Here is a 576716-nt window from a genome sequence, read left to right as displayed (position 1 = left end):
CACATTCTTCTCAAGTGCTCATGGAACATTCTCCAGGATAGATCACATCTTGGGTCACAAATCAAGCCTTGGTAAATTTAAGAAAATTGAAATCATATCAAGCATCTTTTCCGACTACAACGCTATGAAACTAGATATCAATTACAGGAAAAAATCTGTAAAAAATACAAACACATGGAGGCTAAACAATACACTACTTAATAACCAAGAGATCATTGAAGAAATCAAAGAGGAAATCAAAAAATACCTAGAAACAAATGACAATGAAAACACGACGACACAAAACCTATAGGATGTAGCCAAAGCAGTTCTAAAAAGGAAGTTATAACAGTACAATCCTACCTTAAGAAACAAGAAACATCTCAAATAAACAACCTAAGCTCACACCTAAAGCAATTAGAGAAAGAAGAGCAAAAAAACCCCAAAGTTAGCAGAAGGAAAGAAATCATAAAGATCAGATCAGAAATAAATGAAAAGAAATGAAGGAAACAATAACAAAGATCAATAGAACTAAAAGCTGGTTCTTTGAGAAGATAAACAAAATTGATAAACCATTACCCAGACTCATCAAGAAAAAAAGGGAGAAGATTCAAATTGATAGACTTAGAAATGAAAAAGGAGAAGTAACAACTGACACTGCAGAAATACAAAGGATCATGAGAGAGTACTACAAGCAACTCTATGCCAATAAAATGGACAACCTGGAAGAAATGGACAAATTCTTAGAAAAGTACAACCTTCTGAGACTGAACCAGGAAGAAATAGAAAATATAAACAGACCATTCACAAGCACTGAAATTGAAACTGTGATTTAAAATCTTCCAACAAACAAAAGCCCAGGACTAGATGGCTTCACAGGTGAATTCCGTCAAACATTTAGAGAAGAGCTAACACCTATCCTTCTCAAACTCTTCCAAAATATAGCAGAGGGAGGAACACTCCCAAACTCATTCTACGAGGCCACCATCACCCTGATACCAAAACCAGACAAAGATGTCACAAATAAAGAAAACTACAGGCCAATATCAGTGATGAACATAGACGCAAAAATCCTCAACAAAATACTAGCAAACAGAATCCAACAGCACATTAAAAGGATCATACACCACGATCAAATGGGGTTTATTCCAGGAATGCAAGGATCCTTCAATATACGCAAATCAATCAATGCGATACACCATATTAACAAATTGAAGGATAAAAACCATATGATCATCTCAATAGATGCAGAAAAAGCTTTTGATAAAATTCAACACCCATTTATGACAAAAAAAAAAAAACCCTCCAGAAAGTAGGCACAGAGGGAACTTACCTCAACATAATAAAGGCCATATATGACAAACCCACAGCCAACATGATCCTCAATGATGAAAAACTGAAACTATTTCCACTAAGATCAGGAACAAGACAAGGTTGCCCACTCCCACCACTAGTATTCAACATCGTTTTGGAAGTTTTAGCCACAGCAATTAGAGAAAAAAAAAGAAATAAAAGGAATCCAAATCGGAAAAGAAAAAGTAAAGCTGTCACTGTTTGCAGATGACATGATATCATGCATAGAGAATCCTAACGATGCTACCAGAAAACTATTAGAGCTAATCAATGCATTTGGTAAAGTAGCAGGATACAAAATTAATTCACAGAAATCTCTTGCATTCCTATACACTAATGATGAAAAATCTGAAAGTGGAATTAAGGAAACACTCCCATTTACCATTGCAACAAAAAGAATAAAATATCTAGGAATAAACCTACCTAAGGAGACAAAAGACCTGTATGCAGAAAACTATACGACACTGATGAAAGAATTAAAGATGATACAAATAGATGGAGAGATATACCATGTTGTTGGATTGGAAGAATCAACCTTGTGAAAATGACTATACTAACCAAAGCAATCTACAGATTTAATACAATCCCTATAAAAATACCACTAGCATTTTTCACAGAACTAGAACAAAATATTTCACAATTTATATAGAAACACAAAAGACACCGAATCACCAAAGCAATCTTGAGATAGAAAAACGGAGCTGGAGGAATCAGGCTCCCTGACTTCAGACTATACTACAAAGCTACAATAATCAAGACACTATGGTACTGGCACAAAAACAGAAATATAGATCAATGGAACATGATAGAAAGCCCAGAGATAAACCCACGCACATATGGTCAACTTAACTTTGATAAAGGAGGCAAGAATATACAGTGGAGAAAGACAGCCTCTTCAATAAGTGGTGCTGGGAAAACTGGACAGCTACATGGAAAAGAATAAAATTAGAACACTCCCTAACACCATACACAAAATTAAACTCAAAGTAGATTAAAGGCCTAAATGTAAGACTGGAAGCTATAAAACTCTTAGAGGAAAACATAGGAAGAACACTCTTGGACATTAATCACAGCAAGATCTTTTTTGACCCACCTCCTAGAGAAATGGAATAAAAGCAAAAATAAACAAATGGGACCTAATGAAACTTCAAAGCTTTTGCACAGCAAAGGAAACCATAAACAAGATGAAAAGACAACCCTCAGAATGGGAGAAAATATTTGCAAATGAGGCAACTGACAAAGGATGAATCTCTAAAATTTACAAGCAGCTCATGCAGCTCAATATCAAAAAAAACAAACAACCCAATCCAAAAATGGGCAGAAGACCTAAACAGACATTTCTCCAAAGAAGATATACAGATTGTCAACAAACACATGAAAGGACGCTCAACATCATTAATCATTAGAGAAATGCAAATCAAAACTACAAATGAGATATCATCTCACACCAGTCAGAATGGCCATCATCAAAAAATCTACAAACAATAAATGCTGGAGAGGGTGTGGAGAAAAGGGAACCCTCCTGCCCTGTTGGTGGGAATGTAAATTGATACAGCCACTATGCAGAACAGTATGGAGGTTCCTTAAGAAACTAAAAATAGAACTACCATACGACTCAGCAATCCCACTACTGGGCATATACCCTGAGAAAACCACAATTCAAAAAGAGTCATGTACCACAATGTTCATTGCAGCTCTATTTACAGTAGCCAGGACATGGAAGCCACCGAAATTTCCATTGACAGGTGAATGGATAAAGAAGATGTGGCACATATATACAACGGAATATTACTCAGCCATAAAATGAAAAGAAATTGAGTTATTTGTAGTGAGGTGGATGGACCTAGAGTCTGTCCTACAGAGTGAAGTAAGTTAGAAAGATAAAGACAAATACCGTATGCTAACACATATATATGGAATCTAAGGAAAAAAAATGTCATGAGGAACCTAGGGTTAAGACGGGAATAAAGACACAGACCTACTAGAGAATGGACTTGAGGATATGGGGAGGGGGAAGGGTAAGTTCTGACAAAGTGAGAGAGTGACATGGACATATATACACTACCAAACATAAAATAGATAGCTAGTGGGAAGCAGCCACATAGCACAGGGAGATCAGCTCGGTGCTTTGTGACCACCTAGAGGGGTAGGATAGGCAGGGTGGGAGGGAGGGAGACTCAAGAGGGAAGAGATATGGGAACATATGTATATGTATAACTGATTCACTTTGTTATAAAGCAGAAACTAACACACCATTGTAAAGCAATTATACTCCAATAAAGATGTAAAAAAAAAAAAAGAAATTGAGTTATTTGTAGTGAGGTGGATGGACCTAGCATTTGTCATACCGAGTGAAGTAAGTCAGAAAGAGAAAAACAAATACCATATGCTAACTCATATAAATGGAATCTAAATAAAAATGGTCATGAAGAACCTAGGGGCAGGATGGGAATAAAGACTCAGACCTACTAGAGAATGGACTTGAGGACATGGGGAAGGGGAAGGGTAAGCTGGGACAAAGTGAGAGAGTGGCATGGACATATATACACTACCAAATGTAAAATAGACAGCTAGTGAGAAGCAGCCACATAGCACACGGAGATCAGCTCGGTGCTTTGTGACCACCTAGAGGGGTGGGATAGGGATGGTGGGACGGAGGGAGACACAAGAGGGAAGACATGGGAATATATGTGTATGTATAGCTGATTCACTTTGTTATAAAGCAGAAAATAACACACCATTGTAAAGCAATTATACCCCAATAAAGATGTTTAAAAAAAAAAAATAAATAAAATAAAATAAAAAAAGAAAATAACACACCATTGTAAAGCAATCATAGTCCAATAAAGATGTTAATAATAAATAAATAAATAAAGGCATAAGAATTACATAGACATTTTTCCAAAAAGGATATGAAAATGGCCAACAGGCACATGAAAAAATGCTCAACATCACTAATCATCAGGGAGATGCAATTCAAAACCACAATGAGCTATCACCTCACACCTGTCAGAATGTTTGTCATCAGAAAGACAAGAGACAACAGGTGCTGGTGAGGGTGTGGTGAAAAGGGAGCCCTTATACATTGTTGGGGGGGAATAAAAATTAGTCCAACCACTATGGAAAACAACATGGAGTGCTCTCAAAAAATTAAAGATAGATCTACCATACGATCCAGCAATTCTACTTCTGGGTATATACCCAAAGGAAATGAAAACAGGATTTTGATGAGATATGTACACACCCATGTTTATTGCAGCATTATTCACAACAGCCAAGATATGGAAACCACCCAAATCCCCATCAATGGATGAATGGATTTAAAAATGTGATATATATACACAATGGAATATTATTCAGCCATGAGAAAGGAGGATATCCTGTCATTTGTAGCAACACGAATAGACCTTGAGCACATGACACTAAGCAAGATGTAAGTCAGACAGAGGAAGACAAATACTTATGATATCACTTCTATGTGGAACTTAAAAAACTTAAACTTGAAAAAAAAAAAAGAGTAAAATGGTGGTTACCAGGGAATGTGGGGTGGGAGAATAAGAGGGACAATGGTGTTTCATGGTACAAACTTGTAACAACATGCAAATAAGCCACGGAGATCTAATGCACAGCCTAGTGAATACAGACGATTATGTTGTACTATAAAGATGTAATGTGACAACTATTGCTTCAATGGCAATCATATGATTATATAAATGTATCCAAGTAACATGCTGGACAACTTAAATTTACAAAACGTAATATGTCCAAGTTATCAAAATTTTTAAAAATTAAGTGACTTTAAAACAGTAACGATTTATTATTGCTCCTGATTCTACAGGTTGACCAGAGAGTTCGTTGGTCTGGCCCAGGGTGTGGCTGATCTTAGCCAGACTTGTTCATTGGCTGCAATTGGTTTGGTAGGTTAGCCAGGGGCTGGCTGGGCTAGGATGTCCTCAGCTGGGATGACTCAGCTCTGCTGCAAATGATCTGTCACTTTCCAGCAGGCTCTCCCAGGCTTGTTCATGTGGAAGGAGAAGGGATACCAGCATGAGCAGAAATATACAAGTAGCCTGGAGGTCTAGGGTAAGAACTGACATACTGTCATTTTAGCTACTTTCTGCTGATAAGATGAGCCCAGATTCAAAGAGCGGGAAATAGACTCCACCTCCTGATGGCAGTTGTTGCAAAGCTCCATTGCAAAGGATAGTGCTCAGGGATGCCTGGAGAATTAAGACCATTTCTGTAATCAGTCTACCACAGATACCTTGGAACATAGTATTATATATACTTAGAACTAAAAGTGACACCAACAGCTAAAGTCACGACACCCATTAACATCACAAGTATGTCACCGTCACAGGTCACCCAGAAACAGTATACACCTTATCAACATAATCCTGTGTATCACAACATTACAGATTAAGACACCTGAGTGCAAGACCCCTCTCTCCTTGCAAACAAGTCATGCAGGCTTGGGTATCTCTGCTCCCTATTAAGTGGTGACCTGTGAGAAGGAATCACGACTCTATTTCAATTGCAGTTATTTTTCCCAACTCTCTAAGAAATACAAGAGCATTTTTAATGCCATATCCTAACAAAGTGACCCCAGAGAGTAATAAACAAAATATATGCCAGCATTGACATCTTTTGCTATTCTGCGAATTTTAAAATATGTAAGCATGGTTTTTGGAATGGTCATTCTAACAGATAATGTGTCAACTTTCTTCCTGTGAAAGGATCAAATATATTTCTTTGGGGAATCTTCCCTGAGTACATTTCCAGAAAGGAAGTGTTTCTTTTCTTGGTAAATAAATGTACTACCTAGAAAAAGTTTCTTGGGAAGATGGAGAAAATGAGCAAGGTTGAGTAATGACTGATCATTACTAGAAGAATCACAAGCTATTTTTAAAACCCAAGTATAAGGTGAAATATATTATACGTAGTGAAATAATACACTTGGCAGAAACTCAAGCTTAGTGAGTCTTAGGTTACAGTTTTAGCAGAGCCAGGAATTTTCTGGAAGCATTCACAAGAACGCGAGATCTGTCTTAAAGGAGCCTGCTTGCCCCGACTCTAAGGCGGGCTCCTTGAGGAGGGAAGGCACCAGGGCCTTCTCGAAGGAAGGACAAAAGCTCCAAACAAGCCAAATATCCTCCTGCATTTGACAGATGTGGTCAATGAAAGCCTCTGAAAGCCTCTATCACTACCTCTGAACCGTGATGCTGGTGACACCACCAGAGGGAAGTACCACGAATGGGGCCAAAGATGCTGTTGCTCAGAAACGAGCTTGTGTCATCATGGTTCAAATAATACCGATGGCAGTGGAAGATGTCTGTATGTGTTGTTTAATTTTAATTTTGTTTGTCCAGCAATGCTGCTAGTGATTTATTCTGGGGGCGGGGGGCTTTAGATTTCACTGTGTGGCATGTGCTACCCCTTCTTGGGGGTCAGTAGGAACAGCATGTGTACAGTTGGGGAACAAATGAGTGGGCTTTGAAACCATGAATAAACGTCATTGAGATAAAAGACTAATTTTTTAAAACTGTTTCCACAGCTGTTATTTTAGGGACACATTGGCCCAGTCACGTTCTGTAAGTTCCAATTATCAAACCTCATTCATTCAAACAATATTTATTACACACTTCCAGTGTACCAAGAATTGTTCTAGGCACCGTGGATACTGCAGTGTTAAAAGTGACAACATTCCTGCCCTAATATATATTCCAAAATAGAAGCCAGGTGATAAATGGGGAACACGTCAACGGCCAGGAGCATTACCTTGTGATAAATGCTAAGAAGGAATGAAGAGACACCGAATGGGAGGAGGGTGGGCAGGCCAACTTACTCTCTGTGTCAGGAAACAAGGCTCTAGGTGACCCCGAAGCCCAGTTCCAACAATGAGAAGGAGGTATGCATGCCAAGATGGGGAATAACAGAGGAAACCGGAATTCCCTAAGGCGGAAAAGGAATGTCGGCCAGCGAATGTGGCTACAGCATCAGGCCTGTGGGCAGAGAGGTGTGAGATGGATCCAGAAAAGGACATGGGAACTGGACAAAGCAGGGCCTTGAGGCCAAGGAAAAGACCACGTAGTTAATTCCCAAAGTGAAGAGCAGCCGTTGGAAGGCTTTAAGCCAGCGGGTGACATGATCTCCTTTGCAATTTTTAAAGATCCCTCTGCCTCCTGGGTGAAGAATAGATGATGCCTATGTTATCATAGGTATTTAAAGATTCGGATACGTACCAGCAAATCAATATAAACACCCCCGAGTGATATTAATTTGGGCAAAAGGCCCACAAATCACCTCACCTCCATTTAAGAATCAATATTGTCTTAATAGGTTGGCGAAAGCAGCAGGAGCCACACTTAATAGCGTGTGTTAATTTTCAGTTTGATGCTTGGGCTCCTCCTTGTGGCTGTCTGACTGTGACGCCCTTGGCAACGCCACTTGCACACAGGGACTAGGGACCAGCAATCTTTTTTTTTTTCAAACCTACCTCTGTTAATAAAAATGTACGAAGTCTAAAATGTACGTTTGAAATGTCATTAGTGCCTAAGTTTTATAATCAGCTATTACCCATTAGTGCTTGTATATGTACTGCGTGGTACATGGTGTCACATGGTTACATTCTCACCAAACCCTGTTGTTTGCGAAAACATTCTTGCCAACAGCTGGTACAAATAACATCAAATCTGGTAAGAAATAAGGTATTTGCCTCCCCTCAGAAATAACTTCATCAAATAACAGAATGTCTTTAACAAATCTGAAGCAACAGAGCAAAAGGAATAAATCCTCATGTTTCATCCCCAGAGTAAAAAATGAAGTGGGACATACTTAACTAGTACGGAAGATGTGGATAAAAGTAATCGTTTTCTCCATTCATCACCACATACAGCTGATGACTGGCAACTTGAATCGGAGCAAATCCCGACCAGTCGGGCATTAGCGGCTTTCTAACGATTGTATCCCTTACTTACTAAGAATTACAGCTTGGGAAAATTGCTCTCAGAAGGCACATCCATTCCCCAAAAATCTCATTTTCAACCCATTCTGATGTGAGAACATGTTCGTGCCATGAGCTACCCCATGCAGATGTGAACCAGAGCAAGCAGGGGAACCAACTCAGCCCTGGAGAGCCGGGATGTCTTACCTGAGGCTGGAGTTAACACCTTTACCGCTCTAATTTTACGCATCTCTTTCCTTAGCTCTACTTATTATTCCTAATGTATTTCCAGTGTGTTTAGAATTTCCAAGTAGAGGCACTTGGGCTGGCGTGTACTGAAAAATGCCATGAGCTCTATGGGGCCAATCAGCCAGCAGGTAATCATGGCAGTGGCACCAGCCCAGGTAGGAATATTCTGATGGATCTTGTTTGAAGCCTAAAAATGTCCTCAGAGCATGAATGACAGCCAGTGACTATTTAAGGTAGAAAACCACGTTAAACTTCCACTAATGTCACAGTGGAACATGTGGAACTCCTTACACGTGGCTGTAAGCCCATTGGACCAGCCCATTGGACCACGCTGGGTGTGATTCTTGTAGAAAATTGTACTTAACCACAAAGACCTGCTTTGAAAATAGCAATAAGGCAAAAAACCGCTACAGAATTCTGTTCCTGGTCAGAACCCGGAGGGTGGGAATAACGGAAAGAAATTTACAAGTGCCTGCAATTTCATACAGATGAGTATCTATAATATTGGGAATGCCGATTACTAATTCATGATACAATATTGCTTTATGATGTATGAAACGGAGAACATTTCACTCATTTGGTTGTCTCTATCAAAAGAGTAATAGCTCACTAAAAACTGGGAATCAATTTTGTGTAGTGTTGGTTTACATAGCACATTCATAAAATGTGAAAACATTTGCAACAAACATAAAACCAGAGAACACAGAGATTCTTGAGTTAACATGAAGGTGTTGACACTGAAATGCATGATAATTTAAATGTACTGAAAATATGAAATTCAGACACAAATCACTGCAGATGACTTGACTAGACAAGATATTTTGAATCCTCTGAATAATGGTGTACAAAAGGATATAAAAGTTCAAAAGGGAGGTGAAACTATAGTATCATGAATGGACTGTTGTAAATGTGATCCCAATGTAGTTTAGGAGATCAATCAGGACCCTTTGGGGATAAATGATAGGAACTCAACTCAAACTGTTACTGAACCAAACTTGGGTCCACTTGCCTGAGGGCAGTAAAGCCAATCTGCTGACACCGGGTTGTGGTTAAGAAAAGTGCAGCATTTATTGCAGGGCACCAAGCAAGGAGTCTAGGCAGCTAGGGCTTAAAAGACCCAGACTCCTTGCTTGGAGTTTGGTCCGGTAACATCTGGGCTGACCAAGGCTCTACCATATTGTGGTTTCCTTTTTGATTTTCTCAGAAATTTAGTAGATGTCTTTCTATCTGATTTCCCAAAAGTTTGTGGACCAACATCTTCATCCATAGTTCTTCGTGAAGCATGTTTTCAGAAAATATTGTTTTCCAGCTTTTCCTGTAGAACTAAAAGTTCATCAGAATATGCTCTGCTTCTCCAGTTATAGTAGGTGAAAATATTGCCAAGTGATAGCCTCCCACTTGGACTCCCAGTTTACGATCTATTCTCCACAAGGCAGCCAGGATGAATCTTCCATGTTGGTGAGCCAGAGCCTGTCCTTCTTCAGCTGAATCCCTCCAAATAAAATCTCCTCCCACTGCCAATAAAATCTCAGTCCAACCAGGTCCCCCCATCGTCTGGCCCCTGCTCTCCTCCCTGATCTCATCACTGCTCTCCTCTCCAACCCCATCACTCACACACCCCAGCTGCTGCTGCCTCAGGGCTGCTGTCACTGCCTTTCCTCTGCCCGGAAGCCGTCCCTTGGAAATCCACAGGGCTTCCTCACTCGCTTTCTTAAGGTCTCTGCTCACTTACTGTGTCAGTAACATCTCAGACACTCAAATATTTTAAAGCATCCTGTTTCATTCTCTGTCCGTGTACCTACACATGTCACTCCAACTCAGAAACATCAGCCACTTAAAAATTTTTTTTAACTTTTTATTTTACATTGGAGTGCAGTTGATTTACAATGTTGTGTTAGTTTCAGGTGTACGCCAAAGTGATTCAGTTATACATATGCACGTATCTATTCTTTTTCAAATTCTAGTCCCAATAGGTTGTTGCAGAACACTGAGCAGAGTTCCCTGTGCTATACAGTAAGTCCTTGTTGGTTATCTATTTTAAATATAGGAGCGTGTACATGTCAATCCCAAACTCCCTAACTATCCCTCCCCACTACCCTTCCCCCCCTGGTAACCGTAAGTTCATTTTCTAAGTCTGTGAGTCTGTTTCGGTTTTGTAAATAAGTTCATTTGTATCCTTTTTTTTAAGGACTCCACATATAAGCGATATCATATGATATTTGTCTTCCTCTGTCTGACTTACTCAGTATGACAGTCTCTAGGTCCATCCGTGTTGCTGTACATGGCATCATGGTTATCAACAGATTGAGGATAATGAGGATTAACTTTTGTCTGGGCTCATTTGGGAAATTGATGGACTGTGCCCACTGGAGGCCTGTTGACACAGAGATGCTGCAGAACATAGGAGAAAGACATCTGAGGAAGATGTGGGACAGGCCCAAGGGGCCTCTGTAGGTAGAGAGGCTTCTCAGCCTTCATATAAATGAGCTCTAAGATGTAAGGGGTGATTCTGAGCCTGAGTGAGCGCAGAGGACAAATAGCCCTCCTCAGGACCACTCTGACACAGCAGGGCACAAACTCCAAAAGGAAAGTAAAGCATTCTACTCCAGTTATCTGCTGCTGGGGAACCAACACAAACTGAGATAGAAACCACCATTTTATCATATCCCACAATTCGGAAGGTCTGGAGATTGGACAGGTTGGCAGTGGGAAAGGCTTGTCTGGGGTCCATAATGTCTGGGGTCTCAGCTGGGAAGAGTGGGAGGGATGGGGGGATCCAAACTGTTGGGCTTTGGGATTATCTGGAGGCTTTTCACTCACATGTTGGGCTGGGATGACTCCAAGTCTGTGCACTTAGCCAGGACTACTGATCAAGCACCTACACGTGGCTTCTCCATGAGGCTTGGTCTTCTCACAGCTGGGTTCTGAGAGACAGTGTCCCAAGAGAGACCACCTGGAGAGGAAATGTTCCAGGAGAGCCAGGTGGCAGTGGCATGGCTTTTAAGACCTGACCTGGGAAGCCACATAGTATCGTGTCTGCCATACTCTACTGGTCAAAGGACGGTTGGCCCACTCAGATTCTAAGGGAAGGGACACAGACATGACCTTGACTGAAGGAACATCACAGAATTTGGAGCCATATTTTATTTTATTTTTTTTTTAATTGGAGTATAGCTGCTTTACAATATTGTGTTAGTTTCTACTGTACAGCAAAGTGAATCAGCTATGTGTACGCATATATCCCTCTTTTTTGGATTTCCTTCTCATTTAGGTCACTGCAGAGCATTGAGAAAAATTCCCTGTGCTATACAGTAGGTTCTCATTTGTTATCTATTTTATACATAGTATCAATAGCGTATATATGTCAATCTCAATCTCCCAATTTATCCCACCCTCCCCTTTCCCCCTTGGTGTCCATACGTTTGTTCTCTACCTCTATGTCTCTATTTCTGCTTTGTAAATAAGATCGTCTATACCAATTTTTCAGATTCTACATATATGCGTTAACACGCAATATTTGTCTTTCTCTTTCTGACTTACTTCACTCTGTATGACAGTCTCTAGGTCCATCCATGTCTCTACAAATGACCCAATTTTGTTCCTTTTTATGACTGAGTAATATTCCATTGTATATATGTACCACATCTTCTTTACTGGAGCCATATTTTAAAACCATCACTCATTCTTCACCACGTTGGCCATGCTATCTCAAGGGCTTCTGGGTCTCATGGTGGCAGACACATAATTGTCTGTTGATGCAGTGCTGCCCAGCTGAGCCTGGCTGGTTTATAAGCACATATGAGATACCTGTTGGGAACACCTAATACTTGAGGGATACCTCACCTGAGGAACCTAAGATCCTATGTGAACAGGAAGAGCAAAAGCCAGAGGAACCAGCTGATCCTTAATAATATAGCTTCACTTATAAGCACAGGCTGGAGAAACCCAGACAAAGGGTAGTAGGAACGTGGCTTATACTTAAAAAAGGTCTGATAAAACAGGGCTACCAAAGAGGAAACCTACAGAGGCTCTAAAGCTAGGAGCTAAAGTACCACTTACCACAATGCTACCCAGTTCTGGATGGTGGTAGATTGCAAACTAGATGAGGTACTCTGTTCTGCTGAAACAAGGAAGCAAGCTATGCTTTTCGAGCCCTCTTTAAGCCAACCTCGGGTCTTCTGTAAAGAATAGCAAGCACGATGCTCTTCGAAATGCCAGCCATGAAAACGCATGGAAATGCGAGCTTCGTGTATAGATGTTAGGAAAGAACTTCACGTTTGGAGTTGGCTTTTCAGCCACACATATAACCCTCCCATCTTTAAAAAATAAAACAAACCACACGAAATGTATTTCCAAGCACTTGATCATTCTGAAGAGTCAGAGGGGATTTGAGCCAAAAGGGAGAAAAGGAACCGCTCTCTGCAAAGAATAAATATCTGCCCCATAATTTATGGAGAATGCAAATCACCCAAGCAGTGGTCTATGGCGTTGACTGTCATTTCATCTAATTAAACGGCTCTACTAGCCTCAGAATGTCACGTCTCCTGCCAGCTGACCCACTACATTCCCTTCTATTCTATAGACTTCAGAGGGGCAGAATACTTGAGAAAGACACTGCATTTTCACCTAGAGGAAAATATGGATTTGTACATGAAGGAGGCGAGGTGGTGCGGGCTTTTGCCTTGATTAGTCTGTACCATCAAAGCTTCTGTGACCCCTGTACTTGAGAAATTTACTGTGTCTTGTTTTAAAAAAACAGGAAAAAAATCAGAGGGTCGCCAGCCTCATCAATTTTTCGTTGTCATGTAGGTAAATTCTGCATGCGACGTGTGTCACTGTTCATGCTGGTTATTTTTTTTTTTTTTTAATTCCAGAATTCAGCATTTGCTATGCTTGATTTTGCTACTAAAATCTTGACTTTTGAACAATGGTGAATATCTTGAGTTCTCTGGGCCCTAGAGTTGTGACCTCACAATTAGGCTGATTAGGTTTTAGAGGATATGTAGGTGAAGTCGTTTTTTTCCTTTTCCATTTTTTAAAATTTAAAAAATTTTTAAATATCTTCCCTTTAAAATTTTTTTAAATTATTTTTTATTGAAGTATAGTTGATTTACAGTGCTGTGTTAGTTTCAGGTGTACGGCAAAGTGATTCAGTCATACATACATATATATTTTTTCGGATTCTTTCCCCTTATAGGTTTTTACAAAATATTGAGTAGAGTTCCTTGTGCTATACAGTAGGTCCTTGTTGGTTATCTATTTTATATATAGCAATGTGTATATGTTCATCCAAACAGTGGGAAACTTCATGCTGGCTTATATCACCCACCCACAGAGTCCATGGATGGTGGGTCCATGCTGGGTCTACCTTAAATGTATCTGCACCATCTCTGACCTCCCTCTCTGTTATTTCCCCCACAACTCCCTCCTCAGGATTTTTTAATGGCTACGTCCATGGATTTTAAAAATACTTTTATTGAGTTGTATCAATATTAAATATAAAAGGGAATTCATCTTTACATATATAACGTAGTGTATATTCACGCGTCCTCCTAGTCAATACCTTCCCCTCAAAGGTAACCACTGGGCTTCCCTGGTGGCGCAGTGGTTGAGAGTCCGCCTGCCGAAGCAGGGGACGCGGGTTCGTGCCCCGGTCCGGGAAGATCCCACATGCCGTGGAGCGGCTGGGCCCGTGAGCCATGGCCGCTGAGCCTGCGCGTCCGGAGCCTGTGCTCCGCAGCGGGAGAGGCCACGACAATGAGAGGCCCGAGTACCGCAAAAAAAAAAAAAAAAAAAAAGGTAACCACTGTCCTGACTTGAATCACCATACATTAGTTTTGCTTGTTCAAGGACTTCAAATAAGTGGAATCATATAGTATACAGTTTGTACTCTGTTATTTCCTTCATTTACCATTATGACTGCAAGATGCCTCATGAAGCAGTATTGCTCTGTTCCTTACATTCCATTGTATGAATATACAACAGTTTATTTGGAGACATTCTACTGCTACAAATCTATTCTACTGCTGTTGGCGCCCTCAGGCTTTTTTTTTTTCCTCTCTACTTGTTATTCTCCCCAGATGTCAGTGCTAGCCCCAAAGCAAAGAACCAGATCCTTCTAGAAGCTCGGAGCCATTCCAGGCTCCAAGAGGTGAGTCCATGGAGATAAATTCAAGCATTTGAAGTCCTATCCTGGAGGAGACTTGAGGTCCTTTAGAGTCTTCTAAGTGAAACAAACAAAAAATGAATAACAATAAGCAAGTCCTTGCTAATACTGACCCCTTTTAAAGTTTAATTTATATGTTCAGCTAATGGATTCTTTTAGCACCAAGTATTTTTTAGGTCCTAGGAATGAAGCATCAAATAAGACGGATAAGGATGTCATTCTTCTGAAGCTAAGCTTGAAAGACAATAAGCTATGGAGAAAATTAAAATAGGACAGTGCAATAAAAGGGCCAGAAAAATCCTCTCCAGGGAGACCACAGAATGACAAGAAATAGTCAGCTGCAACAGGACTGGGGGAAGCCATCAGGAGGAAGCATATTTTAGGCTGGCAGGACAACTAGATCAATGCTCTTAGGAATGAACTTGACCTTCTTAAAGAATAGAAGGAAGGCTCATGAGGCTGGCGTGTAGTTGGCAACATAAAGTAACAGAAGATAAAATCAGAGAGGTGAGCAGGGATCGGATTGTACATGACTTCATGGTAAAGAGTACAGATTTTATTCTAAGTGTGATGGGAAGCCATTATGGGGCTTTAAGAAGAAGAGTAACATTGCCCTGGAAATTGAGTGGAAAATGGCTTAAAGGGGGTCAGGAGTAGAAGCAGAATACCAGTAAAGAGGCCGCTTCCCTCAATGACAGATGATGGTATCTTGAACTAAGATGGCAGCAAAGGAAGCAAAGAAATGGACAGAATTCAATATGATTTGGAGACAGTCCATAGAATGTGCTGTGGAAAAGATGCTGAACAAGTTTCTGTCTTTCTACCATGTCTTACTTAAGACTCCCTCTGTATGCTAGGATGGTAGATGGGAAGATGATCCTGCCTCACAGGAATTGCTTCCACTGGCCCATGGCGTGCAGGGAGTACTCTCACATACACATTCTCCTTTGGTTCTTACAGCAATCCTAGAAGGGAAGGAGGCAGACTTAGTAAGTTCAATCTTACAAATAAAAAACTCAGGATTTAAAGATCATCATGGACTCATCTGAGGATACACAATGAGTAGGCTCCTAATCCAAAACTTGGACCCATCCTTTTGGCATCTGGCCCCTACCGTCTTCCTGAGATATTTGCTCTAGTGATCATAATAAATCTTTACTTTTATTGAGTGCTTTCTCTTTTCCAGGCAATGGGGTACTTCGTGACATATATCACCTCTTTAATCCTACAGTGTAAGTAACTGTTATCACCAGCCTTATTTTGCAGACCCGGGAACCTAAGGCTCAGAGAGTTGAAGTAAACTTTCCAAGCTGTCCCTCCACATCCCAGCTCCCCAGTCATCATACTAAGCTGCTATAGACAGAATAAGTAGACGCCGCTGAAAAGCCCATATGCCACCTCGAATGCTAAATATCTTAAAATAATTGCAGATACCAATATCCTCAGAGACCTTTAACAACAGCATACTGACAAATAAATATACACACATTCCGGACATTTTCTCCTCACCTATGATATTCATTAAGGAATCTATTTCTCAGCTTCTCTTCCAAGCCTCTGTAAAGTGTTCATGAAGTGAGATCTGGTGATGTGTCCTTCTACCATTTGGTCCCCAGCAACATCTATCTAGAGCCACCAGTGTAATTAAAGTTGTGTCAAAACGTCAGGGCTGTCTGCAGGGTTGACTTTAGCATTTGTTCAGAAAATATAAAGGATCCATTACAGAGCCAGCCCTTCCGGATTGTAAGCATTCTGGAAGACAAATAAGTGAACAATAAACGCAGTAACTCCTCCAGATTAAAGCATCTATTTCTGAGATCTCCTCCAAGACGTCTCCTATTATCTAACCAAATAGTACCTTACTTAAAAAAAAAAAATTTAGTTTTTTTCATTTTAATTTTAGAATTACTTTGAATATCTATTTATATCCAATGTGCATTTCTTATATTTTTCCTTTTTAAACTAAATTGTTTTATTTTGAAAAAGTTAATATGGAAAGGATAGAAAATAACAACCACTCTTGTAACTATAACCTAGAATTAACAAAGGTAAGTGTTTTGCCATGGTATTTACAAAAAAAAATTTTTTGTAAGTAAAATTAAATGTTACAGACAATTTAGAATGCTTTCTGATTAAAATTTTCTTTTGGTTTCACACAACCTGCATGTGCTATTTAAATGCATTCTATTAAAATATATAGCATTGAGAGTTAGAAGAGACAGATGGGACTATGTGATCTGATGGCCTCAGGTTATAGACAAAGAAGTTTAGTTCCACAGAATTACTATGTTCAAGGGTCCTCCAGTGAGTTAATGACAAAGCCAGGCCTATGTCTGGCCCTGGCCTCTGACCCCAGCACAGCAACGATACTTTACCATCCCTCTTTACCTTTACTAGCACCCCGATAAAAATGTCTAGAAACTTAGTCTAGCAATCCCACTCCTGGGCATATATCTGGAGAAAACCATAATTCAAAAAGATACATGCACCCCTATGTTCATAGCAGCACTATTCACAATAGCCAAGACCTGGAAGCAACCTAAATGTCCATCGACAGAGGAATGGATAAAGAAGATGTGGTACGTATGTACAATGGAATACTACTCAGCCAGAAAAAAGAATGAAATGATGCCATTTTGCACAGCAACATGGATGCAGCTAGAGATGATCATGCTAAGTGAAGAAAGTCAAACAGAGAAAGACAAATATCATACAATATCACTTCTATGTGGAATCTAAAGAGAATGATACAAATGAACTTATTTACAAAACAGAAACAGACTCACAGACTTCGAAAACAAACTTATGGTTACCAAAGGGGAAAGGTGGGGGGGGAGGGATAAATTAGGAGTTTGGGATTAACATATACTATATATAAAACAGATAATCAACAAAGACCTACTTTATATCACAGGGAACTCTACTCAATATTCTGTAATAACCTAAGTGGGAAAAGAAACTGAAAAAGAATGGATATATGTACATGTATAACTGAATCACTTTGCTGTACACCTGAAACTAACACAACATTGTAAATCAATTCTACTCCAACATAAAATAAAAATTAAATTTAAAAAAAGGAAAAATATCGGTCTATAGTTATCTACATAGCCCTGTATATAACCAGATAGTGATCTATGTCAACAGATTTTCACGTACTTTAGAGTTAGGTAAACTCTTCCAGATCCAGTTCTGATGGGGCTGTGTCAGCTCCCTCAGACAGAATGAGTCATTCTGTCATTGTGCTCCCAGAAAGCTGTGCTCATTTCTCAACTATAGTCGTTCTCACATTGTATTCTAATTTATCTGTTTAACCTCGTGCCTCCTCTACAGGACTGTGAGCTCATCTAAGCAAAGGTGGTGCCTTGATCCGCCTTGTGAACCCCCAGCACCTTGTATCAAACATGCATTCAGCAAAAGTTTTTATGACTGAATGTGTTGTGGAATCAATCAGTTATTGGATATCCCCTTGGCCACTCCCTGAGCTCAGAGAGAGAAAACAATTGAATTATTGCTGTCATAAAAAAATACCTTTGTATGGGGTGGGGGGATGGATTGGGAGTTTGGGATTAGCAGATGCAAACTATTATACATACAATAGATAAACAACAAGGACTTATTGTATTGCACAGGGGACTATATTCAGTATCCTGTAATAAACCATAATGGAAAAGAATATAAAAAAGAATATATATATATTTATAACTGAATCACTTTGCCATACACAAGAAATTAATGCAACATTGTAAATCAACTATACTTCAATAAAGTAAATTTTTAAAAATACCTTCATATAAATGAGTCAGAAATAAAGCAAAGCAGACAGTTGAAGAGATTATTCTGGGTGGAAAAGAGGAGGAGATTGTGTCAGTCTGGATCAGGTTAGGAAGTCAAAAGACAGTAAACATAAATTTAATATAAAGAATTATTAACCCCTGATAGGAGAATAACTACAGAGATGTAAAGACAACTCTAAAGGAGACCTTGGACAAAGGGAGACTATCCAAGGAAGGACAAACTGAGAGGGAAAGTCCCCTCCCCAAGGCTGACATTCAGCCTCATGGAAGACGGCCTACTTGCAGCCCTCGGGTGGTGAAGTTTGCTGTTTGCCTGGACTGGGGCTGGACCAGGGTTGCTGGGTAAGCAGTATCGACCCTTCAGGCACTGGTGAGCTGTGGCTGGTGAGAGGGCGTGCAGAGGGAGTCTGGCGCCACTGCAGGTGAAAGGCCTGGAGTGTGTGGTGTCCACACACGTCAAGGGCACAAGCCAGGTTGGTGAGAGGGCACAGGGTCCGGGGTATGCCAGGTCCGTGTCAGGAGGCCAGAGCAAGGTGGTTCCTGGGCCCGGGCTGGGGCTGCAGGTTGCTAAGGGGCTGCCCGCTCCGGGGCACAGCTGCGCAGAGCGCCACCAGATGTCCCTCCCCGCTCAGCCCCCCACGACTGATGGCTACGGGAGAAGCGAACGCAGCCGCGGACGGACGAAGAGCATCTCCCCCTGGCAATGTCCCTCCAGCGCCCTCTACTGACACAGCGTGACATCACCCCCTGAAAAGAATAGAGAAAAAGTCCAACCCATCACCACCTAGCAAATACTGAAGGACCCACCTGAGCCAAGGGAAGGAAGCTGGTAACGGCGCAGGGACCCAACACGCAATAAACAAACGATGCTTGGACCTAAGTTAGAGTGCGCTCCCTCATCTGCAGAAGGAGGGGAGTAATAGCACCTACCTCATGTGTGGTGTAAACCGAAAGAAAGATACACGACTATGTATAAAATAGAGAACTCATGAGAACCTACCATACAGTACAGGGAACTCTACTCAATACTCTGTGGTGACCTAAATGGGAAGGAAATCCAAAACAGAGTGGATTCACTTTGCTGTACAGTAGAAACTAACACAACATTGTAAAGCAGCTATACTCCAATAAAAACTTTTTTAAAATAACTGCATGGACCCAGAATCCTGTAGATAGAACAGTTTGACTTGAATAAGTACATGCGCTTAGCGGCACTTATGCTCTTAAGGAAATAACGATATATAGTAAAATATCACTAAAAATGTCTTTGATGTAGAATCAAAAAGTACAAACCTCCAGTTATAAAATAAGTAAGTCATGGGGACGTAATGTATAGCACGGTGACCATAGTTAATAACATGGTATTGCACACTTGAAAGTTGCCAAAAGAATACAGTTGGCCCTTGAAGAACATGGGTTTGAACTGCGTGGGTCCGCTTATACACAGGTTTTTTTTCAGTAGTAACTACTACAGTACTACACGATCCTTGGTTGGGAGAAACGGTGGATGCAGAGGGCTGACTATAAGTTACATGCAGATTTTCAGCTGTACAGGGTTGGTGCCCCTAATGCCCACATTGTTCAAGGGTCAACTGTGTATCTTAAAAGTCCTCATGACAAGAAAAAAAAATATTTTGTAACTATGTATGGTGATGGATGTTAACTAGACTTATCACAGTGATCATTTTGCAATGTATACAAATATTGAATCATTTTATACACCTGAAATATAGTGCTCTCTCTCAATTATACCACAATTTAAAGAAAAGAATCTCTATATAGGAGGAAGGTGTCTAGAATGCAGCCTTACTTGGTAGATGTAAAAGGAATGAAGTAAACTCAGTGCTGTATCTTTAAAAAAGAAAGAAAGGAAGAAAGATACCATGTGTACTTTGAATATGACAACGTGTGTGCTGATCACAGAACAGCGTCTGGCACGTACTAATTCGATAAGTGTTTGCTATGATCACCTTCGTTTACTTGGAAAGGCAGAACTGCAATCAGAGGACCCAAGCTCCATTCCCAGCCCTACTATCCACTGACCATGGACCACAGAGCCTTCCCTCCCCCCGGGGCTTTGGTTGCTGATGCTGTGAAGTGGCCCTTTCTCACTTTTTTAAAAAAGAAAGGTTTATTTTCCGTCAACCTTATTTCTGCTTTCTGTTTAAGAGTCTGTGCAACAACAGCTGAAATTCACTCAGTGGTTCTTCCTAACCCACTCAGTGGCCTGAGCAGTGGGGCCTGGGGACCAGTCTTCAGGGGGGACCCCCTGGGCAGGCACGGAGGTCACCCCAACCTTCAGACCCCAGGCTGAGTAGTGGTAATTTCGGGAGCTGAGCTGCCCCTTCACCCTGCAATTCCTCCTCAGTCACAGCCTTTCAGCAGCAGCCTGCCCTTCTGTCCCCATCCCTTCAGCATCTCTGTACATGCAGAGATCACGTGCAGAACCTCCCCGGCCAGCACCCACCTGCTCAGACCTGCTGAGTGGGCTCCCTTGTCACGGCCTGGATGGCAGTGGACCCTTGGTACGGAGGAGAGGCTGTGTGACGCAGAGCCATGGAGCGGGTGACAGGCTGACGTCACCGAGATCAGGAAGCCCTGGGAGTCAGGGCTCCTGCAGGGCTGCCTGGATGGTCCCAGAAGTGAAGCTGCCAGTGACAGGAGCAGCCCCAGTGGCAGCAGGACATGTGAGCACAGCTGGCTGGCCGGTCTTCCTGGACGAGAGAACCCTGACATCAGCCCAGTTTTCACTGACAACCACGGCACGAGCTGCCAGCAAGAGATTCTCCCAGGTAGTCTTCAGATTTATGATGTGGAGGCCATCGCTTTTCCTTTTGTCGATGTTCTGGCCCTTTTGGAAGTCCAGGTGGGGACCCCTAAGTGGGTCCCTGCTGCAAGGAATTTGAGGACATCCTCCTCCTTCATTTGCTCTGGACGTTGTTAAGTTTTCCCTTTAAATGACGGCAGGAACCCAGAACACCTTGTGGACTCCTCTCTGGCAGCACAGAAAGGCGCTTTCCCACTTTTAACATCCCGCTTTTCCATCTCACATGCCTGACATCCATGCCTTCTGCTCCACACCAGAGAAACCCATTGCAGGGTACACAGTGAGCCGATCCTTCAAAATACAGCCAGAACATGAGAGAGTGCAGTGAGCTGGCTGCATGGAGAAACGTCAAAGACACTTACAAGACAAAAAATAACATTCCATTGTGACAGTATTTCAAATTCTATGCATTTAGAAAATCTTAGACACTTGTGCTGCGATTTTTTTCAGAGCCAACCTTGGTTTGAAGCAATGGCAAAACCTAGAAAACAACTTATTTGTGCTCAGATTAGATGACTTCTTATGAAAGATGATGGGGGGGAGGTATGAAGACGTTTCTCTTGCCTTAAAATTCCCATGCCCATCACTGCCCCCCACACCTGCACCCACACTTCCCTGCATTTATTCAAGGGCAGGGAATTGCCCACACTGAATTGCAAGCCCACATGGGAAGAACGTTGCATTAAGTTACAACTTGTCATATAGAACTTAATTGAATTCTCTTTCAAAATGCCTTCCAAGTGGTCCAGAATCCAAAGGCATACGTGGATGCAGAAGGCTGAGAATAGCCCTGGTCACCTGGAAGAAAGGCAGGAAGACGCAAAGGAAGCTGGAAGCGCCTGAAGAATAACATTGCCAACTTCAGTTTTTTCTGGGGCCACGTCAGTAGGAAGATCACTGAATGGAGAAGCCCACTAATATATTCCTTCCTGTCCACAGCAAGTGCCCAAAACTCCATCACTTTTAATCCTTGGGTTAAAAAGATTTTCCCAAATTACCTAATTATCAAAATCATCCAGCACACTCGTTAAAAACACCTATTTTATAGGTTCTTATCAGAGAGCTTACAAGTTCTCAGGTGATTCTTACAGTCAAGTAAATCTGGGAAGTAGTGGGTTTATGAAGTATCTGATCCTAATACTCACTGTGTAGGCTATATATAAACAAATTTCTGGACCCCAGAACTACTGAATTAGGACATGCAGGGCTTCCCAACTGTACCAGGTGCTGATTATGGTCCGTGTCTCAGCTCAGACTCCATAACAAAATGCCATAGACTGAGTGGCTTGAACAACAGATTTCATTTCTCACAGTTCTGGAGGCTGGGAAGTCTGAGACCAAGGTGCCAGCAAGGTAGGTTTCATTCTGAGGCTCCTTCTCTTAGATTAAAGGCAGCTGCCATCTTGCTGTGTGCTCAAATAACCTCTTCTTTGTTCTCATGGCAGGAGAGAGAGCAAGCTCTCTGTTGTCTCTTTTTACAAGTGCACTAATCACATCACTAGGGCCCCACCCTCCTGACCTCCACAGGCCCCAAGTCCAAATACCATTGCATTTCGTTGTTGGGGCTTCAACTAATGAATTTGGGTGGGGGAACACAAGCATTCAGTCCAAAACGTATTTTGAAAATGCTGGGTTAGATAAATGTTTATATGAAGCTTCTCCCTAAATTCCTAAGTTATCTGGGAAATGATAGCACATTTCAACTATCCTCAGACATTAATTCATTAGGAAGTTTTGATTTAAGTAGTGGATAGTAAGGCCCAAATCAGATAGGGAACCAAAAACTAGATTTTAAAGATGCACTCAAAGGGAATGGGGGATTTCATCTAGGGCGGCTGAGGTGGGATGTGACAGGAGTGGTTCTCACTTTTAATGTGCATGTGAGTCACCTGGAGGCCTTGTGATAACGCAGGCTCTGATTCAGCAGTTCCGGGTGGGACCTGAGAGTCTGCATTTCTGATGAGCTGCTCCACAGACCACATGCTGAGTGGAGTGGTGGGGAGCAAGCATTCCAGGTATCCAGGGGTGTCTGTGTCCATGGAGTATGATGCCAAAGACAAGCTTTTCAACTTAAAAGTTTTGCTTGGAGTCAACGACATCATTGCAGAAGACCTGAGTTCCAAAATATCATCTAGAAGAAATGAGCTTCAGAAATGCCAAGCGGGCTTCCCTGGTGGCGCAGTGGTTGAGAGTCTGCCTGCTGATGCAGGGGGTGCGGGTTCGTGCCCTGGTCTGGGAGGATCCCACATGCCGCGGAGCGGCTGGGCCCATGAGCCATGGCCACTGAGCCTGCGCGTCTGGAGCCTGTGCTCCGCAACAGGAGAGGTCACAGCAGTGAGAGGCCCACGTACCGCAAAAAAAGAAAAAAAAAAAAAAAAAAAAGAAATGCCAAGCTATGAATAGACTGGTGGTTGCCAAGGGGCAGGGGGGAGGGATGGATTGGGAGTTTGGGATTAGCAGAAGAAAACTATTATATATGGGATGGATAAACAACAAGGTCCTACGTATAGCACAGGGAACTATACTCAATATCCTTTAATAAACCATAATGGAAACACAACATTGTAAATCAACTATACTTCAATTTAAAGAAAAGAAAGAAATGCCAACCTCTGAACTCTGTTGCTCCCAACATTTTAAAATAACTTTCAAAACACAGTAATTGAATTAACGTAACAGGTCAGAAATGATATTATATGATCATCAGATTATATACTAGGAGTTCCCCAAATTTCTCCCCTTCAAGGGATCCTTAAGTGACTTTGTAATTTTTTCACAACATCCCTAACCCAAAAGAAATGACCAACTGCTTTATTTACTAATTTGTTAGGTCCATACAACTTGGTAATTTTGTGTGTGTGTGTCCTAACAACTTAACAGCCATTTGAAAAAACAATTCACATAAACTGAAAGAAAATATGCTTTTTTTTCTTTCATCCTTATATAACCACAAGCACTTATTAATCAGGATGTGTGCATCCTGGGCACCACAAAACTTCTTAAACCTTGGAATCAGATTGGACACTGCCACCCTCAGCCCTCATTCCACTTTGCATTTCACGTGGTGATTGCTATTTATCACAGCAACTGTGAAAACCCAGTTTCGCAAATACTTGACACCCTGGAGGGGAATGTAGTACAATCACATTGAAGAAACTGTGAAGTATCCTGGGCTAGTAGTTTATGTGGTGTCCAACAAAAATTCAATATCACTGTACTTCTGCTTCAAAAACTGAAAATTTTCTGAGCCGCGCTAACGTAACTTGGTTCAGTTTGGAAGCTTCAGGTTCATACCCTTTACAAAGGACTAATTGTGACCAAAGGCAAAGTAAGAATTCTAAAAGAAGAGAGAAATTTTTGCAAGAAAGACCTACAAACAATACAACAAAATTTCCTTAGGTATTAAAGAGAAATCAGTTCTTCTCTGGCTTGTTAGAATGAAAGTGTATCCTTCTTAAACTAATGTTAAGATTCTTAAAATGTTACAGTCTTTTGAAGGAAAATGATTTTCCTAGTATTTCCCCAGTAACAACACATCGGTTTCCCCACAGAAAAAGACTTAGCATGCAATTATTATCGTTCTTTTATTTTCTTTTGTTCACCTATTTCCTTGACATTTGGTTTTAAATTAAACGTAAGGAACAATTTTGATCATTCAACCTTCACCAAAAAAAAGGAACATTGATTGACTCAAAGTTTTACTTCATGTACCTACAGTTTCCCTGTAGTCCTATTTCTCAATCAGAATTTGAATAATCTTTACAACTTGTAGTCCCCCAACTCAGATTTAATGATTCAGTAAGTTCTGAAAGAGAAATAACAGCTGCAGCTCATCCCACTGTGCTATTCGGTAATGACAATGTTATACCACATTAGCGATTGTGACATTAATAAAAAGAAGCCCATAGGATTAACCAAAGACAGCTGACTTTAGTCAAATGTAGGTCAGGCTTTGTTTGCTCAGAAGCTGGTAATAAATTCCCAGGTAAGTGCTCTCCTGTGTCACACATATATGCCAGGAGCAAAATTTCAGTCCTGCTAAATGATTCACATTTTTAAGTTTCTCTAAGCCATTTCTGAATTATTGATAAGCATTTAATTCCACTGCCAAGCCTACAGGCTCCTTAAAATTATTAACTTATGTGACATGATAGCATGTTTTTCCTTTTCCAAAACCTTGGAGGGTTTTGTGTTCACCTTCCGGTTACTGAGGTTCTTACTAGAAGAGGCTCAGGGGTCATCCCTAATTTATAGCATAATTATGGAGAAAATAGTGTTGATGGCTAAGCCAGCCATCTGTAATCTCTAAGTCCTCCTTGCCACAGGAAATATCGTTGTAAGTCTAACGCGAATATTACATTCTTAATCAAGTCTTGTCGGTAGGCTTTATAAGAATAAGATGTCCAGAATCACACAATCCTAAAATATATTCTTACAATCCACACACTTTGGAAAACAGTGTAGCCATTTCTTAAAAGGTAGACATACACCTACCATACGACCCAGCCATGGCTCCCAAGCCATTTGTCTAAGAAAGGGAACCATATGGCCACAAAAAGACCCGCACAGAAATGTTCATAGAAGCTCTATTCATAACAGCCCCAAACTGGAAACAATCCAAACCAGCAGGAGGATGGGCAAACAAACAATGACGTATTCATATACCAGAATCCTCCTCAGCAATAAAAACGAAAACATGGGGCTTCCGGGAAGATGGCGGAAGAGTAAGACGCGGAGGTCACCTTCCTCCCCCCAGATACACCAAAAATACATCTACACGTGGAACAACTCCTACAAAACACCTACTGAACGCTGGCAAAAGACCTAAGACCTCCCAAAAGACAAGAAACTCCCCACGTACCTGGGTAGGGCAAAAGAAAAAAAAAATAAACAGAGACAAAAGGATAGGGACGGGACCTGCACCAGTGGGAGGGAGCTGTGAAGGAGGAAAGGTTTCTACACACTAGGAGCCCCTTCGCGGGCGGAGACTGTGGGTGGCGGAGGGGGAAAGCTTCAGAGCCGCGGAGAGCACAGCCACAGGGGTGCGGAGGCCAAAGCGGAGAGATTCCCGCACAGAGGATCGGGACCGCCCGGCACTCACCAGCTCGAGAGGCTTGTCTGCTCACCCGCCGGGGCGGGCGGGGCTGCGAGCCGAGGCTCGGGCTTCGGTCAGACCGGGAGAGGACTGGGGTTGGCGGCGTGAACACAGCCTGCAGGGGGTTAGTGCGCCACGGCTAGCCGGGAGGGAGTCCAGGGAAAAGTCTGGACCTGCCGAAGAGGCAGGAGACTTTTTCTTACCTCTTTGTGTCCTGGTGCGCGAGGAGAGGGGATTAAGAGCGCTGCTTAAAGGAACTCCAGAGACGGGCTCGAGCCGCGGCTATCAGCGTGGGACCCAGCGACGGGCATGAGACGCTAAGGCTGCTGCCGCCGCCACCAAGAAGCCTGTGTGCGAGCACAGGTCACTATCCACACCCCGCTTCCGGGGAGCCTGTGCAGCCCGCCGCTGCCAGGGTCCCGGGATCCAGGGACAACTTCCCCGGGAGAACGCACGGCGCGCCTCAGGCTGGTGCAACTTCCCACCAGCCTCTGCCAACGCAGGCCCGCCCCGCACTCCGTGACCCTCCCCCACCCCCACCCCGGCCTCCGAATCAGCGGCTCCTTTAATCTTGTCCTGCCTGAGCGGAGAACAGACGCCCTCCGGCGACCTACACTCAGAGGCGGGGCCAAATCCAAAGCTGAGCTCCAGGAGCTGTGAGAACAAAGAAGAGAAAGGGAAATCTCTCCCAGCAGCCTCAGGAGCAGCGGATTAAAGCTCCACAATCAACTGCATCTGTGGAATACATGTATACACAACGAATCATCCCAAATTGAGGAGGGGGACTTTGAGAGCAAGATTTATGATTTTTTCCCCTTTTCCTCTTTTTGTGAATGTGTATGTGTATGCTTCTGTGTGAGATTTTGTCTGTATAGCTTTGCTTCCACCATTTGTCCTAGGGATCTATCCATCCGTTTTTTTGTTGTTGTTTTTTGGGTTTTTTTCTTAATAATTATTTTTTAATAACTTTATTATATTTTATCTTACTTTATTTTATTTTACTTTATCTTTTCTTTCTTTCTTTTTTTCTTTCCTTCCCTCCTCCCTGCCTCCCTCCCTCCCTCCTTTCTTTCTTTCGTTCTTTCATTCTTTCTACTTCAACTAATTCTTTCTTTCTACTTTTTCTCCCTTTTATTCTGAGCCATGTGGATGAAAGGCTCTTGGTGCTGCAGCCAGGAGTCAGTGCTGTGCCTCTGAGATGGGAGAGCCAACTTAGGACACTGGTCAACAAGAGACCTCCCAGCTCCACATAATATCAAATGGCGAAAATCTCCCAGAGATCTCCATCTCAACACCAGCACCCAGCTTCACTCAACGACCAGCAAGCTACAGTGCTGGACATCCTATGCCAAACAACTATTAAGACAGGAACACAACCCCACCCATTAGCAGAGAGGCTGCCTAAAATCATAACAAGTCCACAGACAGCCCAAAACACACTACCAGACATAGACATGCCCACCAGAAAGACAAGATCCAGCCTCATCCACCAGAACACAGGCACTAGTCCCCTCCACCAGGAAGCCTACACAACCCACTGAACCAACCTTAGCCACTGGGGACAGACACCAAAAACAACGGGAACTACGAACCTGCAGCCTGCAAAAAGGAGACCCCAAACACAGTAAGATAAGCAAAATAAGAAGACAGAAAAACACACAGCAGATGAAGGAGCAAGATAAAAACCCACCAGACCTAACAAGTGAAGAGAAAATAGGTAGTCTACCTGAAAAAGAATTCAGAATAGTGATAGAAAAGATGATCCAAAATCTTGGATAGAATGGACAAAATGCAAGAAACATTTAACAAGGACCTAGGAGAACTAAAGATGAAACAAACAATGATGAACAACACAATAAATGAAATTAAAAATACTCTAGATGGGATCAATAGCAGAATAACTGAGGCAGAAGAACAGATAAGTGACCTGGAAGATAAAATAGTGGAAATAACCACTTCAGAGCAGAATAAAGAAAAAAGAATGAAAAGAACTGAGGACATTCTCAGAGACCTCTGGGACAACATTAAATACACCAACATTCGAATTATAGGGGTTCCAGAAGAAAAAAAGAAAGGGACTGAGAAAATATTTGAAGAGATTATAGTTGAAAACTTCCCTAATATGGGAAAGGAAATAGTTAATCAAGTCCAGGAAGCACAGAGAGTCCCATACAGGATAAATCCAAGGAGAAACATGCCAAGACACATATTAATCAAACTATCAAAAATTAAATACAAAGAAAAAATATTAAAAGCAGCAAGGGAAAAGCAACAAATAACATACAAGGGAATCCCCATAAGGTTAACAGCTGATCTTTCAGCAGAAACTCTGCAAGCCAGAAGGGAGTGGCCAGACATATTTAAAGTGGTGAAAGGGAAAAACCTACAACCAATACAACCAAGATTGTTCTACCCAGCAAGTATCTCATTCAGATTCGATTGAGAAATTAAAACCTTTACAGACAAGCAAAAGCTGAGAGAGTTCAACACCACCAAACCAGCTTTACAACAACTGCTAAAGGAACTTCTCTAGGCAAGAAACACAAGAGAAGGAAAAGACCTACAATAACGAACCCAAAACAATTAAGCAAATAGGAATAGGAACATACATATCGATAATTACCTTAAATGTAAATGGACTAAATGCTCCCTCCAAGAGAAACAGATTGGCTGAATGGATACAAAAACAAGACCCATATATTTGCTGTCTACAAGAGACCCACTTCAGACCTAGAGACACATACAGACTGAAAGTGAGGGGATGGAAAAAGATATTCCATGCAAATGGAAACGAAAAGAAAGCTGGAGTAGCAATTCTCATATCAGAAAAAATAGACTTTAAAATAAAGACTATTAGAACAGACAGAGAAGGACACTAAATAATGATCAACGGATCGATCCAAGAAGATATAACAATTGTAAATATTTATGCACCCAACATAGGAGCACCTCAATACATAAGGCAAATGCTAACAGCCATAAAAGGGGAAATCAACAGTAACACATTCATAGTAGGGGACTTTAACACCCCACTTTCACCAATGGACAGATCATTCAAAATGAAAATAAATAAGGAGACACAAGCTTTAAATGATACATTAAACAAGATGGACTTAACTGATATTTATAGGACATTCCATCCAAAAACAACAGAATACACATTTTTCTCAAGTGCTCATGGAACATTCTCCAGGTTAGATCATATCTTGGGTCACAAGTCAAGCCTTGGTAAATTTAAGAACATTGAAATTGTTTCAAGTATCTTTTCCAACCACAATGCTATAAGACTAGTTATCAATTACAGGGAAAGATCTGTAAAAAATACAAACACATGGAGGCTAAACAGTACACTACTTAATAACAAAGTGATCACTGAAGAAATCAAAGAGGAAATTAAAAAATACCTAGAAACAAATGACAATGGAGACACGATGACCCAAAATCTATGGGATGCAGCAAAAGCAGTTCTAAGAGGGAAGTTTATAGCAATACAATCCTACCTTAAGAAACAGGAAACATCTCGAATAAACAACCTAGCCTTGCACCTAAAGCAATTAGAGAAAGAAGAAGAAAAAAACTCCAAAGTTAGCAGAAGGAAAGAAATCATAAAAATCATATCAGAAATAAATGAAAAAGATATGAAGGAAATGATAGCAAAGATCAATAAAACTAAAAGCTGGTTCTTTGAGAAGATAAACAAAATTGATAAACCATTACCCAGACTCATCAAGAAAAAACGGGAGAAGACTCAATAGAATTAGAAATGAAAAAGGAGAAGTAACAACTGACACTGCAGAAATACAAAAGATCATGAGAGATTACTACAAGCAACTCTATGTCAATAAAATGGACAACCTGGAAGAAATGGACAAATTCTTAGAAATGCACAACCTGCCAAGACTGAATCAGGAAGAAATAGAAAATATGAACAGACCAATCACAAGCACTGAAATTGAAACTGTGATTAAAAATCTTCCAACAAACAAAAGCCCAGGACCAGATGGCTCACAGGCAAATTCTATCAAACATTTAGAGAAGAGCTAACACGTAACCTTCTCAAACTCTTCCAAAATATAGCAGAGGGAGGAACACTCCCAAACTCATTCTACGAGGCCACCATCACCTTGATAACAAAACCAGACAAGGATATCACAAATAAAGAAAACTACAGGCCAATATCACTGATGAACATAGATGCAAAAATGCTCAACAAAATACTAGCAAACAGAATCCAATAGCACATTAAAAGGATCATACACCACGGTCAAATGGGGTTTATTCCAGGAATGCAAGGATTCTTCAATATATACAAATCAATCAATGTGATACACCATATTAACAAATTGAAGGAGAAAAAACCATATGATCATCTAATAGATGCAGAGAAAGCTTTTGACAAAATTAAACACCCATTTATGATAAAAACCATGCAGAAAGTAGGCATAGAGGGAACTTTCCTCAACATAATAAAGGCCATATATGACAAACCCACAAGCAACATCGTCCTCAATGGTGAAAAACTGAAAGCATTTCCACTAAGATCAGGAACAAGACAAGGTTGCCCACTGTCACCACTGTTATTCAACATAGTTTTGGAAGTTTTCGCCACAGCAATCACAGAAGAAAAGGTAATAAAAGGTATCCAAATCGGAAAAGAAGAAGTAAAGCTGTCACTGTTTGCAAATGACATGATACTATACATAGAGAATCCTAAAGATGCTACCAGAAAACTACTAGAGCTAATCAAGGAATTTGGTAAAGTTGCAGGATACAAAATTAATGCACAGAAATCTCTGGCATTCCTATACACTAATGATGGAAAATCTGAAAGTGAGATCAAGAAAACACTCCCATTTACCATTGCAACAAAAAGACTAAAATATCTAGGAATAAACCTACTTAAGGAGACAAAAGACCTGTACTCAGAAAACTATAAGACACCGATGAAAGAAATTAAAGATGGCACAAACAGATGGAGAGCTATATCATGTTCTTGGATTGGAAGAATCAATATATTGAAAATGACTATACTACCCAAAGCAATCTATAGATTCAATGTAATCCCTATCAAATTACCAATGGCATTTTTTACAGAACTAGAACAAAAAATCTTAAAATTTGTAGGGAGACACAAAAGACCCCAAATAGCCAAAGCAATTCTAAGGGAATAAAACGGAGCTGGAGGAATCAGACTCCCTAACTTCAGACTATACTACAAAGCTACAGTAATCAAGACAGTATGGTACTTGCACAAAACCAGAAATATAGATCAATGGAACAGGATAGAAAGCCCAGAGATAAACCCACACACATATGTTCAACTAATCTTTGACAAATGAGGCAAGGATATACAATGGAGAAAAGACAGTCTCTTCAATAAGTGGTGCTGGGAAGACTGGACAGCTACATGTGAAAGAATGAAATTAGAACACTTCCTAACACCATACACAAAAATAAACTCAAAATGGATTAAAGACCTAAATGTTAAGACCAGACACTATAAAACTCTTAGTGGAAAACATAGGAAGAACATTCTTTGACATAAATCACAGCAAGATCTTTTTTGACCCACCTCCTAGAGTAATGGAAATAAAAACAAAAATAAACAAACGGGACCTAATGAAACTTAAATCTTTTGCACAGCAAAGGAAACTATAAACAAAATGAAAAGAACCCTCAGAATGGGAGAAAATCTTTGCAAAAGAATCAACAGACAAAGGATTAATCTCCAAGGTATATAAACAGCCCATGCAACTCAATAATGAAGACCTAAGCAGACATTTCTCCAAAGAAGACATACAGATGGCCAAGAGGCACATGAAAAGTTGCTCCACATCAGTATTTATTAGAGAAATTCAAATCAAAACTACAATGAGGTATCACCTCACATCAGTTAGAATGGGCATCATCAGAAAATCTACAAACAAATGCTGAAGAGGGTGTGGAGAAAAGGGATCCCTCTTGCACTGTTGGTGTGAATGTAAATTGATACAGTCACTATGGAGAACAGTATGGAGGTTCCTTAAAAAACAAAAAATAGAGTTACCATATGACCCAGCAATCCAAGTACTGCACATATACGCAGAGAAAACCATAAATCAAACAGACACAAGCACCCCAATGTTCATTGCAGTACTATTTACAATAGCCAGGTCATGGAAGCAACCTAAATGCCCATCGACAGATGAATGGATAAAGTAGATGTGGTACATATATACAGTGGAATATTACTCAGCCATAAAAAATAAGGCAATTGGGTCACTGGTAGAGATGTGGATGGACTTAGAGACTGTCATACAGAGTGAAGTAAGTCAGAAAGAGAAAAACAAATATTGTATATTAACGCATATATGTGGAATCTAGAAAAATGGTACAGATGAACCAGTTTGCAAGGCAGAAATAGAGACACAGATGTAGAGAACAAACGTATGGACACCAAGGGGGTAAGCAGGGTGGTGGCAGTGGTGGTACTGCTGTGAGAACTGGGAGATTGGGATTGACATACATACACTAATATGTATAAAATAGATAACTAATAAGAACCAGCTGTATAAATAAAAATAAAATAAAAATTTAAAAATAAAAAAGAAAGCACTATGCTGTCAGCTAATTTTTTAAACACAGGATTTGTCTCTTTAAATATCATCTTAAAGTGTATGATTATGTGAAAGGCACTCATGAGATGTGGCAATGCCTGGCAACTTTTGGCTCTATTTCCTAAATTATCATGAATGGAGGAACAGCTTCTGCAGAGGTCTGTTTCCCACACCTGGATGAGTGAGGACCAGGCACAGCAGGCCCACCAGGAGGGAGGTCAGGTGCCAGGCGCCAGGTCCAGCACCAGGCACCAGTGCTGAGCAGTGGACATCTTGGGAAGGGCTACACAACGAACTGGGGTAGCTGCTAAGCCCAAGCCGGACACCAGAGGGGAAGGATGTGGGTGTGCAAGTGTGGATGCAGGTGTGCAGGTGTGGACGCAGATGTGCAGGTGTTTGGGCCACAGGAGGGAAGCAGGGACATGCTCTAAGCCAACACTGAAGGAAGACCCAGAATGAGTCCTGCACTAGTGAATGACAATGGCAGTGAACTTTTTCTGGGATGGAGGGGTTAAAGACATATTCAGAGGGGACTGCCTGGAAAATATTCTCTCCTCTTATAGCTTAAAAAGGATCAGTGTTTCTGCCAAAGGCAGGTGTTATACATTATGAAATCAAACTCTTCTATGATATCAGAAATAAACATAGCCAAGTAAACTTATTTCTAAAATCGAATGTGAGGGGACTTGAGAGCAAGGAAGAATCACATTTTTCCTAATTTTTATAAATTTGAGAGTCTCGTAATTTTCTATTGAAGTATAGTTGCTTCACAATGTTGTGTTAATTTCTGCTGTACAGCAAAGTGATACAGTTATACATAAATATACATTCTTTTTTAAAATATTATTTTCCATTATGGTTTATCACAGGATATTGTATATAGTTCTCTGTGCTATACAGTAAGACCTTGTTGTTTATCCATCCTATACATAATAGTTTGCATCTGCTAATCCCAAACTCCCAATCCATCATTCCCCCACCCCCCACCACCTTGGCAACCACCAGTCTGTCCTCTAGGTCTGTGATTCTGTTTCTGTTCCATAAATAGATTCATTTGTGTTGTATCTTACATTCCACATGTAAGTGATCTCATAAGGTATTTGTCTTTCTCTGACTTACTTTACTCAGTATGATAATCTCTAGGTCCATCCATGTTGCTGCAAATGGCATTATTTGGTTCTTTTTTATGGCTGAGTAATATTCCATTGATATATGTACCATATCTTCTTTATCCTTTCCTCTGTTGATGGGCATTTCGGTTCTTTCCATGTCTTGGCTAAATGTGAATAGTACTGCAGTGAACATTGGGGTGCATATATCTTTTTGAATTATAGTTTTGTCTGGATATATGCCCAGGAGTAGGATTGCTGGATCATACAGTAATTCTATTTTTAGTTTTTTCGAGGAAGTTCTGTACTGTTTCCCACAGTGGCTGCACCAATTTGCATTCCCACCAACAGTGTAAGAGGGTTCCCTTTTCTCCACACCCTCTCCAGCATTTGTTATTTGTAGACTTTTTGATGATGGCCATTCTGGAGAGTCTCCTGTAATTTTCATGAGTCACTGATACACATAAAAAGAAACCCTGAGGAAAATAACGCCAGTTTTGTTGTGATGTCAGAACATTGTCAAATGCCAATTTTGTTTTAAACTAGCATTTATTTCTTTGCTCATGTGTTTTGTTTATGTATGTATGCCTCTTTCCAAGAAGAGCTAGAGGTGGCTTGTCCGAGTGAGCAAATACAAACCTGTGTGCCTACCATCTTCCTGAACTAGAGTGAAGATGTGGCATTGGTGCATTTACAATATATTTAGATAAAAATATTTATATTTGAAAATGAATACATTTATATAAAATATATTGTAAAATACTAAGTGTAAGTCAACTAACAATGCTTTCGTGGACTCTACATATAACATCATAAGGTCTCATGACCTTTGAACTTGGACATTTCAAATGAAAATCATATAGTGTAGGAAGTCAAACTTAGAGGATTTCATTTATGTACTTAAAGCCAGAAAAATCCATACAAACAAAAGACCCCTCCGGAAGTCCCCTGATCAACACTTTGTGTGAGAGTAAGTTCAGGGGATAGATTATTTCATTGTTTTCCAGGAGTTTTAAATTAAACTGTTAATGCTCGTAAGTATCGTAAGTTGTTCTTCTATTCAGTAGTGTTTTTCCTTCCATGCTATACTTCCTGCTACTCCATGCTTATGTTACCGAAAGTGAGGGTCTGCTCACCACTCAAAAGCCAATAAAGAGGCAAGGCTGGTGGAAAGGAAAGTCTGCTTTATTTTGGAGGCCAGCAACCAGGGTGGAGGGTGGACTCCTGTCCAAAGGCCAACACCCCCCCGCCAACTGACAATCAGTGGGCAAGAGCTTCCACAGATGGAGGGAACGGGCTACATGCAGAAACAGCACAAGCAGCTCTGACAGGCATCTTGCAATTGGTCATGCGGTGGTCTGATCAGGGTCCTCTTGATTGTTCTAAATACATTTAATCTTCAGTTCCAGAGTCGGTTTGTTTCCAATTCATTGAGGTAAATTTTCAGAAATGTGGCAGCTTATGTCATGGATACAGTCTGGTCATCATGTAATAAAATTCTTCCACCTGATGGAGGTTTCAGAATCTACAAGACAGCTCACAGGATAGGGCTCAGAATATTATCTATAGCCCTTGAAGAGGAACTAGAGGTCCTTGACTTTGCTTAATGACTAAAGTATTGCTTTTTTGTCTTGTTTGACTGTTGTCCTTTGTTTCTGCATTTTCTCACTTCTCTGAGTAAACTTATTCTTTAGCTAAAGTCTTCCACAGACAAAAGGCAGGCTGAGGACATGGGGAGGAGGGCCATAGGGTCCCGCTCCATTTCATATATACCCCATCATGTCCAATTGGCAGCTAAGCATGTGCTCTTGGTGTGACAATAGCACAGCACACTTTAGGCTTCCGTGATTGAACAGACAGCACTGCTCTCCAATTTCACTCACAGAAGCGCTCCAAAGCAGTTAAAGTGCTCTGTAAACTCAAAATAATGAGGAAAAGCAGTGGATGAGCTTTTGAAAACAGAGAAATCAGAAGGTAGTTGATTGCACCGTACATATTCTCATATATGAGACTCTTTGAAAACCTACGAACATTAAATTTTGTTCAAGGCTTCATCGATGTTTTAATATAAGAACCCCTCCCCCCGTTTTTAATTTATCAAAAGAGTGTAGAGAAAAATGGAGATTTTGGGTTTTGTTTAAGGGATGATTCTATTTTGATACGACAATGATTATTTTTTTATGTGTATGACTTACGTAACAAGGAAAAGCTTACAAATACTTCCCCGACTCCAAGACTTTGGAAAACTGCTGAGATCACTGTAACCAGATTAGTGCGGCTGTTGTCAGTTAACACTTAACGATCAAAAGGTTGAGGAGCAAAACCACCTTCTTTGTTTTCCAGAAAAGTTGACTAAGATGATTCACGAACTACATAATATAACCAGAGGGTCCAAAAGTGTACCTGTATTCTCATGTCTAGGGTATTTAAATGTGATTTTAAAGGCAGCGAGCACATTCGTATCCATCCTGTCTTAGAAATTAACTCACCCATGCATTTAGAAATTACTTATTTCCACAGTTCCATTTTTCTGTGTCCAGTGAGCTGATGACACTACTATCCCTCTGATAACCTCATACAATTCAAGCAAAATGAATTGCCCAGGCAGAAGCTGTGGGCAGGGAGACAGTGATTGAGGCTCAAAGACCCCCATTTTTACTGAAATGTTGAATTAACTGATATAAAGGGTTTTTTTCTTCCTTGAATCCTTTGGATGACTGTATTTGTTCATAGAGATAAGTAGATTTAGTCATTCAACAAACATTTGCTAAGTGCCTCCTAGGAGATTTCATGCTAGTTCCTATTCTTGAGAATAGAGATAAAGGATGTTTCGTATCAACTAAGTGACTTAGCTAAGTCATTTAACCCCTCTTAGCCCCAGTTTCCTTATCTCTGGGTCCCAGGGCTCTCACCCCTGCATGATTTAGCACATCTTGTACTCACACCCAGTAGCCTACTCTTTTTCCATCACTCAGACTCATCCATTGTATCCCCTGGAACTCATAGTCTATTACCAGCCAAATCCTCAGATCCTATGTTTTTAGGAGTTCCTTCACTTTCTTGTTCTGACAAAGCCTGGCTGTCCCGCTATGACTCTTTCCACACAACTCTCTCAAGTGAGGACTATTTTCCTCCTAAATCCTGCATATCATGGGGCCTGAAGCGGAGAGGCCCTTCCTGTTCTTTTTTTTACCACTTCTGGACCTGATTGCCTCTTCTGAAAGACTTCTGACCCCCACTGAGAGGTACCACCCTAATACCACTCTCTAATCCCCTTGCTGCAGTACCTACGGGCTTACTCTTCACTCCCCACCGTTCCTTGATCATTTTAGTACGAGGCTCTCTGCCACCTTCTTTTTTTTACTATTAAAATACAGTTGAGGGGCTTCCCTGGTGGCGCAGTGGTTGAGAGTCCGCCTGCCGATGCAGGGAACGCGGGTTCGTGCCCCGGCCCGGGAAGATCCCACATGCCGCGGAGCGGCTGGGCCCGTGAGCCATGGCCGCTGAGCCTGCGCTCCGCAACGGGAGAGGCCACAACAGTGAGAGGCCTGCGTACCGTAAAAAATAATAATAATAATAATCTTAAGGTTACAAATGAATAGTCCTTGGACCTGTTCAAGAAAACCTGTTTCAAATATAGCAGTATGTATATATTAAACCCAAACTCCTAATTCATCCCTCGCCCCCTTGGCTTTCCCCTTTGGTAACCGTAAGTTTTCTATGTCTGAGGGTCTATTTCTGTTTTGCATATAAGTTCATTTTTTTAGATTCCACATATAAACAATATCATATATAAAATAGATAACCAACAAGGACCTACTGTGTAGCACAGGGAAGTACACTTAATACATTGTAATAATCTATAAGGGAAAAGAATCTGAAAAAAATCGGTATATATGTATGTATAACTGAATCACTTTGCTGTACACCTGAAACTAACACAACATTGTAAATCTACTATACTTCGATTAAAAATAATAAAATAAATTCTTAAAAAAGAAAACCTCCTCAAGATTACAGTAAAACGGCCATTCTTATCTATTTTCTGATGAGTGAACAAATTTGTATAACCTTTTGAAAAGGCACCTTGAATAGATCAAGAGCCTTAGGTTACTTATCTACTGTTACATTGAAAACTACCCCCCAAAACGAGACATTTTTCATCCCACATTGAACATTGGGGTGCATGTGTCTTTTTGAATTGTGGCTTTCTCAGGGTATATGCCCAGTAGTAGGATTGCTGGGTTATATGGTAGTTCCATTTTTAGTTTTTTAAGGAACCTCCATACTGTTCTCCATAGTGGCTGTACCAATTCACATTCCCACTGACAGTGCAAGGGGGTTCCCTTTTCTCCACACCCTCTCCAGCATTTATTGTTTGTAGATTTTTTGTTGATGGCCATTCTGACCGGTGTGAAGTGATACCTCATTGTAGTTTTGATTTGCATTTCTCTAATAATTAGTGATGTTGAGCATCTTTCCATGTGCCTCTTTGGAGAAACGTCTGTTTAGGTCTTCCACCCATTTTCTGATTGGGTAGTTTGTTTTTTTGATATTGAGCTCCATGAGCTGCTTGTATATTTTGGAGATTAATCCTTTGCCCAGTTGATTCATTTGCAAATATTTTCTCCCATTCCGAGGGTGGTCTTTTCATCTTGTTTATGGTTTCCTTTGCTGTGCAAAAGCTTTTAAGTGTAATTAGCTCCCATTAGTTTATTTTTATTTTTATTTTCATTACTGTAAAACCATAACAAGCCCTAAGGTATTTTGGAAAGTGGTCCACAACACACACACACACACACACACACACACACCTCTGTGATATTGTTCATCGCAGTGGTATTTATAAAACAAAAGCATGAAAACCTTCACTATCCAACAGTTGCAAAAATGTTGAGTAAAGCTGAATAGGCACGTTATGCAACAATTTCAAATACTGTTTTCCAAGAGGATCCTGTAGCACATGCAAAGGCTTCTATTATGACGTTAGAAGGGAAAAGCATTATATGAAAAAATGTAGATGGAAAAATATCCTAAAGAAGTAAATCAAAACGTTACAATCAGATGCCTTTGGGTGTTAGAGTTGAAGGTGAATAGTCTCCTCTGTCTGCTTTTCAAAATATATCCACATAATGAAGCATCCAGCTTCCTCTCTTCCCAGCTTGTGGTGTACTTACATGTACTCTTTTACAACTTACAAGTATAATGGTTTACTAAACAGTTTCTTAACTTTTAACAGAAAAGTTTCCTCTTTCCATTTTTAAGTTATCCAGTTAGTCGTTTTTTAATTATAAAACCTCAATCTGGGGACTTCCCTGGTGGTCCAGTAGTTAAGACTTCGCCTTCCAATGCAGGGGGTGCGGGTTCAATCCATGGTCGGGGAGCTAAGATCCCATGTGCCTTGTGACCATAAAACCAAAAACGTAAAACTGAAGCAGTATTGTCACAAATTCAATAATGACTTTAAAAATGGTCCACATCAAAAAAAAAAATCTTTAAAATAAATAAACAAACAAAATACCTCAATCTGAAAGACACAGCAAAACAGACACTCCTATTCATTGCTCACAGTGGGTAGAAGACCTGCACTTCCCTCCACAAGGGATCATGTTTGTGAGAGGCCTGGGAGGAAATGGGAGGAGACCAGCCAAGTGCAGTGAAGGGCATTTGGAGGCCAGGCCTCTGAGTGCAAACAACGGTTAGCTGATCCCAGAGAGTGATTCCTGGACCAGGAGGCTAGATGCAGGCTTCTGCCAACACAGCTCTTAGGAACTCACATTGTAACTCTCATAGTTGTCTTCTCATAGCCACTCACCTGAGAACTTTCCAGAAAACAGACCTCCAAGGAACCACTCTCATGGGTGGGATGCACTCTCCCCTCTCTTCCTTTGTACACTCAGCCTCTACCCACCCTGTTCCGTCCACATGCCCATCACAGAAAATCGTAACGCATTCTGTCTGTGCTCCTCCCGGGTCTCCTGGAATCGTCCTTACCAGCTCTGAGCATCCATCCCCCCCAGCTTTGAGTTGTTTGCTGCTAAGGGCTCCTACCTGCAACTTTCTTCAGTGATTTCTTTTGAGCTGCTGACCTGCATTGCTGCAAACACGGAGAGTTGGAAGTGCTTCGGAGTTGATATCTGACCCACTCACACCAAACACCCTGGTCCCCAACACACACACACACACACACACACACACACAGAGCAGTCCTTAGGCAATGACTTATGTAAGGAGGGATATGAAAACCCAGTTCCTGTCTCAAGCTGACTTCAGACGCACGCAGCAGCAAGCCGCAGCGAGCAGTAGCTGGAAGCGAGATCTCAGTTCCCGGGCCGCGAGTCGTAGCTGTTAGACCACAGGGGCCAGAGGCTAGGGCCTGGGTCCCCAGTCCTTGCCTGCCTTGTCAGGAATGAATTCAGGCAAGGATGCAGAAGGTAAAGAGAAAAGTAAAAAGTTTACTGGAAAAGCAAACTACATGCGGAAAGACACACGGGCAAACTCAGAGAGAGAGTCGTGCCTGCGGGCAGTTTACGTCCTTTATAAGGGGGCAGTCTTCCGGGTTTTTGTTTCCCTTCCGGCCAATCATCTTGCTTTGTCCCTCCTGGCTAATTAGTCTCAGGACCCTCCCCGTAGGTGCCACGCACCTCTCCACCTCACTCCCGGATCCTGCCCTTAAGGCATCTGGGAGAAGCACGACTCATTGTGGCCGGGCATTGTCCCCTGACTTTTGACCCCCAAGGAGCCTTTCTGTGCATGCGTAATGTCTCCCTTGCCCCAGGGGGCAGAGGAGAGTGGAGATCCCTTGATACTCTATTCAAACAGGTTTTGTCCCTCTTTGTTCTTGCTATGACAGTTACCTTAACACGTGCACAAGAGACAAAGCTTGGCTATTTACCCTGTCTCTGTCATTGCTGCCATTTCGGAGCGCAAACAGGAGGCTGATTTTAAGTGCCTAACCTGCAGCCCACCTATCTCCTGTCTCAGGAAATGCAAACAGGAGGCTAGTTGTAAGTGTCCGGCCTGACGCCCACTTTTTCCTGCCCCGTGAAATGTAAACAGAAGACCAGTAGTAAATGTCTAACCTGGAGCCCATCTATCTCCTGCTTCAAAGCCAGGACAACCTTGAAGTGTGACTTACACTCAGAGCTTCTCTGGGGATCTGTCTGAGGCTGGAACTTGGCCTGAAATATCCCTCTGTCTCAGTGTCCCTCCTTCTCTACCTTGTTTCCCCTCATACTCTTTCCGATTCTTCTGGGAGCTCTTTCTTAATAAACCCCTTGCACAGATTCCTCTTTTCAGGGTCTGCTTCTGGGGAACTGATGAAAAACTCAAAGTCTAAATGGGATTTAGGTGCCTGGAGACCAGGGCCATTAAAAGGCCTTCAATGCCAAGAACATACCACACAACAAAGAATTTCCCACCCAAAATGGCCAAAGCACCCTGACCAGGAAACACTGGAGAGAGAGGGGGAAAGAAAAAAGAAAGAGTATTCAGCTCAGACCTAAACCAGAAAAAGTCCAAAGTTTAGCCTTGGTTGAGGAGGGAGAGTCAAATAAGGACACCAAGGGGGAGTAGCCAGAGAGACAGGGAAAATACCAAGAGATGGGAAACCAAGAAAGGTATGTGTTTCAAAAAGAAGGGGTCTCAGCAGTGTTAGGTGCTAGCGGTCACATAGGCAAGAACAAAGAAATGGTCATTAAGTTTGCTCCAAGGAAGTCTCTGGTGCCCTTGACAAGTGCCATTTCTAAGGGACAGTAAGACTGGAGCCAGATAAAGTGAAGAATGAATGGGTGTAAAAGAACAAGAGAAAGCTGGTGTGCTTGGTCTTGAATAGACGCAGAATAATAGGAGGGTGACTGAAGAAGAATTCGGGACAAAGGGAAATTTTTTAAGAGCACGCTTACAGGGATAGAAATGATTTGGTAAAGAAGGAGCAGTAGATGGCACAGGAGAAAGGAGGAAACAGAAAGAACATAGCTTGAGCAGGAAAGAAGAGATGGGCTCTATACCCTTTCCCAGTGGTCCCATTCTTAGAAGAATAATGCCTCTCCTCTTCAGCAGCCCACCTCTGACCCCTCCCTACAGGGAAGAAAATGCACCAAATTTTCAAAATGACTCATCTTCCTCAAACAAGGGATTGAAAGACTTCTTGCTAAAGCAAAGAGAAAACTCATAGTCATAACCCCTCCCATCATATATGCAGTTCTCACGCCCTACGTAGTCTTGAATAAAGATCAGGGCAGGTGGGAGAATTTGACCCTGAATCTTGAAAGATAAGATTTTCCTCCTTTGGGGATTCCCTGGTGGCCCAATGGTTAGGACTCTGTGTTTTTCACTGCCGAGGGTAAAAGAAAGGAAGGAAGGAAGGAAGGAAGAGAAAGAGAGGGAGAGGGAGGAAGGAAGGAAGGAAGGAAGGAAGAAAGAAAGAAAGAAAGAAAGAAAGAAAGAAAAAGAGAAAGAAAGAAAGGAAGGAAGGAAAGAAAGAAAGAAAAGCTCCTCCCCCCTTGCCTCCTGTGGCCCTCTGTGACCTCTATGGAAGGGCACTGCTCAAATCTTTCAGGAAAGAACTTGGGGCAAGGAACACAGCTGACCACCTACAGCTGCTGCATCTTTGAGATCTGCCCCAACATTCATATCGAGGCCACTCTGCCCAGGCTGCTCCCAGCTAATGCCTGAGCTCTGCAGTCTACTAGGGCCAATGCAGGACTCCTCTAACTGGCCACCTTTGCTCTGGAGCTCTCCATCAGCCTGATCTAGACTTTCTCAGAGCTGCATTGCAACCTGAGCTTTTCCTAGGATCGTCCTTCCTCGCTGCTCTCCTTTCACAAGTGCCAGACCTGCAGCCTGGTCTGAGGTTCCCCTCTAGCTGCTTCTATGACCACTCCTCTTTATCTACCACAAGCATTTCCTACACTAAATCTCTTGCACTCCTAATTTCATCTTGGTCTGCTTCCTACAGGACACAAACTGACACAAATCCTTCTTCCTTTGGGTATCAGACACATGGCCCAAGACTGAGGTCTTGTTAATTCACCAGTTTGAAGATTTTACCTATATTGCATTTCAAACAAACACTTGGCATCTGTCGAAATATTAAATCCAATTTTGGTATTTCAAGAAGTAAATGGTTAAGAAATTGTTGTTATTATTGATAGCTATGCTCGTTTTACAAATGATTGTTATAATCTCCAAAGGATCTGGCCCCAACTCGTATCTGTCTCTTCCTTATCGAATAAGCATAGTTCCATAGATTGTTATTCCTGTTGTTTGCTCTTTTCTTGTGATTCTCCAAGAAATCACAATGAATAGACTGGAATAATGTCATGATACAAATAGAGTGAAGGATGCCACCCAGGCATTGTGTATCAAGAGTGTTCTTGGTTACCAGCTAAAGTTGACTTAAGCAATAGGGAATTTATCGCCATGATACAGGGCAGGGCAAAGGAGACTGACAGGACCAAGAGGAAGCAGGGGCACCAGGCTTGGGGATGGACAGAAAGAATCAGGGCGCTGAGGACCAGAAAGCTGGGAGCAGGACGCAGCAACCAATGCATGTTGGGAAATCCTGTTCAGGACGACGCCAGCATGTTGGCCATTGCTGTAACGACACCTGCACCTGCAACCATCCGTGTGTCCAACCGGTTGGGCTCAGGTGCCATCTGACTGCACCAGGGAAAGGAGAGAAGAGATCCAGGAAGTTCCCCTTAATGGTGAGGGGACAGGCGTTACTACTACCAAGGCTAAGAACAAAGGGGAGAAGAAATTGCTTCAAAGAGTACAGGAAGATAAAAGGAAAAAAAGATGAATTCCACCACACCCTTCTAGATCGCAAACCAACCCTTTTCAGTCATTCAAAAGGCATACATCTGATTTCGAGATCTGCAAGTTTCTGTTTTGTAAATAAGTTCACTTCAACTATACTCCAATAAAAATTGAAAAGAAATTGAAAACAATTTCTAAATGCAAAAAAAAAAAAAAACCAAAACATAGAAAGTTTGTTCAAAGAAAATATCAGAGCAGTGGTTCTCAACTTTGGTTGATAAAAGGGTCAAAACCAAAACTACTTAAGTAAGAATTAGGGGGTCGGGGCGACCCAGGCATCAGACCTTATAAAAGTGCCCTGGTGATTCTAACATGTAGCCAAGATTGTAAACAATCTTTCTTCTAGTAGAAAGTCCAATACATGAAACAGACAAACAGTACTGCTTCAGCTGGACAGGGAGATTGGCACCGTTCCCATCCTGTGGTCCCTGAGGTACCTCTAAGGAATCCTTTATACCAGCACTTAAGATGCGTTGTAACTATGTATATGTTGACTCATTTTTCTCACACCCCAAATCCAGTCTGTCAGCTTGGCTTAACCTTCAAAAAATAACCCGAATCCAACCAGCTCTGCTCCCTCCTGCTGCTGCTCTGGTCCAAGCCACCATCATCCCCTGCTTGGATTGTTGCCATAGCTTCCCAAAGGGTCTCCCCGCTTCTACCCTTGCACCCTGCAATCTGCTCTCAACACAGCAGCAGGAATAATTCTTGTATAAGGTTAGTCCGAGTATGGCTCTCCTCCACCCAAAGCCCTGATATGGCTGTTCCATTCAGAGTAAAAGGCAAAACCTCTGTGCCTCTAGATCAGGGATCAGCAAACTTTTGGAGTGAATATTTCCGCCTGTTCAGGCCATACAGTCTCTGGCACAACTTTTCAGCTCTGCAGCGGTAGCCAGAAAGCATCCACGGATGATGTGGAAATGGACAAGCATAGCTGCGTGCCAGTAAGACTTGATGCACAAAAGCAGGCAGGCAGTTGGACGTGGCCCACAGGTCCATGTTCGCCAACCCCTGCTGCACAAACCAGACCCCCCCAGTGCCTGATACCCCTCTGCCCCTTCCTTGCAGTCACACTGACTTCCTGGAAGCTCCAGGGATGCTCCGGGCAACCTCCTGCCTCTGGCAGCGTGTCCTGTGGTCCCTCTGACCTTGGCGTTTTCGTCTGGCTGGTCCCTCAGATCTTACCTTCTCAGTAAGGCCCATCACGACTGCCCTGTTTCCCATAGCACCTGTCTCCCCACATCCACCCCCAAGGGTACCCTAGGACCCCCCAACTCGTTCTCTAATTTTCTTTCCATCACACCTTTCCCTCTGAAACATACTTCACAATTTGCTTATGTATTAAGCTATTTATTGTCTGTCTAGAATGTCAACTGCCCAAGAGCAGAATATCTATCAGGATTCAACCAGAGCAGTAGAACCACAGGTGAGCTGGAGAAAAGGGATGGATCACGGGAGTTAGTCACGGTGCAGTCGTGGGAACAGGTGGCATAGCTGTGTGGGCTCTTGCCTCTGCAACTGGTGTGGAGCCTGGTGTGGCCCGACGTCAAGCTCTCCAGCAGTCAGGAAGGAGACCTGGCCGTGCGTGGGAGCGGGGACACGGTGGCACTCACGGGACAACCTTGGACCTCGGTGGCCCACTGCCTCCAGTCCAGGTGGCAGGGGGAATCGCGGCAGAAGCTGGCCCTCTGTCCTGGAGCTGCAGCAGGCTGGACCCAGGCCTCAGAGGAGAGGAAGGTGACCCCAGCACCAGGACGGTGGTCCAGCAGGTCGGCTCCCGTGTCACGAGCTGCCCCATGCACTGACCTTCAGAGACGATGCCGTAGCTTGGCTCCTGCCATACAGCGCTTCTGCATGTTTCTCTGGGGCCATCTTCATCCCGGAAATGCACAGAGAAGGAAATTCTGGGACATGAAGTTCCAGCCTAGAGAGTTTGGCACATTATAAAGCCGCCCCAGGCGGGAATCCTATGGTCTGTTTGTTTACTGATGTATCAGAATCCCCAAAACCCAAAACAGTGCCTGCCTGACACATGGTAAGTGCTTTAAAAAGAGTGGATGAATGGATCACTGAATGATGAATGAATCCGTGATACTTGGGTGGTTATTTGATTCATATTAGCACCCCTGCTAGTAAGTTCCACGGGGGCAGAGAAAATGTGTTTTGTGCCCTGCATGGTACCGGCGGCACCTAACCTGCACCTTCAGTCTCCAGGCATGTGACCATCCCAGGAAACTCTGCCCAGAAGCCAAAAGTAGAGAGAACTTCCGGCCCTAATGGTCTCTCTGCAAGAACGTCAAAGGGTATCCTATACAGACCCACAGCGACTCTTCCTAAAATCCTTTCTCCAAACCCTCAGTGCCTCTATTCCTGACTCCCTCCCCAGGCTTTCTCCCCTTGCCCTCTGCTCCCCTCCCTCCTAAGATTCTGCCCTCCCAACTCTCCCCTCACCTCACCCTGCTACACTGCATCTTCTCTCCCTCACATTCCTACACGAATCTCCACAGTGCCTGCTCCCACCCACTGTCTAGCATCTGAATCTATGCCGGAAGCCCAGGTGAGCCAGCAGAGGCAATCTCCCTCAGAAAACTGTGTGTGTGTCTGTACAGTAAGTCCCCAACCTATGAACCTTCAAGTTGCGAACTTTCAAGGATGCAACGTGTGTTCACATGTCCAGTCACGAAAGTTAGTTCCTGTGTCTGGCGTACATTGTCACGTGTGTGCATCCTCTACAAGTGGTTGTGCTTTTGTGTACTTTTCTGTACAGTCCTGCTGTACAGAGTACAGTATCTTTGTTTCAAACCCAGGATATCCGGAAGCAAGCGAAAAAGCAGCGGTGATGTAGCTGGTACTGATTACTTCTGGTCCTGTTAAGAAGCGCCAAGTGATAAATGATGGAAACAAAAGTGGAGGAAGAAGTAACTGAAGAACCGAAGAGATTCACAACGCAGGAAACGGCAGGGGATTTTCTTTACTTGAGGCGGCGCTGTTAGTTTTTGAGGCACAGGATCAGAAGGTAGAATGGTACACGGAGGTTGCAGCAGCCGCTCAGAATGCAACCCAGTGCTACCGTGTCATCTATGACGAGAAAAAAAGAGCTACTACCCAGGCATCACTGGATCGTTTTTTCAAGAGGGGGGATAGAATTGAATCCAGCAAGGAACCAGATCCTGCACCATCAGCGTCAGGCGTGAGTGACACTGCAGCTGGCCCTCCGTCCCCTATTGCTGAGGATCCTTCAGCTCTGCCATCTCCCACCTCCCCTCCCTCCTCCAGTCAGTGACTCTTCCTGCTGTCCCCTCGATGCCAGCCCCTGGAGGCCAGCTGCTGTACTGCACTACTGTTCTTTTCAAGTACTGCACTGTTAAGATTTAAAATGTTTTCTTTATAGAAAGAAATACCACTGTGTACCCTCCTTCATTTTCTGCTTTACCCATAGGGAGAAGGAAATGACTCAGTTTCCTCTAAGTACTGGCCATCCCCCTTTCTCTGATGTATTTTACATACATGGTAAGGGCCCTGTACTCATTCAGCAAATGTTTATAAAGCATGTACTAGGTGTCAAGTGCTTTGGACATATATACATAACCTACCCTGTCAAATTTCTGATTGGGCGTGTTTCTTTCAGATTTTGTTTTTGACACCTTCCTTTGGTTTCAAACCGCATTTACAACAATTCTTTAAATTTAATTTATGTCTCCCTTGTACAATGATTTTCCCATTGCTGAGTTCTGTATCTTTGGGGCAGCTAGAGTTCACCTTTGAGTCATTTTTTTTCAGGGACCTTTCTTTGGTAGCTACTTGACTTACCTTTTCAGAAGTGGAATGAGATAGATAGATGGATAGAGAGATGATGATAGATAGATAGATACTGATAGAATAAGATGTTGCACCATTCTTTTTTAATTTCTTTTTTTTTAATTGAAGTACAGTTGATTTACCATGTTGTGTTAGTTTCAGGTATACAGCAAAGTGATTCAGTTTTATATATATGTGTGTGTATGTGTGTATATATATATATATATATATATATATTCTTTTGCAGATTCTTTTCCCTTATAAGTTATTACAAAACACTGAGTATAGTTCCCTGACTTGCACCATTCTTAAGCCAAATCTTTGCCCCATCTATTCCCATAATCGATGCTGTTCTAAGTTTTAATATTGTAGAGAAGATATCAGAGGGAAATATGATTGCCCCCCTTTGCAGGCCACCTGATTTTCTCCCTGGATGCTTTGGAAGCACTTGAGTCTTAAAATATAACCAGGATATGTCTGGATATTTTTTCACTACCGTAGGCAGATACCGCATTAGCCATTTCTATATAATCAGGTTTCCCACAGCTCGGGAACATCTGCTTCTAACACACATTTGAATGTGACTCTCATCCTTTTGCTCTGGTCTCTTTTTTTAGAAACCTCAGTTACCTCTGTTTAATCACTCCCCTCTGCTCCTAAGCGAGCCATCTGTCATTATTTTTAACTATTTGTCCACTTTTTCTGCATCCTGAAGAGTGGGTTTTGTGTTTTCCTCCTTCAGAATCTTTTTATTAGCTCTTCGGGCTTTCTCCTACTTCTTCATCCTAGAAGGTAAAGCTAACTTTGGCTTAGTGTTTCCTCCACAATCTGGAAGGCTGGATTCACCTAAGTCTCCTGATTGCCCTTGGAACCCTCCTGCCAGGTTCTGATGCCGAAGGCTGGTTGATGTCAATGGCCGTTTCCTATTCGGCCTGAACTGAACAGCCTACAGTGGGAGCCAAGGGCATTCCCAGCAGAGAAATATCTTTGCACAGCTTCTTCCCAGCATTGGTGGAGCTGCAGAGCTTCCAGCTTTCTGCTGCTGGCTTGTCGTTTGCCAGGCCTCCACGTCAGGTAACAGCCGTGTCTCTGCCAACCCCGTCTCGGTCCTGCCGCCGGCCACCTCCGGCACAAGCCTCACCACCCAGCTGGATGCAGGCCCCGTGGCGGCTGCGTGAAACCAGTTGCCTCCCAGGGCTGTCCACTCCAGCTCCCTGGGCTGCGGAGTGGAACAGAAACTCAGCAGCGTGTTCTACGTGAGCCCCCGGCCCACCCTAGGCATCTCCAGCCTGGGCCCAACAGGTCGAGGGTAATAAATTCTCCCAAGGTCTCCTCGATTGCCTCTGAATTCAGCTCCTTCCCCATCGTGCTGCCCTTCTGCTTGGGATAGTCAGCGCTCACAAGCCCTGGAGATTCCCTTTGCCGTGAACAATGCCGAGCTGCAGCTACAGAACAAAATCGGCCATACGTGTTTTAAGTCCTGGATCCCATCTGTCAACACACCACTCATTATCACCTAGGAACCATGGCGTTCTGGCATTAATTTGCAACGGCGTTGGTCCTTCTCTTGGTACACGTGAATATTCCCTGCTCAGAGCAATGACGAAACTGGAAAATTCTCTCCCTCTTTCCTTGTCAAAATGGTCTTCCTACTTTCCACCTAGCCCTAAACCCAACTGAGGTGTTCTGGATCAGAAATCTGTAGCCCAGGCTGCTGTGAGAGAACCAGACACACGGATTCACCTTATCTGGTGTGCACAGACACAGACAATGCTTTAGGATAAAAATCCTCACTTTAGAGTTTGCAAAGAGCTTGCACCTAGGCTCCTTCGTGACTCTTCAAGAGATGCATGGAAGAGAGAGATCTTGATGACCTCTGTTGCACGGGTGGCAGGAGTATACCGGGCATCCACTGCAGCTCTGCTCCAGCAGCCCTCTTCACCCTGGACAGCCTCTAGTTTGTTCCCATTGCTTCAGTCTCCCCGACTCTGGCAGTCTCTCCAGTCTGCCTCCCAAATGCCCTTGCTCAGTGTTACAGCATCTCTGGAGGTGATCCTCCGCTTTGGCTCACTGGGCTGGGACTGGGCACTTCAGACGTCCCTCTGCTTCCTGCCCCACCCCCATGGCTGCAGCCCTGGTTCTGGTCTCACTCTGAGCCCAGTGCCCTCAGCAGCAAAGCTGAGCCAGCTCTGCTCCCTCCCACGCCTAGTCTGGAAACTCAGTCTGGGTCAAGCCCTGGCCTCCCCATTTACCTAGGAGAGCAAGACAAATATAGATGAGGAAACGAGGCCCCAGAGGGGGCAGAATATACTGTGACTACATGATCCCCCAGGCCAGGCAGCCCAAGTTGGAAATGCAGCCTAGTCGTCTGCTAAGAGTGTGACCCTAGACAAGTGTCTCAACCTTTTAAAGTCTCTATTTCTCAGCTGTAAAAAGAATATCACGGTAATACATTTTTGCCTCCCAAAGGCGTTTTGCAAATATTAAATGAAATGGGTATAAGTTAACTGCTATGCCTAAGGCTTGGGGCCCGGTAAGCTGTCATTAATATTAACTGTCATTATTACTATGATTATTAATAAGGTCAAAGAATGAGTAAGTGCCAGAGATAGGAATTGAATCTTTCTTTATCTCTTCATTTTTAATAGCCCATAATTATAGAAAATTAGTCTATGATGGTAGACAGAAAGGGTCCCGAAATAGCTTTTGACTAAATATGGAGAGGTTTGATTACTTTCAGAGCTTCCGAGAGGTCAGAAAAATATTACTTGCCCTAGATAAATATTACTTAGCCATTTCTATTATTTTATGAGACTTCTCTGACAGGGAGCTCTAACAGAAATATCACTACTGACAGGTGAGTCGAAACACATTTTCTTGATCTTTGTTTTTGTAAACGAATACACATGATTAAATCCAATGTCTTAGGACTTCCCTGGTGGCACAGTGGTTAAGAATCCGCCTGCCACTGCAGGGGACACGGGTTCGAGCCCTGGTCCCGGAAGATCCCACAGGCCACAGAGCAACTAAGCCCGTGAGCCACAACTACTGAGCCTGCGCTCTAGAGCCCGTGAGCCACAACTACTGAGCCCGTGTGTCACAACTACTGAAGACCGAGCACCTAGAGCCCATGCTCCACCACAAGAGAAGCCACTGCAATGAGAAGCCCGCGCACTACAACGAAGAGTAGCTCGCTGCAAGTAGAGGAAGACTGCATGCGGCAATGAAGACCCAATGCAGCCAAAAATAAATAAATAATTTATTTTAAAAATAAATAATAAATAAATAAATCATAGTATTTATCCATGTGTTGATAGCACTCTGCTAAAAGCATTCTGGGTGGAATTGCTCTCCTGCAGGTCAGCTCTGGATCCATGGTACAGAGTGATCTGTCCAATTAACACAAGCAATTTTGCAGTAGCTCCCTTGGAAGCTGAACATGGCCTAAAGAGGCAGGGAGTATTTTTGATGACCCCGGACATCAGGGAAAATTCAGGCTCTTTCCTGGACACTTCTTTCCGTTAGGAGTAGGAATCTACGTTAGAGCAGCTTTCAAAGCAGCCACAATACACATGCCAAGGCCCGTCGGGTAATTAATCATGTGTGTTCCAGTGAAACCATACCAGGCCCTTCTGCTTCCCCCAATAAGGTCTGTAGTAGGGTTTTCATTTGATCTGATGGACAAATCTGCCAAAGTCTTTATTGTGGGCCACAATCTTTATGGATTTGGGCAGATTATATTTCGATAGTTCGCAGCAGATGTGGCTACAGGAGAGGTGATGTGCTCTGGCTCAGATGATACACTTACCCTGCACCGTGCAAGCTTTTACGGCCTGCTTCCAGATTTCCCGGCAAGGAGATGAACTCTGGGGCAACCCGAGCTCTAAATGGATCCAGATAATTTCTCTATAAAGAACTCTTAGTTATGATTCCTCGGGATTTACCCCTGGCGGTTTGCTCTCATTGCCCGGAGGTTCAGCTGGGTGAGACTTTGCTCATTCTGACAATGACCCCGAAAAGATGTAAAATCCATGGCAAACGGAGCATTTGCGAGCAAACCTAATCTAGCTGAGAGAATAACTCCTCTGTGCCAGGGGACGTAATGAACATTTCACATTCACACGCTCCTCTGATGCTCTTCACAGCCCTGTCCTGGTGGGGGTGTTATGATTAAGCCCATTTAAAGATGAGGAAACTAAGACTCAAAAGGGTTGGAGAACCTGCTCAAGACCAAACGGCCGGCAGTATGTGAAGAAGGACTTTAGCCAGATTCCCTGACTCTATAACCTGCTAACCAGGTCCCAGCCACGCTTGTCCTCCTTTTTTCGGATTCTCGAATGTGCCAAAGCAAATCCCACGTTAGGGTTTTGCTAACCTTTGCCTCAGCTGGGAGCACTTTTCTCACGGATGAATTCCTGCTGTCATGCACAGCTCAGTGTACATGTTCTCTGCTTGGAGAACACAGGATGCTCAGAGCCGTCTTAGCAGGGACCAGGGAGATGAGGGAGCTGTCTATCATCTCCTGCTCATCACTGGCTGAGGGCTGCTCCGGGGGCCCTCTGTCCCGCTCTGGGCGTGAACAGAAGCTCTGGCTACACAGGGATGAAGGATGAGCACTAAAGAGCAGACGTTCAACGTGGGTTGGCTTAGAGGTTCACTCACGTCCTCGAGAAACAGACAGCTTGCTTCCCTAACACTCCGGTCTGAAACGGTCCATTTCCTACACGGCTGCAGGCCAGCTCCCAGGAACACCTGCATCTTCCTGCCTCCTTGATCCCAGCTAATGAGAGAGACAGACCATCTCTTCCGATTAAGGGTAGAAAACTTCCCAGACATTTCTAGAAGACTCACCTGCACATCTCACTGCTTCAGATTGGATCATGAGCCCCCTCGTGATCCAAACCCTACAGAGAGGAAAACCTCATGTGCTTACGCTCAGATTCTTCGACCAATCGCTGGCCAGGGGGATGGGGCTACCATGACTGGTGATATTAACCAGGGCCGAGCACTAGAGCTGGGACACTCAGCCTTCCCTGAGAAGTGGTTTGTTTAGGAAGGAGCAAGGGGGAAGTGGATGCCAGTAGGCTATCAAGTCTCCACTGCACTTTATAACCCTGGGGTACTTTAAGATTCTGCATTCTTATTTGCATAGACAAAAACTATACCTTCTCAGTACCTTCCCCACCCCAGCCCTGTCAATATCACATGTCTTGATTTTATTTACATCATAGCATTTATCATTCTCTACTATATACTTGTTTATTTATTGACTTCGTCTGTTTGCTCCACTGGAAAATGAGCTCCAAGAGAATAAGGATCTCGTCTGTCTCAAATACTGCTATAGCCCTCACCCATAAAGTCATGCCTGGAACACAGTAGATATTAAATAATAAATATTTCCTGAATGAATACATGAACTAATCAATAAGCAAATCAATGAATCATGGCTCCTTCGACACAAAGCCAAGAGGTAAGAGAGAGGTATGTTGAAGCCACTGATGGGGACTCCCTTAATCCCTGGCAGTGCTGGGAGAGAGTCAGGACTGCGAGAGGGCTAAGTGGAAAAGAATCCTGATGCCCAGGCCTCATGGGTTCCCAGATGGGGTGTGGACAACGTACAAGCAGTCAGCCTCCCTCCTACTGAATAGCCCTACCGGGGACTGGCTAGAGCTAGGACAAGGCAGGGTAAAGGTGGGTCCCCTCTTTGGAAGAAGAGGTAGGTATTTAAGAGACTGAACAGCCAAGCCAGGGAGAGGAACAATTTTGAGGCAATGGAAACCCCTCCTGGATAGGCATGCAAAAGCCCCAGGCACTACCTAGACCCAACCACGGAGGTGCTCAGACCATGTGGTTTAGGTTGCCTCCTACACCTGCTGAGTTCAACTAGGAGGTGCCAGAGAGATGCAAACAAATGGTGCAGACCCCGCTGGCCTGGACAAATGGACCACCATGGACGCCCTGAAGAACTAACAGATCAATTACACCCAACACACTACCCATGTCAGACGTACCAGCCACCCTGGACAGAAGGAGCCCATTCAAAACGTGGGCGTGCTGGGATGTGTGAATTGGAGGATGCACTGACCACGCAGGACGAGAAGTAGCCTCCAAATCTCTAGACAGGGGAGCGTGAGAGGTGGAAACTGGGTTAGAAGCCGGGGCGAGGGGAGTGTCGTGCCATGCAGCGTGCACACCATTGTCATGTAGATGATGCGTGATTTCAGGGGCCAGATTCGCCCCTGGCACACTGACTGCTCCATAAGCCCATCGAGGCTGACTCACTGCTCACTGTTAGTACTCTGGACACAGTGCTCTACTGTGTGGGCTCTGGTACCCCAAACAACGAGCCATTGCTGGCCCAGCATCGTGGAGGATACTGCTTTTTAGATTAGATGGAGAATAACTGGTCTCACTAGGGGGATGGGGTGGGGAGAACACTCTGCCTCAAAAAACAGTACCTAGGGGGCTTCCCTGGTGGCGCAGTGGTTGAGAGTCTACCTGCTAACGCAGGGGACACGGGTTCGAGCCCTGGTCTGGGAGGATCCCACATGCCGTGGAGCAACTGGGCCCGTGAGCCACAACTACTGAGCCTGCACATCTGGAGCCTGTGCTCCACAACAAGAGAGGCCGCGATAGTGAGAGGCCCGCACACCGCGATGAAGAGGGGCCCCCGCTTGCCACAACTAGAGAAAGCCCTCGCACAGAAATGAAGACGCAACACAGCAAAAATAAATAAATTAATAAACTCCTACCCCCAACATCTTCTTTAAAAAAACAGTACCTATGTTGAGACTTCCCTGGTGGTCCAGTGGTTAGGACTCTGTGCTTCCACTGCAGGAGGCGAGGGTTCAATCCCTGGTCGGGGAACTAAGATCCCATACGCCACACGGCACGACCAAAAACAAACAACTAGCAGCAGAAAAGCCCCACAGGATCCTGTTGGTCCAACGAGTGCACTCACGGAGGCGGACAAGCGCAGCTGATAGGGTTTCTCCTTCTCAACTCCCCAGTAAGCATGCAGGGTCTCTTTCTGTGGGCACAGCTTAGATGGATCATCTATTGCATTTTTCATGTTTTTTCTTTTTTTTAATTGAAGTAGAGTTGATTTAAAATGTTGTGCCAATCTCTGCTATACAGCAAACTGACTCAGTTATACACATAGAGACATTCTTTTTTTCATATTCCTTTCCATTATGGTATATCACAGGACACTGAATATAGTTCCCTGTGCTGTACAGTAGGACCTTGTTGTTTATGCATTCTATATATAATAGTTTGCACCTGCTAATGCAAACTCCCAATCCATCCCTCCCTCAACTCCCTCCACCTCAGCAACCACAAGTCTGCTCTCTGTCTGTGATTCTGTTTCTGTTTCATAGGGAAGTTCATTTATGTTGCATTTTAGATTTCACATATAAGTGATATCATATATTCTTTGTCTTTTTCTGACGTCACTTAGTATGATAATCCCTAGTTGCATCCATGTTACTGCAACTGACATTATTTTGTGTTTTTTTTTTGATCACTATCATTTACCATTATTTCTTTTTTTAACATCTTTATTGGAGTATAATTGCTTTACAATGGTGTGTTATTTTCTGCTGTATAAAAAAGTGAATCAGCTATACATATACATATATCCCCATATCCCCTCCCTCTTGCATCTCCCTCCCACCCTCCCTATCCCACCCCTCTAGGTGGTCACAAAGCACCGAAGTGATCTCCCTATGCTACGTGGCTGCTTCCCACTAGCTATCTATTTTACATTTGGTAGTGTATATATGTCCATGCCACTCTCTCACTTCGTCCCAGCTTACCCTTCCCCCTCTCTGTGTCCTCAAGTCCATTCTCTACGTCTGCATCTTTATTCCTGTCCTGCCCCTAGGTTCATCAGAACTTTTTTGTTTTTTAGATTCCAAATATATGTGTTAGCATATGGTATTTGTTTTTCTCTTTCTGACTTACTTCACTCCATATAACAGACTCTAGATCCATCCACCTCACTACAAATAATTCAATTTTGTTTCTTTTTATGCCTAATATTCCATTGTATATATGTGCCACACCTTCCTTCTCCATTCATCTGCTGATGGACATGTAGGTTGGTTCCATGTCCTGGCTACTGTAAATAGAGCTGCAATGAACATTGTGGTACATGTCTCATTTTGAATTATGGTTTTCTCAGGATATATGCCCAGTAGTGGCAGTGCTGGGTCATATGGTAGTTCTAGTTTTAGTTTTTTAAGAAAACTCCATACTCTTCTCCATAGTGGCTGTGTCAATTTACATTCCCACCAACAGTGCAAGGGGGTACCCTTTTCTCCACACCCTCTCCAGCATTTATTGTTTCTAGATTTTTTGTTGATGGACATTCTGACCAGTGTGAGATGATACCTCATTGTAGTTTTGATTTGCATTTCTCTAATGTTTAATGACGTTGAGGATTCTTTCACGTGTTTGTTGGCAAACTGTATGTCTTCTTTGGAAAAATGTCTATTTAGGTCTTCGGCCCATTTTTGGATTGGATTGGGTTTTTTTTGATATTGAGCTGCATGTGTTGCTTGTATATTTTGGAGATTAATCCTTTGTCAGTTGCTTTGTTTGCAAATATTTTCTCCCATTCTTAGGGTTGTCTTTTTGTCTGGTTTATGGCTTCCTTTGCTGTGCAAATGCTTTTAAGTTTCATTAGGTCCATTTCTTTATTTTTGTTTTTATTTCCATTTCTCTAGGAGGTGGGTCAAAAAGGATCTTGCTGTGATTTATGTCATAGGGTGTTCTGCCTATATTTACCTCTAAGACTTTTATAGTGCCTGGCCTTACATTTAGTCCTTTAATCCATTTTGAGTTACTTTTGTATATGGTGTTAGGGAGTGTTCTAATTTCATTCTTTTACATGTGGCTGTCCAAGTTTTCCCAGCACCACTTATTGAAGAGGGTGTCTTTTCTCCATTGTATATTCTTGCCTCCTTTATCAAAGATCAGGTGACCATATGAGTGTGGGTTTATCTCTGGGCTTTCTATCCTGTTCCATTGATCTATATTTCTGTTTTTGTGCCAGTACCATACTGTCTTGATTACTGTAGCTTTGTAGTATAGTCTGAAGTCTGGGAGCCTGATTCCTCCAGCTCCGTTTTTCTTTCTCAAGATTGCTTTGGCTATTCGGGGTCTTTTGTGTTTCCATACAAATTGTGAAATTTTTTGTTCTAGTTCTGTGAAAAATGCCAGTGGTAGTTTGATAAGGATTGCATTGAATCATTGTAGATTGCTTTGGGAAGTATAGTCATTTTCACAATGCTGATGCTTCCAATCCAAGAACATGGTATGTCTCTCCATCTGTTTGTATCCTCTTTAATTTCTTTCATCAGTGTCTTTTACTTTTCTGCATACAGGTGTTTTGTCTCCTTAGGTTGGTTTATTCCTAGGTATTTTATTCTTTTTGATGCAATGGTAAATGGGAGTATTTCTTTAATTTCTCTTTCAGATTTTTCATTATTAGAGTATAGGAATGCAAGAGATTTCTGTGCATTAATTTTGTATCCTGCTACTTTACCAAATTCATTGATTAGATCTAATAGATTTCTGGTAGCATCTTTAGGCTTCTCTATGTATAGTATCATGTCATCTGCAAATAGTGACTGCTTTACTTCTTCCTTTCCAATTTGGATTCCTTTTAATTCTTTTTCTTTTCCGATTGCTGTGGCTAAAATTTCCAAAACTATGTTGAATAACAGTGGTGAGAGTGGGCATCCTTGTCTTGTGCCTGATTTTAGAGGAAATGTTTTCAGTTTTTGACCATTGAGAATGATGTTCGCTGGGGGTTTGTCATATATGGCCTTTATTATGTTGTGGTAAGTTCCCTCTATGCCTACTTTCTGGGTAGTTTTTATCATTAATCAGTGTTGAATTTTGTTGAAAGCTTTCTCTGCATCTATTGAGATGATCATATGGTTTTTCTCCTTTAGTTTGTTAATATGGTGTATCACATTGATTGATTTGCATATATTGAAGAATCCTTGCATTCCCGGGATAAATCCCACTTGATCATGGTGTATGATCCTTTTAATGTGCTGTTGGATTCTGTTTGCTAGTATTTTGTTGAGCATTTTTGCATCTATGTTCATCACTGATATTGGCCTGTAGTTTTCTTTGTGACATCTTTGTCTGGTTTTGGTTATCAGGGTGATGGTGGCCTCGTAGAATGAGTTTGAGAGTGTTCCTCCCTCTGCTATATTTTCGAAGAGTTTGAGAAGGATGGGTGTTAGCTCTTCTCTAAATGTTTGATAGAATTCACCTGTGAAGCCATCTGGTCCTGGACTTTTGTTTGTTGGAAGATTTTTAATCATAGTTTCAATTTCAGTACTTGTGATTGGTCTGTTCATATTTTCTATTTCTACCTGGTTCAGTCTCAGAAGGTTGTGCTTTTCTAAGAATTTGTCTATTTCTTCCAGGTTGTCCATTTTATTGGCATATAGTTGCTTGTAGCAATCCCTTATGATTCTTTGTATTTCTCTAGTGTCAGTTGTTACTTCTTTTTCATTTCTAATTCTATTGATTTGAGTCTTCTCCATTTTTTCTTGATGAATCAGGCTAGTGGTTTATCAATTTTGTTTATCTTCTCAAAGAACCAGCTTTTAGTTTTATTGATCTTTGCTATCGTTTACTTCATTTATTTTCATTTATTTCTGATCTGATCTTTTTGATTTCTTTCCTTCTGCTAATTTTGTGGGGGGTTTTGTTCTTCTTTCTCTAATTGCTTTAGGTGTAAGGTTTGGTTGTTTATTTGAGATTTTTCTTGTTTCTTGAGGTAAGATTGTATTGCTATAAACTTCCCTCAGAATGGCTTTTGCTGCATCCCATAGGTTTTGGGTCATTGTGTTTTCACTGTCATTTGTTTCTAGGTATTTTTTGAATTCCTCTTTGATTTCTTCAGTGATCCCTTGGTTATTTAGTAGCATGTTGTTTAGCCTCCATGTGTTTGTATTTTTTATAGTTTTTTATTTTCCTGTAATTGATATCTAGTCTCATAGCATTGTGGTTGGAAAAGATACTTGATACAATTTCAATTTTTTAAAATTTACCAAGGCTTGATTTGTGAGTCAATATATGATCTATCCTGGAGAATGTTCCATGAGCACTTGAGAAGAAAGTGTATTCTGTTGTTTTTGGATGGAAATAAGTACCGCAGAGCAGAATAAAGAAAGAAGAATGAAAAGAATTGAAGACAGTCTCAGAGACCTGTGGGACAACATTAAACACACCAACATTCGAATTATAGGGGTCAAGAAGAAGAGAAAAAGAAGGGGTCTGAGAAAATATTTGAAGAGTTTATAGTTGAAAACTTCCCTAATATGGGTAAGGAAATAGTCAATCAAGTGCAGGAAGCACAGAAAGTCCCATACAGGATAAAACCAAGGAGAAGCATGCCAAGACGCATATTATTCAAACTATCAAAAATTAAATACAAAGAAAAAATATTAAAAGCAGCAAGGGAAAAGCAACAAATAACATACAAGGGAATACCCATAAGGTTAACAGCTGATCTTTCAGCAGAAACTCTGCAAGCCAGAAGGGAGTGGCCGGACATATTTAAAGTGGTGAAAGGGAAAAACCTACAACCAAGATTACTCTACCCAGCAAGTATCTCATTCAGATTCGATTGAGAAATTAAAACCTTTACAGACAAGCAAAAGCTAAGAGAATTCTTTCTTTTTATGGCTGAGTAGTATTCCATTGTATATAGGTACCACATCTTCTTTACCCATTCATCTGTCGATGGGCATTTAGATTGTTTTGCATTTTTAAAACCGATCCATTATCTTTGTATTTTGCTGAAATTTCTCCAAGAATATGGTAAACGGTTGAATAACAAGCCCAGAGTTTTTTTTTTTTTGCGGTACGCGGGCCTCTCACTGCTGTGGCCTCTCCCGTTGCAGAGCACAGGCTCCGGACACGCAGGCCCAGCAGCCATGGCTCATGGGCCCAGCTGCTCCGCAGCATGTGGGATCCTCCCGGACCGGGGCACGAACCCGCATCCCCTGCATCGGCAGGCGGACTCTCAACCACTGCGCCACCAGGGAAGCCCAAGCCCAGAGTTTTTAAAAATTTATTTTATTGAAGTATAATTGATTTACATTTTTGTGTTAATTTCTGCTGTACAGCAAGGTGACTCAGTTATACATGTATACACATACTTTTTCAGATTCTTTTTCATTATGGTTTGTCACAGCATATTGAATATAGTTCCCTGTGCTCTACAGTAGGACCTTGTTGTTTAATGCATTCTATATGTAGTAGTTTGCATCTACTAATCCCAAAGCCCAGCTTTTAATACTAGGTTTCCCTTTGCTTCACAGGGATTATGGAGCACCATGGCATGGGCTGTGTGAGAATCTAGAAGCCTCCCCAAACGGAGCTCATGCCTGCTAACCTCTGCACGGCTCTTCATGTTCAAAAGTACGTTCTCCCCATCAATCTGCAAAGAAATGGTCCTTTGCCCTTTTCCTTTTACTGTGCCCGAGCTGGGTTTTCTCTCTCCTGTGCCTTTCTGTCTTTTGATGTTTTTGTTAATTAAAGTACCACTTAAATATAGCAAAGTGCACCCAGCTTCACAGTTGGGCTTGATGAAATTTCAATATGTATCACCATCCCTAGATCCAGGTACAGAATATTTCTGTCACTGGAAAAGCCTCCTTTATGTCCCTGCCCTGTCAACATCCCCTCCCTCAAAGCTAACCATTACTTTAACTTCTTGCGGTACAGATGACTTGGGGTCCGAACACGTTTCCTTACATTTTTTTAGGAACAGAGTGCCTGGGCTTCAGGGCACTTCAGTCTGTCCCTCTTGACTTCCTGTCATAAAAAGTGAGAAAAGCAGGTATTATGGTGATAAAGGAGAGGTGGGACAGAGGGGGTGCTCCAGGCTCTGGCTACTCTAGTCATTTAGATCCTGGCTCTCAACCTGGGCCTGTTCTGCCCCTCGAGGAGTTTGACAATGTCTGGAGACATTTTTGTGTCATCAAAACCAGAGGTGAGAGTAGGGAGTGCTACTGGCATCTAGTAGATAGAGACCAGGATGCCGCTAAACATCTCACAACACACAGAACAGCCACCCACAGCAAAGAATTATCTGGTCTAGGGACTGATGTGACTGTCTTCCTTTTAGTTTCCTCCTCTGTTGCCAGCTTGGGTCTTCTCTGTGCATCTTTTCAGGGTACCACACTGGAAACTGGGAGAAGGATGTCAGACACAGCCAGCCTGCTATCACAGTAATCCATAGGTCCCTTTTATATTTACATGTATAACTTCCATATTAAAATGCAATGAACATCAACATTATTTTAAATGAAATGCTTTTGTGACTATGAAATAGGGAGCAATTTCACCCAATGGGAATTCCAGGAGAGTAGATGAAATTGAACAAATTGTTTTCTTGACTGTCGACCTTAGCTTTTTCTAAGGAAAGGCTGTTAGCAATGTTCTCTTTTAACAGTATGTTATTGATCAGGCTCCCAGGGAAATTTGCTAGCTCTGCAATGTAGGTCAGAATCACAATTTATAACTGACCACTGATGCTTTTTCCCTAGGAAATAACAGATTCTGCAATCAAGGGCAACGCATTCTAATTTCCCCTCCTGGATCTCAAGAGCATCTCTTGAGCCTCATTTTTATTAAGATATAAATTGTACTACAAGTGTGTGAGAAATACGATTAGAAGGAAAAGGCTCACAGGGCCAATGACAGTTTTGTTTTATTTCTGTTTAGTTTAATCAGACAACAAAAATTGTACAGGAAAATACCCGTATTCTCTCTCTGCCTCTACCCCAAATAGCAAAATTCTTTATAAAATACATCTTATTTATCAGGCATTATTGAGAAATTAGGTATTTCACGTCAGTAAACTTTCCAGGTAAATGAAACTTAGCTTTTAAGCAGGAAAACTCATTTTGTTTAAAGGATGAAATCTTATCTAGTCTCTGTCAATAAAAATTTTCCTCATTCTTTAGAGCACCATCTCTTTATTCACGAGAAATTTCATTTATTGACCTCGTCAAAAAGAATCTCTTTTACTTAGCATTGCTGCTGGATTTTAATTGTGTTTCCATATGTTACACCTATATTGAGGGTCACTCCAAGAACATGTAAATAAAATAAATGAGTTTGCTCCCTTGGATAAATAAGCTATCAAACCAACACATGATGGACAAAAAGGGAGATCAAGAAAGACACTTTAAAGAGGATTAAATGAGTTAATGTATTTAAAGCACTTGGAACTATGCCTGGCACGTCATAAGCCCTAAATAAACATCACTGACTATAATTATTGATTTTATTATTAGAGTTAAATAACATGGATTGCTCCCAGAGAACAATACTTGATTGTAGTGGAATATAATGTACCCATCAGATGGAGGACTGTCCTTCCTTGAGAGACCAGAAAAAAGAGAATGCTAGAGGAAAATACTGGCTGGACCCAGCCCAGCAGTGTCTGAGAGAGGATGTCTTTGCTAAGGAGACATCTGTTGACCAGGGGCAGGTACAGATGTCTGTTGTGGAGGTGGTGATACGAGTAAATATCTCCACTCTTTCTCTGTTTTCTCGTTTCAAGTTCATTGATCAAGAATATAAATCAGTTTTCCCAGTTGAGAGGCTTAATAGAGACTACATGCCCAGTGGACTGCAATCTAGATATATTTTCTTAAAACCTGGACTAGCTGGCATTTAAATGATAACTTAGCTTTCTGTATGGGGTATCCATGGACAGAAGGTAACGGTTGGAGGGCAGGTCTGGACTCTTTGGCACATCTGTTTTTCCTGTGCATTAATAAACTGGGTTTGTACTTCAGGCTCCATAAGTTTGGTTATTGTGAATCTGTTCCTGGAAATTGAATCCACTCAGTAAGTAAGCAACAAGTTGGGTTTCTGAGTCAGCCTTTTGGCTGGGAAGAATTCACTAAGGCATCCCAGAGATAGCATAACCTCTCTTCACATTGCCAAGAACCACAAGCCATTACTTCTACAAATTTAGCTATCTTTAAGGCATTATTTGTGTTGCCTCATATTACAACTATTTATACACTTAATCACATTCAATTATAAATTCCATGAACATGATAATCATTCATTTTTACCATCTCCTATGATACTTAATATATGAAATGTTGATTAGAAATGAATATTTTTTATATATTCTTAGAAGGCATGCCAATTGGAAAAAATTTGTAGGGAAGAATTAGGCAGTAACTAATCAAACTTTCATATGTGCATACTCTGACTAATTGTAACTCTCAAAGTCTAGTTTAGAGAAAAACTTGCAAGCGTGCATAAAGAGATGTGTATAGGCTATGTTTTAGCACTGTTTATAATCATAAAAAAATTGAAACAGTCTACATATTCATTAATAGGATGAATAAATAATCCATTGCATATCTGTCCTATTGAATACTAATCAGAAAATTAAAAGAATGAGGGAATTCTAATGTTCTATCATGAAAAAAGTTCTAACGCATATTGTTGGGAGGGGAAAATAACAACACACACACACACACACACACACACAAATAAGGATTACATGGTACATAGACAAAAATCATGACATGATACCATATGTCTTCTCTGAGTACATTTACATATAAATAGATGTGTAGGAAAATTTGTAGGGGTACACGTCAGATTGATAACTGTGAACAGCCTATGGAAAGGAAAAGATATATCTGAGTCTGGGATTATAAACTTATTTGTAATGTTTTAATTTTTTAACAATAAGAATGTATTCATATTTTAACTATGTGAATACAATTTTTTAAAAGAAATGATTAATACTAAACAGCACAAGGGCCAACAAATAGATGGAGAAACTTCATAGATAAACCTAGGTGAAAAAATCTATAACGATGACAATACCTCCAAAATTGATTTGTAAACTTAAAGTACTCAAAATAAAAATCCTAGCTATTTTTGGAAATTTATAAAAGAATTCTATGAGGAAGCAAACTTATTTTGAAATAAATGACATTCATAGCATATATCACAGAATTTTATTTGTGTACAAGAGTTTTTAAATCAATTTTACTTTAAGGATTCTGCTGAAGTTCAAGTCAATGCTACAATTAAAATCAAAAGGCAAAGATTCATGTGCTTCTGAGTTGACTACCTACTTGTTTTTACTGTTTTTTTTTTTTTTTTTTTTTTTTTTTGCGGTACGCGGGCCTCTCACTGCTGCCGCCTCTCCCATTGTGGAGCACAGGCTCCGGATGCGCAGGCTCAGCGACCACGGCTCACGGGCCCAGCCACTCCGCGGCATGTGGGATCCTCCCGGACCGGGGCACGAACCCGCGTCCCCTGCATTGGCAGGCGGACTCTCAACCACTGCGCCACCAGGGAAGCCCTGTTTTTACTTTTTTATTGCGGTTTATTTTACATGCACACATGCAGGTGTATAGATCATAGGTATGCAGCTCAGAGAAATATCACAAAGTGAAGAAACCCAGGTCCAGAAACAGAAGGTCACCCAGAAACTCCCCTCCTGCCGTTTCCATCACTGGCCCCTCTACTCCCCAAGATCAACCACCATCCTGACTTCTGATACCACAAGCTTAATTTTGTCTTTTCCGAACATTACAAAACTAGATACCATACAGTATGCTTTCCTTGATGCCTTGCTTTCTTTATTGAACATTATGCTTTGAGATTCAAGCCTATTGTTACCTGAACCCCACGGCTCATTTTCAACACCGTACAGTGTCCCCTTGTGGGATAATGGACCACCTCTTGGTCATCCCTTTCACTGTTGATGGACCTGCCCTGCTTCCAGTTCTACATTTTCAAACGAGACCGAGCAACAGACACTCTCACACACTGGTGGTGAAAGTAAATTTAACCACTTTGGGTAATGGTTTGGCCTCATCTATCAAAGTTGAACATACTACTCCTTGTTATCCAGAAATTTTTCTCCAAGTACATATCCAAGAGAAATGCATGCCCTTGTTTACCAAAATAAAGGTACAAGGAGGGTTCCTAGCAGCGTTTTTCTTATTTTATTTTTATTTTAAACATGGCAATTACTACACTTGTCATGTGAGTTTGAGATAAATGGGATAAACATAATGGATATATTTATATTTAGAAACCCTGCTTGAGATGCTGTGAAACGGTGTTTTACACCCTATGGGACTTAGCTAAATAAAACTGATCTAGAAATGAACCTAAATATTAAACTTCAGCTTGCTGGAAATAATACCTTATGCAGGAGTGTCACCTGTCAACCTTGCCATTGTGCTACTTTGTTAAAAAGCGCTAGACACCTATCAGTTCGCGGTCTGCATAGCTCTTGGAACTAAGATTTTATTTCATCGTGAGCTTGGGTATTACAGTGAGTTTTCCATTTAATAAAATAATTAGCTTCACTAATGATTTAATTGTCATCTTAAATTACTGTTAACTGAACCTGAATTCTACTTCATTAACTTTAAAAATATAAGGCCATTGCTAAATTGAATTTAGAATGTTAGCAGCTAAAATAACAAAGAAGAAAGATATTCACTCTGTGGTTTTCAAACCTCCTGCTCCACAGATTATTTTAAAGGCAGAAATAACTCCATACGTTATATGGTCTAAAACAATAACTTAGAGAACATCTTCTTTTTAATGACATTCTTAATCAAATCACAAACTGAGCATCAAGAAAAAAAATCTATGAGCATAGAGAAATTATTTCTCAATATCTGAAACATTATGAAATGCAAAGACATCCCTTATTAAGTTAAAATGTCAAGTATATAACAAAAGCTAGTTTTACAAATTTACGTTTAATAGCAAAATAATCAAAATTATTTGGAGATGGCAACTTATCAAAATTAATTCACCGTGTAGGCTATTCTGGTTTTATTTAAGACTTTGAAAATTAATTTAAATGGAGATTTTCCAAAAGACCCAGCAATTCCACTCCTCCAAAATAAATTTCCACCCATGAGAAATGAAAACACATGTCCACACAAAGATGTGTATGCTAATGCCTTAAGCAGCTTTATTTATAATAAGCAAAAGTGGAAATAACCCATATATCTGTCAACCGATGAATAATAAACAAAATATAGTATACCCATATAACAGAATACTATTCAGGAGTAAAAAGCAATGAGGTACTGATACATACTAAAGCATGGATGGGCCTCCAAAACATTGTGCTAAGTGAAAGGAACAAGACATGAAAGATCACATACCGTATGATTCCATTCATGCAAAATGTCCAGAAAAAGCAAATGCATAGGCACAAAGTGGATTCATGGCTGTCGAGGTGAGAAAGACAGGTGACGGCTAGTGGACACGACGTTTGTGTGATAAGTTCTATAATGAGAATGCAATGATGGTCGCACTGCCCGGTAGATATACTAAAAATTACTGAATTATTCACTGAAACGGGGTTAAGTTTATGGTACATAAATTATGCCTCAATAAATCTGTTTTTAAAAATAAGATTTTATTCTGGAAATGAGCCAGGGTGTTATGGATTGGTTGCAGTTTGACATCGGCGCATGTGAGGCCTTTCTGTCTGTCTTCTCAAAAGTTCTTGTGTTGCTACAGATGGCCAAAGAGCACATGAAAAGCTGCTCAACATCACTAATTATCAGAGAAATGCAAATCAAAACTACAATGAGATATCACCTCACACCAGCTAGAATGGGCATCATCAGAAAATCTACAAACAACAAATGCTGGAGAGGGTGTGGAGAAAAGGGAACCCTCTTGCACTGTTGGTGGGAATGTAAACTGATACAGCCACTATGGAGAACAGTATGGAAGTTCCTTAAAAAACTAAAAATAGAATTACCATATGACCCAGCAATTCCACTCCTGGGCATATATCTGGAGAAAACCATAATCTGAAAGGCTGCATGCACCCCAGTGTTCATTGCAGCAGTATTTACAATAACCAGGACCTAAAGCAACCTAAATGCCTATCGACAGATGAATGGGTAAAGAAGATGCAGTGTGTATATATATATATATATATATATATATATATATATATATATACATATATATATACACAATGGAATATCACTCAGCCATAAAAAAGAACAAAATAATGCCATTTGTAGCAACATGGATGGACCTAGAGATTATCATGCTAAGTGAAGTAAGTCAGACAGAGAAAGACAAATATATGATATCACTCATATGTGGAATCTAATTTTAAAAATGATACAAATGAACTCATTTACAAAACAAAACAGACTTACAGGTATCAAAAACAAACTTATGGTTACAAAAGGGGAAAGGTGGGGGGAGGGATAAATCAGGAACTTGGCATTAACATACACACACTACTATGTATAAAATAGATAACCAACAAGGACCTACTGTGTAGCACAGGGAACTCTACTCAATACTCTGTGATAGTGGAATATTACTCAGCCATAAAAAGGAACAAAGCTGGGTCATTTGTAGACATGTGGATGGACCTAGAGTCTGTCATGCAGAGTGAAGTAAGCCAGAAAGAGAAAAAAAATATCATATATTAATGCATATGTGTGAAATCTAGAAAAATGGTACAGATGAACCAATTTGCAGGGCAGGAATAGAGACGCAGATGTAGAGAACAGATTTGTGGACACAGGTGGGGAAGGGGACGGTGGGACGAACTGGGAGATTAGGTTTGACATAATACACTACCATGTGCAAAATAGCTAGTGGGAACCTGCTGTATAGCACAGGGAGCTCAGCTCGGTGCTCTGTGACGACCTAAATGGGTGGGATGGGGGAAGGAGGTCCAAGAGGGAGGGGATATAGGTATACACATAGCAGATTCACTTCATTGTACAGCAGAAACTAACACAATATTGTAAAGCAATTATACTCCAATAAAAAATAGATAAACACAATTAAAATAATTACTCTGTGGGGCTTCCCTGGTGGTGCAGTGGTTGAGAGTCCGCCTGCTGATGCAGGGGACACGGGTTCGTGCCCCGGTCCGGGAAGATCCCACATGCCGCGGAGCGGCTGGGCCCGTGAGCCATGGCGGCTGAGCCTGCGTGTCCGGAGCCTGTGCTCCACGACGGGAGAGGCCGCAGCAGTGAGAGGCCCGTGTACCACAAAAAAAAAGAAAAAGAAAAAAAAAATTACTCTGTGATTATATGAGAAAAGAATCTAAAAAAGAATATATATATATATATATATATATATATATCTGAATCACTTTGCTGTACACCTGAAACTAAGACAACATTGTAAATCAACTATACTCTAATAAAAAATTTTTAAAAGTTCTAATGTTGCATCCTCTGCATTTTCATAAAGCTCACTGTGCAAAGGATCATAAAACATAATAAAAATGTAAAGCTATTCCATTAGCTGATAGAATAAGGAATCAAACAGATTCAAGGAGGTATTTATAAACTAATATAACTTTTAAAAAAAATACATCCAGGGGACAGAGAATTAACAGAATTGTTCATGAGGATTTTTTTTTCATTACCTCCTTCTTCACCCTCAAGTTCCTTCTCCATTCCGGATCCAGAATAAATTATTTCTAAACCTAAATCAAATCACACCATTGCCCTGTTAAAAGCCTTCAGCAGGGCTTCCCTGGTGGCGCAGTGGTTGGGAGTCCGCCTGCCGATGCAGGGTATGCGGGTTCGTGCCCCGGTCCGGGAGGATCCCGCGTGCCGCGGAGCGGCTGGGCCCGTGGGCCGTGGCCGCTGGGCCTGCGCGTCCGGAGCCTGTGCTCCACAGCGGTAGGGTCCACGGCAGTGAGAGGCCCGCGTACCGCAAAAAAAAAAAAAAAAAAAAAAAAAAAAAAAGCCTTCAGCAATAAGAACAATCTCTACCTCACTCCTTACCCCAGTCTGTAAGGCTGCTATGTTGTCACCTTTGTCTACTCTCTGGACTCAGTTCATCTCGTGTTGCTAACGCCTAAATAAACACCAGCCACACTGGGCTTCTTTGCTGTCCTAAAAACTCCACGTTTGTTCCAGCCTCAGGGCCTTTGCACTGGCTATGCCTTGAAAGGCAGCAAAGCACAGAGGTTAAGTGTACAGACTGTGGTCCCATATTGCCCGGCTTTCTGTTTAAATATTAACAGTGTGACTTTCAGTGAGTTAATTTCCTTGCACCTCATTTCCTCATCTGTATAATGGGAATAATAACTGCACATACATCACAGGATTTTTAGAGGATTCAGTGAAATAATGTTTGAAAAATGCTTAGAAGAGCTTTTATATAAAATCTTTTTCCAAATTATCTGCATGAAATGATCTTTCTTCCACAGATCTTGTCAGAGAAGGCCTCTTATTCAAAACTCGGTTCAGGGACTTCCCTGGTGGTCCAGTGCATAAGACGCCGAGCTTCCACTGCAGGGGGTGTGAGTTCAATCCCTGATCAGGGAACTAAGATCCCACATGCCGCACGGCAGAGCCAACAAAAAAAGGCAAACTTGGTTCAAATGTCATTAAGTAATTTCCAGCCCCATTTATTCAATACATATTTATGAAATGCTTGCTATGTGCCAGACACTTTTTGGGTACCATGAAGAAAACAAAGATCCCTGCCTTTGTGTGTGGAGTTGACTTTCTCATGGGACAAGACAGATGATACAGGATAACCACAGCAAATATAGCATACGTCAGAAGCAATAGATTGTCAGAGGCTGTGGGAGAAAGAAAACAGAGCCCAGGCTACAAGAGACAGGCAGCTCAGGAGTTGGAGTGGCAAGGAGCCTAGTAGCACTCTCTGGGTGGTCAGGGACACAGAAAGGTAGCATAGAAGCAAAGAGTTGACGGAGTCGAAGGGAAGCAGAGGTTGTGTGTAGGAAGCGCACTCCACACCGTGGGAATAGCCAAAGCAGAGGCCCCGAGGCAGCAGAGTGCCTGGTGGGTCTGAGGACCTGCTGGGGGCCGCAGGCTCTGGAGGAGGGGCAGCAAGGGGGGTGGAACTGTGGCCAGAGAGGGATGTCAGGGTGGGCCATGGAAGGCACTGCCTTCTTCTCTCAGTGGCAGATGGATGCTAAAAGACCCCCACCACCCCTGACTCCTGACCCCTGAAACAGTGAGGTGTAAATGTGTGCTGGTTTAAGCCACTAGTCTATAGTAATTTGTTACCCAGCCACAGAAAACGAAGGGGGAGCCATTGAAGTGTTTTGAGCAGAGGAGTTGGGTGATCTAACTTGTGTTTTAGAAAGACTACTCTGGCTGTTGCACGGAGAATAGACTAAAAGGGGTCGAATTAGAAAACTATTGCAATAGTCCAGGCAAGACATGATGGGGGCTTGTACTAGGGTGTGAGGTCATGAGAAGCAGTCATCTTTTCTCTTTCTCACAGATCTTCTACCTAAATTTTCATAACTTTTTATTTCTTCGCTATAACCTCTTTCCTTCCCCAACCCACTCCTAAAAGAATGAAAGTCCTGTGAGGACAAGTACCTTGTCCGACCTGTGCATCACTTTAACCACTGCATCTAAAGCACATGGTGGGGATTAAATGAATGTTTGTGGAATGAGTAAGTTGAAGAATGAATGAGTAAATGAAATGAATGAATACGGGTTCAAATCCACTTTTTATCCTTTGTGCAATATAAGCGTGATTTTAACATATGATAAATGAGACATTTCAGATGAATGAAAGAATTTTAAAAGCTGTTATTTGGGGCTTCCCTGGTGGCGCAGTGGTTAAGAATCTGCCTGCCAATGCAGGGGACAGGGGTTCGAGAGCTGGTCCAGGAAGATCCCACATGCTGCGGAGCAACTAAGCCCATGTGCCACAACTACTGAGCCTGCGCTCTAGAGCCCACGAGCCACAACTACTGAGCCCGCATGCCACAACTACTGAAGCCCACATGCCCAGAGCCCATGCTCCGCAACGAGAAGCCACTGCAATGAGAAGCCCGTGCACCGCTACAAAGAGTAGCCCCCACTCGCCACAACTAGAGAAAGCCCACGTGCAGCAACGAAGACCCAATGAAGCCAAAAATAAATTAATTTTTTTAAAGAGCTTAAAACCTGTTATTTGGATAGCTAACAACTTAGAACAAAAACTAGATACTTAGCTCATACTACACACTAAAATAGAAGGCAAATGGTTTAAAGGGTTTAATATTTTAAAAAATCCTAAAAGAACAAAGAAAAAAACTTGAGTATTTTAATGTGGAAAAGGACTCTCCAAAGGCAGAAACTACTAAAAAAAGATTAATAGGTCTTGATAACACAAAAATTCTTAACTTCTGCACAGCAAAACCATTATGAACAAAATTTAAAACCCAAGGGCTTCCCTGGTGGCGCAGGGGTTGAGAGTCCGCCTGCCGGTGCAGGGGACGCGGGTTCGTGCCCCGGTCCGGGAGGATCCCGCGTGCCGCGGAGCGGCTGGGCCCGTGGGCCGTGGCCGCTGGGCCTGCGCGTCCGGAGCCTGTGCTCCGCGGCGGGAGAGGCCACAGCAGTGAGAGGCCCGCATACCGCAAAAAAAAAAAAAAAAAAAAAAAAAATTTAAAACCCAACAACAAACTCAAACAAACATACCAAAGAAATCACTACATATGGGATAGTGGATAATGTCCTTCACAGATAAATGACACTTACAAATATATATAGGAAAAAATCCCCCATAGAAAAATTTGGCAAAAGTATAGGAATAAAAATTTTAAATCAAGACATATAAACGTTCAATAAGCATAAGAAACATTCAACCTGACTATAAATCACACATATGCAAATTAAAGCACAGATGCAAATTAAACACTTCTCACCTTATCAGATAGGTATTGGTTTCTTTTACTACAAATACCTATGTTGGCCAAGTCACTGGTTAGTGGGCAGTGTCATCCACTCTGCTCACATGAGTATGAATTGATACACTATTTCAAGAAATGTGTAGTAGCACGCTGCCAATACCTTTAACATGTCCATAGCCATTGACCTCCTAATTCTACTTACTACTTACTATAAAGAAAGTATCCAGGATGCACACAAATGTGTACGTCAACACAATGGAACACTAGACAGACAAAAATATAATAATCATTATAGGAGAGATATTCATTGTATTGAAAAATGTTCTCAATGTACTAAATTGTTAAATGAAGAAAAAAGTTATAAAGCAGATTATACAGAAAGTTTCCAATTTTTAAAATGTATATATACCATTTTTATTGTTGTGGTGATCACATGAATATATACATGTGATTAAAGTGACAGAACTATACACATGCAGTGCACCCACGTCAGTTCCCTGGATTTGGGTGTTATACCATCGTTGTATAAGATGTGACCATTGGGCGTAACCAGGTAAGGATACACAGGACAGATCTGTACTATTTTGGTTAATTTCTTATGACTCTATAATGGTCTCAAGACAGGAAGATTTTTCCCCGAACATATACTTTTGAGAATACGGAGAAATACAACAAACTGCTAACAGTGGTTTCCACTGATTTATAAGATTTGGGTGATTTTGATTTTCATCCCACTTTTAAAACTTTTCATCAATGAGCAAAGATTAGTCTTATAATCAGAAAATGTTATTATATTGTTTTAACTAACATAAAAGCCTAAAGTTGTGCCAAGAATTAAAACCTTTTTTTGAGTATGTATGTATGCGTGTGAGGGTACATATATACACATGGTATACATATGAGGAAAGATGGATGAATGGATGATAGATAGATAAATAGATGATAGATAGATATGGGTGATAGATAGGTGATAGATACAGGTGATAGATAGATAGATATAGATGATAGATATAGACAGATAGATAAAGATGATAGATATAGATAGATAGATAGGGAGATAGAGATATAGATAAACAGATATGGCCATTTACAAAATTTATCAGATAGTGGAATGGATTATCACAAAAACATTTCTGTTAATGTAAGGAGTATGAATACGTGAGCCACAGACAGAGTTTTCATATTAGTGTTTAGTGACCATGTTGTTAAATAAATTCAGTTAATAATCAGTCCTTTATATTTATGTAATTTTGTATTACATGTTATATCGTGGTCAACTACAAATATAGATGTTAACACCAACAAACGTCAATTACAAATGTCATAAAATGGTCTTGTTTCGTCTCCCTTCTCCCTATCAGTGCAGTGTCCTTGACCGGTTTCCTTCTCCTTGATACCCCTCACCCACAACACAAGGATTGTGATGAAACAATTTGCAGTGGAAAGAAAAACACAGTTTGCATCTGGTATCTCCTTGTTAGCGTCTGTGGTTGTGGGCAAGTCTCATCCTCTCTGAGCTTCAGTTACCTCCTCTGTAAGATGGAAATACTAATACCTACTGACGGCGTGGTCGGGAGCATTAACTGAGAAGATACAGGCAAAGTGGACGAGTAGGTTCTCAGTAGCAGGTGTGAGTACCTGCCTTTCTATTTGTCCACTTACTGCCCATTTCTTTACTTCTTAGTGTCAACTCTTTGAAGCCCTTATTTTCTGAGAAAACACGTGGATAAAAAGGTTGCAGAGACTAGGGCACTCATTTTCTCAGCAAGCTCCTATTTTAAGACTTAAGCTCACTTCTTTAGGGGTAGGGGGGATAGGGTAGGGAGAGGAAGTAGAGAAGGGAAGAGACTGATAATTTTTTGTCACCACAAAGAGTCCAGTGCTGTGTGAAAGACAGCCTCTCCCTCGTAGAACAGTTACTGGAGATCCAATTTTACTGAACAAACCAGGAGTACATGTCTCTAGAAGAACTCCCAGAACTTTAAAAGAAAGCTAAGAGAAATTCTATTCTAATCTCTCAAGGCACTATTTCTTCCTCATGTCATTTTTAATGCTGCTGAATGTCATCACGCAATGACTTTAGTAGAAGACGACTTTTCAAAATGGCACAGTTTCTCACCTTTCCCCAAGAATTCATCTTATATTTCAAAAGGCCTGGTCAAGCTCTTGTCTCAGTCAGACTAACACAAGGTCTCAGACTCAGCAGTTTCGAAGAGGGCGATGGGGAATGAAAGGGCTTGATTTGCCCCTACAACATAGCACAGCCTTAAATCTTAAGAGCCTTCACATCCTGGGTTCGCCTCCTCTGCTTCTGAGCATTGCCACAGACTGAGCATTTCACACTGAGGTCATCCAGCCCTAGCTTCCAGCTGACTTTCAAAGCCTCCTCAGGACAGCCCACCGTGGTCATTCCCAACACGCAAAGAAATAACTGCAATGTGTGTGCTCCGTAAATAACCATAAGTGAGAAATGAAATCAGCCCGTCTTACATCTGACTCACAATGCAGCAAGCCCAGGGGTCTTTGGTCTGCTGGTCTCATTAGATAATAACCCCTCTGGTTCGGAGGTGCATGTATATCAGTGGTTGAGCTGTTCGTCTTTTACCATTTTGTCATCTCTCAGTCCTAATCTAAGTGTATGGAATAGATTCTGCAGGGTCAAGCAGGTAGGATTAAATTTTTAAACGTGCACATATTTAGGTAGAAATCTCTAGTGTTTCACTGTAGTGGGCATTTGTTTCCATGTTCTGAGCCTGGCTGTTCCACTTTACCCCTCACCCTTGGAGCTGCCAATGTTTCCAGAAAACTCCTTTTCTGGGAAATTTAGCCAGAGTCCGTTTCTGTTGTTTGCAAGCAAGAACCCTGAGCGATATAACCTTCAAGACAGCGTGATATGCTCTCATAATCTAAGATAATAGTAAGAAAAATATCTGGAGAACTTTAGGTAATGTGAGTACTAAAAAAAGTATACTTGAAAGAAAGATGTTAATGAAATACTATTGGGGGGAAGCAATTTACAAAACAGTATGTATAGTCCCATTTTTGCAAAAGAAAAACATATGGGTATTATTTACTTGTCACAAAAGACTAACCAGATACATACCAAAATGTTGAGAGGATGATTTTCATGAGAAGGGTGTGCCTCTGATACTCATTTAATTCTTTTAGCCTCTCCATACTTGCTGTATTTTCTACAATGAACACGTATTCCTTTTGCAATATAAAAAAATGATCAATGTTATTTTAAGAAATGCATGCTCCAGGATGAACTTACGGAATTAGGGGTTAGTTACTGATTGAAAACTACGTGGGCAATTAATGAAATGTTATTCCAAAGACCTGCCTTTGTAAAGGCTCTTGAATCTTAATGACACCACTGGAGTGCCTCACCTATTGCTACCCAATCCTCACAAACTAAACATGTACAAGTAGGTCATGTTGTTCATCATGACTCATAAAGATGAATCATGGAATATGGCTCATGCTACTAAAAGGCTGTAGCTAACATACTATCAATCTACATATTCAAGTATCTACGTTATTTTGAGTTTTTTTAATGATTTTTTTTTTTAATGATTACTACGTTGGCTTGGTATTTGAGCAGTTATTTCTTCTTCATATCGGTTAAAACAATGCATTATAACTGCTGGTACATAGGCTAGAGGAGAATACGGATAAAGAAAATTAACACAGTATTAGCTAATTTAGCTAGATGGCAATTTTAAAATAAGAATTTTTCAGTAACTTTCAAAGCTTGTGGGTTAAATTCAAACTTTATCCATATTTTAAAAGACTGCGCCATTACAAGGCATGATAATTTCTTCACCTCTCAGTTCCTCTCCTGCTAACTTCTTTAGAAACATGAGTCTGTTTTTTCCTTTTTGTCAATTACTCTGCATTGTGTCTGGTTTTGCTTTAAAAGGTTTGAGGCAAAATGTTTCAGGGCACTTAGAATGCATTCATTCGCCTTTAAAAGTGTTTGGAATCAAGGACCCATAATAATATAATCTGTTAAATGCTAATTGATCATTACAAATTCTACATCTCTTGGCTGTACCATTTCCTAGGGTTCAGTCCAGTCTCTTTTCTTCTACATCACTTGTTCTCAGGACTTCATGATCTCAGGACTTCTTTACACTTTAACAATTATCCAGGACTCCAGAAAGCTTTTTGTTCATGTGGGTAAATATTTTTCAAAATTTACCATATTTGAAATTAAAATAGAAAAATCTGAAATATCGATTTATTCATTTATAAATAAACAATAACAAACTCATTATGTTAGCATAAATAACGGGTTTTATGAAAAATAACTCCATTTTCCAAAACAAAATAAGTAGTGAGAGAATAGTGCTGTTTCACATTTTTGCAAATCTCTCTAACATTTGGCTTAACCGATGAGAACTGGATTATCCCATCTGCTCCTGCGTCCACTCTGTTGCAATATCACACATCATTTAGTCTCTAGAAAAACTCCACTGCATACTCATGAGAAAACGAAGGTGAAAAAAGAAAATAACATCTTAGTATATTATGAAAATAGTTTTGACTTCAGGGGCCCTCTGAAAAGATCTCAGGGAGCCCACTCCCCTGGGCTCCCCAAGCCACCAGAGACATAAATGAATTAATGTCATTTCAAGGTTGTACCAGAGCTAAATCCGATATCTAATTCATGGCGCTGAATGTTTTCTGGGTCAAGGGTTTCTTTCCTGCTGGCAGCTGTTTACCTTTTAAGCCACAGCAATGGATAAAGGTCTCCTTGGAACTTGCATTAAGATGCAAAAAAAAAAAAAAAAAAAGATGCAAAGAGATTTGCGCTGCCTCCCCAGTTTTCAGCTAGGATAAGAATCAGGGCCACGTGTATAGTAGACCCTCTTTTTGGGCAATTCCCAACTCTATCCCTCTATCTCAGAAAAAGAATAAAGCAGTGTTTGTCCCTAAATAACTGAAGGATCCCAGATATTCCTAAGGAAAGGAACACCTTCCATCCCCACCATAAATTATTCCAAAGACAGCTCCTGAGGCTACCTTCACTTTCCCAGTAGTCCTCAAAGGAGAATGTAGGTTAAGATATAACTACTAATGGTTTGGTCAGGCATCTTCTGCGTGCCATGCAAGGTGCTAACCACTTGATATGCATTTTCTTTCTTATTCCTTCTTATGCAAAGAGGATTCTTACCTTCCTCTATGAAATATTACAATTTGATGAAAACACTTTAGTAGCCATATTTAATGCAGTAATTGTTCCAATGATCCATCATGGTCAGTCATCTAAGCTAGAAGATTGCAATAAAAAAAAATAAGTATAGAAAGTAAGTATGGAAGAAACCCTTGTATCTATTTTCCAATCACAGATTACCTGATGCCCTCCCAGTCCATCCAGAAAATATACTGACTGATGCCAATGGTACATTAGCCATGACCAGTACATACACACACCCTACGTGATGACAGGGATTACACCAGCCGAGTTGTATTTTACTAAGAGTCAGTTAAGTTTGTCTTCAAATTATTAACGCCAGTTGGAATTGTTATTATAATTATGTCATTTAACTGAATAAGTATGAGAGTGAAAAAAGTTGTTTATACAAAATCTCAGCTGAATGCTTGTGGAAAGTTTTAATAAAGGCAAGTCCCTTAAAAATACTAGAGTTGAGGGGCTTCCCTGGTGGCGCAGTGGTTGAGAATCTGCCTGCTAATGCAGGGGACACGGGTTCGGGCCCTGGTCTGGGAGGATCCCACATGCCGCGGAGCGACTGGGCCCGTGAGCCACAACTACTGAGCCTGCGCGTCTGGAGCCTGTGCTCCGCAATAGGAGAGGCCACGGTAGTGAGAGGCCGGCGCACCGCGATGAAGAGGGGCCCCCGCTTGCCACAACTAGAGAGAGCCCTCGCACAGAAACGAAGACCCAACACAGCAAAAATAAATAAATAAATAAACTCCTACCCCCAACATCTAAAAAAAAAAAAAAAGTACTAGAGTCGAATCAAATGGGTGTAACAATTTTTAAAGGACTGGAGGAAAAGGTAGAATGTTAGATGGATTCTACTCTCAAATTTCTCTAAGAATGTTTTTAATATCTTGTTCAAAAAATTGAAAATCGTAGATGATTCATAATGGGTGAATATTATACAAGGAAGACAAAATGGCACTTAAATCAACAAACTCAAACTCCAAGAAAAGAATTTTGCCTTACATTAAAAGATTAATAAGTGAATATCTATTTATATTCTAAATAAAAATAAAATGTTTGTTATGTATGTAACTTTTTAAAAATGGTTCTCTTTAGCCAACAAAGTACTCAAAAATGAGTACTTCTTACACAATCATGACATTTGCATCCTTGGAAGTATACTAAAATGTGTAACACTGATTCAGAAGAGGGTTTGTTCATAATGCAATTAAAAACTAAACAAGTCGGTCCCAATTAAGTGCTAGTATTGACTGCACTATTGTACATTATAGCATTTATTAGAGATGCTATAAAAATCCAGAAAGCAAGCACCATGCTGTGCCGAAGTCGTCAGGAAGGCTTCGTGAAGGAGGTGGGATACAAACTAGATCTTCAGGATTAATGAGGAGTAGTTCGTCTTCTGTAATGTGTGACCAAAGGATAAGATGAATTCAATGAGTCGCTCGTGACCATCAGTGGATTCCTTTTCTGTCACCGCTTACCCTTCCATTGCTCTATATTCCTCCCAACCCCGCCAAAACCTACCAACATACTTTATGGTCACTGTTTATTTCACCTTTGGCTTTCTCAAATTTCCACCTCACTGTTTTCTCTGTGAAAATCCCCCTTCCTTATATCTTTAATAACTTTGACTTTGCCAATACCGGAAGCCTGGATCCTTAGTCATTCTGCAACTTGGACATCTTTTTCCTAACCTTTATTGTTTTTTTTTCCCCACTATTTTCAAAAGATGTAAGTAGCAGAATGACTGTCCTAAACATTTTATGATATAAATATAAAGAAAATAAAAATCACAAATTACTCTAGAAAATTCTATGCTTACAAAAGTAGTCCCTGAATCTACACCCCTGAGCCTCTTGAGTTCAAAAAAATTTTTTTAATGTTGTCTCTTCATGTTCTTCTCATGTCATCACCTGTCATGTTCTTCTCCTGGCTGTTCAAAGGGCTGGCTCCTTCCCTCCCTTCAAATGCCAGGGTATTGATAATATCACCTCCTGGGAGAGGCCTTGTGCAACCCGTCAGCATGTTACCCCCACCTCTACCCTATTCCTCTATGTCACCGCATTCTGATATCACGCTTACTACTTCCTCAGCACTTAGCAATAATGTCTAATTAATTGTATTCATCTGTCTACTTGTTAAGTGTCTGATTTTCCTCCAGAATTTAAATGCCATAAGAGCAGGAAGCATATCTGTTTTGTTCACAAACATTTATCCAGAGCCCTGTATGATACCTGACATACAGCAGGTGCTCAGTAAACATTTCTGAATGAATTAATAAATGAACAAATTCATGATTTTGCTGTTAAGAGGTAGTCACTTGTAATTGTTTGATGCATTTTTCCTACGTGTGCGCATATACAAAAAAATAGAATCATACTATGTGTTGTCTATTTTGTTCACCTAAAACGTCTCATAAATATCTCTCTATGGCAGATTCTGCTGGTCTTCATTTTTATTCAAAAGCAGCGGATTTCCAACACACGGAAGCTAACCAATTCCTTATTTTTGAGCATTTGGGATGATTTTTAACTAATTCAGATAAATTGAATCTCTGTTTTTTGAATGTTAAAGTATTGTCTTTCTTATTCATTAGCTGTAGTAATTTTCTCTTTTTTCTCTAAATAAATGTATTTATTTATTTATTTATTTTTGGCTGCAGTGGGTCTCCGTTGCCGCACGCAGGCTTTCTCTAGTTGCAGAGATCGGAGGCTAGTCTTCGTTGCGGTGGGCAGGCTTCTCGTTGTGGTGGCTTCTCCTGTTGCGGAGCACGGGCTCTAGGCGCGCGGGCTCAGTAGTTGTGGCTCGTGGGCTCTAGAGTGCAGGCTCCGTAGTTGTGGCGCACGGCCTTAGTTGCTCCGCAACATGTGGGATCTTCCTGCACCAGGGCTCGAGCCCGTGTCCCCTGCACTGGCAGGCGGATTCCTAACCACTGCACCACCAGGGAAGCCCGTAATTTTCTCTTTTTACTTTATGTCATCTAAGAATCCTTGTTTTCTGTTACTTTATTCCTACAAAAAATTGTTATACATTCTATTTCAGTGTAGCTCTTTGTGTTACATCATATCTCATATTATTTCAATACAGGAGAAAAATGGTCATTTTTTTTTCTCTCCAACTGCAGGAATTTTCTATTCAAACTGCAACATTTTCACCTCAAAAAGTAACATTTTTTTTTTGCTGACATTTATTCTTTATGCTTCTCTTCACTCTGTATTAGTCATTTCACTTTCTCCTTCATGTTTCAGCATTAAGATTTTTTATTTTCATAGAGTATTCACACTTGCCTGGCTTCTCACAAGCAGACCAAGGCAAAAACCGTATTTACAGTAATTGTTCTTCTCATTATTTTGGCCATATTATTATCTTCCAAAATATAGATAACATTTTAAAATTTTGTGCTATATCAATTGATCAATCACCATTTAAGTCAGTATCTTCCAGTCCCAGTTAAGTTTTTCATGAATTGTCTTAAATATCCTATTAAACTCTTACGTCTCTTTGCTCTAGATTCTTGTTTGTGGCTCCGTTCTCTACTTCACGTACTTTTAGCTTTTCTTATGTTACTTCTATTGTTAGGAAGAGTACTGGGGCTACAAAATGTGCTTTCTAAGCATTCAAAGGGCAAAAGCAGACATTCTATGAGAGCCAAAGCAAAACCAAAACACCAAAAAAAGAACGATGGCTTATCCACATGAGATCCCCCAGGAAATTATTTATACTACTGTGAATGTGTTCTATAGGAAAATGTAACAAAGCAAAAAAACAATAAACAAAGGCATAGATATTTTGCTACAAAGTTTTTCTACTGGTTAAGTAGGTAGGTACCTACAGGCAACTGATGATACTCATCAGTATCAAGAGATGTCACTAAACCCAAGAGGAGGAAGAATTCTGGCCAGTATTGGAATGTAAAGTGCATTTGGTACAACTGAGCAATGTGCATACGGTCCTGTTGAAAAAGGACTTGCTTAAAGTAGAAAAAAAATGAGCGACATCACCTACCCAAGATTGATGGGAAGGTCACCTGCTGTGGGCTATGAAGATGGTAAACCCTGCACCACCCAAAAGGTGAAACCAGGACTGCTCATCTCACAGAAACTCTCTGTCCACTAGAAAATACTTACTTAGAATTGCTCAAAGGAAACTCTCTCTTTTCTGTGATTTCTCCATTTTGACCAAAACAAGAAATGCACCCATCCTCTTGCTTTAGTTTTTTTCAGCCAGTCCTCACTCGTTAAGTTTCCTACCAAATAGCTTCGTTGTTGCTTTATAGTAATTATATATGTGATTACTTTAGCTATTAAAATTGCTATCATTTTTTGAACTCCTACTATGTACCAAGAAGCAGTAAGCATTTTCTAGTATTTCTTATCCATAGAACAAGCATACAAAGCAGGCATTACCCTGATTTTACAGAGGAGGAAACTGAGGCATAGGTGAAGTCACTTTGCCAAGATCCCCCAGCTACTAAGCAAAGAGGAAGAGTTGGAATCAGGTCTGATTCCCCAAATATACCATACTTTCTGCCCTGTCTCGGAGAGTCATATTTTGATAGCACAGAGCTAGGCATTCATTCATCCATTGACATGGGAAAGTAGGATGAATTCATTTTGTAATCATCCAACTAATGCAAAACAATTACACAACCATCTAACTAAGCTTGTAAGGGAAATACAAAATTTCTAAAATGAAAGCTTTCTACCTTTGAAATGCGTAAGATACTGACAATAATCCACTGTCACCTGCCTTTTAAGTTTTGCCATTTTTATGACATTTAGGGAGTTCGAACCAAATTTTACTGGAAAAAGGCAAAAACTTCATGTATGTTTACTAAAGCCTAAGGCAGCCAGAATTTTCCCTTCTCATTGATCCATTGCAGACTTTTAAAATCATTATTCTCTTCTACCATATCAAAATTAATTGGGCCAAGTCCAGAATTTAAGGACTTTTCAGCACGCTTGCCCTCATGCATCCACGTGAAAGTAGGTGGAATTCGCGTTCATAGCACTTATAGAGAGATATTCCCTTACTTGGAGCTAATGTCCAAAATGCGAATCCATAACCTCCTCCCTAGACTTGCCTCTTTTTCACAATTAACCAGTCAAATTATCTTATCATCCGCTGGGAATGCTCTGGTAAAATTACACCCCCTAATGATAACAAGAGCTGGAGCCAACTCCAGTCCTCCAAAATTATACAATAATTTGGTGTAAAAATAGTGACACAAAGTTTGCTCATACGAAATAACCCAAAAGGAAGAATCATTAAAATTAAGCCACGGACAATTTCCCATTACAACCATTCACAGAAATATTCATGATATTTAAATTTGCAAAATTCCTTTCTCTAGTTAGAACAGCTAAACTTTTTTTTTTTTTTTTTTTTTTTTTTTGCGGTACGCGGGCCTCTCACTGTTGTGGCCTCTCCCGCCACGGAGCACAGGCTCTGGACGCGCAGGCTCAGCGGCCATGGCTCACGGGCCCAGCTGCTCCACGGCATGTGGGTTCTTCCCGGACCGGGGCACCAACCCTTGTCCCCTGCATCGGCAGGCGGACTCCCAACCACTGCGCCACCAGGGAAGCCCTAAACTATTTCTAAATAAACATTAAACTCATATTAAAAGAGTAAACTATTTAAAAATTAAATAATGGCCATACTCAGACATAGTAAAAATGACACTTATTTTTTTTAAAAAATCAATTACTTAGTGTCTTTATTCTACTCAGTTGAAAACCAAGATTATTATCCCTTTTATGTTTTATATTTTTTTTCAAAGAACAGTTAACATGTGTAAGTAAAGGATCATAGGGAGGGGGAAATACAGTAGAATGTAAGAAATCATTGTGAAAAATAAATCATTTTACTCCTTTCCCAAATAAAAGTAATAGTGAAAGCCTATAACTTTATTTGCACAGATTCAATTATATAATAGTCCAACTCTGGCTAATGTCAACATTGTCCAGTGAATCTTAGCATTAGAAACTACCACTCAGTTCTACAAGCTGCTGTGTGTAAGACCTGAGCTACGCTAGGCACAGCAAGCCACGGCACGCACAGATAAAAAAACATTCTTCCTGCCATCCAGTGGTTAAGACTACGCGCTTCCGATACCGGGGTCACAGGTTTGATCCCTGGCCGGGGAGCTAAGATCCCGCATGCCGCATGATGCGGCCAAAAAAATAAAAAAGGTGCCTATTAAATAGAGCGATTCTTAATGCATGCGCACAAAAAATTATTAAGCTTATAAGAGAGATACAAAAACGCAATGGAAAAAATGAAGTGTTTATTTCAGATGAGGAAAATCAACAAAATCAAAAAGACTTAGTGTTGGATCTTCTGCTGAGAGTTTGGGTAGAGTTTCAAGGGGTGGAGAGGAGGACAGAACAATGTGATTACAACATGAAAACAGGAAAGAAAAGATAGGCTACAAAAGCCTTGGGTTACGAAAGGGACAGAGTTGGGGATACTGGCTGTACACCTAGACACTGTCAGCTTACTCTGTAGGCATAAGGAGCATTGAACGTTCTCATTTCTCTGTAAAACTGAGACAGGCTAGGATGTGGGACCCTTTGCTGCAGTGCTGCAAGGCTTGCACCTGAACAACAAAATACAAAGAAACTATGAGGGACTAAAAATAACGGTGTACATGCGCAGTTGGGGTAAATTATGGACTACAAGATACAAAAAGACCAAAAACCCAACTGCCACTTCTGAAGAGCTAGGAGCAAAAGCAGGGCACTGTGCATGCCCCCTGCACTCAGCGCCAGCTAAGGGGTGGGCAGACCACCTAAGCCACACCTCTGGCCCCACCCCTGGACACACCCCTCCCCTCACCCCATATAAGGAACCAGCTCGCCCCCGCTGGGGCAGTGAGCAAGGGAACCTGTTGGTTGTTCTCGCTCCCCTCTGCTACAGCAGGGGCCCCAGTAAAGCTTTGCCTGAATTTCTTGTCCTGGCCTCTAGTCAATTTCTATTGATTGGGGAAGGCCAAGAACCCTGGTCGGTATCAAAACCTCTGAGCAAAAGGGACAAAGTCTGACTTGTCCTTGAAGAGGTCACTGCGCAAATGAGGACAGACTGGACAGGAGACTCCTGTAACAGGAGAGGGCAAAATCTAAGGAACCTAAAGGAGTACAATGAGCAAACATAAGCTACTTAATCTTCCCATATTTCAGTTTATCAATTCATTGAATACACACATTTGTTTCACCTTGCAGCTGTATTCCCAATGGAAACATTAGCAATAAATAGAAAAGCCCCTTAGACAGCTCACCAAAGAAGATATACACATAGCAAAGAAGCATATGAAAAGATGCTCCACATCATATGTCCTCAGGGAAATGCAAATTAAAACAATGAGATACCACTACACACCTATTAGAATGCCCCAAATCTGAAACACTGGCATACACCAAATCCTGGCGAGAGCGTGGACCAAACAGAACGATCATTCATTGCTAGTGGGAATGCAAAACGGTACCGTCATTTTAGAAGACGGTTTGGTGGTTTCTTACAAAACTGAATATACTCTTACCATAGGATCCTGCCATCATGGTTCTCGGCATTTACCCAAAGGAGTTGAAAAGTTATGTCCACATAGAAACCTGCACGTGGATGTTTATAGCAGCTATTTTCATAATTGCCAAAGCCTGGAAGCAACCAAGATTTCCTTTAGTAGGTGAATGGATAAATAAACTGTGGTCCACCCAGACAAAGGAATATTATTCAGTGGTAAAAAGAGATGACCTTTCAAGCCATGGAAAGTCATGAAAGAAACTTAAATGCATACTCCTGAGTGACAGAAGTCTATATGACATTCTGGAAAGGGCAAAACTATGCAGACAGTAAGAGGATCAGTGGTTGCCAGGGGTTAGGGGGAAGGAAGGATGAATAAGCAGAACACACAGGATTTTAAGGCAGTGAAACTACTCTATATGATACTGTAATGGTGGAAACATGTCATTATAAATGTTTCCAAATCCACAGAATGTACAACACCAAAAGTGAACCATAACGTGAACAATGGACTTCGGGTGATTATGATGTGTCAGTGTAGTTTCCTGAATGTTACAAGTGTCTCACTCTGGTGGGAGATGCTGATAATGGGAGAGTCTGTGCATGCGTGAGGGAAGGGGGTACATGGGAAATCGTTGTACCTTGTGCTCAATTTTGCTGTGAACCTGAAACTGCTCTAAAAAATAGTCTTCTTTTAGGCCCATTAACTAAATTCGGGAATTCAAAACAATGCATGCAAAATTCAGATGCACTGTAGAAAAATTAAACTGTTTAGAAATTTCATTAGGAGAATCTATATAGATTGTGTAACATTAATAATTACTACAGGGCTTCCCAGGTGGCGCAGTGCTTGAGAGTCCGCCTGCCGAGGTAGGGGACACGGGTTCGTGCCCCGGTCCGGGAGGATCCCGCATGCCGCGGAGCGGCTGGGCCCGCGAGCCATGGCCGCTGGGCCCGCGCGTCCGGAGCCTGTGCTCCGCAACGGGAGAGGCCGCAACAGTGAGAGGCCCGCGTACCGCAAAAAAAAAAAGAAAAAAATTACGACAACAATGCTAAACTTATTTTGAAAGTAAATTAGAGGTAATTTTTTTAAGCTACATATTAAATGTACTTAAATTCTCTAGACCTAATGTTTAGTATTCATCTTACTACAATAAAAATGTTTCATATTTAGCGAGAGCTTTGGAAAATCAAGGGTTATTCAACCTGCACATGACTTTTTTTAACATTGGTGTTAGTATGTTGAACACGCATGTATGTGGAGTTTTATTTTTATAGAGAATTAATTCGTATATATGGATTTCTTTCCTCATAAGGTTATTGTGGGATGCCACTAATGTTTGGTAAAATTTAAAGTGTAAATATACAGGTACTGTATGGTCTTAGAAATGGAAGCCTATTATACATTTATGAATTAACAGTGACACTATATAATCCATAACTGTAAACTAATGTGAAATGGCTGATGAGTTACTGTGAGCACAAATATTGGGGAAAAAATTGAAATGCTTTGCAAAGTAGCTTATAATGAATTTGAGCTTCAATTTGCTAGTGATTTTTCAAAACTCAACTAGAAATAATTCTCAGTCTCCTTCTCCATATCTTTTTTATAACAAGAATAAAAATGCCACAGTAGCAAAGACAATTCATTTTTAATATAAAAATTGTACAAGATGTGTGAAGAAACTTTACCGAGACAGTAAAAGACTTAGGTAAATATATATTAACCATATATCTGGATTGGAAGACTCAAAATTGAAAAGAAATCAATTCTCTATAAAATAATATGTGAATATAATACAAATAAAATCCTAAGACACTATTGATGCATTAAGGTCTTGGAAAAAAATCCTGGTTTGTTTAGAAGAATAAACATGAAAAATTGAATATCCAGAAATTTTCTGAATAAGAAGAGTAATGAAGTGAAACTTATCGTACTATATTTTAAAATACATTTTAAAGTCATTTCAAAAATGAAAAAGTCTTGACAAGGGAGCCAGAGTAGACATATAAATCGATTGAAAACAAGTAAGTGATTAATGATGATAAACAGAGACCTTCGAATCAGTGGGGAAATGGTAAATATTCAGTAAGCCTTGTTGGGAAAACTAGAGAAAAATCTGCAGTTACAGAAAAAAAGAAAAGTGTATCCCTAATTCATACCTTCATCCAGAAGAAAATCCAGATGAATTAAAGATATAAATATTAAAATATGTAATTGTAAACATAAAAGAAGGAAATTCGGGTGGCTATTTGCACAGTCAGGCTGGGGAAGAATTTCTAAACATGACGTAACAAGGAAAAGGGCAAAAAATCTGACTGCCTCAAGCTATTTAACATGGCACTGCAAAAATGCTGCGAACAAGGTTAAATGACAAATTTGGACGGAAATTATAATATGTGAGGCAAAAATATGACCGTAAAAATGAGATATTATTTGTTACATCTGTTAGTGAGGGTCCTGGGAGAAAACAAGGCACACTTAAGCAGGGTGACTGGGAACAGATTAATGTCACGGGCTTTTCACACAAATGTGGGAAGGGCTGAGAGACCAGCCAGGGGCAGTGAAGGTCCAAGCAAGCAGCAGCCCTGGAGGGAGCCATCTCCCACCCTGAGTCAGGGGCAAGGGAGGAATAGCTCCTGGAGACCACCAGACAGGTGCCGCCACCTTTGATGGAAGCATGCAGCCCATTCACCACCGGCCTGGCAGGGAGGGAGCAGAAGAGTCAATGCCTTGACCTCACTCTGCTCCTGTCTGCCCAGCTCTGCCAGTGGTTCCATTGCTGACCCATGTAGAGGCCAGAGAGCAAGAAGCCTGCTGATGCAAAAGACAGCAGGGTGGAGAAGGGCGGAGAGCGAGGCAAGGTGGAAATGGAAAATTTGTCACTGGCAACTATGAAAATAATGATTAACACTGGTGCTGTAGAGGGTGTGACAAACTGGAGGTTCAAGTGTGTGTTTGTGGTTATGTAAATATTTCCACCCTTCTGGAGGTCAAGTTGACAATCTGAAATGTGCATAGCCTATAACCCAGAAATTCTACTGCAAAGGATCTATCTTCCAGAAATAGTCAAAGTAACAGCGTGGGTATTTGTGTGTGTGTGTGTGTGTGTGTGTGTGTGTGTGTGTGTGTGTGGACATACACACATATATGAATATTCATAAAAGCACTGTTTATTATAACCAAGATTTTATAGCAACCTAAATATCCATCAGTAGGGAATGGGTTAAATATATTATTGTATTCATAAAATGGATTATTAAAATTGATCATTTAGGCTTATATTTCTTTTTTAATTTCAGTTTTATTGGAGTATAATTGACAAATAACTGGCTTAGATTTCTTTATAAAGAAGGATGTTCATAATAAACCATTATGTGACAAAATTAACACAAAGAATAATGAGCACGTATGTACAGAAAACAAATCAAAGGGATATATACCAGGAGGAAAGTGGTAAAATTATGGCTGATTTTTGTTTATTATTTTTATTTCTGGTTGTGTGTGTTTTCTAAGTTTTCAAGCAATCAATACAAATTATTTAGTAGTCGGGTTTTTTAAACAAAAGAAGAGAGAGAAATTTGAATGTAAAACTCACTCTAATATCAGATATTTTTGGCTCTTTTCAATTTAGGTTCTTACTGGTTTCAAAAGAAAAATGTGTATCCTTTATTAACCAAAAAAAAAAACTAGATAGAGGTCTGCATCAGGGTAAATGAAGGCCTCTGTAATGAAAAGCCTGGGGAATGGAGAGCTATAAATATTTATGAGCAAATTGTATTTGGTGAGGAAAGAGACGTTTTTAATGATAGAAAAAGGTACATTATAGAGTTGCTCCAGCCACAAAAGTGACAGGATCACCAGTCATCAAACTCATCTTTTCCTCTAGCTGCTGAAATACAGTGCCAACCTCACAGCATGAAACCCATTATAAATTGCAGTCCTAATTTTACATTAATATCACAATAAGACTAAGAAAATGTAAGCATCAAGCAGCACAGAGCACACAGTACTACTTATGTCTCGTAGATGAACTGAAGTCGCTTAAAAATCTTTCCATATCCGTTAGATTAACTAGCTGTTCTTAGCTATTAGGGGAAGGCAGTTTATTCATAGAGATAATCAGAAAATCAGCCCATGAAAATAAAAGTATGTTCCATTCTGGGATCTGCATTGAAACCACAATTTCTGGCTTCAAGTTAAAAACGACAAATAGACCAAATACATTTCTCTCTCCTTCCTCTTTATAACTCACTAATGATAGTGAAAGGAAAATATATACACCTACCATAAGAAAGAGAACGTGAGGGAATCCACTGGCAGACAGGAAATTTCAAGAAAATTCTGAGAGATGGAAGGAGGAATAGCACAACGTGTACACAGAGGCAGACGTGGAAACTAGGGCACAAAGTTGCCTGCCTTTCTTGACAGAGCCCCAGGGGGCCTCGAATTAGAAACTAAGTTACATCACAAAGTGAGAGTAAGATGTAAAACTGAACAGAAGAAGACAAATTGGAAGTCTGCATGGTGGCCATCATACAGGATGACCTCCGGTGATCCTTACGTACCGGTATTCATTTGTTCGGTCCCCTTCCGTATTAAGTACAAGAAGCCCTATATGACCAATAGAATACAGCAGGAGTGACAAGGAGTGATTTCTTTTCTTTTTTTTAACTTTTTATTTCATATTGGAGTATAGGTGATTGACAACATTGTGTTAGTTTCAGGTGTACAGCAAAGTGATTCAGTTATACATATACATGTATTCATTCTTTTTTAGATTCTTTTCTCATATAGGTTATCACAGAATATTGAGTAGAGTTCCCTGTGCTATACAGTAGGTCCTTGTTGGTTACCTATTCTATACATAGTAGTGTGTGTGTGTTAATCCCAGCCTCCCAATTTATCCCTCCTCCCCCATATTTCCCCTTGGTAACCGTAAGTTTCTTTTTGATATCTGTAAGTCTGTTTCTGTTTTGTAAATAAGTTCATTTGTATCATTTTTAAAATTAGATTCCACAATATGAGTGACATGATATTTGCATTTCTCAGTCTGACTTACTTCACTTAGTAAGATAATCTCTAGGTCCATCCATGTTGCTGCAAATGGCATTATTTTGTTCTTTTTTATGGCTGGGTAACATTCCTTTGAATATAGGTACCACACCTTCTTTATCCATTCATCTGTCAATGGACATTCGACACATCTTGGATACTGTAAACATGCTGCAATGAACATTGGGGTGCATGTATCCTTTTGGACCATGTTTTGCTCCAGATATATGCCCAGGAGTGGGATTGCAGGATCATATGGTAGCTCTATTTTTAGTTTTTTAAGGAACCTCTGTACTGTTCTCCTCAGTGGCTATACCAACTTACATTCCCACCGACAGTGTAGGAGGGTTCCCTTCTCTCCACACCCCCTCCAGCATTTATTGTTTGTGGATTTTTGGATGATAGTCATTCTGACAGGTGTGAGGTGATATCTCACTGTAGTTTTGATTTGCATTGCTCTAATAATTAACGATGTTGAACATCTTTTCACATGCCTCTTGGCCATCTGTATGTCTTCTTTGGATTAAAGACCTAAATGTGAGACCAGACACTATAAGCCTCTTAGTAGAAAACATAGGCAGAATACTCTCTGATGTAAATCGCAGAAATATCTTTTTGATCTGTCTCCCAGAGTAACAGAAATAAAAACAAACAAACAAACAAAAATGAATGGGACCTAATTAAACTCAAAAGCTTTTGCACAGTAAAGTAAACCATAAACAAAATAAAAAGACAACCCACAGAATGGGAGAAAGTATTTGCAAATGATGCAACCAACAAGGGATTAGTCTCCAAAATTTACAAGCAGTTCATGTGGCTTAATATCATAAAAACAGGCAACCCAATCAAAAAAATGGGCAGAAGACCTAAACAGACATTTCTGCAAAGATTTCTGAGGCTCAATCTTCAGACGTTTTGCAAGCTTCCACTTTGTCCACTTGGACTGCTCCCTTCCGGAGAAGCCATGCTGTGAGGATGCTCAAGCAACCCTGTGCAGAGGCCATGTGGAGAGACCAGCACCAGCATCGACTTCCCAGGCATATGAGTGAGTCCCCTTGGAAGTGGATCCCCCAGCCTCAGTCAAGCCTTCAGATGACTGTGGCCCCAATTTATGAGCAATCCCAAATCCAAACCACCAGTCAGAGCTGCTACCAAGTTTCTAACCCACAGAAACCTTCGGAGGTAATAAATAACTATTTTAAGCCACCATGTTTGGGAGAAATTTGTTATGCAGCCATAGTGGTTACAAGAGTCAATATGTGACGTGACAAGTATCAATACTACAACTTCACACAGAATATTTCGCACAGGGATCTGCTTTCCCGGCATGAAATCGGAAGCTTCTGCTTTGGACAAGAGTCTGCTTTAGACTCTCACCTTTGGAAGCATTCTTGAGTCCCAGGGCAGGTCAGCTCCTTGCTCCATCACTTGACACACAGAGGCACCTATCAACAAGCCCCAACCTTGCAACAGAACCCCCAAGCAACTTTCAACACCTCATTTTAAAATATAAAGAGACAATCAGCAATCACCAGATGTTTGTAAAAAGTCTTCCACATGAAAGAGAAAGGCCAGTATGAACAAATAGAAGTTCATTTCAAAAAGAGAAAGAAAAAGAAGAAAAGGTGCTGGGAATAAATGAGAACTTCAAAAATTTCTAATTGGTGGCATCAGTGATAATTGACAAAATATTAAATATAGTTTTTAAAAATCAGGATGATATAAAACAAGTAAAGTTCTTTGAAGTTTAAATATTTACCAAAATTTAAAAATTCAATAGAAGGGTTGGAAATAGAATTGAGGACATTTCCCAAAAAGTACGACTAAAAGATAAAAAATATGAGAGAAAAAAATTAGACAGAGAGAATCAGTCCAGGAGGTAGAATATGTAGGATCTGGTTTTCCATGAAGAGAGAATGGATAAAGAGGAAGGTTGGTCAAAGAAATGAATCAAAATTTTTTCCTAGAACTCATAAATTGAAAGGACTCACTGACTGAAAATGTGAAGGAAGAGAGAAAGAGGAAAAGACCTATATCTAGACACATTCTGAATTTAGAATACTAGCAGTAAAGGTAAGATCCTAAAAGCTTCCAGAGAGAGGAAGGAAGGGAAGGAGGGAGGGAGGGGGAAAACAAAACTGCAAACAAAGCAGTGATCCTGTGAGCCGAATTGGATTTTCTCAAGAGCAAGCAATGCTGGATGCTAGACTGTGGAGGAGAGCGTACACAATGTTGAAAGACCAGTAGTCCTATGGTTATGGACATGGACTCTGGAGTTGGTTCACCTGGGTTTGAATTTCTTGTGTTTCCACTTATTAGCTACCTGACCTCATTCCAACAATGTTCCTCTGCCTCCAGGTAGGTTGTCAATGGCCAGAGGCAGTCAGGCCCACGGTGAACAAAACAGAAAAAATGATCGGGACTTCTGAGTTGGGTTAGACAGCATGATTACTAGGAGTAAGGCCTGGCCTAGTCCTAGAAAGCAGTGCTGACAACAACCAGGATGAATGACTAAGTCCTCAGTCTACCAGCTGAAGTAGAGGGGTGACCTCACAGCCAAGGAAACCAAAGTGAGTTCTCTGGGACAGTGACCAAGAAGGATGAAGATATTGGAAGGTGGTCTCCAGTCCCCATTCCCAAGAAAGAACCATCATAGAAGGCAAACAACACCAGTGGGACAGGACCAGTTGAGCACATTGGCTCCCGGGTGGGAGTTAAGATTTGCAAAGCTGACGTATCTCCAGACCCAGCGGCCAAAGACGTCTACGCCTTCCTTCCTAGAAAGCAGAGATTGGTTGTCACTTGCAGCACAAGGTCAGTTTAGCCAGGAGGGGTCACCAATAAGCCTTAATATGTTCACTGAATTGTAATGAATGTCTCCACCCTAAAGTCTGAGAGCTCTGGGGCAGCAACTGTCCATCTTTATCCCCAGTGCTGAACACCTGGTCAGCACTCGCTAAATAAAGGAAAGAATTATGCAGTATTCTATGAATGAAAGACGCTTTTTAGAGGCCACTGAATTAAAGGCTAAAGGCTTAAGATGGATATCCAGGCTTGGAATTAGTTTATCACCCAACTGGACCCCTCCTTGGAGGCACTATCGCTTCCACTGGCCACTACCTCTTACTGGTCACCTCCAAACCACACCCTCTGACAGCTGCACTGCCCTAAAAGATGCCTGGCCCCTGGCAAGGGCAAAATGGCCGGTCATCCACTCTGATCCAGCTGATCAAAACGGCTAAGCCTGCCCAGAGGTTCCTCTACCTCCTTTCCTCCGCTGTGAGGATCTGTTCTACTCCATGAAAATCACACAAAACTCCAACTTTCTTGATTTTTTTACTGGCTGTCTCTCCTCTCAGGCATCCATTGTCTTTTCCTTCTCTTTTGAGAACACAGTCTAAACTCACTGCCCAGGAACTGTGGGGAGGAACTTGCTTAGTGATACACAAACAAGGAAATTGAGTCTCAGAGAAGACGAACTTGTTCTTGGTCACAGAGCTCATCGGTGTCGAAGATAAGATTAAATAATGCTGTCTCAGACTCGGCAGTTTGTGTACTCCATCAAACATTCAAAGCTCTTGAACCTTCCACGAGCAGCCTCCCTGATCTCCCCACTCTGCTGGCAAGTACAAATGAGCCCAGGCGTATACCTCCTACCTCCATGTGCCCTTTCTTTCCAGAGGAAGGAGACTGTCAAAAGCTTCACTTTGGTTTCATAAAGGTCACATTCAAACTCAAGTCTTAGGAACACTTGCGTTTTTTGGGCTTTATCCTAAAAATATGGCCTCTTGCAAAATTCCACAAATTTGGAACAAACTCAAGGGGCAGGTCTGTCCGGAATTGGAAAAAGTAATGAAATGATGGTACACTATTTTCAAGGAAGTGAGGCTTTGCCATGGTCGTGTTCATATACTAATTGGAACTGGATGTATTAATCATACTCGGAAGAAAACCCTAAGTTAATGAATAGATAAGAATATTTGAATTAGCAGATCAGAACAGGAATCCAAGCAGCTACAAAGCCCTGCTTACCGAGTCATTTCATTTTGGCTATGTAGGTACAATTATTGAAGCTCTTTAAGTTATTTATTCTCCAAAGTGAATAACTGTCTCTTTCTATATTCTTATGTATACTATTCCTCACTTAAGAATGTCCTTTTTTTTTTTTTCGTGATATAGAAAAGAGAAACCTTAAAGACCTTGCTGAGTTATCACACATTTTAAATTGGTCATACCAGAATTAATGAAATTTTAATACAATACCAGAACTATCTGTGGATTGTAAAAATAAAAGTAACATCTTGATTTTTAAGTGGTATTTCCTACCACCACGGGAAATTAATAACCACATATTTGCTAAGATTTTTTAAATGCCCCCAAATATTACTGCCATTTACTTAATCCCATTCTTCTTAATTATGTGATTGTGTGGAAAATTTAAACCTACTTTGATAATCTTTTCTCAAGAAGCTTTTCCTTTTACTATATTTTATTTTCTAAAGTTTTTATTCTCAGTGTTCTATAAAATATTTTACGGTTGATCACTTGATTTTATCAGCTGTCCCTTTTAAAAGTGTTCAATAGCCATAACACCAGTCATAGCCAAGAAAACCATGACATTTACAGCCCAAATGGGAGCACGTCTGAGATCAAAAGGGGGCGCTATTAATAAATACACCAGGCATAAGCCAACTGTCCTAGGCAAGCAGAGAAGTACGGTCAGCCCAGCCCAGTGATCCCCGTCCGAAGAATGCATCCTCAGTAAAATTTTCAAAGGATAGGGCTTCCCTGGTGGCGCAGTGGTTGAGAGTCTGCCTGCCGATGCAGGGGACGCAGGTTCGTGCCCCGGTCCGGGAAGATCCCACATGCCGCGGAGCGGCTGGGCCCGTGAGCCACGGCCGCTGAGCCTGCGCGTCCGGAGCCTGTGCTCCGCAGCGGGAGAGGCCGCAACAGTGAGAGGCCCGCGTACCGCCAAAAAAAAAAAAAAAAAAAAATTTTCAAAGGATAAAGCTGAATGTACAAAGATTCTCACTGGTATAAAATATGTATTGGTGAAAAAACGAGAAGCAACCTAATATGGGAAAAATTAAGGTAAGGGAATAGAAGCTTGATTATAAATGTAATTCATTTAATATTCTATAACAATAAAAACTAATCATCATGAAGATGATAACAACAGCATAAAATGGCATGAAAAATACCTATAATATATTTTTGAGTGAAAAAAGAATGCAGCTTCACATCAGCCCTGGACTCAGAGCTGTCTAAAATTTCATGCCGTTACATATACGTATTAAGACGTGACCAGCTAGGGAATTTGTGGGCCCTCCTGAGTGTGGAGCCCTGTGTCACTGCCAAGGTCACACACCCCTGAAGCTTGATCACAGACTAGCTGAGGACAGACTAGCTGGAAAAACAGACAATGAAAACAAGTGAGTCATTTATCAGGGTTATGGAATTTACTGGTTTTATTTTTGTTATTGCTATTATAATATCATTTTTCCATAAATTCAAGGAAAAAAATTTAATTGGTAATGCCTCCTTAGGTTCACATAGTGAGAGAAACTTTGTTTTGACAAGGTGGGCATTTTCTGCCACCATGAAAACAGACATACCCTCAGGCTGTCGTTCTCAATCCTGCCTGAACACCAGGCAGGATCGAGAATGACCCCCGTTGTTTTGCCACTTTATACATTTCAGGTCCATGCTTCGCTCACACTGATTTTAATGCAGCGGGTCTAAATCAAAGCAACTGACACCCAGCTACAAAATATTCTAAAAGGCCTTTTCCAACAGAAGGATTTCCAGTGTTGGTTTTGGCCTTTGGGATCTCATTCTCTTTCAAAAATAAAGCATTTTTCATAATTTAATCATGACAAGTCATGGGGGGGAAGGGGTATGGTTTGTGGTTTTGGCTTGCTGTTCTGTCTTGTGTTTGTTTTGTTCATAAAAAACTCACTCAACCTGGAAATTCTCATCCTTCGGTGAGCTTTCCAAATAACAAATATACAGGCTATGAAATTCTATGGTAAAATAATACTCCATTTGTAAGAAGCCCAAGAAGAAATGTTAGATACAGAGAAGGAGAGATTTGTTTAAAGAATTGTCGAGATTTTTTCCATCTCTAGGTCTTCAAGAAAGGATCTGGCATGGCTTTATATGGGGTTTATTTTGGCAAACCACAAAACGTGTGAATAAATACAGTATCCCAGACAACCGGTAACAACCAAAGATACATGGAAGATATCTTCATCCAGGTTAAGTGGTACACCCACCATGCATTTCTCAATACAGCATCATCTCCTTGCAATGTCTGTCATGGGCACCAGCAGAGTCAGAATTAGGGTGAGCCAGGTGAGGCATCTAAGGTAAAAATTAAGGAGGCCCTCGCACCACCCAGAGAGTGGGTGCCTCCCACTAGCTACCTGCTGGCCGCACTCGGAGCACAAGAGTAGAGATTTATAGCATGCATGTTGTAATCTTGACCCCAGAACCAAATAACAATTTTTCCCTTAACAGATTTTTTGAGAAAATTCTCAATCATCAGCAAGTCATTATTTGAATTAGATGCTATCTCCAGGAAATCTGGTTTTCAAGTATCCATTAACAATAGGTCAAATGATGCCTAGTTAAATCCTTTGATGACATAAATAGAATCTCTGTACCATTTTTTCTGTATTTTTAGACCTAAAATGACCTTTAAACAAAATGTTATCCACCACATCCCCATTCTGCAGAGTAACCAGAAACCCTTTGCAAACAAGCTAATGCTCTGTACTCCACTGGTTGGCATCACTCTGAGAGGTAAGAAGGAGTGAGAAAAAGAAAAATTCTTACAGAGGGGGAAAAAAGATGGGAGAACCGTTGTCCACACTACGTGCCCTCAGCTCATCTCAATTCTGGGCACTGAGGTTTTCAACCTACAACTCCAGTGCCATCAAGTTTAGGTGTTGCATCTTTTGCTGTTCAGGGCGTGTGGAGCAAATGGTGCCCAGCAGCCAGCCTTGGCATTACTTAAGAGTCTGCTGGAAAAGCAGAATCTTAGGTCCCACTCCAGACCTTCCACATCGGTACCTGCATTTTAACAAGATTCCCAAGCGATTTGTAGATGCTTTCACACTGAGACGCATCTTCTATTCCAGCCCACTCCTTCTCCAACAGCCTTTGAAGTAGTATCGGTGTCATAAGCAAACGGACCTGCACATCTGGGTAAATCCAGGCTTACCTGTCTCCAAGCAACCGTGGCCTCTAACCCTTGATGTGTTTGCCCAACCTCACCATGGGTTTCTGCCGCAAGCACTCTGTCTTGATTCACACTCTTTGGGAATTCCATTCCATACCCGAGAGGACTTAGGAAATTTGTGGGGGTGATTTTGGGTTGTCTCAGGATGGGGTGTGCTACTGATATTTAGTGGGCAAGAGTCAAGGATAATAATGTTCGGCCATCCATGGGATAATCTTGCATACAAAGAGTGGCCCTGGATTCCATGAAAATTTCAAGCATCCCCCTGGGCATTCCTGTAGGTGAAAAAAAGTCCCTCGTTATCTGAGCCTAAAAATCAACTTCATTTCACAGATGAGCACAAAGCATTTTTGCAAGACTGCAACTAACTGTGCAAATCAAGGGAAGTGGAACAGGTTTTTTACCAAGAATTGTTCAGGGATTTCCTGAAAAATCAGGAAAAATTGATAATGACAACGCCACTCCTGGTACTTCAACTGCTGATTCGACACGCCTGTGTCAAGCTGCATTCGCAGATATAACCACTTCTGCAGTTATAACTTCTAGGGCCAAGCTACTCAAAGTGTATGCCAGGTGCCAGCAGCACTGACATCACCAGGAAGCTTATCAGAAATACAAACTCTCAAGGTCTACCCAACACCTACTAAACCAGAATCTGCTTTTTAACAAAATCCCAGGAGATGTGTATGCAGGTGAGTTTGGGGAGCATTGTTCCAGTGGGGTTGTACACAAGCATTATATATTAAAATAAATTTTATCAGTTCATTTTTCTTTTCTATTTCATAGTTAGGGCATACTGGTTTTTTAAAACTACATTTGTAATTAATCATCAATGCCTAAGGATTTAATCAACCATGGCTGTGTAGTGAAGCCACCATTAAAATCCAAAAGGAGGGGTTTCAGAGAGCTTCCAGGTTGGTGAAGAAGAATGCCTTCATGTGCCACTGATCAGGGCTCCAAACTCAAAGAGGACTGAAGTTTCTTTATTCTCGACCTCACCCTATGAATCTCTTCATCTGGCTGTTAGTTCCTGTGCTTTAATATCCTTGGTAATAAACAACTCATCTGCCATGTGGCTGACAGGTCTTGGTGCTCCAGCCCGGTGTCAGGCCTGAGCCACTGAGGTGGGAGAGCCGAGACCATTGGTGGACCACTGTTCAGGACGTTGGTCCACCAGAGACCTCCCGGCCCCATCTTTGTTTTCATCTTTATTTTGTCAAACACATGCAAATCCTTTTGTAATTATTTTTTAAATTTAATTTTTATTTTATATCGGGGTATAGTTGATTTACAATGTTGTGTTAGTTCCAGGTGTTTTGTTTTAAACAGAGGGCATTGTGTCAGGGTGAAAGCCACTTAGTTGGGACTTGACCACCTGCCCAGACATTGATTATCAATTCTTTTTAGCCTACGAAGACTAGGTGAAGACTTGGAGCCACCTAATTTATGGTGTCACCACTGACAGAAATTCCTGGTGCTGCCACCCATGAACTAGATGGATCGCCTTAGATAATCACACCAGTCCAAATCAGGGTGAAATCCCAGGGTTCTTTGGGATAGAAACTATCTTTTCCCTAACTGGCTATCCTCTTTCTCTTGATGATCAGATCCATGGCCAAGTTAGCTCCTCCACTACAAAATTTGCTCCCATACCTATGAAAGTTTTTCAAATCCTAATATGCTCTGCAAGTAATCCCAGCAGAGTTATGAAGCAGGTACAGATAGGATCTAGCGGCATTCAAACTTGAGGATTATATAGGAAACTTTCTGAGCTTCCAGAATGTTACATACACCTACATACAACTGAATACACAAATACATTTCCAAAGCAAAAGTGGATGACTTGGCAAGGATGAGAGAGGTCTGTGCTGATACTTGTATAACACATCTTTCCTCGTTATGGCGTAAACTCTCGAAGAATTGCTTCTTTCAATTATAAAAGCTAAATTATGTAATCTTAGTTTGGATTATGCCATTATCAAGAGAGTTAGGAACTGAATCACCCAAGTTTCAGCTACACAAATCGTCTAAGAAAATCTAGTCATTTCCAAGTATAGTACTATTTGACCTTGTGTATATGAAGCATGCTAGAATTACCACTTGGGCAAAAGTTTTAAGGACACATTATGTATCTGTGATACTCACAGCATTATTCTTCCTTTTGATGCTGTTTCTAGCAATCCAAAGAGAAGTACCCAATTTGCCAGTTATATTTCCTGGCTAGGGGCTTGGTATAAATCATTTACAATGATCACTTTATGCCAATTTTTCATTATGTACTTGAAATAATTTTTCATTCCAACTATCCTACCCTAAATCCTCACCTCTAAACTTGCAGCTTAACTAATAGCATGATTTGTTCTATAAACAGAGAAACAGACTCACAGACACAGAAAACAGATTTGTAGTTGCCAAGAGGAAGAGGGGTGGAGAAGGGATGGATTGGGAGTTTGGGATTAGCAGATGCAGACTATTATATAGAGAATGGATAAACAACAAGGTCCTACTGTATAGCCCAAGGGAACTATATTCAATATCCTGTGATAAACCATAATGGAAAAGAATATGAAAAAGAATGTATAAATCCTTATATATATATACATATATATATATAAAACTGAATCACTTTGCTCTATATCAGAAACCAACACAACATTGTAAATCAACTATACTTCAATAAAATAAAAATTTTTAAGTAAAAATAAATAAAAATAAAAACACTTTTCCTTGCCGGTCCAGAACCGGGCATTGCATTTACTTGTCATGTTTTTTGAGTTAATCTGGGATAGTCGCTTGGTCTTCCTTTGTCTTTCATGACCTTGAAGAGTACGAGCCAATTTTTTTATACAATGCCCCTCAATGTGGGTTTCGTCTGATGTTTCCTCATGGTTCATTTATGCATCTTCATTTAAGTAAACATATACATGAAGACATGGAAGACCTCAGGATATTTTGCTAACGGAAAAATGTGACCACATTTGTCATGGTCACAAAAGAAAGCAGAAGGCCTACTCAAAGAATTTAACTAAAATTATTTTAGTGAATGTCCCCTTTTCAGAGGTGTGGACGGGGTTAAGGAAGCAGCAAGGGGTCAAGGGAACCAACACGTGAAGGTAATGCATCCTGGGATTAGCAGAGTGGGAGCTTTACCAGCACTGAATTGATGGGGCAGGAAGAAGGGACCACTAGCTGGGGGTGAGGAAGAGGGGTCGCCAGGTGGGGGCTTTGGCCACAGAGGAACACGGGCTGGGAGTCTCCTTTCCAGTCTCCTACCACTGCCTCCCTTTAGCCAAAACTAACCAGAAGCAAAAAGACCAGGGAATCGAGGTCATATGTCCATAGCAATCAGCTTTCCAAGGTGCAATGCAGGAGAGGGAAAGGTAGAGAAGAGATCTTAGGGAACAAGACAAATAGAGAACAGCCCACACAGGGAGCAAGTTCCAGAGTGTAAGGATATTTTTAAAAGATGTTAACTTGGATTTTTCTCAGGGTGCAAAATTTCAGCAAAATTTCAGCTAGGGGTCAGACCTGAAGACAGAAGGCCCTAAGCTCTCTGTCTTTGGTGCCCACAAAGCAGCCAGTAATGGGGCTGCCCTCCCCAGAGATCTCACAGACAGAAGCAAAAATGTAGAACCAGGCCTACTGCCACCCCCGGTTCCTGGCCCTCCTTAGACTATATAGAAAGAGAACTGTTCAACGGTCTTAAAACCGCAACTCATGGGAAGAATCTATCCCCTCTGTCCCCCAAGAGGACAGAGAGAGAGCAGGTTGCTTCCCCTTCCCAAAACAAGGGAGGTGATCTTTAATGAGGCTCCAAAAAAATTATGTGTAAAGATTGGGGGTGACTGCAAGAAGCAGAGATTGGCATTTTATTCCCTATATGGATGTCTGGTTGACCAGCAGACCTGAGGGTCGCTCTACCCTCCCTACATAAGAAAGCAGACTAGCAGAGAGATGGCAAGTGGATGAGTACCGGTGGAAAGAAGGTCTGGATTGCCCCCATCCCCTCAGGTTCTTTTTTTAAAATTTTTATTGGCATATAGTTGACTTACAATGTTGTGTTCGTTTCAGGTGTACAGCAAAGTGAATCAGTTATACATATACACATATCCACTCTTTTTTTTTTTTTTTTTTTAGATTCTTTTCCCATATAGGTCATTACAGAGTACTGAGTAGAGTTCCCTGTGCTATACAGTAGGTCCTTATTAGTTGTCTCTTTTATATACAGTAGTGTGTATATGTCAATCCCAATATGCCAATTTATCCAGCTTCTTGATTTTCTACAGACATGGAAGATGAGATTCCCCCGGGTGTCTGCCAGCTTTTGAGATGGTTTCGGCCAGCTGAGACTGAAGAACTCTTCTTAGAACCTTAGAGTTGGGTATTTTAGGAGGCAAAGGTGTATCCTATCAAAGAATGGCAATGGACACCATGCTTGGCTGGAAGAGGTATTCAGGCATGACCAAGGGCTACAAATGCCTGCAACCCTGAGTGGAAGCAAGCCACTCTTGCAAGGGGCGCACTGAGACTTTCACCATCATTGAGCTCACAAAGGCTAGAACAGCAGATGCAGCCAAAGAAGAAAAGACTGCAAGCTAGTTCCCACCGCCACGCCCACGCAGACCCAGCAGCTGGAGTCACACACAAGTCTGGTCTTCACTGAACTTGGGAAGAAGACCTTTCTGAACTGCTCTTAAGACTGAAATTTTCAAATAAATATAATCCTAAATATTGAAATGAAACCATTCTAACAACTGAAAGTAACAAGAAAGTTATGGAGAGGACTGAGGTTTCATTAAGGAGCCCACTCACCACCGAACAGAAAAAGGGAAGTTTAAAATATCACACTCATTTTTGGAACTTCCCTGGTGGTCCAGTGGGTCCAGTGGTTAAGACTCCGCACTTCCACTGCAGGGTGGGGAGGGTTCATTTCCTGGTCAGGGAGCCAAGATCCCACATGCCTCGGGGCCAAAAAACCAAAACATAGGAGCCAAGATCCCACATGCCTCGGGGCCAAAAAACCAAAACATGAAACAGAAACAATATTGTTAACAAATTCAATAAAGACTGTAAAAATGGTCCACATCAAAAAAAAAAAAAAATCTTAAAAAAAAGAAAACCATTAGAATAAATACTGCAAACGCCATTACGATTTTAATGTTCATTCCCTTTCTAAGGCTCAGTATTAAATATCTTCTTCATAAATGAACTTAGCATTTTTTCAGTGTTTTTCGGTAGATTCGTATTCATGTAATTCTTCCCAGGTTCCCTTTGCCATCTGAAAAAAATGTGTTGTTCACGGTAAATGCTTACCGTGAACACAGCCATCACTCAAAGTTTTCCTTCATCTGCATGGTTCTGACGTGCCTTTTCCTGCATCCGTCTCTCCCGCGGAGCATCTCTAACGAGCCTCCCGCAAAAGCACACGTGCAATTCTGAAGGTGCAGCGTGTCCCAGAAAAGCTCAGCAACTTCTCCCATGTTCCTTTCCCTGTTGCCTCCTGTGCTTTCTCCTGCGCCCTTTTCTAGCTCACGTCGGATTACACATCTAGTGCTTTCCCTGCTGAGCTGGTGATGGTACTCAGACAACTGACTCTCAGTATTTCAGTCTTCGTACATTCTACACGCATTTACGAGGACTTACCATGTGTCGGGGCTATTTTGGGGCTGGAGGATAACAATGAATGAAATATGTTCAGCCCTTGCTGACCACACACCAAGGCAACGACCTTCCCGTGGCTTATTGGCCACAAATCAGCCAAGAACTATATTCCAAGCTTAGCATGAATACCACCCCTCTAATACATTATAATTTTCAAAAGTGACTACCGTGATGATCTTGGCTGTTAATATTGTACTTTGAGTAGGTTGGCAAAAAAAAAAAAAATCCAAGCTTACAGCTCACTTTCTTTCACATTTTCTGCCTGTGATAACCTACCTCTCTGGGTCATAAAATCTTAACAGAGTAATCTTAAGTTTATGAGGAGTGAAAGCTGTTAACAGTCATTTTTAAAGATGTTTATGTAGCATAATAAAACCAGACTGGACGTGACTCAGTCCCATGACAACCTTTAGAATGCTGTCACAATTGCCACTAATTGTTGAAAGGGCTTAAATCAGCTTTGTTAGTGAATGTCTCTGGCATAAAGATTCACGTGGGACAAGAATGAGATTAGAGGTTTATTCTTCTATCACTGTTCTGCCTGTAACTCTAAACTCCCTGGAAGGCAACAAAATAGTTTAGGGACTTTAGTTGGAAACACCTGATTTATAGTGATTGTCTCAGCTCTCTGCTTGCTTCCGAATAAAGTTAATCCTAATGCAGCCATTCAGGTACAAGCACATCTTTAATGAACTTTCCGTTAATTCCTCTCTTATCGAAATAAAGCTTTTGATAGAGTTGTTTCTCTACATGGAGTTTACATTTTTTTATTTGAGAAGAAAAGAAACAAAATTTCAAAGAAAATGGAATGTACAGGCTAGAAAAGAAGGGAAATTAATAAACCCATGGCACGTGAAACTCACTTCTGAATCTGGCTCTTAGGATTCATTAAATATCGTGTCTGTTGAGAGAATACTGTGGATCATTTTTAGAATCTTTTGCTTGGGTATAAATAATCCTCCTTCAATATTTCAAACTCCTGGATAGTATGTTTTCTGGATTTTCTTTAACAATACATCGCTTACCAAAATTGTTAAGTAACTATTCTACAATCGTGTTGATCCACAACTAAGGCCAAAAATCTTCTGTTTAGATAGGGTGGAATTATGACAATAATTACAATTTGTTGGTTTAAAATCATGCTCTGTTGAATCTTTCAAATCTGTTTCCTTGGTTCCCTGCTCAGCTTGAAGCTGAATCCTTCTCCCCCTCAAGTCACATTCCTTTTAAATACAGACTCACTCAACTCTTACCCCTCAAGTGACTTCTCACCAAACTATTCCTTAACAATATTTCAGTCCAGGCAGAACCAAATTCCAACAGAAGGAATGTGACTCCAAGCCAGAACCTTATCTTTTTATAGAACAGAGTAGAATCCACAGCTATTTGACTTGTACAATAAATAGTGCATACCCAGTGTCACGTGCACGAGAGCTTAATAAAAGAGTCTGATGATGAAATACCTGCGGCAAGAGAGCCACAAGGAAATCCTAGAAGGATCAGGGCCAAACCCTGCAACAAATTTAATTTAGCCCACCAAATCACAACATGTAATCGATAATAACAGTGAATAAAGAGAAAAAGCACAAAAGTTAATCCTTGAGCACTACACTCGTGATATTCAATTATAGCATGGAAAATACACGTAATAAAATATACTGGAAGATTAACGCTTATAAAACTGTTAGCCTTCTCAACATCTGTTGCACTTATCCTAGTATGCATAGTAAGGCATTGAATAGAAGCCTTTGATCAGTTATAGTCCAAATTACAAGCCTAACATCCTACCTATTAAGCATTAACAAATACAGATGGTCGTTTTAACATTTTAACATAGAGAAACGGCACAAGCTACTGCTTCTTTTGACCCCTGTAAAAACACTCCCTTGGTTTGGAAGTATCACTTTTTAATAGTAACCTTCAAGAAATTATAGAAAACAAGAGAAGTACAAAGGGACTCTTCAATGGGGTAAGAGGTAGATTCCACAAATTCTGTACAAGTGCTGTCCAATGGAAATATTATAGCTATAATAAAAAATGTTAAAAGAACCAGATGAAATAAATTTTAGTAGTATATTTAAACTCAATATATCAAAATATTACCATTTTTATGTAATAAGTATACAAATTATTGATAAAACATGTTTAATCCTTTTTTCTATGTGTCTAAAACTTGATTATGTATTTTTTTGAAATATAGCTCACATACAATACTATGATAGTTCAGGGGTACTATACAATGATTTGATATTTGCAAAATTATGAAATGATCACGCTGTCTATAGTAACCATCTATTCACACACAAAGTTATTACAATGTTTTTGACCACATTCCTTATGCTGTATGTTACACACCATAAGTTATTTATTATACAACTGGAAGTTTATGCCTCTTAATGCCCCATCACTTATTTCTCCCACCCTCTCAAACCCCACCCTTCTGGCAATGACCCATTTGTTCTCTATACCTATAGAGAACTGTTTTCATTTTGTTTTGTTTGTTTTGTTTTTTAGATTTCACATATAAATGAGATCATGCAGTATTTGTCTTTTTCTGACATACTTCACTTAGCATAATACGCTCTAGATCCATCTGTGGTGCTGCAAATGACAAGATTTCATTTTTAATGGCTGAGTAATATTCCATTGTGTGTGTATGTGTGTGTATATATATATATATATATATGTATATATACACACATACACACCACATCTTCTTTATCCATTCATCTGTTGGTGGACACCTGGGTTGCTTCCATATCTTGGCTATTGTAAATAGAGCTGCAATGAACATAGGAAGGCATATATCTTTTCAAATTAGTATTAGTATAGTTTGAAATCAGGAAGTGTGACACCTCCAGATTTGTTTTTCTTTCTCCAGATGGTTTTGGCTATTCTGGGTCTTTTGTGTTTCCATACAAATTTTAGAACTATTTATTCTAGCTCTGTGAAAAATACCTTTGGTATTTTGATAGGGATTGCACTGAATCTGTACATTGCCTTGGGTAGTATGGTCATTTTAACAATATTAATTCTTCCAATCCATGAGCATGGTATACCTTTCCATCTGTTTATGTCATCCTTAATCTCATTCATCAGTGTCTTATACTTTTCCAAGTACAAGTATTTTGCCTCCTTGATTAGATTTATTCATAGGTATTTTATTCTTTTTGATGAAACTGTAAATGAGATTGTTATCTAAATTTATTTTTTCGGACATTTTGTTGTTATTGTACAGAAATGAAACAAATTGATTAACTTTGTATCCTGCAACTTTACTGAATTCATTTATTAGTTCTAAGTTTTTCTGGTGGCATCTTAAGTATTTTTAACACATAGTATTATGTATTTTCCTTTTATCACACTGAATATAAAATGCCACTCCTTTCTTACCTGCAAAGTACCTGCTGAAAAGTCAGCTGATCATCTTATGGGAGTTCCCTTGTACATGACTAGTTGCTTTTGTCTGCTGCTTTTAACATTCTCTCTCTCTCTTTAATTTTTGCCATTTTAATTATAAAGTATCTTGGTGTGAACCTCGTTGTGTTCATCTTGTTTGGGACTGTCTGTGTTTCCTGGACCCGGAAGTTTGTTTCCTTTCCCAGGTTAGGGTAGTTTTCAGCTATTGTCTTCAAATGAGTCCTCTGCCCTAATATCTCTATTTTCTCCTACTGGGACCTCTATATAGCGAATGTGAATATGTTTGATGTTGCCCCAGAGATGTCTTAAACTATCCTCATTTAAATTTTTTTTTCTTTTCTGTTCTGCTTGGGTGATTTCCACTACTTGGTCTTTCAGTTTGCTGACCCATTCTGTATCATCTAATCTACTATTGATTTCTTCCAGTGCATTTTTCATTTCAGTTACTGTATTCTTCCGCTCTGCCTGATCCTTCTTCATATTCTCTACCTCTTTGTTAAAATCCTCACTGTGTTCATCCATTCTTCTTCTCCCAAGTTCATTGAGCATCTTTATGATCATTACCTTGAACTCTTTATCAGGTAAATTGTTTATCTTCACTTTGTTTAGTTCATTTTCTGAGGTTTTGCCTTGTTCCTTCATTTGGAACATATTACTCTGTCATCTCATTTTGCCTTGTTCTCTGTGTTCATTTCTAAGTAGTAGGTGTCTTGGTCATGTTTTCTGATCTTGCAGAAGTAGCCCTATGTAGGAGACATCTTTTGGAGCCAAGAAGCCCACTCTATATGTTCTAAGGTTGCCCCCTAAGTGGACTGTGTGGTCTCTTCTGTTGTGGTGAACCACCTACTGTAGGCACACTGGTAGGAACATCTGGGTCCCTTGGTTGGCCGCCAGGTCCTGTTTCGTGCAGTGGTTGCCAGTCCAGTGGATGGTGGATGGGACCAGGTCCCCACACAGCTGGCTGTGTGGCTCTATGGATCCCAGACTGATGCCGACCTGCTGGCACACAGCTAAGCCCTGCACTAATAGGCTAGAGGAAGGACTCCAAAATGACTCTCACCAGCACCAGGGTCCTGATTATAGAATGAGCTCCCAAAAATGCCTGCCACCAACATTATGTACCAAGGAGGAGTCCCAGCAAGTGAGTCTGACCCAGGCACCTTTCTGAGCTAGGACTCAGAGCGTGTAAGATTTTGCATGAGCCCTTTAAGAGCAGAGTCTCTGTTTCCAATAGCTCTCCTGTACACAAGTTCTGCTGGCTTTCAAAGCCAGCTGCTCTGGGGGCTCCTCTTCCTGGTACAGGACCCCCAGGCTGGGGAGCCTGATGTGGGGCTTGGACCTCTCACTCCTTGGGGAGAAGTTCTGCAATTGTAATTATCCTCCCTTTTGTGGGTCTTCTGCTGTGGGTGTGGATCTTGACTGTACCACACCCCTGCCCCTCCTACCCATCTCTTTGTGTTTCCTTCTTTATATCTTTAGTTGTGGAAAATCTTTTCTCCTATTCTTTGGGTCATTCTCATCAACAATTGCTCTATAAATAGTTTTAATTCTGGTGTGCCCACAGAAAGGGGTGAGCTCAGAGTCTTCCTACTCTGCCATCTTGGCCACACCCCTGATGTGTATCTTATATTTACACAATATCTTAATTAGGAGGACCAGCCACATTTTTAGTGGCCTATAGCCACATGTAGCTCTTGGGCTGTAAGCTACTGACCTATAAGCTACTAACCCCAGCACAATTCTAAAACTGATTGTGTCTTGGTAAAGCCTGAAGCAAAAGCTTATGCACTGCTACTTCATTAAAGATGCCATACCAGGAAGTAGAAATGGGACAAAGGGAGAGTGCAGCAGGGAAGGAAGGTCAGTGAGTCAGCCACAGCTTGGGAACAAGGACAATTGTTTGTTCCATCTCATACAACCATCTTCTGAGACATGTAGACCACTATGTCTCAGCAGGAGGAAGGAAGAATTTATCAGCTAGCTTCCATCTCACCTTGACCCAAGTTTACTTCACAGAACACTAACTCCCCCACACTTTCAAGTCACATATAACATGATGCCAGTTCAGATTCCACAGCATCTCACACCCTAGGGGCTATACGGAAAGTCTGGAGAAGCAAGTAAGTAATGTACAGCTGGGGTAGGATGCAGAGCATTGTTGGGTTGTACCCATGTGAAGGTAGTTGCCATAGCAGCTGGGAAAACAAATGGCCAAGGGCCCCAGGGACAAGAGTGGTAGAGAGTATGTGAGGTGGTGGATAAAAAATGTCTGATGCAACCAAGAGAAGAATGCACGAATGACTAAGAGTTGCCGCTGGTGCACCCAGACTGAGTCATGTCAGACTAAATTCATATTATGCTTTGTTCAAAGCACCAGATGTGTAGATCATGTTATGACTCGCCTGGATCTCCACCTCTCCATTGTCCATCTAATCTTTAAATCTGATGTAGCTCAGTTCCTTTGTACAAACCAAGTGTTGCCCTCCTCAAATTTCTGTATGGAAAGAATTTAAAGAACCCCAAACCAATAACACCACATCCAGAGGGCTTTGCCCTGATTTTCTTCTGATCCTAGGACCCAGTTCTGGTAAGCAGATTTCTGTACTGTTACTTAGTTCTTATCCTTTTTTTCCTCTATCTCCTTCCTCTTTCCCATGAAGCTGGAGACCAGTATCTGCCAGGATCCATCAGCCTGAGGCTGGGGTTGTTCCTTCATTTCTTTGTATTACTGTTCACTTCCCGGGGCATTGATCTACCTAGAACCCAGATGACTTGTTTTATTGGGTCTTCCAAGTAGAGATGTTTCCCTGGTGTATCCCTGTCACCCACAAACAGCCTTCCTCAGTGTTATTGGATTTCCCACAATATCTGCAGCTTAATCTATCCCCCTGCTCCGCCCTCCTGAGTGTTCATTCTACTTTGAAGGGACATCAGTTCTCCCAAGTGCAAAGATCTGCTGTCTTTGGTTTTTCCTACCTACAGCCTTCTCCAGGGGCTTCTGCTCCCCCTCCTGTAGTTTGCACACCCCTTTCTCTGGACAGACACAGCCCTGTCCCGGGGTTCATGGCTTGGTGAGCAGAAGCACCTTTGTCCAAGTCACAAGCTGCCCCACTTCACCTTTGCCTTCACTTTTGCTTCCTGGAAAACATTTCCTCCGCACTCTTCCAAAGACTTTCTTCTCTTCCTTCCAGTCTTTGCTTAAACGTTCTCCCTCGGAGAGGTCCTCTCTGGCCACCCATTCTAACGTAGACCCTTACTAACATCTCATGTTATCCTCAAAGCACCTGTCATAATTTATATATTGTATACCCGTTTGCTTATTTACTTATCTGTCTTCTATTTCAGACTGTAAGGTCCATGAAAGCCAAAATTACCAATTTATATCTAGCCTCCTTCATAGTTGTAAAATCGATATTTTTTGAATGAATGAATAATCTATTTATCTAGCAGTCAGGCTCCTTACATTAAAAATCAAGGGAATGACAGAGACTAAGGGCCAGGATCTCACAGGGGTCAGGCAGGCAGCGTAATACGTAAACCACTGGTTTACAACACTAGAAAGTAGCAGGATTGGGGGGAAACTGCAAAAAAAACAAAAAACAAAAGACATTTGATTTCAAATTTCAGATATATTCTACTGGCCCAATGGAACTCACCCTGGTCTCAGCCCATTACCTCTACCCAGACTGCTGGACTTCCTTCAGCTCCTGCAGCTTGAGGACCAGGAATCCAGGACCCATGGACATAGCGCTCTCTTAATTCTCTTAAAATAGCCTCGTTGGCAAATGAACATGGAATTTTACCCCCAGGACTTTGTATGTGTTATTCCCTCAACTCCTTTCACATCTGTCTTCTCCACCTTCACTTTACCAACTCCTATTCACCCTTCCTCAAGGAGCCTTTCATGACCATCCCCACCTTCTCCCCATCCTGTGTGTTTGCACCATGCCCGGCACTGCAGTTTACCTGTTTGTCTCCCTCCCAGACTCCCCTTAAGGGAAAGGGCTGGGAATTGTGCCCTGCTGTATCCTTGGCACCTGGCACTGTACTTGACACAAAATAGAATTCAAACTATTTACTGAAGGAACAAATGACTCCACCATAGGGATTCTTAGCTGGTTAACCCACACTGCTTTGGAAGCTGAAGAATGGATCCAGATACAGGTGAAGGTCACTAATGCTGCAACCAGGCTCCATCCTCGTTGATCTCCTTTCTGAATGACTCTACTGAAGGCGAGCTTTGCTCTGACTTGCGAGGCGTGCAAAGCAGGGCAGAAGAGTCAGGGTGCTGGGAAACGGCCAAAGGAGAGGAGATAAGAGATTGTGGCTGTGGTGAGTGTGGGCTGAGGTCATGGTTTTGTAAACCGAGCTTGAATATTTTTGTGAGTGCTGGGATGCACAGGATGGTGGAAGGGCCTGGAGGAGGAAGCGTGGCTCAAGGTCGGAATGTGCATCTGTTTATTGGATTTGCTTCCTGGTGGTTTTACAAGCCTATGGCTGGAGCTCTTCCAGTGGTTTCACTTTTGTTTTGCCAGAAAACCCGTAAGTGCTATTTTTAAAGTAGCATTGCTGGCAAGATGCTATAAATTAATCTGCGTGTACCTTTCCCACCCACCTCGATTATATAACATGGTTAGAACCCAGCTCCCTCTCTTGGTCATCATATACACATAAATCTAACTGGTTCATTCTCCCTCTTAAATGAATGGAGTGACATTTGCTTTATTCTTGAATTTGATGTCAGGATTGCTGAATGTCTGTTAAGCTTTAGGAGAGAAGAGTTGATATAAATGAAGCCAAGAAAATCATATATTTTATATGATGGCCAAACGTCTAATGCAGTCTCTAAAAACAATCCACCCAGTGGAACCCTTTGGGGTACTGGTCTTCTCTAGCTTATTGTCTCGCGAATGCCTCTCTCCATGAATCATAGAATCATATTTGTTAGTAGCCAGTAGATCCCCATTGATGCTAGCCCTAGGAAATTATAAAAGTAGGGATGCTGCATGTATGTAACTACTTAATTCTCACAGCAGCCTACTGAGATGGGTGCTTGTAACACACCGTGGAGTTACCCTGCATAAACACTAGACTTGCATTGAACATGAGGGGCTGGAAATTGAGTTAATAATAGATCACGCCTACATGATGAAACCTCCATAAAAATCCCTGAAGTACGGGGTTCAGAGAAGTTCCAGGCTGGTGAACAGATCTACATGCGGTGGATGGATGACGCACCCCCATCTCCACAGGGACAGGATTTCCTGCACTCGGAACCCTTCCGGGATTCCCTGCACATATCTCTTCATCTGGCTGTTCATCTGTATCCTTTATCATATCCTTTATTATATAATAAACTGGTAAATCCTTTATTATATAATAAACTGGTTTCCCTGAGTTCTTTGAGCTGTTCTAGCAAATGATTCAATCCAAGGAGGGGGTTTGGGGACCCTCTGATTTGTAGCCGAACCAGAAAGAAATTGGGAGTAAACTGGGGACTTACAACTTACTATTGGCATTTAAAGTGGGGGCTGTCTTGTGGGATTAGCCCTTAACCTACAGGGTTGCACTAACTCTGGTTAGTATCAGGATTTAATTAAATTGTAGGACATCCAGCTGATGTCACAGAGAATTACTTGGTGTGAGAGAAAAAAATATCATGTCTGATATCAGAAGTATTATGTGGTTATGTGTATAAGCAAAGGAAGACACCCAGGAAAGTTTTTCCTGTATACCCCCAATGATCTTCACCTTCTAATACTGACACCCTTGTTTTAATTTTCTTCCTTGGGTGTGGGCTAAACTTACTGACTCGCTTCTAACACATAAACTATGACAGAAGTGTTGAGATAGCATATTCAAAATTAGGATATAAAAAGGTTATAGCTTTCATTATGCATTCTTTCTTCTCACTCTCTCCTGGATCTTGCCATGACTTATGGACTGAATTGTGTCTCTCCCAAAGTTCAAGGTGAAGCCCTAAGTCTCAATGTGATGGTATTTGGAGATATGACCTTTAGAGAGATACTTAAAGCTCAATGAACTCATAAGGGCTGGTGTCCTTATAAGAAGAAAAAGGGACACCAGAAATCTCTCTCTCTCCCCACCCCCCAACTCTTCCATGCAGAGAAAAGCCCACGTGAGGGCACAGGGGGAAGGCGGCTTTCTACAAGGGAAAAAGAGAGCTCTCACCAAGAACAGAAATTGCTAGCACCTTGATTATGGACTTCTAGCCTCACAGAAAAGTGAGATTATATATATCTATGTTTAAGCCGCCTGGTGTGTGGTATTTTGTTGTGGCAGCCTGAGCATACTAATACCTCATGCCATGAGGTAGTCAGTTATGCCAAAGTCCATACGGCGAGGAACCAACAACCACGCGAGTGAGTTTGGAAGCAGATCCCCCTTGATCAAACCTTCAGATGAGGGACTTCCCTGGTGGCGCAGTGGTTAAGAATCCGCCTGCCAATGCAGGGGACACGGGTTTGAGCCCTAGTCCAGGAAGATCCCACATGCCGGGAAGCAACTCAGCCCGTGCACCACAACTACTGAGCCTGCGCTCTAGAGCCCACGCTCTGCAATAAGAGAAACCACCGCAGTGAGAAGCCTCCACACTGCAACAATGACCCAAAGCAGCCAAAAATAAATTAATTAATTAAAAATTAAAAACCTCCAGATGAGACCACAGTCCTGGCCGACAGACTGACTGTCACCTCATGAGATGACACACAGTTAAGCCACAACCAGATTCCTGACCTACAGAAACTGTAAGATAATAAATATTTGTTGCTATAAGCTACGAAGTTTTGGTGGTAATTTGTTATGCAACAATAGATAACTATTACACGGAATGTCAAGAGAGTAGGTGGGTGCCCCAAAAGCACTGCCATCAAAAACAAAAAGAAAATGTCAGATCAGTGAATGGGGAATTCAAGTGTGAAGCCGAGCAAAACAGAGGTACAGGAGGCAAAAGCAAGGAACAGACAACTGGCCGGGCAAATGGGACACCATCTTTGTAAATACCAGAGCCAGGAGTTTCAGCCTGGGCCCACTTCCTAACACCATTAAGCTGTACATTAGATTAAAATATATGAATTTGGGTGGGGCACACAGACATTTGGTCTATAGCAGCCAACACACAACGTGTTATCGTGCAAATTATCACTGTGGGAAACCGAACTTTAATGCCACTGGGGAACTCTGGGAGGCAGAATAGAACAGGCATCTCAGAGTTATCCCACCCAGGGGTGAGGGAACTGGTGTATCTATCCACTAACTCTTGTCCATCACTGGTTGAGGGCCGGAGATGGGGGCATGAATTCCCAGCACCTGTTGCCTACAGAGAATAGGGAGAAGTTGGCTGGTGTGCATGGCCGCTGTAAATACCAAGAAGATGAAAGCAACTGCTTCCTATAGGTCCCCTGAAGTAGCCTTTAATTATTTAGGTAGTAACTATATACAGCCTATCTAAATGACTGTATAGCACAGGTAACTCTGCTCAATATTATGTAACCACCTCATTGGTGGTTACATTGGGAAAAGAATTAGGAAAAGAATCGGGAAAAGAATTTGAAAAAGAATAGATACGTGTGTATGTATAGCTAAATCACTTTGTTGTACACCTGAAACTAACACAACATTGTTAATCAACTATACTCCAATATAAAATTAAAAGTTTAAAATTAAAAAAAAATGGCATCTTTGAAAATTATTGTTGTGAAAACCTGTCAAAATGAAACAGGCTGCTGTGCTTTTTAAGAGATTTGAAGAACGATGTTTAAATTCCAACGAACTCAGTCTCACTCTTGTTTCAAGTCTTGATTTGTTTCAGAGACCTTTGAAAAGTTACTTTGCTTCTCTGAGCCTCAGTTTTCTTACCTGTGAAATGTTTCCAATAATTCCTACTGTATTTGGTAGTGGTAAGATGAAGTGTGGAAAACACCAAGCATGGAGATAGATAATTGCTTTCTTTAAAAATTTTAAACTTGCAATGATAACTTAGTGATGGCAACTTGGCCTATATAACGGATTGCTCAAAAAAAAATAGTAATAACAAGTCAAAGGCAGTACTAGTGTATGTAATAGACTGAATGTTTGTGTACCAAATTTCACGTTAAATCCTAACCCCCAAAGTGATTATATTTGGAGATGGAGACTTTGGCAGGTGATTAGGTCATGAGGGTGGGACCCTTATAGAAGAGACCCCTTCCATCTGCCACGTGAGGACACAGAAAAAAGACAGCTGTCTATGGGCTAGGAAGAGGGCTCTCACCAGACACTAAATCTACCGGCACCTTGACCTTGGACTTCTCAGCATCCAGCACTGTGAGAAATAAATGTTTGTTGTTTATAAGCAACTGGGTCTGTGGCATTCTGTTATAGCAGGCTGATAGACCAACAGAGTATGCTTAGGATAAAGAACTCAACAATGTCTAACAGTATTGAAATACTTAATCTACGATTGTTAAAATAACATTAAAAATCTAATGCTGTTTTCAGGTATATGCATCCAAATATTTTTCCTTCAAACCTGCTTTTTCTATAAAGCTTTTGTTATTAAAGCTGTTATATATGAAAGAAATATGCAATCAAAATGGTGAAAATTTATCTAAATAAGTTGCCAACACCAGGTAAAAATGAACTTTGGATCTTAAAAAGCAAGATGACAGAGAAAATGAAGGAATATCTCTCCAAAATTGAGATTTTTCAGTTGTAAAACCACATCAGCACACACAAAATTTAACGTTATGTGAACTAGTGGTTGGAAGCACCCATTTTCAGGAGTTTGTTTCTGGAAAACCTGGAGCTGGAGACAAAACTCGAGCTCATGAAAGATTGCCAAACAAGCTAAGCAGTCGTAACTGGTCAAAAATAAACTCCAAATACGTAAGAAATGAACAGAAACACTGTACCATCTTGTAAGTATCATAGTTCAAAACCCCTGACACTCTCTGATAAATAGCAACAAATATTTAAGATCACATCAGAATTAGCAACACTATCATCGTGGGGCACGAAATTACCAATGTGACAAACTGCTATGATTGAAAATATTTATTTTTGAGCAATCTTTTGTGTCAGTCAATTCCCCTGGAGGCTCCAGCCTGACACATGGTAGATGTCTGAGAAATGTTTGCTCCCCTCTTATTTATCAGTATGCCTGCAGTACTGTTAAAGGAAGAAAACGCTAACACAGATTTCTGAGACCCAACTCCAAGCGCAAGCCATCACCAAATAGGGACTATTGGTAAAAGTCCAATTATGGGAAATAAAACAGAAGGATTGCTATAAAGTGCTTTGGGGTTGTTAATGGAAGAAAAGAATACCAAAGAGACAGAGGCAGAGATTAGACACCGAGAGATCCAGCCAAGGCATCGAACTGGATAGTGGTCCAAGAGTCTAGGTGGTACCTCCCAAATAGTAAGGTCTAGGAGGTCCAGAAGCAGTGTCTGGAACAAGCAGGCAAAACGGAACGGCTCAGGAGCTGGATCTGTCAATTCAAAGTATCTCTTGAGACATTCTTTTTACTAAACCAGAAATAAAACTAGAGATAAAACCTTACGCCGTCATAAAAGACTGGACCAAGTGCATCCAATGCCTCGGATCTCTAGCACAGGTAGAACCCTGTAATGGAAAAGAATGACTCGGTAGCAGCACTTCTCAATGAAAATATGTCTTTAGGAGACTCAAGTCCTTTCAGGCGGATTTTGTGTTCATCAGATTTTAGTTATTAATCTTTCCCAAAGATCTTCCTAAGAATGAGATGAACTGACCCGTGAACATAAACATTCTGATTTTGATGGCCTCGATGTGCAAAACCGTACATTACAACACACATTCCAGTTTACTGACCACAGGGGAATTAAGTCAGTGGGAATCCACACTTAAAGGCATAAGACAGCAACAGACTTTTAGATGTGAGCTGCTCCAGAAAGGGTTATGATCTTGGGAGGCATCTTTCTTTAACCAAGTACAAATCCCAGAGAGTTACTGGCTGAGGCATGTAGGCAGCCAACCCTCCAGGCAACTGGGAGAATGAATGTTGTAGTCCTGGAGTGGGAGATCTGGGTGGCACATCCCAGCACCACTTACCTTTTCTTTTTTTTTTTTTTTATTGGAGTGTAGTTGCTTTACAATGTTGTGTTAATTTCTGCTGTACAACAAAGTGAATCAGCTATGCGTATACATATATCCTCTCTTTTTTGGATTTCCTTCCCATTTAGGTCACTGCAGAGCACTGAGTAGAGTTCCCTGTGCTGTACAGTAGGTTCTCATTAGTTATCTATTTTATTACATAGTATCGACAGTGTATATGTGTCAATCTCAATCTCCCAATCTATCCCAACCCTTATCCCCCCTTGGCATCCATACGTTTGTTCTCTACGTCTGTCTCTATTTCTGCTTTGCCCGTAAGTTCATCTGTACCATTTTTCAAGATTCCACAAATATGCTTTCATATATGATATTTCTTTTGCTTTTTCTGACTTACTTCACTATGTATGATAATCTCTAGGTCTCTCCACGTCTCAGAAAATGGTACAATTTTGTTCCTTTTTACGGCTGAGTAATATTCCATTGTATATATGTACCACATCTTCTTTATCCATTCCTCTGTGGATGGACATTTAGGTTGCTTCCATGTCCTGGCTATTTTAAATAGTGCTTCTGTTAACATGGAGGTGCATGTATCTTTTCAAAGTATGGTTTTCTCTGAATATATGCCCAGGAGTTGGATTGCTGGGTCATATGGTAATTCTGTTTTTAGCTTTTTAAGGAACCTCCATACTGTTCTCCAACCACATACCTTTTCTTAAGATGCAGGTAAATTAATGAGAAACTAGTCTAAAGTGGAAATGACATCTAAAAATCTGTTGCTGGGCTTCCCTGGTGGTGCAGTGGTTGAGAGTCTGCCTGCCGATGCAGGGGACGTGGGTTCGTGCCCCGGTCCGGGAAGATTCCACATGCCACGAAGCAGCTGGGCCCATGAGCCATGGCCGCTGAGCCTGCGCGTCCGGAGCCTGTGCTCCACAACGGGAGAGGCCACAACAGTGAGAGGCCCGCGTACCGCAAAAAAAATAAAAATAAAAATCTGTTGCTGTCACAATGAAAATACCCACCATCCTCAACCCAATACAAGATATCTCTGAAGGTTCATCCCAGCTGGAGTTCCCCACAGGATTAACTGAGGTCCTTCTTGTGACTGACCACATTGCAGTTCAACTGCCCTCCCTGCCCAAGCCTGTCTCCTCATTCCCTCAATAGGTATTGATTCTAAGAGCTCACCCCAATAAATGGCCTGCATGCAAAAAAATAAAAATAAAAAATAAAAAAAATAAAGGCATAAGACACCAGACAGTATACCCTGAGTGTCCTTCTCTGAGGCTCAACCCCAGGCTCAGCCTGAGACAACTTGCCAGCCTCACATCCCGATAAATGTATTCTACGCTTGGGTGTCAATGGTTACCACCAAACTCTCTGAAGTCATTAATCAAATTCTTTTCATGTGGCTAGATGCAATTCTGTTTGGGGAGTTGCTAAGCTGCTTTGTCTCCTTCCTGGAGATCCATGATTAGTTGTTGAATGTCTTGGTCGTGTTGGCCCCCCAGTTGCCGGTGTGGGGAAGCACTCATCTCTAGGCAGCAGGACAGTAGCTCTACTCCAGACGGCAGCTGTGCCACGTTTATCTGAGAAAGCCTATTGCCAAAGGTTTTTGCGAAACAGCAGAAAGAAGATGCAGTGTTTCTCTTGACCAGAATGATTTTATTTGGAAAGCTGTGATCTAGATGTAAAGAAGGTCTCTGCCTTCTTAAAGCATAAACAGTGACCTTATCCCAGGGACTTCGTGCCATCGGGTTAGAACTTGTCAAAGAGCCGCAGGGTGTGTCCCGCCTTCAGACTTACCCCTTGGATGACTCAGATTGTGTTTACCCAATGGGTCCCCAGTTCCAGCAAAGTCAGCGGCATGATAATAGCAGAAGCCAGTCTGCCAAGTGGCTAGTTGCATTTGTTATGGGTGGTGATGGGGAAAAGTTTTTAGTCAAAATGTATGATTTGTGGCCAAAATATTCATATGATCTCAGTTTTGACTCCCTCAGCATGAAAGAATATAAAAGAATATAAAACCATAGCCCAAGCATTCGGGACCAGATCTTATTTGAAAACAGAGTGTTAAACCACTGTTACTGACCAGGGTTCTTGGCTTCCTTAACCAATAGAAACTGATCAGAGGCCAGGCAAGAAATCCAGGCAAGGCTTTATTGGGGCCCCTGCTGCCGCAGAGGGGAGCGAGAACAAGTAACAGGTTCCCTCTCTCACTCCCCAAGGTGGGATGAGCTGTTTCCTTCTATGGGGTGAGGGTCAGTGGCTGGACCAGAGGGGTGGTGTGCCCACCCCTTAGGCGGTGTTGAATGCAGGGGGCATTTGTAGTACCCTTCTTCTGCTCCCAGCTCTTCAGAAGTGGCAGTTGGGCTTTTTTGGTCTTTTTGTATCTGGTTGTCCATAATTTGCCCCAACTGTGCAAGCACACAGCTATTTTTAGTCCCTTATAGTTTCTCTGTATTTTTGTTGCTGAGGAGACGTTTGTCCAGGTGCAAGCCCTGCAGCGAGGTATCTCAGGTCCCAGGTCCCAGCCTATGTCACCACACACACCATGACTTGGGAACTGGGAAGATATTTTTAAGCCCAGATGCACCTCCTTCAGTCCCTGAGACACTGAGTGAGTCACAAATCCCTCTGAGCTTCAGAATTTCTTGAGATAATAAGATCAATGTAACAAGTAGTTATTGAGTGCCTGATGTATACCAGTCATTCTTTTAAGTGCTGGGGATACAGAAATGAAAAAGAAAAAAGAGAGAACATTTCAGCCTTTATGAAGCTGAGATCTTTCAATTCATGGGGATTGGTTAGAGGAGTAGAAGAGATAACAAAACAAACATAATGTTATTAGCACTTAGGAAGTTCTCAATGTTTGGTCGTCCAGCTAACCCCATCACTCAATTTGTTTCATAAATAAGTGCTATGGAGGGAGAAAGAGAAAATGTAGTGTGTCATTTCTGAACTGTGTTTGGAAATCAAAAAACCCAACCTGACCTAGGCCAATATTTTTTTACCAAACTTCAGATTCTGACATATTAGTGAGCTGTAAAGGGAGAGGCAAGAGGGAAGAGATATGGTGATATATGTATATGTATAGCTGATTCACTTTGTTATAAAGCAGAAACTAACACACCATTGTAAAGCAATTATACTCCAATAAAGATGTTAAAACAAACCAACAAACAAACAAAATCAATTCAGTCAGTTAAGGCCAGCATTTTCTGAAATTAAAAAATGGAATGGAATAGTATAGAAATGTAATAAGGTTAAGTATTGATTCCTGAAGCTTTTGTTTCAATTGTGTGTGTGTGTGCGCGCGCGCGCGTGTGTGTGTGTGTATACATTGGGTCAGGATGTAAAATGCATCTCTGTAGGTCACAGTCAAAAAATTTTGAAAGCCATTAATCTATATATAGTTTTAAAACAAAGGAAAGAAATTTTCTTTCTGCTTTTGTTATTATCCCCAAATACCTAACTTCTTACCTAGTATTGACAATGATGACTACTATAAAAAGGTACAAGATAAATTCATGTTTTTAATGAGAAACTATTCTGTAAAATAGAAAACTCTTCTGCAGGAAACTCTTTTGAAAGTCACTTTCTACAGGCCCACAGACGTTATTGACTTCTCAGAAGGTCTAACCCAGAAGTAGAATAGACAGAAAGGGGACAGATAAGGGGTGTACTTCCTCCTTCTCAGCACATTTTCCAAAAGCGACACCTTCTCAATAATCTCTGAATTAATACATTTACATGATGGTGTTTAAATCTATCATGAAAACAGAGAAAGACAAATACCACATGATGTCACTTACATGTGGACTAAAAAAATGATACAAATGAACTTATTTGCAAAACAGAAATAGACTCACAGACATAGAAAGTAAATTTATGGTTACAAAGGGGAAGATGGGGGGAGGGATAAATTAGGAGTTTGGGATTAACATATACATACTACTATATGTAAAATATATAACCAACAAGGACCTACTGTATAGCACAGAGAACTCTACTCAACATTTTGTAATAACCTGTAATGGAAAAGAATCTGAAAAAGAATATATATATATCTGACTCACTTTGCTGTACATCTGAAACCAACACAACATCGTAAATCAACTATGCTTCAATACTTCAGTTTAAAATATTAAAAATAAAGAATAAAAAATGTCATAAAAAATTAAATTGAGATAGGAAAGCAAGACTGCATGGCAGGAAAATAAAGTAGACATACAGCCTTGCCCCATCTCCAGAGGTGCTGCCTCAGATGCTAGAACCTTGATATGTGTCCAGAGCATCTTAAAGTCACCCAGCCCGCATACAATATCATGGCTCTGATCCATGACCACATTGTTTCCATGAATCTTACCCTCACATCGTCTGTCTATTTTGTAGATCATCCACTGTTGGGAACTAACGTACATCAAGTTAGTCATGAACAGCTAGTAGGGGTTTTTCTGTAAATATCAATTGCCTTATTTCCCTTAGTATGCTAACCTCTGGGTCCATCCATGTTACTGCAAATGGCAACATTTCATTCTTTGTCATGGCTGAGTACTATTCCATTGTGTATATATGTGTACCACATCTTTATCCATTCAGTTCAAGGAACTATATTCAACACCTCATAATAATCTATAATGGAAAAGAATCTGAAAAAATATATATATATATAGCTGTATCACTTGAGGCTATCACTTGAAACTAACATAACATTGTAAATTAACTCTACCTCAATTAAAATTATTTTCAAATATATATGTATCAATTGCCTTTAAAAAGCAGATGTTCTTAACTGTTTTTATGTCTTCTCAGAATGACCTTTATAAATGCATAAAATAAAAGGTATAGGGATTAAAAAGAAAGCAAAATATATTGAAATACAGTTGTTGAAATATTTTTAAATATTTATGATATACATAGAATTCCCTACTAATAAATTAAAATTAAACCTACTAGTGGTTCTACTGCTGCTGTAATTTCAAAGTAATGATGAGATTAAATGACATGTTGAGGTATCCATAACATCAGTAATGTGTCATAAAAATAAATGTGATTTCCATTAGTGACAAAGGAAAGTTAGCAACACCAAGGTGTGTTGCCTACACTCATAACTGAAGGAAATTCTGTATTTCAGTTAGAGTTAGTGAAGATGAAAAAAGAATTCGTGTTCATATCTGAGACCATGGACTCCTTGAATTCTACCTATACCAAAGGTCCATAGGGCTTCCCTGGTGGCGCAGTGGTTGAGAGTCCACCTGCCGATGCAGGGGACACAGGTTCGTGCCCCGGTCCGGGATGATTCCACATGCCGCAGAGCAGCTGGGCCCGTGAGCCATGGCCACTGAGCCTGCGCGTCCGGAGCCTGTGCTCCGCAACGAGAGAGGCCACAGCAATGAGAGGCCTGCGTACCGCAAAAAAAGAAAAAAGGTCCATAGACTGCAGGTGGAGAGCCCCTAATCAGAGAGAGGAGACAGTTCTAGGTCATCCTAAAATATCCCTACAAGGTAACAAAGAAAGTAAATGTCTGACAGAATCCTGCCATTTAATTAGCAGGCAATCCCAAGACAATCCTTATTCTGTTCTTTAAACTTGATGAAATCCCAGCCCTCTGTCTTTTAGAAGGTCTGACAGCACCTTGCAGGAAAGTCTTTCCCAAGCCAATATGCCAAAATTCGAACACCAGAACTCCTCTAATTCTCAAAGTTAGACAACAAAAATCTTTCCAACTAGTGGCCAGAAATAGGACTGCTCAGAAATCACATCCAGAGCATTTTTCAGGGCCGCCACATACAGTTGTGTTGGTTGAGCACTGTATAATCCTATAACTAAATGAAATGACCCTGTTGCCATCCTTAAGGGTACAGATTGCTGGGCTCTCTCATTCTTATACCTTGTTTAAGATGCAATGCTCAAATATTCACTATCAAAAATAGCACAGACGACCCAATCAGAAAGGATGCTGACTATAAACAACTAGTATAGGCATAAAAAATGTGTCCTAGCTGAATTTCAGCTTTGCCCTCTTCACGCAAGGATGGGAACAGTCTTCTAGACAATCCCTATATCTTGACCACTAATTTCACCAAGGAAAGTCAGTTTCTAACCATGTATTCATTAACAAAGCCTGTGGTATTGATCAGAAATCAACATAGGTAAAATACTGAGAGTAGCTATCTCTGGAGGGTGGGCTCTTGATTCAATGCTGGCTAGCCACTTCCGGTGGGTGTAATCCAGCAACTGTCTCTAGTATATGGATTAAAATGAACACAAATGCAGATATATTATACAGATTATACTAAAAATTTTTATAAAGAATACCCAATACCCAAATTGGCCAAATACCCAATTGTCACTCCTTTGGTAAAAACAACCTGTTAGGTTATTCAGCTGCAAAAATATTCTGGAAACAAGAAAGATCTCTTATATCTATCATTGAAAGGATTTTTTTTTTTAACTTTCTCTTTGAGTTGGGGTGTTGCAGTTAGCCTTCATTAAATGATATTTTGCAAGCTTTGGGAAATCCCCGAAGTTTAAAGTTTCAGTAGAGAGATCCTGTCATCCCCTTTTATGAAGCATGAAGGGATCCAGTTCAACAAGCCTGTCTGGAAAAACTAAAAGATCATCACATGGAAAGATCACGATGAAAACAGCAGTAGAAGAGGATAAAGCCGTCGCTCTTTGAAAGTGACCGGTCGCAACTGTGCGTGAGAGAAGAGGACATGAGTACAGCACAGTTGAAGACTCCGAGAAACAACGGGTGAGACTGAAAAGGAAGACATTTGGGCTAGAGAGAAGGGCACATTCCCTGCTTCCTCCTCCAAGGTCAAAGCAATCTCAAGGGTCCAGACAGCGGTGCCGCCTTCCACTAGGCTGTACCTAGTGAAATACAGTTTCTAAAAACGACTTAAGTTGGGATCATGTGAAAGGAAACGTGGAAGTGAAGTATTCAGCTAACCCAGGAGTCAAAAAATAGCCCAAACGAAACTCAGCATAAAAGCTGTAACGAGAAAATGGCAACTATAAAAAGAGAGAGACGTAACCTAACTAGTTCTGATCCAAAAAATAATTTTAAATAAAGAATGATATTTCGATAGCAGATACACTGAATCATGACCAAAACAAAGCCGACTAGAATGCCAAGGACTCAACAAACAGTCGTGATTATAGCAGAAAATACCTTTTTTAAAAAAATTCTGGGACAAAGCTAGACTCCATTTCCCAGCATCCTTTACAGCACTGTGTGCCACTTCTGACCAGTCTACTATGGATGAAAGTGATAAACCTCTCTCCAGATCTGGCCCACACAAACCACTCATGCTCATGTCCCCACTTTTTCTGGGCTCCGGAAGAACTGCATGGAGTAAAAGCAGTGTGAAAAAAATGTGAGTACCGGGCTTCCCTGGTGGCGCAGTGGTTGGGAGTCCGCCTGCTGATGCAGGGGACACGGGTTCGTGCCCCGGTCCGGGAAGATCCCACATGCCGCGGAGCGGCTGGGCCCGTGAGCCATGGCCGCTGAGCCTGCGCGTCCGGAGCCTGTGCTCCGCAACGGGAGAGGCCACAACAGTGAGAGACTCGCGTACCGCAAAAAAAAAACAAAATGTGAGTACCAATGAATAGTGGAATTATGAACAATCTTTTTCCACTTCTTTTCAATTTCCTGTACTTCTCAAAATTTGTATGATAAGCAACCATCATAAAACAGTTCAGTTTTATGATACAGTAAATATATTTTTTATATATATAGTATATATATAAAAAATCTTTTTTAAAGTAAGTTATAACTTTACTGACTTACTAACTTTAATAACTCTAGATAGCATGGATTTGGGTGTGCTTGTTCACTAATATATCCCTAGCACCCAGGACAGGGCCAGGAACACTGCCGGTATTTAATAAACGTAGTTTGAAAGAATGAATAGTTTCTGGTATCCTCAACATTTTGCCTAGTTGTCAATGCTCCTTTTAAAATGTGACAGTCTCAATGAAATAAAATGCTTAAGACAGAACCAAAATACTTTCCCTATCCTCTTCATGGTGCAAAGTATTCTGAGACTATTATGTTCCATTACCATACATCTAGGACTCTTATTTATACAGACATGACCCAAGATTGCACCTGATACTTTTTGGTTTTGTTTTTATAAGGAAAACACTGTTTGCTTATAATCAACTAAAACCCTTAAGTCTTTTTCACATAATCTGCTGTCAAGCCTGATTACCCTCATTCTGCACGCACTTGTACAATTGATTTTCTACCCCCAAATGCTAGACTTTAAATAATCCTTGTTAAGTTTTATCTTATTTGTTTCAGTCCACTATTGGAGCCCACTGACACGCTCTTGAATCCCTAAGTCTTCAACCCTGTATATTACCCAACTCTCCACACATGACTTCTGATAACTTTATCAACTTCTAGGTCTCCAGAGGTGAGGATAAAACTATTCAATGGATAAGAAGCAGCAAGAGGATTTGGCTGAACCCCATTAGAAATCTCATCCGGGCATCAACACGCTTGAGACAAGTATCTTTGGATGTTGGATTTGAAAGAAATCATCAAACTCATTGAGTTCAACCTCTAAGATGTACACTAAGCTCCACAGCCTATGGTTATTCAATACTTTTATGACCCCACCTTTACAGACATGCTCATTATTTCCTTTCTATCCCATTCATTCCACTTTCCCAGAGAAAAGTTCTTTCACAAAGAACCCACCCTACTCCATCCCTGGAGGGAGAAGTTCTATTTACTTACAGGTGACTTCATTCCCCTGACCCCAGCGGATTAGAATAAGGAGGGGCAGCTAACAGGGTAGGAACACATCTAGAAACTAGGAGTCATTCATTTCTTTAACAAATACTCAATATCTACTATGCTCCAGGCACTGTTCTAGGCCCTTGCAATATATCAATGATCGAAATAGACAAAGATGGGCTTCCCTGGTGGCGCAGTGGTTGAGGATCTGCCTGCTAATGCAGGGGACACGGGTTCGAGCCCTGGTCTGGGAGGATCCCACATGCCGCGGAGCAACTAGGCCCGTGAGCCACAACTACTGAGCCTGCGCGTCTGGAGCCTGTGCTCCGCAACGGGAGAGGCCGCGATAGTGAGAGGCCCGCGCACCGTGATGAAGAGTGGCCCCCGCTTGCCACAACTAGAGAAAGCCCTCACACAGAAACGAAGACCCAACACAGCAAAAATAAATATATTAATTAATAAACTCTTACCCCCAACATCTTCTTTAAAAAAAAAAAATAGACAAAGATTCCTCTTCTAGTGGAACTTTTATGGCAGAAGGAGAAAATATATATATTAAATGTAATATACCCATATATTTTGCATTACAATAGAAGATGATAAATCCTATGAAAAAGAGAAAAAGTAGAATGCGATAAAGGGCATTGAAATGAGGAGTACATTTTTAAATAGATTGACTAGGTCCTCATTAAAAAGGTGACATCTGAGCAGAGAGTTGGAAGAGGTAGGGAATGAGCCATGCAAATTTCTAGGAAAGGGGCATTTGTGCAGAGGAAACAACCCGTGCAAAAACACTAAAACAACAGGCAAATGGCATGTTCAAGGAACAAGAAAATCGAGGTCTGCAGCAGAGTGAATGATCTAGGAGATGAGATCAGAGCTATAATGTGAGTCAACATAAGGACGTTGTTTCATACTTTGGATGAAAGGAAAAGCTGTTGCATTTCTATTTGAACAGAAGTGTGATATAATCTGATTTATTTTTTAAGAGAGTAACTTTGGCCGCTGTGTCTAAAGGGAAGACGTAAGATCTGTTAGGTCGTTGCTGTGGCAATCTAAGTAAGAGATGGTGACTTGGACCAGGGTAGAAGCAGTAAGAAATGGTAGTAGTGAGAAGTAGTCAGATTCTGCATTTATTTTGAAGGGCAACAGTCTTTGCTGATGGACTGCATGTGGTTATGAAAAAGAGGAGTCATGCCAAGGTTTCTGGCCTGAGACACCAACTGTGACAAGAAAAGTAGGAGGTGGAGGAAGAAGATGGGGAGGGGTAGAAAATCAGAAGTTCCGTTTTGGACAGATTGGAAATACAAGTCTGGAATTGGGGGAAGAGATCCAGGCTAGAGATATATCGAAAGTTGTTCACATATAGATAGTTTTTAAAGCCATGGGATGCAATGAGCTCAAAAAGGATGAAAATAGATCAAAAGATGGAGTCCTGGGCACTGCAGCATCAAAAAGTTTGGGGAAAGGAGGAAAACCCACAGAAGATGATTAAAATCGGGCAACTGGTAAGCCATGAAAAGGTCAAGATAATATAGAAGACTGTTAGCCAAATGAACAAATTTTTTTGTTGTTGTTAGAAAGGCTTTAAGTTTATATCTTTAACTTTTTAAATCTGTATTTTCCCTTTTTGGAGAATGGTATGATTGACTATGTCCTATCTCTCTCAGAGTCTTCAAAGATTATCCATCAAGATTAATGATAGATTGGGAGTATGGGACTGAAATGTACACAGCATTATTTTTAAAATAGATAACTGACAAGGACCTACTGTATAACACAGGGAATGCTGCTCAATACTCTGTAATAACCTAAATAGGAAAATAATTTGAAAAAGAATGGATATATGTATATGTATAACTGAATCACTTTGCTGTACACCTGAAACTAATACAACATGGTTAATCAACTGTTCTCCAATATAAAATAAAAATTAAAAAGAAAAAATATTTCCATTTGCTCTAAAAAAGGAAAAAAGAAAGAAATGATTAAACAGTCCCACGTACTCAAGAGTTACATTTCTGGTACCTAACCTACCTCAGGGAGATCATCACATATGTGCCAAAGGAATCATTCACTCCGCATTTGCTTACATCAGAACATCAGAAACCATCTAAATAGTTAAGGGGATGAATACGTTGTGATATACTCATAATATTATAATAGCATGCAGCAAGTTAAAAGAATGGTTACATACATATGTGTTTCATATACACATAATCATATGTCTCATGCGTATTTTATATATATATGAAAAAAATGAGTTCTAAGTTATTTTTTTGTCTGAAAAAGACAGCTGACAGATGAAGTTTGATGTCATACAATATACAATACATTAGTATATGATGTTACATTAATGTATTACTCGTATAATAAATATTTAGGTTAATAAAAAGAAAAAACTGATTAAATCGTCCCATATGAAAATTCTGTCGGTATCCTGGCGTAATTTACTTGAACTGATGACAATTTCTTTTTAAATACCTAGGTGTCCTCTTTTTTTTTTTTTTTTTTTTTTTTTACGGTACGCGGGCCTCTCACTGTTACAGCCTCTCCCACTGCGGAGCACAGGCTCCGGACACGCAGGCTCAGCGGCCATGGCTCACGGGCCCAGCCGCTCTGCGGCATGTGGGATCCTCCAGGTCCGGGGCACGAACCCGCATCCCCTGCATCGGCAGGCGGAGTCTCAACCACTGCGCCACCAGGGAAGCCCCCCTAGGTGCCCTCTTATTACTCATCATCTGTCCTAGGCACCAGTTCTCTCTTAACTACATTTAACAATCATTCTTCTTAATAGGGAAGCCAGAAGTATACATGGAGTTAAAAAGTCCTGCTTTCTCTGTTTTCTGTTAATAATATCGTACAATATACCCTAGAAGCTGTCCTCTTCCTCCTTTGTTTGGTAGCTACATAGCTGATCATTGTTCTTTGCATTCTGTAAGGTCCAGCTGTCATTACCGGAGTGAGGTAGGCCATGAGGTATCCTTCGAACTCATATACAGTGGGAAAGAGAAGAAACCAGTTCTGTAGCAAGAGACCTGCTCCAGCAGTAGGGCTGGCCCTTGAAGGGGTGTAAGCAGTAACCCAATATTGAATATCCAAAGGGTATTGATTAGAACTGGTGCCAGTATTCAAGAGTTTCTAAGCCCAGAGATTTTGCTTAGCAGGTGAATACTCAAACCCAGATGGAGCACGGTCTTCACCCCCAATGATGGGAGTAGATGACCAGGGCGGGGCAAAGTCTCAAGGAGTGAAACTCCCAAATGATGGGGTTATAAGGCTACGTAGAGGTGTGGTCTCAGTCCCAGATCCACTCTTGGCCCTTGAGAAAAGGTGATGAGATCATGCTTCAGCGTGATCCTTTCGAGCAGACCCTCAACATGCTTACGGGATTTAGGAAACAGCTCTGGTGGCCCAAAAGAAGGCAGTCCCCTAAGACTGAGAATGGCGATATGGTCCAAGAGAAAGTAGAAATGTCACATTCAAAAGCCAAGAGAGTGGCCTCTCACGAAGACTGGATCTGTATGGCAGAATGCACAATTAAGATGGCAGCCGGGACTGAAGGACGTTAGCTAATTAGTGCACAGTACACAAGACACCACTCACTGGTGGGGTGGAAGTTTCAAATACTCTTCCTGCCACCATTAAGAAGGACTCAAGAACGAGTTTCCTAAGCGAAACTCACATCTGCATCAGCAGGTGCCTGCCCCATTTCCCCTCTAAAGCATGACTGGTTTACCAAGTACGCATTTCATTTTTTAAAAAATCTACTGTCTTCCTTGACCTGGATTTCCTTTTGCCTCTTATGGTTGTGGAATCATCACAATTGATTCTCTAAAAAGCGGATGGGAGATCATGGGTCCCGGTCAGCACGTTCTGCCCCTTTACTTGCACTCACTCTAAGATGACACTGTGACATCCTCTTTAAGTGTTTGGTACTCCCATACCCCCAGCAAATTCTCCCTAGTGACCCGGATATAGTCATTTCATTTGTTGCTTCCTCTACCCTATGGAAAAGTAAAATCAGCAAACTCAAGAATTTGTGAAAAATTCCAGGTTGCAGAAAAAAATTCTAGGAGTTATCCGAATAATTAGCATTTGTTTTTCTTCCTGTTTCTTATTTGTTCTTCACTTTTGAAATCTCTTCCAATAAGAACTTACTCAAATCTTCCATTTCGTCTGAGCATCTATGTCACCCTCCCTCATACCATTATTCCAAGAATGGAGAGCCTCACCAGATGGGCTCATGGCAAAGTGGGGGAAAACATGCATAATCGTGAGTATAACTAGTATAATGTAAAATAAAATGTATGATATAAAATTGAGGTTGACCAACCATCCTGGTTTGCCTGGGACTTGAGGGGACTTTGAGGATGTGGTCCCAGTGCTCAAACTGGGAAAGTCCCAGGCAAACCAAGGTGATCACCTTAAAACAGTAAACAAACACTGCACCTGCCCTGAAAATCACCAAAAGTTCCAAGTTCCTATTTCCTGGGTTTCAAACAGAATTGTATTCCTTTATGATTTTTCCTTAAAACCGCTGCTACACACAGCACACGGACCTGACTAAGTCTGACCTCCCTCTTAATCTCTGCTAGATATTGATAATGAGAACTAATCCACCCTTCGAATTTTTACCCAGTTCATCTACTTCTCTTTATCTCCACAAGCACTATCCTGGTTGAAGGCACGATCACTGAACACAAGCCTGGATTAAGGCATACATCCTCTTCCCATGTTTTCTCAAGCAGCAATGAGGGAGCAGTGTTTTTCATTTTTCTTTCTGTTTTGTTCTGTTTTGTGTTGAATGTGCAATCCATTATGAGCCCATACTTTCGTAACATTCAATAAAAACTAGGAAAAGGATCATGCCCTTGGGTCTTGAAACAATGTCGAATTTGCTCTCAGAGTTTCTAAACGTTTCCCGTCCATTTCTATAATGACCTTGTCATGTATGGGGAACAGTCAGAGGAGCAGACAAGGACCACACTTTGAGAAACACCATTCGAACAGGTAGCATCTCTTCCACGCTCTCCTCCATTCTTACTGCCAAAAAAAAATCGAGAACAGCCTTTCAAAATGTAAATTAGATTGTGTCAGCCCACAGCTCATAAAATCACAGAAGGAGGGGGAAGGTTATGAACCCAGACTTTGGAGACAGACCCCCTGGATTTAAATCTCTACTCACCACCTCCTGGTGTTCACTAACCCTGGGCAAGCCACCTCATTTCTATGTGCCCCACTTTGCTCATCTAAAAATTGAGATAACGATAACATCTACTTCCTAGGGTTGCTGTGAGGATTAAATGTGTTAATTTTTGTAAAGTGCTTACAACAATGTCTAAGGCATAGTGAGTACATATGCTGCTTCTACTGTTATTACTTATTGTTAGCTTGGCCTACAGCATCCTGCCTTTATAAATCTTATGCATCACTGCTATTATTGTTATGTTACTATTATTATTATTAACATGACCTACAAGTCTTTCCCTATCTCTCCGGCCTCATCCAAACAATTAAGGTGTCAAGCCAGCCTCTTACCACATGATAAAAGAGCAATACATTCAAGACTTTATGCAGACCATCTGTGGAAGATCAGATTATTTTTCAGCAAATATTCTCCACTTGTGGGAGAACTATATACCCACCTCCTTGGCTTTGCACAGGGCCACGAGTGAGTGAGACTTGCTTTGGCCAATGGGATGTTAGCAGGCTGATGCAGTTGGGTTTGCCCTTGAGTTTCTGCCATCACCATGAAAAGAACAAGTTCTGGGCAGCCCACGGGCTCCAGAAGATTGAGAGTCACCTGGGTCAGACCTGAATGGGGCCAAGCCCAGGCCAGCCCATCTGAGCTCAGCAAGCAGCCCTGGCCAATCACTGAGTCACTGAAAATTGTGTGTTTGTTTGTTACACAGCCAAAGCTAACTGTTCACACTCTCTCACCTCTTTCCCTTTTCCTTTCCTTTAAATTCTCCTTCTCAGGATTTTGTCCCATTTCACTGCTAGGAAACCCCACTCCTATATGCTATGGTACATCTGGAGAAGTAGCACATTCAAAAAATATCTCCTAGTCCATCCCATGGTTTCAGAACTTGGGGAAGCTCCTGAGGTTTTACTTTGGGCACTGAAAATGTCCAGTTTTTAATAAATGTCTTGAATAAATATATATATTATGTATACATATAATTTTACATACAGGTAGAGATAAAGCCCTCTCTTGATGGGTGCTATGTGAAATCAATCCAGAAGTGCAGAATTTGAGGTTGTCTCCTAATTCCCCATCATCTGAGTATAAGCTCAGGCTTATACATTAAAGCTGAGTGTAAACTGAGTGAAGAATATAAGAAACAGAAAGGCAGTGGTCTCCACGCCCGGAGAGCACAGGTTCACAGGCACAAAAGGAAGAACTGAAATTGCTACCATTTCCGTTCCTTTCCCCCTAGATACTATAAAACAGAAGCTAACTAACTCTAGAGCTCTCAGATAAAATCTAAAATTAATTCTCACACATGCCAGTGATATTCTAAAGGTGCCCACTAGTTTGTAATCAGATTAACGTTTGCTATAATATTCAAACAGTTCCTCTACATTTTTCTCTCAGAATTTTAAAATAAATACGTATGGAACGGGATAGAAAGCCCAGAGATAAACCCATGCACATATGGTCACCTTATCTTTGATAAAGGAGGCAGGAATGTACAGTGGAGAAAGGACAGCCTCTTCAATAAGTGGTGCTGGGAAAACTGGACAGGTGTGAGATTAGATCACTCCCTAACACCATACACAAAAATAAGCTCAAAATGGATTAAAGACCTAAATGTAAGGCCAGACACTATCAAACTCTTAGAGGAAAACATAGGCAGAACACTCTACGACATAAATCACAGCAAGATCCTTTTTGATCCACTTCCTAGAGAAATGGAAATAAAAACAGAAATAAACAAATGGGACCTAATGAAACTTCAAAGCTATTGCACAGCAAAGGAAACCATAAACAAGACCAAAAGACAACCCTCAGAATGGGAGAAAATATTTGCAAATGAAGCAACTGACAAAGGATTAATCTCCAAAATTTATAAGCAGCTCATGCAGCTCAATAACAAAAAAACAAACAACTCAATCCAAAAATGGGCAGAAGACCTAAATAGACATTTCTCCACAGAAGATATACAGATTGCCAACAAACGCATGAAAGAATGCTCAACATCATTAATCATTAGAGAAATGCAAATCAAAACTACAATGAGATATCATCTCACACCAGTCAGAATGGCCATCATCAAAAAATCTACAAACAATAAATGCATGAGAGGGTGTGGAGAAAAGGAACACGCTTGCACTGCTGGTGGGAATGTGAATTGGTACAGCCACTATGGAGAACAGTATGGAGGTTCCTTAAAAAACTACAAATAGAACTACCATATGACCCAGCAATCCCACTACTGGGCATATACCCTGAGAAAACCAAAATTCAAAAAGAGTCATGTACCACAATGTTCATTGCAGCTCTATTTACAATAGCCCAGAGATGGAAACAACCTAAGTGTCCATCATCGGATGAATGGATAAAGAAGATGTGGCACATATATACAATGGAATATTACTCAGCCATAAAAAGAAATGAAATTGAGTTATTTCTAGTGAGGTGGATGGACCTAGAGTCTGTCATACAGAGTGAAGTCAGAAAGAGAAAGACAAATACCAGATGCTAACACATATATATGGAATCTAAGAAAAAAAATGTCACGAAGAACCTAGGGGTAAGACGGGAATAAAGACACAGACCTACTAGAGAATGGACTTGAGGATATGGGGAGGGGGAAGGGTAAGCTGGGACAAAGTGAGAGAGTGGCATGGACCTATATACACTACCAAATGTAAAATAGATAGCTAGTGGGAAGCAGCCGCATAGCACAAGGAGATCAGCTCGGTGCTTTGTGACCACCTGGAGGGGTGGGATAGGGAGGGTGGGAGGGAGGGAGACGCAAGAGGGAAGAGATGTGGGAACATACATATATGTATAACTGATTCACTCTGTTATAACGCAGAAACTAACACACCATTGTAAAGCAATTATACTCCAATAAAGATGTTAATAAATAAATAAATAAATACATAATCCAGATGGTTTCCCAGAACTGTGGCACATGGTGGTCTTCTCTTTCCTACAAGAATAGTGGGAAATGGTTGCAGTAATGGTTTCTGAGGCCCCTGCATACGACTTCTCTGGGTGAATACACACTTGGGTGTGGATTACTGCAGTGCATTGTTAATTAGCCAGCTCACAACTCCTGTGAATGTTATTGGATGTCAACTTGCAACTGCAATGGATTTTGCTTGCTCTAAAAGCTTAGGCTCTCACTTCAGATTTTATTTCCTCATGTCAAACGCATGACCACTTGAGAAAGCATTTTGAAATTTGAACTGAGATATGAGATACGAGTTAATGATGGAATTGGTCAAGATGGACCGTGTTATTATGTTTTAACCAAGGAATAGCCTGTTACTTTGTCCCTTGCTTATTTATTTATTCATTCATTCATTCATTTATTTTTGGCTGCGTTGGGTCTTCATTGCTGTGCGCGGGCTTTCTCTAGTTGCAGTGAGCAGGGGCTACTCTTCCTTGTGGTGCACAGGCTTCTCATTGCGGTGGCTTCTCTTGTTGCGGAGCACGGGTTCTAGGCTCCCAGGTTTCAGTAGCTGTGGCATGTGGGCTCGGTAGTTGTGGCTCGTGGGCTCTAGAGCACAGGCTCCGTAGTTGTGGCACACAGGCTTAGTTGCTCCACGGCATGTGGCATCTTCCCGGACCAGGGCTTGAACCCGTGTCCTCTGCATTGGCAGGCAGATTCTTAACCACTGCGTCACCAGGGAAGCCCTGGCCCTTGCTTCTTACCTTGTGAGAATTATGGCATCTTAGCACGAACTTGATTTTTGAATGTATCAGGAGGTGGGGGGAGAGCTGGGTTACTGAAGTTAAAACTCCTCAGTTTTATAATTCATTGACCAAGATGAAGTGAATGTTGCGATGGTTTTTTAATGTCGATTTCAAGGTTTTCTCAGTTTGGCTTTTGGCCATGCTAAGGTTCACGGGATTTATGTTTGTGTAGTAAAACATACAAAAATTCCTACTTGAAGGTCACCACCGGGTTAGTGGCATAATAACTATATTCCAACTTGTGCAACCTTCTATAGCTGAAAGACAGAACTAAACATACTTTCTCTCTGAAAGAGCAGGTTACTTCTACCCCTCCGATCTGCATAAACTAAAGCAAGAGGGGAGGAGAGGCTGGCTTCCAAAGCTCACTGGTGAAAGTACATTAAATCCGGAAGCAGCTGGTGACACTACATCAAAGGTTCCAAAAAAGAAAAAAGCCTCTGAGGATCAAAACGTCAAGGCTCTTTTGGTCTGCCAAACAATCTGACTGATTCTGCAGATCAGCGCCGACACAAAGTGATTTTCTTTAAGTTTTATTTTTTGTAGTTTTTTGTGTTTGTTTTGTTTGTTTTTTTGCAGTACGCGGGCGTCTCACCACTGTGGCCTCTCCCGCCGCAGAGCACAGGCTCCGGACGCGCAGGCTCAGCGGCCATGGCTCACGGGCCCAGCCGCTCCACGGCATGTGGGATCCCCCCGGACCGGGGCACGAACCCGTGTCCCCTGCATCGGCAGGCGGACCCTCAACCACTGCACCACCAGGGAAGCCCTTGGGTTTTGTTTTGAGAGGGTAGAATCATGATTCTTTAGGCCAGCACTAACACGAAAATATATTTAGCATTAAAAACTAGCAGAGTTGAATATCATCCTTAGTCTAAAGACAGGTGATGATTTTAAGTAAACTGCAAATGCTCTGTGTTCTGAATTACCTTTTTTTTTTTCTGACTTGAAGTATTGACCTACCGTACTATGTTAGTTCCAGGTGCACAACATGGTGATCTGATGTTTCTAAACATTCCAAGTGATCACCGCAATGAGCCTAGTTAGCTTCTGTCACCACACAAAGTTATTACAATACTACTGACTACATTCCCCGTACTGTTCATTGATTGAGTCCCCATGACTCATTTATTCTGTAACTGGAAGTGTGTCGCTCTTAATCTCTCTCACCTCTCATCCCTCAACCCCCCTGCCCTCCTACAACGACCTGTTTGTTTTCTGTAACTACAAGTCTGTTTCAGTTTTGTTACGTTTGTTCATTAGTTATGTATTTTATATTCTAAATACAAGACTGCAAGTTTTCCAGTTTTTCTCATCAATAGTTTCTCTGTAAATAGTTGTAATTTTGGTGCCTGTGAGAGACAAGGTCTTCATACTCTGTCATCTTGGCCACACCTCTCCTCCTTGAGCTTGGATGACTGCATTGACAAAGAAGAGTTGAGCATAAGAGCCTACAAGTACTCTGCATGTAACTCTTCCATAAAACATTGAAAAGTGTATATTATCTACCGTGCCTCCTCTAAGCATAATTTAGAGGTGAATAAGGAAATTATGGGAGACCTATATGTTAGTAATGGAATTTACATGTCTTGAAGGGACAAGTTCTGTCAGAAAAAAAAAGTTTGCAGTGGAAGTCTCATCTTCACCAATAAAACACATAAGGTTGAAATGGGTGATTTATTGGGAGTTTGAGATTGACATGTACACACGACTATATATAAAATAGATAACCAACAAGGACCTACTGTATAGCACAGGGAACTCTGCTCAATACTCTGTAATAACCTAAATGGGAAAAGAATTTGTAACTGAATAGATATATGTATATGTATAACGGAACCACTTGCTGTACCCCTGAAACTAATACGACATTGGAAATCAACTATACTCCAATATAAAATAAAAATTTTTTTTTAATTTTTTTAAGACATTTGGCATGGCTTTCTGGCATGTCATGTAAAATTGTCAATCAAAACAAAAGCTGCAGTGACTGTTTAGAACAACTATTGCTGAAAAGCACAAGAAGAAGAAGGAGAAAAAGGAGGAGAAGAGGAATCAACTTCACCCTTAGGAAAACAGTCCCTATATGTGGCGCAGGGACTATGTCGATTGACAATTCTAAAATGAATGTTGAGCAGAAAGAAATGGAAGGGAAGCTGCCAGTGAATCACTCCAGAGAAGAGAGCACTGAGCTGGGTTTTGAGCAATCTGAGTTGTAGCTTCATTTCCATCATTGATTGACTGATTGGCTTTGGGTAGATCAAGAGCCACTTGATTTCACTGGAGTTCTACTGTTCACTAAGTGCTGTTACCAGAATCACTGTGATGAACTGCATTCTTCTTCAAAATACTTACTGTCCCTCCCTGCAGGCAAGCTCTTCCCTGGAGAGAAATCATACTTTCTGCTCCTTTGAGGTTAGACTAAGCCTATGACTTCCAAGCAGATGTTTTAAGAGCCAGTATTTACTTCCTCATGGTCTCTTTACCCATCTGTCAACCAGCAATGTCTCAAATAGAGGTTGCTCTGTGAGCCTGGCCCCAGAATGACAAGCATCACCAAGGGAAGCCACACCTGACCTAGCTTGGACCTGTAGCATCAGCAAGGAATAAACCTTGGTCACTGAAATCTGGGGGTGATTTGTTACTAGGGCATAACAGCTTAAGCTGATTGATAAAATCAGACTGACATATTTAAGATTTAACTGAAACCCGTAGAACTTATGTTTTCCAGGCTTAAGAGGACCTAGCCGAATAAGCCAGTATTCTTTCCCCCTTCCTGAACTCCCTGTGATTATAAATTTGGGGCCTTCAGTTCTTCAGCCACATATTGAAAAAGTTAGAATAAATAATCTCTAAAGTTCCTCCCCTTCTAACCTTCTATGTTCTTCTGACTCCCTGCTTTCATAGACTTTTTTGTGTGTTTCGTAAGGGTTGCTTAGGTCGTATTTGCTACTATGAGTAGTTATCTTAGATATATTCACTTAGATGAGATCTAAAATATTTGCATATTACAAAAATCCCACAACTACTATGGCAGAGTTCTAGGGCATATTGATTTACACTCCTTGATACTTTACTGTGTAAATATGTTACAGGTTGTTGGATATTTGCCTACAACCTTTCTGATTAAATTGCAAACTTCTCCGTAAGAAAAGTTTTTCTTTCTCTTTTGCTTTGCTCCTTATCATGTCTCACCATGTTTTAACAGGTGCTAATGAACTTGCTTTTTTTTTTTTTTTTTCTTGCCACACCACGAGGCTTGTGGGATTTTAGTTCCCTGACCAGGGATCGAACCCAGGCCCTTGGCAGTGAAAGCACCGAGTCCTAACCACTGGACTGCCAGGGAATTCCCTTAACCAGTAAATCCTTCTTTTTTTTAATTCAAAATGATGGAAACCAGATTTGACAATTAGATAAAGCATTCATTGTAAAGATTTTAAAGATGGCAACAAGTTCTTTGATACTCCTCCCATCAAGAGATAAGAGTCTGACTTCCCTCCCATTGAATCTGGGCTAGCTTTAGTGGCTCACTTGTAACCACGACAGTGCAGCAGAAGTAACACGTGTGACTTCTGAGGCTAAGTCAGAGAAAGTCATTCAGCATCCATCTTGTTCCCTGGAGCATTTATTCATGGAGCCCCGGAGAGTAAGAGGTGCAAGTACTCTAGACCACCAGGCTATGAGGAAGCCCAAGCCACATGAAGAGGCCACATGGCACACACTCCAGGAGACAGACCCAGCAGAACCTGGTTTTCAGGTCATCTTAGCCCATGAGCTAGACATGTGATGGAAGAAGCCTCCGGATAATTCCAGCACCCAGCCATTAATGTCACCCCCAGTCATTTGAGTCTTCCTAGCAGAAGCCCCAGACTTCATGGAGTAGAGACAAGCAATTTTTGCCCTGCCCTATGTAAATCCCTGAAACACCTTTAAAAATCCACACACATAAGAAAATGGCTGTTGTTTTACGTTACTAAAATGAGGGGTGGTTTGTTACGCAGCAAGAGATAACTGGAACATAGAGGGGCTGCAAAGTCAGCCTGAGCCACCACGTCAGCCCAGACAAGTGTCGCACAAAGAAATGTGTGCAACTACACACTTTCCTGCTTTGTTTGTTTTTATTAAGGTGTAGCAACCCACTGGGGTAAGCGCCTCTCCAGTAAGAGCAATCTGGAAGACAAGAGTATTAAAACATCAGGCAGAGACACAATCGAATTATTATCAAGCAATTGCAACCTGAAAAGAGTAGGCACTGACAGCGCCTCAGCACCTATTACTTTACTGTGTAATTGCAACACAACAGCTCCAGTCAGAGATGTCATCACGGAGACAAGTGAGATCAATACTGACTCCAAAATACATCACAGCCCACTTTTAAATAAATACGTAAAAATCTGCTGAAGTTGATTCTGGCTCAGCAGGAGCAAACTGCTGTAACAATTTTTACACACAAAGCCCAGAGAAAAGAACACGGAGGAAGCACCCGACACGCGCACAGCTTGGGGCGGAGAGACGGAAGATCCACTTAAACTCACCCTGCAACGCGTCCTCCTTTACAGGCAACAGCGGATTTTACCTTACGGATCTCGAAAGCTCTACTCTGGGAGAGAAAACCCCACATGTTCAAACGATAACAGCTAGAAAGTTATTTAAAAAAAAAAAAAAAGCCAGTGTTCTTTAATGTCAGTTCAGTTGCCTAAGAAGTCTGCTGTTGGGGAGCAATAAAAAGTGTTAAGTTCTTTGGGGTTGTTTTGTTTGGGTTTGTTTGTGTGTTTGGTTGGTTGGTTGGCTTTGGAACCGTATAAGTTTATATGCACTTAACATAGGCTTAATGACATTTCTGTACAGGGTACTGTTCTAAGCACTGAAAGATATGAAAGGCATAATCCTTGCCCTCCAAGAGCTTACATGTCAGTAAGGAAGTTATAGGTGTATCTAAAGGTTAACCATTGTGCAATAGCCAAGACATGGAAACAACCTAAATGTCCATGGACAGAGGAATGGATAAAGAAGATGTGGTACATATACACAATGGAATATTACTCAGCCAGAAAAAGGAACGAAATAATGCCATTTGCAGCAACATGGATGCAACTAGAGATGATCATACTAAGTGAAGTAAGTCAGAAAGAGAAAGACAAATACCATATGATATCATTTATATGTGGAATCTAAAATATGACACAAATGAACCTACCTACAAAGCAGAAACAGAATCACAGACATAGAGAACAGACTGGTGGTTGCCAAGGGGGAGGGGGGTGGCGGAGGGCTGGAGTGGGAGTTTGGGATTAGCAGATGCAAACTATTATATATATAGAATGGATACACAACAAGGTCCTACTGTGTAGCACAGGGAACTGTATTCAATATCCTATGATAAACAATAATGGAAAAAATATTTTTAAGAAGTATATATATATATATATATATATATATATATATATATATATATATATATATGAAACTGAATCCCTTTGCTGTATAGCAGAATTAACACAACATTGTAAATCAACTGTGCTTCAAAAAAATATTACAACTGAAAAAAAAGCTAACTGTTGTGCAAAGTAGAAGGTTCTAAGAACAGGAAACAAAAACACTCTGGTACAGGCCTGTATCAGAAAGTTTTAATTTAATTTGGACATTAAATAGTCCAAATTATATTTTAAGTCCATGAATATAAATTCAACCCCACCTCCATCCTTCTTTCCAAGATGGCAGACTCCTAGAAAAAGTAACCTTTTATTACACGTTTTTAAAATCCCTCGCCAAGTTCCTTCAGGTATGTTGCTACACAGCAGTGCTCGGCAAATATGTATGGATTTAGTGAGTGCAGTGGATTAAGTGCAAGACCTACCACTGCAGGACAACCGGCTTAGTGTCCCAGGCTCTCTTTACCTCCTCTGTGGTGTCCGTGGCTCTCGTTCTCATCTTCCCACTTTTAAAAGCTGTCAGTGTGGTTTTAATAAGACTTGAAGTGTTACCTTCAGAATTTTCCATTTTGAACTTATCGTGAATTCTGCAATAAAAGATTTGGTTCCCTGGACAAGAAAACATCCCTGCTCCATGTACCTGAAATGGATAGATGAGCATGTATTTCACCTATGAATGACACAAGTCCTGGCTTCTTTACCCAACTTCCAGCTATAAAGTGGTCCCACAGTCATGCGGTCCACAGTCTACCAGCTCTGCAGGGGCCTCTAAAACGTTTGAGACCTGATGAAAGATTTATTGACTCTAAAATATGAAAAGAAGCCTGCAAAATTGAAGTGGAAACTGCTTAATTAAATACCTTCAAAGCGTAAAGTTACATTACCTAGATGATTGCACCTCAGCTTTTACATAATTGTACAGAACTTATATTTAGAGTGGGCTATGGGCACATTTTTACATATATTAGGAAAGGAGTGAACTGTCAGGATACAGAGGTGACTGTTCTTGGTCTCTAGCCTTCATTCCGCCCACCCCCTGCTTTTTTTCCTGCAAGGCTCTGGTTTTGTTCAGATACCAAGTCCTTCCACAAGCAGCTGTGTGCCTCGGGGAAAACTGACCCCAGTTCTAGAAATAAACTTTATGGTCTGATGGTGATATCACTCCCTTTGGCAGTGGTTGGTTCAGAAACTGGCATACAGCTCAATTCTGACCAGTGAGATATGAAAAGAATTCTACTGAGGGAGGGGGGTTCTGGAGAAAGTTTCTTCTCTTCTAGAAGAAAGGCAGTCCCTTATGCCTGAAATTTCTCTGTCAACACGATGCCTGGAACTCGTTCAGCCATTCTGCTCAGACCTGAGGAAAAACCAGCGCTCAGGAGGGCGGGATGAAGAGATAGAAAGTCCCTGGTCCTTGACAACAGGGTCAAGCTGTTGAATTCACTTATCCTACTAGACCTTCCTACCATGTGAGATAAAAATGCCTCCTCTGTTTAATCCAGCTTCACTCAGTGTTTCCTCACTGCCTTCTAGGTACCCTGTCAGCCTAAGAGCCAATAGAAGACATCCCATCTCCCGCTTCTCTGTTATCATCTGCTTCAGGCATATTCAGAGGATGACAAAACACCTTTCTATCACTGGCAGTAAGTCACCCAGCACAAGGGTCACACTGCACCGGTTCCAAGTCAGTTTGAATAGAAGATATCCTTTCTCATATCAATGCAACACATTCACTGTGTTTTTTTTCTTTGTTTGTTTGTGTTGGCTTAAGTACACTATCTTTTTTGTTTTTACTTTCATTTTATTCTTTTTTTATTGAAGTATAGATGGTTTACAATGTTGTGTTAGTTTCAGGTGTACAGCAAAGTGATTCAGTTATACACATATGTATGTGTATATATATATATATATATATATATATATATATATATATCACAGTTACATATATCTAGATAGATAGGTAGATAGGTTCTTTTTCAGAATCTTTTCCGTTATAGATTATTACAAGACATTGAGTATAGTTCCCTGGGCTATAAAGTAGGTCTTTGTTGGTTAACTGTCTTATATTTAGCAGTGTGTATCTGTTAATCCCAACCTCCTAATTTATCCCTCCCCCACCGCTTTCCCCTTCTGTAACCAGAAGTTTGTTTTCTCTGTCTGGCAACACATTCACTCTTGACAATGGCTAAATTCAGCCTTGTGTCTGGATTCAGTAAACTGTTGCCCAATGGCTATAACCTGGGGACCTTTGGCAAGTCCCATGGACAAAAATCTCTCTACTAGATTTCCACCATTAAAACCAAGACAGTGGAAAAAACTAACCAAGTTATCGATTGCTCCTAAGTAATCATTTGTGAGCCTACCTGGAATTGACCTACAGAACCATATGATAGTAAATTGGGTGTTCTTGTAAGCCATTAAGTTTGTGATCATTTGTTACACAGCATTAGAAAAGAACTAGGGTGTCATATAAATCATGCAAAAATCTTTTAAAACACACAAAACGTATAATATATGCTAGGGGTCAGCAAACCACAGCGCATGAACTCAGTCAAGCCCGTGATCTGTTTTTATACAGCCCACAAGTTAAGGATGGTTTTCTATATTTTTACAGGCTTGTAAAAATTAAAAAAGAAAAATACAGGACATAGACTACACGTGGACCACAAAATCGAAAATGTTTACTGTCTGGCCCTTTGCAGAGAAAAACGGCTCCTGCGATACACTATTTATTATACCTTTCTGTATAGGGACAGGTAGCGGTAACAGTTCAGGATCCACCCTGTGCTGTGTCTTTGCTGCATTCACCCTCTCTGATCCATTTCCCAATAGCCTCTTTGCCCCGGGAGGCTGGTCTGTATGGACCGTAAGGTGCCTCTGGTTCCCGGCTGGGTGTGCAGACAAGCAGTTTGAGGGCAGGAGGAAGGTGAAACTGGGGTGTCCATTCACCCCTTCATCCAGAGCACTGTCTCAGGCAGGTACATCCTTCAACCAAAGGGCACAGCTCCTTTCAAGCCTGCTGCCCTGCACAGTTCTTTCTTCCAGAGTCCGAGACCTGCTCCCCCTTCTCCCCTTAGGTCTAGGGTGTCAGCACCCTAACATCCATGGTGATTTCCTACATTCTGCCCACACCTGTGTAAGTGTCTTTTCACTGCATGCTCTACACCTCACCCACCTCGAGTGTGGCCCCTGACTGATACACCCACTAACTTAAATATCGTGGTTACCTCTGGTGGGGAGCAAGGGAAAGGAATGAGAGACGAGAAGCAGAAACCTTCCACGTGATCTGTAGTGCTAGCTCTTTCATTCATAAAAGGACTTGAAGCAAATATAACAAACTCTTCATCATGGCTGATTCTGGGTGGCAAAACAGACACAAATGTGTTTTTTTCCTAGTATTTACATATCTTTTAATATCTTTACAGACATGGAAAACAAACTCATGGTTACCAAAGGGGAAAGTGGGGGGAGGGGTAAATTAGGAGTTTGGGGTTAACAGATACGCACTACTATATATAAAATAGATAAACAAGGTCCTACTGTATAGCACAGGGAACTCTATTCAATATCTTATAATAACCTACCATGGAAAAGAATCAAGAAAAGAATATATATATTGTATATCACTCTGCTGTACACTTGAAACTAACACAATATTGTAAATCAACTATACTTCAATAAAACAAAAAATTAAGCCACTTTACTAGCCACACTATTATTTTGGATTAAGACTGTCAAAATCACCTACCTGAATTCAAATCGCAGAGACTCCCTGATGGGCCCCAGTCTTGCCTGATGGACGGGTGTATCTCTTAACTAGTAACCTCTTCCTGACTCACTGCACCAAGATGCCCACTGCCCATGCTGCTCATCACCACCCAAGGCATGAAGCCATAGAGGCACATCAGCCTGGGACTGACTCGGCGCCACAACCGTCAGCGCTTCTCCCAGAAGAGCAGTTCCAGCGGCTCTCCTCCCCGGACCTCCCCAGCAGCTCTCTGTGCTGTCTGGGGAATGAAGTAATAAGCCTTCCCTGCCAGTACTTATAAAATGTTCTGGCTTTATGGGACAGCATCTCCTGCTGCTTTGGGCACAAGTCCAGTTTAATCAAAGAATCTGGAAGGACAGCAAAAAGACAATTTGACAACCATCACACTAAGAACAGTGGAAAAGAAAAATTAGGTTTGTGGTGAAAAAAGATCACACTAAGTGAAGTCACACAGAGAAAGACACATATCATATGGTATCACTTATATGTGGAATCTAATAAAAAATGGTACAAATGAACTTATTTACAAGACAGAAACAGACTCACAGACCTAGGAAACAAACTAATGGTTACCGAAGGGGAAAGGTGAGGGGAAGTGATAAATCGGGATACTGGGATTAACATATACACACTACTATATATAAAATAGACAATCAACAAGGACCTGCTGTAGAGCACAGGGAACCCTACTCAATACTCTGTAATGACCCATATGGGGAAAGATTCTGAAAAAGAATGGATATGTGTATATGCATAACTGATTCACTTTGCTGTACACCTGAAACTAACACAACATTGCAGTTAGTTCGATAAATTATCAACTATAGTTCAATTAAAAAAAATTTTTTTTAAGAAAATTCAAAAAAAAGAAAAAAGCTCATCTTCAGAGCAAATGCAAAAAATAGGACTACGAGCTCGGATCTGTCTAGATGAGGCTATAAACGTGAAATTCTTGAGTTACTCATAAAAGAAAGCTTTAAGCATATTAGAAGACGCTCCCCTCCACACAAACACCCACAGAAGGATTTGCCATCCCTCCCCCAGTGCTATGAAATACGTGATCATCACTGCAAAGTCATATCTTACCTTGGGTAATCTATCCCCTTCATCAGGATTCTGACTTTTAGGAAAGTCCCTTTTGTGAGTTGTGTATGCTCGGTGGTTCTATGTGTGCTTCATTTTTTACCAGCTGTGACAAGAGTTTTTAATCTTTATACAAGAGAAACCAAACCTGTGTAGGAACAACCTGTCAGGTATACTTACAGCCTGGCAGTTAACAGTTAACACTTCTCTCTCTCTCTCTCTCTCCCTCTCCCCGCTCTCTCCCTCTCTCTCCCTCCCTCTCTGTCTCTCCCTCTCTCTCCCTCTCTCCCTCTCCCTCCCTCTCTCCCTCTCCCCCCCTCCCTCTCTCTCTCCCTCTCTCCCTCTCCCTCTCTCTCTCTGTCTCTCCCTCTTTCTCTCTCTCTCTCCTCTCTCTCTCTGTCTCTCCCTCTTTCTCTCTCTCTCTCCTCTCTCTCTCTCTCTCTCTCTCTCTCTCTCTCGCACACGCGATTTAATCAGCAAGGTGCTGCTGACAATGTGTAATAGAACATTGTAAAAGCTACATGGTTTAACACCTCTGAGGGTGCCAAGCGAGGCTCCATAAAGGGTACGGCAGTCAAATGAAAAACGATTCTTATTTAGCATTTATTAATCCTAAGCAGTATGCTAGGCTCTAAAGAACACAGCACTGAGAGAAGCGGATGGCCTCTCAAGTTCCATGCTTTCCTAAAACAAACATGGAAGGGACTTTTACAACACTATCCCTATATAAGAATATGAAATAGAAATACCTTGACTCCATGGACAAAGGCAGAAAGGTACCAAAACAAAAGCCATGAGGACTCTTGAGACTTGTGTCCTTCGTCTATAATCTGCTTCTGTTTACAGCACCATCTTGGGCGGCTGGATCAGGGTCAGCCAGCTACAGCCTGTCGGGGTGCCACCTGTTTCTGTAAATAGAGTTTCGCTGGAACACAGCCACACCCATTTGTTTACATATTGTTTGTGGCTGCTTTTGCACAAAAGAGATGAGTACTTGTGACAGAGACCATATGGCCAGCAGAGCCAGAAATATTTACTATCTGGTCCTTTCCAGAAAAGGTTTCCTGAACCCCTGATCTAGACTGACCTGGAGAAAACCTGAACCAGATTTGTGATAGTCTCAATAGGTTTACTTACTAAGGTACGTATTCATAGTTACTTGTGCAAGGTAAAATTCAATTCAAGTTATTGGTTTGTTAAGCATGGGGAAAATGTCTATTATTTGCATTGAAGAGGAATACACGTACCATGGTGAAGGCTAACACATCATCCCTTGGGAGCAAAGGCACCCTGCCCTGATGGAACTATGGGAGATTCCCACAGGGAAAGCTAGTTTCCCTCACTACGTGTTTTGAAAAGGCCAAAGATCCAGATGTTGAACGGAGTTGAAGATGAATGGATAATTAATAAAAGGAAGATTACACAAGAGTTCATTCTAGGTAGGATAATAGTTCATGGTTTAATTTCTAGAACTGTTTTTAGATAAGATTTGAAAACTATTTGCAGCATTAAGGTATTTATTGGTTTTACTTCAAAGCCTATGAGCTGTTGAACAAAATCACTTGCAATCCTCTTCCTAATTCTGTAGTTACAATGCATTGAACCACACACTGAACAGTGTGAGAAAAATCAAATGGCATTTGTTTATTCAGAGACCACAAATGGCTTTCTTGATACGAAAGTAAACATTGCCTGACAAGTTCTAGCCTGAAGGATTGATTTTTTAAGTCTTCTTGGAAGAACCACTTTTAGGGCTGCAAAAAAATGTGGACATTGGCGAACGACTCTTTCATCTGAATAGACCAATACACGTGTCTAAATTTCCCAGATGCGTGGAAAGAACGGAAATAGCAGTATTCCAGCACATAGATGGTGCTTCACATGGATGTTATACTTTGTTCAACAGGAATTGAATGCTGTGACTTAATCTTACCTGCTTAATACCCAAGATCTGTTTTAGGTTTTTGGCAACGAACATGCTCTCCCATGGCAACTGCATAAAAACATCACGCAGTTTGAAGAAGGAAAATAATTCAAAACCTTTCAGACCCAATTACTTTATGAGACTCTTCTGCAAGTGTCTTTTTATTTTACAACGGTTTTAAAGAATCTATTTGAACAATTTGTATCTTTTACCACCTGTACCTCTCAACAAAAACACGTTTTTCACAAAGAACTAGGAAGAAAACATCCAGACTTATTCAGAGAACTGATCATGGATATTCTTAAGCAGAATCAAAACTAGCACTGAGCAGATGAGTCAGGATTTGAGTTTTAGCCTTGGCTGGGTTAACTATGGAAACGAATGACCTTGACAAGTTACTTTCTGCTCTGGGTTTTGCTTTCCTCATCTGTAAAATCAGGTGATTTAAATCAACCTCCCAGAGTCCTTTCAGCCCTAAATACAATGATGACTAAAGCTTGGCACTGATGGTAATTCTAAATAGTATTACTTCTAACCTTCTTCCAGCCTCATTCCTATGCATGACAGAATGCCAGAGGGGAAAAAAATCACAGTAAACCGAACATGAATTTGATTCTTCCCTTCTACCCTGGAAGGAGTCAAGACATTGCTGGGCCACAGAGAAAGTACATTTCTTTGCCCCTCTTCCAACACGTCATACATGATTAGACACAAGTTCCTTCTCAGGTTATTGTAACTGTATTATTTAAAAGAGTGGACTTGAAGAATGATTTTTAAAAAGAAGAATTTAGGACCACTTAGAGGCTTACGCGTCAACACACTGGCATAATGTAGAAATAATCTTTCCTAACGCTTGCTGTCCAGACAGCTCTATAACCTGTCCTAGAAATAGGGTGTGGTGTTACTAGAACTTTCGGATTTTGCTGATGGAAGGAAAATATGGTCCTGCTTTGGAGAGCTGTTTGGTTGTTTCTTTTAAACAAACACATAACCATCCTATGACTCAGAGAGAATGTAGCTATTAGAATCATGGTATTTTACAAAAACGTAGTACAACAGTAAGCCCTTCAAGTAAAAAGCCTATCATAAGGGTTCTGAAATTTGTTTGGAATTAATACGAAGTATCAAATGATGATGGCATCACAAACTTAAATATGTTCTTTGAAAAAGAACGCAGTAAGCAGACAATCTTTTAGAACAATAATTAGGAAGAATTAAGAGTGTGAGAAAATGGACTTACAGATTACATTTTTTGAATGACCAGGTTGGGAAGTTTAGTGAGGATGGTTTAAAACATTCAACATTTTCTCCTATCAGTAAGGACTGGCGAAGCAAAGAGAAGACAATTAAGCAGACTATCTTCTATATTATGAAAGACCCTCCAGGAGGTAAGGGGTCCCAGAGAGGAGCTGATGGTATAAGAAATAATTAAAAGCAACCAAGCACAGACTGCATAAGTGCTAGTTTCTAGGAATTTTTTGTTTTAACTTGACCTCAAAGCATTCAAGGAAACAAAGAAAAGAGGGATATCCCCAAGGAAGAATTCCCTACTTTTCAGTCATCTTATGCAAAATAATAAATCCAGGGAGAGAGAAGCTTCAGTAAAGTAAGAAGAGGACGTTGTTTGACAATTTCTCAGACCCACCAATGACAGCAATAGCATGTGGAAAAATCAGATGACATTCAAATATTCCAAGCCCAAGGTCACAGGGTTACATGAAACAAACTCCAAACTCTTTACCCAGCCTACAGAGCCCATCACAACCTGGCTTCACTTCTTGGCCTCACCCTTGTGCTAGGGTGAGGCCAAGAAGTGGCCTCCTCACCCACTGTGTTCCACCATGTCCCTAGGACTCCTTCCCCTTGGTGCAGCCTCCAGCTGGTTGCACCAGCCTTGCCCTATGCCTTGCAGTGCCCTTTCGCCCATCCGGCGTGACGGTTTTGTCTTCCAGCTCTCAGCTGAAAGGTCTTCTCCTTGGATTGTTCCTCGGTGATCACCCAGCCTAAGGAAGCCCTCTATCCACATAAGGGGACGCCTTAACATATTTGTTATTTTTTAATGTTTTTATGCTGTTTTTCTGAGTTTGGGGTTTTTTGCATATTTTCTCTCTATACCAACTAGAATTTAAGCTCCATGAAAACTAGTAACTTATCTGTTTTGTGCCCGACACTGTTAAAGAAAACCTTATTCTGACATTTGTTAAAACAGTAAGGAAGACTTTTTATTCGAGACTACTGCAATATGGGTCTTGCAATAGAGAGAGACGGAGCTCAAATCCAAATATAGCAAAGACTGCTGGGGATTTACAGCCAGTGAGCATGTAGAAGGTCGGGGATAGAAGATGAAAAATTACTAAGAGGAGACATCAAGGTTGGGGGATCTTGCTAAATTGACTTAATAGGGTTCTTACTGAAGGCAGGCCAGGGTGGTCAGCTATCAAGGGTAGGGGGGTTGACTTGGCAGGATTCTTTGCTAAGATTGGGTCGAGCAGACCACAGACAGAATGGGGACCAAGGTTGAGGCCTAGTCAAGGAGAGGGTTGGAGGAGACTAATTAAAATTTGGTCAAGGAGAGAGTTTTTGCCAACACATAGTAGGCTCTCCAAAATTATCAGCTGAATGAATGAACAAATTCTATTCCTCAAAAAGATTTAATGGGGCTTCCCTGGTGGCGCAGTGGTTGAGAGCCCGCCTGCCGATGCAGGGGACGCGGGTTCGTGCCCCGGTCCGGGAAGATCCCACATGCTGCAGAGCGGCTGGGCCCGTGAGCCATGGCCGCTGAGCCTGCGCGTCCGGAGCCTGTGCTCCGCAGTGGTAGAGGCCACAACAGTGAGAGGCCCACGTACTGCAAAAAAAAAAAAAAAAAAAAAAAGATTTAATGGCTTTACCTTTCCATTTCACCTTACTACCATAAATACTGGTAATAATAGGGATAAAAAAAGGAAAGAAAACCAAAGAAGAAACTCTCTACTTCCTTGCAAAGTGAAAAGAATAAATCTTTACATCTAAGGGTACATTCTGTTCATTTATTTGTCCCTCAGATATTTATTGAGAGCTCACTGTAATGCACTGGTTACTCTTCCAGAGCTGGACAGACGAATCCAAAGGACACATCCTGACTTCGAGTTCATTTTCACTGTCTGCTGAGTGATAGATACATGAATAGAGTCAGGTATGGGGAAAGGAGTAGCTGAGATGGGTGAAGGGCAGCAAGGACCCCTCTTGGCAATGAGGCTGACAGAAGACAGACTCAGGAGGAGAGAAGTGTGATGAGAACTTCACAAATGAAATACCCTGTAATGTGCCTTCTGCCAGAAACCCTATCTTCCACAAAATTCCAAACCCCAGGATAGGCCTGGCGTGATTCTATTTCCTGTGGAAGTCAGCAAATAAGGCCAGGTTGGGCCAAAAGTTTGTGCAGGGCTTAGACTCAGCCAGGCGGACAAAAGGACAGCTGCCCTTCCAGGTTATGTTAATCAACTGGAAATGCATGACTATAAGAAAAGCATCTAGTTCAACTACTCCAGGACTGATGTCAAAGGGGAAAAAAAATGGCATAGATGCTCAAGACGATGTTATTATCATTCCCCTGAACTCAGAGGGGTAAGGAAGGAATGTGGCCCCGTATGAGCTCGCTGCTGCCCCCAAAGGTGGATCACGTGCCTTTCAATCTCAGCGGCTCTCACGAAAGGAAAGGACCGGCCAACAGAGGAGAGAGCAGCTGAGATGCTGCTCTTCTGAGCATGCTCCCAGCATCACCTACACCCTCCGCAGTATGGAAGGTTAACTACCAAGCTGAAAATAATGTCTGATAATACCTGGGTATTTTTAAATTTTAATCTAACCAAGATCTGAGGCTATAATTATATTTCCCAATGAATAGGAAAAAAAGATTTTCCCATTTTAAAATTTTAATCTCAGGAGTATCACAAGCTAAAGCTAACTAGGTGATCCCAAACGTAAAAGCAAAAATGTTGGTAAACAGAAGACTAGATCAATGTGAGAGACGTGATATGGGGTGGCAATGATTTCCAACACGTTTATTAAAACGTTGCGCTAATTGGAAGCTTTGCTTCTTCCACGTGAAAGCAACTAATAAGAAGCTGATGACGACAGAGTCAGGCACCAGAACCCCACAAGGAAATTACAGATGGAATAGATAGCTCTGGGTGCATACAAGACTTTTAAATCTAAATTGAATCTTTATTTTAGAAATCAATGTATGTGGGTAGACTCTTTGCCCAAGGGTATTTGTTTGTTATTTTATGAATGCTTCAAGCTAGCAGTTTTCTCCTAGGGTTATAAATGCCTCTGACTAAATAAAATATGAGGATAGATTTTTGTAATAAATATGTCTCTGACATTATCTATTTATTTGTCCATGGAAATGTGTAGACTTTATCTAAAACAGTTATTTAACTATCATACTCTTTATTTTATGAAATAAAATTGTCTCTAGATGACCTATTTCCCCCTATGCCCTCCAAAGGAGCTAAAATAGTAAGACTTTATCCCAGACACTTTGAGGTCAGCCTGACCACCCCCCTTTCCAAATAAGATAAGGGCTACTCAGATTTATTTAATCTCTATTACTCATAGCAAAATATTACATAATTTATTTTAAAGAGCCAGATACACATTTCTCTCTAAAGCTTTACCAATTGCTCCTTTTTAAACCACACTTCCATATCCTGGGGGGGGGGGGGGGGGGGCGGGAAATGGGGCCATAATTCAGACAGAATCAGCTCTAGATAAAGGCTGACGGGGGTGGGGTGGGGGGCAGTTATGGCGGAGTGAGGACTCGGAGGGCGAGGAAGTTGCTCCCGGAGTCAGACAGAACCAGGGCAGGGGAACTGCCTCAGTCTGGGTTGGGCACTGAAGCTGATGGTCAGCAGTCCACACTGAGGATTTCTTAAGAAGAGTGTGAAAATTTTTTTAACATCTTTATTGGAGTATAATTGCTTTACAATGGTGTGTTAGTTTCTGCTTTATAACAAAGTGAATCAGCTATACATATACATATATCCTCATATCTCCTCTCTCTTGCGTCTCCCTCCCACCCTCCCTATCCCACCCTCCCTATCCCACCCTTCTAGGTGGTCACAAAGCACCGAGCTGATGTCCCTGTGCTATGCGGCTGCTTCCCACTAGCTATCTATTTTACGTTAGGTAGTGTGTATATGTCCATGCCACTCTCTCACTTCGTCCAAAGAGCGTGAATTTGATGCAGTTGATGTGGATACCCAAGGAGCCTACTTAATACTTTCACATCTCAGTGGCTCAGGAAAGTCGACAGATGACAGTCTTATGAAACTCTGTGGTCCATCTTGTTTGGAAACAGATTCCAGCTAACAGCACGGAGTATGGAGATCCACCACTCAGCAAAAACAGATTTGTCAATGGGATTTAAGGCAAGATTAAGTCCCAATAAGTTTCTGTTAGGAGCCAAGGAAGAAGCACATTCCTATTGGTTAGGCAAGGTTAAAGTAGAGAAACTTGGGAATATGGGAATTTGAGCGAACATAAGCTACACAACCTTTCAACTGTACGTAGCCACTAGTGAGGACAGGTTCCTAACTCTAGTCCTGCCTTTGATCAAATTAACCCCCCAAATTGTACAGGATTATTCAATTGTGCTGCCTTTTGGATTCCCTGAGACGGTGCAACAGGTAGACTTTGCAAGATAAAAGGAGACAAGAACTCAAGTATCTGAGGGAAGAATAATATGGAAATCTCCAGTGCAATAGCTATACTAAACAATAAGGTAATGATAAGAAGATGAATTTTTTTTTACTGTACAGATTTTTTTACTATACAAATCACAGATTTGAAGTGATGCAGTGCATTAGTCCCTCTCTTCTCATATGTCAAGGTTTAGAAACAGCCTTCAAGGCCCTGTTTCTCTTCATCATTGAGTTTCATATTGAAGGTTCTCTTTTCCAGTAAAAACTCCTGCTGTGCTTGAGAATTTCTTAATTACCTTTTTAAATTTTCTGCTATCATGGCAGAATAATCCAGAAACTAATTATGGAGCTAATAAAAAGAATGGAATACTTTGTTTGTTTTCCCAAAAGCATACAATAATGCATAGTTGTAAACACAGATGTAAATGATTTGCTCCACATTTGTCTCAACAAATTAAAACGGCATCTTCCCTCTATGAAGAAAATGTAGGACTTTCCTGGTGGCGCAGTGCTTAAGAATCCTCCGGCAAATGCAGGGGACATGGGTTCGATCCCTGGTCTGGGAAGATCCCACATGCCACGGAGCAACTAAGTCCGTGTGCCACAACTACTGAGCCTGCGCTCTAGAGCCCTCGAGCCACAACTACTGAGCCCACATGCCACAACTACTGAAGCCCAGGAGCCTAGAGCCCGTGCTCCACAACAAGAGAAGCCACCGCAATGAGAAGCCCACGCACCACAGCCAAGAGCAGCCCCGGCTTGCCACAACTAGAGAAAGCCCGTGCACAGCAACAAAAACCCAAAGCAGCCATAAATAAATAAAAATTTAAAAAGAAAAGAAAATGTAGATAGTAAAAATAGAGCACAACAAAGTAAAGAAATAAGACTAGAGATGGAATTTCAATCCAAAATCACTATGGGATTAATTAAAAGCTAAAATCTGACAAGTCTAAGTAATTTCCAAAAATTGTTTTATGATTAACACTATAGCACATGTTTCTGGTAGAAATTCTGGAAAACATAGAAAATCCCAAAAAGAATAAAAAGAAACACCCCAAACCTCAACATTCAAAATTAGACAAAATTAACATCTGAGTAGACATTCTTTCAATCTTTTTTCAAGTCACATGTAAGTATTTTTAAAATTGGGAAACCTTAGTATACTTAATACTTTTATAAACTGCTTTTTCCCTAAACACAGGTTGTAAATTTTGCATGTGATTAAATAGTTTTCTACAGCATTATTTTTACTGATTATACAGTATTTCATTATAGGAATATATTATGATACGTTTTACTAATCCTCTACTATTGGCTGTATAGTTTGTTTCCAATTTTTCCTTATTGTGTACAATACTTCAATAAATTTCCTTTCACATATATCTATGTGCACAACCACGACTATTTCCTTAAGTTATAGTCTTGAAAGTAACACTGCTGTATTAAAGGATATATAAATTTAAAACTTTTGCTACATGTTGCCAGATTGCTTTCCAAAATATTTGCACCACCTTATACTTGCCCTCCCTCCTTTAACATAAATGAGTTTATTTCCTTTAACATAACATAAATGTCACTGATAACGCTGGCTTTATTACTTCTAATAATTGCTAAATTGATAAAACAAAAATAGTACCATTGGTATTCATTTTTCCAACTACCAGTCATGCTATTTCTTCATAGTTATCAGTCTTATGAATCTCTTGTTTTGCAAATAACCTGTCCATTTCTGTAGTGGGCTGTTCAATTTTTCCTTACATAAGGATATTCTATCTAGATTATTAATCCTTTTAAAGTAATATAAGTGTTCTTTTCCCAAGTTTAGTAGGAGTCTTAAAAACAACAGATGTTGATTTTCATCAAATCCTTTGCAGCATCTGATTTTTTTCTCCTTTCAACTATTAATGGGATTAATTACATTGACATGCTTTCTCATATCAGGTCATCTCTGAATTTCTGGAAGTTATTGGTTAATTATATACAGCTATTTTAATATGATGCTGTATTTTATTTGCTAGAATTTTATTTAATAATTCTGCATCTGTGTCTATAAAAGTAATTAATTGATGGTGTTTGAGTTTTGATTCTTTGTTAGGTTTTGGTATTAATGTTCAATTAGCTTCATAAAATGATTTAGGAAGTTAAATCTAACATCGTGATTTTAATAAATTATTTGCTTCTAGGGTAAAAACACACTGTTCATTATCAGTAAATGATGAAATATTCCAGTTATATCAATGAAACAGAGTTTCCCCAGCACTGTTAGACCAAAAGTGGTCTTACAGTCAACGGTAAAGACTTTGAGTAAAGCCAACATAGAAACTTACAGGTGGAGTCTACCATAAAAACTGAGCATTGAATCTCAATGCTCAGTGTTGATGTTGATTACAATTTGCAGGGCTAGCATGCTTGAAAGAGTCACGGTGGTATGAGGTTCATTGAAAATATGAAAGCACACGTCGTTTGTAAAGCAGGGTTAGCATGATGGAAATAAGCAAATTAAATTCCATTCAGCAAACATTAATTGAGTACAGTTGTTTTGCCAGACACTGTCCTAAATGCTATAAGACAGTCTCAAGATTCCACTTGGGATACGTGTTAGAAGCAAGATTCCTGAGCCCTGCCCCCAGGCTTCCTGAACCCAAATTATAGGAGAGACATCAAATTTGATTGTTTTTTATTAGGGATCCAGATCATTCTTATCATCAGGAAAGTTTAGGAAATGCTTGCTGTAGAAGACTCAGAAATCAGCGGGATGTTTCCAGCAGCTCATCAATTGTATTGCAGAGCCCTGGTCCCTGGAACGCGGCCATATGAGATCTAGAGACTGGAATGTCCATATGGGCCTGAGGGGACAGGTCAGTAGCAGCTCCCTAGAAGGGCTTAGGGATGCAATCAGGTTATAAGTAACGGCAATGGAATTTGTCTTACAGCGTTATTGCATAGCAAACTCACTCTTTGTACTTAATTGTCTAAGTGGACTGGCTTTGGAGGCTGAGGGAAATTACAGAGAGGCTAAGGCCATCCTAAGCCATCATGTGACATCCTCACTGCTGGAGGAGTTAGGCCTGTCTCCCAAAAATAGATTTCAGCAAAAACAGCCAGATTCTTTGCTCTCCTGAAAAAAAAAGAAAAGAAATGGTTCTGAAGAACCTAGGGGCAGGACAGGAATAAAGACGCAGACATAGAGAATGGACTTGAGGACACGGGGAGGGGGAAGGGTAAGCTGGGACGAAGTGAGAGAGTGGCATGGACATATATATACACTACCGAATGTAAAATAGATAGCTAGTGGGAAGCAGCCACATAGCACAGGGAGGTCAGCTTGGTGCTTTGTGACCACCTAGAGGGGTGGGATAGGGAGGGTGGGAGGGAGACGCAAGAGGGAGGGGATATGGGGATATATGTATATGTATAGCTGATTCACTTTGTTATACAGCAGAAACTAACACCACTGTAAAGCAATTATACTCCAATAAAGACGTTAAAAATTTTTTTAATAAAATAATAATTTTTTAAAATAGATTTAAGCCAAAACAGCCAGATTCTTTGCTCTCCTGGGAAAAAAAAAAAAAAAAAAGGAAGAGGCTTCCGGGAAGATGGCGGAGTGTAAGACGCAGAGATCACCTTCCTCCCCACAGATGCACCAGAAATACATCTACACGTGGAACAACTCCTACAGAACACCTACTGAACTCTGGCAGAAGACCTCAGACCTCCCAAAAAACAAGAAACCCCCCACGTGCCTGCGTAGGGCAAAATAAAAGAGAATAAACAGAGACAAAAGAATAGGGACTGGACCTGCACCAGTGGGAGGGAGCTGTGAAAGAGGGAAGATTTCCACACACTAGGGAGCCCCTTCGCGGGCGGAGACTGCGGGTGGCGCAGGGGGAAAGCTTCGGAGCCACGGAGGAGAGCACAGCCACAGGGGTGCGGAGAGAAAAGCAGGGAGATTCCCGCACAGAGGATCGGTGCCGACCAGCACTCACCAGCCCGAGAGGCTTGTCTGCTCCACCGCCGGGGCGGGCAGGGGCTGGGAGTTGAGCTTCGGGCTTAGGTCGGAGCGCAGGGAGAGGACTGGGGTTGGCGGCGTGAACACAGCCTGCAGGGGGCTAGTGCGCCACAGCTAGCCGGGAGGGAGTCCGGAGAAAAGTCTGGACCTGCCAAAGAGGCAAGAGACTTTTTCTTACCTCTTTGTTTGCTGGTGCATAAGGAGAGGGGATTAAGAGCGCTGCTTAAAGGAGCTCCAGAGACGGGCGTGAGCCGCGGCGAAACGCGCGGACCCCAGAGACGGGCATGAGACGCTGAGGCTGCTGCCGCCGCCGCCGCCAAGAAGCCTGTGTGCGAGCACAGGTCACTCTCCACACCCCCCTTCCGGGGAGCCTGTGCAGCCCGCCACTGCCAGGGTCCCGGAATCCAGGGACAACTCCCCCGGGAGAACGCACGGTGCGCCTCAGGCTGGTGCAACGTCACGTCGGCCTCTGCCGCCGCAGGCCCGCCCCGCACTGCGTGCCCCTCCCCCACCCCCACTCCCCCCACCCCCCGCCTGAGTGAACCAGAGAACCTGAATCAGCGGCTCCTTTAACCCCGTCTTGCCTGAACGAAGAACAGACGCCCTCCAGCGACCTACACGCAGAGGCGGGGCCAAATCCAAAGCTGAGCCCCTGGGAGCCGTGAGAACAAAGAAGAGAAAGGGAAATCTCTCCCAGCAGCCTCAGAAGCAGCGGATTAAAGCTCCACAATCAACTAGATGTACCTGCATCTGTGGAATACATGTATAGACAATGAATCATCCTAAATTAAGGAGGTGGGCTTTGAGAGCAAGATTTATGATTTTTTCCCCTTTTCCTCTTTTTGTGAGTGTGTATGTGTATCCTTCTGTGTGAGATTTTGTCTGTATAGCTTTGCTTCCATCATTTGTCCTAGGGTTCTATCCGTCCGTTTTTTTAATTTTTTTTCTTTTTTTCTCTTAATTTTTTTTATTTTAATATCTTTATTATATTTTATCTCACTTTATTTTATTTTACTTTATCTCCTTTCTTTTTTCCTTCCTTCCCTCCTTCCTTCCTTCCTCCCTCCCTCCATCCCTCCTTTCTTTCTTTCCTTCTTTCTCTCTTTCTACTTCTACTAATTCTTTCTTTCTACTTTTTCTCCCTTTTATTCTGAGCCGTGTGGATGAAAGGCTCTTGGTGCTCCAGCCAGGAGTCAGTGCTGTGCCTCTGAGGTGGGAGAGCCAACTTCAGGACACTGGTCCACACGAGACCTCCCAGCTCCACATAATATCGAATGGTGAAAATCTCCCAGAGATCTCCATCTCAACACCTGCACCCAGCTTCACTCAACGACCAGCAAGCTACAGTGCTGGACATCCTATGCCAAACAACTAGCAAGACAGGAACACAACCCCACCCATTAGCAGAGAGGCTGCCTAAAATCATAAGTCCACAGACACCCCAAAACACACCACCAGACGTGGACCTGCCCACCAGAAAGACAAGATCCAGCCTCATCCACCAGAACACAGGCACTAGTCCCCTCCACCAGGAAGCCTACACAACCCACTGAACCAACCTTAGCCACTGGGGACAGACACCAAAAACAACGGGAACTACAAACCTACAGCCTGCAAAAAGGAGACCCCAAACACAGTAAGATAAGCAAAATGAGAAGACAGAAAAACACAAAACAGATGAAGGAGCAAGATTAAAACCCACCAGACCTAACAAATGAAGAGGATATAGGAAGTCTACCTGAAAAAGAATTCAGAATAAAGATAGTAAAGATGATCCAAAATCTTGGAAATAGAATAGACAAAATGCAAGAAACATTTAACAAGGACCTAGAAGAACTAAAGATGAAACAAACAACGATGAACAACACAATAAATGAAATTAAAAATACTCTAGATGGGATCAATAGCAGAATAACTGAGGCAGAAGAACGGATAGGTGACCTGGAAGATAAAATAGTGGAAGTAACTACTGCAGAGCAGAAAAAAGAATGAAAAGAACTGAGGACAGTCTCAGAGACCTCTGGGACAACATTAAACGCACCAACATTCGAATTATAGGGGTTCCAGAAGAAGAAGAGAAAAGGAAAGGGACTGGGAAAATATTTGAAGAGATTATAGTTGAAAACTTCCCTAATATGGGAAAGGAAATAGTTAATCAAGTCCAGGAAGCACAGAGAGTCCCATACAGGATAAATCCAAGGAGAAATACGCCAAGACACATATTAATCAAACTGTCAAAAATTAAATACAAAGAAAGCATATTAAAAGCAGCAAGGGGAAAACAACAAATAACACACAAGGGAATCCCCATAAGGTTAACAGCTGATCTCTCAGCAGAAACCCTACAAGCCAGAAGGGAGTGGCAGGACATACTGAAAGTGATGAAGGAGAAAAACCTGCAACCAAGACTCCTCTACCCAGCAAGGATCTCATTCAGATTTGATGGAGAAATTAGAAGCTTTACAGACAAGCTAAAGCTGAGGGAGTTCAGCACCACCAAAGCAGCTCTACAACAACTGCTAAAGGAACCTCTCTAGGCAAGAAACACAATAAAAGGAAAAGACCTACAATAACGAACCCAAAACAATTAAGAAAATGGGAATAGGAACATACATATCGATAATTACCTTAAATGTAAATGGACTAAATGCTCCCACCAAAAGACACAGATTGGCTGAATGGATACAAAAACAAGACCCATATATTTGCTGTCTACAAGAGACCCACTTCAGACCTAGAGACACATACAGACTGAAAGTGAGGGGATGGAAAAAGATATTTCATGCAAATGGAAACCAAAAGAAAGCTGGAGTAGCAATTCTCAAATCAGAAAAAATAGACTTTAAAATAAAGACTATTAGAAGAGACAAAGAAGGACACTACATAATGATCAAGGGATCTATCCAAGAAGAAGATATAACAATTGTAAATATTTACGCACCCAACATAGGAGCACCTCAGTACATAAGGCAAATACTAACAGCCATAAAAGGGGAAATCAACAGTAACACATTCCTAGTAGGGGACTTTAACACCCCACTTTCACCAATGGACAGATCATCCAAAATGAAAATAAATAAGGAGACACAAGCTTTAAATGATACATTAAACAAGATGGACTTAATTGATATTTATAGGACATTCCATCCAAAAACAACAGAATCCACATTTTTCTCAAGTGCTCATGGAACATTCTCCAGGATAGATCATATCTTGGGTCACAAATCAAACCTTGGTAAATTTAAGAAAACTGAAATTGTATCATGTATTTTTTCCGACCACAACACTATGAGACTAGATATCAATTACAGGAAAAGATCTGTAAAAAATACAAACACATGGACGCTAAACTATACACTACTTAATAACGAAGTGATCACTGAAGAAATCAAAGAGGAAATTAAAAAATACCTAGAAACAAATGACAATGGAGACACGACGATCCAAAATCTATGGAATGCAGCAAAAGCAGTTCTAAGAGGGAAGTTTATAGCAATACAATCGTACCTCAAGAAACAGGAAACATACAGAATAAACAACCTAACTTTGCACCTAAAGCAATTAGAGAAAGAAGAACAAAAAAACCCCCAAAGTTAGCAGAAGGAAAGAAATCATAAAAATCAGATCAGAAATAAATGAAAAAGAAATGGAGGTAACGATAGCAAAGATCAATAAAACTAAAAGCTGGTTCTTTGAGAAGATAAACGAAATTGATAAACCATTAGCCAGACTCATCAAGAAAAAAAGGGAGAAGACTCAAATCAATAGAATAAGAAATGAAAAAGGAGAAGTAGCAACTGACACTGCAGAAATACAAAAGATCATGAGAGATTACTACAAGCAACTCTATGCCAATAAAATGGACAACCTGGAAGAAATGGACAAATTCTTAGAAATGCACAACCTGCCAAGACTGAATCAGGAAGAAATAGAAAATATGAACAGACCAATCACAAGCACTGAAATTGAAAGTGTGATTTAAAATCTTCCAACAAACAAAAGCCCAGGACCAGACGGCTTCACAGGCGAATTGTATCAAACATTTAGAGAAGAGTTAACACCTATCCTTCTCAAACTCTTCCAAAATATAGCAGAGGGAGGAACACTCCCAAACTCATTCTATGAGGCCACCATCACCCTGATACCAAAAGTAGGTAAGGATGTCACAAAGAAAGAAAACTACAGGCCAATATCACTGATGAACATAGATGCAAAAACCCTCAACAAAATACGAGCAAACAGAATCCAACAGCACATTAAAAGGATCATACACCATGATCGAGTGGGGTTTATTCCAGGAAGGCAAGGATTCTTCAATATACGCAAATCAATCAATGTGATACACCATATTAACAAACTGAAGGAGAAAAACGTTATGATCATCTAATGGATGCAGAGAACGCTTTCGACAAAATTCAACACCCATTTATGATAAAAACCATGCAGAAAGTAGGCATAGAGGGAACTTTCCTCAACATAATAAAGGCCATATATGACAAACCCACAAGCAACATCGTCCTCAATGGTGAAAAACTGAAAGCATTTCCACTAAGATCAGGAACAAGACAAGGTTGCCCACTGTCACCACTGTTATTCAACATAGTGTTGGAAGTTTTAGCCACAGCAATCACAGAAGAAAAGGAAATAAAAGGTATCCAAATCGGAAAAGAAGAAGTAAAGCTGTCACTGTTTGCAAATGACATGATACTATACATAGAGAATGCTAAAGATGCTACCAGAAAACTACTAGAGCTAATCCAGGAATTTGGTAAAGTTGCAGGATACAAAATTAATGCACAGAAATCTCTGGCATTCCTATACACTAATGATGAAAAATCTGAAAGTGAAATCAAGAAAACACTCCCATTTACCATTGCAACAAAAAGAATAAAATATCTAGGAATAAACCTACCTAAGGAGCCAAAAGACCTGTATGCAGAAGGTCTTTTTTGTGTATGGTGTTAGGGAGTGATCTAATCTCATACTTCTACATGTATCTGTCCAGTTTTCCCAGCACCACTTATTGAAGAGGCTGTCCTTTCTCCACTGTACATTCCTTTCAGTCTTTCATCAGAAAGAAATTAAAGATGATACAAATAGATGGAGAGATATACCATGTTCTTGGATTGGAAGAATCAACATTGTGAAAATGACTCTACTACCCAAAGCAATCTACAGATTCAATGCAATCCCTATCAAACTACCACTGGCATTTTTCACAGAACTAGAACACAAACTTTCGCAATTTGTACGGAAACACAAAAGACCGTGAATAGCCAAAGCAATCTTGAGAACGAAAAACGGAGCTGGAGGGATCATGCTCCCTGACTTCAGACTATACTACAAAGCTACAGTAATCAAGACAGTATGGTACTGGCACAAAAACAGAAAGATAGATCAATGGAACAGGATAGAAAGCCCAGAGATAAACCCATGCACATATGGACACCTTATCTTTGATAAAGGTGGCAGGAATGTACAGTGGAGAAAGGACAGCCTCTTTAATAAGTGGTGCTGGGAAAACTGGACAGCTACATGTAGAAGTATGAGATTAGATCACTCCCTAACACCATACACAAAAATAAGCTCAAAATGGATTAAAGACCTAAATGTAAGGCCAGACACTATCAAACCAAGTGGTTTGCGGGATCTTAGTTCCCTGACCAGGGGTTGAACCTGCGCCCTTGGCAGTGAAAGCATGGAGTCCCAACCACTGGACCGCCAGGGGATTCCCAAGTCTTTGAAATTTACTGTGTATTTTAAACTCATAGCACACGTTAATTTGGACCAGCCACATTTCAAGTGCTGGATAGCCACACATGGCTCGTAGCCACCAACCTGGACGGTGCAGGACTAAAAAGCCATTGGTAGGAGGAGTGACAAAGAATTGAGGATATGGGTGGAGCTAAGTATTTAAGAAGAGGGGAAAATCTAGAATACCTATGGTATGGGATCTATCTTGAGTAGTTGTTGAGAAACAAATAATAGAACTGACCAGCAGAAGCCAGGTCTATATGGAAATAAGACAACAAAAACCTATAGGAGTGTGTACCTTTGTGTGTGTGTACACACACTGGGTACAAACAGACTCAGCATTCATGATCAGTTGACTGGCAACCGGCACAATCTGCCATCAATAAGGACTTCACATCTCCTCCGCAAAATGCTTCAGTCTGCCTATGATAGAGTATAGACTTTGCTCTAATTAATCGAATTAATTAAGTTCAATTTTTGGAACTAATTTTGAATTCATTCCAAGTTGTCTCCCTTCTGTCCACCTTTTGCCTAATTTCCAGTCATGCTGTCCCCAGTTCTCAGTTAGGTACTATCTCCTCTCCAGTCTACCGCCTCTGGCCCCTTTCTCCTCATTCCAGACACCCCTGGCAAACTCACTGACCTTGGACTCTGGGGCACTGCCTTTGCCCTTTCCACTCCTACACCTCTCCCTCAGCTAGTTTTATTGAAAACATGAAACCACGTCCTGTGGAATTACACCAGGAATCATTCCACTCAATATGCACTCTTCAATGTGGCATCCTTCTTTCTAGTTAATGCCTTTCCCTTATCTAAAGTTTGCCATCTCTTTAGTAGTGAATGAATGTTCATCAGGGACCAAGGACCCGGAGAATTGTTTCAGTGTCATGTAGATAAGAATCACAGGGCAGTTTGCCTAGAGGCCAGATTGAAAGATAGGAGCTGGGAAAAGAAAGCAAAGTGACTGAGGAAATGTATCTCTATAAATATATTTTAAAACTATGGAGCAATATAATAGCTATGATATTGAATCTTCTTCCCTGCAGTAAGTAGGTAACACAGTATCAGAGGCCTTGGCAGGCAGAATAGTCCCCTTTTCCAAGTTGGAAGATATCATCCTTTGATCAAAAATCGTAAGATCCTTTCATTTTCCCCACTACAGTCAGTATTTCAATTTCAAAGGCCACTTGCTGTTTCTGGTCTGTTATCAGTCAGGCAGACTCAACACACAGGGAGAGAGCCACTTTAGTATAAGCTGCGGTCTCCTTTATCACAAATGCAGACTTAAGGATCCGATCCTGCTAAAACTGCAGAGCTCAAGACCAAAAGGTGGAAATGAGGGCAGAGGAAAGCCAGCTGCACGAGGGGAAGTTGAAAATCTATTGAGAAGTAGTGATGTCAGATGCAGGTGAAATATGGCAAGGTGTCTATGTGACTCAAACATCCCTTTGTTCTGAGCTACTTTCACTCCTAAGATCAGAATTGCCAAAAGAAAAATGTCAGGACGCTGTTGGGCACGAATAAATATGACATCATGGCTAGAAAGGAAATTCATTAATATGCTCAAGAACCTAATACATGCCAGGCGCTGTGCTGTTTTTTTAAATACAACAAACCTCACAATCATCTCTGACGAGGAAAGGGAAGCTCAAAGAAGTTACATCCATGCCCATAGTTTCGCACTTAAGTGGAGCAGCCATTATTCAAAGCCCTGGCTCTCCAGTCCTAAAGCCTGAGCTTTTTCTTTTCCTTTTCTTTTTAATTCTCTTTCTCCTATAGCACACTGCCTCCAGAGAAACAGAGCGAGGCGTGGGTGTGATGGCCTGTGGACTGGTTTAGCCAGAAGGGCAAGCCTGACCACAAGCAAATTTGTTTTCATTTTGTGCATTCTGTGTACATCCTAATTGTGCCTCCCTCAGAAAAAAAAGGTTTGGTCAAATAAATACAAGACACATGAAAACATCTCTGACTCATTTCCACAACAGAAATCATATTTGCCAAAAGTTCTCACATTTGCAAAATTGGTGGCTCACCAGTATCAAGCTGCTGATTCATCCATGCACTTTGCTTCCATGGGACCACAATGTAATGTTCTCCATCTGGCATTTTTTCAGCAGCTCTTGATATCCCATATTCATATTATTCATACAACAGTGTTAGTCAACAGAAGACAATTAGACAAAGGACAAAAAAGGCAAAGGACAGCTGGGATGGAATGACCATTGGAATTGAACCAAATATGAACTAAGTCTTCAGTCCAATAATAATTGTAATTTCCCAACTAGTTCTGTTTCAGATTTATTTACTTGTTTCCTTGCTTGAATGTTTGTGACTGAATCATTTGAGTGTTTTTTCAAATTATAACAGTAATACAAGCGGTAGGAATATGTACTCGCTGGATTCTCTGTGTTAAGTTTGGTGTGGATTCTTTCACACCTCTATCCATAAGCCATACAAACATTTATAATTATAAGAAACAATTTCCCTACCTTTTATAAAAATAATATTTACACAGTCTATTCGACAATTTGTATTTGGTCACTTAAAAAAGATCTCATGCACATCCCTCCAGATCAATACCTTAGACTGGACTTTATTCTTTTAAGTAGTTACATCATCTTTCTATGATACATCTATCAAAATATCTTTAACTAATTCTCTAGAGATGAACATTTAGGGTGTTTCCAAGCTTGGTGTTCTTTTTGCTGTTTTACTGTAGTAAATACTATTATGTGCATATCCTTTTGTACGTGAACATTTTTCACAATAAGATATAGCCCCCACAACAGAGCAGTTAGCTCCAGGCCTATGCATATTGTCTTCTTATTAATAATATTATTAAGACGCAGGCCTTAAGTGTACAGTTCAATCAGTTTTGACGGGAGCATTTACCACCCATGGAACTAACCTCCTAATCAAGATACAGAACATGTCCTTGTGCCCCTTCCTAGTCAAACCTTTCTTAATCCAACCCCAACCCAATCAACCATCGGTCTGCGTTTGCCTATATCACAATTTCCTACCAACAAGTCAGAAAGTTTGACCCTTTTTGCGTTTGGGTCCTTTGGTTCAGCATAATTGCTCTGCCTTCATTCCATTTTATAATATGGATGTGCCACAATATTCATTTCTTTTTAATGATATGAATATCCCATTATGCATTCAACTATTCTTCCACTGATGAACATTTCAACTGTTTCCGGTATTATTTTCATGACCATAGATGACACTTCAATAAACTTCCTTGAACTCCTGTCTTTTTGTCCTGGGACTTCTCTCATCCCAGGACCTACCCCCCAAAACCAGATGAAGAACGTTAAAGTTCTTTAAATTTTTAATTGTGTTAGATACTGCCAGATTACCTTAGGAGAAAGCAATTCACACTCTTACCAGACCATTTCCCCACACCTGTATCATCTGAGAAGCTCTTTGGCTCTCAGGGGTACTGACCCTAAATGTTAAAAACTCGTTCATGGAGCGGCACCTACTAAAATATTAAAAATACACATACAGGGCTTCCCTGGTGGCGCAGTGGTTGAGAGTCCGCCTGCCGATGCAGGGGACACGGGTTCGTGCCCCGGTCCGGGAAGATCCCACATGCCGCGGAGCGGCTGGGCCCGTGAGTCATGGCCGCTGAACCTGCGCGTCCGGAGCCTGTGCTCCGCAACGGGAGAGGCCACAACAGTGAGAGGCCCGCGTACCGCAAAAAAAAAAAAAAAAAAAAAAAAAAAAAAATGTGTGTGTGGCCAAATGCTTGTAAGCACTAGTTCTGAAGAAGTCAGAATTAGTTGGATGAAGTAGAGGGAAAGAGTATTCTAGGCAGATAGAAGAGAGTAGGAGAAGCCACGAAGGCATAAAAAACTGACCGTCCACATTAGAGATCCAGGCACGTGGCAATTACACGCAAGGAGGGATCACAGAGAACAACAAATACGTGCTATAAAAATTGGCGAAATTTGAATAAGGGCTGTAGATTAGGTAATACTATTTTTTTAATTTTTTAAAAAAATCATTTAAATTTATTTATTATTTTTGGCAGTGCTGGGTCTTCATTGCTGCGCGCAGGCTTTCTCTAGTTGTGGCGAGCGGGGGCTACTCTTTGTTGAGGTGTGCAGACTTCTCATTGTGGTGGCTTCTCTTGTTGCACAGCACAGGCTCTAGGCAAGTGGGCTTCAGTAGTTGTGGTACACGGGTTCAGTAGTTGTGGCTCACGGGCTCTAGAGCGCAGGCTTAGTAGTTGTGGCACACAGGCTTTGTTGCTCCGTGGCATGTAGGATCTTCCTGGACCAAGGCTCGAATCTGTGTCCCCTGCATTGGCAGACGGATTCTTAATCACTGCACCACAAGGGAAGCCCGGGTAATACTATTTTATTGATGTTAAATTTTCTGAGTTTGATAACTGCCCTGTGTTTGTGTAAGTGAATGCCTTTGTTCAAGGAAATACATACTTGAAAAAAAGGGCATAATGTCTATGATTTACTCTCACATGGTTCAGAAAACACATAACACTATGTAGATAGGTAGATAAGATAAATTGTTAAAACTGAAAATATAGGACAAAAAAGATACTGAGTCAGACATCTTTTTTCTTTAATTAAATAAAGTCTTTCATGATAGATAACCTGTATATCATATTTTTAATCACACTACCTGGGGGTTTATGAACCATTTGATCTTTCTTATTAATGATATTAGTGCAAGAAATACATGTCTATGTGGGCTTAATGATAGTTTAGGGTGGAGGTTTGAGTTGTTGTTTTTTTTCATCTTATGAAAATTCCACAAATACATGATTTGGAATAACCTGTGTATCATTTCATTTATTTTGTCCCGGAAAGATGTTGATTTATAAGTGGTGGCTTACAAATGCATTGACTGAAATTTATAAGAGAAACAAACTCAGTAGTATTTTATTCAATAATGATATCCTGATTGAAGCATTAAAAAAAGATAGGTAGATGATAGGTAGATAGATAGATGCTGGATGATAGTAGAATGATGAAACAAATGTTAAAAATGTTAACAAACGGGAAATCTTGGTGAGGAATATACAGGATTTTTTTGTACTGGTTTTGCAATTTTTCTCTAAGTGTGAAATTATTTCAAAATAGAACCTTTTGTATTAAGATTCAAAATATAAGACTGCCTTCACTGACCATCAGTTGGTTCTCTATGACAAGCATAAATGACATGAAATGGAAAGCAGTGAGCTCCAAGGGAGAGAGTCAAACCAAGGCAAATTCTTGAAGGGCCTGTTCCTGCTGAGAAATTTTAATTTCATCCTGAAAGCCATGTGGAGGAAAGGAGTGCTGAAATCCAATGGGATTTTTAAGAGTCCTTTAGCACCTTTGTGGAGATGAACTTACCCTGGGACGAAATGAGGAGCAGGAGACCAGCTGGGAGGTCACCATGATGCATCAGACAAGTGGAGGCCTGGCAGGGGCAACAGCTGAGAGATGGGGAAAAAAAAAAGCAACCAAATGTGTTAAGATTCTGCATGACCTAGAAAGTGGAGGATGTGGGAGGATTCTGGCTTGGAAAGCTGGTTAAATGGTGATGCAAGTCACCAAAATAGAAAGTAGAGGTAGAGCAGGAAGCTTGGGAAGAGAGAGGGTGAGTTCCGGGCAGACCATGATGAGTTTGAAGCGCATGTGGAAAATTCAAAGGGAAACCTGTAGAGCTCCGAGCAATCTGGGCATGAGATACCGACCTTAACGTCGTCTGCATGTAAATGGTTTGGCCTCTAATAAAGGACTGGTCCTTAAAGTTTTTGCCTATTTCACCACTGTCAAATTAACGTCTTCTGAGGGCATTTTATTTTCAAAAGGAGGCTAAGAGTGGTAAGTTGTTACCCTACAGTACCTGGAATGTCTTCTTCCAAGTACGTGTGGAAACAGGCCCATCCAAAAAAATGTATTAACAACTGCTTTAGATTGAAAGATGATTATGTGTCACACGCTAGAGATATTGCCATTAAATGCAGCTGTGGTGAGCTCTCATGCAAAATACAGTCATGGCTCTTTGCACCATTGAAGCCAGAAGATCATGGTAGTTCTGAACAAGCGGACAGATCTGACTCATCTCCACTGTCCCCCTTAGCTCAGTCAGGGGCTTCACAGACACAAGAACCATTCAGACGTGCCCCCAACACGCTTCACCACCACCACCCAGCAACACTTTCCGGAAGTTCCCTGTGTTGCGCCACATTGTCTGATGACAATTGAGGGGGAAAGTGGGAACCTGGGAACTTGCTAGAAATGCAAATGCTTGGGCCCCACACCAGACCTACTGAATCAGAAATAGGAGGTGGGCCCAGTAATCTGTGTTTTAACAAGCCCTCCAGGTAATTTCTGAGGTACAGCAAAGGCTGAGAACCGCTGTCAGACTTAAGTGAGGAAGTATCATCTCTATCCAAGGAGTGGCCCCCTCCCAAAATTTGAAAATGATGACCTTCTCAAGATGCAAGCCCTATCTTTTAATTTTTTAAGTTCCTGTAAACCCAAAGTCGAATGTCTTAATTCAATAAACGTTTACTGAGTCCTAAATGAGTCTGGTTCTTAATTAATGTGAACGAAGAAAGGAAGGGAGGGAGGGAGGGAGGAAGGGAGAGGAGTTTAGTTACACAAAATCTGTGATTTCAAAGCTACCCCAGACTTTTTTTTTTTTTTTTTTTTTGCGGTACGCAGGCCTCTCATTGCTGTGGCCTCTCTCGTTGCGGAGCACAGGCTCCGGACGCGCAGGCTCAGCGGCCATGGCTCACGCGCCCAGCCGCTCCGCGGCATGTGGGGTCTTCCCGGACCGGGGCACGAACCCGTGTCCCCTGCATCGGCAGGCAGACTCTCAACCACTGTGCCACCAGGGAAGCCCCACATCCCAGGCTTTTAAAGTCCATATTTTTCTCTCATTCTTCCAACAATGGCCAAGAAGCAATAAGCACATGGGGGTGCATAACAATGGGCTGAGATCCTGTGGGTGGTAAAGGAAAGGAGAAAGCTGGGGAGCAAAAAATATTTCTCTCCCATTGTCAATGCAGCCCGGCTCTAGGTATGCTATAGGCCAGATAAAATCTCATGATTTATCCTCTAATTTGGGATACACTCCCCTTCCTTCAAAAATCAGCATTTCAAGGAGAAACCAGATAGAGAGAACATAATAGCTGACATTTATGAGCGCTAGCTATGAGCATGCCTATGTGTTAAGTGCTTTAATAATTTATCGTATATTTTCTTTACAAAAACTCTATGAAGTAATTGTGCCCATCAGCTCTATGAAGTTATGTGCCACATACCTGTGCCTATTTCATAGATGAGGAACTTACAGATTAAAGAGATTGAGTAGGGCTTCCCTGGTGGTGCAGTGGTTGGGAGTCCGCCTGCCGATGCAGGGTCCGGTCGTGCCCCGGTCCGGGAAGATCCCGCATGCCCCGGAGCGGCTGGGCCCGTGAGCCATGGCCGCTGAGCCTGCGCGTCCGGAGCCTGTGCTCCGCAACGGGAGAGGCCACAACAGTGAGGGGCCTGCATACCACAAAAAAAAAAATTAAAAAAAAAAAAAAATGAGATTGAGTAATTTACCTAAGATCCAACTATTGTAAGGCGAAAGCAGTTAATTCCAGAGTTTGTACTCTTAACTACTACAGAACAAGAAATCTTGGCCGTCGAATAAAGCTTGTGCCATTCCAGTCTCAGCATCAGTTTTGTTATTGGCTGTGCGAATCCAATCGGGAAAAAAAACCTCCCTGGCCAAGACAAGGTGTCTCGGGCTGGGCTAGGACCCCGGCTCAGGTCCAGTCAACCAATTGGTAACAATACCCTGGACCAATTAAATAATCATCTCTAGGGGGACGACCCAGATATCTGTATTTTTGAAGCTTCATGATGATTCCAGGGCATAGAAAAGGTTGAGATCCACTGATTCAAGTCCAGTTCTCATATCTTGTTGGTAAGACAGCTCGTGACAATAGAAACACAAAAGTGACAGGGGAAGTGCCTGCTAGCCACCGACCCACAATGAACAAAGGAAGGCTTCCACCCACCGTGGGGCAAATGTGAGTGCATTGCTATTCTACCTCAAAGAATTTATGTGTAAATCTTCCATGTCTAAGATTGGTAGGAAGAGGTATCATTGTTTTGCTTTGAAGTTTTAGGCTGGGTGTGGTACCCTAGAAAGAACAGGGTTAGTGGTCATACACTCTAGAATCAACTCTGACACTTACTAACCATAATCTAGAGACACTTAACCTCCTTTGAACCTCAATTTCTTTATCTGCACAATTACTGGAATAATAGTCTATGTCTTACTGATTTCACAGGTACTTCAAAAATCAAATAAGACAGGGCATACAATGTATACCTTTGATGCAATAAGCATGATGCAATGCTGGTTTTTGACAGGTAGAGAACTTAAAGGTAACATGCATTGATGGCACACAGAACAGGATCTGAGTCTCACGCTTGCTATTCATTAACTCTTCTTAGGGAAGTAAGACAAGCTCTTTGAAAGAGTACTCCCCGCAACCCCAACGGGTAGAAAGCAAAATCAAAATCAATGACTTCATGATTGTTTTGAGAATTAAATAACACTTTGCCCAGCATTGTGGCACCTCGAAGGTATTCAAAAGTATTATTTTCCCTTTCCCACCGTCATTTATATGTCTTCTTCAGTCCATTGTATATATATATATATATATATATATATATATATATTTTTTTTTTTTTTTTTTTTTTTTTTTTTTTTTTTTGCGGTATGCTGGCCTCTCACTGCTGTGACTTCTCCCGTTGCGGAGCACAGGCTCCGGACCCGCAGGCTCAGCGGCCATGGCTCACGGGCCCAGCCGCTCCGCGGCACGTGGGATCTTCCCGGATCAGGGCACAAACCCGTGTCCCCTGCATCGGCAGGCGGACTCTCAACCACTGCGCCACCAGGGAAGCCCCCATCATATATTTTAAATTGAAGTATACCAGAAAAAAATTAAAGGGTACCTAACAGCCATATTCACTTTGAATAAGAATGGGCTGTCCAACCCTCAGAATGGGAGAAAATATTTGCAAATGAAGCAACTGACAAAGGATTAATCTCCAAAATTTATAAGCAGCTCAATATCAAAAAAAATAAACAACCCCATCCAAAAATGGGCAGAAGACCTAAATAGACATTTCTCCAAAGAAGATATACAGATTGCCAACAAACACATGAAAGGATGCTCAACATCACTAATTATTAGAGAAATGCAAATCAAAACTACAACGAGGTGTCACCTCACACCAGTCAGAATGGCCATCATCAGAAAATCTACAAACAACAAATGCTGGAGAGGGTGTGGAGAAAAGGAAGCGCTCTTGCACTGTTGGTGGGAATGTAAATTGATACAGCCACTATGGAGAACAGTATGGAGGTTCCTTAAAAAACTAGAACAAATAGAACTACCATATGACCCAGCAATCCCACTACTGGGCATATACCCTGAGAAAACCATAATTCAAAAAGAGTCATGTACCACAATGTTCATTGCAGCTCTATTTACAACAGCCAGGACATGGAAGCCACCTAAGTGTCCATCGACAGAAGAATGGATAAAGAAGATGTGGCACATATATACAATGGAATATTACCCAGCCATAAAAAGAAACAAAATTGAGTTATTTGTAGTGAGGTGGATGGACCTAGAGTCTGTCATACAGAGTGAAGTAAGTCAGAAAGAGAAAAACAAATACCATATGCTAACACATGTATATGGAGTCTAAGAAAAAAAAAAAAGGTTCTGAAGAAACTAGGGGCAGGGGAGGAATAAAGACGCAGACATAGAGAATGGACTTGAGGACACGGGGCAGGCGAAAGGTAAAATGAGACGAAGTGAGAGAGTGGCATGGACATATATACACTACCAAATGTAAAACAGATAGCTAGTGGGAAGCAGCCTCATAGCACAGGGAGATCAGCTGGGTACTTTGTGACCACCTAGAGGGGTGGGAATGGGAGGGTGGGGGTGAGATGCGAGAGGGACAAGATATGGGGAGCTATGTATACACATAGCTGATTCACTTTGATATAAAGCAGAAACTAACACACCATTGTAAAGCAATTATACTTCAATAAAGATGTTTAAAAAAAAAAAAACAAGAATCGGCTGTCCAAAAGAAGACTTGAGCAAATACAAAAACATCCCTTGTTCTTCGTTAGGACATCTCAACATCATCAATATACCAGTTCAAAGTGAATTTATCAGTGTAATGGGGTCCTACTAAAAATATCAATAAGCTCTCACAGATTTCAAAAACAAACTTACGGTGACCAAAGGGGAAACATGGGGGGAGGGGAGGGATAAATTAGGACCTTGGGATTAACATACATACACTGTTATATATAAGATAGATAACCAACAAGGACCTATTGTACACCACATGGAGCTCCAGGGATGTCCAGAAATATGCCCAACAAAATGCAGAAATCTGGATATGATCAAAGTGACATCTCAGGTCACTGGGGCAAAGTTAGGGGTTTTAAAAAAATACTTATTTATTTAATTTATTTATTTTCCTTATTTTTTTGGCTGCATCAGGTCTTAGTTGTGGCACACGGGATCTTCGCTGAGGCATGCAGGATCTTTCGTTACCGCACGTGGTCTCTTTGTTGCAGCATTCGGGCTTCTCTCCAGTTGTGGCCTGGGGGTTTTCTCTCTCTAGTTGTGGCACTCTCTAGTTGTTGCCCAGCGGCACGTTGGATCTTAGTTCCCCGACCAGGGATCGAACCCTCAAACCATAAACAAACATATACTCCAAATGAATCTGAGATCTTAATATAAAAAAGTGAAAGTATACAAATACTAAACAAAAACAAGTGAATTCCTCTGTAAGCTGAGTGTAGGGAAAGGCTTCTATGACTAAAAATCTAGACTCAGTAAATGAGAAGCTTGATAAATCTGACTATAAAAATGAAGAATGTTTGCGTGGCCAATTTAAAATAAAGTCAAAAGGTAAATGGTAAACTGGGAAAAAACAACTGCAAAATATTACCAGATAAGGAGTTAGTAAACCTACTACACAAATAATGCTTTAAAATTGAGAGGGAAAAGGCCAAAAATCCTAAATAAAAATAAAGGCATAAACAGACAAAAGTTTTTAGGATATAAAAATGGCCCTTATACATATGAAAGATGTACATTACTACTCACAGTAAAGGAAATGCAAATTAAAACTAGGCGAGAGGGCTTCCCTGGTGGCGCAGTGGTTGAGAGTCCGCCTGCCGATGCAGGGGACACGGGTTCGTGCCCCGGTCCGGGAAGATCCCACATGCCGCGGAGCGGCTGTGCCCGTGAGCCATGGCCGCTGAGCCTGCAGGTCCGGAGCCTGTGCTCCGCAACGGGAGAGGTCACAGCAGTGAGAGGCCAGTGTACTGCAAAAAAAAAAAAAAAACAAAACAAAAAAAATTACAAAATGGCAGAGGGTGAGAAAGAATCCTTTGGAGATGGATTGGGTTTCGAGACACTGGTGAACCCATAATTTTAAAACTATGCATGTGTCTATGCCTACTTATGCCCATATGTATACACATGCATGTGCGTATGTATATCTGTAAGTATGCGTTTGTATATGTGTACGTACATGCATATATTTATCAGCTTTGTCTGCTGAGGGGTCTTGAAACAAAGATACCTCAGTAGCAGTGAACACACCTGGCACACAGACCTTTGTTTTAATACCGTTCTTCACTAAAAGGAAACAGGGCTCCTGAGAAAATGGCCAGTTCTGCGGCTGGGGAAGGATAGATTCAAGGTGAACTTGGAATATCTCATAAGGAAGCGCTCACAAAAATGGTGAAGCCAAGTCATAAAGACATGGGAGTCAGCTTGAAGGGTTTCCACTGGGCAAATCTGGGATAATTGAGCACCAAATGTTTAAAGACAGTAATAAATTATAAACTATTGAGAGAAAAAAGGAATCGATAAGTTATTACCGTTAATACATGCATAAAGAAATGCGGGAGAAAGGGGGGATATTATTTACAGCAGAATGTCAAGTGCCAACTGGTAATTGTGGAATACTAGTGTCTTGCACGTTTTGCAACCATCGTAGAGAAAATTAGTTCAAGCAGGAGTCATCAACAGATGCTCAGTCTAGGAGACAGTTTGATGAGAAGCAGAATACTTCCATGATCTTAAAGTGTTTCCCACAGACTGCTTATTAGTTGTAAGGAAAAAAAAATAGTAACTCTACAGTGGAGACATAGGACAACACTTGACTGGGTGATGAAAATTAACACCACTAACGCGAGCAGGTCAACACCATGGGCCTGCGAGGACCCCTAAGGTATCCAACGTCATTTCCGTGATATTCCAGCCAGGAATGCATCACCCGAATCTAATCACTAGAAAACATCAGGCAAACCCCAAATGAGACACCTTTGTCATAAAAGGCCCAAAAAAGGCTATGAAAATGTCCCAGATGAAAGGAGATTGGAAAGACACATGACAACAAGATGCAAAACCCTCTCCTAGACTGGATCCCGGACTGGGAGCCCAGCTGAGAAACGACGAGGGGACAAAACTGGGTCCATAGATGAAATACACATTCACTGTGTATTTGGGCTTTACCCAGTAAAGGGGCCATGGCATATGCAACTGACCCTCAGATGAATCACAAAATATACGTACATGTGTCTATATATACATGCACACACACGTTATACACATACACACAGAGAGAGAGGGTGCACAAGTAACAAAGCAAATGGGGTAAAATGTTAACAATAGATGAACCTGGGTAAAGGAAAGCTATTCTTTGTACTCTTCTTATTCTTGAAACTTTTCAGTGCACTTAAAATTATTTCCAAATAAAAGTTATTTTTTTAAAAAAGGAGTAGAATGAACTTATGGTTATGGGGGTCGGGGGGAGGGTGGAGGGGAGGGATAGTTAGGGAGTTTGGGATTGACATGTACACACGGCTATATTTAAAATGGTTACCCAGCAAGGACCTACCGTAGAGCACAGGGAACTCTGCTCAATGTTACGTGGCAGTCTGGGTGGGAGGGGAGTTCGGGGGAGAATGGATACATGGATGTGCATGGCTGAGTTGCTTTGCTGTGCGCCTGAAGCTATCACAACATTGTTAATCGGCTGTGCTCCAATATAAAATTAAAAGTTTTTTTTTTTTTTAAAAAAAGGAGTATGCCACCAACTTGATTTAGGAAAGACAAAAAAATAAATGGTTTGGGTTAACCCCAAATAGTGTAGGTTAACATCAAAATAAGCCAGAAATTCATTTTAATCTAGATCTAAAACATGTTGCAAGCTAATCTTAATTAAACAACTTCACTATTTAATATTTATAAGGCTATTTGCTGAAGTCCTTTTAATACAATGGCTTACAAATTATAGTACAACAAATAGAGTATATTTAATAAATAGCGATGACTTAGCCATGTGCCACTGATAGGCTGGTCTGTTGCTGAGAGCCTTGACAGGAAGATCTGCTCAGTGGTCCAAAAAATATTGGGGTATCTAATCAACAGGTTTCATAGGTTTGAAATAAATGTTTCAGTGACATTACTCTTAGAATTATATCACATTTCTTTCTCATATTTTAAAATGATGTCTTGAGACCTAACAGGAGTATCTTTTTAATTTCACATTTTTAGTGCTTACATTTATCTAGATATTAATGTTGAGATTCTTAGGGCAAAGAAGACAGAATTAAATATTTCATGACTTGTAAAGACGTAGGTGCCTTTAGTTCACAGGGAGATAGAGAGGCTGACATCAGAACACCTTCATTTCAATATTTGCTTCCTAAGGACAAATGTAAACAGAATATAACCTATTGCTTTCTCTGTATTCAGACAGCTTACATCCACCGGCCAGCTGTGACTCTTCTCAAGGAGATGAGGCTGGATCCCAACTGGATGGCAGGGGTTGATTTGCATAACATGACTCCAGGCCTTGCTTTTCTGCATTCGTTTTATTTTAAAGGAACCAAATTTGTTCTAGATCTGAGATATTGTTACTTCAAAAGCTTCCTGTCACTATACCAGAACAAGAAAGTACGATTTCCTTATTCATGAATTATCTACTATTTACGGTTGAATCAGATGAGCTAATTCTTTGTTTGTTTACTTAACGGGCTAAGTCTAAATAGTCATTACTGGCTATTAGTGAATGAAATAGTATTTGTTTTAAAAAAAGTTTTTAAATTCCACTCTGCATTTCACGTGTATTGATTTTATATAAATACACTTCTGATTAAAGCATGACTTTAAAAAGTCAACATTTAATTTCTCATAATTGCCTGTAGCAACAAATGGAAAATTCATAATTCATCAATGTTCCATGGTAGACATCAAATTATGTCTTACAGTTGCATTGTACTTGTACTAATAAGCCTGTAGTGATTTCAACACTGGAAGGGAGACATGAAGCAGAATTGAAAGTATGGAGGTAAGAAGTAAGTGCAAGGAGGGAGGAAAAGAATAAAGAGGAAAAAAGAGAAGAGGAAACAGCAGAGGGAGGAGAAATAGAATGCCAGTGGGAAAGAAGACAGAACAGATGTTAAGAAAAGGGAAGAAGACAAAACTAATTCAGAAAGGTACATGCACTCCAATGTTCACAGCAGCACTATTTACAATAGCCAAGACATGGAGGCAACCTAAATGTCCATCGACAGAGGAATGGATAAAGAAGATGTGGTGGGAATGTAAGTTGCTGTAGCCGCTATGGAAAATGGTGTGGAGGTTCCTCAAAAAACTAAAAATAGAGTTGCCATATGATCCAGCAATCCCACTCCTGGACATATATCCAGAGGAAACTCTAATTCGAAAAGATACATGCACCCCAATGTTCATTGCAGCACTATTTACAATAGCCAAGACATGGAAACAACCTAAATGTCCATGGACAGATGAACGGATGAAGAAGATGTAATACATATATACAATGGAATATTACTCAGCCATAAAAAAGAATGAAATAATGCCATTTGCAGCAACACGGATGGACCTAGAGATTATCATACTAAGTGAAGTAAATCAGAAAGATGACTACCATATGAGATCATTTATATGTGGAATCTAAAATACGACACAAATGAACATATCTATGAAGCAAAAACAGACTCACAGACATAGAGGACAGACTTGTCGTTGCCGGGGGTGCCAGGAAAGAAGGATGGGGAGTTTGGGATTAGCGGATGCAAGCTATTATGCATAGAGTGGATAAACAGCAAAGTCCTACTGTATCGCACAGGGAACTCTGCTCAATATTATGTGGCAGCCTGGATGGGAGTGGAGTTTGGGGGAGAATGGATACATGGATGTGTATGCCTGAGTCGCTTTGCTGTGCGCCTGAAACTATCACAACATTGTTAATCGGCTGTGCTCCAATATAAAATATATTCAATATCCTGTGATAAACCATAATGGGAAAGAATATGAAAAAGAATATATATATGTATAACTGAATCACTTTGCTGTACAGCAGAAATTAACACAACATTGTAATCAAGTATACTTTAGTAAATTTTTTAAAAGAAAAAGGAAGAAAGGGAAAACGAGAATGAGGCAGAGAAGGAAAAGTGGGAGATGAAAAGTTCTCTCTCAGCTGGAGGGTTATTGAAAAGACCCCGACCTGGAACCACCTTATTTACATTTTGGTAAAAGGGAGTACAAGATCTATAAGAAGACAGGGTGATTTCCTACATGGCCCATTGTTTCTGTTTGTTTAATACATATTTATTTTAGGTAAGCTAGAACTTAGCTCGCATGAAAATATTCCCTTGGACTTGTTCAAAATGTAAGCAGTTGTTTTAGAGGTGGATGTGAATGAGAACAGGTGACCAGGCTGAACAGAGACAACGCAACATGCCTGGCATTGGTAAGGATTGCCAACTATTAATAAAGCAGCTTTCTTCCAGTTGTCACTGTGTGCCATTCTTTGAAGCATCCCCTATGGGATGTTTTTAAACAAGCTTAGACAGAACTTGTCATGATAGCATATAACTGCTGTTGAACTGTTCTGGGCTTTAAATCAGCCATGTATCCTTTGTATGAAAAAGAAAAACAATCTGTCATAGAAGGGCATGAAAGTTGACAAGACTTTCTCTAATAGCTATATCCTGGGAATACATATTTATGAAGGTTTTTAAACACTAGCTTGGAAAACACATACAGCCATTCTCAGATTGTTTAAAATATGAACCACTGACCTTAACCGTCACACAACTGACTTGGCAGCTAAATCCATGGTTTTTCTGACCGTCAAGCAGCCTATAGTGTCCTACATTAAAGAAAGAGCCTGTGTTTGTATTTCCTTTCAATGTTTTAAGTCACGATTAAGTATAGACATTATTCAAAATAACTGTCTCAACTTTTCTTAATGTTTATATAATTTCCTTTCAGTATATTGATTTATGGGTAGATATAGACATTAGTCAAAATAACTGTCTCAATGTGTCTTCATGTTTATAAAAATTTCCAAACTATATCAATTATTCTCTAATATTCTATCATTATACAAGGAAATCAATGGGGTTATTTAAAGGCAGTAATAGAGCAAAATGTCAAGTGAAGAGATCATTTTCCCTCTCATCTAAAAATGTGTTTTTCTCTTTCAAATCTTACAATTAACCCATATCATTTTTAAAGTGGAAATCTTCTCTGGTTCTAAAACTATTGAAGCTGCCCCAGAGTGATCTATGAATGTTCTTAGGACACATCAAAAATTTTACATGAGAACAAGTGATGACTATAGTTGGGTTTACAGAAGCCCCTAGAATAAATGATGTCTTTACTTTAGGTTTTGTTGGAGTTTATTTCAGGATTCCCAGTATGAGCACACACAGACTTCTAGAAAAACACCTCGCTATGTTAAACCCTAAACAAGAGGCAATACAATTCCAAGAGTGGTTTTCACATAATAGTCAACCATAAATGTTACAATTGTCCTTGCTAATTTGCATAGCATTCAAAGTCACATCTCCCAGTCTTCTTTCTTTGACCCCCAAATACTGTTACCTGCCTTTTAAACAGATAGACAAAATGATCTAAAGGTAACTTTGCCACCAACTAATTTAAGGCTCATTGTAATTCATGAGCTTCTAATTCTTGTACTTAAGACACGAAGATACTATTTCCTCCCATCTCTGCTTGTGACATTTTTCTCAAATGAGACCTAAATACCAAGATTAGCTTACAAATTAAGACGAGAGTGAAATGCACTAGCATATAAAAGCATAGATAAGGAACTAGAAAATTTTTGAGCTGATGAAGATGTTAAAGATAACGCACACAACATTTTAAAAGAAACTGACGTCCAAGGATGTGAAAAGGCCTTCCAAATCTTGCATAGCTAGTTGGGGGCGTGAAGCTGATGTGAGAATAAGTAGACAGGACGGCTAAGTACATTTGGTAAGTACAAGAGAAAGGGTAAGAGAATAAACAAAGTCGTGGCAGGTGACAAGACAGCATTCCACAGTATTCCCAGGGGGGTCACATGGTCCATGGAACACTGCCGAGGAGAGACCCTCTAACACGCTTGTGAGCTGTAACACCAGCTCATCTACCACGTGGTCATCCTTCACCACAAACCAGAGCTGACAGGTTTCTCACCATCACTTTGAACATATGATCTGTTCATAGGATGTACAGATCATATGAATACGTGATCTGTCCCCAAACTCCGTAAGCAGCATCTACACTGAACTACTAGTGTTCTAAATTTTTTATCAACAGAAAATACCAGGCTTTCATCAAATGCATGAAGAAAATGTTTTAAATCATGAAGTCCATCCCCTGGTGTTTTTTTAATGAGTCAGGAAGCAGAATGGGGAGGAAGGGTGTGTCAATGACGGCACAACCTCTATGACTAAGAAGAAGAAGGAGAAACCTCCTGGACTTTAAAGTGAAAATCCCCTTCTATTTTAAGGAACACTCTCTCACTTGAACGAATCTCTCAAATGAGTAATTAGGGTTGGATCATATCCTCCTGGGACAGCTACTTTCCAAAGAATAAGCCTTTAACGCATTGATAAAAAAGGGAAAAAACACTCTGACACCTGAGAAGAACCATCCTTTTCCAAATGTCCTGTGTGTTCTGTTCGCAACAGTGTAGAGTCCAGATGACACTCGGGCAGCCAACTCTCAACTTGGTGGAAGGAAGAAGTCTCCAACATAAGTTCCCAGGTCCCAGGGCTTTCCATGGCTGCTTTTCTGGTGCTATTGGCTTCCCAAAGCCTCTACTTGGCCTTGACGTGACGTGCCCCGGGGGCAGAGAAGCACATCTGTTGCTGCTTTGAAAACTTTGTCAGCTTGCGGGGTGAAATCATAATGGTGTATTTTAAGTCAGACTGGATAGAGACATTTATGAGTAGCTGTTACTTTACTGCTCACACTTTTAAAATGCAAACGATAATACCCCAAATTACCAAAGCCTACGTTGTACATGTTCTTATTATTCACTAAGCTGCTTTTTGTTTGGCTACACTTATTCTCTCCTACATGTCTCTGAATTTAATCTACCACATAAAACTCCATACTTGTTTCTCAAATAAGTTTGTTGTATATACTTAAGGAGTTGGACTAAAAAAAAATAAACTCATTTTCTCAAGGAATGAAGAAAACAGATCTTCATTTCCATATCGCAAAAGTCAGTTATAGAGAAACAAACTAACAATAACATAAAGTGACAGACAACCTATTTAGGAAACTCCATTGATCACTCCGTGGAAACAAAGTGGTCCAGGTTTTGTCAAGAGCAAGTGAGATATCACTTATAGGTGGAATCTAAAAAGAGGATACCAATGAACTTCTTTACGAAACAGACACAGACTCACAGACTTAGAAAACAAATTTATGGTTACCAAAGGGGAAACGTGGGGGGAGGGATAAATTAGGAGCTTGGGATTAACATATACACACTACTATATATAAACCAGGTAATCAACAAAGACCTATTGTAGAGCTCAGGGAAGTCTATCCAATACACTGTAATAACCTATATGGGAAAAGAATCTGAAAAAGAATTTATATGTATGTATAACTGAATCACTTTGCTCTACACCTGAAACTAGCACAACATTGTAAATCAACTATTCCAATATTAAATAAAAATTATATGTAAAAAAAATTAAATTTAAAAAGAATGAAATAATGCCATTTGCAGCATCATGGATGGACATAGAGATGATCATACTAAGTGAAGTAAGTCAGACAGAGAAAGGCAAATATCATATGATATCACTTACATGTGGAGTCTAATAAAATATGACACAAACGAACTTATTTACAAAATAGAAACAGACTCAGACATTGAGAACAGACTTGTGGTTACCAAGGGGGAGGGGGATGGGGAGGGATGGACTGGGAGTTTGGGATTAGCAGATGCAAACTATAATATATAGAATGGATAAACAACAAGGTCCTACTGTATAACACAGGGAACTATATTCAATATCCCGTGACAAACCATAATGGAAAAGGATATGAAAAAAATACATATGTAAGTATGTATAACTGATTCACTTTGCCATACAGAAGAAATTAACACAACACTGTAAATCAACGATACTTCAATAAAATAAATTTTTTAAAAAACAGAGCAAGTGAGGGGAGGTCGAGGGGAGGACCTTAAAGAGAGGAATTAAAGTTCCTTGATTAGCTCCCAACTCCCCACCATGAGATTGCTTAATTCAGTCTTCTTCCATCTGGAGGAACACACACATACACACACACACACACACACACACACACGCACACACACACACACACAAGCCCCCCTCTTTCTGCATGAAGGGAGAACCCTGTTGCTGGCCGTAAACTCCAAGCAGAAGGACAGAGAGCAGGTCTCTTCCTCCCCCTCCAGCGGAGGTCTCCCTCTGGTGCCCTTGACCAGCACAACATGTGTCCTCATGAGTTACCTGTTTAATTTTATTAATCCTCAATTTCCTTATCTGTTAGGTGGGTGCTCACATTAGTCCTACCTTCTGGACTTACAGGGGGAAGGAAAAAGCAACGAGACAGGCTATGTGCACATGCAGTGAATGCTCAGCAAATAACTTTCTCTATTGTTAAAACAGGGAACCTGGGAGGAGAGGGGGAAGTCAGCATTGTTTGTCTTCCAGTCAGTTTTTATTTTTTGAAGAGCATGAGGGACAGGGAAGAGTGGGTTGCTGTAACCCTGTTGAGTTTGAGCATCTTCTAGAACAGTTTTATTTCACATGGAGAGAATTGGAAGTGTAAGTCTGGACTCCCCTGAGAGGTCGGGGCTAAAGGATAAATAGAATGAATCTGGAGTAAAACCATTTACTTGGGGAATATAACTTTTCCTAACAACCGCCAGCTATGCGCTGAGAAAGACAGGTGTGCTCAGGGATCAGGTGGGAGCTTATGAATAAAAGCTTATGAAGCTTCTGAACTAAAGCTGAGGTTCTCAAAGTCTAGTGTCTATCAGAATCACCTGGAGGGATTGTTCAAACAGCTTGCTGGGTCCCCCCCTGGAATTTCTGAAGTAGGTCCTGGATGGTAAGGCTTGAGTATTTGCGTTTTCTAACAAGCTCCCAGGTGATGCTGATACTACAGATTCAAGGAGCACACTCTCAGCAGCGCTGGTCCAGAGAATCAACAACGGAGCTGCTATTCTTGGTCAGTAGCCAGAGTAGATTTAAAAGGGTGAAGGGAAGACATGAAACCAAGATGGCGGAGTAGAAGGACGTGCTCTCACTCCCTCTTGCAAGAACACCAGAACCACAACTAACTGCTGAACAATCATTGACAGGAAGACACTGGAACTCACCAAAAAAATACCCCACATCCAAAGACAAAGGAGAAGCCAAAATGAGACGGTAGGAGGGGCGCAATCACAGTAAAATCAAATCCGATAACTCCTGGGTGGGTGACTCACAAACTGGAGAACACTTATACCACAGAAGTCCGCCCACTCGAGTGAAGGTTCTGAGCCCCACGTCAGGCTGCCCAACCCCGGGGGTCTGGCAACGGAAGGAAGAATTCCTAGAGAATCAGACTTTGAAGGCTAGAGGGAATTGATTGCAGGACTCTGACAGGACTGGGGAAACAGAGACTCCACATTTGGAGGGCATACACAAAGTAGTGTGCGCGTCGGGACCCAGGGGAAGGAGCAGTGACCCCAGGGGAGACTGAACTAGACCTACCTGCTAGTGTTGGAGGGTCTCCTGCAGAGGCGGGGGGTGGCTGTGGCTCACCGTGAGGACAAGGACACTGGCAACAGAAGTTCTGGGAAGTACTCCTTGGTGTGAGCCCTCCCAGAGTCCGCCATTAGCCCCGCCAAAGAGCCAGGGTAGGCTCCAGTGTTGGGTTGCCTCAGGACAACCCTGAGGGAGGGGACCAACAGGGAGGAAACTCAGCCCCACCCATCAGCAGACAAGCAGATTAAAGTTTTACTGAGCTCTGCCCACCAGAGCAACAGTCAGCTCTACCCACCACCAGTCCCTCCCATCAGGAAACTTGCTCAAGCCTCCTAGATAGCCTCATCCACCAGAGGGCAGACAGCAGAAGCAAGAAGAACTACGATCCTGCAGCCTGTGGAACAAAAACCACATTCACAGAAAGACAGACAAGATGAAAAGGCAGAGGGCTAAGTACCAGATGAAGGAACAAGATAAAACCCCAGAAAAAAAACTAAATGAAGTAGAGATAGGCAAAAAGAATTCAGAATAATGATAGTAAAGATGATCCAGGACCTCAGAAAAAGAATGGAGGCAAAGATCAAGAAGATGTAAAAAGTGTTTAACAAACACCTAGAAGAATTAAAGAACAAACAGAGATGAACAATACAATAACTGAAATGAAAACTACACTAGAAGGAATCAATAGCAGAATAACTGAGGCAGAAGAACGGATAAGTGACCTGGAAGACAGAATGGTGGAATTCACAGCCATGGAACAGAATAAAGAAAAAAGAATGAAAAGAAATGAAGACAGCCTAAGAGACCTCTGGGACAACATTAAATGCAACAACATTCACATTATAGGGGTCCCAGAAGGAGAAGAGAGAGAGGAAAGACCAGAGAAAATATTTGAAGACATTATAGTCGAAAATTTCCCTAACATGAGAAAGGAAATATCCACGCAAGTTCAGGAAGCACAGAGAGTCCCATACAGGATAAACCCAAGGAGAGACACGCCGAGACACATAGTAATCAAACTGGCAAAAGTTAAAGACAAAGAAAAATTATTGAAAGCAGCAAGGGAAAAATGACAAATAACATTCAAGGGAACTCCCATAAGGTTAACACCTGATTTCTCAGCAGAAACTCTACAAGCCCAAAGGGAGTGGCATGATATACTTAAGGCGATGAAAGGGAAGAACCTACAAGCAAGATTACTCTACCTGGAAAGGATCTCATTCAGATTCAATGGAGAAATCAAAAGCTTTAAAGACAAACAAAAGCTAAGAGAATTCAGCACCACCAAAGCAGCTTTACCACAAATGCTAAAGGAACTTAGCTAAGTGGAAAACACAAGAGAAGAAAAGGACCTACAAAAACAAACCCAAAACAATTCATAAAATGGTAATAGGAACGTACATATCGATAATTACCTTAAATGTGAGGGGATTAAACGCTCCAACCAAAAGACACAGGCTTGCTGAATGGATACAAAAACAAGACCCATATATATGCTGTCTACAAGAGACCCACTTCAGACATAGGGACACATACAGACTGAGAGTGAGAGGATGGAAAAAGCTATTCCATGCAAATGGAAATCAAAAGAAAGCTGGAGGGCTTCCCTGGTGGCACAGTGGTTGAGAGTCCGCCTGCCGATGCAGGGGACACGGGTTCGTGCCCCGGTCCGGGGAGATCCCACATGCCGCGGAGGAGCTGGGCCCGTGAGCCATGGCCGCTGAGCCAGCGTGTCCAGAGCCTGTGCTCCACAACGGGAGAGGCCACAGCAGTGAGAGGCCCGCTTACCACAAAAAAAATTTTTTAATAAAGAAAATAAAAATAAAACCAATTCTTCGTTGTCCTGTTCCACCTGAGTTTGTTCCACCAAGTTCATCCCATTCTTAAAAACAGTTGCCCTAATATCTCAGGGCTCCATATTCACACAAGGTAAGGACCATCGTTAATGTTAACAGATGTTTATCTATGTTGTATAGTCATCTCAAAGACGACAATTTGTTTGGCCGACCTTGTCAGATCTAGTTAGGTCTACATTGTTTGTTTGTACCTCGTAAGTTTGTCTGGGGCAGGCAGGAGAAGTGGATTCCCTGCTGTTGCATGCCCTCCGCTCTGCAGACCTGTCCTGGCATCGGCCAGGCTACTGGTTGCTTTCTCTTCTCTTCCCTCTGCCCCTTCCAGGTCCCGCTGCCCCTCCTTCACCTTCAGAAACCTCTGGATGTTCTCCGGGAGCCCACGCTGCATGCCGATTCTCCCTTTCTCACCTCAAGACACCAAATTCTGATGACTTTTTCCAGGCAGTGGGAGTGAAGAGCAGGAGAGGAAAGACTGTGACTCAACTGTGAGTCATCCTTTCCAAGGGTCTCTCAACAAAGGCGCAACTGGAGAGCAAGGATCTCCTGGGAGGGGATGTCCCTGACGTCAGAAGCAGAGCCTTGCATGACTGAGCCTAGAGAGGCCAGGAGAGGAGCTGAGTCCCGCTCCACTTCTAGGAAGGGATGATTATTTCTTTTCTATTTTTTTTACTAAGCAAGCATCAAGGATTTGGGTTAGGCTGTAAACTACAGGAAGTAGTGCAATGGCCGCAGGACCTTTTCTCGACCTGACTTCAACTCTGTTCCCTTAAAAGTTTCTGGACTCTTTTCCACCTCCTGGGGTTCCTTGATGCCCTCAGCCCTCATCTTCCTTATTTCTTTTTTGCGGGGGGGGTACGCGGGCATCTCACTGTTGTGGCCTCTCCCATTGCGGAGCACAGGCTCCGGACGCGCAGGCTCAGCGGCCATGGCTCACGGGCCCAGCCGCTCCGCGGCATGTGGGATCCTCCCGGACCGGGGCACGAACCCGCGTCCCCTGCATCGGCAGGTGGACTCTCAACCACTGCGCCACCAGAGAAGCCCTCATCTTCCTTACTGATAGTCTCCCTTCTGATCCTGGCACTTTGACAATTCCCTGAGGTTATCTCCCATAATTCTGCTTACCTTTGGAAAAAACCCATCATCTTTCTAATTATTTCTAAGCTACCTTTATGCTGGGACTCTTGGTCATCCTTTGTGTACTCCAGCTTGCCGTCAAGGGCCACAAACTCTCCTCACCCTCCCTGTCTTCGAGGATATTTTTGTAGTTCTCATAAGGAAATGTATCTTTTTTTCTGGGTCCAGATATATGCCTGCCTGTCTTTTTCCATGGATATGCAGTATTTTGGATTGTACTATACATACTTAAGATTTTTTGTTTGTTTGTTTCATATAGTGCTTTCATACTTTGTGTGCACTCATGTAAAAAAGAAAGAACTGTGGAATAATAAAAAATAATCGGTGGAAGAATAAAAAAAAAAATCCAAGAAATAACACCTTCAGAGATGGAATAAATTATTGAGTTATTTTCACAAGTTAAAAAGGGGTAAGAAGAGAAGACATAATGTGTCATTTTGGCAAATTTTATCACATGCAAAATGTTGCATGAATCCTAATCTATTTTTCCCTTAACCAAATTTAGGTAACAAATGCTATTTCCAAATGCTAGTACCAAAATGGATATGAAATGACACTGCATGAAGATATATATACGTATATATTCCCTATTTAGCTATACATTTAATATATATATTCTCTATTTAGCTGTGCATTTACTACATATATATAGAGAGAATTTATATAGAGTATGTATACAGAGAGAATATATAGTCTATATTTAACTGTGTAGAAAATATATATATTCTCTATTTAGCCGTAGAAAAATCTACCAATCTACCCCATCATTCTTACAACCCTATCCCATGCTTGCCAACATGCCTCTCCACACACATATACGGAAATAATTGTTACCAACTGTATTCAAGTAATGTTTCATACAACATTCAGTCCACTCAGGATGGTAGAATTTCCTAGTGAGACACTTATAATATTTGTGCTATTGATGTTCATAAAAATTGTCTCTATATGTGTCTGCTGAGCTGCTATTTAATTGTCATCCTTTATGTAACAACTATACCATGAATTATTTTTAAATGTGAAAATTTGTTTTTTAATATCAAATAAAAAATTGAACATGTAAACTCAAGTTGCCAGGTCTATCTATGCATCATGATTTCTTTCCAGAATAGTAATTTAAGCCCTATTGTTTAGTGTAGTCAATTCCCCACATTCATCAATTTCTTTTTTTAAAACAATTTAAAGAATGAGAGGTTAAAAATATTATTTCTGTGCAAATGAAAACTACAGTGGAGTACCACCTCACACTGGTCAGAATGACCATCATTAAAAAGTCTACAAACAATAAATGCTGGAGACGGTGTGGAGAATAGGGAACCCTCCTTCACTATTGGTGAGAATGTAAATTGGTGCAGCCACCATGAAAACAGTGTGGAGGTGACTCAAAAAATGAAAAATAGAGTTGCCATATGATCCAGCAATCCCACTTCTGGGCATATATCTAGACAAAACTATAATTTGAAAAGATACATGCACCCCAGTGTTCATAGCAGCACTATTTACAATAGCCAAGGACATGGAAGGAACATAAATGTCCATTAACAAATGGATGGTTAAAGAAGATGTGGTGTGTGTGTGTGTATATATATACACACACAATGAGATATTACTCAGCCATAAAAAAGAATGAAATAATGCCATTTACAGCAACATGGATGCAGCTAGAGATTATCATACTAAGTGAAGTGAGTCAGAAAGAAAAAGACAAATACACAATATCACTTATATATGGAATCTAAAACATGGCACAAATGAACTTATCTACAAAACAGAAACAGACTTGGGACTTGCTTGGTGGCGCAGTGGTTAAGAATCCGCCTGCCAATGCAGGGAACACGTGTTCGAGCCCTGGTCTAGGAAGATCCCACATGTCGTGGAGCAACTAAGCCCATGTGCCACAACTACTGAGCCTGCATGCCTAGAGCCCGTGCTCTGCAACAAGAGAAACCACCATAATGAGAAGCCCGCGCACCGCAACGAAGAGTAGCCCCAGCTAGCCATGACTAGAGAAAGCCCGCACACAGCAATGAAGACCCAACGCAGCCAAATAAATAAATAAAATAAAATAAATAAATTTATTAAAAAAAAAAACAAAACCGAGACAGACTCACAGACATAGAGAGCAGACTTGTGATTGCCAAGGGGGAGGGGGTTGGAGGAGGGATGGATTGGGAGATTGGGATTAGCAGAGGCAGACTATTATGTAAAGAATGGATAAACAACAAGGTCTTATTGTATAGTACAGGGAGCTATATTCAATATCCTGTGATAAACCCTAATGGAAAAGAAAAAAAATGCATTATTTCTAGATTATTTTAACCAAAGAAAATGCATGAAGAACAGAAACTCTTTCGGAGTCAGGAAACGCTATATTACCTGAGCTTCCAGATTTTTTTCTTCTCCATGTGATTTTTCATTAGTCAAGTAAAATGACTGCAAAACTCACTGAACTTTTAAACTCCTTGTACCATTTAAAAGGAGCCATGTAGTGTGTGCTGTTGGTGCCCCACGGGATCAGCCTGAAGCCAGTCTCCAGCTGAGACCACATCCCTGTTACCTCCTTTCCTTACCCCATCCTGTTTACGTACTCCTATTCTCCTGGAAACACTCCTCCAATAAACCATCCAAACCAGAATCCCATCCCAGGCTCTACTGATTTAAGACAAGTCCTAAGCAAGAAATTTCTCAAAAAGAACCATTACTGCCTGGGTGACCTGCGTTAAATGTCAGAAACGGATGCTACTCAGTATCTTTTTTTGCATATTTAATTTACAACCCTGTCAAATCATTTTTTCTAATTGAAACATGATTGACATATAACATTCTATGAGCTTCAGGTGCAAACATAATGATCTGATATTTGTGTATTTTGTGAAATGATCACCACAATAAGTCTAGCTGATATCATCACCGTACATAGTTACAAGATTTTTTTCTTGTGTTGAAAACTTTTAAGATCTACTCTTTTAGCAACTTTCGAATATGCGACACAGTATTATTAACTATAGTCACCATTACATCCCCATAACTTGCTCAGTATTTTATATATAACATATAAAGTTTACTTAGTAGCTATAATATTATTTAATATCTATGGTATTTAGTATCTAAAGCATCAGAGTATCTTAATGCAGCAATGACCTTCTGGAGAAACCTCTTACTGCCATTTACTACCATTTGAAGCAACGTGGGTGGACCTAGAGAATATTATGCTAAGTGAATTAAGTGAGACAGAGAAAGACAAATACTGTATGTCACCTATATGTGGAATCTGAAGAATAAAGGAATGTATATAACAAAACAGAAACAGACTCACAGATATAGAGAACAAACCAGTGGTTACCAGTGGGGAGAGGGATAGGGGAGGGGCAAGTTAAGGGCATGGGATTAAGAGATACAAACTACTATGTACGAAATAGATGAGCAACAAGGGTATATTGTACAGCACAGGGAATTATAGCTATTACCTTGTAATAACTTTTAATGGAGTATAATCTGTAAAAATACCGAATCACTACGCTGTACACCTGAAACTAATATAATATTGTAAATCAACTCTACTTCAATGAAAAAGACAAAGTAGCAAAGCTTTCACTCATATATTCAGAAGTGGGCAAGGTAGAAAGGATGGGCCAATTTAAAATATTTTGCTTTGAGTAGCAATTAGATTGTATACAAGAGCAAGAATTCAGCTGCCAGAGAGGATCAAAAATACATCTTTGCAAAATTTTCAGACAACAGTCAGTCATGGTTTTCTAGGCTGTTCTTTCAGTCTGTCAGTAGCTTCTAGCTGTATGCTAGCTGTACAGAACATTGAAAGTAGTTATGGTGTCTGGCCAAGCCAGAGAAAACAGGATGATAATTAATCACCTCAACCTGGACTGAATTCTCCATGTTGTTTTAATGGCACAGCCTTCTTCTGAGCTACAAATCCTTTTCCAGAAGGAAAGAAATATGTGTAGCCAACTCTTAATTTTCAGCTTTAATGGAGGGACTATTCATTCCCCAAATATTTATTGAGTTCTTGCTATGCTGTGTGCATAGCGCTTTTTTAGGTGCCAGGTACAACCCGGAGGAGTAAGTAGGCCCGGAGGACCCCAACCCACCTGCAAACACATCTGCCTTCTCTGAATCCCCGCCCCCTCCCTTCTCAGTTTTATTTTCTCTCACACATTACATTTATGTTTTTTGGTTCCCCCTCTCTCTGCCAAATTATAGAGAAATATTGTTTCTTAAAAGGGCAGCCTGAACTTCTGCTTCTACTTTCCTTCTATAATTCCTCTCCCTGAAATCTCATCCAGTTCCCTTGTTTTTATGCTTCCTGGGGACAAGAGGATAAATAGGAAGTAGGCTATTCAGTCGGAAAAGACATCATGGATTGTCTAGACAGGGTAAAATGTGCCGCAGCCTAGATTCAGTGAAAATCACCCATCTTCAAGAAAGCCAAACGCTTCTTTTCTTTATAATTTATTTTATTAAAGTATAGTTGATTTACAATGTTGTGTTCATTTCTGCTGTACAGCAAAGTGATTCAGTCAGACATATATATATATATGTTATTTTTCATATTCTTTTCCATTATGGTTTATCACAGGATATTGAATATAGTTCCCTGTGCTATACAGGAGGATAGCAACAAGGATATATTGTACACCACAGGGAATTATAGCCATTACCTTATAATAACTTTTAATGGAGTATAATCTGTACAAATACTGAATCACTATGCTGTACACCTGAAACTAATATAATATTGTAAACCAGCCCTACTTCAATAAAAAAGACAAAGTAGCAAAGCTTTCACTCATATATTCAGAAGTGGGCAATTCTAATTCTAATATTCCTTCTAATAGTATTCAAAAAACTGAAAAATTTTAAAACACACATGAAAGTGGTATGTATGACAAGAACCAAACACAAAGAAATTAGGATGTAATTCTTTTTACAATTCACAACTTCATCTAAGCAAAGGGTGGCAAAACATTTTCTGTGAAGAGCCAGATGGCAAATGTTTTAAGCTTTACAGGGCACACAGCAGTCTCTGTTGCAACTACTCAACAGTTCCATTGTGGCGTGAAAGCAGCCACAGACAATACGTAAGTGAATAGGTGTCGTTTAGCGTGTTCTAAAAAAATTGTATTCACAATTTTTTTTCACAGCTTGAAAGCAAGCTGGCTTTCACCTGAAGGCCACAGTTTGCTGACCCCTGAGATAAGCCAAAGCCTTTGCATTTTTGGACACGATTTTTCATTTTTGACTTTTTCTAATGGGCAATTTCAATCATATGCAAAAGTTGAAGAGTTAGTATGATGACTTGTTGGTAACCATCACCTAGCTTCCTCAGTTATCAACTTTGGACCAATCTTGTTTCATCTAACTCCCTACCCACCTCCTTTTCTCTGAATTATTATTATTTTTTCTTGGCTGTGCCACGCAGTTTACAAGATCTTAGTCCCCCAACCAGAGATCGAATCCATGCCCCTGCAGTGAAAGCGCAGAGTCCTAACCACTGGACCACCAGGGAATTACCTCTCTGAATTATTTTAAAGCAAATCTTTCTGTCTTATTCAGAAATGTTTATATTCATTTCATCCATGAATATTTCAGTAAGCAGCTCTTAAAACATATCTGTAACATAATTATCACACCTAAGAAAATTTATTTTTAAATGTTTGTAATTGAATCAGAAACCCAACAAGATCCATCTTCAATTGACTGATTCGTTTCTTAAGTCTCTTTTACTCTATGGGTTCTCCCTCTATCTTTTTGTCCCTTATTCAATGTATATAATGAAGAAACTGGATTATCTGACCTATAGGTGTTCTCACAGGCTGGATTTTGATTATCGAATCCTAATGGTGTTACTTAACATGTTCCTCTGTCTTCCATATCTCCTATGAATTGAAAATGAGCTATAGAGACTTGATGAGATTCTAGTTTAAGTTCTTGGTAAGAACACTTTACACATGGTATCGTGTACTTCCATCAGGATGTCCCTTTTGAGGCTGGTCACAACCATTGATTCATTAGGAGTGACAGAACGTGGTATTCTAACATTCTTCCTTCACTTACTACAGGCAATACTTCTGTAAATAAAAATTGTCCCTAAATAGCGATTTAACTTTCCTGATAATGTTGGTAAATGACAAGCAGGATGAATACATGATTTCCCCCTTTATTTGGCAGATTTTAGAATGATTTGTTTCTCTGACATCCTCCAGAGGTGACCCATGAATTTTTTTTTCACGGGCATCTCTTTAAAGTACAGGATTTACAGTCAGTGAAATATTCTGTCTTGCAGCATCATTACCTGCCAAGTGGAGAGAGAAAAGAAGGTCGTTAATGTAATTACTGCCCCCGTTCTGGCGGTTCCTATATTATCCATCTAATTTCTGTAACACTAGGTCTCCTCCCACAGACCTATTGAACCAGGGTCTCCAGGGGTAGGACCTGGCCTCTGCATGCTTAAAACTCTCTCCCTGAATGATTCTGAAACAAGGCCTACAGCCCAGCCATTGAGAATGTCTGCCCCAGGTGACCACTGAAGTTCATCCCAGCACTACCATTCTACATGTTTATAACATGCAATTAATTATAGATTCCTCATATTGCTTCCTCTTGTTCTCATCTGGTGCCAACCAGATGTTCAGAGAACATCCAGATACTCTCAGTAGCTTGGCAGCCAGTTCTTTTAGAAGCTGCGCAGCTGGTCAGGGATCCTTCTATTTTCCACCCAAAGGGTAGAGGTCGGTACCTTCGGAGTTACAAAAAGTTCAGGCTGTCGCCGAAGTTCTTCAGTTCTGCGATTCCACTCCCAGAGGTCACAGGCACATGGATTAATATCTTAAAGTCACCGCCACAGGAATATCACCTGTGTGGTGACTTAAAATCAATAAAGGGATGGATAGATACAAACTGACCACAAAGTGTGGCTTTCAGAAAAACTCAACTAATGTTTTAAAGACTCCAAGATCAAGAACAGAGTAGAATGTAATTCTCTTCTTCACACTATGTGTGGTCATATGAATACTGTCAGCTGAAGGAAGGGAGGCCATGGTATCCACAAATCTTAGTAAAAGTTGGTTCAAACCACCAGCGCTCTCCTAACTCCACAGTTCATGGGAGTTCAAGCCCCCTTCTCACCCCAACAATACTTTTTGCAACTTTACATCACCGTCTTAGACTCCAGCCTCTTACTTTTGAAATACAACCCATATACCATGTCATATTGATCTAGGCAAGAAATATAGCCCTTTCCTAATTTATACTTACTCCTACAGAGCATTCATGAAATCGATAGCCTTTGCTGGTAATTTGGGGAAAGATGAAAGAGATGTTTCCCTTACATCAGTGTTTTCACCACCTCCATGGTCAGGAGATACAGCCATGCTGAACTATCCTTTGACTCAGTTCTGTCCAATAGAACATTCTACGGTGATAGAGATGCCCTACTTCTACCACGGGTGGTAGAATTTGACATTGATTTAATGTTAATGTATTTAAATGTATTTAATGTATTTAAACTTAAATAGCCACATGGGGCTAGTGGCTACCATGTTTACAGCACAGCTCTAGTCCCTTCCCTGCGGCACCATGGGCGTTCCACCCGAGTCCCAGCCTCTCTCCATCTTCCTGCTCTGCTTACATCTTTTCGGACCTTTCCTTAATTCATGCCGAGTACTTTGTCCATCTACCATGACACTTCAGCACCTGCCAAAGGCCGTATCTTTGGATCTCTACTTATTACGTGACTCGACAAATTCCTCAATCTCTATGTTCCTCAGACTTTTTGCCTCTAACATGGGGTTAATAATAGTAACCATCTCATTGAGTTAAACTGGGAATTAAATAAGCTCATACATATAAAATGGAAAACATATCCCAATGGGCTTAGCATAGGTCATCCCAAAGAAAGACATTTTCATACCTAAAAGGAATTCTGACCATAAATGTTAAGAAACAAAAATTTTCACTTGTCACATAATTGTAGGCTGCATGGTCCAGGGCATAGTCACTGGCCACCTATAGCTATTTAAATTAAATTTAAATTAATTAAAATGAACGTTTAGCTCATCAGTTTCACTAGTAACATTTCCAGTGCTCAATTACCACATGTGGCTAGAGACATTGGATATGGCAGATGTAGGAAAGTTCTATTGGCCAATGGCCGAACTTTGTCATCTCTATGTCCATAAACTCAAGATAGAAGAATTGCCACAGTAGGTCAGAAAATCGATTAAATTGGGGGAAACCAATCAACAGCATGTATGTCGCCTTGGTCAGTCTCACTCTCTCATTCTTGTTATCTAATCTGTATTCCCACATTTCATTTTTCCCTTTTACTACTTCCTCTCCCATCTCGACTGTACTAAGACCTAATTTTCAATGTCATCAAGGACACTTTCTTTGGAATTTATTTTATTCTAAGGCTTCACAGCAGAGGAGATTATGTTTTTCTTTTAAGTAATACAATGTCATATCTGGCAAAACACCAGGCATAATCCATTTATTTTCTGCAGCCATAGCACAGCTAGTCACAATAGACAACTTAATGAACATTTTTTATTTAGTCCTATTTGCTCCTGGGTTGACAGACCCCAACATGAGGTGGTGAAGGGAAGAGAGGATCCGTTGTGTGAGTGTGTGTGAGTGCGTGTGTGTGTTCACCCACAGTGTTCAGCTCAACTTATAGAAGCTTATCCTAAGAGCACACCGTATTGCTCGGCATGTTCTGAGTCTTGACCATCAGAAGACGCCTGTTTTAATCTTGGTGAGAGTCACAAGTAAAGAGAAGTGTACTTGGTAGAGAAGAGGTTCGTGTGCTCCTTCTTCCTGAAGAGCATTTAGTCAGTACTGGGTTTCATTAGAAGAAAATAAAAACAAGTAAATAAAATATTTTAATATACTATTAAATAATGAAAATAAAAACAAATCATGACTGATCTTCGAAACAAAAATTGAGCCACATATTCTGGGTGTTTTATGTGCAAATGGAAAAGGATCCAGATTCAAACCCAGATGGGTTGAGTCAGGCTGTCTCACTCCTTACCAGCTCCGTGACTTTGGGCAAGCCACTTCTCTGAGCCTTTGCTTTCAGACATCTCTAAACCTTGGGGTTCAGGACTTTCTTCCCTCTCTGGGTTGAAGAATGTCTTAGGTCAGTTTCCCCAAGAAACAAACTTTGAGATAGAGATTTACTAGCAAAAGTTTTATGGAAGAATGCCGTTGAGAAGAAAAGCAGGGTGGGGCAGAGGGAGAAATTGGGTTACGATGAATCGCAACAGGGTCATCAGCCGATTTCCCAGGACCTCTGAAATTGGGATGGCTCTTCAAAGTGGTTCCACCTAGAGACAAGGGGGCCTGGCCTTTGAACTCCCACGTCTAACAGCCAGGCCGTGAGGGTGGTCCTTTGGCTAATGGCAATTCACAGAGAAGGATGTGAGCTGCTGAGTTTCCCAACAGCTGGGGAAATGAGTGTGTAGGTCCTGAAGGAGAGAGCTGGGCAGCATGCACTCTAAAAGGAGAGCCCATCTCATGTACTGCTCCAGGGGTGGTACCCATTTTATTCAGATGTGCGGGCTGATCTCCAATGACCCAGACAAAGCAATCCAACGGTCTGCCATGAAACGCTTGTCTTAGGAAGGGTTCCCTAGAAACAGACCCTGACGTGAAGATTTATGTTAAAGTGATTTATTAGGAAATGTTCCCAGAACAAGCCAGTAGAGAACAGAGATCAGGAAAGGAACGAGGTCAATAAGGCTATCGAACAATGTCCTACAGCTGGTCACTTTGGCTCAATTCTACAGGGGAGCTTTGGTGACAGCATAGGTAGTTCGTCAAAGTTGTCCCCATCAGGGGGCAAGGAAGCTGCCATATTTATACTGCCGTACCCATCAAGGAGAACTCAATTCCCAGGCATCCCGACTCCCCAAGTGTAGACAGATTGGATTCCAGTCACTGGGGCAACCCTTCAACAAAGACATGGATGCTGGTTTTACTGGGGATGAAAGCACGTGGGCAGCCCGTGTGCGTTAACACGGTAAAGGGACGGGGGAGGCTGTGGGTGGAGAACTCACAGCCCAAAGTCCGGACTCATCAGCCTCTAATAAACCTCACGGGTGGAATTACTCAGGCAGCAGCTGAGCCCGACTGCTCTACTTCCAAGTCTGTACTCCAAAGTAAGAGGAGTAGGTAATCACATTGGCCAGTCACTCCTTTCGCAGCGTGATGATACATTCTCGCACAAGCCAATGCTTACAAAGAATACACGTATCCCCGCTTCTCCCCAGGACAAGCAAGGATTTTTAGATCAGAGCAATCCTAATGTAGATGAACAAAACATAGCATCATTGCCGTGACTAGAACCAATCTTGGATTCGTCCAACGGTTTTCTAGAGGACATCATCGTCGCATCCAAGTCAGTTTTTGAAATACAGCACATTTACAATCCATGTATGATGTTATTAGAGAACTTATCCTAAATCCCATACTCTTATCGGCATAACATTAAGAAAGTTGAGTTCGTCTTGTAAGTGTATGCACCATAAGTGCATCTCCTCAATGCAATAACTTTCTGAATGGCTTTTCAAAGTAATTTTAAAGAGCTTTTTATGCTGTCCAATACAAGTATTGGTGGAGTCATACTCCCGGTAAGAGTCATTTTACCCGTGTTAAAATTCTTTGCCTCCTTTTAAAATTTTTAACTTAGTTCATCAGGGGACTTCTATCAGCATCTAAGACTCATGTGAAGGAGAGTCTTTCCAAGCTCACAGCTCATTCCCAAACAGTACTTTTTTGTTCAAAATTTTAAAATTGAGAGAGACCCTCATAGTACGAGAAACACCTTAAGGATCTGGGTATTAGGCAATTCATCCTTTTATGGGCAACTAGTTGAGGGTACAACCCTTACTTTATAATGATAAACAAAATGAGAGGAAGCCAAGATTTACCAGCCTTCGGTGTTGGTACCCATGTGCAGGTATGAAAAGGGAGCTATTAGGCAGGCTAACAGCTTTATTAGATCCACCGTAAAGAAGCATTCTTCACCTTTTTTCTTAGGGTCTCCTATAATTTTACTGATCCTATCTACAAGTACAAGACTGAACACATTTCTATACAAAGGCTAAGGAAAAGGGTTTATCCTCTTTTGCCATGTGACCATTTTGAAGAAAGGACTTCGGTATGATACCAAGTAGCAACTTTGATGTCATACTGAAAATGAAATGCTCTGTTGATTATTTTGTTTAATCCTTATTATAATTTACGTGGGAAAGTGTGGTGTCTATGTAATAAGCGTGCAATTTTCTTTTTTAAAAAAATGTATTTGTTTATTTATTTTATGTGGCTGTACCAGGTCTTAGTTGCGGGATGTGGGGTCTTTTGGTTGTGGCATGTGGGATCTAGTTCCCTGACCAGGGACCAAACCCAGGCCCCCTGCATTGGGAGCGTTAGCCGCTGAACCACCAGGGAAGTCCCAAGTGTGTAATTTTCTAAGTGTTTAGATAAGAGATCTATATACTTTTTATAAATATGAGTTATTAAAAAATCATAGACCATTTAAAGTAAAGGCAATTTATAAAGCATTTTGCAAACACTGTTTTATGAGGCCATCAGGTTAGAAATTACTGATGAACTAAATTTTTGTTTATGTTGCCCAATAAGAAAGCATAAATGTATTGATATTTGGTCAGGTACTTACAGTTTAACAGTATTCAGGTATTTTAAAAGAAAGTTACAATCTAAATTGGAAAGTATGTAGGGTTACCTGTAATCTGTAGATAACTTTTTTTTTGTTTGTTTGCTTAATTTGCTAACATTCTACTGTTGGAATATTTGCTTTGTTTCTGAATAGCTTATAATTAAGTTTATAAATTACTATGAAGCACAAAAAGCCTCTAATCACTAAAAAACAGCATCGGGCTCAGACACTTTGGCCCTGTTATAACTCAAATTTCTTGTCTGCAGAAAGGAGAGACATGGTGTCTTATCGCCTGTGTTTTATCTGATTTTGATTGGGAATTCGAGCTCTGTTTTTTATTCTGTTGAAGACATCCTGAAAACAGACAAAGGATCTCAAGGTAAAGAACAGGAAACAGGTATTGATTTCCTTTATCCACCCAGTCTTTTTGCATCTCTTTGTATTGTACTATGATGGATTAGGGGGACAGGCCAGCAAATTCTTCACATTTGCTACCGATTGGATGGGCTTTGGGAAAAAGGATTTGAGGCATATGCTAGTAAAGAGAAGAAACATTAAAACCAGGTCTGGGTCAGTGTGATAAGTAGCAAGGCATATGTTCCCTACATCAGAAGGTCCCCAACCTCCTAATATATCTCTTAGCCACGCCCCCCCACCCCACAGCTCTTTCTTAAAGCACAGGCGCAAACACACACCCTACTGAAATAGATAACTGACGCTTTTCTGAATCTAATGTTCCTTTTGGTCATTTCTGTCTTCCCTTTCTCAGGAGTGAATAGAGTCATCAAAATGACGCTTTCTCACAAACTTATGGTTACCAGGGGGAAAGGTTGGGGGGAGGGATAAAACCAGAGTTTGGGATTGACATATACACACTCCTATATTTAAAATGGATAACCAACGAGGACCTACTGTACAGCACAGGGAACTCTGCTCACTATTCTGTAATAACCTACACGGGAAAAGAATTTGAAAAAGAATAGATACATGTATATGTATAACTGAATCACTTTGCTGTACACCTGAAACTGACACAACATTGTAAACCAGCTAGAGTCAACAAAAAATAAAAGTTAAAAAAAAAAATTTGCAGATCACTAAAGAAAGAAAAAAAGTGATGCTTTCTCATCCTCACATATAATCTGCAAGATCAGTATTTTTCAAAGTGTAATTTGCGGAGAAATTGTATCCAAACCATACAGGGTAAAATGCCGATCCTGAACTCATGGAAGCAGAGTCTTAGGGAGAGGGCCCAGGAATCTGTATTTCATCCTACGAGTCTTGTGCACATTTAAGTTTGAAAGCCGTTGCTATGATTTGTTATATAGGATATAAATGGTAAATTAAATAAACCGAGGTACAGCCCTTCCAAGAGCTATATGACACTCGGAAAAAGAAAAATACAAAGATTAAGTCAAGGTGGCACACCAGCTCTCCTGGCCTCTGAAGCATCCCAGCCCCCTCTTCCCTACTGCTTGCAGTGCTTTGCCATTCTTCTTTCTCAGCAGTAAATTATTTACAACTTAATTAAACAGTCATTGCCTGAATGTTTCTGGGCCTCTCACCCTATCCCACTCTGCCTTTCTAGTTTTTCCTGACCTTCCCTTTCTTACTCCTTTCAAGAGAGTAAGTTCAACAAATCGAAAAATGAAAGACAAAATAATTACCGTAGAAAAGTAACACTAGAATGAATGGCTCTCCCCCAGATACCAGCAAGGGCAACTGTACAGCAGGCAGTCTGTTTTTATTTACTTATTTTTTTGGCTGTGCAACTTGGGGGACTTGAGGGATCTTAGCTCCCCGACCAGGGATCAAACCCGGGCCCCCTGCAGTGGAAGCGTGGAGTCCTTTCCACTGGACTGCCAGGGAAGTCTGGGCAGTCTGAGTTAGCCCCCACTCCATCCCTGTCTCCCCGTGTCAACCTTGCTCCCCGCTCCAGCCACCTGGAAACCCGAATGATGTCCCCAAGACAGCAAGTCTCCCAAACCCATCCTGCTGGAGCGATGCATCTCGGTAACCCTATCTCGAGGTTTTCCCTTCTTCCCATAAAACCTTTTCTGTTCTGCCTTCTGGGTGAGCAAAACAAACAACAAGTTAATCAAGAAAAATATCTATTTTGGTATTTTTCATTGTGCATATAGTTTTGCTTTTTTTAAATATATTTTTTCTTTTTTTAATTGATGTATTTTTTTGATTGAAGTAGAGTTGATTTACAACATTTCAGGAGTACAGCAAAGTGATTCCGTTTGGCATTATGGCTTTTACAAAAATGCTAATGTATAGTCCTGGCATTCAAAGGAATTTTTTTTTAATTAAAGTATAGTTGATTTACCATGTTGCGTTAGTTTCTGGTGTACGAAGCAAAGTGATACAGTTCTAAAAATATATAAACATATAATATATATATATTCTTTTTCAGATTCTTTTCCATTATAGGTTATTACAAGATATTGAATATAGTTCCCTGTGTTATAGAGTAGGTCCTTGCTGTTTATCTTTTTTATATATAGTGGTGTGTATCTGCTAATCCCAAATTCCTCTTTTAACCCTCCTCCTTCGTTTCGCCTTTGGTCACCGTAAGTTTGTTGTCTATATCTGCAAGTCTATTTCTGTTTAGTTTTTCTTTTTAAATCAACTTTTTTGAACTACAGTTTGATAGAATAAAATTCATCCATCTTGAGTGTGCAGTGAAAAGGGTTTTGACAACATACATCTGTGCAAATATCTCCACAATCAAGATACATAACATTACTCATCACCCCTAAAATTTTCTTCCTGCCCACTTGCAGTTAATCTTACCCACACATGACCTCCCAGCCCCAGGCAACCACTGATCTGCTTTTGGTCATTATAGATAAATTTTACCTGCCTTAGAGTTTCATAGAAATGGACTCATACCATGGATACTTTTTGTGTCTGACTTTTTTTCGCTCAACAGAATGTTTTTGAAATTCATTCATGTTATTGAGTGTAAGGATATACCACAGTTTTTTAATCCATTCTCCTATGGGGGGACAGTTGGGTTGTTTCAACTTTGGAACTATTAGGAACAAAGCTGTTATCATTATTGTGCATGATTCTTTCTTGGGCATATGGTTTCATTTTTCTTGGATAAAAACCTTGGAGTGGAGTTACTGTGTCATATGGTAAATTTGTATTTAACTTTACAAGGAGCTGCTGAACAGGTGTCCTACGTGATTGTATCACTGACATTCCCATCAGCAATGGTTGAGAGTTCCAGTTGTTCCACATCCTTGTAAACACTTACTATTGTCAACCGTTTTAATTTTAGCCATTTGGATAGGTGTGTAGTGGTATCTCACGGTGATTTTATTTTGCATTTCTCTGATGACTAATGATAATGAGCATTTTTCATGTGCTTTTTATTCCCATTCATATAGTTTCTTTTTAGAAGTACCTGCTAAAACCTTTTGCCCATTTAAAATAGGTTATTTGTCTTATTACACATACACACACACAGTACTTTTTGATTCAGTATCAAAAAGTAAGCATCAGACTGCGTGGTAAAGGATGGAGTCTTTTTGTATACGGGAGATGGAATTTTACCCCATTATAAGCTGCAAAGTACTGGAACCTAGTATTAACCTTGCCCTTGCTATGTTTTGGAATAACACAGAGATCAGGAGGACAGGCTTAAGTCAAGCAGCCTGGATTCACACATGGGCTCTACCACTTACTAAATGCATAACATTGGAAAAAGTGCCCAGTTAAACCGTGGCTCAGTTTTCTCTGCTGTAAAATGGGGCAATGCTCACCTCATAGTGTGCTGTGATATTTAAGTGAGGTCATTTAAAGCACTTTGAACTGTCCCAAAACAGAGTGACCCCTCAATAAATGTTGGCTGTTATCAGGATGAAGAATCTGAGTTTCATTCATTAAAGTGCTCACCCAACCACATTCTTTCCAGAATCTTTATCTATACAGCTTCATAGCTGTCCTCCAGTCCTCAACTCTATTTCTACATCTGTTTTCTAGACAAACAGTCTCTGGAACCTTATTCTCCTTTTGCCTGCAGGTGATTTGCAAAAGCATCCGTAGAGAAGGAAGTGGTGTGAAGGTAGCTTTTACCTGACTGGGTTTAAATTTTGTATCAATTTATACCCATCTGTTCCTTGGAAGTCTGATTTTTTTTTTTTAGAATATTTCAACAAAGACCTGACATAACTTAAAGTTCAAGAGAGGGAAGAGAAACTAGACTTATTCCAGCAGGAGGCTGGCAGTAACATTTGACAATTACATTCTTTTATTTCAGGGCAGAAAGTTAGTGGCCTTCAAGACAAACAGAGGAAGTGAAACTTTAACAGCTTTTAGCTTTGAACTTCAGGAAGCCCTAAACATTCCTGAAGGCACATATTAAATGAAAAAAAGAAAGAGAGAATTAAAATGTATTAGATTAAGAGAATAAAAGACAAAAACCACACGATCACCTCAACAGACACAGAAAAGTCATTTGAAAAATGACAAACATCCAACATTCATTCATAATAAAAACTCTGAAACTAAGAATAGAAAAGAACTTCCTCAACCTGATAAGGGCATCTATAAAAAACCCACAGCTAACATCACACTTAATGCTAAAATACTGAATGTTTTCCTTCTCAGATCACAAACAAGGCAAGAATTTCTGCTTTGGGCAATTGTATTTAACCTTGCGCTGAAGTTTCTCTAGCTCATGCAATGAAAAAAAAAAAATTCTTTTAAAATTAGGGGCATCCAGATTGGGAAAAAGAGAAGCAAAATTATCTTTATTCACAGATGATATGATCCTATAGGAGAATCCAAAGGAATACCCCCAAAGTTTACCAGAACTCATAAAGGACTTTAACAAGATTACAAGAGCAGTAAACAAGAGTTAATATCTCTATACACTAGCAATGAACAATCAGAAACTGAAATTAAGAAAATAATTCCTTCACAGTAAGAGCAAAAAGAGTAAAATATTTAGGAACAAATTTAATAGAAGAAATGCAAGACTTGGGCACTGAAAACTATAAAAAATCACTGAAAGAAATTAAACAAGGACTAAATAAACGGAAAGACAATTCACGTTCATGCATTGGAAGGCTAAATACTGTCTTGTCTAGATTGCTCTTCTCATACTGATCTGTAAATTCAGCATAATCCCTGTCAAAATTCCACCAGAGAGGATGGAAAATTGAGTATCCCTATTAGCTTGGACAAGGGTACAGATGGAAGTCCACAGCCTGCTCTCTTCTTCCATGAACTGGCTCTGTCTTACACCATGAGGGGCTTTGCACACGCACACGTGTGTGTGTGTGCATGTCCCAGCCCGTGGGTATAACTTCCAACTTCTTCTCCCCTCACCCCATCACAACTAGCTTCCCTTTGGCCACACCTTCAACCTCGGGCTGTGCACACAAAAACCAACGTCCTCTTTTAGGAGCACAGACCCAGGGCAGAGGACCAAAGAGTTGCTGGGAAAAAGCTCTCTCCCAGCCATTTGGATGGGGAATCGCACAGCTCTGTTTCCTAGAGACATGGTCTGGAAGCAGAAACGTGGGCTCCAAATGGGCACATCCCTTTGGCTTCACTGACGCCTCTGAAGGGAGCCCGAGGTGTCCTCTAAAGCAATGCTTCTCAAACTTTACTATGCACACAAATCACCGTGGATCTTGTTAAAATGTAGGTTTAATAGGTCTAAGGTAAGGCATGATGGTCTGCCTTTCTCATGAGCTTCCAGGTGATGGATGCTCTGTCTGCTGCTGGTCTGTGGACCACACTTTGAGTACCAAGGCTGTGTGTGCAGCAGTGGCCCAGATAGGAGCCCACTGAGCTGACTCTAAGGGCAGAACTCATCCTGTAATATTAGTGACAGCTAGAGGAGTGAGAGGTTGTCTAGACCCATCAAGCCTTCATCACCTGCAGCTAGGCATGCTGGTGAGGGCTGACAGGGAGCCAATGGACAGTGCTTGCCGTACTGGTTCTTGAGAAGCTGATCGTCTACCAGGCAAGTCAGATACAAATAAATAATTGCAGGACATTGTATAATGGGGAACAGTAGATGAATCTACGAGGCACATCGGTGACACAGTAGACGTGAGTAATGTCTGAGCAGAGCCGTGAGGGATGCACTGGGCTTCACAAAGAGGGAAAGGTGATTCAACACAAAGGGAATGATGTATCTGAGGTAGGTTGTATATTCCAAAGAAGGCTGCAGCAATATCTCTAGTCTCATAAAACCTCCTAGAAATTTCCACTCCCCTATCAAGAGGTGATGTTTAGTTCCCTTCTCCTTGAACGTGGGTGGATTTATGATGGCTTCCCCGAATGCAATGCAGAGAAATGACACTCTGTGACTTACAAGGTTAGATTAGAAACGAGTGTGTAGTTTTTGTCAGGTTTTCTTGGGTTGCTTGTTTTTGGAACCAAGCCACCATGCTGTGAGGGAGCCAAGAAGCCCATGGAGTCTCGGTAGGGAGGAACTGAGGTCCCCACCCAGGAGTCTTGTTGAGCTCCAAGCCAACAGCCAACAGCAACTTGCCAGCTATGTGAATGAACCATCAGGAAAGCAGGTCTTCCAGCCTTTAGTCAAACTGCTCCAGGTGACACCGCCTGGAGCAGAGATAAGCCATCCCACCAAGCTCTGGCCAAATTTCAGGTCCGCGAGCAAAAGGAATGATTGTTGTTGCTTACCAACTTTTGGAGTGCTTTATTTCACAGCAGTACATTTCAGGAACATGTAAAGGTAAAGAAGTGTGTTTTAAAACATGACCCAAATAAGGGCATGTTTATATATAACTCCGCTATTAGAAATAAAAACATAAAAATATAGGAGATGTTGGGGATGTTGAATTTGTGATGTGGAGGGGAAAAAGTTTCATCAACAAAGTGCTAGTCGTGGGAGTGTAATGCAGTTGTACTGTGTGGTCAACCACGCTTGGATTAATTATTCATGGCTCTGCCAGAACATATTCTAGATGCAAATATAAATGTATTTATCCAACACATTTTTCTTTCTGGAAGAAAAACAAATTGTTATTGAAAATAATAATGATCTGCAATCGTGTGTGCTCTGGAGATGAAGCCCAGGTTGACAATTTCAAAAGAGATCAATTTATAGTTTTTACTACCAAAATGGAAACATGATATAATTTCAAAAACAAATAAAAAACCCCACCTGAAATCCTCTATGAGGGATACATCCCCACATTCTTGGGATAGAAGTACACAACTCTGACCTGCCAACAGTCCCCTTATTTTTCCTCCTAAATACACATTTCTTTTTTAAAAAAATATTTTATTTATTTAAAATTTTTTTATTGGAGTATAGTTGATTTACAATGTTGTGTTAGTTTCTGCTGTACAGTAAAGTGAATCAGTTATACATACACATCTATCCACTCTTTTTCAGATTCTTTTCCCATATAGGTTATTACAGAGGACTGAGTAGAGTTCCCTGTGCTATACAGTAGGTCCTTGTTGATTATCTATTTTATATATAGTAGTGTGTGTATGTTAATCCCAAACTCCTAATTTATCCCTTCCCCTCACCTTTTTAAGGGAACTTAAAATTTTTCAGTATGATATTTATACTACGAAGTAGTGGGACTTAAAGAAAGTGCTCATGTAATCTAGCAGTTTCAATGTGATTGGTCATCCTCCATAAGATTTCACTGCTGAAATTCTAGTCTATATATTAGGAAAAAAATATATTCAGTGGCTGGCTGATAGTATTTGCAAGGTAACTTTTATTACTCATTCAATGCTAATTATAAATTTTGAGAGTCCAATTAAGACTAACTTGTATATGTACTTTACATATAAAGATACTTACGCACACATCTGTTTGAACTTGTGGGTTAAGACACAGCATGTTTTGAGCTTCCCTGGAAAAGCTATAGATGGTGGAGAGAGTGGATGTCTGCCCTTCACTTTGAAAAAAGCAGAGAGAACTCTATCTCTTCCAACTGAACCTTCCTTACAAGTGCCTAACTCCTTAGTGTTGGAACGTGTCAGAGGGGGAAAAGAAGCCAACTTTTTGAATTCTTATATATTCTTCAGAGTGTCCTCCACCGGGCCCCTTTCTCTTACCTTTAAAAGGGAGAGAAATGAAAGGAATTGCTGAGAAAGCTAATACTCTACTCGCTCTGTCTTTAAACCACCAAAGAACTTGGGCGTCTGTTCTGATTTGCTGAGGCCAGTGTAAGGAAAGTTGAGCACAGCATGGGATTGAACAAATCAACTATTAAGGAAATGCAAATGGAAGAATTGGGGGCAAGATATCAGCTATGATCAAAGGAACACAGTTTATAACCTAGGTGGAGATGGTGAGCAATAACTTGAGTGAAGGAGGCCATGCAAGTTAGCAAATCCAAGGCAGATGGACAAATAGAAGTCTAGTGTCAAATGATATTCACGAATGTGGAGTTCTGATGACCAAGAGGCAAAGGGAGTACACATCTATGGAGATGCATGGTTTGGATCACTCTTCAAGCAAGAACTTGCTTATCTGATGCGGGGAGTTCAGTGAGCTGACAGCTTACAGCTGTGCCTTCAAGACGCATCTCACCTTTTGAACTGAGGACATGCTCTTCCTGGGCAGTCTCTGCAAAGGACTAAGTGTGATGGAAGCACTAGGACCTGGTAATGTCTGCCAAAGGTGGGACCGTTTTATGGACGATCTTTGCACTGGAGCTTTTTGTTGGGCTAGGTGAGACTTCCTCAGAGTCAGTCCAAGGCTCTTCCTGCCCCAAACCTCCTTCCTTCCCCTCTCCTTTCGCAGGTGTCAACCCTGCCTTGTAGCCTGAAGGATTTCCCTGCCTACTTCTGCTCCCTTTTCCCTTTTTTTCCATAGATAAATAAATAAATTTCTTGCACTTCTAACTTCATCCTGAGGTCTGCTTCCCTGAAAACTCAACTGACACAGGGGATTGGATGCGTGGTGGTGCCATTGTTCTAGGACACAGCCTGAACAGAGCCAGGCTGGTAAGATAAATCATCAACTGGGGGCCTTGGCTTTTCTGATGATGGTAACTTTTTGTTTGACCCTGGTTTGAATATTAATCCCAGAGAGCCCAAAGACATAGTTTACCTATGGGGTCCTCATAGTAAGCCCTGGTCAATAGAAAAATAGAATAGACAGCAAGTGAAAGAGAGCAGAAGAATCTTTATTCTTCTCCATTCATAAAACTTGTGCCCTCCTGTGAATATACTGAAAACCATGGAATTATGCATTTTAAATTGGTGACTTGTATACTCAGTGAATTATATCTTGATAAAGCTGTTATTAAAAAATTGTGTACTTCCAAACATAGAAGTAGTACTAAGGTGACTGTACAGGGAAAAAAGCAATGAGATAAAGAGAGCAAATAGCATCTTCTTCATTTTGGTCACATATAAGGAGATTTCATAATTTTTCTTTTTTTTTTTTTTTTTTTTTTTTTTTGCAGTACGCGGGCCTCTCACTGCTGTGGCCTCTCCCGTTGTGAAGCACAGGCTCCGGACGCGCAGGCTCAGCGGCCATGGCTCACAGACGCAGCCGCTCCGCGGCATGTGGGATCTTCCCGGACCGGGGCACGAACCTGTATCCCCTGCATCGGCAGGCGGACTCTCAACCTCTGTGCCACCAGGGAAGCCCCATAATTTTTCTTAATGGAATCTGCTGAGAGGGCCAGAATGTTCATAAAGCTCTGGAAAATATTCGTTAATATACTTCTGAACTTCTAAGACATAGTAAACAGCTCGTGTATTCTTTGAAATGATTGTTGAAATAAAAGACATAGCACACGAAGAAACCTACCTCCCAAAGTTCCATAAATTGAGGAGATGGCGGTTGAATAGCAGGTATATTCCTTGATTTGACCAGCCCTTATGGGGTGCCTACTCTTTACCCTAAAGTGTAGACGCAGAGATAAATAATCCTTGGTCTCTGCCCTTGAGTTGCTCACAGCAAAGTAGGGGCTTTTAAACAGTGTAGGATATTGGGAGGCACACTGATGTGACTGTCGGGGAGAATGTTTGCAAGAAAAAGTAGCAGACTCAAGTGAGTCTCTACTACCTATTGATGTACAGCAAATGACCCTCAAAACTTAGTGCCTGAAACCGTTGATTATCTCAAGGTTCAAGACTGGTTTAGCTGGGTGTTTCCAGCTCAGGGTCTTTCATGAGGTTGCACTGCAGGTGTCCAGTGGGGTGGCATCATCTGAAGGCTCAGCTAAGGTGGAAGGACTCTAGGTCACTCATGTGGGTATCAGGGGGAGACCTCAGTTTGTAGTCAGATGGGTGTCTCCATAGGGCCACTCACCTTATGGCAGCCACCTTCTCCCAAAGTGAGTGACGAGAGAGAGAGAGAGAGAGAGACAGAGGGACAGAGAGGACCAAGATGGAAGCCCTAATGTCTTTTATAATCTCAGTAGTGATGTACTATCCCATCTCAGTGGAATACCAACCAACCTTAGTGGGATGTGGGAAGTGACTACACCAGGGTGTGAATACCAGGAGGCAGGCATCATTGGGGCCGTCTTTGAGATTGACTGTCATTCTTGGGCAGGGGCTGGGGTGGGAGGAACAGCCAGACTTCTGTGTTTGCATCTTCATTTATGTGAATGGTGCCATCTGATGTTTTGCAGTGTGCAACATACACAACTGTACATGGTGGCCCAAGTGGGAAAGTCAGGGGGATTTGTCCTCAACCCCTTCCATTCTCTGTTAAGAATTAATTCATTTATTCATTTGTGCAACAAGCATTTGTTAAACACCTGGTGCATGCCTCTGTGTTGTGTTGGGGTCTTCGGGTTTCAGCTCTAATGGGGCTTCAATTTTCCCACAGGGTTCTTAAATATCCAAGACATTCAGAGGGACCACAGGGTGCCTATAGCCCCTTTCAAACGAGGCCGTAAGCAAAAGATTATTGACTTTTATCCCATTCTCTCAGGATCCATTATTAGTTTGGTAAACAGACTAATAATGATATTTTGATATTTCCTCCGAGGGGTACAATCCAAATGTTTAACAACCCCTGATCATTGGGTGCCTAATGAGAATAGTAGTTGCGTAACCAAGGAGCAGCTCTACCAGGGTGATGTGTTTTGCTGAAATCCAGCCCAGTTATCCCCAGAGAGGTCTTTTTCATCACCTTTCTAGTCAAACTAGAAAACTAATGGTGACTCTAGCTACTCACAAAGCTGGCAGTAACAAAAGTTATAAGAAGAGACCTACAAAAACATTCCCATTTGCCAATTCTAGGGGGTAAAATGTAGGCTCTATATTAAAGCCTAGAAAGAAGAAGTGTAGGAGAGGAGGGAGGGAGTTCACGATGATGCATTGATGGACCAGAGCAAGAAATCGAAGGAAGGTGAGCTATTTGTTTTGGAGATCAAGTTTAAGTCTCAGGGGAGAGGAACTGAGAAAATCAAGTAAAATCTATTTTTTTTTAACACTGGACTCATGCTGAAGTGTCCTGACGTTCACAGACTCTAGAGCCAAACTGCTGATTCCAGATCCCAGATGTGCTGTGTGATTGTGGGCAAGTGATTTCATTCCCCTTCTCTTCAGTGTTCTCATCTCTCAAGTGGGAGTGACTGAATGAAACCAACCTTATGGGGTGTTTTGTGAGCTAGTATATGTAAAGTGCTAGCATTTTGCCTGGCACAAATTAAGAACACGCTAAATGCTAATGTTATTATTGAAGAAATTAGAATAATGTCTATCACGCCAGCAACTGAAAGAGGGCAATTTCATTCACTCAACTAGTATTTATTGAATATATATATAGCAATGAACCCCAGCCAACGAAATCCTTCTTTCCAAAGTACTTATATGTAGAGGGGAGAGGGACAGAGGAGCAGAGAAGGGGAGGACTAAAATAAATAAGTAAAAAGTATGTTATTTCTGATTTCTTATGATGCTCATGAAGAAAAATAAAGCAGAGAAGGGAGATAGGAGGCGCTGGGCGAGGGAAGCATGTTACAGAGATAGGAGACTGTTGGTTGAGAAATGTTTGGTGCGTTCCACACTAGCAAGGAGACCAGTGCAGCTGGAGGGAGAAAAGAGGGGGAAGTCATACAACGTGAGGTCAGAGGGGTCCTGCCTGGGGTGGCAGTCAAATCCTGTAGTGGCATGTAGCCTTTGTAAGGTCTCTGGCTGTGGTTCTAGGCTAAGAAGCCACCTGAGGTTTTGAAAAGAGGAGAGACCTATTCTAACCTATGTTGTAAAGGATCACATATTCAACCTATATTGTGTGTAGGATGGCGGCTGGGGTGTGTGGGGAAGTGGATAGGGGAACTAGAAAGATCAGGTAAGAGGCTGTTGCTGAGAGATGATGGTGGCTTGGACCAGGGAATTAGCTGTGGGGAGGGAGATGGGAAGAAATGGATACTTTCAGGATATATTTTCGAAAGCAGAGTTAACAGAATTTGCTGAGGAACTGGATGTAGTGTGTAAAACAACGAGTCAATGATAGAAAAGCTCTGAGAGGAGATGTCATATCCCAACCACCTAGACAGTGCCTGGTACTCGACAAATATTCCTTGAATCAGTGAAAAGCATAACTGTGATTTGTATTATGATACCCTTCTTAAACTCAGTGAATAGTATATAGCAGTTAAAACACCTACAGATAAATGAAGTCCTGTAGCAACTACAGTTTCAGCATTTGAGCAGTGAAGCCTTTTCCAATCCTTTCATAAAGTTAGAAGTTGCCATTTCTGCATCCCTGGCCCCCAGCTGCCAATGACCAGGACTGAAAAAGTCAACCTGGATAACTTTCTGTAACAGAAGAGTACTTTATTACAAAATAGTCATTGTGAACAAACAGAAACCAACAGGATATAAACCTAAGAGTATACAAAAGAGTAGTTTATTTGGAGAAGAGCACAGAGACCTAGGAAATGGGGATTTTGTCATCTTTCCTCACCAGACAGTTGCAAAACATACTGAAACACAGTCAATACAATGAGAATATTAATGCACACGGATTTCATGAGGTAAATAAGGTTATGTAGACATTTAAGGCAGTCTATGAAATACTTTAATTTGGTCATATTCTAAGTATTAAAAAAAATACGATGCATTTTATGTCATCTTTACCTACTAATATTATTGCACCATGTGTGAGAGAGAGGTGGCTGTATAATCAATGATAAGCCCAGGATATGGTAATTTCTAATCCTCCAGTGCATATTTTAGAGCTTAAAGGTAACAGGGCCTGTTGATGTCCTTGACTGATACATAGAACAAACCCACGTTTGCTCAGTGGTGATTCATGGAGCCTAGAAGCAATTTTCAGGGATGTTATAAAGTAATAGTCAATTCTTGAAGGCGGCATTTGATAAAAGATGATCAGTTCTAGACATATGTACAGGTCTCGACTTTCTCCTGTCCTCTGGGGTCTCATGGCTGCTTGAGTTGCAGAGGTGGGGGAAATTCTGTGGAAGCCAAGTTAGCATAGCAGACATAGGTTTTTCTTTTTTTTCATGGTTATCTGGGGTGAAGATGATAGGGGGACCTAATGTTTCCTCGGGTCGCCCAGAGCACTGGTCCTGTTCTCATAACCCTTCAAGTGGACCTTAGGGCAGCATCCCACTCGCTCTGGGAGTGCTCCCCCCGCCCCCCCCCCCCCACCCCCGCGCGCCGCACTCTCTCCCCAGTATCCCAGGGATGAATGGTTGGAAGCTCTTGCCTCCCACATTCTGGGCCCTGAAGGCAGAAGGACCCTCGTGCTGCAATGTCGGGTTTAGAGACTGGCTTAGCCTAGGCGAACTTTCCAGGCCATAGCGAAGTTTTCCATCCTGGGTGCACGTGGACACCACGCGCCCGAGTTGCGGTTAGTGTGTCAACAGGGTCAGTCCAGTAGCCACTTCGAGAAAGCTTCGAGGCCAGTGTGAAGCCAGGGCCGCGGTGGCCGGGGGTAACACGCCGCCCCTGCTCCGCCTTAGGGCAACTCCCCCCTCCCGGCCCACCCCCCCACCCCCCCCCCCCCCCCCCGGCCACTGTTTGCCTTTAACGCGCGTGCCCGTCAAGGTCCCCGCGTCCCCTCCCTCCGGCCCGCCCGGCAGCCTCTGTTTCCCCCCACCCACCCCGCTCCCGGTCCCGGCCGCTCCTTCTCCATGGGACGCCCCTCGCCCACTCCCGCCGCTGCCCGCTCCCGGGACCCGGCTGTCACTTCACTTTTCCGCGCCGCCTTCCAGCCTTCTCGCCCGGCCGCCGGGCCCCGCCGTGCGCGCGCCCGCCGCCGCCCCCTCGCGGCCGCGCGCCCGCGGAGGAGGGGCGGAGCGGGGAGGGGGCAGGGAGGCGCGCGGCGCGGCGGGCCGACGTGGGACTCGCGCTCTCGCGGTCTCTCCCGGGCGGGCACGCGGGCACGCGCAGTCGCGGGCGCGCGCGCGGACGGCCGGGCGGCGGCGGCTCACGGAGGCGGTGGCTCCACTTTCCAGGACTCAGGGGCGGTCACAGCGACAGCCGCGGGCAGCAGCCTCGGGAGCCGGAGCTGGAACGGCCGGGGCGGCGGCGGCGGCGGCGCCGGGGGTGAGTCCGGGCGGGCGCGGGCGCGGCGGGGACAGGCGTGGCCGGGCGGTCCGGTGCGCGGTGCGCGGGTCCGGGTTCGGTGACCGGACGGTCCGAGGGGAGATCCCGTCACCGGGGCCTCCTCCGCGCCCCTTTCCCCCGCGTCTCCGCTGACTCCTCTCCCCGGGCTGGGGCTCGAGCCCGCGACCTGCGCGGACGCCCCTCCCTCAGGTAACCGTTGGGCCCCCGCCCCGACCCCCCGCTCCCCTCGGCGCCGCTCGCGACCCGGTTCCCTCCCCGCGCCCCGCGTGCCCCCGTCCCCGCGCCCCCTCCCGCGAGCCTCCTGCCCCGGTTTCTCGCCCTTTCCACCCCTCCCCCTCCTCCCCATCCACCCCTCCTCCTGCCTCTTCCCTCCCTGCCCATCCTCTACCCCCTTCCGTTCTCGGTTCCCCATCCCTCTCCAGCCGCATCCTGGAACTAAGTCTTTGCAAAAGTACAGGATAAATGTCACGGTGGAAAGTGCCCGGCTCGGTCTTCTGCTATTTTCACTAATTGCATAATTGCAGCACATGGTGTCTCTCCGGGCGAGTGCAGGGTCTGGCCCCCCCGGGGCCCGCCTGGAGACCCGGTGGGGTGTGTTTGTGTTTGCCCTGGTGTGGAGTGTGTGTTGTCCTGGTCTTTTGTGAAGCCCAGCGCTTGTCACAGTTTGGAGCCCAAGCCCATTTTTCTCCAACCTCTTCTCTGCAGCTCCCACTGGCCTGGTTCGAAACTGGATTCTCCCCCCGCCCTCCCCTTCTTCTCCCCCCTCCCTCTCTCTTCTCTCTTAGTGTTTTGATCCTTTTGCCCTTTACCATTTCTAATGAAGATAAAGCGTAGCTTCTTGTGTTTTTTTCCCCACGACCGACCAGAAATGTCCAATCCATCTTCCCTTAAGGAAATTAAGGCCGCTTTAGAAAGACCTCATCCTGTGCTCGGTGGCTGTTAGACCTATTTGCATGTCTTCAAGATTCATCGTTTTGCCTTGTGTATTCTTGAGCGTCTACTCAAATATTTCTATTTAAGAGTACAAAAGGAAATAAATGCTAGGGTTTACCTTAAGAGTATCTCGCCTTTCAGAAAGATATTAAGTTCTTCTTAGTTTGTTGTTGTTGTTGTTGCTTTAAAATCCCTGATTCCTAAAAATGTATGTTTCTGAATAGGTGGTAATTCAGTCTGGACCTTGGGAATCTAAATATTTTGTGTTTACTCAGTTGGATGCTCCTTGGCTGTTTAGAGTTTTGTATGTGGGCTGATGCCAATGACGGAGGGTTTTCCTATAATGTCATAGCCCATTATAGAAAGGTGGTCTCCTCCAGGACATAGCACCTTTTCCTCAAACTTGGGTGTTCCACGATTATTTCGTGCATAAATATCTCTGCAGGTAAGTGCAAAGCTGGCTATTGCTAGATATTCTGCATATAATATAAATTATTTTACATTTTAGAAAAGTTTGGAAACGTGAGTGGGAAGACAAATAGCAAGAAATCAGATGACAGAATTACGCGTTTTCCTGTTGTAAAAGCTCAAAGGAACATTTGCTTTTGCAGTTTTATACTGTGAGGTACACTTATTAGGCTTATCTGGACAGTAATCCGGATTTATGGAGTGACTATGGTTGTTTTTACGTTATCAGTAATATTTATAACCAAATCATTTCATTTTTATGGAACATGTGAGTTTCATTTTGGATGTTGCTAATTTCCAAGACTGTAATTTACAATATGGAGTACATTGCTAATACAGGTTTAGGTAATTTGTGTGTTGAAGAAAGAACGATATCTAAACTCTTAATATAACCCGTATTTGAGGAAAGTTCTACTCTACTATTTTATGTTTAGAAGCCAAGTTTTACTTTGAGTAGAAAGCAAAAATTTAAGTATCTTATTATCTTTGAACTATCAAGGAAGAGTAGTTCTACGTGTATAACGGCGGGATTCAAGTTCATCTTCACTCTAGGTAATTGCATCAAATTAACTATTTAGGAATAATGTTAATAGATGATTTTAAAGCGCTGATTTAGAAGATAACATTTAGAGAGTTTTAATTCAGGAAGTTTCATTCATTTGTACTTTAGAGAGACAAAACACCAGTCTTGTAACTAATTAAAATGCTTATAGACAGTTTTTTCTTCATAAAGATTAGTTGTCACTTAGTTTTTCCCCATACTTTTTGCGTAAGCAGGCATTCAAAAACCAACAGCCACAGAATTTCCCCTTACTCTTGATATTTGAAAAAGATATGAAAACTTTGTTTCTACAAGTTTCTATAGTGGTTATATTCGTGGCCTTGAGCAAAATTTATCATCTGTAGGTTAAGATTTGGACAAAATAAGGTATCTTAGGTACAAAGTGGAAATAATCTTTTTTCCTTATTGTGAAACTGTAGAAATTATACATCTATTTGGGTATTTTAATAGTTCTCTAGTGAGACTAATTTTAGTCTTCTGATATTCTGGAGCAGTTTCTGAAATTTGGGTTTCAGATTATGGCTCAGATTATATCATTGAGTAGTCTTTTAAGTAATTATATATACTTGTGGCATTATTAGATATTATGTAGTTACACATAAATAAAATTATTAAGATGAACGTGTATCTTTATAACTCATGTAATATACAACTGAATTTCTAGGCATAGTTTATTAAACTGAAGCTGGAGTTTCACTAAAAAAGAATTTTACTTAGGTTTCCATATGTTTGTCATATAATGGATTGCTTCTGGTTTAAGACGTATAAAATAATTTCTCACTCATTTCACATATCTCAAAATATTGCCAGCAGCATTTTGCTGGGGCTGAGGGCCTTTCTCTGAGAATTATTCTCTTTCTTACTCGCATGCACATCTGCTCTATCTAACATGCTCTTATATACATACTTATAAGGTTTTAAACTTCTGATATATTTTTTTTTACTGAAAGAAGTAAGCTGCAAAAAGAAATCAGTGTTAAATCCAAGGGTGAGAATTTAAGTGAAATAGCAATGAAAGGAAAAAAAAGCAAGAAATACGTTAGGACTGTTAGAGCTAGATGTGAAACACACTGATATAAAATTTCAGGATTCTATTAAGTGACTTTAGTGCTCATAAAAGATGTCACGGCTGTGGAGACTCATGCTCTCCATTTACAGGGTAGAGAGAAAAGCAGTCAGGGTTCCCTGTGTGTTTCAGGATTCTATTAAGTGACTTTAGTGCTCATAAAAGATGTCACGGCTGTGGAGACTCATGCTCTCCATTTACAGGGTAGAGAGAAAAGCAGTCAGGGTTCCCTGTGTGTTTCAGAGCTGCATGGAGGAGGGGGCCGTTGAGGGTGAGAGGGTGGTGGTGCTGTGTTTGCGTGTTGTCTTATTGAAGACGTTCAGGAATTTCTGTTGACTCTTCACCCCCTGTACTTCCTGATTCCTCCGTTCTCTTGCAGTGCTTTTTGGTTTGTGTTACCATACAAATTTCAACCACTTAAAGGTCTGTATTAGGAAATCACTTTGATTTAGAGCAAGCTACAAGTTAAATCTTTGGTGATGATGAGTTTTAATCATTGTCAGCTAGCTATACATTTGGACCGATTATAGTAATAAAAAACAGTGCTTTATTTGAGGTGTCTCTCTTTTACGTATTGATTCTTATTCTCGATCTATCAAATACAGTTTTATTTCAAGTCCTGATTTGATTGAGAGTAACATAGTATCTTTTTCAAAAGGACGTTATCCCATTTATCTGTGATTCTTAAAGGTATATTTTGTGTTGTTAATGTCACTTCTTTTTTTAAAAAATTAATTAATTAATTTGGCTGTGTTGGGTCTTCGTTTCTGCGTGAGGGCTTTCTCTAGTTGCGGCGAGCGGGGACCACTCTTCATCGCGGTGTGCGGGCCTCTCACTGTCGTGGCCTCTCTTGTTGCGGAGCACAAGCTCCAGATGCGCAGGCTCAGTAGTTGTGGCTCACGGGCTCTACAGCGCAGGCTCAGTAGTTGTGGCGCATGGGCTTAGTTGCTCCGCGACATGTGGGATCTTCCCAGACCAGGGCTCGAACCCGTGTCCGCTGCATTGGCAGGCAGATTCTCAACCACTGCGCCACCAGGGAAGCCCCTAATGTCACTTCTTAAAGGTAGTTTTGTTTTTTAAGGAAGAGGTACCTCAGAAGGTAGCTGCACCATCTCAAGTGGTTATGAGGTGACAGTAACATCGTTGAGAGTCTGGGTGTGGGTTTTGTCAGTTTGGTTTTGGACTTGTCAGTAAACTCTAACCTAGCTGGGTCACAAGGGATGTATTCATGGTGCTCAAACTCAGAAATTGATTATGATAGAATGACAGTTGTGAAGAGGACTGGCACTTTTTATGTGTTATCTAGGTTATAACAACTTACAGTACCTGTGTACCAAGGTATTGAGGAAATTGAGTTGGTAATCAGAGGTGCTTGTGGAGCATGAACTCAGGGCACAGGGAATTTGAAAGCCTTGAGGGATATTTCATCCAGACTGGGGCGGGGGGCGGGGGGAAGAACCCTTCATTGTTTCCATAAAGCCTTCATCTCCTGTGAAACGTGGTTGCTTGGTATATTGTTGGATCGGCGCTGGCACTGTGATACGGCTCAGTTTTTATCTAGAGTCATGGAGGCCTCTGTGTTCTTCTGTTATCACAAAGGTTACTTCAAACAATTCACTGGTTTAGAGGATATTAACCTTAGCCCAGCCCGGAGGATGTATTCATGTGATATTGGTGCGAAAGTGTGCCCCATTCCTCTGTTCTTGCGGCTGTTTTTACTAACCTCTGTTACAGCCCTTAGCAAGTTGGCTTACCCACTGGATCAGATTTCTCATGCTTGTGGGACCAAAGGGCCTAGCACAGTGCCTGGTGGGCAGTAGGCCCTCAGGTTTTTTTGGTTAACAGATTTATTGCCGTGTAATTCACATACTGTAAAATTCACTCTTTGAAAATGTGTAACTCAGTGGTTTTTAGAATATTTAGAGTTGTACAACATCACCATTATCTAATTTAAGAACATTTCATCACCCCAGAGGGAAACTTTGCACCTATTAGCAGCCCTTTCCCGTTCTTCCCTCACTCCCAGCCCCTGGCAGTCGCTTATTGACTTTTCTGTCTTTGTGGATTTACCTATTCTGGACGTTTCGTATAAATGGAATCATGCAGTTTGTGGTCCTTTGTGACTGGCTTCTTTCACTTAAAATAATGTTTTCAAAGTTCATCCATGTTGTAGCATGTACTTCATTCCTTTATGTGGCTGAGTAAATAGTCCATCGTTTGGATATACCACACTTTGTTTATCTGTTCGTCAGTTAGTGGACATTTGAGTTGTTTCCTCTTTTTGGTTCTATGAATAATGTTGCTGTGAGCATTTTGTGTATATATTTTGTATGTTTTCATTTCCCTCCTCAGTACACTTTGAATGGATGAAAGAAAAGTTTTGGCAACTCCCAAAGCTGTTTTGTAAAGTGACCAAGTCATTCATTTTATAGTGAGCTTTCCTTGGTTCGTCTAAGATTCACTGTCTCTCTCTTCTTGAGGTACCTTACTGCAGTCCTCCCACAACTGAATAAATGATTTTTAACTCTCTAATCCAGGATCTAAAATGTCCACTGAGGCACAAAGAGTTGATGACAGTCCAAGCACTAGTGGAGGAAGTTCTGATGGAGACCAACGTGAAAGTGTCCAACAAGAGCCAGAAAGAGAGCAAGTTCAGCCCAAGAAAAAGGAGGGGAAAATATCCAGCAAAACAGCTGCTAAATTGTCAACTAGTGCTAAAAGGTACCTCAATTATTGTAACCTCTTTGGTTTTAGTATCAATTTATCATCTTAAGTTCTATCTTTCTCTTGCATTTAGTCATTTATCTGGGATGTGGACCATGAAGTTCATGGACTTTTCTTTCTTCTTCAAGATTACTTCTTTTTCATGGTTTTAACTGTATGCAGTATGAACTTTTTGGTATTTAAAGTCAGTTAAACAGCGTGGCAGATTTATAAAGTACATATCCATAGCGTGTGTGTGTGTGCGCGCGTGTGTGTGCGTGTGTGTGTGTGTTTATGTATTGTTAGGTGAGTATGTATAGGAAAATGCATGTAAAAGTGTGATGATTTGATTTATGATTCCTTGACCATTAATATTTTATTCTGTTCAGTAGCAGAGAATAAAGAATGGGAGGCCATTGAAATAGTTATTGGATGGTACTGTATTTCCTGCTACTCCCTGTTAGTAAAGTGAGAAATGCAGGAGTTTAGTAACAAATGCATCTTGGTTTCATCATATTAGGCAGTGGTTCAGTCTTGATACAGATTTTCTTTTTCTCCAGAGGATAGCTAGGTCTGGAAGGAAGATATTTGAGGGATTCCCTATTGCCACATCAATTGCTTGTGATGATTGGCATGTCATTGGACTCAGCAGACAGATCTGCTCTAATATTGTTACGTTACAGAATATCTCTTGGTAAATAATTTAAAGGTGAATTGAATTTAGTAGAATCTTGCCTGGTCCTGTGATGTACTGTTCTTGTTTTAATACCTTTTTTATATCAAATAGGAAGTGTAAAGAAAAGCAGTCTAAATTTTGGGCATAGTGGAATGTCTGAATGTTGAATGGTAGCTTTATACTTTACTCGGTAGTATGAATTAGGGGGAACCCATCCCAAAGATTATAAACCACGTGGGCTAGTGGACCTTGTTTCTCTCTGGCCTAGGCAGTCCACAGGTTTGGGAAGAACCTTCTCAGGCCCCCGGCAGGACGTGACTTTGTAGGGAGAGGTGTTGGAGTGATGGTGCGCGGTGAGCCTCCTGCTCCGAGGGACTAGGGTACTCAGTTTCCCTTTTCCGGACGTGTGCTGCTGATCCCTGACCTCTGTTGAAAGAGCTGTGTGACAGTCAGGTAGCCTAGAACTTTAAACCTTCGAGCCTCTATACGCGAATATGCCAGCATGGGGAAAGGGTTCAGTTTGTTTCTGCTGTCACACCACAAATCCAGGAGGCCTCAGCTGGTGGACCTGGTGGCAACACAAAATGCCCTGCTGCGGAGAAGTGGGGGTGGGGTTAGAGCGGATAAGGAAGGTGGGGATGGAGAAAATAGGGCATTTAGATGAAGGAAAGGAGGTGGGTGTGGGTGGGTGGGAGGTACTCAAGTACAGTTTCTGGCCCATGTAAATGGAGAAACTCTAATCAGTCAGTGTCTGCTTGGCTCATAATAGCAATTGGTATTACTGCACTGCTGAGAGTAAGAAGGGTCTTTGGTTGAGTTGCTTCCTGGCTGAAAAAAATCCCTCCATTGACAGATATATTCTTGTGAATCTGTGGTTTTCAAACTGTGATTGATGACCTTCCTCTAGATGGTCTCTGGGTGGTTTTCGGGACAGTGTCTGAAGTGACTTAGTCATTTACTGTTTGTTTTAAATATAAAAATGCTGCTTCACTGCTAATTTTTTAAGTAAAAAAACCCCCCAAAAACCCAACACAAAACACTTAATTCTTCCCTTTTCCTTTTCCCCAATTTAGTTGATAGTGAAGTTAATTTTGTTCCCCCCACCGTCTCTGCTTAAGTTCTAACAACTGAGGAAAACATTGGGACTCATGAGCGCAGGGACTTAACATCTTTAATTCACCACAGTGCCTAACGTAATAGGGTCACGACAGTTTTTTACTGGCTGCCTTAGATCTTGAGTTTGTTGTAAGAGTTGGATCTTCTGTGGAGATTAGAGTCCCAGTACTAATGTGTTCAGAAGATCCAAGTTAGAGGCAGTTTCAAAATAAAATTCTAACTTGTTGTTATTGATAAATGATTTTTATTCAGATGAGACGTCTTTTCTAAATAGTGTCCTTTTGTGAGCCAGAGTTAATCATCTGGATCCGGGTTTGATTCTAGGTTCTGGCATTTAGTCTCTCTGTGATATTAGATGCATAATTTAACATTTCTAAACCTCAGCTTTATCTTCTGTAAAATGGGGATAATAACGGTCCCGTCCTCACAGCCAGTTAAAGTCTACTGTGATATTTCTCCAAGTCCATTTGATAAACTTTAGAAAAATGAGGTATATGTTAAACTCTGAGGACTTAATGCTGTCTGTTAAACTAGAAAAACTCAGATTTTTATAGTAACTCAAGAAAAGTACTTTGCACGTAGATGTTCAATTGCATAAAATGTGCTGTAATTGTAGAATTAATAATTAGGTGTAGAAACATGTTTTCTTGAAAAAAAATGTCAGTTTTCAGGTATTACAGAAAAGTAATGTTGGATACAGAAAATATTAAATGGGAAATTTATTTATTTACTTATTTGGCCGTGCTCCACGGCTTGTGGGATCTTAGTTCCCTGACCAGCGATCGAACCTGGGCCTCAGCAGTGAAAGTGCAGAATCCTAACCACTGGACTGCCAGGGAATTCCTGGGAATTTTATTTAAACTATGGTAAAAATTAATTTCTGTCTTCTTCAGAGCTAAGAGGGAGATTTTAGTTACTTCTTTGATGCATTTTTGCTCCTCTTTGGCTTGAATTTGTTTCTTAAAAAATTGGCATGCTCTTATCACGGTCTGTTCTCTCGAAAACGTCTGTATCACTCTTGGTATATTTGCTATACCTCTAATTATATTGGTTTTGTATATATGTATTTGTCTTATTTGTAGTTGGACTATGCCTGGAGTAACAGATTTTGATGATTTCATTAAATGGACTAGTCAATTCAATAAAACATCTGTTTTGAGCTCTTCATTGAATTGACTGTACTGTCAATGTGAATTTTTAAAAATATTTATTTATCTATTATTTGGTTGCACTGAGTCTTAGTTTCGGCAGGTGGGCTCCTTGGTTGTGGCTCACGGGTTCCTTAGTTGTGGCATGCGAACTCTTAGTTGTGGTATGCATGTGGGATCTAGTTCCCTGACCAGGGATGGAACCCGGGCCCCCTGCATTGGGAGCTCTGAGTCTTAACCACTGCGCCACCAGGGAAGTCCCTGTAAATGTGAATTTTAAATCACATTTATTGCATACTACCTTTGTTCAGAGTGGACATTGTGATTTTACTGGATACAATATAATACTGTCCTAGGGATGATACTTAGCTTTAGACTCTAAATTTTTGTTAGGTTGAAAGGTTGATTTCCGTGTACATGTATTCCAATGTGAACTTTTATTATAGGGGCTCATCTAAGTTTGTTTTCCACATAAGAATGAAGTAACACTCTTTCTAGATAATCTTTCATAATTGTTATATTTTCTTGATTCTGAATGTGCATTTAAAAACTTTTTAGTGTTCCTGAAATCAGGATGCATCTTACAGTTGATGCACACAATCATTAATTTAGGGTGTCTTAAAAATCAGTGGTCTTTTGGATTCACAGGTGCGTGGTACGTATCACCATTCAGAATTAAACTCTAGGTTTATTACTTGCAGTGGCTCTGTGTTTCCTGGGTTAATTCAGAGACTACTTTGAGATTTAAAAAATTTTGGTAATTAGTTGCATGATGTTTTCTTCTTGAGAATGAGTTCATTTTGGAAGGTTTTGAGGAATGCAGATGGTAGGGGAATATAGAAAGTCATCTAAGTGGATGAAGGTTTTTTAAAATAATAACTGTTAAGCAAACACCTTTGCGAATCCCCATGTCATATATTCATGTCCTGCTTGGCCCTGAGTAAGTTACTGCATTTTCTTTAGCCTAAAATATGGTTGTGTTTTAAACATGTCAGTACCTATACACCGCTTCATTTTTCTGAACCATAAGTCCAATAAGTTGGTGTTAAAATGAATGTTTCATATTGCCTCCATTTTTGTCGTTTTGGTGCCGTTTTCTTCAGTCAAGGCTGAATGAATCATGATTGTGGCCCCCGTCCTCCACTCCCCTTTCTTTTTAGCAGATGACAGTCACGTGCAATACTCTTACCATCCTGGAACATTTAAGGTATTGGGTGAAGTCTTACAAACTGAAATTTAGTCTGCATTTTGCTTCTGACTTGACTCCGTAGCCATGTGCAGTCACTGACTTCTGTATCATAACGACTAAGGAAGTGGCACTGCTGGACAGAAATTCGAGTTAGGCGATTGTCTAGTTGATTTATGTCTCAAGAAAGGATTTTGTCTTAAAAGTTCTGATAAGAGAGAGGAGAGGTCTTTTTGTTTATTTGACTTAGCAAGATAATTGCTTGTCTTTTCACCATACCAGCGTACAGTTACTAACCTTAGTTTCCTAAATGGGGACTGATAAAACGGTAATCCTTAGAAAATTCTGTGAGATTTATTTAATTCACTTTTAATAGCCTAAGATCATCATGTAAAAGGTACACGGTAAGTGTGAATTATTGATACTTTTTCATTTTTCGTCACCTTAAGGGACAGTGCCTGAAATAGCTGCCTTCCTTACCCCGCGTGTCAAGACTGAGAAACTTAATACATACCATGATTACAAGTTTTGAGATAGAATTGAATTGCTGTTATTGAAAACAGCAGGACATCTTGCAACCGTTTAAATAGCAATTCTTCGTATAATCTTTTCTGTCAGGAGAAATACAGCCATTCTTTGGTAGCAGTGGCTCCAAATATGTTATAGTATATTGACTCACTGCTCAGAATTGTCAGGTTTATCAATTGCAAGTTTATAAATTGCCTTTTGTATTGAATAATTAGATTTAGAATTATAGATATCTGGAGGGGTTTCAAGTTCCATTATAGAATTATGTGACAAAATTATGACATCAATTTTTTAGACCAAAAGGGACAGTATAAGTATAAAGCAGGATGAGTTATTTGAAGATCCCAAAGAAGTTCTTTTATGTTAAAAATAGTTTTCTTTGACAGTTTAAGCATGCATACTCCTTTGAATGCCTGTTCTTTTGGTCCTCTTATTTTAAAAATGAAAGTATAGGGCTTCCCTGGTGGTGCAGTGGTTGAGAGTCCACCTGCCGAGGCAGGGGACACGGGTTCGTGCCCCGGTCCGGGAAGATCCCACATGCCGCGGAGCGGCTGGGCCCGTGAGCCATGGCCGCTGAGCCTGCGCGTCCGGAGCCTGTGCTCCGCAGCGGGAGAGGCCACAACAGCGAGAGGCCCGCATACCGCAAAAAAAAAAAAATAAATAAATAAATAAAATAAAGAATAAAAAATAAAAACGAAAGTATATATATGTGTATATACACACACATATAGGTATGTGCGTATATATATATATGTATGTATCAGAATCACTTTACTGTACACTTGAAACTAACAATATTGTAAATCAACTGTACTTAAATAGAAAAATTTTATGAAAGTTATTCATGTTTCTGGCAACAGATTAAATAGCACAGAGACATTTTTAATGAAAAGCAACAGTTTTCTGTTGAAACACTCTCCCTGTCCCAGTTGCATTCCTTTAGCTGTCTCTGGTTTGTCCTGCTACGGGTTTTCTGCACAACCCTAAATCTTACGCATATACCTGCTTGTTGAATTGTTAACTTAAATAATATCTTTTGTCTCCTTGCTATGAAATTTGAGGATGTAGCTTGTTCACCTGCTTTCTTTTTTTTTTCCCTCCTCCCGGTTAATGATAGTTATATTTAAAAGAAAGAGTATTGGTTGTCTTTCTAAACTAAATAATATAGTTAAGCCACTATTTCTTATTCCCTCACATTTCAACAGTATTCCTTGGTTCCCTAGTTTGTAAAATGGGGATATTAGTACCTTTGTTCTTCTTTCCGTCTACTCACAGCCCCCCATCCACTTTTTGTTGGTTTCTGTTAGCTACACCCAATTTCACATCTTCAAGGTTAGTAACGTTTTCATTGTGTAGTGCAACTACAACCTGTCTTCTGTGCTTTATCTGTAAGTAAAAGGCCAATAAACTGTCTGTACGTTTACCTAAATATTTAGTGCCACACCAAACACGGTGTTAGGATTAGATTTCCTCTAAGTCCAATGTTATGATCTCAGGGCTCCCCAGTGAGTCATAGCATTTAGGTGAAATAGGTCAAATCTTTCTGTTTTATCCCTTAATATCTGTTACATGATTAAAATTATTTTACGTTTGAGTTTCCTTCCTGTTCGATCTACGATTTTCTTAGGCAGAAAATGTAATCTCTTCTGGGATTTCTGACTGTCTTTCTCCCCGCTCCCCAAATAGTAGGTCTTTTTTAATCTTTAAGTACTCCGCAGTCCCCTCTTGACCATCTCAACCTGTTTGATCTACACCCATCTGCTTTGTCTTCCAGAAATACACGGAAATTTCTCCTCCTTTGGTGACCACCCCCTTCTCTTTGCTGTTTATTCCTTTTTGCATTTTCTGTATCTCCACCTGCTTCCCCACCCCCCCACTACCATGGGGTCCTGAAGGAGTGGGAGGTGAATGTGTGTGTTCTCAGTTTGCTGTCTTTAACCTGGACTTACCCATTTTGTTTTCAAGTGCCTGTTTTATTTATATTTTTGTGTGAAATCTACGAAGGGTGGTCTCCTATATCAGATCTTTGAGATTTCTCTTATTTAATTCTGGGCCATATGTACTTTAAATGCATATAAACACATCACAGAGTCCATATTAGAAGGAAATCATATGTTCTGACGATAAGAGGTCATGGAATTTGTCCTAGTTAGAACCTCTTCATTTTATAGGAGAGAAAATTGAGGCCTAAAGAGAGGGAGCAGGTGTGAGCAGTCTTTTTGCCCAAGAGTCCTCAATTAATGGGATAGCAGAATTAATAGGTTTTTTGGCTTTAAATTTGTTAGGCTTGCTCTACTTCATAATGCCTCCCCAACCCTGAGTCACATGGCTTAGAGAAGTGACCATTATATCTGGACCATGCGCTTCACTTGGGAGGTTGGTGGCCGTCCTTCTGGGGGATTTGCACCAATTCTGAGCTTCCGTTGGTTGTCTTGGAAAAGGCACAGAATGAAACTTTGAGAATAAATGTCTTTGTTAAAATTCTTATTTTTTTATGGTGCTTTTAGTCACCTGTCATTACCGAAAGAGCAGGCATCCAGCAGTTAGTGAATCTCATATTTTAAAACCAAGGCAGAGGAGAAGAAATGGTTTTGAGAATTAAAAAAAATTAGGCTTAACAAAGCCTACTTTTAATAATACATGAATGATAGAAGGTTGCTAAGTATACTCTTACAAAACAGTGTAGCACTGTTAGCCTTTGTATATGTATAGGGGGTTAGGTGCAGTTAAAAATAAAAGATGAAAATAACTCATGAGGGCAAAAGCAGGTTTTTAAAATAAAAGTTCTTCCCCCCCCCCCCCCCCCCTTGCACAAAGCTCGTGCAGTTACATTAAAATGAAGGGATTCTAGTAAGGCTTATTGAAACTTGAAAGCCTCAACTTGCTCCAACCTAGAGGCTTCAGGGAATGATACCCTTAACACTTTGATAGCAGTTTTCGGTGTTAGAATGAGATCGTGATAATCCTTTCTTCACCAGTTGATTGGCTCAGTCAGGATGCTTGGATTCAACTTAATACGATCATTTTTCCATCCTATATGGGATGTTCTAGTACAGATCAGAAGTTGGAATGATCCATAAATAGTGTGGCAAACGTTTCCAATTTAAACTAGAAATTTTGGTTAGTGTTAGCAGTGGCTTAACGAAGTTTTCATTGAACTCACAGTGTTGCGAACACAGGCTGCAAGCACCGATGGTGGCCAGCCTCATTACTCTTTGTAGAAGCATTGTCAAAACTGTGGCAGAAGTTACTACTTTGTTGGTATTGTATATGATGATTTATACGGTGTTAGTATTTCAGGTTAAAAGCATACAAACGGGAAATACTAGTGTAAAAGTATAATTTTAATGAAATATTAAAAGAGTGAAGACATTTTAATGTAACTTTCTTTGTCTTTATTTTGAAGAATTCAGAAGGAACTTGCAGAAATTACGTTGGACCCGCCTCCCAACTGTAGGTAAGTACTTACGGATTTTTATGTATTTGTATCTTTTGCGGAAGAGGTAATTGAACTGTTGGTCTGATGCGCAACTATTGTTGTTGTAGCCTGATTAGTTAGTAAAAACATCATTGTGGTTTGGACTTTAATGATTGTGGAAGACAGTGGTGGTGGTTGTCTCTGTAGAAATGGGATATTCCGCAAGTACGTTTGCAGCGGTAGAGTGGCGTCACCAAAAGACAGAGTAACGCAATAACAATAAGGTAGTGAAATTATAGGGTAACAAATACAGTCACCTTTTAGTGAAAGAGGCGTGAGGGTTTTAAATGACTTCTTCAATGGTGCAATAACAGCGTGGGTAAAATATTTGCTATTTGATAATTACTCAATTGTTATCCTGTTGGAAATTGATTTTTAAAAGTGCTGGAACATTAAACAGTGTTCTTCATGGTTTACATTACTTCTTGTCGTCATGGCTTGTGACTAAGTCAGAACGGGTGATTGGAGGCAGGTTGAATTTAAAACGCTCTCTCCTTTATGACCACATACCCTCAACTTTCTGGTCTGAGTTTACTTATAGGAAGTTAACGTGCTTGCCCAGAAATGATTAATGACGTGCAGGTACGTAGTGGAAAGAGGAGAGAAACTGTCTCCCACCTTAAACAGTATCTTGCATCTGGTGCCGTAGTTGCAAGATGGCTGTTTGGCTGTTTTAAGACAATTCTTTCTGTTTTGATGTGAACTCAGTGTTGAAACCAGGCCAGTGTGGAGTTTTTGTCATTTAAATTGGTGGTGGTGTGCATCAGAGGTGAGAGGGCAGGTTTCCAATATTGAGTGCGTTGTTGGGTGTGATTTCTGATTTCACTGATTTTGTTTTTATATGAAAGCAAAGACAGCAACTGTGGTTGTTAGTGAAAGTGAAAGTTTTGCAGATGGCTCTGTGGCTAGTTGACAGCTATTTTGTGTAGGAAAAATTCTAATAAGACTTAAAGTTTGTGGTGAATTTAATATGGTTCTTTACATGAGAGTCATATAAACTTGCAATAATAACATTCGAAGAAAGTTTCACTCAGCTAGAACAAATGATGCTTTATTAGGAAAAACTGTTTAATAGTAAGACTTTTTTTGGTCACACTTAAGACTATGTTACCTCAAAGCTGTTTCAGATGACAGATCATTGTTTAGGCTTTGGTGGCCAATTTGTGTAAGTGGATTGATTTGTGGAAAAACTTCAGTTTGAATTAAACTAAAATCCCTTGTTTCTTATGATAATATTTGGTTTAATGGTTTGAATCTTTTTTTTTAATAAACTGTGTTTTACCTCATATATTATTTTTGTTACCTTTTTACAAACAACTGAACTGGTAAATATGTGAACTTAGTTTATACACTTATTTGCTTAAATTTTGACAACAGATTCTTGGCAAAATAAACTAATTGCTTTGTTTTGATGAGCTTGTTTAAGGCTCACTTTTGATAAATGAAATCCACATATAACATGTGATGATTAGACTGTTTGCAACTTTACTATCATATATTATTTTCTAATGCATTAGTCTAATTTAGCCTTGACTTACTACAAATAATAATTTAACTTAGATTAAACCGATATATTGTAAACATGCATGAAAACTGGAGAGTCTGTGAAAGGAATTACATAATGGTTATTATTACTTAAATAAATAATTGAACCATAGTTCTATTTAATGTAAAAAAGAAAAGCTTAACTATGGTGTCATCTGAAATTTGGGGATTTACTTTTTCACTGAGCCTTAGTTAAAGTATCATTACTGGTTATGTAAGCAAAATATATGTAATAGTTTTACATTTAAAAATGTAGATGTCACACATAATAAGCCCCTCAGACAATCTCAGGAGAGACACCTACTTAGTTTTATTTTCCCCCCATTTTTATTGAGATATTGACATAGAACATTGTAGGAAAGATACCTTGTTTGGTTGATTCGCTGGCTTTGGGAAATTTGCAATGAAATCCTTTTAACCACGTGCAGGTTGGGTAACTAAATTTGCTTCAGAAGCAAGGACTATTGGTGAAGTGTCTTTAGCTCCTTTTATGACCCCCAAATAGTTGATTGGACTGATCACGCAGACGCTAAGATCATGTACACCTTCATGTTTGTGGTGCTCCCCCTGGCAAAGGGTCCGCTGTGCTGGGGCTGGCTGGGAAGTGGTGATTACCTCCAGGTTCCCTGCGTGCTTGCGCCGCTTCACTTAGACGTTCACGTGCTTGTATTAAGTGGATTGCTGTGGCCTTTGGAGTTTGGGTGTCAAATATTTGATTGTGGTTTATAGTAAATCTTCCCATCTATATTTCAATGAGAATGTAGTCACTATCTTCAGAAAGAGAAGGTAGAACAATTTTGGTTGGGCATGTTTTTGGCACAAGGTTAACAGTGCTTTTGTGGTTGATCTTTTAAAAGTGCTGTGCTGTCTTTATGTGTGTCCTACTGACTGTAATGAATTAGTTTATAGAAGTGTAGTAATTAAAGCCATCTGCCTGATAGAGTCAGAATCCCCGGTCGCCTAAGTATTCCCTTTTGTTACACTTCCTGGGACAGGTGCCTCTCACAGCCCTGCTTTTCGGTGGCTTGGGTACTTGTTAACCCACTGTCGCAGGTAAAGATAACGTGTGGGGAAGCATCGGTGTGTTCAGGCAATCCGAGTGGAGAAGGATTTTATCTGTTAGCTGTCTTGGTGAGGGTGGGTGTGTGTCACCTTCCACTTGGAGTGTGGTTTATTCTTATTTTCTGGAACTTAAGAGGCTAGTACAGCCCAGTTCCGTGTGTATGTCAGGTTAGAGATGGGACTTCCGAGTCTCAGTGCATCTCTTATGTGATGTCCGGGTAAGCAATTCTTGGATTTGTATTGCAGGAACTAGCATGTGTTTATCCTCTACTGCAGTATTGTTTAAGTTTTTTTTTTTTTTTTTTTCAGGTTTTGAACAAACTTAATCTTTTAAAAGAGCATGCACGAAACATTTTGACAATAAGTTACATTATTTCTTCTTATAGGAAACACCTGCCTATACATTTTTTGGTTTTCTTTTCACATTTTTTTTGTTGTCTTTGAGGTAAAAATGCAATAATACTGTTTTTTTCTTTTTTAGGCTGCGTAAAATTAATTCTTTTTTAATATTATAATATTAGAATTAATGTTTAACAACAAAACTTTATGATATATCTAAGAAAACAGTTTGTGTTCATAAAATCATAAGGTCTGTAGGGCTGTGGGCATACAAAATTGTGCATAATTTGTGTGAAATTTGGTTATTTACGTAGAGTAGTCTCTGTAAATAGTAGAATGTATTTTGCTTAGTCTTATGTTTTTTTAAATAAATTCATTTATTTTTTGGCTGCGTTGGGTCTTTGTTCCTGCACGCTGGCTTTCTCTAGCTGCGGCGAGCGGGGGCTACTCTTCATTGCGGTGCACAGGCTTCTCATTGCGGTGGCTTCTCTTGTTGCGGAGCACGGGCTCTAGGCGCACAGGCTTCAGTAGTTGGGGCACACGGGCTCAGTAGTTGTGGCGCATGGCCTTAGTTACTCCGTGGTATGTGGGATCTTTCCAGACCAGGGCTCGAACCTGTGTCCCCTGCATTGGCAGGCGGATTCTTAACCACTGCGCCACCAGGGAAATCCTTACTCTCATTTATGATTGATATCATAATGGAGCCATGACATTTGCAGGGGCTCTCTCCTGAGACCGCTGCAGATCCATAAATGTTTTGGTACCGCCAGCTGAGTTGGAGGTGCTGGGCTGTTGGCTAGAGTTGCTCACGACCTCAGTGCCCTGCACACCAGCTTAGCTTGTAGATGACTAAGTTGTGACTTTCAGGACTCTTCACAGTTGTCAAAAACACAGATTTTAAATCTGTAAATGTGTTAGTGTTTTCATTTATATTTCCCTGAGGTTAGGGGAAAACTGGCAGCTAGCTAGAAAAATTGCTGCATTAAAATAAAAATTTCTGTCATCCTGAGGATAACCTGTTTCTCTTTATTGCAGAGAAAAGCTAAGTTCAAATTCTGTTATGATCTGATACTGCCCAAGTTTATATTAGCTCTATGAGCATGGAGCTGACAGAGATCCTTATTACTTCTTGCAAGTAGAGACTGTGGTAAAATGATCCGTTTGGATTTGACTTTTGATTTACTAATTGAGCAAATAAAAGGAGGGGATACTGAAAAAGAGGATGTAATTCAGTTATATTAGCAGTTTTTACTCTTATTGTTATGTTTCAATTATCTGCTCACTGAACACAGGCTCTGCTTTATTTTTTAATTGTAACAGCTTTATTGAGATGTGTAATTTACAGTATAAAATTCAGTGGCTTTTAGTGTCTTCCCAGTCTTAAACATCCATCACAATCGGTTTCACATTTTGGCCGCCCCAGAAAGATAACACCGCACCTTTTAGCAATCACCCCTTTCCCATTCCCTCTCAATTTTGCCGCCACCCAGCCCTAGGCAACCATCAGCCTCCTCTCTGTCACCATAGATTTGCCGTCTGGATATTTCATATAAACGGAATCATACAGTATGTGGCCTTTTGTGACTGGCTTCTTTCACGAAGCATCATGTTTTCAAGGTTCATCCATGTTGTAGTGCCATCAGTACTTAATTTATGTCTTTGAATAATATTCCATTGTGAGGATATACTACATTTTATCTGTCTGTTCATCAGTTGATGGATGTTCGGACTGTTTCCACTTTTTGGTCATTGTGAATAATGCTGCTCTGAACATTTGTGTACAGGGTTTTGTGTGGACATTTGTGTTCATTTCTCTTGGATATATACCCAGGAGTAGAATTGCCGGGTCATATAGTGACTGTGTTTAACCCTTTGGGGAACTGCCAGACTGTATTCCAGAGTGGCTGCACCATTTTACCTTGCTCCCAGCAGTGTATCAAAGTTCCAGTTTCTCCATAGCCTCAGCAGTTGTTACTTTCTGTCTTTTAATGATAGCCATCCTAGCAGGTGTGAAGTAGTATGTCATTGTGGTTTTGATTTGCATTACCCTGTTGAATAATGATGATGATGACCCATCTTTTCATATGCTTATAGGACATTTTTATATCTTCTTTGGAGAAATGTCTATTCAAATTCTTTGACCATTTTTAAGTTGAGTTTTGTCATTTTGTTGCTGAGTTGTGTTATTTATTTTGAATACAGGTCTCGTATCAGGTATATGGTTTGCAAATATTTTCTTTCATTCTGTGGATAGTGTTTTCACTTCCTTGATAGTTACTTTTGAAGCATAAAAGTTTTAAGTTTTGATGAAGTCCAACTTATCTACTTCTTCTTTTGTTACTTTGCGCGTTTGGCGGCATTTCTATGAAATCATTGCCTAATCCAAGACTAAGAAGATTTACGCCTACAGTTTTCTAGTAAGAGTTGTTTTTTAGTTTTAGCTTTTATATTTTGATCTCTGATCCATTTTGTATATGGTGTGAGGTAGAGAGAGGTCCAGCTTCATTGTTTTCCTTGTGGATATCCCAGTTATCCCTGCACCATTGCTACAAAGACCATTTTCCCCATTGAATTGGCTTCGTATCCTTTTTGAAAAATCAGTGGATCGTATATGTGAAGCTTTATTTCTGAACTCTCAATTTCATTCCATTGATCTATGTCTATCTGTCCTTCTGCCAGTACCACAGTCTTGATGTAGTAAGTTTTGAATCAGAAACTGTAAGTTGTCTCATTTACTTTTCATTGTTTTAACTCATTAGTTAAGGCATTGCTAGAATAGAGGAGGCCGTGACTAGACATAAACCTTACCACTGTCTCACCTTCCTGTTGATGAGAGCCACTTAATAGAGGAAAATGTATTTTCCAGATCCTAGTAACTGAAACAGTATGTAGGAAAACTGTGTGTGTGGGTTAACATTTTTCAAAACTATATTACAGAACAGGAAAGCATTGAGGTAGAAATTGGGGTTAGTGTCTATTTAGGTGTGATCTCCACAAAGAGCCAGCAATGTGAAAATCTAATTATTGTCACTAATTGTTTTTCTTTTTTTGGTTACTATAGTAATATTTATGTAGCATTTTGTAGCTTTTAAAGGATTTTCATATATGACGCAGTTTAGTCTTTTCTGTGAGGCCCCTGGGATTAAATAGTTTGCCCAGGGTTGCACAACTAGAAATGATTGATTTGGATTTGAACCCAGGTTTTCTGATCTTTCATCCTTTATTTTCCAACATGTGTGAGTAGATAGAGAAATACATTAAAAATTACATTTGTGGCTAGCTATTTGTGCTTCAGTTAAGGGGAAAAAAAAGAAAAAAATCAACATGTGAGGCAATCCAAAGTATCATTTATACTGTGCTTGATTTACATTTCTGAATTCCATGAAACAATATTTAGTTGGAACATTTTGAAAAGTAATTCTGTGAGTGTAGTGATTTCTATAACATTCCCTCGTGTGTGTGTTTGTATCGGTGTATATGTTCGTGTTATGTTATTATTACCGGCACTGGTCCAGGTAAAGGATTTCTTTACATTTGACGGTTCCTAGTTCGGGGTCTGCACTTTTAATGCCAAATTGTTTTTCCCTGTTACTCAGCCTGATTCTAGGTCATGTTCCCCTACGTTTCAGTATTTACTGAGGGCTTAATATTGGATCTGTGGTAGGACAAGTGTAGCCTGCAAAAAGATACGCAGATGCAGTTCCTAATCCTACAGAGCTGGTTACAACTAATTGAGAGATAAGACATAAAATGCTTAAAGAACCAAGACCAGGAAAATGATGGTACTGTTGGCAGGAGCTGCCAGTATCTGTGGGCTCTGCAGATCTTAAAATTGATCATGCTTCCCTTCTTTACTTTGGTTGCCCTGAAACGGTGAGCCTTATTTATTCTTTGATCTTAGTATTTAACTGCATTTTGTGTAGAAACCTCAACTCTGGTTGTATTTTATTTTCTTACTCTTTTTTTCCCCCTTATATCTTCTCTTCATTTTATACTTTTCTACCACATACATTTTTTTAAAGCCATCTCAGACTCTTTCTGGAGCAAGGAAGATTATTAGTAAATAAATAGTACGAATAACTGAAAAGTGATGTAAATGTGTATTGGTTAGCAGAATGCTGTAGTGTGTCTTTTTTTTTTTTTTTTTGCGTTACGCGGGCCTCTCATTGTTGTGGCCTCTCCCGTTGCGGAGCACAGGCTCCGGACGCGCAGGCTCAGCGGCCACGGCTCACGGGCCCAGCCGCTTCGCGGCATGTGGGATCTTCCTGGACCGGGGCACGAACCCGTGTCCCCTGCATCGGCAGGCGGACTCTCAACCACTGCGCCACCAGGGAAGCCTGAGAGCTCTTTCTTGAATCTCTATATTTCAAATCTTAGCATTCATCTGAGGTTCAGTGTACCTATGAGTGAATAAATACAGTTGCTTATACTAGAAAGCTGATGTCTGTTGACTGCTGCCAGTGTTTGAGGCCCAGTACTGCCTGCTGTAATTAACCAGCATTATCTCACTTAATTGTCATAACTCTCCATGAGGTAGATACTAGTTTTAGACAGTATTTTATAGGTGGGAAGATGGGCTTAGACAGGTTAAATGACTTGTTCAAGGTCACACAGCAAGTAAGTGGCACAACTAGGATTTCAGCCTTGGTGTTTCTGACGTTAAGAGACCAAGGGTTTTGGGTCTTGGCTGTGCTGTCTTCTGTTTGCAAAATAGACATAGGTGAATCAACCTAGAACAGCACTGCCCCATAGAACTTTCTCTCGTGATGGAAGTGTTCTGTATCTGTCATCCATTGCAGTGGCTATTTAGCACTTGAAAGGTGGCTAATCCAACTGAGTAAATTAATTTCTAATTTTACTTAATTTTACTTAATTTAAATTTAGGTAATCATATATGACCAGTGACTACTGTGTCACATAGTTACAGTCCTAGAAAAATAAACACTTCTCAAGCTGAAATTTATGCTTAACTTTAATTTCAGGTAATATTAAACTACAAGGTCATTTTGACCTTCTTAAGGGTGCTTATAACTATGTATTCATTTGTCTTCCCCCTCCCTTCCTACCGACCACCATTGTAGTCTAACAGCCAGGGACCCCTAACTAACTTATTTTTTAGAGCATTACACATAGTGCCCTTAATTAAGTAAAGGATCCTTGTAAATATTAATATTAGAAAGTATTGGTTAAATTTTTAATTTTTAACAAAATGAAAGCGGTATTGAAAGCATTGTTTTAATTTATTTTTAGTAAGTATTTATTTATTCATGGCTGCGCTGGGTCTTAGTTGTGGCATGCAGCCTTCTTAGTTGCGGCATGCATGTGGTGGTATCTAGTTCCCCGACCAGGGATTGAACCCGGGCCCCATGCATTGGGAGCACAGAGTCTTACCCACTGGACCACCAGGGAAGTTCCTGAAAGCATTCCCTTTAGATAGACTCGTAGGATATTGAAGCAGGAAAGCTTATGGTCTGGCACTTTCTCCAGCCCAGAGAGAAAACAGCACACTTCTCCAAGGAAGTACCGTTTCATGACAAAGCCGGGTCCAGCATTCAGCTCTGATAGGTCAGTGTGTTGCTTATTGCATTGACAGAATGGATATGTTTTATACACTTAGAAAATCTAGATACAATTCACTTTGTGTCCACCTAGAGGGGTGGGATAGGGAGCATGGGAGGGAGATGCAAGAGGGAGGAGATATGGGGATATATGTACATGTATAGCTGATTCACTTTGTTATAAAGCAGAAACTAACACACCATTGTAAAGCAATTATACTCCAATAAAGATGTTAAAAAAAATATGAACCTCAAAAAAAAAGAAAACATAAGGAGACCTGGGAATTCCTATCCATGATCACAGAGTACATTTGAAAGGAGTTGGAGTTACCTTGTCTAGTGGAGTGGGGGGTCATCATAGCTGTGTTTAACTGTTTTCAGAGCCATCAAATGGAAGAGAGATTCATCTGATTCTGTGTGGTTTCAGGGTGTAGAACTAGCAGTGCTGTGTTAAATTAGAAGGAAACTATTTTCTTCTTGATAAAAAGGCTCCGTCTTCATTCAGAGCTGTCCAGAGAAATAATGGACGGCTTCAGGAGGTAGTTAGTGTGTGCCCCGTCTCTGGAGGGATTGAAAATGACCCTGTTTGCTCATTTCAGAGGGATTTTCAGGTGTCAGATGCAAGGTAGTACTAGGATGGTATTTCCCAGCTGCTGGACTCCAGACAGATGAAGTATAATTTATCAGCTTTGTCTTCCTCATCATGGATTGTGACTCATTTTTTCCCTCTCCTTTGCCTTCTTGGAGCCTGTGGCATGAAATTTGTATAGTTTATTGGCCTGGCTATTTTATTTAAAACAGCCAGTTTATTTGTTGTCAGTTCCATATATGAATTAGTAAGTGAGGCTTTTATTTTCTTTTCTATTTATAACTTTCAAATTTATAAGAAAAGGATGATACCTGAAGAACATGTGGAAATAAGAGCCTGGTGTGGGGTTTAGAGACATTAACTAATATGCAGTAATTTCATTGGCCCCAGATTATGACATGTTATTTCATAAACTCCACTTATATGACATAGTGAAGAAATAAAAATTTTAGTGTTATTCAAATGCCAGTATAAATTGACAATCATCTAATGCAAATCTTTTGAATATTCATTTGGCCAGTAAACATACCTTCAAGTCTATCAAACTATGTGACACACTGTTTGGAATTCTCATGGTTTCCCCCTCCTCCCTTTGGTCCTGGAAAAAATATTTGCATCCTTAGAAATTGAATAAACGTTAATGAAGGGCTTCCCTGGTGGCGCAGTGGTTGAGAGTCCGCCTGCCGATGCAGGGGACACGGGTTCGTGCCCCGGTCCGGGAAGATCCCACATGCCACGGAGCGGCTGGGCTCGTGAGCCATGGCCCCTGAGCCTGAGCGTCCGGAGCCTGTGCTCCACAACGGGAGAGGCCACAACAGTGAGAGGCCCCCACACAGCAAAAAAAAAAAAAAAAAAAAAAAAAACGTTAATGAAGAAAATTTATATTTTATTTGGTATGTGTTTTTTCTAACATAATTTTTCCATGAGCAAAGCATCTTAGAATTAAAAGAAAATTCAGACTTTCGAAGATTTCAAATGACAGACTATACTGAAGAAATACCGCTGCTCTTTATACGTTCATGTGGACTGCTGTTTTATTTATGATCTTATTAAGTGATATTCTAAAAGTTTTGTGCAATCTTGTGGGAAGATGGCTGTCCTGTCTGTAGGCTGGGGCAAAATTCTGTGGCCTAATGTGTGGGAGCAGAATGTTCTGAGACCTGCATACAAGTGATGAACTGGAAGAAGGTGACAGATTCAGCGCAGGTGCTGGAGGGAAACCCTTTCCTGCAGCCAGGGCAGAGTTTCTGAAGAGTGGCAGCACTGCTTATCGCCTTAGGCAGTGGACATTCTGGCGTTAGGCTCAAGCTAGCAGGCAGTGCAGCCCAACACGTGCAGTCTTTGGATTCCAGGCGTCCAGGGGGTGAGGAAGGGGGTCTGCAGCAGGGGGACTAGGGCTAGCCTGACCCTGCTGGGGCAGGGACAGTGGTCTAGAATCCGAGAAAGTAGAATAAGGGTTTGGGAGTCAGGCCTTCTTAACTAAGGTAGGGTGGGATTGGCTAGGAGGACTCTCTCAGTTCTTTCTGTGTTGCCTGTCATATTCTGCAGTGTAAGAGAAAGAATTTGTCTTCTTAGCCAAGCCCTCATGTATCACAGCTTGGTTCATAAGTGATATGGAACAGTGTTACGATACGACTTTCAAACAACTGGGATTTGAGGTGGGGGAAAGGAAGGACAAATTTTAAGAGGGGGCAAAGAAATTAAATTTACTGTCCTGTTGCGTTGGTGTCAAATCCTTTAGAAATTTTTAGAGTTCCTAGAATAGATACATTGAAACAAAACCTTGTGCATTTTGCTTTAAATTTGAGTTAGGTATAAGGCACTTTTTGCACTACTTAAGTGGCCTGGACTATCTCTAAGTGGCTTTAGTTACTGCAGTACCAAAAGAACCTCATTATAAGTTAGCTTTGCCTAAAAGGTAAAATGAACCCCAAAGATAACGTTAGAAGAAGCCTCCAATATTTTTGTAGCAGACCTAGTCCGTTCTTAATTATATGCATTAATGGGAAATTAATAACTTCCTATGTTATATAAGGTGAAACATTTAAAAACCATGGAATATGAATTATAGATAGTATCTGAATAATATAACGGACAAAGTGTTTTAAGTAATAAATGTAGGGTAGTCTCCCCAAATATGTAAATATAGGTGATAAAACGTTCAGTAAGTATTTATCAAGATGATCATATGGTAGCTATCCAAAATTCTTTCTCCTTCTCCAAATTATGTACGGGCCAGATGTGTCCCAGCTTTCAAGCAGGGAAAAACTGTTAACAGTTCTTCCAGTTTTTGAGCTCACCAGAGGTGTGGGGTAGTGGGTTGGCTGCTGACAGAGAAATCGAGTTGTGCGTGGTTTCTGACGTCATCATTCTCCATACTTGAAACATTTGGTCATTCCCCTGCTTGCCATCATTTTAGGAAGTTAGGGGTTTTGACTGGGACATGATGAAATTGAGTGTAGCTTTGTCATCAGCCAGCAGGGGACTCCTGACTGTGGATTTTGGAGATGGTAAATTTTGGTTGAGCACATTTTCCCTCTTCTGTGTGGAGGGTAGTCAGAGATGGATGTTCAGTTGGACACGTACATGTAAATGCACCCAGTGACCTTCAGCTCCTCCGTGGTGAGGCCCATCAGCTAGGGATCCAGGTGGGAAGTTTTGACTGATCGACGAAGTGGAGAGTATATTTGAGTAAGCACACGTGTCTAGGTAGGAGATCAGGCAGGCTTACATGGATATTTATGTGCTTACAACATTACCTTTATAACATAGGCATAGTCAAGGACTATTGGGATTGATGCCCTGTAGTCTGCTGGAGGCTTGGGAAGGAGGGGGCCTACTGACACACTGATCCCCACGGCTTAGGATAAGTGTCTCAGTTTCTAAGTGCTTATTGGAATCTGGGTAGGAGAGAGCAGAAACGCATTTTGCCACCTTGTTGAGGAGTAAGAATTTGTCAGAGGGATAAGAATAACCATCGTGTTTGATAAAGCAGCTGGTCAGAGATTACTAGGGAAGCCTTTGAATAGGCTCGGGATGGCATTGGGGTCTGAGAAACAGCAAAATAAAATTACATTTTTCAGTAAGAATGTGTAAGGTGCTGTTGTATTGAGAAAATAACTATTACTAGGTTAAGTGAGCAATAAAATAAGCGGAGTAGGGTGTATTCTGAGATTAATATCGGTAGTCGTTGAACACTGAACACATGTTTCCTAGGAGCCTGTTGTGTGGTCAGCGCTGCGCTGGGTCTCGGGGTGCAATTACAAATGAGACAGTGGGTCTCCAGCCCCTGCGGCGCTTACACTTCAGCTGTGAGGTCAGACTGGGACTTAGATTTAAGAATCCGAAACTACCTCACGGGGAGGGGGCAGTGAGCAGATAAAACACTTGCGATGAAGACGACAAACGGAATGAATTTTAGAGTGGGGACCTACTTGTCCTTTGGGTTTGGAAGGCTCTTCTAAGGAGGTGACCTCGAAACTGAGCGCCCCATGGAGCAGAGGCGTGGAGGCCCCCCCGGCTGTCGAAAGTCACCTGTGCCGAGTCCGAAGCGCGTGCGCGGAGGCATGGTGTTTGAGCTGGGAGGGGTCCGGTGTGGCAGGGTTCAGGGGACCGTGGAGCTTGCCTGGGGCTGCTGTGCCACAAGGTCAAGTGCTGGGTGAGGCCGGGCCCGGTCGAGCAGGGTTCGGCTTTCCTGCAGATTGAACTGACTGTGGCTGGAGGGGCGTGTAGGCTGCGAGAGGATGGTGTTCTGGATGAGGGTGGCAGCAGCGGAGAGGGAAGGAGGGTAAAGTGAGGTGTGTATCTGGAAGGAGAATTGACAGGGCTTGCTGCTGGATCGATGGCAGAGCTGGGGGGATGTTACAGGAAAGGGAGCAGTCAGGTTGGGTTTGGGTCTGGTGGGGAAAGGGTGCTGCCTGTTCTTGGATGGGGAAGGTTTGCGGAGGGAGGCGGATCAGGAGTCCTGTTGGGCTGTGTCAGCTGGGGAATGTCTGCGGGACATCCAAACGGAGATGTGAGACAGGCAGCTGAGCATGACTTGGAGTCACGGAGAGCTGGAAATATCAAGAGAGGTGTCGTAATCAAGATATGTAAGTCCACAGGGATTGATGCGTTTCTGTATGGAAAGGGTATGGGAGAGGAAGCGGACCCAGGACTAGGCCCGCTGAAAGCATAGCATCTGGAGATGGGTAAAGGAGAAGGGGCCGTGAAGGAGGCCTAAGGAGCTGGCCCTCCAGGGAGCAGGGGGAAAGCCAGCAGAGAGGGTTCTCTGAAGCCAAGAAGGAAGGGCACAGCACTTAGTCCTTGGTGAGCGGGTCTGAAATTGATCATGAATGAAATTTTTAAGTGAATGAAAAGTGGAGTAAGGTCATAATTCCTCTCCCCGCCAGGAAAGTAATAAGTGAATAAAGACTATCAAGCCACACTGAGATTTCAAGAGTAATTTATTGTGTAATTTTTCAAGATTATTCATATGACCTATTCAACCAGACTCCATAGCTGGGCTCAAGAGGGCTCAAGCACGATACTGCCCACGGGAATGCTGGCGAGTCAGGCTCAGGGGCCAGCTGAATTAGGAACACTTTTGAGAACTCGCAGCCCGGCTGTGACCACGGACTGACCACAGCCGGCTGCGCGTGGGTCGTTATTTATTGCCTTCCTCTTAATCTAGTGTGCTTCTCACTAGAGAAGAAGTCAGTGCTGACTGCGTGTCAGTTTGTGTGCATCTGTTTCCCGTTCTCTTGGAGCACACAGCCCAGCGCTCTTCACTTCTGTCACTGAGAGAGAGCTGTCAGGGATGTAGTACTTGGAGAACAGCAAAGGCTGCTTTTAGAGCCAGGGTTGGCTCAGGTGTACTTGCGGACATTTCCTGTGGGTGTGTGGCTTGCCTGTCTCTCTGTCACCGTTCCTGCCTGTGTCCGTGTGTGAAGAGGCCAAATAGCAATAGCAGAGCCGGAAAGCCTTTCCCTACACAGGTGCATAAGCATAGCCTTCTCTCCGTGTCTTCCATCTGGGCCTCAAGGCCTAGCTCAGATGTCACCTTTGTTCTATGATTTTCTCTGCTCTCAGCGTACCCACGGCACACGTTCCTTTGGGTTAGAGAGGCAGTATTGCACAGTTGTTTCTTGCACGGGGACTGCCTAGGTTTTCTATACTTAACCTCTTAGTCTAGTTATACAACTTCCCTGTGCCTCAGTTCCCTTACTTGTAAAGTCCCATGAGTTTGTGTGACGATTATGTGAGTTAGCGTATGTAAAGGACTGAAGGGTAGTGCCTGCCACATAGGGCTCCATGACTGTTAGTCGTTGATGCAGTTAGTGTTATTTATAAGGGTTACATGCATTTACTGTCTTCCTTTGTTTTGAGGATGGTGAAGGCATATGATATATGTAATTCACTAACTTCTCAGTATGGTATATTGCATGTAAGAGGCACCCAGCTATTTTTGGCATTATTAAGTTGTTAAGGCAGAGAACTTCTGAATGTTTTATTTTTCTCTAAAAAGCTAAGCGTACTGCTTGGTGGTCAATATCTCTTGATAAAGATGTTCCATTTTCGTTTGTATGTGGACATCTCAGCTGGGCTGAGGTCAGTAAAAAGAAGATGATTAGAAAATTCATTAGGAGGTTGTAGCGAACATTTTATCACTAATTACTAAATTAACTCATTACTTTTTCATGTTTACAGAGCTCATTAATTGGGGTTGTATTTATTGTCAGCTTTGTCTTTTTTCCTTAAATTGTAATCTTTAGTTCTTTATGGTAATTACTCTCCATGTGAGGTACTTTGCTTCATTCTCACAGGTATGTAAGTTGTCTTAGTTCTTGTGTCTTGTAGCAGGGCCTACCACCATCAGTAGTTTGGGAGAGTAATAGTTGTTGAAAGGTATAAGCTCCTACTTAAGCTAAAAAGTATTCTGTATAATGCAGTTAATAAATAGAATCTTAATATATTTGTTAAATATTTCATCATAACATGAGCTGAAGTTTGGTTTTAAGCTCTCATACAAGTTTCTGGGAGGGGACGGGAAATCTTCTTTTAAGATAAAAAGTTTTTTCAGTGTTTTCCAGTTTGAAAAACTTTTCTGATGATACAGTTCAACAGCCATGAGTGTATTCAGTGTACATGGGTAGTAGCTCTTGGCATTTTTAATCAGCTTACCTCCAAGTCCTTAGTGCTTTGGGGATAACTGTAAGATATGGCTTCTTGACTTTAGGAGCTTATAATCTTAATTGTTGTAATAAGGCTGACTCACTCGAAATAGAGAACATTATCAGACAGTATACAAAGGAAGTGTGGTGTATTGAAGTAGTAAGATAACTCATCTAGCAGTCTCGTTCATTCATTCGCCAAAACCCTTTTGAGCACCTCTTTCTCACTGGAGTCAGAACCTCTGAATTTTAGTCCAGGATCTGCCACTGAGAAGTTGACCAAGCCCCTTGTCTTTCCTTACTCTGCCTACCTCGTAGAGTGAAAGGAAGAGCAGACACAGCAACATGTATGGGAGCTCCCACGACACCAAAGCGCCCTGCAAATGTAGAGGGTTGTATAATGCTAAGCCATCAGAGGCAGGCCACACGGCTGGTGGCAGTTAAAAGAAACAAACCAGTGGCGGCTGGGACAGCCAGGGGTCCCAGAATGAACCTTGACGGCTGGGTGGGATTGTCCCCCGGAAGACAGTGGGGGAGAGGCTGTTTCTAAAAGCCAGGGCACAGGATTGATGCAATAGTTGGAGAAAGAAGAGTAAGATGGAAAAATTGTCAAATTGTGTGTTTTTGGAAGATGAAGCGTTCTGCATGACTGAGTTTGTTGAACAACTGAACTGTGTCCTTTCAAGTTTACAAATTTCTATATTTCTAAAATGAGTTTTGCATTTCCCTCCCCTCTAAAACAGAGGATACTGAGTTTAACATTCTCTTGTTCATTTAGGACCTTACTCTGTAATGCAGTGATAGATCACGGAACTGCCGAGTTATTGAGGTGTGTAAGGATTTTACCGAATGCCCTATAAAGGATCTTGGGGTACTATCCTCTTTTAAATTGAGATATAATTTATATATCATAAAATGCACCCTTTAAGGGTGTGTCATCCAGTGGTTTTGATGTACCCATGAAGTCATGCAGCCTCGCCACTACTATTTCCAGAACACTTTCATCACCCCACAAGAAACCCCAAACCTAATAGCAGTCATTTCCCATTCTCGCCCACTGCCAGTCCCTGGCAGCCACTGGTTGACCCTCTCTATCTCTGTGGATTGGTCTATTCCGGACATTTCACATAAATGGAATCATACAAGGTGCGGCCTTTCGTGTCTAGCTTCTTTCACTTAGCATAATGAAAACATTCAGTTTTATAATAAAAAATGCTAGTCAAATAAATTGAATGGGGGTGGGAGGTTTAAGAGAGCCCATGAAAGGAGGAAGGTGAAATAAGAGGGAAAAGGATGAGATCAGAATAAATTCAGATTTAGGGAACATTGAGTATCTGTAACCTTGGTGCTGTGTAAATTATTGGGTGATAAAGCAGAGGAGGTTCTAAAAGCTATGCTGGTATTTCATCCTTGGGTTGATGATAATTGGACTTGGAGTAGAAAGAAGTTATATGCTCTTAATGTAAAGAATTGCAAAATGAGCCCTTTGGAAAGGAGTTGGAATGATTTCAACTTTTATTCCTCTTTTAAAAGTATAATTCCCACTTCTTCCCAGTTTCCATTATTTGAGATATGTAGGGTCTTGCTCCATGGCACCAGCCTTGTCCTTGGTTTTTTAATATATATATACTCATGCATACATACATACATACACAGACACACATACATATGTGTATATATATGTGTGTGTGTGTGTGTGTGTGTATATATATATATTTTTTTTTTTTTAATTGCAGAGCAGCCCGTTGAATTTTGGAAATACTGACTGGGAGAGTAGGCGTCTCAGTAGTTTCCCTTTATTCCTTATTGCTTAATATCTAAGGTTCGGATAATTGGCTAAACATTCACATTTTATTAACCGGTAATTCCCTTTTTTCATTTATTTCATTGACAGTCTTGCCTCCCTCCATTTCACTTAAATTATGATTCTTTAGCTTCATAATTCTTACAGGGTTAATTAATCTTTGTTTTGTTTTAAAGTTGTGCTAATGCGCCAGCCTTTAAAATTAAAAAAAAAAAATCTTATTAGGTAAGCAGCTGACTTGGGTAATGCTTGAAATAGGGCAGTGTGTGTCGCTGCCTAGCAGTGTTCTTATATTAACCATCAGTACTCAGTTCTGGCTGTACCATGTTGTCATTAGTAAACAGTCATGGTCCAGTGATTTTGTTTGGGGAGAAAAGCTGTCACTAAATAGTTTTGTTTCTTTGGTGCATAGTAGTACCATTTATGATGCCAATACGATCCTGCAGGGCTTACTGTGTCTGCAGTGAAAGATACAGATGAAATCTGACAGAGTCTTTGGGCATTTTCACCTCTAAGCATTATACATCTACTACAGGGGCAAATTAAGCCTTCTGTATTGTTGCGCTGTGATTATTTAAGCTGACTGGATAGCCTAAGTATTTTCTCTGTTTGCCCATATTCACTTTTCTTGTGACCTTTAATGATAGAGCATTACATAGATGTACTAAATAAAGATGAATAGTATTGAAAAACTTTATTATATTGATTAGCTAGTCAAGTTGATGTTAACAGTTAAGATTTAATCTTATTGTTTAAAATTATTTTTGTTTAGCTGTCTATGAAATAAACCCTATCATTTAATATTTAACCTCTATGTCTAGCTTCCTACTCAACGCTCCATTTGAGTATTTAATAGACACCTCAAAAGTAACAAGTCCAAAACTGAGCTCCTGTTTTCCCTTCCAAGTCGGCTTCATCCACAGTCTTTGCATCTCAGTTAATAGCAGCAACTCATCTTTCCAGTTAGCAAAACACTCTGGAGCTATCCTTGATCTCTCTCTCTGTCTCTTCTGCATCCATCCTGTCACCACATCTTTTTAACCTGACCTTCAGAACATACCTTGAGTCCAACCACTGCTGCCTTCCTTGTTGTTACTGTTTTGGTCCAAGCCATCTTCCTTTATTTCTTGCTTGAATTCCTACCAGGTCTCCCCACTTCTATCTTTCCTTCTCTGTAGTCAGTTCTTAACATGAGAGAATGGTCCTTTAAAAACGGAAGTCAGGGGCTTCCCTGCTGGCGCAGTAGTTGAGAGTCCGCCTGCCGATGCACGGGACGCGGGTTCGTGCCCCGGTCCGGGAAGATCCCACATGCCGCGGAGCGGCTGGGCCCGTGAGCCATGGCCAATGAGCCTGTGCGTCTGGAGCCTGTGCTCCGCAACGGGAGAGGCCACAACAGTGAGAGGCCCGCGTACCGCAAGAAAAAAAAAAAAAAAAAAAAAAAAGAAATGGAAGTCAGATCGCTTTACTCCTCGGATTTCCCGTTACAGTGACCTGTGAAATGCTAAGTGATCGGGTCCCTGTCCATCTCCCGGTCCTCACTGCACATCCTCTTGACTCCTCTGCGCCTGCTGCATCAGCCTCTGCTGTTCTCCAGAAGTGCCAGACGCGCTTCCACGCCGTGGTCTCTGCCCTGGCTCTGTCCTCTGTCTGGGTTGCTCTTTTTTTAAAAGCTGCGTGACTTGCTCCCTGACCTTCATTCTTTCCTCAGATGCCACCTCAGTGAGCCTGCTCTGAGCGCCCTGCCTCAGCACGCCCAGTCTTCTTTACTCTGCTCTATGAATTCTTTCCGTGGGCCTAGACAGCCGACACTTCCTCTGCGACTTACTTGTGATCGCGTGTATTCTCTTCTCGCCCGTTAGCCCGTGAGTATCCTGAAGGCACTGATAATTTACTTGTTCAGCGAAGCCCACTTTGTTGGCACCGGGACATTACTAGCACCTGAGAAGCCTCCCTTGTTTTCCTTTCCATCACACTTCTCCCCAGCCCGATGGCTTTTTAACATTGTTTTTAATATATTGGATATCATTCTCACGCAAATAAAGGTCTGTTGAAGAGTGAGTGGTCTGTGCGTAGAGCTTTGTTCTTCAGGTGAGGTTCTAGAGTAACAGCATCCTTTTACCCTGTATTTTCCGGCACAGTCATGACCGGTCCACAAAGCTGGAATGCACTTTGGAACAGAAAGACTATTTTTTTGAGCGTATGGGAGTGTGTTTTAACCTGTTTTTACAGTCTTCTTTGCTTCTTAGGAATACAGTGTCGCAGGGACGACAGCCTTCACCATTTTTACTAAATCTTTATGATTTAGACGATGATACTTTTATTCTGTTGAGAGTGTGGAGTACTTTACAGGTGGATATTGAGGTTAATTATACTGAAAAGTGAAGCAGTACATTCTACTAAATCACAAGTCTTTCTGCTGATAAAAGTGGAATGATTACCATTTAAGCGGTATTAGGTTAATAAATTGGTTAATAAAAGCAATTAAAACCCCTGATTTTCTTATAACTTGCCGTAACTGCTTTTCTTGAAAACAGTTATCCTTGAATAGATCTATAAAAACATCAAATAACTATTGAAGTGTAAAAAAAGGGGACTGCAAAGAAAACCTTCAGCACTGTTCTGGTTTGGGTTTTTGGTGAACAAAATTATTCTTCATGTGCTGCACAAGGTCCAGTAATACGAACAAACAGCTTTCATAATAAATAATAATATTAACATTTGTTGAGCACTTATTGTGTGTCAGTTCTCATGCCTTATCTTTTATGCTCCCAACAGTTTTATAATGGCAGATACTACAGTTTCACTTTTCTAAATATGTTTTGTTCAACTCACAAGCTTCAGTTTTCCTATCAGACCTCAAATATTGGGCTCTTTACCCTACATCCTGTCTCCTGTCCCCCACCTTATACCTGATTTTTTGCTTTGTATCTGATATTCTGAATTTCCTCGAAAGAGCGGCATATACTCATTTTGAAGTTAATGGCTTTATTTGAGGAAATAGTTTATTTAAGGTTTAAAATAATACTGTACTCTGGCTCAGCAAAAAAATTATTCTGCCATTAGTTCAGGCATAATTATTTTGGCAAGTTTACAGCCTTTTTTCAAGCATTGGTTAGGCTAATTGAATGTCTGAATACCTTTATGGTATTAAAAATTTTTTAAATCAGTTGTCTGTAACTAGTATTTCTTTTTCTTGGCCTTAAGGCTTTCTTACCAAACAGTCTTCTTCAGAACACTTAAATGTAATAAGATGTAGCAGATTTTGTTCCCCCTAATGCCAATTTAGAGAATATTTACCTTTTTGTGAGAATTACGATGCTTCAGGATTTTTCTTTGGACTGCATACTTACTCATTTCCACTTGATATTTTAGCTGCCACTGTGTATCAGTGGTGCAGCCTTGATGATGTTTCCCTCCTCCAGCCACAGAGATTTTTTTCTTTCAAACCTGTACAACTTTATCTCATCATTATTATACTTATTAAGGGTGATTTTATAGAAAAACAGATATCCTGAGTTTTGTATGGAAAAAAAGAGTAAATTGTTAAGTGGGAAAAACTTTAAATATGCTTAAGTTTTTGTTTTTTTATTTTTTCTTTTAAACATACTTAGGAGAAACTTTTTTTTTTTTTTTTTTTTTTTTTGCATTACGCGGGCCTCTCACTGCTGTGGCCTCTCCCGTTGCGGAGCACAGGCTCCGGACGCACAGGCTCAGCGGCCATGGCTCTCGGGCCCAGTCGCTCCGCGGCACGTGGGATCTTCCCGGACCGGGGCACGAACCCGCGTCCCCTGCATCGGCAGGCGGACTCTCAACCACTGCGCCACCAGGGAAGCGCAGGAGAAACTTTCAAGATGAATATGCCTTGTGCAGAAATCTTAACCAAGAAAGACTAAATGATCTTTAGTAATATATTCTCACTGTAGGTTGACAGATTCCTATTTGCATACATTATTTATATATAAAGATTAGTGCCTAGCTTTGTGGGAACTTTATTTTCTAAAATACATTCTGCCTTTTCACAAGTCACATGACTGTGCAGTCTGCTTTTCAAAGTCAGTGTTCATTAGCCTCCTTAATGAAGGTTTTTACAGTCACGGTGGAAGAGGGCCAACGTTTTACTTTTAGGGCAGCAGCATGATTAACTATGCAAGGTTTGTTTATTGTAGCTGAGTACTAGAGGAGTGCATCAAAGAGGAAAACAGAGAAGATGAGTGAATAACAGCAGTGTGTGAGGCTGGCCAGTTGTAATAATGCCTTCCTTGGGTGGTTCGTGAATTTGTAATCACATGCTTAGTTTTTCAGTTAACAGGAACTAAAATGTCTAATTTTAATTGCCATTTCTGTTGCACTGCCATAAGGAAATAATGGAAACTTTGCTTGGAGAAATGATTGTATTGGAGACCGTATTCACTACTTGTTACGTGAATAGTCTCCGCCACAGTGGATCCTTCCTAGACTTTTTATCCTTTTTTTCCCATTTTTCAAAAAGCCCCTTCTCCAATACAATCGTTTATGTATACTTTGGTTCTGAAAGACTGAGCTCTTTTATACAAATGGATAATGTTAGGAAGTTAATGAAAATTCACTCTAGGGCGCATTATGTTTTGGTTTCTGATTTTATTGAATTAGAGCTAAAGAAAAATGATGCCTTCCAATAACTAATTTAGTAATAATAAATTTGCAGTGGTGTGCAGAGAATTTAGGTCTTGGCTCATCCTACATTTTCTGGGAGAGTCCTTATTTCTGATACTCCTCCTTGTTTTCTTTTTATTAAATACATTTATAAATGAAAATACCCTTTGGGCCTACTTATATATTATGGCGTAGTAAATGTGCTTAGCCAGTATTTTAGGCACTGTGGGGACACACACACACACACACACACACACACACACACACACACACACACAAGATGAGATAGTGAAAGATACTGAGATTACAGTTCCATTTACATAAGAATGGAGGGTCATAAATGAAAAAAAAACCTGCAAAGGTTTTATTGTCCGGTAAGAGGGTATGTAACTGATAATGATAAATAGGTTATACATTGTTCTAAAGAAAGTAAAAGGGAAATATTGAGTTCTCGTACGTGATAGACATTATGCTGAATATTGTCGTGTTCTCATTTATTTAATCTTCCTGACATCTGTCTCAGGTAGGTATCTTCGCCCTCCTTGTGCAGTTGCGGAGACCAAATCCCAGAGGGATTACATTGTTGAAGGTCACACAAAGCCAAGATTCAAATCCTAACTTTAAATCCCATTTTCTTTCTGCTAAATCATAGTAAATGACTAGAAACCCTCAAAGGATATACGTTCTTCAAACTTGACTGAATTGGCAAAGTGTTGGATATCTTTGGTTAAATACTACAACTAAACTTATCAAGAAAGGACATGATAGGCCTTGTTTGGTTCTTAAAAGTACCTGTTCAGGTTAGTAGGGGACTCTTGACGTTCATAATAATAGCGTGAATAATTGAAGCCATCAGAGCAAACAAGCAATTTTGTTTAATAATAATATATTACATTAGAAAGCATCCTCTAGTTTTAAAGGGCCCTTTCATATATGTTATCCGAGCACCTTAAACCTTTTCTTAGATCTACCACATGATTGGTTTTGTTCCCTCTTGACCTTTCTAAAGTGAGGAAGAACCATGCCTCTTTAAGTCCAGAAACTGTCTTTGCGTATTTACATACTTAACGTCTTTCATTCTTCCCCAGTAATTATACCCATGGTTGGGCAATTACGGATAAATGGATGGACTAATAAAAGGACAGCTTTCAAAAGGAGGAGCAAGAAGCTTCAGGTTGTTGAAAATAGGCAATAAAATGTATTTTGAGCATAGACTGCCTGGTTATAAGTCAATGAAAAAATGAAACATTTCATCAAATCTTTTTTAAACCACAGTGGCGTATGTGCCTCTTCTCTAAGAATTTTACGAGAGGGCATGACAGGGCACCTGGATCGTTGCCTGGCACTTCGTAGGTATTCAGTCACTACTTGTTAAGTGAATAGTCTCCACCACGGTGGGGACTTTCTAGGCTTTTAATTCTTTTTTTCCATTTTTCAAAAGCCCCTTCCCAAAGGCTACAAAAAATAAGAGAATTTATTAATTGCTGAAACATTATAAAACTAGACTAGTTTTACATATTATTGTTCTGGTACTGTAATACCTGGTTCTTCATTATCTGATGTTTAAATCAGAAAATAACTTTTTTCTGTATTACTTATATCTATGGGTATATCATGTTTTAAGCAGAGATGTTTGGGCCTAAAGAAGAAGAATTCTTCCAGAGTATTGGAAAGGCATCTTTTTGACAGTGGGCTGAATATAGAAGTTGATTTGCAAAGGCACTTCCCATTGCACCTCTCCCCCAGAAATTAGCTTTATAAAGTAATGCTGCGGACATTTACTACTTCTTCCTCCCCTGCTCCTTTTACAAGAGAAACAGTAATTTGTAAAAAGTCACTAGCAAATTCAGTTTGGTTTTCCATTGTACCCAAATAGCAACCCTAAAGGCTCGTCAGTTGTAAAAGTCTTAGTGTTGTATTTTAAAAGGATAGTATTGCCATGTAAAAGTTTTGATTAATATAAAGCTTTAGAAGAGTCCATTGCACGTACCAGGCCAAGTGTATTCTGTGTGCAGTTCCCAATTCTAATAAATTGTGTACTCACTTCTCTCTATTGCAGAAGTATAGATCATGTTGCCCATTTTTTGTAGTTGAATACATTTTCTTCCATCAGCAAGGCAATTATTCATTGGCCGGGTGCACCCCAGCTTCACACATTTCTGTAGATGATTCCATCAGGTGACTGCCTTAATGACAGGCACCTGATTCCGTTTCTAAACGTGGGAATACTCACTAGGCAATGTGATCTGAATTACCCCACATCCTCACTGGTATTCCTCTCACTTTTACAGGTAGGAAAGGAATTTCTGTGGAATTTCCCTAAGACTTCAACTCAATTCTGTACTATAATCCCTTGTTGAAGGAGAGGTTAAGGGAATCAGGTCATGAAATTGGAAATTGTTCCACAGAATCTGAGTTCTGCCAGCCAAGTGGAATATTGAAAAATTTAGAACATTCAGCATAAAAACATCTCCTGACCAGTTTGCATATGGAAACCTCAAAAAAGAATGTGCCACGTTATATACAATTAAACTATAGTATATAAACATTGAAGTTGTATGGCATCAGAACCACTTTTAGAATTTTTAGTGCAGACGTTATCTCATATGCATTATGTCTAAGTTCAGCTGTGTATACTTAATCTCCCATAAAGGAAAGAGGGAGCATGCTTGGGAGAAATGTCGTCTAAAGAGTGTAGGCGAGAGTCATTCAGCCATTCCTGTCTTCTGATGAGTGAACGTGTATCCTTCAGTGAGAGGCGGGAGGTGCTCTTTCAGTTCTTGATTGTGTTTCATAGTGCGAACAGCTCCCTCTCCTGAGTGTGCCTTCAGTCTTTCTGGAACACGTCAGCCCCTTCGTCTGGTATTCAGCCGAGTGACCAGTGATCAGAGCAGCACTAGAGGAGAGCTGGCTGTGCTGGCCTAACTGAGGGACGGCACTTCACTGGCTGGTTTAAGGAGGTGTTCGAAGGAAATTTGACTGTGTGCGGTTTTTGCCATTTACGATGACTTCAGAATCTAATTCTGGAGTAAGGTGTGACTCTGCTGTAATTTTACACGAATTAAAGATTAACTAGACCAACAGAGCTGGAGCCAAATGGAGGCATTCGAGAGCAAGTGGCTTTGAAAAATCCTGGACATTCAATAAGATGTGCATAGAGAAATAACTCTTTAATCAGTCAATTTTCTTTAAGGCCACTTAGTATATTTTCCAACTTCTTAAAACTTCGGGCAAAGAGAAAAAGTGGGAAGCAAGGGATTGAGTCAGGATAGATGTAGTTAAATTAGCCAAGATTAGGGCTTCTAGTGACCTTGATAGTAAATGTCTCTATTAAGTAAAAATCAGGTCATTTAAATTAAATCTGATAGTTAAAAAGGCTTCTGTATTAACCTAAAGTTTTAAATATATATATTCTTGAAGGGTTGCTTAATAGTTGATAAGTTACATATGTCAGACCCTGTCCAACCCTGTTTAATCTTCACAGTTGTAGGTGGGTCAGGAGACCCTGTCTGGGAGCTTATATGTATCAATATTAACTTATTTAATTCTCAGCAACTCTACTGAGAGTGGAGACTGTTGTTACTACAGCCTTGCAGATCAGAAACTGCAATATAGGATTCACATTGAGACTGGCTCTGTTTTCTGTACTCTTAACACGTCTTCTGTGCTGATTCCTGATTCTCTATTACACTACTGTGTCCTACGTGAAGGTTTCAAATGCCCACTCCAGTGTATGCAGAGTGACTGCTTTGAGGATTCTGAGACTAGGTCTGCACTCAGGGAAAATTTTCTCATTTTGGTATCAGAGGCTGTAATGAGCATGAGATTGGAGATGGTGGCGTAACCTCATTTCTAACCTTCTATCAAACTAGATCATCAGGAAGATGGCTAGTCCTATATTTTAATATCATTCCCTCATATTTTATCGCTTTGTAAGCTGCAGTTATACGGTAAATGTTTCTGCATCTCCTATGAAGCTGTCTCTTAAAATGTTCAGAGTTCCTTTTATAAGCATTCACATGACAAATTCTTCAAGGATTTAGTTTCAGAGAAGAGTTCTCTTATGATCTGGCATGCTTCCTTCTATCAGGCATTGAGAATTATTTAGCCCATTGTGTTTTCTATTTGCTTTGGCTGCAAGGAAGCTTGGAGTTATATTTCATTTTAATTACAGTAACTTTATTAGCCTAGGCTTTTGATAGGGATAATTTCTCGTCTAGTTCTCTCTGGCAGGAGTTTTTAAGCCATCCTCTTGGTATCAGCTTCAGGGAGTTTGTGAGCCCCTCTGAAATGGTAGGTAAAATAGTGTGCCTGTGGGAATCTGGAGGAGTGTCCTTGACGTTTATCAAAATTTCAGTGACTCCCCCCACCGCCCCGCCCCCCCCCCCGAGATAAGGAACCATTGTTCTCTGGGTTTGCTGTTTGTTTTATATTTTAATGGTCTAACTGTATAAACTCTCTTGTTATAATCTGCTTATAACCTTTTTGGCAGTAGGTGGGCTATACATGATACCTTCACATTGAAATCATTATCCTGTTTCTCAGTTTTGTAAGAAAGTTATCAAGCAGTTCTCTGTAATGTTAAAAAACACTGTCTTAGAAACGTAAAGAATAGTTGATGTGCTTCAGTAGCAGTAGAAATGTTCACAACCTTTAATTTAGTAGTTTAGCATAAGGGGCTCTAGCTTATGGAAGACAATTAAAAATAAAGACTATTACTTGTAACAGTGAAATGTGAAAATAAACAATGTTATGTGAAGAGAAATGGCTTAAGTTAATTCTTAGTTTGGATGGTTATATATCCGATAAAAACAAATGGGCAAACTATATAGCAATATGAAAAGATGCATATAACAGGAGTAGGCCATGTTATATGTCATATATGATTATAGGTTTATAAAACATATTTTAAAAACTTGAAAGGTAAAGAAGAACATTTAGTTTATAATACCTTGTGTTAGGTTACAGATGATCTCCTTTCCTCTCTTCTGGCCTATCTGGAATAGTGTTATAGTAATTGTAATATTTAGATGTAGATTTATATTTTTAAGAAGATCTAGCTCTTGTTCTCAAGGAACTGCTAGTCTAGTGGGATAGAACTACAATAAAAAGAAATATGTTATCGGCATGAGAGATATATAAATGCTCTGGGAAGACTCTTGAAATTCAGTTTTGTACATACTGGGCTCTTATAAAGTCAGGTGAACCTTAAAAAGTTAATATTTCTTTTTTTTTAAAAAATAAATTTGTTGGGCTTCCCTGGTGGCGCAGTGGTTGAGAGTCCACCTGCCGATGCAGGGGACACGGGTTCGTGCCCCGGTCCGGGAAGATCCCACATGCCGCGGAGCGGCTGGGCCCGTGAGCCATGGCCGCTGAGCCTGTGCGTCCGGAGCCTGTGCTCCTCAACGGGAGAGGCCACAACAGTGAGAGGCCCGCGTACCGCAAAAATAAATAAATAAAAATAAAATAAAATAAATTTGTTGATTTATTTATTTTTGGCTGCATTGGGTCTTCGTTGCTGCACGCAGGCTTTCTCTAGTTGTGGCGAGCGGGGCTACTCTTCGTTGCGATGCGTGGGCTTCTCATTGCGGTAGCTTCTCTTGTTGCATGGCACGGACTCTAGGCACGTGGGTTTCAGTAGTTGTGGCACATGGGCTCAGTAGTTGTGGTGCGCGGGCTCTAGAGCGCAGGCTCAGTAGTTGTGGCGCACAGGCTTAGTTGCTCCGTGGCATGTGGGATCTTCCCGGACCAGGACTCGAACCCGTGTCCCCTGCATCGGCAGGCGGATTCTTAACCACTGCACCACCAGGGAAGTCTGAAAAGTTAATATTTCTTAATGAAATACATAAACTAGATTCTTAAAGGCACTGAAAGTGTCTCAGAATTTAAAACTGTCAGTGAGATGCTGTTTCTTTTATTCACATTTTGATGGTAGAACTGTTAGTTTACATTCTATATATACTGTTGTGTCGCAGAATGTTCAGCTAGGTATTTACTTAAATAGATTTGAGGAGTGCTTGTAAAATCTCCTAGGCATGTGTCTGGGGGTGAGAATGAATGAAGAACTTGGCCGCAGCTCCATGGGAGCTTTGTTGAGGAGAATCTTCTCTGCATCCGATTAGATCCTGCTCTCAGTCGCACTTTATTAAATACTTCCACCACCGTTTATATCAAGAATGACTCGAAACTGTGGGGAAGAGGGAATTTTGACTGAGGGATGCAGAGAAGACTTCACAGGGGTTGTGACAGGCCGCTGAACCTTGAAGGATGATAAAAGGTCATGAAGTAAGCAGTGTTTTCTTCATGGATCCTCTGAAGGCAGCAGAGGACCCATGAAGTAAATGAAAGGAAGATACTGGGAATAGCATGAGTGAAGGCACGATGTCCCCCTGGGCTAGGGGGCGTTCGGGTTGCCCTGTGTTTCTGGAGTTGTAAATAAGAAGGTGTTTGTGTGGCAGCGAGAGGAGAGTTGCTAGCCGGTATTTGAGAAGCTGGTCCCTGCTAGTCTCTGCAAGTGATTAGGTATACAGAGGTGAAGAAAGTTCTGTTCTCAAGGAACATGTAGTCCAGTGTGGGGACCAAGAATTAACTAAGATCCAGTATATTGGCTTACATTTGTATGTTAAGGGCTTTTGGGCCGTATTAAAATTCCTTTTCACGAAATTCTGATTTCAGACACAGTGCTGTTCTAAAGGAAACCACGAGATTGTTACGGGATTACATGGGGGTAGGGGGGCTCTTTGATTCTGGCTGGGAAGGAGTGACAAAAGAGGACTTGCTGTAGGAGGCTGTGTGTGAGCTGAGCTTTGAAGGATAAATGGAAGTCAGGGGAGAGGGTGAGGGTGAAGAGAAGAGCACTCCGGAAAGGCAGGTGCAGCCAGATGGTTCTCCAGGTAGCTAGACAGTCTTAAAGGGATTTGGGGGCTCTGTTAGTTTCCTTAAGGCATTTTTCCTTGTGCCTCATGATATGTCAGGAAACATACGACCATGTTTAAAAGAAATTTGCTAATGAGACAGGTAAGCCAGTGCTGCCTAGGTGGTTTATGATTTCACATAACTTGGCCATTTTCAACACATCTTTTTTAAGGACACTTTGTCGGGAAATAGTGAAGGGCAGTTTAAGCAGTAGCTTTTATTTGATTTTAAAACAGCACAATTTAAAAGAGGTAAAAGGTACAGGTTTACTATTTATTAATGATATACTGTACGAGCAAAAAGCAAAAATTCAGGAATTTAGTCAGGCGGCTAAAGGGAACTGAGAAATACAGGTATAGAAAGAGTTAAAATAGGGAGAAAGGACATTTCCAAATAATTGGTACTGCTCAGGTGGGAAGTGGCTGATAGGTAAGTGCTCCCCTTTTTTTGTATTTTACAAAAGTATGAACCCTTCGCTTTTTGTCACATGCAGGTCTTTATCTGGATTGTCAGCAGATCTAACTGCTTCTATTAATCTAAACTATTTTACTGTTGGGTAAATTTCCTGGTAGCTGGGAATGAAGTACCCCATCATAGCCACGTTTGAGAGTCCTTTCTAGCAAACTTACCTTCCCAAACCAGCCTTTGAAGTTAATTCAGGAAAAGCCAGTGACGCTGCCCATCTAGTCCCGTGAGGCAGCTGTGGAGGTCATTCCGTTTGCCTGCTCTTAGAAATAAAACTGTCATGAGTTCATGGCCACCTCATTTTTCTCTTGTTCTTATAAGTTTTGGATTACAAAGTTTTTAGCATGTACATACTTTCAGTGTATATGGGAAAGACTTCACTGAAATTAATAGGATTGTATTTATAATCATGATATTTCTAATTAAAGTGATAATTCTTTATTTTAGCTATTTGAACACCTTGTCACATTGAATGCTTGGCGATTTAGATTACTGTTTTTATTAGTCTTTTATTGTAAAGGATGTTGCATAAGAAGATGTATATGAGCCTGTGTGCATTTTTATTAGTAATATAAACTAACTTCTTTGACAAAAAAAAAAAGTTCAAACTGTATTCCTGAAGGATATGTTATTTAATCAAGAGCATTTCAGTTCTTAGTTATAAACTTAAGAAAGTGAGAAAAGTGTTGATTTGTTGAGGTTAATGTCACTTTCTTTGGAGGCAATTAATAAAGTCCTTTTGAAATCAGTGGGATATGTAAATTCTTTATAATAATACTAAATTAGGTCAGTGCACGGCTGCGTGTTTTGGTCTGAGTTCTTTCTACATTTTAATGCAGTGCATTAGATATTGTTTTGATAGTTAGTTGTTTACTTAGCAGCTTTACTGGGTTCCAAGGCTCACACGTGTACACGCACACGCTCTCACGCCACACACAAAATCACTTTCTCATCGTTGTCCATTTTCATTTGATTCCCCCAGACGTTGCTAGCATGGCATCTCGTCTAGCTCGAGTAATATGCAGTTTGTTTCAGTTCTTCCTAGCCCACCTGCATGTTTTGACAGAACATCAGGCACTTAGAAAAGAATAGAACTCTATTTATTTGGGTGTTGTGAACCAAGAAGGATGTGACACCAACTTAGTTATCTCTCCATTTCCCCACCTTGGGCCTTGGGGATAGGTGTTTTTTTGTTTTTTGCGGTACTCGGGCCTCTCATTGTCGTGGCCTCTCCCGCTGCGGAGCACAGGCTCCGGACGCGCAGGCTCAGCGGCCATGGCTCACGGGCCCAGCCGCTCCGCGGCACGTGGGATCTTCCCGGACCGGGGCACGAACCCGCGTCCCCTGCATCGGCAGGCGGACTCTCAACCACTGCGCCGCCAGGGAAGCCTAAGGGGATAGGTGTTTTTATGGACCCGTGTATGGACCTTTCCTCTAGGTGGATGGGGCTTAGGGGAGAAACTGTTAGTACCTCCTGAGCCTCGGCTCTTCTGTGTGGGTCTCTGTCTTTCAGGAGAGGCCAAACCAGAGCTCTCCTAGCCTCAGGTTGTTTTCTCCGTGGGATGGATGCAGTGACAGCCACAGCACATGGCACAGGCCAAGACCTTCCTTGGTGATCTTTTCCCATCCAGCTCTTTTCCATTAGAGCGGGACGCCCTTCGCTGCTCCCACGCCTCAGGCTTGTTAAATCAGACCATGAGCTGAGCTTTCACTCTTCCGTCGCTGTCTAAGGGCCAGTCTGTGAGGGAAGGTCTGCAACAACACAGCTCTCTCCTGGCTAGCTTCACGACCTTACCCTGCTGAAGGGAAGACAAGTATAAAATATTAGGACTTTCTTCTGGCTTCTTATTTTTTTAGATTCATGGTACATTTGAATCCAAAAAATACTCAATATCTAGTACTAAACATGTCAGTATCACTTTCATCTCTTTTTTTAATTTGGAGAAAATATTAGTATTTTATGGAAGATTTCTAGTATACAGGTTGTCATTCACTTCATCTTTCTTCATCCTCCAGGATTGTAAAATTAATAATCAGAAAGAAATCTACACTTGATATAATTCCTTATGTTCTGTATTTTTGCTTTTCTCCATTTAGATCTGTGTCTTTCATCTGTTCAGCCACTGCCATTAAAAAAAAAAAGAATTCTCTTCTTAGGAGAAATGAGTGTTAGAAATGGATTTAAAAAGGAAAGGTTAATGAGAAGAGATGACAGTACATGGGTACATATATAACCATGTGATGGCTCTGTAAAGTCTGAGTTAATTATGCTGATAAAGGAGGCTAAGCCTAGCACAGGGATGGGATCCGAGCGCTAGCAGGACGGAATGGCAACTGCACGTGCAAGATTAGAGCATGTAATTGAACACACTGAAGATAAGACTAAGAACTTATAGTTGATTAGGAAGGCAAGAGGCAGAACAGGAGATGCCTCCTAAGGGGAGCAAAGATGATGAATAGTAGATGTTTCTAGTAGGACAAAACGGGAGAGATGTCACCAACAGTTTACAGTAGAATATGAGAGAGGTGAGTCATAGCATTGGAAATGATCTTGATGTAAGTGAGGTTAGTAGTGATAGTAAAAAGTAGAAAAACAACCTAAGCTGATTCATGGCCTGTTGAAAAAAGTCACCTTAATATACTGCTTTTGAACGGCTATCTTTAAGTACTTTGCCTTTCTATCTTAGTTTTATTAATAACAGCAGTAAGAGGAGCTACCAAAATATATGTTATAATTACGTTCATCATCACAAACACATTTCTTTTGGTGGTGATCTTCTAGAAATGGATCTAACCTCAAGAAGGGAGAAGGAATTTGTCATAATGTTTTGACTTGTATACAGTAAAAGACTTATTCTGAAACACAGAAAGTCTTTGGCAGCTTTAAGGTGACCATTTTTATCCAAGTGAGATCTCGGGTGTTTTTTTCTTTGTATCTGTAAGTTTTTTTAAGTGCAGTTTTAGTTTCCCAGAAAAACTGAGATTTCCGTGTGTGTGCTGCCCTCACACGTGCATGCTCTCCCACATTATTGGCACCCCGCCTAGTGGCACGTTTGTCTCGGGTGATGAACTTGCACCGACACACCGTTCCACCCAGAGTCCATAGCTCACTCCATGGTTTTCTACCAGATGGTCACGCCGTCCGAAGTCTTTGTTTTTGAGGGAGCAAGTGAATTTTATCGAGGACGGCATCGGGGAGGCATGGGAAGGCCGTCGCACACTCCATGACAGTCTGTGCGGCGTCATCTCTTCCCAGGAGCGTGGCACCCCTGTCCTGTCCCCTACAAAGTGTCTTGGGCTCACAGATGACCCTGAGCTGCCCTGCTCACTGTGCCCCTGTGTAGGGCCCAGGCTCCCGGTGCCGCTTCTCCGTTGTCTGCGATCTTCCCATCACACGTACCTGTACTTTAAAACTCCCCTCTCCCCGCCCCCATGTATTTATTTATATTCAGGTATAATTGACCTACAGCGTTATATTAGTATCAGGTGTACCACATAATGATTCGGTAATGAAATCTGTTTTTCGTCTTATTTTAGTTTCATTAGAAAATGAATTTATTAAATGTGATGCCAGAGGTTGAAGTCGCAGATGGATAAGTACGCAGCATCCCTGTGGGGAAAACGGCTTCTTTACTGCAAAGGCCGCTGCCACCACCGGTGCCTGATCAGAACCGGATGCCAGAAATTCCATCGCTGCCCCTCCGAGGAGTGCGGGGATGGGGGTGGGCGTGCGGGGAGGAAAGAGCTCTCTCCGCAGGCTCTGCTGAGGAGGGTGGGTTTGAGAAGCGAGAAGGGAGGAGGTCCAGGTCCTTCAGAAGCGGCTACAGCCCAGCCCTGTGTGGGGCCTCCCGGGACTCGGGCCTCTCGGGGGCACAGCTGCCGGCTCTCCCGGGCCGTGCGGCGGCCCCCCCTTCCGGAGGGTGCTAGGCTCCCTCTGCGCCCGCCGCGAGCAGAGGCCTCGCGGAGCCCGGAGCTGGTGCCCTGGACGCGCCTGATGAGCAGGGCCCTGTGCGGGCCTGCGTCGGGAGGCTCCGGGCAGAGGGCAGTGCCCGGGAGGACGAGAAGGGCTGCAGAGAGGCAGGGACGGCTCGTCTTCATGGCCTCACAGGGGGGCTTCTGAAACCTCTTTCTTCAGATGAACATTGCAGTGGGAAAAAAGTCACTTTAGATTATGGAAAATGGATGCAACCTGCACATGAATGTTACCGACCGGTACCTCTGTGGGATTTCACGAGTGATGGCCCACTGAAGGGCCGTCTCCACTCGGCCAAAACACACAGATTGGCTCCCCTAAATCACTGTCTGTGTCCTCAGTGATCTTCGTAAGAGTGTGTGTGTGTGTGTGTGTGTGTGTGTGTAGGCGTGCATGCATGTCTGCTTCCTTGATCCTTGTAAATGCGTGTGTGTACACACATGCATGTGATCACAGATGATCCCAAGGGAAGCTCTGTTCATTTGTGTACAGTAATATTTAAGTTATTTTGGGGGCATGGTTTTATAAGATACTAGGTTGTTTTCCTTTTCTCTAAATATTTAATGAAAATGTTGCATTGTTACTATATTATTTCTTCTCATGAAAAAACAGTATTGTAAAAAAAAAAAATCACCCAAATGCTGCAGTTTTTCTTAGAGTAGAATTTAGTGACCAAAGCTTATTGCATGTGTATGTTTACATGTAGAAAATTTACCTTACGTCATATCTACCCTGTGGAAATTGTTTGGATGATTTAGCATATTTGAAGACATTTATAGTGATCCAGTTCCTTAAAGGAAAGATTTCTGTGGAAGATTTCAGGGTAAAAAAGGCCTAGAGAACTTTCCCAATTTAGAAATAAAAGTAAAATTCACCAATTTTGTTTACCTTTTTCTGCTTTATAATGTCAGCAAGAATTATGGGTAGAAAATATATGGAACTAGATGGACAGACTGCAAAATCCAACTTAAGTTCATTAAAGATAATGCTTGCTTGGAACTCTCCTTTCTTACAAAAGCACTCTGTGTAGAAGACTTTTTGTAGAAGCAAGTTGTCAAAGGAGGAGAGAACCAGGACCTAGAGGACTCAGGGTCGAAGGAGGATTTAAATTTCTTTATCAAAAGCAATTTACTTTCTCACAAAAGTAAATATCTTTTTAAAAACATTAAAATGTTACTCTTTCCTTATTGTCATTTAAAAGAGTATCTTAGTATCACAGTGGAGTCCGAGATATGGGTATAACATTGCTGGGTTAAAAATTACTGATCTTTGTGTCTTTGAAAGCATCTGATTTACGAAGGAGATTTCCGGGATGTTAGTCCTGTTTTGTTTAATGAGTCATTATACATATGGTAAACACAGTGGGTATATTATAAAATTTATGGTAAACACAGTGGGTATATTATAAAATTTAAAGACTCAGGGCTTCCCTGGTGGCGCAGTGGTTGAGAGTCTGCCTGCCGATGCAGGGGACGCGGGTTCGTGCCCCGGTCCGGGAGGATCCCACATGCCGTGGAGCGGCTGGGCCCGTGGGCCATGGCCGCTGGGCCTGCGCGTCCAGAGCCTGTGCTCCGCAATGGGAGAGGCCACAACAGTGAGAGGCCCGCGTACTGCAAAAAAAAAAAAAAAAATTTAAAGACTCTGTTATCTAATCCATATATTACATGAGTTTAAGAATTGAAAAACAGTTGTAAATTATCCTGTGTGCAGGTGTGGCGTTGGTGTTGTGACAGAGAGCTGTACCTCTTGGATCAGTGTCTCCCCTCCTGTGACGAGGATGAGGGGAGGGACAGTGGACGTGCAGGTGAGAGAGCACGTGTGGTTGGGATACAGCCTCTGTTAGCTCCATACGTACTGAGCCATTTGGGACAGCGGGGGGCGCGTTTTGACGTCCAGTTGAGTTAGGTGAGCAAACAACCGTGGCTTTCCATCTTTTATTTATTTAAAGATTTTCCTCAGGTATTAGTTTGTAAAGTCTGATGTTTATGAGAGCCATATAGAAAGATACCATTTACACAAAGATCTTTTGCATGTATAGGTTGAGCTTCTTAAGTAGGTAAGTGAGTTAAGTTGAATACAATTTCTGAGGAGTGTCTGCCAATAACAGTGGTTTTGGCTTTGGCATAATTGATATTTAGCTGTTCTGACAGTAATAGGCTAACAGATTCAGCTGCTCCTTGAGTCCCTTTTTGGAACATGCTCATAGGATCATGTCAACATAGTGGAGGATGCTTAATTATCTTTTAAAAAAATTATAGTTGGGGAGGGGTCTTTTATTTAAGAGCTGTAATGATTTGTGAGGTATGTGTTTTAAAAAAAAAGGTGGTTGGAACACAGCCTTGTTAAATTTTTAGGAGTATAGTTGCTTTAGCAAAAGATCATTTCAGTCATTTTGACTTTTACAGTATTTCGGTAAAGACTGAAAAGGAACACTAAAAGACTTGACTTTCTACTAATATCATAAAGCTTGGTCCATAGATAGGTTTAGGACTCACAGTAAGATTTTAAAAGATATATATATCTAAAAATAATACCAAAGTCATAGTGTTTTTAACCCTTTTAATTAAAGTTTTGGCGAAACAGCATAGGTTGGTGCTACCTTGGAATAGATAGGCCTAAGCTTCCCTGTTGTTGTTTTTTTTTTGTTTTTTTTTTTTTGCGGTACGCGGGCCTCTCACTGTTGTGGCCTCTCCCGTTGCGGAGCACAGGCTCCGGATGCTCAGGCTCAGCGGCCATGGCTCACGGGCCCAGCCGCTCCGCGGCATGTGGGATCTTCCCGGACCGGGGCACGAACCCACGTCCCCGGCATCGGCAGGCGGACTCTCAACCACTGCGCCATCAGGGAAGCCCGTTGTTCTTGTTTTTAACAACAAGCTTCCAGACTGGGGGAGCCAGACTACAGCTTATTTGTACATTTGTATTCCCGTCTCTCCACAGAGGATTTGCGGTGAATAATCACAATGATAATAATGACAGCAGTAGTTAACATTTACTGAGTGCTTGCTATGAGCTAGGTGCATGGTCCTTACACCGACCGTATGATGTGGGGACCGCTATCATTTGTGTTTTGCAGTTGAGAAAATAATGCTTAGAGGAGCTGAGTAACTTGCCAGAGGTTAGCGTTCTGGGAGACGGAGGCAGGGTGCAGACCTAGGAAGCCTGACCTTTGCTCCTAGTCTGTACAGGGGGGAGATGCAAATCAGAAGCAGTGGCCAAACCAGGAAGAAAAAGGAAAGGAAACGTTCATGTCTTTAGGTCCCACAGCTGTTACACCTAAACCATGAATCTGACTCTGAATTTCCTATAGCAAAAGAAAAAAGGTGGGGCAGGTGAATGGGGTATGGGAGAACACCGTATAAAACCCTTGTCTTAGGACTTAATCCTCAAATAGAGCCCCCCTGTGGGAGCCTCCAGAGGAGACTCACTGGGAGATGTTGGAAATGATTTCTTCGGTAACGTTCCCTATGTTATATGTGGTGATGGGTTTCACAGGACTGCTTTTTTTGGATCACACAACAAAACTTGAGGCCAGAATGCCCAAGCATGATTTGGTAAGAAGAGTTCAGTGAGATACCATGTTGACGGACCATGCGAGTAGCTCGGAGTAGCTTGATCCACGTATAAAATCCAGAATAGCCCCTCAGAATGGGAGAAAACATTTGCAAACGAAGCAGCTGACAAGGGATTAATCTCCAGAATACACAGACAGCTCATGCGGCTCAATATCAGAAAAACAACCCAATCAAAAACTGGGCGGAAGATCTACATAGACAGTTCTCCAGAGAAGACATGCACATGGCCGAAAAACACATGAAAAGATGCTCAGCATCACTCATCGTTAGAGAAATGCACATCAAAACTACAATGAGGTGTTACCTCACACCGGTCAGAGTGGGCATCATCAAAAAGTCTACAAACATAAATGCTGGAGAGGGTGTGGAGAAAAGGGAACCCTCCTGCACTGTTGGTGGGAATGTTAATTGATACAGCCACTATGGAGAACAGTGTGGAGGTTCCTTAAAAAACTAATAATAGAACTACCATACGACCCAGCAATCCCACTACTGGCCATATACCCTGAGAAAACCGTAATTCAAAAAGAGTCATGTACCACAGTGTTCATTGCAGCTCTATTTACAATAGCCAGGACATGGAAGCAACCTAAGTGTCCATCAACAGATGAATGGATAAAGAAGACCTGGCACATATATACAGTGGAATATTACTCAGCCATAAAAAGGAACAAAATAATGCCATTTGCAGCAACATGGATGGACCTAGATATTGTCATACAGAGTGAAGTAAGTCCAAAGGAGAAAAACAAATATCGTGTAATATTGTTTATATGTGGAATCTAGACAAATGATACAGGTGAACTTATTTGCAAAGCAGAAATAGAGTCACAGACTTAGAAAACAAACTTATGGTTACAAAGCGGGGAAGCGGGGGATGGGATGGATTGGGAGACTGGGACTGACATATACACACTACTGTGTATGAAGTAGGTAACTTATAAGGACCTACTGTACGGCACAGGGAACCCTACTCAGTGCCCTGGGGTGACCTAGATGCGAAGGGAATCTAAAAGAGAGTGGATATATGTACGTGTGTAACTGAATCACTTCGTTGTACAGCAGAAACTAACAACATTGTAAATCAGCTATACTCCAATACATTTTTAAAAAAAATCCAGAATACTCAGGGGAATGGAATAGGTGGCTGCACATTTGCCAGTTAATCCTGGGCTTGGTGTATACTTCGGAAGTCAGAGGAGCAGGTAGTAGTTAACACCTCTGTTTTGAAAAGTGAGACGTATAAACAAGGCACATAGTGACAGTTGTTCATTTTTTTAAGCTTACAATTGAATGGGTAATTATCCCAGGCTAGGGGACTACCGTGGAAGCCAAGATGGTACATTTCCAGTAGGAAGGAGTTTTTCAGTCCTGTGAAATGCAGCAGAGAGATGACATGTCAGATAAGGACTGAAGTGTCCACTGTGTTCAAAGACAGGTCTTGTGTGTCTTAGCAGGAACAGCATCAGTGGAGTGTCGCAGAGTAGAAACCTCAATATATTGGGTTCCGCAGTGAGCGCAAGGTGAGGAACTGGCGACCCCATGTGTAGACTGCTCTTGTAGCTGCACGTTGTGTTGGGGAGGAGAGACCCGGGAGCTGGAGACCCCAGGGTTGAAGGAAGATTTTTGTATAAGGCCTTGAAGAGGCTTGAGACTGTTTGTAGGCTAAGGAGAAGGAAGCGATGGAGAAGGAAAAAGTGAAGATAAAAAGCAGAGTGATGATGGGTGTTGCAGGGCCCACGTGACGGGGCCTGGAGGGGTTGGAGCTCAGATCGCAGAGGGTGGCGAATGGATCAGCTCTCCTGAGAAGTGCGAGTGGCTCCCACGCCACCGCCCCACCCTCCCCAGGTCACACAGAGGGGGGCAGACGCGGATAAGGGGTCGAGCCTAGAGAAGGTGGATGAAGTCCAGAGGTGAGTCACGCGCGCGTGACCCAGCTGGAGAGGTGGCTGTGCGCAGGGCCGCTCTCTCCTAGCCCTGCAAATGGGGCTGCTGTGGGAGTTGGAAATGAGGGCACTGGCGTGGAAGATGGCATAGGCTGGAGAGTGACAGAGAGGCCGAGAATCCTGGTGGAAGTACAGGTGTCTTCCTCTCTGCCGCTTCTTCCAGTGACTGAGGGCGCTTTTGTACCTGGCAGCTCCCTCTGCCCCAGGGCTTCCTGGTTCGGGAGTGCGTGTGTGCAGGTGGCAGGGAGCCGCTGCGGAGGAAGCTGCATTTGCCCCCCTCTCTTATAGGAGGTTTGTGTTGAGTGGGCCGTGCATTTGAAACCCGATTAGAGTTGGCACGTGGAGTTACAAGTGAAAGACCAGAGGCCTTAGGGGTCCGTGTTGCTCTTGGGGACGCATGGAAATAAAGAAACGTCGGTGATGCTCAGAGACTGAACTGGAGAGAGGCACAGCCCACCCAGATCAGGGTTCACCCTCCAAAGGGAGGGACTTCATGGTGGGTCGGGGGCAGAGGAGAGAGGGGAAGATGCCTCACCATCGTGCAAAAGGCTGATCAAGAGAATGTCGTCTGTTCTGGGCACCAGAGAACAGCTTTCAGCTGGTATTTCGGCAGGAGCAGCGGCGGCTGAGGTAGGTTGTTTGGGGCGCTGGCGCTGTCTGTGGGCAGAAAGCAGGGAGCCCGTGTCAGCGGCGGTGGCTGTAGGGAGGTGTCAGAGAGGAAGCAGAGTGACGTGTAGCTTATGTGGTGACGGCTGAGTAGAAAAAGGGGGGGCGGCATTTTTTCAGCCAGTTTTTAAATGAACAGCATGTTTTCTCAGGCCCTGGTAGCCTGATGGAGCCAAGAATCACGCCACAGGGGCCACAGTGAACACAAGGAACCGGGAATTCCTTGCAAGTCTTGGTTTGGAGCCCCTTCCGTGTAACTGGGGGCTCCAGAAACGCCTTGTCCAGGTGCAGGCCCTGCACTGCTCTGGTTACTCCCCCAGCAGCAGCACGGGGCCACAGAGCTGTGTCTAGTGGGCGCTCTCTGCCGCGAGGTCTTCCTCATCCAGGGCGAGGACCAGAAGTCTCCGTCTCCTGACGCCACCCCCAGTCCGCTGTGGAGGACCCCTTTGCGTGCAAGGTGTGCGCTGGGATGGTGGATTTGTGCAGCCGACGTGGCCCGGCTTGTGCGCGGCTCTCCCTGCCCTCCTCTCTATGAGACCCCTGCCCAGGTTATGCCGCGCCTCGGGGAGGGGGCTGGAACCAGGCCTTGGGGGCGGTGGGACCCTCAGTGTGACTGGCAAACGCTGGGGCCGAGGCTTAGCCCACGTCTCGGCAGGCGTGCTCCCACTCTCCTCTCATCCAGGATCTCGTGGGGCTCAGGTGTTCTAGCCCTCTGCAGTGGTAGGGCACACACAGAGAGGTGGGCAGGGAGGCTGGGCTCTGAGACAAAAACCCAGTATCTGTCTCTGAGTTTTCTGTCTCCGTGACGGGGCAAAAGAAACAAGGAGGAGATGGTTTGAGTGAGGGGATCATCACTGGCTTCGGGAATTCCCAGCTCCCTGTCCGCCCTCATTGTGTGGATACTTGCTTCTAGTTAGAATGCCCAATAACAGTTTCAGGAATTCATTTAATCACTTCTCCTAGGTATGCAATTGTTTTTCTTTTTTTTCCTTTTTTTTTTTTGGTGGGGGGGTGGGGGCGCCGTGCCGCACGGCTTGTGGGATCTTAGTTCCCTGACGAGGGATCAAACCCGGGCCCTCAACAGTGAAAGTGCTGAGTCCTAACCACTGGAACGCCAGGGAATTCCCTGCAATTGTTTTTCTCAAGCAAATTTGGTTTTCAGTCACAAGTCCCGGATTAAGAACTGTTAGACAGGAAAACCACAGGCCCCAAAATGGCGCCACTTGGGCTAAAGCCCACGATACCAAACCTCGACTTAATACCTGACTTAATTGCAGTTTTGACCTTCCTCAGAAGTGTAACTTAATCAGCCAGTCTGGAATTTTCTGGTCAGCAGCAGTGAGGTAATCTGTCATGTGGACCCCCTCCATTCCCCGCCAAGGGAAAGGAAGAAGCAGTCTACCTGATAAAACTCCTGTCTTCCCACCCTGCCCGAAAAGGTGTCCTGGACTGAGAATAATTTTTTATTTTCTTTTGCTAATAGCTCCCTTGCCCAACCCTTCTTCCTATAAAAACCTTACATTTCCTATAAAAACCTCCCACCTCCCACCCCCAGAGCCCTCTACTTTCTAGATGGGCTGCTGCCCAACTCATGAAACCAATTAGATCTTCAGATTGCTTGGTTAACTTCTGGTTTTTTGTTTGTTTGTTTGTTTGTTTTTACAGAGCCATAATTGTCTAACATTTATGAAATCATCCTGACACCTGAACCTTATACCCCGTTTGTTAACAGGCTGTCCCTGATTGGATCCCCTTGCATCTTCTCTGACCTGTGGGCAGCTGGAGGGAACAGATTTTATCTTATCCATTCCTCTATTACCTATGCTTAGCTCGCAGTAGCACCCAAAAATGAGATGAGAGCAGGGATGCCGAAAACCGTGGACCTTGAGTTTCTGTACTTGTATTCTGATGGGCCTTCAGAGGTTGCTGAGTGTAAGTGTGTTGGGGTTTATGTGTGAGAGGGGAGAGCTTCGAAGTGGGTGGGGATGTGCGATATATGGTGTATTGGTCAGGGTTCTCCAGAGAAACAGAACCGACAGGATGCATATATATGGAGGGAAGGATTTATCATAAGGAATTGGCTCACCTGATAACAGAGGCTGAGAAGTCCCAGATCTGCAGTCGGCAGGCTGGAGTCCCAGGAGAGCCCAGTGGTGTGGTTCCAGCCTGAGTCTGAAGAACCAGGAGAGCTGAGGGCATGAGTTTTAGTCCAAACAGCTGGCAGGCTCCAGAGCCACAAAGAGCTGATGTTTCAGTTGGAGTTGAGGGCAGGAAAAGACTGATGTCCTGGCTCACGCCGTCAGGCAGGAGGGCTTCCCTCTTACCCCAGGAAGGGTCAGCCTTTTTGTTCCACTCAGGTCAAACGGATTGAATGAGGGCCACCCACGTTAGGGAGGGCCATCTGCTTTACTCAGCCGATGCCGCAAACGTTCATCTCATCCCAAAGCACCCTTACAGGCACACTCAGCATAGCTAGCACTTGACCAAATGTCTGCCCCCAACCCCAGTCAAGGTGACATGTAAGATTGACAACAGTGATGGTTTGCACTGCTAGAACAATGATCACGTATAAAATGCAATATGATCATTCTAAAGCATCATGAAGTCGGTGAATGAACTTCTACAGTTGCTGAATTAAAGATCATTCTCCCACTTTGCAGGATTATTTTCATCTGAAGTTGACATAGTACATGCTGTTAAAAATGATTCAGATATTCACAAACTTGGCAGTCCTTAGTGATTGAATCATTCTTGTGTAGAAACCCTTTGATATAAATGGGGAAAAACGTGCTGTTGATAAAAGAAGGGAGGTCAGATATTATAGGACAGGGGTTTTGATTTACAAACTGTTTTTTTAAAGCACAGCAGCAGTGAATTTCTAGGCTGCTGTATTTTGTCTCCCTGTGTGCGATGCTGATTTCTGATCTTGGATCATATTTAAGTAAAATCAGTGGTAGTTTGTGAATGTGAAAAATTTATATATTGTGATAGCCTTTTAAGTTATGAAAAGTCATATTGTTGCGGAAATGCCTGGATTCATTAAGAAAATGCTTTCGGTGTCTAGATATTCCTTTATCGGTATATTTCATAATTTATCCTTTATCACTGGAATTCTTAAAAAAATGCTGCATTGTTAAAACGAACGCAGTAATGCCATTTGCAGCAACGTGGATGGACCTGGAGATTATCATACTAAGTGAAGTAAGTGAGACAGAGAAAGACAAATATTGTATGATGTTCGCTTATATGCGGAATCTGAAAAAAGTGATACAAACTTATTTACAAAACAGAAACAGACTCATAGACTTAGAGAACGAACTTATGGTTACCGGCAGGGGAGGGTGCGGGCGGGATAGATTGGGAGTATGGGACTGACATACACACACTCCTATATTTAGAATGGATAACCAACAAGGACCTACTGTAGAGCACAGGGAACTCTGCTCAATACTCTGTAATAACCTAAACGGGAAAAGAATTTGAAAAAGAATAGATACGTGCGTGTGCGTATGTGTGTGTATGTATATGTGTATCTATAACTGAATCACTCTGCTGTACACCTGAAACTAACACATTGTTAATCAACTGTACTGCAATATAAAATTTAAAAAGATCCATCAAATATTCTTGTTTGTAAGTATTCCGCATAGCTCTCATAATTCTTTACAGTAAGTGCTGTGGAGTTAGTAAATAAATAAATGGAGTGGGGGTGCATCAGTGTCCCCTTTTTGAACGGTTTTAATAAGTATTCCTAATTGCCCTTATTTATTCACTGTCATAAACAGTAAATATTGATTATAACAGCTAACTTGTATGGAGTGCCGGTCTGAACCAGGGCTTTCTATGGCTTGTTTAGTTTAACCCTCACGGTAGCCTAGGAGGCGGGCGTTAATGCTGCCTGTCAGGAGGCGGACCTGAGTGCCTCCTGTGTGCTGGGCGGGGGGAGTGTAGTAATGAACAAAACAACCATCGCTGGTGCCACACCCAGAGGAAAGACCGAGGGTCAGCAGCTGCTCCCCATTTGCTAATGACCACTGTGAGAAGGCTGTGGAAGAGACATCTGGGCCGCCTTGACAGTATATCACACAGGGCATGGGAAAGGGTGTCAAGGAAGAAATTAGCTTTGAAAAACCACCTTTGCAGCGTAAGCTGAGTAGGCAGAGAGAGAGCAGGAGTGTTTTAGGCTGAGGAGGCAGCATGTGGACGGCAGGTGGGCGAGTTCTAGGAGCAGAAACAGACCAAGTGTGGTTGGAATTCCGAGGTGCCTGGAGTGGGGTGTGAGGCTGGGGCTAGATCACACCAGGTCTTTCTGGCTGTGCTAAAGATTTTGTTCTTTTTCCTAAGAGCAGTGGGCAGCCTTTGAAGTGTTTTATGTGGAGGAGTCCCAAGATGATTTACTGTTCAAAAAGAACGCTTGGGCTGCTATGATATGGACAGTGGGTTTGTGATGTATGATATTTTCTATTGCCGTATAATTTTTAGCAACCGTATTATCCTCGGTCTGATAGAGGTGCTTAGATTTCTTAAACAGAAACCAAAAACGTAAAGACATTCAGTCATAGGATCAGGGACGGGCGTTGAAGGGGTGGCTTTGGGGAGAAGGAAGGGATGATTCAAGGCTTAGAGGTCAGAGCTAACTCCCACTTCCTTTTTGTCACGGTGTCCAGAAGACAGAGTTTGCATTTGAAGCAGTATATGTTGAACAGCTGACCCAGATTCATTAAAAAATCTGAATTTGAGCTTCTTTCGATTCATAATAATGCTTGCCTCCATCCCCTCTGACCCCCGCGGACCACCCGTAAAGGGACTTCCTGAAAGATTCCGAAGGCTTGATAGATGGATAAGACATGGTATGAGGAAGACAAGTAGAGATAAGCCTATTTTCATTTTATTTTACAATTTCTTTCCCTTTTATCTACCTCATGATGCCAATGGAAGTTAAGACAGCTACCTGGCATGCGCGTAGGTTGGTTCTCACAGCGACTCCATTATTTTCAGTTATTCATTTCTTTCTGACAATCCTTCAGTAGGTTACCTACCTCCTACATTTTTACCCTAAAATACAGAATTTTACACCCCATATGTAGAATTGTAGTTCCATAAAAGGTACAGTTTTCCTAATTTTTTCTTTTAAATTTTAGTCTCAAGCAACAAACCTTTAAAACCAAATACTCGAAAACTATTCTGCTCTTGCATAAGTTAAAAATGATTAACTGAAAAATTTTAATATAAAGTTGAGAGGTTGATTTCCATTAGCACAGAACTTCCTTTCATTTAACCTTCTTTGAATCTTTTCATGACTCAGAAGGAAAAAGAAAGGTAGGAAGTTTATAAAAACATTAATATATTTCATAATGCTTTCTGACTTCTAAAATGTATGAAAATTCTCTTACCGTGGGATCGTGACCCAGACTTGTGTGTTCAAATGATCATGCCCCTTTTTCCTTTGCTTAGTTAATCCTGAGTACAGCAAAGCTACAAAAATCACGAGTAGAGAAAAGTGGGTTGTGTTTTGAGGTCTTTAATCATTATGAACAAAAATAAAATAGAAAAATTTCTCAGGATTTATCATGGGATACGATTTTACATTGTGAGCATTTATACTTTTGCTTTTATTTCTAATCATGATTGTGATTTTGAGATTATCTTTATATAAACATTGATAAAGAAAAAGTTAATCATAGTAGTAATATTTTAACAGAATAATTCTTTTGTATTTGCCTAAGGAAGAAATAAAGAATTTTTTAAAAAATTCTTTTTAAAACAAAGCAAAATAAAACTGAGCTACTTTAAGCAGTTGCAGTGTTGTGGGAAAAGAAAAGCTCGGGCACGCATGCTTTTGATAGTAGACATTGTGACGTGTATGCTTTCTTAATAAAGTCTGACATTATCAAATTGATTAACTCAACATGGGGCCTAATCAGATTTAACTATGGTTGGCAGCTGTACGCTAGAAGAATAGTAATACAGAGGGGGAATGAAATTAGCTTTTTAATCAGCTGTATTAAATACAGAACTAAAAAATGTATCAAAGGTGTTCATTATTTCACAGCAACACGTAAAACTGTTGTATTTCACATAGTAGCCTTCCCAAATCTATGCTGACTTATATTTTCAAAGATTGACTACTGCCAAAAGCTAGGCGTGCTAATTAGACTTTCATCTGATAATTGATGGTGTGGGTTTCAAGCATTTATGATTTCCTGCAGGCTTCAGAAGTCAACATTTGTATCCATATATCGTATTTACCGTGTAAACCTCAGACTAACCCAATCCATCTAAGAACTAGAACCCAAACCACTGATGACTTTTCCTAGGACCAACATAAATATTTCTCTAAGAAATTTGTCATTGCAAAAAGAGTTGTTTTCCTTTTTGCTTTTAAAAAAATACAATCATGAAAAGTTAATAAATGATGCATGAGAAAGAGTCCCAAATTAAGGGGTTGTGATTGAGTCTGATTCTGCTAGGAACTGTCGCTTGAGCCTTAGAGGTTATTTAGACAGTAAGTGCCTGCTGTGTGCAGGCCATTCAGGGCTCTACAGTTTTGACCAAAACAGCAAAGATGCCAGCTTCTTTCAAAACAGTGTTTTGATGTGCTGAGAATCCCTGTTGAGGATAGCAGGCATTAATTAACCTGTGAGGACTAATCTTCACCCACTGAGAAACAGGCATGACAAAAATAGTCTGAATTTCTAAATTGTGTTGCGTAAAGTGTATGCACAGAATTTTCTACTCCACTAGGTGTGGCATCCAGCTTTTAGTCAGTGTTCTAAAGCTATTGAGCTAATGAAACTTTGAGTATTCAAATATTACCCAGTCAAATGTTATCATTTGGAATTAAGGTAACACAACAGCTGATAAGTGAGTGGAAAGGTACGCAAATTATGTGGAGCAATTTTCACCCTCTGGGAAAAGAATAACTGCGTTTCAGAGAGCAATTTTCAAATAAACGTGCATTAAAGTGTACTTAGATGCCATGTATGTTAACACATAATCATGTTAAATGCGTGTATGCGAAAGTGTATATTACATTTCTCATGGTGCTTAAGATTTCTGCCTTAATTAGTACAGTGTCATGACTAGCTTTAATTCAGAAAGTTAAACATATTTAATTTAGGAAAAAGAAGCCATAGCTGTCATTTTAAGAAGGTACAGTAGTCCCCCACAGGTTCTCACTGTAAGATAGTATAATTTTTGAAGGTTTGGTGTAAGTCCCTGAATACATTCAATTAGATAACTTACTCAAACTTAACCTTCACTATGATTTTGCAGATGAGAATGAGAGTTAAAAATAGTCCAGGTCCAAGAGGGATTATCTTGAGGAGTTTTAAGTGCCTGTAAAACAGTAGCTTATAATAAACGTGTATTTAGCTGTCACTATAGCCTTGTTTTAACGTGTAGTATGTCTGGGACATGTTGTAGCTACGCAGAAGCATTGGTTGAATTATATGTATGCTTCCTAGGTGTAGCTTCCAAAAGATATTGAGCAGTTGTTTAACTGCACTAAATTATAAATAATAATCAAGTGATCAGTAATTTATGAAATCTGAAGCTAATTTGGAATAAACGGAATTGATTTGTGGTAGAGCTCAGCAATAAATCTTGCATAAATATGCTATTATAACCGGAATTGCCAGAATCCTAGCAGTATAAATCCAGGCATAGCAATATTAGACGTGATTTATGACTTTTGATAGTTTAAGCAGATATTCACCCATTCATTTTGTGATTTTTTTTTTTTTTGGATCACGTAGTGATAAATCATTCAGTGTACTAAATTGTTACTTTTTAACATTATTGGAATTTACATACACTCTACTGATCAGATCTTGAGTCACTGGGTAAGTTTTTAAAGGTAGGAGGTTGGGAAGAAACAAATTCACCGTTTAATTTATTCTCTATTATAAACGTGGTTTTAAAACAACTGTCATTTTAAAAACTTGTACTATTCTTTACAGGTAATAAGTCGACACATTCTGTTCAGTAGTTGAAGTGTCATCTCGGGAAATGCTTACCCTTCTCTCCTCAGTACCTCTGTCACCACTCGCTCACTGATGCTTAAAATGTATTAGTAATCAGCAGTGCCTTTCATTCACCTATTAGGAGGCCATAAATGCAGATAAGCCTGGGAGAGAAAACATGTTCGACTTACCGCCATATTAAGATTCAAATCATTGATACCAAATTCCTTTTCGTAGGGGGCTTTGGTGGAGAAGAGAGCACAGTGGGACAGGGTGGAGCTTGTAGCAAAGGTAGGCCAGGGGTACCAAAGATAAATAACTTGCCACAGCGTATTCTAAAACCTTGCCAAGGGCAATCCCTGTGATTAAGTTCCATTATAAAACAGTTTGGGGAGGTTATTTTTTTCTTGTAACTTTCATCTGCAACTCTTTCTGGTATTCAGTGTTGCACCCCTAAGTGTAGTTTGTTAACGGTGGGAATTTTGTTGGTGCTTATTTTCTTTGGGAAATGTAAATGTTGTGCATATACTGTAGTCCCCCATAACTGATACAGGGAAGAGCTGATAGCGATCAGGATCCCTTTGGTGCCACTTGAACTGGGGAGCTTGGAGGCATCATGAGTGAGACTAGACATGGGCGCCCAGTCTCTTTGGTCCTGCTTTGTTTCACATTTTGCGCTCTTTTTTTCCATCTGTAGTTGGCAGCTGACAAGTGTTGAGGCTGCCGTTTTCTTGGGAAGCCTCTTGGCCTGCCAGCAGCCCCGATGGCCCATTTGTCTTACGCGCTCAGAAGTGCTGCCTTCTTTTAGTGGCGCTGGCCACAGTTGTCCTAACACGCTGCTTGGCATGTAACCCTGCTTGGGTTCAGTTCGTATTTGTTGCATAAAGGAGTTAATACCGGAGACCCAGCTTCTTCGTTTCTGCTTCGTAGTCTCCTTTTCCGTTTTTACTGATTCTGTTTTTCTTCGTTCACGTTACCTTCTCTCTTATTTTATGTTCAGAATTCCCATAGAGGGTCGCATGGGTCAGTTACCGTCAAACCTGGGGTGACCAGAGTTCTCACACCAGCTATCCCCAAGAGCTCTGGTTTCTCTTCTGTTCAACCCTTGGTGGGTTGCTTTTGACTAGGGTGTGGAGTCCTATTCTAATTGGCTGTGTTTTGGGTGAATGGCTGGCCTGACCCAGAGCTTACGCAGTCAGTCACTCGTGTGTGGGCAGGGATTACTGTGGTTGGCCGTTAGTAGAGTTTGAATGGAAAAATGTATTTTATCTTCTAAACATGCTATTTATTTATACATTAACTGAGAAATGTTAGTTTTTATGGGGGATATATTACATGGAAAGCATGTATTCTTGTATTATGAGGGTTAAAAGTAAAACTTTTAATGAAAAAGTTGTATTTTTGTCTAGAGGAAAAGTTTTTGAAGCTTTCATTTTTATTTTAGGTATACCTACTTATATCCACTTATAGCTTCTTACATCCACTTATATTGTAGGTATATCAATATATACACCTTTAGGTATATCTATTTATATACATTATGAGATGTCTTCATGATACTAAAAAATACAGTTGTGGTCCAACATTAATAAAGCTAAATGCTTTACAAACAATTTTCTATAATTTATTTTTGTTTTTTAAAATTAATTAATTTTATTTTTGGCTGCGTTGGGTCTTCGTTGCTGCACGCGGGTTTTTTCTAGTTGCGACGGGCGGGGGCTACTCTTTGTTGTGGTGCGTGGGCTTCTCATTGCGGTGGCTTCTCCTGTTGCGGAGCACGGGCTCTAGGCGCACGGGCTTCAGTAGTTGTGTCACGTGGGCTTCAGTAGTTGTGGCACATGGGCTTAGTTGCTCTGTGGCTTGTGGGATCTTCCCAGACCAGGGCTTGAACCCAAGTCCCCTGCATTGGCAGGCAGATTCTTAACCGCTGAGCCACCAGTGAACTCCCTAATTTGTTTTTAATGTTAAGAATAACCAGAAAATCTTGTGAATAGAAAACTTTTTTTTTCAACTATACTTCAATAAAATAAATAAATTTATAAAAACTTCCTGAAAATTTCATTAACAGTGACATAAATCTGTTAAATCCCTTAGAAATCTAAGAAATACAGAATAATTTGAATTATTTTTATTGAAGAAGTAGATACAGGCCAGATTTTCAAAAGTAGGTTTATTGTTTATTAATAAAGTACTCAGTTTATTGAGTACCTCCTTTGTGTCACAGATACTTTGGCTGTAGTTTTAATTCAGTCTTCAAAATGATCCTGGAAGCTTGAGGGAATTATCTAAATTTTGTAGATGAAACTCAGATTTTGGGATGTGGTCGCTTGCTCTCAAAGCTTTGTAACCAGCAAGGAAGAAACAGCAGATCTCCATCTTTTTCCAAAGCCCAGCCCTCTCCTCTATGCCGTGTGTAATTTCTACTGTCCTGTGCACATGGCTACTTTGCAATGAATAAAATTTTAAAACTTGTATCACTGTTGGAGACTCTGAGAAATTTCTCATTACATTGTGTTTTACAAGCTTTCATCTAGGTCCTCCTGTCATCCCGGTATAGTTGACGGTGGATCATTGTTCATTGTAATGAATTAAGTATAACCATTGCTCTAATGACACAGCCTCAACTTTTAATGTAATTACGTATCAGCTTCTATCCTGTTGTAAAAAGTTTTCTCTGCTCTTCTCCCACCAGACTGATACAAGCAAAAGCACACACATAAAATTCTCATGTTGATAGCTGATAAATTTATAGGGCTTTTTATAGGAGATGATACCCCACCAAGTTTGAGTTCACTTTATCTGAGTTGTGAATAAAATTTGCTTTGTAATACTGTATTTGATTAACCCAAGCCTTGTATTCTACAGTGTGAAATTTAGAGTTTTATCCTCTTTCAGGATAAAAATTCTGGTTTTATATGCCAACAAAAAAAACTAAAGTGAACTTAAAAAGTAGAGTCTGTGTATTGTCAAAGTAGTGAATATGAAAACAACTGGGTTCAGCTTGTTATTCTAAACACATATTACATAATCACTTATAGAAGCCTTGATTAAAAAAATGCAACAGTGAATTAGTTTAGTAATGAACTAGGTTAGTTTGTAGGCAAAAGGCTCTGGTCAGGATGAGATTTAGAGCTGTAAGATATACATTAGTATATCAGAATTGGCAGAAACTTAGATAGGGCTAAAGTTCATGTTTTGTCAGATTGAATGGTAGCCAAATGATCCCAGAGGTGGGTCTCAATTGTCAGGATAGTTTAAAAAGGCTGATTTTTTGTCGGTAAAATTCTTATCTAAAGAGACGTTAATAACGCCACCCTCCTATGTCCACTCTTGAGAATGCAGATTAATAGGTGATGGATCCACAGTGCCTCTGAGGCAACCAGTACAAATTTTTTTCTTCCTAGAAAGTTGAAACTTAGTTGTTCCACAGATAAAACTCAGGCTTTAAAAAGTGGTCACTTGCTCCCCAAATTTGTAACTAGCAAGCGGGGGGGGGGGAGCTGAGACTTGAAGAACCCACCTTCGTCTTATTCCAAAACACATGCTCTTTCCTCTGTATTGTGTGGGGCTTGAAGCAAATGCCAAATCTGCCAATTTGCAAGATTTCAGACCCGAGATCAGTGGTCCTCGCAGTGTGATCTCCAGGCCAGCAGCTTGAAATGTCACGTGGAAACTTGTCAGCAGCACAGATGATCAGGCTGTACCCCACACCACTGAAACAGAAACTCTGGGGGTGGGACCAGCAGTCTGTTTTAACTGGCCCTCCTGGTATTTCTGATGCACGCCAGAAGTTCAGGAATCGCTGCCCTCGGTATCTCTGCGACTTGAAACCTTAAGAATGCAGATAAGAGGGGTTCTGTACAATGTAGGGCTGTTCCCACTTAGAGTGGTGTTAGGAATAAACCCATTTTGTGACTAGTTGATTATAATTCAGGTGCAGTCTGAATTAATAACACTCCAACTCCAATTCTCTGTAGGGAAAATTAAAAAAAAATAATCCAAATAATAAATTTGATCAAAATTTGGTTTATCTGGTTTACAATTTTTTTTTTAATAGCCATCAGTCATAATGTTTCTATTTTAGACTTAGCCATGTTGAGGGAATTAGAATTTGGGTAAGAACTATATAATATTTATGTGTTATGAAATATAAATATCAAAAACAAACAACTGTTTTTCACACTGAAGAGAAGTTACAATATTTAATTTTAATGTAGTATGTGTGATTTTAAAATAATCTCTTATTTGCCTTACCTGTGCTAATAAAATATTTGGACATTTTATCAAGAGATTTTGTTAAAATAGTGTAGGATGATTTTATTCTTTCCCAGTGCTTCGGTGAAGAATATTTGTTTGAACTGACTGGATATTTGATGATATTAAGAAATTATTATTTGTGTAAGTATGTGTAAGAGAGGGGGTGATACTTTGTGTATGTTTAACAGGGGGAGTATTTGTCTTTTAAAGTTAAGACAATTTCATCTGTAAATATTTCAATATGTATCAGGGATTTGCTTTAAAATAATTGGAGTGGAGGTAATGAGAATTAATACATGGGGGTAGAATGGAAACGTGGTCAGTTGTGAATTGATAATTGTTGAAGCTGAATAAAGGGGGCTGTGGTCTGAATGTTTGTGTGTGTCCCCCCACTTATTCCCCCTTCCCCACAGTATGTTGAAATCCTAGTGCCTGACGTGAGGAATTAGGAGGTGGGACCTTTGGGAGGTGCTTAGGTCCTGAGCGTGGAGCCCACATGAATGGGGTTAATGGTCATAAAAGAGACCCCACAGAGCTCCCTAGACCCTTCCACCCCGTAGGATGCAGCCGCTACCCTGTGAGGCGCTGGCTTTCACCAGAATGCCACCATCCTGGTGCCTTGATCTTGGACGTCCCAGCATCCAGAACTGGAAAGAATTAATTTCTGTTGTTTATAAGCCACCCCGTCTTCCCAGTCTAGGTACTTGTTACAGCAGCCTAAAGGGACTAAGATAGTAGTATATAAGGGCATACTCTTTTCTCTTCAAGTATGCTAGTAATCTTCTATTTTTATATTTTATTTATATTTAAAATAAAATATCTTTAAAGTTGGAAAGAAAAAACCCACCGTTGATACTAGCTCAGCAGCCTCCTCACACAATGAAAGTTTGTTACTTGACCTTCCTGGATTGTAACTCATCTCTTAAACAATTTCCAAGCTCTCTAAGTGGCTAGATGAGAAACAATAATGAAAAATAAAAAAAGAAATAATCAGGCAAGCATACCATCAGGATAGCTCTGTAATTAATCGCTGATGTGGGGAGATGCTGGCATTTACTTGTGCGTAAAACAGGTGTTCAAGAAATGTCTTAAATATTGATAGATGCATTCTCATCTCCGTGAAAATTAATGTGTTGTCAAAGCTACAATAAGCAGAAAAGAAATAAATATTGGAAAGAACGTAGATCAGCTTTTATGTTATGATATTCTTAGTGTTGGAAGAGTCTACTTATTAAAAAGTGAAAGAAACCCTATTTCTCAAGGAAAAAAATAGTGTTAACCGAAAACTTTTCTGAGCAAGAAGCAGTTTGACACATTGCCACTGCCCGATGCAATTTTTCAAATGTGATGTATGAATAGAAATTAACAAACAAAAGCAATCAGGAGGAAAAACTATTAAAACCGTCACTTTAAAATCCCACATGATGCGGCCATAAACGTAAAACATAGGGTCCATTTCCAGACGCCATGTTTAAAACATCTTTTTGATCGTTTACAGTTCTCCCTTTATATGTTTAAATACACACATTAGCTGAAGACTGTGGTATTTTAAACGCTTCTTACTCAGTTTTAAAATGTCCAAGTATTTCTTAATATATAGTTAAACTTAAGTTATGAAACTGTGAAGAAATGGCAGGTGCCAATGGCATTACAATAAAGCCTTTTATGATCAAATTGTAATAAATTGTTTTATCTAAAATTTCTACTTTAGGAACATAATAGTTCTGTAAAAGTGATTTTCCTTACTGTGATAAAATTTTTCTTTAAAATACAATTATATTTTTGCATAAAGAAGATTGATAGACTCTAATTTCTCTTGTGATGTGTGTGTATGTGTGTATTCAGAATTGACTAAAAGAGGACTCGTTGAAATATTTCTAAAGGAAAATCTGAGTTCACAAAAAAGGTGAACATAAAAGACATTTCAAGTCAAACCACCCAGTGAAAGGTGGGTTTTAGAAAATATGCATAAGAATAATTTGCCAGAACAAAATCCAAATATGTGTTTACTCTGCTGAACAACTACAAGGTACTAGCTGCTGTATCTAGTTAGGTCACTACAATAAATGAGGGGGCACTTAATCTAGACTGTGGGATGGTTCTTGAAGCTGTTCAGGCCACATAGTACCCAAGGTTTGCGGTCTCTACTGGTCTAGATCACTGTTCCTCAAACTTGAATGTAGGTGAGAATCATCAGGAGATCCTGATAAAAATTAAGATTTTGTTTTTAGGAGGTCTGGAATGGAACCTAAGGTACTGCATTCCCAGATGATTCCAGTGTAGGTCTGAAGACCACTCTTTGAATAGGAAAGGATAGGATTATCATAGTTGTGATTTAGTATTGAAAATCTCAGGTAACATATGATTATAGATAATATATTTCCACTGACTTTAAAATATTTACTTTAAAAAATGTTATTTATTTATTATTTATATAGCAGGTTCCTATTAGTTATCTATTTTATACACATCAGTGTATACATGTCAATCCCAATCTCCCTGTTCATCCCACCCTACTTCCACCCTGCTTTCACCCCTTGGTGTCCATACGTTTGTTCTCTACATCTGTGTCTCTATTTCTGCAGTTGCAAACCAGTTCATCCGTGCCATTTTTCTAGGTTCTACATGTATGCTTTAATATATGTTATTTGTTTTTCTCTTTCTGACTTCACTCTGTATGACAGTCTCTAGGTCCATCCACGTCTCTACGAATGACCCGGTTTTGTTCCTTTTTATGACTGAGTGATATTCCATTGTATATACGTACCACATCTTCTTTATCCATTCGTCTGTCGATGGGCATTTAGGTTGCTTCCATGACCTTGCTATTGTAAATAGTGCTGCAGTGAACATTGGGGTGCATGTGTCTGTTTTGAATTATGGTTTTCTCTGGGTATATGCCCAGTAGTGGGATTGCTGAGTCATATGATAATTCTATTTTTAGTATTTTAAGGAACCTGCATACTGTTCTCCATAGTGGCTGTATCAATTTACATTCCCACCAACAGAGCAAGACGGTTCCCTTTTCTCCACACCCTCTCCAGCATTTGTTGTTTGTAGATTTTCTGATGATGCCCATTCTAACCAGTGTGAGATGATACCTCATTGTAGTTTTGATTTGCATTTCTCTAATAATTAGTGATGTTGAGCAGCTTTTCATGTGCCTCTTGGCCATCTGTGTGTCTTCTTTGGAGAAATGTCTGTTTAGGTCTTCTGCCCATTTTTTAATTGGATTGTTTGTTTTTTTAATATTAAGCTGCATGAGCTGTTTATATATTTTGGAGATTAATCCTTTGTTGACTCGTTTGCAAATATTTTCTCCCATTCTGAAGGTTGTCTTTTCGTCTTGTTTATAGTTTCCTTTGCTGTGCCAAAGCTTTTAAGTTTCATTAGGTTCCATCTGTTTATTTTTGTTTTTATTTCCATTTCTCTAGGAGGTGGGTCAAAAAGGATCTTGCTGTGATTTATGTCATAGAGTGTTCTTCCTATGTTTTCCTCTAAGAGATTTATAGTGTCCGGTCTTATATTTAGGTCTCTAATCCATTTTGATTTTATTTTTGTGTATGGTGTTAGGGAGTTTTCTAATTTCATTCTTTTACATGTAGCTGTCCAGTTTTCCAAGCACCACTTATTGAAAAGACTGTCTTTTCTCCATTGTATATCCTTGCCTCCTTTGTCGTAGATTAGTTGACCATAGGTGTATGGGTTTATCTCTGGGCTTTCTGTCCTGTTCCATTGATCTGTATTTCTGTTTTTGTGCCAGTACCATATTGTCTTGATTACTGTAGCTTTGTAGTATAGTCTGAAGTCAGGGAGTCTCATTCCTCCAGCTCTGTTTTTTTCCCTCAAGATTGTTTTGGCTATTCAGGGTCTTTTGTGTCTCCATACCAATTTTAAGATTTTTTGTTCTAGTTCTGTAAAAAAACGCCGTTGGTAATTTGATAGGGATTGCATTGAATCTGTAGATTGCTTTGGGTAGTATAGTCATTTTCACAATATTGATTCTTCCAGTCCAAGAACATGGTACATCTCTCCATCTGTTTGTGTCATCTTTGATTTCTTTCATCAGTGTCGTATAGTGTTCTGAGTACAGGTCTTTTACCTCCTTAGGTAGGTTTATGCCTAAGTATTTTATTCTTTTTGTTGCAGTGGTGAGTGGGATTGTTTCCTTAATTTCTTTTTCTGATCTTTCATTGTTAGTGTATAGGAATGGAAGAGACTTCTGTTTTTTTTTTGTTAAAATATGTACTTTAAAAAAATTGTTTTCTTGGGCTTACAAAATATCATTGGCTTATGGCTGCTGCTAGCCTCTGCCGTATCTTTGCTGATTGGGTACATATGCTCCTTGAGGTAGATACATAGCTTGGCCGGCCACAAGGCCTTCGTGAGTTAGAAAAAGATGCCTGCCCTCGGTATATGGAACCTTGCACAGTCAGGCTTGAACCTAAGCCCGCACTCACTCCCTGGGCCAAGAGGCTTTGTGCGGTATACAGACTTGCAAGTTACTAGATGATTCTGCCTTGTTTGACCTCTGAGTACAAAGTTACAAAACAGTGTGAAAAGACATTTCAAATAATCATAATACTATGTAATAATTAATATATATATATAATTACATATTATATATGTGATAACAAAATCAACTGCTCAAAAAGTGTGTGAGCTAAGCAAGACATCTTACCTTCTCATGTGTTGTGATAGTAGGATCTTCCTCTACCATTTTAATATACTTGCTATAAAATGAATAGTGTTGCTGCCCAGGCCAGCTAACATGCAGAGCACATATACATATATAAGCAACACACTGTCGACCATGGTAACTTAGACGATAGCCACAGCCACAGATTTGTAATCTAGGGAAGTGGTTCTCAAATTTATGGTATCAGGCAAAATGAGAAAAATAAGCTAGTGTAGTGAGGTTTTCATATTTATAAATTTATTTAAGGGACTTTTCATTATTTATTACTATTTTTTGGCGTTAAAGTGTCTTCTTTGTGAAACAATGTTGGGAATATATTACGGGTATATTTTTGTGTGTGTGCTTGTGGGAAGGCATGCATACCCATGCTACGTCTTTTCCTGGCTTTTTTTTTTTTTCCCCAAAGGGAGAAACAGCTTCTCTTCCTGGCCTTTAAGAAGAGGAATACCAAGGCTGAGCCTGGTAAAATTTGGAAGTAGATAAAATGATAGCATTCTTTTAGTTTTCTTACCTCTCAGAGGTCCTCTCACCTGTCTCCTAGGTGCCTCATAAATGGTTGCCAACTCTCTTTGTTGCACTATGTCATGAGAATTCAACAAGTCCTGGGAGCAGTCCAGGCCTTGAGAATAACCTCCTGCTACCTGGAAGTAGCATGGTGGCTAAGTTCCTGCCTTGCCCCTTAATAGCTGTGTAGCCATTACGTAACCTTGACAAAGCTTGTGTGACCTATTTGTGCGTCTTTTTATTCATATTTAAAACCAGGATAATACTACATCCCTCCTGTGGTGCTTGTGATTATTAAACGTCTGGCACAGTGCCAGTCACATAATAAGCACTCAGCTGCTTTATTGTCCTCACCCTAATTTCAGCTGTTGCGTGGAAAGCAACAGATTAAATAAAAATTCACATCCCTCCCCCAGTTCTGTTTCAGTCCCTCTCTGTGTGATCCACTTTCCAGGTAATTCTTATATTTAAGACATTACCCTGTGTTATACTTAAGACATTATTCTAAAGATCCTCTCAGAGTAAACTTCACCTTGGACCTGGCCTAGCCACTAAGGATTGATTATATGTTCTCCTACACATGAGCGGGCAGAGATACTGACTCGTTCACTTTGTTTAACACTGTATCTACAATGCCTAACAGCGCCTTCAGTGTGTGGTCAAACCTCGTGTTTTATGAGATAACATAGTCTTTTAAAAAAATTGAGAGCAAACATTAGTTCTAGGTATGTTACAGAGACCTTAATGGTGAATTCACCGAAGTGTAAAAAATTAATCATCTGTGAGTATTCTTCCCATGGCTTGTTCAAAAAGATCAGATGAGCTACATTTAAATCATAATCTTATTCCCTGGTATAAAAATGTTTTGATTCAACTTTAGCGGTCAGATAATACTGTTTCTTTCGAATTAAGAAACATAGTTCTTAGGCAGTGAGGATACTCATAAGTATAATCTATAAAGTAGAAACGTGTTTTATTTACCTTGAATAATTTACTAAGCACCGAATAAAAATGCTAAGAAACTAATAGTTCCACAATAATTGTGCAGTGATCTTATTTTTGAGTGAGGCGTTTTCAACTATGTGTCAGTAGAAGAAGAAACTTAAATGTCCTTGGTGAAACGTTATTCACAGCATCACGATAGGTATAAAGCAGTTCTTACTGAGTCGTAATGATAAACCAGTGCCTGGTTAAACTAGGAAAAACACTGGTATTTAGCATATGCTTTTTCCTGATATAAGTTGTATATGTGGTCAACTGATTTTGTAATAGTAGATTATTTGACATAGATTTATTGATGAGAAACCGTGATTTTCAATGGTGTGATGTTATCCTCTACCTTCCTTGATTATGATCTTAGATTACTCTACCAGAACAGAAAAGATAATCCAGAAATGACTTATCTGATTTCCATTGCTCTTTATCATCTGTGTTCAGTTCAGAGTACAGGGGGTTTGGTGTATCTTTCAATTTCATCATTATCTGCTCTAAAGATATTCTGTTCAAATATGTTATGACCATAACTATAGCCAGGAAGGTAATTATTGTCTCAGTCTACAAAATTGCTCTCTAAAGCCAGTCACTCTACTGAATACAGAAACTTCATTGTTTCCATCTGCCTGACACTGAGTGTAAAACCACTTCTCACAACTGCCCCCTCACTCTTTTCCGTTCAAATGTATATAAATATCTGCAGTTAAAAATAATCATCTTATAAACCTGTTTACATGTAATATCCGTCTCTCTTTTGTTGTTGCTGCCATCTTCCCTTTCTCTAGCCCTTTTAAAAATTCATCCACTGTGGGATGGCTTCTGCAGATCAGCTGAGTCTCCCCTCAGAGGCTGTCAGTAACCTCCTTCTCGCTAAATTCTAGTGTCTGCTTTTGCTCACTGAAGTCATCTCCTGCCTTGATTTCTGCAGTACTGTGCTTATCTCTGATACTTCTTTCTTGGTCCCTCTGCTGGTTTCCTTTCGTGCCTCAAAGTCTTTTCTAAGGCAGAGGTCCTAATCCTCTGCTTCTGTCTGCTTTAGGGTTGCACAGTCCGCCAAAGAGGTCTCTTGTCAGTGATGTGAAGGAATGAATGGGCCAAGTTAGGGACACAAGTAGTAAGAAAGCAGATCCCTGTCCAGAAGGAACACCGCTGTTTGGCTTACTTTCCTGTGGGAAAGGAAGGTTTACTGTAATCAGATCTTCTAATTAAGAAAAGTATGAGAAGTCTAAATATTTATATGAAATATTCCAGATTTTGAATGTTGGCAGTCAGTTGAAGTTTGGGAATACCCAGACGAGAGGGGGTTGGCATAGTCCGCTGATTGGAAAGGGGTTATGTCGCTGGTACACTGCACAGCCACGTAGTCTACGTTGTAATATGCACCACTTGTACTACCATAAGGAGTGTTCTTAGAGAGTGCCTTGAGGCTGTATTTTCACAGCAAGTGCATATTTTTGAATTTGAATATATGTATATTGTTTGGGGGTGACAGAGAGGAAAGGTTGATGGAGACGGTAGGGGTAGATGTCCCCCAAGCCACTCTTCCTGCCACAACTATTGGAAGCTGATTTATTTTTTTTCTTTTTTTAAACCGCAGTCCAAGCAATATGACTATGGACCTCTAAGTTGTAACCTCAGCTCTGAATCTTGGAAAGCTCATATATTCTCCTAGCTTCCAACATTTAAATAGAAAGTAGAAAACTGAAATTCTGGTTCCTGTTCCAGAAAGTTTTAGCTGGTGACCTGGGAGTCACGGTTCTTTGGCCATCGGTTGGCTCCACTTTGAATTGGAGGCAAGTACTTACCTACCTCAGAATGATAGGGCAGCTCAGCTCAAGGACCTTTCCAGTTCGAAAATTTATGATTCTCGTATTCTCAGTCTCTTTCTCGTCTGACCTCTCACACTAGGTCTCGTGTTATGTTTCCGACCACTTTGGGAACATTTTGCTACTTCAGTGTTTCTTTTCTTGGCCAGTTTAAAATTAGCATGTCTCAAATTGAACTCAGTTTTTTCCCAGTCTAGTTCCTTTCTGTTTCTTTGTCTTAATCATTTTCCTGATAAATCAGACTTGTGAGAAGTTGCTGATTCACGTCCCTCCATACTCCTGTCCTTTGGCCCAGGACTTCCCGAGACCTGGCAGCTACACGTTGCTCTGTAGCTTATCTCCACGGCTCTGGTCTCTCTGTGTCCACGATGCCCTTTCCAGCCATGTCCAGTCTACTGTCAACAAAGCTCTGACCGTTCTACTTCTCTTTTCAGAAACGCCAGTGGTTCTGATTAGGTAGGAACCTACTAGATATATTTCTCTTTCAGATTTTCAGAGACCCTGTAATCTTATCCTTACCCTAGCCAACTGTATTTCCCACTATGAAATAGTTATTACTCCGAGTTAGGAAGACGCTTTATTACTGATTATGTCTCCTGTCTCATGTCATTGTCTGTTACTCGTCTAGCAAAATCCCCCTCATCCTTAACAGCCTAATTTCATGCTTTCTGGGAATCTCGCCTGGTGACCCTAGCTCATACTGACTTCTTTCTTTGAATTTCTGTTACATCTAATGAGTGCTGTATGGCTTATCGCTTAAAATCTCAGATACTTTTGGAGCTGGGAAGTATCTTAAAGATCAGCTCATCTGTGCATTTTCTAAATGATAGAAAATTTGCACCTTGCCCTCGATCATATTAGTTAATAGCAAAGCGCAAACTTCCTATGTGGTTTGGCCAGGGTAGTGTGAAAGCGGCTGTAGACAATACTTAAAACTAATAAGTGTGCTTGTTTTCCAATAAAACTTTACCAGAATTATGGCATATGGGCTGTAGTTTGCTAACCTGTTCTAGAATATTACTAACAACTGTCCTAGCAATTTTTTTTCCTTTTATGTTGGTTTTAGAACCAACACATTAAACACACAGACACACACACACACGTTTTTAAAAACTCTTAACTTTTCTTTGAATTGTCATCAGATAAAGAAGGAAGGGCAATTTACTTTTTATTATCAGGTACAGATTGTCACATTCAATTCAACTTCAGAAGTCATACAGTAATGTTTCTTTTCAGTTGAGAAACATCGCCCTTAGGTAATAAGGAAGCTTTTAAGTATACTCTGTATAGTAGATCCATGATCTGCATAAATGTGGGGTGATGCCATTCCAGTGACTAGTGTAGGATTTTAAATCACAGAATTATTGTTTTTCCTCATCCTCCAGATACTTGGAATAAAACAAAAGTAAGTTACTGAACCAGGTGTCACAGCAACTTATTACTGGAGCTAGAAGCAGAACTGTGTAACTCAGTCTATCTACTAAAGCCTGTTGAGGTACAGCAGTCAGATTCTGACCACTCTTGGCCATGAAGATCCCATGGCTCTCCTAACGGGAGTGAGACCGCTAACCCGTTCATTCTTGCCACGGCCCAGCCACCAGAGGGTTATGCTTTCAGTCTTGCCTGAACTCCCTCTGTAGAATGCAGTCATCTGAGCTGGATTCTAGCCAGGGCACTGACTGGGCTTACTAGCACCCCTACTCGAAAGGGGTCTCCTTACCTTGATTCCTTGACTGTTGAGCAATTTCATTTCTGCTGTTCAGCGGCTAAGTACTGTCCTCCATGGAAGAATTGGCGCTTTATGTTCAGTGGAGCGTATGTTTGGTCTCACTGTTTACTTTGTGTAAGAACAAAACTGACCTTGGGCATGTCAGAGATGTAAACATGATGACATTGTAGCAAAAGGGTTAAATGTTTTCAAACAAAGACATTGGAATCAACCTTAGAAACATAGAGACCTTTAAAGTTTTTGACAGTCAAAACCCACTGTTTTATGCCACGTTATTTTTTTTAATAGTGATAATCTTTTAAAAATTAATTCATTATTTTTATCTTTGGCTGCGTTGGGTCTTCGTTCCTGTGCACGGGCTTTCTCTAGCTGTGGCGAGTGGGGGCTACTCCCCGTTTTAGTCTGTGGGCTTCTCATTGCGGTGGCTTCTCTTGTTGCGGAGCACGGGCTCCAGGCGCGCGGGCTTCAGTAGCTGTGGCTCGCGGGCTCTAGGGCGCAGGCTCAGTAGTTGCGGCGCGCGGGCTTAGTTGCTCTGCGGCATGTGGGATCTTCCCGGACCAGGGCTTGAACCCGTGTCCCCTGCATTGGCAGGCGGATTCTTAACCACTGCGCCACCAGGGAAGTTCCTATGCAACATTATTAAATCAGCAGTTCTCAAGCTTTTTCGTCTCAGGACTTTACACTCTTAAAAATTATTGGATTGTATCTATCAATATTTGCCGTATTAGGAATTAAAACACAGTTAAAATACACTTACTTTTAAATACACTTTTTAATTTTTTAGAAATGGCAACAGTAAACCCACCCTGTGTTAGCATAGATTTTATGAAAAATATATATTAAATATATTCTGAAAAATCTCTGGACAAGCGGCATTGTTTTACATTTTTGCACATCTCTTTAATGTCTGATTTACTAGACCACAGCTGAATTCCACTTTTGTAGAATGTTGTTATATGTTTTTTTGTTTGTTTGGTTTTTTTGCGGTACGCGGGCCTCTCACTGTTGTGGCCTCTCCCATTGCGGAGCACAGGCTCCGGACGCACAGGCTCAGCGGCCATGGCTCACGGGCCCAGCCGCTCCGCGGCATGTGGGATCCTCCCGGACCGGGGCACGAACCCGTGTCCCCTGCATCGGCAGGCGGACGCTCAACCACTGCGCCACCACGGAAGCCCTATATGTTGTTTTACTTAAAGTGTATGAAGAAAATCCTCACACACATAAATATAGTAGGAAAAAGGAAGAATTTTATAGCAACTTTTTCAGATGATTGTGGATTTTTTTTTGATAATACACCAAAAGTTGACAAATAGTAATTTTTATACATTAATTGCCACGTGGAGTCTAAAACTGTATCAGTGAACTTTTCTTGCTATGTTACATTAAAATCCACTGGTCTGTCTTACACTTTCCACGCATGCATTCATTCACTTATTCATTGGGTATGTGTTTGTGTGTATGTGCACGCGCGTTCACATGCGTGTTTAATTTCTATTTTTTTCTTGTATTTTCAATGAATCCTTTACCCATGCATGATTTTGTAACATCAAGTATTGGTCATTTGGGAATTATTGACTCTCTGAGTTTCGCTAAGCTTCCAAATGTTGATACATTTCATTATACAATATCAAAAAATATCAATTCTCTAATATCAACACTGATTGCATGAAAAATCTTTTAAGTATTGACAGCAGATATGTTTTCCAAAATTCTGATTTTTTGCTCTAAAGGTCAGATTTTATCACTGGCTACAAATAACTTTAAGTTGGTTTTCTTGGTATGACAAGCTCATTTAGTTATTATTTTTAGAAAATACCTGCTATATGCTCAAGTCTGGATTAGCATACTTTATCTGTCATTCTTTCAAGGAAAAATGGTGTTCCATGAAAAAAACGGCTAATTCAGCTTGCAGCTCTAACAGATACACAAGTGCTTTGCTTCAACACAGCCATCACATTTAGGTATGCAGTAGAAATGCTTTATGCAAGCTCCAGGGTCAATATTTAATGCTTCTAATAGTTTTTACTGCTTTTATCAAGAACAGATGAAGCCGATTTGTTTTTCTTTTTTAGCTGCATGTAGTACAGTTTGGTACCATTGTATTGATTTTGAGATAAGACACCAGCAGTTTACCTGCTGCTGTGTTTGCATCGTCATTGCAAATGTCAACACATTGAAAAAGGCAAATGAGGTTTAGTATTATTATGAGGTAGTTTTGATTTCATTGACTCTCTGAAAGTGTCTCTGGGATGTTCAGAAGTCTGTGGGCCACACTTTGAGAACTGTATTTATATCCCTTATGGGAGACAGTATTTAATGTTTCCTTTTCTTTTGACAGTATAAAATATAACCATTCTTTTATCTTGCTCATTTCATTTACATCGCTGTTCTCTAAGAAATTACTATGAAACCTTTGTTCATTTTCTAACACTAGGCCTTTATTTGTTTTATTATTTGGTTCAAGCAGTGATACTGTCACGTTAATAATTATGCTTGGATGAACCCTCAGAAATTAATGGTAGATAAAAAAGGAAGCGACTGAAAACAGTGTTTAGAAAAACTTGTGCTAGAAACCTGCCTAGCCACTGAAGGAGTTAAAATAAACTAAGGTTTGAAGTATTTTTTCACTTTACAATAATGATTGAGCATTAGCTGCTTTGTATGCCCAAATCTAATTCCAAAACTGTCTGTTCTGTTATCCTGAGCAAGTCATTCGACCTGTCTGTACCTCTGTTCCCTTAACAGCTAAAATTCTGGGCTGTATGTCCAGGAACTGAAGTAGACCTCCATGGAAGGAAACACAATCCTTTACGTAAACCCACTAACAATGTTTTAGCTGTGGATTGGATCTAAAGAGCAGTACTGTATTAGCCCCAGCCCGGCTCAGGACATGTATTCATTGTATTTTCAGAAATGAATGGTGTGTGTCTGAATGCTAAACAACTATCTATCAAAGAAGATAAAAATGTTCTGGTTCAGATTATAGATATCAGTAAGATTCCAATCAAAACACATCAAAGAGGTGAATAAATCATCTAGTTACAGTCCTTTCTTTTATACTGCAGATGTCACTGTGGCTTAGTGGCACTGATTTGTGATTTACGGCCAGACACGTACACATTTTCTCCACTTCGCTGCTCTTGGTTGGCTTTCTTACAGCACCGCCATTCCATCTGGAATGACAAGCAAATGAGCCGGTGGGTACCTGCAGGGAGGGCAGGGAGCGCCACTGAACCATGGACCCTGAGTTCAGAACCCGGCTCAACTGATAGGGGCACAACGTAGAAGAGTTTTATTTTGACTATTTTCCCACCAATCCAGACAGATATTCTTTAGATATTAGTTATTAAACTTCAGATATTGGATTTTAGATATTCTTTAAACTAGATTTTATGATTAAACGTGAATTCTTCAGGAAAATTAAGCGAGTCTTAACGGTTTGACTTAACTAAGGAAAATTGACACACTTTTCCAGTATGTTCGTAGGAATCCTTTTGTTTAGTAAAGACATGATAGGCTTTGGAATGCGGGAAAAGCAGCAGAGAAGCTGACCCTTAGAATACCATTGTCTTTATAATTCAGAGAAATTTAAAGGGAGTATTTTCGGTAGAAGTGGTGCTCACATTTGATTAAAATTTGTTCTCTAGGTAAGACATATAACTTTCTATGCCCTTTCCATTTTGTGATTTAAAAAAAAGAGCGTACTTACGGTTTTATGCTGTGAAGATCTTCTCTGAGTAAATTAGTAATAGATTTTTCTCTGTATAGGCTTTCTCCAAGTGGCTCTGTTGTTTTGACCCTTTTATGTCCAGTGGTCCTTGGTCACTTGTGTGTATTATGGGCCAGGTTTCTCAAGTCTGCTAAATCATTATTACTTGTTCATGTGCTTTCCAGCTTCCAAAACTTATTGTTTTTACCTCTTTTCCCCTTACCTCTAGACCGATGTATATTTATGCTGTTTTACAAATTTTACTCTGTCATTTTAATAGGGCTTTGAAAGGGAACAAAGGTGTTTGTTCTGTTTCCATCTTTACTTTGATGGAAATTTGCTTATTTAAATGAAAGCATCTATACTGTTTTTATTTCAAACCAGAAGTTGAATTCAGCAAACAAGTTCTAAAGTCAACACAGTGGTTTAAAAAATTGTTTTAGCAATCATATTTTTATATTTTACAGATCCTGTAAAATAATCTTATGGCTTCAGTAATGTTGCTTATGAGTTATCATTAATTGTTTTCATTAAAAGGTTATAGGATTTTAAAATTAAGTTATGAGTTATTTTTTAAAATGACATTTTTATCTACTTAATGAATTAGGTCATTCTCAGTAGGTGAATTAAGTAGAAATGGACATCTTAATGCTCTACACCTTAAGCAGTAATTCACAATTGGGAAAGATTTACAGGAGCACGGAAACAGTTTGGTTTTGAATATGCTTAATTTTGCATTTGTGTACACTTCCCCTGACCTACTAATCAAGTGGCTCCTTCTAGGAAGGTGAGTTTCAAGAATATTAGCCTTGAGATTTTTACAAATTCCCCCAAATAATTTAACAGATGGCCTTGGGATGAATAGTGGAATGGCCACAGATGTTGGAATCAGAACCTGGAATCGGAACTGGTTGTAGATCCGAGGATAAAATGGAAAATGGTGATAATATGTCTGCTTCAGATTGCCATCAGAATTAAATGAGGTGAAATGTGTATAGCACCTAGAGCAATGCAGGCGTTCAGATACTCGCTTCTTTCCCTCGTAAGCCTGCTTTCCAATTTTTCTTTCTTCAGGATGACAGATGTCAGTTCTCCAATCATTTTCCCATTGCGCATGGTTTATTCATATTGCTATGATCATCCCTCAGTGTGAAGAATCCATCACATACTATATTGTATTCAGTTAAATTAACAATAACATTAGAAGATGACTGTACACAAAGAGGCTATTGTTTTTACACCAATAAATGTTAAGGTAATGACAGTGGTCTTGATGTCATTGACAGTCACTATAAAAAATTTTTATCATGCCTTGTATTAAAAAAAGTTGAATTTTTTTTCACTTGAAGATGGTTATTCCTGTTAGACCCATGACGTCTATTGGTCTCTCAAAATTTACTGTGATTTGGACAGATCATGGGAATATCTCAGAAAAGGGAACACAGTTATAATAGCTTAGGTACTAGGTGTTATTTCAGATACCTCATTCATTCTTTCTCTGGCAGCTGTGTCTTCAGTACGAGGTGCTAGTGCTATAATAATGGAGAAGAAATTTATCAGTTATTTATTGCTGCATAACAAATTACCCCAAAATGAAGCGAGTTAAACATTTATTATCTCACAGTTTCTGGGTGCTAGGTCTGGCTTGGGGGTCTCTCATGGGGTTGCTGAATAGCAGTCATCTGAAGGCTTGACTGGGCGCGAGGGTCTACTTTCAAGGTGGCTCAGCCACATGCCTGCCAAGGTGGTACTGGTTGTTGACGAGAGGCCTCACTTTTCCACATGTGGTTGCCTCCACGGGTTGCTTGAGTTTTGAGTGCCCCTAAGACACTGTGGTTGGCTTCCCCCAGAGCAGGCTAGAGCAGGCTTTCAGGAGGGAGGGGAGGGCAGGGAGAGAGGAAGAGGTAAGGAAAGGGGAAGGGGAGGTGGGGAAGCAATCCAAAAAGAATCCTTCACAAGTCACATAGCATCGATTCTATCACATCCTTTTCATCAGAAGCAAATCACCAAGTCTGGTCCACATTCAACAGGAGGGGAATTAACTGCCTTTTGCAGGGAGAGGTATCAAAGAAGTCATGGACATATTTTAAAATCATTGCAGTAAAACGTCTTTCTCTTCCAGATATGCAATTTCATAGATAACCTGAGGCTGTAGTTACATTGGTAACCATAATTCGGTGTTACCTAACACCGAATTATAGTTACATATTGCTGTAAGAGCAGTATGTACCAAAGGCATGCCCTTTTTTGATAACTGCTAACTTGGCATTTTTGACTTGGGTTTCCTACCATTTTCTCAAATTCAAAAGATCTATAATCTGACTCACCAACAATATCCCCAAACCAGCTCTCTTTACTTCCTGTTGTCATTGTTAAGTTTTTCTCCTTGTCACTTTGATTTGAGGCTGAGCCACCTTTTAAACACCACACTACAAGCAGCCCTCTAGAACCGCTCCCCTGATTTCACCTTTTCAGTTTGCGCGTCTTGTGTCCTAATCATATCCCTCCTCCCCACTGCCCTGTTACTCAAAGAATGAACTCTTAGTTCCTCAACTATTTAAGGTTCTGAGATCTCCCAGCTTCTCCTTCTGGTTTTTTTTTTTCTTTTCTTTAAAAAAGACCTACTTCATTAGTCCTTCCCACCAAAATTGGAGAGATTCTACCACAGGGAGACATTAGTAAGTGTTCTCAGTATGTTTCTAAAGTTGTTTTCTGTGGGACAAGAATGCAGTACTACAGCGAAAGAATCCTCTTAAACTTAAATGCCGAGAGGGAAAAGATGTTACCAAGTTGACTCCATTGTGGAGAAGCTTTTGGAGGGAAGGTGGGGGATGGAGAGGAACAAGACAGAATCTCTTCAGATGTTGGAGAGGGGCTCAGTAGAAGGATTCGAACGGAAAGGGAATCTCGACTGACAGGAGTGCAGAAGCACTTACCACAGTCTGGGGAAGAGAATGCTGATGTCGTTACTCACTAGCCTGGGTAAGCATGCTTCTCGGGAGGAGAGAGCGGAGCTGTCCGCTGCGTGTGGATAGGACAGGGAGAGATGGTGGACCACTAGTATCCAGAAGGACGGGTTCTCAGAGGCTGCTTGTGCAGCCGCAGTCAAATTGCTTACGTTCCCTGGACTATAGTTTCTTAATCTGGGAAAGTAAATGGGTCGGACGAGATCATTTCCAGTGCTAACGTATTATGCCTTTGGAAAGGAACTTAGACATGCCTGAAACAATTGAATTTCTCTACTTTTTTAAACAAGTTTTCCCCGTTTATTTTTTTAGTTCCATAAAAACAACTTCAGAACCGTATTTAGAACATTTACTAACATCTCCCTTTGATTGAATCTCTCCAATTTCCATTTATTAAATGGAAACCCGTATGGAATCAGATTATGCTATTATAACTGAAGTTGCTGTTTAATTAATATATATTGATATTTTAAAAAATACATTCTCAATGGGTTATAATTTGAAAAATGTTTATTAGAGAAAACACTTTCCAAACTTACAGGCAAGAAGGAGTTAAAATGGCCAGTATATCTGTGTAAACAACAATCTGCTTATACATTGTCTTATAAATGAATATTTCCTTATATAGTTTTGAGTATTATTTTAAGATTGCATTCTTCCCAGTGTTCCAGCCATTAAAAAATATTTTCATGACAAAAAGAGTGTGTCAATTCTAAGAAGTCAGTGCACATTAAATGGAGGGAAACTGATAGTCAGTTACTTTATAGAGAACAAGGGATTTTCAAACCATGACTTCTTATTTTAAACTGTAAACCAGATTTATGTTATAATTAATCTATGTTGACCATGGTAACCAACATTGATTAAAGCCTGGTTTTATGAACTTTTTAATCTTCCAAAGTAAACGGGAAGGGGTTGGGTCTATTGGTTTTTGCTCTTTCCCTGCCTTAGCCCTGATGATCTCTTTGGCCGGAAATGGGCCTGGCTCTTCTGCCAGAACTTAAGCTCTTGGTGAGAAGAGCTACAGGTGAGCACGACCTCCTTAAATGTTGTGCTCTTCACCCTCCTTGAAATGTCTGTGTGTTGACCTTGGTAATACGCTGTAATTCTCTTCATTTTATAGCTAACGCCTATATAGTGTTGACCATGTGACAGACATATTCTGAGCTCTTTTATGTTTTAACACATTCGATTCTCAGAACAACCCTATGACAAAAAGCTGTCCTTCCCCTTTTTACAGATTGTCCTTCTCCTTTGGTGTCAAGGTAGCTGGGTCACAGACATAGCTGAGATCCCCACATCTGGCCAGCATTCATGGTTCGTACCCAGTGGTGGGCTCAGAGAAAGCACCCTTCTAGGGGAAAACCAAGATTTACTCAGATTGTCACAGTGCCTAATGCGCAGATACCCAGAGCCGAGATCCGAGAATTGTCCCAGCCATCCTTCTCCCCTTATTTCCTCCCGTCCAATCTGAAGTACTGTTAGTTCCTCCAGCACAGTGTTTCCCCTGATTGGTCCCCTCTTTCTTCTCTGTGCCCACTGGCTGAGTTAATCATTGTCTCCCTTCGGACCTGTTTTAAGTGATAGCCCCACACTGCTTCATGCCTCTGCCTTTGTAGGTATTACTTTTCTCTAATTCTTCGCCAGTTGTAGGCTGTCATAGCTTTTCTTTTTTTCGTAACCGTTTGTATGAAGCTGTTCACCCATTGAACGTGTGCAGATCAGTCAGTAGTATATTTCGTTGCTCCAGAAAGAAACCCTGTACTCACTAGCACTCACTCCCCTTTCCCCATACCTCACTCATCTACTTCCCAGCTCTGGAGATGTGTCTGTTTGGGACATTTTGTACAAATGGAATCACGCATGTTCCTTGTGACCGACGTCTTTTATTTAACATAATGTCCTCAAGGTACACTGCTTGATTACATTCTGGGAAGACGCTGTTTCCAAATGAGGTCACATTCACAGATGGTTAGGACTTCAGCCTTTTGGAGCAAGAGGCCATTCAGCCCATAACAGTAGCTGGTTGCTCTTCTGTTCTCAGTAATGCTGTGGGTCGTAGATTGCCGCACGTTCTGACCCAGCGTCTGGCTCCTTGGCCGGGATTAGGGTGCTGCCGGTCTTTGAGGCTCGCCTGGATCCTCCCCTAGGCTGAGAACGGTGGATCTGTAGCCAGCTGGTGATGAGGGGTCTGCGCTTTACCAGCTTTCTGCCTGGATCTTCCCTGGGAAGCAGGAGCTGTGTATATGTTGGTGTGTGAAGGGGGCAGAAACTGATCCTGCCATCCAGCATGGATCGTCCACAGCCTGGATCTAGTAGTGGGAATCCGGAGTGGCCAAGTGGATGCTGCCTGGGTGCTGCCACCTCCTCGCAGAGCCAAGGGACATGATGTCTGCAGATGTTCACTAGCCGTCAGATCCACCAGGCAGAGCTCTGCCAGTCCAGGGGTCTGTGGGGGACAAGCCTACTAGGTCAGGTCCTTATAGCACAGAGTTGGGGGCCGGGGGTTGGGGGCAGACTCTGGCTGGAAAGCCATGGCCTTCCACTCTTGTTACCGAGCGTTGGTGGATTTTATTAAATAAATGCTTTGCAGTTTGTGGCAAGCCCTTTGATTGATCTCCAGGGACTCCGAATCACAATCTTTGTTAATTTTTGCCAGATTAATAAATAGTGCGTATGGGGAGGGGGAGGTTTTCCCAGCTCTTCATACAGCCATTCTAGAAAATCTTGCCCCTTTGAAGAGTTTTGAAGCAGCATCTTTGAGGGTGGGGTAGTGAGACAGACATAGGGTTGGAGTGGCACATAGCTCCTCAGGGAATTCAGGCCATAGAAGAATCATTTCCATTAGTGTTGATGTTATTTTTCAACATATTCAACATTTTACAAAAGTTGTAAAACTTTTACAACCCTTTGTTAACATGACTGAAATCATCTCTTACTTGATTTAAATAGCCTTTTTTTCCTACCTACACAGAAAACATTTAAAAATAAATGGTTAGAGAAGAATGTTCTTAATAAAGTTTCATTTTAGCAAGTAAAGTTTTGCTTAGAATATTTAACAGGCTAATTATATAAGCTAAGTTTTCATTTCATTGAAAGCTGGAATTTTTCATGATGAACTTATAGCACATCTCTTTCGTGGGTGTTTATTTCATGTAAATGTCACCATCTGGGCTGCATTTTTTTTTTTTTTTTATCTTATTCAGTTAGTTGAAAGGGCCAGCAAGACATGGTGAAAGCTTTTTAGAAACTCTGAATGTATTTAAGTTGGGTTAGCATTCTTGTAGTGATTAGTTTTAATTAAGCTGAGTTCTACACTTAGAGATTGCTGAAACTAGAAGCTGTTAGGAATCTCTGTTACTTCTCCCAGACCGAAGTACTGGGAAGTCACTCTGACACTGCAATAATGAGGAATTATCACAAGGTATTTTTTTAATGTGTTCTGTAAAGCTTTGTAGGCTTTGTATCTTATTGTATAGGACTGTAAATACTGCCTCTGTGTGTGTGTTCATTTATTACCAACGCTTTTCATTAGAATTTTAGAAGCCTGAAACTTAGATTTTCCTTAATCCCACCCCATCGTTTTGATGAAGTAATTGAAGTACTTAGAGATTATGTAACTTGCTAAGCTGTAGAATTTAAGATTGCATATATAACTGTAAGGGCTAGAACAAAACGATAATACTTCCCAGAAGCCATGAAGCAACGTGTAGTCTTCTCTTTTCAGAAAGCTTTAGGAAATACCATGTATTTTTCCTTATGATATAGTATTATACTCATTATTTTGTCAAGCGTTAATTTGGCATCTATATACCAAATAATTTGATTTTAGCCTTCACGAAGCCACAGAGACCTGATAATTTTGTATTTTCTTTCCTAGTAGAAAGCATTTCCTTGTCGCCTTTCTCAACATTTATGTTTCAGTAAATCATAAATAGCTGTCAATAGTTAGTATTAACATAAACATAAAATCTGATCTGTGCACCTCACTTAAAATTTTTTGGAATTCATGAATCAGGAATTAACATCAAAATTTCTTAGGTCTTAACAAATTATGATTTGCTGTGTTTATCGCTGTATATTGATAAAGAGACTGTATATTATTATATTTGATCCTCAGCCACCTGATGAAGACAGGCTGGACAACCGTTATTATTTCCATTTTATAGATGGAGAAACTGAGGTTTGGAGTTTACGTAACTTGCCTAAATCTTATGACCTTAATAATTTACTCCTGTAGTTACCCATTTCTTTGCATGTCACTGGTCAGTCATGGTAGCATTATCTTATTTCTTCCAACGACTTGCAAAAGTCTTTGTTGACTTTTACTTTAGAGAATTTAAGAGGAATAATTTGTGTTACTCAGGTTGACCCCACAGCTGGCCCAGGAGGGAGGGGTTATAAGTTAAACTCCTGTGAAGGCCAGGATTCCTTTCCTCTTCCTTTCAGCAAACTCCTGTCCTTCTGTCAGTTTTAGCTCAAATGCCACCTTCTCGGTGAAGCCTGCCTTTTTTTTTCAAAGGAGACAGACATTTTTTATTCCTCTCTGCTCTCTGTAGCACTTGGTACCTGCATCGCTTGGTACAAGTATTATTTGTCGCTACCATGATTGAGCTCCTTGAAGGCAAAAGCTGTGATGAGCTTCTTCACGTCTCCAGGGCCTTGCGTGAACCATAGTGGAGCTCAGTCCATGTTTTCCAAATAAATGGATGAATAAATATGGCCCACAAGCTGTGCAAGCCCAATAAGGTGGACTCTCTGCTTCTAGATTAACTGTGCAGTGTTAAATGTTTCACTGCTTTTACTGCATGATGTATCGCTGTGGTTTGCTGCATCAGTGCTCTGGAGTCCTCCGTTTGTGCTGGGCCAGTGTATTCCTGCCACGCTTCATCACTTAGGGTTATTTGGGACCTGAATCAGTTTCATTGTAACGTTGCATTAGTTGAGCCTGTGATTTTATTAAAAACAAAAAGTATTGTTCAGGACATTTAATTTCTTACGCAAGTGAGGTTTTGTTGCTTGAGGTCTGTCATATTTGTCTAGCTGTGTTTAAAAATGAAAATCTTAGCTAAAGTCTGACTACCACACGAGTGAACTTAAGCAAAAGCAGAGTTCCTTGTGATTTGTGAAGGTAGTTTAAAGGTGGGTATGTGCAGAAAGGCCTGGTTAGGGTCTGATTTCCCGTGTTTTCTGTGCTTTTCTCCTCTGCCTCTGGCGGCCACCTTCTGCCCAATTCTGCTGTTAGGAGCTGCAGTACCAGAGGGCGGAATAGGAAATGGAGTTCCCATCCTTCAGTCTAGTTACTTCTTAGCAGATTCTGTAAATTTTAGGTGTGAAGAAGAGTGAAAATAGTTAGGTTATCTGTGCCTCTTTCCTATTATCCCTACCTCCCGTTATCACAGATAACGATGAACTTACCTGTAATTGGCTAAAATTGTAAGGAAAAAAAGTAGTTAAGAAATGCTTCCTCAAGATTTTTTTCACAGTTTTGCTTTGGGAAAAAAATTAAAAAGAAAAACAGATCTAAGTGGATTCTGATTATTTTCTTCATGGTATTTAGTTTTGTTAAATTGTGTTTTATGTAATGAATAGTAGAATTGGCTCAGTTGTGAATTACAGGAAGTGACACATATGATAGACTGTGGTTTTATGTCTCTTCAGCATTTCAAGGTGGAACTGAAATGAAACTATAAATATTTTAACAACACCAATTGCTTCTGCCACCAACCAGGACTAGTCCTGATGAAAACTAGATCTGCTGATATAAAGTTAATGGGAAGCAGGGTCGTCATTTAATATCAGGCCTACTTTAGCAACTCTGAGTCAGCTAGGCACACATTCATTTAGTTCACTAAAAGTACAAATATTAGAATATGTAAATGTTTACATTTAATAATAAAATGTGTTTTCTATTTAGTAAATGTGCATGAAACAGTAATATATTGAAAAGCAAATAAAAACGTTCGATTTGTGTAATCTTTCCACAATTAACATACCAATCTGATACTGGGCTGGAGGAGGGAGACAGATTCTTCAGATTATTAGGCTGCCAGGAGTATACCATACTTTGCAGAAGGTTTTTCTCGAATAGTGGTAGCTATTAAGATTTTACCGTTGGGATCTGAACACATTTAGGTCCTTTAGGTAGTCTATAGAGAATATTAAAATATATTTAATAGGATAGCCTAAATAATTTCCATTTTCATTCTTTTCGTGGATTTTTAAATCCAGAGCCATAGGTTTACGAATTTAGACTTTGCCCAGAGGAGTCAGAATGTTACACTTGTGCTTTCGTGAGCAGCTGTGAAAGTCCTCTTGAGTTTATCTGTTCATTTTCCAGCATGAGACTTGAATGCTTAGTTCACGCAAGATAGTGTACTGCTGTAGGAAATACAATAATGAATTTCCAACTCCCCTGTACCATTGCTCTTCAAATCTAGTAGAGGAAGGAGAAGGATGAGGATAACCAGGGAGCCCAAGTGTCCTGCTTTACGTCTCTCGTTCTGGTGTAATTTTTTTTTTTATATTTTTTTGATGTGGACCATTTTTAAAGTCTTTATTGACTTTGTTTACAGTATTGCTTCTGTTTTTACGTTTTTGGGTTTTTGGCCACGAGGCATGTGGGATCTTAGCTCCCCGACCAGGGATTGAACCCATACTCCCTGCGTTGGAAGGCGAAGTCTTAACCACTGGACCGCCAGGGAAGTGCCTGATAAAATTATTAATCTTACTGCCTTTCACTTTCAGATGTCCTGGTTTGGATGACAAGTTATATGGTCATACTCTGAATAACTATGTAAACGGCAGGCTGAGTTCAAACCTGCTTCAAATAAAGCATTATGAAAATTTAGAAGGGGGGAGATTGGTTTTAGTGAGGGTGGGGAAAGAACAGGTATCTTAAACCTGACGCTTTCTGGTTACCGGTAAGCGTCAGGTAGCACGGGATTGCCGTTTGGTTCTTGGAAACTTCCCAATGTAAAAGTAAGAATTTCCTCTCTCATCCTCACTTCTTATAGATGTATGTTTTGTAAACTGTCATCTAAAAAAAGAAGAGAAGGGCACCACCTCCCGTGTTTTTTATGTTTTTATTTTTGATACTGTTTTTTTTTTAAGCAGCTGCTGAGATTTTTATGTTTTTAACTCAGATAAAAGAGAAACATTTAAGATGTTTCCATCCCTTGGTTTTTCTAAATCACTTAATCTTACTAGAAATATTGATTATTAAGTGAGAGAAAGTTTATAATTAATGTCAGGTATCCTTAAAAAATTTTGAGAGTGTGTTCAGTTTTGGCTTCAAAATTCTCTAGAAGTCTTATAATGACACATAAAGTTTAACCTGCAATACAGAATAAGCTACTGCTACTGTATTCCTTTCCTCCCACCATTGTTCACATCGTTTCACTAATGAGAAACTCTTTAGCCTTACAACCAGGAGAAATGCTTGTATAAGCCAATACAGATAAGACTGCTTATTGTACTTACAGCATCAGAAGGTAATTCTGGAATTGCTTTTTCTGTTCTTCCAGACAATGAAGGTATATGACTTCATTCTCTATCTTTTCTTCCTGTTGGCAAGGCAAACACACATGTTTAGTAAAACGCTCATTGTCTCTTCTCAGCCGTATGTACCAGAAAAACAATACTGAATACTTGGGCAAGCACGGTTTTATAGAATAGTTAGGCAGGCATCAGGTTGGGGACAGTGCTGCAAATACGGTCAGTCTTGCTGAAATGAAAAATGAACGATGACCCAAAACAGGAGGATGTGTTCTGGTGAAATAAGCCAAAACTCTAGCTTTATTTCATCTCATCAACCCTGGGAAAGCTGGACAAAATTTCATAGACTAGTGAAAGCACATACAGGTCTGAAAACTGCATTGTAAGGTTCAGATAAAACTTGTGTGTGCGGATTAGGACTTGGTGTGGTTTGGCAGCTTGTGAAGACGAAGTTTTCCGGGATCTGATTTCATGAGATGTCATTTCATGTCTCTTTTCATCTTAAGTCGTACGATGATAGGAAGATGCTGATTTCTTGTTTAACAGTGATTATTGTGTGTAATAATTAACTCATCTCATATTTATTATTGTAAACATAGAATGGTGGTCATAGTATAAATATTGAGGACGTCCAGTATTTTCTGTTTTTGTGATCTAATGTGAAAAGTAATGCAACATTTCAGAATAATTTGGTACAGTGAAAAAGAAAGGAAAAAGGAAGCAGGCCAGTAATCTTGACAGGCAAGTTTCCTGATTTGCAAAACGAAAGATCGGATTAGATAATCTCTAGAAGTGCCTTCTACCTTTCTTGGTGTCTTTGAGACTATAAAGCAGACTCCTGTTTTATTTTGGCTAAAATATCTTGGTCTCAGTGGTCTTTTTGCACGTGTGCTATTTAAATTGAGTAAGACGTTCATACTTAGGCCCCTGCCCTCTCGCCCCAGGATTTTATTTGCTATAGTAGATGTTGGTTTCTCTTGAGACTGTAACAAAATAATAACTTTTGATAAACATTTTAGTGTTTAATGATATGAAAATTAAGGTAGGAATACATAGATGTAATTTTTTTTTTTGCGGTACGCGGGCCTCTCACTCTTGTGGCCTCTCCCGTTGCGGAGCACAGGCTCCGGACGCGCAGGCTCAGCGACCATGGCTCATGGGCCCAGCCGCTCCACGGCATGTGGGATCTTCCCGGACCGGGGCACGAACCCATGTCCCCTGCATCGGCAGGCAGACTCTCAACCACTGCACCACCAGGGAAGCCCCAAGAATTTTTATATTAGATAATAGGGCGTTCTAGTTATAGCTAGAAGTCAAAATTTCAGTATTATATTGAGAAGTCAAATCAAGTTGACAGAATCCCTGTGGAGCTTCTGAAAGTGAGCATGGCTCCTCTCAGAATGGGCATCAAAAATTTTGCTTTGAATAAACAGTGGATGCATTTTTACTAGGTACTTTGGGGGATGAAATTGCATATTTTCTCTTTGTGTTGCCTTGAATTTGACAGTTAAAGGCAAATGCAGTGCTTATATTTTGCCAAAGTACAAGGCAGAATAGTAAGCAAAAAATTGTTATGTAGGCTGGCAAAAGGGCAGATTCTCTGCCAAATGTCTCTAAATGAGTTGATACAAGGAATTTAAATATTAGGTTTTGATGAGAGCTTGTTGAATTTAGTCAGTGTTGGTGTTTCCTTTGGTATGCAAGCTAATTAGACAACAACAGCTAATTGGGGCCAGTGGCTCCGACAGCTTGCCTCTGTTAGCGCAGATGCCAGAGGGTGGCACGGTTGGCTTTATGCGGGCCAGGAAGACTTCCATCAATGCTTAGCTGTTAATGTTTTCAGACCTCTCCTGGCCCTTTCTTGGAGAGCCTTGCCTTAAATAACCATTGGTAACAAGGGGTGTCCCAGGTGATCCCTACTACTTTCACCTTCTGTAATATTGATGCAATTGGTATTCACCCCTGTAATGTATATCAGCAATTGCAAAGTTCTACCACTGTAGGAAAATAGAGAGAGCCCCTATCTGGGAAGGATAAAAATTATTACAAAGCATCCTGCTTCTTATTGAGTGGTAACTTGCAACAGAACAGATGATCTTAATCTTAATTGTGCATGAAAACACCCAGGAATCTTGTTAAACGTTTAGATTCCTGTGGCACTACACCATAAATTCTAATGCAGTGGGTGTGGGATAAAACTCTGTAGAGGCCAGCCTTTCCCCAGCTCACCCAAAATGGAGACTGCCTCCTAAAATATTCAGAAGTCAGAAATGATTTTAAAACCAGAGTGTTTATAAACAATTTTAAGCAAATTTGGTCTGTACATACGTACTTCAGAGCCAAACTTAGTACTCTCCTGTCACAACTCCAAGTGTTATTATACTTTCAGTGGCATGACATGAGGTCATGTCTCTATAACACTTCCAGACTTTAGCAATGGGACTTTGAAAGCACTCTTATTTTATTGTGTAGAAGTACATATTGGAAATAAGGTACCCTCAAAAGTAAATTTACTGTACATTGCTGGCTAGGATACATTATCCTGTAGAGGTAAATGATTATAACTGTCTTTAAAACTTTGACACATAGTAAGTACAAGAGAGGTTATTTAGATAGAGTTCTGTATTCCACATTATACGTTGAATAGGTGCAGATTACCAGGAATTGGGATTTGGGTGTCTCCTGATTGAGCTGTTTGAATTTGGATAAGACAGGGTGCCTTCCCTGAGGTGCAGGGCGAGAATCCAGACGACCCTTTCATTGTCCAGCATCAGGGTTGGACTTGATAAAGTCTGGGGTAAATGATTCAGGATTCTAAAATGCTCTGAACTATTTAGCTGTGCTTATTTACATAGTTACTTCTGAGATCAAACCAAATTAGTATCCTAGTCTCAGAAAACAGATGAGAGGCTACATCTTTGGTCTAAAGAGCTTATTTATTATTCCTCAAGAAGAATGCATAGGATGTACCGTTACCGAAAAAGGTTAGGACAACATTGTTATACCACTTAATTATTTCTAATTATCCTTTTGCGATGCTGTAACACTTAGTTTATTCGTATAATTGACATGTTAGTTGGCCACCATGTAATGGAGTTGTGATTTTCAAAGTAGAACGTGTTGACTTAAGGAAACGTTTGGCAAATATGTTTAGACAGTTAGTGATTTCTTTTAGATTTTCCAAACCCGATTTATCCTTCGATGCTTTGGTATCATACACAAGCTTAAATATCTTAATGTTCTGTTAAAAAAAACCCCAATGCAATTAAAAAACTTCAAAACCTGTTTAAATGATGCTTGTTTAAAGGAAAACTGTTATCCTTTAGTCCTTTTCAAATAATAGTGGTAGGACTTGCCGACGTTTGATTACTTTGTGCCAGTCACTCTCTTAAACTCTCATTTAATCCTTAACGTTGATGAAAGAAGTTAATGATCCCTTCAATGCATACCTTTCCATTTTCATTACATTGGCTTTTGAAGTTAAACTTTTTAGGTTCAGATAACTGTAGACTCAAACACAGCCATAAGACAAAAGACATAGATTCCTTGAACTCCTTCCCGGTCTTTTTATCCTCTTGACAAGGTCTTTCACAGAGCGAGAAAGTTTTAATGTTTGACGAGGATTAGCTTATCATCTTTTACTTTAATGGACGATGCTTTTGGTGTCACGTCTAAGAATTCCTTGCCTGGCCTTAGGTCACCAGGATGTGGTGGGGGCAGAAGGTGAGTGAAATTTTAAATTTAATTTCTTATTTTACTATGATACGTTTGTCACAACCAGTAAACAAATATTGCTGCATTATTAGGAAGTAGGGTTCATGTTTTACGCATACTTTCTTAGTTTTTAATCTAACGTTCTTTTTCTGTCCCAGGAGCCCATCCTGGATAGCATATATTACATTCACTCACCATGTGTCCTTAGGCTCTTCTAGACAGCGACCGTTTTTCAGGCTTTCTTTGTTTAGATGACCTTGACAGTTTTCAGGAATGCTCTTCAGATATTTTGTTGAATGTCCCACAGTTGGAATTTGATGTTTTACTCTCACGATTAGACTGGGGTTTATGGGTTCTTGGCAGGAAGAACACAGAGGTAAGGTGCCATTTCTCATCGTATCGTATCGAGGGTACACGTGATCAACGTGACCTGTCACTGACGGTGTTCAGTTGGATCACGTGGCGTAGGTCGTGCTTGCCAGGTTTCTCCGCTGTAAAGTTACCCTCTCCTTCTGCCTGTCCTGTAATCATTGGAAGGAAGTCACCGTGCAGCTCTCATGGAAGGGGTGGGGAGTTATGCCCCACTCACGCATTTTGATATGGTATGTTTTCATTTGCATTCAGTTCTATGTAATTGTCTTTATTTTCTTCAAGACTTCCTGTTTGGCCCACGGATCAGGATCATTCTATACGTATGTTTGTTATCTAAACGTTTGGGGATTTTCCTGTTGTCTGTCTGTTGTTCATTTCTAGTTTAACTCCATTATAGTGAAAATGTACTCTGATTTCAGTTCTTTTAAATATATGTGTTTTATGTAATCTACTGTTGTTGCGTGGAGTGTTCTGTGTATGTTAGTTGTATCCTGATGGTTGATTATTTGTTCTGTTTTTCTGTACCCTTCCTGATTTTCTCTCTAGTACTATCACTTGGTGACAGTGGGGTATTGAAGTTCCCAACTATAGTTGTGGCTTTGTCTGTTTCTCCTCTCAGTTTTTGCTTGATGTATTTTAAGATTTCCTGTTCGGTGCAGACACATTTAGGATTATGCTTCCTGACGGAGTGATCCTTTTATTGTTCTGTAGTGTCTCCGCTTGTCTCTAGTAACTTTTGATTTGAAGTCCCCTTTACCTGATGTTAATATAAGTATCCTTGCTTTTGAAACAATTATTTGCATGGTGTATCCTTTTCTATCATTTTACTTTCTATCTGCTCATGTATTGATTTTAAAAGTAAATCAAATCCAAGTTTAGGTTTTAAATGTTCTCATGAAGTTCTTTTGAATTCTTCAACTAAGGTCGGGGTACACATGTGGATAAATGGTACAAATCACTTTTTTTTTTTTTTAAAGAGGGAATTGTTTTTTAACAGCAGCTATTTATTTATTTATTTCATTTTATTTGGCTGCATCAGGTCTTAGTTGCGGCACGCAGGATCTTAGTTGTGGCACGCGGGATCTTTCGTTGCAGTGCACGGGCTTTGTAGTTTGCGGCGCATGTTCTCTCTAGTTGAGGCACGCGGACTCAGTGGGCTTGGTTGCCCCATGGCATGTGGGATCTTAGTTCCCCGACCAGGGATCGAACCCGCCTCCTCTGCATTAGAAGGTGGATTCTTAACCACTGGACCACCAGGGAAGTCCCACAAATCACTTTTAAAACCTAGAAAATGGAATATTGGTACAAAGCAGAGTAGAGAGAGCCTTATTCATTGAGTTAGTCTTTTGGTCATTAAACAGATATCTGCTGAATACGTCATGTGTGCCAGGAACTGTTTAGGTGCTGGAGACATAGCAATGAACAAAACAGTAGGAAAACAAAACATGAGTAGCCTGGAGTTTATATTCTAGTGGAGGAAGAAGAAAGTGAACAAATAAATTACATTATATGTCAGAAGGTAACAAATGCTTTGGAGCAAAGTCAAGCTGGGAAGGGGGCACCCCTAGTGGATGGTGGCGGGGTGTGGTTCTTTTCCCATAGGGTGATCGGAGAAGACCTCTCTGATAAGTTGACATTTGAGCAAGGACCTTAAGATGATGAGGGAACAAGCTGTGTTAATTTAATTTCTCTGGGAGAGAAGGTACCTCGGGCAGAAAAGGGCATGCTGGCACATTAGAGGAGCCCATGGGAGGCCCGGTGTGACTGGAGCAGAGTGAGCCCCGGCGGGAGGGCAGGTCAGAGAGGAAGCAGGGAGGTCAAGTTGAACCCTGAAGGCCTCCTAAGGACGTTAGCTGTGCAAGACGGGAAGTCACTGGAGAGTTTTGAACAGGGTGGTGGCATGATTTAGCCTTCATTTCAAAAGGAGCATTTGATAAATTGTGTATACTTACCTGATCTGTTTAATAAAAGGCAGTAGGGAGGTGGGCGTTAAATGCTTTTGATTTAAAAAATTGTTTTTTAAAAAGAGGAAGGCAGACTAGATAATTTCAGAGTTTTTTCACTTCCCAAACCCCTTCTTTGCCTTTCATGGATCTAAAGTAATCGATTTTTAATTTAAAAAGTATGAGGGGTGCTGTGGAATAATTCTAAATGTGACCCCAGTAGTAGCTTTAGGAAAAAACCTCTCATTCCTGTTGAGCCGTTTGACAGGACATTTTCGAGGTCTCTAGGAATTCGCCAGAGGCACAGATGGTATCACGTCAAGAATGACAAAGCCTGGAACCTTGGCCACAACTGTAATCTATCTTGGTTTATTTTCAGTGGACTGTCAGGCACTTCATACCCACTACAGCAGCCAAGAGCTTACAACAATATACCCACAGCAAGAACAAACACAGTAATTGCGGACGGTAAAGCAAGAAGAAACATAAGCCACTGATAACAGAGACTAACATTACACAGTTTTCAAATTGCCAGGGCCTTGTCACATTTCTTTTTCTGATAGGTCATTTCACTTAAAAAATTTCAGTGAAGGTGAGGACAAGAAAAGACAAACAGGAGAAAATCGTGTCTTATGGATAAAGAAGGAAATCACGGTCACAGTGCTTAAAGGATACAGGAAATGCACAAAGGTCTTTTTTTACAGGTACCATAAAAAGTAGATTTTGCAGAGGTTGAAAGCATAGGATTTATCTGAGATATGATCAAAATCCAATCCAGCTCACCTTTTGAAAAGAATTAAAGGATAAGTACAAAGAAAGAAATAGTACCTTGGGCCTTATGTGAAGATGACCTCACGGCCTCTGTTACAATTTCTAACCTGTACCCAGGGTAATCTATAACTACAGTCTCCTTAAACCATCATGAATACCTCCAGAATTAAAAATCCTTCTAGGAGCATCTGCATATGTGTGTCTTAAACTTTGCTTCAATTTGAACCCTGCCTCTACTCCTAAACCAAAAAGTCTTTGTAGGAGCTTCCCTGGTGGCGCAGTGGTTAAGAATCCGCCTGCCAGTGCAGGGGACATGGGTTTGAGCCCTGGTCCGGGAAGATCCCACATGCCACGGAGCAGCTAAGCCCGTGAGCCACAACTACTGAAGCCCGCGCGCCTAGAGCCCGTGCTCCGCAGCAAGAGAAGCCACCGCAACGAGAAGCCCGCGCACCGCAACAGAGAGTAGCCCCAGCTCGCCCCAACTAGAGGAAGCCCGCGTGCAGCAACGAAGACCCAACACAGCCAAAAATAAATACGTAAAATAATTTTGAAAAACAAAAGTCTTTGTAGGTAGTAGTCTCAGATATTACCTTCTCATAATCCTCCATAGATGCTTTCCATATAGCAAGGACTCTACAAATGCTTTCTCATTCAACAACTTAGGTAAGTTGTAACTGATCAGAAGGTCAGGCAGCAGGACCATTAATAATAGGAACTATAATTATATTTTCTGATCCAAATAATGGGGTCTGAGAGCATTTCAGAATCTATGAAAACTTAGTGACCAGAAAATTCAAGGTATAAGCTCTTTGTATCTACAGAGGAGAAAACTTTTGTCTCAGATTTGAAATCCTATTTCCTAATTTAGTGTATAAAATACTTGACCAAAATACACTGATTAGCCAGAAGTAATGTCTGTATCAAAACTACATTTGACAATGGCTCTTAATATGTGAAAACTCACTTACATATGCCCGACTCATATTAAAAATTTATGATACATTTAAATAAATCTATGAAAATAAATGCAGTAGCTGAATAGATCTGGTCTGTTAATACCAATTAGACAAAAATTTTTTTATTCTTTATCTACGAAATAAACTCATGCTTTTAAAGAATCAATCTATGTGTAATTATTTTTATTTCTTTATGGCTACTCTACAGTTAATATTAAAGACAATGTCAAGAAATAACAAAGAGGAAGTAGCCCAGACATTCAGCCTTGACCCAGAGAAGTAAGTGTGTTAGTAATTCTGTGTGATTTCAGTGACCTAGCTTTGCACCAAACAAGTTGAAAAAATTTCAGTTTATTTGAAAAAGTCATATTGCAACACACAAACTGACTTCCCCATTTCTCCAGTTCTGACAGTCATACTAATAAAAATAAGTAATGGTAACGATGCTATGGATAGAACTGCCACTTTGTTGGGCCAGGTTAAACGCTGTTACTTGGAATACCTGCCCTTTTGTCAGAACACTTCCTCTTCCCGCATGCAGGTATTAGCGTGCTTGAGCGCCATCCTCTTCAGGAGTCCCCTTTGACAACATAAGCCCATGCTGACGATGTCTCTGAATTACAACGGTCAATTTGTCTCTACCACACCATCTAGCATTTCACGATGCGGGACTCGTGAAGTTCTCTGGCTGTTTCTCTGAATGTACCGTAATTCTATTTGCCCCTAAAAATAAGCTCCTGTGGGTCAGTGCCATCTTCTCTTTCCCATGCCTTCACTCATATAGCCTAGTTCTGGAAATACATACACTTAAACAGACCCCTCCATTTTGCTTTTAATGTTAACTAGGATTCTTGTTACTTTAATTTACACAAAAATTACCAAATGATTATCCTCCTTGTTCTTGACCTCAACTGCTTTATCGGTAGGTTCCCCGCAGAAAGGCCTAGTTCACAGACACAAAGTTGAGGCTGACCTTGAAGAAAGAACAGAATATCTTTAAGTGCTAATAATGCACAGGAATAAAACTCCCGACCCAGGTTTTTGGAGTATAATTGTAACAAACTTATGTGACTTTTTAGGTAGTGAGCTCTCCTGTTAGCTCCAGTATCACCATTATTTTTGAAGGTCATGCTGACCAGAGTAACACTTCTCTGAATTCAGCCAGACCTCCCAAGATATTTTAAGAAATCATCCTTTTACAACCAGGAAAGGTCTGGAGGGAGGGGGTCATTTAATCCATTTTACAAATGTGGGATCTAAAGTACAGAAAGGTTAAGTGGCACATAATAGACTCTCAGTACATGTTCACCAACGCGAAAGTGCTAGGTAAATTGATGAAAAGAGTGAAGATTAAAGGTGCATCATCCTGAACCTTAGTTTAAAAGCACCCTTGTTTAAGGAAGGCTCAAATCAAACTACGAGGCGTACACCTCCACAGCAAATCAAGGAAAGACGTGCCCTCTTGCAAACTTTGGCACAAAAGATCATCTTTTCCTTTTAAAATTGTTTGGCTCCCCATTCAGGCCATCTCTTCCACCACAAAACTGAAATAAATGTTTTGTGACTTCAGTAAATGAAAATATTGATACATACTAAAACCTCATTAATATAAAACCTAAACTTTTGGAGAAAGTTGGTTTGAATTATCTGCTGTTTATTAAAGAATTTAATCTCTGGAGAGGCAGAAGTTTGCTTTGGTTTTCTTAAAGTCACAATTTTAGCTTGTGATCCTTCATCCACATTCAGTGAGTAATTAATGAAACAACTGTGGCAGCATCCTTTAAAGGACTCTTCTCATGTGTTAGAAAGTTACTGACAAGAAACACTTAGAAACTGAATGGATCACTTGGCAGCAGTGTCGCTATTGACCTAAAGGTGGGAATCATTTAAGCATAGTCTCAGCTATTCAGAGCCAGCAGCTTCAATTTGTAGGTTGTCCATTCCCTTGGTTTTCTTCTTCCTTGCTGATAGCTTGTGCTAGAAAATAATTTATTCTGTCTCAACAAACTACAGATAAGAGGTAAGAAAATTTAAATTGGATGATTTTGCTTTAGGTAAGGAGCACTTTCAAAAAGTATTGTGGATTTCATTAAATAAAACTGAAGGCAAGACTTTTTCTTGTTCAATTGTTTATAATGCTATCCCTAATATTATGGGTAAGTACTGGCTAAGTAGTAACCAAAATCAAGCCACACTTCTACAACCATGAAAACTATGGTTGTGGCATCTTAGCTGGGTTGTAGTTTGTAGATTGAAGAAATGTATTCATTGACCTAATTCCTTTCTTTTTAGTTCTTTGAGATGTTTGTACTGGTTTCCTGTAAGCAGGTCTTAATTAGCAAAGATTTTTAAGTCCCTGTTCCTATCAAGACAGGCAGAAACCAGTCTTGGCAGATAAACTGACTCTAATCTTGGGAACAATTAAGAAAAAAAAAACGTTAAAAGGTCAGTTCTATACATTTTGATATATAATGACAGTATATGCTGATGGAGCAGAGTTTGTGGGTTAAATCACATACCACTTAAATTCATTTTGTTTTGAGGGTACAGCTATCACCCCAAATACAGATCAGTAAATGTATCTCAGGAATCAAAAGTATGGGGCTTCCCTAGTGGCGCGGTGGTTAAGAATCCACCTGCCAATGCAGGGGACACGGGTTCGAGCCCTGGTCCAGGACGATCCCACATGCCACGGAGCAGCTAAGCCCGTGCGCCACAATACTGAGCCTGCGCTCTAGAGTCCACGTGCCACAACTACTGCGCCCGCGTGCCTGGAGCCCGTGCTCCGCAACAAGAGAAGCCACCGCAATGAGAAGCCCGTGCACCGCAACGAAGAGTAGCCCCCGCTCTCAGCAACTAGAGAAAGCCCGCGCACAGCAATGAAGACCCAACGCAGCCAAAGATAAGTAAATTTTTTTAAAAAACTAAAAAAAAAGTATGAGAGAATGGACTGCTGAATGGAAAAGATGTTAGACGTTTAAAAAATGATTCAGCTTTCTGAAATAGTGTTAGTATTTGCCCTGAAGTTGATCAAAACAGAACTTAACCCTGCATAGGAAAGTGAGGTTTGGCTCTGCTCAAGATCATATCTGATTTCTTGAGCAGTTTCATCAGTGTCAGCTGTGAGATACACTTCACATTAAGTGACAAGGCAGGATTACAGTGCAAGCCCTGGAGTCCAGCCAATTTATCATCCTTGAAGCTATGTGGAATGCTGTGTAACACGATTGAAAATAGATGACAGAAGGCTGTCCAGACAGCTGCTGCATGGTGATCTAAAATGGGGGATCGCAGACCAGGCTGACAGAAGAAATGCTTTAAGGGCACACTGAATCACAGCATGAAATGCTAAAACACAGCTCAGGGCAGCCAGGAAGGAATTGTTTCTGTGAATGCCATAATCAGAAATGAAGTGATTTCTTTATAGCAAAGCCACTGGAAAGAACATGGTCCTAAAGCAGTTGCTTGCAAACAGGGACAGAAGGTACAAATAATAGTTGCAATTCAAATCAAAGGACAAGTTAATACAGACGTCATGAAAAGAATTAATTAGATCCTTTCTTTAAAGCAGTTCACCAACCATTAGAAATACCTTTCATTATCAAGGCATCAACAACCTTAACCACTTACCTAAGACAGAATTTTAAATTATGTTAGTTTGGTTTAAAAAATAATAAATGTCCAAAGGGCTAATTTTCCAGTGTAGAAATGTTCCTCCCTCCTCTAGTGTAAGACATCATTTTGAACATGCTCAGTGCTTAGATAAATTGTGGACTTAATTTATTAATAGTTTTCTGTGACATGAAACTGAAATCTTTTTTTTATTAGAAATAATGCATTTCACTGATGGGGATATAGACTGTTTGCCTGTTCATGTGCCTTTGAGTAAATCTTATCGGCATAATAATATAGAATAATTTAGTTGAAAAGTTCTATAGCATAAGAGTATATCATCATACTTAAAGAAATGAGGTAAAAACTGAGCCAAATAAGGATCCAGAGGAAAGCGTGCTTTCAGATGTAGCCAGGCTTCTAACTTAAAGCAAGTTACATCCCCAAATTTCTTCAAAATACGTAACAGAAACTCAGAATGCGCTATTCCGAAGAATAATATCGTTAGGTTCACAGACTGGCCCACAGATGCCAATTTAACACATGAAGTACCTAAAATATACATTTGCATTTAAAAATGAAGATAACCACTGCGAATACATACCAGTAATTAAACAAAACGAAAAAGAAATTGAAGAAATAAGTGGATAAAATAGTCAAATATAAAATGATCCCTTTGCAGCAAAGCTGTTGAAAAGAAAGTGATTCTAAAACAGTAGCTTGCAAAAAGGGACAGAGGGTACAAATAATGGCTGCGACTAAAATCAAAGGATAATGTGATATAAACAGCAAGAAAAAGATTAGTTCTAATTAGAGCACATACAGAGTTAGTTGAAAACTTTGGAGTCTATTTTGAAATCTGTATTGGAACAGGGCAGGTATTTTTGAAGTTGTGATTAAGGGAAAATTAGAAGCTTACTTCTTCCTCTGCTCAATTCTTAAAAGCCAGTTGACGTCTTTCTCATTCTATATGCTTGTTGGTGATTTCATCTACTTCCCCTTATTTCATGACCATCTGTTTGCTGGACTTCCAAATCTATACTCCTAATTTAGCGCTTTTTTCTTAAGTTTGGTACTGTATGTTCAACTGCCTACTGAACATTTCCACATGGATGTTCCACAGATACCTTAAATTCACTATGTCCAAACCCAAAAATGTTACTCTACTTAAAACTCTTCAACTGCTCTTTTTTGCCTTCAGATAAAGTATAAACTCTTTCAGTTGAATTACAACACCCTTTATAATTTACACCTGTTTATCCCAGGTACCTTTTACCTCCTGGCAGGATGGAGGGCTGACCTAGCAATTCAGTGAAAAAACACATGCCATTCTTTCTCCTGTCTGGTCCTTTGCACATGCTTTTAAATGTATAAAGAAACTGTAGAAAAACTACACAATAAACTTATAACAGTTATTTGTTTTGAGGGGTATAATTGCCTTGTATTCATAAACCTAAATGCTGCTCAGAGCATGGATTTTAGTTATCTACGTACAGTGAAGCCCAGGTTGACCTGAGACACGCTGACTGCCAGATACTTCTCCAACAAAGATGAGTTCATTTGGGGTTAGCAGAGAGTTGCAGTTCACAGTCTGCAACCATAGTGAGCCACGAGCCACGTGCAAAAGTCCCTGGCAAGGAAAGGAAAATACTTCTATAGAGAGGAAAAGGAATTTGGGAGGGCTGTAATAAACAAAGGGTCTGTGGCTTTTCATTGGCTGGGTCCTTCTCCTTCCTCTTGGGCTTTGCTGTACTTGCAGGGTGTGAGAGCTCCCCCTTCTTGTCTCCTAACTCTAGTTAAGTGGGCTTTCTGTTTGTTTATTTTTAATTAATTACTTAATTAATTCCTGCATTCGTTCTTCGTTGCTGCGTGCGGGCTTTCTTTAGTTGCGGTGAGCAGGGGCTACTCTTTGTTGAGATGCGTGGGCTTCTCATTGCACCGGCTTCTCTTGTTGTGGAGCATGGGCTCTAGGCTCGAGGGTTCAGTAGTTGTGGCGCACGGGCTTAGATGCTCCACGGCATGTGGGATCTTCCCAGGTCAGGGCTCGAACCCATGTGCCCTGCATTGACAGGTGGGTTCTTAACCACTGCACCACCAGGGAAGTCTTGTTTATTTATTTTTTATACCCGCAAGCAATGCTGTGATTAAAAAAAAATTATTTTTTAGGTGCTTAATTTGGTTAGGAGTAGTAGATGTAAAATAATGAATTATGTGTAGTGAACACTGTTTCTTCCAAAATAAAAATTTGGGTTCATTTAAAAATATGAGTATAAACTGTCCTCAAAATGCCATTGATATGCTCACAGTAAAATCAGTTGTTTAGTTTTTTTAAGTATCAGTACTTATAAAGAGTAATGTAATTTAAAGTATTTTATTTTGTTACATTTTGTAAACTACAGATAATAAAATTGTTAATCCTAGTGTATTATCAATGATAGGTAAAGTTAAAAATCTCTCAAGTTACAGCAACTGTTTTAAAAAATGGTTTATGGAGGTCTTCCCTGGTGGCACAGTGGTTGAGAGTCCGCCTGCCGATGCAGGGGACGCGGGTTTGTGCCCCGGTCCGGGAAGATCCCACATGCCGCGGAGCGGCTGGGCTCGTGAGCCATGGCCGCTGAGCCTGCGCGTCCAGAGCCTGTGCTTCGCAACAGGAGAGGCCACAACAGTGAGAGGCCCGCGTACCGCAAAAAATAAATAAGTGAAAAATAAAAAATGGGTTATGGGGCTTCCCTGGTGACACAGTGGTTAAGAATCCTCCTGCCAATGCAGGGGACATGGATTCGAGCCCTGGTCTGGGAAGATCCCACATGCCGCAGAGCAGCTAAGCCCGTGCGCCAGAGCTACTGAGCCTGTGCCCTAGAGCCTGTGAGCCACAACTGCTGAGCCCATGTGCCACAACTACTGAGGCCCACGTGCCTAGAGCCCATGCTCCACAACAAGAGAAGCCACTGCAATGAGAAGCCTGCGCACCGCAACGAAGAGTAGCCCCTGCTCGCTGCAACTAGAGAAAGCCCACACATAGCAACAAAGACCCAACGCAGCCATAAATAAATAAATAAATAAATTTGCTAAAAGAAAAAAAATGTGTTATGTTACCTCCTACACTGTAGGTGGGAATGTAAATTGATGCAGCCACTGTGGAAAACAGTGTGGAGATTCCTCAGAAAACTAAAAATATGATCCAGCAATCCCACTCTTAGGCATATATCCAGACAAAATTATAATTCAAAAAGAATACACGCACCCCTATGTTCATAGCAGCACTGTTTACAATACCCAAGACATGGGAACAAGCTTAAATGTCCATCAACAGAGGAACGGATAAAGGAGATGTGGTACATTTATACAATGTAATATTACTCAGCCATAAAAAAGAATGAAATAATGCCATTTGCAGCAACATGGATGGACCTAGAGATTAACATACTAAGTGAAGTAAGCCAGACAGAGAAAGACAAATACCATATGATATCTATGTGGAATCTAAAATATGACACAAATGAACGTAGCAGAAACAGACTCACAGACATAAAGAACAGACTTGTGGTTGCCAAGGGGGAGGGGGTGAGGAGGGATGGAGTGGGAGTTTGGGGTGAGCAGATGCAAACTGTTATATATATATAGAATGGATACACAACAAGGTCCTACTGTACAGCACAGGGAACCGTATTCAGTATACTGTGATAAAAGCATAAAGGAAAAGAATATGAAAAAGAATGTATATATATGTGTAACTGAATCACTTTGCTGTACAGCAGAAATTAACACAACCTTGTAAATCAACTATACTTAAGTAAAATAATTTTTTAATGGGTTACATTAGAGTAAATTATCCCCAGGATGGGAAAGGAGTAAGTAGGAGAAGGACTGTGGAGACCTGCCAGCATAACCGTATGAGTCCCTTGTGGTCAGTAGCTGCCCACCTTCACCTTCTCAGTCTGCATCTTCACTCTCCAGGTCACAGTGGCCTTGAAACACTGGGAAACTGGCATCCAAAAAAAGTGTTATCATAACCAGCAAAGTACCAAAGAAAGCTCCATTATTTTCATCTAAAAGTAAATCACCTACCTGAAACGGTACGTGAAATGGGACTTTCTGAATCATGCTCCCAAAGAGAATAAATTGACTGTGAACTGAATTCTCATTGGTAGCAGAAAGTATTAGCAGGCACTTCTAAGTGATACTTGTAAGATGTTGTCTTTTACAAGTAATCCGTCCCTTTCCCTTCCTGACTGATACTCTGTAATTCAGAAGGGCAAGAGATGCTCTAGGTACCAGCATTTCAACCAGCAGGATGCTGGCAGGAAGGTCCTGAGGAGCAGTGCAGAGCTTTGCAAGAATGACTAACACACACACACACACACACACACACACAGACACACACACACACATACACACACACACACACACACACACACAGAGTCACCTTAGAGATTTTTTTTAAAACAAACCTGATCCTATACTTGAAAAAATAACCCCTAACCTACCTTCTTCTGAGACATTTGCGTAAACTAACGGTTTATGATCATTTGCCATTTTCTGCTCATGGACAGTGAAGTTTATAGATAATATATTGAGATATTGGATAGCTTTTCTCATTTTGCTAATGGGATATCTTTCTGCACATTTCTTTACACACCTAGAAAGAGACCATATCTGATCATCTGATCTGAATCCAGTGTTAGGCTATATCTGATCATCTGATCTGAATCCAGTGTTAGGCTAACGCTGTAATCTTACCGTGAACCTATAAAAGTACGCCGCTAATACAATCTTCAGATTGTTTGAAATGTGGGAAAATAAAAACAAAAGAGATCAACAGGGAGATTATCTCAAGTTCTTCTAGAAAAGAAGCATTAAATAAAATGCCCTTTCCAGTGAAGAGAGCAGGAAGCATCAAGGCTCCATTCACAGACACCACCAAAAACCAGAATCCTATGGATTCTCGCAGTGGGTCACAAAACAAGATGATTGAAAATGAAAATACAGTTGAGCTCAAGCAGTTCCCAACTTCTACACTAGTTATATTTCAAAATTTGATTTATCCACCTTAGTACTTAGACCCTGGAATTCACTTACCCAATTTAATTATTTTGCATACTGTTCTTAAGAGCCCATGACTGTTCATTTAAAAAAAAAAAAGTAAGCCACAATGTACCTGAATGCCAATACAATTCTGAATCAAAAGAAAGCATACTCAAAGGTGTAATAAAAGAACGATATCTACACTGTTTACATGGACTGAGAAACCCCTCAGACCAAAGTCATTGACGGCAGGCATGTAAGCACTTCAACAGAATTGTGCACATGGGGCCTGGAGGGTGAAGGTCAGGGAGGCCAGTGCTCAGGAAGATGTTTGCCTGACTGTGAAGCCTGTGCCTTAAGTATGAGGAGAAGGCATAGGGGCGGGAGCCGTGTTTCCGAGGCGAGGCGAAGGGACTGTCCTCACAGACCGCCCCCTCTTTGTACTGTCATTATCGTGGGTCCTGTTACCACAGACCCAGTTCTGTATCTCCTTCCTAGATTCAGGGGAAGCGTGGCAGGGTGTACACTGTGGCACAGGTGGTGGCTGGCGAACAGGCAAGAAGAGGGCAATTCAAATGCAGTGTTAAATCCTGAAGGGGATTCCTGTGGCCCTTCCCGTGTCCATTTGCCTGTAGTGACTGAGGTGACTTGAGCCATCGGAGACCCTGTTTACAGAAATTTTAACAAAAGGATGTCTTGGTGGGTTTTTTTAATAGAATAAAGAGAGAAGTTTAGCAATTTGATGGATTTTTTTCATTCGTGGTACTCAAATTCTCTTAATAGTTCTCCCCTTGCAATCAAGGTAAAGTAATAGCGTTAGCTCTGCTGTGGTTTTTTTTTTTTTTTTTTTAACATCTTTATTGGAGGATAATTGCTTTACAATGGTGTGTTAGTTTCTGCTTTATAACAAAGTGAATCAGTTATACATATACATATATCTCTTCCCTCTTGCATCTCCCTCCCTCCCAACCTCCCTATCCCACCCTGCTATGTGGCCACAAAGCACCGAGCTGATCTCCCTGTGCTGTGTGGCTGCTTCCCACTAGCTATCTATTTTACCTTTGGTAGTGTATATATGTCCATGCTGCTCTCTCACTTTGTCCCAGCTTACCCTTCCCCCTCCCCGTGTCCTCAAGTACGTTCTCTACGTCTGCATCTTTATTTCCGTCTTGCCCCTAGGTTCTTCATGACCATTTTTTTTTTTTTTTTTAGATTCCATATATATATGTGTTAGCATACGGTGTTTGTTTTTCTCTTTCTGACTTACTTCACTCTGTATGACAGACTCTAGGTCCATCCACCCCACTACAGGTAACTCAATTTCGTTTCTTTTTATGGCTGAGTAATATTCCATTGTATATATGTACCACATCTTCTTTATCCATTCATCTGTCGATGGACACTTAGGTTGCTTCCATGTCCTGGCTATTGTAAGTAGAGCTACAATGCACATTGTGGTACATGACTCTTTTTGAATTATGGTTTTCTCAGGGTATATGCCTGAGATATTGGGATTGCTGGGTCATATGGTAGTTCTATTTTTAGTTTCTTAAGGAACCTCCATGCTGTTCTCCTTGGTGGGTGTATCAGTTCACATTCCCACCAACAGTGCAAGAGGGTTCCCTTTTCTCCACACCCTCTCCAGCATTTATTGTTTGTAGATTTTTTGATGATGGCCATTCTGATTGGTGTGAGATGATATCTCATTGTAGTTTTGATTTGCATTTCTCTAATGATTAATAATGTTGAGCATTCTTTCATGTGTTTGTTGGCAATCTGTATGTCTTCTTTGGAGAAATGTCTGTTTAGGTCTTCTGCCCATTTTTGGATTGGGTTGTTTGTTTTTTTGATATTGAGCTGCATGAGCTGCTTGTAAATTTTGGAGATTAATTCTTTGTCAGTTGCTTCATTTGCAAATATTTTCTCCCATTCTGAGGGTTCTTTTCATCTTGTTTATGGTTTCCTTGGCTGTGCAAAAGCTTCTAAGTTTCATTAAGTCCCATTTGTTTATTTTTGTTTTTATTTCCATTTCTCTAGGGGGTGGGTCAAAAGGATCTTGCTGTGATTTATGTCATAGAGTGTTCTGCCTATGTTTTCCTCTAAGAGTTTGATAGTGTCCGGCCTTACATTTAGGTCTTTAATCCATTTTGAGTTTATTTTTGTGTATGGTGTTAGGGAGTGTTCTAATTTCATTCTTTTACATGTACCTGTCCAGTTTTCCCAGCACCACTTATTGAAGATGCTTTTTTCCATTGTATATTCTTGCCTCCTTTATCAAAGATAAGGTGACTATATATGTGTGGGTTTATTTCTGGGCTTTCTATCCTGTTCCATTGATCTATCTTTCTGTTTTTGTGCCAGTACCATACTGTCTTGATTACTGTAGCTTTGTAGTATAGTTTGAAGTCAGGGAGCCTGATTCCTCCACCTCCGTTTTTCTTCTCAAGATTGTTTTCGCTATTCAGGGTCTTTTGTTTTCCCATAGAAATTGTGAAATTTTTTGTTCTAGTTCTGTGAAAAATGCCAGTAGTAGTTTGATAGGGATTGCATTGACTCTGTAGATTGCTTTGGGTAGTAGAGTCATTTTTACAATGTTGATTCTTCCAATCCAAGAACATGATATGTCTCTCCATCTATTTGTATCATCTTTAATTTCTTTCATCAGTGTCTTATAATTTTCTGCATACAGGACTTTCCTTAGGTAGGTTTATTCCTAGGTATTTTATTCTTTTTGTTGCAATCGTAAATGGGAGAGTTTTCTTAATTTCACTTTCAGATTTTTCATCATTAGTGTATAGGAATGCAAGAGATTTCTGCGCATTAATTTTGTATCCTGCTACTTTACCAAATTCCTTGATTAGCTCTAGTAGTTTTATGGTAGCTTCTTTAGGATTCTCTATGTATATTATCATGTCATCTGCAAACAGTGACAGCTTTACTTCTTCCTTTCAGATTTGGATTCCTTTTATCTCTTTTTCTTCTCTGATTGCTGTGGCTAAAACTTCCAAAGCTATGTTGAATAATAGTGGTGAGAGTGGGTAACCTTGTCTTTTCCTGATCTTAGTGGAAATGCTTTCAGTTTTTCACCACTAAGGACGATGTTGGCTGTGGGTTTGTCACATATGGCCTTTTATTATGTTGAGGTAAGTTCCGTCTATACCTACTTTCTGGAGGGTTTTTATCATAAATGGGTGTTGAATTTTGTCAAAAGCTTTCTCTGCATCTATTGAGATGATCATATGGTTTTTCTCCTTCAGTTTGTTAATATGGTGTGTCACGTTGATTGATTTGCGTATATTGAAGAATACTTGCATTCCTGGGATAAACCCCACTTGATCATTGTGTATGATCCTTTTAATGTGTTGTTGGATTCTGTTTGCTGGTATTTTGTTGAGGATTTTTGCATGTATGTTCATCAGTGATATTGGCTTGTAGTTTTCTTTCCTTGTGACATGTTTGTCTGGTTTTGGTATCAGGGCGATGGTGGCCTCGTAGAATGAGTTTGGGAGTGTTCCTCCCTATGCTATATTTTGGAAGAGTTTGAGAAGGATAGGTGTTAGCTCTTCTCTAAATATTTGATAGAATTCGCCTGTGAAGCCATCTGGTCTTGGGCTTTTATTTGTTGGAAGATGTTTAATCACATTTTCAGTTTTCAGTGCTTGTGATTGGTCAGTTCGTATTTTCTGTTTCTTCTTGTTCAGTCTCGGAAGGTTGTGCATTTCTAAGAATTTGTCCATTTCTTCCAAATTGTCCATTTTTGCTGGGAGTTAATTTATTGTCAAGCGACACTACCTGGCGGGGATTCCTACTCATTCCCTCCCTCAGCATGCCCCCCTATGCACAGTTACTTTGAGTTTGTCTAACAGACCATATTCACTTCGGCCCCTGGTCTCTGCACATTTTCCTTCTACTTGCACCTAACCTGCCTTTACCCCTCTCAGATTTTCAGCGGAAATGTCACCTCCTCAGAGAGGTGTATTTAGTTGTCTCCTGTCTCTCCCATTAGCTGAGTGAGTCAGGAGGGTAGGAACCATGTCCATTTTGTGTACCCCTCTATACCCAGGGTTTAGCACCATGCCTGAGATGTAGTTAGAACTCAGTCAGTACACAGTCTTGAAGAAACATAGGGGAATCTCTGTGTAATGTTTCTTCAGGTGTGAAGAGCTACTTCATAATTTACATTTAAAAATCTCCAGTGCTTAATGATTATACAGACATTCAATTTCTTGATGAAACAGTATCAATATACTTTTTAGAAAAACTTTTAATTCTATATTGGAATATAGTTGATTAACAATGTTGTGTTAGTTTCCGGTGTACAGCAAAGGGATTTTGAAAGGGAGCCCTTCTCCTGAAGATATAAATACAAATATAGCAGCACTAATTTTAAGGAAACATTTCAGTATCTGACAAGTCTATAGACCACAGCAGAGTTTGCACAAATGTTAGCAAATCACTGCTTCTAAAAATGTAATAACGGGAGTCAGAGATTTGTCAAACAAGATTAGTGTTAATGTTATTCTTCTCAAGTAAAATATAGGTCTGTCTAGACAAATAATATTTTAAGTTAAAATATCATCAAATATCCACCTTTGTTTTGTGCAGTTTCCACAACTTTAGCCGGTTGTGTCTATACTAATTTTCTTACTGAATTTTTAAATCAACACACTTTAAAAATCTTAAGTAAATACATTTATTACACATGAATAAAAAAAATTGAGAGCTGCCTGCAACATTTTGCTGCTGACAGCTGACATATTTTGAGAAACATGAGCTTGACTTGCTGGTCCCTGCAGAAGATAGGGTTTGGTTACATAGCATACATGCTATTAAGGTTGCCAAGGACAGAACACACCTCATATTCAGCTTTAGTTGTAGGGTATAATCAATACCACAGTAGAATTAGAATTATTCAGATGGGGGACACATAGCTTTGAAATTTAAAGAAAAATAATTTTTTTACAAAATTCCTGTATACACTAATGAAAGTAAGATGTGTATAATTTTAAAGTAAACTGTGGTATTCTTTTACTCCTCATTTGTGGTTAGCTTTGAGTATATTCTGCTTACTGACTAAATTTCCTTTTTGGATATGTACATCATGTGCCTGAGCTCACTTTGTGTTCTTATTTTAAGGAACTTGTGTGGTTCCTGTTCTGCTTTGAAATACCTCTCAGCTGTAGCCATAGATCTCACATTATAGCAGATTAAGAAAACATCATGGGGGAATAACTAACTTTACGACACCAAAAATAGGTGTTGGGAGTTGGTAATGACTACTGTGTCCTCATTAGCATAAATGTAGTTACATATATGTAGTTGTTTCTAGGTACACATACAAGAGATAGGTAAAAGTTGTTGAAAACTTGAAATTTCAAATACCGCTATTAAGATGAAAAAACAAATAATATTTATTAAGCTATTTATTAAGCTCTAATTACATACCAGGCACTATGCTAAACACTTTATCTGTTATTTCATTTAATTGTCTCAAAAACCAGAAGGGAGATAAGGAACCGAGATAAGGAGCGGCCAGTAAGTTGGGCAGGTGAAATTGACATACACCTGTTGTATTCCAGAGCCGGAGCTCTGTACACTTTCAATTTCAGATTCTAAAAACCATCTTTCACCAATTCCTCCCAGTATTCCACATAATGGTGAGGATCTAATAGATAAATTGACTACTGACTGATCTAGTAGATGCGGATCTAATAGATAAACTGACCACTGCTGACTGACCTAGTAGATGTGGAAAACATCCTCCTGGTTTCTTTCACATCAAGGCTTTTGCACATCCTTCAAACTCTGGTCTCCTAAAGGTAGGAATAATATTGATCTCACTGTGAAAATAATCAGGCAACCGTTAGTACCATAAACTCTCACTAATGATTACCTAGAATTACACGATAGCGAGCAAAGTCACATACTTTGGATGCCGGCTGAAGCATACATCCACAGCTACTGGTGCTTCCGGTGTGCTTGCCAAGTGAAACGATGTTATCATTCCAGGCACATGGGCACCCAGGCCTAGCTGATGGAGTGCAGTGCAAATCACATCAAGGTCAGGGATTTGGTTTCCTTATGGGCTAGTTAGCTGCCCACCGTCAGAGACAGAGCATGGGCTCAGTGCCAGCCGGTTGCATGGTATGTTTGGGTGGATATAGTAATTAGAGAAAAGCATGACTAACATCCACATCTAGGAGAGATGCCTGAGACTGAAGCTAATAAGAATCCACATAAAATGCCTAAAATAGCCTGGCTACAGGAAAGTTTTTCAGAAGCGTCACACTCTGTCTTGTGATGTAAAGGACAAGTATCTCAATGCATATTGTTAGGAAATTCCAATGGAAGAAATCTACAAACGTGGGTGTTATGACAGAGGACATGCACAATACATACATTTACGTAAGTTCTTTTTATATAAATACTTTATATTAAAATACTGTAAGTAAGTTACTTTTGGATTATATATTCCTTATTGTATCATGTTTTACTAAACATTATATATATTTTACTCAATATTGTTTTAAGAAACCCACTTATACTCTAATTTGTAGGCTGTTTATGGAATTTTTAAGAGTACTCTGACTATATATAATTTTTGCCTTATGCATTAACTTTAGAATCAACCTACAAGTAAGCGGTGACTCGAGAGCACAAAAGTAGAGAGATAGATGTTGTAATAACAACCAGAGTAAGAAGGGGCTTTTCGTGGATCTGGATATGTTATAATTTAAAAACATTTGCAGACTGTCTGAAACATATCCAAGAGCAAAGATGCCCTAATTATAGACATACGGTCACGGTTCTTTATACAAAAACATGCAGAGAAAAGGGAAAGGTAATTTGTTAACCAATAATGGCTTGAGAGACATGTATTACTGTAAAATGCCTCCACCAAAAATCCATTTGCAGTATAATTTGGCTTCCTAACTTTCAGAGTCTACGTAGCAGAAAGAAGGAGGCTTCCTCTCTACATTGAACCACTGCAGGTCACTCAGGCAGTAACTGTCATCTGACTTGTGCGTGTCCTTGTCCAAGACCTCGCACCAGGTTATGAACCTGTTAAAAGACCACGTGCTTTTCACCTCTGTATTCACTGAGAGTCGCGGGAGAGTCGCGGGAACTCAGAAACATCAGATGAATTTTTCTGGTTCTTGGATCAGGTCGCTTTCTCATGGCAAATTAAAAAGTGATTTACTCGTCTGTAAATCAATCTCTTGTGAGTTTGGTTAACACAAATTAATTTCCCAGAGTTTGATTCCCTTGGGTGAAGGGATAAAATTAGATTTCAGTGGAATGTACATAGATCAGGAGGGTACAGGGGACAAAGTTGCTAATAAATTCCTGTAAATGAACGGTATGTTTCTCCAGTGCATATCAATGGGATTTCATGATAAGCTAACCCTCTTTCTGTGCCACATCCTCTGATGTTTTTTCCCATCTCATGATGTTCAAATAGGAATAAGGGTGTAGATTTCTTTTTATTTTTGCCCTTTATTATTATAGAAAGACATAACTCTCCACTTCTTGAATGGTTTTAAAGGTATATAAATATATTAAAGGAAGAAAATATAGTCTCTTTATAGAATCTAGAGGTTTAAACAATTAGAACGATAAACGGACAAACATAGTAATTTTATTTAGCAATCCCTAAAGGCAAGAGGCAGCAAATTCCATCTTGAAAGTCCCAGCAAATCTGTGATCAGTATCCTGTGGGTGTAGTTAGCAGTCTGGTGTTTTGAGAAGGAAAATAATGGTTTTTAACTGGCTCATTTCTGAGTTACATCCTGAAAGGAGAGGAATGAACTTAGAGCCGATATTAACAGGTGGTAATTAAATTATGGGTTCTGCATGCTTAACGTCCTAGCCTAAGGCAAGGTGAGACAACTGAGGCCATTAACTTTAATAATTGGAATCGGTATCTCTCTTAAGTAGTATTTTATAGCACGTTAACAATGGTTGATTAGTATTAAATCAGAAAACAAGCTGTTTTCTTACTAAAGCATGTTTTACTAATGCAGCTTCATACCTATACATGTAAACGTGCAGTATAACTTATAGGAGGCAGTGTCTTTTACAAAGGTAAAAAGAAAGATAAATGTAAAACGTTTGTCAAATTTTAAAGTCAGTATCTCTTGACGGCCCACGATTGGCTACCTTTAATTATAAAGAACTGGGAACAAGAAAAATTTTAAACATTTAATTTTATTATTAAAGCTGAAAAATTCCCAACTGAAATGTTTATTCTTTTAGGAAGATTTTATGCCATCTGACTTAATGTTTTAAATACTAGGTGGTTATTCCACATTAATTATATAAGCAGTGCTGTAGGCGTCATGTACAAATTACATCATAGTAATGACAGTCCTCTTTCCAAAGAGTTGTTTGTTTTGTTTTTAAGAACATTTAATGAACATTGGCATTTGTAACACTTTCACGCATAACTATTACCACATTGATTTTGAAACACTTAATGTCATTTGCTTATACTTTGGGTTTTTGTTAAACGATCCCAACCTCCCCTGAGAGGTCCATTTTGTTATGACTCGAGTGAACATATAATTTATCTGCCAAACTTTTGGGGAGTGAAAGGGGATGCTGTTATCAAAAATAAATATGCCAGGACAACAGGTGTAAACCAGGATATATATCACCCAGTGCAGTAGTAGACTATTACAATATTATAGTAGAATAGTCCCTGAATTATTATACTCCCTATTCACCAGATGCATCTGTGGAGAAATGCTTTCAGGATCCCTGCTTGGGATAACTGGAATGCATGTTTCCCTGAGATCTGGGTCTCCCGCACCTCCAAGTCACTGGACGTGTTTTTGTTGTTGTTTTCACTTTGGTGCCTGGTGCCCAGCACATGAAGATGAAACGAGTGGAAGCTCAGGCCCCAGACTAGGATAGGAATGTGCTGGAATTGTGCAAAGGGTGGGGGTGGGGGGTCGGAAATGAAGGGAATTGCGGGCTGAACACAGGGAAGCTGGGCTCTCCTTCCTGTTTAAACTCCAAGGGAGAGTCTCTTATGGGATTGCCAGAATTTGAGCCATTTCCGCCAATCTGGTGTTTTACTCACTACCCGCTCAGAGAAGGACAACGGCCATTCATAAGATACTACCGATAAGGGATTAATATCCGACACATACAAACAGCTCACACAGCTCAACATCAGAAAAACAAACAACCTGATTAACAAGTAGGCAGAAGAACTTAATAGACATTTTTCCAAAGAAGAAATGCAGATGGCCAACAGGCCATATGAAAAGGTGCTCTACATCCTTAATCACCAGGGAGATGCAAATCAAAGCCACAAGGAGATATCACCTCACAGCTGTCAGAATGACTATTATCAAAAAGAACACAAATAAATGTTGGTGAGATTGTGGAGAAAAAAGAACCCTTGTGCACTGTTGGTGGGAATGTAAATTGGTGCAGCCACTGTGGAGAACAGTAGTGAAGTTCCTCAAAAAACGAAAAATAGAACTACCTTATGACCCAGTAATTCCACTCCTAGGTATATATCCAAAACAAACCAAAAACAAAAACACTAATTCAGAAAGAGTCATGCACCCCCCATTGCTCATAGCAGCACTATTTACAATAGGCAAGATATAGAAGCAACCTAAATGGCCATCAGTAGATGAATGGAAGAAGATGTGGTATATATGTACAATGGAATTATTACTCAGCCATAGAAAAGAATGAAATAATGCCATTTGCAGCTACACGGATGGACCTAGAGATTATCATACTAAGTGAAGTAAGTCAGAAAGACAAATACTGTGTGATATCACTTATATGTGGGATCTAGAAAGTACCACAAACTAGTGAATACAATAAAAAAGAAGCAGACTTACAGATAACAGAGAACAAACCAGTGATTACCAGCAGGGGGAGAGAGAAGTGGGAAGGGGTAATATAGCAATGGGGAGTAAGAGGTACAAATTATTAGATATAAAATAAGCTACAAGGATATATACAACACAGGGAATATAACCAATATTTTATAATAACTGTGAATGGAGCATAACCTTTAAAAATTGTGAATCACTATATTGTACACCAGTAACTTATATAATATTGTACATCAACTATACTTCAGTAAAAATAAATAAATAAATTAAGTTAAAAGAAAAAAGAGAGACCATTCATAAGAGTGGTGAATGTTTAAGTTTACCAGGATTCTGGAGTAGGGGAAAGGACGGATCTGGGGTTTCAGCACCGCCCTCTTCAGTTCACCTGTTCTCCCCCATTCTGCTGCTGGAGACTGTTTTAAATCAGAAGGGGTCAACATTGATAGGACTGAAGGGACAAGGAAAGGGGGCAGGTCAGGCAAGAGGGGAAGGAGAGGGAATTGGGAGAACAGTAGTGGATTTGGCCCCAGGCACAACAGGTTCTAGAATTTTAAAGTGGGGGAGAGAGAGGAAGTGCTTCGGCTGAGAAGCCTGTGTGCATGGCGAGCTGCAGGTAGGACAGTCACAGAGATGCCCCTCTGTCTGGACATATAACCTATAATTAATCTATACCTGTCTGAGTCATATGTATTTTAGACAGGTCTGTAATCTTCTCAGAAAAATAACAGCATGAGTAGACTTGCTCAGTTTTTCTCTTGTTCCAGTGATTTCACAGCAATACCTCTTTGCTCCCAGAAAAAAAGAAAGGTCTTGTAGCTCCACATTATCTTTAAATGTGCTTTTATTGTGTGCTTACCTGCACTACGGTCGTTCGGTGTACAGACCCCATGGTGCATGTACGATCTTTAAAATGGGGGAAACCATGTAAGGAAGTTAAATTAGGAAAAAAAGAAACAAATCAAAACAGAGTACAAATAGCAAGGTTAAATTGAGTGCTGTTAACCCCCTGCTGGTACCAGCTAATAGTGCAGAAGCAACAGTGGGAATCTGAAACAGAGGTTCGTGTTGGGAAATTTCAGCTCGTGACAGTTATAAATGAAATATATTGGCTAGTTTTTCTTCCTAGGGTATCCCTTTAAAGAAGAGTTCAAAGATGATACTCAGTGTATATCCAGTAGAAATAATAAAAACTAAAATAATATCTTAGTCTGAAGTACCCATTAGAATTCAGGTGAGTCCCCCCCCCCCCCCGCCTTTAAAAAAGTAAGATGTAACTTACATAGAGCAAAATGTGTAAATGTTAAGTTTTATTTATACACCATACAGCTCAGTGACTTTTAAGATAGGAATAAACCCATGTCATCAGCAAGCAGATCAAAGTTCTGAACATTATCACCATGCCAGAAAGTTCTCTCCTGCCTCTCAAAACCATGTCTGTTATTATTCGGAAGGTTGATTCTCTAGTTATTCTCAATTCGCCTCCAGTTCTATGTGAACGACCATATCAGTTTCACAGTCACAGGCTTGTTGCCTGTAGTTGCAACAAGCAATTGCCTTCTCTCCGCAGTGTGTTTCCAGAACACTTCTCTTCTGCTGTTGGCCTTATTCTCTCATATCCAGTTAAATGGAAAACAGCTCTTATTTTATGGATAAGTAGGTAATTCAATAACAGTGACATAGTTGCCTTAGCAGAAAACTTGCTACTTTGAGAATATGGGTAATTGAGAAAATCTGAGAACAAATCAGTGACATTGAATGACAAATATAAAGTATCCATAATACTGTATGTAGTAGGGTATAGGTATTTAACATCTTAAAACACCATTCATTAAAAATATGTTCGTAACTGGTTGTAGATTTCATCACATAGAAAAAGTGCTAGCCACGCTCTAATTTAATAACTAGTACATCTTTTGAAAACTTAAAATTTTATAAGCAATAGCCACAATGATTCTTCTTCTCTGCTTTCACTTCTCCTCTCTTCCCTTTTTATGAGAAAGTTGCACTCAGGAAGTTTTTGTTTGCCCGTGCGTCTTCCTCCTGGCATCTTCCACTGGAGGTGTTCTTTGGTTGTCTTCACCTCTTTTTCTTCCCATTTCCAGAACTCAGCAACATCTTTTCTCTGCATATGCAAATGAATCCAGTAGTTCCACCTCCACCACTGGTGGAGCTTAGGATTTCCTCATCCTACAACCCCAGTCCTTAAATATCAAAATGCCGTTCTCACAGCTCCTTGTTTTCTCACCATATCACAGAGCACACCTATCCATTCTTCCTTTCACACCCTTCCTATGAAAATATAGTACCCATTTATTTAGAAAGCTTTTAACTATCATGAATTTGGTTCTATCCTATATCCTGGAATACTTTATATAGAAAGGCTACATATAAAAAAACCAGGGCATTCTGTTCCTAGATTCCCGTGTGGGGTTTACTTTGTTTTAAATTTAGTCAGTGCTTCTTTAATCATCTAAGTGAACACTATTGTCTATAGGCAATCCATTTCCACATTTTGTGTGTTGATGATTAGCTGCTGGGTAGTAGGGCCAGGTGCCCACTGCCCTCAGGGTGAGCACAGCCTCACTGGAGTGAGTGCCACAGGAAAGGCCTTGACAGCGATTCAGGACAGGGACAAACGTAGGACAAAGACAGGAAAGGAAATCTGGCAGGAAAGTAATATAGAACTGAGAAAAGACAAAAAGTTGTACAAAGAATGCAGACAGGTTAAGAGAAAAAATTAACGATGCAGGGTCATTAGGTTCACTGAAACAAAGCAAAAGCAAAGCAAAACAAACCCTGCTTTTTGAAAACTAAAAATAGAATTACCATATGATCCAGCAATTCCATTCCTGGGCATATATCCAGAAAAAACTATAATTCAAAAAGATACGTGCACCCCTATGTTCATAGCAGCACCATTCACAATAGGCAGGACATGGAAACAACCGAAATGTCCATCAACAGATGAATGGATAAAGAAGATGTGGTACATATATACAATGGAATATTACCTAGCCATAAAAAAGAATGAAATAATGCCATTTGCAGCAACATGGATGGACCTAGAGATTATCATACTAAGTGAAGTAAGTCAGACAAAGACAAATATCATATGATATCACTTATATGTAGAATCTAAAATATGACACAGATGAACCTATCTGTGAAACTGAAACTGAATCACGGACATAGAGAACAGACTTGTGGTTGCCAGGGGTGGGAGTTGGGGGAGGGATGGAGTGGGAGGTTGGGATTAGCAGATGCAAACTATTATATAGAGAATGGATAAACAACAAGGTCCTACTGTATAGCACAGGGAACTATATTCAATATCCTGTGATAAAACATAATGGAAAAGAATATGAAAAAGAATGTATATATATGTGTAACTGAATCACTTTGCTGTACAGCAGAAATTAACACAACATTGTAAATCAACTCTACTTCAATAAAAAATTTTAAAAATTGAAAGTAAAAACCTGCTTTTGGTTAAAAAAAAAAAAGATGAGGAAACAAAACATGGAAGAGAGCAGAAACGTGTCCTGGGGACTGAGTTGATAGAGCTTTTGAGAAATTTTCACGGGTCTAAAACAGTAATTAGCAATGGAAAGAGCTTGTATTTTCCACTTCCTACATGAGGCTATTAGTATCTAAAGAGGCAACAGATACAAAATATCTAAGAGATTTGGGAGGATTGTTTTCCTCATTGAACTTTGTTTTAATGGGTCTCAAAATTCTGTGACAGATTTTTGGTCAGGTTGTTTCCGTTAGAAAGTACTGATTTAAAAAAGTAATAACTTAAAACCGCCACATTCACAAACACATGGTCCACAGAACACTCTCCTTTCCTTCTGAAAGCTTAATGATGAACTGTGATCATTAACCACTCTTTTACTGTTAAACTTAACTGGCCAGTTGAGAGAAGCAGCTCTGAGACCGTTCTTCCACCACTGATTAAGACTAGGGTGACAAGTATTAGGGATAATATTCACTTAGCCTTCTGAGCTTTCTGGCCAGACTTGGTGACCTTGCCAGCTCCAGATGCCTTCTTGTCCACTGCTTTGATGACACCCACAGCAACCGTTTGTCGCATGTTACAAACAGCAGAATGACCCAGAGGAGGGTATTTAGAGAAGCTGTCAACACGCATGGGCGTGCCAGGAACCACATCAACCGTAGCAGCATCACCAGATTTCCAGGATTCAGGGCCAGCTTCCAGCTTCTTCCCTGAACGGTGATCAAGCTTCTCCTTCAGCTCAGTACACTTGCAAGCGGGGTGAGCTGTGTGACAGTCGTGCACAGATGCACGGCCAGCACTGATTGCCCTGCGTGGCTCAGGGTAATCCCCTGAGCCGTGAAGCCACCTGCTTCCATTGGTGGGTTCTTTTGCCGTTAACAGCCATGTTGCTGTTGCCGTGATGAACATCTTTGCCAGACAAGTTCTTGACATTGAAGCCCACGTTGTCCCCAGGAAGAGCTTCACTCAAAGCTTCATGGTGCATTTCAGCAGACTTTGATTCAGTTGCAAGGTTGGCTGGAGCAAAAGCGGCCACCATGCTGGATTTGAAAACACAAGCCTCCATGGGGACAGTACCACCTTCGCCACCAATTTTGTAGACGTCCTGGAGGGGCAGACACAGGGCGTGTCAGTTGGATGCGTTGGTGGCAGGATGCAGTCCAGAGCTTCAAGGATTGTGGTTCCACTGGCATTCCTGTCCTTACCAGTGAGTTCCCATCCCTTGAACCAAGGTGTGTTAGCAGTTGGCTCTAGCATGTTGTCACCATTCCAATCAGAACTTGGCACAAATGCTGCCGTGTCAGGGTTGGAGCCTGTTTTCTTAATGTAGGTGCTGACTTCCTTAATGAGTTCCTTGTTTTTCTTCTGGCTGCAGGGTGGCTCAGTGGGATCCATTTTGTTAACACTGACAACTAGTTGTTTCATGCCCAGTGTGTAAGCCAGAGGAGCATGCTCACAGGTCTGCCCATTCAACCTTCTTCAGATTCACCAGTGCCTGCGTCAGCAAGGAGAACAGCACAGTCAGCCTGAGATGTGCCTGCCCTCATGTTTTCCGTAGTCTCTGTGTCCTGAGGCATCAGTGATGGTCCCATCACACTTGCTGCTCTTGGATTTCCACAGGGAGATATCGATGGTCATGCTGCACTCGTATTCAGCTCTCAGTTTATCCAAGACCCAAACATACTTGAAAGAGACCTTTCCCATCTCCAGCAGCCTGGTTCTCAAAATTGTCAGTGGTTCTTTCGTCAGTGCCATCACGTTTGTAGATCAGATGGTCAGTGGTGGTAGATTTGCCCAAGTCTGTGTGTCCAGTGAAGATGCTGATGGGAGTTTTTTTCTTTCTCATTTTGACTTAGATTTGTAGTGGTTTCTCATGACACCTGTTGTGGCAGTAAACCTCTTGCAAAAAAGTGAAAGGATTTTCTTTACGGTGATATAAAGTTAACCTAAAAATAATCTGAAATTCCCAGTGTAGAAGGTTGATTTAGGGATTAGGGGCCTAAATAAATACGACTGTAGCTGCAATTACACTAACTAGGCTAGAATTGCAAAAGATCAGTCCTCACACTTTGCAAAAAGATCACTGGATGCAGTGAAAGTGGAATTTCTCCCTTCTGGACGTTGCTACCCAAGTAGGCAACTCAAGGGACCTTAATGCCTGCCTCTAATGCAAGACAGACTGCATTCAGGGCAGAAAACCAGACCTGATGGCTGGATGGCTGGCTTCAGCATGGAAGTTCCCACATTTCTAAGGGTATATGCCAAAAGTATGCTTAATGCCTCGGCAGGTTTGGTAGCTCACGGTGCTGGAGAAACAACCATAGCGCTGGTCTCTGGGGACATGTTATACCAAAACTAAGGTGGTACGTACGTGAACTGATAATTCACAGGAATCTGACAGCTTTCAAGAGCGTAATCGCATTATTTTTCTTAGGAGAGAATGTAAGAAACCATAAGATCTCAGCCTGAACGCTCAGTGACACCTTATGGCTCTATCTGTGAAATGTATCATTATTTGGTTATTCATGCTAGAGGACAACAGTTTTTTTAAAAACCAAGGGAATAAAGCAATGACTTCTGAAGTTTTACTCATCTTAAGAGGCATTTTTCCAGGAATGCCGTTATTCCTGGGGCCACAGAGTTCTATGTGCCTGACCTAACAGGCTAATTTTAGACTCCTTCCTCCTCTACTGTTTGATGGTGAAGAGTCTTTTTTTTTTTAACGATAAAAACAGCATCTTTGACCAAAGGCCATGATCAAAGCTGCTCTTTGAATGGGAAATAAAACTTTCAAACAACTGAAAATTCACCATCTGAAATTCCAGATTCTGCAGTTATAAAAGAGTAAAGTATCTGTATTTCCCCCTTCAACTCATGAATATATCCAAGCTGAATCTTGTAATTCTAGAGTCGTGGGTAATAGAAAAATACACATTGTAAAATAACTGCAATTCCAATGGCAATCACAAGTTCCATTAAATAGACACTTTTATAATAATAAGCTGTTAGTATTAGATTTACTTCATGAGGTCAGGTAGTTTTTTAAAACACTACTATATTTTATGAGGTTTGTTTTAGAAAGCTAATTTCATTAATTCCACATCTTTCCTTCCCTTGGGAATCTTGAATCGGCTGAGACAGGGGTATGTATTTGTGGAATCTCTCTCAATAACAAACAGGAGCAAGAGACATTTCTGCCAGGTTCTTAATAGACAAAGTATATAAAAACCTAGAAATGTATTCCTACAACTGTGGACTGATCAAGTTTTTATGAATTTCATATTATATGCACCAAAAACTGTATTTAAACTCTGAAGTGGATGCTTCTTTACACCAAGGAAGGACATTGTGGTGCAGAGCATAAACGTGAGAACTAAAATGGCTTGTCTTAAACTGTTACGACACTCCCCACCTGTGTGAATTTACTCAGTTCCCTCCTCCATGAAGTCAGGATGATTGACACTAACCTCGCGGGGTTGTGGGAAGGATTGCTCTATATACTGCCGTGTAGAGTGCCTGCGCGGAGTAGGAGCTTCGCAAATGTCAGCTGTCACCACCATCATCATCTTTTTTCATCATCTAGCTGGTTTCTGTGTTAGGATTATCTTTTTATAAAGTGAGTTCCATACATAATGATATAAATAATTAAGAGAGATTAAATGAAATGTTCTGTCAGGTGTTAAGAAATATACCATACCAGTTCCTACAATTAAAAAATACGGAAAAATACATAGGGAAGCAAAAGCCATAACAACATGAAAATGCGAACGAAGTGACCACTGACAAAATTAGCCCTAACACAAACATTATTTCTGTTTACTACCAGCGTCTGTGTGCTCATCCTATCAAAGACTGGTTTCTCAACAAGTACAAGGCAAGTTCAGTTAGATTATAAAGTGAAACTGGAAATGATTCAGATTACATGAAATGAATTAAAATGATAAAGAACTGCTGAGATCACATTCCAAGCCACCAATAAACGAGAAAGCCAACAAGGATGACAACAGAATAGTTCTAACGAGTGACTTGACTGTCAGAGGACTGAGAGAGGCCCTTGGAAAAATTGATGAAGCACCTTAATATTTTTTGTAAAAATGATGTGTTTATTATACTGTAGAAACCAAATATGCAGTAAAAAAAAATCTAATAATGTGTTGTCAGGTGTACAAAAAATCACGCCAATAAAACACTCGATTTTCACTATCCTTCTAATTAGAACACTGTTTCAGTTATCGTAGAGATTTTCTTAACTGAGTTAAAATCAGGTTACTTTTCTATTCTTTGGTTTATTCTTTCACAATTTATTCTGTTTTATCCTAGTTTTCAGTGATTGCACCTTAAGGAGCCTTTTCATGGAATTATCCTCAGAGAATAAGTATCTACTATATATGAAATAAAAGTTTGTATAAAAATTATTAAAAATTTTAAATTACATAAAGTGATACAGATGGTTCTCTGTATTACCCTTGCTTAACGCTCAAATAGATGATTTTATATAAAGTGGTTCTATGGTTATAGTATAAAGAATATCCCACCATATCTTCAATTTATAAAAAGGAATTTATTCTGAGGAGTTCAAGTTGCTTCCTACAAAATTTACAAATTGACCCATCTAGAGCCTGAAATAACTCTCAATTTTATTTTTCTTCTCTACCAAAGACTAACAGACTACAATCCCAGAGGAATGACCACAGTAAATCCCAAGCTAGTAATCTTTCCAAATACAGTTACACCTCATTTATCCGACACCACTGGAGAATGAAGTATTAACTGGAAAATCCACCGTGATTCTGAAGCTGGTCTTGACCGCTTCCTCAGGAAGACTCTTCGTTATTCTTTCTTCCTTAGTAGTATCTAGAACACACCCGATAACAATAATATTGTATTTGAATTATTTGCTTATGTGTTTATTGAACCATTACATAGCAGACTCTTTGAGGACGAAGAACATGTTTTTTACTCATCTTTGTGTCCACGACACTCAGTACAGGTCTGGCACACAGTAGAAAAGCAATTAATCTCTGTCACATAAGGAAGAGGGAGGTAGGGAGGAGGAAGGACTCAGACTTTTTATTTTAACAGAAATCTTTCTCAATTACAGCACTCTCTCCTTTTTCCTAGCAGAGTGAACTAAACATGCTTGTTAAACTTTTTTGGATGACAGAGGGCCGTAGTTTGGAACACTATCCCTCTGTGCTGTAATAAAGATGCTTTTCAGTGCTCTTCAGACTCCTAGGTTGATCTTTCCAGGAATTCATAACTGTGGCGGAATGAAGTGGGGATTCCCCTTGTAATTGGCAGGAGGAAAAGCCAGGTACCTAAGCATGTGAAACCAGCAACCTTAACCCGGAGGACACAGTCCTGGACCCAAGTGAGGGCCTGGCTCCATGGCAGCTCAGAGGTCTTCTCTGTATTCCCACGTTCAGAGTTTAGAAAGTTAGTTCATATGTAATTCCATTATCTGTGTTTCATAAAATCTCCCCTTCTAAATACATTGGAATTGCAGATTTTCAAAGTGTTCTCAAGAGGCAAGTATAATTTTTGAATTAATTAAAATGCTTAATTATGTAAAACCCCCAAAACATCTCAGTGCTCACTGAGAATTACACAAAGATAAAAGCATGTCATTTTGCAGTGTCCGGAGAAGGGCAAAAATGAAAAGTTCTGTTTCTTTTTTTTTTTTTTTTTTTTTTAATTTAATTTTATTTATTTATTTATTTTTATTTTTGACTGTGTTGGGTCTTCGTTTCTGTACGAGGGCTCTCTCTAGTTGCGCCAAGCAGGGGCCACTCTTCATCGCGGTGCGCAGGCCTCTCACTATCCCGGCCTCTCTTGTTGCGGAGCACAGGCTCCAGACACGCAGGCTCAGTAGTTGTGGCTCACGGGCCTAGCTGCTCCACGGCATGTGGGATCTTCCCAGACCAGGGATCGAACCGGTGTCCCCTGCATTGGCAGGTAGATTCTCAACCACTTCGCCACCAGGGAAGCCCAAAAGTTCTGTTTCTTAAATAGTAGTTTTTAACCGCTACAAATGTTTATTTTGTAGATCAAGGTCCATTTCAAATATGCTACCATTAGAGCAGTTTCCAAAGTCCACAGATAACAGTTACAAAGGTCAAGAGAAGTTATTTAGAAATGACTTGTCATTTAATTCCAAAAGGAGGGAATGACTAGACAGTGCTTTGTTTTCTCAGAGAAGGAACTTGCACAGTGGGCTACCACCAGCCCATTCATGCCTGACTTAGGCCCCAGGAACCGAGGGGATCTCTCCAGGGTGCACGGCCAGGTTAACGAGCCTGCCTGTGTCTGTCCACACCCCGCAGGCCTGCCAGAATGGCGTTTCTCAAAGCAAGTGCTACACTTGAGCCGGCAGGTCCAGTGCTCTGCCACTACCTGTAGCAACACCACGATCCTGAAACAGTGCAAGAAACATGAGCGGAGACACAAAAGTAGTCGTTTGCCCAGAGCCCGTGAAAAGCAGCAGAGCGTGAGCTCTGACAGAAATGTGAGGCTGACCGTGCGGAACAGTTGAAAGAGGCTGAAGGCAGAGCGGGACCAGGTGCGGCTCCTTCACCATCAGCTCCTTTGTCCCTGGCACTCCCACCCCCTCCCAAAGCGCGGAAACAGCAAAGCAAAAGGAAAAGAACAAGCGCGAGGGTTCAGATTTTGCTTCTAAAATTTAGTGTCCTTGGGCAGTTTATTGACTGTATCTGAGTCTCAGTCCTCACAGGGTTACAATGGGATTAAATGAGATACTGTGTGTAACGGGCAGGGTATTGTGCCCAGCATAGGCAAGCACTCGATCCAGGATGGTTTGTGGCACGTTAACTTAAAGCGTATGAGGTGCTCTTTTGCTTTTCTTAGAGACAAATGATTAGGTATTTAAAGACCTGTTTTCAGTTCCCTTGTGATATTCTGACAGCCACCTTGAAACAAGAGAGATAGATATGAACAACATGAAAGTGATCTTGTAAGCAAGATGTTGTCTTTAACCGTATAATTTAATATATCACCCTGTAATTTATAGTTACAGAACAAGTGAATCAGTTTGATCCTGACAGACTCATGTCCTTAAAAAAATCCTAAAATTCAAGTATCAACTATTCAGTTTTTTACAAAGGACTTACTGATACTGTCCATGGAGCTATTCAACACTCATTTCCACCCCTTCTTTTCAAGAGGTTCGTTGTATAGAATATTTTATCATGACAAACGTATTACATGTTTCTACACTAATTTCATTGGCAGAGCTTAGTGAACTTTATGACCCATGGTACACAAAACTTGTTAAAAAAAACTTACTGTTTATATTTTGCTCTAAGACGTTGATTCAGCAAGGCAGAATAACTACACTATTGTATACCGTATGGGTATACAGCTAGTAGCTAATTCAGAACCCCACAGAACAACAAAAGCCTACCGGGAGTATATAAGTGTTTTTCCGGGTGGTCCTGCCGTCAGTTTTGTGTCTCTTCTTAAAACAGATTTCCTTCTGTCTTTGAAGATGCAGCATTTTCAGAGGAGGACTTTCTACCTAAGTATAGGTGACATATGTTTAGGAATCAGGAGTCAGGCAGCGTTGCTAGAGCCATATCACCCCCCCAGAGATAGAAACCTTCGGTGTCTCTAGTTCTTTTTCGTTCTCTCTCCATTCAGTATATTTATTTTCTGAAAATCGTCCCTGGTGATTGAGAGCACTCATGTAGAATTAATGGCTTTAATGGAAAGGCTATGCTCCCAGACTCCTCAAATCTCTTTGGAATGAAATTTCACATATACAATTAAAACAGATAAAAAAAAACCCCTAAATCTGCCTGTTATAATGGGTTCTACTGGGAATTGAAAAGGAATCAAATACTTAAATATTTTCTGTGCGTATGCTTGCAGCCTCATTTGTGTGTGTATATATACATATATACACACACATGTACACACTTCTCCGGGTACTGGCATTCTCAGGACTCAGTGAATGAAAGCTGGCCCTTTAGAGGAAGGAATTAAGTAAGCGATCAGCCAACAGGTAAGAAAAAAAGCGCTTAGGATAACAAACACTGTTACAGTTTCTTGCTTCTCAGAAGTCCGTATCAGCACATCAACTTTTCATTGCCCAAGCAAGGTGTGCTGATGACTTAGTGTTTATCCATTCTGGTTCCCTATTCCTTCTGGTCCATGGAAGGATTATGCTTTCCCCCTCCTTGCAGTTGAGCAAGACCGAGAGACAGTTTCTGGCCAATGGGATTTGGGCCAGATGAAAGCCTTTAATTGCTAATTCGAGACTCTCCACTCTCTCCTTCCCTGCCATGGCAGTCATGGTAATAAGTTCAAAGCAGCCTGGATTTACTAAGCTACTGACATAGGAATCATAGCCCAGGAGAATCACTCTGCTACACAGTCTCTATGTGCAGTGAGAAATAAACCCCTGTTCTGTTAATTACTGAAGTTTTGATGTTTGTTATGCAACATAACTCAGCCTGTCCTGATTGATAACAAAGATTTAACGTTTGTTTTTCCTCGGAGGGCTAGTTCCGCAAGCTACTTGGAGTTTGTGTGAGGTTTACTGAAAAGGGGAGATGAGTCTCAGGCAAACATTTTACAGGGTAAAGGGTACTGCTGAGGAGTAGAGGAAAACGTTCAGGGGATATTCAAAACAAAGATGAGGAGGTGAAGTCGAGGAATATACTTGGGTATAGGAAGAAATGAAATAATCCACAAAAGTAAATTCTGGAGAAGAGTTTTCAGGGAACATATGGAAGTGAAGAATTTGTCTACAGCCAGTGTCGGTCTGACATGAGGATAAAGTCTTGGCTCTAAGCTCACATCCCTCTTTGACTTACCTAACAGCACTTAACTGCAGGCACAGTCTCTGCAACTCTTGGGATTCATTTTTGAGCAAGCGTGCAATATTTGTCTACTTCACAGCCAAGATTTCTTTGGTAACAGTGACTCTTGCTCTGTAGGTGGCTGTCTGGCTCAAGCCCTTGATCATCTGACTACACTGGGTATATTCCATCCTGTTTCTTTACCGTCTTCCTGGGTTCTGACTCACTGCTTTCGCCTGGTTCTAAGGACAGCCCAGAGACTACTTCTGCTGCTCAGAACTGGCAGCTTCACACATGAACCAAAAACTTTCAGAGGTGGCAGAATATCTAACAATACAATTCGGAAAGTCGTAGATCGTTTACATGAGAGCTAAAAAAAATTTCATGTAGTTGTAGAGGGTATGTGTATATTGCTTTTACACTGCTTTATATGGTTAGTAAACAGAGAGACATGAATGACAGCAGGATATTTTTTATCCTTTAAAGGTAATGCTGTAGAAAAAGGAGGAGTCATAGCATTAATCATTCAGGACAGGTTTTATAGATCAGGGATTTTAATTTCTGTGAGGATTGTGACAGTATTATAGTTTGATGTTTTCTAGCATCAGAGGTCTAAATTGGCCAGTCCCAATCTAGGGTGTGCAAAAAAAAGTAACTTTACTTTCTGAAGTGATCTCTTTCTAGTTCTCAGCTGCCATTCCCAACCATGTTATAAAACACACAACCTCGCCTTTTAAAAAGGTATCTCAGTATCTTCTCACTGGAAACACTTTTTTTTTTTTTTTTGCGGTACGCAGGCCTCTCACTGCTGTGGCCTCTCCCGTTGCGGAGCACAGGCTCCGGACGCGCAGGCTCAGCGGCCATGGCTCACGGGCCCAGCCGCTCCGCGGCATGTGGGATCCTCCCGGACCAGGGCACGAACCCGCATCCCCTGCATCGGCAGGCGGACCCTCAACCACTGTGCCACCAGGGAAGCCCGGAACACTTTCTTTTGACCAATTATTCAGTCTATAAAAATTTCTGCTCCTCTCTAGGGTTCTCCTCTCCCTCTTACTCAAGATGGCATTTGAGTACAGGCGAGGCATCCCCCCTCTTGCTGTGCTTCCAGTGATATCTTACATGGGCTTGACCTCTGGGCCTCTGGCCTGTCCTCACTGCATCCACGGGGTCAGTAGGAAAGCTGTGGCAGGGGCTGCAGAGGCATGCCTTTCTGTCTGTGTAGGAATCTGCACTCAGCTGCCTTCCCCTCGCTCTGGAAACCAAGTCAGTTTTAACCCTACAGTTCCCTCAGCATCTCCCAACTCTTTATCAGGACCTTGAAATTCTTGGTTGCTTTCTCTGCACTACCCGGGAGTTTGTAGAATCCTGTAAAAACTACCCTCTGGTCCATCCGCTGGGAAAACCTTCCTCAGACTTCATTCCTCTGTCCATTACTTCTGTGCCACGATGGACACAACACTTTGTCCCCAACAGAACTTTCTGAAAGGCTTGCAGTTTTTGCAGGCTCTTGCCCCAGAGAAGCCAAGCGACAGCCTGAAAATTTCGGGCTTACCCTTCAGCTTTTCTGAGCATCCTGTCTTGTTCCACCTCTTAGTGTGAAAGTCAGGGAGGATGAAGGGAACTTGGTCCCTCCTCAGGACTGCCCCACGCTAGGCTCATCCACTCAGAATCTCTGTGTCCCCCAACACTTGTGGACCTGAAAGGTATGGGATTTTCTTTGCAAGGTATTTGGAATTTTTCTTCTCACTATGATTATAATACAGTTAATCCTCCAAACTTGTTTTTTCTTATGTAAAAACTCAGCTTTGGAAGTTCTTAGAAAATGTTTTCACCACTTGAAAGCCTGGCTTACAAAGCTTTGAACTTAAAAAAAAAATCTATTTTCAAACCCAAAGTTAAGCTTCCCTGTTGGTAGTTGGCAATCCGAGCAATAAGTTTCAGCCTTGTAGGTTACTTAAGAATAGTCCTAATGGCAGGAGGGGGAGAGGGGCTGGGGTGGGAGGTGGAGTAAAGAGAGGGGAGTAGCATGACTGAAAAAGAAAAGGTCGCTGGATAAGGATCCTCAGTACTAACTGGCCATCAGAGAATGGTACCACGTCAGGGGAGCAGAGCCTCTGATTACAATTCTTTAGTACCCACGGTACCAACTGTGGTCTCATATGTAACTTAGTTTTCTCCTTCAGAAAGCAGGTTGAGCCAGAAGTTTTCATGAATGAACCAAGGTTTTCCACAATATAATAAGGAAGTAATAGTGCTTTCTCCATAACTGTCCATGACTCTGTGATGAGTAAAAAAGTAAAAGAAACTTACAGAAAACATGGATAAATTTTGTATTTTTCTAGTATTGTGAATAAAATTCTATTGGTGCTAAAGAACACCCACTAAATACAGCTTAGGGGTAGTATTTATATAAGAGAATATCTTATTAGTTAATATGCAGTACATTACAGTCTTTAGTGAACAGTGAATGCCTTTATAAGTGTATATATTTTTGTAGCTAAACCTTCACCAGCAGTCCGTCAAAGCAGTATCATATCTCCACCAGTGGATTGCTTGCAGATCTTTGATAGCTAAATACATTTCACTGAAAGTTATGCCTTGATGGTTGGGTAAATGGCATTTTCAACCTACGTGTGAGGATAGTATCTGAAAGCAAAATCTGGACCCAGTAGGTTAATGATAAGTGAAAGGTACTAACCTTTTATTATTCTAGGATATTAACAACTCGACTAAAGGCATTTGGCAGATGTGGGACGAATGTTCACATAGCTGACTATTTTATTTTAGTCAAATAAAGAATATTTGCTTAACACGAGACTTACCGTTTGTTGCAACTCAACAGGCTGGCAGTTTTCTTTCACTGTCAATTATTAGCTTTAAAATAAACACATAGTTAGAAACTACCTTTTAAGGAAGGGGGGAAACCTGGAGTTAGCTAGGCTTACAAATTATAAGGGAGTACAATGCATCCCGACAGAACAATAGATGAATCACACGAAACTGCTTTCTGTTACAGCACCTTCATCAGTTACATCAGCAACAGCTGAAAACCATTAGTTGCTGCTGGCTTGCTCTTCCTGAGATGCTTTTCTTCCTCTTCGGTATCCTGACATCAGTCTATCACTTTCCTACCCAAACGATGCTTGGGGCTCTGCTAACTTTAAATAATTGAAAAGAATGAAAGAAAATATTTTAGTAATCAAAACGAGAACATCGGTATCTTGTTTATATATTAATCAAATGTGCAGCAGGAGCTGCTCAGAAGAGGATTTTAAAGAAAGTTTTATAAAGGTGATTTAAATGCTTAACATGACAATACAAATAACCAATGTATCGGTTTAGCAGTCTCTACTTTTTGATGTCCGTAACCTTAACTTTTATATTCATTTTATTTTATTTTCCACGCTGCGCGGCTTGCAGGATCTTAGTTCCCTGACCAGGGATTGAACCCGGGGCCATGGCAGTGAAAGCACTGAGTCCTAACCACTGGACCACCAGGGAACTCCCTGTAACTTTAATTTTTAAAATCTCAGTGACTTGTATTATTCTTCTACCCATTTTCTCGCATGACTATTAATTTTGTGAGTAGTCAGTGCTATTAAGATGGACTTCAAGCTCATTTTTAGTTACATTTTAAAAAGTACTGGTTTAGGGCTTCCCTGGTGGCGCAGTGGCTGAGAGTCCGCCTGCCGATGCAGGGGACACGGGTTCGTGCCCCAGTCTGGGAAGATGCCACATGCCGCAGAGCGGCTGAGCCCGTGAGCCATGGCCGCTGAGCCTGCGCGTCTGGAGCCTGTGCTCCGCAACGGGAGAGGCCACAACAGTGAGAGGCCCGCCTACCTGCAGTATATTAATTTTGTAACTGAAACTTTGCCAGATTCATTGATGAGCTCTAGTAGTTTTCTGGTGACATCTTTAGGATTTTCTATCTATAGTATCGAGTTATCAGCAAACAGTGACAGTTTTACTTCTTCCTTTCCAATTTGGATTTCTCTTCCTTCTCTGATTGCCGTGGCTAGGACTTCCAAAACCATGTTGAATAAAAGAGTGGGCATCCTTGTCTTGTTCCTGATCTTAGAGGAAATGTTTTCAGTTTTTCACCATTGAGAACGATGTTGGCTGTGGGTTTGTCATATATGGCCTTTATTATGTTGAGGTATGTTCCCTCTTTGCCCACCTTCTGAAAAGTTGTTATCATAAATTGGTGTTGAATTTTATCAAAAGCTTTTTCTGCATCTATTAAGATGATCATATAGTTTTTATTCTTCAATTTACTAATGTGTTGTATCACATTGATTGATTTGCAGATGTTGAAAAATCCTTGCATCCCTGGGATAAATCCTACTTGATCATGGTGATGATCCTTTTAATGTATTGTTGGATTTTGTTTCCTAGTATTTTGTTGAGGATTTTTGCGTCTATGTGCATCAGTGATATTGGCCTGTGAAGTATCAGTAAGAGAAATTAAGGAAACAATCCCATTTACCGCTGCATCAAAAAGAATAAAATACTTAGGAATAAACCTACCTAAGGAGGCAAAAGATTTGTACTCTGAAAACTATGACACTGATGAAAGAAACTGGACATGACACAAACAGATGGAAAGCTATACTGTGTTCCTGGATTGGAAGAATCAATATTGTTGCAGTGACCATACTACCCAAGACAGTATACGGATTCAGTGCAATCCCTATCAAAACACCAATGGCATTTTTCATAGAACCAGAACAAAAAATTTTTAAATTTGTATGAAAACACAAAAGACCCTGAATAGCCAAAACAATCTTGAGAAAGAATGGAGCTGGAGAAATCATGCTCCCTGACTTCAGACTATATTGCAAAGCTACAGTAATCAAAACAGCATGGTACTGGCAGAAAAACAGACACACAGAGCAATGGAACAGGATAGAGAGCCCAGAAATAAACCCATGCACTTACGGTCAATTAATCTACGACAGAGGAGGCCAGAATATACAATGGAGAAAAGACAAGACTCTTCAATAAGTGGTGCTGGGAAAACTGGACAGCTTACATGTAAAAGAATGAAATTAGAACATTCTCTAACACCACATACAAAAATAAACTCAAAATGGATTAGAGACCTAACTGTAAGACTGAATACTGTAAGACTCCTAGAGGAAGACATAAATCGCAGCTATATTTTTTTGGCTCTGCCTCCTAAAGGAAAGGAAATAAAAGCAAAAATAAACAAATGGGACCTAATTAAACTTAAAAGCTTTTGCACAGCAAAGAAAACCATCAACAAAATGAAAAGACAACCTACTGAATGGGAGAAAATATTTGCAAATGATATGACCAATAAGGGATTAATACCCAACATATATAAACAGCTCATACAACTCAACATCCAAAACACAAACAACCTGATTGAAAATGGGCAGAAAAACTGAACAGACATTTTTCCAAAGAGGAAATGCAGATGGCCAACAGGCACATGAAAAGATGCTCAACATCGCTAATTGTCAGGGAAATGCAAATCAAAACCACAATGAGATATCACATCACACTTGTCAGAATGGCTGTCATGGAACAGAAAAACCCACAAGTAACAATGTTGGTTAGGATGTGGAGAAAAGAGAACCCTGGTACACTATTAATGGGAATGCAAATTGATGCAGCCACTGTGGAAAACAGTATGGAGGTTTCTCAGAAAAATAAAAGTAGAACTACCGTATGACCCAGTAGTTCCACTTCTGGATATATATCCCTCCAAAACACAAAAACACTCATCAGAAAAGATACATGCACCCCAGTGTTCATAGCAGCATTATTTACAGTTGCCAAGACACGGAAGCAACCTAAGTGTCCATCGACAGAGGAATGGATAAAGATGATGTGGTATATATATGTACAATGGGATATTACTCAGCCATTAAAAAGAATGAAATAATGCCATTTGCAGCAACAGGGATGGACCTAGAGATTGTCACACTAAGTGAAGTCAGACAGGGAAAGACAAATATCATATGATATTGCTTACATTTGGAATCTAAAAAAAAAAAAAAATGATACAGATGAACTTATTTACAAAACAGAAACAGACTCACAGACTTAGAGAACACACTTAACGGTTACCAGGGGGGATGAGGGTGGGGGTGGATAGACTGGGAGTTTGGGATTGACATACACACTACTATATATAAAATAGATAACTAAAAAGGACCTACTGTAGAGCACAGGGAACTCTGCTCAGTATTCTGTAATAACTTAAATGGGAAAAGAATTTCCAAAAGAATAAATACATGTACACGTATACCTGAATCACTGTGCTGTACACCCGAAACTAACACAACATTGTTAGTCAACTATAATCCAATATTAAATAACAATTTTAGAAAATAAAAGAAGTATTCGTTTTTGTAATAGTTACTGTGGTCAAAATTCTGAAGAACATTTTACAATGATATTTCTTAAGCCACATAGAGTAAATGATACATAACAAAATGATAAAGACAAAAAGCTGTGTTGGATCTACTGTGCTGAGAGCTGCTAAACTCTCTACAGCATTGTGTTCATTAACCTGTGCTAAATTTTAATAGGCAATAGGAGTTTAGTACGGGGCGTCCAGAAGATGGACACCTCTCAGCCATCAAGATCTCACCGACCTAGCCCTCTCCGCCGTGTAGCTGGAGTGTCGTTCAGCCTTCTGTTTGCCACGGCCAGAGCTCCACTCAGTTTCCAAAGGTCAGTTGCAACTTAGTGCAGTTTTAGGCAGGTGGTCTCCACATTCAAGTGGATCGCAGTCGGTGAATCTCTAGTCAGAGGCAGAACTAGACCTGTGCGAGCAAGGGCAGCCATGCTGACAGACACCTTGTGCTTAAGGGCAGACTTCCCTCCCCTGCATCCAGGATCTCATGAGGATGTTGTTTCTACACTCCAGGGCTGCGGACCTGGTGGAGCATCTGCAGCTGAGTTCAGAACAAGAAGACCTCACATAGGCAATGTTTTTTACTCTACCCACCAACTTTTCTTTTTCAAAAAATTGTTTCCTCATTTAATTAATGCATCCTCTCATGCATGAAACATTTATGCATCACTTAAGTGCTAGATGCTATGGTATATGAAATTTAATATTACAGTATCCACACTCAGAGGAGCACAGTCTAGAGGAAGAGACAGACACGTGAACAAACAATTGCAGGACTTCCCTGGTGGCGCAGTGGTTAAGAATCCGCCTGCCAATGCAGGGGACACGGGTTCGAGCCCTGGGCCGGGAAGATCCCACATGCCGTGGAGCAACTAAGCCCCTGTGCCACAACTACTGAGCCTGCGCTCTTGAGCCCACGAGCCACAACTACTGAGCCCATGTGCCACAACTGCTGAAGCCCGCGTGCCTAGAGCCCGTGCTCCGCAACAAGAGAAACCACCGCAATGAGAAGACTGCACACTGCAACGAAGAGTAGCCCCTGCTCACCACAACTAGAGAAAGCCCGCGGGCAGCAACAAAGACCCAATGCAGCCAAAAATTAATAAATAAATTTATTTTTTTTTAATTGCAGAACAGTGTTGTAAGACTAGAAGATTCTAGAATAAAGATGAAAGAGAATTCTTGTTTTCTTTCAAAGAGATGTCTTTGAGAAGTATTTTTAAATATGCATAAATCACATTTAAATAATTTGCTGAGGATCCTACTGTGAAGACTGTCTCCAGTAAAGGGTGCATAGGCTGTCCTTACTCTGCATTTCTTTGCACTTTGTCACTTGAACTTGGCTCACACTACGCTATCTCATTAGCATCCATACTTTCATTCTCAGTTTTTCATCCTTTCACTTACTTCTTGCAGTGGGATCCTGCAGGAAGCAACTCCGAGACAGTGGGAAGTGATGGTAGGAGTGGAGGTGATTATACTCACTTACGTTAAGACAAACAGAAAAAGTTCTAGGGCATTAGCTTGCTTCATAACGTCTGCCCGAAATTACATGAATGACTCAGCGCAAAGAGTTTTGTGGCTCTGAGGCTTTTTTATGTGTATGAGCTTTTGGTTTCTTTATTACAGACAGCAGGAGTTGGCCAACACGTGACCTCTGGGAAAGTTTTTCCAGAATGTTTTTTGACAGGTTTTTAAGTGACTCTGAGGTTGAAAAGGGAGAGTGAGCTGGTGCCTCTGTTGTGAAATGTCAACAGCCATTGAGAGGGAATGAAACTCTCTGAACCAAATAAATCAAAGCACTTATGTTTGAAGAAAAACAGGTTGAGCAACATCAATAACATGGTTAGACACCCCTAAATCGGCAGATTTCTGATAAATCAGAACTGGAAAGAGAACTTGTGGAATAACGAGCGTAGTAAATCATTTGCCAATTTAACGATTGTTCATTTGAAAACTAGTTTTGGTTGGTGTTTCTGGCTTTTAGATCTGTTTTTAAGTATAAAAATAAAACAATGTCATAAGCCCAAACTGGAAACTGGTCAAGTGCCACGAAGGTAGAGTGGATGGTTTATGATAGATTCACATGTTGGATTACTACACAGCAATAAGGATGCATAAACTACAAGTACGCAAATGTGGACGCATCCCACAAACAACATCGAGCAACAGAAGTCGGACGCAAGAGAGTGCACGCTGTGTAAGTGCATTCGCGTATGGTCCCGAGCAGTCCAGGTTCATCAGCGGTGTTGGACGTGCTTTCTGGTTAGAGGGGGCAGGAGACAGCAACTGAAAGGGAGCCTAAGGCACTGGCGGTGTTGCTTGGCTGGTCTGGGCACTGGTTAGACAGGTGTGTTCACTGCAGAAGCATTCTTCCAGCTGTATACTTCCACTCGCGCACTCTTCTGTATGCATGCTGTGCTTGGCAAAGGGTTACCTACAGAGTAATATGCTTGTTCACTTCAGAAGAGTTTTGGAAAAGCAGAATATATTACCTGTTTAATCTTGCGTCTTGCTCTTATTTTCATTTAATGCTAAGCTATAAGCATATTCGCATGTCATTTAATATGTTTCATTGAAGGAACTTTAATACCTTCATTATTTTAAGATATTTTTGAAAGTAAGGAAATAGTCATTGTATATGTATTCACTCACACATATACAAGTAGTAGGTAGGGTTGTAGCATACAAACCACAGTTAAAAATCTGAGAGAGAATAACTTTTCTGTCCTTTTTCCTGTTAGACCAGAAGGCTTATGCTGCTAAATGCAAAAGCACCGTTCCCCCTACGCAGCAACGACAATGATGCGGGAGAAGTTCTCCAAAGGAAATGCTTCCCTTTATAATTTGTCCTGAAATATCAGTTCTTTTAACTGTGAGACCTTGGTTGTTATAGTTTTCCACAGTTAAGAAGTAGGGAAAATAACATAAAGATGTATTCTTGGCCTTAAGGTTTATTAAGGGAAGTTTCCTCTTCCCTTTTCTGTTAAATTCACCTCATCAACTCAGGCTGATGCTAAGTACTAATTCATCTACCTTCCATAATATTTGCAATGAAAAAATATAAATATGTGTTTTTGGTGCCAGGAACAAGTCAGAAATCTAAAAATAAACACATAGGAATAAATAATAGAGTTGAATATAAATAAATACACTGGTACACTACAGAATTCACTGCGTTCTGCAGCCAGAGGCCTGGTTTCTATAATGTTAAAATTCAGTTTATGACCATATAGGCTGGTTCTCAAAATCTCACAGAGATGAAAATACATGTTTATAAAGCAATGGAGAATATTATATGTAATCTAATCAGCTAAAACAAATTCTCCGTAATGCCTAGATTCCCCTTTCAATCTAAAGAGACGTAAATAGTGTTACCATCAACACTTTCTCTCCCTTACTGATCTTACCAAATTTGGCATTTCAAACCAAATTTGTCTCTGTTGTAAATAATAAGTTTTTAAAAACATCTTGGGCAGGAAGTCAACAAATGTTTATTCCTTTTCACTTCCCTCACTATCAATTATTGTGTTTGTTTTATGGAACTGTATACACATAGTTTTTTAGTCTTTTGGTGTTTTCAGACTTTTACATCATCTAATTGATCCCTTTTGAGAATTAAGATAAAATGATATACAGCAGTGTTGTTTAGTTTTCATAAGGAGGAAATTTGGGCCGGATGTGTTTCCAAATAAATAGTGTGATCAGTGATTACACTATTAAAATTATTGAGGCATTTTCAGAAAAGAAAAAACAGGGTAAAGAAAGGAAGGAAAAGGGCAAAGGTCATGAATTAGAATATAGCTTATGCAGATAAGAGTGGCTGTGCGGGACATAGTTTTATAATGCTGCCTTTCGTTTCTGTTCGCAGCTGTCAGCTGGTTTAGATGCTAGTAAAACGTAGGCTTATACCTAAGCTTACGTATGCTTAAGTGTTTAGCTTGTGGTCTTTTACATCGAAGGTAAAGGGCACAAGTAGAAAAATATGTATATTATACATAAACTACCAGAGTTCCTGAGTCCAAAATAAGATCTACGATGCCCTGCAGGTAGAATCTCAACAGTATAGCTTTGAGTAATTATACTTCAGTTTCCTTATCCATAAAATGGGGATAAGGCTATTACCTAAAACTATAAAGATTAAATGAGTTCATACATATCGGTCACTTAAAGTAGTGCCTGGCACACAGGAAGTGCTCTGTAGAAGTTCACCATTATTACTACAATTGACCTCATGACCAATAAGACAGTTTGTGGCTTCTAGCATGCCTGTAGTCCTGCTGCCAATATTTAATGCCGCAGTCTGTTGGAAAATCCACAGTGCAAGGACTCTGCGAGCATGTTACTCTTGGAACCATGGTCCGTATTTCACAAGAAACACTCATCATTTTTGTGATAAAGTTAATATGACTTACTCATTTGTATAGTCAGAAGGGTCTACAAGTAAGCTAAATAAAAGTGTCCCCCTGGTGTTGCTGGCGGAGAGGAGCTGCCGTGAAAGGTAAGGGCGTACACAACAGAAGTGTAGGAAGTGAGGATGTAGAGTAGGATGGGGAGGTGCACTGCTGGTTAAAGGTAAACGAGTGCTGTACGTATCTGCGCTAAAGATCCCATGAACCTAAGCATCCTTTTCTCAGGTTCCCACTCCCAGTTATTCACAGGGTTCACACGCACACCCACCATCCCCAGCACTCAGTCTTCCCTTTTCTGACCTATGTACAGGCTACACGAGGACATTTATTTCCCATACAGGCCAGGAAGGGTTTTCAGGACTAGAGATTTTACATCATTTTGAAAATTCTCACTGTGTACCGCTCTAGGATGGTTCCTCAGAAAAACAGTATCTTCCATGTGTCTTGTTTCTCTAACATTTTGTTTGTTTGTTTGTTTGTTTTGCGGTACGCGGGCCTCTCACTGTTGTGGCCTTTCCCGTCGCGGAGCACAGGCTCCGGACGCGCAGGCTCAGCGGCCATGGCTCACGGGCCCAGCCGCTCCACGGCACGTGGGATCTTCCCGGACCGGGGCACGAACCCGTGTCCCCTGCATCGGCAGGCAGACTCTCAACCACTGCGCCACCAGGGAAGCCCTCTCTAACATTTTGAAACACGTATTGTAGTCTAGTTATGTACGTTTATATTAAGGAGGGTTAGGTGTGATTAGGTACTTAATAATGACAACCTGTAATTATTTTTATGATCCTCAGCTGTTCAGATTTCATATTTGTTTTTCAAGAGCATGACAGGCGCTCCCAGTTGCTTGCCACGCGTGCCACAACTACTGAGCCCATGCACCACAACTGCTGAGCCCGCGCACCACAACTACTGAGCCTGTGCACCACAACTAGAGGGAGAAGCCCGCACACCGCAGCGAAAGATCCTGTGTGCTGCAATTAAGACCTGACACAGCCAAAACTAAAATAAATCTTTTTTTAAAAAAAAGATTATGGTGCATAGTAGATGCAAATTATTTTTGCTCACTTGTCAAAAACCAGTTTATAATTACTCTGTATTTTAGCTAAAAACTCAGTGTAAATAAATATTGATGATTTTGAACATTGAAACCCTGATTACCAAATAGACAAAACTATTTTTTTAAAGAGTAATGGCTCTTCAGAAATTCAGCACAATGTGTACATCCTTTATTCATTACAGTGTTGTAGGAAATGTGGAGCCTGACAGAACTACGTTCACATGTGGCCTCCAGTATGTTAACTATACAACCCCAGCAAAACAGTTCAGCTTCTGGGCCTCATTTTATCCGCATGTTAAATGACTGAAAATTCACAGTATTATCCAAATATTGAAAGATTTTTAATGTTTTCCTTCTTTTTGTCCTAACCCCTTTTCTATAAATATTTCAATATACGCAGTTATTCCCAATAATTAAGAATAAATTAAAACAGGGACTTCCCTGGTGGCGCAGTGCTTAAGAATCCGCCTGCCAATGCAGGGGACACGGGTTCGAGCCCTGGTCTGGGAAGATCCCACATGCCGCGGAGCAACTAAGCCCATGCACCATAACTACTGAGCCTGTGCTCTGGTGCCCGTGCTCCGCAACAAGAGAAGCCACTGCAATGAGAAGCCTGCGCACTGCAACGAGGAGTAGCCCCCGCTTGCTGCAACTAGAGAAAGCCCGCTCACATCAATGAAGACCCGACGCAGCCCAAAATAAAAAAATTTTTTTAAAAGAATAAACTGAAACAGACACAAAATTCATCATGCTGACTTCTTTGATTATTTTAAGTCAAGTTGAAATTAAATAATTTCAGAAAGCACAATTATATTTTCATAATGTAGTTTAAAGATAGATGGTGGTAATGTAATAAAAATATACCTTTTTCCAAGGTAATGTTGAAGAAGAGCATGGGAAGACTGTAGTAATCCTCAAATGAGGTAAATAATCAGGGACAGAGCCAAGAAAAAACAAGTATGTGTCAAAAGCAAAGAGAATTTGACATTTGCCAATGCAGGGGACACGGGTTCGAGCCCTGGTCTGGGAAGATGCCGCGGAGCAACTAAGCCCATGCGCCACAGCTACTGAGCCTGTGCTCTGGTGCCCGTGCTCCGCAACAAGAGAAGCCACCGCAATGAGAAGCCTGCGCACTGCAACGAGGAGTAGCCCCTGCTTGCTGCAACTAGAGAAAGCCCGCTCACTTCAGTGAAGACCCAACGCAGCCAAACATAAAAAAAATTTTTTAAAAGAATAAACTGAAACAGACACAAAATTCATCATGCTGACTTCTTTGATTATTTTAGGTCAAGTTGAAATTAAATAATTTCAGAAAGCACAATTATATTTTCATAATGTAGTTTAAAGATAGATGGTGGTAATGTAATAAAAATATACCTTTTTCCAAGGTAATGTTGAAGAAGAGCATGGGAAGACTGTAGTAATCCTCAAATGAGGTAAATAATCAGGGACAGAGCCAAGAAAAAACAAGTATGTGTCAAAAGCAAAGAGAATTTGACATTAGCAGTGTTTTCTAATTAAAACTGACATATAAAACATAATTATTGGGCTTCCCTGGTGGCGCAGTGGTTGGGAGTCCGCCTGCCGATGCAGGGGACACGGGTTCGTATCCCGATCCGGGAAGATCCCACATGCCGCGGAGCGGCTGGGCCCGTGAGCCATGGCCGCTGAGCCTGCGCGTCCGGAGCCTGTGCTCCGCAGCGGGAGAGGCCACAACAGTGAGAGGCCCATATACCGCAAAAAAAAAAAAAAAAAAAAAAAAAAAAAAAAAAAAAAAAAAAAACATAATTATTAAGTTAGATTTAAAAAAACCAACCCCACTGTATCATCTTTTCTCCCTCATTAAATGGAAGAAAACATTTAAATTGGGGGCTCGGTGTGTGCTTTTAATTTTTAATTTAATTTTTAAATTTTGAAATAGGCTTTTTAAAAGTTGCAACAATAGTACAAAGTTTCTTCACAAAGAATTCCCACATGCCCTTCACTCAGCTTCCTCAAATGTTAACATCTTATATAACCACAATACAAGTATCAAAATCAGAAAAAAATTAACATTGATATTACTCTGTTACCTAATCTACAGACCTTTATTTGCGTTTTGTTAATCGTCCTGCTAATGTCCTTCTAGTCTAGGGGTCCAATCCAGGACCCTCCATTGTACTGAGTCATCAAGTCTGTTTAGCCTCCTTTAATCTGCACAGTTCCTCTGTTCATCTTTCATAATCTTGACACTTTTGAAGAATACTGGTCAGTATATTTGGCCCCCAAAAGTGGCGTTGTGCCCTTCTCAGTACATCAGATCAGGGAGCACATGATTCCGTATGTCTACTTTGATCACTTTGGTTAAGGAGATTTCAACTTCCTCCACTATAAAGTTACTATCTTTCCCTTTGTAATTAGAATCTTGTAGTGAGATGCTTTGTGACTATGTAAATATCATGTTTATAATCATATCTTTCTCTCAGTGGTGATTCTTATCTGAAACACTTACTGTGCCGTTTCTTAACGGTGATTTCCTATTTCCATCATTTCCTCTACATGTATCATTGGAGTTTTGTGGCAAGGAGGAGCAGACTTTTCTCCCTTCTGTATTTACTTAGTTATATCTGGATATTTATTTTTATTTTGTGGATTATAAGCCATTACTGGCTTATATTGTTCCCAGTTTGGCCACCGAGAGCTTGTTAAAGTTGGCTCCTCTGTTCTGTGACATACTTCCATCATTTTTTGAGCATATCCTTACTTTCTGACACACTAGTTCTTCCTGGCTCATCCCATACTTCCCCCGCTTCCCTCCGCCAATCGTGAAGTCAGCCGTTTCTCCAAGGAGCCCTGGTTCCTTGGATCCTTGTTTTCATGCTTAGAAACCAAGACCTATGCACTAGATATGCTCACGGGTGCCATGATATCACTGCTTCTAGGCTCTTTCACGAACAGAGCTAGGAAAGATACAAGGTATACACATACATTCAACTCATTTCTATATCAATATCTAATCTAAAACTATTTGCTTCTCTGATTTCAGTTCAACATTACAAGGTTTATCATAGCTTCCCCCTACAAATAAGGAATTATTTGGAGCTCCTTTCTCTGACATAAGAAACTTGATTCTTAATATCCACGATATATTTATTTGCTCAAGCTCAGATATACATAAAGTAGTTTCAGAATTGCTAACTCACAGTTTAGATTTTGCTGAGTTTTAAATGAGCCTAGTTGGACTGGCACATTTTGATTCTAAAATGCACGCATGACATGCCAGATATGTATTCAACTGGTGGAAGTGTACCAAAAAACATTCTTCCAGTTTTTTTTTCCTCCAGCTTTATTGAGATATAATTGACATTCAGTACTCTATAAGTTTAAGGTTGGTTTACATATGGCAATGAAAATAATCAATAAACAATTTATAATAGGAATAGAAAAGAGTTTCATTTGAGCCAAACTGAGGACTGTAGTCTGGAAGACAGCCTCCCGGATTACTCTGAGGAATGGCTCCAGAGAAGCACGGTTTTCAGCACAGTTCTCTGTCTTCTCAGAACAAGAACATCAAATAAGTCAGGGATACATTCCTTCAAGGTTTCAAACATAAGATCAGCATGTACACGGTGAGTCAGTATAGGCTTGGCGCCTGGGAAGGGAGTCTTATCATTAAAGGAGGACCAGCATTGGCGTCCCAGGAAGAGAGGCATTTAATCTTTATTTTTAGCATGGACATGCTTTACTTCTGGTCATTGTTGCCCTTTTTTAAAATAATTAAAGCAGAGGTACAGTGTATGTTTGGTAGGCCACACACAGGCTGTTTTAGTTAGCATAAAATTCAAGTTAACTCGTGTATAAGCCAGAATGACATCCCTATAACTCAATATGTGAAAATTTCTTTTATCACATACATCATGAAATAATTATCATAATTTAGTGAACATCCATTGTCTCACATAGACACTAAATTAAAGAAATAGAAGAACAACTTTTTCCCTCGTGGTGAGAACTCTTAAGATTTACTCTCTGGACTTCCCTGTTGGCACAGTGGTTGAGAATCCGCCTGCCAACGCGGGGGACACGGGTTCGAGCCCTGGTCCAGGAAGATCCCACATGCTGCGGAGCAGCTAAGCCCGTGCACCACAACTACTGAGCCTGCACTCTAGAGCCCGCGAGCCACAACTGCTGAGCCTGCGTGCTGCAACTACTGAACCCGTGAGCTTCGAGCCCGTGCTCCACAACAAGAGAAGCCACCGCATTGAGAAGCCCCTGCACCACAACGAAGAGTAGCCCCCGCTCGACACAGCTAGAGAAAGCCCATGCACAGCAACGAAGACCCAATGCAGCCATAAATAAACAAACAAGTAAATAAAAGCTTTACTCTCGGCAACTTTCATATATAACATACCTCAGTGTGAATTGTATTTATCATGTACATTGCATCCCTAGTACTTATTGATCTTATACATGGAAGTTTCTGGTACCTTTGGACCACCTTCATCTGATTCCCCCTCCCCACCCTTCACCCCCACATCTGGGAACCGCAAATCTGATCTCTTTTTCTATGAATTTGTTTGTTTTCCAAGTATAATTGGCTTAGAACACTATGTTAGTTCCTGGTATGCAGCATAGAGATGCAGTATTTCTATACATTTCAAAACAAATCACCATGATAATTCTAGTTACAATATGTCACCATACAAGATATTATATAGTTATTGACTATATTTCCCACACTGTACGTTTCAAAGCCATGACTCATTTATTTTGCAACTGGAAGTTTGCACCCCTTAATTTCCCTCACCTATTTCTTCCCCCGCCACTACGATCTCCCACCACCTGTTTTTTCTCTGTATCTATAACTCTGTTTTGTTATGTTTGTTCATTTTGTGTGTGTGTGTGTGTGTGTGTATGTGTGCGTGTTTTGGATTTCGTACATAAGTGAAATCATGCAGTATTGTCTTTCAATGTCTGACTTATTTCACTTAGCATAATACCCACTAGGTCCATCATGTTGTTACAAAAGATAAGATTTTCTTCTTTTTTGTGACTAATATTCCATTGTATATATGCAACACATCTTCTTTATCCATTCATCTGTTAATGTGCACTTAGGTTGCGTCCATATCTTGGCTGTTGTAAATAATGCTTTAGTGAACATAGGGGTGCATATATCTTTTTGAATTGGTGTTTTCATTTTCTTTAGATAAATACCCAGGAGTGGAATTGCTGGATCTTATGGTAGTTGTATTTTTTATTTTTTGAGGTACCTCCATATTGTTTTCCATAGTGGATGCACCAATTTAGAGTCCCACCAGCAGTGCATGAGGGTTCCCTTTTCTCTACATCCTCACCAACATTTATTATTTATTGTCTTTTTGATAATAGTCATTCTGACAGATGTGAGGTGATATCCCATTGTGGTTTTGATTTGCTTTTTTCTCTGATGGTTAGTGATGTTGAGTACCTTTTCATGTGCCCAACGGCCATCTGTATGTCTTCTTAGGAAAAATGTCTATTTATATCCTCTACTCACTTTTTAATTGGATTGTTTGCTCTTTTGGTGTTGAGTTGTATGAGTTTTTGGTATATTACAGATATTAGCCCCTTATGGGCTATATCATTTGAAAATGTATTCTCCCATTCAGCAGGTGGCCTTTTCATTTTGTTTATAATTTTCTTCACTGTGCATATTTGTTTATTTTGACTTTTGTTTCCTTTGCCTGAGGAGACATATCCAAAATAATATTACTAAGACCCATGTCAAGGGCTGTTTTTTCCCCATTGTATATTTTTGCCTCCTTTCTCATAAACTAATTGCCCTTGTAAGTATGGGTTTATTTCGGGGCTCTATTCTGTTCAGTTGATCCCTGTGTCTGTTTTTGTGCTACTACCATACTGTTTTGATGGCTGTAGCTTTGTAGTATAGTTTGAAACCAGGGAGCGTGATACCTTCAGCTTTGTTCTTTCTGAAGATTGTTTTGGCTATTCAGAGTCTTTTGTGTTTCCATACAAATTATAAAATTATCTGTTCTAGTTTTGAGAAAAATGCCATCGGTGTTTTGATAGGGATTGCATTGAATCTGTAGATTGCCTTGGGGAGTATGGTGATTTTAACAATACTGATTCCTCCAGTCCATAAACATGGTGTTTCTTTCCTTCTCTTTGTGTTATCTTCTATTTCTTTCATCAATGTTGTATCGTTTTCCAAGTACAAGTCTTTTTACCTCCTTAGATAATTTTATTTCTGGGTGTTTTTTTTTTTTTGATGTGATTATGAATGGGATTGTCTCCTTAGTTTTTCTAACTGATACTTCATTGTTAGTGTATAGAAATGCAATAGATTTCTGTATATTAATTTTGTATCCTACAACTTTACAGAATTCATAGATTATCTCTAGTAGTTTTTTGGTGGTGTCTGTAGGATTTTCTATGTATAGTATCATGGCATCTGCAAACAGTGACAGTTTTATTTCTTCCTTTCTAGTTTGGATTCCTTTTATTTTTTTCTCTTGTCTGATTGCTTTGGCTAGGACTTTCAATACTGTGTTGAATAAAAGTGGCTAGAGTGGACATCCTTGTCTTGTTCCTAATCTTAGAGGAAATGCTTTCAGCTTTTCAGTGTTGAGTATGGTGTTAGCTGTGCGTTTGTCCTATATGGCCTTTATTATGTTGAGTCATGTTCTCTCTACACCCACTTTGTGGAGTTTTTATTATGAAATGATTTTGAATTTTGTAAAAAACTTTCTGCATCCACTGAGATGATCATATGATTTTTATTCTTCACTTTCATAGTGTGGTGTATCACATTGAATGATTTGTGGATATTGAACCATACTTGCATCCCTGGAATAAATCCCACTTGATCATATGTGTGCTCCTTCTACTATATTGTGGAATTCAGTTTCCTAATATTTTGTTGAGGATTTTTGCATCTATGTTCATCAGTGATATTGGCTTATAATTTTTTTGTGTGTGTGATAACTGTCTGCCTTTGGACTAGGGTAATGCTGGCCTTGTAAAATGAGTTTGGAAACATTTCTTTTCTGCAATATTTTGGAATAGTTTGAGAAGTCATAGGTCTTCTCTAAATGTTTGGTAGAATTCACCTGTGAAGCCATTTGGTCCTGGACTTTCATTTGTTGGGAGTTTTCAAATCACTGATTCAGTTTTATTATTGGTAGTATGTCTGTGCGTATTTTCTATTTCTTCCTAGTTCAGTCTTTGGAGATCGGTCTTTGGAGTTCAGTCTTTGGAGATTGTACATTTCTAGCAGTTTGTCCATATCTTCCACATTGTCTATTTTACTGCTGTATGATTGTTCATAGTAATCTCATGTGATTCTTTGTATTTCTCTGGTGTCGGTTGTTACTTTGCATTTTTCATGTCTGATTATATTGATTTGGGCCCTTTCTCTTTTTTCCTCAATGAGTCTGGCTAAAGTTTTATCAGTTTTGATTACCTTTTCCAAGAACCACCACTTAGTTTCATTGATCTTTTCTATTGTGATTTTAGTCTCTATTTCATTTATTTCTACTTTGATCTTTATGCTTTTTTCCTTCTACTAACTTTGGGTTTGTTTTTTCTTCTTTTTCTAGTTCTTTTAGGTGTAAGGTTAGGTAGTTTATTTGAGATTTTTCTTATTTCCTGAGGTCAGCTTGTATCACTGTAACCTTTCCTCTTAGAACTGCTTTTGCTGTGCTCCATAGGTTTTGGATTGTCGTATTTTCATTTTCATTTGTCTCTAGGTATTTTTTAATTTCCTGTTTGATTTCTTCAGTGGTCCATTTGTTGTTTACTAGCATCTTGTTTGGTCTTCATGTCTTTGTGTTTTTTGTAGTTTATTTCCTGTAGTTGATTTCTAGTCTCATAGTATTGAGGTTGGAAAAGATGCTTGATGTGATTTCAGTTTTCTTAATTTTACTGAGACTTGTTTTGTGACCAAGTATGTGATCTGTCCTGGATAATGTTCCATGTGCACTTGAAAAGAATGTGTATTCTGCTGCTTTTGGATGGAGTGTTCTATATATATCTGTTAAGTCCGTTTGGTCTAATGTGTCATTTAAGGCCAGTGTTTCCTTATTGATGTTCCATTTGGTGATTTGTGCATTGATCTAAGTGGGGTGTTAAAGTCCCCTACTATTATATGTTACTGCCAATTTCTCACTTTGTATCTGTTAGTACTTGCTTTATGTATTTAGGTGCTCCTATGTTGGGGGCATATATATATTTACAATTGTTATATCATCTTCTTGGATTGATCCCCTGATTGTTATGTATTGTCCTTCTTTGTCTCTTGTAATAGTGTTTGTTTTAAAGTCTGTTTTGTCTGATACACGTATTGCTACCCTGGTTTTATTTTCGTTTCCATTTGCATGGAATACCTTTTTCCATCCCCTCACTTGCAGTCTGTTTGTGTCTTTAGATCTGAAGTGAGGCTCCTATAGGCAGCATTTATATGGGTCTTTGTTCTGCATGGTTTCTTCTGTTGTGGTGGGTTGACTGCTTTGGGTGGTCTGGTAGGTGTGGCTGGCCCCTTGTCTGGTTGCTTGCCAGGCCTTGTCTTTTGAAGAGTCTGTTGACCACTGGTGGGAGGGGCAGGTTCACAAGGCAGGTGATTACAGGTCCCCAGGGATCCTGGGGTTAGTGCTAACCCATGGGTGGACAGAGCCAGGTTCTGGGGTTGGTGGTTGTGGGGCTGGGGTTCCCAGATCTGGTGTTGTCCTGCTGGTGGGTGGGTCCAGTTCCTGACATGGGTGGCTTCAGGGTCCAGGGTGTCCCAAAGCTGGTGACAGCCCACTTGTGAGTTGAACTGAACCTGGGGCTGTTAGCTGAGGGCTCCAAGGTGTTCCAGGGCTGGTGTCAGCCTGCTGGTAGGCGGGGTCAGGTCCAGAGTGGGGTTCCTGGATTGGTGCCGGCCCACCGGTGAGTGAATTGGATCATGACTTGGCAGGTTGTAGAGCTACAGTGGTCCTGCAGCTGGTGTCTGCCTTGTGGTGGGTGGGGCTGATCCCAGGGGGTCCTAAGACGGGTGCCTGCATACTGGTGGGGGAGGTTGGTCCCTGGGCTAGTGCTGGCCCACTGGCAGCTGGAACCAGGTCCCAGGGTATCTGACTGCAGGGCCCTGGTGACCCTGGGGCCAGTGCTGGCACAGTGGTGTTTGGGACTGGGTCTTTGGCCCTCTGTTGGACAGGGTGGTGTACTGTGGGACCTGTGGGCTTAGAGGGTCTGCAGGCAGCAGGCCTGCTGGTGGGTGGGTCTGTGTCCCTACCCACCCAGGAGGTGTCCCAGTACTGGTGCTGGCAGGTTGGTGATCAGGGCGTGGTCCCAGTGTTAATAAGCTGGAAGGAGGATTCCACAATGGCACCTGCCAGCACCAGTGTCCACGTGGTAGAACAAGCTCCACAAATGCCTGCCGCCTGTGTCTGTGCCCCCAGGGTGAGCTCCTGTTGCCTCCTGCCTCTCTGGAGGCTAAGATCAGCAGGTGGTCTGACCCAGGCTCCTTTCAGTTTACTGCTTCTGCCCTGGGTTCTGGAGTGTGTGAGATTTTGTGTGTGCCCTTTAAGAGTGGAGTCTCTGTTTCCCACAGACCTCTGGGTCTCCCAGAAGTAAGCCCTGCTGGCCTTCAAAGCCAAACATTCTGGGGGCTTGTCTTCCCAGTGCAGAGCCCCCATGGGCTGTGGAGCCCAGTGTGGGGCTCAGACCCCTTGCTTCTTGAGGAGAACCTCTCAAATTGTGATTATCCTTCCTTTGTGGGTCACGCATCCAGGGGTGTGGGTCTTGACTATACAGCATCTCCACTTCTTTTACCCATCTTATTGTGGTTCCTTCTTTATACCTTAATTTGTGGAAGATCTTTTCTGCCAGTCTTGGTCTTTCTCATCAGTAGTTGCTCTGTAAATAGTTGTAATGTTTGTGTACCTGTGAGAGACAGTGAGCTCAGGGTTTTCCTACTCCCCCATCTTGACCACCAAGTCCACTATTGCCAATCTTATCCATCTTGGTCATTTATGGCACCTCCCAGAAGAAATCTGCAGTCATCTTTTCTCACACTTACCAAGTTTTGTTCGTTGTATCTCCCAGGAGCTTTCAAGCGGCTTACTTCTTTTCTCCCCACCCTACCGCATCTCTCAGCTGAACCACTGGCATACCCTTCTGGTAAATCTCCCCACATCAAATTTTCCTCCTCTCCAGTTCAAAGACTGAGCCAGTGATCCTTTAAATATACAAATCTGATCATTTACCGTTTGCTTTTTGATGGCTTTCTCTGTGTTTCAGGTGAAGTCTGAAATCCTCAGCGTAGCCTAAAACACCCTGCATGATCTACCTTCTCCCCACCTTCCTAGCCCCAAGGCATGCAGTATTCCGCCCCTTATTCTCTCTGTTCCATCTCTATTAACCCTCTTTGAGCTCCTGTTTCACGTTCCAGGTGTTGCATATGCTGTTCCCGCTACCCTAACATTGCGCCTTCTCTCTGTGTCCCCCTTAGCCCTGCTAGCTTCTAAATGCCATTCGAGTCTCCAATATCATTTTCTTAGTAAAGTTGCCCCTGAATTCCCAGTCTGGGTTAGACGACCGTGCCAAACCATCCCAGGGCACCTGGCATTTCTCAGTGGCAGTTTACACCAAACACATTTGTAATTACGTCTTCTAAGTGGGCTTTCCGGGCTAGATTATGTACTTCTTAAAGGAATGGATTTCGCCTGTACTGGCACAGTGTTATGTTCCCTGTGCCTGAAACAGTGTACATATAGCGCGAAAACAGGGCTCATATGGAATGAATGCCTAAATTAATGAACCAAATGTATTTATGAAAAAGGTTAGGTAGATACTGAAACCGTATCATGATTAATAGCTACCAGCAATACATAAAAAGTAACCTTTGTACAATTTTCATGGATACAGAGACTTCTGGATCCTTTCTGCTGCATTATAGTACCTTACTATGTTGGAACTACCAATATAAGGCAGTAATCCAGCAAATGGAGAAAGGTGAAAATTGGTTTATACAATGAGTCTAGAACCATAAAAAATAATGTTTTAAAAAGCCTAAAATCCTAACACATAATTAAAAAATTCTCATCGATTCTTCCTCTCTCAAAAGTTCATTATTAGATTTCGCTAGCCATCACTCATTTTAAATCTAGCTGCTTTGAGATACCCAGTATCTAGGTTAGCCTGCTTTGTGTCCTTGATGCAGTTTTACATTTGAGATAAATTTATGTTGGCTTAAACATTAATACAAAAACCAATCTGTTTAAATGAGATGGTGATTGGAAATTTTGAGATGTTTTGTGACTGGCATTGATTTTGTATTTCCAGTTCAGTTGACTCTGACAGAAATTTTCCTATCATGTGATTGAAGAAAACTGTAACCAAGTATAAATAGGTCTTTAAATGTATTTTCATATCGAAATAATTTATCTTTAGGAATTTGAGAAAGGTTGTGACTTTTAATCTTGTAGATACTTATAAAATCAGAATCCTGTTTTATTTCTCAGGAAGTGACATATGAGAAGGACTATAGTTTTTTACAACTGTTTTTGGGGTTTTTTTCTCCCTCCTTTTCTTCTTTCTTTTTTCTTTTTGGTACAATTATTTCCCTGCACCTTGGGTTGCTTAAACCAACATATTAGCAAACTAGTGATTTCAAAACCAGAATATAAAAAGTAAACAATCTTGGGCTTCCCTGGTGGCGCAGTGGTTGAGAGTCCGCCTGCCGATGCAGGGGACACGGGTTCGTGCCCCGGTCCGGGAAGATCCCACATGCTGCAGAGCGGCTGGGCCCGTGAGCCATGGCCGCTGAGCCTGCGCGTCCGGAGCCTGTGCTCCGCAACGGGACAGGCCACAACAGTGAGAGGCCCGCGTACCGCAAAAAAAAAAAAAAAAAAAAAAAAAAGGAAACAATCTTAATTCTTATAGAAGTAAAATAAAACAGTGTTCCTCTCTCAATTTTACTAATAAGTGAAAATGAGACAGTCTTGCTCAAGAGCACAACATCTGTCAAAAAAGGATGAACCAATCTTGCTTTAATCATTGATGGCTGAGAATGATGAAATATACTGAGGCATCAATGAGGCTTACACTACCTACTATGTCACCAAATTTTTGAGCAAAGAATAGCTAACTCAAAAACTGTACCTTTTACCCTGTTCATAAGAATTATTGACTTCTGAATAAAGCCATTAGTTATAAAATTTAATTTCACTACAGTACATAAAATTTTAAATGCATTAATATATACTTTGCTTTGTTAGAAATAAGCAGACTACACATTCACTTTTATTTCACCCAAATGTAAAACAAGTAAAGATAATGAGCTACAAGGGACAACGTTTTACTATAGTTGATATTATTACTCTAGATATTTACTGTGGATTAAAGCTAAGTGTCAGGTATAAGATGAAAGAAAGCCTAATGAGCTCTAAATATTTTTTAAAACCTCACAAGATTATTTTAAATGTATAAAACATATGTATAATTATTAAAACAAGTTCAATTAAAACTCGAAGTCCAGTATATCAAATGGTTTACATTTTGAGTTTTTCACTATATCTATCTTGAGTTTTTCACTATGTTCTAAATCTTCTATAATGAAAATTTACTTTTATAATCAGATACTTTTTAATTCAATTTTTAAATTGTAGTAAAATATACATTAGATAAAAGTTACCATCTTAATCATTCCTAAGTGTACAGCTCAGGGACATTAAGTACATCCGCGCTGTGGTGCAGCCACCACTAACATCCATCTCCAGATTCAGATAGTTTTCAAATGAACATTATTTTCTTTCTAACTCATCTAAAAAAGTTTTGTTCAGTAACAGTCATGTTTCCTATATTGCCACAGGATAGGCAGTATCCTATCCACAAAACGGATTTGCCTATTAATGAAATAAAACATCAAACTACAACAGTGTTGAAGATAAAAATACTTAAAAGAGTCCACAGACAAAATCTAGTTTTAGTGTTTTATGAAGAAACTTTATTTCAGATCTTTGTGACTACTACATATGTGGGCATTTGTTTAAAATAAAATCAAATATTCATTTCATTTAAAGGAATTTGCCTCCCAAGCCAATGTTTTGAGTAAAATTATTAGCAGATTTACCTGGTTTAAATAAAAAATACTTCAAAATAAAAATACATTCAAAATAAAATGATTTGTTAAATTTGTTATTAGCAAATTTACCTGGTTTAAATAAAAAATACTTCAAAATAAAAATACATTCAAAATAAAACGATTTGTTAAATTTGTAAAAATTTCTTATTTTTTCCCTACTTACGGTATATAATTCATTTACACCACGTGTGTGTGCGTGTGCACACACATGCACACACACACACAGAGTATACTGTGGGGGTGTTTTTCATTTTGTGAGTTTCGGTTAATTTTATTGATTATAAGTCATGGACAGATGAACTAATGCATTTTAAGTAAACGCACTGCTTTCCACAAAGCATTGTGTGAAATGCATACATACACGTTTGCCTTGTATTTTAAACCTCATTTGTAACTTTTACATAAAACTTTTTCTTTTTTTTTTTTTTTTTTTTTTGGTATGCGGGCCTCTCACTGTTGTGGCCTCTCCTGTTGCGGAGCGCAGGCTCAGCGGCCATGGCTCACGGGCCCAGTCGCTCCGCGGCATGTGGGATCTTCCCAGACTGGGGCACGAACCCGTGTCCCCTGCATCGGCAGGTGGACTCTCAACCACTGCACCACCAGGGAAGCCCCAACATTTTCTTAATGTTTAGGTACATTCTGTCAATGAGCTGACCTGCAGGTTGGCATGTATAAACTGTTTTTTAATAGAATCTTCCAATACAAAGTTTACAAATTTGAGATTGTTTCAATCAGTGATTTACATTTCAAACAAATAGGGTTTTATAGCATGGCTGGTTTTTAAATTTGGTTTAAAACTCAGCGTTTTCCTAATCTTTGAGAAGTTAGTAGGTACTCCATAAAAAGGGATTCCGTGGTGAAGTGAATTTTCAAAAAATGCTTTATTCCATATCCCTTTCTATGAAGGTTATTAGCATGTTTGTTTCTAACACATCCAGTAGTAAAGACATCTATTTCAATTTAACTTCCTGTATCTCAGCTTTCTGAAGATGGAACCATATTTGTATATGACATCTGCTAACAGTCCCATGAAATAAAATCTGTTATTAACCTGCTGATTCAAGAAATAATACTATCATCTATATTACTTCGGAAATCTCCCCCCACCCACCCACCCCCACAGAAAAGGCTAACATTTCTATGATTTGGTCAAAATAAGTCAGCAGAAAGGAAGGACAAAAACAGACCAGACCACTGAAAGCCAGAGTCAGTCTTCCCCCATTTTATTTTCCCTTCGTAATTGATGGCATAATTCTTCTCTCTTCAAACTCCAAGGATTCACCAAACCCTTTGGGAAATATATGTTGAGGTCCACAAAATGACCATTGATTCACAACGGAGGGAAAAAGATGCCTGGATAATCCACACAACTGGAAAACCAATTTTTAAATTAGGAATGGTACTCACTTATGTGCTTATTTGCTGGAACTTTTAAGGCCCTAAAGCCTTGTTTCTCTCAAATTTGCACACAATAGATGTCGTGATTGCACCATAAATGTAAAGATCTATATAGAAAGTCAATGAAAAATCTGACAAATTAGCTAAATTTTAAACCGAAGAGACAGCTCATCTGGATAATTCATGTCTCAGTAGCAGGTCTCCTGGCTTAATTGTAAAGCTAATTGCCTCACTCCAGAACCTGTGGCTGAATGTGCTCTCGTCCAGAAAAAGACATTTGAAGGGCCACTCCTGGAGACTTCACAAACAGCACAGCAGCAGAGAGAAAAACATAATATACTTGGCTTTTCATTAGCACAAAAGTATGCTAATATAGTTTATTGAGTGTTTGTCGTTAATTTCTCATTTGCCTTCCTGTTTAAAATGTATCCCTATTGTTCAGAATCCATTCTAGATGATCTGAAAGACACTCGAGTTATAATTTCTTTAGTTTTGTTTTGTTTTGAAAGTTTTGGTCATTAGAAAAGGATGAAATGAATATTTTGGTCTGTTTTTTGTACACTGACATCTTTTCCTGTAAGTAGATGCCACTGATACCTAGGATATTTACATACCAGGGGCTATGCCCCCATCATTCCTGAGGGAGGAAGGGGTCTTGAGGGCTGAGAAGACACAGCAGGATAGAGATTTCTCAAAAGCCCTTCTTATAACCCCAAAATACAAAAACAATAAAAATAATCACTCTAAAAATACTAATAAGTTTTACTAGGGTAAAGGAGATGAAGAAACTTTTTAAACCTATTTTTAAAGGGAAATCGTATACTGTTTTGTTACTAAAATGGCTTGTTAACTAATGATAGTGCATATTTTAATTTAAGCCTTGGGTAGGGCTAGTACCTTTCTTTTTCAAATAATATGAAAAATCAAGTTAATGTTGCTCTTTCTGAGTGGACAAAATGCACCAGCAACTGAAACTTTTAATTTAACAAATGACGCAGTTGAAAGACTGTGAGCTTTGAAGAGTCACGTATGATCAGAATTTGAGTCTCAGATTTTAGTTTGTAAGTTATCGTAAGCTAGTTGCTTAGCCTCTATGCCTTGATTTATTCATCTGTTAAACCGAGTGATGACAAATATGTCTATATTTCTCAGAATTATTGAGTATTAAGTGACACTCTATGTGATGCACACACACAGGGGAAAGTGTAAACCCTTTGTAAACGGCAAACTGTCTACTTAGCAGATGCCACTGCTGCTACCATTCCTCGCTACTATTGCTAACAATAATAATACACAGTTATAAATACTTCCAGGTAATTTTAGTAGTCAGTGAGCACTCTGACTGCTCTAACCGAAACGAATGAACGCTAGGGAAGCTTTATATAGGGTCTTCTTAATTTTTTCTCTCGCAGGTGAAAAAAACAGTCAAGTAAGCAGATGCTGTGATTTTGTGCCAGAAAAACCTATCCTAAGGTTCTTCATCTCCATCACCGATCTGAAACATCAGAATCTCTTTTTAAGCCCTAAGAACTCTCACAGTTGTCCAAGAAAAGTAAATATGCAAGGCTGGTCACTCCCTTGTCAGTAACTTACTCCCTCAGGGTAGCCTTCCGAAGGGACAGAGATAAGTATTTGATGAGCACGTTATCCAAAAGGGGTTTTAGGTGTGGGAGTTTAAAAATATTTAAACTGAAAAGGAACTTTTTCTTTAAAACCTCTGGAAGCTCAGGACCCTGTGCATTTGGTATCCCTCCAAGACCCCCTGGACCAGTTTGAAAACCACTAATCTCAGAGAGCCTTCCAGGGCTGTTACTACTTCTGATTAAGACTGAAACTGGGACCTGCAGGTGGCGGTGGGGAAGAGACAGGGTTGAGTCACCAGCATACTTCTCCCAGTCACTTTCGCAAATCTCTGCTTCGGTAAATGCTTTTATCACCTGTATAAGGAAACGCATAGCTGTATTTTCCAGCACTAACAGCACGTACACCTGTCATCACCTTTTAAAAAGTGCCTAAGGACCCTGTTGGTTTTCTCTAAAGTTTGCAAAGTGATTTCGAGCTTCAGCGAAAAACATTTGGTGGGCACCTAGAAATGGTTTCCTGGGTACCTAAATACCACCCCGTTCTGCAGATAAAAAAGTTCCCAGACAGAAATACGCATATCTGCAAACTGTACTGGCTGCCAGGAAGCTCAAAGCTGAAGTCTGTGTCCAAATGCAACCATTTTCCTTAGCCCAGTTTGCTGTCACAGCTGTTGTTCCTCCTTTTGTTACATAGGTCCCTTTACTTTCCTTTCTTGAGATGGTCTTGTTACATATAGTTTTTAGATTGTAATGACCACATGATTTTTAATGGGTTTTTCAGTGATTTATCTTTATTTTAATGACTATCGCGTATGCATTTCCTTTTCAGAGGTAACAAGATAAAAATAACAAATAAATAACACAAAACAGACATTTGGACAAAAACTACCATATAATTTCCTTTACAATGACTGCTATTGGGAAGAATAGTTAATAAAGAGGACAGAGAATGAGTTCATGAAAGACTGAAACTGAGCCTCAAATGAATGGAATGTGACCTTATACATACTTATTCCAAACTACCTGGTAATCTTCAGCTACCTAAGAAAAATTACCAGCCGTTTTTCAAAGAAATTAAGGCCATACAAGCCTGCACTTCATTGCCATTCTCTGCAGTCTTGATTCACAGTCATTTGTGGAGTACTGTAAAACTATCGTTAAGTAACGGCTGCTTACATTGTTTAAACAGCATTTCTCAATATTTACCTGCTTCTGTAATTACATGGTAATTATTTTTTATTGTTGACAGTGAAGTATGTAGCGTATTTCCCGGGTGGAATTCTCACTGTTGGTCTGTTTTAAAATACTGTTGTTTGGGGAATATTCTGTATGCAAACTAACATTGTTCTCATATACCTCTGGTCATAGAGAGCCCTGTTAATTTTAGGACATTAAAGGAGAAAAGGTACTTCACTAAAAACGCCTCACTTTATGACATTATGATGGTCTCTATTTACAAATGAATTTTTACTGAAATGTAAGCTACTCTTAAAGTGTCTGAGGAATTTTAAAGCTTTTAATAATGCCTTTAAGATACATATAATATTTCTTCGTCTGTTGAAAAGCTACATGTTAATACTCTAATATTAATAAAATATTTTATATTATTTTGTATATTAGAAAACATAATATTTTGACATTGTCCGCTCCCATTCTGTTTATTTAAATACCAAGCTAGTATTTTTGAAAGAACATGGAAATATACTAAGAAGGCAGACATCAGAGGTAGTAGATTATTTTCATAATTGGTTTTGATGTCTGTGTTTATTTTACTGTCCAGTATTAAACTGACTCATTTTAAAACTTCGAAAACTTCTTAAAAGAATTGTGACATCCCCTTGTACAGTCATTTTATTAGTTTCTTTATGCCATTTCGTAACACTAAACAAAGCTATCTTTATTAATCCCCCCCAAATAAATCACTTCTTTCAGGAAAGTTATTCAAGGGATACGTATTGAATTTCTCTCCATGTTTGTCGATGTAGGTATTCTTTGCAGTAGCTTACTTGGAAAGCTCTTTGTATTTTAAACTGTGCTCCAGGATAAACAAAACCAAATTCTGCTCCTTCGAAAAACTTAAGTAGTTCTTATCTAAACTTTGATTTAAAAAAAAAATTGAAAACAATACACAAATTTTTAGTTTACAGAAGTGAAATGTTGGTATAAACTTCCTAGAATACCACCTGTAATTGCATTAGATGACTGATTCCTGCTTTTCAGTTTCAAGTCCTCTCAGAACATTAAGATTTTTTTCCTTTTGCAACTTTACACCAAAACGTGAAAGTTTTAGGCATGTTCCTTTGCCAGAGTATGAGCTGGAAAATGAGTGAATGAACAACTGAAAGAAAGAAAAGAAACCCTTAGATGCTTTTCTGTCCACAAATATGCCTGCTTTCCCCACATTCAGCTAACTAGAGATGCATTTATCACATATCTATTAAAATTCAGTTATTCCTAGACAGAAAGAAGAATGGATCAGAACAGAACAGAATATGAAACCTTAGAACATCCCGAGAACATATGGCAGTTTGAAAAAGTTGGGAAATCTTTAGTGAGTTACATTTTAAGGACATAAAACTGCACAGAAATCTTGAACTTTCTTCAGTAGGTTCATTGTTACTAATAATACTAGTATTGTGACTTGAAAAATTGTTTAACTTTTATGTGTAAAAACATATAAGCCTGTTATTAGACCCCAGGATATTCAGTGTAACAGAGTTACAAATATAAAATGAAAGAAGTTAAGGAAAGAACCTGTTATGTCCAATTTGAATTGCTACTATCAATACGAACTCATGATATTGCAGAAATGTAGTTCCTGTTCTGTCCATAGGAAAGAGCCAGAAGAAGTGGCACCCCAGTAGCAGTGAGTATATCTAGTGCCTAATCTTGCTATTACCATTCCCCAATAAAAGAACCCAAAAGTCCCCGAAGAAATAGCTGATTCCAGATGTGGGGAGGGAAAGTGTAAAATGAGCCTGAGATCACATGAAGAGATGCTCAGCATCACTAGTCATCAGGGAAATGCAAATCAAAACCACAAGGAGATATCACCTCACACCTGGCAGGATGGCTGTCATCAAAAAGAACACACATAACAAATGTTGGAGAGGATGTGGGCAAAAGGGGACCCTCGTACACCGTAGGTGGGAATGTAAATTGGTGCAGCCTCTGTGGAGAACAGTATGGAGGTGTCTCAAAAAACTAAAAATAGAGCAACCATACAACCCAGCAGTTCCACTCCTAGGTATATATCCAAAAAAGAACCCCACTAATTCGAAAAGATTCACACACCCCAATGTTCATAGCAGTAGTATTTACAATGGCCAAGATATGGAAGCAACCTAAATGTCCATTAATAGATGAATGGATAAAGAAGATGTGGTACATACATGCATACAGTGGAATACTACTCAGCCATAAAAGAGAATGAAATTTTGCCATTTGCAGCAACGTGGATGGACTTGGAGGGCATTATGCTTAGGGAAATAAGTCAGACAGAGAAAGACAAATACCGTACAATATCACTTATACGTGGAATCTGAAATATACCACAAACTAATGAATATAACAAAAAAGAAGCAGACTCACAGATACAGAGAACAAACTAGGGGTTACCAGTGGGGGGCAGATAATATAGGGGTGGCGGGGAGGGGAGGTACAGAGTGTCAGGGGTAAAATATGCTCCCAGGATGTATTATACAACATGGGGAACTTAGACAATATTTTTCACTTCTTCACAAACTTTTTAAAAAGATTAATTCTGATATTAACTACCCTTTCTAGCTTTGTAACATATGTAAATTGATTGTTTTTGTTCTTTCATGAAAATTACCTGATAAGTGTTGAAGGGGACTGGGCAAGGTTCAAGGCATGTGATACTTGACAAGTTGCAAGTCCATCTCAAACCATTGATTAGTCCTGTTTGGGTTTGGTCCTTCGACGTAACTAAAAATACACCTGTTTCTCTATCTTCGATATCATATGATAGCTTCGCAGATGTCTTGCAAATCCTGGTATACCGTGTTCTTAGAATTCCTTCAGTCCTGAAACCCTATTAAAAGAAGAAAATTCGGATCTCTTAGCAAGAGTTTAAAAATATATCTGAATTCTAATAATCATCACTCCTTTTTCTAAATGGTAGGCAAAACCCATCCTTTTGAAAACGGAAGCATTTTGCTTTATTTGCTATCTCTTGGCACCCTGATTTTCTTCTACAGTTCTTTAAATAATACACTGGTTCCCATCTAAGTCTTTTTCGGTCTGAACGGGAATCATTTTAATTAGAATGCTGCTTTCAATTACCATGCCAGAGCCAACTAGCTGAGAGGTAAAAACCTGTTATCATAAAAAGGTGGTTCTCAAGCCAGAGGCCATTCAGCGGGGGTAACTTGCTTAGGCATTGAAAGGACTCCATGAGCTGTGTAGGTATCACGGGCTCACCATGAGATGAGAGAGAGTTGAATAACAGGACAGGGAATACAGAGTTCACTTATTTCTAATTCTGATAGGATGGCAGGGGGTATGTGGAAGTGTTTTGCTAGTTTAAATGTCAGGCATCTAGACATTCTGCCCCGTCCCTTCATGTAGAGTTGGGTTGGGCTGGACAGAGCTGTAGGAAGGCACCAGTAGGCAAAGGTGAGCGGTTTGTCAAAAGCATCACGGAGCACGTGTGATGCCTCAGAAATTACCCTGTCTTGAATTATACCAAGTGCTATATATCTGTCATAACAGTTTATCGAAGCCTGCTAGGTTTTTGGCTGTGGGTGAATGGGTGTTATGGTTGGAATAATCTAATAGTCATCTATTTGTATCCAGTGATAAAATCGGGGAAGATCCGTATGAGTTGTCAGTGCTCACTTGAAGAATAAGTAGAACTGTAAACAGCCTTAGGAGTAACTAAAAAGGACTAGTATTGTATGATTCCACTTATGAGGCAACTGGAATAGGCAGCTTCATAGGGACAGTATAACAGAGGTTACTTGGGCTGGGGTGGCAGGGCGCAGATGGGGGAGTTACTGTTTAATGGGTACAGACTTCCTGTTTGGGATGACGAAAAAGTTTTGGAAATGGATAGTAGGGATGGTTGTACAATGCTGCGAATATACTTACGACACCAAATTGTACACTTAAAAATGGTTAAAATGGTAAATTTTATGTTACGTATATTTTACCACCATAAAAATGTAATCAATTATTCTTAACGCAAAAACCCAAGTGGGGGTGGCAAGTAAAACAGAATGCTGAGGAGACCATAGTTAAGGTCTCCAAGTGAGAGCAGGGCCACGTGGAGGCTGGGCAGTCTGACAGCAGTGAAGGGCCTCCGTGTAGGGTGAGAGCTGAGTGAACGGGAGCTGCCCAAGTCACAAGAGCGAAATCCCAGGCACACCTAGACCGGCAGGCTGGGGTCTCCATACTCGGCGTCCAGGGGCACCAGCTCAGTGAAGCTAGCTCATGGAACTCTGAATTGCCCAGTTAACCAAGTGTTTGCATCATTACGCATTTGCGATTTTAGGTGACCCGTTAAACTCTATTTTTCTCAAACTTAAATTCATTTCATAACCATTCTAAGCATAGACTTTTCCTTCTGTGAAAGTTGTGAAGCCAGTTACATTATTCTTCTCTAACTTTTCAGTTTTCATTTTAGTATTACCGACTGTCATCAGTCCCAGATACTCTAGAGGGTTCTTGCGGGGATTGTCTCTAAGTGCTCTTTGTATTCATCTTGGAGAAATTGTTGTTGTAAAAATGATTCAGTACTGCTTACTTTGTGCAGGATAATAGTTCCTAAGAATATGGAGATTATATTCACATGGATATTTCTTCTTTAGTTTGCCGGGTCCTTGTTTTTTGGGTTTTTAGGGAGCGTGTGTTTTAGCAGACTCCCAACAAGATTATTTATTTTAAATCATGTCTTTTAAAAAACACTTTCTAATTTATCTTTGTAGATGTTTTCTCCCTTGAACAAGCTATCCATTGAAAGGGTATGTAAAACTCAGATTTACTGTTACTGTGGTCTTCCACTTGTTATATATTGACAGACTATCATTATATCTTTGCTTTTGGCATTCACACTTATTTATATCTAAATCACAGTAGTCATCATCCCATTTTAGTAAAATAATAAGTAGTGTCAATGTACAAGTTTATGTTTGTATACGTAACAGTAGCTATATAGCAGCTAATACTTACTGGATGCTTATCTACTGTGTATTTGTGGAATGCTGTTTGCTTTACATACATTAGAAGCGTTAAATCCTTACAGTAACTCTTATGTGGTAGATACGTTATCCCCATTTTTCATACAAGAAGTCTGAAGTGTTAGGGTGATTGGTTACTTACCCAAAGTCATACAGCTAGCACATTCCACAGGCAGGTTCTTAACTACCTAACTGAAGGTTAATGAATAGGGAGTTCCCAGAAATCAACCTGGGTTGCCAGTTATCTTAACTGATAGTTAAGCTATATATATTTTTTTTTTCTTGGTGGTACGCGGGCCTCTCACTGCTGTGGCCTCTCCCGTTGCGGAGCACAGGCTCCCGACGCGCAGGCTCAGCGGCCATGGCTCACGGGCCCAGCCGCTCCGCGGCATTTGGGATCCCCCCGGACCGGGGCACGAACCCATGTCCCCTGCATCGGCAGGCGGACTCTCAACCACTGCGCCACCAGGGAAGCCCTGAGCAATATATTTTTAAGTACTAGTTTCATAATAATAGTAAGTTTGAAATAAATTTATAATGTACACGTAAACCATACTTTAGGAATGAGAACACTATATTGCCTGTGTATTGACACATTAAGCGCTTATCAGAATTTTTGTTGGACATCTATCATGTGCTGTGTCCAGGGGTGATGGAGAGATTTAGAAATATGATCACTGTGCTCAGTGATCCGCATTGTCCTTTTTTTTTTTTTCAGCCTGTGCCTCTCTTGGACGAACAACCAAAGCAAATGGCATGCCCTCCTTAATTTTAAATCTCAAAATAGATTAAACTCAGGTATTCTCTACTATCTGAGTCTGTTTGGTTCCTGACTTTGTATACTGAAAGAGACCTCATTAGTTAAGTATTTTTGGTCCCTGAGTTTCAGATAGTGAGTAGGAATGAAAGCTTGAATAGCAAAGGAAAACAACCCCGTCTTAAAAAGTTTGTTCAGTTTCCTGAGTTTGGAAGAATTTGGATTGTGAGGGATATATGTATCACGTCTTAAAATAATAAATGGAATGCAGTGGTGATTTAAGACAGTATTTTTATCCCTCTGTCACTGCTCTGCTGTGTACCCTTTGAATATAAAGATACTCCACAAGAATACCTATTCCTCTCTAAAAATAATTTTCACAGAAATTTAGTAACTGGATTATGGTAATATGTTAACGTTCTATTTATGCCGGCTTACATTTATATATATAAGTAGGTGAAATGGCTTCGCACGTCGATAAAAAATGTTGGGTGTGAAAAGAATTAAAGCACCTGATCCACATAATGATGGTACTACAGTTGTTTAAAGATCAAGTCTGTAATGGATTATGCTAAGACCAATGGCAGGGTGGAGAGCCCTTTTTGGAAATAAGCCTTACTAAGGTGGACCAGTGAATGGTATATGACATTCTGCTAAGATATAATCAATTCAGCAAGTCGTGTACCTAATATATTCCAGGCTCTGTGTGAACTCTGTCTGCATGGTGTGTGACCACATGAAAATTAACATCTAGTCAAGTTGTCTGCTCTTGAGAGGCAGTATTTATGGTCTGGAGGCAGGTGGCTTGAATTTGCATTTGTCTCTTCCACTTACTAGCTGGTTGAACTTGGGTGAACTGTTTAACTCTTTGTGCCTCCGTTCCCTCATGTGGTTTATTTAATAAAGGAGAGAAGGAGGAGAAGAGAGAGTTCTAACAGCAACTACCTTGTGGGGTTTTGTGAAGGTTAAGTAAAGAAGTGTATGAAGGGCCTGGAACAGTGCCTAGTATAAGAAATGTTAGTTATTTTTATTATTTTAAGGTGGAGACAGATGGTTAGAAAAAACTACACATTGTGGGGATCTTGGCCTGGTCTGGAAGGGTCAAGAATGACTTTCCTGGGGATGTGACTTGGGCCTGAGAAGTGAAAGATGAACAGTGTTGACTAACTGAATAGGGAAAGAATCTTGGGCTGAGAACAGCAAGTATGGAGGCCGGGAAGGAGCCTGGTCAGAGCAGCGTGAGGACCAGTCCCGGCCAGAAGAGGTGATAGGGGCCCCATCTGGTACAGCCTTGCAAAGCCCTCAGCAGGGTGCTTTTAAGCAAGGAAGAATTTCATCTTAAAGAGATCATCCTGCATGCATTCCGCAGAATATTTGGAGTGAGGCAGAGTACATGTGGGGAGCACAGCAGGAAGGCTGTTGAAAAGTAAGGTGGTAGTCTGGAGTAAGGTGGAATTTGGATAGAAGTGGGTAGATCAAAACGTCTCTGGGACGTCGGATAATCGTGACTTCACGTTTTATTGGAGGTGAAGGATGAGGGAGAGTAACTGCCAATGAGGACTCCCAAGATATCAGACAGAAGATACATACGTTGCGGGTGAGTCCAGAGAGTAGAGGGAATGTTCTAAAAAGGGACTGAGGATGTACTGTATTTTGCTGATAATACTGAGGAAGTTGAGAGCAGTGGTTCTCAAGGTGTGGTCCCTGGACCAGCAGCCTGAGCATCACCTGGGCACTTGTTAGAAATATGAATGATCAAGTCCTGCCCTAGACGTACTGAGTCAGAAACCCTGGATGTGAGGCCCTCCGGTCTGTGGTTTTTTGTTTTTTTTTTCTGCGGTACGCGGGCCTCTCACTGTTGTGGCCTCTCACTGCTGGGGCCTCTCCCGTTGCGGAGCACAGGCTCCGGACGCGCAGGCTCAGCGGCTATGGCTCACGGGCCCAGCCGCTCCGCGGCATGTGGAATCTTCCCGGACCGGGGCACGAACCCACGCCCCCTGCATCTGCAGGCGGACTCTCAACCACTGCGCCACCAGGGAATCCCCGGTCTGTGTTTTAACAAGCCCTCCGGTGATTTAAAGTTTGAGAACACCATTCTTAGAGGAACAGTGGAACGGTCTAGGAAGAGGGACGAGTGAATGTTAGAGCTCAGAACCTGATTGCTTTTGCGCAATGAGCTTTTGAGCAGGGGTCAGCAAACTATAGCCAGTAGGCCAAATCTGGTCCACTGCCAGTTTTGGTATAGTCCAGAACCTAAGAATGGCCTTGTTGGTTTCCGTTGTTTAAACGAGCACCGAGGAAACTTGGGAAGTAGGATTCCTCAACACCGTCTGTTTTTTTCCAAAATAGTCGTGATGTTTTGGAATGTCTGATCTCACTGTCTTGGTATTTCTGCTCTGTCCAGCTTTGGAGATGGATGGCATTTCACCAGGAACCTCAGAATTCTCCTGTCTTAGGAGAGACAGGATCGTGACAACTTCAGATTGGAAAAGTTTAGAAGACAAATTTTACTTTTTCCCTGTACATTCATGGAGAACTTGGTATAGTGATGTATATTAAAGGGATATATGCTGAAGTGAACATTTTCAGCTCACCTCTGTATTGTCAAAGTGGCATTTTACTAGGTTTATTTTTTATTTCTTTGTCAGTAGAGTTAGTCTTCTGAAAACTATTAGAAATGCCGTCTTTCTGTGAAGAGATTTCAAGAAATTCTAGAGGCGGAGTGTTTCATAGCCAACGCCTTAACGCTGATGATGCGTCTTATTTCTTTAAAATGGTCTGGATTTAAACCTTGAAATCAAGTCTCAGAAACACAAACTTCATATTAAATACTTTATTAAGTATTAGTGTAATTATGAGAAAACTAGTAGAATACACACTTTTTCTTCTTAGATAAAAATTAAAACTGTATATGATGAACTTGGAAGTAAAATGAAAATTAAAAATTTAACATGTAAAACCCAATTCAAATTACTTACAAAACCGTGTGCACAACTCAGTTTTCTTCTCCTGCCAAGCAGTACCTTTCCGTGATAATTTACGGTTCACTGTTTGCATTATGCAATATATTTATTTACGTTAACATGTTGCTAGTGTGAAAGTGGAGGAAAAAAAATACTGTACAGACGATTTCCGGACTCTTTCTCACTTTGCTGAAGTACTTGCATCCTTCTTTGGCACTTGAGTTGAGAATTACACTCCTTCCTCTACTGCAGGGCAGGTCGCTTTCAATTACCCGCTTCTCTTGAACATTCTCGTACTTTGGAGCGTGAAAAAGGCCACATACTTCTGTCTGAACCATTGCCATTCCATCGATAAAACAAAATGCTGCTGGTAGGGTTTATGAAGCCCCGCTAACGTAGTTTTGCAGAGATTCTGAGCTTATATTTTGCAAAATAGATTTGCCAGAATACCAAAGTCGGGAAATCATGTTTCTGTTAGAAGAAAACATAAACATTCCTACAGATCAGAATTCTCGACTGATCTCTTTGCCTAATAAACCACATGTTGTCATAACAGAAAACAGACAAAAAGGAATGAAGTGGGCCGTTTAATTTATAGATGAGGAAAAATAATGGTGGATGAGTTGACGTGTCGTGTGGATAGGAGCCTATGGCCAGCAGCTCACTCTTAGAGTTCATCCTGAGACGTGCAAGTGGACATACGTATCCATGTGAATGTGGGTGTGCGTATGTATGTGTATATCTGAAACCCCGCTTTCATGATGCCATGCCTTTCAGTACTGCAGTTAGGTACGAGAATTCACTTACTGGCCACTTATATAGAAAACCACGTTCCCTATCAAACTCTAGTAACCTTTAAAGCCTCAAATTCATTTTTTCCAGCCTCAGATTTCCTTCCCTCTCTCCCTCCCTCCTTTCATCCGCTCCTTCTTCTCTCCCTCCTTCCTTCCTGCTTCTGCTAGTGCTTAGGACTAGTTCTGGGTGCAGGAGATACAGCCGTGAACAAGTCTGTGTTCTCATTCAATTTGCAGTCTAGTGTGGTGAGACAGATAGTAATCAAACACAAAGTGAATAAGAAGATATCAGAAGGGAACACATGCTCTGCAGACAAGTAAAACCTGGGGTTCTGCTGGAGAATGAGTGGTGTTCCCTTAGAGTGGATGGCTAGGGAGGTCCTCTCTCAGGAGGGGATAGTGAAGCTGTGCCCTGGTTGTCATAGAAGGAATCATCATGTTAATATCTTTGGGAAGGACATTCTAGGTGGAGAGACCAGTGCAGAGACCCTAGGGCAGGAATCAGGTAACAGAAAGAAGACTGGGTGGCTGCAGTATGGTGAAAAGTGGTGAAAAGATGAGCCCGGGGCAGCAAGCAAACGCTTTGTAGGCTAGGGAAGAAGTATGGATGAAATAATCAAAACAATAATAATAGTAGCGGCCACTGTTTATTGATTCACTTTACTCTGTGCCAGGTACTCTGCTTGGCATATTACCATCTATGATCCAATTTAAGTCTCAAAATTCTGTGAGATAAATATTGTCATCCCCATTTTTCAGATGAGGAAACTGAGGCTGCAGAGTCCATTTACTTAAGATCACATATCTATGAAGTGGAAACAAAGTGGGATTTTATTTGCACCCTGGTCAAGTGTGATGCAAAGCTGGTGCTCTCAACTGCCATGCTGTAGGGAATCTGTACAGTTCTTAATTTTCACCTCCTGTCCCCTTTATCCCTCAAAAATTTTTCTTATTCAGTTATGCAGGTGCTGGGGCATAGCCAGAGAAGCCCATTATATTCCATTGAAACTGGTTTCCAGTCTTCTTTGTATTTTCTTTCTCCCATTTGTCACTCTAGGCCCCTTCCTTGGTAACTCACACTGTCTTTATTGGCAAAGAATATAAACTTAGAATAAGACGAGGGTGTTAACGCAGCTGCTTCCAAGCAATGTCAGCCCCAGGACAGAGTTCCTGCTTGGTAATCACCGGTGCTTCCAAATGAAGTACGCCAACAATTGGGTAAAAAACCATTTCAGCCAGAACGATTTTCAGATTTTCTAGTTTCGCTAAAAATTAGTGGGTACTCCTTAAAAAATGAGTACTAGGTAAGGGTCAGGATTGATAATGTTTAGAAAATGTTTTAAGAACTTTAATCCAGGAGCTGATATTTTGTATTTCAGAAATACGTTCGTTATTTTAGGTACAATGTCCTGAAGATTTTCAACCGTCTTTAGTTTGGATATTCTTTGCAGGGAAAAAAAAAAAAAAAAACTATATATATCCTTTTATTAAATACAGAATAGAAAAAATAATTTTATCTGACATTTGTCTCTAGGCATATAGCTGAGGTGTCATTAGAATTACAATATATGAAATAAAGTTAATATTCTAGTCATGTGCTTTTAAATGGGCATATATTAGCAGTAGCACAAAGGCTCGTTTTGATTTCAGTAACTTTCCGGAATATCTGCCGTCTGATCCAGCACGAGACCCGTAGCGGTTGTGACACTCAGTTGAAGCTCAGAGTGAGCCCGTGGCCTTAATCTGATGCCTGTTTGGACACTAACCCTGGGTGTAGTTGAGCCCCGCCAGAGTACAACCACAGCCCAGCCATCCTTGACCTGCCTCAAGCTTGACGGGCTAAAGGCGCCTGAGGGAAAGGGTCCGTGGTGGCCACAGGTGCAAACTGGATGTGTGTTTCAGAAAGTGAGTGGCAGTGGCAGGCTGGTTTGCTGGGAGGTACTGGAGCTTGCTTTGTAAAGGCTTTATACTTACTCAGAATTAAATTAGCAAAAGTTCTTTCATAAAATTGGGCAAAGATTACCAAAAAAAAGCTTCATGAAACTGAAACGAATGTAACTTCTTGAATAGATGTAATTACTTTTGTATAGTTATCTCTTAACTTGCCCTCTGCAGTGCTTGATCTGAGCATTCAGAGAAATACCCAGAGGCAGGACTTCGTGGACGTTGCAGTGACTGTCAGAAGCAGGTGGACACTGCACATCTTTCAAACATCTGCAGTTTCGCTTTTCTGGAATCTAGTAAAATGAGTCTTGTGCCATTCATTGCCAAGGCCTAATTTTAGAATCCAACCTTGTGTTTTGTTCAGTTGTTTGTGGATTGTGGATGTCAAGTGATACAACAGTGCATTGAAGAGTTCTTTGTTCACTCGAAACACACACATTCAGCTTCCCATGGAGTAACCCTGCAGCCACATAACAGGGCTCTGTCATCAGCCTGTTAAATCCTCAGAGTAATTATGTGTGATGAATGCCATAGTAGGGTAGTAGTGACTTTAAAGATAAGCCAAGAGAACAGACAAAAAGCACTCTCTGCTTACATCAAGGGGAGAATCAGCTGTGTCAGTGACCAGACAGCGGACCACTGGTGGTCTCTCATGATGGCTTCTCTGTGTATCTCTTTCTTCCTGCCTCTCTCCCCGCTGTCCCGTTTTCTCTGCAGTCCTGTGCAGGGACTGGGTGCAAAGTACTACTGATTGTATTTCAGAAACAGAACCTCTGCCCCTCATCTCTTGATTGCCCTCCCTTGACATTACTTTCTAAGAAAATGGTGTTGGATTACACAAACACACACACACACATGCGTGCAAGCACACACAAATACATTTATTTCTAAACTCAGTAGTAATGAAATTCTGCATGTCGGAATATCATAGGAGGAATATCTGTATTGGTATGTCTCGAACATCGGCTTTTTATGTGAGTGCAGTAAGATTCGCTGCCAATATTTAATCTCTTCTTCCCACCCCTCCCTCCCCACGTAACTCTGCATTGATCAAAAATAAATGCCCAAATCAGTGGAGTGTTTCTGTAACGGGTAGGAATTACCTTAGACTTACTACCCATAACCCACAGGCTTATCATCATTTTTTAGCACATAGACCAATTGTTCCTGCATTGAGCTGTGAGTTTTCCTTGTCATTTGATGAATAGATCACTTGAACGACTATTAGAAATATTGCATTTGGAATTGAATAAGCAAAGGGTTAAAACTGTCTGCTGGTTTTCTTATTTTTAATTCTGTTTTATGAGTGTGTTCATAGCAGTCCCACGTACCTTGTTTCGCAAAGATATTTTGTTTTTTAAGTCAGCATTTTTGGCAGTTTAAGAAGCACGATTTTTCTGCTCTGTGTTTAAGATAATTGCCAACTTCAGCTTTCAAATATTTGTCAGGCCTAATATGTCTGTGCTCCACACTCCTTTGGCAACAGGCAGAGAGGCTTTGCCTATAAATTTTCTTCGGTTTTCTGCACTGTCAAATTATATTTTATTGTGTCTATATTGAGTCCAAGGGAATTGGAGATACGAGTAGTTTACCACAGTCTGTGTCCCACTCTTCTCAGCCACTTTGTTAGTATTAGGAAATTTGGCTTGTATACTTTGACTCAGGTATTTAGGTGTTTCTCTGATGTGAAATAAAGTGTGGACGAAGTTGATGCTGCTTGTACTCAGTGCATTTTTGAGAAATACAGCAATAGATTTCTCTACGACATCCTTGGGTTTGTTTTCCTTTAAAATTTTTATAGATGGGAAGTCATATGGTAGAGTATAACGTGGTACACAGATTCAGGTTTGAATTCCAAATCTTTTTGCTTCGTAAACTTGGGCAGGGCATCCAACTCTCTGAGCCTTTGCATCCTTTTTTTAAAGCGTGAATGATACACCTCCCTCACTGAGCTGTAAGAATGAAAAACAGGGCTATGTAAAACATCCAACACTGTGTCTGGTGCCTTTCTTTAGCCCTGAAGTCCCAGCTCTCCTTAGTGGCGGGTATCAGTCAAAAGTCCGGTCCTCTGACACACAGAAATGGTTTTTCAATCACAGCACGTTGTTAGTTTTTATTTTATTTTATTTTATTTTTGCGGTACGCGGGCCCTCTCACTGCTGTGGCCTCTCCCGTTGCGGAGCACAGGCTCTGGACGCGCAGGCTCAGCGGCCATGGCTCACGGGCCCAGCCGCTCCGCAGCACGTGGGATCTTCCCGGACCGGGGCACAAACCTGTGTCCCCTGCATCGGCAGGCGGACTCTCAACCACTGCGCCACCAGGGAAGCCGCGTTGTTAGTTTTTACCAGCTAGTAGGAAGTCTGGGTCCTGGCAGATGGTTATGCAGAGTTACGACTTTTTCAGCTGGTTTTCCCCTGTAAAATTCTGTTCTGGACTTTCCTCAAGAATTCTAAACGTCAGTAATAGTTGAAAGGCAGCAGAGGCGTTGAGAGCCGTGCAGGCTGTCGGCTGGCTGGCAGTCTCGGTAACAGGCCATTCACTGAGGTGGGGAGCAGAGGAGGAGCATGAAGCAGGTCTGAGCGAGACTGAGGTGGCTTTTAACTTTACTTAGAAACACTTCTAGTTCCCAATATTACTCATTTCAGGTATTTGTAAATTTGCATGATCTGTCATGTGGAGACACCCTTTTATCCCCGACTCAAGTATAGATCACAATAACAGAAATTCATGGCAGTGCTGATGTCACTGAGAAGAACTGACTGTTTATTGAGTTTTCCATAACTGGTGCCATGTTAAAATCTCAGCGTCTTTAATGACACTTTTCTCCATGAAGATCATCTTAGTAAGAATCTGAATGTATGTTTGTTTAAAAAATGAATAAAGACAGTAACTTGAGTATAAAACAGGGTCACTTAGAAGTTTTATATCAGCTGCCTGAAGGTGGTACCAAAATGTAAAAGCCAGTGTTAGTCTGTCCAAGGTCATGCCGCTCATAAAGATTTGGCAATGTAGAGAACAGTATAGAGATTCCTTAAGAAACTAAAAGTAGAGCTACCATGTGACCCAGCAATCCCACTCCTGGGCATATATGCAGCAAAAACCATGGTTCGAAAGGGTACATGCACCCCAATGTTCATTGCAGCACAGTTTACAGTAGCCAAGACATGGAAGCAACCTAAACGTCCATCGACAGAGGCATGGATAAAGAAGATGTGGTACATATATACAGTGGAATATTACTCAGCCATAAAAAGGAACGAAATAATGGCATTTGCAGCAACATGGATGGACCTGGAGATTATCATACTAAGTGAAGTCAGTCAGACAGAGAAAGACAAATATCACATGATATCACCATATGCAGAATCTAAAAACAAAAAAAATGATACAAATGAACTTATTTACAAAACAGAAACAGACTCACAGACATATAGAACAAATTTAGGATTACCGGGGGGAAGGCCGGTGGGAGGGATAGTTAGGGAGTTTGGGATTGACATGTACACACTGCTATATTTAAAATAGGTAACCGACAAGGACCTGCTGTGTAGCACAGGGAACGCTGCTTAATATTCTGTAATGACCTAAATAGGAAAAGAATTTGGAAAAGAATGGATATATGTATATGTATAACTGAATCACCTTGCTGTACACCTGAAACTAACACCACATTGTTAATCAACTATGCTCCAATATAAAAATAAAAATTAAAAAGAAAGATTTGCCAATGTGTTTTCCGGTTTTCTTCTTCCGTCTTTTGCTGCCTGCCTTTTTTGATTCCCTTTTTTGTTTCTTCCTTTTTTTGTAGAAATGAGGCAGCATACCGCAAAGGCCAGGTCGGGCCCTAGGTTCAGATCCTGGCTCTGTCACTTACTACTTGTCTGATCTCAGAATGCTCTGTTTAACTCTCTGAGCAAGCTTCCATTTCCATATCTGTTAAAATGGAGAGAACAATGCCTGATTTATGAGGTTATTGGGAAAAATGAGAGGACAGATTTCAAGGGCACATTTAGTAAGCAGGAGTTTTTTATATTGTTATCATTAGACATCCAGTTGAAACTACAGAGTGACAAATTTGATGATTTGTAAAAAAGCTCAAACAAATTTGATGATTTATGGGTTGCTAAATAAAAGATTTTGGTTAAAGAGGAGATTGAAACTAACAGTTAAAATGAGTTTCCTAAAAATTATCCCCGAGGTTATCCGTGCTAATAACCCTGTCTTCCGAGACCATGATAATTGAGTTGACTGTAAGAAAGAGGGGCTGACGAAGCAGTTCTCCTGCTAACTTAAAGAAAATGTGTGTGCCCAGAGGCAGGCGTGTCCAGCCTAGTTAGACAAAGTACTTTAAAATCCAGCCAGCAGTACTTGAGACTTCCCTGGTGATGAATTGCCTGCCAAACTCTGCCACCGAGCATTCAATTTAATTCACTTATCCGTCTTGGCATATAGCTTCCTTATAAAGCCAGGGCCCTCACAGGGGGAGAAAGGTCGGCCGGAAAGCCCATTCCAAATCTTAAAGCGACCATACTTAGTGATATTTTGAATTCATGGGCTGTTTTCTTCCCAAACTCCCCAATTGTTTTGGACACATATATTTCTTCAGTTTCACGTGCTAAAGACATTCTCCAAAGGATGTCGTCAGGATGGCATATTCTTTCTTTTTCTCACGAGAGCCCTGACTTTCAGAACGGCCCAAAAAAGAGGACTTGCCACTATGCAAGTGGATGTCAAGCCCCTTCATACCCTCCTTCTCTCCCTCCCTCCCGGAGCCTGTATCCAAAACTAACCTGTCCTGTTTCTTCTCTTCTTGTTTGGGAAGGAAGTTTAAAGCCCCAGGTGAGATCTGAGACAACCTGGCATCATGGAATCAGCCCTAGTTGTCTACATGTCTGTTCTTTGGTTCTGTGACTATAGCTAGGATCTCAGTGTCCACAGATGTCAAATTATGTCTTAACATTTTGATGTCTTGATTAGCTGGAGGGTTCTTTTTGTAAAATTTTAAACTTGTAATTGTGAAAATGTCCAAACATACGCAAAAGTAGGGAGTGAAACCCCAGGTGCCTAGCAGCTTCCGCTACCGTCAACATTTGCTGGACTATTTCATCTCTCTCCTGCACCTCTCCCACTTTTTATGGTTTGGGGTTTTTTTCTGTGTGGAGTATTTTGAAGAAAATGCCAGTCCTCGTTTGATTATACTCCTAAGTTTCATTATACATCCCACGGAAAACCGAAAACATTCAAGTCTTTTGCCTATGCCTCTCTTCCCTCCCCCCACCCAACCCCAGGAAAGAATTACCAATAGTACAGAAATGTAAACATTTCTGTTTTCCAAAGATTTCTGATTTTAAGATCTTGCTTCAGCAATTCTTTCTTTCGTTCGTTCTTTCTTTTATCCGCCCTTCCTTCCTTCCTTCCTTCCTTCCATCCTTCCTTCTTTCCTTCCTTCCTTCCTTACTTCCTCCCTCCCTCCCTCCCTCCCTCCCTCCCTCCCTTCCTTCCTTCTCTTATGCATGAGGGATCTAGTTCCCTGACCAGGGATCGAACCTGGGCCCCCTGCCTTGGGAATGCAGAGTCTTAACCACTGGACCATCAGGGAAGTCCCAGCAATTTTTGTGTGTGTGTTTTTTTTTTGGTTTTTTTTTGCGGTACGCGGGCCTCTCACTGTTGTGGCCTCTCCTGTTGTGGAGCACAGGCTCCAGACGCGCAGGCTGAGTGGCCATGGCTCACGGGCCCAGCTGCTCCGTGGCATGTGGGATCTTCCTGGACCAGGACACGAGCCTGTGTCCCCTGCATCGGCAGGCGGACTCTCAACCACTGCGCCACCAGGGAAGCCCCCCAGCAATTTTTAATGTGAAGTTTATAGAACCCTGGGTGGGTATGGGAACCTTTAGAAATTAATACAGCTATTTGTATGTTTGTGTATGTGTAGTTTGGTTTGGTTTGGTTTGGTCTGGTGGGGAGATCAAGTGATATCTTTTGTTAAAGTTTTGAAGGAGTCCCTGGCTGGGAGATTTTGAGCCTGGGTAGAGAATGTATAGATGAGGTCTCACCTGATCCTGAGGCCTTGCGTAAGTGGAAGCACTCTTTGTACAGTCGAACCTTGAGAAAGAATCTATTAAAATACACTAGCACAGCATGATGGTGTCTTTGTAACATAACACTGAGCTAATTCTGCTTACAATTCCGTATTTAGTGAGGCAGAGCCATTTAGGAAAAGACTATAAATAAATGCTGTCCACACATTTTTGGGAAAGGGTTATCTAAAGCTAGATAGGATATATATTTGTGGCCTCAAGATCGAGTTATCAGTCTCCTCCAGTGTCTGTAAAGAAATACAGCTTTTCTCTTTCTTTGTACTAATAAAATGTTTTCAAGAGAAGGCCATTTAGGGCTTCCCTGGTGGCGCAGTGGTTGAGAGTCCGCCTGCCGATGCAGGGGACACGGGTTCGTGTCCTGGTCTGGGAAGATCCCACATGCCGCGGAGCGGCTGGGCCCGTGAGCCATGGCCGCTGAGCCTGCGCATCCGGAGCCTGTGCTCTGCAGTGGGAGAGGCCACAACAGTGAGAGGCCTGCGTACTGCAAAACAAAAAAAAAAAAAAAGGAGAGAGAGAAGGCCATTTAGTATTGATTTGGGTTAGATACCTTATTTGTCAAAAAATAGATATAATTTATTTGGAAAAATCATTCCATCTGGGTCACACTGGACATCTAAATCTTTAAATAATACACATGCTGCTCCTTTGGTCCTGCAAGCATTCTCTCCCAGCCGGGATAGATGTGAGTTTAAAACTGGTAAGTGTGCCAGCCCTGGGTAAGGCATTAGCTCTGTCGAAGTGTATCACTCTATTGGCCTCTTGCAGGTCCTAAGTCTTTATGGTAAGATATACAGAACCTGAATTAGAAATGAACTTTTCCCAGTTTAACACCAGAGTTGGAAATTGGGAGCAGAGTTTTGACGACAGTGAAAGCTGCTCACCGAAGCAGGACCCAGCTGGGCCTCACGACCTATATCTAAGAGTCACAGTTCACAAAAACTCCCCAAGTTCTGCCAATACTTTTGTTTCATTTTCTTTTCCTTCAGGAATACACTTGCTACTTGGAATATGCTTGTCAGTTTTTGTGGTTTTGCTTTACTTGGATGTAATATCAAGCATGAGCAAATGCATAGGGTTATCCTAGCTTATGATGGATTTCCCTCAGGGATTATAAATTATGCTATCAGAAATCAGTAATGGTTTTTGCATGACTCAAAGAACAGGCTGCTGTATACGGGGCAGTGCTTCGTTTCTACTTTTGCAGGAGATTATTAGATCTGAGTAGCACAGTACCCAAAGCAGATGAGCGTAGCTAGATGACTGTGAAAGGGGCAGGGTACCACGTGTCTACTGCACCTTTAAATATTCAACGCAACATCAGTAATGCAGGAAAGCACCGAAGGGAGAGTTACGCAGGTTGACTGTTAGAAAACAAGTATTGGATCACAGAATGAGAGGTTTCTGTGGCTGTGATAGAATGCCAAACCAAGATCCATGTGTGTACAAAACAATCAAGTATTAGTAAGATGTACATAGAATAGAAGAACCCTTGGGTAGCATTTTCTAGAAGTAGCCTTATGGCTGCTCCCTGATTAACATGCTCTTACATGGGGAGGAGGTGAAAAGACAATACAGTTCACCCGTGAACAGCACAGGGTCCACTTAAACGCGGATTTTTTTTTCGATAGTAAATACTGCATTACTGTGTGATCTGCTCTTGGCTGAATCTGTAGATGTGGGACCGTGTATATGGAGGGCCAGCTGGAAGTTATACATGGATTTTTGACTGTGCAGCGGGTCATCACCCCTAACCCCTGTGTTGTTCAGGGGTCATTTGTATGTTGTCATTCCTTCTAGTGAAATCTTATCTTCCAAATACTTTCCCTCTAACTTTGTAAGGCAACCGGGAAAAATGGATGCCGTAAAACTATTTATTTTGAACTCTTTCTGCTATAACTGGTGTATGCTCCTCTTTTTTAGGCTCTATTAATTTCTTAGGGCGGCTGTAACAAATCACCACAAATTCAGTGGCTTAAAAACAAAAGGAATTTATTCTCTCACAGTCTCAGGCTAGAAGTCTGAAATCAAGGTGTCAGCAGGGCCGTGCTTCCTCTGAAAGGTCTAGAGAAGAATCCTTTCTTGCCTCTTCCTAGCCTCTGGAGGCCCCCAGCAGTCCTTGGAGTTCCATGGCCCTCCTTGGCTTTGTAGCTGCATGCACCACTCCAATCTCTGCTTCCATTGTCACATGGCCTTCTTGCCGGCACGTGTCTCCTCTGTCTCTGTACCCAAGTCTCCCTCCCCTTTCTCTTATAAAGATACCACTCATGGGATTCAGGGCCCACTCTAATTACCTGATCTTAACTTAATTACATCTACAAAGACCCTGTTTTAAAATAAGATCACATTCACAAGTTCCAGGGCTTAGAACTTGAACATCTCTTTCTCAGGGAGACAAGTTAACTCAATAGAGGGGCCATAATCAGTGATAAGCTGAAGGGCTGGTTTTCAGTGTTAGATTCAGAGCTACAGTTTTATTTCTTCTTGGTTTTATTATAAAATTGTTAATCGCAGAGTTAAAAAGTGGAGATCAGTCTTCTGACGTAATGGGAACTTGTGTTAAGTGAGAGATGATTTTACTTTGTACAGAATGTTTAGTTTGGTTAAAATTTTCTGTTTTTATTTTCTCTCGATAGTGTTTAAACAACAATTTTAACCTTTAGGATATGATTTCTTGATTTTTCCTTTTATTTTTTGTTGCTCACATACTTGACACAGACTTCCAGAAATAGATGTCAAGAGAGTAAATACAGGGTGGGAAATAACTGGCCATGAACTCTGTTGTTTAGCACACATACAAAGGCATGAGGCGTCTGTGTTATGAATGCTCTAATAAACCCTCCAGTTTATTATGGAGATTAAGGTTGAGGAATACTATTAATTATGAAGTGTATAGTACTTTCAGTTTCTCTTTCTTACTAATTTCACCCTTACAATAGCCCTGTGAAGTTAGAGTATGTATTATATCTACTTAAACGATGGGAGAACTGAAGTGTGTAGAGTTAATATGAATCCTGTCCAGTGCACCAAGTGGCGGTATGTGTAGATAACATAAAAGAACCGATCACATGTCCCCTGCTCTCAAGGCATTTAGATCTAGTGTGGGGTGCAAACAGGCAACAAGCAATTATATTTAATGTAATGTCAGTGCTAGAGGTGTCTGTAGGCTGCTTTGGTAGCAAATGGGTGAGCTGTGACAGAAAAGGAATGACAGTTCTTAAGGAAAAACATAGAATGAACACAGACCATTCCTTCCTTCCGTTTTCCCTTTTTTTTTTTTTTCTCCTTCTCACCCCTCTTCCCCCCCCGGAACTGGCATACAGTTTCTAAGTTTTAAAAAGTTTGGTGAACAAATTAAAGAGAATGATCCTTGTAGAATAATGTGCTCTGAAGGATTAAGTGCAGATATATCACATCACAGAGCAGAAACTCAGGGCAAACTGTGTCTGCTCTAGTCCAGGGAAATCCAGGAATCAGGCAGCAAACTGTCTCCTGCAGTTGAAGCCCTGGAAGAAGCCATCTCAGCTTCTAAACGGCACGTGGCAGTTAAGGTCATCATGGCCCAGCGCATCACCTGAGGTCGGGAGGATGGGACCCTGTGAGGGTCCGGCAGCTTCTGTTCTAAATGCACGTAACCTGCTGGTCTCTGATCCGTGTCTCCTGGGGGAGAGGCAAGCCCTGCTCTTTTGTTACTTGAGGAGGAGAGTGAAGCTCCACTCCTGCTTTCTCCCTTGGAGGTTGAGGATAATTCTGGGCTTCACCTGCATGTCTGTTGGTTATTGAGGGCGTCCTAAGAAGAGTCAGGAGGAAAAAGGGATTGAGGTCAAATTTGTATATGCTAAATTAAATTAAATATTTCAATATTACAACTTAGAAGTACTCCAGTAGTTTCTTCTATAATAGTGTCTCAAAAGAATGCCAGAAATGTCCCAGCTGTCTATTTAACAGTTCTGTCATTTTTGGCAAGTTACTTAAGTTCTCTGGGTTACATTTCCTTGCACCAGAAGACTGAGGTACAGAGTGTGAAAATTAAGTACTTAGTGCGGTGCATGCAGCCTTCCAAGGAGTCAGTGAACTGATGTTGTTGTTATAATTATATGCATAATTTTGTTTTCAGCAGTTTATGAAAATCTGTACTGCATCATCGCTAACTATGCATTATTAAGATGAATAATTCTAATTGGAACGAAAGTGAAATCACGGTTGCTTGTCTGTGTGTATATTGATCATCAAATTGTGCCAACAGCACGTTTAGATGACAGTATGAACCTCATATGTAGCTAACTTGTGTTCACCGAAGTGTCAAGCCCCCCCAGAGACGATGCAGAATCACCAATGATTATAATCACATATTTAATTCAATAGAATAACTTAATGTATTAAGTTAACTTAATGTAAACGTTGGGCTTTCTTAATAAAATGCATTGCAGTTGTTTATAATCTCCATTTTCACTACCTTAAAATTTATTTGCTGTGTTTTTAAAGAAAAGATTGTTGTTGAATTTTAAAGTGCCTTTGACTTATAAAGGACCTTATTTGTACACTAGATCATTTTGGAAGGATGTAATCTCACTTAGTAGTAGTAGCAGCAGCCGGACTAAAGTGGTTTCAGAGAGCTTTCAGAGGCACAGTGCTCTTAGCTGATGGTTCTTGCTAGACGTTATTGACAAGCTTAAAGTATTTAACCGCTCTGTGCGAAATTCGAGGTAGACTGTTAGTAGAATTCCTACTGGTTGAACATCAGACAGGAAGATTGGAATGTCGGTTCCTCAAGATGTTTGGAAAATGCAGTTCAACTAAGTTAAATTTGGACACCTGACTGTTTCTACCATAGGTAAGAGTCCAGAGACAATTCTTTTTCCCTCGTACCTTTACTCAGGTACGCTTACAAAGTGATGCAGTGATCTCAAGATGTGGTTCAGGACCCCAGCATCAGCATCACCTGGGAACTTGTTAGAAATATACAACCTCCAACCCCTCCCCATACTTACAGAATCAGAAACTCTGGCCTGGGAGCTCAGAAACCTGTGTTTTAACAAGCCTTCCAGGGAATTCTGATGCGGCTGAAACTTGAGTATCATTGCTTTTTATCACATTGGCTCTTGGCAATTTGATGGAAATTTTAAGGAGAAACTGACAAACTAGAGAAAGTATTGCATCGTGGACAGGGAATCAAGATGCTTATTGAAAAGATAATTTAAACTTCAGCTCGTCATGTGGTTAACATTAGGCAAAAATTTCCCTTTAGCTTTGTAATAGAAACAAATGATAAGTGTTTCAAGCCATTAATAAGAAATTCATATCGTATTGATTTCTGCAGTAGTATGGCTAATATCCCTTTGATTGTAACTTTTCCTAATGATGTTTTAACTATACACCCTCAGGGAAGAGATTGGAAGTATTAAATTTCAAGTTCCAACTGTAGTTGTTAAGATCGGTCCAGCCTTAATCGTTTGGTACCTCCCCTTGCCCTGCTTCCCAAAGAGTCTAAACGACTTTATTTCCCTCAACTTCTAACGCTCCTTCTTCACCTTTTGGTGAAAGGGATTCAATTACCTCTGTCTGGAAGCATGCTTCCCCCCCCCCGCCCCCGCCTCTTTGTCTTGACCTACTCATTCTTTAGGTTTTAGCTTAGACATTTCTTGAAGTAAACCTCCCTTAGCTTCTCTGTGTTCCCACAGATCCTGTGCCTAGCACTAGAAAGTGCTTGCTTGTGTATTGCTCTGTAGCCCTTCATGCACTATACAGACACACCTCGGAGGTAATTCGGGTTGGGTTCCAGACCACCTCAGTGAAGCCAATATCACAGTCAAGCGAGACGCGTGAATTTTCTTTTGTTTCCCAGTGTGTATAAAAGTTATGTTTACACTATACTGGAGTCTGCTAGGTATGCAGTAGTGTTATATCTTTAAAAACAACGTACATGCCTAATTTTAAAGTGCCGTAAAGTTTTTTATTGCTAAAAAAATGCTAACCATCATCTGAGCCTTCAGTGAGTCGTAATCTTTTTGCTGCTGGAGGGTCTCACCTGGGCAATGATGGCTGCTGACTGATGAGGGTCGTGGTTGTTGAGGGCTGGGGGGCCGTGACAATTACTTAAAATAAGACAGCAGTGAGGTTTGCTCCATCAACTGACGCTTCCCTTTATGAACGATGTCTCTGCAGCGTGCAGGGCTGTTAGACAGGATTTTACCCCCATTAGAACTTCTTTCAAAATTGGAGTCGGTCCTCTCAAACCCTCTCAACTAAGTTTATGTAATACTCTAAATCCTTTGTCATTTCAACAACCTTCACAGCATCTTCACCCAGAGTAGACTCCATCTCAAGAAACCGCCTTCTCTACTCATCCACAAGAAGCAGCAGCTCCTTATCCATTCAGGTTTTCTCGAGAGATTGCAGCGATTCAGTCACATCTTCAGCCTCCACTTCTAATTCTAGTTCTCTTGCTGTTTCCACCACATCTACAGTTACTACCTCCACTGAAGTCTTGAGCCCCTTCAAGTCATCCATGAGGGTTAGAATCAGCTGCTTCCAAGCTCCTCTGAATGTTGATATTTTGGCCTCTTCCCATGAATCACAAATGTTCTTAATGGCATCTAGAACGGTGAATCCTTTCCAGAAGGTTTCAGTTGACTTTGCCCAGATGCGTCAGAGGAATCACTGTCTATGGCAGCTATAGCCTTATGAAATGTATTTCTTTAATAATAAAACTTGAAAGTCACAACTACTCCTTGATCCATGGGCTCCAGAATGGAATTTGTATTAGCAGGCATGAACACAGCATGAGTCTATTTATCTATTTGTTTGTTTGTTTATTTATTTATTTTGGCTGCATTGGGTCTTCGTTGCTGTGCACAGGCTTTCTCTAGTTGCAGCGAGCGGGGCTACTCTTCGTTGCGATGCGCGGGCTTCTCATTGCGGTGGCTTCTCTTGTTGCATGCCACAGACTCTAGGCATGTGGGCTTCAGTAGTAGTGGCACGTGGGCCCAGTAGTTGTGGCTCGCGGGCTCTAGAGCGCAGGCTCAGTAGTTGTGGCACATGGGCTTAGTTGCTCCGTGGCATGTGGGATCTTCCCGGATCAGGGCTCGAACCTGTGTCCCCTGCATTGGCAGGCAGATTCTTAACCACTGCACCACCGGGGAAGTCCCACAACAGGAGTCTTGTACATCTCCCTCAGAGCTCTTGGGTGACCAGGTGCATTGCCAATGAGTTGTATTTTGAAAGGAATCTTTTTTTCTGAGCAGTGTCTCAACAGTGGGCGTAAAATATTCAGGAAACCATGTTGTGAACAGATATATGTGCTGTCATCCAGGCTGTGTTGTTCCATTTCTAGAGCACAGGCAGAGTAGATTTAGCATCATTCTTAAGGGCTCTAGAATGGTAAATGAGAATTGGCTTCCACTTAAAGTTACCAGCTGCTTTAGCCCCTAACAAGGGAATCAGCCTGTCCTTTGAAGCTTTGAAGCCAGGCACTGACTTCTCCTCTCTAGCTATGAAAATCCTAGGTGGCATTTTGTTTAAATGTAAGGCTGTCTCATCTACATTGAAATATCGTAACCACCTTCATGAATTATCTTTAGGTAGGTCTTCTGGATAACTTGCTACAGCATCTCCATCAACATATGCTGCTTCACTTTGCACGTCTTTGTTACGGAGACGGCTTCTTTCCTTCAACCTCTGCTAGCCTCAGACTTTTCTTATGCAGCTTCCTCACCTCCCACCGATTACAGATCACTATAACAAATAAAATAATAACGAGAAAGTTAGGAATATCATGAGAATTACCAAAATGTGACACAGAGACATGAAGTGAGCAAATGCTGTTTGAAAAATGGTGCCGATAGACTGGCTCAGGGCCAAGGGATCAGTATATTGACTGTCAAGGAAGGTCCTCAAGTACAGCATTGTCCTCAGCTTCTAAAGGCTATTAGCTATATGTTATCACGTATTTTCCAAGTTCAGTTTCACAGTGGGGATTTCCTTTTATCGTGTTTGGCAAAAGATAGGCGTTCAATGAGTCAGTGTCAGTAGCTCAAGAAATAGTATATTAGCCTTAAAAAAAAAAAAAAAAAAAGCTGCATCCAGGTATACGTCCCAAATTGACAGGTGAATTCAATCATCACTTCATTGTGTTATGGTTAAAGCTGATCTAAAGGTGCCTGTTCTTACAGGTTATGGTTATTTGATATATTTTTTTAAAATAGTCCTATAGGAATTTGGCGTTTAGTCTTGGAAGGAAAATAATTAACCTCTGCTGCTGTTATACCATAAATTTGGTTTCATTTATGTTTTAAACCTGAACAATTTTAAATTAACCATAGTGACTACTAAGCAGAACCAGAAAACCCAAATATATTTGGTCGGTCAGACCGGCAGAGATTAAAAAGATGTAAGTCGGCTTGCAAAGGCCGTGGGGATCCAGGCAGCGCTGTGTGCTGCTGGTGACGCTGTAACTCGTCACAGTCCTTCCAGCTGGCAGTTCAGCAGTGTGTGTCCCGTGACTGTGAAATTACAAAGGCAGTAACTGGACAGGTGCTCCGAGGTGTTGGTCCACGGCTCGCCATGGAGCATTTTGTGTAATAGTACCCTAAATTTCCGGCAGCGAGAGCTTAGTGAGGTAAGTTGTGGTATATCTGTTGAACAGCATGAATAGGCGGCCGTTAAGATGTTGATCGATATATATTATACGTATTTATGTATATATATAAATATGGAAAGACTTGCTTATGTTAAGTAAAAGGACGGAACTGCATAGCTGTAGTTACTTAAGCAAAGGAAAACTTTCAGAAGGGAATACACCAAAATAACAGACATTTCTGGGGAAGTAATTGTGTGGAATAGTGTAAAGCTCAAATATTTTGAATTCGTGTGTGTTTTCCACACAGACTTCTAGGATAGCGGTTCTCAAACTGTAGTAACTCAGTAACTTCTCAGAAGTCTTGTTGACTATGTAAATTGCCTCAACCCCAGAGAATCTAATTTAGTGTGAGTCTGAAAACCACACTTTCAGCAATACTGCTGAATTTATTTTTTATGGTTTCTGTTCCTTCTCCCTAACATCTATACGTAGTACTACTAGAAAATTATTTTAATAGCACTAGTATTACATATGGTTGTGTGTTTAACTTTAAAAAATGCTCATGTACATAAGACCTAGCCTCAGAGAACGCTAGGGCTCCCTGGATGCTTTAGGAATACCACAACGCATGAAATGTTTTCTGCCAAACAGATTTAAGCTGCTAGGAACTCCATTATGGTGTTTAGGTTCCTTTGAATAAAGAGGGTTTTTTTAATCCAAAAAAAGGGGTGGTGGTGTTGAAAACAAGAGAGTAATAAACAACAGATAAAGTGGAATATACATTGTTTAGTTCCACGAGAAGATGAAACTGATTTTCAAAGTAATATCTCATTTTAATAGTCCACATTTTAATGTTATAAAGGATGCACCTGTTTCATGTTGTAAAACAAGTATCAAACTCTGACTTGACAAATTGGAAGCTATTTAGGACTCAGACTTACTACATTTCCCATTGAGATTAGGTTTTCTTTTTTCCTTCACAGAATAAAGCTTTTCCTGACTCTTAGTAGGATATTTCCTTCTGTTCTCTTTTTTTTGTCTTTGCTATGCCAATTTTTAGTTTACTACAGCATCTGACCTCTGTGGTTTGAAAAACGGAATTTATGTAAAATTGTGTTAGAATATAGTAAAATCGTTCACTGAAGAGAAACTGAGATAATTTTAGAACCTACAAAATTATTTGATAAAGATCTTTTTCTATAATGTAAAACATGTCACAAAGAAGTTAAATGTTTGATGAAATAATACTGATTTGTGTATTATATGAGAATTATATGGACCTTTCTGTTGCAAACCTATCCAAGCCAATTTGATTATTTATATTTTTTCAGGTGGTTCTGGTAATTGTCACAGCCCTGCTTCAGGTGAACGGAGATCTCAGACCAAATTTTGCCACACGTACAAACCTTTGTTGTCACGCAGACACAAAAAAGATCATAGAACCCTTTTTCATAGGCAAGTAAATTCCCTGCTTTGTCCTTTTAAACATGCTCAGACAAGCACTAAGGCCAGGAAATATTCTGGTGGTAGGATTAGCTAACTTCCTGGTCTGATTAGACATCAGAGTCTTCTACTAATTTGGGAAGGGTGTTTGGTGCAGGAACAAGGCCTGAAGGCGGTCGTGACCTTGCATGCAACTCAAAAGGAATTAGACTATGGGACTTGCCCGAGAACCCACTCCATTCACGCAGAGGTGGAGGAGTCTGGATGCTACTTCTGGCCAGTCACTTATTCTGAACGCTGTTTATTTCCCCAATAAAATCTATTGCTGACCTCTTTGGTGCTCACAGATGCAGCCTCCATTGGAGGTGCAGGTAAACACATTGCATCCGTCTGCCTCTGGAGTGAAAATCTTGAAGAGAGTCTTTGGCCAAGCTAACTAACCACTCTCAGAGTGGTCATTCTTGACTAGGCCCCTTGCATGTTAACTTGCATATGTAGAGATACATCATATGATCTATACTGATATTTTTTCAAGTCTCAACGATGATCAATTAGTGGTTTGTGAAAAATCAGTGGGGCCAACGTCTTGTGCTTTAGTGTAATTTGGAACGGGATGGGATAGATGTACATTGCTTGTAGTAAGTATTATTTTGTGAACCTTTTCTTTCTGTTAGATATGTATATATCATTGGGTAGTGATATAAAATGTATATCCCGCTGTCACAGACACAGATAAAAATGTTTGAAATCAGCAGTTAGTATTTTAAAGTAAATTACAGATGAGGTACAACCATAACTTTAGTCAATCCTAGATTTGTAACAGAATAGAATTTACTGGCTTCTTGAGGGTTATCTTAGTAACTAAAACATCGGAGCCTTTCCCATATTTCCAAAGTTCCGTTACTCTTATGCGGAGCTGGCAGCCAAGATACTAACTGAAAAAGAAAAAAGTGTTGTTTGTTGAAAAGCAGGTTTTATGCTAGGCATTCTGTCAACCACTGAATGTTTTCTGGAGGTGTTAAAAATCGCTGTTATGACAGATCTTTCATGTTAGCACGTAGACGGACTCCCTGAATCTTCAGAACAACAGAAGAAGGAGATGTGTTGCGATGTGATGATTACAGAGGTAATGAGCCTCAGTGCCAGATTTAGCAGTATTTAAGTCATGCTGTTACTTTGCAAATGATACTTTAATACGGCTAAAATTCCCTTGACGGTAAGGATGTTAGATTAAAGACCTTAGCACCTGTTCTAGTCTTCCTGATTTTGTCTTTCACAGACGTTACTTTTCAAATGTGCCCATCGTAACCCTTGAGCTGTACCGTCTCTGGCTATGCAGATGCTGCAGATGTAAAGAAGAGCTACCCCTCCTTCACCCTCAGAATGAGCTCTTTTCGTTGTTCTATCTGTACCGTGATGGGTTTCTGTTACCAGATCTCCCTGAGAGCCAGCATGGCAACGACAGGAGTGGAAGCCACTCAGGACTTGAAATAGCACAGGGAGGTGCCTTCTCAGAATCACCGGAGCCGCTGTAGGTGTTGCTTGAGGATTTGTGTTTCGTCTTGTAGGGGCTTTGCAGAGAGTATTCCCACTCGCCTGCTCTGCAGGGTCTTGAGAGAGACCTGAACTAGACCGTGAGCCTTTTCCTTCACATTGCGGTCCTTCATCATTTCCTTCACATCTGCGGCACAAGCCAGCAGATAGAAGGAGCCGAATACATACTTGCCAAGTGAATGAAGGGGTCATTAATTTCATTGACGTCGTCTTCTCTGGAGGCCTGGTCAGCCGATTTGGATTGCATGGCACCTAGCGCATGCAGTGGGGATTCTCCCTCTGCCCACTCCTGCTCAGGGCTGCGGAACCCTGAAGACTCTGCCTCACTCCTCAGCTAATCGGTTTCAAAACCAGCAGTCAGACTTGCATGGATGCCGACAAAAGGCCAGCTGGTAGGCTGCCAAGTCTCGGCTTGTAGACACAAGGACGAATAAACAAAATACTTTTTATTTTAACATCTTTATACTTTATTGGAGTATAATTGCTTTACAATGGTGTGTTAGTTTCTGCTGTATAACAAAGTGAATCAGCTATATGTATACATATATCCCCATATCCCCTCCCTCTTGCGTCTCCCTCCCACCCTCCCTATCCCACCCCTCTAGGTGGTCACAAAGCACCGAGCTGATCTCCCTGTGCTGTGCAGCTGCTTGCCACTAGCTAGCTATTTTACCTTTGGTAGTGTATATATGTCCATGCCACTCTCTCACTTCATCCCAGCTTACCCTCCCCCCTCCCCGTGTCCTCAAGTCCGTTCTCTATGTCTGCATCTTTACTCCTGTCCTGCCCCGAGGTTCACAGTCAGAAAGAGAAAAACAAATACCGTACGCTAACACATATATATGGAATCTAAAACAAAAAAAGGTGGTTCTGATGAACAAAATACTTTGGAGGCATTTGGGAGGTGACAGATGCTTGAAGGAAGGAGTCCACGATGAAACATTAGAACAAGTGGCCCTCATCTACTGTAGAATTTAAGATTTTCTAACAGAAATTATTATTTATGTTAGTTTCAGTTGTCCACTGAATGTGAGCTCGTGGACTGCGTGAGATATGACTGTTCACACATATTTTTAATCACTCATTAATTCGATACTTACTAATGAGATATAACTCTGTAGTAAGAATGCCAGTGACATTCTAAATACAATCCTTCCTTTCACGGTAAAAGAAAAAGAGTCTCTTCTAGAGAATTTGGACATAAAGGCGCAAACAGATGATGAAAACCACCTGTGATCTCACCATCCAGAGATGATGAAGATCAACGTGTTGATATCTTTTCAGGTTTTTATTCTGTTTGTGCCAGTAATTTTTATAAAAATTAGATAAAATTAACTCTTAGTTTGCTTTTTTCACTGAGCAAGTTCCCCATATCATTAAAAAAATCTTCAAATGTATAATTTGTAATGACTTCATATTCTACTGTTTGAATATATTACGTTATTTAACCATTTTTCTATTTTTAGATATTTACATTGTTTCCATTTAAATTATGTAAATATCAGTATTCTACTGTAACCTCTGTAGCCTCCCACATGGTGCATTGAACATAACAGGAGCCCAGTAAATGCTTAGTGAAGGTATGAACTGGTTAGATTTCCCAGAAGGAACTCTGTAACTGCTTAGTGAGTAACCTCTTGAATAAAATGAAGGAATTGGATTAGAAAGCTTATAAAAGAGGTCTTTCTGTCTGTCAAGTTTTATGATTATGTGATTTGGAAAAACAATTGTAATTGACAGTCCCATAGTCAGTCACATCATATTAAGATGTATGTATAAAGGTCATACAGGGCTCTTTTATGTGGTGTTGGAAGTGAAGCTTAAAGTAATTGGAAGTGCTAGAGAGTAATGGAGGAGTTAGACAGTTCTAAGAAGCAAGGCCACACCATCTCTCGGTGACCGTTCCTTGTCATCTGTAGTCTGGGGACAAGTCACGTTCATAATTCTAACTCCCATGACAGGTCTTTACAGTTCTCTTCGCCATTTACCCCAGACCCACTTGTGAAGAGGCAAGAATAGTCATTAAGTGTTGAATCATGATATGTCTGTTGATATGTATATCTGAAATTTAGTTTAAATCCTGCTTCTTCTAGGAAGTCTTCTCCCCAGACTCCCCTTCTTTCCAGGACAGGAATGGTCTTTACCTGTATATTCTTCTGCCTTTGTAATTAGAACCACACATGTTCCAGACGAAGCGTTGCCTAGTCAGGAACAGAGTAACCTTGAGGAAGAGGATAAGAGCAGTTTTCAGATGGGTAAAAAGGTGGTCATGTGGATCGTGTACGAGAAGTAGCATCCTTATTCCTTTTGCTTTCAACTGAGGAAGCAGGATTTTAGTTTAGCATTAGGGAGAACTTTTCTGAAAGTTAGAACTCTTCCAAAGGGCATGGTCTACCTGAACATGTGTGAACAAGTAGTGTTGAAGCATCTGTAGGATTGTTGTATGGGGTGTTCCTCTGTTCGCTTGAAGAATAATTCTCAGATCATTTAGGCAGAAATGCAACAGAAGATATTTCATACATGTTTGTGGTAGGCACAAACTCTTATGAAATTAGGTAGTGATCTATTCTATTGCAGTCTATTATCACCTGGCCTAGGAGATGGGCTTATGCTTATTCGAAAGGTGAAACGTAACAGGAATAAATGCAAATACACAAAATTTGGCTTTCCCAAATGATAGCAGTTGTTGAATGAGAGAAATGTGGCATAATGGTAGATTTGTTGACCAGTGTTGACGAAAGACCAGGAGATTTGTCGGTCAGTGAGTCAAAACATCAGTGGCATAGTATTTGCATATAATCTATGCACATCCTCCTGTATCCTTTAAATCATCTCTAGATTACGTATAACACCTAATACAATGTAAGCACTATGTAAATAGTCGTAAATAAAATGCTACATAAATAGTTGCTGGGCACAGCAAATTCAAGTTTTGCTCTTTGGGACTCTCTGGAATTTTTTATTCTGAAGATTTTCGATCCGTGGTAGGTTGAATCCACGATGCAGAACCCGTGGATACGGAGGGCTGACTATATAGGCTGTTTGCTTGGAAAAGATTCTGTTTCTAGAAGGTGTGGCATTCGAGCCGGTGGTGGATGATCGATCAGTTGTCAGGAAGATAGAGTGAAGGTTTTAGACAGGGTGACATTTCAAGTTCCTTCCTATCGTGAGATTTTTGAGTCACCAAGTTCTAGGTCCCTGTTGAGCTGTCCTGCAAGTGAACAGCCTCCCAATGCTGGGCAAGCGAATCCATTGCTCTTAAAGACTAGGTTTTCTCTCCTTGTCTACGTACAATATATGGTGAAGAGTTTGCAGTTCTTGTTTAAAAGGTCCCTTCTAGGTTAAGGAATCACAACATTCAGTGAGAGCTTTAGGATCTCTGAAGCTGTGCCTGTTTCATTCTCCTGAGTACATATAAAACAGTTTATAGCTAGTGCTTTAACTAAAGCCAGTTTACCCCAGTCCTAACATGCCACATGTCTTGGGAGTATAGTACCTCAGCCATGCAATGTGACGTGAACTAAAGATAACTTTAAAAAAAAAAACTCTTAACTGGAATTATCTTATATTTTCAACTCTTAACTGGAATTATCTTATATTTTCATTATTTATCTTAATAGTAAGGATACGAAAATAAAGCCCTGCTAGTTCATTTTTCATTTCTCAGTCTATATAATCTTTTCTGAAGATTTTATATAGGAGTGTATGTCTAGTTCTGGTCTTAGCTCTTGTTTTAATGTTTAACAATTATTTCTCTCTTATCAGGATGGCAGCCTAGATAAGAGCTCTTGGTCTTCTTTCACTTATAACTGCTTTTAATTACTTGATAACTAACACTATAACCTGTATAATGTTTGCATGACCAGTGTGTTTTTTCGTTTCTAAACAGTTATTGTAAGAGGTACCAGGTACTTTAAAACATGTATCTTAAACTGGAATATGAGCCATTGCACTTCGGCAAAATGTATGAAGTCTTTATGAGGATACTAACGAATATTACCAGTGAGAATAGAGCGTAAATCCCACATCCTTTTTTTTTTTTTAAAGATTTTTTTGATGTGGACTTTTTTTAAAGTCTCTATTGCATTTGTTACAATATTGCTTCTGTTTTATGTTTTGGTTTTTTGGCCGTGAGACATGTGGGATCTTAGCTCCCCCGCCAGGGGTTGAACCCACCACCCCCACGCATTGAGAAGACAAAGTCTCAACCACTGGACCGCCAGGGAAGTCCCACATGCGCGGTCTTTAGTTGTGGCATGAGAACTCCTAGTTGTGGCATGCGGGATCTAGTTCCCTGACCAAGGATCAAACCCAGGCCCCCTGCATTGGGAGCACGGAGTCCCAGCCACTGGACCACCAGGGAAGTCCCCGACATCCTTTCTCGAATCCTAAGATCGGAAGTACATACGTCCTGGGGCTGCCTATTTATATGCGTAAGGACCATGCCTTAGCTCTGGAATGCTGGAAACAGAATCCCACGGCCTCCTTCAACTCATGGTGCTCAGTTGCCCAGCTTAGTTCCTGAGTCTGGGGCTTGACCTCTTGAAGAGTGGGAAGAAACACTTCCCGCTGAGAATTTTGAGAGTGAGTGGATATTTTAAGAGTTTCCCTTCAAGCTTTTCTTCCCTGCCTCATTTGGAAAGATAAGTACTGTTTGATAATTCTGTTTAATTCAGTATTTACTGTGCCAAGCTCTACAGAAAATACCAAATTAAATAAGACATAAATCTTTAAGGAGCTTCTTTTCCGTAGTCAACCAGATAAGTCTAAGAAGTAAAGCAAAGACTACATAATTTGTAGTACAGTGTTAATGAAAAGATAGCAAAGACTCGCAGTTATCATATTAAGGTACGAATGATTTCCTAAATGTATTCATTTATCTACAATCAGTCACAAAAGAAGCAGTCAACGGACAGATCTCCTCTAATAGAGGATTGGGTAGCCTTTCTGCATGGAGAGCAAATACTAATGGACTTGAATACGTTTGCTTTTCCCGTGTGTGCCTTAATTAATACTGAATTTGATGGCTTTTTCCTCTGGTTTCTAACGGTAAATATAGAAAATTTAATCCTATTGTTTGGGTTAATGAGCAGTCTTTTTACAGTCTTGTGCGCATTGTACCATTAATGAAAGTTCTTCTGCTGCAGGAAAAATATTTTATTTGAGAAAGAAAAAGCAAATTGAGTTACTATTATTGTGTAAGAGCTTCGTAGTTAAGTATTGCGTCCGCTGGATCTCAGCTGGGGCTAAGGTACCCTGATAGCTGTGAGATGGTAAAATAATGGAGACGTTCAGAGATGTAGGGCTGTGATTTTTATATAAATCAATTTGATTTATAATTGGTAGAGTATTTACCTCTATGATTTGGTAGATGTACTAAGCCCAGTAAGTTGGTATCAGCTTTCAATTCATGTTTACTTACAAGCCTTCTGTAATAATAATAGCATGAATTCTTTTAGTAGTATGAATGATGAAGTGAAAATCAACACTTGTTTCATTCTTTTTCTGCTTTGCCATGTTTTTACCACTTGACTACGGGAAATTCCGGTCGTATACCAAGTAGGAGATTAATATAATGAAGTCTGTTTTCCCATCACATTGATCAACACGTGGCCAAACTATACCCATCCATGCCCATCTCACTTCAGGTTTGAAAGCAGATCGCAGGCTTTCATTTCCTCGTACATATTTCAGTATGTGGCTCTGTAAGTTAAGAACCTTTTTATCTTTAAACATGACTACAATACTGTTGAAAAAAACAGAGCTGCTTTCTAGTTGCAGGTAGGAAGTAAGGAATGCTGGAGTCCAGCCAGGTTCTGATGCATTTAAGTAGCTCTAGGTACTTGGACAAGCCGTTTAACTTTCCCCTGCCTGTGCTTTCTTGTCTTTAAAAAGAGAAGATTCAAGAAGATGGTCTCTCAAATCCCATCTGTCCCTGAAATTCGTAATTTAAAAAATGAGGAGATCTCCCAGTTTCTGACCCAGCACGTAAGGGGCTTGCAAGTCATCACTCTGTGCTAACAAGTAAAAAGCCGAAGAAACTGAAAAATCAACAGCTCTCCTTAGATCTGTCAGAGAAGTGGTGTCACAAGGCAAACCCTTGCCCCAGAATTGGAGAGACAGTCAGGCAGATCCGGAGGATCACAGCTTACTGAAGCAGAACTATCTGTGGAAACCAGCACAGGGGTAAGAAACCCTAAACTAATTGACAAACTGCTAGAGGTGAAGAGTGGACAAGCCTGAGAGTTCAAAACCCCAAGGAGACCCAGCCATAGTGACCGCAAATTGTGTAGTTTGACAGTGAATCCCTCAGGCTTCTGGCAGGGGGAGGGGAAAGGAGCCACGTTGAAATACTCCAGAGCATTCTGTCCTTCATGACAGAGGCTGTCCTCAAGAGAAACTATGTATCGGAGCCTAAACTACTGGGGATTAATCAGAGCCTAATGGACCTGGGGAAGGGCAGTACCCAACTCCAGCCCAGTCCAGTCGTGCTGTCCCACCTAAGCGGGGTGCGGTGGGGGTGGGTACTGAGAAACACTGAAGCTCACAGTTCAGAGGCAGAGGCTCACTAAAAGAATGACCTGATCATAGGAGTACAGAATGCTGCCCCTGTTCCTGCACCTTATCACTGCATTACCAAAGGCCTATTTGAAGCAGTTGCCTTGACCCAGCACATCACATCCAGCTGTCCATAAAAAATCGCAAGGCATACTAGAAGACAAAAAACACAGGTGGAAGAGACAGGGCAGTAACAGAAGCAGACTCCGATATGGCAGGGATGTTGGAATTACCAGACTAGGAATTCAAAACAGATTGTGAGTCAGATGCCAAGGGCTACAATGGCTAGAATAGATAGGATTCAAGAACAGATGGGCATATGAACAGAGAGATGGAAATTCTGCGAAAGAATCAAAAAGGAGTACTAGAGATCAGAAACACTGTAACAGAAATGAGGAATGCTTTTAGTGTGCTTAATAGGAGACTAGACATGGCTGAGGAAAGAATCTCTGAGCTGGAGGATATGTCAGTAAAACTTCCGAAAAGGAAAAGCAAAGAGAACAAAGACTGAAAAAACAGAAAAGAGGGGACTTCCCTGGCGTTCCAGTAGTTAAGATTCTGTGCTTTTCCCCTGCGGGTGGTGCGGGTTTGATCCCTGGTCAGGGAAGTAAGATCCCGCAAGCCACGTGGTACAGCCAAAAAACCAAAACAAACAAACAAAAAAACCAGAACAGAACATCCAAGAACCGTGGAACCGCTACAGGAATATTCATAAATTCATGTAATGCAAATACCAATAAGGAGAGGAAAGAGAAAAAAGAACAAAAGAAATATTTGAAGCAATAAAGACTGAGAATTTCCTCCAGTTCATGGCAGACACCAAACTACAGATCCAGGAAGTTGAGAGAACACCAGGCAGGATAGATGCCCCCCAGAACTGCATCTAGGCATGTCATATTCACACTACACACCACGATTGTCATGGTATAACCTCTTACACTAATGACTTCCAAGTATGTATATACATGTATCGCGTATGTACGTCCAGCTCCGTTCTCTCCCCAGAGCTCCACACCCACCTGTACCACTGTCTACTTGACATTTTCACTTGGATGCTTTACAGACATCTCAGATTTTACGTGTTAAAGGGAGCAATTGATTTTACTCTCCAAACTGATTTGCAGTTCTCTCCCTGCCCCATCTCTTCCCAACTTATAATGGCACACCATTCCCCCAGTAACTCAAGCCAGACCTCTAGAAATCAGTTTTTACCTGTCACTCGTCCCCCTATGCTGTTCACCCCTGGGTCCTGTCCATCGTACCTACAAAATGCATCACCAGTTTGTCTCCTCATCATAGCATCCTCTTCTTGTGCTGGCATTCTTGCCCCGACCAGTCTCTACAGAGGAGCCTAAGCAATCTTCATGAAACGTAGGTGGGATTTTCTCTCTCCATGGATGTCCCAGACCCAGAATGCTTGAGATAAATCTAACTCTAAGCTCCTTACGGTGCCCCGAAGACCCTACATGACCTGGGCTTTCAGCCTTCATGCTGCTGCTCGCCTCCTTGTTCCATTTGAGGTCTTTCCCGGCTTAGGGACCTTCACATTCTGAATCCCTCCCACCTCGTGCTCAGCTCCTTCTTATCCTGTAGGTCTCGGCTTCAACATCCCTGTCATGTGAGGCTTTTCTTTACCACCGCATAACTGAAATAGCTCCCTCTCCCCCTATTTGTTGCCTTTATAATAACTCTCGCTTGGTCTGCTTTTGTGATTTTTGCCTGCTGCCATGCTAGAACATGAGTTCCATGAGGGCAGGGACTGTGTCTGTCTACCTTGCCGTTATAGCTCCGGGGCTCCAAGAGTCTCCATACCCGGTACTCCAAACGTATTTGGTGGACGGAGGGCTGGAGGGAGGGAGGGAGGGTAGACATGAGGTGAGCAGTGAGGTTTGGAAAATATGGCTAAGTTTAGACAAATGGAGACCATGGAAGAAAGAAATGGAGAAGGGGAAATATTCTAGACAGGAAGGCAGTATATACAAATGTAGAAGAATGAGTGTAGTGGTCATAACGGTTGACGCTGACATCCGTTCCACCCCAGTAGTTTGTCCAGGCCACTCGTGATCATCATATTTCCCTTGTGTGGATTGGCCTGAGCAGTGAGACGTGAGGGGAAGTGGGCTGGGTGAAGTCTGGAGATGTTTTCCTCATGTCTGTGGAGGAGAGCACAGGCAGTTATACTCTCCCTCCCTGCTTGGAAGTGGTCCTATCTAGATAAGAGGATTGGAACTCCTGGAACTGCCTTGCTACCAGATGGAAGATGAAGCCATCACAAAGAAGGAAGGCAGCCATGGAGCCAGAGCCCTCGTGTTCTGCACTCATGGGTTTGCTTTCTTGGATGTACAATAAGTAACGTAGTGAATGCCCTCTTTACTTATCTCGACTTCACGTAGAGGATCTGACGACCTCACTAAAACAGTGAGAATCTGCCTAGATGAAGGAGCACATGCATACAGGACAGTAGTAGGAATTCATTCTAGAAAAGTTAAGTTTGGAGAGTCAGGGCCCTTGAATGATAGACGGAAGTGGTCTCTGCAGTGCTGAAGGACAAAGCCTCCGGATGCAGACTGCCTGCACTTAATCTATTTGCACCACTTTCTGGCTGTGTGGCCCAGGGCGGGGCACTTACCCTTTCTCTGCCTTGCACCTTCTGTGTCCAGCGCTGTGTCAGTGATGCCCGCCTCGCAGGGCTGTCACGAGGATTAAGCGAGCTCATCTGTACAAACTAGGCCATGTTGAGCATCGCATACGTGGGCTACTACTCCTAGCGGTGGCAAAATGTATTTATTTTACAGTTAGTAGTTCACAAGCCTCTGTGTACATAAGAACCAGTTGGGAAGTTTGTGAAACGCTGGATCCCATTGCCAGAGCATTTTACCGGGTCGGCATGGATTTGGCCAATGCATCTTGGCAACTGTCTGGGTGAGGTCTGCGTCAGGTCGCCCCCAGACCTCACGTAGAGAAGCTGCACAAAATCGTAGAGTCTGTGGAGGCTTTACAGCCGTGAGGTTAGGTCTGTTAGGAAATTAATCTCTTGGGTATCTTTATGGGGAATTGTAGGTTGGAGTTTCAAAATGAAAAGGTTTTGACCTGGCTGCTCGAGATATGACAAAGGTAGTTTTGTCAGGCTTTGGTATAAAAACCCACTTTGAGATGTTGAGCCTATGTCACTCAAAGAATGATGGTGCCCCGGAAAGGACGAGAAAATGGCTGAAAGGGGGTGGGGGGAGTATGTTTGCTGAGAATCGTTTTGTTTAACATGATGGAGGTCCACTCCGGCCATGCCCAGGAGGCTGTTCAAAGATGCTGACCTGAACGTGTCCCTGGAGGGTGAGTCAGACAAGCAGCGGGCCGCCTCGGAGAACGGGTGCCACCAGCCAGTCTTCATGTCGCTCAGCTAGACGCACTCATCAAGACTCCTCAGTGTACAGTTTCTGAGATACCAACATGGGGATTGCATCGCTTGAGATTCTGTATCACTGTGTAATTCTTTTTTATGTTCACTGAAGTTCTGATAACCTTTCCATAGTTTTCAGTCCTCTTGTTTTTCCTCCTTTTATTTTTTGAAGATTCAGTTAACTAAAGACTTTGAATTTTGTTACCTATGCTAAGAACCTCCTACACCCCTCTCTACTGGATACTTTATACACGTTATTTATAATCCTCACGACAGCTTTGCAAGGTAAGCACACTTCTTTTGCAGGTGAGAAAAGTCAGGCTCAAAGAGGTTAAATTACTCGCTGCAAGTCATGGCTAAGTTAGAATTCAGACTGAGGTCTGTCCAGGAAGTCCTTACTCTTGCAAGGTTTCCATTAATGCATTCAGTCGTGTACCTAACACAGAACGCTTAACTATGCTTATCCTTTTTTTGCAATCTGTGAAGGGACTTCTAATCAAGATGCTATCATTCTGCTGTTTTCGTGTTGCGTAGAGCAGGTAGGTGTTATTGATGAGTAGTGACGAAGAAATAGATCCTGAGGTGACTTTTTTATCCTTTAAGAAAGCAAAGTTATCATGATTTGGATATTTTAACTTTCACATCATGTATCATATTCTCACATGAGACATTAAATCCATTTATTCCATCTTAACTATGTACTTTTTTTTTTTTTTTTTTTTTTGTGGTACGCGGGCCTCTCACTGCTGCGGCCTCTCCTGTTCGGAGCACAGGCTCCGGACGCGCAGGCTCAGCGGCCATGGCTCACGGACCCAGCCGCTCCGCGGCATGTGGGATCTTCCGGGACCGGGGCACGAACCCGTGTCCCCTGCATCGGCAGGCGGACTCTCAACCACTGCGCCACCAGGGAAGCCCAGTAAACTATGTACTTTTTTTCTCTGGATTATTGCTCCTATTTCTCCTTCGTCTGTCTCTGTCCTCACAAATAAATTACCATAAGAATAAACCGATTCTTCGTGTGAGGTTAGGAAAGCAAAATTTGGTTATTAAAACTAAAAAAAAAAAAAAAAAAAATTGCCTTCACGTCTAAAAAGAAAAATCTAATTTCTTTGGAGATGGGAAGAAAAACCCCTGAATACTCTACAGTTTAAGAATCATCCAGAAAATGTCTAGCTGAATTCCAAATATTCAAAACATGTTTTAATATAGTAGCCAACTTTTTTGGGTATCATTATAGGAATTAAATATATTGTCTGAACACTGTGGGAAAGATGTTCAGTAGAGCCTTGTGAATTAATTGGAGAATTTTACGTGCTAATAGAGCATTGATATATTTCCAGGCACTTGTGAGGCATTGAAAAGCCAATTTGAGGACCGTGTCTACTCTCTTCACTGCATTAATAGAATTAAATTTTCTTTAAAAATTTTTGAAAGAAAATAATCTGTAATGATACGACTTTTTTGTTACTCTTATCAGCAACAATGGCTCTGGGAACAGAGGTAATATAGCAACGACAGTACCCTGCCTGGCTTTCCAGAAGCACTGTCACTGTCCTCACTGTCACTCACGGTCACTGTCGCCACTCTCGCTAAGCAAGTCGAAGAGCACACGTGTTGGCAGAGCCCGCAAGTACTGGCGTGACGCTGATATGTATATGCGGCTCATGAGGGCATGTTAATGTCAAGTCCTAGCTCTGAACCTGCTCAAGTACTCAAGGGTCAGCGCACACTCGTCTTCAGCGGGATGCTTGCATGAGTTTCACAGCAGCTCCATCTCCTCCTTTTCTTTCTCCAGCCCTTTCTCACCTCTTACTCTCAGTTTTTCACTTCCTCTGTATCTGAAGAGTAGGAAATGTGAGTATGTAAGGAACAGTGGGTCAGGGGACAACAGGAGAAAGGAGAGAGAAATCTGCTTGTTTACAGTGTTTTTTTGGTTTGGGTTTTTGTTGGTTTTATTTGTTGTTGTTAAGTTATGGAGTTCTGTTTAAACAGAATTTGATCCCAGACTCCAGAACATGTAAAAGCTGGGCTGCTCCGTTATGGGTTGGCATACAAAGCTGAATCCTCATTCACATACCCTCTCCTCCTTCGAGAAAAGGTAGGGGACAGAGGGGGGTCTTTTGTATAAGTTACAAGAGCATGATTTGAAGATCACTTCTCTGCACCACAGATTCATGCTTTTGGAAGTATAGTGAGTCGAGTCCAGCGTGGAGGAAGATGGATTTTACTGTTTAAGAGGAAATCAACAAATTTTGTTTGTGAGCTCAATATGTGAGAGGCATTAGATAGCATAACTTGATAGATTTTAAAATGTGAATAATCAGGCTATTAGTCTTTTCGTAAATTTTCCTATTAAAATTGTCCCTTTTCTTAACAAGACATGTGGTCTCCAATTTATGTTACTCTTCGGAAATGGCTTGAGTACAGTACGGTATGCTTACTACGGGTAGATTGTAACCATTAAACATTTCTCTGATTTCCCTTGAGCTGTTAATTTTTTTAATGAATTTATTTATTTATTTATTTTTGGCTGTGTTGGATCTTCGTTGCTGTGCGCGGGCTTCGTTGTGGTGCGCGGACTTCTCATTGTCGTGGCTTCTTTTGTTGTGGAGCACGGTCTCTAGGCATGCAGGCTTCAGTAGTTGTGGCACATGGGCTCAGTAGTTGTGGCGCACGGGCTTAGTTGCTCTGCGGCATGTGGGATCTTCCCGGACCAGGGCTTGAACCCGTGTCCCTTGCATTGGCAGGCAGATTCTTAACCACTGCACCACCAGGGGAACCCTGAGCTATTCATTTTATTATCCTTTTCTTAGCTGACGTATTACATTCAATAGAGCTATCTTATGAGTTGCATAAGGAGTTTATAGATTTACCACCATTCCTGATGTATCTGTGGATCGCCTCTTAAATACAAAATAGAGCTTTGCAGTGGCAATAAAATAGTATAAACAGAGTTTTACTCTCTGAAAACCACTTTCTTTGAAATAACCACTGTATATAGAAAAACCTTCCTGTTCTCAGGTAGTATCCATTTATTTGAATTACTGAGCCCTGCAAACTGGAGGTTAAGGACCTAAGTTTGGTTGTTTTGTTATCATAAATGATGACATTACAGAAATGCAGTTACGTGATGCTTAGTGAAAATAAAGCCGTAATATTTTAGGGAGTGAAATTAGTTCAAAAGATTTTCAATAAGAATGTGGCCAAGTTGGCCCACATACTGTAGTGCAAGCTGATGAATAACCAGAAGACTGTGATGTACAATTACTAAATAAGCTCTTGCAAACAGTTCATGTAAAACCACCTTTAAACCGAATACCTCAACTGAAAAGCATGTAGGTAAACCCTACTAATCTCGATCCCATGGTGTAATATACAACTTTCAGTCCAGAAGATTTGGATAAATGTTCTGCAGCTATACCCAGAAACCAGCTTTTCAGTAATTTCTGTAAAATATTCTCAACGTTTAATCGAATACAGTTATTATATCACAAGCAGTTTCAAATTCCAAAATGGTGTATATCGAGAAAAAAAAAAAAAGCAGGAGTCTTTGCCTTTCTTAACTCTGATTACCCTAATTTAGGATAAATAGTACCTCCTTAATTAATTAATACTTTAAGATCGTGGACTGAAAGATGCCATAAAGTGCAAATTACTGTTTATTTGAATGAACACTCTTCATATTTAATAATTAAAAGGCAGAATAAAAGGAAAAGCCAAACATCGTAACAAATAGTACCAGCATTTAAACGCAAATTTCCAAAAATGATTATCACGTTAGACTTGAAACAGACTTTTTTACACCCGGTGAGAGGACTTTAATTTCTTACGTATTTAGAAGGCTTTTCATTACACAAGTGCACATCTCGGTGTACCCATTATGCTGTTTTGTGGGTAAATTGCTGCTGCAAATCTCTACACAACTCTATTATGGTCTCCTTTTCTCTTTATTTCCTTTTCCCAACAAATGCAGTATTTGAGAATAACGCTTCCTATTATTCCATCCAATTTAATAGTAGTTTTCTCATTTTTGAATGTTTCATGTTCAGTTAAAGATGACTTAAATACTTTAAAAAGTTCCCCCCACCCCGGCCCTCCCTATGGAGATCTGTTTACTTCTGGACTCACTTCGAGGTAACCGTAATATACGGACTCCTGCTACTTTTTTCTCACAGTTCTGAATGACATTGGTAAACCTTCTCTGCGGTCCTGGAAGAATAGACATTGTTTGCTTTCATGGTAAGATTCTTGATTATGCTGCAAGTGAGAATACGAAACACTGTATTTTCAGCTTTTGATGCCTTGAACAGATACTCTGTTCATGGATGTGATAAGATGTTAATGGAAGCAAAAAATGACATGTTCTGGTAGAAGACTTGTACCCACGTGTTTATTCCTTCCACAGGTAGTTAATGAGCGTCACTTTCTGCATGGCAGGCACACTGTGCTGGGCGCCTGGGATACCGCAGCATATACCAAAGAAAGTCTTGTTCTCACGACTGTATGTCTTCCACCAACTGAATTGCTGTCCTATTGATTTAACCCCCTGCGAAGAACTAGACTAGTTTCATGGCAGTAAACAAAAGCATCCTGAGATTATACCTTAAAAAAAGAAAAACACTGTGAATGTCAGCTGATTAAATCCTATCCTGTGTGAAGTTGGAGTCCTCTTTGATGTGCGGTTTTAGATAAATGGTGATAAGGGTTCTTGACACGTTTTAATGAAATTTGTTGCGGACGAATGTTCTGGGTTAATCTCAACAGTAAATGTATATGATTTTTTGAGCATATTTTTTGCACTATAAATTGGTTTAAAATTCTTTTAAAAAACAGGGCTTCCCTGGTGGCGCAGTGGTTGAGAGTCCACCTGCCGATGCAGGGGACGCGGGTTCGTGCCCCGGTCTGGGAAGATCCCACATGCCGCGGAGCTGTGAGCCATGGCCGCTGAGCCTGCGCTTCCCTAAGGGGGACTTACTGTTCTCTGTGTCAGTAAGTGGCTGTTGTGATCGCCTCTTCACCTCTTTCATGAGAAAAGTATTGCTGCCATAGGGTTGTGGGCAAGACTGAACACACTACGCCCAACCCTTGAAAGCTGAGATCGATGCTCCAGGGAGAGAGAGATTGCAGGCCAGCAGGGTCAGAGGGGAGCTGCACACGTCTGTAGAGTGAGCAGCCAGAGGCTGCCTGGGCCAGGCTTTGTGGTACAAAGCGGGTGGGGTATCCCCTGGTCCCCACAGAAGGATGTGATGGGCTTGTTCAAATGGTTCTGCAGGCGGGCAGGGGACTGAGCCCTGCTCCTGGGGGACAGGCAGGAAGGCCCCTGAGCCCTTTGATAAGGAGAGATAGGGGGCCGTGTGCACAGGGCAAGCTGGGAGGGCAGCCCACGGTTAGGTATTCATCTGATTTTACCAGATGTCAAGACATCATATGATACTGAACCTTGACTTTAGGTCTTTGCATCACAGCGGCTAAACCAGGATTCTCATGTGGACTTTCTGATCCCATGCCCACGTTTATTCCACTGTTGCGTGGCACTTCTTCCCCTTGCTAAGACCACATGTCAACATTTTATTAGTAACTAAGTACTTTCCTTTCTCTGGGCATTTCTTAGTCTTGTCTTATGAATTTATATACCATAGTGTCTATTGTATTCTCACAAAATACTGGAGCACTCTCATTTGGGAAAGAATTTGAGAACTTGTTTTTCCTTTTAAAGGAAATTGGAGTGTAAGTCCTAATTGTATCCTTTAAAAAAATTTTTATTGGAGTATAGTTCATTTACCATGTTGTTAGTTTCTGCTGTATAGCAGAGTGAGTCAGTTATACATATACATCTGTCCACTCTTTTTTTAGATTCTTTCCCCATATAGGCCATTACAGAGTATTGAGTAGAGTTCCCTGTGCTATACAGTAGGTCCTTGTTGATTATCTATTTTATATATAGTAGTGTGTGTATGTCAATCCCAATCTCCTAATTTATCCCTCCCCCCATCCCCTGGTGACCACAAGTTTGTTTTCTACGTCTGTGACTCTACTTCTGCTTTGTAAATAACTTCATTTGTTTAGATTCCACATATGAGTGATATCATGTGATATTTGTCTTTCTCTGTCTGACTTACTTCACTCAGTATGATAATCTCTAGGTCTATCCATGTTGCTGCAGATGGCATTATTTCATTCTTTTTTATGGCTGAGTAGTATTCCATTGTATGTATATGTACCATTTATCCTAATTGAATCTTGACTTAGAGTTTTCTTCTTCCCAGAGAAAACGCTTTTCCTTTCGAGAATCCTACCTCCCTTCTCACAACACAACCTCGTTTCCTCAGAGCCCGTCACTGTGGTTAGAACTTGTTTGCTTTGCCTTCACAGCCATGCGGCTGGCAGCCCCCAGACCTGGAATGCCCTCTTTCTCCCATTGCTTCTCCTACATTAGACCTTTCCAGCTACTCCCGCTCACGGTGACACCCAGCCCATCTTACACTGTGGGCTAAATGCTGCAAGAAATACTTAAAAGCGTAAGAGATGGTTTCTGCCGTTGAGACTCTCAGTGTGGAGAACAAGAAATAAGGATTGCACAATGTAGAGGCAAGTCAGTACACGTCGAGCTCCGCACTCAGGCCCCCAAAGCCAGCCACGAGCTGGGCTCTGCCTGCCAGGGCAGCCCCCTCCGCTGCTGTGTTTCCTCCCCTTCACCTGGCTCTGGCCACACTGGCCGTCTTTCTGCTTCTCACCATTCTGCTTCTCCATGTTGTTACTCGGCCTGGAGTACTCTTCCTTCCACGTCTAGCTCTTTCTCTTCTTTTGGGCCCTTTCCAGGCATCATCTATAAAGACACATCCCTTGACCGTGCTATACCCAAAGCTGACCCTGCTGACTGTTCCATGCCCAGTGGTTCCCAGGTCAACCTCTTACTACCTGTGAGATTTTTTTCCCCAGGATACTTCATTTCTCTGTACCACGGTCTGCTTCTCTGTAAAATGGCAGCATGTTAATAGGTTAGATCGTTGTGAAGGTCCAGTGCATCGGGACCTGTAAAGTGCTGATTGTGGGTCCCTGGTGTACAGTGAGTGCTCGGGAAACACAGTTTCTAGCCATCATCCTCATTAAGGGGAAAGAAGTACCGTCACCCATTAATGCTATGGAAAGGGGAGAAGTCCTTGAGGCCCTGAGTCACCGCAAGAACCTTCCTTGCGAGGGCAGACTTGAGCGTTATTGTGTCTCTGTGGAGTCTTGATTGCTGCCCGCAGACAGGCGCCCCATCCTCCTCCTTTGGATTTCTGTGGCTCGTTTGGTTCTTCTCCCACGATACCGACCTTGATCTTCCTTTATCATCACTGAGTGTACGTCCTCGTAGAAGGGCTGGTCCTGCATCTCTGCGTCCTCGCACCCTTGTGCTCTACACACTGGACGGGTGACCACTTACTTGATCAGTATAAGAAACGCTCAGAGAGAGGCAAGGACTTATAAATACCACCAAACGTAAAGTAGATAGCTAGTGGGAAGCAGCCGCATAGCGCAGGGAGATCAGCTGGGTGCTCTGTGACCACCTAGAGGGGTGGGATAGGGAGGGTGAGAGGGAGACACAAGAGGGAGGAGGTATGGGATATATGTATACGTATAGCTGATTCACTTTGTTATAAAGCAGAAACGAACACACCATTGTAAAGCACTTATACTCCAATAAAGGTGTTGAAAAGAAACAGAAAGATGTTGTGAAATCAACACGTTTAAGAACTCTTGAGGCGGGCACGTGGACGCGGGATGAGCACAGTGACTGGGAAGATCAGTTACTGGAAATGATCCAGCTGGTCCTGTGGGGAGCATACTGTCCATGGGGTCTTAGGCTGGCTGTAGAGTCTGTTTAATTCAACAGACATTTGAAGAGAATCATTTCATGCTGGCCTCTGAGCTAAGACTGTGGGACCACAAACAGAACCGCTATAGGTTCCCTTAAAGCATTTAAAATGGATTCAGACGGGACTTGAGTGGAGAGAAGCAGGAAAGGTGTGCCAGGAATGCTTTAGAAAGAGCACAGGTAGAGGCATAGAGTGGGCGAGGTCCAGGATTTCAGGTTGTCTAGAAGAAAGATTTCCTCATTCTAGAGCAAGAGGAAGTAAGATTGCAGCGAGGGACCCCAAATTATGGAGGAGTTAGGGTACCAGAACTAGAACATGGGCTTTCTTATATAGACATTTAGGAGCCTGTGGAAGCTGGGAACAAAAGACTGGCAGAAGTAGTACTCAAAATTAGAGAATACATTTGTCTTTTCCCTGGTATCACAAATTCCTTGTTTGAAAAGGTTTGAATTAAAAAGGACAAATCTCAACTTTATGTGTCAGGCACTTTAAGTAATTGTACAGTTTGGGATGCTAAGTAAATTTTACAGCATGGTTACAGGTGTCGGGAAGCCATTCAGCTCTTAGTCGTGTACTCTTTACTTGAGTAATATTTAAAGTATTAAAATTGTCCTTTTCACTGTAGTTTATGTGTCATGAGCTTGATATATTCTTGAAATACTTAAGAAATTAGTTAATGTGGAAGTGACCTATCCCACGTGTAAATGGAAAAGAAAAACTTTACATCATTCATAAATTGAAATATTTGGTTTCAGTTGTACTCAGATTGAAACCATCAAAGAATCAGAATGAATGTAGTTTTATGATTGTCGGATTTACCACCAGAGCCCCAGATTTTCTCAATACCACATCTCAGTATTCTTGTAAGGTTGGTAGCTTCTTTGCACCCATGTTTGAACATTCACCACACCACACAGTTAACTCTTCTTGCCTTCATTTTAAGGAAAACATGAATATTATTAGATTTGTCCCCAAATAATTGTCAAATTATTTTCATCAACAAGGAAATCTGGTAAGAGTACAAAGTTTGGGGAGAGAGAGCTCAGTAACACTTATAAACAGGTTGATCAAAAGGAATATTTCTATTTCTTGACAGTGAGTTTGCGATGTTTTGCTTTTTATGTGTGATTTTTAAACAACCCGTTGTTTTTATAGGCTACTTCTGTGGCTAAGAAACTCTGTTCCCTAATGTACATTCCAGAAGGAAGCCATGTGACTGAATTCCTTACTAATTGGTTATCACATATTGTGACTTGCCAGATGCAGGAATCCAGGGACTAAAGGGATACAGAATGTTCTCATAACAACTGTGCCAGGAGATACTGCCAAACTCAGGGGCACCCCTCCCCAGGGTCTGAACCCTGCAATTACGTTAGGGATTCTCATGGATCAATGTTCGGAAAATGAAATGAGAATTTTAAGTGACACCTCGTGCTGGCCAGCTGCCCAAAGCCTCTAACACCCCAGAAATTAGGAGAGGGAACCTTGGGCACCTGGAATGAATGCTACACCCTCTTACCATGAATATTCTCCAGGCTGTTCTCTTAGCAGCTGTCTTCACCCCTCCCCTCAAGCAGCTTGCAATCCCCGTCCCATGACACCGGCTTTTGAAAATGGAAAGATAGACCTTTATTTTAACATGTTTAGTAGATTAACATCTTCAGCCAAAATGCCTTGTATATCCCAGCCCCATCCCACGAGCCAGATGTACGACTCCAATACCATGGCTCTCTCAGTGACCTGCCCAGTCGCAGCTTCAGTGGCCTTCAAGCCTGCCGGATCTCAACAGTGTATCCAGATGCGCCACTCATGGAGACAGAAAAACTCTATTTATTAATCCTAGAAGTTCTTATCTTTTTTAATAAACACCTAATAAGATGTAAAATAATGACCTGTATGATCTCCATGTTAACATTTGTACCCCAGAGTCTAAACAGACCAAAGGGTTCGTACTGTGTGAACAGAAATAGTTTAGCATCAAAAGGAGAAAACTGTATTTCTTGATAGAAAGGAAGTGGTCACAGATCATGTCAGTCAAACAAATCTGTCAGGGCTTTGAAATACACAGCTGTTAGGTGAGATACTGAGGTAAAGGGTAAAAGTAAGATCAGACTCAGTGTTGCAGTCTAGTTACGTTGATTTCTGTTAGACTGGTAAATTTCACTTTTTAGGAGAACAGTTTTCAGGTAGTAAATAACTACAAAGAGTTGAGTTATTGTTTGACTTGGATTTGTGGGGGGGAAGGCATTTCCTACCATTTTGTCCCCCCCAATTCCTTTCCTGCTCTCCCTAGAACTGGTCCTTGTTGACCCCTGCAGGGGTACAGCTGGGTATTTAAGTCCTGAGATTTTAAAAAAATGGTACAAATGATCTTTTTTACAGAACAGAAACAGGCTCACAGACATAGAAAACAAATTTGTGGCTACCAAAGGGGGGAAGTGGGGAGGTGGGTTAGATTGGGAGATTGGGATTAACACACACACACCACTATATATAAAATAGATAACTAATAAGGACCTACCGTATAGCACAGGGAACTGTACTCAATACTCTGTAATAACCTATATAGGAAAAGAATCTGAAAAAGAGTGGATATATGTAAATGTATAACTGAATCACTTTGCTGTACACCTGAAACTAACACAACATTGTAAATCAATTCTACTCCAATAAAAATTAAAAAAAAAAAAAAAGTCCTGCGACTTGTTTGTGGTTAGACAGCCCGATAGGTTGCTGAACCAAGCACAGGAAATTTGAAGCACCTAGAGGCCTTTTTTCAAAACCCTTTCACATTTTAGTTAGAATTCTAAAGATAGAATGGACTGTTTGGAGACTGAAGTCTAGTGTAAAAATGCTGGGGTTTTTAGGCCAGCTCTTAAGTCACCTGACCTGGCCGTGTGTCAGCTGGGTATTCTGAAGCACCAAAAGAAAACAAAATCCACCCTGGTGTTGGCAGGCAGCCGTTGTGCCTGTCGGTGAATTAGAGTTGTTGGAATACCATCCATCCACTTAAGCCTGAATCAGAATCAGCCTGTTTGAAAAAACTTCCTCCGCCACACTTTTATTTGCATATTATTTCATTTTCTTTGGTGATACATCATATCAAGTAGCCACAGCAGTCAGCATCTAACATAATTAAAAAGCAGCAGCTCCTTAGATACAGATTTTTTTTTCTTTTTCTTTTTCTTTTTTTGGCCATGGGGCTTGTGGGATCTTAGTTTCCCCAACCAGGGATCGAACCCAGACCTGCGGCAGTGGAAGCACAGAGTCCTAACCACTGACTGCCAGGGAATTCCCAGATGACAGATTTTTCACCATGCCCTAGTAAACTGCCTCGTGGTAATATCAGTACTTGCCAGTTTTTCACCCACCTCTCTGGCCAGTGCCCATCTTCTGTTCTAGCCATTATCCTTATGGCCATTGATGGGCGACGTGTCAGGCCCTCGTTTCTTCTCACTCTGTCTCCCTCTCTGAGCTCTGCCTGTGGCTTCACTTGCCACCTCTGAGCACCAGAGGAATGCATGACCTAGTGGACAGATCATAAAGACACCACTCCTACGCGGTTCATCTTAGCTTAGGTTCCCCAGAAAAACAGCCTGAAGCAGCAAGCTGTGTGCCGTTCCTTCATCGGGGGATAGCATCCCAGGAGGGAGAGGGACCAGAAGTGTGTAGTTTGGTGGGAGGGAGAGCGCATACGTGCATAAGCTGCTGGGACTGCCCAATCCTATAAGATCACAGGCCAAGGCATCCTCTGAACTGTGTCCTAAGATTATGCATTGTGAGAGGAGAAGGGAAGAAGAATTTTTCCCCTGCTGCCTGTCCCCCACTGGTCAAAGGTTTCCCTCCAACGTATTACCTCCTCCACACGCCCAGGTAGTTAATGGGTGGTGTGAAAGTGTAGATCCAAAGCCATGTCAACTCAGAAGCCATGGAGTGAGAGGCAAGAACTGCCCCCAGGCATGAGCAGGTACTGCCAGAGTATACCCAGGGACACCAGTACTGGTGAAGCAGCTGAAACAAGACAGGAGAGGGTGCGAGAACCCCACGTGGTACGTCCAGGGCTCCGGGATCATCTGCCCCTTTACTGCTCAGACCCACCCATGCCACACACCATCGCTTCCGTACTACGACATGGGGCCTCAGCTTTTGCGAGAGTGAGATGCCCTCACTTCCTCCCAGCGACCAGAGATCCAAGTGCAGGCAGTACCTGAGTCCCCTTTAAGGGGAAGCCCTGCTGTAATCACATGCCAGAGCCTTGAGGCAAGAGGAGAAACAAAACTACAGTTTCCACTGCTGCAGCTCACCTGGAGACTCAACACCACGATCTGTCACCCGGTCCAGATTTCCTTCACCGGCAGCAAATTGGCCTGATTTGAATTGCTGGCCTGCTGAGATGACCCAGACCTCCTTCCCTCAATTGTCTGAGCCCTTGGTTGCCTTGTTGCTGTTGAGCCGTAAGTGCTGAAATCTCCCATTTATGGTTACCACTGGCTGTGGAAGCACCTAGACATACCCTGATGAATCCCTCGAGTTCTGGACACATCCTCTCCTCCCTCACTGTGTAGCCATAGTCTTTGCTGCTCGTGATATCAGGATGGAACATCCCCAGCAGTCACCTGACCACCTGTTTTCTGCTGGTGTATTGACACGGGGAGTCCAGAATGACCAGGAGATGGTCAGAGCTTCAAGTTTATTGGAACTTGTGCGTGTCCCCTGGAGGAAACAATCATCCCCCACTCCTGCCTAGGAATCAGGACTTCTAACTTGGCGAATACGAGCGTTGCGTGGATGGGAAACACAGATTTTGCAAGTGGGTCCCTGGGATTGATGATGACAAAGGCCAATCCTGTTTTCATCCTTTGGTTACCAGACCTGAGTATTGTAGCTCTCGGTAATGCAGACCAGATATTGAAGCCATTGCTTCAATACCTATACCACATCCTGGAGGGCAGGGCTCCAACTCTGCAGGAAGTTATCCTAAGATGCCTCTTGGGTTACTTTTTAGTAGACCACTCTCCCCGCCTGTTGGGCCAGCTTTGAGGATGAGTCATTGTCAGACCGGTGGATTCTAAGGTTCTGGACCCATTGTCACATTTCCTTTGTTATAAAATGGGTGCCTTGGCCTAAGGTGGTGTTTTGTGGAATATCCTATTGAAAAATCAGTTATTTTATAAGCCCAGGGACAGTGGTGGCAGCACAAGTATTGGGAGCTGGAAGCCAAACACTGTGGTAAATCATTGCCCCTCTTCCCACGGAACTAATCTTACACCAAGTCGGTGATGGCTCTTCTTGAGTAATGATGCCGTATCCAGGGCTTGGTATCAGTGTCTGTGGCCGGCAGGTGTGACATGTAGCAGTTGCAGTAACTTTTCCAGCATTGGTGAGAGGAAGAGCCTCTGCCACTCTCTTCACAGGCCCATGGTATCAACTCTGCTGGCCTGAGCGGGAGGCCGGCTGACAGCCCTAGAATGACTCGTCCTGTCCACCTTTTGTTGACGTTTGACAGCACACATGTTGACATTTTGGGGGATGCTTCCTGGTGGGCATTAGCCTGAAGCACAGAAAGCACCTGACCTGTGCCACCTGCATCCATCCTTCCCAGACCTCCTCAGCACATCCTCTGTCCCTGTTGTTCCCCAGGCCCCTGACCAACTGTCCATTCGCTGCTGCCCCGGAGTCAGGGTGCCTCTGTAGCCCAGGCCTTCCCTCCGCCCACGTGGCGTGAGTGCCCAGGGCTGCCCTGTGTCCTCACCCGCCACGCTTCCTTCCCACGGTCCCTGAGGTCCACTGCTGAGTGACACTGCGGTGTAGCCCCAGGTCACTTGGGGCTCTGTCTGAATTCCTCTTTTCTCTATTGATCACCCGTGTACGGGAGTCTGGGTCACCTGTAAATGTAATTTCCTTGTGCCCTCTGAACGTACTTGGGCCTAATCCCAGATAAGCCATTTCCACCCTAGAGTGGGTTTTTTCTTTGCGTATCTAACTTTATGTCAGAGGGTCATTTGTTGACCATGGTTGGGTATGCCAAGGCCCTGGGCCCCGTAACATACTAGGGGCTGGTGTTTAAACGGAACGTTGTTCTCTGCCCCAGAACCCCAGGGGTCTGCAGTGTGACATCTCTCTTGGCACTCCTTAGCCATCGAGGATAGGTCTGCACCCCCAGATCCATCATCGTCTAGATGTGCCGCAAAAGTCTTCTCTATCCCTCGGGTCACTCTTGAAACTGGCAGCCGCCAAGTCTCTGATAAATGGGTCCAAACAGTATTATAAAGTATGGAATGTGCATATGCTCCACAGTCCAAAGAGGCCCACCTTTTTCTTCGCAGTAGATGTTGAAAGAAGCAACCTGTTCTTTTCCTTGGAGAGGATGTTCTCAGCCCGTCCTGGAGCCCTAGGCTTCTTAAAAACGTAAGCAGCGTGCCCCGTCTCTTAATTTTTGTGGTGTGTGGTGTTCGTGTTTCATTAGGCCCACGAGGCTGCTTCCCATTTCTTGCTCCAGTTAACACGCAGTCGTCCGTACAGTGGACTGCAGTCACGTACTGTGGAAAGTCAAGATGGTCCGGGTCCCTGCAGACTAAGTTTGGAGGGAGATCAGGAGAGTTCACATCACCAGCAGACAAGGGAGTAAGTAGCCTGTCTCTGCCCATGGACGGTAATTGCCATATTTGCACAAATAGCTGGGTACCCAGTGCCAGAAGCTATATAACGTCGTATCTAGCATGGCAAGTACTATTCGGGGTTTCCACCACTTTTAGCTTACAGTGGTCCATCGTTATTTTTTCTGCAGGGTCATTAGAAGTATAGAAAAGGCGGTAGAAGGAGGGACCACTGCTCTTTCTCTCTAAGGCTTTGGTAGTGTTCTCATCTCGGCAGTTCTTCCCAGGGTACACGGTATTGCTGTTGAGTTACCATCTTGAGTGAGGAATACTCTTGCGGGGGAAAGTTTCAAAGGCTTCTACTCAGTCCTTCACACCCGAATGACACTTACTCCCCATATCAGACCCATCTGAGGGTCTCCCAGTTACACACTTGAAGTCAAGAAATAACTCCAGTCGCTCCCTCGCCCCCATAAGGCCCCATTCAAACCGGGACATAATGGCATTTAAGATTCCCCAGTATTGGTATAGTTTGGAGCTCTGATGTAATAGTCCTCAAAAAGTCTAGAGTCCTTTCCGCAGGGCACAGTCATCCATGCAGAAAAGTTCTTTGCTCTCTTCCCTGTTACACATGCTCTTTTCTCTGCCTGATATATTTCTCTCTCCCCTCTTTCCTTAGGTATTGCCTGACCTCCCTCAGGAGGGTAGATCAGTCGTATGTTACTATGGTACCATGTGCCTCTTCTCTGCATTACTTAAAATAATTGTAGCTTTGTATTAATCTTCTGTGTTTTTCAATGAATGCCAGTCGCTTCCTAAGGTCCTTGAGGGGAGTGTCCTTCCCTGCTTTGCGCTCTGCTCTCTCCCTAACTTGGCACCTGCATCGCATACTAGGAGCTTAATAACTATTTGAGGAATGAGTGAATCGTTAGGTGGACGGGACAAAGCAGTGGAGAACTCTGGCCTCGGGAGCCCCATTACTCTAGCTTAGCGATTCTCAGAAGCCCTCCCCAACCATGTTTTAACATTTCTAATATCAATTGCTTTGGGCTGGGTAGCTGTTGTGAGTTTAGTTGTTATTGCCTGTGCATGCAAAAAAAACCCCAAAAAACCAAACAGCAAGCAAACAAAAACTTGTAAAAAGGGTGTCAGCAGCTCGGAAGAAAATTCCAAGGACAGTACTAGAGCAACAGTCAAGATACACTGCATCAGCAAGGCTCTTGATGACACAGAGGGCCATGTTTTGCGGTCAGACAGTCATCTTGGAGCTGAAAAGTGAGGCGGAAGATTTGAAATCTGAACGTGAAGAAGTTCTAATAATAATCCATTTTTTCGGCTTCCATAATATCACTCTTGAGCACAAATAAAAAGATTAGCATAGATCATGTTCTGCTTATCATGAGAGCCCATTCAATAAGTATGATTTTTCTGTGATAAGAAATCAGTTATAGTTTAATTTGGCCATTTTTTAATTTCTTAGTGGTTCAGAGTAAGAGCTCATCATCATTTTAGAGTCAGTGAAATGTGATATTATATACAGTGGTCTTCAGGGCCTCTGTTAACATATATGGCCTCTAGTGTGAATTAGAAAGAGGCATTTCTTTCTCCAGGGCATCCTTGCAGCTGGATGTAGGGGTCAGGGTGTCAGGCCCTCTCCACCAGCTGTCTTTGGGAAAGGGAACCAGCAGTACTGTGCGTGGCCGCTTCAGCTAGCCTCAGCTTTATGAAGAATAATTCTCTTTCACAATTCAGAACAGAACATTCTCTGTAGTTTTAGGCACTGCTGTCCCGTTCTAGCATGGTGTGACTTGGAAGAAAGGTCACAGGAAAACTTAGACTGTATAGCAAAGTGAGTATCATTCGGAAGAATAGGTTTCTATTTCTTTAATTTAATTTTTATTTTATATTGGAGTATAGTTGATTCACGATGTTGTGCTAGTTTCAGGTGTACAGCAAAGTGATTCAGTTATACATATACACATATCCATTCTTTTTCAGATTCTTTTCCCATATAGGTCATTACAGAATACTGAGTAGAGTCCCCTGTGATAAGTTTCTGTTCTTAAAAAGCGTTCTCTTTAAGGCAGTTTTTTTTCCCTAATGGATAAGCCTATTGTGAAGAAGTTTTGATCTGAGAATATCAGGGTGTTTCTGGGTAGACAGGAAGTCTAGCAGAATTTCATTTTGATTGAGACTGTCCGGGTCAGTGACCTCATAATCTTTTTAGAATGAAACTCTGGCAGTGAAGCATTCCAGTCCCACTCCTGGGAACTTTGGTCAGCTCCTGAAAGGCGGGCGTGCCTTTGATGTTTGACGTAGACTTTGATATTTATGTCAGCGTTTTTGTTTGACCATATACTCTGGAACTGCTTTTCATACTGCTTGTGTCAAAATTTAAATTTCTACAACTTTGCTTTGCCGCAGCAGCTAAACCTAATTTACTCACTACAATTAAGATGTTGAATACAATTAGGAAATGTTCTACTAAATTAATACTTTTATGCAGGGCCTGCTATAAGGATACTGATAAGAAACTAATCAAGGAAGATGTTAGTTCCTGTTGTGGGAAACATTCAAACTTACCTTAAGTACTTAGATTCTAGATACCTTCCAACTATCTGAAAGGCATTTCTGTTATGAATTGGAAGGTTTATAATTTCTCTTTTAGGTCTATAATTTATATTCAAATCTAGCATCTAATTTTATGTAAAGTAGCTTTTCCTGCTTACGGATTCCCTTCTCCATCCCCCAGTCTCACTGTAGGACAGACAGAGAAGTGTACTTTGCAGTAACCTGACCTCTGATTGCTGTCTGGGAGCACAGGTAATTATAAGAGATTAGAGGGGAAAGCTGCAACTCAAGAGATTAGGAGAAGCAAATCTGGCAGAACCACCATCTGTGGTACCTGGTAGGAAAAATCGTGTGTTTCAGTGCACGAGTCCTGTTTGCATCTCAGAGTAAACCACAAACTGAAATTTTCGCATCTTTTTGTTACCGACCAGAGATCTTGGCTTCCTTAATCAAAAGAAATGGATCAGAGGCCAGACAAGTAGTTCAGGCAAGGCTTTATTGGGGCCCCCGCTGCAGCAGAGGGGATCAGAAACAAGTAAAACGTTCCCTTGCTTGCTAGCTCCCCAAGGGGGGCGAGCTGGTTCCTTATGTGGGGTGAGGGTAGGGATGTGTCTGGGGGTTGGGCCAGAGGTGTGGCTTAGGTGGTCTGCCCACCCCTTAGGTGGTGCTGAGTGCAGGGGGCATGCACAGTGCCCTGATTTTGCTCCCGGCTCTTCAGAAATGGCAGTTGGGGTTTTTTCTGGTCTTTTCGTATCTTCTTGTCCATAATTTGCCCCAACTGTGCACGCACGCAGCTATTTTTAGTCCCTTATAGTTACTTTGTATTTTGTTGCTGGAGGAGACGTTTTTCCAGGTGCAAGCACTGCAGCAAAGGGTCCCAGGTCCCAGCCTGTCTCATTTTCAGTGCTTTTTAGAAGTGTGATGTTATCCATTATCCAGAGGAATCCATAGTATTTTATTAATATGGGCCTCTGACCTTACCGCCCTAAAGTATGCCATTGTAAAATATACAGGCAAAAGGGGTTTGAACTGGAGAAATTTAGGGTAATTCTTCCCGTTTCAGAATGTCAGTAGAAATATTCCACCATAAGCGTGCACGTTACAGGTAAAACCATGAAAATGCTCATCTCGCACCAGTAGAAAACATTTTGTGCACGAAAGCGTTCATGGGGGATTTTTATTGTTAGCCACCTTATTAGGCGTCAACAAACTGCTTACACGGATTTCTTAAAATTTGTTTGAAAAAACAACAACAGATCCTTGTTTTGACCATTTGATCACCGTTAATCACTCCCAAATCACAAAACGGTCAGGAGAAGTAAGTGGATGGAATTCAAGCATTTGCTTCTCATTTTTAGCTCTCATTTTAGACGTTTGCGTGGGGTGAGAATAAGGAGCCGTGGGATTTTGTGAGGTTTTTATTACATCTGCTTACATTTTCTCTTTCCACCACTGCCCATCACTGATCATTAAAAAACAATTATCCTGATTTTTTATCTTGATTGGGAAAACTGTTGTCTGGTTCAATCTAATCTTTTTGGTATGTGACTAGATCTAAGATTTGAACAGTTGCAGTCCCGCTGCTGGTTATTTTTCCGGGGAGACTGAGGGGCAGGGAGAATCATCACAGTCGTGGTTAATCAGTTCTGAGAATTTATCTCATATAACCCTGCTTTGAATTAACTGAATAATCCAGTAAGCAGCATTTTTAATATCTCACATAGGGAAAGACTCAAAGCTGGCTAACAGTGAAATTTCCCATTTTTCACTGGCAGGAACCCCAGCCCCATAATGGGGAAGGTCCCACCAGTGCGAAGGCCCCATATGGGGGCCCCTCCCCTAGTGAGGACATGTACCCCCGAAGAGGAGCCCCCCTGGCCGCTGGCCCCTGCCACCCCACCACGTGAGTACAGCCACGGCTATGAGGACCTCAGCACGTTTTCCATTTCTTGGTGGCCGTTTGTCTGATGTGAGAATTAGCCAGACCCTCTTCCCTTTCATCCCCTTAAACACTTCAGAAAACGAGATGTAAGCCTCCTTTGGGTCCCTTTGCTTCATTTGGGCAAATTTAATAGAAATTGTTTGGTTAGGAGGTGAAGGCTCTTGGTTGAGAGTCAGCTTACGCGTGATTAGTGAAACAGTCTGTGGCTATCTGAACAGTTCTGTTCCATGGAACTTTCTGCAGTGGTGGAAATGTTCCACAGCTGCACTTTCCAATACAGTAACCACTAACCACACGCGGCTACTGAGTGCTTGAAATGTAGTGCAACCGAGGAATTTAATTTTTAACTTAATTTAATTTTAATTCATGTAAATTTAATTCTCCATGTACGACTAGTGGCTGCTAAATTGGACAGTGAATGTGCCTGCACTTAACGCCATGGGCCTGAGCTGTCTTTGAACATTTCTACGGGTGTACCTCTCTACCTCTATTCCCTTAATAGCCCAGAAAAATTTTCCTTGTATTATATGCATTATTGTAAATGTGATTCTGTAACAGTCAGAAAATACCTAAGTTAAAAATTCTCATCTCAAAATGTATTCACCCATATTGCCCTTATGTAGCTTTAATGACTTTATGATCTTGAGAAATTCAGTCTTAAAATTATGAAGTAATATCTGTTTAAATATCCCAGCTTTATTTTCTTCTTCACACGTTTCAATTTGCAACTTCAACATATATATAGAAGTAATCACACACAGTAAAATAACTTCCTCATTTTATTATTCCTTTTTAAATGAGGCTATAAAATATCCTACATTAGTACAGTAAAGTGCAGTGCTATTACCAAAACATTAAATTCAGCATGTACTCGTTATAATGCAGTACTTAGAAGTTTCAAAGTTTGGGTCTGATAGGTGGGTTACTGAGATTACAGGTTAATTAAACTTGTAGTTTTAACTACTGTAGTAAATGTCCTTCCATTATTGGGCTATCATTAAAGATTGCTTGCCCCGTAAGATGTGAATAAGGGAAATTATGTGCGGGGTATATGGGGACTCTCTGTACTATCTGTGCAGTTTTTCTATAGCTCCGAAACGATTCTCAAATTTCTTAAAGCTTATTTTTAAAAATTGCTTACATCGTATTTTCTCATGCCATCCATTTGTATTTGTTAACATAGCTGTGTATGCCTCCAAAAGAAGAATCATCACATCAGCAGTGGGTAGCACTTACGTAAGTTTCAAAGCATGGCAACTTCAGAACATCCCTGAGAGATAATACTGTCATAATTTTACAGGTGAGGAAGCTGAGGCACGGAATACACAGGAATCCAGCCAAGGTTACTTAGCTGGTCAGTGGCAGGACCAGAATTTGAACCTAGCAAGTCAGTCTTTTAACCACTGAACTGTGTTACCTCTTAAGGGATCTCGATTATGCAGGACAAGTTGTGTTCTCTCTGCTATCAACGTAGCAGGCAAACTTTCCACTCTAAGAAATCTAAAGTAAAGTAACACGGTAATAAATTTCTTATACAACTTGAAAAACAGAAGTACGCTTTGTGTTACAGTGATTTCGATTTTATTCTTTATACAGTGGTTCATTATTTTTATGAGGAATATGTTCATATTCTCTTGACGAGAAATGTCTGTGTTAGTGGGGTTTTAAGAAATTGATGGATGTTTCATTAAGACAGTGGGTGGCTAAGAATGAAAAAAAAAAGAGAGAGAGCAATATCTAAAGGGCAGGGGGGAGCGGATGTGGTTGGTTATCTCATAAAGACAAAGGTTTTATAAGACTGAATTTTTAAGGAACCTAGAGTAATTTGTGGCAGAGTATTTTATTATTACAGGGTTATTTTACCATTTTCCTATCACAGTGCTTTGTTTTGTCATATGCCTGTTAATGCTGTTGTTCCTATACATTAAATTCTAGATCTTTGATTGTTACTTTTCATTGTGAGCAAAAGAGAAAATACTTTAACCCATTTTTAAAGAGAGGGTTGGTGTGAATACGGTTTAAAGGAAGTTCAGCAGAATAAATACCCAAAGTATTAACGACAACAAGAAACCCAAGATCAAAGCTTTAGCATACTTTCTCTTTCTTCATGTTCACTTCTCATTTATAAATAGTACAAATACATTATACGTGAAAGTTGTTAAGAGACTGAATCCTAAGAGTTCTCATCACAAGGAAAAAAAATTTTTTCTATTTCTTTAATTTTGTAGCATAAGAGATGATGGATGTTCACTAAACTTACTGTGATCATCATTTCATGGTGTATGTAAGTCAGGTCATTATGCTGCCCCCCTTAAACTTAGGCAGTGCTGCATGTCAATTATATCTCAATTAAACTGGAAGAAAAAAGAAATTTTTAAAAAATGGTACCAATTTTAGATGACTAGAACTGGTAGTTTGGGGATTTAAAAAATCCATTTATAAGCCTTTCTGAGTCCGGAAGGGAAATCACTGAAAATCCTAATAGAATATAAATCAAGATATTGCACGTAAGCCACCTTACAAAGCAAATAATAATTAAAATTTTAATTATAGGTTTTCCTGATTGTCGGCAACTGACAGAGCTTTCTTCTAGGGCACAATGTCACAGCTCTCTTTCCAGGGTGTATTTGCACACTGGCCCAGGAAGCACCTCTTAAGTTTTAAGATGTTAATAATACCTTGAGGACCCTCTTCCTGAGCGTCTCCAGAGTTGCTCTCACAGAAGATAAATGACCGAAAGCAAATAGCTCAGCCGCCTGCCGTAAAATAACCTGAAAGAAGCAGTTTTCTGTACTCTTGAGTTTCACGGTAGGGAAGCAGCATTTGTGAGATATTTGCAGATTGTGTAAAATTCTGACGCAAAGTTCAGGTACCTGTTAGAATCATAGGCTGACGTAACTTAACGGGAAGACTAAGCAACAGTGTTTTACTTTCCTCAGTTTTGTACTATTTGGATTTTTTATAAGCAAATGAGCTTTTTCGATGTTCATTAGCTGCTCTTAAATTTGATTGATTTTAATACTTTGTAACTGATTTTTTAAAACTTTGTAGTACTTACATGTAACAATTTACTTCTTTCATATGGTATGTTTATTAGTTATTAATTTATAGCAGATTATTAGAAAGAGTTTACTATTTTCGAAGAACGAAAAGCCTTGAAAAAGAATGGTTTATTTGAAATGGTGCTACCCATGAAAGGAGTCCCAGTTTTAAAAGCTGAGAGCTGGGTTAGACCTTTAAGGGCATCTCCTATCTAAGTGCCTTCCATCTGCCCTCTGAAATCCGATTTAAGCCTCATGTTCTGCCTCGTGTCTTCTTTAGTCTCAGAGAACTTTAAAACAGAAACTATGGAATAAATTCTCAGAAAGCCTAAGACAACAGAGTCGTAAGCTAGAGGAAGCTAGCAAGCAGATGTGATAGGAGGAACGCTAGCGCCTTCGCCCACATAAGGACAAGGAGCACTGTCACCTCGTAAACCAGAGAGCATAGCCCACGCCCACGCCTGCTGCCAGGGTCATCTGACAGCTGCCTTTCACTTTCGGGTGATGTGCGGGTATGCTTACATGAGAAATAATGCCGTGTAAACACACCTAGAATAACAGTGCTTTTCAGGCTGTATTTGAACTATGTGAAAGTCTTAAGGTGCCAAGCTTCTTAAACTGCATAAAATGCAAACACTAAAAGAAAAGCCTACCTCCTTTTAAGCCGTACAGTGTATTTACTAATCTAGCTGCAGTTGATCTCAGATTCTTCACATTGCACAGGAGATGTTAGGAACGTTTTTGGTCTGCTTGGGTTCCACGTGGCAGTGTGCTTTGCTCCTTGATGGATGTGTCAGAGATGCTCTCAAGTCAAGGGTGGGAACTTGATTCCAGAGAAGGCTAAGAGCTCACTAGGCTCGTCCTAGCCTTCTGCCATAGTCAGGGCTATCCCTGCCAAGAAACAGCTGACTGCAGGTTTTGCTCTCTCCTCTTTCTGGGAGACCTGAAACGCTGGCTTTCCAAAAGGCTTCCCGGCATGCAGAGTAAGTCGAGGGACAGAACTGTCAACAGAGCTGAAATTAAGCGATTCAGCTACCTAGCTGAACTCTCAGTGCCAACTTAAACGCCAATAGGAAGTGCCTTTTTTTTTTTTGGTTACGCCGGGTCTCAGTTGCGGCTGACATGCTCCTTAGTTGTGGCACGTCAACTCCTAGTTGCGGCATGCATGTGGGATCTAGTTCCCCGACCAGGGATCGAACCCGGGCCCCCTGCATTGGGGCGCAGAGTCTCAACCACTGGACCACCAGGGAAGTCCCGGAAGTGCCTTTTGCGTCTGCCAAACAAGTCAAGTAAATATGGGTAAATCAAAAAGTACGGTAATCATGAGTCGCCTGTGTTTTACGTGCAGGCTGATTTCATAACTCAGATTCTACCTCACCTTTTGCAAGTGGTGGTGTGAACTAGATCTCTCCTGCCTTAATTGTGGTGCCGCACACGTTGAAACTAAACGCAGATCACGTGTGTGCTCACAAGTTATTGACCCCTCTTATGTTTTCAAAGCCTGCCAGCACTTTTTCGTTTTTTTAATAAACAAATCTAACCATGGGAAGTTCCATAAAGGCCAGCCTAGGCTCCTGGGACTCTTGTTCTTGAAATTTATTTTTCATCCTTCAGTTATCTAGAACAAAATGAATTTTTTTTTTCTTTCATAAGCACTCTGCTCAGAGGCGGCTAGGAAAGATGAGAGACACTGAGAGCAAAGCTTGTAACCAATGCATATAGCTGAATTACACTCAAAATTAGTTCAGCTGCCATTAAAGTTTGCTTAACTGATACATTTTAGCTCTGCTCAAGCTTCTGAGCATGAGAAAATAAGTGAGTGCTCAAAGAACCATAACGTGTTCACAAACGCACACACGACTACGAAGCAACATATGCGTGAACCGAAGTATGAGGAGGAAAAAAGAAAAGCAAATGCTATTTTACAGTAGGGGAGCTACATAAACACCCCCGGGGCCTCTGTGCGAACCCTTCTATTGCTCTGAGGGCTGCTGCACAAACTCAGCGCGTGAGCCAGTTATCCGTGCCTCGGCCATTGTAGGTTGTAAGGGAAACTTCTGAAGAAGGTCTGCTAGCAAAGAGCTACTTTGCCTACCTTAATTCTGTATCCCTCAGAACTTGTGTGATCTGGGAAAACCACAGACCAGCGCGAAGCCGCCGTCTCTCGGCATCTTTTCTGTATAATGAATCAAATAACGTCATTGGTTTTAAATGATCACAAGGAAAAGAAGAAAATATAAAGTTTACTTTGTGCTAAATAATTTTATTCTGAGTAGCTAAAAGCAGGGGCCCCCAACCCCCAGGCCATGGGCCGGTATTGGTCCGTGGCCTGTTAGGAACCAGGCCGCACAGCGGGAGGTGAGCGGCGGCGGGCGGGCGGGCGGGCGGGCGAAGCTTCATCTGTATTTACAGCCGCTCCCCATTGCTCGCATTACCGCCTGAGCTCCGCCTCCTGTCAGCATGATGGTGAGTTGTACAGTTATCTCATTATATGCTACAATGTAATAATAATAGAAATAAAGTACACAATAAATGTAACGTGCTTGAAGCATCCTCACACCATCTCCTCCCCACTCCCCGGTCTGTGGAAAAACTGTCTTCCATGAAACTAGTCCTGGTGCCAAAAAGACCGGGGACTGCTGGCTAAAAGGTTTTTACCCGCCTTGGTTTCAAATCCTGTGAGTTTGGGTGGGGGTCAGGTGGGTATCTCCAACTTCCTGGCGGGGAGGTTAGTGACTAAGCTGGCTGTCACCTTCATGGCAGCGCTGGGCAGCAGCAACCCGGTGGGTGACACTTCCCGAGTTATTTTATGATTTGAACCAGCTGTGATTGGTGGGCACTTTCAGCTGTTGAGCTGCCTCTCGGAGGTCCTTTGGCACACAGTTGGAGTCAGTGTGAAAGCCAGAGATGCAGGTAAAGCGCTTCAGAAAACGCTGGAGTTGAAGTCAGAAGACCTGGGTTCAGCTCTCTGCCAAATCACAACCACCTAGATGACCTGATGGTCACTATGCCTTCTTGGCCTGCCATGCAGGATGCGGGTGGTTTAGCTTAGGGTTCAGGCTCGAACCCTGGCCCTACCATCTCTGTCTCCTGTTTGCTCATCTATAAAGTGGTAGTGGTACCTACCTCGTAGGTTATATAAAACGCTCTCAAACTCTACAGTAAGTCCCCTACATACAAACCTTCAAGTTGCGAGCTTTCAAAGATGCAAGCGTGGGGCTTACTAGTGAAGACCTGATGGAATTGGAGGCCCAGAGAAAGGACGAAGAGAAGCAAGAGGAAGAAGAAGTAACTGAAGAAACGAAGAGATTCACAACGCAGGAAACGGCAGGGGATTTTCTTTACTTGAGGCGGCGCTGTTAGTTTTTGAGGCACAGGATCAGAAGGTAGAACGGTACACGAAGGCTGCAGCAGCCGCTCAGAATGCAACCCAGTGCTACCGTGTCATCTATGACGAGAAAAAAAGAGCTACTACCCAGACATCACTGGATCGTTTTTTCAAGTGGGTGGATAGAATTGAATCCAGCAAGGAACCAGATCCTGCGCCATCAGCGTCAGGCGTGAGTGACACTGCAGGTTGCCCTCTGTCCTCTATTGCTGACGATCCCTCAGCTCTGCCATCTCCCACCTCCCCTCCCTCCTCCAGTCAGTAACTCTTCCTGCTGTTCCCTCGATGCCAGCCCCTGGAGGCCAGCTGCTGTACTGCACTACTGTTCTTTTCAAGGGACTGCACTGTTAAGATTAGAAATGTTTTCTTTATTTTTTGTTTGTTTGCTTTTTACGTATTAGTTGTGTGAAAAGCATTATAAACCTGTTACAGTACAGTACTATATAGCTGATTGTGTTAGTTGGGTACCTAGGCTAACTTTGTTGGACTTAAGAACAAATTGGCCTTATGAGTGTGCTCTTGGAACTGAACTTGTTCATATGTAGGGGACCTACTGTATATGATTTTTGGTGTATAATAAGCCCTCTAGAGCTTCTTCTTCCTATTACTATTATTAGGATTAATGAGATGTTTGACGGCATGCTCTAATCTTTATTGGTATATAATCAGAGATTAAATATATAGAAAAATAATATAAGGAGGATGAGGATAATACAAAGCTCTTTGGTGATTACAGGAAAGAGAGCTTTTTTTCCATCAAGGTTATCATTGGAGTGATTTTGGAAGAGGTGGTTTTTGAGCTTGGCCTTAAAGGATCGTAAAAATTTGGACATGCCTGGGCTGAAGGAAGTGAAAGTGGTGAAGGACATTCCAAGGAGAAGTAAATACCTGAACAAAACAGCATGCTTAATTACTAAGTTACTATATTAATATCAGGGAATCATTACATTCATCCATCTTTTGACCATGTACTGTGTCCATGTGAACATAGCCTATTGTTTTAGGTGCTGGAAATTCTTACAATATTGTGTAATTCACAAAATACTTTAATTTCCACAGAGAACTACTGATGGGTTTTACTATTTTCATTTTCTAGATAAGGAAACTGAGGCTCTCACAGCAGTGATTGGTAGAAGGGGAAAACCAGTTGTACAAGCACTAAATTTCATGTCTGTCCACAGCCGTACACTGCCTCTGTTAGTCTAAGTTGAAACAGTTTCAAGGCCGTCAACCATGGAGTTGGCCCCAGGTTGCTTTCTTAAAACGTGTGCGGTATTCAGGAGGGCTGGAGAAACGATTTCGATGAGCCCCTGTAAATCCAGCACCACCACTGTAAATGGAACTCCAAACCCACAAGTTGCTGGTGACAGACCTAGAAGGCAACCGCAAAGCAAGTGTGCTGATCAACACTGTGTGTGATCTTTGCTCCATTTTGCCATAATTAGCAGAAGTTCGCTAGGTGGTTTTGATTCGGATGTTGTTGTCTTCAGTTTATTAAATCGAAACTAACCGGTAAATGAATATCAGGTCTTAAGCTGTGCTGCAGTGTGTTCTTGATTCTTGACTCAAAGATATTTGTAAAGATAAGAAATTTTATATATTCATGTTAGGAAATCATAAATTCATACTAGTCAAGTAAAGTAGGCATCTATTCATAGACCATAGTATTCTGAACAATTTTCTAGTTTCCATTAGTATCATTTACCTTTAAAAGGATTTTTCGTATGGATAAAATATCATGACTTGCATTTCTTATTTATTTTAGTTGACATAATAAGCCACAACTTGTCTTCTTTCCAGCTAATCTGCAAGACAGATATTTCTAGCATTAGAAGGAGTCATCATATTCCCACGATTATGCTGTTGCATATTTGTTACATTTTAAATGCGAAGTGAATATATTTCTACTTGAAATGTCTTGGTAGCATTGCGTATTCTGAAAGCTCACAGTACTCCAATAAAACTGTTACTTCAGGAATACAATGACTATATGATGTGACATTTATATCAAACGTGATTTTCATTTACTATGTAAGGTTTTCTGAAATTATAACAAACTGTAATTCCATCCAGTTCTGGTTGCAGCGTAAACTTGGGAGTGGACGGATTCGTCGTAAATACCCTACTCTGGGGTTTACTTGGAATACAGTGTAACATATTCTTCATTTCTACTAATACAAGGTTAGCATAATTCAGTATGAAATATTATATTGATACACAGCATAATTCAAAAATGTTTCCCTGTTGCTGTCACTGTGTGGTATTGATTCCAGCTGGATGTCTTCATTATCGAATGTTTTCTCTACTTTATATGCTGATTATTCTTCCTATTGCTAAGAACTGTGTGTGACTGTATGCCTTTGTCACCAAATGTGTATCAAGAACGTCTGTTAGGGGCTTCCCTGGTGGCGCAGTGGTTGAGAGTCCGCCTGCCGATGCAGGGGACGCGGGTTCGTGCCCCGGTCCGGGAGGATCCCACATGCCGCGGAGCGGCTGGGCCCGTGAGCCGTGGCCGCTGAGCCTGCGCGTCCGGAGCCTGTGCTCCGCAACGGGAGCGGCCACAACAGTGAGAGACCCACATACTGCAAAAAAAAAAAAAAAAAGAAAGAAAACCTTCTGTTGTGTTTAAATGAAAATGCTAAAAAGGAAAAAAAAACTTAGTATGGGAGAAAATCTTTACATGATTTTATTCAAATGCTTTTATAGAAAGAACATTAGTTTTTCTGAGTGTTTTAGTAGCTTTCTGCTATTCAAAATCAATTTACATGGTCTTTACTGGTTATCCACAGGGGTCAAAAGAAGTACCAGCGTTTCTTCAGTTTTTGTGGCTGGATTGACTAGGCCAGACGGAACATTCTGTCACCTGACTGAAACACACAGCGATTCTAGTTCTTACTTTAAAATGCAAATCAGGAGTTTGGGATTAGCAACTACTGTATATAAAACAGATAAACTATTAGGTATAAATAGATAAACAACAGGTCCTACTGTAGAGCACAGGGAACTGTATCCAGTATCTTGTTATAAACTATAATGAATCCGAAAAAGAATATATATGTCTGTGTGTGTGTGTATAACTGAATCACTGTACTGAACACCAGAAACTTAACACAACATTGTAAATCAACTCTACTTCAATTTAAAAAAAAAAAAAGGGCAAATTTGATTCAAAGTGTGCTTCTCCAAGGGGCCTGTGCAGATATCAGACACAAGTAAGGACATTTTAATATACTTTTGGTAATCTTCTTATCACAAGAAATCCTCATGAGATTAGGCCAGACGTGATTGCTGAAGGGGACTTTGTCCACCATCCTCACCTTTGTAAGTGTGACCTGAGGGCCAGACAGGTGTGGTCAGCTTTACTGTGGTCACAGCCAAGGCGGCCGCCTAGGCCCCAGCAGTGCCGTCTACACATGTGACATTCACGGGGTGCTCTACCTGCCACCGTCGTCCCACCCCCAGCTTTCCTCCTTCCCTCACGTCACAGTAGAATTGACCCCAGTCCTTCTGCACGGATTCCTGGGAAATTTTTCCCAGTTCTCTAGCTTTTTTGCTTTTAGAGCTCAGGAAAAGGTTTTCTTTTCCCTCCTTTCTTAAGGCTGTTTATGTATTTCTTTTCTTTACCCTCATACATTTGGTTACAGTGACTTTGACTTAATTAAAATGAATAAATGAGAGATAAAAAAACAAATGATCTTTATTATACAAATACGTTTGTACTTAAATGTTGCCTAAGAACAGTTGGTTTAACCTCAGAAGACCCACAAATTTATCTGGTGGGCAAATTGTGGATACAAAACATTCTCTTACCATTTTTTTTTGTTTGTTTCTAGATGTAATGCCTAAAATTGCAATTAACACCATTGTTAACTATCCTATCACTGATTCAGATAGCTTTCAAATCTACCTTTGTTACTTAGATGTGGAGAAACATAGAATATTTTTTCTTACGTTTTTAGTTTTTATTTTATATTGGGGTATAGTTGATTTACAGTGTTGTTAGTTTCAGGTGTACAGCTAAGTGATTCAGTTATACACATACATGTATCTATTCTTTTCAGAATCTTTTCCCTTTTAGGTTATTACAGAATGTTGAGTAGAGTTCTCTGCGCTATACAGTAGGTCTTTGTTGATTATCTATTTTATATACAGCAGTGTGTACGAAACACGGAATTTTAATGTTCACGAATGCCAACAATTTGAGAGAAGGAAAGTAATACACTTAAAACCTCTCTGATGCCCCAGGGTGTGTATTCTTTGGATAGCCTCTTGCAGCTTCTTGTGACCAACCACTTTGTAGAGTGAACCTGGGTGCCCTGCGCAGTGTCTTTTCCTCTGTTTGGCCCATTTCTGGTCCATGTCAGCACCTGGTCTTTCCTTCCCGTGAGGTTCCTTCTTAGGAATAACCCCGCGTTTCCTGGCCTTTACTGTATCATTGGGGTGGATGTGTGTTTAGCCTACTCATCACTGCTTTGCCCAGAGGACTGATGCTTTGCAAGCCCTCCCGATCTTTCTGTGACAGAGTCAGAAAGGTAATTCAGACCTAACAGAATCTCAAGTAGGTTTTTCTCACCATTCCTGCTCTCTGGGAGAAAGCGTATCTCAGAGCTGTTGTCTCTGAAACCGTTTTTCTGATTGGCGTTCTCAGCAACACCCTTAGGAAGAGGGTTCCGTTTCTCTTTTCAGTTCTTCCTTAATGTCTTTCTCTTGGTCTGTATGTGTAACTTTATTAGGGATCGGCAGCAGAGTTAAATTAAATAAAATGCAGTTCTTAAAATTCTAATCAATAAATCAAAGTGTAAATTAGTTAGGGTTTATGGAGAAGCAGAAAGCTGCCAAGAGATGAGCTTGAGCTCTTCTAAGGGCTTATTTTTTAAGCGCGATTAACAGTGAAAGGGAAGCAGGTCTCAGTTGTTTTGGGTTGGATTTCTCCAACCCACTCCAGAGACACGCAGCTCTCTTTGAAATCCACATATTAGCAGGTCTTTAATTTTTTTCCTGGCATCGGACTGTTCCAGTAAAAGGAAGAATATATTTATATCTGTTTACTCTAAGAGAAACACACTAATGTGTGATGATATCATAACTATCCAAACATAGACTCTTCGCCTGCACTGAGATTAGCTTAACCACCATACGAGGCCACTGAGTTGACAAGCCGAGCGTTACAGGGGAACCTGTGGACACTCACAATGTGTCTACAGGTTGAGCCGTTTTAAACAGAAGAGTTCAAAGCATGAATTGATCTGGTATCCACCATCTGAATAAGGCTCTAACTTTTTAAAACAGAGGCGTCACTTAGCCTGTGGTGACTTATTGGGCTTTGGAAATAGACTACTACCAACCCAGGCAAAAGCATGGGACTCCCAAGGATTCCCATTCACTGTGAGTTATAGTCTACTCTGTCGTGTGCGGAGCTCACCTTCCCTTTCCACATTGCTTTCTGTATTGCCTAAATGACCCAGCAAACAAACATGCTTTGTTAGACTTCTCTTCCTTTGTCCAACGTACTTCTCTCAATATTGGTTTGCTTTTCTCTGTGGTTCTTCTTGTTGCTGTTGTTTTTGAAATTTAGAAAATAGTATTGGTGTTTTGATAGCTTAGGCATTTTTAAATTTAATTTTATATTATAGTTGATTTACAATGTTGTTTTAGTTTCAGGTGTACAGCAATGTGATTCAGTTATACATACACGTATATCCATTCTTTTTCAGATTCTTTTCCCATATAGGTTATCACAAAATATTCAGTAGACATCCCTGTGCTATACAGTAAGTCCTTGTTGATTATCTATTTTATATATAATAGTGTGTATATGTTCATCCAAACTCCTATTTTATCCCTCCCCCTCCCCCTCCCTCTTTCCCCTTTGGTAACCATAAGTTTGTTTTCTATCTCTGTGAGTCTGCTTCTGCTTTGTAAATAAGTTCATTTGTATTAATTTTTAGATTCCACATATAAATGATATCACATGACATTTGCTGTTCTCTGTCTGACTTACTTAGTATGATATTTTCTTAACTCTGATAGTGGGTATAGACATTAAATATAATTATTATGCTAGGTACCTTAAGATTTATGAAATTGGCAGTAGAACACCACTAAAAAGTATTGACCCACAGTTTAAATGTAATGACTCTAAATGGTTTTCTTTTCCATTCTACTGTGTCCAATGGTTAATACACTGTTCTTTGTTGCTTCCATCCTGTGTATTACGAAACTGTTATATGAATTGCTGCCCACATCATACTTAAAATTACAGGAGTAATCAAATTGGAATGTTACGACAATAGCTACTGAGTCCCAGGGTTTAGTATTTCCAATTGGAGCGTTGACTTAGCTCTGGAAGTTTGAATTAAATTTCCTGTTGTTTCTTTTACTAAAAACATTCTCTGTCTTTATTTTAACATTATTCTGCTGAACTAAAGAGATATAATCATTTTTTACAATTACAGTTTTAAAAATTACACTGTGAATATTTAGCATGCCCTGGTCATAAATTGTGTTTGCAGTGAATAAATTGTTAGCCTAAAAATAGAAAGAATTCTTACACGAATTAGGACAGAGTTTCTCTCAATATTTTGCAAATCCTTAACCAGCTGTGAACATGGAACTACATCGCATTACCTTTCACAGAGAAAGCAATTTATTATGTGCTAATAAATATTTCAGGAGCTTTTTAATGATTGTTTTTGGAATAAGAAAAATGCAATTTATGGAGGTAGATAAATTTCACAAGTAATACCTAAATGTTCCACATATGTATTTTAGGTTTTGTTTTGTTTTTAATAATTGGGAATCACTGCCTTCACCGACTCTGTTTTGTTCACCATTATTTCTCACTATCAGACAAATGATATATTTACTTATTTGCTTACTCTTATCTTCCCCTCACTACGATGTAGATTTCATGAAATTGAGGACTTTGGATTTGTTCACTGCTAAATGTATTACCTAGAACAGTACCAGGCACAAAGAAGGAGTTTAGAATATATTTGTTGAATAAATGAACAAATAAATTAATTTTGTTTTACATCTTTTTACTTAACATATTTTGAGCATTTCTTTGTTATTAAAGAGTAAAATATCTTTTTAAAAAAGAAATCATAGTCCAATTAAATATAAAGCAATTAAATATAAATCAAATCTGTTGGAGATGTTTTAGTAACTCCATGTTGGTTAAACTGTGATTGTCAACAACAGTTTGCAGAGTCTATATTCCGATCCACCACACCCTTTTTGGAAAAAAATAAAAAGAAGCTTTACAGTATACTTTATTCTTAAAGAATGAAATAATGCCATTTGCAGCAACATGGATGGACCTAGAGATTGTCATACCAAGTGAAATAAGTCAGACAAATATCATATGATATCACTATCTTAAAAAAATGATACAAATGAACTAATTTACAAAACAGAAACAGACTCACAGACTTCAAAAAGAGACTTACGGTTACCAAAGGGGAAAGGTAGCAGGAGGGTTAAAATAGGAGTTTGGAATTAATATACACACACTACTATATATAAAATAGGTAATCAAAAAGGACCTACTGTATAGCACAGGGAACTCTACTCAGTAATCTGTAATAACCTAAATGGGAAAAGAATCTGAGAAAGAACAGATATATGTATATGTATAACTGAATCACGTTGCTGTATACCTGAAACTCACACAACATTGTAAATCAACTCTACTCATATAAAATAAAAATTAAAAAAAATTTTTTAATTAAAACAAACAAACAAAATTCATGAATATACAAGTGCTCAGTTAAAAGAACAACCCTCTTGAAACTGAAGAATATTCATCATCCCATGTAAAGAAGAAAACTGTTGGGACCATGGGTACCCATGAGTGATGCAGTTGGACATGGTACAGCATCACCACTCCCTGTGGAACGGGATGTGCCCCCGGCAGGGCTTGGACTCGGAAGCAAGGCTGAGTGAGAGCAGCTGAAGGAAGTCAAGCGCACCTGTAAAACAGCAGAGGAAGGGTCCTCTTATTTTTCAGCCAGCAGTTTGCCAGTTGTATGTATTAACTTTGAGAAACCTCTGAAGCTGATGTTCGCTTAGTCCATTCAGTAAAATAAGAATCCCACAACTGAGTAATTTTCAGTCATTTTTTGCCTCTACCCTGCAATCCTACCCAACTCTTTGAGAGGGTTGTTGAATAGCTGCTCTCCTTTTACATATATTATACATTTTATCTCGACAAAATTAGATTTCGTATGCATCGGGGCTGGAACTGGGGTAGGACGAGAAAGTTCAATTCTGCCAGCTTTTAAAATATCATAGTAGATTGTAAATCTATCCTGTCACATTTTAGTAGTCCCAAGCAGCTGTTGTTCACTCCCGCTTTCTTTCCTGTATCTTTTCTTACCTTTCTTTGATCTCCCACTGCCCTCTCTCTCCCTTGCTTTCTCTTCTCCTTTCTCGCATGCACAAGCCCGAGAGCACGTGTGGGCTGAGTGGTTGGATGTGCAGGCGTGCTGCGGGGGCCAGTGCCCAGCCAGCTCCATTCTTTCTCAGGTTTCTCCCCAACTTTATCATTCTTACCAGTTTCCTTTCTGTACGGATTTCCTTCATATCTTCACGGACAGACATCTGACAGGCAAGTGTACCAAGGGAAGAAGATACTTGGGTACTGCAAAACTAAAAAGTGCTTTTAATAACCATCCGTAGTTACATTGGAACCATTCATTCTCCCCTGCTTCTTACAGAAAGTTACAGGAATGGCCATCTGGACAGTTTGGAGTGTGACACGCCCTATGGAAGTGTTAAGTGACCATTGACCAAATCTTAACTAGTTCTAGGATTTTCATATCATTTCTCTTGAGTATTCAATTGACAATTTGTTTTAAACAAATTCTTGAATGATAGTCTTTGGATAAAGGGGGAGATGGGTTTGGGAAGGTATTTTGAGTTCCTAAAATATCATGATCTAAAACACTGGAAAGTAGCCATTGCCATGCCAGCTAACTTTTCTTCTATTATATATTCATTTTCACTAAGCTTAGTAAAATTATAAATGATATAGCACAGAGGAGTTGAGGGTCTAGGGAGCAAAGGATCAAGCGAACTGAATTTGGACACTTTAACTTGAGTGTGTATCAGGACAGATCCAGTTGAAATATCCCCACCTTCATGTCTCCCCACACCTCCGTCCCTCCAAATCAAGTAATTTTAAATTTTGACATTTTACAAATAATATTGGTGAGCACCATCATATTACCAGTATCATTAATAAAACTAGGATGTAGCTAATGTAACGCATATGACAGTATTTGGGGAAAACCTCCATGTAGAGAGATGAGTAATCATACACAGTCATTGTACGAGCTAAACATTTGTACACAGAGGAATTATCTTTAAAAGAAACCCAAGAAAGACATTGTCTTTGTCATAACAACTTTTTAAATTAACTTTTTATTTTGGAATAACTCTAGATTTACAGGAAAGTTGCAAAGATAGTACAAAGTGGTTCAATATACACTCCACCGAGTTTCTCAACTTAAGTTTTTATTGTATTATTTTTTAAAACGAATGGAGCCTAAGTAGACATGACTACTAAATAATATGGTGTCCTGGATGGAATCCTGGAACAGAAAAAGGACATTAGGTTAAAACTAAGGAAATCTCAGTACAGTGTGGACTTTAGTTAATAACAATGATAATATATCAGCAGTGGCTTATTAATTGTGACAAATGTACTATACTAATGTAAGATGTTAATAATGGGCTAAACTGGCCATAAGGTATATGAGAACTCTGAACTATCTTTGCAATGTTTCTATAAATCTAAAACTTTTAAAATAAAAAGTTTATTTTTAAAAGTATCATCCCCCCCAGAAAAAGTTAATCATATATTCATTATCTACTCTGCCCTCAGCACTTTTGGTTGGTGTTACAAGTGTCAGTTCTTTGTGAATTCACACAGTGAATCAAAAAACATTCTGTGTGTATCTGTTGTGTTCCTGACACTGTTGCAGCTACGTAGGATGCAAAGATAAATAGGACACAGTGCCTGCCTTCAAGGGACTCTGATCTACTCAAGGCAGGAGACAGCGTAACGTGGGATTAGGGCTATAGTGGAGACAGAGGTTGTGGGCTTGGGAAAGCAGGGGCTGGAGTCACTTATTTCACTGGGGTTGGAGTGAAACCAAGTGTTACAAAATGGCTAACTCTGAGACAAAAGCAGTGGACTGGAAACCAAAGGAACTTTAAACAAATATCTAACAATTAGAAGGTGATAGCAAAGGTATAGTGACGTTCATAGGAAACAAGCGTCATAAGAACAACTGTGTCCAGTGGTGACTTATTACAAGTAGGACTACAAATTACAAGATTTCTAGTCCCAGTAGAAAGCAAGTTCGATACAAACCAGCAGTTTTCTTACATCAAAAAACTGACATGAGGGGCTTCCCTGGTGGCGCAGTGGTTGAGAGTCCGCCTGCCGATGCAGGGGACACGGGTTCGTGCCCCGGTCCGGGAAGATCCCACATGCCGCGGAGCGGCTGGGCCCGTGAGCCATGGCCGCTGAGCCTGCGCGTCCGGGGCCTGTGCTCCGCAACGGGAGAGGCCACGACAGTGAGAGGCCCGTGTACCGCCAAAAAAAAAAACTGACATGAGAAAGGAAAATACTAATAATATAACCTGCAGCATAAGCAAAACACTCTTTGACATAAATCACAGCAATATTTATTTGTATCTGTGTCTTAAAGTAAAGGAAATAAAAGCAAAAATAAACAAATGAGACCTAATTAAACTTAAAAGCGTTTGCACAGCAAAGGAAACCATCGACAAAATGAAAAGACAACCTACTGAATGGGAGAAAATATTTGCAAGTGATATGACTGATAAGGGGTTAATATCCAACATATATAAACAGCTCATACAACTCAACATCAAAAAACAACCTGATTAAAAAATAGGCAGAAGAACTGAATAGAATTTTTTTCAAAGAAGAAATTCACATGAAAAGATGCTCAACATCGCTAATCATCCAGGAAATGCAAATCAAAACCACAGTGAGGTATCACCTCACACCTGTCAGAATGGCCATTATCAAAAACACAAATAAGAAATGCTGGCGAGGATGTGAAGCAAAGGGGACCCTCGTACACTGTTGGTGGGAATGTAAATTGGTGCAGCCACTGTGGAGAACAGTATGGAGGTTCCTTAAATTAAAAGTAGACCTACGATATGACCCGGCAATTCCACTCCTGGGTATATACCTGAGAAAAACACAAAACACTAATTTGAAAAGATACATGCACCCCAATATTCATAGCAGTATTGTTTACGATAGCCAAAATATGGAAGCAGGCTAAATGTCCATCAATGAATGAATGGATAAAGAAAATGTGGTACATATATACAATGGAATATTACTCAGCCATAAAAAGGAATGAAATAATGCCATTTGAAGCAGCATGGATGGACTCGGAGGGTATTATGCTAAGTGAAATAAGTCAGACAGAGAAAGACAAATACTGTATGATCTCACTTGTATGTGGAATCTAAAAAAAATTCCACAAACTAGTGAATATAACAAAAAAGAAGCAGACTCACAGATATAGAGAACAAACTAATGGTTACCAGTGGGGAGGAGGGAAGGGACAATACAGGGCAGGGGAGGGGGAGGTACAAACTATTGGGTGTAAGATAGTCTATAAGGATGTATTGTACAACGCGGGGAACAAAGCCAATGTTTTGTAATAACTGTAAACGGACTATAACCTTTAAAATTGTTTAAAAAATTAAAAACAAGAGAAAAAAGAATATAACTCGCAAGAACAAAAACATAGTATTTCTGTCCTGGATGAGAAGCTGATCTTTACTAAAACAGCAAATCCAATTCTGATCTCATTTGATCATCCTTTTACCTATTACGTGCAGAGAATCATCTTTAAGTTAGATATACAAAAAATTAGAGAAGATTCAGAGAAGCAAAAGAAGCATTAAAATGGAAACTAAAGGCCATTTTAAAAGCCATAAAATTGCTTAGTACAGAAAAAAAGAATTCTATCTTCCTAACTTTCCATTAATGGAAAGGTTATTATCAGAAGGGCACTGATACGGTCTTTTGAACAGAAGTAGATGGAAAAAGCCTTAAATTTAGCAAAATAAAATAAAATGAAGCATAAGCAAGTAATTTCCTAGTTTGAGAAAAATTAAACATAACTACTTTAAAGTCAGTAATAGAAGGAAACCACCCTCTCTGATTTAGGGGGCTGTCCTGCCCTTTGTTGGAAGTCTAGAAACGGATCATTGTTTCCAACTATTCAGATAAATAGGGTACTTTTTGGTTTGAATACAGTATTAGATACTAACAACATTTTAGCAGGACTGTAAATATCGGTGACTGTTTTGTGATCCTAACACATAAATATGACAGTACATTTGGATTTGGGTTCCCAGAGGAAAATTAAATCCATCAAAAAGCAAAGAAGAATCCCAGCTGGCAGAAGCACTTGACAGATTCAGAGAAGATAGGGTTTGCCTGTAATATATTCGATTCTCAACCTTTGTTTCAGCTTTAACATTTCTATCTTTTTAAGTGCTATTCCAGCCAATCCACCTGCATCAAATGAATAATGGCTCTCTATAAGAAGTAGCAGTTTTTTTTCTGTTCCTGGATAATGAGAGCACCCATCTTTAGAAGTTTTTTTTTTTTTTTCTTTAGACTCAGACTCCTCTTGCTTTTTTTTTCATTGGAACTAATTACCAGGCGCTTTCAGAGCGTTGCTTTTCATGTACTATATATATTGTAGGCACACTATGTCCTTAGCGTTTGTTTCCATTTATAAAGAATACAATTAGCTTTTTTAATGCTTAGTTCAGTCACAATTAAAACTCTCCTAATGGTTAGGGATTGGTCTTTCCAAGGCTGAGAAGGTGTTTTAAAATTATTCATTCCTCGGTTTGTTTCTTACAGCAGCCTCAGCTGTGCTTTATTATTCAAAGGTTAATGCAAACTGAGAAGTAGGTAAATTAAATCTGCTTGGCAGTCGGCAACCCTTCATATTAGCAGACGCTGAAAGATGGGGGTGGACAGTGTAAGTCATTTCCACCGTTGCGGCACTGCCAAAAGCAAAAACCGCGAAATCCCTCAAAGATAGCCTACTTCGACAGGCATTATTAAGGGATACTATAAATTGGTGGTTCTTAAGTAGCAGATCTTCAGTAAAATCTGTGTTTCACTTACAAAGAGAGAAGGCAGTGGCTGAACTCGGAAAGGTAGTCATAGCTTCTGTAGTAAATGGATGTAGATGCCATGACTAATGAACTTCGTATAAGGTTAAATCACCAAGTTGAGTGTTAGAAGTCCCTTCCATAAATGTTTTACAAGGGCAGACTGCAGGATCTCGCATGAAAGTGAGGGCATGATGGATGTCCGTAGACAACTGAGCAGTATGGAAGTGCAATCCTAACCCGACCCCGGGAGCCAAGTGGGGAGCAGAATGCTTCCAGAGCTTTTCGTGGGCTTCCCTTGTAAGAATGGGTGTTCTTCTCCTCTTAGTATTCTGTAGTGACCTGTGTGGAGGTGGCGTCTGGGACGGAATGGATAGATGTATATGGGGGGCGGGCTGATTCGCTTTGCTGGACACCTGCAACTAACACAACATTGTAAGTTAGCTGTGCGCCAATAAAATTTTTAAAAAAGAACGTGTGTTCTTTACAGCTAAGGAATCAGGAATTTTGTAGACTCTTAAGGATGCCTGATAGACATAATGCCACAAATGATGTGGAGGGTAAAGGGCATAACTCCATAGATTTTGTGAACACACCAAACGTCGCAAAGTAACTTCTTAAGTCTTCTGTTTGGTTCCCCATTCTCTCTTCTCCATCAGGGTATCTTGTGTGGCTGGTCTCATAAAAATTCACTAGAGGGCTTCCCTGGTGGTGCAGTGGTTGAGAGTCCGCCTGCCAATGCAGGGGACACGGGTTCGTGCCCCGGTCTGGGAGGATCCCCCATGCCGCGGAGCGGCTGGGCCCGTGAGCCATGGCCGCTGAGCCTGCGTGTCCGGAGCCTGTGCTCCGCAACGGGAGAGGCCACAACAGTGAGTAGGCCCGTGTACCGAAAAAAAATTCACTAGAGATGATCATACTAAGTGACAGAGAAGGACAAATATCGTGCGATATCATTTATATGTAGAATCTAATTTTTAAAAAATGATACAAATGAACTTTTTTACAAAGCAGAAACAGACTCACAGACTTGCAGACCAAACTTATGGTTACCAAAGTGGGGGAAGTGGGGGGGGGGGATAAATTAGGAGATTGGGATGAACATATACACAGTACTATATATAAAATAGGTAACTAATAAGGACCTACTGTATAGCACAGGGAACCCTATTCAATATTCTGTAATAATCTATATGGGAAAGGAATCTGAAAAAGAATAGATAGATAGATAGGTAGACAGATACCTGATTCACTTTGCTGTACACCTGAAACTAACACAACATTGTAAGTCAACAATACTCCAATAAAAATTAAATGAAAAAAAGTCACCTCCAGCTGGGGCAGCACTTGTGCCAAGAGCCCCCAGAGTTCAGTCACGTCCCTTCCAGCCCCTCTCTACGGAGCAGATAAGACAGTGGACCCACACTACCTCCCTGTTCTTACTCCCTGGGACCAAAATCTGTCTTCTCATCTTTGCTGATGGGCTGAAGGGAAGAAAGAATGACAGACGATGAAATATGTGCATGTCACCGGAGTTTTTTCAAACACAAAACCTGATTCTTTCATGAAAGCCACTGTAGGGTATTAGGAAATCTTGGTTTGTGAGATTCGAGGGGGGTTTAAGGAGGAAAACAGTAACTGGCGTCATCTCGTTTGAGAATAATCATCCCATCTCACATAGTTGTGGTGAAGGTTAAAAGAGATGATGCACGTGAAAGTGCTTTGTGCACGCTCTAAACCTGTCCAGTGATGAAAGATTGTTAAATCCTAAGTAAATATTACTAGAAAGATTGTTAACTAAGTTGCTAAATATTTACAGGATGTTAGCACTTTACATGTTTTCTTCAGACCGTAATGACTCTAATCTGCTTTTTATTGGTACTTGTTTGTCATTTTAGCCAGTTCTCGTCTCTTCGACAGAAATGTAGGGAGCTGTGCTGACACCGTTTAGTTTATTATCAGGGCTACCGCGTCTTCCATTTCTCCTGCTCTCGTTCTATGCTGAGCCCTGCTGTCAGAGCACTGGGGGGAAGGGAGAAAAGGTTTTGAATGAGACAATCCAGGGTTTGAAACTCAGTTCCACCATTCACTGTGTAACCTTTGTCAAGCCACTGACCTTCTTTGAGCCTGAGTTTCAGAAAACAATAAGTTTGCAGAGTGGCAGTAATTTGAAGGAATATATGTTAAGGGTAGTAGCTACCGTTTTTTAAAACACCCACTCTTTGCCAGGAGCTATACTTGACACTACATGTATTTAGTTCCTCTGACAGCCCTCACAAGGTAAACAACATTCCCTTTTACAGAGCAGTGTGGAAAAGGCCTTGCCACGGTGTCTGAGTCTCAGTAAATGGAGCTCTTATTTGTCACGAGGATTTCATTGTGTGATCCCTACTTAGAAACTTCCATCAGTGTCAGCCTTTAATGTCCATACTGGTCATCTGCAGCTCTTTTTTAATTTATTTTTTTAATTAATTTTCATTGGAATATGGTTGATTTACAATGTTGTGTTAGTTTCAGGTGTACAGCAGAGTGAATCAGTTATACCTTATACATAAACCCACTCTTTTTTAGATTCTTTTCCCGTATAGGTCATTCCAGAGTATTTAAATAGAGTTCCCAGTACGATAACAGTAGGTCCTTCTTAGTTATCTATTTTATACATAGTAGTGTGTATGTGTTGATCCCGATCTCCCAATTCATCCCTCCCCCCTCTGTAGCTCTTTTTGTAAAAGTAGCTTCTGTTGCGTGACGCTGCTACTCTCTGGACCATACTTCAAGGCCCGCAGTGAATCCATTATCTGTGTTAGTGGTTCTCAATCCCAGGTGCTCTATAGTTCTGATTCAGCTGGTCTTGGGTGGGACCCAGGCTTTTTTTTTTTTTTAAGTTCTAGTTCAGTCTTTTTTTAAAGCACTAGACTCCTTTTATTCACTAAATATGTGTGTGTGTGTGTGTGTGTGTGTGTGTGTGTGTGTGTGTAATATATATATATACACACAGTGGAGTTTCTCTGGTTGAATCTCAGGTGGGAGGGAGCAAAGAGATGAGTGATTCCCAGAAGACCTCGGTGGAGCCCTGCAGCTCCTAGAACCAACACATCTGAAAACCACAGGTCTCCAGAATCCAATTCCTATCATATCATTTAAGGCCCTACACCGTCTCACCTCAGTCACCTGCATATTTGCTATTCTCCCAGCAGGGAACCCACTTCTGCCTCCCTGCTTTTTTTTCCATGCAGTGCATTTCACCTGTTAGGCCCAAGCTTCCTGTACCTGTTGGAATCGACTTGATCTTTCACACAGTAAGTGGCAGAGCCGGGATTCAGACGCTGAGCCTCTCTGTATGAAGCCCACTTCCTTTACCACTATGCTGTACTAATAGACTAGTCTTCTGCCCCAGATGTTTGTTATTTTTCAACAAGCATTTATGAAGTATCATGCATACAGTTTCCTTTTGCCATTAGTCTCTTTTTTTTGTTTGTTTGTTTTTTGCGGTATGCGGGCCTCTCACCGCTGTGGCCTCTCCCGCTGCGGAGCACAGGCTCCGGACGCGCAGGCTCAGCGGCCATGGCTCACGGGCCCAGCTGCTCCGCGGCATGTGGGATCTTCCCGGACCGCGGCACGAACCCGTGTCCCCTGCATCGGCAGGCAGACTCTCAACCACTGCGCCAGCAGGGAGGCCCTGCCATTAGTCTTTTGGTTGACTTGCTTCCTCTCTCTCCTCTGGGCTAACCTTGGCCTCCAGGCAGCCAGGTGGAAGAAAACGGTGATGGTGAATCTTGGGGCCAGAGAGCAGCGTCAGGGATACAAAGAAAACCACGCAGGTTGTAGGATATCACAGCTGACCTTTTTGGAATAAATGAGGCAGCTCTGTGAGGAAATTGTTGCTTACCACTTTCCTATGAAAGAAACAAAGATTCTCAGCCAGTGAGAAGTGTATCGAGTATATTGGAGGTATCTAACCTACTTGAGAAACAAAATTGCCTTGATAGTAACTCTGTATACAAACAAACAAATAAATCTTATCTCTCCTAAGAATAGTTAGCTGTCCTCAAGGTCCACCCGGCCCTAACATTTGAATAGAATTTTTACTTTGGTATAGTATAAATGTCAGAAAGTCATAGAGCTGCTGTTGAAATGATACCAGGGGATCTTACATTCTGTTCCCAGTGCGTGGTAACATTTTGGAGAGTTGAAACGTTTTGAGAAGTATTTGACTTCCTGAAAACTGAGCAGGGTCAGCAGGGGCTTGTCTGCTTGTCAAAGGCTTGTTCAACCTGCAGTTAAGATCAGGAGACGCATTACAGCTCCACAGCCTTCCTGTCTAACACTTGGGGGTGGAGTGGGGATTTTAAATAATAAAGACACATGACGAGCCACATGGGCTAGCTCCAAAATTGTTCTCACAGTGCAGATAAGAGAGGGCTAATTCTGCAGGCCTGGGGACCTTGAGAGCTTCCATTTCTCACACAAACTAGAGAAAATGCACAAGAATTGAGGTGGGAGGTGAGCAACAAAAGCGGGGTGGCAAGAAATGGTAGATTTCCTGAAGAAATGAAGAAAGTTGCTATTTCTACTTTGAAAAGTTAAAAAAAAAAAAAAAAGAATTTGGGAGCTGAAATTTAAATGGCTGTTCACCAAACCTCTGAAGCTACCCTGAAACGTGCCCAGGTTGTGAAGGCAGAAGACAGTCCAGATGTTGGGTTGGTCTTGCTGTCCGGTCTCCTGTCTGGAGCAGAGCAGTTTATGGTTGTGGTAGCCACGCGACTTTTCCAGTTGAGCCTTGCTGTCTGATTAGCAGCAGAGGTGACGCAGGAAGAGCTCTTCTTGGGGTCAGAAGGCGCAGGTGTGTCCGGGTGTGGTCTTGGGCAAAGCACTTACTTCACTTTTCTGACCCTTAATCTTACCGCCTTTGAAATGAAGGCTTTGAAATAGAAGGGATTCCTAGTGGGAAAAGAGCTTTTTCATTTTTTCAAATTAATCCCTCCCCTGCCCTACCCCCCATATACATGCTGAGCATCACTGCTGAAGTGGGCTGTTTTTTCCGCAAGGCGAAGGTGCATTGAAAAAAGCTTTTTTGTTTTTTTTCCTGTGTTGGGTCTTCGTCTCTGTGCAAGGGCTTTCTCTAGTTGTGGCAAGCGGGGCCACTCTTCATCGCGATGCGCGGGCCTCTCACTGTCGCGGCCTCTCTTGTTGCGGAGCACAGGCTCCAGACGCGCAGGCTCAGTAGTTGTGGCTCACGGGCCTAGTTCCTCCGCGGCATGTGGGATCCTCCCAGGCCAGGGCTCGAACCCTTGTCCCCTGCATTAGCAGGTAGACTCTCAACCGCTGCGCCACCAGGGAAGCCCTGAAAAAGATTTTTTAAAGACTGAGAATAACTCCATCACCTTATTGCTGGAGGCCTTTCAGCTCACTAAAGGATTAAAAATTCTATAATTCAGTATTTTAAGTAACGCTGATTGGTATTATGCCTAACGGTCTAACTCAGTGGAATTCCAGTCCAGTTCTAATGCTTGCTTCTGGGTGATGAAAAAGTTGAACTCGATGGTTTCCAAAGTCTTTATGATTATAACCTTATTTCTGACAACCCACATATATAAAATAGGATGTGGTTCCTTTTGACTCTGTGACTTATCTTTGTGCTTACAAGTGAATGCATCTTACGGAAATGTAGCTTAGAAGGGAAAGGGAGAATATACCATTTTTTCCCTGAGGTCTTCCTGCTTCCCAGTTTCTCTGCTTTTCCCTCCTCGCTGTTTCATAGTTATGTCTCTTAAAATTATGTCTGTTGCAAAGTTGTTCACTCAGTGCAATATATCACCCATTGGGAAAATGAAACACACACACTCCTGTATTATGTAACGTAGAAAGAAGCAAGGATGTCTAAGCTGTCATGAATATAACTGAAAGAAACTGCCTTCCTCGGTAACTTCTAGAAGGTTAGTTTATGACTTGGCATACTATCTTTTCAGCTACCGCCTGCCCTGGGCAAAGGAAGTGCTATGATTCTTAAGCAGTACTTATTTTGTGTTTAAAATTTTATTTTCCTCCTGTTTCTTCCTCTCAGCCCAGTCATTGACACTGTTAACAAAGCATCCAAAGTAGGTGAAAGTAATGACTTTTAAGATTTGATAAAAGATAACTATAGTCAAATGAATTTTTTTTTCATCTTTGCATCTCAAATCTGAAAAGGGTGATTGAGGACAAAGGGCCTTCCCATTTATTAAAGCACTCATTCACAAAAAGCGTAAAATAATTATTTTTCTTGGACTACGTCGATAAGCACCATATCCTTGTGAGCTGGAAAGAAGCTGTATGAAATGGTACTTGGAGGAAATAGTAACAGTCCAATTCTGCTTGGAGCTTAGTGTACACAAGGGATCTTGTCTTTTTTTTTTTTTTAATTGTCCTTTCTTTTAGGATTTCACCCTTTTGCCTGATTCTTTTTTTAAATTTTTTCTCTATATTGGAGTATATAGTTGATTCACAATGTTGTGTTAGTTTCAGGTGTACAGCAAAGTGATTCCGTTATTCCATACTCAGCACTGTTATATCCTAACTTCCTATGATGTTATGGTGGACTTCAGTGGTCCTGGTTCTTTAGAAAAAAATCACTGAATACAAACAGAGGGACCCCCAGGAGTTTGTGAGGCACCGTTCTCTATTTGTCCTCTCGACAGCTGCAGACCTGGCTTGTTTTCTTAACAAGCCCTTTCACCATCAGAGTGAGTCCTTCTTTCCTGTGATCCAGAAAATGTTGTTCCTTAACATTTCTTCTTTCCCCAGTATTAAAGGCCCCATTCGTAACTGTTTTTATAATGTCATGTTTGCATAGAATGTTACCGCCCTGCCTTTGGGGGTAAGGAAGATGTCCTGGAGGAGAAGGCAGCTAAGTTAAGACCTCAAGGACAAGTAGAATGGTCAGACCTGCAGAGCATCTTATCCAAAAGCCCAGAAAGAACCCAGTCCCTGTGGAGGTTCTACAGGTGATTCCAGTATGATTGGAGGACGGAGGGAGAGGGGGCTGCAAAGGATGAGGCCAGAGAGGCAAGCTGGAGCCAGATCTTTCTGGAAAACTTTGCGTGCTCCAGAGGAATCGGGGCTTGATCTTGAAGGTATTAAGAAGTCAGAGGAAACAGGGAAACAAGATCCCATTTAAAAAATTTCCTGGAGATTGCCCTCTCTGCACTTCAGTGGAAGGATGGGAGGAAAGCAGAACTGGAAGCAGGGAGACCACAGAGGATGTGCCAGTGCCATCATGAAAGTGACAGAGGATGCAGCCAGTAGACGGGTTAGGAAGGTACTATGGAGTACGATTCAGCAAGTTTTGGGGAACTTAAAGGAGAAGGAGGCAGCATGGTCCCCGTCGACGGTCAGGTTTCCGACCAGGTTAGAGATTCCATCAGTGTTTGGTAGGTTGATTGTCGAAGGTGGGTGATGAGATCCCGAGGTGGAAGGTGAGAAAACAAGGTGGCCGAGGGTAGAGCCCCCAGCAAGGCAGACGCTGAAGAGGTGTCATTGAAGAGGACAGAGGCGTCGGAGAGGTGCCCTGTCAGAGGAGGCTCTTAGATACCTGGGGAAGAGAGCTTTTCAGGAATCGGGGCGGGGGGCAGAGCTACGGAGAATTTTAGTAAAATGAAGACAAAAAGCAAGCAACAAATAGGTCCGCGTATGACCTTGAGAGCGCTGAAAACATTTTCCCCCTTAAACCTCCCCATGCCCACATGTTTTTCCTCATTTCATTCAGACAGTTGTGTGGCTTTTCCCCTCTTTAGCTGCCTTTCCTCCTGTCCTTATCTGCAGCTGATCTGCGCCTTGCCTTTATATTTTCTTTCAACACATGGGAACTAGAAACGACCCTTTCCTTCCAGTCTGACACTAGAGAAACACACGTTATTTATTATGTCGTAACCCCAGAAGCTCAAAATGCCTGCAGCTGTTTACTCACAAAGGGACTTTGGACGTGGGTGCAGTATATCATTTGTGTGTGAATGATGTGCCTCCCAGTGGGAAGGGGTGAACTCAGCTCCGTGGAGTCTGATGTATAAGCAGAGGTTGCCAGAGCTCCTGAGAGGTCCCCTTGTACCGTCTTCCCCTTGCTACCGTCTTCTCCTTGCTACCCTGTCCCGTCGATTTCAGATGAGTACTGGCACATCAGAGAATCTCTCCAGAGGCAGGTTCCTTGTCCTGGGGAGCCCAGGCATCCTTCCTCTTTACCTGGCTTGGAGTCAGCGTTAACGAAAAGGCAGCAGACACAGCCAAAAACTCTCCGTCTTAGAGTCACAGCTGTGGCACAGCACATTCAAAGTATTCAGATATATTTCAAGCATCTTACGATCTTAAATACAGTGAGCACTTAGTCCTTCCTTTTCATCAGTTTTATTGTAAATGTGTAACATTTCACATATACATAAGGGCTCTTCCACTGTAGAGAACGGCATTTAAAGCCAAACAGTTTAGAACACTGATTCTTTAAAGGGTTTCTCCAAGCAGCAGCTTTGGCCCTTCAACCAATTAGTAATTTGTGAACTGATATTTGCATTTTAATAGATTTGTCTTTTATTTGCAGTTTAACTCTGTTAACTGTGTTTATTTTTCTTCTTTAAAAAATAAAGTCTGGGAGTTCCCTGGTGATCTAGTGGTTAGGATTCGGCGCTTTCATTTCAGTGGCCTGGGTTCAATCCCTGGTCGCGGAACCGAGATCCCGCAAGCTGAGCGGTGCCGTGTGCCCCCACACACACAAAAAAATCTGATTGGTGCAGCCACTATGGAAAACTGTATGGAGGTTCCTCAGAGAACTGAAAATGGAGTTGCCATATGATCCAGCAATCCCACTCCTGGGCATATACCCGGACAAAACTCTAATTCAAAAAGTTACATGCACCCCTATGTTCACAGCAGCACTATTTACAGTAGCCAAGACATGGAAGCAACCTAAACGTCCATCAACAGATGAATGGATAAAGAAAATGTGGTACATATATACAATGGACTATTACTCAGCCATAAAAAAGAGTTGAAGCAGTGCCATTTGTAGCAACGTGGATGGACCTAGAGATTCTCATACTAAGCAAAGTAAGAGAAAAACAAACACCATATGATATCACTTACATGTGGGATCTAAAATATGACACAAATGAACTTATCTACAAAACAGAAACAGACTCACAGACACAGAGAAGAGACTTGTGGTTGCCGGAGCTGGGGGGATGGTTGGGAAGGATTGGGAGTTTGGGATTAGCAGATGCAAACTGTTATACAGAGAATGGATAAACAAGGTCCCACTGTATAGCACAGGGAACTACATTCAGTATCCTGTGATAAACCATAATGGAAAAGAATACGAAACAGAATGTATATATATGTATAACTCAATCACTTTGCTGTACAGCAGAAAATAATACAACGTTGTATATCAACTATACTTCAATAATAAATTTTTAAAAATAAAATCTGAAAATTAAAATTAAGGGTACTGAACATTAAGAATACCGCAAGTGGGAAAACATTGCTAAATATAACAACTTCATACCTAAAAGTCCTGACTGTAAATAAACATTCCATTTAATGCAAACTTTGGTTTCCTGGGCGCGGCAGCTATGAATTCTAATGGTTTCCAAAGTTTCGCCCTAAATACACATCATAAGATTAGATGGCAGGGTGATGATGAAGAGAAGGATGATTGCCATTATTTGTGCACAGGTCTTGGTAACCTGCTTTCTAGTCCTGGTATCTTGAAACCTTTGTTAGAAAACCACCAGGCAGTAAGCTCTTGAGCGTGTTGGTGAACTTTTGTGCCACCCACAGGCGTAACTGCGACACCAGTAGCAGCTAACATTTGGAGGCTTACCATTTGGACTGTTATAGACCCATTTTCCAAGCTCCGTGAGTGCAGTTCCACTAAAATTTCACAGTTGGTCCTCCGGGTCAGTGCTGTAACGGCCCCATTTTGCAGATGAGAAAACTAAAACATAGAGAGATGACTTATCTACCCAGGGTCATACAGGTGCTCAGCGGGAGGGCTGGGAGTCAGACAGGCAAATCTGGCTCAGAGCCTGTCCACGGGCTTCCCCACTGTACTGCAAGTGTCCTCTGGCACCAACCTCTGTTTGACCAATTTAAGAAAGAAGGGATAGTTTAAAGGGTAAAACAGTCTGCAGCATCTGCTTCTCACTTTTTTGGCCCAGTCAGAGTGTATAAAAGCCCATTCTTCCGTTTTGTATAGATGTAAATAATTCTCTTTTTTAATAAATTTATTTATTTATTATTTATTTGGGGCTGCGTCGGATCTTTGTTGCTGCACACAGGGTTTCTCTAGTTGAAGCGAGCGGGGGCTACTCTTCGTGGTGGTGCGCAGGCTTCTCATTGACGTAGCTTCTCTTGTAGCGGAGCATGGGCTCTAGGTGTGCGGGCTTCAGTAGTTGTGACACACGGACTCAGTAGTTGTGGCTCGCGGGTTCTAGAACACAGGCTCAGTAGTTGTGACGCACAGGCTTAGTCGCTCCGCGGCATGTTGGATCTTCCCGGACCAGGGATCGAACCCGTGTCCCCTGCACTGGCAGGCGGACAGATTCTCAACCACCGCGCCACCAGGCAAGTCCCTAGACCCAAATAATTCTGACATATTAAAAAAATATTCTGGGGGGACCTTCAAGATGGCGGAGAATAAGACATGGAGATCACCTTCCTCCCCACAAATACATCAAAAATGCATCTACATGTAGAATAACTCCTACAGAACACCTAATGAATGCTGGCAGAAGACCTCAGACTTCCCAAAAAGGCAAGAAACTCCCCACGTACCTGGGTAGGGCAAAAGAAAAAAGGAAAAACAGAGACAAAAGAATAGGGATGGGACCTGACCGTCTGGGAGGGAGCTGAGAAGGAGGAAAAGTTTCCACACAGCAGGAAGCCCCTTCACTGGTGGAGACTGGGGCTGGGCAGGGGGAAACTTTGGAGCCGCGGAGGAGAGCGCAGCCACAGGGGTGCGGAGGGCAAAGTGGAGAGATTCCTGCACAGAGGATCAGTGCCGACCAGCACTCACCAGCCCCAGAGGCTTGTCTGCTCACCCGCCGGGGCGGGCGGGGGCTGGGAGCTGAGGCTCAGGCTTCGGAGGTCAGACCCCAGGGAGAGGACTGGGGTTGGTGGCGTGAACACAGCCTGAAGGGGGCTAGTGCACCACAGCTAGCCGGGAGGGAGTCCGGGAAAAAGTCTGGAGCTGCCGAAGAGGCAAGAGACCATTGTTCTGGGGTGCGCAAGGAGAGGGGATTCAGAGCACCGCCTAAATGAGCTCCAGAGACGGGCGCAAGCCACGGCTATCAGCGCGGACCCCAGAGACGGGCATGAGTCTCTAAGGCTGCTGCTGCCGCCACCAAGAAGCCTGTGTGTGAGCACAGGTCACTATCCACACTTCCCGGGAGCCTGTGCAGCCCGCCACTGCGAGGGTCCCGTGATCCAGGGACAACTTCCCCGGGAGAACGCATGGCACGCCTCAGGCTGATGCAGTGTCACGCTGGCCTCTGCCCCTTAGGCTCGCCCCGCATTCCGTGCCCCTCCCTCCCCCCGGCCTGAGTGAGCCAGAGCCCCGATTCAGCTGCTCCTTTAACCCCGTCCTGTCTGAGCGAAGAACAGACGCCCTCCAGCGACCTGCACGCAGAGGCGGGGCCAAATCCACAGCTGAACCCCGGGAGCTGTGCGAACAAAGAAAAGAAAGGAAAATCTCTCCCAGCAGCCTCAGGAGCAGCGGGTTACATCTCCACAATCAACTTGGTGTACCCTGCATCTGTGGAATACCTGAATAGACAACGAATCATCCCAAATTGAGGCTGTGGACTTTGGGAGCAACTGTAGACTTGGGGTTTGCTCTCTGCATGTAATTTGTTTCTGGTCTTATGTTTATTTTAGTTTAGAGCTTATTGTCATTGGTAGATTTGTTTATTGATTTGGTTGCTCTCTTTTTTTTTTTAAATATATATTTTTTCCTTTTTCTCTTTGTTGAGTGTGTATGTGTACGCTTCTTTGTGTGATTTTATCTGTATAGGTTTGCTTTTACCGTTTGTCCTAGGGTTCTGTCTATCCGTTTTTGTTTTTTTAGGATAGTTTTTAACACTTGTTATCATTGGTGGATTTGTTTATTGGTTTGGTTGCTCTTTTCTTTTTATTACTTTTTAAATTCTTTTATTTTAATGATATTTTTTATTTTAATAACTATATATATTTTTTTCCTTCTTTCTTTCTTTTTCCCTCCATTTTTTTCTGAGCCGTGCGACTGGCAGGGTCTTGATGTTCCGGCCGGGTGTCAGGCCTGAGACTCTGAGGTGGGAGAGCAGAGTTCAGGACATTGGTCCACCAGAGACCTGCCAGCCTCACATGACATCAATCAGTGAGAACTCTCCCGGAGATCTCTGTCTCAATGCTAAGACCCAGCTCCACTCAATGACCAAAAAGCTTCAGGTCTGGACTCCCCATTCCAATCAACCAGCAAGACAGGAACACAACCCCACCCATTAGCAGAGAGGCTGCCTAAAATCATAACAGTTCACAGACACCCCAAAGCACACCACGGGACACGGTCCTGCCCACCAGAAAGACAAGGTCCAGCCTCATCCACCAGAACACAGGCACCAGTCCCCTCCACCAGGAAGCCTACACAACCCACTGAACCAACCTGAGCCACTGGGAGCAGACACCAAAAACAATGGGAACTATGAACCTGCAGCCTGCGAAAAGGAGACCCCAAACACAGTAAGTTAAGCAAAATGAGAAGACAGAGAAACACACAGCAGATGAAGGAGCAAGGTAAAAACCCACCAGACCAAACAAATGAAGAGGAAATAGGCAGTCTACCTGAAAAAGAATTCAGAGTAATGATAGTAAAGATGATCCAAAATCTTAGAAATAGAATGGAGAAAATACAAGAAATGTTTAACAAGGACCTAGAAGAACTAAAGAGCAAACAAACAATGATGAACAACACAACAAATTTAAAATTCTCTAGAAGGAATCAACAGCAGAATAACTGAAGCAGAAGAACAGATAACTGACCTGGAAGATAAAATAGTGGAAATAACTACCACAGAGCAGAATAAAGAAAAAAGAATGAAAAGAATTGAGGACAGTCTCAGAGACCTCTGGGACAACATTAAATGCACCAACATTCGAATTACAGGGATCCCAGAAGAAGAAGAGAAAAAGAAAGGGACTGAGAAAATATTTGAAGAGATTATAGTTGAAAACTTCACTAATATGGGAAAGGAAATACTCAGTCACTTTCAGGAAGTACAGAGAGTCCCATACAGGATAAATCCAAACAGAACCATGCCAAGACACATATTAATTAAACTATCAAAAATTAAATATAAAGAAAATATATTAAAAGCAGCAAGGGAAAAGCAACAAATGGCATACAAGGGAATCCCCTTAAGGTTAACAGCTGATCTTTCAGCAGAAACTCTGCAGGCCAAAAGGGAGTGGCAGGACATATTTAAAGGGATGAAGGGGAAGAACCTGCAACCAAGATTACCCAGTAAGGATCTCATTCAGATTCGATGGAGAAATTAAAACCTTTACAGACAAGCAAAAGCGAAGAGAATTCAGCACCACCAAACCAGCTCTACAACAAATGCTAAAGGAACTTCTCTAGGCAGCAAACACAAGAGAAGAAAAAGCCCTACAAAAACAAACCCAAAACAATTAAGAAAATGGTAATAGGAACAAACGTGTCGATGATTACCTTCAATGTAAATGGTTGAAATGCTCCAACCAAAAGACACACACTGGCTGAATGGATACAAAAACAAGACCCGTATATATGCTGTCTACAGGAGACCCACTTCAGACTTAGGGAGACATGCAGACTGAAAGTGAGGGGGTGGAAAAAGATATTCCATGCTAATGCAAATCAAAAGATAGCTAGAGTAGCAATTCTCATATCAGACAAAATAGACTTTAAAATAAAGATTATTGCAAGAGACAAAGAGAACACTACATAATGATCAAGCGATCAATCCAGGAAAAAGATATAACAATTGTAAATATTTGTGCACCCAGCATAGGAACACCTCAATACATAAGGCAAATGCTAACGGCCATAAAAGGGGAAATCGACAGTAACACAATAATGCTAGGGGACTTTAACACCCTCCTTCGGCAATGGACAGATCATCCAAAATGAAAATAAATAAGGAAACACAAGCTTTAAATGATACATTAAACAAGATGGACTTAATTGATATTTATAGGACATTCCATCCAAAAACAACAGAATACACTTTCTTCTCAAGTGCTCATGGAATATTCTCCAGGATAGATCATATCTTGGGTCACAAATCAAGCCTTGGTAAATTTAAGAAAATTGAAATTGTATCAACTATCCTTTTTGACCACAATGCTATGAGACTAGATATCAATTACAGGAAAAAAAATCCGTAAAAACTACAAACACATGGAGGCTAAACAATACATTACTAAATAACCAAGAGATCACTGAAGGAATCAAAGAGGAAATCAGAAAATACCTAGAAACAAATGACAATGAAAACACGACTACCCAAAACCTGTGGGATGCAGCAAAAGCAGTTCTAAGAGGGAAGTTTATAGCAATAAAATCCTGCCTCAAGAAACAAGAAAAATCTCAAATAAACAATCTAACCTTACACCTAAAGCAATTAGAGAAAGAAGAACAAAAAAAAACCCCAAAGTTAGCCAAAGGAAAGAAATCATAAAGATCAGATCAGAAATAAGTGAAAAAGAAATGAAGGACACGATAGCAAAGATCAATAAAACTAAAAGCTGGTTCTTTGAGAAGATAAAATTGATAAACCCTTAGCCAGAGTCATCAGGAAAAAAAGGGAGAAGACTCAAATCAATAGAATTAGAAATGAAAAAGGAGAAGTAACAACTGACACTGCAGAAATACAAAGGATCATGAGAGATTACTAAAGGCGACTCTATGCCAATAAAATGGACAACCTGGAAGAAATGGACAAATCTTAGAAAAGCACAACCTTCTGAGACTGAACCAGGAAGAAATAGAAAATATAAACAGACCAATCACAAGCACTGAAATTGAAACTGTGATTAAACATCTTCCAACAAACAAAAGCACAGGACCAGATGGCTTCACAAGCGAATTCTATCAAACATTTACATAAGAGCTAACACCTATCCTTCTTAAACTCTTCCAAAATATAGCAGAGGGAGGAACACTCCCAAACTCATTCTACGAGGCCCTGATACCAAAACCAGATGAAGATGTCACAAAAAAAAGATTACTACAGGCCAATATCACTGATGAACATGCATACAAAAATCCTCAACAAAATACTAGCAAACAGAATCCAGCAGCACATTAAAAGGATCATACACCATAATCAAGTGGGGTTTATCCCAGAAATACTAGGATTCTTCAATATACGCAAATCAATCAATGTGATACACCATATTAACAAATTGAAAAACCATATGATCATCTCAATAGATGCAGAAAAAGCTTCGACAAAATTCAACACCCATTTATGATAAAAACCCTGCAGAAAGCAGGCATAGAGGGAACTTACCTCAACATAATAAAGGCCATATATGACATACCCACAGCCAACATTGTTCTCAATGGTGAAAAACTGAAATCATTTCCTCTAAGATCAGGAACAAGAGAAGGATGTCCACTCTCACCACTATTATTCAACATAGTTTTGGAGGTTTTAGCCACAGCAATCAGAGAAGCAAAAGAAATAAAAGGAATCCAAATCAGAAAAGAAGTAAAGCTGTCACTGTTTGCAGATGACATGATACTATACATAGAGAATCCTAAAGATGCTACCAGAAAACTACTAGAGCTAATCAGTGAATTTGGTAAAGTAGCAGGGTACAAAATTAATGCACAGAAATCTCTGGCATTCCTGTACACTAATGATGAAAAATCTGAAAGTGAAATCAAGAAAACACTCCCATTTACCATTGCAACAAAAAGAATAAAGTACCTAGGAATAAACCTACCTAAGGAGGCAAAAGACCTGTATGCAGAAAACTGTAATACACTGATGAAAGAATTAAAGATGATACAAATAGATGGAGAGATATACCATGTTCTTGGATTGGAAGAATCAACCTTGTGAAAATGACTGTACTACCCAAAGCAATCTACAGTGATTCAATGCAATCCCTATCAAACTACCAATGGCATTTTTTTACAGAACTAGAACAAAAAATTTCACAATTTGTATGGAAACACAACAGACCCCAAATAGCCAAAGCAATGTTGAGAAAGAAAAACGGAGCTGGAGGAATCAGTCTCCCAGACTTCAGACTATACTACAAAGCTACAGTAATCAAGACAGTATAGTACTGGCACAAAAACAGAAATGTAGATCAATGGAACAGGATAGATAGCCCAGAGATAAACCCACGCACATATGGTCACCTTATTTTGGCTAAGGGGGCAAGAATATACAATGGCGAAAGACAACCTCTTCAATAAGTGGTCCTGGGAAAACTGGACAGCTACATGTAAAAGCATGAAATTAGAACCCTCCTTAACACCACACACAAAAATAAACTCAAAATGGATTAAAGACCTAAATGTAATGCTGGACACTTTAAAACTCTTAGGGGAAAACATAGGCAGAATACTCTATGGCATAAATCACAGCAAAATCCTTTTTGATCCACCTCCTAGAGAAACGGAAATAAAAACGAAAATAAACAAATGAGACCTAATGAAACTTAAAAGCTTTTGCACAGCAAAGGAAACCATAAACAAGACGAAAAGACAACCCTCAGAATGGGAGAAATTATTTGCAAATGAAGCAACTGACAAAGGATTAATCTCCAAATTATACAAGCAGCTCAATATCAAAAAAACAAACAACCCAATCCAAAAATGGGCAGAAGACCTAAATAGACATTTCTCCAAAGAAGGTATACAGATTGCCAACAAACATATGAAAGGATGTTCGACATCACTAATCATTAGAGGAATGCAAATCAAAACTACGATAAGGTATCACCTCACACCAGTCAGAATGGTCATCATCAAAAAATCTACAAACAAGAAATGCTGGAGAAGGTGTGGAGAAAAGGGAACCCTCTTGCACTGTTGGTGGGAATGTAAATTGATACAGCCACTGTGGAGAACAGTATGGAGGTTCATTAAAAAACTACCATATGACCCAGCAATCCCACTACTGGGCATATACCCTGAGAAAGCCGTAATTCAAAAAGAATCATGTACCGCAATGTTCATTGCAGCTCTATTTACAATAGCCAGGAGATGGAAGCAACCTAAGTGTCCATCGACAGATGAATGGATAAAGAAGATGTGGCACATATATACGATGGAATATTACTCAGCCATAAAAAGAAACAAAATTGAATTCTTTGTAGTGAGGTGGATAGACCTAGAGTCTGTCATACAGAGTGAAGTAAGTCAGAAAGAGAAAAACAAATACAGTATGCTAACACATATATATGGAATCTGAAAAAAAAAAAAGTGGTTCTGAAGAACCTAGGGGCAGGACAGGAATAAAGACACAGATGTAGAGAATGGACTTGAGGACACGGGGAGTGGGTAGGGTAAGCCTGGATGAAGTGAGAGAGTGGCATGGACGTATATACACTACAATATGTAAAATAGATAGCTAGTGGGAAGCATGCACATAGCACAGGGAGATCAGCTCGGTGCTTTGTGTCCACCAAGAGGGGTGGGATAGGGAGAGTGGGAGGGGGACTCAAGAGGGAGGGGATATGGGGATATATGTATACATATAGCTGATTCACTTTGTTATACAGCAGCAACTAACACACCATTGTAAAGCAATTATACTCCAATAAAGATGTTAAAAAAAAAACACAACATTGTAAATCAACTATACTCCAGTAAAAAAATTTTTTAATTAAAAAGTAAAAATAAAGCACCCATCTGTTTTTCAGATAGGTTGTCACTACTAGTAGTTTCTCAAAAAGACACATTTTGGCAGTATGAACCAACTCAGAGTGATACTGTTAACTGAGTTATTTAATCCACTTTTAATAAGTACACGGACAGCTTACTGACTTAAAAGAAGCAATAAAATTTGGAGTTCTGACTGAGAGCCAGATAAAACTTGGAATGGGCACAAATGGAATATACGTTATCTGCAGACACGGTCCAGTTTGTGAAGTATCTCCTGCCCTGTGCTTTTGATGTCCTCCTTTGGTGGCACTATTGGTGACTCCTTAATTAGCCGACATTATATAACTAACTGTGGTGACCATTCTTGGAAAATCATCTTTAAATTCCTCAAAGTGACTCACGAATTATATCTTTAGATTTGGGAAATGTGTCTCTGCACACTGTTTCATAGCTGTATGCTCTCCTGTGTGCATTTTTTAAACTAAATTTCATCTACCTTGAAGTAATGTTGTAAGTACAAACCTATAATTTACTTTTAAGCCCTTCCTTCTAATAAACTTATCTATGTGTATTGCGTCTAATTATAGCTCCGGGCGTAACCATGTGTATTATTCATCTAAATGAGTGAGCTTGTCTGCCAACAAGGGCTGTTGTTGGCACGGTTTTGCTGTCATCTGGCCTGAATATTCTGTCTGCCTCACTGTCCGCTTCAGGAGAGGGAGATCAGTGGTCAGATGGGGCAGGGAGGCTGCACCCCAGTCCCTTGCACCATGTTTCAGTACTTGGCCATAAACTTGGCTGTGATTTTCTTTTATTTTATTTTACTACATCTTATTTTAAATAAGAGAAATCAAACTGTAGAAATAAAATTGAACTCTCCTTCATTCTCTATGTTCAGATTTCCTCCCCTCACCCCCTCCAATTCTCCCCTGTTCCTTGCACAGCTACCATCTTGAATTTGGGTGTATTTTTCCAGTTCATTTCCTGAAAGACATTGACATAGATTTGTATCCATAAATGATATAAAATGTTGTTTTATTACTATGTTTCTAGTTTCTATAGTAGGATCACACTGTACCTGTGCTACAACTTGCTGTTGGCATAGTTTATCTTAATATGAAAATGTGATACAGATCTAAGAAGATGTCTAACTCCTAAGTAAGTTATGAAACCTAGTAATAAAACAAATAACTCCTGAATCCACCACACATCCTGAGAAGTAGAACATCCCCAGAACCATTGAAGCTCCTGTGTGCTACTTCTCCACCCTCTGATTCTACCCAGGAGACTCCTCTCTGGAACTTTTTGTATATTTCCCTCCATAATTTATTTTCCTGTTTGCTTTTAAACTTTGTAGAAATAGTGTCATACCGTATATATTCCTTTTAGACTTGCTTTTTTATCCAATGTGCTATTTCTAAGATTTATCAATGTTAGTCTATATATTTTCACTGCTGTGTAGTATTCCTTTGGGTGAATGTATCCATTTTTCTGTCAGTGAACATCTGTGTTGTTTCTAATGTTGCTGTTACAAATAGTGCATCCATGAACATTCTTTTTTTTTTTTTTTTTTTTTTTCTGGTACGCGGGCCTCTCACTGTTGTGGCCTCTCCCGTTGTGGAGCACAGGCTCCGGACGCGCAGGCTCAGCAGCCATGGCTCACGGGCCCAGCCGCTCAGCGTCATGTGGGATCTTCCTGGACCGGGGCATGAACCCGTGTCCCCTGCATCGGCAGGCGGACTCTCAACCACTGCGCCACCAGGGAAGCCCCATGAACATTCTTGTACATGTCTTCTGGTGCATGGGTAAAAGTTTTTCTGGGGTGTGTACCTAGGAGTGAAATTCCCGTGTTGTAATATAGAACTGTCTATATCCAACTGAACTAGGGAAGTCCATGTCCTCATTCAGAGTGACTGGCACGCTTATCAACAATGGATAGTTCTTGTTTTTCCACACCTTCGTCAACACTAGGTTTTGTCAGGCATTTATTTTTGCCTATATATTTTGTGAAATAATATTAAATTGTAATTTTGATTCCTTTCTCTTATTTTAATGAGATTGAGCATTTTTCATATGATGATGGCCATTCGTGTTTCCTCCTTTTTCCCTTCTAATGGATCGTTAGTCTTTTCCTTATTGATTGATAGGAATTTGTATATTATGGACACTAGAATTTTGTCAGTTTTATATGATCAAAATATCTTTTCTCAGTTTATGGCTTGCCTTGTCACCCTCTTTAGTCAAATTCCAAAACTTTTGATCTTTGCACTTAAGTGTTTAATCCATCTGCAACAGAGTCTTACATATTTATTGAGGTAGAAATCAAATTTCTCTGTTGCCCAAAGACAGAACTGTTTTCTTAGCCCCATCAGTTCTGACATATATCAGATTTTCATATGTGTGTAGAAAAGTTTCAGGAGCTTCTTGGAGCTCCCAAACACATTCTAGAATCAACATGTCAAGTTTCGTTTTTTAAAAAACTGTTGGACTGTGGATTAGAATTGCATTGGATCAGGGAGAAATTGACATACCCAGGATCCTGGGTCTTCCTACCAATAAACTTGGTGTCTTCATCTATTGATATTTAATTTTCTTGAGTGTATTTCAATATGTTTTATAATTTTCTCCATAAAAATCTTACATGTTTTTATGAAATTTATTCATGTTTCTTATATTTTTAATACTATTTATAAAAGGTATCTTAAAATAATTTTTTTTTTTTTTTTTGGTACGCGGGCCTCTCACTGATGTGGCCTCTCCTGTTGCGGAGCACAGACTCCGGTCGCGCAGGCTCAGCAGCCATGGCTCACGGGCCCAGGCGCTCCGTGGCATGTGGGATCCTCCTGGACCGGGGCACGAACCCGTGTCCCCTGCATCAGCAGGCAGACTCTCAACCACTGTGCCACCAGGGAAGCCCTAAAATACATTTTCTAATTTTGCTGGTGTGTTGAATGGAGTTGATTTTGCCTGTTGATCTTACATCCAGCTACTTTGCTAAACTTTTATTAAATTTAATAAATTGTGTATCGATTTGGGGAGGTTTTTTCTGTGTACATAAATACTGCAAATGCCAACAGCTTTATTTCTTCCGTCCCAATCCATAAATCTTTTGGGTTTTTTCCTGTGTCCTTTCATACCTTGATGAACATGAGCTCTAATACAGTAATGATTAGAAATGGGTATAGTGGGCATCCTTGTCATGTTCCTCAGTTTTTAAAGGGTGTGCTTTAATATTTTACCATTGAATATATAGTTGCTATGAGGTTTTTGGTATATGCTTTTTATCAGGTTAAAGATGTTTCTTACTATTCTAATTTTGCTAGGAGTTTTTATCTTAAATAGCTATCATTTTTAATAAAAAAGCACCTACGGAGTGCTTTTTCTGCACCTCTTAGAGATTATCATTTTCTTCTACTTTAATGTGTTATAAGGTAAATTACAAAAATAATTTTCTATTATTAAACTATCCTTGCATTCCCAGAATAATCCGAGCTTGGTTAAGATAAATGCTTTTTTGGATTTTGGGTTTTTGGGGGTTTTTTTTGGTGTCACCATACAAAAATGTTCCATAATTATTGACTGTATACTTCATACCTGTGACTCATTTATTTTGTAACTGCAAGTTTGTACCTCTTAATCTCCGTCACCTGTTTCTCTCATCTGCCAACCTCTCCTCCCCTCTGGCAGCCACCTGTTTGTTCTCTGCATCTGAGTCTGTTCTGTTTTCTTACATGTATTCTTTTGTTTTGTTTTTTAGATTCCACATGTAAGTGAAATGATGTGGTATTTGTCTTTCTCTGTCTGACTTATTTCACTTAGCATAATACCCTCAAGGTCCATCCATGTTGTCCCAAATGGCAAGATGTCATACTTTTTATGGCTCAGTAATATTCCATCGTGTGTATATATATGTACCACATCTTCTTCATCCATTCATCTATCGATGGTACTTAGGTTGCTTTTTTGTACTTTGGCTAGTGTAACTAATGCTGCAGTGAACACTGGGATGCATATATCTTTTCAGTTACTTTTCAAATTACTGTTTTAATTTCTTCAGATAAATACCCAGAAGCGGAATTACTGGATTGTATGGTAGTTCTATTTTTACTTTTTTGAGGAATCGCCATACTGTTTTCCATAGTGGCTATACCAATTTACATTCTCACCAACAGTACACAAGGCTTCCCCTTTTGTTCACATCCTCGTCAACACTTAATTGTTGTCTTTTCGATGATAGCCATTCTGACAGGTGTGAGGTGATATCTCATTGTGGTTTTGATTTGCATTTCATGATTAGTGATGTTGAGCGTCTTTTCATGTGCTTGTTGGCCATCTGTATGTCTTCTTTGGAGAAATATCTATTCAGGTCCTCTGCCCATTTTTTAATAGGTTGTATGTTTTTTGATGTTGAGTTGTATGGGTTCTTTGTATACCTTGGGTATTAACCCCTTATTGAGTGTATCATTTACAAATATCTTCTCCCATTCAGTAGGCTGCCTTTTCATTTTGATGATAGTTTCCTTCACTGTGCAAAGGCTTTTTAGTTTGATGTAGTCCTATTTGTTCATTTTTGCTTTTGTTTCCCTAGCCTGAGGAGACATATACAAAAAAATACTGCTAAGATGTCAATCTTAGATGTCAAAGAGTGTACTGCCTTTGTTTTCTTCTAGGATTTTTATGGGTTTAGATCTTACATTTAAGTCTTTAATCCACTGTGAGTTTAATCATGTATATGGTGTGAGAAAGTAGTCCAGTTTGATTGTTTTGCATGTAGCTGTCCAGTTTTCCCAGCACCATTTATTGAAGAGGCTGTCTTTTCCCTATTGTATATTTTTCCTCCTTTGTCACAGATAAGATGCATGCTTTTTTGATATACGGCTCAACAATGAATTTTTTGTAGATATGAACTAATTTCAAAATAAGAAAGAAGAGAAATCTTCGTTGGCAATAAAATCTTCTCAAGCACTTTAACAGGGTTTCCCACTTTGCTACAGGGTGTGAGGGGAATTTCTGGCTGTTAGATATACGTATTAGCTTGATGGGGCAAGAGGAATGCTGGAGCTAAACTATAATCTCACTTTGCCTTCTGTTACCCTGGGAGAATTAACACAGTTAAGTTGACTTGTGTGGGCCTTATTTTCCTCAGTGAGTTTCTCTGCAACTGGGGGACGTATGTTTGCTGCTAGTAGCCATGTGGCTTCCCTTGCTTCACTGTTAACCCAGCATCATCATCCAATAAACATTTACTTACTAGGCACTGAGGACAAGGCAAAATCTGTTCCTCAGAGAACTTCCAGGGAGGGATGGCAAAAGCAAACAGTTACACAACACAGGTATAAAACAAAAGGATGCATCTTATCTTCTATAGACCACACTAGTTGGAGGGTGTGGACGTTGGCCAGGAATCTTTGGGTAGAGAGAGAAAAGAAGATTCAGATGGGAATGATACTTGAGCTGAGTCTTATCAATGATGAACATTTACTGATCTCCGTGAACCTCTTTTGTGTTCTTAGTTAACAAAGGATTAGAGTATTTTTTTTCTCTAGTGTCCCTTGTAGCTTTGAAAATTTATCTTTTTGACACTATATCACCCTTTTCAGGATCTCAGAAATAATTTTATGCTTTATCAAACATTTGTGCTCCTACCTCTGGTCTACGGTCCTTGGAATCTTTAGTTTCATAAGTTTAGGGTTATGAATGGCAAAACAGAATCTTCTTGGTTCTGTTTTATTTAGTAATACCAACATATTCCATTTATAGAATACTGATGATGTTGACAAGTGACTCCTTATGTAGAATTAATCTATTAACTTCGGTGTGTTTTTATGGAATGGCTCAATTTATTGTTACCATAAATAGATATTTTTTAAATTCCAAGCTTTATATGATCTCTAAGCACATTTTATTTGTATGTCTTATTTCAGTGCTGGACCCAAAGGAGACAACATTTATGAATGGAGGTCAACTATATTGGGACCCCCAGGATCTGTCTATGAAGGAGGGGTGTTCTTTCTTGACATTACCTTTTCACCAGACTATCCGTTTAAACCCCCCAAGGTCAGTATGAAGTATTCATCCGTTTCTAGCAATGTGTTTTGTTGCATATATATATATATGTGTGTGTGTGTGTGTGTGTGTGTGTGTATGTGTGTGTGTATACATATATATATATATATATATATATATATATATATATATATTCTTCAGTGTACATACCTAGGAATTCATGTCTGTTCTCTTAGCATAGGCAACTTCCCAGGGCTGATTGTATGTAAATGGAAGCAGAATGTGAAAAATTGTTTATCCCCTCACCCCAGCCCTTTAAGCATACTTCGTTGCTTTTTTTCATCCTTCCTCATGTCGCCTTTCTATGGTACATGTTTGAGTGTAGCATAAGACAGCATGTTATGGGTGGAAGTAGGGGCAGAGGGTGGGCTGGTGCCAGCCCTAGAGCCAGGGGAACCAGACCTGACCTGGGGGTGAGGGAGCCCACCACGGCCAGGCTTCCGGCTCCAGCTGCGAGCTTTGAGTTTGATGCCTCCAGGGCTCAGCTGCCCGTGTGAATTACACATGCACTAAGTGGAGAGTGTGACCCACAGAGACTGAGAAATCATGTCAGGAAAATGCAATAAAGAAGAATTTATAATAGTCCGTTAATAAGAATGATGGATTAATGAAAAGCCACACATAAATGACTGAAGAAAGTATAAGAGCAGTGTCATCAGAACATGGGCGAATTTTCACTTAAGACAAGATTATATCCTTTAAGAATTCTTCACATAGCTTTCTACTGCCTGTAAGTCGGTCATTTGATGACTTTAAATTCATTCTTTTTTTTAATTTTTAATTTATATTGGAGCATTTTTGATTAACAATGTTGTGTTAGTTTCAGGTGTACAGCAAAGTGATTCAATTATACATATGCCTGTATCTATTCTTCTTCAAATTCTTTTCCCATTTCGGTTATTAGAGAATATTGAGCAGAGTTCCCTGTGCTCTACAGTAGGTCCTTGTTGGTTATCTGTTCTAAATATAGCAGTCATTCTCCACTTTGGAAAGGAAAAGACCCAGAGGGCATTGACTCTGTCTGTTGGCCACCAAGCAGAATTCTTATTTCATCTGGCTTGACTTCTCAATGTAGAGGGAAGTAAAACCTATTTGAGTTGTCGGTTGGAGTGCACAATTTAAAAAGCAAGACTCAGACTAGACCTTCACCTTCCTGTGATCCCCCTCCCTGGCTCCTACCTCCCCTCTTTTATTTTCCTCTCTCTTCCTTTCTTCCTTCCTTTCCATTGAGGTTTGGATCTTGTTTTGGTATCAAAGCAAAAAGTAATAACTACTGGGCTTCCCTGGTGGCGCAGTGGTTGAGAGTCCGCCTGCCGATGCAGGGGACACGGGTACGTGCCCCGGTCCGGGAAGATCCCACATGCCGCACGGCGGCTGGGCCCGTGAGCCATGGCCACTGAGCCTGCGCGTCCGGACCCTGCGCTCCGCAACGGGAGAGGCCACAGCGGTGAGAGGCCCGCGTACCGCAAAAAAAAAAAAAAAAAAAAAAAGTAATAACTATCATTTTACCAAATAGGAAACCCATGCACAGAGAAACTAAGTAACTACCCAGCATAATCCGAATGATATCAGGATTGAACCCAGGAAGTCTGGCTCCAAAGCCTGTGTTCCTTACTACATTACACAGTACATTTTATCCAACATGACAGAGCTGGTGGCACTGGGACCCCCCAGGGCTGTATTTGGCCAGTTTTTAGTGATGAAGCCCCAGTATAACTAATCTTTATTTTCTCCTTTTACTGGGTGGGAACCTTACGTCTTCCCTTCTACTTTGGACCAGCCCATAAGTCATCTGGTTTTACCTGTTGCACTGCCGGTGACGCGAGGACCTTTCTCTGCAGCCCCATCAGTTACGGAAGCACAGGTGGTGAGAAGGAGGGAAAACTCAGGTCAGGCAGTTGTGCTGCTTATAAGCCTGGTATGGTCTGTTCTATGGAACATACATCTCACAAAATGCGTGGGCTTCTCCAGCTTCTGCATGACAGAAATGTGTAGATTAAACAAACCCAGGAGGGAAAACGGATTCATAGGTTAGATAAAATAATTCCGTTTCTGAAAAGGCCTCCTTGATGGACTCGAAGGATCGGCCAAAACTAGCAAGGTGGAATGTAAACGGCTCAAGGTATACTATTTCATTGAAAATTCAGAAAGAAATCATGATACAAGATAGGAAAGAGAGACTTGCTTTATTTTCATATAAATAAAATGTGTGGCCTTCTGAGTACAATTCTGTGGGAACTTGAAGTTCTTGAAGCCTTAAGGAGATATTTTTAGGAGCGCAATCTCTGGAACTCTGAGCCCATCGGATGGTATCAGGAGTGCCTCATTGCCTTCTGAGCTCTTCATTTGCAGAAGGACAAACAGGAATAAGCTGGGGAGGGAAAGAACTATTAGCATTCTTGAGTTTCTTCACTGGAGTGGGCGTCCACTGTGTGAACCCATCTCTCCTCCAAAACACCCTAGTAAGGCTGGGATGTTCCCTTTCACAGAGAAGGGGACTTAGATGAGGTTTGGAGAGGTTTTCTAATAATATACAGCCAGGAATCTACTGAACTTGGCCTCCAGGGACCATGTACTTCCCACTGAATTATACATAGTTAGCCTGGAGATGTTTACTAGGAAAAATAGGACCTAGGAGGAACGTGATAGCTGTTCTCTGATGTTTCAGAAACTGTGTGGGGTTAGACTTGCTCCTGGATGGCTGGATGGGACAAAAATAGAAGCAGAAGGGTGTCAGTTACAGGGAAGCAGATTTCGATCCCACATGAGGAAAATCTGACCCATCCCCGGACAGTCTGCATTTGAATAGCTTTGCCTCTGAGACCAGGCTTCCCTTTCCTGGGAGTGTTCAAAGAAAAAAGCTGAATTAGAACCTCTCAAGAGTACTGCCAGAAAAAAAACTAAATCCCTCCAGTGGATAAATTTGATTAGACAATCTATTAGGACAAAGAAAAATCACACTTTGGTACTTAAATTATCATTTAAATGCACATTTATTAGAAACCCATGGGAAGTTTTCAAAGCAAATTATCACCACCTAATTTATCAGTTTTGGAAATCGGATTTTGTAAACAGAGGTGTTACTCTAAAGGGGAAGGTTTGCGAGTGTCTTGAAAGCTGTTCACTAAAACAAAGACTTACTAATAATTTGGAAGTACCACGCCCATCCTTTCTGGTCTCCTGTTACTCTAAATAGTCCATATTTGTGATCAAGTTCTGTTTGTTTCTCTGTTTCCTTCATCCTTTGCTCTTCTTCCGATAACCTTAGGCACACACTTTGATTCGTGCAGCATTTTCCAGTGCCCTGAAGAATGAACCAGGGTAGCTGTAGGTGTCAGAGAGAATCGCTGATGAGAGCAGAGGTTCACAAATCAACCTGATCGGCCACTAATCGTTGTCAGATATCTAGCATAAAATGAGTCTGTTGTGCCATTGAATCCACGAGACCCCTTTTCCCAAACTCTCAGACTGGGAATCCTTACTGAGAACTTTTAACTACTGTCGTGCTCAAATCTGTCACTTAGAGGGCAGTGGAGTGGCTTGGATGCCTCTTCTTGCCACAGGGACTTTTTGAATATCCCGCACTCCAGCACCTAATTTTTCACACTTTCAGAGGAACCATTCCAATAATTCCTTCCAGAACTCACCTAACTTCTAACAAGGCAAGCAAAACACATTTTTCACGCGGTATGTAATGTTCATTACACTTAGTTTACTAGTTTTAAATCAGTCAAGTACTAGTTGTACTTTCAAATGCTGTATCTCAGTACGATTTTTAGTCCGCTGATTTTTTTATCTAATCAGTATGTTTATTGCCTCTTTTACTAAATGCACGGCATGTCTGTTGGTATGATACTGGTAGTTGTCTCTGATGCCAAGTCTTTAGTTGAATACTTAACCACCAGTGATGTCATTTCTCTGAGAAAATATCTGTTTAGTGAAACTTTATCCAGGAATAATATATATATGGCCAGAAAGAAAAGCATAATACTCCCATAACATTGTCTGTGGAGCCTTTAACCATACTCAAATATTTAAAATATTTTTGATCAAAAAAAAAAGATAGAAAAGCATAATAAATCGCTGGTATGTCCCAAAGTCTTTTAATACTGTATTTCTTTTTCGGTGTAGACATACATTTTAATGTTATAATTCAGATGTCTATTTATTTGTAAAGTAGGAGTTGTTTTATATCTTATTGGGTATTACATTTGCACACTCATATCATAGATAATTACTCCTGTGCTCAAAACCAGCACTTTTTAAATAGTCTAATGTGTAAATATTTTCATGTGTACTTGAAAAATTCAGAAGCAAAATAATGGAATATGTTTCATTGCTATAGTATTTTTTTTCCTGCTAAAAACGCTTTGAAAAGATTGTGACACGCTGTGTCTGGTATTTCGTATCTTAGAGATTCTGATGACATACATCCTAAGGATAAGGGGTCTTGTTAGGTAACAGGTCAGAGCTGTGTTTTTGTGGTAGAAATACATAGACATAGCCTATTCATAATTGGCTTTTTCTGTCTCCCTGTGGATCTGGGTATTTTCTAAAATAAATAAATAAGTGGGCCTTCTCCGTAGATCTAAGAGTGGGTCGGTAGAAGGATCAGACGTGCTTGTTGTTTATTTTTAGTATCTCGGGCCACCTACACCCCAGTGAGATGTACTATACTGATGCTCGTACCCGTTACTGGAAAGCATTGTTCTCGTGGTAATGGCAGGACAGTATCTGCCAGTAGGTGTCTTCCAAAAAGGAATGATAAAATTTGTGCCTAGGATGTTTTAAAAAGTAAACAGAAAAACGACAGGCATACATATTTGTTTGAGGAAAAAAAAGCACGTTAATATTAGCAGTCTCTAAAAGCCTTTTAATAGAGCGCGTTCCTCCGTTACAAATTGCATCAGATACATTTAAAAATAAATCTTAACTTAGAGATCATTTCAGAGTGTATTGTACGTTTTATGGTTTGGTTTTGTTTTTTTATGAAATTAACTGTGGTTTGCTTACTAATGAAAAGTCAGTTAATAGGAGAGGTATTAATTGCTTTCACAGAATGAAATAGATAATGTAGGTCCGTTAGATTTTCAAATTTTTCATTTTCTTAAATTGGTAAGTCGAGGCTAGTTGTGAATGAAGTAGCTAACTAGTTATACAAGAAGCAACGATACCCAGCATTTGAAAGCCAGAGAGAGATCTGAAATTAAAGTTCATCAGGGATTTCCATAATTTTATTCTAACTAGGTTATTATTATTCACTTGCTTCTGTTGTTGTTGCTGCTTCTGCCGCTGCTCAAAGAGGAAAGCTGACAGTGTCCCCCAGCATTTTCAGAGACAGCAGTGGTTTACACGTGTAACCACATGTGCTCATTCACTCTGGTCTTAGAGAGAGAGCACACAGTTGTCATGGAGCGACACGAATTCACTTGTTTGTAATCTGCGTTCATACATTCATATAAAGCCTGGCCATGGATCAGGTGCTTTCACACGGATTGGCTCGCCTATTTGACATGTCCAGTTGAACACCCAGCGATCAGGTCCCAAACCAGACTGTTGACGACACAACCCACCCGCCTCCTGACAATCCAGGTCCTCCAGTGCCCCCACCTCAATGTATGGGAACTCCATTTCTCTAGTTGCTAAAGCTTAAAACCTTGACTCTTCTCACACAGCCTAGCCAGATCCCATCTCACCAGCTCAAAATAAATATTCAGCATAAACCCAGATCTAACCATTTAGTAATACTCTTTCTAGTAGTAACACTCTGGCCCCGGCCTCCATCAGCTGCTTCCCTCCCCTGGATTACTGTGGAGTCTCCTATGTGATCTCGCTGCTTCTGCCTTATCCCTCCTGCAGTGTATACCCCTGCATCAGAGGATCCATTTAGAGTGTGAATCAGAGTGTGTCCATTCTTGGCTTAAAATCTCTCCATGATTCTCACCTCACTAAGTAAAAACACGCAAGACCTTACAGAATCATGCTGAAATCGCCAACTGTCACTCTTGGTTCCAATACTCTAAGCAGGCTCCTTCCATGGAGCCTTGACATTTGCTCTTCCTTCTGCCTGCATTGTCTTCCCCCAGAAACTCACGTGGCACACTCCCTGCCTCCCTGCAGTTATCTGCTCAGTGTCACCTTCCAGGGAAGGTCTCATGTGACAACCCCCAACTCGCCCTACCCCACCTGTGAACGTGGCTTTTCTCCATAGCACTTCTCCCTCCTGGCATCCTGTGTTTCTCTGTTTATGAGTTGGTGATGCTTCCCTTTCTCTAGTTAGCATGTAAGCTCCACGAGCACAGGCACTTGTCTATGTTTATGTCACTTCTGAATTCCCAGCACCTAGAACAATGCCTGGCGATCCAGTAGGCCTACAATAAAAAATGTGTTGAATTAATTTAATCCATACAACTTTGCCGTGGAGATAGCATTTACCCTCCCACACACACTTCATAGATCAGAAAACTGAGGCCCGTGGAGGTCACGTGGCACACAGGTCACATAAGAAGTAGGTAGCAGAACTGGAGTTCAAACCCAGTTTTCAACTGAACCTTTCATTCCCCAGGTATAGAGAAAATTTAAATTACTTAAATCCTGGAAGAAGGCACACCTGTTCTTGGATTTTACACTCTGGTATAAGTTCACTGTATTAGGTCATTCTCTAAAACAGGTTTTTGGGAGGGAGATGAAAGAGGTGATCCAGGGAGAGAAGAACGCTACGAAGAGATTCTGAGTCCCTTGCAGTTTTGCCAAAGGCACCTGGGGCTCTTCACCAATGAGTTCCTAATTAGCAGACTCTGCAGTATTAAATCTGTGTGGAACAGTAAATACTGATTTCTGGATTTTGCTAGCCCTAAGCTAAAGGTGAAGTCATTTCCTAGGTATAAAAGGAACATACCTCAACATACTAAAGGCCGTATACAACAGACCCACAGCTAACATTATACTCATTGGAGAGAAGAAATTGAAAGCGTTTCCTCTAAAATCATGAACAAGGCAAGGATGCCCACTCTCACCGCTCCTATTCAATATAGTCCAAGAAGTTCTAGCCAGAGCAGTTAGGCAACACAAAGGAATAAAAGGCATCCAGATAAGAATGGAAGAAGTAAAATTGTTATTATTTGCTGATGATGTGATCCAGTATAGAGAAAATCCCAGAGAATTAGTCAAAAAATTGTTGCAGTTAATCAACGATTTCCATAAAGTGACAGGATGCAAAATCAACATACAGATATCAATTGCATTCCTTTACACTAATGATGAAGCATCTGAAAAAGAAATAAAGAAAACCATCCCATTCACAATAGCATCAAAAACAATGAAATACTTAGGAATGAATTTATCCAAGGAAGAGAAAGACCAGTACAATGAAAACTATAAAATTTTGCTGAAAGAAACTGAAGACACAGACAAATGGAAAGACATCTCATGTTCATGGATCAGAAGAATTAATATTGATAAAATGGCCATGCTACCCAAAGCCATCTACAGATTCAGTGCAGCCCCCACCAAAATGTCAAAGGCACTCTTCAGAAAAAGAAACAATCCTAAAATTTGGGCAGAACCATGAAAGATCCTGAATAGCCAAGAAAGAATAAAACTGGAGATATTGTGCTCCTGGATTTCAAACTATACTACAAAACCATAGTAATAAAAACAGTACTGGTACAAAAATAAGCACATCTACCAGTGAAAGAGAATAGACATCCCAGAACCATATGGTCAACTAATATTTAAACAAGGGATCCAAGAATGCTCAATGGGGAAAGGATAGCCTCTTCAACTAATGGTGCTGGGAAAACTGGAAACACACACAGAACGATGAAATTAGACCCCCGTCTCACACCACTCAGAAAAATCAACTCAAAATGGATCAAAGACTTCAACATAAGACCTGATACCCTAAAACTTGTGGAAGAAAACATAGGGGAGAAGCTCATCCTTATTGGTCTTGGCAGTAATTTGGGAGGCACAACACCAAAAGCACAAACAACAAAAATCAACAAATGGGGCCACATCAAACCCACAAACTTCAGCACAGCAAAACAGACAAGTAACAAAATGAAAAGACAACCTACCAAATGAAAGAATATTTCTGCAAAGCACATATTGGTAAGAGGTTAATGTCCAAAATATATAAAGAACTGTCAATTCAATAACAACAAAAACTGATTGACAAATGGGCCGAAGAACTAAATAGACATTTCTCCAAAGAAGATACACAGATGGCCAACAGGCATGTGAAAAGATGCTCAACATCACCCATCGTCAGGGAGATGCAAGTCAAAACCACAGTGAACTATCACCTCACACCTGTCAGAAAGGATGTAATCAAAAAAGACGAGACAACAGGTGCTGGTGAGGATGTGGTGAAAAGGGGTCCCTATCTGGTGGGAATGCAGATAGGTCCACCCACTATGGAGGTTCCTCAAAAAATTTAAAAATGGATTTATTTACCATATAATCCAGCAATTCCATTTCTAAGTATACACCCAAAAGAAATGAAAACAGGAATTCAATGCGATATATGCACCCTCATTTTTATCACAGCTTTATTGACAATAGCCAGGATACAGAAACAACCCAAATGCCCATCAGTGGATGAATGGATAAAAAAGATGTGATACATATACACAACAGAATATTATTCATCTGTGAGAAAAGAAAATGTCCTCCCATTTGTGACAACATGGGTGGACCTTGAGAACATTATGCTAAATGAGATAGAGAAAGACAAGTACTGAACGATAGCACTTATATGTGGAATCTAAAAAGAATTAAACGTGTGAAAAACAGTAAAACGGTGGTTACCAGAGAGGATGGGGCTGGGCGGCATGGTAAGAGTAATGGTGTTTAAAGGTACAAACTTGTAATGAGTAGTAAATAAGCCATAGAGATGCACGGTATAATGAATATAGACCAAATACTGTATTATAATTATACAATTGATAAATATAGCTACATCGGCAATCATGTTACAGTATACAAATTTATCAAAGTAACACATTTTACACCTTAAACTTATACAGTGTTGCGTGTCAAATTTATTCAAATAGGTAGGGAGATCTAGAGAGAGAGAGAGAGAGATGGATATATACATACATAAATGGATGGATGGATGGATAGATGCATAGATAGATAGATGATGGATGGATAGATGGATGGATAAAGTAACTACTTTTCTATGTGGAGCCCCTGACCCTGGCCTGGCTGGTCTTCAGCGTTGCTCAGTTGAGCTGGCAGGAAACTGGGCTCTGCTCTGGCTCTGGAACTCCTCCAGGGACCTGCCAGGGACCAACTTCCTCTTCCTCTGCTGCCAAATTACCCATTCCCTGGAGGGACTCCTTTACTCCTTCCCTTCTCCCTCATCTCTATCCTCAGCCTTTTCACAACGGTGTCACCACAGGCCTGAGCATCCTCAGGACTGTTAGCACTGAGCACTGCCTTTTGGTCTCGTGGCCCGTCTGGTACCACTGCCACTGCCCGACACACATGCCAGCTGTCGTGTGTGCCCTGCTCTGGGCCCCGTCCCTGCTGAATGTTCTGGGGGGAACTGCCGGGGCTTCCTGTGTCGGGGTTCTGACCAGGTTTGGTGTCCGGTGCGTGATTTCGTCACTGCCACGTGGCTGATCGTTGTACTGGTGGTTCTCTCCAGGTCCGGCCTGGCCCTGCCGTCGGGGTCCTCTGTAGCCCCCAGCAGAGGCGGTGACCGGGCTCCACGTGGTCATTCCACTCACAAGGCTGATCTTTCTTCTCTTCCGCCTGCCCTTTGGCTGTGCCGGATTCCGAATGATTCCAATCTGCTCTTGTATTATCTCAGAAGGACCAGATGATCCTGTCTCTTAACAGCAGCACCAACCCCATCATTGACTTTTTCTTTGGCTCCTTTAGGCCCCCGAGGCATCAGAGACTCTCGGGTTGGTTCTCCAGGGGACTTTGGAGGACATAACTGGGGTGAGGAACGGTGGAGGAAGCCTTCCTCAGGAAACCGTGGAGATTCCAGGAAACAGGTTCGTGCAGTGATTCTGTATCAAGCAGGGTTCAGTCAGAGCAGTGGTACAGCTGGTTCTCCCCATCCACGGAAATGCTCCAGCATCTGCAGTCAGTTGAATCCACAGATGCAGAGCCCAGGGATGGGGAGGGCCAACTAGGAGGGGCTCGAGCATCCTCGGCTTGTCATGTACTCCGGGAGTTACTGGAACCCATGCCCTGTGGCTACCGAGGGAGGACTGTTTACTCATAAGAGAGTCTACGTACAGTTGCGTAAGGAGATATATATGTATCTGTAGGACCCCACACAGCGGTAGGTTCTGGTTAAATCGTCTCTGGGAGGCTGCTGTCTGATGCTAGAGCTTGAAGTCTGCAGGGCAAGCTAGAACCCAGGAGCATGAGCTAAAACCCACGAGAACCGTCGGGAACTCATGTCAGTCTCTCGTCGCCTGTGGTCGTGACGATACAGGAGTTCTGCAGAAGAAGGTGGCTCCCGGCACCATCGAGGTAAATAAATACGCCCCCAGGCCAGGGGTCGGAGGAGCTGAAGGAGTGTCCCGGGGAGGGTGGAGCCCTACGCCAGTGAGATGAGCCTACAGAGAAGCAGCAACACCTATGAGCACCTGCTGCCCCGGCACCAGCCTTCCACACATGGAAACCATCTCTCTGCTCCCTTCTTTCCAACCACCGACTCTTGCGCACAATGCCTCTTGGTGCCCACCTAACCAGACACGTGTATGGAAGGGAATTCTGCGCAGCGCCGTTCAGCCTAACCGGGTTGGCACTTTTCGGACTCATCACTGTTTACCATTGTCAACTCGGCACCCATAAACACCTCATTAAACCCCACTTAAGCCAAACAAGATAATAAAGCGAAGTCAAGCTTCTCCCTAACCCTGACACCTACACCGCATACACCTGAAACATAGCATTCATTTTCCTAAAAGAGGACACATCTTTTCATGTGCTATACACCATTTATATATCTTTTTTAAAATGTCTGTTCAAGCTCGCTATCCATTTTTATTGTTGTTTGTCTCTTTACATTGATTTGTTGGCACTCTTTGTATATTTTAAATAAAAATCCTTTGTCAGATTTATGTAGTTCAAATATTTTTCCCCAGTCTGGGACTTGCCTCTTCATTTTTGAAATATCTTTTTGTGGGCAGAGGTTTTTGTTTTTTATGTACTCTATCAAATTTTTTATTTTATGGTTAGTGCTTTATGCATTCTGAGAAACCTTTGACCACTCCCAAGGAAGCAAAGATATTCTCCAATATTTTTTCTTTTTTTTGCTTTTTCTTTTCAATTTAAAGGCCTGCCTTTTATACTGACATTACAGCTTTTTGCCATTTTATTGTTAAAATGTCCTTTCTTTTATGAAATTACAGTCCTTGTAGATTGTAGATCCCCCTTCCACTCATCTGTTTATTTTCCAATTTTTTTTTACAGTATCATAATTTTTGCTTTTACATTTAAATGTATGAGCCATTTCAAATAAATTTGTGTGCAAAATTTGAGGTAGGGGTCAAGGTTCCTTTTGTCCCATACAGTTATCTGGTTGTTCCAGCACTGCTTGTTGAAAAGACATTTTTTCCCCCCATCACCCCCATTGAATTATTTATCCCCTCTGTCAAAAACTAGCCTTTATAAGTATGGGACTGTTTCTGGATGTTCTGATCTGTTCTCTTAGTCTATTCCAGAAATCAGCAAACTATAGCCTATGGGCCAAAGCCAGCTCACTGCCTGCTTTTGTAAATAAAGCTTCACTGGAACATAGCCATGCCTGTTCGTTTACATGTTGTCTGGGGCTGCTTTCCTGCTCCAGCACCGGGGTTGAGGAGTTGTAAACGAGACTATATGGCCTCAAAAACTAAAATATTTATTATCTAGCCCTTTATAAAGCAAGTTGGCTGATCTCTAGTCTATGCTTAAACCAACACCCACCGTTCTGATGACTGTCGCTTTGCACTAAGTCTTCAAATCAGGTAGTATATGTCCTCTAACTTTGTTTTTATTTTTCAGGATGATTTTAGCTACCCACGTCTTTTGCATTTGCCTAGAAATTTTGGAATAAACTTCTCAATTGCCGTAAAAAATCCTGATGGGATTTTGTTGAATCTATTAATTAATTGGGGGATAATTGACATATTAGAATAGTCTTTGAATTAAAAAAGTAAAAGAAATCATTTCACAGGCCGATTTCATACTTAGTGCCGAAACAGCCTTGTATCCTCAGTATCATGACTGGGCTATTACTTACATTTCATGAGTCAGTAATTTGTCTTTTTAGTTCGTTCTCCTTTTTCATAAACCTTTTAAAAATGCTGTGCTATACTTTAATGCTGTGAGAAATTTCAGAATCAATGTGGTGAATAAAAATAGAGCAAAACAGTGGTCATTGTCTTTCTGCTTTTAAAACAAGGTACATTGTATCCATCTGTGTGCGCAGCAGCTGCCCCAGCTACCACCAATATAAGAGTTACTGAAAGTAGGATTGGATTTTGTTTGTTTTGAGGGCAAGGAATACTAACTTTATTTGTTCTAAACCAAATATGCCCATAAGCTAATAGGAAATCAGCCATTAGGCTGACAGGAAGTTCAGTGTAGTCACATTTTGGGTGGATTCCTTTCTCCCTAGCTTTCCAGAATCTGAGGCAGTTAAAAACTTTGGAGAAAGACTTTTGGTTTTTCACTGTCTCCTCTGAAATGCTTATTGCCCAAGCCAACTTAATCTCTTCAGATTGGATCGACTCAACCACCGACACCTTTGCCCAGCTCTGATGGAGGTGGTGTGTGATCAGCCCCTCTGATATCTACCGTCCTCCCCCATCAGAGCCTGGCCGTAGATATGGGGGCTTCGAACAAGGGTTTTGCTATGTCCCTCCACGCTCTGGAATTCCTTCTCTGTGGAGTGTGCCCTTCTTCCAGATGGGAGTCGGTGTTTGTGGATATTACTGTCAGCATATCTGGGAGAAGTGGGCAGGTCTACATCTCTTCACAAAGGTTGTTCTTCTACAGGGAGGTTAAATGAACAAAGGAAACTGGAGTGAGACGTTCGGATGTTTGGAAAACAAGGAGTTCTCTTGCCGTCACAGCCAGGGAAAGATGGCAACTCGTTTATCAGAGAGATTTTTCCAAAGAAAAATTCACAGATCTAGACAAGTGACACCCTCTCCTCGTGGGTTTTCTGAAAAGAAAAGGGTGGAGCCGCTTCAGGATGAAGTTTTCAGGATCCCAAACATCAAAGGATAGGGACCCACTAGTCCCAGAAAACAGCACTGGGAACTCTGAAACATCATGACCCATGGAGAAAGTTCAAGGACAGAAGGATGATGTTGAAGGAATAGTGTGGTGAAGAGGGATGCCTTCTGCGTGACTGCACCAGAAGCAACTTCGAATTGGACATTATCCCAACCTTGTAGGAAAGAGCCCCTGATGGGACCAGATCAAGACATGGAACAGACACCCTGGGTTGATGAAATGTCTGTCAATTTTTAAACAAATCACATCCACTTGAGAAATGGGATGGGGAAATGGTATTCTACGTGTAAGAAAAAAATTGTAATATTCTCTACTTCATGTAAATGTGTTACTTTTGTTTGGATCGCTATAGTATGTTATTTTGTTCAAGTTTGGGTAGAGTGGGGAGGTCTGAGTTAATTTTTAGGACTTCCAGCCAAATATCACCCCATTATAGCAAATGATCACGTTTCCTTGATTTTTTTTTTTTTTCCTTAGAGGTGAAACCGGATCTCTTGATGAGATAGCAGCCACTCACAGATTTGCTCAAGCAGGTCCAAGGAAAATTAGGGAGAAAAGAATGTTCTCAGTTCCCAGTTGGTCAAGATCAAAAAGTCAGTATGTAATTATGACTTGTCACTGAGTTAGGGGAAAGATATGGTCAGCTGGCCCTTGGAGGTGTTATGCAGGTCTCACCCTGCAGAGCATAAGAAGAAACAAAGTCAGAAGTTAAAGCTTGTAAGTGAAATAGATTGAGAATCAGACAGTGACAGTGATTTATTCATACGGGTGTAGCTATTCTAAGCAATCAGATACATTCTTCTGATGGTATCAGTATATCGGGAGGAACTTGCCAAAAATTCTTAGAAGTTGGTTGCTTTTTAAAACGTCTACTTTAAGACTAATTTATAAAGCAGAGATTCATTGAGCCCTTACTACTTTCCAGGCCCTCCATATATAGACATGAGTAAGAGGCACCCCAGGAAGCACGGAGACAAGGAAGGGGAACAGTTAGGGGCTTTGTTTCCAATTCTGTTGACATTATGATGGTTGTGGAGCGTGGGGTACTGGACATCATACTGTATTTTATACTAATGTTACGCTGTACTTTTGCATTCATTATCCCACTTGGTCCTCTCACTTTGAGAGGCAGGTTTCATTATCACAGGAAGCTAAAATTTAGATTAAATTATGTGATCAGGATCACATCGCTAGTAAGTGCCAGGGCCGGGATTCAAACTCCTGGCTTCCTGATTTCCAGTCCAACACTTTTCACACCTAAAGTAGCTGAGCTGTGCTGAGCTGTGATCTTGCTAAACACACAGTAATTCAGTTTATTGACAACAGCCGTACTTTCCATCACCCCATTGCATTCTTTTATGTAGTTAATGGAGAACATCCTTTTTGCCTTTCTTTCTGTGGAGAATTGGGTTAGATACGGGGTTTTGTTTTGGCATTTGCCAAGTTATAAACCTGTATACGTACTGTATATTTATGTTTCCTGTCTACTTGGCTACCAACTTATTTTAAATTCTGTCCCTATAGATTATATAAAACAATAGTTTCTACAACAGGGTAATAATACATAAAGAAATGTGTTTATTTCAGATTATTTCCAGTTATTTTCTTCATTTCCACACTTTTTCTTATCTTCCTTCTTTCTCAATTTAAAACGTCACCTCTTCTTTAGTGGTTTGTCTTTAACCAGACTATTTCATTTTTTAAAAACAGTGTTAAATAGGTGATACGCATATGCACAGTAAAAAGTTCAAACAGCATAAAAAGTGTGCGGTAAAACTGTCTTCCTCCCCATTGCCTGGCATTCATTCCCCTCCCAAAGACATCATTTTTTTTCTGCATTTGCTTTTGTTCATTTACCTTCAAGATTCTCCCCTATTCATATATGTAGATCAGCTCCATTATAATGATATGTTATTTCATTGAAGGATGTTCATAGTCTACATAACAGGTTCCCTACAATGGGCATATAGGTTATTTCCACTGTTTTCCCATCACAAATAAGGCTTCACGGACTATCTTTGTACTTGCTGTCTTGTGTAAATATAGCTGTAGGACAAATACCTAGAATTTCTAGATTGCTAGAACAAAGGATATATGCATGTTCAATTGTAATAGATATTATCCTTCTTGCTCTCCAAAGAAGTTGTACCAAGGTTCTACTCCCAGCTTAGGTGCGTCTGCCTTTTCCCTACATCCTTACCCAGGCAGTGTGGCACGGCCAAATATTTGACCTTGACCAATCTAATAGATAAGGAAGAATGTTTAATTATAATTGCATTGCTCTTATTATGAATAAGAATAATACCCTTTCATGTGTCTGAAGGGGTTGTCCTTTTTCTTATTAAATAAGAAACCTTGGGCTTCCCTGGTGGCGCAGTGGTTGAGAGTCCGCCTGCCGATGCAGGGGACGCGGGTTCGTGCCCCGGTCCGGGAAGATCCCACATGCCGCGGAGCGGCTGGGCCCGTGAACCGTGGCCGCTGAGCCTGCACATCCGGAGCCTGTGCTCCGCAACGGGAGAGGCCACAACAGTGAGAGGCCCGTGTACCGCAAAAAAAAAAAAAAAGGAACCTTATAGGAACCTATGCTCTTGGGAGTTCAGATGATAGCATTTTTTAGCAATAAATTATTTATAATTAAGGTATGTTCCTTGTTTTTGTAGATATAGTACTTTGCACACTGAATAGACTACAGTATAGTGTAAACATAACTTTTATGTGCACTGGGAAGCCAGAAAATTCATGTGACTCACTCTATTGTGATGTTTGCTTTATTATGGTGTCTGGAACTGAACGCACAATATTTCTGAGGTGTACCTGTATAAAAATCAGGGCAATCGCATTAAGTTTGCTCACAAAAATGTTCAAAAGCATCTTCTTAAAGCAGTACGTAAAACTTCAGTTCGTGAGATTACTTCCACGAAATTGCATTATCACCGTGGACCAAATCTGTAAGACAAGTTGTTGAAGGGGAGATACGTTTTTACCTTCCTCCGTTTCTAGAGGAAGAAAAGCTAAATAACTGTAGCAGTAGAATCTTACACTGCAGTATCTCTAACCAAAAATATCTTGTTCCTCCACTAAGCTAGGTATAAAGTAAGTAAATGTGTATTATAACAGTCAACAGTGCTTGAGAAAATACTCCTCCTGCATTGTAACAAAGAACTGAAGAGTTCACTTAAAAATTTTGATAGTGAAAATGTGATAATAATTAGAAGTTTGGATAAAACGTGAAATTTACTCTTGTATCCTCTCTTTTTAACCTGTTTCGTGAATTGATTCTTGTGGTCAGTGAGGAATAGAATTACTCCTAACCAGGCCAAAAATATCCCACCGTGTGACTATAAAGTATAATACAGGTTTTAAGTACCTATCTGAGAAATAAATTGTCTTAATTTAATGTTTTACCACATCTTAGAAGGTAAATCCATCCATCAGTTGGAGTCATGGGACCTCTGATGACATGTGTCTTTGGAAACCTCAGAATCTGTCAGCGAGGCCGATGTAACCACCTTAACTGTGATGAGATGTTAGTTCTTACTACTAACAGGAGGCCGACTGCTTTGTCCTTTTAACCAACACATCACTAAAACAGGGAGAAAAATAATGAAAACCTGGCTCAAATAGGCTTTTAAAGAAAAGTAGATTCTAATATTGTCATGACAAAAATATATGAATCTTGTCACGAAGGGAAAAAAAGGCAGTTTGTTAGTCATTCTTACGTAGACATCTCCTATTTTTTAATTCTTCGTACTGTTTATTTGAAGTAGACACAAGGTAATAATATGTGTCAGACTTCTGGAATGTCTTTCAGTTCTGTTTTCTAATTTGAAGAATTTATTCTTAATCCTAACTCTACAATTAATATTTAGACTGTTACAGTCTCTACTGATGAACATATTAATCACAAGACTTTGAAATTTGTCCTAAATCAAAATTTGAGTAACAACACATTTCCCTTTATCAACTTTACACATCTGTCAGGTGATACCCGCCCCTACTACAAGGCTCTGTAAACCTAACTGTTGGCATATCAGAAGTTCTCACTCAGTTGTCATTTTTAATTATGGTATGTATGGCCTTTTAAAATGTAGATATTCTATATTTTCATTTCATTTGCTTACTGAATAAATACATGTTGACATCCTACACGCCCCTGTATAGGATAAAAATCAGTATCAGATAAAATCCTTGTGCTTAAGGACCTTATATGAATTTGTTCCCTTTGTAGATAAACATTCGTTGTTAGGCCATCTACCAAAATTCATTTCTAAGAGCTTTATTTAACTATGCATAGTACAGCTATCAGTTTTGTTAAATGAAGTTGGCACTGTTTATAAGAAAGCCACGTATGTGCGGTGCCGTTGTTTGCTTTTAAAAGGTAATATTTGTTATGTCACAGAAGCCAATTTCCTACAGGACAGAGTTGAATGTTGCAAATTATAGGGAAAGGGCCTCGAGGTTTTGGGTTGTTTTTTTTTAAATATTTATTTATTTAAATATTTATTTGGCTGTGCCAGGTCTTAGTTGCACCATTCAGACTTCTCAGTTGCGGCACGCATGTGGGATCTGGTTCCCTGACCAGGGATCAAAGCCCGGCCCCCTGCACTGGGAGCACAGAGTCTTAACCGCTGGACCACCAGGGAAGTCCCTCGAGTTTTTATTTAAGATACTACTTCAGAATTTTTTCCAGGGATAGGAGATTCAGGCAGCTGGAATAGAACATTAGAAAATGGGAGGGTATTTTTCCCACACAATTCTGAATCATTGCTATTTGACTTCATTTTTGTTGCTGTTGTCTCTTCTAGCAGATAGATTTCCACACGGCCTTAGGGAAAATTAACCTGTTGGTTGTTTTTAAATTAAGGTACAATTTATTTTTTTATTGAAGTAAAGTTGATTTACAATGTTGTGTTCATTACTGCTGTGTAGCAAAGTGATTCAGTTATATATATATATATATATATATATATATATATATACTTTTTTTGTCTTCTTTTCCATTATGGTTTATCATAGGATATTGAATATAGTTCCCTGTGCTATACAGTAGGACCTTGTTGTTTATCCATTCTATATATAATAGTTTGCATCTGCTAATCCCAAACTCCCACTTCACCCCTCCCCCAATCCCCTCCCCCTTGGCAACCACCAGTCTGCTCTCTATGTCTGTGAAAGCTAAAAATAGAATTACCATATGATCCAGCAATCCCACTCCTGGGCATATATCCAGATGAAACTCTAATTCAAAAAGATACATGCACTCTAATGTTCATGGCAGCCCTGTCACGACAGCCAAGACGTGGAAACAACCTAAATGTCCATCGACAGAGGAATGGATAAAGAAGATGTGGTACATATAGACAACGGAATATTACTCAGCTATAAAAAAAAAGAATGAAATAATGCCATCTGCAGCAACATGGATGGACCTAGAGATTATCATACTAAGTGAAGTAAGTCAGAAAGAGAAAAACAAACGTGATATCACTTATATGCAGAATCTAAAATGTGACACAAATGAACCTATCTATGAAAAGTGTTGGCTTTTTTAGGGAAGTCATCTTACAGAGAATACCAGAGGGAAAAAGACAAACCCAGAGCAACAGGCTTCAGAAGCCCTGAGGTGTGAAGCTAGAAGATAACCCAGGAGGTAGAACTAAAGAGTGAAGGAACAGTGTCAGGAATCACAGATTGTAGCAAAGACTAGACTGTAGACGGGGGAAAACCAGGAGCGGGACAGAGGAGAAGGGGAGAGATTGCCTGCATCAAAGAAAAATAGGCATGAAAATTTTAAAAGGAAACAAACCCGTGTAATTTTCATTAGATAGAAATAAAATGTAAGGAATCCCTCATAATACAAAACATTCCTTCGGTAAAACTTACAAGTAGTTCTTGAATGCTTGCCAGGAAGGCCAGAAGAGCTATGTTGCTGGTAGCCCTGCAGTTCTTGAATTTTTTTTTTTTTTAGGGGGGAGGGGGTGAGGAGGGAAACAAATATCCATCCTTCTGAGGATGCCTCAACCCAGGGGTCACTCAGAGTAAGAATTCTTGGCGCCGGAAGTTGGGGTTAGCAGATGCAAGCTATTATATATGGAACAGATAAACAACAAGGCCCTACTGTATAGCACAGGGAACTGGATTCAGTATCCTGGGATAAACCATAATGGAAAAGAATATAAAAAAAGAATGTATGTGTATGTATAACTGAATCACTTTGCTGTACAACAGAAATTAACACAACATTGTAAATCAAGTATAGTTCAATTGAAAAAAATTTTTTAAAAAGAATGGTTAACCTTGAGCTATGAGATATGTACCATCTTTCTTTTCCTGTGTCTGTCCCAGCAGGAGGCCTCCAGTGGGTGATGAAGGCCGTGATCAGAAATGGTTTTTCAGCCATTTCTGGTGGTTCTTTGCCTGCGGTGCTTGGTCCCTCCTTTCCTAAGGACCTGCTTCAGATTGTGGCCCGAGCTGCCCACCTGTCCTCCCTTCCCACCTCTTCTTTTTTGTCACCTATATCTATTTCTCTCTTGATTTGGTCAGCTGTTCAGACAGTATACCAAAAACAGCTTCCACACCGTTGATCATAGAAAAGCCATTTTATGAACTTAGGAATAAGTCAGTGTCATCAACTGTAAAGGATTCGTTCCACACGGGGCTAGTTTAAGAAGAAATGCTGTTGTAACAACCCTGTTACAAATTCTCCAATCCCCTGTCATCATGGTGCTCCTCTGATCAAAACTACAGAAGAGACCAGCTCCCTATTTTATCTCTGAACACCCAGCTCCCCCGTCCTTCCAAACAGACCTCAGTCATACTTTACTTTTCAGGCAAGTTACCTGGTACAGTATCGCAAGTACCAGGCCCCTTCGTTACATCTGTTCCCCGCAGATGTTTTTTTTTTTTTTTTTTTCAAAAAAAAAAAACCAGCTTTATTAAGGTATTTAATTTGCATACCATATAATTCCCCAGTTAAGGTATACAAGTCAATGGCTTTTAGTATATTCACAGATTTGTGCAACCATCACCATAATCGATTTTGGAACATTTCATTCCCCCAAAAAGAATTCTGTATGCCTTAGCCATCACCCCTCTAGCTCCTCATCCCTCACCCAGCCCTACACAGCCACTGATCTACATTCTGTCTCTATAGATTTGTCTAGTCTGGGTACTTCATGTAAATGAAATTATACTCTATGAGGTCTTTTTTTTTTTTTTTTTTAAACATCTTCATTGGGGTACAATTGCTTTACAATGGTGTGTTAGTTTCTGCTTTATAACAAAGTGAATCAGCCATACATCCCCGCAGATGTTTGAAGAATACTCACTAGGATATTCTAAATGGTGAGGTTTAAACTATTCAAAAATTAGATAAATCCAAGTGACAATTTTCAAGTCATATTAAAACATTTGTTTATCTTTTGTTGACTCTCTTGGTTTTTCTTGCCTTCAGTAATCTCACAGAGATGACAGGTCAGTTTGCAGAATAAGAGCAGTCACGATAATAGCATCGCATTTCTTCTCTTTGCTGAAAGCACTTTACATGAATTCTCATTTTACCAGAACTTGATCCGAAAAAGCTATTGAAACCGTGTATCGTTAGCTTTTCCGTCTAAAGTCAGACTGTTGAGATTTAGAATTCAAGTAAATTTCTTTATCCTCTTCCTGTTTTCTTCTGTTATTTTCAAAAAACTCTTAAGGGTTTGGGTTGTTTCCTTGTGTGTGGTTGTTTTGGTTTGTTTTCATCTGTTTCCTATTTCCTTCCTCCTTGTAACTTCTTTACTTTCTCTTGGAATTGCCTCAGCAACGAGCATTTGAATTCCTCCGAAGCTGTGTCTCAGTTTCTTTATCTGTAAAATGAGACTAATACTAATACCTGCCTCACAGGTTGATTATGTAATCAACACACATCAGTTAGAACGGTACCTGGCACATTGTTAGCTGTTTCTAATTTATTATCCTTAGTAGCTGTAGTTATCATTTTCTGTGATATACGTGACATACTTTTTAATTTCATGGTACAAACATAGGGAACCAGTTAGCCCCCCCCCGCCCCAGTACACACGCAAAGTTCGGGAACTTCTGTGGTATTTATGCACACTCTGGCACTTTGGAAGGACGTCTCGTGTGTGTCATGTAGCACTCACTGAGATTGTGGGCATTCAGCCAGCTCTATAATTGCTGTTAATTTACTGTATCATTAACAGAATTAGTCATTGTTTCATTTTAGACTGTTAAAATATAGTTTACTTCTAGACTGTTGTGGGCTATATGAAAAACCAAATTGCCCCTTCTAGCTAGTGATGATGAATACTTTGTATCGTGTTGTATGGATGCTGAATTATTAATCTCTTAAAATAAATAACTGCCGCTTCGTATGTCTACAAACATGAAATTGATTACTTCTTTTCCAGAGGATAAAGGAGGTCTGTATATTACTTCCGTTTTACCCATAGCAAATCTGTAAATAGGCTGCATCTCATAGAATTGCCTCAGGTAATGTGAGTCCTATAAAAAATGTAAACAAAATACAAAAGAGGGCATTCTCCTCATGTTTATGTTCATGTCACTGTCTTTAATTGAACAGCAGCTGTCATACGGTTGGTCATCTGTTACGCACTTTACATGGACCCCGTTAAGTATCTCAGCTGTTATGCTTCGTAATGAATTGTCGTTATGTAGAGACACTTTTGCAGTTTTAAAGCAGAAATGAATCATGTTGTCTTCCAAGTGTAGGTTCGGGTCAGCATCGCCCCCACACGATGGTTTGAGGTTCAGTGTCCCCAGGAACAGCAGCCTGTGGGATTTAGGCTAGACAGCAAGAGGACTTCCCACCAGCAGGCTGCTGGAAAGCCCGCGGGGACTGAGAAGACACCGGCACAGCCCTCAGCGTGGTGCCTGGCACACTCAGCGCCCCGACGGGACACAGCTTTTCCCCGAAGAGGATCTCCTTAGGCTTGGCCACGTTCTTCCCATCAAAGAGTTGGGGACTACCAGTGGACAGCAACACATGCTTTAATTGACATTAAAAAGCATACGGTAGCACATCAAGAAAAAAAAGAGGTGGGAGGTGATGCCTCTTAAGGGAGTATTCAACTCAGAGAGCTTTGGGGTCTGCTTTTGATGGACCCTCAGGCGTTGGTTGAGTATCTACTGTGTGTATGTGCTCGGTGAATGAAGACAGTGGGAACGTTTAAGTGATACTTTGGGCATACATTTCTGTTTAGACACCAGATCATCTTCATTTCCCCCTCAACTGTTTGGGAATCCATATATGACTATATGACTGGAAAAATTTGTCCAAGCCATGAAAACCCATTTGTAGAAAACTCAAACAGTCAGAATTTTAAGAAATTTCTTAATTGTTTGAAAGTACTGTATTTCTCTTTTCAGTGATCTTTAAAAGGCTGTTAAAATCCGAGTCTTCAAACGGTAAAGTTGTACTCCTAGGAATGTCCTGCTCCTAGAGCATTGTTAAATTTCTGTATTTTCCTTTTTTTTTTTTTTAACTGATTTGAGGGAGGAAACTTGTATATGCATGCCAAACAAGAATTGACTGAGCTGATCTCAGGCTACTGTGTCTTTAGCAGATAGTATCCTGTTCAAAATAAAATAATTGAGACACTAAATATAAGAGATTTTTCCTTTAGACTTTTAAAAAAAATTTTTTTACAGTAGTAAAAGTCACATAATATAAAACATACTGTTTTAGCCATATTTAACTGGGCAGTTCAGTGGCGCTAAGTACATTCACATTGTACATTCAGAACTCTCACCATCATCCGTCTCCTGAATCTCTCACCTCCCTAAACTGAAACTCCATCGCCATTAAATAAAGGTTTGACTCTAAGTCAGCTCTTCCTAGGCGGTGACTTCATCGCTTTACATTTGGGCACGTATAATACAATCTGCGCCCACACTAGTGTTGTCCCTGAAACCCATGAAGAAGCAAATGCAAAACACTCCACCATCCAAGGCACATGGGATTTCTACAGAAAAATAAATAATGTACACGGAGGATGAACTCACACTCAACAGTTACAATCCGCACTCTGATCCAATCCTGCCGTAAAGGAGAATCTGCTGGAGACCATTACTGAAACCTGAGACAGTGGAACGAGTCAAAAGAGACAAGATAATTGTTTAAGGAGTACAAGACGGAAAAGAAAGCACAGTGAAAGAACAAGTCACTGATAAAAAAGAACACACAAATGTGAAAAACCAAATTGCGCCTCATTCACTATGGGTATGTTCCTGAAGCATTCTACACAAATTGAGCTTTTATAAGAAGGGGTCTAATGATTGGTCCTTAAGTCATTGCAAGCATCGTGCCTTGCAGGAGGTAGGAGTCATCCATTGCTGTGTGGTTAGAAATTGGGAATTGAATACGGTGTCCCAACTCCCAATAGATTTGCTGCTCAGGATGGGGGAAAGTTTCTAGTTGCATCTTTTTCTACATCTATACTTGCAAGGAACTGAGAAAGACCTTTTTAAACTTCAGTGTCTATGGTATAAAGTGTTTTTATTTTTAATCATTTAAATTGTGCTTGAAGCTTTTACAGCGTAGCTCTGGCCCACAGCCAAATGGAGCGTGCTCTGTGGTCTCAGTCACAGCAGGGCGGGGATCATGTTCACACATCGTAGTTTCTAGGTGATGTTTCATTTTCATTCCCTTACTGCCCGTTATTCAAGGTGAAATCTACTTCCAGTTATTTGGTTTTTTGTTTTGGTTCAGGGAGGGTTTTTGTTTTGTTTTACTGATGTGTATTTCTTAGTGTGTCTTTACGATTTGTGATTCCCCTCCCTTAGGATGGATTTTTCCAGTTTTTATTTTGCCACTAATACTTTAAAATAATCTTAGGATGTGCTCATTGTTGGGACAGTGCTCTTAAGTCGGTTTTAAGAAAAGAGCACTTGAGATCGCTAGGAGGGTGGTAGGACTAACATTTTTAAATGTGCACTAATAACTGTTCAGATAAAGAGTTTCATAGTGAGTCTGTGGCCAAGATCCACTTGAATGATGGCAACCCTGCTATTTTGGGACCTTTGTTACATGATTCACTGATTTATGGCACAGGGGCTCCAAATATTTCCTCTCTGGGTCTCCATGGAAAGCCTTTTTAAGAGAAATGTATTTCTCACTGATCTCATACTTCCTCAGTAAAATCACAGTGCCATTTATCTCCTGATCAAAACATTTTTTTGAAAAATGGAAGCTATGTTAAAAATAGAGGTTATTACTGAAATCTTATTTGAATTGATTATTTTTACTGTCCTTATCAGCTTTCCGGCGTTGAGGTGTTTATTTGCTTTACGACATTTTTCTAAATTATGTGTAGACTCCGTTGGACAGAAATACTTTCTTAAAATATTTTCTTCTCTATCTCTGTTCGTACCCTACATGACCTCTCTCCCCGTTCAGAGCAGCTTTCTGTCTGTGGATGGCATGTTATCTCTGCTCTAGAGCAGGGGCATGGGAGAAAGGAAGCATGTTTAAAGTTCAGGTGACGGGGAATTATTGCATGAACCCGTGCATCCTGCAATGATCTTGTAGAACCAGGAGAGGTGAAGGAGGGAGAGGGGATTCACACTGCTCCAGCTCCTGCTGGGGGCCAGGCCTGGTGTTAAGAGCTACCTTGTAGTACAGTCATCACAGCCCCTATGGGGATAGCTGTTGTTTCCCCATTTTTGCACATGAGGAAACTGAATCCCAGAGATGCTACGTTGATCTGTCCAAAGTCAGGATTCCAGCCCAAGTCCAGCTACTCCCCAAACCATATATTCTTTCTACAGTACAGCTCCTGGATCTTGGTACTAGAATGGGCCTTAGAAATCATCTAGTTTAAGTCTCTCACTTTGTCAGGAACTAGAGGCTCAGAGTAGCAAGCAACTTACGCGAGATCATTCACTACCTAGTAGCATTCTTCTGTGCTGTAGTCAACACAAAGAATCTTATTACCTGTTTCTAAAATTATTTTTGTAATAAGCCCCAGTCTCATCTTTATTTTTTTGTTTGACTTCAGATCCTGTTTTTTTAATGTACAGTTTTTAAAGGTTACACTCCATTTACAGTTATTACATATGTTGGCTATGTTCCCCGTGTTGTACAGTACATCCTTGTAGCCTATCTTACACCCAAAATAGTTTGTACCTCCCCCTCCCCTGCCCCAAGTTGCCTCTCCCCACTGGTAACCACTAGTTTGTTCTCTATAGAGGTGATTCTGTGAAGGATGGAAGTAACAGAGCTTTTAAGGTACCTTTTTCAGATAAAGGAAGGAGGCAACTGGAAACTATATATACAAACATGTGTTTTTTTTCCTGTAGCTGCTGTACCAAATTAACTCAAACTTTGTGGCTTAAAACAAGTGCAGTTTCTTTCTTACAGTTCTGGAAGTCAGAAAACTAAAATTAGGGTGTCAGCAGGGCTGCATTTGCTCTGGAGGTTTCAGGGGGAATCTGTTTCCTTGCATTTTCCAGCTTCTAGAGACCAACGGCATCCCTTAGCTGATCCCTTAGGCCTCTTCCCTCACATCACTCCGACGCCTTCCTTCTGTCATCACATCCCCTACTGATCTTCCTGCCTCCCTCTTATAAAGCTGTTTTGATTATATCAAGCCCACCAGACAATCCAGGGCAATCCCCCCTTCTCAAGGTAACTTAATCACACATGCAAAGTCCCTTGTAAAGTAGCATATTCACAGGTTCCAGGGGTTAGTACAGGGACATCTTTGGGGGGATAGGGCTTTATTCTGTCCAACACACACACTCACACACACACATACACGCGTGCACACACACACATATGCCTGTGTGGGTATTTATGTATCACACATAAATTAAGACCCCTCTCATCCAGAATTATCTGGTAATTAGCCGTTCTGGATAAATTAGTTTTCTGTATCACTATATGCAAATCATGTTTTAAAACTTTCTTAGTATATGGAAAGTGTCTGAAATGTGCTGTCTTCCTGTCTTTAAAAACGGGATCCTCAGTGTAATTTTCCCTCTCCTTGAGGAATTGAGGGCTACCGTTGTAAAACATCAATATTGAGCTGAGCTTCAAATACAGCGGTAAATGCAAGGGCAGGAACAACCCTGTGATAATTTTGGGAGGACTAGAAGATCTGCAAGGCCATAAAAAACACTGACTTGGCTTGGCGTGAGGTTACGGCTGTCGCCGTGAATGGGGTTTGGAAGAACCTTTGCCCACAGTTTGTTCACGATTTTCGTGGATTTGAGAAGGTGAATGAGGAGGTTGTCAGCAGCGTAGTGACCCTCAGCGAGAAGCCGGAGCCAGATCTGCAAGGGGACGACTTCATGGAACTCCTTACCGTGCAACACGAGGGGCTTACTAATGCAGACCTGATGGAATTGGGGGCCCAGAGAAAGGACGAAGAGAGACAAGAAGAGAAAGAAGTAACTGAAGAACCGAAGGGATTCACGACGCAGGAAATGGCAGGGGATTTTCTTTATCTGAGGCGGCGCTGTTAGTTTTTGAGGCACAGGACCTGAACGTAGAACGGTACACGAAGGCTGCAGCAGCCGCTCAGAATGCAACCCAGTGCTACCGTGTCATCTATGACGAGAAAAAAAGAGCTACTACCCAGACATCACTGGGTCGATTTTTCAAGAGGATGGATGGAATTGAATCCAGCAAGGAACCAGATCCTGCGCCATCAGCGTCAGGCATGAGTGACACTGCAGCTGGCCCTCCGTCCCCTATTGCTGAGGATCCTTCAGCTCTGCCATCTCCCACCTCCCCTCCCTCCTCCAGTCAGTAACTATTCCTGCTGTTCCCTCGATGCCAGCCCTTGTGTGCCAGCTGTTGTACTGCACTACGCACTTTGCAAGGTACTGTACTGTAAGATTAAAAATGTTTTCTTTATTTTTTGTGTTTTATGTATTATTTGTTTGAAAAGTATTACAGCCTATTACAGTACAGTACTATGTAGCCAATTGTGTTAGTGGGGTACCTAAGCTAACTTTATTGGATCTCCCAACACATTCCGTTTGTATGTAAGGGACTTACTGTCATTAGAAATTGGCAGAAAACATACACATCCTCTCTCATGGAAGAGAGTATCCAGATAACAATTAATCACGTGAAAAAGTGTTCAACATCATTAGCAGCTAAGGAAATGCAAATTAAAGCCTCAATGAGGTACCACTGAACCCTAGCGGAATGGCTAAAATAAAGCTTGTTGATAGCACTAAACGCCGGCAAGGACGCAGAGAGACTGGATCACTCCGCTGGCGAGCATGTAAAATGGTACACCTGCTCCAGAAAGAAGTCTGGCAGTGTCTTATAAAGCTACATATGAGCTCACCGTACATCCCAACAATTGCACTCTTGGACATTTGTCCCAGAGAAATAAAAACTTACGTTCACACAAACACAGAGAAACGTTCATACCAGCTTGATTTGTCATAACTAAAAACGGGAAGCAATCCGTTGTCCTTCAGTGGGTAAATGGTTAAACAAACTGGTGCATCCATATCGCGGATTACTACTCAGCGAAGTCTTGATACATGCAACGACTTAGATGGATCACAAGAGTATTGTGCAGAGTGAAAAAAATCCAGTTTCAAAAAGTTACATCCTGTATGATTTCAATTATATAGCCTTCTTGAAATGACAGAATTCTAGAGAGAGGAACAGAGTTGTGTTTGTTGGGAGTTCAGAAGTGGGGGGAGGACTGTGGCTAGTGAAGGGTCTCACAAAGGATGTTTGTGATGGACTGTTCTGTGTCTTGACAGCAGTGGTGCGCACACAAATCTACCCGTGATACAATTGCATAGGAACACGTATATCCATCAGTGCATGTAAAACTGGTGATGTACAGGAAGGTCAGGGGACTGTGTCGGTATCACTCTCCTGTGATATTGGGGGAAAGTGGGGGAAGGATGTAGGTGATCTGTCTGTATTCTTTCCTACAACGGCATGTGAATCTGTACTTAGCTCAGAATTAAAAGTTTTTTAAAGAAACAAAAGAACAGGCATTGAGGCTGAACGGGAGAGCATGGGCTTTTGGATCAACAAGGTTGTGTTCAAATTCCAGCTCCACCACTTACCAGCTGTGGGACCATGAGCCAGTTCTTAACCTCTCTGTGCTTCAGTTTCTTCATTTTTTTTTTACCACAATAAGTTTAGTGAACATTCATTATCTCATATAGATCCAAAGTTAAAGAAATAGGGGAAAATAATTTTATTTAAAAAATGTATTTTTATTTTCATAAACCCTTAGGATTTGCTCTCTGAACCACTTTCATACATAACGAACAGCAGTGTTAATTATATTTACCATGTTGTACATTATGTCCCTAGTGCTTATGTATCTTACTGGGAGTGTGTGTCTTTTTTTTTTTTTTTTTAATTTTTTTTGGCTGCCTTGGGTCTTCGTTGCTGCGTGCTGGCTTTCTCTAGTTGTGGCGAGTGGGGGCTACTCTTCGTTGCGGTGCGCGGGCTTCTCATTGCGGCGGCTTCTCTTGTTGCAGAGCATGGGCTCTAGGCACATGGGCTTCAGTAGTTGTGGCACGCGGCCTCAGTAGTTGTGGCACGTGGGCTCAGTAGTTGTGGCTTGCGGGCTCTAGCGCGCAGGCTCAGTAGTTGTGGCGCATGGGCTTAGTTGCTCCGCGGCAATGTGGGATCTTCCCAGACCAGGGCTCGAACGCGTGTCCCCTGCATTGGCAGGTGAATTCTTAACCACTGTGCAACCAGGGAAGTCCCTGGAAGTGTGTATCTTTTGACTGCCTTCATCCAGTTCCCCCTCTGCCCACAAATCTGATCCTTTTTCTGTGAGTTTGTTTTTGAAGTATGGTTGACCTACAACACTGTCTTAGTTCCTAATACACAACATAGTGATTCAGTATTTCTGTACATTTCAAAATGATCACCACAATCAGTGTAGTTACAATATGTCACCATACAAAGGATATTACATTATTATTGACTGTATTCCCCACACTCTACATTTCATACCTGTGACTCATTTATCTTGTAATTGCAAGTTTATCATGTACCTTTCATCTCCTTCACCAATTTCTCTCCTCTCCCCACCAACCTCCCTTCTGGCAACCACCTGTTTGTTCTCTGTATCTGTGACTGCTTCTGCTAAGTTTGTTCATTTGTTTTGTTTTTTAGATTCCACATATAAGTGAAATCATACAGTATTTATCTTTCTCTGTCTGATTTATTTCACTTAGCATTATACCCTCTAGGTCCATCCATATTGTTGCAAATGGCAAGATTTCATTCGTTTTTATGGCTGAGTAATATTCCAGTGTGTGTGTGTGTGTACACTACATCTTTATTCATTCATTTATCGATGAACACTTATGTTGCTTCCATATCTTCTACTGTAAATAATACTGTCATGAGCATAGGAGTGCATATATCTTTTCAAATTAGTGTTTTCATCTTCTTCAGATAAATGCCCAGGACTGGAATTGCTGGATCATATCATAGGAATATAAATTGGTGCAGCAACAATGGAAAACAGCATGGAGATTCCTCAGTTTCTTTATTTAATAAAATTTTTTTGTTTTATTGAGATATAATTGACATATAACATTGTATTAATTTTAGGTGTACAACACACTCATTTGATATATGTATATATTTTGAAATAAGTACCACAGTAAGTTTAGTTAGCATCTACTAACCTCACATACTTACAGCTTCTTTTTAAAGTGAGTACAATAATAATACTTCCCTCCTTTACTCATTTTGGTGATTAACTGGCTCAGAGTAGTCTGAGCTAGGTTTTTCTCTTTTTTTACATTTTACTGGAGTGTAGTTGATTTACAGTAGTTGTGTTAGTTTCAGGTGTACAGCAAAGTGATTCAGTTACACACGTATATACATATATCCATTCTTTTCCCATATAGGTTATTACAGAGTATTGAGTAGAGTTCCCTGTTCTATACAGTAGGAGTTTGAGATTAACATACACACATTACCATATAAAATAGGTAACCAACAAGGATCTACTGTATAGCACAGGAAACTCTACTCAGATAGGTTTTAAAAATATAGTATTATAGACAAAAGCCACTCATCACGTACACTGGATCATAAAAGTATTTTGTCTTTTCATCTAGCACTTAAATAGCTAGGTACTCTCACTTCTCTGCAGAATTTTAATATCACAGGTATTCTCTATTTTATTAACTTCTGCCCATTCCTCTCTACTTTCTTGGGATTTACTCTATTTTTTTTCCTTTGGGCACAACTCAGGAAACTTCTTCCTTTTTAATATATGCATTTGAAACTGTAGATTTCTCTGTCATTAACTGTTTTAGGCAAATCACAGATTTTGGTATTGGCAACCCAACATTTTCACTGTCACTCAGTTATAAACATAGCTGATTTTTTTTCTTTGATCCAAGAATTATTTGAAAATGTATTTTTCAGTTTGCAAACGTATGAAGGGGGACCTTAATAGTCTTAAGCTTTCTTTGTGGCTTAGCATGTGATCAGTTTTTATAAATGTTTCTTATGTGCTTGGAAAAGAATAAGTATCTTTAGTTGTTGAGCATGGAATGTCATCTTCATTCAGTACCTTAATTTTGTTAATTTGGCTTTTCATATTTTCAGTATCCCACTCCTGGGCGTATATCTGGAGAAAACCATAATTTGAAAAGATACATGCACCCCAGTGATCATTGCAGCACTGTTTGCGATAGCCCAAACGTGGGAGCAATCTAAATGCCCATCGACGGAGGGATGGATAAAGAAGATGTGGTATATGTGTGTGTGTGTGTGTGTGTGTACACACACACACATATACAATGGAATATTACTCAGCCACAAAAAAGAATGAAATAATGCCATTTGCAGACACATGGATGGACCTAGAGATTAACATACTAAGTGAAGTAAGTCAGACAGAGAAAGACAAGTATCATGTGATATCATTCATATGTGGAATCTGATTTTTTAAATTGATACAAATGAACTTATTTACAAAACAGAAACAGACTCACAGATCTCAAAAACAAACCTATGGTTACCAAAGGGGAAATGTGGGCTGGGAGGGATAAATCAGAAGCTTGGGATTAACATACACACACTACTATATTTAAAATAGGTAACCAATAAGGACCTCTACTGTATAGCACAGGGAACTCTACTCAATATTCTGTGATAACCTATATGGGTAAAGACTCTGGAAAAGAGTGAATATATGTTTATGTATAACTGACTCACTTAGCTGTACACCTGAAAGTAACACAACACTGTAAATCAACTATAATAAAATTTTATGAATAAATAAATAGTGTGTCTATTTATATCAACTTTACATTTTCTTCTAGGTTACCTTCCGAACCAGAATTTATCACTGTAATATTAACAGCCAAGGCGTGATCTGTCTGGACATCCTGAAAGACAACTGGAGTCCGGCCCTCACCATTTCTAAAGTTCTCCTGTCCATCTGCTCTCTTCTTACAGACTGCAATCCCGGTAAGAGACTTGTAATCCAGTGTAGAATTGGAGCTACTCAAGGCTTGAATGTCAGACCTTAGTAATTTGTTTACCACCACCAATACTACCACTAGCACTATTATTTTTATTCTTATTGATCTTAAATTTTCATAGTTTGTAACTGCTTTATTTTTCAATTCAGTCTGGTCATTGGTCTTTCGAAAACTTATTATTTGCCAAGAAGGAAAAAGCATAGTGTGATAAGCATGAATGAAAAATCATTTCAGATGGGTAAGTGCATTTAAAGAATGCGTTACAGGGGCTTCCCTGGTGGCGCAGTGGTTGAGAGTCCGCCTGCCGATGCAGGGGACACAGGTTCGTGCCCCGGTCCGGGAAGATCCCACATGCCGCGGAGCGGCTGCGCCCGTGAGCCATGGCCGCTGGGCCTGAGCTAATAATAAAAATTCAAATTGAATAGCTAGATGTTTAATTAGGTGCCTACCAGAAGATGTTCATTTGGGAAACGTGGGCTATTAAAATCTGACAGCCACCAGGCAGCACCACACAGACGTCACCATTTTCGCATCTCAATAATCGTGCATCCTTACAAGCTATTAGGGCCAAAAAACTCCTGAACTAGGAAATACCCAAAAAGTCAACGAGGGGATACAGCTTCCCAGGAAACCTGAAAAGAGCCTATGGCCAAGCCCTTGAGGCTTGCTTGTATGCTTAATGCTGAAAATTCTTACTTCCTGTCTTCCTAGATGCACGATTACATGTCTTTGACCAGCTTCTTTTAACTAAAAGACTAACCAACTGCCAATTGTTTTACATATTTGGGTGTATTTTGGAAAATACAAAAATGCAAAGGTTTTTCATTGGGGTTTTCATTGATGTTCTCACTGAGAAATTCTTCATTGAGTAGTTAATTAATAGTCTTAATGTTTTTTGAGATTCCATCTACCATGTTCAGGAATGAACTCACTAGATAAGTGAAGTTTTAGACGAGAGAAATTGCAAATGGGAATCGAGGTCTCTCTTAGGGTCCCTGGCTGGTTAATAAAACGTGAAGAAATGAGCATCTTTTCCATTTTTGTATGTTTGTTGTTTTTCAGTAATAAAAATTTTTTTAGTGAAGGCATTTAAAAACAATCTAATTAAATTGTGATATATGTAGACTATATATAACAAATTAATGGTTTTAACACCAAAAAGAAAATATAGTTGTGCAAGATCATTATAAAATATTTTTTAAATTAATTCATGCCAGATAGTGAAGTTCAATCATGATGTACTAATTTAAAACTAAATGACAAATACTTTGTTTTTTCAGTCTCACTGTTCCTATTTCAATCCTATTTATCTCTGTGACTGTATAACCTCATTTGGAGATCTTGTCTTAAAAAGGCTTTTTGTGTGTGTGATATTTCCTTTCGGAAATGTTGCAACATGGGGCTACATCTGCCTCCCCACTCTCCAAAAAAATACTTCTTCTGGGGTTTGCTGAAATTTGGAGACGAGGGGTTTTTCTGTTTTTTAGAGAAAAAATTTATTTTGAGAGGTAAGTCACTTATTCAGGAAACTTTTGGTGTCAAGTTATCGTGCCATACACCTTAAACTCACCGTGTTATATGTCGGTTATAGCTCCATAAAACTGGGGGGAAAAGAAAGAAAGCAAAAAAAAACTTCTGAGACTCTACTATTTATGAGGCACTTCTGAGCCTCACGCAAGATGAATAAGAAGTCTTCACTTCTCATACGTGGAATAAGGTGTCACTTCACACTTAGAGAAAACTTGGTGCTGAGAGGCAGTCCTTACCCCAGAGGGAACCACGTGAGCTGAAATGGACCCATCACCTCATTCTCTTCTCTATGGAGGTGACCCTGCACTCCACCAGAGCCTTCTCTCAGCAGTCAAGAAAGGTTTCTGTTCCGTAAGTTAGAGTTTTTTCTGTGTCTCAGAAAATTAGAAACACATTCTGCAAAAAAAATTAAAAATCACTCCTGGCTAAAGCAAAATCACATAAATAGGATAAATAGATTTTGAAAATTATGCTATGAATAGTAAGAAAAAACCTAAAGGTAGTAATGTTCATTAAGTGTCACCAACTAGAGATAGCCTATCTGGTATAAGAATAGAATACTCTCTGTAAAATACATGGTAACAAACTAAGTGTTCATACTTTAACACACATAAAAAAGGTTTCTAATCGGCACATCATTTACAGGTACATTCACACTTCTGGGGTTTTAAACAAAGTTATCAAAAACAAGTCCAAAAAGCCCATTGTTTTGTTCAGTGGATTTATTTCACACTGTTTTCTGGTACACTTCCTTCTAGTCTCTGTTGATTTTTCTCCCTAGATTTATGTTAAACTTCAATCTAACCTATTTTCAAACAGTCACAAATGTAAGTTTGATAGACTACGAATAAAGATTTTCTTACACTGAATCTGCAGACCTATTTTAACACCAGAAATGCTGTCAACTCAGAAGTAGGCTTTGCATGAAGACACAGATTTAACCAACTTTATAAGGGCTCCCACTCTTGTTCCTACATGAACTGGGGGTTTTTTTTCATCTTTTTTCATATTTTTCTCATAATTTACATTTGTCTCTTTCAAGAATTTTTGGTCCATTCAGAAACAGATGTTTTGTGTTTCAGTGTGGGGCTACACACCCTTTCTTGCATGGTATCGATAGTCAGCAGATGTAGATTTAAAAACCAGCTCCACTGTTTATTACTTGTGTGACCTTGTACCAGCCATTTAACTTTCCTCACCCTCCATTCGTTATATCAGACGGACATTATCCTCAGCTGTAGCTAAATCACAGGATTCCTGTGAGTTTAAAATGAGATGGTGTATGTGAAAGCCCTCTGTAAGCATAATGGATTGTTCTTGATGTTCTCTCTCAGAATATTTAGGACTCCAAATGGGCATCCATTTGATGTGATACGTACCCACTCAGCTGCATTTAACTGAGAGAAGATAGTATTAGATAATCTCTAACGAACACCACCTCCTCAGCATGGACCCTCTTGGAGTTTTTAATCTGGAAAAAAGCCTAGTCCTGAATTAGTAGTGCCGAGACTATATTATCTCTTGGGAAGGATTATCTGTCAGGTGGCAGATGTCCAACCGTTACCAGCCAGTTGACGGGTGCACCAGGGGTAACTGTTCTGTTCCCAGCAGGTCTGCTCTAGGCAGGTCTCCCTGTTCACACTTCCCAGGGGTGTTTATTGGGCCTGCCATGACACACTGCCTAGTCAGGCATAGCTGGCTGCCAGAGTATGGCCGTGACACACTGCTGGGGGCAAAGGAGCAGCCAGAGGAGAGGAGGTTGATGGGCTCAGAAGGTCAGCACCAGCCTCCCAGATCCTCTGACTGTGGTCCTGCTTGGTGAACATGATTTAATCCATGAATTGCTGAAGTTTACAGCAGTAAACACATTTCCAACTTTCATGGCAGAGCTCCTGTTTGTAAACACTCTCTTCTCAAGCGTGTATAAAACTTAAGCTCTGTTCTACTTAATGTCATCTTTCAAAGTTTGTTTTTGCTGTTTTGTGGTTGCCTTTTCAAACTCTTAGCTGTTTTAGCATATCCTTTATATGAGATCTGTTGATTTATTATTTAAAATCTGCCTATATAACGGTCTTCAGGCCTATTAATAATGGGTATTTTCCCTCATACAAAATGAACTATCCTGAGAACACTGACAGTTATGAGATAAAATAAGGTCAACGGTTTTCCTGTCCCAAATGGTTTATTCACAGAGTAATGTCCAGAAATATTACTAATTTTTTTTTCATAAAGCTACGTAACATCTGGCATCATTAATCTCAGTTCTTTCTGCTCTGCTACTGTTGCTTTCTAAAGTGTTATGAACTTGTTTGATTCTTTTGTTGTGGTGGTGGTTCCCTAAGTGCTGAAATGGAAGATGTTGGCATTTCATAATATGGGGAAATTCTGAAAAGACAACTTGGTAGTTATAAACTTTTTTGTTCCACACTCTCAGTTCATTTGTACCTAAGCCTCTGTTTCTGTGGTGTTCTTAATAGAACCATTCAGGCCTTTTTTTTTTTTTTTTTTTTTTTTTGCTGCAAATCTCTACTGAGATGCTAAGCTTTCCCGTTCATTCTGACTGTGACCATCAGGCTACTATCTCCTCTCTGCCTCAGCCTTCTGGTCTGTTAAATAGGCATAATGATAGTGCCTGCCTCAGGAGACATCATGAGATTCTTATGCTCTTGTGAACTGGTTTGATTCTAAATGTGATTCTGACACTGTATCATGCAAAAATTCCCCCCCCACAAAACATATACCACTTAGGAGATAATTGGAAATTGGAAAACCAAGTATTGGATATTGAGGAATGATTGCCAGAAATTTTTAGGCATAATAAAACAGCATTGTGATGCTGAATTTTTTATCTGGCCTCTCCTTTTAGAGATCCATACTGAGTGCTTTGCAAATACGCTCTGTGTATTTCATTCCCTGATAATCTGCCTCACACTCCAGGCTGCCTGTGGTGAGCCTGGCCAGCAGGGTCCCGCGTCCATAAACAGCCGAGAGGTCTTCGTCCACCACTTTTCAAGCAGGCAGAACGCCCCAGGCCAGGTCACTTGAACATGCTCTGAGCACACCCACAGTCGTCACACTCCTCCCCTCCCCCCCCATCATCTGCCAAATGAAATCAAGGATGGTTACTCCCAGTCTCAGATTTATGCAGATCTTTATTAAAACAACAAGTGGAGCTAAGAATGGCAGCTAATTAACCCTCCGCCTTACACAGCGATTAAGCCAAGGGTGCACGCAGCTGCAGCTTCCCTGGTGAGAGTTCCAGTTCTTCCCAGATGCAGCAAACAGAGGGAGGAATCTGCTCCCCGGGACCCTTTGATAGGGTTCAGATGGCCTCCTCCTTCCCCAGCATCACAGCCCTCAGCTCCAGATCTCTTATGGCCTGTTTTTAAACAATTAATACAGTCCTTATCCACCAGTTGTCTCAGATACATTAACCTTGATTGTTACCAATTGCGTGTCTCTGCCCTGGTTATGATTCCGTAGTCAATTGTGTTACTATTAAATATTAAACTTTTTGATAGTGACTGCTGAGGGGTGGGGACCATAAAATAGGATTAATTATTTCAACACAGATGTATTTCTGTGGATTATTTACACTAAGCTTGTGCGCTCTTAGGCTGATGCAAGGTACACAAATGGAATTGAAGAGAATTCCACGGCTTACAACAGCAGCGCAAACCTTGCTTCCGCATACCCCATTCTACTCCTACACTTGAGAACTGGCAGAGAACAATTTATTTCACTGAAGTTTAGGGAAAGCTGTAAAAGTGATAAGCCTACCTGTTTTCAAAGCAGGCTATCTTAACGGGAATGCAGGAAAAAAAGTTGATTTTTCTAGGACATTACAGATGGATACGTAGACATCAGATATCTTTTGATACCTATGACTTTTTTTTTAAAGTGAGAAACTTATAATGTAGAAATACACGGTACCACATACAGCTAACTTCAGGCTGTTTTCCTTGTTTGTGAAGAATTGGCTTCTCTTCTAGAATATTACATGTTGAATTCCAAAAGCCATTCCGATCAGTACTTCCAAATATAGATGTAAATAAACTATAATTTGTAGTCATTTATCTTCCCTGACGCCTTATACAAGAAAGAGAAAGCTGTAGTTATATGTGGTTAATTAAACTACATGGTATTTTAAATACCAGGAGTTAAATGGGGACCAAAAAAATGTATAAAGGGCTTTGGGTTCTGGCTCAGAGTTTGCTGTAGACTCCTGGGGTCACTGCCCCGTCTTGCCCCATCGGTGCCCATAAGCTTACTCAGATCAATTTGGAAATATGCTGTCTAGGGTGTGGAGGTTCTAGAAGAACTGAGGCTTCATTGAGAAGGATGAATAAAACCAGGGAATGTGCATCATTAAAGAAAACGACGTTTCAGTTTTGCGAATGAAAGAAGTTTCACAGAAATTATTCTATACCATCATAAATTAGGTTAAAAAAAACCCAGAAAATAGAAATTCTGAGATATTCACCTTGACCTATATACTTATAATTGTGACTCTTGAATGCTATTAAAAGGATTGTCTCCCTACTTTGTCACTCTGTAAAAAGAAACTCTTTATAGTTATCTTACAAGGTATACTGGCGTATAATAATGAAACTGAAAGATCCAGTTGTAACATTTTGTCAAAGGATGATTTTCTAGGAAATGTAGAATGATAAAGGAAACTTAAAATTACCTGATCATGGGTTCAGACTTTGGATTGCCATGTAGTGAAACAAGGGAAAAGGATTCCTCTTTGAGACAAAGAGTTGCCAGGTAAGGATTGGGGGCTTTAGTGTGTAGGTGAGAGACAGAGGTGCAGGTGTCCTAATCAGCCTTTGGTGTTTCTATTGATGCTTCATGTAGGCAAGTCTTTTTTTTTTTTTTTTTTTCTGGCCGTAGACATAAAATAAACTTTATTTTTAGAGCAGTTTTAGTTTTACTGCAAAATCGAATAGCAAGTACAAAGTGTTTTCATATACACACACCCACAGCCTCCTCCGCTGTCAGCATCCTGCACCAGAGTGTACATTTGTTACAGTCAATGGACCTGCATATAGGGTTATCCCTCAGTGTGCGTAGATTACGTTAGAGCTCACTTCTGGTGTTGTACACTCTACAGGTTATGTCAAATGCATGATGATATGTACTGTTACAGCACCACATAGAATAGCTTCACCGCCCTAAGAATCCTCCATGCGCCACCTGGTCATCCCTTTCTCATCCCTAACCCCCAGCAACCACTGATCTTTTTCCTGTGTCCATAGTTTTGCCTTTTCCAGAAGGTCATATGTTGGAATCATACAGTATTTACCTTTTCAGATTGGCTTGTTTCAATTAGTAATATGCATTTAAGGTGGCTCCATGTCTTCTCATGGCTTGATGGCGCATTTCTTTTTAGCTCTGAAAAATATTCCATTGTGCGGTTGTAGCACACTTTATCCATTCACCTACTAAAGGACACCTGGGCTCTCTGTTATTTTCCATGGATCTATTTATCTATTCTTTCACAGTGCCACACTGTTTTGATTACTGTAGCTTTATAGTAAATTTTGAAGTTGGAAAGTGTCCGTCCTGTGACTTTGCTCTTTTTCTTTAATATTGTGTTGGCTATTCTGGGTCTTTTGACTCTACATATACATAGATTCAGTTTGTCAATATCCACAAAATATTGATAACTTGCTGGGATTTTGGTTGGGATTGTGTTGAATCTATAGGTCAAGTTGTGAAGAGCTAGCATCTCGACACATTGAGTCTTTCTGTCCGTAACACAAATAGCTCCATTTATTTAGTTCCTTTTTGATATCTTTAATCCGAGTTTTGTAGTTTTCCTCGTGTAGATCTTGTACACATTTTGTTAGATTCATACCTAAGTATTTCCTTTTATCGGGTGCTAATGTAAATGATACTGTGTTTTTAATTACAAATTCCACTTGTTCATTACTGGAATATAGGAAAGTAATTGACTTTTGTACATCAACTTTGTGCCCAGTAGCATTGTTATAAATACTTATTATTTCTAGGAGAATTTTTTTGTCTCTCAGATTTTCTACCTAGACAGTCATGTCATCTGTGAAAAAATACAGTTTTATTTCTTCCTTCCTAATCCGCATACTGTTTTTTTCATTTTCTTCTTTCCTTCTTCTTAGTTAGGACTCCCAGTGTAATGTTGAAAAGGAAAAATGAGAGGGGACATTTTTGCCTCTTTCCTGACCTTGGTGAAAAAATGAAAACTTCCTCACCATTAAGTATGATGATTGCTGTAGTTCTTTTGTAGATTCTTAAAATCAAGTTGAGGAAGTTTCCCTCTATCTCTAGTTTGCTGAGGGTTTTTTTCATGAATGGGTGTTGGATTTTGTCAGATGTTTTTTCTACATCTATTGATATAATCACATGATTTTTCTTTGTTAGCCTGTTGATGTGATGGTTTTACATTAACTCATTTTGTAATATTGAACCAGTCTTACGTACCTGGGATGATTCCCACTTGGTGGTGATGTATACTTCTTCTTATATATATTGTTGCTAATACTTTGTTGAGGATTTTTGCATCAATGTTTATGAGAGATATTGGTCCGTAGTTTCCTTTTCTTTTAATGTCCTTGTCTGGTTTTAGTATTAGGGTAATGCTGGCCTCAGAATGAGTTAGGAAGTATTCCCTCTGCTTCTCTTTTCTGGAGGAGATTGTAGAGAATCGTTATAATTTCTTCCTTAAATATTTGGTTAGAATTCATCAGTAGACCCATATGGGCCTGGTGCTTTGTGTTTTGGAAGGTCATTAATTACTGGTTCAATTTCTTTAACAGGTATAGGCTGTAGGCAAGTCTTTATCCAACATAACCTTCACCTTGCTATCTTTCCTGAACAGCCAATGTGTCTAGGTTAAAAAGAACATTAGCTGCTTATTATTTTTTTGATAGATCATTGTCCAGAAATGCTGACCTCCAAAAGCTTTGTTGCTTTCATAGTTAAATATATCTCCTTCGTAGGTTTGGTTCTTTTAAAGATGGTAAAAACTAGACTTTACCATATTTGTTGATATATGGGATGAGATGCACTTAAAACTTGCCCATAAAATTTCACCTTCATAACTTAACTTAAGAAAAGGGCCATTGGGGAAATTGCTCCCAGTGGGAAATATGAAAATACAGCCTTGGATTTATCATCCAACTGTTTTTTTTCTGCCTTCCATTTCCTTACCTCTGACCTAGGGAATAGCTGTGACCAGGGAAGAGCTGTGCTCTGGCGTTCCTAAAGCAGGAAGATGAATCCCGGGGTCACAACTGCAATTCCGCTCTCTTTTTACCCATTATGGAGTTGTCCACTCATCCTTTGTAAGGATTCTGATTGGTGTGTCCCACGACAGCGTGTACAGTAAAAATCTCTCCATTTCAGTATAGTTAAGAAAAGGTCAGCCTGATTAGTTATTTTTTAATGAATTGTAGGACATTTTAAATGAGTGAAGACCGAATACTTTTAAGCACATATACGGAACATTAGTAAAATGTTTAGACTGGATGCCCTGTAGACTCTGCTTTACCAAGGAAAGGGGTGAAAGTGGGTTTTTCACATTCAGAAAAATACAAAAAATGGTTATAATGAACCCTAATATATCCTTCACCTAATACAGATTCAAAACTTACTTTTATTTAGGGTTGAGGTATTATTACAGGTTAGCAAGTACTCTTTTAGACAGGCTAACTAGTCTCAGATAATATTGCTCTCCACCATTCATTTTCACGGCAACCCTTTTTAAAAGGGATGAAACAGTCAATTTCAGAACGGGTTGTTGCCTCACAATTATTAATATTCGTTACTGAAGGGTGCAGTGTGTGTTGCTGTGGACAGTAGGCCACTGAGTGAAGTCTTATTTTTTTAAGGAGAAATGACGATAACCTATTTAAGTAACACGTTTGAAATCGTTACCATGCACTGTAGTGTTTTAATATGGAAACTTTAGAATTCTGAAACATAATAAAACACCTCTAATTGTCCAGAAATGTACTTGTGTGGACAAAACACTGGATGATTAACAGTTTGCCTTTTTAATTTGGATATTTGAGATCGTATTGTCTGGGGAGAAATATCATAATTATGGGAACTTGAAGAGTTAAGGTAGCCCTACCAATGTCTGGCACCCCTAACAGAGCAGCAGTCATCTTTACTTTTCCTTATTTTCTAACTCAGCCTTCCATTCAAAATTGGGCCTGGGAAGGGGCTGTCAGTAACAGCATGTGCAATAATTCTTATATTAAAAAGAAGGTGCTTCTAAAATGTCAGACTAATTATTCCTACCCAACAGCAATAACTTCTTTCTCTTTTTCTTCTCTTTCTGTTTGTCCTTTAAGAGAACCTGGAGCCTCACGCTTATTATGGGTGTTGAATTTCTGGTTGTGTCATGTTGGTGAAGAATCCTGTACTAAGCAGTACAGGACTTCCTTTAAACCACAGGCATATGTCTTTCCACGACAGGTGTGTTCCTGGGAAGAAATTATAAATCAAAATATTTTGGGTGTATTTGAAGAACGTTTCTGCTTCAGAGTAACCTATGGAGGAGCGAAATGAAGACTTTTAAACTTGAGTAATGAACGCCCCCAGTTGTTTTTTCTTAAAAATACAAGAGTTTTTTCCCCCTAATTCAGCACTGCCTTTCCTTTGAGGGCATTTCCCCAAATTAGTCATATTGTTTGTGATATTCAGGTGCCTAGGCCAGCTGACAGAAGCCTGCCAGCCGTGTGCCCAGTGGGCAAGCATGTAGGTAGGACCTTTTGGGAGGACTTCACATCAGTGAAGAGCTTCATGGCCACACCTTACCCCGGCGACTGACTCTTTTGTGCAGACTGGCTCCTGCGATGGAAACATGTTCATCCACAGTCTAATTCAAATACATAAGGGAAATTAGGATAAATGGAGACATAGAGGACATGTCTTTACAGTATATTGAGCTTCGGATGCCAGCGTTAGGTTTTTAGAAGAAAAACTCTAGAAAAGATCACTCAGCTACAGTGTATGAATAAATAACCCTGCTTCAACTCGGGCAATGACACATAAGAGTACCAGCCACCCCCGGTCCTCTGTAGAAGGGTGCATTTACCTGAGGAATGCGTGCGGTTTTTACCTCGCAAGGGTCACATAGGGCTGGTGTATAGTAACTTCAGCTTTATCCGGAATAGTTTTGAGCCTGCAGAGAACGCATGCTTTCAATGGAGTTACATTCCAAATACTGTGGAGAGGGAATTCCCTGGCAGTCTGTGGTTAGGACGCCGAGCTTCCGCCGCAGGGAGCCCGGGGTCAGTCCCTGATTGGGGCACTAAAATTCCTCAAGCCACGTGGCGTGGCCAAAAACAAAACAAAAACAAACCAACACGAATACTGTGGGGAGCTTAGAGTTGGGGTTCATCACATCTGAGCTCAAAATAGCCTGTGTCTAGTTCGGTAAAAGTTTTTAAGTGAAAGATTACTGTTTGTGGGAGGGTTTTGTTTGCTTGTTTGTTTAATTCTCTGGAAAAGTGATTTCAAGTTGCACTTATTCTAACCAGTCAAAGGAGCCTTTGATTTACATGCGAGAGTTGCGTTTGGGGAACTCATTTCTAGCCATGGGTATATTCATAGTGGAAGAGGGTATCTAAGGTGAAAAAAAAGGGGGTTATAGATGCGTGTACTCCTTGATTATGTATCTGTAGTGGCTTTTTCTTTTTTCGAGTGGAAATATCTTTAGTGTATTTTCTTGTAAAAATAATGCATGCTTCTTAATTTTTTCTTAAATCAAATGTCCTTTAAAGGTAAGTATTTAATTTTCTTTTGAGGCTCTTTGCTCTGCAAACTCCAATTCAGTAGGACTCAGCAAAGTATATTTGTCAGTTAAATTTGTCTCATTATAATATGGTGTAGATTTAGACTCACTGACCTCAACTTTTTAGCCCTGGCTTTGACCCACTTCTGCTTAGCATTCCCTGTGCATATTTTCTTATCCCTTAATTAATATAAATCTAGACATGGATTAGCTGTTGCTACACATTTTGTTATAAAGTCATCTATTGCTGTCCCTGCAATAATAACCTGTAATTTATTGGTTTGGAAGTTGATCTCATTAAAAAGTAGCTGTATGTATTAACTCGTGATGGAAATTCTCTTCGATCTACTTTTTAGAAAATGTCACTTGAGGGTTTTCCTTGTTAGAAATCAGCAGTGATCTATTTTTGCTTTAGAGAAACACAGAGGAAATGATGGGGTGGTCTGAATCAGTAAGTATCCATTTCTACACTCTCCCCAAACTGAAGTCTTCCTCCACTAAAATCAGTTAATGAATGTATTTCTTAGTGTCAGAATTTAGTAAATTGTCTGCTTTTGAGGTGTTTTTCTCCCCATAAATTGTCTTCAAATCTTTAACATCTGATGGTCTTTTGGGAATTGGGTAAAGCTGTTGAAATATCTGTTCTGTCCTTGTCAGTGAAAGGCTCTGAAAACACAAATAAGAAATTAAAAAGTGAAGCAGACCCTCGGCATAAACAAACACCATCTTTACTCGCATGGAAATGTGTCTTTTACTCAGAACTCCTTAGCCAAAGAAGGATTTAAAGACTATCTTTCCTTTACTTGAGTAATTTCTGAAGAGTCGAGAACATTTAGGCTAGATCTTAATTAACTTTTTCTTTATTTCTTAAATGAAGGTCATTTAAAGATAAAGATTACAGTGGTGGAAAAAGGGCTCATTCATTCTCCTGAATCTGGAGTAAAGCAAGATTTGTTTTAAATGATAGGGAAGGAATTATGCAAGACCTGTATATTTTAGGTCAAAGGTCTTTCCTATTCCCCTAGATGACCTCTCCCAGTGGGTTTTTGTTTCGTTTTGTTTTTTACAGTTTAGAACCAGTACTAAGTTTCTCACTCTTGAAAATGAGCCGCCCTTCCTTCTGTACTCCCGTCTTTTTTTACTTTGGTGGTGAGGTAGCACAGCACTGATTGCATGCTCAGTCACCATCACTCCATTAACCCTTATAATGAATATGCATACTAATCATGCGTGCTGCTTTTCTGTACCTCTGTCCATGTTCTTTATTATGACTTGCTCTGTTTCTGTTGTAATCATTTTGTTGAGCATATTGCAAATCTCTTTGGGCAGAGTAAGGCATATATAAGAGATTAAAGTTCTGCTGTGGTAGGTTCACGGGGGACATTGAGATTAAAGTTCTGCTCTGGTAGGTTCCAAGGGGAACAACCCAGCACTCGCTGTTTGGCTTTATTGAGAGCTTCAATCAGGAGAAACGTAACTGCGTCAGGCTCTGCTAAGTGGTTTCGTTCCAACAACGAGAGGTATTTTTTTCTGTCTGTGGTCTCTGGGTCTCCACACACATAGAAAGGTACCCGCTCTTAATTCCAGGCAAGGATTTGCCCCAGGTGTCTTTTCTGTCACTTAGAATATGTAGAAATGATGAGATGATTACGGAGCTGGGAACAGTCTGTGTAATTCTCTTAGATCTTCACTATATGCCACTCTTTTCGTTTTTGGCCGCACCTCGCAGCCTGTGGGATCTCGGCTCCCTGACCAGGGATTATACCCGCGCCCCCTGCATTGGAAGGCGAAGTCTTAACCACGGGACCGCCGGGGAAGTCCCTGAGTTATGGGGTGGTGGTGTTGTTGTTTTTCTCTATATGCCACTTTTGAAACTCCAAGTGCTATTTCTTGGTTGGTTCATTTCTTTTGCAATTCAGACTTCTCTCCCCATTCAGTCGGTATCTGTAGTGTCGTGGTTTGTTAATACTTGGTGGTGGTCGATGGGATCATTCTAACATTTACTGTCAGAAATACCTATACCTGGTTTACGAATGACATAGCATGGATTTCACCTACTGTAAATTTTATAAGCGGATACATGTTTAAAATGTGATAACAGCGTGGAACACCCTCCAGGATGTTGACCGTCCCCCCACCCCTGCCTCCCCCACTCGGAAGGACCCCTCAGCCCAGAGGCCTTGGGCCCCTGATAGGTTTTCTCTCGGCCCAAGTCCCCGTGCGACTGTCACATTCCCCGTTCAGGTGACCCTTCCGGGAGGACGACCTCTGAGATCACTGACACCACCCTGGCACACCGGGGAGGCCCCTCTGTGATCACACCGGCTGTTAAAGAGTCTTTACGCACGGAGGACTTGTTGATGAAGCAGCTCTGTGAGCAGACTGGAGGGAAGAGTGATGCTCTTGAGGGAGAGCCCTAGACTCCCTCCTCCTGCAAACAGAAGCAGCCAGTGTCCGGTGAGCCACACTCCCACAGCGGCCTGTTCATCACCGCCTTCGGAAGAGCGCCCCCTTCAGGGATCCTAGCAGAAAAAGCGGTCGGGGAGGAGAACGGACCTCATCAGAGGTCGTCCCAAAAGTGGTACAACGCAGATCACCTTTTGAAAGAGACGGATGCTGGAGCTTCACAAATGCTTTCTGACTCACCTTTGACCCGCCCCCATTAGCCCAGGGGTTCTGCTTCACTTTACTTCCTGGGCTTCGTGATATAAAAACAGAGCACCTCTGCACAAACCCCGCCTGGGCCCCAGGCTCTGATTTGACGCCTCTCTCAAGCGTGAAGGGCCCCCCTATCCTCCGAAGCAGTCACTGAGCTGGATGCAGGGCAAAGGGAAGGGGACCAGTACATACTTATCTCTTTAGGACGGAGCTTTGTGGTGGGTGTCTCCTTGGTGATTCCTTCCCCTTTCTGCCTTTTCCTACTAGGCGGTCTCTTCTCTCTTACATGTATTTCCAGCCTCTTGGTTTTTCTGCTGATTCTTCTCTTTTTCTTTTCTTTTTTAATCCCTGTTGGTCACCTGCTGCCCTCCCTCTTTTTCTTTAATTCAAGTAGAGTACATTTACAGTGTTAGTTTCAGGTGTACAACATAATGATTCAATATTTTTATAACTTATCCTTCATTTAAAATTATTACACAATATTGGCTATATTCCCCGTGACAGACAGTATATCCTTGTAGCTTGTCTATTTTATACATAGTCATTTGTATCTCTTAACCCCTTCCCTTTTCTTGCCCCTCCCCCATCCCTCTCCCCACTGGTAACCACTAGTTTGTTCTCCGTATCTGTGAGGCTGTTTCTGTTCTATTATATTCGTTTGTTTTTTCTTTTTTAGATTCCACATGTAAGTGAAAACATACAGTATTTGTCTTTCTCTGTCTGATTGACTTCACTAACTATACAGTATTCTCTAGGTCCGTACATGTTGCTGCAAATGGCAGAATTTCACTCTTTTCTATGGCTGAGTAAGGCTTCGTCGTATACATATACCACACCTTCTTTATCCATTCATCTGTTGATGGACACTTAGATTGCTTCCCTATCTTGGCTATTGTGAATACGCGCTTATAAACATTGGGGTGCATGTATCTTTTTGAATTAGTGTTTTCATTTGCTTTGGATATATACCCAGGAGTGGAATTGTTGGGTCACATGGTAGTTCTGTTTTTAATTTTTTTAGAAACCTCCATACTGTTTTTAGTAGTGGCTGCACCCATTTACATTCCCCTAGGGTTCCCCTTTCTCCACGTCCTCGCCAACATTTGTTATTTGGTATCTTTCTGATGATGGACATTCTGACGGGTACGAGGTGATATCTCATTGTGGTTTTGATTTGCATTTCCCTGGTGATTAGTGATGTTGAGCATCTCTTCATGTGCCTCTTAGCCATCTGTATGTCTTCTTTGGAAAAATGTCTACTCAGGTCTTCTGCCCATTTTTTAATCAGGTTGTTTGTTTTCTGATATTGAATTATATGAGCTCTTTACATATTTTTCATATTAACCCCTTATGAGATGTATCATTTGCAAATATCTTCTCCCATTCAGTAGGTTGTCTTTTCGTTTAGTTGATGGTTTCCTTCACTGTGCGAAAGCTTTTAAGTTTAATTAGGTCCCATTTGTTTATTTTTGCTTTTATTTCCCTTCTCTGAGGAGGCAGGTCCAAAAAGACATTGCTTAGACTTATGTCAAAGAGTGCATTGCCTATGTTTTCTTCTAGGAGTCTTATGGTTTCCTGTCTTACATTTAGGCCTTTAATCCCTTTTGAGCTTATTTTTGTATATGGTGTGAGAAAATGTGCTAGTTTCATTCTTTCCCATGTAGCTGTCCAGTTTTCCAAGCACCACTCATTGAAGAGACTGTCTTTTCCCCGCGCTGCTCCTCCCCTTAACTTTTTTAACCTTTCTTTCACCCAGCAAAATGTTAATTTAAAAAAAAGAAGAAATGAAATGAAAAAAGAAGGAAATCCAAGCTATCTTTTTGATTTATTTTTGTTTTGAAAGAGCTTTATTTATTAGTATCTCTATAACCAGATGACTTAGCTTGTAGTGTCTGTTGGCCTAGGGTAACCTTGGAATATTCCATTTCACTTCATGTGCCAAGTGGTGACTCTTGTTCTTCTGGTATGCCAGGGCAGGAGTGGCCCGACAGCTCTCAAAAGGGCTATCGTGTCAAGTCTGAAACTGTGGCTGAACACTGTGAGTGGTGTCAGAGCGGGCACCGTTCGCAGCCAGTACATACCTTCTTAATACCATGGCCTCTTTCTCCAGCTAACCAGCTTCTTCTTATAATCTAGTCTGGAAAACATATTAAATACAAAGTCCTACGCTCTGTAAGGACCACTGCCAAAGCCATATCATGCACATAGCACGATGATCTCATTTTGATGTTCATAACGTCTTTGTCCTGTGTGTGGATGGCATGTTTGAACACAATGAAGGTTATACTTTGCCATGTTAAAAAAAATATATTAAGTCAAAGGAACCAGATTATACCGAGTTTTGAAGGTGTCAGGAAGACAAGAGTGTTGCCCGCCTCTTTCTCTCACTAGAGAAGTCGGTGTGCTCATTTATGGATTGAAGACAGTGCTTCTGACCCTGACTGTCTTGCAGTATTATTGTAAAGACACAAGGGGCTATGTATCTGTAAACACTTTGAAGCCTGAGTATTGTCGTACAGAATGTATTGAACTGAAGGCCCATGTTAACTCTGCAAGGTGTGATGACCTTTGAGATGTCTAAAAAGACAATTTTGTTTTTTGAATAAAATCTTTAAATTGCTCCTTCATAGTTCTGTGAATTTGGAGTTTCACATGTGACAGAATTTACTTTCGAGAAGGAAAATAACAGGAGGAATGAATTATAAATCAAGCTTGACTTAAGGATTTCAATTTGCCTTAGTCTCCCATCTTTATAATCCAGGTAATTTAAATATTCAGTGCTATCCTCTGTCATGATAGGATGGCAAACTGCACAGAGAGAAAGTTCCAGAGATTCAAAAGGGATTTGAGTCTGCGCATATATCAGAAGAAGCCACCTGGGACCAGCGAAAGAGCCTCCACAGAGCAGTAGACACAGTGATTCCTGGAGCTCACGCAAGACTCCCTGTGAATGGAAACACCTCACAATAAACAGGAAGTCCCCAGAAGACATTGCCGTAATAGTAAGGGTAAATTAGCTTTGCACCAAAGGCTACTCTGGACCTGCCCTAACAAAGTTGAAAAGCAAGCGTGAAAGGATCAAACTTTGCCTAAATAAATACATGCTAGAACAAAGTACAACATTCTTTAAGGAAACAGAACAAATTCCACCACCCAACAGTGTAAAATTCACAGTGTTGTACATCCAAGAAAATAAGACTGGGCATTTTAAGAGCAGGGAAATGGAACCCATAACCAGCAGAAAAACGAATTCATAGAACCAGACCCAGAAATGATAGAGGTGATGGAATTAAGTAGGCAAGGACTCTACAATGGCTATTATAAATAAATTCTGTGTGCTTAAGAAGGTAGGGGAAAATGCAAACATGATGAGGAGAAAAACAAAGTGTTAAAAAGATGCAAATGAAACTTCTAGAGATAAAAAAAAAATACAGTATCTGACATAAGTACATTGGATGGGAGTAACAGCAGATTAGATGCCATAGAAGAAAAGATCAGTGAAATTGAATGTAGTAATAGAAACTGTTCATAATAAAGCAAGAGAAATAAAAGCCTAAAAGAAATAAAATGAACAAAGCTAACGTGAGCTGTGGGACAACAGGAAGCTATCTAACATACTTGTAATTGGAGTCCCAGAAAAGAGAGTCAGGAAAGAAAAAATATTTGAAGAAATAATGGAACTTCCACTTCCAATAACAGGGACTGGATTTGCCCTCCCACCTAAAACAACCAAACAGATTTGACTGCATAAAAATTTTTAAATTCTATATGGCAAAAAGGCCACAAATTGTTGACAGATACCAATCTTGCAACATGTACCATGGACAGAGAGTAGTTACTGTCCCTAATACAGGAAGAACTACAGATCAACAAGTAAAAGACCAATGACTCAGTAGGAAAAAATGGCCTAAGCAAGCAGTTCATAGACCAACGAAATGTGACAAAGAAACGTTGGAAAAGATGTTCAGACTCTAGTAAATACTGGATTTCCCTTTTTAATCACTGGATTGACGAAAGTAAAAAGATTCGTGACATCCTATATGGGGAGTGTATAAGGAAAGACACAATTATACATTGTTTGTAGGACTCTAGATTGGGACGCCATTTTTCAAGGACAATTTGGAGGTACCTGTCAAAATGTAAAATGCACATAACCCCTGGCCAGCAGTCTCACTCTGGTGAAGCCACCCTGTATAAATAGTCACATGTGCTCATGGATGTACATACAAGGAATATTCCACAGCATTGTTACAGCACAGCATTTGCCATTATGAGCAAAATACTGGAAACGTTCTTAATGTGCTTCATCACAGTATGGTTAAATAGATGCTTCACGTAGTCCTAAAGAAGGAAAACGTACAATATGACCTTACACACACACACACACACCCTCAGACATATGTGTCTGACTATAAATGCATAGAAAAAGTGTGGAAATACACATACCAAACTGTTAAAAAGCAGATACTCTTGGGACTTCCCTGGGGGCGCAGTGGTTAAGAATCCGCCTGCCAAAGCAGGGGACACGGGTCCGGGTCCGATCCCTGGTCCGGTAAGATCCCACATGCCACAGAGCAGCTAAGCCCGTGCACCACAACTACTGAGCCCGCGTGCCTAGAGCCCGTGCTGTGCAACAAGAGAAGCCACCGCAGTGAGAATCACGCGCATCACAACGAAGAGCAGCCCCCGCTCGCCGCAACTAGAGAAAGCCCGTGTGCAGCAACGAAGACCCAACGCAGCCAAACATAAAACTAAATAAATTAATTATTTTATTTTAAAAAAGCAGATAGTCTTTGGGGAGTTAGAATTTGACGGTGTAAGGTAGGAGAGAAGGATTTTCATGATTTACTATTGCATTTGTTTTACGGTTTGAATTTTTAAGTAAATAATTTTAAATTTTATATACCTAAAATTTTTAAATAAGTGTTGGTAAATTAAAATGAGAAAAGCTGAAGTTAACTTTTAGTTGATAATGGTTAAAATAGTATATTTTATATTATGTGACTTTACCACAATAAAAAAAACATTTAAAAAACGTCTTAGTTGATAGAAAGGCAACCTTTTAAGTTAGTTTATGAAGCATTATTGTAGTTTTTAATTAATATTTTCAAATTTATTCAGCTCTTTTCTTCTTCATATGTAAATGCTTAAGAATTGACTCGCATGGCTTTTGCTTAATTGGAACCAAAATATTACCTGTTAAACTGGTCAGAAATTTATGTTGGCTGTAGTAGAAATGTGCAAATATTCAGACTTGCAGTAAGTTGTGGTTACTTTGTAAACATTCCCGGTACCCTTTATAATTTTAAAGCATCAGTCTCTTTCCATTCCTTCCAGTCACTGATGATTCATTCCTAAGATTATGAAGTTTCCCTCTTTGTCTTGAGGAATTAACTTCTTTTTTATAAATGATTAGTAATGTATATATTTACTGCTCACTTGTACTATGTTCAATTTACAGAGAATTAGAAACTCGTTAGGAAAAAAACATAATAACACATTTCAGAATTACAGGGGAATTCATTTCCACTTGCTTCAAGGGGCTTTGGTAATGAAGTGTCGCCTCAGCTCCTCTTGGCCGTCAGCAAGGTGACTCCTCGGGACGGCCCCTTGAGAGCAGGGAGCATAGGCACAGGCATCACCCTCCATCTGCTGGGCGTTGGGAAGAAATGTAACCTCCTGTTCCTGTCGTGGTCTTCCTAATAGAGAATTAGAATGCTTTAGCAGAACTTTTCATTTTTACTTCCAAAATGTATGTTATGTAGTTATTTTAATATAGCACCCAGTGACATACATTGCCATCGTAGTAATCAACCACAAGATAGGATGGAAAATTTTTTTCACACCAAGAAGGAAATCCATAAATGGCTATGAGGTTTTCTTCTTAAATGTTCTCTCATCTAACATTCTTTACATAGTTATAGAGGCGGTAGGTGTCATGCAGTTTAAGTCACCAAATAAGTGATGGCATTATAATCCTTATGCTCTCCTCTCTCCCCCTGAAAATCTGCTGACAGCGTAGATTTTCTATTTGTGGCCCAAGAGATAAAATTTAGGTCTGACCTCATGCCTTAATTATGCATGACCAGTTGGGCTTTCACCAGCCACTGTTTGATTGATTTCACTCCTGGTGAAAAATAAATGTTTTTATGGCAGGAAGAAACTTAGACCAGGGTCTCAGTAAATCCTGCTTAGTACCAAGGTGTGAAGGCTGCACGTAATACAGTGTCTGAACCGAAGGTGATCCGTAGGCATCTCCCAGGGACATCACTGGGCTCAAGGGGAAAAAGAAATGTCCTCCAGATTGTCCCTGGGAGGCCCGGAAACATTGCCTGTCAAGAATCACCATCCAACAACGATTTGAGTGTACTTAATGCCACTGAATTGCCCACTTGAAAATGGCTTAAAATGGTCAATTTTATGTTATGTGTATTCTACCACAATAAGAACACTTTTTTAAAGAATCACCATCCACTTTCTAAAAGCAGCTCCGTAGAGACACCAAACAACTTACGCTAATGGTTAACCTGTCGAGTGACAGTCGGACCCAGGTTGGGAAAGACAGGAGAGGGATGTTGAGAAGCCCTTTCTGCCGCTGCAGCTGGAACAGAATCAACCCTGCAGCATGAACACCAGGCGGCAGTGAGGGGGACTCGTGGCCGTTGACTCCACCCCTTCTTTTGCTGGGTTTGGTGATGCGAATGGTGGTGAAAATGGTAATAACACAGCAGCAGCAGCTGGCCAGTTTTGAACCTGCTGGGTCCTGAGCACTGTATTCGGTGCTTCTCATTTTGTTTAACATATATTTATACAATTTTTAAAGGTTACTTTCCATTTACAGTTATTACAAAATATTGGCTATGTCCCCCATGTTGTACAATACGTCCTTGAGCTTATCTTACACCCAGTAGTCTGTACCTCCCCCTCCCCCTCCCCTATGTTGCCCCTCCCCCCTCCCCACTGGTAACGACTAGTTTGTTCTCTGTATCTGTGAGTCTGCTTCTTTTTTATTGATACAACTAGTTGTAATTTTTTGATTCCACATATAAGTGATATCATACAGTATTTGTCTTTCTCTGTCTCACTTATTTCACTAAGCATAATACCCTCCAAGTCCATCCACGATGCTGCAAATGGCAAAATTTCGCTGGTTTTTTTTCATGGCTGAGTAGTATTCCATTGTGTGTATATATATATATACCACATCTTCTTTACCCATTCATCTGTCAGGGGACAATAGAACATTCTCTAACACCATATTCAAAAATAAACTCAAAATGGATTAAAGACCTAAATGTAAGACTGGATACTATAAAACTCCTAGAGGGAAGCATAGGCAGAACACTCTTTTTTTTTTTTTTTTTTTTGGTACGCGGGCCTCTCACTGCTACGGCCTCTCCCGTTGCGGAGCACAGGCTCCAGATGCGCAGGCTCAGCGGCCATGGCTCACGGGCCCAGCCACTCAGCGGCACGTGGGATCTTCCCGGACGGGGGCACGAACCCATGTCCCCTGCATCGGCAGGTGGACTCTCAACCACTGCGCCACCAGGGAAGCCCGGCAGAACACTCTTCGACATATATTGTTGCAATATTTTTTTGGATCCGTCCTCTAAAGTAAAAAAAAAAAAAAGCAAAAATAAACAAATGGGACCTAATTAAACTTAAAAGCTTTTGCACAGCAAAGGAACCATGGACAAAACAAAAAAAGGCAACCTACTGAAGGGGAGAAAATATTTGCAAATGGTATGAGCAATAAGGTATTAATATCCAACATATATAAACAGCTCATACAGCTCAACATCAAAAAAACAACCCGATTAAAAAATGGGCAGAGCTTGAATAGACATTTTTTCCAAAGAGGAAATGCAGATGGTCAACAGGCACATGAAAAGGTGCTCAACATCACTAATCATCAGGGAAATGCAAATCAAAACACAAATAACAGATGTTGGCGAGGGTGTGGAGAAAAGGGAACCTTCATACACTGTCGGTGAGAATGTAAATGGGTGCAGCCACTGTCGAAAACAGTATGGAGGTTTCTCAAAAAACTACAAATACAGCTCCCGTAAGATCCAGCAGTTCCACTCCTGGGTATGTACCTGAGAAAAACAAAACCACTAATTTGGGACTTCCCAAGGCCAGAGCAGGAAGGAGGGAGTAGTTAAAATACTTCGGTTAAAGTCCCTGCTCTTGAGGACATTCAAGTACAAGTGTCTGACAGTGAGTGAGAATCATCACTGAAATCCAGAAGTTGGGAGCGGCAGTGGTGTTCGCCACGAGGCCCACAGTGACCAAGGACGGAAGGCCCCTGCCGCAGGATGCCTGCTCTGCCAGGATGTCCTGCAGGTGGAAGCCGCTCCCCTCCAACACAGCCCTGTGGCTGGAATGCAAGGTGCTCCTTTTAGGGAGCCCAGAATGCCTTTATCAGCATTTCTACAGTGTCCACCCCTTAGGCTGGGAAGGAGACTCACAGCACAGCTGATTCAGGGGGTGGAGACGCGGGGGGTGGGGTATGAAGGAGCAGTGACTCAGCTCTTTCTCAGTCATCAGCCTCCCTGAGCAGGGTGGGTCCTTGACACCCAAACACCTGAGACCCAAGAGGTGGACTCCCGCAGTTCATTCCCCGCCCCTCCATCTGCCCCAGACAAAGGGGCCTTGTCTCCTTGAGGCCCCCAGTTCAGAGGACCCTAGTGACCTATACAAAGAAAGCATGAGGAGGAAGAAGCAAGCTCTGTGTGGGCAAGATCCCAGACGCTGGGTTAAGACCAGTCACCCTCACATGCGACCTTGGTATTAACTGATTCATTCATCACAAGAGCCCACAGCAGCAGACTCACATGGGTGTTATAAAAGGAGCACATCACACTCAGAATCTCCAGGAGCGCGATTTTCATGGCGGGCTCAGGATTGGCCAGCTCGGAGCGAGGCAGAGGAAGCTACCTTTGTATTGATAGTTCTGAAGTACGTCGGCACCTTCATACAACAGGAGTGATATATAAATGCTCCCCGCATATATTCCGTGCAGGGTCCATTTTTTTCCTTAGCAGAACATCTGCCAGTTTTGACATCTGTTGAGTCCAGGGTTCCAGTGTCTTTTCCAAGGTCCCTCCAGCTACAGGACATCTTGCTCTTGGCATTGTACCAACTCTGCAAGGCTCAGTCTTTTCAAATTATTCTTCATCTACCCCAATCTTTTAACAGTATTCCTCGACATACTCCCCTTCATACAAACTATTCTCACAGATTTCTGAATGTAAAATAATGTTCCTGTTCACTTTTAGTCATTTAAAATTAGCCTATTAATAGCCTTCGCAATTATTAATTACTGTAATTTTAGAGAATCCTCAGTCGCTTGAGTCAACAGATATTTATTTTTAGTGTCGAAAGTTGGGAAGCACTGAACTAGGCACTGCAGGGGGTTCTACAGGGGCTACAATCACAATGGCAGGAATATTCTTCCAGCCACTTAGAATATAAGGGAGGGTGGGTCAGAAATTGGGGAAGTACAGAAATAGCGTGCTTCCTCGTTGGACTTGGAGAGGGTATGATTGAAGAGGGTGAGGCACCTGGGGGAGGGTTATCCAGAGGGCGTAGGACAAGGAAAAGAGGGGATGTGGATGTGAGGACGACAGACCAGGGGGCTCGTGTGCCAGGAAAAGATGCTGGAGATGGGAAACATGGCTGCTGTCACCGGCCCCCCGGTACAGGAGCAATAGCCTCTAAGAGCGTGCTGTGGATGGAGCTGTGTCCTCCCCAAAGCTCATATGTAGGAGCCCTAACCCCTAATATGACTGTATTTAGAGATGGGGCCTATAAGGAGGCAATTAAGGCTAAGTGAGGTCATAAGGGTGGAGCCCCAATCCAATAGGATTAGCGTCCTTATAAGAAGAGAACTCAGAGCGCTCACTCTTTCTCTCACTGCCCTGTGAGGACATGGGGAGAAGGTGGCTGTCCACAAGCCAGAAGGAGAACCCTCGCTAGAAACTGGATTGGACGTCTAGCCTCCAGGACTGTGAGAAGTAAATTTCTATCGTGTAAGCCACCCTGTCTGTGGTACTTTGTTATGACAGCCCGAGCTGACTAGTACAGGGCATAATCAAAGCTCCCGTCAGAATGTTGGTAAAAATATTCTGCGTCGTTTACCAGTTCCCAGGGGACTGTGGATGTTGACGAGACCGAGATTCCCTCAATTTACTGGGGACGCAACAGCATCTACTGGCCTCGAAGAAGGATCTGGTGTTTGTTTTCTTTCAAATTTCAGCATAAGGGCAGGAATCAATTTTCTGCCTCCTGTTCTTTCTTACTCCTAACAGGATACCCAGCATTAGGAAAGGGTCATGGCAAACATCTGTTTAACTGAGTTAAGATGTCACTATTATCGAGCACAAGGTCAAGATGGTCTAAACAAGGAAGGTCACCCAGGAGAGGTTTGGGGTTTGGACACTTCTGCATTTCCAAGAACTCGGTGATCAGGAGACAGCACGTGCCTCCGGGTGGGCGTTTCCAGTCTACAGCTAAGTGTCTGCACAGCCAGGAACTTGGGTTCTCTACCTTATGAATAGAGTCTGGATCACTATTTCTTCTTTACAGTAACTTCTTTGCAAATTGTACTTTTGCACTTTTCAGAATATAAGGTTCTGTGCCATCTCCATTAGCTGGCTTCACCTCTCCATCCATTTTCACCACATGAATGCAAGCACAGTCTGAAATGCTCTCCAGCCATCATCCAAGGCCTTGAACAAGCAGCTATGGCCATCAATCATCCAGAAAAACACTGACCTCTAGTTGACTAAAATTCTAGAAGTCCGCTTTCCTCCGTTTCCTGCTACTTCCAGCCAGTCTTTTAACTACCAGTACATTTAATGGTTCCAGAAGAGTCAGTCATCTTACAGCAAAATGAATTTTCCAAAATGTATTAATGGTATTTTCCACTAATATAAAATTTTAATTTTTTTAATATAAAGAAAAAAGTTATTTTCTGAATTTTAATAGACATCTTCTTGTTGATTCATAACCACCTTGGTTACATCTACCCTAGGGTCTTACAGATCAAAGTTGAAGATGATTTCAGGGGAAGAAAACGTTCTCTTTTGTTTCAGTCATAAAGTTAGCATGTGGACGAATATAACACATTCAGTAAATGACATGTTTCCATTGTTAACATAGCTCACAATGCACTCTGTATTTCCTCTTTATGGAATGATAGAAGCCTTTGGTCACATTTTAGTAAAATAAAATGCTAGGTCAGGAAGCAATGATATTCATTCTGGTCCTTGCTCTCCTCTTAGGGATGCTGGATGGAAAAGAAAGGGAATACATGGTGCCTGATAGTTGAAGAAAAAGAAGAAGCGATGCTATTATACACGTTGTATTTATAACCCTTTTAGAAAAAAAAGGATAACTGCACAGAATCACAACTTGGGGGCATGGAGTGAAGCAGTTTCCCATAACAGATCAGTGTCTTAAGTGTTTTCAGTTTCTTGGCAAAATACTTCAGTATGCTGGTAGTCATAAGCATGGGGCCTTTGTTTTGGTCAATGATTTTAATCTCCCATTTACATGTATAAACTGACATAGCTCTTAAAGTGGATCAGACATTCACCATTCAAAATTCAACATTCATTTCTCAAGGAAATGGTTTGGTTTTCTAAATGCCTCTGTCCTTTTTTTAATTCCAGTCATTGACACTAGTTCTTTGGATTCTTTTGGACATGAGAAGGCTTTCTCAAAGCTGTACCAGACAAGACAAGGCTACCTCAAAAGTAAACATGGAAAGAAAGCAGATTAGAGTTGTTGATATTGTGTCAGTGTTAAAAACCAGCTGATCCTAGATTTAAGATGAAACCAGTATTACGTACTTGCATGGTTTATATGAAGTTAAAGATTTACCCTTAAAATATGTAGTGCACACGCATCGTTTAGAATTTTATCCTTTATGCCACTCAGATGCCTTAACCATGTATATCTCAGGAATCCAGCATTTTTTCCTCTGTACCGTCAAAATTTATACCTTAAATTAACTCAGGAGAATCCTACACAATTTTAAGACAAATACTACCATTCTGTGATCCTGAAATAGCACAAACAGAACTGGTATGTCCTGTAAAACTGTTCCTTTCTCTACCTATCAGTTATGTAGTCCATACGATTGATGAGATTCAACTTCCTAATCATTCACTCAACTATCCAAAGATAGAGAGCATAGCAAGCCTCACCCATAACTGTTTCCAGAGGTAAGTTCTCAGTTCTTTATCAGCAAGTTACTCTGTCACTGTATTTCTCTACCCTCTTGTCCACAAATGAGGCTTAAGCAGTCTTCCTTGGAGTTTACAGGGACCTGACAAATTCCATTAGAAAGTCAATCTAGCTTTTTGTTTCTCTTGACACCAACATAGTAGGTCAGCCTGTGTCTGAAAGGAGCCTGTCAAAATGGCAGTCTTACTGCATTTCTCATTGTTAGTCTCTGGGGTGATACCCCTTGAAGGTCATATTATAGATGGTCCTATCAAAGGCATGTCAACAATAGTGACCGGCCAAGAGCTGGTTCCGCCTAATGAGATATGTCCTCCAAAGCCACTAACAGCTTGATGCCCTAACAAAACCTGGTTGCCTAAATACTCCACCGTGACTTCAGGCTAATCTCAAAACAAACCATGTCTGATCTCCACACGGATTCTCAGACCTCAAAAACACATTGCTTAATAGCTTTTATTCTCTAAGTCTAGGATGAAAGCCCAGATAAATGCAAGTATGCAAACAGTATTTCGCTTTATTATTTCCACTCCTCTGCCTCACACTTTTATACCCCTAAGGAGACACACACACAGGCGTATCTATAAATGTATACATATATGTTTTCAGTTTGATGCCTGAGTCTCAGACTTATTTAAAACCAAGTCTGGTAAATGAGTCCAGACTGTGAGGTTTGGACCATTCTCAAATCAGTCCCCCAGAAAAGGCGGTTCAGGGTACCAGCGCATCAGCAGATTTTCCCTAGGGTGGACTCACTTGTGTTTAGTTTATAGATTGTCATCCTTAATCTAACTTGTAGGATAGTGTAGGTGGATGAGAGGGATGGCACGTACCAACTTTCGGAATATGCCATCGTTTCCTCGCATCCATCAGCTGGATATTGCCCGTCCAGGATGAGCGTGTTATTTTGCCCGTTTCAGCACTTCTGGTCACTAAAATCTGCTCATCTACGTGATATTTATTGACCAGTTCAAGCACTAATGCCAAACTTTTATAGACACCTTCATTCCCACGATAAGTACCGCTTCCTGAGAAATTCTAACGCGATCAGTCAAATAAACCAGGAATCGGAAGTCTCAACACAAGCGTAACGTGATGACTTGCTACAGGTATGGGCTGAACCTCTTACAGCTTCACAGACTTTAGTTCTGACAGAGTGAAAATAACCAGCTAATGAAATTAAGCACTAAAGTTTCATTATCTTGTCCCTAGAGATACAATTATTCATTTTTAGTTTGGTTTATAACCTGATTATTATAGATCGAGGGTTGGCTTGTTAGTACAACCCTGCACCTTCTAAGGAATCCAAGTGCGTTTCATTAAGCATTTAACATCACTCCCAGGGCAGGCGGTCCCAAAGAGCCACTGGTCACGGAAGGCAGGAAACATCTGTTCTTCTGCCCTGTAATCAGCCTTAACCATGACCTGTCACCCCACACTAGATTACCTGGGGGCCATTCTGTGTCAGATATCATGTACTAGAGACTTGAACTTAGTACAAATGAGAATTAGATTTAAATTACTGAGCTAACTTTCATTTCCGATTTTAAACAAAATTGAAATAAGAGATAGTCATGTTTAACCAATACCAGCAGCCCCGTCTGTCCTGCCATGAAGAGTTTATACATCCCTCCCCTTTTTTTTTTTTTTTTTTTTAGTACAATATCGAATTAAGGACATAAACATCTACTTGTCACTCCAGTGAGAATTTTAAAGCCTGTTAAAATATTTCACATGAGTTGACACCAAAGTGGTTTGGTACCACGTACCTTAGAAATAACCTCTCATTCAGTTAAATGCCGATGATGTTTAATTCTTTTGTTATCTTTCAGGGAATAGTTCTGCAGGATTATTTTGATTTGTTACTGATTTTTATGATTATCCTAGACTGAGTAATTTAAATATGTAAAGCCCTATAGGTACCTGCTGGACCTAATTTGCAAGGGAGAATACAGTCATTGTTCACGCAGGTAGCGGTTGTGTTCTCACTCCCGTCCCCTCCCCTCCCCACCCCATACCTCTTAATATGGAGCTGGATGTCTCTCCTGGTGTGCCCAGCACTTCATACTATTTCTTCTAATGATTTTCTCTTTGAAGCTCTTAACTTTCTGTTTTATCTGGAAGAATTTAAAAAAATTTTTTGAAGAATTCAATAAATTTCAAATTGATAATTTAGGGATATAAGCAAGAATCCTCACTAGATATATTCTATGAGGGAAATGTTGGTACGTAGATAAAATTAAAAGGAACATCCATTCTATTAATTTTATTTGCCACAAATAGTCATTGAGGTGTATTTCCCAGAGGGCTGTGTATTTTGTTTGGTTTTTCTAAACCTAAGTAAGACAACATGGTATATGTTAATGCCCAAAATTTGCTTACTGGCCTCTGACAAAATGGGGTAAAACTTAATGGGTCTAGAGAGTTGATTGAACCTTTTAAAAAATGCACATATTTTTATAATCATTCTTAAAAACAATCACAGTGTGTGTATATAAAGAATAGTTTTTTAAACAAGGAAAACATTACAGGTACAAAGGGTGCCTAATTTTCAAGTGAAAATATAATTGTTCATGCAGATGTGGGTACATTCTCATCTAGGGGCAATGGGTCTGTTCATTGCCTCCCCCTCCCCTCCCTCCCAAAAACAGCTCTAGACATATAATCACTATGCAAATCTAGTCAGCATATTTACACTGGAAACAAATGTATCCAATTCTAGAAAAATAGGTAGAGCTGTTTGAAGCATTCATTAAATCTTTCAGGGCAAGCTGCTGTAAAAATAACTATTTTAGATACAGTTGTATAATTTACTGCTTGTTACTAGATTCCATTTTAACACCAAAATTTAGCTTCCAAAAAAATACTCCAAATGAGGCACTGCATCTGAGAACCTATGACTGTGTCCCCAACACGAGCATTTAAAAATTAGGGTCTCGGCGTGGCCCATTTCATGCCGCACCAAGAGTGGCCTTTCTATTTCCAAAAAGAATCCCACGGTTTAAGCAGTCGTGAATAAATATGGTGGTGGGTTAAAGCCCCTGGGGATGATGGGGGGTGTGGTCCTGTCAGCGTCCTCCACAGGGTAGAAAGCAGCGTCTCTTCCACCCATTAAAGGTCCTCAGAGTCAGAGCCAAGAAGCCGGCTTTCTGCAGCCAGTTTCCTCACTTTTCACGATGTATCTCGGAGAAAGAATTAAAGTAGTATCATGAGTGTTACAGTGCCATTTGCAAAGCTCAAGCATCAATGCGGGTCAAATTTTCATGAAAAATGATGCACTCATCCAGCTGCATGAGGAGGAATCGTGAAAACCAGGCTTATGAGAAGGGGAGGGCAAAGACACGGTTGTGTGTCACGCCCTGCGCTGTGTCCCTTCAGAGGCAGAGTCGGGGTGGCTTTCAGCTCTGTGATTTGAAGAACCCCAGACCCCTCCGAGTCAAAAGACAGAGCTAAATTATACACCTAGTCCTTTGTTGCAACTGTTTTGTGTTAGTTTCATTTCTTTGTGCTAAATGGGGTCTCCGGAGTTCTCTTTGAAAATATACACGCCCCTGGGAAAGATGACCCATTCGGGGACGGTCACACCGAGGTCAGATATATGGTCATCTCCTCTCAGAGAGAAAGATCTGGGAGTGTCAGGAAGGGGAAATAAATATGCCAGGGAGTGAACCGAACGGAGAGGGAGGCAACCAAATACAAGCCAAATTTCCCCTGCTTCACCAAGGGGTCCTGCAGTCGCTTAGAGAGAGGCTCGATTCTGTGCAGGTTTTTCACTTTTTTTTTTAATTGAAGTATGGTTGCTTTACAATGTTGTGTGAATTTCAGGTGTACAGGAAAGTGATTCATTTTTATATATATATATATATATAAACACACATTCTTTTTCATATTCTTTTCCATTATGGTTTATCACAGAGTATTGAATATAGTTCCCTGTGCTATACAGTAGGACCTTGTTGTTTATCCATTCTATATATACTAGTTTGCATCTGCTAATCCCAAACTCCCACTCCATCCCTCCCCCACACCCCTCCCCCTTGGCAACCACCAGTCCATTCTCTATGTCCATGATTCTGTTTCTGTTTCATAGATAGGTTCACTTGTGTCATATTTTAGATTCCACATATAAGTGATATTATAGGATGTTTGTCTTTCTCTTTCTGACTTACTTCACTTAGTATGATAATCTCTAGTTGCTTCCATGTTGCTGCATGTGGCATTATTTCATTCTTTTTTATGGCTGAGTAATATTCCACTGTATACATGTACCACATCTTCTTTATCCATTCCTCTGTCGATGGACATTTAGGTTGCTTCCATGTCTTGGCTATTGTACATAGTGCTGCTATGAACATAGGGGTGCATGTATCTTTTTGGATTAGACTTTTGTCTGGATATATGCCCAGGAGTGTATCATATGGTAGCTCTATTTTTAGCTTTCTGAGGAACCGCCATACTGTTCTCCACAGTGGCTGCACCAGTTTACATTCCCACCAACAGTGTAGGAGGCTTCCCTTTTCTCCACATCTGAGAGAGGCCCAATTCTGAATTACTGCACTGTCTCGAAGTGTGAGAAAGTTGGAGAGTTTGGGTGTATGTCCTTGTCCCAACATAGGCCTGGCACTTTTTTAAGGTGACAGAGGCTTGCAGCCATGCTGAGAAGTGTTAAAGTAAGAATGGTCAGCAGGTACAGAAGCCAGTGCAACAGGTCTTGTTAGGGGTAACCCAAAACCTACTTAGGGGAGCAGTGGCCAGCAGAGGGCTGGGATTTCCACGCTGTGGAGGTTATAGGGGCCATGTGGCTCCAGAGAAGTTGGCTTAACTCTGCGAGGCTTTAAAACGCGGTTAGAAAAATCCCACAATGAGCAATTGGCTCTTTTCTCCCCTCCCACATATGGGACAAGATGATTCTCCTAAATAGTTCATTACTTTGGAGGAGTGAATGTGTATGCAATTACTTTGGTTAAGTGCTTCTGCCCCCTCCTTTCTTCCCTCCTTTCTGTGTTTTCAGCGCCCGCCTCATGAGATCAGTGGTTCCTATTGTCTCCATCCTCAGAGATTGGTCTGCCAGGGAAGACTAGCACAACAGTGTAGACTCACCCAGTTGTTATCAGGAGTTACTGCTCACAAGCCTGTTAATGTGGAAGCCACTTCATACTGATGAGTTGTTTTAATACATAGGACAACACTTTACAGTTCATGAGCATGAAGTTTTGAATCAAAAATCTTCCTCTGTGAACAATAATATTCTGTGTTATAGTGTTCTCTCACCTCGTTTGCCTCTTTTGAAAACTTCTATTTCCTCCAGAAACAGTAAGAACTAAAAGAGAGGGCAAAACATTGGAGCAGCCCCTATTGAAGATACAAGTATGATTAAGATACAGAAAAAATAATTTAATGAGTAAAAAACATCTGTGACATCAAGCAGGTTATTGGCAAAAAAGCATCTTTCTGCATAGTTGGCCTTGGCCCTGGGGATCTCCTGGCAGGGGAGAGGGGACAGTGGGAAATAGAAGGTTTTAAAAGAGGGACCTTGTATGACCAGGTTTGTGTCTTTAAAAACTAAAGTTTAGTTTATTGAGGAGTGGAAAGACTGAAGACAGGGAGATGTTCAAGAAGGTACTTTGATGGTCCAGGTAGGAGATCACAGAGGCCATAAGGAGGTAGAAGAGGGGAAGAGCCAAAAGATATTTGGGAATCAGAATCCCCAGCACTTGGTTTCCTAATGACTATGACAGCATCACTGGTGACTGTGTGAACTTGACTGTGCCTGGTCTCCCACAAATTCCCAGGCCAAGCCTGGTGTGCAAGAAGGATGCATTCCAAGATCAGTGAATATTATTTAGTCAGTTCATGGTACCCAGGGTATCAATCCTCGTGTCACCCATCCCCCATTTCCTGCTAGCAGAAAAATGGAAAACAATGTTCACAATTTACTACCTATGACATACTAGAATTTGTTTGACATGGTTCTTTACCTATATCAGAAGGATACAGTAGGAGTTTGAATCCTAGAAATAAACCTTCTCACTTGGCTGAAGCAGAAGTACGGAAGAAGCAGTATATAGAGAGAAAGTTTGGTCTAGTGGTAGAACATGTTGCCCAAGGGGTTAAAACAAAGGAGGTTCAAGTTCAGGCAAGATGCCAATAAAACAGGGAACAACTGAATGCAGACTAAATATAAAAATCTTTTGAGAATTCAGACTATATTACAAAGCGACAGTAATCAAAACAGTATGATACTCTCACAAAGACAGACATGTAGATCAATGGGACAAAGTAGAGAGCCCAGAAATAAACAAATGCACTTATGGCCAATTAATCTACAGCAAAGGAGGCAAGAACTTACAATGGAGAAAAGACAATCTCTTCAGTAAGTGGTGCTGGGAAACTGGACAGCTACATGTAAAAGAATGAAATTAGAACATTCTTTAACACCATATACAAAAATAAACTCAAAATTGATTAAAGACCTAAATGTAAGATTGGAAACCATGAAACTCCTAGAAGAAAACATAGGCAGTACACGCTGACATAAATCGCAGCAATATTTCTTTGGATCTGTCTCCTAAAGCAAAGGAAATAAATGCAAAATTCCACAAAATTAAATGATTGGACCTAATTAAACTTCAAAACCTTTGCACAGTGAAGGAAACCATCAATAAAACGAAAAGACAACCTACTGAATGGGAGAAAATATTTACAAATAATATGACCTATAAGGGGTTAATATCCAAATATATAAACAGTATGTACAACTCACTATCAAAAAACAACCCAGTTAAAAATGGGCAGAAGACCTAAATAGACATTTCTCCAAAGACATATAGACAGTCAACAGACACATGAAAAGATGCTCAATATTGCCAACCATCAGGGAAATGCAAATCAAAACCACAATTAGAATCACCTTACACCTGTCAGAATGGCTATCATCCAAAACACCACAAATAACAAATATTGGCAAGGATGTAGAGAAAAGGGAACCCTTGTACACTATTAGTGGGAATGTAAACTGGTTCAGCCACTATGGAAAACAGTATGGAGGTTCCTCAAAAAATTAAAAGTAGAACTACCATATGATACAGCAATTCCATTCCTGTGTATATATCTAAAGAAAATGAAAACACTAATTCGGAAAGATATATGCACCCCAGTGTTCATAGCAGCATTCTTTACAGTTGTCAAGATATGGAAGCAATCCAAGTGTCCATCAACAGATGAATGGGTAAAGAAGATGTGAGGTAGATATACATGTACGTATAGATACAGGTATAGATATAGATAAAGATACACACACACACACACACACACACACACACACACACACACACAATGGAACACTACTCAGCCCTAAAAAAGAATGAAATTTTGCCATTTGCAACAGCATGGATGGACCTGAAGGGTGTTATGCTGAGTGAAATGTCAGACAAGTACAGGTAGTGTATGATATACTTATATGTGGAACCTGAAAGATACAACAGACTAGCGAATATAGCAAAAAAGAAACAGACTCACAGATATAGAGAATCAACTAGTGGTTACCAGTGCAGGGAGGGGCAAAGTAGGGGGTTAAGAGGTACACACTACTATGTATAAAGTAAATAAGCTACAACACAGGGGATATAGCCAATACTTTCTAATAACTATAAATGGAATATGACCTTTAAAAATTGGGAATCACTATGTTGTACACCTAAAACATACATTATACATCAAGTATACCTCAATTTTTAAAAATAAGAATTGAAGGCTTCAGGGACCAAAAGGAGATAGCAGGGAAGCTTGAAGACAAAGTAAGAGGTCAGTTGTAGGAAGTAGCCCATATTGTATGCTTTAGACTCAAAGCAGAGATAGCTAAATATTAAATCACAAAATAAATTTACACCAGGGCTGCCCAAATGCTTACTATCTCACGTTAGGGACTTGGGGAGCTGCTGATCCCATAGGGATAAATGTCATTTAGGCTCAAGCATGGGAAGGAAGAAGGATGTCTAGCCAGAAACCTGATACCTCCAGCAAACTAAGTTCCATCCTGACCAGTGGAATTACTTGTTAGTTCATTTATTACACAAATACTTACTGAACTGTCATCTCCCGTGCCCCAGACACTCTGCTGTTTTTGTGATATAAGACTGCAAAAGAGAAATAGAGACACAGACATAGAGAACAGATGTATGGTTACCAAGAGGGGGAAGGGAAGGTGGGATGGATTGGGAGGTTGGGATTGACATATATACACTACTATGTGTAAAATAGATAAGTAATGAGAACCTACCGTACAGCACGGGGAACTCTACTCAATACTCTGTGGTGACCTAAGTGGGAAGGAAATCCAAAGAAAAAGGGATGTATGTATACGTATAGCTGATTCATTTGCTGTACAGTAGAAACTAACACAACATTGTAAAGCAACTATACTCCAAAAAAAATTAATTAAAAAAGAGAAAAAAACGACTGCAAAAGAGGCCTTGCCTACCCTGAAGGAAAGGGAGGAGTTGGGAGGAGGTTTAGAGCAAGGCCTCAGCCCAAGTCAAAGCCCACACTCTGAGGGAAAGTGATTCCTCAGCGCGGCAGTGTCCATGTGACTCACCAGGCCGCCTCGGCTACACACTGCCAGCCCTCAACGGCAGACAGAAGGATCCAGTCACCTGACACCACTGACGTTCTGGTCCAGCTGTGGCCCTGAGCTGGGTTATTTATACCTCTGGACACGAGTCCAGATTCCCCGATGCGGCGGAGACTGTGGATATGTGCGATGCATCTGGGGCACGACTGCTGTGTTCACGCCCGCTCTCACATGATCTCCTGTCCTGCTCTCCGCACGGAACAGCAGTGTGAACAAAAGAGGTGGTGTGAGGGGGAAATTGATACATTAGAATACTAGTTTATAATGGGCAGACTACAGTTGAGGACTGTGGGATTAAAATGTATTTTTTTATATTGAAGAAAAGGTGTGCATTACAAACAAGTCTCATTAGATTATTGTTGTCATTTTTACTTCCATCAGGGTTAGAAGTAGAGGGAAGACAGGATCAGAATAATCTTTGTTCTCTCGTAGACACGGACCGTGAGAAAAAGACTCCAACTTCAGAGAATTTATTTTCCATGGTTGGCAGGAACATAGGTTTGTAGGGAATATGGTATACATTTTTTTAACTGGACACTTGGTAGGTAGAGGCCAATGGGTGTAAGCTATTCTGTCTTTATAATCTGGCATCCTCAGATGCTAACACGTGTTGGTGAGGACACAGAGAATCGGACCCCTCGCACGTTGCTGGGGAGGGATGTGAAATTCTCTCTGGACAGCATTTTGGCAGTTCATCTAACGGTTAAGCATAGAGTTCCCATATGACCAAGCAATTCCACTGCCGAGTATAGACCCAGGAGAGATGAAAACAGATCTATGCAAAACTTCTACACAAACGTTCACAGCAGCATGTGGGTATTCGCAATATCCAAAAGGTGAAAACAACCCACATGTCCATCACCTAAGGAATGGATAAATATAATGTGGTATGTTCATACAATAGAATATTATTTGGCAATAAACTAGTCTAACAGACGCTTTCTATTTCAAAACACACATTGATTTAGGGTACATAGCACTGCTGTGTAGGCTGATAGGACAAGTTTTGACGTTTGGAAAAATATTCTATCAACAGTATAGTTGAGGTCGTAGCCAGTGTATTCGTATTGTTTGTTGAGCCCTCGCAACTCAGGGGGCATTAGTATGGACTGGCCTTAATTTTCTCATTCACTGCTTTAGGCCACATTTAGTTGAATTTTGCTTTTCTATCCCTTAACAATATTTAGCAGCGTTCGGGTTACTTTCAGTTAATAGAAAAGTCAGTCTTGTCGGTTTTTAAACTCTCCTCTCATACTGATTTAAATCTCATTTCCTGTTTCCACTCCGTCAGGGTGGAGCAAGCAGGTCTGGTTCTCAGACACCTCTTCCCTCCCTTTCCAAGGCCTGACTCCTAGGCTGTGGGGTCAGATAAAGGATGAGGGCGGCATCCCTGTACCTGATTTTCTGCTTCCTTGGCAAGCAGCATCTTGCCGTCCATGCCTTCTGGGTGACAGGTGTCAAAATGCTGCTTCACGTGCCGGAATCCGAGGTCTTACTTCCCAGTCCCCTGATGTAGAAGACCCAGCCCCGGCTCAACTTCCTTGGCTAAGCCCTTCCCCATGGGTGTGGGTAACTTTGAAATGGGCAGTGGCTAGAAGGGGTGGTTGTACGCACATATGTACGTACATAGATTTATTATACATTTTACTGATGTAAAAATGTACACAGTTTACAGATAATAAAATATACAGTTCTCTTTACCGCAAATTCCATGTAGCTGATTCATTCTCAGGAGACTTACAGTGACTTTTAGCAAGTGAGTGTGGTTCTAACAGGAATGTTGGGCGATATTTTCATACATAGTTACGAACTAAGACCAAAGTAAAACAAAGAAAAAGCGTGTCAGAACTTCACGGGTTAGTGTCGCGAGCAACTTCTTTCTGAATCAGATAATGGTCTCGTGCTGGAAGAATATATCCTCCAGTTTTTATGCTCTTCACTGTGTAAGGATCTAGACGTGATACACTTTTAAGTTTGATCTGCGCTGTTAGCGTTTTCTCCATCACTTTCTTAACCACAGACAATCGGCAAAACAGTAAATCAAGTCCTAATTTGTAGCATTTGCTGATTTCAAGCTACTTATGTGACCTTCCTGAGTGTGTAATCGGGACAAGATGCACATGGTGTTTTTCCACCATACGGATAGAAAAGACCTTAAAAAAATCTATGACGGTAAATAATAATAGCCGTAAAATAATTAAGAAATGATAAGTTTTAAGTATAGATTACCTTTATAAATTACTTAATTGTAACTTTATGTAATTTAATATTTGAGAATGGCTGTGTTTCTTTTCTTTTTTTTTTTTTTCGGTTGTGTTGCGTCTTCGTTGCTGCGCACGGGCTTTCTCGAGTCGCGACGAGCGGGAGCTACTCTTCATTGTGGTGCGCTGGCTTTTCATTGCAGTGGCTTCTCTTGTTGCAGAACACGGGCCCTAGGCGTGCGGGCTTCAGTAGTTGTGGCGCATGGGCTTAGTTGCTCCGTGGCATGTGGGATCTTCCCAGACCGGGGCTCGAACCCGTGTCCCCTGCATTGGCAGGCGGATTCTTAACCACCGTGCCACCAGGGAAGCCCCCCAGCTCCTCTTCTCTTAGCAAGTCCTGAGGAAGGTATTAATGTCTCTTTAGAAGTTGGGGTACTTGGTTCCTCTTTTAGCATCGCTAGTTATTAATTCTGAGGTAATAGCATACCTTGCTAGACTGATATGCAGTTTTATTTAGCATTTTCGAAGTTAAATCTAGTTGGATAGCATCCACCACTTGGTTTAAATCATAGGCATGGTAACGTTCTCCCTAAATCGCTTTGTGAGCCATGAGCATCGCACGCAGGCACACACACACTCTATGTATATGTGATATATATATATATATTTTTTTTTTTTCAGGGTACTTAACAACCCTTCTGGTCTGGGTTAGGCCTATAATTAATGGTCTGGTTTCCCCACATTCCAAACTACAAAAAAACCTTATCTTTGTCCTACTCACTTGATTTTTAATTAGTAGACCCTGAGGAATTCAGTCATTCCTCAATCTTGATAACATTCTTCAAAGAGACATGAAATTCCTATACCCCGGGGTGAACTAGCTTTCACTGCTCCAAGTCTCAGCCTCAAGATTACAGTTCTCCAAGAAAAACTTTAGTGAAGGAAAGAAGTGGGGACGCGTGAGAACTTATCCTACCGGATATCAAACACACTGTAAGACAGTAGCAAGAAAATAGGAGTCAATAAAGCAAAAGACAAATTAATCGAATGCAAGAACATCAAGTACAGAATCAGGTCCAGATACATATGGGGATCGTCTGTGTGACAAAGCTAGCATTGCACAGACGGTTACTGTATGTAAATGTAGGAGAATACTTCTGAAATACTGGAGTGGAGAAGGCCTTTGTCAAATACACATGACATCACGCTAAAAAATACTAGGGAAAGATTGACTTATTTAAGTACTGAAAAACGTTAAACTTGTAATGGCAAGAGATATTATAAACTAAGTTAAAGGACAAAAGACTGGGAGAAAATATTTCCTCCACATATAATAGATAAATAGTATTTTCCTTAGAGGTGCACTGAATTTATTTTTGGCTGAATACTGAACAGCCAGCATTAAAATCAATAAACAACCTAAGGCAATGCTGAATGTTCCCACCATAAAGTGACCTTCTGAGATACAAGAATAAACACGAAATTTTAGTTTAAGAATTTAAGTAATACTATAACATTATTATTAAAAATTAGAGGGAACTCCCTGGTGGGCCAGTGGTTAGGACTCCACGCTTTCACGGCCGTGGCCCAGGTTCAGTCCAATCCCTGGTTGGAGAACTGAGATCCCACAAGCTGAGCGGCCAAAAAAAATTTTTTTTTAATTTCATGAAAAAAATCAGATATGTTTTTAAAGTTTGTCACAGTATAATTTCTTAGCACTGCCAGCCGCTAGGAGACTCCTCTGCACACTTGCCAGACTTAGATGTTTTCGCCTGATGAAAAGCATGTTTTTCTTTGGCTGTCTATCCCACTGTGGGTTACTCTTAGTGGAGATTTTGCTATGAGGTCAATACGCTTTCTTTTTTCTCTAATGGTAACAGAAAGGTGAAGACTTACCTCCTCACCCCCTAGACTTAAAAGATTTGGCTCACGGCGATCACGGTGCAGTGTCCCTGCAGGTCCTCCCACAAACCGGAGCTGTGTGCAAAATGCTTAAAGACGACGTCTTCTGGGTATTTCAGAAGCCAACAGAAGCCTTTTGCCCTCATATTTTTATCTCTAATGTGTTTGCATTCATTTCCTGACTCACACAATCATTGGACGCACTACTTTCTCTGCCAGCAGCCGCTGGTTGTTACAAGTGCTTTACTCTCAGTATCGGTATCTGCAGTGGACAATCGTAAGGCCCGTTTTGTGCCAGAAGCCTTCTCCCTTACGATAGCTGCGCTCCCATCTCACTTTGAGCGTTTGTGTGAATACATGTGAAGACGGTTCCACATCTTTTCCTTGTATGTCATATTGTTTGTCTTCAACTGAAAGAGATTTTCAGTCCCAAGTTAACATTCATCATGCTTACCAATATTTTAAAAACCAGTCTTCAGATATTAGTAATAATCCGAAAGATGATCTGTATTTATTAAATATGATGGTAACCTGATCCTTGATCTCCACAAGTTCAGCAAAGCTCAAAATAACATCAAAGGAGGCATTTGTCTGTTCAGTCCTCCAAAGACTAAAGCAATTTTGGTTGAATACTGAGGCCAAAGCCGAACTTCCAGTGCATGCTTAATATTTATAATATATAAAATACTCCTTCATGATAGTAAGGAAAAAATAGGCAAAAGGCATGAACAAGCACGTCACAGGAGAAGAAATACAAATGGTGAACAAACACAAGAATATGTTAAACCTCAGTAGACATCAAATTATATCCAGATACAACGACAGGGATTTTTTTTTTTTTTTGGTTACCTTGACAAAAACAATTTTTAAAGATTGGTAATGCAGTGTTAGGGAGAATGTCCAGAAATAGGATAAATTGTACATCCTTTTATTGAAGGGCCGTTTGGCAGTATTTGGCAAAAAGTTTAAGTGTGTACTGTACTCTCTGGCCCAATACTGTCACCTAGAAGAATCTACCCTCCAGAACGACACAAACCTATGCTCAAAGATGTACACAAGATGGTAATACTAGTCCTGATAGCAAAAAATCAAATCTAATGTATCAATAAATGTGCATCAGTAGGGGATGGAAAAATGAAAGCTGAATAACTGTGCAAAGGAGTGCCCTATAATTATTTAAAATAATAAGCTAAGTCTATTTCTAGTATCTTAGAAACACAACTACTGTATATTGGCCCAGAGGAAAGTGCAAGTTGCAGAACCGTGTGATTCCCATTGGGTTTAAATATAAATAAAGAAAACAGTCTGGAGCGGTGAGCATCCAGCCATTAACAGCAGTTACCTTGAGATGGTGGGAAATTGAAGGGAAGAAGGTCGTATTCTTTACATCATACGTGCTTCTTTATTATTTGAATTTATTATAATGAGCACCAATTACTTTTTAATTTTATAAAAGATTTAAATAAAACTAGGCTAAACCAAACCATGGAAGAAAAGTTCCATGAAAGACACAAAAAAGAGCTATTCCTCATGGCGAGGCAGACCCACAGAAAGCCTCCAGTGACTTGGTGAGTAAGTGCTCATCATGGGGATGGTGGGACAGCTGGAGAAGCGGCGGTTTATAGCCTCGAAGAATCCAAGACATGGCAAAGTGCTAACCACAAAGTTCAATAAGAAAATAATTAAGTTAGGACCTCCCTGATAGCACAATGGTTAAGAATCCGCCTGCCAGTGCAGGGGACACGGGTTCGAGCCCTGGTCCGGGAAGACCCACATGCCGCAGAACAACTAAACCCCTGCGCCACAACTACTGAGTCTGCGCTATAGAATCCGCGAGCCGCAACTACTGAGCCTGCGTGCCACGACTACTGAAGCCTGTGAGCCTAGAGCCCGTGCTCCGCAACAAGAGAAGCCACCACAATGAGAAGCCCACGCACTGCAACAAAGAGTAGCCCCCTCTCGCCACAACTAGAGAAAGCCCGTGCACAGCAACGAAGACCCAACGCAGCCAGAAAGGGAGGGAGGGAGGGAGGGAGGATTCCTGCTTATATACAAAAAAATTAAAAAATAAGTAAGTTTAAAAAAAAAGAGAAAAGACAAGAAAGCTGTCACACGCTCCATCAGGTCCCCTTTACTGACTTGCTAGTCGTGTGTAGAGAAGAAACTTCTGTGATGAGCCAGCATATCGTGCTACAGAGGGACACCTGCCTTATGGAGTAACTGCTCTTTCTGGCTGTTATTTTGTGTGTTCCTTACTTACTTGTCTTACGTTCTTCTATCCATTCATACATCGCAGTAAACATGGGGTTAACGAGAGGGAAACGGACACAGAGGGACCCAGGCAGAGTCCCATGAGGGCAGGAGTTTGCTTATTTAGCACTAGTTCTGCAGGACCTGGAACATAGTAGGGACTCAGTGATAGTTTACGAATGACTGAACGCGTGGGCTCCAGCCCCCGTGGGAAATGTAGACTGTACAGCAGACAGACAACTAAAAGGCAGCGTTCTCAGCACAGTGATAGAGGTGCGAACAGACAAAACAGAAATGGGACACAGAAGCCTGCTACAAAGCCCCTAGAAGCATCCCCAAGGAGGCCATGCCTGAGCTAAATGTTGAGAAATTCGTAGAAGCCCATCAGGCAAAGGACGTCGCAGAAGCAAAGGTGCAGAGAGCTTATTGGAGGGCTTATTGGAGAGGCTGCGAGTTGTTGATTCTGGTTTAAAGCATGGATGGAGAAGGCTGGAAAGATGAGGTCTAGATCGTGATGCTCTTGGGAGCCATGCTAAGGACTTTGTTGGTTTTGGTTTTGTTTTTGTTTCATTTATTTTACTGAAGTATAGTTGCATTACAATGTTGTGTTAATTTCAGGCGTACAGCAGATGATTCAGTTACATATATATACACAGATTCTTTTTCATATTCTTTTCCATTACGGTTTATCACAGGATATTGAATATAGTTCCCTGTGCCCTACAGTAGGACCTTGTTGTTTATCTATTTTATATATAATAGTTTGCCTCTGCTAACCCAGCCTCCTAATTCATCCCTCCCCTATCATCCTCCCCGTTGGCAACCACAAGTCTGTTCTCTGTGTCTGTGAGTCTGTTTCTGTTTCACAGATAAGTTCATTTGTGTCATATTTTAGATTCCACATAGCAATGACATCATATGGTATTTGTCTTTGTCTGACTTACTTCATTTAGTATGATAATCTCTAGGCCCATCCATGTGGCCGCACATGGCATTATTTCATTCTTTTTTATGGCTGAGTAATATTCCATTGTACATATGCACCACATCTTCTTTATCCATTCACCTGTCGATGGACGTTTAGGTTGCTTCCACATCTTGGCTATTGTGAATAGTACTGCTGTGAACAGTGGAGTGCCTGTATTCTTTTGAACCATGGTTTTCTCCAGATATATGCCCAGTAGTGGGATTGCTGGATCATATGGTAGCTCCAGTTATAGTTTTTTGAGGAACCTCCATACTGTTCTCCACAGTGGCTGTATCAATTCACATTCCCACCAACGGTGCAAGAGGGTTCCCTTTTCTCCACACCCTCTCCAGCATTTATTGTTTGTCGATTTTTTGATGGTGGTCATTCTGACCGGTGTGAGGTGATTGTAGTTTTGATTTGCATTTCTCTAATAATTACATGCTAAAGGCTTTGGATTTTATGGATTTCACCTGAAGAGAATGTCTTCAAGAGGACAATAAGATTTATATTTCTTTTAAGGTGCACATGAATATTCATTTTCCTGTCTTCATTTTGAAAATGATAGCAGAAGTTTTGTATGTACCTGACAATAATCAGTTCATTTCATTCTTATAACAACAACTATAGCAGCTTCATTTTGCAGTTGAGAAAACCGAGGCACGGAGAAGTTAAGTCCTTTGCCTGACATGACACAGTTATCGGTGGAACCGAGGTACAAAGGCAGGCAGTCTGGACCCGGAGCACACCCCCTTTTCCATCATACTGGACTGGTTTTGTTTGTGTTTCTTTGAGAATATATGTGTTGTCTTAAGAAAAGGGAGTCAGCATTTCTTTGCCATGTGATTTCTCCCATGCCACCTACCAACCAAGAGAGAATGTTCTTTGTCCTTGCAAATGGAATCACTGGGCAGCTCGGCCATCTGCCCGTCGTTCTCCGCTCCCTCTAACCACTTAGCTGCTTCTTACCCCCTTTAGTCTTTTTTTTTTCTTTTTTTAAATGTTTATTTATTTATTTTTGGCCGTGTAGGGTCTTCATTGCTGCACGCGGGCTTTCTCTAGTTGCAGCAAGCGTGGGCTACCCTTGGTTGCGGTGCGCGGGCTTCTCATTGCGGTGGCTTCTCTTGTTGCGGAGCACGGGCTCTAGGCACGCAGGCTTCAGTAGTTGTGGCTCGCGGGCTCAATAGTTGTGGCACACGGGCTTAGCTGCGCCGTGGCATGTGGGATCTTCCCAGACCAGGGCTTGAACCCGTGTCCCCTGCATCGGCAGGCGGATTCTTAGCCACTGCGCCACCAGGGAAGTCCTTTTTTTTCTTTTTTAACATCTTTATTGGGGTATAATTGCTTTACAATGGTGTGTTAGTTTCTGCTTTATAACAAAGTGAATCAGTTATACATGTACATATGTTCCCATATCTCTTCCCTCTTGCGTCTCCCTCCCTCCCACGCTCCCTATCCCACCCCTCCAGGCGGTCACAAAGCACCGAGCTGATCTCCCTGTGCTATGGGGCTGCTTCCCACTAGCTATCTACCTTACGTTTGGTAGTGTATATATGTCCATGCCTCTCTCTCGCTTTGTCACAGCTCACCCTTCCCCCTCCCCATATCCTCAAGTCCGTTCTCCCTGTTTCCCTCCTTTCCTGGACGGGCTGTGAACCCTTCTGGTTTCCAGTGTTTCCAGTATAGCCCCCGTCACGGAGAGGTGAGCCTTCAGATGGGGTTGCAGGAGTCGCCTGAGCCTTTCTCTTCTGGAATCAAAGGTGCATGTAACACGAATCTCCAAAAAAGGGGAGGGGGCAGAGCACTGAGATCGCCTTTCACTCACTTGCAAATAACCATGCTTGCTGTTCAGGCGCCTGGCGCTGTGTAGGGAAGCAGAGGTCAGGCAGGAAAGTAGAGGAGAAGGAGGAAGAAGATGTGTCACCCGTCATCGTTATTTCATCCCTGGCGTATCTGTATCCAGGAAATGTGAAACCCAATAACAAGATTCAATCTCACTTCAAGTCGTAATTATAAATATGCTACAAAAGGAGTATCTCATTCCACTAAATTCACTGCAATGATCATTGGATATAATTTTCTATTCAGTTACTGGTAGTCTTAACTTTTTTCTGTCCAACAAAACATTTTAGCATTTAAGAACTATTTGATTGATAACACATGATTTTTAAATTCCTTCATTTTATACCTTTATTCCTTCATTAACACTTTAAATTTAAGATTTGCATAAATTTACAAAGATGCTCACACAATAATGTTCTTCACAGCATTGTTTATAAAGCAGAAAAAAAAAAAAAAAGGAAAGAACCCAAATGTCTCTAAACAGAAGACTGGTTATTAATTCAGGTTAATATTTTAAATGATGCGCAGGAAATACAGTCAGTGTTTTATAAGAACTTTGTATGGACTATAATCTATAAAATTATCAAATTACTGTGTTGTACACCTGAAACTAATATAGTAATATGTCAGTTATACTTCAATTAAAAAATCAAATAAAAATGATCAAGTAGGATATAATTATTGATATAAAAAGTTATTCACCATACAGTGAGTTTTTTAAAAGTTTCCAAAAGCAGACTATGATCTTTTTTTTTAATTGTATGTTTAGAAAAGAAGTCTGGGAAGATGTAAGTCAAAATGTTAACAGTACTCTCAGTGAATTTGCAAACGGTTTTCACTTACAACTTTCTGTCCTGTGTACTGTGTGAGGTGATTTTTTGAAATTGTTAATTATTATTTTTATATTTAGCATGTATAATTTTGCAGATGGAAAAATATTTCTCTTTTCAAAATCGAACTTGAAAAGGTATTATAAAAGGAACTCAAAGGAATTTACTGCTGATTATTTAAGCGTACCAAAAAATGTCTGCACAATGCATGTGAGTTTTATCAATAACACTCTACCGTGTTTTTGAGGTTTTCCCCTCTGCCCCTGTTGAAATAGTATAGATGCTTTTCCCACCCCACTGTCTCCTTCTCCCTCTCCCTCCTTTGAGCTGAAACAGCAGACTCTTGTTCCCAGTATGCCCACTCTCAGTGAGGGTAGATTTGCACTAGAACATTAATGTCACTGGTCATTCTTCTGACATTAAACCTGTCCTTTACCTTGACCAGTTAAGTCAGGAAGTACAGATGGCTCTTTAGCGCACATCACTAATGTAGAGTGTGTTTAACCAAACAGCTGTCTTGAGCGATGTAGATGTAAGCTCTGTTGAAGGTGCCCAAGTTCCGCCCTAAGGCTTTGCGTTCCAGAAATTGAAACAAGATGATTTGTTTCAAAGGTGGAGAAATGTGACTCAGACCTGTCTTTGGCCCTTTTTTAGACTCTATAGTCTGAACTGAAAGACAACATTTTTTTTTAAATATCTTGCCAATCCCAGGTGTTTAGTGTCTACATCTGGTACTGCTGATTTCAATTATCTTGAACCCTGGCTCGGTTAGTTGAAGTGATAGAGTTTCACCATTTGGCAAGTGAAGGACAAGAATCACAGAGAGGCAGACATTCCGAACACACCCATTGACTATCATTGTTTGTGATGTAAGTGAATATAAGAAACTGGCCTCTCCCTAGAATAATTGTAACAAACTTAGCACAAGTCCAGGAAAACTTAAGTGAGGTTTGTTAAAACTTAAGCAAGTCTTGGGGACTCCCCTGGCGGTCCAGTGGTTAGGATATGGCGCTTCCCCTGCAGGGGGCCCAGGTTGGATCCCTGGTCAGGGAACTAAGTTCCAACAAGCCTCTTAGCACAGCCAGAAAACAAAAAAGAAAAAACAAACAAACAAAAAAACATGGTGTGGGCTTCCCTGGTGGCGCAGTGGTTGAGAGTCCGCCTGCTGATGCAGGGGACACGGGTTTGTGCCCTGGTCCACGAAGATCCCACATGCCGCGGAGCGGCTGGGCCCGTGAGCCATGGCCGCTGAGCCTGCGCGTCCCGAGCCTGTGCTCCGCGACGGGAGAGGCCACAACGGTGAGAGGCCCGCATACCGCAAAAAAAAAAAAAAAAAAACGTGGTGTAATATAATGTTAGAACTGTAACAAAATTAAAAAAATAAAAGCAAAGTCTTGTCGGGAGGACTTTCACAAGCTTTGTTATCCTCAGCATCAACAGATCACTAAAAGGTGGTCTTCCTGTTATACCTTGGTTATTGTGAAGGTGTGACCTTGAATGTCTTACTGGGTCTTAGACTCTCAGAATCTTCCCGAGTTATGAGGTGGTAGTAGACCACAAACCCACTTCCATATTCTTTACCTATTTTCTTTTTTTCATATTTAACGTTAGCTTTTGCTAATATTTTTCCTTTTTCCCTTTTGGTTCTTTCTTATCCACGTGCTCTAATACCCTCAAATTCTCGACACCAAAAATACAGGAAATAAAACTCAGGGAAGAAGTGAGATTAGAGAATGGAGGGAGACGGGTGGATTCTGGGATCTCCAGAAACGTAAATTACATTTTTTTTGTAGTTGCTTTGAATTGTTTTCATTAACCGTTGATCCCGTCTGGGTGGAGCAGTGTCCCAGGAGACCTGCAGTCAGGGCCCAGCTCCAGCCCTGACGACCCCTATCCTTAGGCTGCAGTTTCATCCCGTGCCAGCCCTCCCGTGTTAAAGTTTTAGGACATGGTAGGTCAGTGAGGGTTAGCTGTGACTAACATCGATCACTGTTTATGTAGTAGAGGGCTCTGTGGCTTTGATATTCCCAAATATAGAGGCAGAAGCAGCCTGTCGCCCTGTGTCACTAACCTGCCGCTGGACCCCTGCCTGGGCAATAACCCAGGTCAGGGAGTTGACCAGGCTTCCCCCGCCCCCTTCCCCCAGGGGATCGTATCCAGGACCCTGCAGGCCCCGCCCACAGCGCACCTGCATCTTCTCTGTGAAATAAACATCTACCTGAAAACCAGGGGAGGAAGAGGGGGAGAAGCATATGTATGGTGGGGACAGAGAGAGTCACGCTCGCCCGGAGACGTGACAAGAGGCAGCAGTCAGAGCACAGGCAGGCGCTCCTCGGGCGGCGGGGGTGAGATGTGGTCTCCGGGGCAGGTCACTTGCAGGTCATGGCAAAGGTGACCTTGTTCCAGGGCGCAGCATCTCGCCTCCCTGCCCACACCTTGAGCCAGGGCCAGCTTTCCAGACACTCCTCTCTTCCCTGGCTTTGAAGAGGCCAAGCTGCTGGCGTTGACTGACTTCTGACTCTGCTTCCTTTCCAGCTGACCCGCTGGTGGGTAGCATCGCCACACAGTACATGACCAACAGGGCGGAGCACGACCGGATGGCCAGGCAGTGGACCAAGCGGTACGCCACATAGGGCCCTGGCCCGCGGCACACTCACCAAGTGCATCGGGCCCCACACCTCGGCTCTGCTTGTCTTATTTTTATCACCTTTTGAACCGTTTTGTGATGGAATGTCATCCATCCCCCACCCTCCCTTTCCTTTGCCCCCCACCCCTTCCCGTTTTATTCCCTGTTTAATTTCTATTAACTTGAAAGATCTGGGTTTGTTTTTTTTTAATCCCACCTCCACGTGGATGGGAACTTTTGTTTTCAGTGCAAACAATGTCAGATCTGTAATAATATGAGCTTTCTTTCAAAGCTTCGTATTCCTGTGTGGTTCTGTTATTTTGTTGTTCGTTTTCTTTGGATCCTTTTTCCCTTCCTGTGATCTTCGGGAAAACATCAATTCAGAATTCTATCTCGTTTCTACTTCAATGTAATGCTTAGGGTTAAGTTTTTTGTACTGAAGTCTATCGGTGGGTGCATGCTACTGGGAACCAGATTTTTGTACAAAAGCTTCAATCAGAATCACTGTGCATTACTGAGACTCTGTTTATCACTGGCCTTCTGTCCCCACACAGAAGACTGCTGGATTGAACAAAATAATATGTATTTTGATTTACTTAAAGTGCTTGTAAATTTCTTAGGGACCTGCCACTTTTGACTGTGGATCAGTTGATGTACACTTGTATTATTAAAGCACTCAATAAATCACTGTGGCTGACAAATGCGTGTCTGGTAACCCAGCGTTTGCTTTGCATCCTGGTGACCAGCAGAGTTCTCCATGCAGCGAGGCTTGTCTAATTCAGTTATGGATTCAGGTGTATTTTTTTTCATCTCAAGCCTCTAATATTTCCTTGCAGTTGATTTGCTTGGCATGTGGAATTTCCCCAGCTGTCAGTAGCCTGATGATTTTATGGTCGTTTCCAATCATTCTCGTTTTTGCATATTGGCTTCACATTACTTTCTCATGGACATCTTTTCTGTTACAGCCTTCTTGATGCAATAATTCAAACATGTGACGCCAAGAGTAGGGTCCTAGTGAAAGTGAGGTCTGAGCTGATCGTTGCGTTAGACCACTTCTGGACTTATTCCTCTCTTCTTTTTCCTCTTACGATGGTTATAGTGATTGCCCTTGAGTTGGGAGTTTGTTTTTCCACCATAATTTTAGTGGAGGAAGTAAACTCAACTCGTATCAGTCATGGTCAGCGTATTCAGTGACAAGAGTGTGTCTGTGTGGCTTTGACCTTCAGGCTATTTTAGGTTTGCAGCTACAGGAAGCTGAGGAAACTTGTGTGTGGTGCAGCTTGAAAACCACACTGACATGCTCTTTAATATTCAGGGTTCTTTGTGTTACAAGGCCCGTTGGAAACTCCTGCTTCTACTAATTATAGTTACGAGCCCACCATGCAGCCTGGTCTCATTTAAGGAACATCTTTCCTGCGAAATAGGATTGACAAATGTCAGTCATTTACCTCTAAATAGTTCTGACTTCAATTTTAATATCGTTATCAGAAACATTTTAAATATCTGATTCAGAAGATGCCGTTTTTATTGGGTTTTAGTGGTTCAAAAGAAATCCTACAGAAAATACATTTAAATGTTGAAAGTGGGACTTTTAAACCACAGTGCCTAAGGATATTTTTAATAACGATTTTACCATTCATTTTATTTGAAAACAGGTTCCAGCTTACAGAACACCATACGGCCTCGGTTACAGCTACTCAAATCTGTAGTTGTAACTAGAGTAACCACAGACAATATGTATGAATGGGCACAGCTGTGTTCCAATAAAACTTTATTTACCAAAGCAGTCAGTAGCCAGGTTTGGCCCGTGAGCTGTATGTAGTCTGCCACTGCCCGTTACAGACCACCATAGACTGAGGGGAAAGAGTCAGATAACTATGTGTTTAACATTTCTTCCCTTAAAATGTTATAAATTTAATTAATATAATACAAGACTGATGTTTAGAACATTACCCAGACTATCTTACCGCCTACAGACTTTCTCACCACCAAGGTTTATATGTTTAGTTTAATACTTTAGATTAAAATATTCAACCCTGAAAGCATTGAATCGTTTTAATATGAAATTTTATTAGACTGATTTTTTTTTTTTACTTTTGACTGATTAAACCAGACTCATGATATTAATGCAGACTTTTATAGAGAGTATTTAAATTCCGTTTGCCTTTCTTCTTTTAAAATGTCAGCACCATTGGACACACATTTTAAATGATGTTTCTAATATATTACATCTACATCCCCAATCTGGTTGTACTTTGGATCATTTTAAAACATGTGTTATTTAGGAGACAGAGATTATAACACCTCTAGTAGGAAATCCTATCAGAAATCCATGTTTGCTATTCCATGATCAGGTTTTCTATCAACTTGATATGAAGAGTCTATACAACTTCTTTCCCCATGTTACGAGCTCCAAGGACTTAATGACAAACAAATGTCCCTTCCCTTCAAACCGTGAAAGCTGGAAAAACTCCAGAGAGACCAGGAGACTCTTAGTTGAGCCTGTTAAGTCTAGATTCCAGATTAACATGGTAATTTTATTTGACATCAGAGCAGGCAATACAATTCTAATACGTTTTCGATAACACTTGTGAAATAAGATTTGACAGTAGCTTAGCTCTCAGAAAGCTAAATGGTTTTGCTAATAATTATGGGGATAGCATTGACTTTGTACCCTATTATTATTTAACTTTCCAAACATACTGTTGCTAGTTGTATTTTGTAGCTTTGTTAAATAAAAAGTTGGCAGATCCTTGACTGAGGCAGGACCACTGGTAATTGAGAAAGTAGTTTAAAATGGTATTTATTGATCTTAAACAATTCAGAATGTTGTGGCCTTAATTTGTCGTAAAACTGCAAAGAAATAGAATGGTCCTCATGTGTTCTTCTGCAGGAATCCACTGAAGATAGCAAATGCAGGAGTAGTTGATCTTTCCTTCTTATTCCAAGATTAGAGAGTAAATCTAAAAGTTTATCCTGAAATACTGGTTTGGGAATTAGGGAGAAAGGAAATATTTATTCAGAAGGTACTATACACCAGGCCGTATGCGTTACCTAATAAATACCTTCGCCCAGCCCCGTAGGGTGTAGGTGGGTGTCACGGTCCGAACGTTTGTATCCCCCAAAATTAATGAGTTGAAATCCTGATCCCCAAGGTGATGGTATGAGGAGGTGGGGCCTTTGGGAGGGGATTAGGTCATGAAGGTGGAGCCCTCGTGATTGGGATTACTGCTCCGAGGGAAGAGACCCCAGAGAGCTCCCAAACCCCCTTCCATCATGTGAGGACCCAGTGAGAAGCTGCGGTCTGCAGCCGGGAAGAGGGCCTTCACCAAAACCCAACCGTGTCGGCACCTGGCCTTGGACTTCAGCCTCCAGAACTGTGAGCAATATATTTCTGTAGCTTATAAGCCTCCTAGTCCGTGGCATATATAGCAGCCTGAAGAGACAGAGACAGTGGCCCTGGGTCCTGCACAGCTAACAAAGTACTGAAGTGAGAGTTCCACCCAGGCATGTGACAGCGGAGCCCTTGTTGTCAACTACAAAACCACACACACCTTTCTCCTAATGACGAGATCATACTATCAAGATAAACTGGCCTAATTCAGTCTTAGAGTCCAGGGACTGTACAGTTTTAGGTGCTGGGGGTCTTGCCATCTTCAATAAATGGGAAAGAAGGTTGTAGGAAGTGTGGCCCTGGTGTTAGATGGGAAACCAGGCAGTACTTCCAGTCTTAGAGCTGCTGCCTTACAAACTGCCCAGCCCGGGGGAGACATCACTTGGAAAAGTCCTGAACTTCTCTGCATCTCAGTGCTGTGATGAAAGTGCTGTTAACTATTACCAGGCACGGCAATTTTTTGAATGTCTCCATAATAATTTGTGCTTTAGAAAGAGATACATTTGTAGAGAACAGACTGGTGGTTGTCAAGGGGGAGGGGGTGGGGGAGGGATGGAGTGGGAGTTTGGGATTAGCAGATGCCAACTATTATATATAGAATGGATAAACAACAAGGTCCTACTGTATAGCACAGGGAACTATATTCAATATCCTGTGATAAAACATAATGGAAAAGAATATTTTAAAAAGAATGTATGTGTATATATATATATATATATATATATGTATGTATAACTGAACCACTTTTCTGTATAGCAGAAATTAACACAACATTGTAAATCAACTATACTGCAATTTTTAAAAATTGATTAAAAAAATGAATGAACCAACAGCGATAGTCCATACTTTATGCAGACTGAAAAAACGAAAAACAAGATATGTTTGTAATTACTATGGAAAACAGTTGAAATTGTACAAAATGGCCCTACCAGAGGATCCTGACTTACCCATGTCTTTTATTTCAAGGTGGCTTTATAACCTGTTAACATGTCCCCTCTGTACAGGGCTCTCAGGTCTGTGGCATGGGCCTCAAGCCACACAGGCACGTCCCATACCCTAAACTGGTCCTGTAATTGTCCACAGAGGAAAACTGGAGCACTCCGAGTTCGTCTGCTGAGCATGGCATTTCCAGCTACATCAGATCTGGGAGCTCTTGGAGTTGAGACTGGCCTCTGAGGACCTCCCATGATAGCCATGCATCTCCCACATCCAGGCTTCCCCTGGGAAGCTGGCTGGTCCCTTGGGCCTGGAACACTAGGCCCCTTTCACACTCGAATTCCACCAGGATCACTGGTGATGTGCATTAGGGTAACCCGCTTACCCCAGTTTGGCTGGGACTTTCCCTCTTTTAAAACAGAAAGTCCCATGTCTCAGGAACACCCTCAGCCTGGGACCTCCCAGGACTGTTGGTTACTGGAGCTTTCATGCCAGGACTGAATTTCAGCCTAAGGTCTCAACGCATTACACAGGGCTGGTTGCGCTCACAGAAATGCCTTATTTGAGAAAGTATTTTACTCAATGGACAGAGATCCTGTTAGAAAAGATGTGCCCTCCACGGCTTGAGGAATTCCTGTATATTCCACCCTCTCTGGCTTTCACACCCAGCCACATGCACTCATTCCCTCTGCTTCTGGAGGCAAATGAGTGAGTGAAACCAACTGCAGCCTTTCTTTGTATCTTCAAACATGACTTCAGACATGTACGCCTTTCTATGAGGAGTCTTACTACCTGTGAGTGGTCTGAAGCATAATCTGCCTTTGTCGAGGATGTTTTTAAGGGAAATTCCTGAATTTTAAAAATCTCTCATGTATGGGACGCACGCAGGAAAATGGAGGAGATAATGGGATCACCTGTCTTTTTTTCTCTTTTTTCGTGAGTGGATTTTTTCGAAATTTTCACTGGAGTATAGTTGATTTACCACGTTGTGTTAGTTTCAGGTGTACAAGCAAAGTGAATCAGTTATACATATATACACACATCCACTCCTTTTTAGATTCTTTTCCCATATAGGGCATGACAGGGTATGGAGTAGAGTTCCCTGTGCGACACAGTAGGTCCTTATTAGTTATCTGTTTTATATATAGTAGTGTGTATGTGTCAACCCCATCCTCCCAATCTATCCCTCCCTGCCTTTCCCTCCCCCGGTAACCATAAATTTGTTTTCTACGGCTGTGACTCTCTTTCTGTTTTGTAGATAAGTTCATTTGTATCATTTTTTTAGATCCCACATATAAGTGATACCATGTGTTGTTTGTCTTTCTCTGTCTGCACCTGTCTGTCTTGTTACCTGCTTATAGGTCCGCATACTCCAAGTGGGGGTAACCCCAGCTGCCCCAGAATTCCCAGTGTCAGGGTTTTCAGTTTTAAGAAAAACCTTACCCAATAACCTTGGTATCTTTTGGGGCTGATGTGACCCCTGATCCCTGCTCTGTCATGCCCTCCTCCCACTCACCCCTCTTAATTAGATGGGAGGTCAGAGTTCAGGATGACAGTCACATCCTGGTTGGTAGGAAATTTTAGGAACTTTCTGAGAACTTCTATCAAGCTATCCAACAGAAAAGTAACAGGTGCTTTACAGCTGGTGCTCCTGGACACATTGAGAAACCAGGCGAGATTCTCCTGCTTAATCTATAGCTCAAGGACAGCACAGAGGGCCAGAGGGGACACACTCGCCCGCTCCAGCCTGCCTCTGCTGAGGTTGCCTGGAAGCAAGATGATCACATTCTTCGAGGCCTGTTCAGCCTCCAGCTTGGAACTACTGGCAAACGTGTAAATGAAGACGCCCCGCCATGAACTTTGACGGTGTCAGCCTGCATCCTGTAGATGGACAGCTGACTCTATGTTCCTCAGCCAACAGCGCCCGAGTACTAGGATTTAAAACTCAAAGCAGGAGTCACGTCCCCAAGATGGTGACATAGGTCGTTCCTGGCTTCCCTCCGCCTCACGAGAACATCTCACAACTCTTCAAGAGCAAGACAGCACTGAGAGAATCCCAGAACATGGGGTGAGGCTGAAGCACTCCTGCAGCTCAGAGACCAAGAAGGTAAGAGAAGTGGCCATGTGCTGCCCGCATGCCCCTCCCAGACCAGCACAGCTCCACGAGGAGGGGTCACCCCCGAGCCTGGGTTCCTCAAGTGGGAAGAGAGAGCCCGGGATGGACAAACAGCGTCCGCAGCATGGTGGGTCCTTTAGTGGGGTCCCTACTCTGCTCTCGGCCCACAGGGACTACAGGGGGATCTGGGGGCTCAACCACGAGGAATCTGGCTGTGATGCGGATGGGGGAGGGGCTTGCAAGAACCAGCTCCCGGATCTGGGGGGACCGAGTTCCTACCTGCAGGGCCCAAGCCCTCATCCCAGGCGGCGGCTGTGCTCACCGCAGAACCAGGTCAGGGATGCGCTCTGACCGCGGAAGTCGGCAGGGTGCAGATCTGCCTGGTTCGGATCCTCTTTGCCCACGCCCCACCAGAGGCCGTGGACAGTGCCTCCCAGCCCCATCTGACCCGAAGGGCTGGTGGCAACCCCTGGAAGCTGTGCGGCCCAGTGGTGCTCAGGCCAAGAGGCAGGCGGGCGGAACGGAGCTCCCCCAGGGCAAAGCCAGCACCGGGCCTGCTACACTCAGCCAGGGGAATCCATTCATAGTCAAGGCGGAGGGCAACTCCTGGCCCCTCCTCCCTAGAAAGCCTGTCGTGGAAATTGACAAGTAGCCTGGGGAGGCCCCGCCCCCTCCTGCTCAGGCAAAGGAGCTGAGACATAGCCACACCCACTGTGGAAAGTGTCTTCCGGTCCCATCTAACCAGTAGGGCCCACAAAAACCCCTGGAAGCCGTGAGGCCCAGTGGCGCTCAAGCCGAGAGAAGGGCAGGCAGAGCCAATGGTTTGCAGAGCAAAGCCAGTGGACCTGTCCAGCCAGGGGACTTGGGGCGGGGGCGGCTGGAGTGAAGACACCAAAGAGCTTTATCAGTTTTAGAGCTGCGGCTCTCACGGCACCCAGGCAGAGAATCTAACGTGCAGCCCTGTGTATCGCTGAATACAGCCTTCAGCCTGTCCGACCAGGGCGCCTAACCAGGGCACGTGGAAAGCTGCAGAGCCCATTCACCCGCCCCATGTAGACGGGCCCTTACACAGAGAGCACAGCCCGTGGCTTCCCCCGTCTGCAGAGCAAAATCAGTGGCCTCACCTGACCAGGGGATTCGGCGCACACTTAGGCCTGATTCAGGCCGCCAAACAACCAGCTGTGCAGGCCCTGGCCTGCTGCCCCTTCAGTGCAGGGAGGCTAATTCATTGCCCTATCTACTATTGGTTTTTTTTTTTTTGGAATATAGTTGATTCACAATGTTGTGTTAGTTTCAGGTGTACAGCAAAGTGAATCCGTTATACATACACATATATCTACCTTTTTTAGATTCTTTTCCCATATAGGTTGTTACACGATATTGAGTAGAGCTCCCTGTGCTATGCAGTAGGTCCTATTAGTTATTTTTTATATAGTAGTGTGTATATATCAATCCCAATCTCCCAGTTTATCCCTCCCTGCCCCTCCCCCCTACAAACAGATGTAGGTTTGTTTTCTACATCTGTGAGACTATTTCTGTTTTGTAAATAAGTTCATTCGTACCATTTTTTTAGATTCCACATATAAGCGATATTATATGGTATCTGTCTGACTTCACTTAGTATGACAATCTCTCGGTCCAACTGCGTTGCTGCAAATGGCACTGTGTCATCCCTTGTTATGGCTACTACTAAATACAGAGTCAGTCCTGAGCATCTAGTGAGCCTCAGAGAATTCGGACAACTGCGGAGCCCACGCTGCAGCCTCACTTGCTGAAGGTGAGGGTTCTCAAGCGTATAGCAGCATTTCTCATCTGTAGACTTTTCTAAATCTTGGTCTTCTGACTGGAGGTGAAATTCTTTTAGAAGTACTAGTGTGAAAGGCTTGAGATTCTAGAAAGCTGTGAAAATTGTGTGCCTTTGGGCAACAAAAGTAGATTTCTGTAGCAGAACATTTAGGGCTTCTGTTTCTCCTTCATCAGCTCATTTTAATTTTGTGTTTGATGAATAAAAAGAGTGATCGATGGGTTCAAGATTCTGTATCATCATCGTTGTCATCATCATCACCACAATGACGACCCCTCCTTCAGCACAGGGCACTGCGTAAATATATGTATGTGTACGTATAATCTCATTTAATCCTTGCTATTATCCCCCGAGACGTATATTATCCTCATCATGCAGATGAGGAAACTGACCGGGATTTTAATAGATCCAAACTCCTGGACTTCCCTGGTGGCGCGGTGGTTAAGAATCCTCCTGCCAATGCAGGGGACACGGGTTCGAGCCCTGGTCCAGAAAGATCCCACATGCCGCAGAGCAACTAAGCCCGTGCGCCACAACTACTGAGCCTGCGCTCTAGAGCCCGCGAGACACAACTACTGAGCCCGCGTGCCACAACTACTAAAGCCCACGTGCCTAGAGCCCGTGCTCCACAACAAGAGAAGCCACCGCAGTGAGAAGCCCGCGCACCGCAACAAAGAGTAGCCCCCCGGTCACCGCAACTAGAGATAGCCCGCATGCAGCAACGAAGACCCAATGCAGCCAAAAATTAATTAATTAATTAAATTTTTAAAAAATTGATCCAAACTCCTGTAACTACTAAGTGGCAGAGCTGGGTCTCAAACCCACATCTGTGTGTCTGTGAAAACCAGCCGCAGGTGCAGCACCTCCCAGCCTGAGGAAACGTGATACGCATCGTTGTGGATTTACCAGTTAGAGAAGGAAGAAATTATTGGGTTTATACAACCAGAATCCTTGAATCTTGTGTTCAGGGGACCTCAGGTAAAGCAAAATATTGTATGTAGCTCCACCGGGTCTGAAAGCCCCTCAAAAGGAAAACAAGGAGAACAAAGCAGGAGGAAGTGAGAGGAATCCTCACAGTCAGTCTGGAGAGCACAGAACCAGCCACTCAGCCAGCCAGCCAGCCAGCCACAGAACACAGAACCAACCAGCCACCCAGCCAGCCACAGAACCAGCCACCAATCTAGCCACAGAACCAGCCATCCAGCCAGCCACAGAACCAGCCACCAATCTAGCCACCGAACCAGCCACCCAGCCACAGAACCAGCCAGCCACACAACCAGCCACTAAGCCAGCCACAGAACCAGCCACCCAGCCACAGAACTTGCCACCCACTCAGCCACAGAACCAGCTCCACAGCCCTTCTTTTCTTCCTTCTGGCAACAGGTTTCTGCTTTTTTCTTTCTTTCTTTCTTTGTTTTTTTTTTCAATCCGCATGGGAAGATTTCTAGTCATTTTGTAGCTGAATTCAATAGAAAAATAATGTTTATTCACTTCACAGCCAGTTTGGCCAGAACACATCTCTATTCCATGAAATAACGCATTCATACGTTTACGATTCAGAATTGCAGACACATTCTTTGTGTCCAGTGGTGTGTCAGACTGGATGAAATTAAATATTACTTTCCTTTTTCTTTGCTGTGGATTCACTCGAGTTGCCCTCCTTAGGTGGCACTGGTGCTCTTGGGAGAAATGCCAGCCTTCAGAGTAAAGACCTGGCCAACCCAACCTCATAAAGCTGCAGTAGACCCAAACCAAGATGGGGGGGGGGTGCGGGAACAGTAGGTGGACCCCTCTCACACGCGTGCGTGCGCGCACACACACACACACACACACACACACACACAATCTGGCTTCCTTTCTGCCACCTTCCTGAATCCGCTCACTCAAACCCGCTCACTAATCATCAAAGCCAACAGCATCCCCTAGCAACCCATCTTCAGGCCTCCAGAGCCTTCCATGCTCTAACCCTCCTTCCAGAGCTTCCCTTCCCTCTCAGCTCAGGTTTGATCCCCACCCCAAAGGCAGCCTTTCACCCTCGGAATGTTTCCGAGCCCCAGTTTTCTCGCCTTCTGTCTCATGTGACAATCTCATCTCGTCTGCTTTCTGGTGACCTCGACGTCACTCACCTGGCATCTCTCACAAACATCAGCTCTCAATTTCCAGCTTCCCTCAGAAAATGGTTACCTGGATATCCCACAGCACAGCAAACTGTATTTTTTTAGGTTGAACTCATGCACTCAGTATGCCTGTGTTGCATCCGTAAACCATGTCCAGCTGCAGGAGAACTAGAGATAAAAGACAAAGTGCATCCTGCCGGGAACCAAATCGGCCTGACACCATGTACGTTTGTCCCCTAAAGGGAAACAGTCGCGTGACTGCCCTGCCGCGTTCCGCTCCAGAAGGAAGCACAGGCAGAGAGCATGGGCTTGGAACCAGGTGAGCAGGGACCTGGGCAGGTCACGTAGCCTCCCTCCCCACGTGTGCCTGTCTACGTGCTGGAAAGAAAAACACCCGCCTTGTTCCTCTCCTGTGTTCTTAACCCAGAAATAGGAAAGAGTTAAAATTGAATTAAAAGAGGAAGAGAAGGGGCTTCCCTGGTGGCGCAGTGGTTGGGGGTCCGCCTGCTGATGCAGGGGACACGGGTTCGTGCCCCGGTCCAGGAAGATCCCATATGCCGCGGAGCGGCTGGGCCCGTGAGCCGTGGCCGCTGAGCCTGCGCGTCCGGAGGCTGTGCTCCGCAACGGGAGAGGCCACAACAGTGAGAGGCCTGCGTACTGCTAAAACAAAAAAAAAAGGAGGAAGAGAAAAGTACACCTGAAACGAACACAACATTGTAAATCAACTATACTCCAATTAAAAAAAATTGTTTTTGATGTAAAAAATTAAAGAGGAAGAGAAAAGAAAATGAGTTAGAGGGCATGGTAGAAACACTGGATCAGTGGAGAGTCAGGGGTTTTTCCCAAAGTTATTAATCCTGGTGAAATTTATTTCAGATATTTCACAGGTGCTTCTGTTAAGCGACCACCCCGCCTTCCTGTCTCTAGCAGGACACACGAGAAACTGTAACAGCAGCTGCTTTCCAGGGAGGGGATCCGGGTATTATAAGTTAGAACTGGTAAGAAAACGTCTTACCATCCACCTATAGCCCTGTGTGAATTTTAACCATATGCAATTACTATATTTTCAAAAAATAAAAGCTACCAACCAAACAACACAAAATTCTCTCCAGCGAACAGTTGCAGGGGGGCGGGGGGCGGGGGGAGTTAGGCTAACCATCTTCACCCAAAGTACACATTGTCTTTGGATAAATAAACCCAAATGAGCTCATAAAGATGCATGGAAACACCTGGTACAACCTCATCACCCACGAGACGGAGCCAAGATGCCGTGCAAACCTCATTTTTTGGTTGTTAATTTTTATTTAATATTGGAGTATAGTTGATTTACCCTGTTGTGTTAGTTTCAGGCGGTTTGGGGTTTTTTGTTTGTTTGAGGTTTTTTTTTTTTTTTTGCAAACCTCATTTCTGACCGACTGTGGGATGCCAAGAAGTGGGCGCTGGCTCGGGCCCTGGAGGCTCCAGGCCACCGAGGGGTTAACCGAAGTCAGATGACAGGATCAGGTTCCAGCCTTGGCCCTGGCACTGACTGGCCTTCACCTCTGTGGCTCTTCACCTCTGGGACCACAGGAGCCCAGGAGAGCCTCTGGAGGATGACAGGACTGGCTGCAGGTGAAATCCGGGAACAGTGTGCATGGTGACAACATGAAATGGATAGAGGGCTGGCACGATGGTCCTTAGGATGGATGCTCAGGAAAGCAGAGGAACGTAACACTTGTTCATCAGTGACTGAGAGCTTTGCGGGCTTTAGTCCATCCAGCGTTCAGAAACCTTTATGAGCTGAGGGCTGTTTTCGCCCCTGGTTTATAGGTGAGAAAAATGAGGCTCAAAAGGGTTCATTAACTTGCCCATCATCCTACAGCTGGGAGTTGTGGAACCGGAATTCAAACCCAGGCCTTCCAACCCCAAAGCCTATAAAGTTTATTCAAAGACGTATTTAATAACAATTTAATGTCAAGTACCCTTGAATTCTTTTTTTTTTCATTTACAGTATTTCAAACTTTTTAAACCTACCATAAAAATGCACAGATCGTGGACGTTGATTTTGATGAATTTTGAGAATTGCATCCATCTGTGTAAGCACCACCCAGAACAAGATGTAAAACATTTCCTTGATCCCAGAACATTCCTTTAAGCCTTTTTCCTGTCAGCTCCTCTCCCGACCCCCAGGGAACACATTCTGATTTCTATCTCTGCGGTTTGCCTGCTGTCAATTCCCTACGATTGGAGTGTGTCATCTGCTGTGTCTGGCTTCTCTCACTCAGCACGTTTTGCGAGATTCATCCAGGTTATTCGGAGTATTGATAATTCAAAGCACTTTTTAACTCTGATCCCCTGAGGGGCAGGTGAGTACTGTGTCGGTAAGACTTTTTTAGAGTATCAGTGGGCTGTCCCTCTTGGCTTTCTGAGAAGCTAACCTTCACCCTAGTCCAGGTGCCTGGGAGGAAATTAGCATCGGCTGCAGAAGGAAATCCAGGAGAAAGCCCCAGGTAACCACCGCCTTTTCTCGATCATGATGGTTGAATAAACTTTGCAACATAGTGGCTCTCAAACCACATTTTGGACGATAGCTTGTTGTCATTGTTGTTTTTTCCAGGGCAATAACTTTTATCCAACAGCACACTAAATAAATATGTTGAAATCGGTGATATTTTGACCTCCAGGCAGGCAAAAACACATCAGCCGTTTAACCAACATGACAGCGTCTCGTCAAAGAAGACCGTATGGCACAGATTTGAACTGTTCACCACGTTTGCACGAACCCCGTGTACCGGGCGAGTAAACCCGGCCAGGAAGATGCAGAGCAACACGTCCTGTGACTCTCGGCTCTCCTTACCACTGCGCGATTCCCACATCTCCAAGAACGCGTGTGCTCAGCCTTTATTTCTCCTTAGTGATGTTTATCTGTATATTCCTTGAAGTGCACCTTGAGAGCAAAGTAATTGTGAGCCCAAAGGTTGAAAACTTAGTGAAGAAAACATGAAGCAAGGACGAACTTATAAGGCACGATTCCCTCCCAGCCTCCTTCCCTCGACCCCTTTTGGTCCTTTGGTGAGTTCAGAAAAGACCTTTGTTACCTTACATTCTATGTCCAAACTAGATTTATATACCTTCATGCGTTGTTTATTACTTGTATGTACTTATTTTCATTGTACAATTGACAGAGTTTTCTACCTGTGAAAACGGTTGAAGTATCTCGGATTCGGAGAAAATACATCATGATTTTTTTTTCCCCACTAAAATTGATGAGAAAAAAATTTCTCATGAATGACTTTTCCCTTAGTAGCAAAATTTCAGGAGTGGATTAGGTGGTTCAGCAGGGACGAGTGGGTGTAGATTTCTGAATTTCCAAACTGGGATTCTGCAGCATGACGATCACCTTGAATTGTCTAAAATCCCTTTACACTCCTGGGGTCTGTGGGTGGAGACTTTCATAAAAGCAATGCAGGCGGAAAGGGCAGATAGAAGAACAGAGGCTCCTTGGCCCGCCCGGAGGTGGGAAAGAAAGGAGGAGAGAAAAAAGATAAAATTCGCAAAAATGTCAACCATTACCGACCAGTGATCTTGGCCTCCTTAATCAATAGAAATTGACAAGAGACCAGACAAGAAATTCAAGCATGGCTTTATTGGGGCCCCTGCTGCAGCCGGGGGGGGGAGGGGGGGGGGGGGGAGAGTGAGAACAAACAACAGGTTCCCTTGCTCGCTTGCTCCCCTAGTTGGGTGGGGTGACGAGCTGGTGAGGGGAGGAGTAGGTCTGGGGGTCGGGCCAGAGGTGTGGCTTAGGTGGTCTGCCCGCCCCTTTGGTGGTGTCGTGTGCAGGGGGCATGCGCAGTGCCCTGCTTTTGCTCCCGGCTCTTCAGAAGTGGCAGTTGTGTTTTTGGTCTTTTTGTATCTTCTTGTCCATAATTTGCCCCAACTGTGCATGCACGCAGCTATTTTTAGTGCTTTATGGTTTCTCTGTGTTTTGTTGCTGGAGGAGACGTTTGTCCAGGTGCAAGCACTGCAGCAGAGGGTCCCAGGTCCCAGGTCCCAGCCTGTCTCAAAACCGGGCACTGGCTCTATCGAAGAAAACCAGGCCAGGCCCAAAGGAGGGAGGCCCTGGCAGCTAGCTCCCCTGAAGCGTCCTCAGATGCCACTGCCGGGGCCCGTGGCCTGGCGAGAGCCCATCTTTCGGGACCAGGGGTGCTGCCCCAGGCTCAAGATCCTTGGTCACAGCGGCACAGACCTCAGAGGACATTCCCCCGGGACCTGGAGAGAAGGATCTCACCCTAAGGACCCCACCTGCAGGGCAAGCCCCCGACACCCTAGGCGGGCACTCACGATGTGCCCTTTCTCAGCTCCTAATCCACAATCAATGCCCCCAGGACAGCGCCCCCTGCAGGTAACCACAGACTCTGAGCACACAGTCGCAGGGCAGAGGGGGTGTCCAAGGAGAGTGCGAGGTGTGAGCCACAAAGCCCAGCTCCAGGAGGCTGCAGGAAGAGTGACCCAGGTCCTAAGCAACAGAGACATCAGGGGACGGGGTGTGTGTGTGTGCGTGTTCCCGGGGAGGGTAAATGAAAAGTGACCTAGGAAACATTTACCATTTGCAATGTGTGGACCTTACTTGGGTCTTCATTTTAAACAAATCTGTTAAAAAAGAAATTATTAGACAGTAAGGGAGATGTAATGATTTTAAGGAATTGCTCGTCTTTAGTGTGATAATAGTATGATGGTTTTGTTTTTCTAAAAGAATCCTTAGAGATACATCCTGAAACATTTGTGGATGAAATGATATACTATCTGGGATTTGCTTCAAAGCGATGGCTTGGCAGGGAGTCGAAAGGAGAACAGATAAAACACCAGGGGCTGTGTGTTCATACCGTTAAACCCAGGCAATGGGAACATGAGAGTTCTGTTACTGTCTGGTCCACTTTTGAATGTGTTTGAGGTTTCCCATAATATGACATAAGGAAAGGTCAGAAAGAGGGTGGTGGAAGGGAATGGGACACAGAAGTGGAAGAGAGTTCATGAGGACCAGGGAAAAGAAGGAAGACCGCGCACACACACACATACACACACACACACACAGAAGGAGGAAAGGACAGGCTCTTAGGAAGGGGGGCACACTCGGGGCCCAGGCACCAGGCAGAGGGTGCAGGATCCCGGGGTGTGAGCTCTGGTGGCGGCCGTGGGATTGGTCCTCTGAGCCAGCAGAGCAGGGAGATGGAACAGCCACCAGGGATGGGCCTGGGCGGGAGTCCTGCTGTCCCACTTCTGCCCCTGAATCTGGAGGGCAGCTTGGTCTGCATTGTCCGCATTATGACCTGTACCTGCTGGCGCCATCAGGGCAAGACAGATGCAGCCAAAGAAACAGAACAGAGAGAAAAGTTTACAGGCCCTGAGAAAATTAGGTACAACTACAGAGGATTCCTGAAGAGACTTGGGGGGCAGGGCAGGAAGGGGGGAGAGGAGCTGGGAGGAAGGGGGGTTAATTTTACTCCCCGACTAAAACAGTGCAGCCAAGGGGGGGTCCACTCACCTCACGCAGAGCCTGGAGGGCGTGTGGAAATCTCACGTCTGGAGTGGGTTTAAAATAAGCGCCAATGGGGGCTTCCCTGGTGGCGCAGTGGTTGAGAGTCCGCCTGCCGATGCAGGGGACGCGGGTTCGTGCCGCGGTCCGGGAAGATCCCACATGCCGCGGAGTGGCTGGGCCCGCGAGCCATGGCCGCTGAGCCTGCGCGTCCGGAGCCTGTGCTCCGCAACGGGAGAGGCCACAACCCTGAGAGGCCCGCGTACCGCAATAAAAAAAAAAAAAGAAAGAAAAAGAAAAAAAGAAACGCCAATGAGGGGTTGTCCTGTTTTGGTTTCTACTATTTATATTTTTAGGATTCATTCGCTACCAGTTTCTAAGAAGGAATTTAAAGACTCTACTAATAAAAATCTGCATAGTTTCTTGGGAAATGTTTTGGTTTTGACACCTCAGTCAATGTTGCAGCCCTGGAACAACTTACTGCTAATTCTGGTTAACACGAGGATGTGTTCACCACAACTCAATCACTCAGGCTCCAAAGGGTGCTTTCATTTTTTTTTAATTTTATCGAAGTAGAGCTGATTTACAATGTTGTCTTAATTTCTGCTGTCCAGCAAACTGACTCAGTTATACATATATATATTCTTTTTCATATTCTTTTCCATTATGGTTTATCATAGGATATTGAATATAGTTCCCTGTGCTCTACAGTAGGACCTTGTTGTTTTTCCATTCCGTATGTAAAAGCTTCCATCTGCTAACCCCAGCCTCCCACTCCATCCCTCTACCAACCCTCACCCCCTTGGCAACCACAAGTCTGCTCGCTATGTCTGTGAGTCTGTTTTTCTTACATAGACATGTTGATTTGTATCATATTTTAGATTCCACATATAAGCAATATCATATGATTTTTGTCGTTCTCTGTCTGACTTCACTTAGTAGGATAATCTCTAGGTCCCCCACCCATGTGTCTGCAAATGGCATTATTTCATTCTTTTTTATGGCTGATATTCTTGTGTGTGTGTATGTGTGTGTATTATATGTATATATATCAATCACATCTTCTTTATCCATTCATCTGTCGATGGACATTTAGATTGCTTCCATGTCCTGGCTATCGTAAATAGTGCTGCAATGAACATTGCGGTACATGTATCTTTTTGAATTATAGTCTTGTCTAGGTATATGCCCAGGAGTGGGATTGCAGGCTCATATGGTAGCTCTATTTTTAGGTTTTTGAGGAACCTCCATACCTTTCTTCATAGTGGCTGCCCCAGTTTACATTCCCACCAACAGTGTAAGAGGGTTCTACAAAGCGTGTTTTAAATAAGATGAGAGAGAAAAAGAAATTAAGGGAGAAATTGTTTTTCCATCTGCATTTTATACGGCCTGAAAATCTACGGCTCAAGAGCTTGAGACAGACAGTCGGAGAAAATGAGCTTGGGAAACACCTCCCCTACAGAGACATCAAGTGGTCCACTAAGCCCAAAGAGCGAGTTCTAGCAAGAAGGGGTTAAAAAAAAAAAAGAAGAAGAAGAAAGGGGTCAAGTTCACAGAATAATGTTGAGTGTCCACCAGACAAAGACAGACTTTCCTTTCCTCTGATACAGATTTACCAGTTGCGTGGTTATCTTTCTGATTTTTCAGAGAGCGTGACCTTTCCCTTAACCTTTTTTTTTTTTAGTATTCTTTTTTTTTTAACATCTTTATTGGAGTGTAATTGCTTTACAATGGTGTGTTAGTTTCTGCTTTATAACAGAGTGAATCAGTTATACATATACATATGTTCCCATATCTCTTCCCTCTTGCGTCTCCCTCCCACCCTCCCTATCCCACCCCTCTAGGTGGTCACAAAGCACCGAGCCGATCTCCCTGTGCCATGCGGCTGCTTCCCACTAGCTATCTATTTTACATTTGGTAGTGTATATATGTCCATGCCTCTCTTTCACTTTGTCCCAGCTTACCCTTCCCCCTCCCCATGTCCTCAAGTCCATTCTCTAGCAGGTCTGCATCTTTATTCCCATCTTGCCCCTAGGTTCTTCATGACCATTTTTTTTTTAGATTCCATGTATATGTGTTAGCATACGTATTTGTTTTTCTCTTTCTGACTTACTTCACTCTGTCTGACAGTCTCTAGGTCCATCCACCTCACTACAAATAACTCAGTTTTGTTCCTTTTTATGGCTGAGTAATATTCCATCATATATATGTGCCACATCTTCTTTATCCATTCATCTGTTGATGGACACTTAGGTTGCTTCCATGTCCTGGCTATTGTAAATAGAGCTGTCATTGTTGGTGAGGTCCTACCACAGATGGATGGCAAAGCCATGTGCCTGTCTCTTCATGTCAGAGACAACCCTCAGAATGGGAGAAAATATTTGCAAATCAACTGACAAAGGATTAATCTCCAAAATTTATAAGCAGCTCATGAAGCTCAATATCAAAAAAACAAACAACCCAATCCAAAAATGGGCAGAAGACCTAAATAGACATTTCTCCAAAGAAGATATACAGACTGCCAACAAACACATGAAAGAATGCTCAACATCATTAATCATTAGAGAAATGCAAATCAAAGCTACAATGAGGTATCACCTCACACCAATCAGAATGGCCATCATCAAAAAATCTAGAAACAATAAATGCTGGAGAGGGTGTGGAGAAGAGGGATCCCTTAATCTTTGACATGAAGAGACAGGCACATGGCTTTGCCATCCATCTGTGGTAGGACCTCACCAACAATGACAGCCCCCAGGGACCGCGACCTCCAGGGGTGTGACAGCCTGTACGGGTTCAGCCCTCTGGGGATTTGAAATGCAGCCTAATTCTTGGGGCCTAGGCTGTGCACAGAAGAGAGAGTCGTCAGTGGGTTTGGGATGCAGACAAAGCATCCTGGCTGGCATGGGTTTAGGGTGCTTATTTACCCCTATGAGTTTATGAAGATTAAATGAGAATATTTAGCTTAAACATTTAGCCCAGCGTTGGGCACCTGTTAAGTGCTGAGTGAATGAGGTATATTGTTGTTGTTTTTATTCATTGCTGTTATTGCTAGCATTGTTATTTCATGGGCATAACGAATGAGCTGGCAATACTAGCACGGATTCCGGCCAGAATTTGACGTGGCCAAAATGAAACCAGACTCGCAGCCCAGTGAAGGAGGCCGAGCCCAACAGGACCCAAGAGGTGGCTCTCCAGCTGCGGCCAGCTCTGATGAGAAAAGGCTTCTAGACAAAGCTCCTTGAAGCTGGTGCTTGCCGTGTCCCTAAGCATAGGGACAGCCCCCAAAGGTTGTGTTTTCTAAGTTGTGGATGGCCAGTCTGCAATATCCATATTAGGTGTTTTTTCCTCTGGGGCCCCCCAAGGCAGGCCTGCTTCAGCCCTGATAAGGAATTCCAGATGAGTCGGTGGTCTTCATTTGAGGAAGGGGGAGCTTGTTTCGAGGCCAGGCAAGTGAGTGTGAAACTTCCTGCCAGTGCACGGGGGTGGGGTAGGGCGGGAGGTGCCAATATCTGTAGGTTGGTCACCTGCTGCCGTTCTGTAACATATCAAGGAGTCAGAATCTGGTGATTTTATTCACTGAAGAAGGCAAATCAGAGCAGGTGCGTTGGCGGGGGTAGGAGCAGCTGGGTCAAGAGAGAAAAAACCCTGCCCCTCCTCAAATCTCAGGGTGGGCTCAAAGCCAGTGTGGCCAGGGATGCCCGGGGACCTGCTGTAGAGCACAGGGAACCCTGCTCGTATTCTGTAATAACCTACCTGGGAAACGAATTTGAAAAAGAATAGACGCATGTATATGTATAACTGAATCACTGTGCTGTACACCTGAAACTAACACAACATTGAAAATCAACTATACGCCAATATAAAATGAAAATTACATTTTAAAAAATCCCTGTGAAGTAAGATCTATCACGTGCTCTCTTTCTTATAAAACAAAATCTACATTTTCAATGTTTCTGCCTTTCTCTTTAGCCCAAGATACGTTGGAGCCCTGTAAGAAATTCTTTTATTCACAAAAGAATGCCCTTATAACTGTTAGAAGCAATTTGATTTTATTAGTGATACTGCTTTAAAACTTCTACACGGCTTCACATGAATTCCAGCTTTGAAGCTGCAATTTCTGAAATCTTACTTTCTCTATTTAAACATCAGTTTCAAAAATAATCTTTTTCAACATTTAAGAGATCAGAGGACCTGTTTAAACCCCTCTTTAAGACAGGAACATGATTCAGTGTCCATCCCCCTCTTCCACAGATGCCCCAAACTGTAAAAGAAACTTCTTGCCTTTTCATTTTGAAGAAGAATTTATTGGAAGAAGTGACTATTCCAGTCATTCCAGGGAGCAATTTAGAAAGTTGTAGCATTTTTCCCTCCTTGGGGTTTTGCCAGAGGAGGGGAAAAAAAGTGTTGTTAATAGAAGTTGCAGCTGTCACAACCATCAGAGACTATGAGGGAGGGGTGCAAGTTTGAGTGCAAATGTGTTCTTTTTTTTTTTTCTTTTTTTGAACTTTATTTTATTTTTTTTATACAGCAGGTTCTTATTAGTTATCTGTTTTATACATGTTAGTGTATATATGTCAATCCCAATCTCCCAATTCATCCCACCCCACCCCCACTTTCCCCCCTTGGTCCATACATTTGTTCTCTACATCTGTGTCTCTGTTTCTGCCTTGCAAACTGGTTCATCTGTACCATTTTTCTAGATTCCACATATATGTGTTAATATACAATATTTGTTTTCCTCTTTCTGACTAACTTCACTCAGTATGACACTCTCTAGGTACATCCACAACTCTAAAAATGACCCAATTTTGTTCCCTTCTATGGCTGAGTGATATTCCATTGTATATATGTACCACATCTTCTATATCCATTCATCTGCCAATGGGCATTTAGGTTGCCTCCATGACCTGGCTATTGTAAATACTGCTGCAATGAACATTGGGGTGCAAGTGTCTTTTTGAATTATGGTTTTCTCTGGGTATATGCCCAGTAGTGGGATTGCTGGATCATATGGTAATTCTATATTTAGTTTTTTAAGGAACCGCCATATTGTTCTCCATAGTGGCTGTATCAATTTACATTCCCACCAACAGTGCAAGAGGGTTCCCTTTTCTCCACACCCTCTCCAGCATTTGTTGTTTGTAGATTTTCTGATGATGCCCATTCTAACGAGTGATACCTCATTGTAGTTTTGATTCTCATTTCTCTAATAATTAGTGATGTTGAGCAGCTTTTCATGTGCCTCTTGGCCATCTGCATGTCTTCTTTGGAGAAATGTCTAATTAGGTCTTCTGCCCACTTTTTTATTGGATTGTTTGGTTTTTTAATATTGAGCTGCATGAGCTGTTACTTTGGAGATTAATCCTTTGTCCATTGATTCATTTGCAAATATTTTCTCCCATTCTGAGGGCTGTCTTTCGTCTTGCTTATAGTTTTCTTTGCTGTGCAAAAGCTTTTAAGTTTCATTAGGTCCCATTTGTTTATCTTTGTTTTTATTTCCATTTCTCTAGGAGGTGGGTCAAAAAAGATCTTGCTGTGATTTATGTCAAAGACTGTTCTTCCTATGTTGTCCTCTAAGTTTTATAGTGTCCAGTCTTACATTTAGGTCTTTAATCCATTTTGAGTTTATTTTTGTGTATGGTGTTAGGAAGTGTGCTAATTTCATTCTTTTACATGGAGCTGTCCAGTTTTCCCAGCGCCACTTACTGAAGAGACTGTCTTTTCTCCATTGTATGTTCTAGCCTCCTTTGTCATAGATTAGTTGACCATAGGTGCGTGGGTTTATCTCTGGGCTTTCTCCCCTGTTTCATTGATCTATATTTCTGTTTTTGTGCTGATACCATATTGTCTTGATGACTATAGCTTTGTAGTATAGTCAGAAGTCAGGGAGTCTGATTCCTCCACCTCTGTTTTTTTCCCTCAACATTGCTTTGGCTATTCGGGGTCTTTTGTGTCTCCATACAAATTTTAAGATTTTTTTTGTTCTAGTTCTGTAAAAAAGGCCATTGGTAATTTGATAGGGATTGCATTGAATCTGTAGATTGCTTTGGATGGTATAGTCATTTTCACAATATTGATTCTTCCAATCCATATCCAAGAATATGGTATATCTCTCCATCTGTTTGTGTCATCTTTGATTTCTTTCATCAGTGTCTTATAGTTTTCTGAGTACAGGGCTTTTACCTCCTTAAGTAGGTTTATTTCTAGGTATTTTATTCTTTTTCTTACAATGGTGAATGGGATTGTTTCCTTAATTTCTCTTTCTGATCTTTCACTGTTAGTGTATAGGAATGCAAGAGATTTCTGTGCATTAATTTTGTATCCTGCAACTTTACCAAATTCATTGATTAGCTCTAGTAGTTTTCTGGTGGCATATTTAGGATTTTCTATGTATAGTATCATGTCATCTGCAAACAGTGACAGTTTTACTTCTTCTTTTCCAGTTTGTATTCCTTTTATTTCTTTTTCTTCTCTGATTGCCATGGCTAGGACTTCCAAAACTATGTTGAATAATAGTGGCAATAGTGGACATCCTTGTCTTGTTCCTGATCTTAGAGGAAATGCTTTCGGTTTTTACCATTGAGAATGATGTTTGCTGTGGGTTTGTTGTATATGGCCTTAGGTAGGTTCCCTCTATGCCCACTTTCTGTAGAGTTTTCATCATAAATGGGTGTTGAATTTTTTTCAAAAGCTTTTTCTGCATCTACTGAGATGATCATATGGCTTTTATTCTTCAGTTTGTTAATATAGTGTACCACATTGATTGATTGCATATATTGAAGAATCCTTGCATCCCAGGGATAAATCCCACTTGATCATGGTGTATGATCTTCTTAATATGTTATTGGATTCTGTTTGCTAGTATTTTGTTGAGGATTTTTGCATCTATATTCATCAGTGATATTGGTCTGTAATTTTCTTTTTTTGTAGCATCTTTGTCTGGTTTTGGTATCAGGGTGACGGTGGCCTCGTAGAATGAGTCTAGGAGTATTCCTTCCTCTGCAATTTTTTGGAAGAGTTTGAGAAGGATGGGTGTTAGCTCTTCGCTAAAGGTTTGATAGAATTCATCTGTGAAGCCATCTGGTCTTGGACTTTTGTTTGTTGGAAGATTTTTAATCACAGTTTCAATTTCATTACTTGTGATTGGTCTGTTCATATTTTCTATTTCTTCCTGGTTCAGTCTTGGAAGATTATACCTTTCTACGAATTTGTCCATTTCTTCCAGGTTGTCCATTTTATTGGCATAGAGTTTCTTGTAGTAGTCTCTTAGGATGCTTTGTATTTCTGTAGTGTCCATTGTAACTTCTCCTTTTTCATTTCTAATTTTATTGATTTGAGTCCTCTCCCTCTTTTTCTTGATGAGTCTGGCTAATGGTTTTAAATTTTATTTATCTTCTCAAGGAACCAGCTTTTAGTTTTATTGATCTTTGCTATTGTTTTCTTTGTTTCTATTTCATTTATTTCTGCTCTGATCCTTATGATTTCTTTCCTTCTACTAACTTTGGGTTTTGTTTGTTCTTCTTTCTCTAGTTCCTTTAGGTGTAAGGTTAGATTGTTTATCTGAGATTTTTCTTGCTTCTTGGGGTAGGCTTGTATTGCTATAAACTTCCCTCTTAGAACTGCTTTTGCTGCATCCCATAGGTTGTCATTTGTCTCTAGGTTTTTTCTGATTTCTTTTTTGATTTCTTCAGTGATCTCTTGGTTATTTATTAATGCATTGTTTAGCCTCCATGTGTTTGTGGGTTTTTTTCCCTGTGATTGATTTCTAATCTCATAGCGTTTTGGTCAGAAAAGATGCTTGATATGATTTTAATTTTCTTAAATTTACCAGGGCTTGATTTGTGACCCAAGATGTGATCTATCCTGGAGAATGTTCCGTGTGCACTTGGGAAGAAAGTGTAATCTGCTGTTTTTGGATGGAATGTCCTATAAATATCAATTAAATCTATCTGGTCTGTTGTGTCATTTAAGGCTTCCATTTCTTTATTAATTTTCTGTCTGGATGGTCTGTCCATTGGTGTAAGTGAGGTGTTGAAGTCCCACACTATTATTGTGTTACTGTCGATTTCCTCTTTTATAGCTGTTAGCATTTGCCTTATGTATTGAGGTGCTCCTATGTTGGGTGCATATATATTTATAATTGTTATATCTTCTTCTTGGATTGATCCCTTGGTCATTATGTAGGGTCCTTCCTTGTCTCTTGTAACATTCTTTATTTTTTTTTTTAATTTTATTTATTTATTTATGGCTGTGTTGGGTCTTCGTTTCTGTGCGCGGGCTTTCTCCGGCTGCGGCGAGCAGGGGCCAGTCTTCATCGCGGTGCGCGGGCCTCTCTTGTTGCGGAGCACAGGCTCCAGACGCGCAGGCTCAGTAGTTGTGGCCCATGGGCCCAGTCGCTCCGCGGCATGTGGGATCCTCCCAGACCAGGGCTCGAACCCGTGTCCCCCGCGTCGGCAAGCAGATTCTCAACCACTGCGCCACCAGGGAAGCCCCATTCTTTATTTTAAAGTCTATCTTATCTGGTATGAGTATTGCTACTCCAGCTTTCTTTTGATTTCCATTTGCATGGAATATCTTTTTCCATCCCTCACTTTCAGTCTGTATGTGTCCCTAGGTCTGAAGTGGTTCTCTTGTAGACAGCATATATATGGGTCTTGTTTTTTTATCCATTCGGTGAGCCTGTGTCTTTTGGTTGGAGCATTTAATCCATTCACATTTAAGGTAATTATCCATATGTATGTTCCTATTACCATATTTTTAACTGTTTTGGGTTGTTGTTTTTTTTTTTTTTTGTAGGTCCTTTTCTTCTCTTGTGTTTCCCACTTAGAGAAGTTCCTTTAGTATTTGTTGTAGAGCTGGTTTGCTGGTGCTGAATTCTCTTAGCTTTTGCTCGTCTGTAAAGCTTTTGACTTCTCCATCGAATCTAAATGAGATCCTTGCCAGGTAGAGTAACCTTGGTTGTAAGTTCTTCCCTTTCATCACTTTAAATATATCATGCCACTCCCTGCTGGCTTGTAGAGTTTCTTCTGAGAAATCAGCTGTTAACCTTACGGGAGTTCCCTTGTATGTTATTTGTCGTTTTTCCCTTGTTGCTTTTAATAGTTTTTCTTTGTCTTTAATGTTTGTCAATTCGATTACCATGTGTCTCGGCATGTTTCTCCTTGGGTTTATCCTGCCTGAGACTCTCTGTGCTTCCTGGACTTGGGTGGTTATTTCCTTTCCCATGTTAGGGAAGTTTTTGACTGTAATCTCTTCAAATATTTTCTCGGGTCCTTTCTCTCTCTCTTCTCCTTCTGGAACCCCTATAATGCGAATGTTGTTGCATTTAATGTTGTCCCAGAGGTCTCTTAGGCTGACTTCATTTCTTTTCATTCTTTTTTCTTTATTCTGTTCCATGGCTGTGAATTCCACCATTCTGTCTTCCAGGTCACTTATCTGTTCTTCTGCCTCAGTTGTTCTGCTATTGATTCCTTCTAGTGCATTTTTCATTTCAGTTATTGTATTGTTCATCTCTGTTTGTTTGTTCTTTAATTCTTCTAGGTGTTTGTTCCTTAATTCTTCTAGGTCTTTGTTAAACATTTCTTGCATCTTCTCGATCTTTGCCTCCATTCTTTTTCCGAGGTCCTGGATCATCTTCACTATCATTATTCTGAATTCTTTCTCTGGAAGATTGCCTATCTCCACTTCCTTTAATTGTTTTTCTGGGGTTTTATCTTGTTCCTTCACCTGGTACGTAGCCCCCTGCCTTTTCCTTTTGTCTATCTTTCTGTGGTGAATTTTGTTCCACAGGCTTCAGGATTGTAGTTCTTCTTGCTTCTGCTGTCTGCCCTCTGGTGGATGAGGCTATCTAAGAGGCTTGTGCAAGCTTCCTGATGGGAGGAACTGGTGGTGGGTAGAGCTGGGTGTTGCTCTGGTGGGCAGAGCTCAGTAAAACTTTAATACACTTGTCTGCTGGTGGTGGGGGGGCTGGGTTCCCTCCCTGTTGGTTGTTTGGCCTGAGGCAACTCAGCACTAGAGGCTACAGGCACTTTGGTGGGGCTAATGGCAGACTCCGGCAGGGCTCATGCCAAGGAGCACTTCTTAGAACTTCGGCTGCCAGTGTCCTTGTCCCCACAGTGAGCCACAGCCACCCCCCACCTCTGCAGGAGACCCTCCAACACTAGCAGGGAGGTCTGGTTCAGTCTCCTGTGGGGTCACTGCTCCTTCCCCTGGGTCCCGATGCACCCACTACTTTGTGTGTGCCCTCCAAGAGCGGAGTCTCTGTCTCTCCCAGTCCTGTCGAAGTCCTGCAATCAAATCCCACTAGTCTTCAAAGTCTGATTCTCTAGGAATTCCTCCCCCCGTTGCCGGGCCCCCAAGTTGGGAAGCCTGACGTGGGGCTCAGAACCTTTACTCCGTGGGTGGACTTCTGTGGTGTCATTGTTCTTCAGTTTGTGAGTCACCCACCCAGCGGTTATGGGATTGATTTTATTGTGATCACGCCCCTCCTGCCATCTCATTGCAGCTTCTCCTTTGTCCTTGGATGTGGGCTGTCTTTTTTGGTGAGTTCCAGTGTCTTCCTGTGGATGACTGTCCAGCAGTTTGCAAATGTGTTCTTAAAGAGAGTGCTGCCTAAAAATCAAGATATAAGTCACACACCGTAAAATTCACCTTCTTAAAGTGTACGCTTCAGTGGGTTTCAGCACGAAGTTGTGCAACCATCGCAACTAATTCCAGAACATTCCACGATTCTAAAAAGAGGCCCCGTACCCATTAGCTGTCACTCTGCATCCATCCCACATCCATCCTCACCCCCAGACCCTGGCAATCACTAACCTACTTCCTGTCTCTATGAATTTGCCTGTTATGGACATCTCGTATAAGTGGAATCATACACCATGTGGCCTTTTCTATCTGGCTTCTTTCACTGAGCACGTCCACGTTGTAGCATGGATCCGTACTTCCTTCCTTTTCATGCTGAGTAATCATTGTGTGGATAGACCATATTTTATATATCAGTCGACAGACATGTGGATTGCTTCCGCTTTGGGTCTGTTATGAAAAATACTGCTATGAGCATTCATGTACGAGTTTTTATGTGAATATACATTTTCAATTCTCTGGGGTGAATACCTAAGAGTGGGAATCGCTGGGTTGTATGGCAAGCATGTTTACCTGTCTGAGGAACCTCCATACTGTTTTCCACAGTGGCTGCACCATTTTACATTCCCACCAGCGATGTATGACGGTTCCAGTTTCTCCACCCCATTGCCAACACTTGTGATTTTGATTTTAGCCATCCTAGTGAGTGTGACAGGGTTATCTCATTGCGTGGTTTGCAAATAGGCTATAATTGTTTTTCCCCAGAAGACCAAACAACTTACTTCTAAACCCTTCATTTTAGCATTATAAGATGTGTCTTCTGTTTGGGTTACGATATGGATAATGACTGAATAAAGATGACTAGATCACGAAGGCTGTCCTCTTGGGCACCACTTCCTTTGCTCCCATCTCAAACACAGCGCTAAACACGCCCTGCCAGCCCCTCATGCTGACAGCGGGGCTGCCACCGTGCGACTGAGCCCTCCACTTAGCCAGTGAGGCCAGGGCCAGATCATAGCACTGCCTCGGATCCTGGCTCAGCTCTGCTTCGAGCCCACCTTGGCTGAGAGCTGCCTGCATCTGTGGGGGACTTAGGAGATGAAGCAGGACTCAAGTCCCCTGTGGTTTTTCAGCC

The 576716-nt window shown here is 41.1% G+C and overlaps 1 protein-coding gene and 1 pseudogene across 2 annotated transcripts; one reads left to right on the top strand and one right to left on the bottom strand.

Annotated features, from left to right (window-relative positions):
• The first annotated feature begins 211150 nt into the window (after positions 1–211150).
• LOC136122172 (ubiquitin-conjugating enzyme E2 E2) lies at positions 211151–549815 on the top strand. Of its 2 annotated transcripts, XM_065876010.1 has the most exons (6): positions 211151–211307; positions 216895–217078; positions 225121–225171; positions 469772–469904; positions 501483–501630; positions 549028–549815. In XM_065876010.1, the coding sequence occupies exons 2-6, from the start codon at positions 216903–216905 to the stop codon at positions 549123–549125; spliced, it is 606 nt and encodes a 201-aa protein (XP_065732082.1). In that variant the 5' UTR covers positions 211151–211307; positions 216895–216902; the 3' UTR covers positions 549126–549815. The 2 variants fall into 2 exon arrangements, with proteins under 2 accessions (XP_065732082.1, XP_065732083.1); XM_065876011.1 differs by lacking the exons at positions 211151–211307; positions 225121–225171 and having other exon boundaries at positions 216903–217078; positions 549028–549125.
• LOC136122146 (elongation factor 1-alpha 1 pseudogene) lies at positions 330799–332173 on the bottom strand (annotated as a pseudogene).
• Positions 549816–576716: the final 26901 nt, after the last annotated feature.

This window comes from Phocoena phocoena, chromosome 4 (assembly GCF_963924675.1).
Source record: "Phocoena phocoena chromosome 4, mPhoPho1.1, whole genome shotgun sequence".
Classification (NCBI taxonomy): Eukaryota; Metazoa; Chordata; class Mammalia; order Artiodactyla; family Phocoenidae; genus Phocoena; species Phocoena phocoena.
Note: the sequence above shows the minus strand (reverse complement) of the source record. Positions and strands in the feature narration are given on the sequence as shown.

What these genes read in the sequence shown, in the direction of transcription:
- LOC136122172 (XM_065876010.1), top strand. Translation starts at nt 216,903, where the DNA reads ATGTCCACTGAGGCACAAAGAGTTGATGACAGTCCAAGCACTAGTGGA. An exon ending in GACCCGCCTCCCAACTGTAG is followed by an intron (nt 225,172 to 469,771) that starts GTAAGTACTTAC and finishes GTCTTATTTCAG; the next exon opens with TGCTGGACCCAAAGGAGACA. An exon ending in ATCCGTTTAAACCCCCCAAG is followed by an intron (nt 469,905 to 501,482) that starts GTCAGTATGAAG and finishes ATTTTCTTCTAG; the next exon opens with GTTACCTTCCGAACCAGAAT.